Source organism: Equus przewalskii, chromosome 4, assembly GCF_037783145.1.
Source record: "Equus przewalskii isolate Varuska chromosome 4, EquPr2, whole genome shotgun sequence".
NCBI classification, from domain to species: Eukaryota; Metazoa; Chordata; class Mammalia; order Perissodactyla; family Equidae; genus Equus; species Equus przewalskii.
In genome coordinates this window covers 35,931,756-36,371,402 of record NC_091834.1, presented here as the reverse complement: position 1 = coordinate 36,371,402, position 439,647 = coordinate 35,931,756, and the positions used below count along the sequence as shown (strand labels likewise).

Sequence of the window (439,647 nt, the reverse complement as noted above, 5' to 3'; positions counted from 1 at the left end):
TAATGGAATTCATTGTTTTTTAAGAATTGGTGTTGAAATGTCACGTCCAGTTCATTGTTTTCACTTATGCACAAGCTAAATTGAAGCAAAAAGAGAAAATGGTTTGTATATTTGTCATACCTTTTGTATTTCTTACAATAAAAATATTGGTAGCAAATAAAAATAATAAAAACAGCAATTTTAAACTGCTTTCTTGGAGATGAATTGCTATTCTTTTTTTTTTTTACTTTAATGTAAAATGAACATGATTGCAGTGAGTACAGTAAGGTATAATAGCAAGTTTTAGCAGAATATGTTTTAATCTTTGGTTTTAAGAGACTTTTTCAGGGCTTCAAATGTTTAAGAAAAGTAAACAGCTCATCGAGCTTAGAGCTTCAGTAACAAATATTTAGTAAGCTCTTATTGGTTGCTATGCTAAACACTGAAGACCTAAAAATAAGTAAGGCACAGGCATTCCTTTCCGAAGCTTACAGACTGAGACCATGAAAGAGGTTTGTGTGCCCACTTGCTGATAACCTAGAGATGAGCAAAGTTTTCACAACAGAAATGATGTTTGAGTGGACTCAAAAACAAGAGTCAACGTTTGCCAGTCCTACAAGGAGCAATACTTCGCATGTGCAGAGGCATGCAATTGTGAAAGCATGAACAAGAAGACTGGTGAAGCGACACCTGAGGCAGTGGCTTTCAAACATCTGGAGCATAACCTATAGAAAGAAATATACTCTAACCGCGTGATGTGACAGATGCACACGCGGACAAACAATACATATATCAGAAACTTACATTTTACAAAATGCTGTTATGTGCCCCACGTCTTCTCTTTTCTATTTTATTATCCTCCACACTTTGAAAATACTGGTGACAATCCACTAAAGTGATTTTACAACCCCACTAATAGGCTGTGACTTATTGTTTGAAAACAATTAGTCGGGGGGCGGGGGTGGATATGTGAAGGAGACAGGAGGTAATGTCAAGAAGGGTTTAATGTGCCATATAAAGGAGTTTGGAACCACTGAAGGATTTTTTTTCTGCTTTTTCTCCCCTAATCCCCCCAGTACATAGTTGTATATTCTAGCTGTGGGTCCTTCTAGTTGTGGCATGTGGGATGCTGCCTCAGCATGGCCTGATGAGCAGTGCCACATCCGTGCCCAGGATCCAAACCCGCGAAACCCTGGGCTGCCGAAGCCGAGGGCACGAACTCAACCACTCGGCCATGGGGCCAGCCCTACCACCAAAGGATTTTAAAGAGGGAGATAACTTCTGGTAATGTTTGCCCATTTTTTGTTCGACCACTTATATACTAGATGTGGAATGATAGATGAAGCAGCGCCTGGTATACTACATGACAAACCAAAAGTGGGACCATAGTTGCTGTCTGATACATATATTCTCTTTGTGTAAAATATTAGGTATTTTTAAATTACTCCTCCAGATTTCCCTGGGAGCTCTCATTAGGACTTGCCTGAATTTTTTTTAACAGGACTAAATTGCATCTAAATTTTAAAAATCTAGACGAAATATTCAGGAGGGATAATACAAAGAGTCAGGAATTTGGACTTTGTTGAGATATTGAAAGTTTGTAGTTTGTTAACAGGTCGGTCATAGCCATTCATGTTTCCACAAACTGTAGGCATCTACAAACGGGTTTGACTGCACCATTTTCTTCAAAGTGGTGTACTAAAAGATCCTTCAGTTAGTTAGTTATCTCTGGTTCTCTCTGCTGTGCGCTTAGAGCCGCATTCCATTAAGAGCCTGATAGGCCGTTGCCACTAGTTTTGCCCTTTGGAGTGTCAGCCTAATTTACACTTCCTTGTTTTCTAGGAAGGAAGTCCTCTTGGCAGGGATGGGCCCTGGGATGTCATATTTGTTCTGCAAACACCGTTTTCCTGGACATAGCAGATGAAGCAACCAGAGTATGCCATGGGATGTGGGACCAAGAGACTGACTGTGTGTCAATCTCTTACACATCTGTAAGTTCAGGGCTGAAGGCAGCCATGTTTCTCCTCATGTGCACAGAGAATCGTGGGGAGCCGATCTGTGGAGAGAGAAGGAAATGTGCAGAGACTGAATCCAGACAGCCTTTTATCTCCTGTTCTCTGGTCTCTGAAACTCCCCATATCCCTATGAGGAAGCCTCCAGGTGTGTTGGTTTGTTGGTTTGTTGGTTTGTTTCTCCACTTATGTAGCTCAAGTAAATTTCTATTCCTTGTGCAGCAGAAATCCTAATACGGTGGCCGCCTGGCTATCAGCACTGCAGCTTGCGGCCCCTGCTCTGTATTGTAGTTTCAAGCTATTGAAAAGCAAAGTGGAAGAATACTGTCCTCATTTAAGCGTGGATAAGAGCAAAAATAGTAGGGCCTGCATTTTTCAAATTGGGGTTCCCAGAAACCTGGGGTATACAAAGGAGAATACAAAGCTCCCAATAAACGAGATCTGCCTTCCTCGAGTGTCACTTTTACTTAGAAGAGAAAAACATTTTTTGTTAAAGAAAGACGCTATTTTAAAACTGTATAAAAAAGACATTGTGGAATAGGATGCAAAATTCAAATATAGATGACTTAAAGGACATTTTATGATTTTATTTATTTTATTTTTTTTTTTAATTTTTTTTTAAAGATTTTATTTTTTTTCCTTTTTCTCCCCAAACCCCCCTGGTATGTAGTTGTATATTCTTCGTTGTGGGTCCTTCTAGTTGTGGCACGTGGGACGCTGCCTCAGCGTGGTTTGATGAGCAGTGCCATGTCCGTGCCCAGGATTCGGACCAACAAAACACTGGGCCGCCTGCAGCGGAGCGCGCGAACTTAACCACTCGGCCACGGGGCCAGCCCCTACATTTTATGATTTTAATAACTGTGTAACACTATACCACCAGCTCCTCTCGGTACAATTCACTCCCCTGGGGAAAATTTTGAGAAGCACTGTTACAGCTGAGAGGAGACATTAGCACTTGGAATGGGGCCCGTTGTTCTAAATGCTGTACCTCCTGTGGTCTCCAGGATTCCTCACTGGAAAACATCTATTTTGACCGTGTATTCAGAAAGCTGCAAAAGAAAGTCAAGTTTACTCATATTCACTGAACATCTGCTACTGGCCTCAACTTTCAAAGAGCATCTGATACAGCAGCAGAAGTGTCAAGAGGCATTGGTTCAATAGTGATGGTTAGTAATAATAAATCCTCACTCCTACTTGTTGCATTTCATTGTGATACAGTGTTAGTTAACTGTAGGTGTAGCAAAAATGGCACTCTCAAGAGGAGAAGGGAGCCAATTAACATTCAGCAAAACCCCCAAGTGCCAGGCATTCTGGGTCATGCCATGCAAACTGTATCTTGTTTCATCAAGTCATTTTTATCTCCAAGTGAGAAGTAGATGATGTGGTCAGCTTCAAATAGTTCTGGAATAAGGCTACATATAACACATAAGAAAGAAATATGATTGCACGCTATAGGGTCTAGAGGTGCCTGGAACACAGTAGAAGTTCAATTAGTATTGAATGAATGAATGAATGAGTTTCCACTGACGGGACAACTTATATGTAACTGCCAAAATAAAATGATTACGTTCTTACCATAAAATACCTAAAGAATACAAAAACTACCAAGAAAAAATTACTTAAAATCTCACCACCTAGATGAAATCACTGCTAATATTTTGATAATTTCTAGATACCTAGCTTTACATAGATACATGTAAAATATGTGAATACAATTTTACACCATGAAGATGGGTCCCATTCAATCAGTTGTGCTTTGGGATTTGGTCATTTGTTGCTTTACATGATATCCTGGATAACTTGTCATTTCAATAAATACAAATCTACATCACCATCTCTTATGACTGTATAGGGTGACTTTGTGTAAATGTACTATAATTTACTTAGCCAATCCTCTATTGATAGAGATTTCTCCCCACCCTACCCCCAGTTTTCCCTGTATAAAACAATGCTTTCAAGAGCAGTACTGTGCCTGCGTCTATCTGCATGTGTCAACAATTAGATTTAAGTCATATGGTCAGTAGAAACTCATTCACTCATTCATTCAACCCCAAGTCAAAGAATGCCTGGGGCCACCAGCAGCTAAAAGAAGCAAGGAGAGATTCTTCTATAAAGGCTTCACAGGGATCACGGCTCTGCTGACACCTTGATTTAGGGCTTCTAGCCTCCAGAACTGTGAGAAAATGAATTTCTGCTGCTAAATCCACCCGTCCGTGGCACTTTGTTGTGGTAGCCCTAGCAAAATAATACAGTAATTTGATGGGGAAGGGACAATCTTTTCAACAAATGGTGCTGGAGAAATTGGATATCCATACGGGAAAAAGATGAACCTTAACCTTTACCTCACACCATGAAAAAAAAGGTCATTCAAAATGCATCACAGACCTAAACATAAGAGCTAAAATTATAAAACTTGCAGAAGACATAAAAAGAAATCTTTGTGACTTTGGGTTAGGCAAAAATTTCTTTGATAGGACACAAATGGAAAGTTTATAAATGGCACTTCATCAAAGTTTGAAACTTTAGCTCTTTGAAAGACATTCTTAAGAAAATGAGAGGGTAAACCACAGATTGAGAGAAAAATATTTTGACAAAGGATTGGTATTCAGAAAAATAATCCACTTTTTTAAATGGGCAAAAGATTTAAAAGGACACTTCACCAAAGAGGATAAAACACTGAAATGTGAACAATTGTATTGGTGATTAGGGACATGTAAATCAAAATAACAATAAGCTATCACTAAACACATACTAAAATGGCTAAAAATTTAAGATTTGACAACACCAAGTGTAGGTGAGGATATGGAACTGAAACTTTTGCCGTTGATCTCACTAATGCAAAATGATGCAGCCACTCTGGAAAGAGTTGAGGAGTTAAAGTTAAACATACACTTACAATTCAATTCAACATATTTACAGTGTATTGTAAATACATTCTAGGTATTTACTCAAAAGAAATGAAAACAGATGTGCACACAAATACCTATGTCTGAATGTTCATAGCAGCTTTATTCATAATAGGCAAAAACTGGAAACAATCCAAATGTCCATTAAAAGGTCAATAGATAAGCAAATAGCGATTTATAAATACAATGGAATACTACTTAGAAATAAAAAGGAACAACTGTTGATACATACAACATGGGTGATCTCAAAAGCATTGTAAGTGAAAGAAGTCAGACACAAAAGGCTACCACCTATTTGATTCCATTTATATGAAATTCTAGAAAAAGCAAAACCGTAGTGACAGAAAACAGATGAGTGATTTCCAGGGGCTGGGAGACAGGGAAGGGGATTAACTCCAAAAAGGCACAAGGAAACTTTTCGGAGAAACGAAAATGTTCTCTATCCTGATTGTAGTGATGGTTACATGACTATATATTTGTCAAAACTTATCAAACTGTACATTTTAAACTGGTGAATTTTAGTATACGTAGACTATACTGCGATAAAGCTGACTTTTGTTAAATTAAAGGTGTTCTCTTTCAGGGCTAACAAAAGCCAACCTGACGTAATTGGCCAAGAACTTTTGTAGCTTGTGAGTCACCTCAGTAGGGATGGAACAAGAGGAGAATTATAGTGAAACAAAAATGCACTGATTCAGCTGAAGCTCTCATGAACATCGGGAATTTTCCTTTCTGGCTCACTTAAATTGGTAACTTCCACTGCCGTTGTCCATTAACACTATTGAACCAGGGGTTTGTTAAAGTGAGTGCTTACTTGGTTTTCGTAACTCAAATTCTTTTTTTTTTTTCTTCTCCCCAAAGCTCCCCAATACATAGTTGTATATTCTAGTTGTGAGTGTCTCTGGTTGTGGGATGTGGGATGCTGCCTCAGTATGACCTGATGAGCAGTGCCGCATCCACGCCTGGGATCCGAACTGGTGAAACCCCGGGCCACCGAGCGGAGTGAATGAATTTAACCACTGGGCCATGGCGCCAGACCCTCAAATTCTTTTTTTATTTTATTTCATTTTATTTCACTAAGGTCATAATAGTTTATAACACTGTGAAATTTCAGGTGTATATTATTATTTGTCAGTCACCATATATATGTGCCCTTTTACCCCTTATGCCTATCCCTAAACCCCCTTCCCCTCTGGTAACCATTAATCTGTTCTCTTTATCCATGTGTTCCTTTATCTTCCACATATGAGTGAAATTGTACAGTGTTTGTCTTTGTCTGGCTTATTTCGCTTAACATAATACCCTCGAGTTCCATCCATGTTGTTGCAAATGGGATGATTTTGTCCTTTTTTATGGCTGAGTAATATTCCATTGTGTGTGTGTGTGTGTGTGTATATATATATATATATATATATATATATATATATATATTACACCACACCTTTATCTGTTCATCAGTCGATGGGCACTTGGGCTGCTTCCACGTCTTGACTATTAAGAATAATGTTGCAATGTACATAGGGGTGCATAAGTCTCTAAATAGTCGATTTCAAGTTCTTTGGATAAATATGCAGTAGTGGGATAGCTGGGTCATATGGTATTTCTATTTTTAATTTTTTGAGAACTCTCCATGCTTTCTTCCATAGTGACTGCACCAATTTGCATTCCCACCAGCAGTGTATGAAGGTTCCCTTTTCCCCACATCTTCTCCAACATTTGTTGGTTTTTGTCTTGGTAATTATAACCATTCTAACAGGTGTAAGGTGATATCAAATTGTAGTTTCGATTTGCATTTCGCTGATGATTAGCATTGCTGAACATCTTTGCACGTGCTTATTGGCCATCTGTATATCTTCTTTGGAAAAACATCTGTTCATATCCTCTGCCCATCTTTTGATTGGGTTGTTTGTTTTATTGTTGCTGAGTTGTATGAGTTCTTTAAATATTTTGGAGATTAACCCCTTGTCAGATATATGATTTGCCAATATTTTCTCCCAGTTGGTGGGTTGTCTTTTCGTTTTGATCCTGGTTTCCTTTGCCTTGCAGCTCTTTAGTCTGATGAAGTCCCACTTGTTTATTTTTTCTTTTGTTTCCCTTGCCCGAGTAGACATGGTATTTGAAAACATCCTTCTAAGACTGATGTCAAAAGTGTACTGCCTCTATTTTCTTCTAGGAGTTTTATGGTTTCACATCTTACCTTCAAGTCTTTGATCCATTTTGAGTTAATCTTTGTGAATGGTGAGAGATAACGATCTACTTTCATTCCTTCGCATGTGACTGTCCAGTTTTCTCAACACCATTTATTGAAGAAACTTTCCTTTCTCCATTGTATGTTCTTAGCTCCTTTGTCAAAGATTACCTGTCTGTAGATGTGTGGTTTTATTTCAGGGCTTTCAGTTCTGTTCCATTGATCTGTGTGTCTGTTTTTGTACCAGTACCATGCTGTTTTGATTACGATAGCTTTGTAGCATATTTTGAAGACAGGGATTGTCATGCCTCCAGCTTTGTTCTTTTTTCTCAGGATCGCTTTTTTGTTGCCCCGTATGAATTTTAGGATTCTTTGTTCTATTTCCGTGAAGAATGTCATTGGCATTCTGATTGGCATTGCATTGAATCTGTAGATTGCTTTAGGTAGTATAGACATTTTAACTATGTTTATTGTTCCAATCCGTGTGCATGGAATATCTTTCCATTTCTTCATGTCATCATCAATTTCTTTCAATAATGTCATACAGTTTTCATTGTATAGATCTTTCACCTCCTTGGTTAACTTTATTGCTAGATATTTTATTCTTTTGTCCCAATTGTAAATGGGATTGTATTCTTGAGTTGTCTTTCTGTTAGTTCATTATTAGGGTATAGAAATGCAACTGATTTCTGTAATTTGATTTTGTACCCTGAAACTTTGCTGTAGTTGTTGATTATTTTTAATAGACTTCCAATGGATTCTTTAGGGTTTTCTATATATAAAATCATGTGATCTGCAAACAGTGGGAGTTTCACTTCATTGCCTATTTGGATTCCTTTTATTCCTTTTTCTTGCCTAATTTCTCTGGCCAAAACCTCCAGTACTGCATTGAATAAGAGTGGCAAGCATGGGTGCCCTTGTCTTGTTCCTGTTCTCAGAGGGATGGCTTTCAGTTTTTCCCCATTGAGTATGATGTTGGCTGTAGGTTTGTCATATATGGCCTTTATTATGTTGAGGTACATTCCTTCTGTACCCATTTTATTGAGAGTTTTTATCATAAATGGATTTAGATCTTGTCAAATTCTTTCTCTGTGTCTATTGAGATGATCATGTGGGTTTTATTCCTCATTTTGTTAATATGGTGTATTACATTGATTGACTTGTGGATGTTGAACCACGCCAGTGTTCCTGGTATAAATCCCACTTGATCATGGTGAATGATCCTTTTAATATATTGATGTATTCAGTTTGCCAATATTTTGTTGAGGATTTTTCATCTATGTTCCTCAGTGATATTGGCCTGTAATTTTCCCTCTTATTGTCCTTGTCTGGCTTTCGGATCAGGGTGATGTTGGCCTTGTAAAATGTGTTAAGAAATGTTCCATCTTCTTAAGTTTTTTGGAATAGTTTGAGAAGGATAGGTATTAAATCTTCTTTGAATGTTTGGTAGAATTCTCCAGAGAAGCCAACTGGTCCTAGGCTTTTATTTCTGGGGAGGTTTTTGATTACTGTTTCAACCTCTTTACTTATGATTGGTCTATTCAGCTTCTCTTTTTATTCTTGATTCAGTTCTGGGATGTTGTATATGCCTAAGAATTTGTCCATTTCTTCTAGATTGTCCAATTTATTGGCATAAAGTTTTTCATAGTATTTTCTTATAATCCTTTGTATTTCTGTGGTATCTGTTGTAATTTCTCCTCTTTAATTTATAATTTTATGTATTTGAGACTTCTCTCCTTTTCTCACTGAGTCTGGCTGAGGGTTTGTCGATTTTGTTTATATTCTCAAAGAACTAGCACTTAGTTTCATTGATCCTTCCTGCCATTTTTTTGGTTTTGGTTTCATTTATTTCTGCTCTCGTTTTTATTATTTCTCTCCTTCTGCTGACTTTGGGCTTTGTTTGTTCCTTTTCTAATTCTGTTAGGTGTAGCTTAAGATTGCTTATTTGAGATTTTTCTTGTTTGTTAAGGTAGGCCTGTATTGCTATGAATTTCCCCTTAGGACCACTTTTGCTGCATCCCATATGAGTTAGCATGGTGTATTTTCTCTTGTCTATGGTGATTTCACTTGTCTCCAGATATTTTTTAATTTCTCCTTTGATTTATTCAAGGATCCATTGGTTTTTCAGTAGCATGCTGTTTAGTCTCCACATATTTGTCACTTTCCCAGCTTTTTTCTTGTAGCTGATTTCTAGTTTCATGGTGTTACAGTGAGAAAGAATGCTTGATATGATTTCAGTCTTCTTAAATTTGTTGAGGCTTGCCGTGTTTCCCAACATATGCTCTATCCTTGAGCATGTTCCATGTGCACTTGAGAAGAATGTGTATTCTGCTGTTTTTGGATGGAACGTTATATATATATAATAATATAGTTGGTTAATATATTGGTTAATATAGTTGGATGATCACACTGGCTATTGTCTTCAAAAATGAAAGCTCTATGCCTCCATCTCCAGTCTAGGAATATGCCCACCCAAAGAACAGACACTTGGGTTTGTGAATTGGGTTTCTGTGTCTCTCTCCCTTGTTGAAATTCTTAAGTCTCCACACAACAACAATGAAAAGTATATGAAATTCAACTATATTATTAAATTTGAATACAGACCCAAGTTCGTCCAAGTGTACTTAATGTTAAAGATACTATTCGAGTTAAAATCTTTGAATGCTGTTTGAGTTGAAAATCCCTCCCCAGTGAATTATTATTATTTAGACCTTCACTATTTAAAGCTTTGCCTTTCATCAATGCTCGTGTTACTCCCTTGTTCAAAAAGGTTTGCCTGCAGAATAAAGTAAAATTTCTTCCCTTGATATTCAAGGCCCTTTGCCTCCAGCTCCGATACACCTTTCCAGCCTGGTTTCCCTTCTGCTACACGTGGTCTATGCTGCCACACCTGACCGCATTGCCTTTCTTTTTACTCAGGCTGTTCCCTCTGTTTGAAATGTCCTTCCATCTCAGCTCCTTTATGGGAAGTCTGTTCACCTTCATAGTCCACCTGTAATGCCACTTATCAATCCTCCTTCACCCGTCCAACAGCAGTGTGGTGCTGTAAGGAAAGCAAATGCTTTCAAGTTTGTCACACCAGCATTTGAATTCTCAGCTTCTCCACTTTCTAGGTATGGAAACTGGGGCAAATTACTCAGCTTCTCTTAGCCTCAGTTTTTCTCGTCTGAAAAATGGAATGTAATCACTTGGTTGTGCCTAGAACATGTGGGAGGGCATGTAGGTCCATAGCTAGAAGGTAAATGTGTTTATTAGAAGATCACACATGTATAGAGGATGTGGAAAGCATTTCCTTATTCTTCTCATTGAGTCACTGTGAGCTATAACCTGAGAAAGCCAAGACTGATCCCGTCTTTACATAGTCCAATCAGAAGAGCTCTCAATAGCTTTGGCATTCTTCATTATCTCTACGTGCTTCTCTGTCATTTTCCTGTTTCTCTGTTCTCCTCTCAGATCCATGCTCCACCTGGGAGGGGCTGTGTACACTGTCAGAGGGGGAGACATCTGTAGGAAACACAAACCCTTCTGTTGACTTATGGCATTATTATATTTTTTTAAAACTCTCTGTATCCTGTATAATCAGTCAAAGGAAGAGAAAGGTAAGAAAGAGCTAAAGAGGAAAAAACTCTACTCTCTCTCAGGTGTTATCATACTATGTTGAAGTGTCAGAAATAATATCTATAAAGAGCCTGGAATATTAAAAACACTGTAACTGAGCCATGAAAAAAACCTGTAATATTCACACATTCTCTTCTTCCTCTTGTGCATACAGAGAAGCCTGTCTTTGGTCAGAGTCCCCAGCTTAAGTCAGGGGTAATGGAGGAGGAAGAGACATGAAGGACTGGAGGCCCAATTTACAGTGAAAGGCAAAGTGAGTTACTCGGGAAAATGGACGTTTAGTGGGGAGTAGAACCACCAATGGCTGCATTTGAGAGAGTTTGGGGAAGTTTTGAGAGAGAAAATGGGAGTTGGGAGCATCTGTTGTGCAACATAGTGTGAGAAAGGGAGGGAGGGAGACAGATTGGGAAGGATGACTTTAAGGAATTTCCTTGCATGTAATGAGTGTAAGCCCATTTTGCCATTTTCCAAGAGTCCAGAGAAGATCCAAATTAATTTTCAATGACTTACTAATGACTCTACTAAGACGGGCCCAGCTTTATCCAGGTCTATAAATACTTAATAAATATAATGACTCTTTCTCTGGAGCCTCCATCACCTCCCTTGAAGTTTTAATACTGTACTGACAGTATTATGACACGCCATGCAATAAAGTTAGACCTGTCTATGTTTGTCTCCCCTACTAGGTTATAAACAGGCCCCTTGAAGGTAGGGATTCTATCTTAATCATCTTTGTGTCCTGTCCCAGATCCAGCTTCCAATGACTCGGTTAGTGAATTGTACAAAGTAGATTTTCAAAAATTAGTGTGAAATGAATGCATGAGTGATGGATGAATCGAATTGAATTGAACTTAAAGGGCGATTTCGTTAGCAACATCCATGACAGCACTGTCTCCTCCCCCTTACCCCTACTTGATGGACTCTGTGAGGGACCACGTCTGTCCTGGTCCTCACTTTAGTCCCACAACTACCACTAGCACTATGTTAAGCACACAATAAGCGTTGGAATAATCTTTGTATCCCCTAGAATGAGTATTTCCGCGTATCAGGAATGGAAGGGAGAAAAACAACCCAAGGCCAAACGGAGGTGAGATGCCTCGTGAGGCTGTTGCACAGAGAAGTGCCCCCCTGTTGCAAGGTGGGTGACAAAGAACAGGAATCCCCCAGGCGACCCCTGGGAACTGTGAGTGATCGCCGGCGCCGGCCTCTCCTCCGCGGCGGTAGGTGGCGCTGTGTCTGGGCGCGGCCACCCGGTCCGCACGGCGCCGCTCTCTGGGCGGGGTGGGGAGTCGACAGAAGGACCTGCGGCGGGCCCGTGTCGGTCGCCTAGCTGGCCTCGTCTCTCTCGGCGTCTGACTGTGCGCTCAGTCCACCACTATGGGGAAGCGGGACAATCGGGTGGTGAGTACTGGGGGGAAACAACGGGGCGATGCGGGGCCCGGCAGCTGGAGAGCGTGACCCCTCGCTCTTCCCGGCCTGGCCTAAGGGTCAGCGGCGGCGCTCGGACCTCGAGCCGGGAGACCCAGCTCCCCCGACCGCCGCCGGGCCCCGACGCGCGTGCGCCGTGCACGCTGTTGGCGCCTTGGAGTCCCCCACCGTCTCCTCCCTCTTTCTTCTTTCTGGTCCGCATCTTTCCTCTACCACCTCCAACCCCGCCGCACCCTCTGGCAGTGCTCCCTGGCTCCCTTCCCTCCCGCTCTCGGGCCAGCAGTGTTTTTTTTTTTAAGAGCTGCAAGGGCTCAGGGAGACCTGTCTCCTCCAGTACGTTAGTGCGAAGTCTGAGGCCTATGGAGGCGCCAGGACTCACCTCCTCCTCGGAGTCGCCCACCCCGTCTCCGCGCCCCTCTTGTGCGGGGGACGGGGGGTATGGAGGCGCGGAGGCCTCGGACGCGGTCCCTGCACCCGGGAGCCGGCAGCGCCCCCCAGTCTTAGCGGCAGGAGAGCTCCTGTTGAGAACCAGGATGGAAGCGTTTAGCTTTTTGTGCCCAGCGCCACCTGGCACCTCGTAGGCTGGCCCTGTGAGGGAATGAATGGCGTGAAAATAGTTGACTTTGGAGTCAGGCGCAGACTGAAATGTCAATTTTGGTCCTCCAGGAGTTGGGGGACCTAGGACAAGTTGCTTTTCTTCTCTCAGCCTCAGTGTCCTCATCTGTAAAATGAGATCACTGGTTATCCACAACCCTGCAGAATAATTGAGACCACAAAAGGCAAGATGGCCAGGGAATGTTTGGCATGAAAGTTATTACTGTAGTAAAAGAGATACATAAATAAGTAATAGAATAAGAAATGATATCTGACAGAAATTCCAGGTTCTGAGGACATTCAGGAAAGAAAGTACTTTGGGTAGGTGGAGATGGGAAGGAGGCGTTCTAGATGGCTTCTAGGTTGGTTTGGAAAGCCCAAGTTTGAATCAGTTTGGATGGGCAGTAAACATAAGGGATTAGCAATAAGTTTAGGTTGCAAACTTACAGTTCTTGGGGTTGTCTTTGACAGAGTTTTAACCACTCTGCAGTAACATGAAAAAAATAAATGGAGGTAAAGCTAATGTACAAAACTTAATGAACCAGCTTTTTAATTCAACGATTATTTCCTTTGCAGTTTTTGGGGTGTGTGGGAAGTGCTACAAGAGCTTTACTTTTATGAAATGATGACATTTCCCATCTAAGATAAACATTTGTTTTAATTTTATATAGTCTTGATAATCAAAGATATCCAGGAACCACGGTAGTGAATCTTGATTACGAGGTTGAGGAATGTTCTTTTCTCCTGCTTTCCTGGCTGGACGGAGGTCAGACCTTGTTGTGATATCCTGATTCTCATGGAGTTGAGATGGTTTCTGCTGGAGCATCCTTAGGTTTGAAGTGTTGAGTGTTTGGGCTCTTAATGCCCTTGGGCCTTGAATCTTGAAATTGCGAGAGCTTGGATGCAGTTTCATACAGAGGCCTAAGATGTTTTGTTTTACTGGGAAAAAGTGTTGGTTTATACATCTCTTTAGAGCATTAGAAAAACTTTTCAAATGAGCTTTATTTGCCAGAGCATTTTGATAATAACTTTGGGCTCTACGTGTTGTTTGGGTATGCTGTCTTGGCACAATGTTCTGGTAACATTTTGTTTGTGCTTCAAAGGATGTGAGAATGAAAACATGAAATTAAGAGGTAGAAGACAGGTTGTTTAATTCGGTCTCCTCAGTTGCATGGAGGAAGTGAAGGATCTGTTTAACTGGGACTATAATTTGGGTCATCTGATACTTAGTTCAGTGCATCATTACTCTTGATTTTTTGAATGTTTGCCTCTGAAAATACTGGCATTTTCTTCTTGCATTGACGATAAAATCATAGTTTTAAAGATGACAGGATTGCTTTCTTAAAAAGCCATGAAATTTCAGTTTGAAAGTTTTTTTTTTTAAATGGACTTTATTTTTTAGAGCAGTTTTAGATTCGCAGTAAAGTTGAGCAGAAAGTACAGAGAGTTCCCCTCTACTTCCTCCGCATAGTTGGGCTCAACCTCCCCCGTCTTCAACACCTGCACCAGAGTGGTACATTTGTTACAACCAGTAAACCTAGACTAACACGTCATTTTCACCCCAAGTCCATGGTTTACTTTAGAGTTCACTCTGATATGGTACATTCTTGAACAGTTTTTTTTTTTAACTGAACATTTTAATACTCAAGATTTGTAAAGGGCTCTTGAGTTTATGATGGTCATCCTTTGTGCCCATTGTTTAACAGAAGTTACCTTCACGTTCTTTTCTGTTACTTTGTGCCCTCTAAACAGATGTACTTTCTAGATAAAAGTAGGTAATCAAAGTAACAGTTGAAGTTCTGCACATTTAGTCCTTAGCAGTTGTACTGCATTGCTCTTTTCAACCTGCCCACTTATGTATTCCCTCGAGCTCAGTTTGCCATTCTGAGTTTCAAAAACAAATTGTTTGGTTACCCAAACTCATGCAGCGGTTTGGAGCCACAGATAATTCTAGTTACATATGAATGCATTTGACTTTATAGGGTCACAGTACTTAAAGCAGTTAAGTCATAGTGAGATGTTTCAAGAAACTGCACAATTTCTTTATTTTTATTTATTTATTTATTTTTGAGGAAGATTAGCCCTGAGCTAATGTCTGCTGCCAGTCCTCTTTTTGCTGAGGAAGACTGGCCCTGAGCTACTGTCTGTGCCCATCTTCCTCTACTTTATACGTGGGACGCCTACCACAGCATGACTTGCCAAGTGGTGCTGTGTCTGCACCCAGGATCTGGACCAGTGAACCCCGGGCCGCCCAAGCAGAACGTGTGTGCACTTAACCGCTGCGATACTGGGCTGGCTCCCAATTTCTTTATTTTTACTGATACCTAACCACCCACCCCCTTAATGTTAGGAGCATTATTTTTCACACTGATGCATAAGTGAAAAAGCTTTACCTTTGTAAGGTACTTTTTTTGTTTTAAAAACCTTGCTGTTTTCCTTAGTAAAAAGAAGCATTGTTGCTTAATGATTATGAGCACAAACTACCAAGTGTTTTGCAGGGAACCTAGCACATTGCTGTTATAATTGAGATAAATAATGGAGATATTTGGAGTGTACTTAGCAGGCTGAGGACAGTGTTTATGGTCAAAAGCTTGAAAGTTAAGCCTGTTGCATACTCAATGATAGTTCCTGTAATTGTACCATAGATTGTGTATAACTAATAGTTTTAGCATGGGAATATACTTCACTATTTTATTTTTCTCTGAAAGATAAACAGTAAGCTAGACTGGTGTGTACTTTGGAAAAGCAGTTTCACAGTAGACATTGACACAAAAATGTTAATATGCTTTTAAGATATAAGCTACAAAATTTGAAGACTAAAACGTGTTAAATGTTGTGTTGTGATTTTTTTAAAATTAGAATAAAAAATTACCGTTGTACTATTTGTAAATTTTTACTTGAAGACAGTTCAGCTCTTTGAATCGGAGCAGCAGCATTGTGGTTGAATTTTTCTTATTTTGTTTATCATTAATAGTATGATAAAGTTTGTGTGTAGTTTTTTGGGTTTTTTTTCTTTTATAAAGGTAATGAGTTATTTAAAAATTTTTTTCTCCACTGTATGAAATGATGAAAGTAGGCATCTCCCTTTACATTTTAGTGCACATAGATCTAGATTTTTAGTAATTATAGCTATTTATTAAAATAGTATCTTATTTTTGGGTACCTTGCTTTTCCTTTTCACTTGAGAAATCTTGGACATCTGTCAGTATCAGTAACAGTACATCTACCTCACTCTTTTTAATGACTACACAGTATTTCATTTTGGGAGTATACTTTTAATATATTTAATGAATCTCAATTTGATGGCTAGTTGAGTGTGTTCAGTTTTCCCTATTTTAGTAATTTAGTTTTGAAGATCCTGAATATATTTGCATTCTTTGGAAGTAAACAGTTTTTGCAGTTTTAAACTTAAAATGTTTTATCACTAGGTATTGCTAAAATTATGACATGATACAAAAGAAATGAGGTGATAGATGTTACGCTTCTCTTTTAAAAATGATGAGCTTAACTTGCACGTTGTACTTGCTTCTGGCTATTAGGATTGTCACTGTCATTAGCTGAGCCATAATTCCTCTGTTGCAGCCTCTATCGTTGTCATATTTCTACATGAACTGATTGAAATTCTTAGCAAAGTCAGTTGAATGAAATATATGAGGGTGTAACAGTTGATGTAAAAAATATTGCTATATGCCTCTGTGTTTAATGTTGTATTTCATATCCACGTCTAGCCCTTATCCTCTAAACATCTCCAGCCTTAGGAGCTCTAGCATTCATTCCTGCCTGTAAGAAAATTGTGTTAAAGGTTTACCTTTTTCATCCCAAGTAATTAGGCAGTGACCAATTAAATGGAAATAGTTCTCTGTATGTGTTGTTTATAGTGACTTTACATTGTGTACTCTGCCAGAGAGAGCTGGAAATATATGACTATTATTTATTGTGAAGATGGGAAATGTTTGTCATTTTTACGGATTTTGTTAAGTAAAACATAACAAATACATTGTTTCATTTCACTTCTTTTGGAATGTTAAGTATTAGGTTTATGGCCTTAAAATCAACCTTGGCAATACAGTCATGTGCTGTGTAACGACATTTCAGTCAACAATGGACCACATATATGACAGTGGTCCCATAAGTTTAGTACCATATAGCGTAGGCCGTACCATCTAGGTTTGTGTGAGTGTGCTCTATGATGCTTGCACAACAACGAAATCACCTAACAATGCGTTTCTCGGAACATGTCCCCATTGTTAAGCGACACATGACTAGTCGTTTTCAACCAAAATTCTTTTTACTTAAAACTACTTTTATAAGAGTTTTTATAAGTGTTTGTTAAATTAAATTTGGAAAATTAAATGTGAGGATCAAGAGGTTGACTATGAATTAAAAACTAGATTTTCTGTCAGCAAAATGATTTTAATAAAACATCTCTTTGTTCAACACTGTCATCAACAAGTCTGCTTTATTTTGTCTCAATATGTTTTTGAAAAACATGTCTAAAAATGTGTCTTTCTGCTCTACTAAGTGCAGGATGCAGAGCATAATTTAATTTTTTGTAGATTTTTTTATTGTGCTAAAATGTACATCACATAAATTTCACCATTTTAACCATTTTTAAGTGTATAGTTCAGTGGCATGAAGTACATTCAATGTTGTGTCACTGTCACCACTACTCATTTCCAGAACTTTTTCATCTTCCTGGACAAGAAGCTCTGGACCCGTTAAACAGTAACTTCCACTCACCTCTTCCCCTCAGCACTGGTAACTTCTATTTACCTTCTGTCTATGAATTTGCTTATTCCAAGCACCTCATATGGGTGAAATCATACAGTGTTTGTCCTTTTATGTCTGGCTTATTTCAGTTAGCATGTTTCCAGGCTTCATCCATGTTATGGCGTGTATCAGAATTTCGTTCCTTTCTAAGGCTGAATAATATTCCGTTGATGCATATACCGCATTTTGTTTATCCATTCTCCTGTAGGTGGGCATTTGTCTTGTTTCTGTCTTTTGGCTGTTGTGAGTAATGCTGCTGTGAACGTGGTGTACAAGTATCTGTTTGAGTCCCTGCTTTCAGTTCTTTTTCAATTCCGCTTAGAGGTGGTGGATCATATGGTGACTCTGTGTTTAACTTGCCACCAGACTTTTCCACAACAGCTGCACCATTTTATATTCCCACTAGCAATGCATAAGGGTTCCATTTTCTTCACATCTTTGACAAAATTTGTTCTTTTCTTCGTTTTTGATAATAGCCTCCCTAGTGGGTGCGAGGTGGCATCTCATTGTGGTTTTGATTTGCATTTGCCTAATGGCTAGTGATATTGAACATCTTTCCATGTGCTTATTGGAATTCGTATATCTTCTTTGGAGAAATGTCAGTTCAAGTTCTTTGTGCGCGTTTTAATTGAGTTGTTTGGGTTTTTTGTTGTGAGTTGGAGGATTTCTTTGTGCGTTCTGGATACTAATCCCTTATCAGATATATGATTTGCAAATCTTTTCTCCCTTTCTGTGCATTATCTTGTCACTCTTTTGATAGTGTCTTTTGATGCACAAATATTTTTAATTTTGAAGAAGTCCAGCTTATCTATTTTTTCTTTTGTTGCCTGTGCATAATTTAATTTTTAATGTTAACAATTTGTGAATAAAATTGCCATCAGTGTGGCACACTATTTCCTGAGGTGGAAGATATAGTAGAATAAGCAGTGGATTTAGAGTTAAATCTTCTTTCACTTCTTTGGAACTGAGTTTCTTTACTTGTCAGTGAGCGTAATATTTATCACCTTCATTGGGCTTTAGGAGAAAGCACTATAAAGCCATCTTACAGTAAGAAAGAGGTATCATTATTTTCATCAAATCTCTGGTAAAAACATAGTTTCTGTGAAATAACATTATTACTCATCTCCCAAACTTTTGAGGGTTATTAGAGCGTTAAATTTGTTTTTTGTAATGAAAAGTCGGTTGTCACATTGTTCATACTTTGGACATAGTTTGCATTTATAATAAATATTGCTTAATAAATAAGTGAGCTTTTGCATTTTTATTGGTTATTTTAATGGAGTTAATTTCTGTTCTTTCCTCAAGGCCTATATGAACCCAATAGCAATGGCCAGATCAAGGGGTCCAATCCAGTCTTCAGGACCAACGATCCAAGATTATCTGAATCGACCAAGGCCTACCTGGTATTTGTGAAACAATTTACCTATTGATAAGGTTTTCATAAATTATTTTTTTTGCTGAGGAAGACTGGCCCTGAGCTAACATCCGTGCCTATCTTCCTCTACTTTATATGTGGGGCACCTCCCACCACCATGGCTTGACAAGTGGTGCCATGTCCTTACCCAGGATCTGAACCGGTGAACCCTGGGCCACCGAAGTGTAACGTGCAAACTTAACTGCTGCACCACCAGGCCAGCCCTGGTTTTCATAAACTTTTTAAAGGTTGCTGTTACAGTGTTTGTTGATTGCCAAGCAATTGCCAGATACCTAATTTTTGAAGTAATATTTGATATGTGCTTTCTTTTGAATATATGAAATAAATACATGAGTGTAAAACAAGCATTTGAGAACCCATCACCCAATAAAGCTAAAGCAATGCCAAATAATGTTTTCATACCAATCTCTTCTCTGTCCCCTAAAATAGACCTTAACCTTGCAGTGTCCTAAGCTATTTAAAAAGGTAGGTTTGAATAGTCTCACCCGCCATTGAGGTGTAACTATGTGTTAGGAAGGGTAATGTTAGGCTTTATTTTCTAGTTTTTTTGTTTGTTTTGTTTTTCTTTTTAAAGATTGGCATCTCTTCTTTTTTTCTTCTTCTTCTCCCCGAAGCCCCCCAGTACATAGTTGTGTATTCTAGTTGTGAGTGCCTCTGTTTGTGCTATGTGGGACGCTGCCTCAGCATGGCCTGATGAGCCGTGTCATGTCTGTGCCCAGGATCTGAACTGGTGAAACCCTGGGCTGCCAAAGCGGAGTGTGAGAACTTAACCACTCGGCCACGGGGCCGGCCCCTATTTCTGGTTTTATCTGCTGGCTTTTCAATGAGTTAGAATTTACCACTGTGAAAATTTTTGTTTTAAATTGTTGATTTGGGGGTATTTTGCTGTTGTTAAATGGCTCTGATCTTTTGTAAATAAAGCATAGCACTGGCTTTATTATTTTTTAGTCTGTCTGTCTTCCTTATTAAATACTCTGCTCCTGAGGTAACATAACAACCTTTAGGGTTGTTAGCTTTAGAATCCTTCTAAGTGCCCCTGAAAGCTGGGCAACTATAGTTGAAAGTTGTGCTTACATGCCAGGGAATCTTGGAGTTAAATTAGTAAGCCATGTCCAACTCTTAACAGTGTTCATGAGCGCTGTTGTTAACTGTTGCAACATACCATAAAATCAAGTATCCTAAACAAAGTATATTTGTCTTTAAAAATGGGGGAAAGAATGAGCTTTAAAGGGGAATTGCACAAGCAAGTATCTTACATGTATGTCAGAGTCCCCAAGACAGCCTTCAGGAGTTGAGGTTGGGTAATTCACTAGAAGGACTCACGGATAGTTGTACTTGTGGGTAAGATTTATTACCGTGAAAGGATACCAGCCATAATCAGCTAAGGGAAAAGGCACATGGATCGAAGTCCGGGGGAGACTGGGTGCAAGCTTAAAAGGCTACCTTTCTTGTGGAGTCACACAGGACATATTTAATTTTTGGTAACACATGTGAGATGTTGCCAACCAGGGGAGTTCATTAGAGGCTTTCAGTGTACCCAGGGTTTTTAATGGGGACTAGTCAGCCTCTGCCTACCAGGTGTCAAAATTCCAGACTCCCAAAAGGAGTACAAGTGTTCAGCCTAAACTCTAGTCTTAGTATAATTAGGCATAGTGAGCCACTCTTATCAGGGAGTGGTAAGGACCTTCGCAAAATTCAAGTTCCCAGATGCTAGCCAGAGTGAATACTTGTAAGAATAAGTAGCCAGGTATGCTGTATTAACTGTTTTCTGCACGACACGTGAGGTACATTATAAAATGGGTGATTTAGTAGTAGAATATAATAGTTCAGCCAAATAGACCTTAGGTCACCCTAATCCTGAGACTACTAGCTCTGTGCCCTTGGGCAGATTTCTCACCTTCCTTAAGCTTCAGCTTCTATATCTGGAAAATGGGGATAATAATACTATGTTTTTTTACAGTATTGTGAGGATTAAAGAAAAATGTATTTAAAACAGTGCCTGTTGTATGTTTGGTGTATTAGCTTTAATAATCCCTGTTTCGAAGAGGAGTGGTTAGTGTTATCTGACAGACTTTATTATGATTGATTTACAAGGATGTGAACAAAGTAATTTGAAATGTTTCAACACTGGAATGGAGGTTTATTAGGATATTAAGAAAAATTTATTTGTGAAATTTTGTTGTCTTGTTTGTAAGCATCCGTCTCTAATTTGAATTACTCGAAAACTTATTTGTACATTCTGCTTTTTTAAGGGAAGAAGTGAAAGAACAACTAGAAAAGAAGAAGAAGGGCTCCAAAGCATTGGCTGAATTTGAAGAAAAAATGAATGAGGTTCGTAAATAGTATCTTTTGAAAAAATAGACTAATCTTTTTTCTTATAATAAGAAAAATGAAGTCATTTTTTAATAAACCAAAGGTTTAGGCATAGCTCTTTAAGTTAAGGGGCTCTATATTTTAGAAGTGTTTTTGTTATATTGAATACAAGTTTGTATATAAATGTATGATTTCTTTAAAAAGAAAAGGGAAACCATCTTATAGTAATTTAAACCATCTTAAAGTTTACTGAATGTTAGCTTCTTCCCCTTCTCTTCCCCTGCCCCATGCCCCTATCTTACCCTGGGATTTCCATGGTGATGTTTTCTTGTTTTCATTGAAAACATGTGTATAGTATTTTAGCCACAGTCTAGATTAATTCATCTTTTATTGTTTGGAAAGAGAATCTAACCATCTTTGTTAAAAAGAAAAAAGTCCTCAGCCTCAGTAATATAACTTCTCTTAATGGACAGCGGAGAACTCTCACCACTTAGTATCCTCTTTGAAAAGAGATAGTAGAGTCTCCTTTGGTGCTAGGGTAAAGGATTCTGGCGCCTGGAGTATCTTTTGACTGTAATTAGAGGCTGAGATGGGTGAGAGGCAGGAAGGATGGATGGAAGGAAGTAGTGGCTCTCTAAATACTAGCTACTGTAGAATGGGATAGATAGCCTCTGATGGTGTTTATAACCTTTTTGCAGAACTGGAAGAAAGAACTAGAAAAACACAGGGAGAAATTATTAAGTGGAAGTGAGAGTTCATCCAAAAAAAGACAGGTAATACCATTTTTAGTTTATTGCTATTCTTAATCTCATAGTTGAGTTTTCATAATGATGCTGCATACTACTATTAATAGATACATTTGAAAACTCACATCACCTTACTTAGGTTTGTACTTTTATATGTTTGCTTTTAGAGGAAGAAAAAAGAAAAGAAGAAATCTGGTAGGGTGAGCAAAAGTTTTCCATTTTTCTGAATGTTACAGTTAAGATCCTACCAAAAAAAGTAAGAATAATTTATATAACCTGTATGCTAGCTCTGCGTGAGTCAAGGAGCCTGGAGGGCTGTGGTGGTTATGGTGGTTTTGTTCATTAGTGATACAAAAGAAAGGTGCCGATCTGCTTGGAACCTACTACGTACTCTATTGCTGTTAAAGAGGGAAAATTGACTCTTATTGCCACAGGTGGTGTTACTTTGTTGAATTTTTTTGTTTTTGTGGTGAGGAAATGTGACATTTGACGTTTCAATATTTAAGTCTTATGAATATGACATCTGTTTCTCAGACAGTAGATTGATTTTGTTAAGTGTTTGGGAGACTTAGTAAAAGAAAAAAATTCCTGCATCTCACAAGCTTTAATTGTTTTGTGCTTGGTCAAGTATTCATCTTCTTCTTCATCAAGCTCTGATTCTTCCAGCAGTTCTTCGGGTTCTGAAGATGAGGTAAGGTTTGCCTGTAATAACTCATGAAATATCTGTAATTTCTTTACTGACAAAGGAAATGTTAGGAAATACCTGTTAAAAATATTTACTTCTTGGTTTTGATAAATGACCCATGATTGAGAGTCCTGACATGAATAAATAGATATTTAAGTATTAGTATGTGTATTTTTTAGACTCCTAAATTTGTCGTGTTCATTTAAAAATATCAGTAGAAGAAATGGACTTGAAAAATCTAAAATTGACTTAGATGCTAGGGATTACATTTGACTCAATTCACTTGACTTTTTTTTTTTTAGTGGTCATAATAGTTTATAGCATTGTGAAATTTCAGTTGTACATTATTATATGTCAGTCACCATATATACGTGCCCCTATACCCCTTTTGCCCACCCGCTTATCCCCTTCCCCTCTGGCAGCCACTAATCTATTCTCTTTATCCATGTATTTGTTTATCTTCCACATATGAGTTAAATTGTATGGTGTTGGTGTTTGTCTGGCTGATTTCGCTTAACATATACCCTCAAGGTCCATGCATGTTGCAAATGGGACAATTTTGTCTTTTTTTCATGGCTGAGTAGTATTTTCTTGTATATATATACCACATCATCTTTATGTGGTCATCAGTGGATGGGCAGTTGGGTTGCTTCCACGTCTTGACTATTAAGAATAATGTTGCAGTGAACACAGGGGTGCATAAGTCTCTTCGAATTGTTGATTTCAAGTTCTTTGGATAAATACCCAGTAGTGGGATAGCTAGATCATGTAGTATTTCTATTTTTAATTTTTTGAGAAATGTCTATACTGTTTTCCATAATGAATATGCCAGTTTGCATTCCCACCAGCGGTGTATGCGAGTTCCCTTTTTTCCACATCCTATCCAATATTTGTTGTTTTTTGTCTTGGTAATTATAGCCACTCTAACAGGTGTAGGGTAATATCTTAGTGTAGTTTTAATTTGCATCTCCCTGATGATTAGCGATACTGAACATCTTTTCATGTGCTTCTTGGCCATCTGTATATCTTCTTTGGAAAAATGTCTGTTCATATCCTCTGCCCATTTTTTGATTGGGTTGTTTCTTTTGTTGTTGTTGAGTTGTATGAGTTCTTCATGTATTTTGGAGATTAACCCCTTGTCAGATAGATGATTTGCAAACATTTTCTCCCAGTTGGTGTGTTCTTTTCGGTTTGATCCTGGTTTCCTTTACCTTGCAGAAGCTCTTTAGTCTGATGAAGTCCCACTTGTTTATTTTTTCTTTTGTTTCCCTCCCTGAGTAGACATGGTATTTGAAAAGATCCTTCTAATACCGATGTCAAAGGGCATACTGCCTATAGTTTTCTTCTAGGAGGTTTCTGATGTCACGTCTTCCTTCAAGTCTTTAATTCATTTTGAGTTAATTTTTGTGTATGGTGAAAGATAATGGTCTTCTTTCATTCTTTTGCATGTGGCTGTCCAGTTTTCCCAGCACCATTTATTGGAGAGACTTTCCTTTCTCCATCTTATGTTCTTGGCTTGTTTGTCGAAGATTAGCTGTCCATAGATGTGTGGTTTTATTTCAGGGCTTTCAGTTCTGTTCCATTGATCTGTGTGTCTGTTTTTGTACCAGTACCAACTTGACTTTTCTTTATAAAGCAGGAAAGTGATATAATTTATGTTTTACATTAGTTATTAAGCAAAACATATTTACAAGCTAGTTCTTTCATTAAGTTTTGTTCATTGATAAAGTTCTGATATTAATAAGATGCATCATTAAATTTTTGAAACAAAGCAAATGTTTCTAAAAATACAATGTTTCATATAGGATAAGAAACAAGGAAAAAGGAAAAAGAAAAAGAAGAACCGTTCACACAAATCTTCTGAAAGCTCCATATCAGAAACTGAATCAGACAGTAAGGTAATATTTAAATTAGCAATATTTTGGATAGGAAAGACATGTAATTAGGTTTTTCTTTTAGTTCTTTCCTATCTTTAATTGCTCTCAGTTTAGAAATGAGATGCTATTTTTTATACCTTGGGGTTCTGTACCACTTAATATCTCACATATTGCTTTTAATTGTTCTCTGAGTACTTTCACATATATGTCTCCATGTCTCAGCATTTCCATGACAGCTTTATGATAAGCATGGCAGACATTATTTTTTCCGTTTTTGTAAAGAAGTCATAGTTCAGAGAAAAAACATCTTGCTTAAATTCATATAGCTAGTTTTAGAATTGGAAGTTCAATCTGTATCTTCCACTGTCTGGTCCAGTGTCCTTTCTAGTGTACCTAAATCTGTTCTGTACTCTCCTAATTAGCAGACACACTTGGCTCTCAAACATTAGTGGTCGTAAGAAATACGTGCAGGTTGCAATACAAATGTAGATTCGTGGGCCTCATCTCCAGAGTCTACTTTAATAAGTCTGAGTAGACTCAAAAGTCTACATTTTTAATAGGTGTCCTCTGTGATTCTGATACAGGAGTGTCCATGGACCACAATTTGACAAACTCTGTCTTAGGGTCCTAGGAGAACAAAGCAAATTCTCTGGTTTTGTGGCGGATATCTACTTGCCCTAGTGAGATTTCTTCTGACAAAATGCCTGTTGTCTAGAAAGTATTCAGGAAATGTTGGTTCTTCTCTTTGTCTTTTAAAGCAGAAGAGCCTGTCTAATGATGCTAATAGCTAACATTTATTGAATGCTTGCTATGGATTAGTCACAGTTCTAAGCACTTGACATGTTAACTCGATCCTGTCAATAACCTTATGAAGTAGTTGTTATTTCAATTTATGGATAAAGAAGGCCCAGGGAGGTTAATAGCTAGAACTGAGGGATTAAAAAACAGAAATTCTTGCCTCCTTTCCTTCAGGAAAGCAGATTGGTAGATATCTGAGCACAGTGTGAATTAGAACTCCAGTGCATGTGACCACCACAGGCAAAAACAGGCAATGGCATAAAGTCTTATTTTAAAATAAACCATGTGGTTATTACAGACAGTATCTGTCATTTTAGGTGTACATGGGTTTGATAGACAGCCAGATAAATGAAGAAGCCTCATTTCCTTACAAGCTCTTATATACACAACATGCATTTCTCCTATGTTTTCAGAATAAAATTCCGATATTGAAGTAAACTTTCTTCAGGCATAGAGCAAATCACCATTTTGGTGTTTTTGTCCTTAGAATGCTCTATCTTTTACATTTAAGATTAACATATATGTTTGTTTGTTTAGGATAGTTTAAAAAAGAAAAAGAAGTCAAAGGATGCGACTGAGAAAGAAAAGGTAATTATCATTTTACATTGCCTTAGGATAGTCTGTCATCTTCATTTACTTCCAGAAATTAATAATGTATTCCCCTTTTTAACTTGAGACTTCTTTCTTTTACTGTTAAGGCATTTCCTGTTAATTTAAGGAAATTACTTATTGGATTCATTGTTGAAGGTAAACAATCAGAAGAGTATTCCTGCAGAGTTTGGATTTGTGTAGATTAATGGATTATCTCAGATTAAAAATTCAAAATAATGGAGATTAAGCATTTCTTTTGTTTTCTCAAGTCATTTTAAAGGAGGCCCTTTTAATTAAAGAACATGGACTTCTGTTTCAAATGAGTGACCATAGATAAGTTTTGGAAAATCTTTTTTAGTACTGTAAGTAGATGTTTTATCTTCATTTATAACAACTATAATTAATGCTAAATTTATCCCTACTTATGTCTCTGATTTGCATTTAAAAATCTTCTGATTATTAAAAATAAAAGCCTAAAGAAAGCAATTACCAATGAAAGAAAACTACATACCAGTGTCACTATATTTTATTCAGTCTTTTTATATCATTTTTTAAAAATTGAGGCAACGGCCCTGTGGCCGAGTGGTTAAGTTCACTTGCTCTGTTTTGGTGGGCCAGGGTTTTGCCAGTTCGGATCCTGGGCGTGGATATGGCACCACTCATCAGGCTATACTGAGGTGGCGTCTCACACAGCACACCTAGAAGGACCTACAACTAGAATATACACCTGTGTGCTGGGGGGCTTTGGGGAGAACAAGGGGGGGAAAATATTGGCAACAGATTTTAGCTCAGGTGCTGATCTTTAAAAAAAAAAAATTGAGATTCACATAGTGTGCTATTAACCATCTTAAAATTACAATTTGGTGGTACTTAGTCTACGTATAATCTTGTGCAATGACCACCTCTCTCTAGTTTCAAAACTTGTGCATCACCCACTTAAAAACAACCTATACCCATGAAGTAATCTGTTCTCATTCTCCCTTACCCCCATCCTCTGGTAACCTCTAATCTTTCTGTCTCTGTGGATTTGCATATTTTGAATATAACATATAAAAGCAGTCATACAGTTTGTCCCCTTTTGTGTCTGGTTTCTTTCACTTAGTGTAATTTTTTGAGGTTCCTCCAAGTTGTAGCATGTAGCAGTACTTCATTCCTTTTTATGGATGAATAATACTCCGTTGTATGTATATACCACAATTCGTTTATCCATTCATCTGTTGATGGACATTTGAATTGTTTCTACCTTTTTGCTAATGGGAGTAAAGCTGCTGTAAACGTTCATGTACAAGTTTCTGTATGGACGTATGTTGTAATTCCTCTTGGGTATATACCTAGAAGTGGTTTTTATATCAATTTGTAAATAAAAATCCTTTAAGACACTGAAAAAAGAAACCATCATGACCAAGTTGGGTCATTTTCAAGAATTCACACATCAGAAATTTATTAATATGATTTGTCATGTTAACTGGACAAATGAAAGAAACCGTATGATGATTTTAATAGTTGCCAAAAAGGTGTGATGTAATTCAACATTAATTCCTGATTTTCAAAACAATTATAGAATAAGTGGTTATTTTCGTGTTTTAAAAGAAAATGTCTGCATGAAACTAAAAACTGGTAATATGCTAACATGAAATACTAAGACAACTGCATTGTGATTTTGAAGTATTTCAAAATAATATATGGTACAGAGTGATAGACACTTATATGCCTCAAAACTCAGAAACTTTTAACCACATAATTCTAATTCTGAATGGCAGAAAAGAGATCACAAAAAATAAACCATGAACAAAGTTGAAATATAATGGACAGACTTAATAAAAACTACTGCAAATACATAATTCAGAAACTTAGTGATTTTCAATAATTAAAAAGGAATACCTCACATACACAAAGAAGTTGGTAAAATACATATTTAGGCAATGCTAAAAGAAAATACAAACTGTATTCTGATAATCAGAGATTGATATGATTGATGAAAGAGCCTAATTAAAGAGGTTTCTTGGTAAAGTGTGATTTATAATGAGTGAAATAAAAAAATGACTGTGAGGTGGTGGGAGAGTGAGAAAATCATTTGAGTGAAGGGTACTTTGGTCTTTGATTTAGTCGTTATTACTAGATAAAGATTTTGCACTCACATACCTTTTGCTCTATTTCAACTTTGTTTTTAATAGCAAAGAGCATATGCCTGCCCTCCAGAAGGAGATGAGTTAAGAAAATTGTGGCATATACTTTCAATGAAGGTCAAAGGCAGCCATAATGACACTGTAGTTGGCCTGGAAAGATACTATTGGGTGAGAAGAGCAGGTTCCAAACAGCTAGTATTTAGGTAAAATTCTAAATATACACTTAGAGAGATGTGTCGAAAAATCTTGATGTTTAATTCCTGGTAATGAGATCTGAGTGAATTTTCTTACAGTGAGCATTTATCATTTCTACCAAAATAGTAAAGCTATTTTGCAGAAACAAAATTAAACCACCTATAACCTAAGACATAGAACATCACTGTTAGTTTATTTTCTACATGATTTTTTTTGTTTATATCTTTAAAATTGGATTTGCCATATAAAATTTTGTATCATTTTTTCTCTGTAAGATAAGGTGGTGAGCATTTTTCCATTATGTGGTTTTGTTGTTTTTGTATTTATGAACTACTTCAGACATACAGAAAAAGTATATGGAAAATAATAAAATGACAACCAGCATATCCACTCTGAAGCTTAATAAATAACATTTTGCCATTCTTGCTTCAGATCTTGTTGAGATGTTTTATTTCTTAAAATATATATTTAAGTCCCTAAGTACTCCTCCAGTCTCACTCCCCTCTGTTTCTCCAGAGTTTTGCCCTTTCTCATCATTAAAAATACTTGGAGATGAAGGTTTTTTTGTGTGAATTTAACACTTTTAATGCACTAAAGGAATTACTGTGTAGAGATCCTTTTAGATTCTCACAAATAACTACCCACTGATTTTCTTTTCTGCAGCACTAGGCCTGTCTGAGTCAACACTGGGTAGAAACAAAAGAATTAGAATACAAGGGACCCAAATCTTATACCAACTATATGGTTTCTTGTGACTCTTTAAAATTCTGTCATGTGTAATTAAAGACAATAAGGAGGATATCACATCTAAATGGATATGTAATTATTTCCTTTCAGATTTTTTAATAAAAGCATTACTTTATTGGAATTAAAGACTGAATCCTGGTAAATGTTACCAGTTTTAGACATTTCTAAAATGAAAATGGATAATTTTTGTAATAATTGGAAGAATTGTTAAATAGAACTTAGAAACAAAATTTGTGTGGCATAGTATTATATCTTTTTGAGTCAAGATAGGTGTATTTTTCATAGGACATTAAAGGACTCAGCAAAAAAAGAAAGATGTATCCTGAAGATAAACCTTTATCATCTGAGTCCTTATCAGAATCTGATTATATTGAGGAGGTAAGTATATGATCAAATCCATTTTCTCCACTTTAAATGTTTAGTTATTTGATTTAATAAATATGAATTAGTAAAAAGAAGTACTTTGTAAATGTTTGATTTACTCACTTTTCTAATAGGATTTACTATGAAAAAGAAATGGAAGTTGTTCTATTTCAGATTAAGTTTTGCATTTTTCCAGAAGATAGTTATATGGCTGTTATTTTTATAATTAACCATATTGTCACATACTTTTCCGATCTGAGATATTTTTACTCTTCTAATATTTTCTTTTTATTATACTACCGTTTTGATTACATGAAAGATGCTGTATAGTGTAGGGTGTATTGAAACCCAGCATTCCCTTGTTTGTTTGGAACTACTGCTATTTAGGGAAGTGGAAAGGTGATGAGGTGGAGCATAAATGTGGGCATGATCTCCGTTTTCCTATCTAGACAATGAGGGAGTAGGGCTAGGTAATCTATACAGTCCTTTCAGCTCTACTGTCCGTCTCTGAGATTTTGTACTGTGTTGGAGTTAGAGTCCATTCTTAGTTAATTTTAGGTCTGTAAGTTATCATCTGTAAAGTATTTCTCTCTTGGACTTGGTTTCCTCATTTGTAAAATAGAGCCTGTAGACCCCATTTTGTAGCAACATTTTGTAATGCCCCGTGAAATGAAATTTGTAGCTAATATTACCTACTTATATATATGTGTTGTGTATATATATGTCCTACACATTTTTATATTAATATCCTCTAAAGAAATAAGAAATACAAGACAATGTATAATTTTATTAAATTATATTTCAATACATAAATGCTTGAGCATCCCAACACCAGAAGACAAAAACTCTTAAGACACAACAGATGCATTACACATGCCCTTCAAAAACCATACAATAGCGTTGTCATCAATGACATTTCCAAAATGGTGAACAATTCTCAGTAAGGCTCTGAATGAAATAAAATACAGTCTTCTCCCTATTTATATGACATTTGCAGTTCTGGGACATTCATTCTATCTTAAAAGCCTATACAGAATACTTTGTGTTCATATTACAATAAATTTAGCTTCTATATTATAAATGGATTAATTCCATGAATGTCTAGCAAGCTGTTCAAAAGTCATGTCAGGGCTGTCCTGGACATTGCATGACAGTGTCCCCTGTCTTGGCCTGGTTAAATGTGGATGCAACAAAACTGCTACCACCCACAGTCATTGTTAGGACAAGAATAACAACAATAAGCAATAATTTCCTAAGTACTCTCTAGAGTGCTTGTTTTAATACGAAATGTTACATTTTGACTTAACATTAAATACGCATGAGCTTTATCAACTTTCAATTTAATCGATACTCATTGTGTACCACACTTTAAAAGATTGAAATAAGATATTAATGGGGTGATAATTGTTACTTAAAAGGATTTTAATTGGTTGGTTTATACTGAGTACACTGTGTATAGCTACTATTTATTGAACACCAGAGAGTAAGAGAAATACCTACTTTATTCCAGACACTTCCCCTTGAGTGTGGTTATTATCTCCATTTTACAGATGATGAAACGAGGGTAATGCATAGTAGAGGTAGGATTCAGAGCTTGGTCTGTTTTGTTTCAGAGCTCATGTTTTTTATCCATTGTACCTCACAGCTAATTTTAGGTGCTGAAAAGGACTATACGAGAAGCTCTCTAGAGATTTAAAATCTTAATTTCCTTTCCTTTAAATGTTTTTCATTGAATCTTCTTTGTGATAAAACACGTATTTGAGGTATAATAAAGTATTTAAAATGTCATTTGATGGTTAAAATGTTCTTTACCTATAAATTTTAAAGATGCCAGGTATATTAGGGAATGAGAAAAAATACCTTGAGTACAAGTGACATATTTGTCTTCTCCACAAAAATTTAAACTTTTTAGGTACGAGCGAAAAAGAAGAAAAGCAGTGAAGAACGAGAGAAAACAACAGCAAGTATCACTTATGTTTTTATAGACAACAGTGTAGCTGTTTTTGTGTAATGTAAAATGAGTCATGCTAAAGCATGATTGCATTTACTGGGACCAAGTAAGTATTTACTGGAAAAGGGATAGTCTTCAGCAGCTTCACTGAATGGGTTGGAGAAAGTTAAATAGGCTCAGGAAAAAGGAAGAATCAATACCCTAGTAGCAAATATCTCCTGTTTCCATTTCAGTATTTTACGGTTAGAAATGTAAGCTCAAACTTCTGGTTGACTTTCTTAAGCTATAATATGAAATATGAGATTCAAGTATGGCGATTCCCTCCATCTTTGAGAGTTACTTCCAGATCAACCAAATCTGGTAATAATGGAAAAAACCTCTAAGCACAAGCTGCAGTGATTAGTAAGCAGGGTTTGGCAACATAAATGATTCATTAATAAAGGTGATTCTTGTGATCCTGGCAAAGCCAGCTGTGCTATTATGCAGATTGAGAAGTAAGAAAGGAGAGAGAAGGAAGAAGAGAACAAGGAACAAAGAAGTGGTATCCAAATGAGAAGCAGACAAACCTAGAGGAAATGGATAGCAGATTATCAAAGAGTAACACAGACCACATCAGCAGAGTAACCTAGGCACACTCAGTCTAAGTGTGGACTATGGCCTTTGAAGGCATTTTCTCAAGGAGAGGTAAAAGACAAATGAGAACGGTATCATATGTAGGCTTGAAGGTAAATACCCCTTCCTAGAATTTTCCTAGCTCTTAAAATGAGGGTCCTTCTCTGATAAGGTTCACCTGGTAATGTGTGATTCAGAATTAACATTTTATATGCTTCAAGACCGAGGTGACATTTAAGAGACTTTTTCTGAATGAGAACTTAATTTAGGTAAAGACTGCTTTGGTCTTTGGTTAAGATTGATTGATTAATTTAAGGCATAAGATTAATTTTGGATAATTGTAATTTGTATTTGCCTGCTTCACTGTTTCACACGTTCGGCTAGGATGTATTAAGCATCTATGCAGGCACTGTTCTAGGTCTTGATAGAGCTGTTACAATGAATACAAGATAGGTAAGAGGATGATATGTGAGAGAGTGACTTTGGGGAGGGAAACCCTCTCTGAGGAGATTGTGAAAGGTTCTAATAGATAAGGAAATGCATAGAAAACTTTGTTTTTGCTACTCTTATATGTCTTCTCTTTCCTTGGTCTTTATTTTTGTCCCAATGTCAGCTAATAGTCTGTCATTTGATACCGCCTTTCCAAGTATCTGTTTCTAAAAGTTCTGCCTTCTCTTCTACATCAGAAACAGTCATGAGAGTCAGAGTTCAGCAAAATTCCAACTGCCTTTATCCAGCACAATTTGACTACTTTTACTAGGCTTCAGTGGCATTTTCCTCTAAAAATCAAGCATCTGCTTTATACATCAATATTTTATACATTAGTAGTTGTTAATTTCATAATTAAAGTAGTGCTGCCAGTCCAAGCAGTACATAATATCTGTGTTCCTGTTTACTTAAAAATAGCAGATATATCTGTCCTCTAGAAACTGTCATTTTACAAAAACAACTGTTTTTTCCTCTGGTGTGAGGATTCTTTTGCAGTAACTACAATGACTTTGACTTTAGAAATTATATAACGTGAAATTTAGCAGTTGGCACCATGATTCAATTGAATTTATTTTCCATAGGAAATTTTGTTAGAAGCTACATTAATGTGCTAATAACTTAGAGTTTTTCAATTTTGAAAATTGACAGGCGCTCTCTTAGTCATCATATGATATTGATTATTGAGACTTTTCGAGAAATGTTTTGAGTAGCTTACCTGGTTGTGTGGATTGTTAGAAATAACTATGTAGAAGTTTAAAAGTACCATGGTAAAGTTGGTTTTAATTTGTGTATTTTCATGTAGAAATGTCTAATGTGGATGTCTTTACAGGAAAAAACAAAAAAGAAAAAGAAGCATAAGAAACACAGTAAGAAGAAGAAAAAGAAGGCTGCTAGTTCAAGTCCTGACTCACCGTAGCATTAAGAAAAATCAGGATTCCTTTATAAAGTGCAATGCTGAGGAAATTTCAACTGTGAAAATTATGACATATTTACTGAAATGCATGAATTTTCTTGTTTTTAGAATTATTCTTGGACTATTCAGTAGCCACTAAGATGCCACTGTGTGAAAGGGCCATGATTGTTGCCTGCTGCTTGAACATCTTTTTTTCCTCTTCCAGTGCTTAATAACTCTGGGAGATAATGCACTGCAGTCATACTAGTGGTTAAGATATTTGGGAATAAAGTTAATATTTTTGACTAGAAGTATCTAATGATAAATCAATAGAAATTGAATCTGGATACATCATTAAGATGTAATCAGAAATGACCAGATAATTCTAGTTAACATTTTTGAAGTAATGATTACATTGATAATTCAAAATCCTTACTCTGTAGATAAGTGTATTTTAATTTTTTCCCCTTGTATACTTTTATTTACCTGGGGAAGGAGCTTTTAGGGTGGGGGGTGGTTTGCTATCTCTTTAGCTAGCAGAATAGTGTGCCTTTTATCTTCACACATCCTATTCTTGTGGACACAGTAGCCATGCTTCATGGGGAGGTCAGAGCTGGGTACAGCAGTCTTGCCCTTTACTGAACTTAGTGACATCCTTGGACTCTGTCATATGCTGCTTTGAATGAAACAGAGAAACAGTCTTCTGCAAAACAAGAAAGCGTGAAAGCTCTGGGATTTACCTCCACTTCAATAATACTGAATGTTTTTTAGCATTAGAATGTGTTATAACATTTGAATTGATTTTGACTACACTTTTGGCTTTGGAGAGGAATCATTTGAAATAGACACTGGTACTTTTTGAACTTGATAGCTAAAGATTCTAAAATGCATGTTTTATACTGTTAAGTTTTAACCAGTCAGGAAAATTTTATGTAACCAGTAATAGTTATTTTATTTTTTGTATGAATTTTGTTTAGGCTGTAATGTTTAGCTTTTATTAACTCCTTATTCTTTCTATCTTCAATTCCTTACTGTGTTTAATGGCATACTTGCCAAGATATTTAGCATGTAAAAATCAGGGGGGTTTTTTTGTGTTTTTTTTTAACAGCTTCATATTGAAGCTGAGACTTAGCATAAACAAGTTGAGTGGCAGGCCTGGTATGCTGTGTCTTGTTACATAAAGCTATTGCCAGAATCTTAGTAAATACAACGTTTTAAAAGTTTGTCTTTGTATATTCATAACAAATTATGACAAAGTTAAATTTAAGTGAGAATTACGTTATTGTTCTTCCTGTGTCCTATTTTACTAAGATTTTGTGCCTCATATCTCCTGCTGAATTGTTTACTAGTAATGCTAAAAGAAATTGATAAATCATTTTCACTTACATTTTTATATAATCAGGTAACATGAAATATAATTTGATGTACAATTTTGCCTGTTACAGGGGGTGTGCTAATTATAGTGGTATATGCACAAAACATTTTGGCATGACAAGAGGCTGAATAAATAGCTATTTTACTTAAAAATAGCTGTGTTCTTATCAGCTCCCTTTGAGTCACAAGTAAAGTTATAAAGATTCAGAAACACTACTAGGTGTTAAATGGTAGGTGGATAAGACACGTACCCAAGTTTTTAGCTGTAAAAATAACAGTTCTTGGTAAGTTTCCTTAAATTTTATTCTTAAAGCTTCATACTATTTTCTAATAAAAGATATCTGTATGCTCTTGAGTACACAGCAAGTTTGAGGGACATTTTGTATCCAAAAGGAAGTTTCTCAGAATTTGTTGTTTGTGAAAATGCTAAAAGGTAAGCTTATCAGGTTATTTGTTGATCAGTTTTGCTATGAACATAAAAGCGGACCTTTGCACACTGGTTCAGTGTATGATGATTATGTCCCACTAGAAGCAACTGTTCATTTTATTAGACTGGGGAAGAAGGTGATTTGGCAAAAAATTGTATTCTTTCTAGACTCTTGACTGGGCAATACCTTTTTCATTATTTCTTTGATGGTAGCCTTAACAATCTTCTAATAAGGTAAGGGAAGAAGATTTGACTGGGCGATTTTAGGTGCAAGTTAATAACATCTCTTACTTCCCCCTTGCACCAAACTACCCTTTTTCTTGAATAATTTTACACCAATTTTATAAATATGAGGCATGTTATTTGGATAATGATGCCAAGGTAAGTGCAACAAAATTGATGAATGTCTGGATAGAAAAATTGAATTTTCACCAGTACTACCTCTTTCTAATTGTTTTGGATTCATTTGGTTTCCCTTAGTATATTTAGGTGTTTTAAATGCCATAACAGCGTCCTGGATTTATTTTATCCAGAGTATAGGTCCATATTCCTTCAGTCAAAATGTGCTAAAAGCCTTTGCCTAGTTTTCTTTCACTGTATAGAGAACAGTAGACTAGCCTCAGAGAAACTGAGAACAGTTATTCTTCAGACTTAAGTGACCAGTTTCACACTTTTCCTTAAGAAAAGTTTTGGGAAAGTTATTTTTTTTCTCCAGTTGTTATGCCTTATTTTGACATTTGTTTTTATATTTTATTAAAAATTTAGTAAAAATGTAGTGTCCTAAATTCTAAAAATCAGTGCCCTTTTTTTGCCTTACCACAGTGAAGGCAGGCAGACATAGAGTAGAAGCTGTTCTCTGTAACAGGATTTGACAGTAGACAAAAGTTAGAACGGTTGCCATTTTGGCCAGCTTTGGCATAATCATACCATGTTTTCCTACCAGTCAGTCGGATATAAGTTGGAGGGATAAAAGTTAGGTTTTATGTTTCTCTAGAAGTTCCCAGATTGAAGCTTCTGGTTATCATGAGAATGTGCTTAGTTAGAGCTTTCAAAGGAGATTATAACCTCTGAAGGAGCTGTTTATAGCCTGAGAAATTATTTTATTTCAACTTAAAGAATAAAGTCTTTGTATTAATTATGTATTCAGATAGGAGGGAGACATTTTAGGGGCTGGCCCCGTGGCCGAGTGGTTAAGTTCGCGCGCTCCATTGCAGGCGGCCCAGTGTTTCATTGGTTCGAATCCTGGGCGCAGACATGGCACTGCTCATCAAACCACGCTGAGGCAGCGTCCCACATGCCACAACTAGAAGGACCCACAACAAAGAATATACAACTATGTACCAGGGGGCTTTGGGGAGAGAAAGGAAAAAAATTAAAATCTTAAAAAAAAAAAAAAAACTTCCATAAAAAAATAGGAGGGAGACATTTTCAACTGTAGAATTTGTGCTGAGGAAATATGAATGGCAGTAATATCAAGTACCACTTTAAGTGGTGTTTAGTGGCAAAGAAAAGATAAATGTTGGAATTGCTATAATATTTCAGATCATAGGAGTGATGAAATCACTGCATTTCTATTGAGTGGTAAGAACTGTTGTCGGTTGCATATTTTGCCAGTTACAGTCATGAGTTGCTTAATGACAGGGATATGTGTTGTGCAAACATCATAGAGAACACTTACACAAACGTACATGATAGAGCCTCCTGCATACCTAGGCTGTATGTACTGATCTTATTTGACCACCATTGTATATGTGGTCTGTTCTTGAGTGAAACATTGTTATGCAGCATGTGACTGTACCTGAGAACCTTCTTTGTTTGGTCACTGGAATATTGCCATGGTCATGTTCTGTGTTGATTGTGGCATAGTAAATGGTAGAATCAGTGGCAACCCAGCACGCCCAGGCTTGGATGTGGGCTCTCTGAGAAGTCTGCAATTGTTGAAGCCACACTCAACATGGACCCAAAGGCTCTGAAGAAACTGGTCGAATCTATCAGTAATACTGTCAAGAGCTGTAAGTACTGACCAGACAACCAACACTGCCTGAACATCTTCATTCACTCAAATAGAAACATCAGTATACGTGCTAGTTAGACTTTACAGATGCTTTGTAATCCCAAAAATAGAGTTCCTCTATTTTCTATCTAATATTTTGGCCATTTTAAAAAATAGTAAGTGAACGATTATCCCTGCACTTTCGCTAAAACTGTTTTAGTCATCAGGTGTCCTAAAATCTGTTTGTATATGTGGGAAGAGTAGCTTGAGAATACACATGACACCCTAAGTGCTAAAGGATTAGCTGCCAACCAAGAACTGATGTTGTTATAGTCTAAAATTTAGTAAGAGATTTCAAAGCATGAAGGTTTGCTTTGACGAGTTCTCTGAGTTCTCTGGCACAAAACCCATAGCAGTGGATGATTGCTCTGCTTCAGGGGGTTGACAGAGACACATAAGATATTTAGATGTTGAAAAGATAGCGTGGCGCTTTGCACATGACAAGTGTTTAGTAAAGGTAATCTGACTTAACGGAGTTTGTGGGATTTCTTACCCTGACAGACCGTAAAAAGTAGTCCTGTTTCTCAGGTATAACCACAAGCAAGCCTGATGGATAATTCTGAGAATCTGTTTTTCAAGTTTGAGGAAGTAACTTTTATGGCTTCATTATTGGGCGCTTGCATTTTTCCTTGTGTGCGCTCGGTAGGCTAGGCACACCCTATTTGAGAATCTCACTATAGACTTAATTCAGTTTCCTCTTCGTTCAGGTGGGTTTTAAATGATCTAAGCTCAGGCACATCTCGGGCCTATTTTCCAATCCTGCTGTCATACGACCCTTAAAATCCATCTGGCAGGTGTAGCCACTGTTGAGTGTAATAAATATTTGCTGTCGTTTGCTACTTTCTCTTTTATTTTATTTTAATGAGGTCATAATAGTTTATAACATTTATATTTTTATATACTTATAGGTATATTATGTATCTAAACATTTATATTTGTATATATTATAATAGTTTATAATGTGAATTTCAGGTGTACATTATTATTTGTCAGTCACCATATATATATGCCCCTTTACTCCTTTCACCCACCTCCCAACTCCCTTCCCCTCTGGTAACCACTAATCTGTTCTCTTTGTCTGTGTATTTATCTTCCATGTATGAGTGAAATCATAGTGTTTGTCTTTCTGTGTCTCACTTTTTCACTTAATATAATACCCTCAAGTTATGTCCATGTTGTTGCAAATGGGACGATTTTGTGCTTTCTTATGGCTGAGTAGTATTCTTTTGTATACATGTACATCACATCTTTATCTGTTGATCAGTCGATGGGCACTTGGGTTGCTTCCCCGTCTTGATTATTAAGAATAATGCTGCAGTGAACGTACGGGTGCATAAATCTTTTTGAATCATTGATATGAAATTCTTTGGGTAAATACCCAGTAGTGGGATAGCTGGGTTATATGGTATTTCTATTTTTTTAATTTTTTGAGAAATCTCCATACTGTTTTCCATAATGACTACACCAGTTGGCATTCCCACCAGCAGTGTATGAGGGTTCCCTTTTCTCCACATCCTCTCCAACATTTGTTGGTTTTTGTCTTGGTAATTATAGCCATTGTAACAGGTGTAAGGTGATATCTCAGTGTAGTTTTGATTTGCATCTCCCTGATCATTAGTGATGTTGAAATCTTTTCATGTGCCTTCTGGCCATCTGTATATCTTCTTTTGAAAAATGTCTGTTCATATCCTCTGCCCATTTTTTGATCAAGTTGTTTTGTTGTTGAGTTGTATGAGTTCTTCATATATTTTGGAGATTAACCCCTTGTCAGATATATGATTCGCCAATATTTTCTCCCAGTTGGGTGGGTTGTCTTTTCGTTTTGATCGTATTTCCTTTGCCTTGCAGAAGCTCTTTAGTCTGATGAAGTCCCATTTGTTAACTTTTTCTTTTATTTCCCTTGCTCGAGTAGACACGGTATTCAAAAAGATCCTTCTAAGACTGATGTCAAAAGTGTACTACCTCTGTTTTCTTCTAGGAGTTTTAAGGTTTCACATCTTACCTTCAAGTCTTTGATCCATTTTGAGTTAATCTTTGTGTATGGTGAGAGAGAATGATCTACTTTCCTTCCTTCGCATGTGGCTGTCCAGTTTTCTCAACACCATTTATTGATCCTTTCTCCATTATATATATGTTCTTAGCTCCTTTGTCAAGGTTACCTGTCTGTAGATGTGTAGTTTTATTTCAGGGCTTTCAGTTCTGTTCCATTGATCTGTGTGTCTGTTTTTGTACCAGTACCATGCTGTTTTGATTATTATAGCTTTGTAGTGTGTTTTGAAGTCAGGGATGGTGATGCTACTTTCTTAACAGAGCCTTAGTTTTAGAACATTCAAAAGGAAATTTTACATACTTTAAAAGTCTAACTTCTATTCCCATCATAGTGAGATTATTTTTATCAATGTCTGTTACTCATATGTATAATACCATAATTTATTTGAAAGCAGTTCTCTGAAATACTCCGTAGGTATGAATGTGTAATACTTGAAAAGAACCATATCCCATACAGTCTTCTACCAAGAAGATACTTAAAAGAATTTTTTTTTTTTGAGGAAGATTAGCCCTGAGCTAACTACTGCCAATCCTCTTTTTGCTGAGGAAGACTGGCCCTGAGCTAACATCCATGCCCATCTTCCTCTACTTTATACGTGGGACGCCTACCACAGCATGGCTTTTGCCAAGCAGTATCGTGTCGCACCCAGGATCTGAACCGGCGAACCCCGGTCCACCGAGAAGTGGAATGTGCGAACTTAACCGCTGCGCCCCCGGGCCGGCCCCAAAGTAATTTTTGAAAAAAGGAATGAGTTGCATTCTTTTCTTTTCCCAAAGCTATTCACACTTACTAATTCTTAAGTTATGGTCGAAAGTTCAGGCCCTGAATGCTTAAATATAGCTATTCACCAGTGTAATCAGGTTACGTTTTACACTCAGATTACTAACAGTTGATGTTTATTGAGCTTAGTGTCTCATTGGTGAGACACTGTGCTACATGGTTTATGGTCATCATCTTTAATTCTCGGAACAAACCCTATGAGGTAGGGGATATTTTCCATATTTTCAGATAAGGAAACCAAGCTTTCGATGAAGTTATTTGTCTAAAGTTAACACTGGTAGTAGACTTTTCTGGTAGAAGCAGAGCTAGAACCCAGGTAGTCTGATGCCAGAGCCTGCACTCTCATAATCTTGATTTCTCAAATTAATCCTACTGATCAGCATTATAGACCCTCATGGTCATTCTGTATAGTGCTGTCCCATAGTAAGTGCACAATGAAAATTTTTTGGATTCATCTCGGTTCTTGGGTCTTTCCAGGTGATAGCAGGATAGACGCTGGTCCTCTCTTGACTGGAATTTGATTGTTAATGGGTGCGAGTGGGGAGGACTAACAGCTAGTGCTGCCCAGGCCTTTTCTTCTCAAGAAGAGACTATCTTTTTTTTATTTCTCCTCATGTGCAAAGTTCTAATTGTCCCATGTAACAAAGTTGTAGTAGTTTTCCCTGGGCTTTGCTTTAGAGCTGCTTGGGAGGGAGCCTTTATAATTTGCTAGACCCTCATGTGACACATGGCCTGTTTCAGTTCAAACCACTACCACTGCATAACTCTCCTCTCAGATCCTCAGCTGGTTACCTCGTGACCTCACAAAGAAAATTCATTACCTTACCAAGCAGCTGTTTTTCTTTTTTTCCGGACAGATCTAGAATGTTTTACATTCTAGAGCTAGTATAACTTCTACCTGTTGGTGTTTGTACTGCTCTCTAGAGCTGCGTTGTCCAATGTGATAACCACTAGCTGTGTGTGGCTGTTTAAATGTAAATTAAAACTAAGTAAAACTTAAAATTCAGTTTTGGTCACTCTAGCCACTTTTCAGGTCTCAGTAACCACATGTGGGTTGTGGCTACACAACGAAATTGGACATCACAAATATAGAACATTTCCATCATCTCAGAAAGTTGTATTAGTGCTGCTCTAGAGTCACACAAATCTTTTCCTTTTCCAAATCTTTAATCTAGTGGAGGAGGCAGAGAATTACCTCAGGATGTGATAAAGAGCTTCACGGACGTGCAACCTCTGCATTCTCATAGCCATAGTTAGTTTACCGCTCTGCTAATACTGACTGAAAATTAATTTTTTGGAGAAGGGACCTACATTTTCATTTTGCATTGGGCCCACAAATTCTGTAGTTGATCCTGGCTCTGTACCTCTTATTCATAGTATAGTAGACGTATCTTCAGAATCATGTAAAAGTTTGTATTGAAAATACAGATTCCTGGGTCCCACCTTAGGGAGAAAAAATCGCTGAAAGTGGAGACAAGCATCCAGATTGTTCACTCCACGTATTCTTAGACACACTGAAGTTTGAAGATTCCTGACCAAAATTGTCTTTTCCAAGTGGAACTTCAGTTCTGTCAGCCTAATGTCAATCCCAGGTTTATTGAGAGTGAGTTGGGAATTGACCCAGTCTATTTCACAAGCATTGTCATTTAGCCATAATTTTTCCACTTACATAAGATTAACAAACTTTTTTTATGCTAAGTGAAGAATTTAAAAACTATTCCTAATAATTTCTTGGTTAACTCAACTGATCATTTTGGCATTAAGAGATTACTTTGGATCCTGACTCTCATCCAGCATATTTCTTAACCTCTCCAATTTATAAGTGGTTGATTATCATTAATTGGCAAACGTTTATTGAGAGCCTGCCATTGTGTTAGGCACTACTGGATACTGAGTAGATATTAACATAAGAATGATAAGAGTTTTGTCAGATGCATTGCTAAAATCCAATTACCTTCTGAACTAGATTTCTCTGATCCAATCCTACTAGGAGAAAATAAGTTAAATCTAGTTTAATTTGTCCTTGTATATTCATGAGCTCCTCTTTGAGTGTTAATGAAGTTTTAATACAATTGATAATCTCTTCTGGGACTTAGCCGAGGACCACCTACAGGTCCACTAGTCCAGTATTTGGCTTTCGCTTTATTTATGAGACATAACCTGGGCTCATATGTATGCATACATAGGTTAGTATTTTCCCAGCTATGTCTGCTGAGGGGGCTTATAATGAGTAACACCCCAGTGCCTAGATCTTGGTTTCTAAATACCAGTCTCCAACAGAAAGAACCAGAAGTCCTTGAATAGCTGAACAGAACAGAACGTAAAGGAAAAACCTACTCTACTTTTGTTTGTGTCTTTTACTCTGATAGTACTACCACACACACTTCTGGTCACCAGCAGTGTAGAGGTTTTCCCAACAAGCAGTTCTCTGTGACACTAGCTGGGTGTCCTACAGTTTAACTCAATTCTGACACTACTTTGGTCTGGCATCAGATGCCACAGGTTAAGAGTTCAGTCCCACAAGACTGCCCTCCACTCCAGATGCCAATCACGAGTCCAGGTTGTCACCTGTGCTTCTGCCTGACTGGTTATAAATCAGAGAGAGGTTCCCACAACCCCTTCCTTGGGTTCAGTTCATTTGCTAGAGCAGCTCACAGAACTCAGGAAAACAGTTGTTACTGGGTTACTGATTTGGTATAAAAGGATATAATCAGAGAGAGCAAAGAGATGCCTAGGGCAAGCTATGTGGGAAGAGACGTGGAGCTTCTCTGCTCTCTCCCAGCACTTTTTTGTGTTCACCAGCCTAAAAGCTCCCCAAACCCCATACTTTGGGGGTTTTTATGGAGGCTTCATCACATATGCATGATAGATCATTAACTCAATTTCCAGTCACTCTCCGGAGTATGGGGGGCTGGGAGGCTGAAAGTTCCAAGCTGTTCGATGCTTTTTCTTTCTGGTGACCATGCGGGAGCCGCCAACAGTCAGCTCGTTAGAACAAAAGACATTTCTAAGGGATTTTGGGAGCTCGGTGTTGGGAAACCGAGTCGAAGACCAAGTAGGACAGAAGATGCTCCAAGTGCTTGTATCACTTAGGAAAGTGCAAGGGTATTAGGCACTCTGCCAGGAAGCAGAGGCAGAGACCAATATAGCCATGTGTCGCTTAACAATGGGGATATATTCTGAGAAATACATCATTAGGCAATTTTGTTGCCGTGATCATAGAGTATATTTAGACAATCTAGATGATGTAGCCTACTACACACCTGGGCTATACGGTGCTAATCTTATGGGACCACCATTGTATGTGCAGTCTGTCATTGAGACATCATTAAGCAGTGCCTTACTGTATTTTTTCTATTATTTTGTACAAGGGTAATGCAATGTGAGTCTGGCAAGTAAGAAAGCAGGGAAGTGTTGAAAAAACAAATGATGGGGATATGTGAAAAATATAGGAGCCAACTTGAAAACTCCCAGTGGCCAGAGCTGGAACAATTTGAGCAAGAAAATAACAGTATTGGTATAAAATAAATATGTTTGACTCCATATTGATATAAATGAATACATAAGTGGAAAGGAGACAAATCTTTACAGAAGAATTCCAAATAATGGTAGAGATACCCCTTCCCAACAAACGTAATTCTCTTTTGCTTGAGAGGCTGGATAGATGGTGGAAAGGAAAAATAGTTAACAACAGTGGAGAAACTTGTATACTAGCTTAACCAAGGGATTGGGGTTATCATCAGCAGTGAGACATCATGTTAGTATATATCCCTGATATGTGAAGAGAACAGCACTTTATCTCTGTGGTATTCTTCCCTAAAACATAGTCACAGTCTAATCAAGAGAAAAATGTTAGACACCTAAATTGAGGAACATTCTGCAAAATAAAAACAAGGTCATGAAAAGCAAGGAAACAGAGAACTATCACAGATTGAAGGAAACAAAATGTTTCCTGGATTGGATCCTGGAACGAAAAAAAAAGACATTAATGGAAAAACTGGTAAAATCTGTGGTTTAGTTAATAATGTGCCAATGTTAGTGTATTAGTTTCAACGAATGTTCCATAGTTGTGTAAGATGCTAACATTAGAGAGAAAGTGAAGAGTTTATGGGAACTCTACTAGCATTGCATCTCTTAGGTAAATCTAAAATTATTCCAAACTAAAAAGTTTAATTAATAACAGGCCATTCTCTAGCATCTCAACACCATTCTCATTACCCACGATTTCTCAAATATCATTTACAATGGTTCCTTAACCACATGTGTAAGGTTTTTAGATACAATGAAATCTGAGTTACATGGATAAAACTCAGAAAAAGTTAAATTATTACCTGCTGAAGATTGTGTCAAAAATCCTCGATTGCTTCTTTGGATGACTTGTCAATATTTGCCTTGGAGCAGCTCCTGACTCTTAAACCTCATTTTGTTCAGGGGTTCGTTTTCACACTATGTTGGTACTAACATTTCCACTCAGATGATAATTCTCCATCAGAGTTGAGCTGGACTACTTATCAGGCAAGCATTAATATACTATGCATTCCGTACACGTCCACACCTGAGCTTCCTTTTTCTTCATATCCCAAAAAAAGACTGCAGATGTTTTCTTCAAAGCAGCTGCATCCCCTTCTGTGACCTAGTCTTGAAAAGCAGCATCACTTCATTTCCACTGTACTCTCTTGGGTTGAAACGGTTACAGAAATCTCCCTAGCTTCAGAAGAAGGAGACTTAGACCTCATTTCTCTAAGGGAGGAGTATCAAAGTCACGTTGTAAGGAGCATATGGGATGGAATAAATTGTTAAGTTATCTGTGGGAAAATACAACCTGTCGCATCTGGATTCACCATTCAGAAGGTAGTTTCAAGAAGCTACTGCCATGGGGCGGGCCCCGTGGCCGAGTGGTTAAGTGCGCACACTAGGCTGCTGAGGTCCAGGGTTTCGCCGGTTCAGATCCTGGGCGCAGACATGGCACCGCTCATCGGGCCATGCTGAGGCAGCGTCCCACATGCCACAACTAGAAGGACCCACAACCAAGAATGTGCAACTGTGTGCTGAGGGGCTTTGGGAAGGAAAAAAAAAATCTTAAAAAGAAAAAAATCTACTGCCAAAGTGATTGTCCCTAAATGCAAATCTGATCCTGTTAACTTATCAGCCAAAACTTCCATTAAGCTCCCCAATGGAAAGTCAAACAGTTTCTGCCACCTGGGCACACCAAGCTGTCTACAGCTCTCAGAGCATGCTTCTATACCTTCAAGCTGCTTCCTCTGGCAAATGCTTACTCCTTTTGTAGGCCTTAGGCACTTTCTCCCTGAGACCCTTCTTAATCTCTTAGCACCTCCCCCAACTCATTATTCCTCCCTTTGGGTCACTGCCAAACACTATCAATCATAGTGCTTGTAGTACTTTATTGCACTTCTTTATCTCTTGAAAAAAGTGTAACAAATTTGAGGGCAGGAACCATGGTGTAGTTATTGCCTGGTTCATGAGAGGCCCTTAATAAATGCTTATTGGATAGATAAAAATGACCTTTACATTGTATTTCATGGCTTATAATTACACTGTGAAGCCTGAGGATCTAATTCAGTTTATAAAATAGTATTATTACATACCTATGTAATTGCTTATTCTTTAGATTTATCAATCATTACCCTAAAAATCAAATCATTCTTCTGACCACAGTAGAAACACTAATGTTGTAACCTGCATATTTGCTATGTGTTGTTATTGATTTCATTTGGGAGCCTGAAATCACCTCAAAGACAGCATCTATAATTATTTATTTCTCCTTACCTTCCTCACACGAAAAAAAGGCCGGCCCCACGGCCAAGTGGTTAAGTTCGCAGGCTCCACTTTGATGTCCCAGGGTTTCACCAGCTTGGATCCTGGTTGCAGACCTGGCACTGCTCAGCAAGCCATGCTGTGGTGGCTTCCCACATAGCACAGCCAGAAGGGCCTACAACTAGAATATACAACTATGTACTGAGGGGCTTTATTTTTATTTTATTTTATTTTTTTGAGGAAGATTAGCCTGGAGCTAACTGCTGCCAATCCTCCTCTTTTTGCTGAGGAAGACTGGCCCTGAGCTAACATCCATGCCTATCTTCCTCCACTTTATATGTGGGATGCCTACCACAGCATGCCATGTCAAGCGGCACCATGTCCACACCTTGGATCCAAATCAGCGAACCCAGGAGCTGCTGAAGCGGAATGTGTGCACTTAACTGCTGTGCCACCAGGCTGGCCCCTGTACTGGGGGGCTTTAGGGAGAAGAAGAAAAAAAAAGAGATTGGCAACAGATGTTAGCTCAGGTGCCAAACTTTAAAAAAAAAAAAAAGTGAATGATGAAAAGCAAGAGAAAACGAAAAATAGTAACTAGCTTTCCATCCTGACCTTTCTAGATCTCTCAAAAAGTCTCTGACTCATAGCATTAGACTTTTAGACATTGAAAAAGTCTCAGAGATCATCTAGGACAATACCCAATTTTTATAAGTGAGGACTCTGAGGCATAAAGAAGCTCTCTGACTTGTCTAAGTCTCTCAGATATTTAATAGGATAAGAAACAGAAATGAAACCCAGATGTTTGTCTAGTATCTCCAACCCACTAAGTCTAATCCCTTAGTTCTCAGTCCTCAAGGTGCATTAGAATTATCTGTGCACTTCTTAAAACTACCATTAGTTTACCAAGTCTGGAATGAGATCCAGGTATATGAATATTAAAAAGTTTCAGTTTGAAAATCAGTCCTAAAGTCCTACTGCTTTTCTGCAGCATCTCAGGCTCCCTTCCCACTTTCTGATCTCATTTCCACCTCCCTAGCCAAAGTCCTATCACTCCAAGCCGGCTTCTATGCTTCCAGTTTTCTACTTCAATTCTACTTTGCCAGATGAATTTTCCTAAACCACTTCTCAACCCTTAGAGCATAGAAGAGTCAACCGAGCTCTTATCTAGAAGCTAATTTCTGGACCTGCTGTTAGCAATTCTGACTTGGTAGGTCTGGGGCAAGTCCCAGTAATCTGCATATTTAACAAGCAATGGAGAGGGCATTGGTTCTCATACAGATGGTCTATAGATGACACCATGAGAAACACTGTTCTAGTAAAACAAATGTTAATCCTCTAACCAGGCATTCAAGGCCTCTACCACCAGTTCATTCTCTTCAATCTTGTTTTTCACTTCTTCCCAACTTGCTGTGCTCATTTCCACTTCTACCTCTTTCCTTTACTCATGTTATTCCCTCCTCCTGGAATTCTCCACTTCTTTACCACCCCCAACACATTCCTTCCTATATAAATACTGTGCATCTTTCAAGGCCCAGTTCACTCTGCTGCCATGAAAATGGCCCAACTCCTCTTTCCCATACTGATTTCTCTTTCTTCACATGTCTATAGTGGTGAGTACATAATTTATCATTTATATATTGTCTAATGAGACTTCTGAGTAAGGCCCATCTTAATTGTGTAAGCTCTTAAGTAACAAGTACATATCATACTTTTTTTAATCACTAGAGCATCTAGCATCATAGGAACAAAATAGCTGCTTAGTAAAATATTTTTAATTGGTTTGGAGAACTCAATGATTAAATCTAAGTTGTATTTATTTGTATTTTCATTTTACAGTCAAAAAAAGTGAAGTAGAGTGTCTCATAAGACTTTTTCACAAGTTGGTGGGAAGAGCTGATGTCAGACTTGATAACGTTGGACTAGATCGTAATGCGTTTCGAGGGATCCTGTACAGCATATTTGGAATGACTGATGATGTACTAATGAATAGGGGTAAGAAGTCATAAGAAGCTGAAATGGGCCAAGCTGAGATGGGAAATATGTTAATATATGACAAATACGTACATCTATGTTCAATTTTCATCAAAGACTTTGAATTTTTTAATACCAAACTAGAAAGACATAATTCTGGTAGTGCTATCAATATAAAATAGTAGTTGATTTGATTGTGAGGATGGTTTTTCATATAAACTCACTCAGAATTTCCTGTCTCATAGTTGTACCACTTTGAGAGAGAACTAGTAATGAACTAAATAAGTTAGCAGTATTGTTTTTGTAAAGGATAAGCATATGGCTTTTAATCATGGTGTCTTTGGATTCATATGCTGTAGACATGTAAATTATTAAATTATTAGATCTTTTTCCTCATAAAAAATGAAGAATGTATCAGTACAAAAAATGATAATTACTCATTGTACTGAAAAAATCAAAGATCATATATTTAAAAATAGGAAATTATTTAATGTGATCCATTGAATTTCACTAACAGATTTTTTAGTGTTCAATTTGATAAGTTTTGACATATGTATACACCCTTGAAACCTTAGCCATAATCAAAATAATTAACATATCCATCACCCCTGAGTCAATAATATCTTATTTTCTATAGGATAGTACTAAGATTTCATTGGTAAGTTTTAAAACAATGTGTTACTTTAGTAATTTCTCTTTACATATTGTACAAACTTTTTTTTTTTTTTGAGGAAGATTAGCCCTGAGCTAACATCTGCCGCCAATCCTCCTCTTTTTGCTGAGGAAGATTAGCCCTGAGCTAACATCCATGCCCATCTTCCTCTATTTTATATGTGGGATGCCTGCCACAGCATGGCTTGATAAGTGGTGTGTAGGTCCACACCTGGGATCTGAAACAATGAACCTCAGGCCGCCAAAGCAGAACGTGCGGATTTAACCACTGCGGCAAACCAGGCTGGCCCCTACAAACTCATTAGAACAAAATTTTGCCACTCTTTTTAGAATAAAAATTGTCACATTGATTAGCTCCACTGTTGGTCTTCTTGGCTCATAGCAACTGTACAAGCATCACAAGTGAAGCTCATCATTGATCATAGAGGAGAATGACTCTTTTCTGTCTATGAAAATCTGGGGGAAATGTATTTCTAGTAATTTTGACTCTTTCAAGGAAGATCGTGCCAAAACCTTATTTTCCTCTCAATTTGGGAGGAAAGGTTTTTAAAAAATCTATTCCTACATACATACTTTTGAATTATAAAATAGCTGTAAAATACACTTACACCTTCTCTTTTTTTCAGTATTTTTTGCATTTGACAAAGACAATGATAACTGCATAAATGTAAAAGAATGGGTTAAAGGATTATCGGTTTTTCTTCGAGGGACTTTTGAAGAAAGGCTGAAGTGTAAGATTTCTATATGTGATTACTGACTTAGTAATATATATTGTCAATTTTGTATTTAGTGAATGCTTAAATATTTTTTAAAAATATAAAATCAGTGTTCTCTACAGCAACCTTGCAAAAATAGTTCGTGACAGCTTAAAAAAGAAAAGAAATGGGTGGCCTATTTCATAGGCGAGTCCCCAGCCCCAGGGTCCCCAAATACCTCCTTCACTGCTTCTGTAATGTCCAAATATCACCAGGGTGGGTCTTCGGCTTAAGGCCCAGACTAAGAACAGCAGCCAAGCATCAGGGCTGGTGCCAACTCTATTCAGCTGGCAAGGCTGAGGTTTCTGAGGCTGCCTCTGGGCTCAGCAGGAAATGGGCCTTGATATGGGGGAGCGTTTAGGTCACACTGGGGCCATTCCTTGTCTTTTCATCAAAGAAAATGTGAGGAATTGACACAAAATAAGGTAAAACACACATTAACCACCAGACATCAATACTGTAGTGTTAGAGTTAGTGTAGAGGAGGGAAGAAGGTTGAGGACACTGAAGGCCCAAAGGGAGGAGGATTGAAGAGGGAGCTTTCTATAGAAAAGGAACGTTAGGAATTCCAAAGACAAAAATCTTCCAAGTCACAATTTTGCCTAGAAATAGCTCTGGCCTCTCACTCCACCTGTACCATTGGTGTGATATATATTTTCTATGTTTTGCACCTCTGGTGCCAGGATTTGGGGTGAGGAACCCTAGAAAGAGAATAGGAACAATTTTAAATAGCAGTTTTCAAGGGATCAAATTGCTTAAAGTGTCAAATTGCTTAAGAAAAGACTGCAGAGTTCTGAGTAAGTAAGCATATTTTAATTCCTTTTTGTCCTTCCACTTGAATTCGGATTTGGGATATTCAAAAGAATATCCCTAAGTTAAATACATGTTTTTAAAACCATAGCAACATTTTAAAAAATCACCAACTTTCTCTGACATTTGTGACTTTGTTTCTTTGTGTTTTTTTCTCTTTGATTTTTTTAAATTAAGGTATCATTGACATACACTATGTGGTTTTTCCCTTAACTTTTCTCCGGTCTAATTTTTCACAGGATAACATTTAAATACATTGCCCTCTAAGTTTGTTGCAGCTTTCTTATACAGAAGTCTCACTGAGAAGTTAAAAAGCTCAGTTTTATGGATGTAAATTCTTATGGTAATCCTAATACTTGGTGAAAATGGTCATGACACTGAACGCAGCTGCATGTTACTGAACAGCATCACACTATCACACTATCAAAAGATTTTCCTCTTCTAATCCCAGTTCCTAAAAATGTTTCATAGACATATCAAGATGTGTTAATTTGGGGAAAATACTTCTTTTAGTAGGGTTGTGATGCAAACTCATATGTGTGCTATAGACTGGAGAAACTCAATAAAAATACAGCTAATCTGATACTCCGGAGGTTTATACCTGGTTCTAGTGCTTTTACTAAAACGTTTAAGTAGATTACAAAGAGCTCCACAAGAGCTCTTTCACTGCTGTATTCCCAGGACCCGAGGAAGGTCATTTGTGGGATGAATGAGTGAACTGTCGTAATGCTTACACAGTGAGATGGAAGTCCCTCTCCAGGAAGAGAGAGAGCATTTTGGATAGTGCAGATGGGCAGGCCCCAAGGAGATGACAGACTCACTACCCAAATATATTAAAAAATGCTCTTTGTCAGTGACATAGTCAAGTGTGTACTTAGTTTTTGTACTCTATGTAAGAAGAGAATCATAATACTGAGATAATCAAACACATATATATGTATGTGTATATATGAATTGTATGATGAAAGGTTTAAAAAATATGTATCCCCTTTATTGCAGCTTCATAACATTTTTAAACCCTCAGTTTCAAAATCCAGAAACTATAAGTCTATCTTTTCACATCCAAAGGGGTACTTAATCTTGTGGAAAGAAATATAATAAAGGGTGCTTTATTTTAAATTGTCTCTACCATATAGACCAATAATTGTAGCTTGTATAATTTGTTTTTATTTATTTATTCATTTATTTTTGAGGAAGATTAGCCCTGAGCTAACTACTGCCAATCCTTCTCTTTTCGCTGAGGGAGACTGGCCCTGAGCAAACATCCATGCCCATCTTCCTCTTTTTTTTATATGTGGGACGCCTACCACAGCATGGCTTTTGCCACGTCCGCACCCAGGATCCGAACCGGTGAACCCCTGGCCGCCGAGAAGCGGAACGTGTGAACTTCACCGCTGTGCCACTGGGCCAGCCCCGTGTTTTTATCTTTTTTTGTTATATATTGAAATAACTAAGGAGAAGACTGATGACATTTTAACTTAACCAAGTCTTTAAACTTCTTATGCTTTGAAAAGTCTGTTTTGAAGTCTATTATCTGAATGGTGATGGTTACATTTCTCGAGAGGAAATATTTGACATGTTGAAGAACAGTCTACACCAACCGTCATCTGAAGAAGAGACTGATGAAGGAATAAAAGAGTTGGTAGACATAACACTGAAGAAAATGGTAAGAATGAAAAACTATAATTCATTATATCCAATCAAGTGGATATGGATTAAAGCTAATGAGGAAGAAATGATTTCTTTCCCTCTGTAATGAATGTAAACTTTACGAGAGCAGGAGTTTCTCTGCTCTATCCACTGCCTAGTACTGTGCCTGGCTGATTGTGGGTGCTCAATAAATATTTATGGAATGGCTGAGTGATGAAATGATCACTATACAAAATGAATTTAATTTTATTTTAAAATATTTTACTATAAGTAAAAACTCATTAATTAGGGGAGGAGCAGATTCACGTAAAATTTGATGCTACTGTAGTTCGTCTTCATGACCTTAACCCTCCAATCCATCTAAACACTCATTATGACAAAATAACATAATAATGATAGTTGGCCCTTAAAGAGTGCTTTCATATGCCCTGCCCTTCGCAGAACTTTAATATACAAACTCATTTTATCCTCAAAACAACCTCTGAAGTAAAAGTTATTCCATTTTGCAAATCAGAAAACTGAAGTGCAGATGGGTTTACCTAAGGTCACACTAGAAAATGGGGTGCAGAATTCATCTTTCAATAAAACCAATAATGTATCTTTATTATGGACATGGTGAACTCTCCTTTTCTTACTATGACACTAAACTGGCCACCAGTGAAGCTTTGTGACTCTAAGGCAGCCTGGGGGCAGTTCACCCCTATTACTCTTTAGTTCAGGAAAGAAGCAGATGATAGGGCTGCCGAGTCTCAGACTCAGCTAACACAGACTCCAGAATATCTTCTTCCATTAGAAATACTCTCACTAGCCGCTGCTAGGGCTGAGGGTAGACTTCTTGAGAGACAGCACCAACCCCACCTCCTTCTTTTTTTGAAAGGAGATGTTATGGAGTGAACATTTTTCTGAAAATTATTCAAACCTTTCTCAAAATAGACCCTCAGCAGCCCTATTTAATTATGCTCAGCAGTGAAGACACAAGGACTCATCCAATCCAATCCAAATTCAATTAAATAGTTAAAGGCATTCATAATCTGCAGACATGCTCCCCCCATGATTTACTTAACCTTCCATGGTCCCTGTCATGAATGCTCCACCCCTGGCAGGTCTTCTTCCTGACTTGCACTCCTGCTTACTGTCAGAATTCAGGTTAGGCCATTCTTCTGCATTTCCTCCTCACACCTTTCCACCTATCTGGATCCCAACCATCCTTCAAGGCCCAGCAGTGGTCTGCAAGCTTCTCCTCGTGACCCTGGTCCATCTTGAAGTGTTACTGTCCTAACTCCCAGTACCTTGCTCCTTAACTGAACGACTTCACTTTTATCCTTTTTCCATGTTGGGCTCCCAAATACGAGATCTTTTGAGGAACAAGTTCTGTTACTGAAAATTATGCTTGAAAATCTTTGCCCTTATTTTGTCACAAATGTGGCAATGTAATAATGGGCCTCCTCTGATTTTTTGTCTTATTTCCCCAATTACAGTCCAAGTCCTTTAGGTACAGGGCTGCATTTTCTCTAGCTAAGGTAACTCAGGTGTCTTAGTCTGCTTGGGCTGCTATAACAAAATACCATAGACTGGGTGGCTTAAACCACAGAAATTTATTACTCACAATTCTGGAGACGGGAAAGTCCAAGGTCAAGGTGACAGCAGATTCACTTCCCTGAGGAGGGGCTCTTTTCCTGGCTTTCAGACAGCCGCCTCCTCAATGTGTTCTCACATGGCAGAGAGACAAAGTTCTGGTCTCTCTTTCTCTACTTAGAATGGCACTAATTGCATGATAGGGGCCTCACCTTCATGACCTCATCTAAACCTAATTACCTCCCAAAGTCCCCCACCTCCAAATACCATCACACTGCGGTTAGAGTTTAACATATGAATCGGGAGTGGGGACACAAATATTCAGTCCATAATACCAGGTATGCCTATTAGATTAATAGGAATAAAATAAGTGGCCTCCATAAATAAGTACCTTTTGATTTATGTAAGTAGTACTTACAGAAGTATGTACTCACAGTTTTACTTGGTAAAACCTTTTATTCTAGACAGTCATTTTCCATGCAAAACTAAAAACTACCCTATCGTTTACCAAGAAATCATCTTCCTCCCTAGGATTATGACAATGATGGCAAGATATCTTTTGCAGACTTTGAAAAAGCAGTGAAAGAAGAGAGACTTTTGTTGGAGGTGTTTGGACCATGTTTACCAGAAGCAAAGGTACAGTGCCAACAGCCCAAACTGGTTGAAGCAGAATCTTAAAGGATCGGAAAATACTACTTGCTAGACACTCACCTGTGTGGGGCTTCAGCCCGCTGCTGAAGTTCAGGCGACCATGAAGGCCCTGGCCCCATCCTAGCATTTTGGGACTCAAGACAGTGGTAACTATTTAAGTAATTATATTCCACAGACTTTTGTTGAGTTTATAACCTCTTTAGCTATACATAATTCCCAATTTCCTGTATGTTAACAATGTTTTCCCGAAGAAAACCAGGGTATATCGGCTTGCTTAAGGGATAGAACAGTGAATAAAGAGTGGATTCAACAAGGGCCCACCATAAACTGCTGGGAGAAAACGATCTCTTTCAATACAAATATTTTCAAACAATGAGAATAAATTTTTAACCTTTTGGACACATATATTACTTTATAGAATTTTACTTATGCTCATGAAAGTTTTTCATGTATGAATTTGACAAAAGTTTTCTGAGCTGGAAAAGCCAGCTTAATAATTGATTTGACTCATTTCCTTTCTTAATTCTTAATCAACTGTGCTTTGTGAACATGATATACGAAGAAAATTTTATTCTCTGCAGTAATTTAGACGGTGATTTTGTGAATGAACTTGCATAATGTGAAGCTACCCTTAGCCATCTCAGCTCGTCTAACTTGTCCAACTGCAGTTTATTGCCACATTGTAATTATCTACCAACGTGTGTTAAAAAGCAACGTGTGAAAGGCAAACTCCTTGTTTTAGGGGACTAGTGGGTGAAACAGTATAGAGTACCGGACTGGAGCACCAACACGCTCCCGGACAGTTCCTCTGCAGCCCAGCTATCGAGAGCCTTCCTACTCTAAGTATAGCCTGTGCACCAGCCACGATGGTATCACCTAGGAACTTGTGAGAAATGCAGAATTCCAGACCCAAACCAACTGAATCAGAATCCTTTTTTTCGGTTTCAGAAACAAAAGTTTCTTTCTTTCTCTCACTATGGTCAAATATTGTGTGTGTTGGTGGGGATGGGGCCTCGACAGTCACAGAACAGGAAGGATTCCATTCAGGAACACAGAACCCACTTAGCAGCTCCTCCCTTTAGGGCTGTCAGAGAATTTTTTTTAAATTGTGGTAAAATACACCTAACAAAATTTACCATCTTTACCAATTTTAAGTGTACAGTACAGTAGTGTTAAGTACATTCACATTACTGTGCAACCAATCTCCAAAACTCTTCATCTTGCAAAACTGAAACTCTCTGCCCATTAAACAACTCCCCTTTCCTGTCACCTGCCAGCCACTGGCTGCCACTATCAGAATTTTTTTTTTTTTGAGGAAGATTAGCCCTGAGCTAACATCTGCTACCAATTCTCCTCTTTTTGCTGAGGAAGACTGGCCCTGAGCTAACATCCGTGCCCATCTTCCTCTACTTTATATGTGGGATGCCTGCCACAGCATGGCTTACCAAGCAGTGCCATGTCCGCACCTGGGATAGAAACTGGTGAATCCTAGGCCACTGAAACGGAATGTGGGAACTTAACCACTGCACCTCTGGGCCAGCCCCCAGAATTTGCATTTTAATAAGATCCTGAGGTGAAGATTCATAGCTCTTTGAAGTCTGAGAAGCCCGATCTAGATAACTTGCTCTTTCCAATTCTATGCTCAGGTGTCTTTTACCTGAGAGTTCAGCAAAAAATGTATCGAATTCCCTTACTAGGAACAGGGCCAAACCCTCTGCCTGCAGCTTCTTTTAACACCATTCACTCCTTAGTGCCGTGCTAGCAAGCTGAATCAGTAGGTCACAACTGAAGATGAACCTTATTAACTGATACATTCCAATTCAATCCATTAGACAAGAGGGCCTCAAGCATAGGAAGAAAAGAAAAACTGACACCATTTGGTATGGGCCTTCTCAAGTTATTTTTATCAGTAAAAAAAAAAAAGGAAACAACCTAGATAAACTTGGCTTTGCAAATATATGGTCCACTGACAGAAAAAAAAAATGTGAGTGTGCTACAAGTAGTGGTATAAGTCTAGCATTTACAAATACTGATCTGCTTTTGCCACAGATCAAATAAATTCTTCTTAGAAATTAATTAAAGCATGTAAGCTTCTAATTTCAGCTTTGTTCTAATAGTTTATTAACTTTTTTACTTTACAGAATTGTCTTGATTTTGAAGCCCTGGCATTCAGACATATCCTGACTTCTAGGTTTTGAATGTGAATCACTCAATATTTGTATTAAAATCAGAAACAGATTCTGGTTGCCTATCTTTGTTTGTATTGTAAAGTTTCTATATTTGCTTCAATTAATTTACATGTAGTCTTGCAATGTGAGAGGTAAATTTATGAAAACAGTTTCCGTAATATTAAGTATGGATCAAAATAATATCTATAATAAGTAATGATAATCTAACTTTATTTTTTTTTAAGTTAGCTATCAACCTTGGATCCTGTGGAAAATACTGTGAATTAGCCATCACAACTCTCTTTTCTCTTGCTTTCTCAGCCATAGAAGTTGGAAACATAAAACATTCACCATTCCAGACTCCTCAGTTAGGAACAGCCATGAGGCCAGTTCTAGCCAATAAGATGTAACCAAAGTTTTATTTTTTTTAAGGGACATATTTGGCTGGCATGTATTTTGTGCATGAAAAGCTAATTTCAAAAGATGAAACTGTTTTAGACAAGTGGCTTGAATGAAATTACAAAGAGGAGTGCATTAAAAAAATACCAGTAAAATCTCTTCAAGAACTAAAATGACAGGTTAAAAATAAAAAATAAATAGTCCCTTAGAAAATAATCTGCGGCTGGCAATCTATATCCTTCTTCTTTGTTTCACTGAGTGACTTGTATGCATGTCTTCCAGTTTGTCCTCTGGAGGCTCTGGCACAGATGAAATTACCTAGTTTAAAAAAAGAGAACCAATCAAAACTTAATTTTTATATTTACCGAGTAAATAAACTATTAGAAGAGACAGGATATACATCTAGTAGTTCAATCCTTGCCATCACACTTGAGGCAGAGTTAGCCCAAGTTCAAGGTACAGCCTATGATCTGGGCACAGAACAAAGTTTTCTGTCCAAACATTGATGGGAGTAGAACTTTTAAAGTCATTTAACAAGAAAACAAATTTGAGGGGAGAAAAGTAAACATACGCTCTACTTTAACATTCCTTTATAAATCTGCAGTCACTTATTTTATGGATACAGACAGACATCCTGGTTATGCACAAAATTTGGAGAAATAAGCAGAAAATGACATAATCCTCAATTTTTTAGGGAAAAATGAAACCAAACACATCATCATAAAAAGAGTGGACACGGGGCCGGCCCCGTGGCTGAGTGGTTAAGTTCGCGCGCTCCGTTTCAACAGCCCAGAGTTTTGCCAGTTCGGATCCTGGGTGCGGACACAGCACTGCTCATCAAGCCACGCTGAGGTGGCGTCCCACATGCCACAACTAGAAGGACCCACAACTAAAAAAATATACAACTATGTACCAGGAGTCTTTGGGGAGAAAAAGGGAAAAAAATAAAATCTTTAAAAGAAAAAAAAAGAGTTGGACAATAAGTTAAAGCAAAGTTAAGACAGTCTTCTCTTAAAATGGAAAATTATTAGAAACTGTAGTAAATTGTATTATTTCTTCTTTGTGTTGTTCTACTATTTCTGTATCTACGATTTGGACCTAACACTTTTTCCTAAAAATACAGTCAGCTGGGGCCGGCCCCATGGCCGAGTGGTTAAGTTTGAGCGTTCCGCTTCCGCGGCCCAGGGCTTCGCAGGTTCGGATCCTGGGCGCAGACACGGCACTGCTCGTCAGGCCACGTTGAGGCAGCATCCCACATGCCACAACTAGAAGGTCCTACAACTAAAATATACAACCATGTACCGGGGGGCTTTGGGGAGAAGAAGGAAAAAAAATGCAGTCAGCTCTGGCTGAGACCGCTATGTATCCATATCTATTCCTCGGTTCAGCCGTATCTGAAGGAACACACAATGCCCGCACAAACTAAAGACTTTAAAAGGAGGCTTACGCATATTGCGTCCATGGATTTTTATTATTAGAAAACAATCCTCATTCCTTAATCAGATAATTTTCAGGTAAAAAAAAAATGTACATAAAATAAATTAAGCTACCTTAGTCCCTTAATCACACTGCAAAATATATGTATACTGTGTGAAAAGCACTTTCTGAACCTCAGAGTTGAAGTACAAGAGAATGGTTTTTTCCCTCTGTTTATGATTTCTAAAACGCTTGCCCCACAAAGAGGTATCTTTCAAAAGTTTAATCAAATGTTAACTTCCTTTTATTTGTGCTTAGACAATGGAAACTAATTATGTAAATAACTTAAAACAAATTACTACCTAAGTGGCACAATCTAGTTCTAGTCTATTTAAGAAGTTTATATTTGAATTTTTTTGATTTTTCTTTTTTTTTTTTTTTAAAGATTGGCACCTGAGCTAACATCTGTTGCCAATCTTTTTTTCCCCTTCCTCTTCTTCTCCTCAAAGCTCCCCCGTACACAGTTGTATATTCTAGTTGTGGCATGTGGGATGCCACCTCAGCACGGCTTGATGAGAGGTGCCATGTTCTCGCCCAGGATAAAAACCAGCGAAACCCTGGGCTGCAGAAGCAGAGTGTGTGAACTTGACCACTCGGCCACAGGACTGGCCCCAAGAAGTTTACATTTGTTTGTTTGTTTGTTTGTTTTTTGAGGAAGAGTAGCCCTGAGCTAACATCTGCTGCCAATCCTCTTCTTTTTGCTGAGGAAGACTGGCCGTGAACTAACATCCGTGCCCATCTTCCTCCACTTTATACGTGGGACGCCTACCACAGCATGGCTTGCCAAGCAGTGCCATGTCCGCACCGGGATCTGAACCAGCAAATGCTGGGCCGCTGAAGTGGAATGTGCGCACTTAACCACTGTGCCACCGGGCGGCCCCAGAAGTTTACATTTGAAATGCAGACCTTAAGGCCTAATCTTTAGAAATCTTACCTTTTTCTATGGCTATCTTTATCAAAGAGGCAAAATGAGCTTTTTGAATATGATGTAATTTGTAGTAACTTTGACTGAAGAGAAATAAATTGTAATAATTTTCCTTCAATGGAAAAGTTCTCTATTTTGGCTCATATTAGATCTGGGAAGTTTTAAAAAAAGGGAAGGCTTGGGCTCCAGTCTCACAGATTGATCTGACTGACTGAAACCACTGCTTTTATATCTAGAGTGATATGAACTATGTTCTGTCATCCTTTAAAGCAAGGATTAATGGTATCAAAGCAAATAAATTTGTTAGTCAAATTCAGTTAATTAAACAGAGAATTGTAGGAAAACACATCAAAAAATTAAAAATGAAAAAAAGTCAATGACAATACTATACATAGTTGCTACAAAAAATTCTCCATTTAGTTGTCAGTTATATAATCAAATAGTCTCTTAAAACAGGTTTTAAGTGATCTTACCTCTTTAAGTTTCTTCCGAATTAAATCTGCCGTTGTATTCAAGGAGTCATCGTGCATATCCACTTTAGGTATGTCTGGCAACAGAGGCCCAATCACAACCTCATTGCTGCTCGTGCTTGTTTCAAAAAAAGTTCCAAGTTTACGATCATCTTGTCTTCTTCTTTTCCGCTCCTGCAGTTGTGTTGTCCTAGGCATAAATCTGTCAACTGCCTCTGAAGGAGTAATAGCCTTCTGTGCACCCGGGCAGGCCACTGAATTTTTTAAAGTTTTGATCTGCATTTTCTGCAAAGAGTCCTTGTGGTTACAATGCTCCCCTGTTTCATCGTGGTTTCTACCATCCTGAGAGGAGTTTGATGCTCTGTCCACATGTTCTCCTGATGAACATGTACATTTTGAGGAGAAATAACATAGAGGCAATTCACAAGAATAAGGAAAACAAGGATCTGAGTTCCCAGTAGAAGTGTTCACAGCGGCTGCACAAAATCCAGATGTCTCCGAATGGAAATCCTGTCTAAAATTTTTTGTGTTTTTATGCTCTGTAACCAGTTTCTTCTGTGTCATGTAATGATCTTTATATTACAATTTAAAAGGTGAGGAAAAGGGAAACAGAAGTGGTTCATTTATTGTTTTCATCATTCAGAAATTTTAAAAACAAACATTACTTTAAAATGTTAACAAATACTACCCTGAAAAATTTACTTCCTGAGCAGGCAATACATTCATGTCTTTAAAAGCTAAAAAGGATAACAGGTATTACTGTCAAGCTTCACTCCTTGCTCCCCATATGCCTGGTTTCCACCCCCCAGAAGTAATCCACTCTCCTTACTTTCTTACTTATCTGTCCAATATGTCCTACTTTTCCTCCTCCCCCTACTCCTCTTTTTCTCTGTAATACCCGTTTCTCTGCACCTTTGCGTTTTCCACTTAACTGTAGGTCTTAGAGGGTTTTTCCCTCATTACATAGCTCCTTTTTTTAATAGTTCCAGAGTATTCTACTATATGAATGTATCATGCTGCTTAGTTTGTGTTTATTAGTTTTTAAAGGAGGCACTATGCTGGGCCGTATTTTGTAATTTCCTTTGCTATGCACACATACACGTTTTCCTGGAGCTAGCTATTTACATATCCCACAGGTTAAAGTTCAGTGTCTACAAATGACCAGGGACTCTCAACAGCTCTCTTGCCAAATTTTCAGGTAGATTTTCCAAGATTCTTCCTACTGTATTCCTCTCTTCACCTCTGCCACATGCCCCTTCCCCAGTCAGCCATAAACTCATCATATTCAACAGCTGTATGAACACCAACTTTGTCTTTCAACTAAAAGGGTGGAAATCTGGTAATTTGAGCCTCTAGTACTATTTGGATTTCAGACCACACACATTTCCTTAGTCCAATTCGGATTGTTCTAGTCCTATGATCTATGTACCAGATCCCATGACTCTATTTCAGGCAACTAGAATTTGTGTCTAGGGAAATTCAGTTGGGCATATGGGGCATTTGGCCAGCTGCTAGTCAAAAGTGGAATTTCTCCACTTTCAGCAGTTTTAGATGAGCAGTTGGTAACTGGTCTACAAATCATAATTGTCTCTCACTGCCTTGAGGTCAAAGCCTTCACTCCTCAGTATGGGACACAAGGCCCTTCATGATTCACTTCCTGTCCACCTTTCTAATCTTCTCTCTCAGTGAAGCCCCTGTGTTGTGGTTATCCTGTACCACTCACAGTTCCTTAAAATGTATGATGCTCATTTATTCCTTGGGCCTTTAAACACGCTACCTGGCCAACCTTTACATGTCCTCCTCTTCCCTTCTGGGTCATATCTTTTTATCCTTCAAAAGTCAGTCACCCTCTCATCCTGTAGAAAGTCTTTCATGAACTGCCATCTCTCCTTTCCCAGCCCAGAAGCCTGGAGTTTACGGTTATTGAATATTGTGATCATTTACTTGCCTCTCTTCCTACTGAGAGCTCCATGAGGTTATACCTTGCAGAGGGCCTGGCACATAGGAGGTGTTTAGAAACAGGCTTTTCATACCTTTATTTTTAGTAGTTCTTGCTATATAAGCCTTTCTTTCTTGTAACTTTTTTCTCGTTTCTTCAACAGTCTCAAATTCTGGAGCATAACACACATGAAGCAATCCACCAAAGAAACTCTGTTCATCCATTTTTCTCTTGGCTGTTCTAAACAGAAATACATGATAGCATGGTTTATTAATCTAGATTTACTTAGGATGAAAGCTTAACTAGTATACAATGCATTGACCTAAAGAGCAAAGTCTAGCTTTTGCTATGTGTATATACATCCTATGGTTTGGGAATTAAGATGCTCTGTTTGTGTATGGCATTGACCCTATGATCCACTGCATACTCTTAATCCTCTCCTCCCCTCTCCCAATAGTTAATAGGTTTTGAGCTAAGTCATCCACACATATCCAGACTCCCTTTAACCAACTTAAGATCCAGCAGTTAGCCTGAGGTACACAATCTGTGGTCACAAAATAGAGATTTTCTCTGTGTTAGTAGCCCTTGAGAGTTAGCTTATACCCATTTTAGCCTTTTGAGCACAATGTGTTCCTATAATGGGATTCATATGTAAAAAATTAATAAAAATATTGTAATTGTAAAACTTTTAATAATTGAGGAAATACTGAATATATAACAACTAATTAGAAAATGAGAGAATGGTATTCATTCAACAAATACTTATTAAACATCTATGACTGGCCAGGCATTACTATAATAAATATTTAAGCACTTACGTGCCCAGGAATAATGATAAGAAATACTTATTGAGATTTTACCATGCACCAGGCAGTGTCCTAAGTGCTTCAACTGAATTCATGCTTCACAACAACCCTATAATGAAACTGAAAACCTGGGGGATTTATAACTTGGCCATGCTCACATTGGTTTGTGCAGCTCAGATTCAAATTCACATGTCGAACTCCACAGCATGCTGTACTAGGTGCTGTGGGAGATACAAAAGCTCTAGAAAATATTATTCCTTAACCATGAGGAGCTGGCAAACTGGTTAGGGAAGTGAGATTACACATAAGAGTAACCTGAGAACAAGACATGATCCCATAAAATCAAGTTTTTGTGGCAGATCACAAGTGCTATTTGTAGCACAGAAAAGAAAATATTAATTGTAATAGCCAGGGAAGGATGGTCTTGGAGCAAATTAGTGACAAGAATAGGGGTCAACCTAAAAATAGATAAGGGATTTCATACTTCAGCCTTATTGGAACAGAATTTATGTTACATAGAAGGCTGGAAGAGATGGGGTCATTCACATAGGCGCATAACAATAAGAACCTCAATAGCTAATGTTTACTGCATTCTAAACCAGAGGCACTATGCTAAGCCTTTTAGAGGGATTATTTCATTTCATCCCCACACAACCTCGACAAGTAGGTCCTTTTACCATATGGATTTTACAGAATAGGAAAACGGGCTTAACAGAGTTAAATAACTTGTCCCAGGTCATGATGTTAGCAGAACTGGGAAAATTATTCCACATTCAGTTTTTAATCTACACACGACAGAAAATTGTTAAGCGTGGGAATGGCACGATGAAAACAGTGTTTTGGCAAGGCGAACCTTCAAGAAGAATCGAGGAAGATGATAAAACAGTGCCATATTAGATTATTGGGTAATTCAGGTATGAATAAGGAAAATCGGGGGCCAAAATTGGAGGAAATGAGACACTGCTTAACTTGTATATTACCTTGCACTTTGTAAATTCATAAATTTAATAAGGTAAACTTCTGTAAAGTCTTCTGCTGGGTATTCATCTAGAGCATTATACTGTTCAATCGCACCATACAGAGCAAATCGCGCAACTAATTCCTTCATTGCTCCCACTGCAGGAACTCCTTGTATTAGTAAGTATCGAGATTCCAAATTGATTGTATATACCTAAAAGAAATGCAAACACATTAAATGTATTTCATAAATAAGCCTAGGACAAATCTGGTATTTTTTTTTAAAGCTTTGAAAAGAACTGTTCTGTTCAATCGATCTGCAGAAAACAGAAAATTAAAAATGTTGCCCCTCTCTCTGCATAAAGAATAATTCACCCCACGTGTGAGAGCCTCTAACTAAAGCATACACAATCTTCAATCGACATGTTTCCCGGAAAAAACTAACATATTCACTGGGTGCTGACCATGTACCAAGCACTACTGTAAACACGGAAGATCAAACGACTAACATAAAGGCCTGTTCTCGGAAAGTTGACGTTCTAGCAGTTGACCAAAAAGCGGTCGTGAGAATCTTAGGTACCTAAGTGATGGATATGACCGCACCCTTTCAAGCTTTTATTTACATAAGCTAGACTTGTGGAGCTAGAGCTCATATAAAGCAACCGAGGACAGCGAAAGAAACCAGAGTCCTTTTACCTTGACAGCGCGAGGCCGTCGCCCCTCCCGATACTTGGCCCGCGTGTCGCATACAGCCCTCTGGACGTGGTGGTCGAATACGCCCCCAAGCTCCCTGCCATTCGACGCCATCTTGCCAGCTTTGGCCCTTGCAAACACGACAACATCCGCCTTGCTGCACTCCCGCGCATCCTATAACAGAGAGGGCTCGGGCAAGGCGTGCCGGGATTGGCTAGAAATCGACAGCGTCGGCCATCATTTCCTCCGAGCGAGGATTCGCTGCAAGAGGTGCCGCCCCCCAGCGGCGCGGCGGAGAGACCCGGAGAGCGACGGAAGGCTTGCTTGCCCCGCCCCCTACCGGCGCGCCGCGAGCGGCGCCGCGGGGAGAGGGGCGGGGCGACCGAGCTTCCCGGGCCCGACGCCCTCGGCCTGGCGGGCTGCCGGCCTTCGGCGCTCGTGGGTGATGTGGTGTAGCGATCGCCTGGCGGGTGCGGGGGGAGGTGGCGTGGCTGTGACTGTGGCCTTCACCAATGCTCGCGACTGCTTCCTCCACTTGCCGCGGCGCCTCGTGGCCCAGCTGCACCTGCTGCAGGTAACACGCCGGCCCCGGACGAGGCTCCCAGGGGCTGCTCGGGACACCTCGTCGGCACTCTGGGGTCGGACGGGGCGGAGGTCTGGTAGGACGCTCAGGCCTCTCCCGGCGGCGAGCTCGGGCTGCCTTCCCGGCGCCGCCGAGCTGTTCCGAAGCCGACTGAGGGCAGGGCCGGCCTGGGCAGTGTCTGCAACCCTCGCCACGTCTCGGGCGGCCCTGCACCTTTATGTTAACTTGCCTCATTCCAAGCCTTTTCACTCGGTGATACTGGGCTTTCAAACATCGTAATAGTCTACCTCTGCATTCAGAGATCCTCACTCCAGGTTGGAAAAGCTCTTGAGAAGTCGTTTTTGTTTTTGTTTTGAATGTTTTTCCTGCCAGCGATTTCCAGGTGCTTGTAAGGCTGTGACCCGGGCCTCCAGACAGAGGAGGGGCAGATAGGTTTGCAGAGCCCCTGTAGGTTAACTGGGACTGAGCACGGTGTCCCACGAGCGGGACAGGTTAAAAAATGAAGGTTCTTTCCCGTGTCTCCGACGCTCACATCTGCGAGGTGTGCCAGGAATGTGCAATGGGATTATGTATGTTTGGACGTATGTAATTAGGATTACCTGAACCTCCACTGTCAGTCGCCCTTGTGGACGTTGTGGTTGTGGTGGTTCACAGCTCTAACCACCGGTGGAGTAGCACCATCCGATTTTCATAATTGAAAGTAGAGGCACCTGGCCTACGAGTTTGAGTGCGCTTATGGGGACGAAAGGATAGAGTATTTGAAATCCTCGAAAATCTTGGATGCATGGTATCCACCACTGGCTAATCCATGCAGGAAATATTTAAGAGTTTGCAGTAATTTCAAGTATCTCGCTTTTCCATGTTGAGCTACTTCACCGTAACTGTTTTTCTACATGATTTCCCCCTCATCTTTCAAAGCATACCAAGTTCAGCGGATCCTTCCTTATTTCATTTACCGTAAGATAAACAGTCTTTTGGCCTTGACAAGCATTCTTCATGGCTGGAGACGAGTTAGTGTCACCAAGTCTCAGGTAGACCCTGCCCTTTTCTCTGTCAGCTTTCATGGAGGTTTTCAATTTGCCTTTAAATCCCCACCTAACGAATTTATAGGAATAGACTCCAACCTAATGAGTTTATAGGAATACTTCCTTAACAGTCACTCTAATAACTTGATCTTAAGATTTGGATGCTGTGTTACATTCATCACTATTTAACAATTTAGTGGTCTTGATCTTTCTTTTAAATTTTGAGCCTTCAATAAGTATTCATAAGAATTAATTCATGGATGTCTTTTTGAAACTTAAATCTCTTCAGCCTTGAACAAATTGTTGTTTCTGTCCAGCCTGTATCAGCAGAATAGGCCAACTTTTATCCCCAATTATAAAAGTAACATGTACATCTTATAGGAAATTTAGAAAGCATGGAAAATTATAACAAGAAAATAAAAGTTACTCATAATCCCCAAACCTAGAGATAATTAATATTAACAGTTTGGGTCAAATCTTCCAGTTTTGTTTCTAATCTTTAATTACTTTGAGCAGAAATGAAGTCCTGCACATACACATATGCAGTTAAAGGTAATCATCATTTTTAGTCATTAATTAATATTCTATCATAAATTTGCCATAATTTATTTGTTCACTGTGAGTAAACATTTATATTCAATTTTTAGACATTAAAAGTGATACTGTAATTACATTTTAATAAATTGTTAAAAATAGCACATCTTTGTTTATAAACATTGTTTTCATTTTTGGTTATTTAGGATAGTTCCCAAAATTATTGGGTTAGAGGGGATAGCTAATTATTAAAGCATAAAGTCACGAGTTGGGAGTTAATGGGTTGAGTTATTTGGGCTGAAGTATTGAGTATGTAATACACCTGTTGCCGTAATGGGAAGAGGGTGAGAACAGTGGTTTTCTGGCCTGTGTCAGATTTACCTTGAAGCTTTTAAAAATACACATGTTCTGGCCCTTCGGCAGACCTACTGAATCAGCATCTTCGGGAGTGGGCTTCAGGCATCTGTAATTTTTAAAGTATCTTAAGGCTACTTGGATGCACAGAAGAGTTGAGACTCACTGTTCTGGAATCATAGAATGTTGGTGATGAAAGGGACCTTAGGTATCTAGGTCATTTCTGTACACATAAGGAAACTGGCATTCCCAGGCCAATACTGTTTGTGTGCAGTTAATTTGCCCTCTTGTCTAGAACTCATTCAGACTAGCCTTCTTACTTCTCACCCAGCTCTCTCCCACTTGTGTACTCATACTCACACTATTCTTCTCTAAAAAATTTTCTCTCATTCCATGTCTTTTTTTTTTTTTTTTTGAGGAAGATTAGCCCTGAGCTAACTACTGCCAATCCTCCTCTTTTTGATGAGGAAAACTGGCCCTGAGCTAACATCCATGCCCACCTTCCTCTGCTTTATACATGGGATGCCTACCACAGCATGGCTTTTGCCACGCAGTGCTGTGTTCACACCTGGGGTCCAAACTGGCGACCCCCAGGCGGCCGAGAAGCTGAACGTGCGAACTTAACCGCTGCGCCACTGGGCTGGCCCCTCCATGCCTTTAAAATCTGTGTAACCGTATCCCCTCCACGTAACTTTAAAATTCTCTCTTGCCCGGGGCTGGCCCCGTGGCCTAGTGGTTAAGTTCGCGCGCTCCGCTGCAGGCGGCCCAGTGTTTCGTTAGTTCGAATCCTGGGCGCGGACATGGCACTGCTCATCAGACCACGCTGAGGCAGCGTCCCACATGCCACAACTAGAAGAACCCACAACGAAGAATACACAACTATGTACCGGGGGGCTTTGGGGAAAAAAAGGAAAAAATAAAATATTTAAAAAAAAAAAAAATTCTCTCTTGCCCACATTTGTCTCCTTTTCAAAACTTCAGTGCTCTATGTGACACATCTCACTTGTTATACTCTGTTCTGTGGTTCTGTGTTTCAAGTATTGTCTTCTTTTGTTTATCCAAGTCTTTGTTTCAGGACTGGGTGGGTACCCAGTAGATGCTTTAACTCAGGGTTTCTTCACCTTGGTGCTATTGACATTTTAGGCTGGATAATTTTTTGTTGTGGGGGCCTGTCCTGGGTATTGTAAGATGATTAGCAGCATCCTTGGCCTCTATCCACTAGATGCAGGTAGCACCCCTCCCCGCAGTAGTGACAACCCACAATATCTCCAGACATTGCTCATGTCTCCTGGGCATCAAAATCCCCCTCAGTTGAGAACCCCTGCTTTAACTCGGTTACTTTGTTTGTACTCTGGGCTCAGGGCTTGCTCTGATTGCTGAAATGGGGGAAAGGATTCGTATCTACACTGAATGCAAACAAATGAACATAAATCACCATCCGTAAATGGGCAGGTATAGATTTGTCACTTCCTTTGTGTTAGCAAGAGATAACCCAGGCCTAGGATCTGGCCAGGTACCACAGTGTCTGGCCGCACACCCAGTTGTGCAAGCAGTGCAAGATAGGTAGTGGAGCGACAAAAGACAAGACCTGGAGATGGCGTACGAGATGTACAGGTTTATTGACACTTGCATATAGGGAGTGTCCAGAGATGGCTGGCTCGTCAGAGTTGTGCACCTGCTACGTGGGCAGAGGAGGAGTTGCTTATAAAGGTAGGGGACAGAGGCTACAGGCTTGCCAACAGGGACTTTCCTTGATATAACCAGCGTTCACAGGAACAGCAGCTCACGTGGAAGGGCTTTGTGTTCCTTCAAGACATGATGTTCTTTGAGTGAGGTAAGTTAAGATCCGGATTGGCCAGTCCATCCCAGATGGTTGGTTTCCTGCCCAGAAGAGGATCAGGAGGACACATAGTTGTAATAGGGCATGTAGGTTATTGCTGAGCAAGCAAGGCCTACACACAGCTTTGGGCAAAAGCAGGTAGTCAGTCATTTGTCGGTTAGTCTCCTGGAACAGAGACTCCTTTCTCTCCAGTCTGTTGGTTTCTCCTCTCTGCCTGAGCGCCCAGGAGCTTTGTGGTTCTAGTGAGAAGTTTTTGACATAAGAATGAACTCAGAACATTAGTTTGCAAAGTTTACTAAATCCATCTGAACATATGTTATGAGTTTATGGAGCTGCTTACTACATTTTGACCACATGAATAATTGAAGTATTTTTCCTGTTTAATAAAGTTGATTTTTTATTTTTCCAGTGAGTGGGTAGAATTCTCCTTTTTGATATGTCTTAATGTATTTCGTATTTCCTTATTTAACTTCTCTGGTTTTAAAAGTTTCTTCATATGAAATGGGGGAATTGATCTGGCTTGTACATCACTGACTGATGAAACCTCTTGGAAGGCACCTGAGGGGTTGGTCACCTTCACTCTTGTAACCTCAGCTCACGCTTTACAGCTGACATGGTAACTTAGGGCTTTTGACTCCAAACCTAGGGCTCTTTCTACTGTATCACACTGTTGTCTGCAGAAAGATTTTTGTCAGCCAGACCAGTTGGACTCTCTTGTGAAGAACTGTGAGAAAAATTACACAACTAAGTGATACATGGTGACTTTCTTGTATACAAAGTTTTAATAACATTTTAATAACATGATTAAAGTACATTATATTGCCTCAGAAGTGGCTCCACCATCCTTTGAAATTTGTCCTGTTTAAAGAAACAAAATAAGCAGCCTTTACCAGTTTTGATGTAAATGAATGAATTTAATATTTAATCATTTAAATTTAATTAACTTATTTTGATATAAATAAATGAATTTAGTAATACTAAAACTTCCTGAGATGGTAAATGTTGATGGCTATTAATGAAATCCTTACATTTTGTTTAAAAAATGATATATGTATGAAAATGCTTATGATACAATGTTAAGTGGGGGAAAAGGATACTAAATCATGACTATAATACACCACTATGTAAAAAACTAACTTGCAGATAGAAAAAAGGATTAGCTGGGAATAGACAAAATTATTCACGTGGTTTTCTTTTTGTGGAGGGAATATCAGTAATTCCTTTTTTTCCCCAAAGTTTTTATATTTTCCAAGCTTTCTATAATGAGTTTGTAATTCTTTAATCAAAGAAAACATTGTTTTTTAGTCCTTAGCCACAAACTTACATATTTTGTATAATGTAAATAAACTATATTTTGCTTTTTTTAGTTATAAATATGTTTCCATACTTTTAAAATTATTTTAAAATTTTAAAATTATTTAAGAACTTTTAAAATTATTATTTAAGAAGCTGTATAATATAGACTTTCTAGAAGTGTACGTCAGAAGCTATTAGCAGTAACTGCCTCTGGGAACAGGGACCTGCCTTCACGTTTTATGGTTTTGTACTTTCTGTGCTTTTACCATGTGCATTTATTACTCTCCTAACAAAAACTGTGACATTTTTAATGATCATGATATTTGTTTCTACTTATTGGCCCAAACTAAAATAGTAAATTTCTAGCTTGTTTAATGATTTCCCTATTGATAGACATTTAAGAGAGTCCTGAGTTTTCACTGTAATAGAGAATACTGCAGAGATATGTTCTGGTGTAATTTTTTTCTTCTTTGAATCATTAATTCAGAATAAATACTCAAATATATACATATGGTTTAGGGGCTGTGTAAGTTCATTGGCTACCTCTTTGCTATTTTGAATTTTGGAGTGGTTGAATCAGTTTATAATGCCGTCATGAGAATATAAGGGTATTGGTTTTATCCATAGCATGACCAGCATTGGGTGTTGGAAATGATTTTTAAATGCTATGACAAAAGTGAATAACAGACAGCTATCAGCTATCTATAGAACTCTCTTTGTATGTGTTGATTGCAGTAAGAGTTTATCTTTTATGTGAATCCAGAAAAGCATGTAAAAACTTTTAAAACTCTTCCCTCCTCCCCTTTCTTATTTCTTGAATAAATAGAATCAAGCTATAGAAGTAGCCTGGGGTCACCAGCCTGCATTCTTGAGCTGGGTGGAAGGCAGGCATTTCAGTGATCAAGGTGAAAATGTGGCTGAAATCAACAGACAAGTTGGTCAGAAACTTGGACTCTCAAATGGAGAACAGGTAAGCACAAAATGCGATGATAACAACTGTTTTCTAATGTCACATAATATGGCAATGGAAATAAAATTAAAAGTTCAGATTTATTTTTTTTAGGGCGTGAGATGATACCTAACTTGTGTGCTACTATAATCAGTCCAGGATAGTCAAGTCGACTACATACTCCATTGTTAAGTCATTATCTTGTAGTCCGCCATGCTCCCTAGTTGATTTTGTATTCCGCTATCTATTTTACACACTTTTCAGGTTCCCTGATTTTGTTTTTGTGCAATTATTTTTGCTTTATGAATTGTTAAATTTTACTTAGTATTGTTGAACTTCATTTGTTTGCAACAGATTTTCTAACCTGCCAGGGTCATACTTGATTTAAATAAATCTATCCTACAACAGAGGGTTATTATTTTTCCATTTTTGTCTTGCCTATGAATTTAATGTACTTAGATTGCAAACTCCAAAGCTTGAGGTCTCATATCTATTTTTTCATTCTATTATACTCACCAATTTATTCCTTTTTAAATATTTTGAACTACGGAAGCAATACATATTCATTACAAATATTTTACAGTTGAAAGTAGAAAATATTTTTCCCTTTCTGTAACCTCAGCCTCAGAATGAGTGTGTACTATATGTTGGGATCTCAATAGACATTTATATTTGAAGAATGAGATGATACATATTTTTGGCAATTTTTTCCCCACAAACTGTATCAGAGATACCTTTCCACACGTTGCAAACATATCACAAACAATTGAACATGTGTGTGTGTGTGTATATATATATGTGTATATACACACATGGAATGAAAAAAATTGAATTACCAAATCTAGAGGGCTATGCATTTAAAAATTTGATAAATAGGGCTAAATTGCTTTCTATTACCAGTGCCCACAACAGTACACAAGAGTTATCACATCTTTTTAACTTGTTTTGAACACAGACTGATTTTGTTCATGCTTTTTTTTTTTCCTTGAGGAAGATTAGCCCTGAGTTAACGTCTGTGCCAGTCTTCCTCTATTTTATATGTGGTTCACTGCCACAGCATGTCTGACAAGTGGTGTAGGTCCACGCCCACGATCTGAACCCATGAACCTGGGCCACTGAAGCAGAGCATGCTGAACTTAACCCTCCGCCATGGGGCTGGCCCCCAACATGTTTTTGATAATGAGAATATGGCTCTGGTGAGAAATTCATAGGTCTAGCACTAGTCCTTTGCTTACCCTAAATTTTTGCTAGAATCTTAAAACTTTAGCCACAGAGTGACCTTAGAAATCACTAACTTTGGTGCCTTGCTCTACAAACCTAGGGAGATGGAATATTTTGCCCAGGACTGCATAGCAAGTTACAGTTCTGCTCTCTTTGAGTATGTGGCACTTACCTGTGGGAAACGTCAGCTTCCTGTTCCTGATCTTCGTGTCTTCATCAGCTCTCTGAACAGTCCTACTTGCTGTTAATTCCCATTTGCTTCAAACTGAACTTTTACCTGATTTTCTGCAGATCTTCTGTATTGTAACAATACCACTAAGGGAGTGTCTCCAAAGAATCTTCGATAGGAACGGAACAGAAAGTGGACTGAATCACCCAAGACTCTAGCTTCTTGATGGACGGGAGCTGCTTTGTGGTTCCTCAGAATCACGCCTTTCAAAATGGGTCTGTGGGAGGTATTGAAGGGAAATTCTCTGAGGAACCTGATGAGGCACTTGGTGAAATTCTGCTCCAATCCACAAAAGCAGAGAAGGACGGGCTGGTTACTTGAAGCATTTAATACTTGGTGGCTTTGGATTGTACCTCTAATCCACAGAAATGCCTGTAGAAAGGGAAAGAAAGCAAGATGGTTGATTCCAGCTTCTTGAGACACACCAGCATTTTGTATATACCTGTAGAGTGGAAGAGGAGACACTTGTTTTACTTTACTGTTAGCTGTGCATGATTATACTTCTAAATAATTGGCTCTGATCTTTATTTCACTGTGTTTTTTACTTTTTTCGAAGCAGCGTGGCTTGAAGTTAGTTATAAAATAAACAGTTGCAAAGCTTCTGGAAATAATAGAGTATGTAAATACTAGATCAAGCCATGACTTGATGACGTTGTTTCTTCTTGCATTTTTTAAATTACATTTCTTTTGTTAATGGTTATATTTATTTAATTTTTTAAAAAATGTGTTGTGAAGGTTGGCCAGTGGCATAGTGGTTGAGTTCTCACGCTCTGGTTCAGTGGTGTGGGGTTTACAGGTTTGGGTCCCAGGTGTGGACCTACACACCACTCATCAAGTCTTGCCATGGTGGCATCCCACATGCAAAACAGAAGAAGATTGGCACAGATGTTAGCTCAGCGCCAATCTTCCTCACCAAAAGAAAAAAACAACCACCAAAAAACCCCCACGTGTTGTGTTTGGATATATTTTCCTTTATTCTATGATTAGTTGTGAAACAATTTTTCCTAAAATGTTGACTATATCAAGGCCTAACAAAGAATAAGTACTTAATATTTGTTAAATGAAGAATGACACAAAACACACACACACAAACACAAACACCCACACTCACTCTTAATTACTTGCCTAAAGAGAGAACCTATTTTCTAGCGATACGAAAAAGTCTTTTGAAAGTAGTTTTACATTTAAATTTTTTCCAGGTGTTTCTCAAGCCATGTTCCCATGTGGTGTCTTGTCAGCAAGTTGAGGTGGAACCTGTCTCAGCAGATGATTGGGAGATACTGGTAAAGAAAACAAAATGAGAACTATACCATTTTAATGTCAAACTACTTCAAAATATTAGTGTCTTTAGATTTTCGAGCTTCATTATATTTTCTGAGTTGATTTGAGTTATAGGAATGAATTGAGATTTTCTTACGAGACATGGAACAGATGAAATGTGAAGGGAATTGATCTTTTTGTTTGTTGGTTCTAGGAGCTGCATGCTGCTTCCCTTGAACAGCATCTTCTAGATCAAATTCGAATAGTTTTTCCAAAAGCCGTTTTTCCTGTTTGGGTTGATCAACAAACTTACGTATTTCTCCAGATTGGTAGGTGCTGTTACAGTGTTTGCCATCATCCTCTACATCATAGCGTTGCATCCATAGCAGAAGTGAATGTGCACTAATGAGCTTTATTTCTCACACAGTTGCGCTAATACCAACTGCTACTTATGGAAGGCTGGAAACTGACACCCAACTCCTTGTTCAGCCAAAGACTCGCCAAGCCAAAGAGAACACATTTTCAAAAGCAGATGACGCACGTGGAAAATTTCATAATTATGGAAGAGACCAAAAGGGATTGACAAAAGAACTTCAAACCAGGCAACTTCCATCAAATACTATAGGAGTCACTGAATCTAATGAAACACATTCAGAGGTTACAATTGACCCGTCATCAACACCAAGCTTGTGGACTATGATAGGAAGCATTTTTTCTTTTGGGTCTGAGAAGAAACAAGAGACATCCTGGGGTTTAACTGAAATCAATGCATTCAAAAATATGCAGTCCAAAGTTGTTCCTCTAGACAATGTTTTCAGAGTATGCAAATCACAGCCTCCTAGTATATGTCACGCATCGGCAACTTCTATGTTTCACAAACACTATGCCATTCATGTGTTTCCGTGGGACCAGGAATATTTTGATCTGGAGCCCAACTTTACTGTGACCTATGGAAAGCTGGTTAAGCTACTTTCTCCAAAACAACAGCAAAGTAAAACAAGGCAGAATGTCCTGTCACCTGAGAAAGAGAAGCAGGTGTCAGAACCACTAGATCAAAAACAAATTAGCTCAGACCATAGTCAAGAAGCTGGTAAGGCCTGTGTGCTACAGGTAGTCTGGAATGGACTTGAGGAATTGAAGAATACCATAAAATACACCAAAAATGTAGAAGCTCTCCATCTGGGGAAAGTCTGGGTTAGTATAAATTTCATTATTAGGGAGGTAATAATTTCATGTTGTTTGGACTTCCTCAAATTATGAATTAGAATAGTATTTTATATATAATTTAAAAACCAGTATAATAAGAAATAATGTCTTAAGTTCCTGTGGGGACACATTTCTGATTGCAGGGTAAAGTGCTTGTTTGGGTAAAGATTGTGTATTTTCTGGCTAGGTAAACTTGGACAGGTGTAAGCCTAGATAGGTACTGGCCCAGAGAGGTCAAAATTACTTGACTGAGGTTACATAGCTAGTGAGTAGAACTAGGATTCAAAACCAGGGAGGCTGGCTCGAGTTCATGCTTAGCATGGAGTGCCCTATAGAGCCGCAAGTCTTTAGGATCTGAGAATTTGTTCAAGTCCTTGAAAGCAAAGGAAGGACTTTTATATACTAGGGGAAAGGCCTGGTGTAGTGAGAGACCCACGGCGTGAGATGACCTTCCTGCTGCCTGTGGTGGCGCCTGGGTTGGCGAGTGCGCAGAAGCTGCTTAACCTGCTGGTATCAGCTCTTTAACTTGTGTGTGGAAATGGAAGAGGAGATGGAGCAACTAGTGTTCCACCTTCTCATCCTGACCTCAAATATTAATGCTAAATTTTATGTGAAATGAGTCACCAGCTGCTTTTATTTGAACTTAGTTTTGAACCATTGTGAAATGAGACTTTGTGGTGATAAAGGGAAAAAATTGTTAGGCAAGAAGAATAGGAGGGGAAGGGGCCTGCTTTGTAGATTTCTTTTACTTCCACAGTTTTACTTATGACCTATATGCAGGCAACTTATAAAGTTTTAATCTCACTGGCTTACATCATTTTCTAAAATTCTGACGATTGGCTCATTTTCTGTTACCTCCAAACTCTTAGTTTAGGAGTTCCCACTACTTCTTCAAAATTGAAATGTCTAATGCTGAACTTGTTAGGATTTATCTGTTTCTATTAATGGTTCTCCCGTTAGACAAGAATACCCTTTTATGTCCTTGAAATTGTATGGTGAGGATGGGGTGAGGAAGTGCTGATGGTGGAGGCTGGGGGACCACGGAAGAGAGCAGTGAGGAGTCTGCACTTCCTGCTCTGCCTTAAAGGCTGGGCACCACGGGCAGTGGAGAGTGGCAGTACTGGCAGTTGTTGCCACAAGATACTCAAGCTGGACTGGAGAGATCAAAATTGATTGATCACATTATGAAGAGGATGTAAAAAGAAAGAAATGTAGGGGAAAAATTGAAATGCTTGTGATAACAATGCCTGCACCTATGAATCGTGATAGTTTCTGTAATTTCACTTGAATTCATAGAAGTTTATAGTATGGAATATTTTTAATGAAGCTTGGAACATACTTATATTTTTGTTTATTTTTAAATTTCAGATTCCATATGACCTGAGAAAGAGACTAAATATAGAAATGCATGCGGTAGTCAGAATAACTCCAGTGGAAATTACTCCTAAAATTCCAAGATCTCTAAATTTACGACCTAGAGAAAATTTAGTGAGTTCAAATTTATGTTATGTCACAGTTGTTTTTCATGTGTTGTGAAATTTCTACTTGCTTTAGCTAAGTAATAAGAATATTTGTATTCCTTTTTGCTAGAAGGGGAAAAAAGTATTTTTTTTCTATTTTATTGTGGTAAAATATATATAACATAAAATCCTTTTTAAACTTTTTTTTTTTTAAGATTTTATTTTTCCTTTTTCTCCCCAAAGTCCCCCGGTACATATTTGTGTATTTTTAGTTCTGGGTCCTTCTAGTTGTGGCATGTGGGATGCCACCTCAGCATGGCTTGATGAGTGGTGCCACGTCTACACCCAGGATCCAAACTGGTGAAACTCTGGGCTGCTGAACCGGAGCACGCGATGTTAACCACTCGGCCATGGGGCCGGTCCCTAAACCATTTTTAAGTGTACAATTCAGTGGCATTATTTACATTCGTAATGGTATGCAACTATCATCACTGTTTCCAAAACTTTTCCATCACTCCAAACAGAAACTCTGTGCCCATTAGCAATAATTTACCGTTCTCTCCTCCCCCAGTTCCTGGTAACCTCTAAACTGTATTGTCTCTGTGAACTTGCTTATTTTAGGTATTTCATATAAGTGGAATCAAACAATATTTGTCCTTTGTATCTGGCTTATTTCATTTAACATGTTTTTAAGGTTGATTTATGTGGTAGCATATTTCAGAGCTTCGTTCCTATTTATGGCTAAAGAATATTCCATTGTATGTATATTACCACATTTTGTTTATCCATTCATCTGTTCATGGACACTTGGGTTATTTCCATCTTTTTGGCTCTTGTGAATAATGCTACGATTGATGTAGGTGTACAAGTATCTGTTTTCAGTCCCTGCTTCCAGTTCTTTTGGGTATATACTTAGGAGTTGAATTGCTGGATCATACAGTAATTCTGTGTTTAACTTTTTGAGAAACCAAGAAGTCTTTAATAGTGATAGACATATTATGTATATTATACCAAGAAAATATGGATAATTTGGCTTTTAAAAGATTGATATTTTTGCTACATCTATGTAATTTTAAAAAATTTCTCCTATGTTGTTTCAGTGTTAATATTACAGCCTAAAAGAGTGCTAGACTGTTTTACTTTTCTACTCTTAATTCTTTAGAAACTAGTATGGTCAGGAAATGAGGTATTGAACTCAATTTTAAAATCTTTTTAATGGAGGATTATCATCTGTACCAGTTTAGGTTACCACTTCTCAGAGAATTATAACACAGGAAATTATTGTATTATGTGTTTAAAAACTTCCAAACATGACTTAATCCTTCTGTGATAATTCAGATGATACTTTTGGATCCTCAGGATCATGATGGTCATTATGTCATGGAAGAACCATTTTAACAACTTTCCAGTTGATGAAAACCCAGACAAGATAGATTATATTATCTGACTGGAGAAGAGGAAAACAAACAGAATAATTGTCATTTCTGTAACAGTATGTAACTGAGCAGTTAACACATTGGCTGAATAGTACACAGTGATTTGTAGTTCTGTTTTAACTTTTTGGTTATTGATCTTGGTATTTTTTCAAAAGTTAAGTCTCATGTACAAAAATAATTAGCCACTGGTCATTAGATTTTGTTTTGGTCTCAGTAATGGGATATTACTGCAGAATTCCTTTCTGTCCTGAGTTGCATATTTTAGTGGAAGCTTTATGACCTTGGCAGTTCTCTCTGGGCCGATTATATCACTTAGGACAGAAGGATGTTTTGTTCTAAAGGAACTGTGAGTTGCTTTCTGATTCTGAAAGTCTTGATTTTAAATAGTTTTCATTTTCATTTTATGACTTCCTTTAGGTTTTTAATCCCATTACCTAATAATATCCAAAGAAGTAACTGACTATTTCTTTGATTTTTAAGAATGGAAAAGTGAGGCCTTTTCTTAATTTAGCCTGCTTTTGGTAGTGATCAAGTTCTGAACAGAGCTAATCAGCAGATCTAAACTTGACTTCGGGATGAAGAGAGAGAACAGAAATGGACCACCCATAAATGGTGGAATAGAGATTTGTTTTCCTAGGCAGATAGTAGTCATCTTTCTATATGATTTTTGTTATTCCCGTTTATAATTTCAAATAGGCTTAAAAAGATTAATTTTAACTTAAAAAATTTAAAAATTAGAGATGTTTTTCTCAGAATTCCTTCATACTTTTTGAACAATTTATTAACCCTCTATGTATTGACTAAATCAGCACTTTGGCCAGCTTGGCAGAACAAAAAGAAAATAAAGTGATTGGAACGTGGAAAGAGTTTATTTTTCTCATGTAGAGAGAAGTTTGGTGAAGCTCATAGGTGGTTAAATCGTGTCATCAAGGCTCTTGTCTCCTCTGGTCATTCTCTTCTGCCATCCTTAGCCTATGACTTTCCTCCTTTTAGCTGCGAGATATCCGCTGTACTAATAGCCATCACATCTACATTCCTGGCAGCAGAAGGAAAGGCACGTAACAGAAACCTTCTCCTTGCGAGATTTCTTTACCTTTTAATTAGGAAGAGAGGTCCTTCCCACGGATTGCTGATTATACTCCATTGGCCAGAGTTCACACGTGCAGGCACGTGCATGCATACACGCACGCACGCACACACACACAGCTCCAAGCTGGGAAGCAGGCAGTTTCCTTTTCCACTTCTCTAGTAGAGAGAGGCAGGAGAATGGGGTTGAAATGATTATCGAATGAGCAGAATTATGGTATGTGTATCACTGGGCATGGAGAAAAGGAAAAACCATTTAAAACTTTGCCACTTGTGTAAATGTTTCTTCCGGCTACATAGTACTCATTGTACTGTAATGTCAAATCCCAAATCTGTGCCTATAGAATATGAACATCCTTCCTGGTTTTGTAATAAGATTTACATTTTATTAGCAGGATAAAGCGTTAAAATAAGGATGTTAAGGTTAAGTTCAGGTATGAGGATAACTCACCACTGTTCTTTCCTTTTCTCTGGCAGCCTGAAGATGTAAGTGAAGAAGACATAAGAACTGCATTCTGTTCGTGGCTCCAGCAATCTACTACTACCGCGCTTCCTTTGGTAATATCAGGAGAAGAGTATGTTAAGCTGAGAATTAAAGATGGTGGGTAAATTTGGCTATTTTGATATTTTTTCCTACTGAAGAAGTCATAAAATGTTTAATTTTTTTCCAACTTGTGACACATGTGAACAGGAAACATCATAATGATAAACAGTAGATTTTGCATATCAAAGAATGTCTTTATTTAAATTTAAATAAATTTGAAATTTAAAATCATAAATTATCTCATCTCAGTTTTAGTACTAACTCTACATTTATTACTTTCTTTTCAATAGGGTTGAAGGAGTTTTCTCTGAATATAGTTCATTCCTGGGAAAAAGAAAAAGAAAACAATATTTTTCTGTTGAGTGCTAATCTGCTGCAGAAGACCACGATACAAGTAATTACATAGTATTGAATATTTAATGAAATAGTATTTTCATTGATAACAAAGTGTGAATTTACCTGTAAGACCTTACATCTTAAAGTGTACTAGAAACTCAAATGATAAGAGTAAGGAATAACTTGATTTAAAATATTTTATTCTATAGTCTCTTTAACTTATCCAAACAAATTATTGATTTATCCTAAATTTAAAATGAATACCTCAGCAGAATGAAGTTTCAAGAATAGAATTGATTGTGTTAACTGGCAAATGGGTCATCATTTAAAATTCCTCTAGTATTGAAACAAAGAAAAACAGCTCTAGGGCTTTGATTTTTTAAATTCATATTTTTACTTGCAGTTTTGCTGCACAACCCGTATTATTTTGGCAATTCTTAAATTTTCAACTCTTCACAAAATTACTTTTCAAATCACTTTTCTTCCGGAAGTATTTTAAAATGGTCTTTTAGAATATTATGTTTTAATTATGATATGCACTCTTGTCCTTAAAGAATTGAAGATGCTCTAGTCATTTAAAATTTCAGTGGTTTGGAACTAGACATTGTTTCTCTACTTTTGAAATATACTTGAAGGAATACCATTCAGAGAAGATACAAATATAAGAATTGTGAGAAGAATAAATGTGACACAAATTAAAATTGCAAATAAAGATATATCTGTAAAATGTCTTAAGGAGACGATGTTCTTTACAGCTTGTTAACCATAAATGTTTATGTTCCTTGGATAAGTAAATTATTATTATCAAGGCTATTTTAAGTAATGATCTTGTATGCATAATGTATCTTTTCTTTCTGGTATGACAGAATCAGCAATTCAGTTTCCTGCGACCCAAGAAAAACAGGCAAAAGATGTAACTTTGAAATGTAAAACTGATTTTTCCTTGCTACTATAGGTCCTTCTGGATCCTATGGTAAAAGAAGAAAACAGTGAGGAAATTGACTTTATTCTTCCTTTTTTAAAGCTGAACTGCTTGGGGTAAGAAGTTATGGCCAAACTAGCATGTTTAGAGCCATGTTTGACGTTATCTCTGGCAGGGTTTTTTTGTGTAAATATTAAAGTAGATATTCATGTCATTGAATAATCTTACTAATGCATTAGTAGATATTTTTTCAAGGATTGCTTCTGTTTTCACACCTAGCTTAGTAATTTGTCTTGTCTTCTTAGATAAGAAAGTCTGAAGCTTATTAGAAATTTTACTTTGAGATTTGATTTGTGAGAAGAAAGTAACTAGATATGACCTGGATCATCTGAGCTTGAATAAAACAATAATTCCTAGAGTTAATAAACTTATTTTAAAAATTACGGGGCCGGCCCAGTGGCACAGTGGTTAAGTGCGCATGTTCCACTCTTCAGCCCGGGGCTCGCTGGTTCGGATCCCAGGTGCGGACATGGCACCGCTTGGCAAGCCATGCTGTGGTAGGCGTCCCACATATAAAGTAGAGGAAGATGGGCACGGATGTTAGCTCAGGGCCAGGCTTCCTCAGCAAAAAGAGGAGGATCGGCAGCAGATGTTAGCTCAGGGCTAATCTTCCTCAAAAAAAAAAAAAAATTAAATCGGAAAACATTAGATGAATGTTTAAAAATATTTCAAATTAAGTTATTCCTTCACTATCTTATTAATGTAATAATTGGGATTATTTGTGTTTACCTCAACTTTTAAGACAAATCTGAAAAGAAACTCCTCTTAATTTCTTTATCTCTTCTACAATATGAGAATCTTATATAAACATTACCTCTTAGAATTCTTCACAGATGCTTTTAATAGATGTAGTGATTTGATTGCCTATAATAGTATAATCTGTAAATATTTTAGTAAAAGGATTAAACCATAAAGTAACAATGTTTTAATATAGCATAATATTCATGTATGAAGTAAAATCTCTTTAGTTCCGACTCTGATTTTAGGAATTAACGATACTTATCAGAGATGAAGTGGTAGTCAGAGTCAGGAAGTAGGTTGAAGTTCACGTTTGCATAATCTACAGTTTGAAATGTGGGTTTCAGAGGTGATGTTTAAGACGAAAGAAGTCTTCAATTATTCTAAGACTTCAAAAGCACCCAGTAATGATCATGTTGATTACCAAACTAAAATCATTTTAAGGGAGGTGTTTGTGTATGTTAAGACAAACTCCTTAAGGAATCCTATTAGGACACAAGTTTCAGTTACTGCATATGTTTGAAAGTAATAAAACTAGTTTTAAAAGCTGTGACTCAGATTTGGCATTAATTCAATAATTTAAAGTTAGGGAGAATTTCTAAGATTTTACTCTTTTAAAAATCATTAACTAGCCTGGGAAGGAAAGTTTCAGAATTTTTTGTAGCTAGATTTTATCCTGCTTCAGTGTTTTATCGTGCAACAATTTGTGTATTTTGCAGAGGGGTGAATTCCTTAGGCGTGTCCTCCTTGGAGCACATCACACATAGCCTCCTGGGACGCCCTTTGTCTCGGCAGTTGATGTCCCTTGTAGCAGGACTTCGAAATGGAGCCCTTTTACTCACAGGAGGAAAGGTATATGGTTAAAATGTGCTCATTTTCACTAACTAATAACTTTTAATCCCTCTTTCTCTGGGTTCTGATCATCTGTTATAGAGGGTTGTTAATACCTGATGTGGAAAGCCTTCATTCATCCATTCACTAACATTTGGAAGTGCCTGCTATTACATATTGAGAAAGTGGTGATGAATAAGATGCATAAGGTGATGCTTTCCCTGCCCTTTTTCTCTAACAATTGATATGATTCTGTGATTTTTGTTTTTTACAGTATTGATAGGGTTGATTGATTTTCAAATGTTGAACCAGCCTTTGCATATCTGTAATAGATCCCACATGGTTGTGTTCTGTTCTTTTTTTAAAAAATTTTATTGAGGTCATAATAGTTTATAACATTGTGACATTTCACTTGTACGTTATTATTTGTTAGTCACCATATATATGTGCCCCTTTACCCCTATGCCCACCCCCCAACATGATTCCCCTCTGGTAACCACTAATCTGTCTTCATTGTCCAGGTATTTGCTTATCTTCCACATGAGTGAAATCATATAGTGTTTATCTTTCTCTGTCTGGCTTATTTTCCTTAACGTGACACCCTCAAGATCCATCCATGTCGTTGCGAATGGGATGATTTTGTCTTTTATGGCTGAGTAGTATTCCGTTGTATATATATACCACGTCTTCTTTATCCAAGCATCAGTCAATGGGCACTTGCATTGCTTCCACTTCTTGGCTATTGTGAAAAATGCTGCAGTGAACATAAGTCTCTTTGAGTTGTTGATTTCAAGTTCTTTGGGTAAATACCCAGTAGTGGGATGGCTGGGTCATATGGTATTTCTATTTTTAGTTTTTTGAGGAATTTCCATACTGTTTTCCATGTGGCTGCACCAGTTTGCATTCCCACCAGCACTGTATGAGGGTTCCCTTTCCTCTGCATCCTTTCCAACGTTTGTTGTTTTTTGTCTTGGTGATTATAACCATTGTAACAGGTATAAGGTGATATCTCAGTGTAGTTTTGATTTGCATCTCCCTGATGATTAGTGATGTTGAACATCTTTTCATGTGCTTGTTGACCATCTGTATATCTTCTTTGGAAAAATGTCTGCTCATATCCTCTGCCCATTTTTTGATTGGGTTGTTTGTGTTTTTGTTGTTGAGTTATATTAGTTCTTTATGTATTTTGGAGATTAACCCCTTGTCAGATATATGATTTGCAAACATTTTCTCCCAGTTGGTGGGTTGTCTTTTCATTTTGATCCCGTTTCCTTTGCCTTGCAGAAGCTCTTTAGTCTGATGAAGTCCCATTTGTTAACTTTTTCTTTTGTTTCCCTTGCCCGAGTAGACATGGTATTCAAAAAGATCCTTCTAAGACTGATGTCAAAAGTGTACTACCTCTGTTTTCTTCCAGGAGTTCTGTGGTTTCAGGAATTACCTTTAAGTCTTTGATCCACTTGAGTTAATTGTTGTGCATGGCAAAAGGTTTTTTTTTTTCTTCTTTGCATGTGGCTGTCCAGTTTTCCCAGCACCATTTGTTGAAGAGACTTTCTTTTCTCCATTGTATGTTCTTAGCTCCTTTGTCAAAGATTAGCTGTTTGTAGATGTGTGGTTTAATTTTGGGGCTTTCAGTTCTGTTCTGTTGATCTCTGTGTCTGTTTTTGTACCAGTATCATGCTGTTTTGGTTATTTTTAGTATATTTTGAAGTCAGGGATTATGGTGCCTCCAGCTTTGTTCTTTTTTCTCAGGATTGCTTTAGTTGTTCGGGGTCTTTTGTTGTCCCTGGTGAATTTTAGGATTCTTTGTTCTATTTCTGTGAAGAATGTCATTGGGATTCTGATTGGGATTGCATTGAATCTATAGATTACTGTAGGTGGTATGGACATTTTAACTATATTTAGTTTTCTAATCCATGTGCATGGAATATCTTGCCATTTCTTCATGTTGTCATCAATTTCTTTCAATAATGTATTATAGTTTTCATTGTATAGATCTTTCACCTCCTTAGTTAAATTTGTTCCTTGATATTTTATTCTTTTTGTTGCGATTGTAAATTGATTGTCTTCTTGAGTTCTCTTTCTTTAGTTTGTTATTAGAGTATAGAAACGCAACTGATTTTTGTAAGTTGATTTTGTACTCTGCAATTTTGCTGTGGTTCTTGATTATTTCTCATGGTGTTCTGATGAATTCTTTAATTTTCTATATATAAAATCAAGTAGTCTGCAAACAGTAAGAGTTTCACTTCTTCACTGCATATTTGGATTCCTTTTATTTCTTTTTCTTGCCTAATTTCTCTGGCCATAACCTCTAGTATGATGTTGATTAAGAGTGGCAAGAGTGAGCACTCTTGTCTTGTTCCTGTTCTCAGAAGAATGACTCAGTTTTTCCCTGTTGAGTATGATGTTGGCTGTGGGTTTGTCATATATGGCCTTTATTATGTTGAGGTACTTTCATTCTATTCCCATTTTATTGAGAGTTTTTTTTTTTATCATAAATGGATGTTGGATCTTGTCAAATGCTTTCTCTGCATCTATTGAGATGGTCATGTGGTTTTTATTCCTCATTTTGTTAATGTGCTGTATCACATTCATTGATTTACAGATGTTGAACCATCCCTGCATTGCTGGTATAAATCCCGCTAGATCATGGTGTATCTTTTTAATGTATTGCTGTATTTGGGTTGCCAATATTTTCTTGAGGATTTTTCATCTATGTTCATCAGCAGTATTGGCCTGTGATTTTTCCTTTTTTGTGTTGTCCTTGTCTGGCTTTGGGATAAGGGCAATGTTGGTCACGTAAAATGTGTGAGGAAGTATTCCATCTTCTTCAACTTTTTGGAATAGTTTGAGAAGGATAGGCATTAAATCTTTGAATGTTTGGTAGAATTCTCTAGAGAAGCCATCTGTTCCTTGACTTTTATTTTTTGGGAGGTTTTTGATTACTGTTTCAATCTCTTTACTTGTGATTGGTCTGTTCAGATTCTCTCTTTCTGTTTGATTCAGTTTTGGGAGGTTGTATGAGTCTAAGAATCTATCCATTTCTTTAGATTGTCCAATTTGTTGGCATATAGTTTTTCTTAGTCATTTGTATTGGCATATAGTTTTACATAATCCTTTGTATTTCTGTGGTGTCCATTGAATTTCTCCTCTTCGTTTCTAATTCTATTTATTTGCACCTTCTCTCTTTTTTCTTAGTGAGTCTGGCTAAGGTTTTGTCAATATTCTTTCTCTTCTCAAAGAACCGTCTTTTTGTTTCATTGATCCTTTCTGCTGTATTTTTTGTTTCCATTCCATTTATTTCTCTCTAATTTTTATGATTTCCCTCCTTCTGCTGACTTTGGGCTTTGTTCTTTTTCTAATTCTGCTAGGTGTAGTTTAAGATTGCTTATTTGAGATTTTTCTTGTTTGTTAAGGTGGGCCTGTATTGCCATGAATTTCCCTCTTAGGATCGCTTTTGCTGCAGTCCATATGAGTTGGTATGGTGTATTTTCATTCATTTGTCTCCAGATATTTTCTGATTTCTCCTTTAATTTCTTCAAGGATCCATTGGTTGTTCAGTAGCATCTTGTTTAGTCTCCACATATTTGTCACTTTCCCAGCTTTTTTTCTTGTAATTGATTTCTAGTTTCATAACATTATTGTCAGAAAAGAGCTTGATATGATTTCAGTCTTCTTAAATTTATAGAGGCTTGCCTTGTTTCCCAACACATGGTCTATCCTTGAGAATGTTCCACGTGCACTTGAGAAGAATGTGTGTTCTGCTATTTTGGATGGAGTGTTCCATATACATCTATTAAATCCATCTGGTCTACTTTTTTGTTTAAATCCACTATTTCCTTACTGACTTTCTGTCTGGATGATCTATCCATTGACATAAGCGGGGTGTTATGGTCCCCTACTATTATTGTGTTGTTGTTAATATCTCCTTTTAGGTTTGTTAATAGTTCCTTTATGTACTTTGGTGCTCCTGTGTTGGGTGCATATATATTTATAAGTGTTATGTTTTCTTGGTGTCCCTTTTATCATTGTATACTGCCCCTCTTTGTCTCTCATTGCCCGTTTCATCTTGAAGTCTACTTTGTCTGATACAAGTATGGCAATGCCAGGTTTCTTTTGTTTGCTATTAGCTTGAAGTGTCATCTTCCATCCCTTCACTCTGAGCCTGTTTTTGTGTTTGGGGCTGAGGTGTGTTTTCTGGAGGCAGCATATTGTTGGGTCTTGTTTTTTAATCCATCCAGCTACTCTGTGTCCTTTGATTGGAGAATTCAATCCATTTACATTTAGGGTGATTATTGCTATATGAGGGCTTAATGCTGCCATTTTATCACTCATTTTCCAGTTGTTCTGTACTTCCCTTGTTTCTCGTCCTATGTATTTCAGACTACCAATTCAGTTTGTTAGTTCTCTATGATGGTTTTCACCATTTTCTCTTTATTTATCATTTGTCTCTGTGTTCTAATTATTTGTTTAGTGTTTACCAAAGGTTTTCATAAAAGATCTTATAGACAAGATAGTCCATTTAATGATAACCTGTTTCCTTAGATTAAGCTGATTCCATGCCTTCCCTCTTCCCCTTCTAAGTTGTTGTTGTCACAACTTGTTCCATCTTGTGTTGTGAGTTTGTGGTTAAAATGATGAGATTATGTTTACTTTTGATATTTTCATTCCCTTTATCTCTAGTGTTATAATTAAGTGTTTGCTAACTGGTTCTGATAGAGAACTGCAATTTTCTGATTTTTTCTGCCTATTTATCTCCTTCCTCAATGCTTTGTAAACCCTTTCTCTTTTTTTCAGGTATGAGGGCCTTCTTGATCAATTCTTGTAGTTATGGGTCTTGTGGTGATGAACTCCCTCAGCTTTTGTTTATCTGGGAAAATTTTTATTTCTCCATCATATCTGAAGGATACTTTCGCTAGGTAGAGTAGTATTGGCTGAAAGTTTTTGTCTTTCAGAATTTTAAATATATCATTCCACTCTCCCCTAGCCTGTAAGATTTCTGCTGATAAATCCACTGAAAGCCTGATAGGGGCTCCTTTGTAAGTTATTTTCTTCTGCCTTGCTGCCCTTAGTATTTTTGCTTTGTCATTGACTTTTGCCAGTTTTACTACTCTATGCCTTGGGGAAGGTCTTTTTACATTGATATAATTAGGAGTTCTCTTCTTTGACTTGTATTTTCAGTAACTTTCCCAGGTTTGGGAAGTTCTCAGCTATTATTTCTTTGAACAAGCTTTCTGCTCTAGTCTCCCTCTCTTCTCCCTCTGGAATACCTATAATCCTTATGTTGCATTTCCTATTTGAGTTGGATATTTCTCGAAGAATTTCTTCATTTCTTTTTAGTCTTACTTCTCTCTCCATCTAAAGCATTCCTATATTTCTGTCCTGCAGTCTGCTAATTCTGTCCTCCGTAATATCAGCTCTGTTATTCAGGGACTCCAGATTTTTCTTTATCTCAAGCATTGTGTTTTCATCTCCAACATTTCTGATTGGTTTTTCTTTATAGTTTCAATCTCTTGTGAAGAATCCCCTCTGTTCATTAATTTTGTTCCTGTTTTCATTGAACTTTATCTGTATTTTCTTGTAACTCATTGAGTTTTTTTATGATAGCTATTTTGAATTCTCTGTAATTTAAATTTCTCTGCCTTCAGGATTGGTCTCTGGGTGCTTGTCATTTTCCTTCTGGTCTGGAGTGTTAATATATTTCTTCCTACTATTTGATGGCATGGTTTTTTGCCTTCATAGTGATATGAAGTGATGTTTTGCCTTTGCATAGTGATAGTATCTGGTCACAGCTTCCACCTGCCACCTTCCACCTGGGAGTGGGGTCAGCAGCTGTGTAGTCTGAGCCCGCCTTGATCCCTGTCATCTGTGCCTGTCCTTTGGATTCTGTGTTCACAGGGCCCATCAGCGATTGCCAGCTAGCTCACTCAGAGCTGCTGCTTTTCTAACCTATGTGCAGGCTCTCTGCACGCTGTGCTTGGGGAGGGGTGCTTTCTTTTATGTGTGTGATCCCAGGGGCATTCTCGCTCTGCCCTCGCTATCTGCTCTCTTGGAGTACTGGTTTGGTGAAGACACTCCTGCAATAGCTTAGCTACCTCTGTGTGGGGCTTTCCCTCAGTCTGTGAAGGAATTTGGAGAGTGAAAGTGTTCCCCTGGAGAGCTGCTCCTGCCTCCTCTTTTCTCAGAGCTGTGCCCTGGGTTGCCATCATTAGGGGAGGGAGAGGAGATCCCCCTAACTCCTTCCACTTCGTCCCAGGGGGTTCAGCGCCTCCACCTTCAGATGCGTGGGTCTCTCAGATGTCTTTTTTGTTGTGTGAATGTCCTCTGTTGGTTTATGAATGTCCTTTTTTTGTTGTATCTTACGAGGGAGAGTCTAAGAGAAGAGCTCATTCTTCCGTGATGCTTATGTCACTCCGTATTATTCTTTTTATAGAATGTGTTCAACAGAACTGCGTTTTGTTTGCTGATATTCTGTTGAGAATTTTTGCATCTAAGTTCATGAGTGATATTAGCCTATAGTGTTCCGTTTTCATACTGTCTTTGTCTGGTTTTGCTGTCAGGGTAATACTTGCCTCATGAAATGAGTTGAGAATTGTTCTCTCCTGTTCTGTTTTCTGGAAGAGATTGTATAAAATTGGTGTTCATTCTTCTTTAAATGTTTGGTAAAATCTCTAGTGAAACCATCTGTGCCTGGAGATTTCTTTATTGTTAACTTTTTAATTATAAATTCAGTTTCCTTAGTTGTCTATTTTATCTTGGCAGACATTTGGTAGTTTGTAGTTTTTGAGGAATTGGTCCATTTCTTCTAAGTTGTTGATTTTATGAGAATAAAGTTGTTTGTACTATTCTTTTATTATCTTTTAATGGCTTCAGAATCTACTGTGATGTCCTGTTTCCTGATATTGGTGATTTATGTCTTTTCTCTTTTTAATCTTTGTCAATCTTGCTAAAGATCACCTGCCCTTTTAAAGAGCTTACAGTTTTACTCTCTGCCAACGCATGTGTTGTTTCCACGGGTACAGTGTAGTCTTTGTGCTTTTTTTTCAAATAAAAATTTTAAGGCTTTTTCATTTCCCTTCACTTTTAACTTCAGTATAATAACTTGTTTCCCCATTAATAGCTCAGTTGCTTTCTTCTGGTTCTTATTTAAAGTATAGGAACTGCTCCAGTAATCTAAGTTTCCACCTTAGGAAACTAGAAAAAGCAGAGCAAATTAAATCCAGTGTAAGCAGAATAAAAGAAATAATAAGAATTTCCTGAAAACGGGAAATCAGTAGTGAAAAATCAATGAAACCAAAAGCTAGTTCTTTGAAAAGATCAATAAAATTGATAAGCCTCTAGCCAGGCTAAGAAAAAAAGAGGACACAAATTGCTAGTATCAGAGATGAAAGAGGGGACATCACTATAGCTCCCATGGACATTAACAGGATAATAAAGTAGTAATGATAATAGTAACGAACAATAGTCTGTGCCCACAAATTTGATAACCTAGATGAATGGACTAATTCTTTAAAAGACACAAGCTGCCAAAATTTACACAAGAAGTAATAGACAATGTGAAAGGCCTCTATTTATTAAAGAAATTGGATCAATAATTAATAACCTTCCAAACAGAAAGCACTAGGCCCAGAAGGGTTCAGAGGTGAATTCTGTCCAACACTTAAGGAAGAAATTATACCAATTCTGTACAGTCTCTTACAAAGGGAAATAGAAGCAGAGGCAATACTTCTGACTCCTTCTGTGAGGCCAGCATTACCCTAACACCAAAACCAGACAGACAGTATAAGAAAAGACAACTACAGACCACTATCTCCCATGAATATAGATGCAAAAGTCATCAAAAAATATTAGTAAATCAAATCAACCAATCTATAAAAATAACTATACACCTTGATTAAGTGGGATTTATCCCTGCTATACAAGGCTGGTAAAATATAGCAACTTCTCTCTGTGGTTTCTAGATTACCTGTCTGAAATTTCAAAATGCATCATCATGGTAGAATATTTATTTTGAGAAACCGCTATCCTGCTGACTCAGAAACCAGCCTTCCACAGTCTTATATAAAGGTAGTATGGTTAATAGGTAGACAAAGCAGAAGACCTGGATTTGAGTCCCACCTTGGTCATGTACTTACTGGCTGGGATCTTAGGCAGTTTAAGTTTCTGCCTTCTTAGGATTAACCTCACTTAAGGAAATAATATATGTGAAAGAGCATTGTAAATTAAAAAATGCTATACAGGGGCCAGCCCTGTGGCACAGTGGTTAAGTTTGCACGTCCCACTTCAGTGGCCTGGGGTTCGCCAGTTCGGATTCCAGGTGCGGACCCATGCACCACTTGTCAAGCCATGCTGTGGCAGGTGTCCCACATATAAAATAGAGGAAGTTGAGCATAGATGTTAGCTCAGGGCCAGTCTTCCTCAGCAAAAAGGAAGATTGGCGGCAGATGTTAGCTCAGGGCTCATCTTCCTCAAAAACAAACAAAAAAAAGTGCTATACAAATGTGAACTACTTTGAGTGAAGAGAAAAGGCCCTCTGACTAGGCAAAATGATTATGACAAGCAGGGCCTATACCCCAGCACCTCTAATTTCTGTTTCTTTCTTTTTTTTGGTGGGGGGGGGGGGAAGATTAGCCCTGAGCTAACTACTGCCAATCCTCCTCTTTTTGCTGAGGAAGACTGGCCCTGAGCTAACATCTGTACCCATCTTCCTCTGCTTTACATGTGGAACACCTACCACGGCATGGCTTGCCAAGCAGTGCCATGTCCACACCCAGGATCCAAACTGGCGAACCCCAGGCCACCAAAGCCCAACATGCACACGTAACCGCTGGGCCACCAGGCTGGCTCCCTAATTTCTTTTTCTTTGGAGCCTATTGATTTTAAATATAGATGCAATTTTGTAAACTATAATGATGGTAGTATTTGTTGAATACCTCTAAATTTCAGACATTGCACAACAAGCTTGGCTGGTTTTCCAGTCCACATTAACGAAAAACAAATATTAGAACTGGTGCAGGGCTGTTAAGCTAGACTAAACAAGAATGGTAAGAAATAACAGTAGATTGATTGTGGAAACTTATATTAAACAAACTATAAAAATATACCAATGTCCAGCCTTTCTATGGGGCACTATAGCAAAGTTTAGCAGAATTTTAAATATGCATACCTTTTCTTAATATTAAATATGCATAATTTTTGATATAGTAATTCCACTTCTAGAAATTTATCCTAGAAGTATAAGCTGACAAATGAGTAAACTTATATGTATATGTGTATTTATTTTAGCTTTACTTGTAATAATTAGAAATTGGAAGCGGCGTAAATATACACTAGGAAGGGGCCTGTTAAACATGTTATGGTTGAAGACATCCCCAATGTGGTGCACTAGGGAGCTGATACAGCTCTGTGTTGATAAAGAGGACAATGATTTATTATAAACCCGCATGAATACTGTAATCCCATCTTTATAAATTCACATAAAATGGATGCGTAGTGTCTAGAAGGATGATATGTGAAAACTATTGACAGTGGTTACTTCTCTGAGGTGGGATGATTACAGATTTTTTACCTTTCACGAGTGTCTAAGTCTTTATAATTATTTTGTTTTTTTGCATACTGTGTTATAATCGGGAAAACAATAAAGGATTTACTTGAAAAAAGAAAGTGCACGTTGGATCAAATCCCTTTGTAGTCTCAAGTCACTTAGTATAAAAGTAAACAGTTCTACCCACCTTAATAGTCTCTGAGGCCTGCACAGTACACTGGCTGGTGATCACAGTAATACTGTAAATAACCAAGAAACTGTCAACTAGAATTACAGTTAAGGTAATAGGGAAGTGGGTAAAAAATTTTTTCCATTAAAAATAGTTGAAATTAAATGAGAATAAATTTCATTTATCTAGAAAAATTATTTAATGTTCACATTATTCCCCTCCAGTAACAACTAATGAAACATTAGTTTTTAAAGGTAAAAGATTTAATTAGTAATGATTGTTTTAGCTAAAAAGTTGTAAAAAACAAATTAGATGTTCATTTTCTATCTATGCATCATAATAAACATGGGAAACAGCTAGCTCTTAGCAGCTTAAAAGAAAAACCATATTTTGGTAACACCTGCATATCTCACACAGCAACTAAACTGGTATATACTTTCTTTTTTTTTTTTTACTTTCTCAAAGCAAAGTATTATTATTTTAAGTATTATCTTATTATTGTTAATATTAGAAAAATTGAGATTGGAGCTGGAGTGGGGAAATGCCTCTTTTTATGGTGTTTATATTCCTGAGATTGTATTATCGTCTGTTAACCCTTGCCGAAGTTTATATAATTCTTGAATCCTGCCATTAAGGCTAGGAAGCTGGAGCCTTCTGGTTTCTTCATAAATATTATGTATTTTTCATTGCTAGACTTGAGTATTTAGGAAATAGTTCTTTCCCACTTATTCTGAAGTGCTCTCTTACAACTTCCTCAACCCAGGTTTTCACTCTTTCCTTTTAGTTTACTTTATGCTAAATGTCACCCACCACAATGTGATCCCAGAGTTCCAGGGATGTGGGTCTTGTTTTTTTTCCCCAGCTTTATTGAGATATAATTGATAATAACATTCTGTAGTATATCCTTGATTGATGAGCCTGAATCTTATTGGTTACTACAGTGACAAAAGCTATTTCTGTGATTGGATATATTGAGTGTTCTTATGAAGCAGTTATTTTCTAGGGGAGTGGAAAATCAACTTTAGCCAAGGCAATCTGTAAAGAAGCATTTGACATGTTGGATGCCCATGTGGAGAGAGTTGACTGTAAAGCTTTACGAGGTATGAATATGGCACACTCTACATAAATCCCTTTTTTGGTAGAAAGAGAAATAATGTTATTTAATGCTGTTAACCTAGTAAATACAAAAATTTAATCTTTATTTAACTTTTCTGTTTGTAAAGTGTATTCCTGGAAATCCCAACTTACACCACTCTGAGAAAGTTAATATTTAGAATATACTCTAATAGGTATAAATTATCTCTGAATCGCTATGGGAAATTGGTAGAGTGGTTGCCTCAGGGGAGGGAAAGTGGGTGGCTGTGGACAGCAAAGAGGAGAATTACAATTTACATATGTACTTTGTACTTTTAAAAGTCTTTAACATTTACATTATTATCTATTCAATTTAAAAAGAAAAGATTTTACTTCGGGTAATTTTCTTCTCTTTTTTTTCTTTTGCTGAAGAAGATTCACTCTGAGCTAACATCGGGGCCAGTCTCCCTCTGTTGTGTACGTGGGTCGCCACCACAGCATAGCTGCTGACGAGTGGTGTAGGTCTGTGCCTGGGAACCAAACCCGGGCTGCTGAAGCAGAGCATGCCAAACTTGGCTGGTCCCCTTAAGTAGTTAATTTTCTTTTCCCTTGGCTACCACTACCATATAGTCCCAACTAGTCATTGTTTTCATTTTTTTTATATCTAGTATACGATAAGAAACTGAGAAAGAGCTTCTGAGAGCCCATTACTTCATAGGATGTAAGGGTGGTTTTAGAGACATTGTCCATCTCCCAGCGTCCTGCTTGAAGCCACATGTGAAAATTTTGTTTTAGAGCTAAGTAACAGGAACTCTTTACATTGGCTTATGAATTGGTATGTTTTCTGGTCTTTGGAAGTTAAAACTTTGTAATTCACCAGGAAGATCGATGCCAAATTTATGATTCAAATATAACAATTCTAGGATCTCTAGGCAGCTACATTTGTGTTCAATTTTATCTGAATCTTGATCCCCTACTCTCTTTTACATTTTCACACATCCTGCTTTTGTTTTATTATTATGTTGTAGGCCATCTGAAATTATGGAATGAAGCTACGTATAAATAAATATCTAAATACAGAAATTATAGTAGCATATCATATTCCTTTTTTCAGTTTTATAAAATTGAGGGCTTTGAGGCTGTATTAATTAAACCATGTTAATGATTAACAAAATTTCATGATTGGTGTATTAACAAAATATGGATCAAATTTTCTTTGTTAAATCAATGTTGAGCTTTTCTGATGCTTTCAGAAGGGCAGCCTGAACTTTCCCGGCCCTGAAATAACATTGAAACCATTTCTTATCTTCTGTATGAAGGAAAAAGACTTGAAAACATACGAAAAACCCTAGAGACAGCTTTCTCAGAGGCGGCATGGAGGCAGCCTTCGGTGGTTCTGCTGGATGACCTCGATCTCCTTGTGGGCTTGCCTGCTCTCCCGGAACACGAGCACAGTCCTGACACCGTGCAGAGCCAGCGGCTCGCACATGGTAACGCTTCTCCTCACTGACGTCAGGCCTTTTTCTTTTGTCAGACAGCATTTTTAGTCTTAATGGTAAATCTGCTCCCTTCAGAGAATGAACATGTGCTGTGTTCTGTGGTGCTTTGGGGGCCTCTGCTGCCGTTCTACAGTTGTCCTATATTAGCAAAGTCGGGAGACTAAGAGCAGTGTGAAAATTCTGCAACGTCATGGTTAGTCTTTTGGGGCCTTTTCATTCTCCTATACTTGTGAGAAATTGTTTAATTGGACAGATTTACTCTTGCTTTTGTTCATTTGACCAATATTTGTTGAATGCTTGTTCACAGTCTGTAGTCTCAAATTCTGGAGGGAAGGAAAAGCACACAGGCAGTTTTAGTGCAGAATACTGATAGTAATAATGATAGCTGCTGTATCTTGAGTGCTCTCTCTGGGCTACGGATTGCTTTGTATTCCACATGCAAATAATCTCTTGATTTTACGGACAAGTAAATGAAAATTCAGAGATGAATTAATTTGATCATGGTGACACAACTAGAAGGTAGTAGGATATGCTCTGCTAAAAATATATATAGGGTACAATAGGAGCACATACCCTAAATTGGGGGTGGTGTTGGGGGTAAGAAGTTATCTGGGAAGGATTTTAGGAGGATTTGGTAACTGAGATGAGTTTTGATGGAGGAGTAGGAATTAGCATGAAGCAGCTTCATGCTAATGAAGAAGCAAAGGAAGTGTGGTTCACAGGCAAATGCACAGAGGTACCAGAAATCCTGGCATCTTAGGGCCTGTTCCATTGCCTGGAGCTCAGAGTTCAAGGAGAGGATGAGGTGGGCGGGCTGGAGGTTTTGGCAGCATTCAGTTACCTCAAGATTCTTTTTTATTTTTTGAGGAAGATTAGCCCTGAGCTAACTACTGCCAATCCTCCTCTCTTTGCTAAGGAAGACTGGCCCTGAGCCAACATCCATGCCCATCCTCCTGTACTCTATATATGGGACACCCACCACAGCGTGGCTTTTGCCAAGTGGTACCATGTCCGCACCTGGGATCCAAACCGGTGAACTCCGGGCCGCCGAGAAGCAGAACGTGCGAACTTAACCGCTGTGCAACTGGGCCGGCCCCTACCTCAAGATTCTTGAGAGCTGAAATAGATACAAAATGCAACCACAGTGGCTTGGGTTATTATGAACTAATGTTAATCTCACATTTTGAATCCTGTAGCATCTGCACGACTTGTTAGTCTAGTGGTTAAAAGATTGCTGCAAATTTCTAGGTCAGGACAGAGATATATTTGAGTATTGCCTGTTTCACTTCCAACCTTGAACCAACCAAACCTTGCAAGACCTGGGGTGGAAAGAGATTGTTCAGGGAGTCATTGGAATATGAGCTGTATTTTGCATAATTAATATAACACAATATGGAAATTTATCATCCTTCCATAATATTTATTTCAAAGACTCCTTTTCATTTACTTTATAAGATCCAGAAGTAAGGAACCTCGCTAGGCATTGTTCTGTTTATACAGACCGAGTTTACAGTTCCTTCGCTGCCTCCATTTGATTGATTAGAGCCTAACCAATATTAGGTCCTCAGTAGATAAACCAGTGAGTGAATGGAAGATTTAATTTTAAAAGGTATGAAGGAGCCATACCATTCATACTCCACCTTAAACCTTGACTTTAGGTTATCATTATTTTTAATGAGTGTATAATTTAAAAATTTCACGTTTATATTTACTAAGCTTTTACACTATATTGCTTAATTCTAGCTTTGAATGATATGATGAAAGAGTTTATTTCCATGGGAAGTTTGGTTGCACTGATTGCCACAAGCCAGTCTCACCATTCTCTGCATCCTTTACTTGTTTCTGCTCAAGGCATTCACATATTTCAGTGCATCCAACATATTCAACCTCCTGATCAGGTAACATACTACTTGTGATGATTGTTGAAATATGTTTCTTTTTATATAAATTATTTTTCAATTTTATTAATGATTTATGGCTTTACACTTATGCTCATGTTAGTGATCTTAAGAATATTTAAAAGTTGACATTTGGTACATGTTTTGTTTAGATGCACAATTTTCATTTATAACCAACTGAAATGTTACTATATACTTTCCAAGGAAATGGCTTTTTTAAAAAAAATTTTTTTTGTGAGGAAGATTGGCCCTGAGCTAACATGTGTTGCCAATCCTCCTCTTAATGCTTGAGGAAGATTGTCAGTGAGCTAACATCTGTGCCAGTCTTCCTCTATTTTTTGTGTGGGATGCCACCACAGTGTGATTTGACGAGCAGTGCGAGGTCTGTGTCCGGGATCCGAACCTGTGAACCCCAGGCTGCGGATGCAGAGCGTGTGAACTTAACCACTACACCACTGGGCCAGTCTTGGAAATGGCTTTTTTGAAAACAGCATTTCTTATTTTTTTTCTCCCATTAAAGTCTTCTTTTTCTATTTCATTTAAAAAGAAACAAAAACCCTAAAAATTCTGAACTTCCTCATTTCCCATAGATGAAATCTGTAAAGACGTCATGGAAATTAGAATTTTTTTCAGCTTTATTGAGCTATAATTGACAAATAAAATTGTATATATTTAAAGTGTACAACGTGATAATTTGATATATGTATACATTGTGGAATATTTACCACAATCAAGTTAATTAACACATCTGTCACCTCACACGGTTACCTTTTAAAAGCATTTCTTTTTAGTGAGAAATGTAAATAGACATCTTTTAAAAATTTGGTTAACTGAACTTTTTTTTACCTACACTAATATTCTGTGTCTACTACAATTCTGGCACCTATTTCCAAAGTGTGGGTTTTCCCCACCACCAAGCAGTTTTCAGACACCAGCTGGATGTGTTACAAGTCAGCTCAATTCTGACACACTCTACCCAGAGATAGCATCAGATCCCACAGGTTAAGAGTTCAGTCCTACAAGACTGCCCTCCACTCTAGATGCCAATCACGAGTCCAGGTTGTCACCTGTGCTTCTGACTCATTGGCTGTAAATCAGAGGTTCCTGTGACCCCCTCCTTGAGTTCAGTTAATTTGCTAGAACGGCTCACAGAACTCAGGAAAGTAGTTTACTCACTAGATTACCAGTTCGTTACAAGGGATATTAAAGGATACAAATCAGCTAGATGAAGGGAGATATATAGGGTGAGGTCCCAAACAAAGGAGCTGCTGTCCTTGCGGAGTTTGGGGACCGGCACGGTGGCACGTGGTTCATCAAGCTCTCTGAATTCCCTCCTTTTGGGTTTTAATGGAGACTTCATTACATAGGCATGATTGATTAAATCATTGGCAATTGGCAGTTGATACAACCTCTAGTCCCTCTTTCCTCCCTGGAAATCAGGGAATGGGACTAAAAGTTCCTGGTGCCCCTGGCAGCCAGCCCCCATCCTTAGGTGCTTTCCAAAAGTCACCTCATTAATATAAACTCAGATGTGGTTGAAAGGGCTTTGTTAGGACTATCAAGACACCTTTATCACTCTTATCACTTAGGAAATTCTAAGGTTTTAGGAGCTCTCTGCCAGAAATGGGGACAAAGACCAAATATATAATTCTTATTATAAGTCACAATATCACCCCTTTGGGGACTCATCTTCATGATGGTTTTAGTAGCAGTGAGCTCAAAAGAGTTTCTTGTGGGACTGGCCAGCACATTTTAACTTTTTATTTAAGATTCTTACCTAGCATCTACCCTAAATATTCAGATCCTGTGCTAATTAACTGTTATTGAAGAACAAAAGTATTACACCTGTTACTAAGCATAACAGAATAGTAGTGGTATTGGTCATTGAATATGTTTTTAGAAGTAAGTTTTATAGGAACAACAATAGAAACACTCTAAAAGGAACCAGATATTACTAAGAAGGCTTCTTACCCAAGAAAGAAATAGCAATCATTTATCAACGTGATTTTTTTTATGACTTTATTGAGATATAATTGAAGACCACAAACTTAGTATTTAAAATGTATAGTTTGATCAGTTTTAGCATATGTACACACCATGAAACCATCACCACAATTAAGGTAGCAAACATTTCCATCACTCCCAGAAGTTTCCTAGTTCCCCTTGGCAATCTGTCCCTGCCCCATTCTATCCGCAGACAACCACCAATCTGCTTTCTGTCACTGTAGATTCTGTCAACCTGATTTTTCTCAAAATATATGTACTAAAATTTACAGTTGAGTAAAATTAGAAATTTGAATTTTGTGTTTTTTCTTTAGGAGCAAAGATATGAAATTCTGTATAATGTAATAAAAAATAAACTGGACAGTGATATAAACAAATTCACTGCTCTTGACCTGCAACATATAGCTAAAGAAACTGAAGGGTTTGTGGCTAGAGATTTTACAGTGCTTGTGGACCGAGCCATTCATTCTCGTCTCTCCCATCAGAGTATATCCACCAGGGAAGGTATGTCTTACTATTAAAACCAAAATTTCGAATCTTCCTTCCATTGTGGAGGAATGTAATTGCAGTAAGGCAAGAATTAAATATACCCCATTTTAGTATTCAAATAGGTAGTTATTTGAGTAGAAAATTGGCATTTCCAGCTAAGTTGATGTTGTATTTTGAAACTTCATATATAAATATGACTACCAAAAGAACTTTTGTTTATTTTTAAACAGAATTAGTTTTAACAACATTGGACTTCCAAAAGGCTCTCCAAGGATTTGTTCCTGCATCTCTGCGAAATGTCAACCTGCATAAACCTAGGGACCTGGGCTGGGATAAGATCGGTGGATTACATGAAGTTCGACAGATACTCGTGGATACTATCCAGTTACCAGCTAAGGTACTTAAAAAAAAAAGTGCTTACTCCCAGAAGAACCACTGAATCATTGGCTTTGGCTTTATTTGTTGGCTTGCCCAATCTCACTTTGATTCAACAAGTATTTTCTGAGTTACCAAATAAATGTCCAGCACTATTTTTGGTACTGTAATAGATTTTTAAAGTATGTAATATACTCCTTGCCCATAAGAAACTTACAAAGAAAACTGGGGTGATATTTATAGTAAATACAATTTGATGTGAATTTCACAATTCTTTTGTTTTGCTTGAATCATTCAGATTTTACTATAGCAGATGAACTGTCAGCTGGAATTTGAACAGAAATAGACAGGAATAAGATGGGAGGTGGAAGTCATCTAGGTCCACAGAACTGATAGATTAAGCCAGATTTCTAGACTCTGGGTGTCAGTCCTGGAAAGGCAGAGTTAGAAGACAGCATTGATCAGGCAGATGGCAGGATAAAGGGGGCAGATGTAGATTGTTTTTCAGATCAGAAGGTAGAGTCTAGGAGGTAGCTTGTTTGAATCAGAAACCTGAGAGATAAGGATCATTGCATGATATCAGGGACCCATGCAAAGAGGTAAAGAAATGGGTAAGGACTCAGTGACAGGTAACTAGATGGCAAGTCCTGGGAACGGTGGCCAGTGGGGCCTGCGATACCCTGAGTGCAGTCCAGGACTGTGGGTTAAAGCCTGTTTGAGAGAACATGGGTAAGGAAGTATGTGGCAGCAGGATCGTGACCCTAAATGCTGGGTCTGGGCACCACGTATTAGCATCCAGATACTTGGAGGCCACCTGCATAACTGCTGACTTTGGGGCCTTTTTCAGATTAGAATGGAGGCAGGGATGGGGTTAGAATTTTGTCAACAGGTGGAACTAAATAAACATACCTAATTGAGGAGACCAGCATATTGCTGACACTAGCCTGATGTTTGGCTCACCTGTTCAGAACGTTTTCTTGCTCTCTGAGAAGCTGGTGATTTAGAAACTGAATTGCTTGTTCAGCATGGAGACACTTGGGAGATTTTACTGTCTGTTATCACTACATATGCTTCTCTATTATTTCTTTTCTTTCTTTGATTGAATATATTTGAATATGCATAGCTGTCATAACTTGCTCTGTCAACCATACAAGTAGAAGGTGGTATACTTGTTAAAAGATTGGTTTTTATTTTTTAATGTAGTACTTTTATAATGGTTAAAAAAATAAACAGGAAAAAATGGAAAGATATTCTTTTTTTAAATTTAATTTTATTTTGAGGAAGATTAGCCCTGAGCTAACATCTGGTGCCAGTCCTCCTCTTTTTGCTGAGGAAGACTGGCCCTGAGCTAACATCCGTGCCCATCTTCCTCTACTTTATATGTGGGACGCCTACTACAGCATGGCTTAACAAGCGGTGTGTAAGTCAGCGGCCCGGACCTGAACCAGCGAACCCCGGGCTGTTGAGTGGAACATGTGAACTTAACCACTGCGCCGTGGGCCAGCCCCGGAAAGATATTCTTGATGCAGTTATATGCATTTTGTGTAGAATGTGTTCCATGGTCCAATTGGGAAAAATCTGTGGTAGTTTCTTTGAATTCATTTATTGTTTTGAGTAGGAATTTTATTTTCTATTGTTGTACTGTTAATAAAGGTGGCAGTTTATTAACAGCTTTATTAACAGGAAAGTATCTGAATACTTTTTTCTATACCTTGCTCTTTGGCTCCTGCTTAGTCATTTGTTGAGCTTTTTGTCGTATTTTTATCATTTTATCATTTTTATCATTTTTATCATATTTTTGTATTTTTCAGTACCCAGAATTATTTGCAAACTTGCCCATACGACAGAGAACAGGGGTACTGTTGTATGGTCCTCCTGGAACAGGAAAGACCTTACTAGCTGGAGTAATTGCACGAGAGAGTGGAATGAATTTTATTAGTGTCAAGGTATGTTTTGCATTTATCTTTCTTTCTCTTTTTTTTAATCGAGGTAAAATTTACATAACATAATTAACTATTTTAAAGTGTATGATTCAGTGGTATTTAGTGTATTCACAATGGTTTGTAACTACCACCTCTCTCTGGTTTCAAAACTTTTTCATCCCATTTCCCATACCCCCATCCCCTGGCAACCACTGATCTGCTTTCTGTTTCTCTGGATTTGCCTGTTCTGGATATTTCATATGAAAGGAATCATGCAATAGGTCACCTTTTATTTCTGGTTTCTTTCACTTAGCATAATGTTTTCAAGGTTCATTCAAGTTGTAGCATGTGTGAGTACTTAAGTCCTTTTTATGGCTGAATGATATTTCATTGTTTGGATATGCCACAGTTTGTTTATCCATTCATAATTGGTGAGCATTTGGATGTTTTTCACCTTTTGGCTGTCATAAATAATGTTGCTATATACATTTTGTGTACTACAAGTTTCTGTATGGACATATGTTTTCATTTTTTTTAAATATATACCTAGGAGTGTAGATGCTGGGTCATGTAGTAATTCTATGTGTAACTTTTTGAGGAATTGCCAAACTCTTTTTCACAGTGATTGCACCATTTTACATCCCTACCAGCAATGTACAAGTGTACCTATTCCTCCATATCCTCGCCAACACCATTTATGTTTCTTGACTGTGGGTTAGTCTCACGTTTGGAAAACCGGTAGGAGCAGTGATCCATCTGTTAGTTAAAGCTGTGTGGGAAATTGAATAATGATCCACCTCTCTTTTGTTGGGCTTTTTATGTTCCTAAGGCAAATCTTCATGCATTGTAAATAGAATTTTGCATAAATACTCAGGTAAAAGAGCAAACTATACTTGAAGGATGAGGAAAACCTAGAAAACTAGGGGCTGGAGACCACACTGAGGCAGGAAGCTGGGGTTTTTATAGTTCTATTATTTGTTGGCTGTATTTTACCTTTGCTTGTGTCACACTAGGTCAAAGTTTTTTCTGCTATAAGGTGAGTGTGGTAATTAAAGGTCATGCTGACAGATCATTTCAGGTAATGCCTCACAGTCCACCACTGGTGTGCTGTTATGGTCTAGGGTCCGATATCTTATTTGCACAGTTTCAGCACCCCAACAATATTAGTTTACCAAAGAGTGATTAGATTTCAAGGCAAAGGAATCATATATTATAGCCTTATTCAAAGTTGATTTATAAACTGAAAGTCAGTTTAGTGATTTGCAATTGAGTTATGCCTACCTACACCTCTTTTTATACATTTTTTGTGAGCTAGTTACATGGGTACCCTGGCAATGATGGAGAAACACTGTAACTTTTAAATTTTCTTAACGTTTTTTCTGGATTCTGAGATAACTATGACCATACTCTTCTTTTTTACTTGTCACTAGAATATAGTTTCACTATTTTTTTTAAAAACATACTATTTTCCAAGTAATAGGGATGTAAGGTACAGCATAGGGAATATAGACAAAAATATTGTAATAACTTTGTATGGCAACAGATAAGGTTACTAGTCTTATAAGGGTGATGGTAATGTATATAAATGTCAAATCACTATGTTGTACACCTGATACTTTATGCAATTTTGTATGTCAACTATACTTCAATTTTAAAAAAAGGATTAAGTGACAAATGTAAAGGGTGCCTTGCACAGTGACTTGTACCTGGTACATAGGAGGTGCTCAATGAATGTAAGGGAAAACATCTCCCCCCACAACAACTTCTTTTCAAGATGAAACTTGTGAATATTACTGTATTTTAGATTGTTCTGTTAGGGAGGATGTCTTATCCCCTTTAGTAACTCTTCAAATTGTAATTTGGGATGAGTTCTCAATGGAAAGGTTTCAGCAGAGAGGTAATTCTCTCTGGATGGGTCAGGGTGGATCTTAGGAGGCATGCTTCAAAGATGGGGGCCTTTCCCTGACCCCATTATGTTGCTTTGTTCCTAACAATTTGCCTTAGTTATTTCTTGTTCCATCCTCTATAGCTCTCTGACTGTATTGAGGAAATTAAAGTCATTCATGTCTCATTACATATTTTTTGGAGTCTCCAAAGTTTTGAGATAGATGGCACATTTTCCCTTTTTAAACCACTCTTTACTAAACAGTTATTCAGTACTTATTATGTGGCAAACACTGTTTTTGGCACTGGGGATTCAGTAGTGAACAAAACTGCATTTTTGGAGCTTACATTCTACTAGTGGAGAGAGACAGTAAACAGCCACATTCAGTATATAATCTGGCATCAGGTGGTGGTAGGTACTATGTGGGAAGACAAGCGGGTTAAGGAGGTACACAGTAATTGGAGTGGTCATAGATGGGGTTGTCAGTCAAGGCCTTTCTGAGGCTGCGGCATTTTGCCTGAGATCTAAATGAAATGAAGCAAGGAGCCATGAGACTAGCTGCGGACAAATTCTAGGTAGAGGAAACACCAAGAGAAGAAATTGTGGTATGATATTTATTCAAGCCATATAATTTTTTAAATGTATTTGAGAGATATCCATTTAATCATATTAAACTTTTTCCATGACTGCATTTAGACTTAGTCATAAACAAAAATTATATTTTGTTATTAAATAATTTTATCTTAATTCTAATTTAATTTTATTTTATCTAATAGGGACCAGAGTTACTCAGCAAATATATTGGAGCAAGTGAAAAAGCTGTTCGGGATATTTTTATTAGGTTGGTTCCCTACGAATGGTTTTTTAAGTAACTAACTATTATTATGTATCAGTCAATACTTTTTGGTCTTGTTTTTTGAATAACTGATGTTTGAAACTTGTGATTTATGTGGATCATTAATAAACTAAAGAACAAAGATTCTGTTTCACCAAAACCACTTAAATGGTAAACATTTTGATATTAAATTTTGGAAATTATTTGGGTTTTTTTTTATAAAGATTTTATTTTTTTCCATTTTCTCCCCAAAGCCCCCCGGTACATAGTTGTGTATTCTTCATTGTGGGTCCTTCTAGTTGTGGCATGTGGGACGCTGCCTCAGCGTGGTTTGATGAGCAGTGCCATGTCCGCGCCCAGGATTCGAACCAACAAAACACTGGGCCGCCTGCAGTGGAGCACGTGAACTTAACCACTCAGCCACGGGGCCAGCCCCAGTATATTTTTATAATAGAAATATTCCTGAAATGCTGAAAGTGGAATCATGAGTGGTTATTCAAAGGAATCTCAAAGTAGATCCTTTTATGAAGCACATAATTACTCTAGTTTCTCTCTTTTATAAATTAAGATTCCATGTGGCCAACTTAATTAAAATAGAGTAATAGAGTGTAACTATTATGGCATTTATATAAAAATACATGAAATATATATAAGAATATAGAAGCTAATATTTAAGAATGAAAATAATTATTTAAATGTGATGGGATTATAGGGAGTTTTTAAATTAAAAAGCTACTTTTTTCTGTTCTTCTAAAATTTTATTATAAAATATGAAATTGGAAGAATATGTATATAATGTATATGTACATTTTAAAGAAGAAGAATAATAAAATGAACTCTTGTGTATCCACCACCCAATTTAACAAATAGAACATTATCAGGAAAATGTTATTACAGATAAAGACAGTCACCGTGTATTCACCAAAGGTTCAATTTACCAGGAAGATATTACAATTCTAAAATTGTATCTGATATTCTAGCTTCAAAATATTTAAGCAAAAATTGACAGAACTGCAAAGAGAAATTGACAAATCCACCTTCATAGTAGAAGGTTTTTAACACACTTCTCAGTAATTAGTTACACTAAGGTGAAGAAAATAGTAAAAATTTAGAAGATTTAAATAACATATTCAACAAGATTGATCTAAGCACCCAACAACTGGAGAATATGCATTCTTTTCAAGCACACCTGGAACGTTTTTGAAAATTGGCCAAACTTCAGGCCATACCTAGCAATTGCAGTAAGTTTCAAAAAAACAATATCATACAGACTCTATTCTCTGAAAACACACATAAGTTAAAATAAACAACAAGAGGATATTAAAAAAAACAAACTCTTCTGTATAATTCATGGGTTTAAGAAAAGATCATAATGGAAAACACTTGGCACTAAGTAATAATGAGGATGCTGTTTATTAAAACTTTTAGATGTTGCAAAACTTAAGGAAAATTTATAGCGTTAAATTTTAGAAATGAAAAAAGTTCAGTTGAAAGTTAATCACTAGGTATCCATCTCATGAATTTAGATATAGATATAATTTAGAAAATATAGATATAAACTTAATAAATAAAAAGGGAAGTAATAAAGAGCAAAAACTAGTGAAATAGAAAACAATTCAACAGAAAAGTTCACAAACCCAAATATTTCTTGAAAGCCTAGTACAATTGATAGAACTCCAGTGAGATTGATCAAGAACAAAGCAAGCATGAATAAACAATATTAAGGATAAAAAGGGGGACACGACTAAAGATATACCAGAAATGTAAAAGATAATAAGGGAATATTTTCAAATAATATAATGAACTTTATGCCGATACACTTGAAACTTGGATGACACAGAGGAAAAGTATAATTGGCCAAAATATAGCAAAGAAGAAACAAAATCTGAATAGACCTGTAACTATAGAAAAAAATTGTCACTGGTTAAAAATCTTTACACAAATCAAACATGAGACCCAGCTGGTTTTCTAGGAGAGTTTTGCCAAACATTCAAAGAGATAATTCTAGTCTGTTGTTGGCCCCAGAAGACTTATCTCACTTGCCGTGTGTTTAATGAGATGTTTGTTGGTTTTTTTCAATCAGCTTGACAGGTGTTTTGTAATAGGGGTGATTCTTCAGACATCTAGTCCACTCTCTTACCAGCGCTGGAATTTATATTCTCTTATTTTAATTAAAACAAAGTTAGTTAATAAATTAATAAAGTTAAAAATCAATTCAAATTAGAAAAAAGTGTAATATACGCAAGTAAAATATACTTTATAAAAAGCCCTGTCAAAACGATGTGAAAATAATGAGCTTGCCAGATTTTAAATGGAGAAAAGAAATGAATAGGCATTTCACAAAAGAAGTAAAAGTGGCATACAATCATATATCACTTAACGACGGGGATACGCTTTTTGAAATGTGTCATCAGGTGATTTTGTCATTGTGTGAACATCATAGAGTGCACTTACACAAACCTAGATGGTATAGCCTACTGCACACCTAAGCTATATGGTACTTATCTTATGGGACCACTGTCGTATATGCAGTCTGTTGGTGACTGAAACGTCATTACTTGGAGCATGACTGTCTAAAAAAAAATGTTTACTTGTACTGTAATAAGAATCAAAGAAACATTTCGCTTCTTGAATAAGTTTCTGGGTTTTGTTTTAGTTCTTGTCCAGAAGGCATGAGTCTTAGGCAAACACCTTGACCTAAGAGCCAGTTTGCTAAAAACAAGGATAATTATATATGCCTTGCCTTCTTTAAGGATTTGGTATGAAGATTTAAGTAAATACATATATATGTGTGTGTATACAGATATATGTATTTATATTTGTATAAATAAATATATATTATATATATTTATATTTATTTACAAGTATTCATATATAAGTTACTTTGCAAACTCTATTCAAATATGAAATATTGTGTTTTTCTCAGAGCACAGGCTGCAAAACCCTGCATTCTTTTCTTTGATGAATTTGAATCCATTGCTCCTCGACGAGGCCATGATAATACAGGAGTTACAGATCGCGTTGTTAACCAGTTGCTGACCCAGTTGGATGGAGTAGAAGGCTTACAGGGTAATAACTGTAAATACAGAGATATCATTATAACAAAATTTCGGCAGGATTTAGTGAAGAATTTTTACTTTTTTTCCCCAGGTGTTTATGTATTGGCTGCTACTAGTCGCCCTGACTTGATTGACCCTGCCCTGCTTAGGCCTGGCCGACTAGATAAATGTGTATACTGTCCTCCTCCTGATCAGGTGACAATTTCATATTTAGAGTCCAAAACCCAACAATGCTACACTCTTTGCTTGTGAACTTTACTTATGCCAGGTAATGGCAGTTATCCTTAGAAGACCAGCTTTAGGCAAAGGCCTTGGTCATTGTTTGCTCACAGCATGAAAAGATTCTGAACTAGATGCAAGTGATTTCCATGCAAGTCTGAGAACTTTATAATCTTTCAGTATTGACCAACTGGAAAAAAAAGGAAGGAAACTAAAGTATTTCATGTCAACATTCCCTGTGTTCCAAGACCACACCCCTCTTATCCTGACAAAAGACTCTGGTACAGAATCAAGCATATGGCTAGTAAGCATATAAGCAGGTTACATAGAGAGAGGATTTTTAACAGTTCCAAGTCCTGTGTCGTTTCATCTCTTGTTCCAAATTTACAAATTAATGAATAAATGAGTGAAAGGACAAGTAGAGAAATGAGTAGTCAAAGGTATAAAATAATCTAAATATATGTCATATGTAGCTATTAGTTAAATTATTCTAATTTTCCTTTTGAAACACTTTTTTGGCACATTTGCCCAAATCTAGAAAATAAGCACTGTCTGAATAAGAAATGACTTAGACTGAATAGTTAAGATTGTTGTTTTTCATTTGTTTTTCTCCCTATATTCTTTCTGTTAGGGGAAATGTTCCAAGAATACATAACAGACTAGTGGTACATTTCTCAAGTTAACTTGTAAAGCTTATTAGATTATATAAAGTTAATTTATTAAAAATCATAAGATACGTAGTTTAAAATAATACTTAATTTTATTTGTTAAATCAATTAGTTTTTCTCCCTTCAGGTGTCACGTCTTGAAATTTTAAATGTTCTCAGTGACTCTCTACCTCTGGCAGATGACGTGGACCTTCAGCATGTGGCGTCAGTAACTGACTCCTTCACGGGAGCTGATCTCAAGGCTTTACTTTATAATGCCCAGTTAGAGGCCTTACATGGAAGGCTGTTGTCCTGTGGACTCCAAGTAAGTTATAGCAGGAGATCGTTACTATGGTGTTTTACGAGCATGAGGTGATAAGAGCAGCTCAAGGTCAAAATTTCAACCTTCAAAGATCCTATTTTTTAACAACTCGGGTAAAACTGTATAGAAATTTACCTTTAGTCGAATGTTCCATAGTTGGAATATTGGCTTTGCAGAGAATTTGTAATTATGCAGAGTTGGTGTCCATTTCTTTAATATTACCTTACTGTTGGCAAAATATTTTGGTGTGTGGAAGGATATTATTTAAATTGGGATATCATGAATTAGACAGTATAAACAAAAATACTGTGGTTTTTTTGTTTGTCTTGTACTTTAATTTTTAAAAAATAATCGAAGTTTGTTATTTTGAAGCTCAAATTGTCCCAGATCAAGCCAATAGGAGCTGCTTTGGGATGGTTTCTGTGTCTTTTTGATATGTCCTCATAATTCTTTGATCCCTTACTTATTTCCTGATACAAGAAGGTCTTCCAGGTTTATCTTGTACTTTCTGTACTTAGCCCTATAAACAGCCTTTTCTCTAAGGATAGTATTTTGATTTTAACTTTTGCAGCAGATAATTTGAGTTCTACTACGTTGTGGATTTTACCACATATTTTCTAGGAAAGATTTTCCTGTATACTCTTCTCCCTTACATTTTGTTGGAGATTCTTGCAGGGCCTAAAGTTCCTAAATCAGAAACTATCAAGTTTTTGCTATCTATTTTGGCAAGTCATTATGGTTCGGTTTTTTTACTGTTTTGGGATGGAATGTTCTATATATATGTATTAAGTCCATCTGGTCTAGTTTTTCATTTAATTCTACAATTTCCTTGTTGACTTTCTGTCTGGATGGTCTGTCCATTGGTGTTAGTGGGGTGTTGAGGTCTCCTACTATTATTGTATTGTTATCTCCTTTTAGTTTTGTTAATAGTTGCTTTATGTACTTTGGTGCTCCCGTGTTGGGTGCATATATATTTATATGTGTTATGTTTTCTTGGTGGAGTGTCCCTTTTACCATAATATACTGCTTCTCTTTGTCTCTCTTTACTTGCTTTGTCTTGAAGTCTACTTTGTCTGGTATATGTATGGCGACACCTGCTTTCTTTTGTTCACTATTAGCTTGGAGTATCATCTTCCATCCCTTCACTCTGAGTCTGTTTTTGTCTTTGGGGCTGAGGTGTGTCCTGGAGGCAGCATATTGTTGGGTCTTGTTTTTTAATCCGTGCTGCCACTCTGTGTCTTTTGATTGGAGAATTCAACCTATTTACATTTAGAGTGATTATTGAAATGTGGGGGCCTGATGCTGCCATTTTATTGCTCGTTTTCTGATTGTCCTGAATTTCCTTTGTTTCTCGTCCCATGTATTTCGGACTACCAGTTCAGTTAGGTAGTTTTCTATGCTGGTTTTCTTAGTTTCCTCCTTATTTGTAATTTGTGTCTCTGTTCTAATTATTTGTTTAGTGGTTACCATATGGTTTGTATACAACATCTCATAGATGAGATAGTGCATTTCCTGATAGCCTCTTATTTCCTTGGACTGAGCTGGTTCCATCCCTTTCCTTTTCCCTTTCTAGGTTGTTATTATCACATCTTTTTCTCTTCTTGTGTTGTGAGTTTGTGGTTAAAATGAGAAGATTATATTTATTCTTGATGTTTCTCTTCCCTTTATCTTTAATATTATATTTAAGCATTTGCTAACCTGTTCTGATGGAGAGCTGAAACTTTCTGATTTTGTCTTTCTATTTATCTCCCTGCTCAGGGTTTTGTAACCCCTTTCCTTTTTTTTCCTTTTTTTTTCAGGTATGAGGGCCTTCCTGAGGATTTCTTGTATGGGGGGGGAGGGGTCTTGTGACAATGAACTCCCTTAACTTTTGTTTATCTGGGAAAGTTTTTATTTCTCCATCATATCTGAAGGATATTTTCACTGGGTAGAGTATTCTTGGCTGAAAGTTTTTGTCTTTCAGAATTTTGAATATATCATTCCACTCTCTCCTTGCCTGTAAGGTTTCTGCTGAGAAATCTGCTGACAGCCTAATAGGGGTTCCTTTGTAGGTTATTTTCTTCTGCCTTGCTGCCCCTAGTATATTTTCTTTGTCCTTGACTTTTGCCAGCTTTACTACTGTATGCCTTGGAGTTGGTCTTTTTACATTGGTGAAGTTTGGAGATCTATTGGCTTCTGTCACAGGGATTTCCAGCTTCCTCCCCAGGTTTGGGAAGTTCTCAGCTATTATTTGTTTGAACAAGCTTTCTGCTCCATTCTCCTTCTGTTCTTCCTCTGGGATACCTATAATCCTTATGTTGCATTTCCTAATTGAGTCATATATTTCTCTGAGAGCTTCTTTATTTCTTTTTAGTCTTAGTTCTCTCTTCTCCTCTCTCTGAAGCATTTCTATATTCCTGTCCTCTAATCTTCTAATTCTGTCCTCCATATTATCAGCCCTACTGTTCAGGGATTCCAGATTTTTCTTAATCTCATCCATTGTGTTTTTTAACTCCAACATCTCCAATTGCTTCTTCTTTATAGTATCAAGCTCTTTTGTAACATAGCTTCTGAACTTGTTGAGTTGTCTATCTGTATTCTCTTTTAACTCATTGAATTTTTTAATGATAATGATTTTGAATTCTTTGTCATTTAGTCTATAGATTTCTGTGTCTTCAGGATTGTTTGCTGGGTACTTGTCATTTTCCTTCTGTTCCAGAGATTTAATATATTTTTTCATACTGCTTGATGGCATGGATTTGTGCCTCTGCATAGAGATAGAGTTTGGTTACTGCTTCCACTTGCTGCCACTGGGGGGGAGGGGGTGGGAGCTGTGTAATCTGTGCCCACTAGGATCCCCATCAGCTGTTCCTGACCAAGCCTGGGCCACTCCTTGGGATGGCAGTGGCCCTGTGGGGTCTCCTGTCAACTGTGGGAACAGTCACATGGGGGCTTTGGGTTCCTGCTGCCTGCTCCCACAAACCCACCTAGAAATGCTCCCTCCTTAGGGACTGCAGCATTGTTATGGGCTTTCAAGGCAGCTGAGAGCTTGTTTGCCCAGGCTTGCAGCTTTGCTGCCATCTGGTCCCACTGGATCTCGCTTGCACCCTCAGGGCCTTAGCAGAGCTATGGGCATCTAATGCACCTGGCAGGTAGCTCACCCAGCCATTCTGTGTCTGCTCCTAGGCCACCCAGCCTTTGTGCTTGGTGGGCAGGGCCTCTCTACTGGGCTGAGCTGAGACTCTCCCTGGGGCCACTGTGGGACTGTGGATTTTCCCACTGGACCAAGGAGCCATCATGCTGGGGCTACTGATTGTCACCACCCACTTGCACAGTCCTGCTGGATGGATCTCACTTTCCCCCTTGGGGCTGCGGCAGGGCTACGTGTGTTTAATGCAGCTGGCGGTTAGCTCGTGCAGGTTACTGCCTCTGCTCCCAGGTCACCCAGCCTTTGTGCTTGGTGGGCTGGGCCTCCCTACCAAGTCTGAGCCCAAGTCATTCCCTGGGGCTGCAGTGGGACTGTGGATTTTCCCAGTGGTCCAAAGAGCAGTCATGGGGAGCTTATGGCTGTAGTCACCTGTTTCCTCAGTTGCGCCGACGCGCACACCCACCCTTGGTGCCACAGCAGTACTATGAGCACTTCAGCCGGGAGAGAGTCGCTTGCGGGTACTGCGCTGTCTGAGGGCCAGGGAGTTCTCACCTATCTCCACCTCTTCCCTGGGGGTAGTCTATCCACCTTCTGATGTATGGCAGCGTGGGTCTCTCAGGCGTCCTGCAGTGCTGTGTGAGTATCCTCCGTTGATCAATGAATGTCCATTTAGTTGTAGTTCGAAGGGGGAGAGACAAAGAAAACTGCTCACTCTGCCATGTTGCTGACATCACTTTCCTAAAGTTCTTCCTCCCCCACCTTTCACTACCAGAAAAGGTATTTATTTGTAAAGCGCTCTATAAAAATAAGGCACTCTATAACATGATTGGGTCATCATTTCAGAGTAGAAAAATATGAATTGAAAGACATAAAAATAAAATCCAGAAGGCTGAGTCCTAGTTTTGTTACAGAATTTTTGGGGAGGCGGTTGGCAAATTACACATTCCATCTTATCTTTCCTTATTTTAATAGTTAAAATTTTATTATATGCCCCAGAACCATTAGAGAATTAATAAGAGCTTTTTTGAAGAATGCCTCGAGTTTCATTCTCCTGGTCTGTTAGAATACTGTCTGTGTTGTTTTTTTCTGAGCTGTGGATTACTTAGATCTTGACAACTGGTTGTCCTTTTGTGTGTTTTAGGATGGCAATTCCAGCTCTGATAGTGACCTAAGTCTGTCTTCAATGGTTCTTCTTAACCACAGCAGTGGCTCTGATGATTCAGCTGGAGATGGAGAATGTGGCCTAGAGCAGTCCCTTGTTTCTCTCGAGACGTCTGAGATGCTTCCAGATGAATCAAAATTCAATATATACCGGCTCTACTTTGGAAGCTCTTATGAATCAGAACTTGGAAATGGAACCTCTTCTGATTTGGTACCTTGTGCAGTCGTCATTGTACACTTCTGAAATGTAAAACCGTATGTTGGTGTAAACTGGACAGTGATTTATCTCCTAACCAGCCCCACATGTTCTTTCTGGTTGGTTGGTTCTTCAGTAAAATAGTCTTGGTTTTCTTACATACACTAATTAGTGGTTTTCATTCCTTGTTAAGAACTATAAGACAGAACTGGCAGAAAGGGGAGCCAGAGTAGCCAGTGTTTGGGATTCCCTTTGGTTTCTTTCAGATTTCTCTCCCTTTGTTAGGGGTTTAAAGCATCTTTAGTAGCAGATCCATTTTATATTAAACTTAAATTCTGTTATCATAGAACAGTTGAGGATAATGAGAAATGTGGTACCATAATGTCAAAAATTCCTGACAACAAAATGTTACCTATTTGTAATACTTTTGGTGGAAAGTATAAGCACAGTGAAAAAGTTATTAGTAGCAAGAATGTTTCAACAAGGAAAATGTTTAGATTAAATGTAGGCAAATCATTGTTTTTCTAAATTAAAACAGCATTCAACACATGTCCTCCCCAAAAATAACAGTTTCACTGCTACTGTATTGGTAGATACAACATTTTTACATATATTTAGTTATATTTTTTGTTTTTTGTAAATTTGCTTTATTAATTCAGGTTTTTAAAAATATAAAAGTGACCCATTTTTATTCCTAAGAATAGTAAGCTGTTGTTTTAATTCTGGTCTTTAATTCTGTTTTCTTTTTTTAAATTAAGTTAAATTTTATTATTATTTTTTTAAAGGTATGCTTTTTGGTGAGGAAGATTGGCCCTGAGCTAACATCTGTGCCTATCTTCCTCTTTTTTCCCTCCCCAAAGCCCCAGTACCTAGTTGTATATCCCAGTTGTAAGTCCTTCTGGTTCTTCTATGTGAGCACTGCCACAGCTGGCTGACGAGCAGTGTCTAGGTCCCTGTCCAGGATCCGAACCAGCGAACCCTGGGCCACCGAAGCAGAACGTGCAAACTTAACCACTGTGCCAATGGGCGGGCCCCTAATTCTGTTTTCTGTTTCTTAACTTCTATGTAGAAATGTCCCCATGTAGAACCTTAGTAGAACTATTTGCTGAAAACTAAGAAGGTGCATTTCGAACCAATCTCTGGGGCATTCGTTTGGTGGATTTAATAACAAAGCATTAAAAAATCCTTGTGTTAGAGTAGTTTCCACTCTATGGTGGCTCAACAACATAGATATAAATGAAGCTTTGTAGAATATGGACATATTTTAAACTTGCTTAATTTCAGTTAATTACAATGTAAGCTTGTCCATGTTAAGGTTTTATTGCTTAAAATTTTTAATTTTATCTTTGGTAAATACATACTTTTTTTCTCCCTCTCTCTTTTTCCCAACCACCCCCCTTCCTCTCTTCCCTTCTTCCTTCTTTCATTATTATACTTTACCATGCAGAGCTCGCAGTGCCTGTCTGCACCAAGTTCCATGACTCAGGATTTTCCTGGAGTTCCTGGGAAAGATCAGTTGTTTTCACAACCTCCAGTCTTCAGAACAATGTCACAAGAGGGTTACCAAGAACTTACACAGGAACAGAGAGATCAACTGAGGGCAGATGTCAGTATTATCAAAGGCAGATACCGGAGCCAAAGTGGAGTATGGCTTTTGTCACCCCTATTATAATTGTGAAAACTTTTCAAAAATTATTTTTCCTTTTGTTTTCCTATGTATTTCTTTGATTTGTAAATGAGCTATGTTTATAAACAAGGGACTGAAACACATTGATAAGTCAAATGGTTCTGTGCTTCCTGCTTTCAAATAATTTTTAGTAATCTTATGAGAAAGGGCATGTATAATCTCCTGAAAAACTGACAAAAAGAAATAACACTTGGACTGCTTCTTTTTTCATCACGTCCCTAAGTTGACTTTTTGTCATTTTCTTTTTAATTTAAGGAGGATGACACCCTTAACCAACCAGGACCAGTCAAACCCGGTCTGGCTATCAGTCAGTCACATTTAATGACTGCGCTCAGTCACACGAGGCCATCCCTTAGTGAAGATGACTGGAAGAATTTTGCTGAGCTGTAAGTAACAGACTCTGATTCAGAAGTATAGATATTATCACAGGTGACAGTTATTCACTTAAACGTTGAAGTTCTTATTTAAAATCACAAATGATATTTTAAAAGCCAATTCAAAAAATTTGAGTGGCTATGCATTCAAACACTCAAATTTCAGGAGTATAGAAGTCAAAAATGAATTTTCATTAACCAGTTCATTTGATTATATTTGATTTATAATAAACTGATTTAAAAGCTTTGAAGAAATAAAAGGAAAATTAAAATAAAATCAAAATAATTCCAATATATAGTTTGCAAAAATTATGAAAAATGTACCTGTTTTGCTTTCAAGATTACATATATTTTTATTAATCTCAAGAACATTTAGATACATTTAAATTCACTTATGGACCATGTTTAGTCCACATTTGGATTTATAGGCTTCTTGTAGTTGTCTCTGTAGCAGCTTAGGAGTTTGAAACCTGTAGAGTGGGGACCATTCTAGGTCAGTGCTTCACCTTAACTCAAGAAATGTTTATTCCTGGTCTTTAGAAGTTGCAACTCTTTCATGTTTAATTTCACAGCACTTTGGATTGTGTGTGCTTGTGTGCATTGCCCTTCTTCCCTTCTAGGTTTTTCGGCTGGTCTAATAATTAAATTGACATGATATAGATTAACAGAAGAAAAATAAATTTAATTTCATACATATGGGAGCCCCATAAAAATATGCAACTCAAAGGCAGTCAGGCAGTTGAGGCTTATATACCGTCCTGAACTAAGGAAAGGGGCAGGGCCTGGAGCTTCAGAGAGGCGGCGGTGACTCCCAGGAAGAGGGGAAGAGCAGACGTCTGGTAGTCACGCGTTGGCCCTGCCATGCAGACGGTCCTTCAGAGAAAACAGTTCTCTCTGGCGACAGCTCACTTTCTGGTACAGGGCCGCTATCTCAGTTCTTTTAGGCAGTTCAGGGAGAGGTCAAGAACTTTTCCTGAGTCTTGATTCCCTTCCACTCAAAAAAATCCACCTGCCAAAGTGGTACATTTTGAGGTGGCATATTCTACACCCCTTCAACACACATAAGTAATATCTTCTTAATGCAGAAAAATCAGAAAACAAAGAGAAGGAAAAATAAGAAAACAGACATTTCCCTTAATCCCACTGCCTCCCAAAGCATATTTATTTGTATGCTTATATATTTTCCTCCTGAAATAAGACACTGCACATGTTGCTTTACAGCAGTCCCCCTTTCATCCATCCATACATCTAGAACATTCTTTCACATTTTAAATACGTTACTACTTGGTTTTTAACATCATTTTATAGTATAGCTAGGCCACAATATCCAATTTTTGGACATTTAAGTTGCTTCCAGGTTTTCACTATCATAGGCAGTGATAATGAACATTCTCAGAGCTGAATGCTTACACATATCCTTATTTCACTGGGATAGAGGTAGAATTATTGCATCACATTTTTTAAGGCTTTTGAAATCTGTTTCCAAATTGCCTTTCAGAAATACTGTACAGTGTACATCCCAACAGTAATATATTGAGAGTGCTTCTTTCACCACACCCGCACTAACATTGAGTGTCATATTTCTCTAAACTTGGCCAGTTTGACTGGAGAAAAATTATATCTTGTTTTAAAATTTAAATTTTTTTGATTAAAACTATAGAGGTTATATTTTTATGTTAATCATTGTCATTTGTATTTTATCTTTTCTAATTTGTGTCCTCATCCCCTTTGCTCCCTTTTCTACTGGAGTGTTCAACTTTAAAAATTTATTTGTGGGGCCCGCCCAGTGGTGCAGTGGTTAAGTTCGCGTGCTCTGCTTGGGCAGCCTAGGGTTTGCCAGTTTGGATCCCGGGTGTGGACCTACACACCACTTGTCAAGACATGCTGTGGCAGGTGTCCCACATATAAAGTAGAGGAAGATGGGCACAGATGTTAGGGCCAATCTTCCTCAGGAAAAAGAGGACGATTGGTGGCAGATGTTAGCTCAGGGCTAATCTTCCTCAAAAAAAAAAAAATTATTTGTAAGAACTTTAATTTCTTTTACAAATTTGTTTCCAGTTTATTATTTTATTTTTGTTTCTTAAAAGACATTCTGTTTGCAAACAATCCATTGTCTTTTGTAATTTAAGCCTTTACATGTATTAAATATTATCTCTTACTTTTTTTAAGGTATGAAAGCTTTCAGAATCCAAAGAAGAGAAAAAATCAAAGTGGAACAATGTTTCGACCTGGACAGAAAGTAACTCTAGCATAAAATATGCTTTTGATTTTCTTTTGGTGGTTTGTCCTCATGTTGTAACAGTAAAAATGATGTCTGTAAATTTATTTTTAATTTAACAAATTAAGTTAATCTATAAAATCACAGATTGGTAAACCTGTAGTTATGTAATAATCAGGATTACTTGAGATTAATACTGTAGAATAAACTGGGATATTTTTAACAGATTATCTTTTATTTCCTGTAAATCTATGTTAAATCTTAATGAAATAATATCGGCCAAATGGTGTAACTAATTTTTTTCCTCCTTTGAAGAAAAGACAATAGAGAATGTAATTAAGTCCCATTTCTTAAAACTCACTGACAGTTGCTTTTCAGCATCTTTCTTGCATTTGACATATTTTATGCTTAGCAATTTCTTCACAGTTTTGGAAATAAAATATCCTATTGTTTACTGATCCAATTAGCTGTTCTTCTTATGTCAGAAAATGTGGAATTTAAACACAATTCAAATAAGCTTAATTATTCCCTCAACCAGAAATGAGACCACATTCCCCTAATATACTGCATCCAGCTCCAAGGTCAGAATCTTGAAGGATGTCCATTCCTCCCTCAGCTCCAGCATGACTTTCTCTTCATAGTCTCTAACCTATAAGCAAAATTGTAAAGTCAGCCACCATCAACACAAACAATGTGTAGTAATGCAGTAAGAGGAAAGGAAAAAGGAAAAAGGTAAATATACAAATAAATAAAGAGAAAACAAAGAAAAACGTACAGGCAGCAGCCACTGCCCTTTCCGCAGCTAATCATGAGGGCATGGCCAGTATTTTTTATTTTTCTCTTCCATTACTTATTCCACGTTCCTCTTACCTAAGCCAGTACCTCAGCAGATTAGAGTTCTTTACTAGATGGGATGGTCTAAACCTTCATTCCTGTCTGAGCCATCAGTGACCTGCCTAACATCGCAGAAGTCTTCCGTTAAGTTTTACCATAAGTATTCAGTATTACCACAAGGTTCCGTCCACACTTCTCCCATCCCCCACTGTGTAGCAGCAACTGGGTATTCACTCAGCCAACATCATAACCCTGCCAAACCATTGCAGTCATCACTCTGTTCCCCTCATAGAAGCATTCCTCCTTTGCTAAACTAAATCAGCAAAGCCCAGAATTGCAGGGAAGCAGCAAAGATTTGGGGGTCACTAGGTATTAACCGAGGAGTGCCGTTCCTCCTTGCACCTTGTTTCCAGATCCTGGTATTAAGGCCCTGGTCACTGGTTCACAGCATATACGAAATGTACTGCATCTTGCAGAACAGCACTCCAACCTCACAAAGTTGTCTCCCCAGAAGGCCGGCTATTTCAGGGTGATGAGTGTTTACATTAAGTCCAGTGAATTGCATAGGTAGCCCACCACCTTACTCTTCACTGTAAAGTGAGGTTTGTGATCAGAAGCAAGTGTTGTCCGAGAGAGCATAACAATGTCAAAGCATGTTGTGAGTCAGTGAAAGATGGTGTTGGTGGAAGTTTGGGGGACAGACAAAGCAAATCCAATTCCAGAATGTGTCCCCTCCAGGGAAGACAAATTGCTGCCTCCTCTCTGATAGAAGAGGACAAATGTAATCATCTTTCCACGAGGCACGGGCTGGTCTCCCCGGGCATGTACCCAGGTGGTTGGTCACTTCGCTGAGAAGAAGGCTGTCCAGAAGGATGGAGAGTTGGGCCAGCGTTGGTGAGGGGAGATCCACATTGTAGAGGCCACACAGACTCCCATCCCTGCCACTGTGGCCACTTTGTACATAATCTGTTAAGCACTAGGTGGCTGGAGAAGACGGCTGACGTCCTTAGAGAGGTCATCTAGAACACCTGATTATTAAAAGCACTGAGGACGTTTAGCTGAGCATTCACACAGGACACAAACATTCTCACTCTCTGAGTCCATTCCGAGATCTCATGGCCGCTTCTCTGGTCGTGCTCTTTCCAAATCTGATCATCTGGTTATTAGTCACTGTCTATGAATCAGCATAGATTTCTATGCCAGATATCTCTGCCTCCTGGCAAAATGGAAGAGTCATGTTGCTCAGAAAATCTGCTCGCTTGGAGGATTTCCCGTCTCCGTTGGTGGTCAGGACTCTTCCCTGAGCGCAGCAGTACTGCCTGTGCCCTGCTGGGTAGGTCACAGTGGAGTTCTGGGTCTCCAAGGATTAACATTGGCAGCCCCAGTGTCTCTGATAATCCCTAGAATGTCTGGTTATTTCTCAGGACACCTGGGAAATGGCCTGCTGAATGGCTTTGGGTTTTTTAGGGAAGACTTGGAGGAAAGAAGAGCCATAGCAAGTACTCATGATGTTAATGCAGGACCCTTTTCCTGGATATCTGGCTTCTCCTTAATTCTTGGTCTGACTTAGACCTGAGAATGGGTCAGGGGCCATGACCATGTTGTGGTGACTCAAATCAGGCCTCCATTTTCTACTGACAGGGAGATTTTTAAATTGTAAGAATGAAGTAGGATCTTTCACCATCTATTTTGGTCGTGAGGACCCCACAATTAGTTAGGCAGCACTGAGCTGACATGCTAGCCCTGGGTGTCCTACTTCTAGACTTTTTATGCCCAAGACAGAAAAACGCCTTGTTTACTTCTCTGAGTAGGGTTCCTCTTACAGCCAAAACCAATCCTAACACATTCCAACGTTTTTCTTAAAGCCTATTGAAGGAGTATTTTCTGACACCCCCACTATCCTGGGGGACAGAATTGGGTGATGGTAAGTTGGTGAGTTGAATGTGATTCATTCATTCAACATGCCTGTCTCACAAAGTCTTTAGATTTCTTTCTTTGTATTATACCAAGATATTTCAGACATCTCCACTTTATTCAGTGTGAGTCACTGAGTCCACTTTCCAATTACCCAACCATGGAATTTGTTAGAACACTCCCAGATGCTGAAGCAGCGCACTGAATAAAAAACTAAGGGCATTAATTTTTAAAAAAGTGTATTAATACATCAATCTGACCAATAATTATGTTCTTCCTACTTAGCCTAGCACTCACACTTGTCTTCAGATTTTGCATGAAAAAGCAAAACATTGTAGTTCTTTTGTTGTCTAAGCCTTCTTCTGGTTTGACTTTTTATTCGCTCCCTGGGGCGTGTTGGGATCTGACAATGGACAGGAGAGTTAGAATGCAAGGATGAGCTTCCTTTTCAAGACTGAGCCCCCTGGATGTGGGCATTTCAGGGGCTTCAAGCAAGGGACAAGGAGCTGCTTCACTATCACAAAAGATTCAAAGTGGGTGGGGATTCAAGGGAATCCAGATCCTTCCGTATGTCCCCATCCCAATTATCAGGGGCTCACTCTTTTCCAACCAATGCCTTAACTTTTCCGTAAGAGATCTGATATGGTGATGAATTCAATGGATGATATAATCCAGTAAGCTCTGGGATCAAAGCACGTTTGATTTTCAGCTCTCAGCCTCATGGCTCTTTTAGCAGTCACGGGATTCTTTTCGCAGTCATACAATCCCTAATTTTCAGCCTGTGCCTTGAGCTGAAAATATAACCATCTGCGCTTGTCTTTCTCTTTAAGCTCTCTAGTGCTTTAGTCACTTCCCCACTTGAAAACCTTGTGTGTTCCATACTATTCTACAGCAGCAACCCCTTCAGTGGGCACTTCATTCCTGGGAATGGCTTGTGATATTTTAGTTAGCTATATTGCCGCTGCAAGCCGTGGGCTGCCAAATTCATATCCCTTAAAACAAATTAGATTTTCCTTGCCCTCAGCCTTTATTAGAGCAGATAATCAGTCCCATATTTCCTCTTACTTTCTTGAAAATCAGTACCACTTCTGGCAGTGATTTCTATATCCAACAAGGTTTTGTTTTGTTTTGAGGAAGATTGGCCCTGAGCTAACCTCTGCTGCCAATCCTCCTCTTTTTTTGCTGAGGAAGACTGGCCCTGAGCTAGCATCCATGCCCATCTTCCTGTACTTTATATGTGGGAGGCCTGCCACAGCATGGCTTGATGAGCACTGCGTAGGTCTGCACCCTGGATCTGAACCAGCAAACCCTGGGCCGCTGAAGCAGAATGCGCAAACTTAACCACTGCACCACTGGGCTGGCTCCTCCATCAAGGTTTTTAGTTGTAAGTAGCAGAAACCACCTCTGGCCTTTTCAAGCATAAAGAAATTTGAAAGCTTATTGGGGCTAGACAGCAAAGTGATGCTCAAAGACTAGTGGGGTCTCGTCCCCAGCCTTTGGGTGACATGGGAACTGGCTTAAAGGGGCTCCCACTCTGAGAGCCAACCAGTCAATACCAGTCTCACCTGATATTATCCCATTCATACCTCTCAAAGTCTGCCCATTTCTGAACTTTCATCTTCTGGAAAACAGTCTGCTCTGCTCTGACCGGCAGAGCTCGTAGTTACTATAGTAAACAAAAAAATTCAGCCTTAAATATTTTTTATTTCAGATATTGACTGGCAGTCTTATCACCCTTTGATATTTCCCTAATCAGTATTAATAATCCCTAACCTGAGATCTAGTCATCTATTAAGAGTCTGACTTGGAGAACACTGAGTGTGAGGGCCAATGATTAACTTGCAGGATTTTTTTGTTAAACCATATCCAGTTATCTCCACGCTGTATCGAAAATTCCACAAAGGGCCAGGTTGTGTGCACATTGTTCACTGCTGAAATCTAGAACAATACCTTGTACTAGTGATCACTCAAAAAAATAATAAGTATTTGTGAATGAATCAGTCTTCTCAATTGAAACTGGAATAATCCTCTTTTGAAAAAATAAGGAAGGGGGAAGAAAAAACAAAATCTAATATTTTAGACCTTGACTTTTTTTTAGATTGGAGCATATATAATTGATTTGGAATCAGTTTTGACTCTAAAAGCAATGGAAATTGGCCATCTACAATAGGTTTAGGAGCTATTAGAAGCATGGATTCTCAAATGGGCATTTTGCATTCCTACAGTAAATTACTCGATGCTCATAAGTATAAAGAAGGAAAAATAAAAATATAAAATGTAAAACACTGGACAATGGCATTATGCCATGGAGTTTACTCATTTCCTAGGCAACCGGACTTTTTTTTTGTAAAACTGGTATAGGACTTAACCTCCCAGGAAGTTTCCAAGAATCAAACAAATAAACAACTAAAAGAAAAGAAATATTCCAGGATAACAAATACCATCAACCATATATTGACACAGAAATTTTGCCCAGAGTTTTAGAAAATTTAAATGAGGTGTTTTGGCCTAGACATTTGTTCCAGCCTATTACTCAGGTATTTTGTAGGAATCAGTGTCAGTTAAAATGCTACAGCTTCTTCACACAAGTGAAAATGCTGGGATCTAAACCACTGATTTTCAAAATATTTTAACCACAACCCAGAGTAACGCATTTTCCATCATGACCAAGTCCACACATGCACATGGCTGAGACACAAGTTTCACAAAACCATACCTACTCTTACCACGTATGACGTTCTCTGATACAATCTGTTCTCTTTTATTCTATTCTATTTCATACAGATAATGGCAGTTTTGACCTATAAATGGGTTGAGACTTGCAAATTAAACACTGGTCTAAAGTACTAGAATATAGAATTGCTTTATATCTTATGATCACATACACATCTTGAACACACACCAAAAAAAAAAACCGACTTTAAACCTACTGCTTTCTCGGTGAAGTACAGCCCATCTAAGCAGAAGCCTGCCCGAGTGTTACAAAGGTGTTCTAAAATTCTGCAGTTGGTAGAACCTTTTTTTTTGTCTTTCCTGCAATTTTACTTATTCAGTAGCATTTGGAAAACTTTCGTATTTTCCAGTAAATACATATAAGTGGATTCATCATTAAATCAATCCCATCACAAAATTATTTGGATCAATTATCTAATTAGTTCACCTTTCTTTTTTTTTCCCTTTTTTAAAATTTTCGGGTGTACATCATATTTCGAATTCTGCGTACATTACATCATGTTCACCACCTGAAAACTAATTATATTCCATCCCCTCACATGTGAGCCTAATCACCCCTTCTGCCCTCCTCCCTCCCCCTACGGTCGGTAACCACCAATCCAATCTCCAATGCTATGTGTTTTTTTGTTGTTGTTTTTATCTTCTACTTATGAGTGAGATCATATGGTATATGACTTTCTCCCTCTGACTTATTTCACTCAGCATAATACCCTCAAGGTCCATCCATGTTGTCACAAATGGCCGGATTTTGTCATTTCTTATGGCTGAGTAGTAGTCCATCATGTATAAATACCACATCTTCTTTATCCATTCGTCCCTTGATGGGCACCTAGGTTGCTTCCAAGTCTTGGCTATTGTGTATAATGCTGCAATGAACATAGGGGTGCAAGTATCTTTATGCCTTTGTGTTTTCAAGTTCTTTGGATAAATACCCAGCAGTGGAATAGCTGGATCATATGGTAGATCTATCCTTAATTTTCTGAGGATATACCATACTGCTTTCCATAGTGACTGCACCAGTTTGCACTGCCACCAGCAGTGGACAAGGGTTCCCTTCTCTCCACACCCTCTCCAACATTTTTTGTTTCCTGTCTTGTTAATTATAGCCATTCTGACCAGAGTGAGGTGATACCTCATTGTAGTTTTGATTTGCATTTCCCTGATAGCTAATGATGTTGAGCATATTTTCATATGCCTGTTGGCCATCTGTATATCTTCTTTGGAGAAATCTCTGTTCAGATCTTTTGCCCATTTTCTAATTGGATTGTTGGTTTTTTTGTTGTTGAGCTGTATGAGTTCTTTGTATGTTTTGGATATTAACCCCTTATCTGATATGTGGTTTGCACATATCTTCTCCCAATTGTTAGGCGGTCTTTTCATTTTGTTGATGGTTTCCTTTGCTGTGCAGAAGATTTTTAGTTTGATGTAGTCCCATTTGTTCATTTTTTCTTTTGTTTCCCTTGCCTGGTCAGACATGGGACTTGAAAATATGCTGCTCAGACCTATGTCAAAGAGCGTGCTGCCTATGTTTTCTTCTAGAAGTCTCACGGTTTCGAGTCTTACATTCAAGTCTTTAATCCATTTTGAGTTGATTTTTGTGCATGGTGTAAGGGAATGGTCTACTTTCATTCTTTTGCATGTGGCTGTCCAGTTTTCCCAACACCATTTATTGAAGAGACTCTCCTTTCTCCATCATATGCTCTTGGCTCCCTTGTCGAATATTAGCTGTCCATAAACGTGTGGGTTTACTTCTGGGCTCTCAATTTTGTTCCATTGATCTGTGTGTCTGTTTTTGTGCCAGTACCATGCTGTTTTGGTTACTATGGCTTTGTAGTATAATTTGAAATCAGGGAGTGTGATACCTCCAGCTTTGTTCTTTTTTCTCAGGAATCCTTTGGCTATTAGGGGTCTTTTGTTGTTCCATATAAATGTTAGGATTCTTTGTTCTATTTCTATAAAAAATGTTGTTGGAACTTTGATAGGGATTGCGTTGAATCTATAGTTTCCTTTAGGAAGTATGGACATTTTAATGATGCTAATTCTTCCAATCCAAGAGCAGGGAATATCTTTCCATTTCTTTGTGTCTTCTTTGATTTCTTTCAACAATGTCTTATAGTTTCCGGTGTACAGATCTTTCACCTCTTTGGTTAAGTTTATTCCTGGGTATTTTATTCTTTTTGTCGCAATTGTAAATGGGTATTCTTAATTTCTCTTTCTGCTACTTTGTTGTTAGTGTATAGAAATGCAACTGATTTTTGTACATTGATTTTGTACCCCGCGACTTGACTGTATTCCTTTATTATTTCTAAAAGTCTTTGAGTGGCATCTTTAGGGTTTTCTAGATATAAAATCATGTTGTCTGCAAAGAGTGACAGTTTCACTTCTTCTTTTCCAATGTGGATCCCTTTTATTTCTTTTTCTTGCCTGATTGCTCTGGCTAGGACTTCCAATACTATGTTAAATAAGAGTGGTGACAGTGGGCATCCTTGTCTGGTTCTTGTTCTTAGAAGGATAGCTTTCAGTTTTTCTCCATTGAGAATGATATTTGCTGTGGGTTAGTCATATACGGCCTTTATTATGTTGAGGTATTTTCCTTCTATACCCATTTTACTCAAAATACACATTTTTATCAAAAATGGCTGCTGTATCTTGTCAAATGCTTTCTCTGTATCTATTGAGATGATCATGTGATTTTTATTCTTCATTTTGTTGATGTGGTATACCACATTGATTGATTATCAGATGTTGAACAATCCCTACATCCGGGGAATAAATCCCACTTGATCGTGGTATATGATCTATTTAATGTATTGTATTCAATTTGCTAGTATTTTGTTGAGAATTTTTGCATTGATGTTCATCATGCCTGAGTGTTACAAAGGTGTTCTAAAATTCTGGAGTTGGTAGAACCTTTCTTTTTGTCTTTCATGCAATTTTATTTATTCAGTAGCACTTGGAAAACTTTCGGTATTTTCTAGTAAATACATATAAGTGGATTCATCATTAAATCAATCCCATCACAAAAGTATTTGAATCAATTATCTAATTAGTTCACCTTTCTTAGTTGTAAAGGGATTACAGAATTTTAATATCATCCCACATGTAAGTTCAGCAAGTAGTCCTTAACCTTTGAGTTGACATCTTATCCCTTCCAAGGAAACACTGACAAAACGTACAAGTATAGTCAGGTGACAACATCTGAAGATCAGTCAGTTCAACTGATCAGTAAAACTTTTAATAAGTTTTACTATGATTTGAGGATGGTGAAAGTCTGAAGCACATTTCTAAAGTTTTAGGGCAAGGCCTTGGTTTTTTGGATACAGATCCAGCCTGAACAATGGCCTCCCATCACTGCCTCCTTCTGGAGCTCAGAAACATTTGTAGTGGTGACTAGCAGTGGCAGAGAGCCTTGGTTTCAAAAGAGGATGAGCCCAGAGGCCACTGACCCAGCACAGCAGAGGTGGGCTTGGAATTCTTCCTCTCTGGGAGTCTCTTGGCATCTGATGGAGGGGGAGGCCAGAGGCTGTGAAGGACACACTCCTGTATCTTATGAAATGATCAGTGCACATTGATCCTGAGGGGGAGTAAAGAGAAAGTGAGATTGACATTGCAAGTCATCACCACTATCTGAAAGAAACCCTCCAAACAAACCTATGGAGAGTAGCAGAGTTTCCTATTTTATGCTTTTTTTTGACCTGTGAGTAATAAGCACAGGGCCAGCCTAACTTGAATGGTCACCAATTGTATTGAATGGCATCACCAAATATTCCATTCTCTATTTAAAATCCATTCTCTATATTACACTTAACTGGACTTTCTAAAATGCAATGACAACCAGCAACATTACTGAGCATTTGCCATATGCCAGGCCCTGCACCTAAGCACCTTACACATATCATCATGTTTAATCCCCTCAACTATCTGGGAAGGTATGTAACTTGTCCAATATTATTTCAACAACCTTGCATTTAACCCTGGTTGTCTGAGTCCAAAAGCCACGGCCCTACAGCTGTTCTACTCTGCCCACCTAGTCCTATTTCTGTGTTGGTCAAGGAGAACACTAAGACCAACTTCATGTGCAAGATGTCTGAAGCCCGTGACTGAATTGTGTTAAACTCAGTTAAGATAGTACCTTGAGAAGACACAAATAAACAAAAAGATATTCCATGCTCATGGATTGGAAGAATATTGTTAAAATGTCCAGATATCCGAAAAAATCTATAGATACAAGGCAATCCATATTAAAGGTCCAATGGCACTTTTCACATAAACAGAACAAACAATCCTAAAATTTGTATGGAACCACAAAAGACCCCAAATAGCCAAAGCAATTTTCAGAAAGAACAAAGCTAGAGGCATCATACTTCCTGATTTCAAACTATATTAAAAAGTGATAGTAATCAAAATAGTACTGGCATCAAAACAGACACATAGATCAATGGAACAAAACAGGGAACCCAGAATTAAACTCATATATATATGGCCAATTAATTTACAACAAAGGAGACAAGAATATAAAATGGGAAAAGGATAGTGTCTTCAATAAACGGTGGTGGGAAAACTGGACAGCCACATGCAAAGAATGAAACTGGACCCCTATCTTACACCATACATAAAAATCAACTGAAAATGGATTAAAGACTTGAACATAAGACCTGAAACCATAAAACTTCTAGAAGAAAACAAAGGCTGTAAGCTTCTGTACGTTGGTCTTGGTGATGATGTTTTGCATCTGACACCAAAAGGAAAAGCAACAAAAGCAGAAACAAACAAGTGGGATCACATCAAACTAAAAAGCTTCTGCATAGCAAAGAAAATAAAAAAAAATGAAAGGGCAACCTACCAAATGGGAGACAATATTCACAAATCATATATCTGATAAGGGGTTAGCATCCAAATTATATAAAGAACTCAAACAACTCAATAGCAAAACAAACAATCCAATTTAAAAAACGGCAGAGGATCTAAATAGATATTTTTCCACAGAAGACATACAGATGGCTAACAGGTACATGAAAAGATGTTCAACATCACTAATCATCAGAGAAATGCAAATCAAAATGACAATGAGACATCACACCGCACCTGTTAGAATGGCTATTATCAAAAAGACAAATAACTGTTGATGTGGATGTGGAGAAAAGGGAAGCCTTGCATACTGTTGGTGGGAGTGTAAATTGGTGCAGCCAGTATGGAAAACGGTATGGAAGTTCCTCAAAAAATTAAAAATAGAACTACCATATGATCTAGCAATTCCACTTCCGGGTATTTATCTGAAAAAAATGAAAACACTAACTTGAAAAGATATCTGCATCCCTATGTCCACTGCAGCATTATTTACAATAGCCAAGACGTGGGGACAACCTGTGTCCTTCAACGAATGAATCAATAAAGAAAGTGTGGGGTATATGTATACACAGTGGAATATTATTCACCCAGAAAAAAGGAATAAAACCTTGTCATTTTCAACAACATTAACGAACCTCAAGGGCACTATGCTAAGTGAAATAAGGCAAATAAAGACAAATACCGTCTGATCTCACTTATATGTGGAATCTAAGAAAACCAAAACAGTGCCCCTCCCCTCCCAAACTCAAGCTTATAGATACAGAGAATAGATTGGTGGTTGCCAGAGGTAGGGGTGGGATTACGGGGTAGGAGAAATGGGTGAAGGTGGTCAAAAGGTACAAACTTCCAGTTATAAAATTAATAAGTCCTGGGGAAGTAATGTCCAGCATGGGGACTATAGTTAATACTGTATTGTGTATTGGAAAGTTGCTAAGAGAGTAGATCTTAAGTTTTCACCATAAGAAAAAAAATCTTTTTTAACTATGTAAGGTGATGGATGTTCACTAGACATTGTGTTGATCACTTTACAATGTACACAAATATTAAATCATTACATTGTACATCTGAAACGAATATAGTATGTCAACTATACCTCAATAAAAAAATTAAAAAGGGAATATAGAAAATGAAAAAAGAAAAAGAAAATAGGTGTTCCATTGTTTGTTCGATTTGGAAACCCTTGCTTTCAAGGGCACTTCTTAAGAGAATGATTTTGTCTAATTGGAACATTCTCTATAGTGGCCTTTGTAATTCTAGGTTGTCTTAGTACGACGTTGTCATTTTTGTAGACATCTATCCATTCTGGGACCACAGCTCTTAGACATAAAGTAGGCAGGTGTACTGAAAGGTGGGGCGCTCAGTCTTGGAACCTTGAGGATCCCATCGCTTTAGCTAAGCCTTGGGTCTCTCAGAGGCAAATTAATACCTCAAAGGGATGTAGCACAGGGCTGGGGATTTTGTAGTGTTTTACAATGTACCTCGGTATCAGAAATTTTCTTGAGGTTGGCAGGTGACCTAGTGTCAATTTATCTCTTCGGTGGCCACCTTATCCTAGCAGGGGAATCTCAGAGTTAGATGGTGAGCCCTCTTACAGCTTTTAAGTGCTTGACCTGCGCCCAGCAATTTTGCAGCTTTGGCTTCCAAGATTCCTCTTAGCAATAGATCTATTATCTTTTCACGAGAAAATTTCTTTATAGTGGCTTTTAATAGTCCAACTTTTACCTACTTAGATTTTGGCATGCCATTGGTCAAAACAGTCCAGATTTCTCGTTTTAATCTATTTCCCCAAGTCCCCCAATGGTTTATGCTGTGGACTTACCGGGACGTTTTTGTGAGTCCCCTAACAGCTGCCATCTTGCACTCTTTAAGACTGAGGAGTTCCCGTTATTTTTCTCTTGCTGAAATAATCCTAATTCAACCAGACATGTTTCTGGCTGCCTGTGCACAGTTCCTGAGACTTGTCAGGACCACCTGAAGGCACTTACCTTGTAGATGAGGTCAGCCACAAACCCAAATGTTGTGGCCCACCAGGTCACAAGGTGAAAAATCTGGAATCTCTCATACCTCAGTTTTTGCATCTGGAAGGACTAGGACAAACAAACTTGAAGAGCTCGTAACGCAAAATAAGCGGAGCTCCAACCAAGGGAAGCTTAGAGAGCAGCTCATCCCAGATCCCTGAGAGCGGCCCAAGGGGCAGCAACCCATAGGACTCCGTGGGTACCTTCAGCAGCGTCTGGACGCCGTCCTGACACTGCGGCAGCTGACTTCGGGTCCCATCTCATTGCGAAAACTGTCAAATGACAAAACTAAAACAACGTAGTAAGGAGTTTGAGGTCTTTTGTTCAAGGGAAAACGATCCATGGAATCGGGGGAGCACTCTTCCCAGGGATGTTGGGCAGCACTGAGTTATATAGCGCCTTAGAAGAGGCAACCTGGAAACTCGTGATTGGCTAGGAGGTCGGGGGTTTCCTTATAAAGCAGAAGGTCCGGTTTTCTAGGGTCAGATAAGAGCTAAAGCTGAGCTGGAGGATTGTTATTTGTGTGTGTTAGGTTTCCTTGACACGTGTTTCCAGTAAGTGCAAGCTGACTTAGGTTTAGATTTGTGACATGGGCTGGCCTCCATTTTATGGGTCCTCATATACAATTACCTTTATCAGGGCCAGTTGGTATAAACAGGCCTTTGATTAAACTCCTCAGTTGCCCAAAAGCAAGATGCTATGAGAGCTCTTTCTCACTTTGTAGAAATTGAAGCCTTTTATCAGCTGAATTTTCTATGCTAAGAGGGAACTAGCTGAAATAGTGGTTCTCATTTCTGGCTTCACCATTAGAATCATCCCTGGAACTTTAAACATTTTTTGTATTTTTAAATTTTACTAGATTCTTTGGAATTTAGGCCCCAGCCTCACTCCCAAGATTCTGATTTAATTGGTTGCTTGTGGGACCTTCACAGCAGTTCTTTGGTGGTTTTTTTTTTTTCTTCTCTAACCCTCCAAAGGTGATTCTAATGTGTTTGTGATTCACTGGTGTAAAGGTGAGGCAGGGTAGTGAAATCTAAAAGTATGTTCAAAATCCGTATGGTTAATTATTGAAATATAAAGCAGAGATAATTAAACGAGATAATGTTTGTGAACCTGCTGGGTACAAAGCACTGGCAAGTGCTCATGGAGGATGATTAATGGAAAATGAATTTCCCTCCAGCATAGGATTACGTTTTTGGCCTTTGTCTGTAAGTCCAGAACCTCTTAGACCTGTTGAGAGAGCCACAAACATGAGGACCAAGAAGTATGGTTGTGTAGGTTAAGCCCTGCCCAGAGGTTCCTGGGTGAGTTGAGAATGGAATCCAACCCACCATCCCTCACCAAGCTGTGAAATGGCCGCCATATTAAAACTCTCACAAAGGTACCAACGTGTTCTAATAGCAGCTGTGACAAGAGGGCCTGAATCAAAAAGCTGCCCACTTCCTCTCTCTTCCAAATTTAGGGTGCCGTGAGGACAAATACGAATTTAAAATAAGAGGCTTCATTCCCCCTGTTGAAAATAAGGGAAGAGATTTCCCTCCCCACCCTTTTGGTCAGAATATTTACCTTAGAAAACTTGCAAGCGGAATTATTTTCTCTGTCTTTTTGAAAAGTATCTTTTTGGAAACTAAATAAGCCTTTGTCAGCTTTGTGAACTAGGAATGTCTTTCTCAAGGAGCTGGGAGCCATCTCTGAAATATAAACATCAGGAGATAGTGCCACTATCCCCCAGTTTCTGTGGGAGGGTAGGAGCCTGACTTCAGTGCTCCAAGTTGTAAAAGTACCTCCTGTCCTAAAGGTATAAATTTGTTTTTCACCCCCTCTGGATAAAGTCAATTGGGTAACATACATGATCACCCCACTTACCAGGTACAGTTAGGAAGGACTGCATGTGACTAATGGTGATGTCAAATTCTCTTAGCTGAGAACTAGTTACTGTTTATCTGGAGAACGTGTATGTAATGGGTTGTATCTGCTTGGCTATATAAGAGAGAGATTTCTTTCTGTCTTGGCAATCTCTTAGCCAACTGCCTGTGATGAGCGTCACTTTCTGGTTTAATGTTCAGTCAATAATAAAAAGTGTTTTCTTTCTCTCCTATCTTTATGGAGAGGATTTCTGGATTGAGAGAAGATTTTGGTTTTTTAAAATTATATTTCCCCCATAGCATCTTCACCCTTTATTCTAAAGTTACTGTCTTTTTTGCTCACAACTTCCTTATCCATGGGGAAAAGTATTTAATGTATATAGGTGTTTTTGTTACAAACTGCGTTCTACCCAGCTTCAGCTAAACAGGTGGAACACAGGAGTTAGGGTAATTCAAAATAATGACGATGTTACAAGAAGTTGAGGTTATGATTGTAACTTTTCTGCTTGTGGTTGAGTAATTACTTCATATCAGTCTGTCATGTTGAACAAAAAATACTTGTTAATGATTCCTACTTCTTTAACAGAAAAAAAGAAGAAGGGAAGAGAAGAGAGTTGTTTGGTTTTAAAATTTTGTATACTTTTTTTGACAGAAAGAAATTAAAATTTTTTATAATCTAATCTGTTCATCTTTCCCTACGTGATCTCCTTCATTGCTTTTCAGTTAAAATTTATCAAAGTAATACATATACATAGTTTTTAAAAAAAAGGTCAAATAATTCTAAATAGCTTACATGAAAAACAGTTCCTGTCTTATCCTTCAGTGTCTCAGTAACTGTATCAGTCAGGATTTGATCAGAGAAAGAGAACCACTAGGAATGATGTAGAATAAAGGATCTATGACAGAGATTGTACCTTACACAATTGGGAGAGCCTGTTGAACAGCCTGTGTAAAGCTTTTGCTTCTGTGTCTGGTGCTGGGGTCCAAAATCAGCAGGGCAGCCAGTCTGGAAGGGAAGATGGACTTTAAGTGGAGAAGAATCGGACAAACTTGAACCTGCCTCAGTCTCTCACCTTCACCAAGCCTCCAACTTGGATGATGTAGGTGCCCTGCCAGAGAAGCTGGCGCCTGTCATCACTGAGCTCAACGTGCACCTGACCCCGGAGCTGATGAAGCTGAAGGAGGTCACTCCTGGGTTCTGTCACAGAATCACTTTGTGAACGTAGGAAATTAACTAAATCACTGAATTTATTTCCTCGGCACGTAACATCCATCTACCTTGCAAAGGTTTAAGAATTACTATTTATTAAATGTTTTGTATATGCATGGGCTAAAAAACGGTGGTCCCTCATCACCAGTTGGGCAGTATGCAAACAAATACGTGTGTCTGTGTTATGTATGCTCATTGTAGAAAAGTTGGAAAGTACTGAAAAGTTTATAAAGAAGAAAAATGCACACAAATGCACTACAACTTATTTAAGCGTTCCTCTCGTTTGTCATGCAGGTTTCTCCCTGGAGTTGACCTCTTGGCTTTTACTTTTTGTGTGTAGGAGGTACAGCCTCCTACTAAATGTATGATTCACACATCTGGTGTGAAGTAAAAAGCAGTTCCCAAAGCAAGCCCAGGGCACAAAACAAAATCCACAAAGTGCCCCTCCCTTTTCTGGACCATGGCAGAACTTCTGAGTATGTGTAATGTATCTATGTCTATGTGTATATACACATGCACACATACATAAAATAATTATATATATATATATCTCACTCCATTGTTCTTATGATTTCACCTACTTATGGCTGAAACGGAATTGTGATTCAGACTTCTTGATGGAAAACTTATTAGTCCTGGAAAAGCCTTTCACAGCCAAGAAACTAAATGGCTTGGGACAATTTTTTCAGGTACTCATGTTAAGATTTATTTGTGTAAGAGAACTATTTAAAGCTCATCTTAAAAAAATCCTGTTAAAATAATCTTAAAAACAATCTAATACGAATCGAGAATAGAACAATTTGAAATTCTACTTGAGTTGACTGTTCACAAGAGAATTTGAAGTTTAAGTCAAAGTTAGTATGAACTAGTACTAAGTAAAATATCAACAGGCATCTTAGTTAACAGCATCTCCCATAAACAAGGACCAGGTTAGGTGCTGTGGGAACTACACAGATGAGTAAATAAAACACACCATCTCTGCCCTCCAGAGAACACAGCAGTAGGGGTGGGGCAAGAGAAGTAGAAGCTTAAATGCAACAACAGAGGAGGACAGAGATGGACTTCAAGGAGCTGCGGGAATCTGGAAAGGTCTCACAGGGAGACAGACTTTGAGGACCTGAAGAAAGGCCTTTGTTGGAGCTGCAGGAAACAGTATGAACAAGGACTCCGAGCCAGGAGAACGAGGAGGGTATGGGGGAAAACATGTTAGCGGTGGTGAGAAGGGGGAGACAAGGCTTGGAATACAGACTGGGGCCATACCAGGGCAGACCTTCCACAACAGGAGAAAAGGTATGACTCTACCCTATAAGCAATAGGAGCCATTGGTATTTGCTGAGGAGGAAAGTGAAAATTCCTTCTTTATTTTAAAGGATACTACACAGGTACCTACCAATTTATAAACAATGGTCGATATATACACTGGTTTTTAAATATTTCCTCATTTTAGGAAGTATCTTACATTAAGTGTTCATTTATCAATCAGCCATTCTTTGATTTTCCTAAAATCTATTACATATTGAAGATGAATCTGTCACTCCAAATTATGAGTACTACAACACTGGTGTTTTCTATTTGTACCATTTTTGGGTAGAAAGCCCTATTTATTGTTTAAATGAAATAAATAAATCCAAAGTAAATACATTGCGGAAAATACATTTTAATACAAAATTTTGAATATTAAATTAGCATTTAGTTATTTACAATGGTATTTACAATCCATTTTACTATAACTTTTGTGAAAAGAGAGATAACTATGTACATAGATCTATCTATAGTTGCTTCTTTCCAACATACAACCTGCAACTGGTAGAAAAATGGTAACAGTTAAATTTGCTACAGCTCAAAATCAGTATAATTAAATTAGATTCTGACAAATTTTCCCGGGTTTGAAGAATGCTGATTGAGTCAGGACAAAAGAGGCAAGTGTGTACATCCCCACTTCTTCCCACCTTTACATTGTTGCTCCCTGACTTAGCTGACCTGCACTTGAAGTAAAACCTGTACCTGAATTCTGGACAATTTAGCAAAGAAATGGCCTTTAAAGTCCAAGACATGGTTTTAGGCCTATTGTTAAGCATCTATAGCAGATCTTTGACTTTGGGCTAGACGTCTTCTTAGATATCAATGCTAATGACCTATTAATCATTTTTATGACTGCCCAATGGTTATTCAAACGGTAGTCAAGAAGTTGTCAAGTGGGATGTCTGAACAGCACAGGTTTCCTGTGTGTTTTCAGTGAAGTTGACTGTCAGCACTATAAATTCTCACGGTTTGACTGGAAGCCTCATTTTGATTGACAAGGTAGTGAGAACAGTGGAGAGTGGCTCTATTAAGATCAACTGACTAAGTCTGAATCCCTGTTTGCTACAGAGGAATTAGACCAAAGTTTTAAAAAGCCTGGGCACTTTTCTTAAGGTTAAAACAGCCAACAGCCTCTCACAGCATCTTCCTGGTGAGAAAACAGCTTGTGTAGCTTTGTGATAGATACTGTTGGTCATAGCTACATTTTATTTGATTCAGCCCTTGGTCAGAAATCCAAACCTTAATTAACATTTTGTTCTTGTAGAAAAATACAATCCACTTTATGATTTTCTAGAAATGAGATATGGAGAAGAATAGAAACTCCCTGTTCCTAGTGGTCTCTCTGAAAATTACAGCCTTTACCTGGGAAGATACACATATAGAATGTAATATTGAACTTTAAAATATATTTAATTCTTTTCTATCTCTTTTAATTTTCTAAATGACTAGTAACAAACAAGCTAATGGTTACTGGGTAGTAGGGGAAAACCTTTTTAGTCATTTTTCCAAGAATTTCATTAAAGAAATATGGCATATCTTGTATTAGTATGAATACAAGATAACTGGAAATCGAGTTTTACTTTTTAAACTACAAATGGTTGGAAACTGTTTCCTTAATAGTTATTGCAGGAGTAGGTCCAACGTGAGTCCATATGTAGCCCTTCTCTGGTCTGGTGGGAACTGTGGGAAATGGAGATGAACGTGACTTGAAATATTCAGAAGGGGCATGACAAACAAATTCCAAGTATTCCATCTTCCTTGGAAGGTCCTCCTCTGGTCCTAAAAGGCAGCCAATGGAAAGATTAAACACATTTTTGAACATATCAATGGAAAAGTTAAACACATTTTTGAACATCATGTCATTTTCATAAAATGTTAAAATTCCTAGACACTAGGAGAAACTACTCTAGTGGTGACTTGACATTTGCCCTTGAAATGCATTATTCTGAAGGTACTCTCCATCATTTTTGTCTACTTTAACTGCTTAAGGAATACAGCATTCTCCCCAAAACAGTGATTCAACATAGAAAGGATTCTAAAACTAATATTTAGCCTTATATAGCGTATATTATATGCCCGCACTGTTTTAAGTACTTTACATATACCAATACTCTGAATCCTCACAACGACCCTCTGATTATTATACGATTATTATTCCCATTTTACATTTGAGGAAATGAGGCAAGAGAGATTAAGGAACTTGCCCAAGATCACAGAGCTGGTAAGTGGCTGTGCTGTGAACCCAGATAGTCTGGCTCGAGTTTGTCCTCTGAAGCTCCATCCTATGCTGCCTCCTCTAGATTCTGAGGATCAGCAGGAGGAGGTGGGAGAGGAGCCCCGGAGATGACTCTGTCACATCACTGCCTCTGCTGAGAATCCTGTCCGACAGATCATGGAAATGAAAGTCCACTCTTCTAAATACAAGTAGAAGACTAAAACTGTTTGGTCATGTATCAAACTTGACATGTAAGTGAGAAGAAGAGTGCTACTTTATTTGTCCCTGAGTTCTCTCTGAAAAAAACCTTTTATATGTTTTTTTCCTCAGAATGCAAAAGTAACTCATGCCTACTGCGGAAGGGTTGAAAAGTTCAGGGTAATTCAAAAACTGTGAACTCTTTCAAAATTGTATTTATCAGTAACTTCTTGTGCGTCTACGTCAAGAACCATTAGTACCACTTCTTTTGTCAGCCTTGAAATCAATGAGTATCGTGGCTGCCATTTCAACTGTCAACGATGATGTGTTAGAAATGGTCTAGGATGATGTATGTGACACACAGAGGGACACATATTGAGAATTTTTAAGATTTTAGAAATAACCGTGATATTCCTATAGAAATTATTTTTGAGTAGATTGTTATGTGTTACCTAAATAACCTAGTTCCTGAGCAATAAATTCTTTTAATAGAGTTAGCCTTGGGTCACTCAGAAAAATCTTATCCACAAAGCTTTGTAGTGGGTGCATATTGCCCTAATTCAAAATAACTGATAGCACTCAAACTCCAGCTATATAAAATATCTTTCATATTTTATATTTCATATTTTATTTCATATTTTATAGAAAGCTCTCTACTTTTTTGTACTTAAGGATACTTAAGCTTCTTTGTTATGGACTGAATTGTATTCCCCCAAATTCATATGTTGAAGCTCTAACCCGCAATGTGATAGTATTCGGAGATAGGGCCTTTAAAGAGGTAATTAGGGTTAAATGAGATCATAAGAGTGGGGCCCTAATCCAATAGGATTGGTGCCCTTATAAGAAGAGGAAGAGACGCCAGGAGTGTGCACCACAGGGGGAAGGCCACGAGAGGACCCAACCAGAAGGCGGCTGTCTACGAGCCAGGAAGAGCTCTCACCAGAGAGTGACCCTGACAGCATGCTGATCTTGGACTTCCAGCCTTCAGAACTGTGAGAAAAGAAACTTCTGTTGTTTAAGCCGCTCAGCCTATGGTATTTTGTTATGGCAGCCCAGGCAGACTAATACATTCCTTTACATAATAAAGGAGAATTAACTGGGTTCAAGGACGGGGATCATTTTCAAACTCACCTATGATGTAGGATGCAGGATCAAACTGGTCCCTGGGGCTTGAGAGAGTGGGAATGAGCCACGTCAGTGCTGCGCTCTTCTCACAATACTGGTCCTGGATAAAACCCCTGATCTGAGCATAGTAGGGTTTTCCATCTTGTTCATCAATCACAGAAACAACATCTCCAATTTGGTAATATACTCCCTGGGGGAAACAGAAGATAATCTCATATTTAAAATAAAAATAGAACAGCATCTCAGCCATGAACTGAAACTCCCTTAACACGAAAGCAATTATATGGTCAATAAAAGGTCTGCAAGATGGTCTAATGTATCAATGTTTATATGGCTGATGCCAATTCTAAAGCTTTCACTTCTGAACCCACTCACACACATGCACATGACAACTTGCATCCAGAGAAAACATTTGTTTATCAAAATACTTTGATTTATATCACAACGGTACTATCCCTACATTTTTGGCAGAGCCATTGAGCTGTAGAAAGGTGAAGTGACTTGCCGAAAGCTGCGCAAGGCAGAGCTGCAGCCGAGGCTCCTACAGCTCAGTGGTCTGTCTCTGTACTGTCTTGAAAAGCAGGGCTTACATGGTGAGAATGTACACCACACGCCTACCCCCTCAACCATCCATTCAAGGAAACAGATACCATAAATTCAAACCAAACGAAATGACAGAAACTCTTTTGATTATAACAGTCTTCAGGAGAGGTTTACCCTCAGTTTACTGAAACTTTCCCCACTCTCACGGGTGCCTGTCTTTTCCCTCCCGTTCACTTTTATATCCTCCCACAAGACAATTTCTGATATTTCCAGCATTCAAGGCTTCTGGTCCTATCCCTGTTCTACTTCATACCCAACTACTTAATCTGTCCATGTCCTGTGTTTATGTCCCGTGTCCAAATCTTTATGACACTCAGCACTTCCTTAGGTGGGTGCAGTTCTCAGTAGGCCATACTGTCCTTCACTGTAGGAACCAGGTGTGATTCATTGCTGCTTCCCTCAAAACAGGGCCTCGCCAGCAGGTAAAGCTGCTGGGGTGTGCACCTCAACGATAAGAATGATTCTGAAGAAATATTTCCAGTAATTGAGCTGTGACATGAATGCCTAATAGACCAGGAGTTTCTCCTGGTGGACCTTTTACCCACATGTCTAAGGGTGACTGTTGCATCTGGATCAGGTGTAGTCAGGTGTAGTCACTGTGGGCCAAAATCCACTACTTACTTGCTAGTTCATATCCATCATCAGCTGGTCCTTCGAGCCACTACTCCAAAGTTCTAAGTTATTTATCATATAAATAGTTTGCATTTATGGCTTGCTTTGTCTACATGTATAATCATTATTCCCAAATTGCAAATGATCATACTTATTTTCTGACACACAAAAAACAGGGCCTTGCTTGTCATAAGCACGTGAATATATGCTGAATGAACATTAATCCAAAAGACGTAATAGTGTGAAAGCAGAACTACGAGGCAAGCACAATGTCTTAGTGAAAGATTCCAAGGGCAATCAAAGGCTGGCACATAGCAGGTGATTATTAATAAGTGTTGTGCTGTATATATATATATATATATGTAACACCAAACAGAACTAGGCACTTGATCTAAGGAGTCCCCTCAACGCAGGGAGGTTTCAGGGTTTCTGGCAGAGAGGAAGGGGCTCCACTCTGAATAGTGAAGAACATGGATTAGGGGTAACCAGACCTGAGTTCGTGAAGCTGTTTTGCCACAGAAGTGCTGCAGGGAGATCACTTAACCATTCTGCGTCTTGAGTGCCCATACTCTTGGCCACCATACCCAGTAGCTTCCACTCAGCTCCCTCGTGCTTGCCTGATCTGGGCTCTAGTTCAGCAGCTGGCAAGGACCTCTTAAACTTGCCCACCACGGTGCTGCCTGCAGTGGCACCGCTGTGACAGGCTCTACAATACTGGGTATCTGCAGCATTACTTGAAATATTTTATTGCATTTTGTCCTTATTGTTTAATAAACATGGGTGGTACACAGCAATGAGAAAGTACTGATACTTGCAATAACAGGTCCCACACGCCTTTCTATTGAGACATGGCTGGAAATCATGAGTACACTAAATCCTGAGCTTAAGTCTAGTTGCTCCTGGACTTAATCTGTAAACTGTATGTTCACCTGTGAAGGTAATGCACAAATTTAAAAATGTGATTATGATCATTTCTACTATTCATTGAGTGCTTACTTGGCTAGGTGCTTACCATACATGATCTCACTTGACCTAATGAGGTAGTTTCTGTTTACAATCCCTATTTTATAGATGAAGAAACATTGGAGAAGTTGGTCCTAGCCCAGTCACACAGCCACTTGCCCAGGCAGAGGAGCCAGGAGCTAGGCTCTGGGTTTGGGCTCTGGCATCTGACTGCCTCGCTCTATCACTTGTCAGCTATGTGATCTTGGAGAAGTCAATTAACCTCTCTGTGCCTCAATTCTTCATCCATAAAACGGGGACAACAGTGCCCACTTCAAGGAGTGGAATGAATCAAATAAAGCACGTGAAATGCTCAATTCAGTGCCTGATGCACTGCAAGTACCTACTAAATTTTAGCTATTTTATTTATTATTAACAATGTATGAAATGCTGGAAAAACGCCTGTGTATAGACTGTTTTAGACTATACAGATTCTGGGCTGACACAAAAAAGGTACACTTAGGGAGTGTAGTCACCTGTGTTTCCCAGTGTTTGGTCCACTTAGGTCAGGTATAAGGCCCTAACTCACACAACTGCCCCTTAAGCGACAGTTCAGACCCCAAAACACCAGTGTTTAACAGTTGATACCTATGCCTGGCCTGCCAGGACCTGGAGGTCTTCTATGTTCCAACTGCTTTCCTAAGGCTTCTGGTTCAAAAACCACAATTTGTCACCTCTCTCACTGAGGGATCAGATGCCCTTATTCCTCTCACTTCTACTGAAAGGCATTTTAGAATCTCTGTCCAAACTCTACCCACTAGACGCCACAAGCTACATCCTCTACTAGTTCAAATCCCACCTCTGTCCTCCTCACCCTTCAGTGCGTCACAGTGACTAGGATGGCTCGCTCTTTCATGGCTCCATACCACAGATTAGCATTTTAAAAACACTTCCCATAACCTACATTAAAAAATACTTAAGATCCTCATATCATATTTCAGTAGGCAACTTCCCCTCCCACCTTAGCTCTGGATGAGATATTTTATAATAGCCACGTATGGGGGAAAATACCTTAGAAGGGAACGGAAAACACAATCACACCTTACGTGGAGTAGCAGAGACCTTTAGACTAACCCAACATTTTAGTAGCACATTATACAATAGGCCCAAGTCTTCCTTCAGTAACTCTATAGATGCTTACCTTGTAGAAGATTGATTCTGCAGTGATTATGGTGGAAACTGACTCAGGAGCTTTGATGGGCTATAAAAAAAAAAGTAAAAATATTAGCACCTTTGGAGCGCATATGTCTGTACAGGCCTTTTTCCAGCCATATATGAGAGTTCTATAGTTTGAGAAGTACTAAATTTGACAAGAACTGCAATAAAAACATAAACGATTTTCTCAATGTTGTGGCAAAACACAGTCTGAATATTTCCACTGCTATTTCTGCTACCATTAGCTTAGAAATTGCTGAGAACCAAAGGATAAGCTTCTGATCATGCTGCTGAGATCTAACTGAAGCCCTCTCAGAGCTGTATTACACATGAACATTCTAGTTATAAAAACATACTCTCTCTAATAGCCTGAGCATGACAGAAGTGGAAGGAATAAAGAATGTGCAGGTGGACACAAAGTGAAAAAATGCCTCCTTGCAGACATTTTCCATCTTACCTTAACTATGAAACTAGCCCTGATACTCAATATCATCAGAACTAATTTTCTAGCAAGCCTGAACTAAGGCTAAAAGAAACTTCCTTGGAAGTGCTAAGTAATTTGCCACCATCCAACCATCATTGAAATCCCTTCTGAAGTTGCAAAACGCACTTTCATGCCACAACACAGAAACTAGGCCTCTCCAAGGTGTTCTGGTATCATGCTTGAAGAAAGGGGTTGCTAGAGAAATTGATATTGAAATAATTGCAGAGAACATATTCCACCAAATTTAAGAGGAAAACATGTGTTTAACTAATACACCTATAATCAAATGAATATTTACTTAACATGTTTTGTCTAGGCGATAAATGCCTCATTTTAAGAAAACTAAATTATAAAACTTTTAAATAAGTTAGGGGCAACTATTCTCAATAAGAATCCAGAATCTGCAAGAGAATATACTGCAGGGCCCCTTGGTGTTTTATAAATGGATACGCCCAACTTCAAAAAGGCCTTTACTGATAAGTAAAGCATTTCTGTTCTGAAAGGAAAGAATACCATACTGAGGTTTCAAAAAATAGTCCATAATCCATTGTCCATTGCGTTTGACCACTGTCGCCTTGTATTTACAAAAGTAATGAGAATTTACTGCAACAAAAAAGTGCTTTCAACTACCTCCAGCACAAGTCTTCCAAAAATCTATTCTTCTTTTCCCCAACAATCTATTTTTCTTACAGCAGAAGAAGAGATAAAGGTTTAGCAAAATTTTTGATTCATATTCATCAAATATATCATCGTAAGTCAGTACATTTGTCTTGGGGCTATAATTACAAACAAACATGGAAATGAATGAGATCCAGTATTATTATTTACTTAGATCTTTAAAGAACGAAAAAAAAGTTTGCCTAGTGTACCTGGCCATGCCAAGAACCATAATCCCACCTCATCCTTTGCATAGAGAACGCAATAAAATGTGCTCAAGGTTTATGTTTCTTTTAGGCTCATATTTTATATTTTCCAGAGGAAAAAATAAAAGCTAAAAAACGAGAAAGAACAATAACCATCCGGCAACAGAGCTCAGTCCCTTTTGGAAAGTCTGGCCCGCTCCCCAGAGCAGTCAGACTGCAAACGTGAGAGACGAAGGCGGCGGCAGGACACACTACACACACAACGCCATTACAGTAAAAGACACTGTCCACAATCATCTTACATTTTTTAATTTAAAAATATGTCTTCTCCCTTTTCCTTTAGTGGAAACTTTCTTTTCAGCAGCTGGAGCAGATTTGTATTTAGTGTTTCTGAGCCGAGCAGACCTCCTGTGAATTTCCTGCTTACTCTGTTATATAAACAATTAAAGAAAAAGAGAAAGAAATAAAAAGTATAGAACCGTTGCTGTCCCGATATAACCATCTTACAAGGATCCCGGAGTATGCACTTTACACGGACATTTAAAAAACTAAGTTTAAGAGTGCGTATTTTCTTTTTATGCCTGGTAATCACATGAACTGAGCTAATTAAAACAGGGACGGCTCTTGCGAGCACCTCTGAAGCCTCCAAAAAGGTGTGAGCTACCTACAACAGGGCAAGGGGCAGGAGTAGGAATAAGGCTAGGCCAAGGCAAGGACTGGTCATGTTCTGTTTCTAACAGAAAACTTAGGTCAACTCTTCAACGCGGGAGAAAGGGGTAGGTATGCCGCCCCCTACACCGGAATACTTATGCTGCCACTGAAAATAATGACATGATAATCTTACTTAATAACATGACATAATGACCAAACAAACTTTATTAACAGGGAAAGAGGTCCAGTAGCGAGACCCTGTTTACGCCTCTGCGTATACGTGTCTATACTAAGATGTCTGGGTGCCATCCAAACTATTATTACAAGGGGGGATTTCGGAAGGGTTTTTTTTTTTTGCTTCTCTAGACGTTCAATTTCTCACTAGAAGAGGTGCTTAGAATGGGACAAACCAACGACCATCTTCTCAGGGGGTGGCAGGCGGCGGCCTGGCCCAGCAAAGGCACCGCGATGCTGGGAGGGCCGCGCCGGAGCCCCCTGCCCGCCCGGCCTCCGCCCGCCGCGCGCCCGGTCGGCCTCCGCCGGCGGGAGGGGCCGGAGGAGCTCACCTGCTTGCCGCCCCCGCCCCCGTTGCTCTGCGGAGGGGCGGCCGAGGTGCTGGCGAAGGTCGCCGCGCCGAAGCCGCCGCCGCCGCCGCTGCCCCCCGTCCCGCCGGCCGCCCCCGAGCCGGCGCCCCCGCCGCCCGCGCCGCCCCGGCCCGTGCAGTGGTGGCAGAGGATCTCCCCCTGCGGGCCCTTCTTCCACATGGAGGACGACGTGGTCTTGCAGACGCTGCAGGTGGGCTTCAGGCCCAGTGGCATCGTGGCCGGCTCGGGCGGCCCCCGCGGGCGCAGCGACACGGGAATGGCGACTGCCGGCCCTGGCCGCCCACTGGCCGGCCCGCCACCCCCAGCGACAGGAAGAGCGGCGAGGGCGCTGGCGCCGAGCTGCCCACGCAGGGACCCGGCTGCGGCCGCTGCCCCCTGGAGGCAGGATGCCTTTCCCGCTCCGCACAAGCCCGGGGCGGCCCGAAGCGCCGTGTGGCGGGGCTGGGGCGGGGCCTGGCCTGGGAGGGAAGCAGAGCCGCGGCCCTGAGGAGGCTTCCGGCGATGGGCGGGGCCAGCCCGCCTGACCGGAAGTGCCCCACCCGGAATTTCTAGGAGCTCGCTGCGTTTCAGCTGCTGGCGAGTAGGGGCTTGCTTCGCAAGCTTTTTGGCCGTAGTCTCGGGGTTGGCGGGTGAAATGCAGGACGCCCAGTTAAATTTGGATTTCACATAAGCAACGAATAATTTTTTAGTATGAGTGTATCCTATACAACATTCATTGTTTGTCTGAAATTCAAATTTAGCTAGGCGTCCAGTATTTTTACTTACTAAATCTGGCACTGCTACCCGAGATGCCTTTACACTCTTAAAAATTATAATTTATACCCCTAAATACGTGTGTTTGTATCCGTGCTCATTTATGTGTTAGGAGTTGAAACAGACTTTTTAAAGCCTAAGATGTCAAGCACACATTCATTAGCCATTGGGTGATGTCGTCATATGTGTTGTGGCCTCTGAACAGAATGCCAGTGAGAGAGTGAGGGTGGAAAAGGCAAATAACTGATTTGGCATTGTTGGAAAACAGTTTTGACTCCAAGGACCCCCAGAAAGGGTCGTTTGACCTCCCTGGACCACATTCGAGAACAGCTGGCCTAGGACAAGGGCATTATGAGCAGCCAGCTTCGCTATATTATGGCTGCTAGTCAGTACAGGCCTACCAGGGAAATGAGTCTCCTCCTCAGCCTCACTTGGTAGAGCGCTGGTTGCATACCTGTCTTCATGAACCTGGGTTTTCTGGACTTGATACGCTTGGAGAGATCTCAATGAATATGTTGGTGGCGTGCCAGGGGAGAGGAAGAAGAAAAATGTATTGAATGACTGTCGTGTCACAAAATCTCATTTGGTGCTCTAATAGCCCTGGAACAGGGTAGTATCCCTATCTTACTGTTAACTGGTGATCAACGGAGGGACTGTGATTTGGCCTGGCTGCTGACATGGCTGCTGCTCTCGGCGGCACATCTGACAGGGCTTTGGAGCAGCTGTCTGGCGTGTGCTGTGGCTCAGTCGTCCTCACTCTGAGTCTAGGTTTTCCCAATAGTAAAACAAAATAATATTAACTACTTTCCAGGACGGTTATGGGGATTAAGGCCAACCGTTAAAATGGTTGAGGAGAACAGATAAAGAGAATTGTCTCCTCATTTTGGAACAATGCACTCTGAGGGGAATTTAGGTACTAAATTCCATGCTCCATAATGTATCTCTCCAGTTTAGTAATGTCTACTTCTTTCTCTACCTCATCTCCAAATTACTCCCTCTCATTCACTAAAAACTTTGGCCCCAGGCTTATCAGCTTCCTCTCCACCACAGGACACCATCCTGGGTCCTGTCAATATCCACATGTATAACCACCCAACATCCTGTTTTCTCCATTCCGCCTCATCCCACCGCTGTCTTTTGTCCTGGACAGCTCCCACAACCCCTGGTCACACCCTCTACCATTTTCAGATAATGAGGAAGAACTACATTTTTTTCCCTGTAAATTTTTTTTCACAACCTTTAAAAATGAAGTATGATACACATATTGTAAAGTATCCAACTCATTCATGTATAGCCACACTCAGGCAACCAAATCAAGAGATAAAACCTTACTACCACAAAAGGCCCCCTCTTGCCCTTTCTCCAGAGATAACCCCTATACTGACTTCTAACACCATAAATTTTGTAGATTCCCTTTGTCAGGTTAAGGAACTTCCCTTATATTCCTATTTTCATCATGAATGTGTAGAATTTTATCAAACGATTTTCTGTACAAGATGATTATAATGCTGCTGCTGCTTTATCTATTCATGTGTGGATTACACAGATAGATTTCTGAATTTTAAAGTTAACATGGCAACTCCTGGAATGAATCCAGTTTGGTCATGATGTATTGTCCTTTTCACATATTACTGGATTTAGTTTACTACTATTTTGCTTAAGATTTTTGCATCTGGGGGCCGGCTCCGTGGCCGAGTGGTTAAGTTCGCACGCTCCACTGCGGCGGCCCAGGGTTCGCATCCTGGGCACGGACATGGCACCACTCGTCAGACCATGCTGAGGTGGAGTCCCACATCCCACAACTAGAAGGGCCTGCAACTAACACATACAACTATGTACTGGGGGGGTTGAGGAGTTAAAGCAGAAAAAAAAAAAAAAGATTGGCAACAGTTGTTAGCTCAGGTGCCAATCTTTAAAAAAAAAAAGATTTTTGCATCTATATTCATGAGTGAGATAGGCTTATAATTTTCCTTTGTCAGGCTAATATCTTTGTCAGCCAAAGTAAGGACTTTGGATTTTATTCTGAGTGAGACAGGAAACTATTTGAGTCTCTTCTATGTGCTGATGTGAAAAGATCTTAGATATAATTAAGAGAGAAAAAGCAATTTATAGAACAGAGTATAGAATATGATCACTTTGTGTAAATTTGAAAGCTATGTGTGTGTGATGCATACTTTTTTTAGTTGTTTAGACAGAAATCTGTTGACGATTGATGCTAACAGAGGTGGTGGGGGGACTTGCGTTTTTCATTTTGCACCCTTTTTTATTGTTTGAAAAATTTTCACCACATCATGTGTTACTTTCATTTAAAAAAAAAAAAGAAGAAGAGGAAGTAATCAAATGGAAAAGAAGGAAATACAGGCAGTATTTTTGGCCCTAAAAATCCTCTCCCAACTGGAGGTCGTGGTGCACAATGGACAGAACCAAGTTCAAGGACTGGCAACCAGACCTCCTCTCTGCAGCTCAGTTCCTTGTCTGTAAAGCGCGGACGGTATTGCCCGCCTCAGGGCTGTGTGAAAATGGGATCAGTTACTGTGCTTAGCACGCAGTTCTCAGTCAATAAGTGTGGCTTCTACTCCAAGCAGCAAAGCTATCGTATCACAAAACTCCTGTGCAGATGTACTACAGTGTTAAGAGAGCAGGATGCTGTGAGGACAAACAGGACTGCTATGCAGGGAAGGTGATTGAGGGGTCAAATCAAGAGGTGAGAGAAACCAGACAACAATGCAGGAAGGCTCTGTCAATGAAGGCTGCCACCCAAATGGTGCCTCAGGAAGAGCATGAGCCACAGTTGGCCAGGCCAGGGCTCCCTGAGGTGCCAGGGGAGAGCTCAGATTGAAACAAAGAGAGAGATACACAACCTGGACCCAAGGGAAGGGTTCAACTGGAGCATGTAGTGACAATTTGGTACCTATGTGGACATCTGAGAAAATTCTGCCGGTGGTGTATGTCTCTGTGTGTGTGTGTGTGTGTGTGAGAGAGAGAGAGAGAGAGAGAGAGAGAGAGAGAGAGAGACAAGGGAGAGCTGTGAAGACAGAAATAAATACCTCCTGAGGTCTTAAAATTAACGCTAAGGGAAAGGAATAAAGCTGAGTTCCCAGGGGATTATCAGTGTCCGCATGCAGTCTAATTTGCATGATATAGGTGTTGCATGTTCATTAATTAAAACTCTTAAAATTAAAAAAAAAGCAGATGCATAAAATACATCTCAGGATGGTTTCAAAGAGATACTACAGCCCACATTTTGTGTCTTGGTGAGTATGACCAGTGGAGGATTCCTTGACCACTCGTACCCTTGTCCGGTGTGTCTCAGGGGCATACTTTCCTGTCAAATGAGGGTAACGAGAGACCACACCTCATAGGATTGATGTGAGGATTCGGTGAGTTAGTGTACGTGAGGTTGTAAACAACTTACATCTGGTAAGTGCCTGATTAATGTCCACTCTGAGGCTGGTAAGAAAGGAGGAGGAGGAAGAAGCATTTCTTTTGACCAGATTGGTTAAGTCGTTAGTTATAACCCCCTGACACATAATCTTGGAAAAAATGTAATTAATTCATGTTGCCTATTAACATTAATGAACTAGAGAGAGAGAGAGAGTGTGTGGAGTGGACATAGAACGAGCGACACCTATGAAAGAGGGGAGAGAGACAAGCCAGACATTTCTTGCTGACCTTTTCCTTTTTTATTTTAAAAAAATTTTTTAGTGTGGTCTAAATAGTTTATAACATTGTGACATTTCAGTTGTACATTAATATTTGTCAAACACCATATAAATGTGCCCCTGCACCCCTTGTGCCCACCCTCCCCCCCTTCCCCCTGGTAACCACTAAATTGTTCTCTTTGTGTGTAAATTTGTTTATATTCTACATATGAGTGAAATCATACGGTGTTTGTCTTTCGCTGTCTGGCTTATTTCAGTTAACATGCTGCCCTCAAGGTCCATCCATGTGTCTGTGAATGGGATGATTATGTCTTTTTGTATGGCTGAGTAATGTTGTTTTGTATATATATACCATATCTTCTTTATCCAATCATCATTTGATGGGCACTTAGGTTGCTTCCTTGTCTTGGCTATTGTAAATAATGCTGCAATGAACATAGGGGTGCATGGGACTTTTGGAATTGCTGACTTCAAGTTCTTTGGATAGATACCCAGTAGTGGCATGGCTGGGTCATATGGTATTTCTATTTTTAGTTTTTTGAGACATCTCCATACTGTTTTCCATAGTGGCTGCACCAGTTTGCATTCCCACCAGCAGTGTATGAGGGTTCCTTTTTCTCCACAACCTCTCCAACATTTGTTACTTTTTGTTTTAGTTATTTTTGTCATTCTAATGGGTGTAAGGTGATATCTTAGTGTAGTTTTGATTTTCATTTCCCTGATGATGAGTGATGGTGAACATCGTTTCATGTGCCTGTTCGCCATCTGTATATCTTCTTTGGAGAAATGTCTGTTCATATCTCCTGCCCATTTTTTGATCAGGTTGTTTGATTTATTGTTGTTGAGTTGTGTGAGTTCTTTATATATTATGGAGATTAACCCTTTGTTGGATATATGACTTGCAAATATTTTTTCCCAATTAGTGGGTTGTTCCCTTGCCTTGAAGAAGCTCTTTAGTCTGATGAAGTCCCATTTGTTTATTCGTTCTATGTTTCCCTTGTCTGAGAAGACATGGTGTCTGGACAGATCCTTTTAATACTGATGTCAAAGAGTGTACTGCCTATATTTTCTTCTAGAAGCCTTATGGTTTCAGGTCTTACCTTTAGGTCTTTGATCCATTTTGAGTTTATTTTTGTGAATGGTGAAAAAGAATGGTCAATTTTCATTCTTTTACATGTGGCTTTCCAGTTTTCCCAGCACTATTTGTTGAAAAGAATTTCTTTTTTCCATTATATGCCCTCAGCTCCTGTGTCGAAGATTAGCTGTCTATAGATGTGTGGTTTTGTTTCTGGGCTTTCAATTCTGTTCCATTGATCTGTGCACCTGTTTTTGTACCAGTACCATGCTGTTTTGATTACTGTTGCTTTGTAGTATGTTTTGAAGTCAGGGATTGTGATGCCTCCGGGTTTGTTCTTCTTTCTCAGGATTGCTTTAGCAATTCAGAGTGTTTGGTTGCCCCATATGAATTTTAGGATTCTTTGTTCAATTTCTGTAAAGAATGTCATTGGGATTCTGATTGGGATTGCATTGAATCTGTAGATTGCTTTAGGTAGTATGGACATTTTAACTATGTTTATTCTTCCAATCCAAGTTCATGGAATGCCTTTCCATCTCTGTATGTCATCATCAATTTCTTTCAGGAAAGTCTTGTAGTTTATGTTGAATGGGTCTTTCACTTCCTTAGTTAAATTCACCCCAAGGTATTTTATTATTTTTGTTGCGATTGTGAATGGTATTGTGTTCTTGAGTTCTTTTTCTGTTAGTTCGTTATTAGAGTACAGAAATGTTACTGATTTATGTAAGTTGATTTTGTACCCTGCAACTTTGCTGTAGTTGTTGATTATTTCTAAAAGTTTTCCAATGGCTTCTTTGGGATTTTCTATATATAAGATCATGTCATCTGCAAACAGCAAGAGTTTCACTTCTTCCCTCCCTATTTGGATTCCTTTTATTCCTTTCTCTTGCCTAATTGCTCTGGCCAAAACCTCCAGTACTATGTTAAATAAGAGTGATGATAGAGGGCATCCTTGTCTCATTCCTGTTTTCAGGGGGCTGGTGCTCAGTTTTTGCCCATTGAGTATGATGTTGGCTGTGGGTTTGTCATATATGGCCTTTATTATGTTGAGGTAATTTCCTTCTATCCCCATTTTGTTCAGAGTTTTTTTTTTTTTTATCATAAATGTGTGTTGGATCTTGTCAAATGCTTTCTCTGCATCTATTGAGATGATCATGTGGTTTTTATTCCTCAATTTGTTGATGTGGTGTATCACGTTGATTGATTTGCGGATGTTGAACCATCCCTGTGTCTCTGGTATGAAGCCCACTTGATCATGATGTATGATCCTTTTGATGTATTGCTGAATTTGAGTTACCAAAATTTTGTTGAGAATTTTTGCATCTATGTTCATCAGTGATATTGGCCTGTAGTTCTCCTTTTTCGTGCTGTCCTTGTCAGGCTTTGGTATCAGCGTGATATTGGCCTCGTAAAATGTGTTAGGAAGTGTTCCATCCTCCCTAATTATTTGGAATAGCTTGAAAAGGATAGGTATTAAATCCTCTCTGAATGCTTGGTAGAATTCCCCAGGAAAGCTGTCTGCTCCTGGGGTTTTATTCTTTTGGATGCTTTTGATTGCCGTTTCAATCTCTTTCCTTGTGATTGGTCTGTTCAGATTGTCTGCTTCTTCTTGAGTGAGCTTTGGGAGGTTGTAAGAGTCTAGGAATTTATCCATTTCCTCTAGGTTATCCATTTTGTTAGCATGTAGTTTTTCATAGTATTCTCTTATAATCTGTTGTATTTCTGTGGAGTCTGTTGTTATTTCTCCTCTTTCATTTCTGATTATGTTTATTTGAGCTTTCTCTCTTTTTTCCTTTGTAAGTCTGGCTAGGGGTTTGTTAATTTTATTTATCTTCTCAAAGAACCAGCTCTTTGTTTCATTGATCCTTTCTACTGACTTTTTTGTTTCGATAGAATTTATTTCTGATCTGATTTTTGTTATTTCTCTCCTTCTGTTGACTTTGGGCTTTGTTTGCTCTTCTTTCTCTAATTCAGTTAGGTGTAATTTGAGATTGCTTATTTGGGATTTTTCTTGTTTGTTAAGGTGTGCCTGTATTGTGATGAATTTCCCTCTTAATACAGATTTTGCTGTATCCCATATGAGTTGGCATGGCATGTTATCATTTTCATTTTTCTCCAGATATTTTTTGATTTCTTCTTTAATTTCTTCAGTGATCCATTGCATGTTCAATAGCATATTGTTTACTCTCTACATCTTTGCCCCTTTCTCAGCTTTTTTTCTTGTAATTAATTTCTAGCTTTATAGCATTATGATCAGAGAAGATGCTTGTTATTATTTCAATCTTTTTAAATTTATAGAGGCTTGCCTTGTTTCCCAACATATGGTCTATCCTTGAGAATGTTCTGTGTGCACTTGAGAAGAATATGTATTCTGCTGTTTTTGGATGGAGTGTTCTATACATGTATATTAAGTCCAACTGTTTTAGCTTTTCGTTTAATTCCACTATTTCCTTGTTGATTTTCTGTCTGGATGATCTACCCAATGATGTGAGTGGGGTGTTGAGGTCCCCTACTATTATTGTGTTATTTTTGATATCTTCTTTTAGGTTTGTTAATAGTTGCTTTATGAACTTTGGTGCTCCTGTGTTGGGAGCATAGATATTTATAAGCATTATTTCGTCTTGATGGAGTGTCCCTTTGATCATTATCTACTACCCCTCATTATCTCTCTTTACCTGCCTTATCATGAAATCTGCTTTGTCTGATATAAGTATGGCAACACCTGCTTTCTTTTGTTTGCGGTTAGCTTGGAGTATTGTCTTCCACCCCTTCACTCTGAGCCTGTATTTATCATTGGAGCTGAGATGTGTTTCCTGAAGGCAACAAATTTTTGGATTTTATTCTTTAATCCATCTTGCCACTCTGTGTCTTTTTATTGGCGAGTTCAGTCCGTTTACATTGAGGGTGATTATTGATGCATGAAGGCTTAGTGCTGTCGTTCTGTCACTCATTTTCCAGTTTTCCTGCATTTCCTTTGTTTCTCGTCCTGTGTGTTTTGGTCTACCCATTCACTTCTGCAGGTCTTATGCTGTGTTTCTTAGTTTTTCCTTATTTGTTTATTTATTTATTTAAAATTTTTTTTTTTAAAGATTTTATTTTTTCCTTTTTCTCCCCAAAGCCCCCCGGTACATAGTTGTGTATTCTTCGTTGTGGGTTCTACTAGTTGTGGCATGTGGGACGCTGCCTCAGCATGGTTTGATGAGCAGTGCCATGTCTGCGCCCAGGATTCGAACCAACGAAACACTGGGCCGCCTGCAGCGGAGCGCACGAACTTAACCACTTGGCCACGGGGCCAGCCCCTCCTTATTTATTTTTTGTGTCTCTGTTCTATTTTTTAGTTTAGTGGCTACCCTGAAGTTTGTATTCAGAGTCTCATGCATAACATAGTCCATTTTCTGATGGCCTCTTATTTCCTTAGTCTAAACTGATTCAGTCCCTTTGCTCCTCCCCTCCTAAGTTATTATTTCCATATCTTATTCCAACTTATCCTGTGAGTTTGTGGTTAAAGTGACAAGACTGTCTTTGTTTTTGGTGTTTTCCTTCCCTTTTTCCTAATGCTATATTTGAATATTTGCTATCCTATTCTGATTCTATTTGTCTCCTTACTCTGTGTTTTGTGACCCCTTTCTCCATTTTTTTTCTTTTTTCGGGTATGAGGACCTTCTTGAGGATTTCTTGTAGGGGGGTGTCTTATGGCTACAAAGTCCCTTCGCTTTTGTTTGTCTGGGAAAGATTTAATTTCTCTCTCATATCTGAAGGATATTTTTGCTGGATAGAGTATTCTTGGCTGAAGATTTTTATCTTTTAATGTTTTGAATATGTCATTCTATTCTCTCCTAGCTTGTATGGTTTCTGCAGAGAAACCTGCTGAAAGACTGATAGGGGTTCCTTTCTAGGTTATTTTCTTCTGCCTTGCTGCCCTGAGTATTCTTGCTTTGTCATTCATTTTTGCCAGTTTTACTACTATGTGCCTTGCAGTAGGTCTTTTTACATTGAAAAATCTAGGAGATCTGAAAACTTCCTCCACATGCGTTTCTCTCTCATTCCCTAGATTTGGGAAGTTCTCTGCTATTATTTCTTTGAGCACACTTTCTGCTCCATTCTCCTTCTCTTCACCTTCTTGGATACCTATAATTCTTATGTTGCATATCCTCATTGAGTCGGCTATTTCTCAGAGATTTTCTTCGTTTCTTTTTAGTCTTAATTCTCTCTCCTCCTCTGTCTGGAGCCATTCAACATGTCTATCTTTGATTATACTGACTCGCTCCTCTATGGTGTCCACACGAGCATTCAGGGAATCCATATTTTGTTTTATCTCTTCCATTGTGTCTTTCATCTCTAATATTTCTGATTGATTCTTCTTTATAGTTTCAATCTCTTTTGTGAAGTAGCTCCTGAACTCGTTGAATTTTTCTCTATATTTTCTTTTACCTCATTGAGTTTCTTGATGATAGACATTCTAATTTCATTGTCATTTAGTTTACTTATTTCAGAGTCCTCAGGACATAATTCTGGGTATTTTTTGTTTTCTCTCTGGTCTGGAGATTTGATGAATTGCCTGATGCTGGAAATAAGATTTTTCCACATTGTGATATTATTTGGTTGCAGTTACAGCCAATTGCCACTAAATGGGGGTTGAGGGCCGTGTATTCTGAGCCCTTCACCTTCAGCTGAGATGGCGCAGCACAGGGCGGGTCGAGGGAGACGCTTTCTCTTGCACTGGGACCCAGGTTTCCTGATCAGCTCTTGCTATCTGGTCTCCTGGAGTCTTGGCTTGATGAAAGCTTGAAAGCTTTCGCCCCGTTAGAGGGCTTCCTTCTAGGCTGCAAGGGCGCTAGGGAGTCCTGGGTGATCCTGTGGACACGCGACCCCTCCCCTACTCCTTCCCTCATGGAGCCTCCTGCGGCAGCAATCACAGTCTTTAGGGGAGGGAGTGCAGTTCTCTCTTACCCAGTTCCACCTCCTCTGAGGGGGGCTCCAGCCTCTCTGCCCTCCATCATTTGGCTGCTGTGACTCTCTGAGGATTACTGTGCTATTAGGATATTTTCTGTTGGAATATGGTTGCTCCTTTTTGTTGTATGTTGGAGGGGAGACAGTCCCAGGAAAGCTCACTCTGCCATGACGCTGACGTCACTTGGGCTTATGGAGATCTTAACAGAGCATTTCAGTGGCAGCCCTGCCCTGAGCAGGTGGTGTAGGGCACAGGCTCTGGAATCCCTTTGCCCCACTTTTGCCCATGCACCTGGGGTGGCAGGAGGTGGGGTGGGAACTTAGCCTATTCCTGCTCTAATTTTTATTATTTCCCTCTTTTTGCTGAGTTTGGGCTTTGTTTGTTCTTCTTTTTCTAATTCTGTTGGTATAGTTTAAGATTGTTGATTTGAAATTTTTATTGTTTGTTAATGTGGGCCTGTATTGCTTTATATTTCCCTGTTAGGACCCCTTTGGCTGCATCCCATAAGTGTTGGTATGGTGTGTTTTTTTGTTTTTTTTTTTTAATTAAGATTATGATAGTTTACAACCTTGTGAAATTTCAGTTGTACATTATTATTGTTAGTCATGTTGTGGGTACACCACTTCACCCTTTGTGCCCTCCCCCCACCCCCCCCCTTTCCCCTGGTAACCACTGATCAGTTCTTCTTGTCTATATGTTAACTTCCACCTATGAGTGGAGTCATACAGAGTTCCTCTTTCTCTGTCTGGCTTATTTTGCTTAACACAATACCCTCAAGGTCCATCCATGTTGTTGTGAATAGGATGATTTTGTTATTTTTTATGGCTGGGTAGTATTCCATTGTGTATATATACCATATCTTCTTTATCCAATCATCAGTTGCTGGGCACTTAGGTTGGTTCCATGTCTTGGCTATTGTAAATAATGCTGCGATGAACATAGGAGTGCATGGGACTCTTGGAATTGCTGATTTCAGGTTCTTAGGATAGATACCCAGTAGTGGGATGGCTGGGTCATAAGGTATGGTGTGGTGTGTTTTTATTCTCGTTTGTCTCCCAATAATTTTTGATCTATCCCTTTATTTCTTCAATGACCCATTGGTTGTTCAGTAGCATGTTGTTTAGTCTCCACATTTTTGTTCCTTTTCCAAGTTTTTTCTTGTAGTTGATTTCTAGTTTCATGGCATTATGGTCGGAAAAGATAGTAGATATGATTTCAATCTTCTTAAATTTATTGAGGTTTGCCTTCTTTCCCAATATATGGTCTATCCTTGAGAATGTTCTATGTGCCCTTGAAAAGAATGTATATTCTGCTGGTTTTGGATGGAGTGCTCTCTATATATCTATTAAGTTTATCTGGTCCAGTTTTTCATTTAAGTCCACTATCTCCTTGTTGAATTTTTGTCTGGATGATCTATCCATTGATGTAAGTGGGAAGTTGAGGTCCCCTACTGTTACTGTGTTGTCACTGATATCTCCTTTTAGGTTTGTTAATAGTTCCTTTATTTACTTTGGTGCTCCTGTGTTGAGTACATACACGTTTATAAGTGTTATGTCTTCTTGGTGGAGACTCCCTTTTATCATTATATACTGCCCCTGTGTGTCTCTCTTTACCAGTTTTATCTTAAAGTCTGCTTTGTCTGATATAAATATGGCAAGACCTGCTTTCTTTTGTTTGCCATTAGCTTGGAGTATTGTCTTCCATCCCTTCACTCTGAGCGTATGTTTGTCTCTAGAGCTGTGATGTGTTTCCTGGAGGCCTCATATTGTTAGGTCTTGTTCTTTAATCCATCCTGCCACTCTGTGTCTTTTGACTGGAGAATTCAATACATTTACATTTAGAGTAATTATTGTTATATAAGGGCTTAATACTGCCATCTTATTGCATGTTTCCCAGTTCTTCTGCATTTCCTTTTTTTCTCGTCCTGTGTATTTCAGACTACCAATTTCATTAGGTAGTTCTCTGTTGGTTTTCTTCATTTTCTCCTTGTTTATTGTTAAATGTCTCTATTCTAATTATTTGTTTAGTGGTTACCCTTAGGTTCGTATAAAGAAATCTTGTAGTTGAGATAGTCTTTTTTTCTGATAGCCTCTTATTTCCTTAGATTATACTGATTCCGTCCCTTTCCTCTTCCCCTTTTAAGTTATTTTTGTCCTATCATTTTCCATCTTGTGTTGTGAATTTGTGGTTAAAATGATGAGATCATTTTAGTTTTAGTGTTCTCCTTTTCTTTATTCCTGATTTTAAAGTTAAGTATATACTAACCTGATCTGATAGAGAGCTGCTGTTTTCTGATTATTCCCTACCTATTCATCTTCTTGCTCAGGGCTTTGTAGCCCCTTTCCTATTTTTTTTTTTTTTTTCAGGTATGAGGGCCTTCTTGAGGATTTCTTGTAGGGGGTTGGTCTTGTGGCAATGAACTCCCTTACCTTTTGTTTATCTGGGAAAGTTTCTATTTCTCCATCATATCTGGAGGAGATTTTCACTGGATAGAGTATTCTTGGCTGAAAGTTTTTGTCTTTCAGGATTTTGAATATATCATTCCACTCTCTCCTAGCCTGTAAGGTTCCTGCTGAGAAATCCACTGAAAGCCTAACAGGGATTCCTTTGTAAGTTATTTTCTTCTGCCTAACTGCCCCTAGTATATTTTCTTGTACTTTACTTTTTCATTTCACTACTATATGCCTTGGAGTGGGTCTTTTTACATTGACAAGGTTAGGCGATCTGGAGGCCTCTTTCACATGGATTTCCAGCTTCCTCTCCAAATTTGGGAAGTTCTCAGCTATTATTTCTTTGAACAAGCTTTCTGCTCCATTCTTCTTCTCTTACCCCTCTTGAATACCTATAATTGTTATGTTGCATTTCCTGATTGAGTCAGATACTTCTCTAAGAGCCTCATCACTTCTTTTTAGTCTTAGTTCTCTCTTCTCCTCCCTCTGAAACATTTCTATAGTACTTACTGTCCTCTTACTGGATGATTCTCTCCTCCATATTGTCAGCTCTGTTGTTTAGGGAATCCAGATTTTTCTTATTTCATCCATTGTGGTTTTCATCTCCAACAATTCTGATCGGTTCTTCTTTATAGTTTCAATCTCCTTTGTGAAGAAGCTCCTGAATTCGTTAATTTATCTTTCTGTGTTTTCTTCTAACTCATTGAGTTTTTTAATGATAGCTGTTTTGGATTCTTTGTTGTTTAGGTTATGGATTTCTGTGTCTTCAGGGTTGGTTTCTGGGTACTTGTCAGTTTCCTTCTGGTCTGGAGATTTAATATACCTACTCATACTGCTTGATGGAGTGGATTTTTGCTTGCTCATGGTGCTCTTATCTGGTTGCAGCTGCCACGTACCACCACTGAGTGGGGATCAGGCACTGTGTATTCTGGGCCTGGCATGAGCAGGGTCTCCCCAGCTCCGGCCACTGACTGCTTTTCTCTCTGAGTGACTGATCTATGGCAGATCTGGAGCACCGGGCAGGGGGAGGGGTACTCTCCTTCACTAGTACATCCCCTAGCCCCTGCTTGTCTCTCTGTATGGAGCTCTGGGTGATTGAAGGACTGTGCACTTTCCCTTTCCCCAGCTGCCACTGCCTTGCTCACTGCATTGTGCTCCAGATGATTCTGGGGCTGGAGTACTAGGCAGGGATGGGATGCCCTTTTCACCTGCGCACTTTCTGCTGCTATGGCCCATCTCTTTCCATGGAGCTCCTGCTGGTCAGCTTCCATTTCCTCCAGAGGATCCAGCCCCACCACCACCTTTAGGCGTATTGCTGCCTGGGTCTCTCAGACATCTTTTGTGATGTGTATATGTCCTCTGTTGGTGTATGAATGTCCTTTGGGTTGTATCTTAGAGAGGAGAGTCCAAGGGAAGAGCTCATTCTGCCATGATGCTGACGTCACTCTATGACCTTTTCCTTTTTTATCCTTAGGAGGGGCATCTTGAGTTCTCTATGTCCCACTGTACTGGGATCTTCTATGTTATAAACTCATGGAACTACTTTCCATTTTGTGTGTGCCACATGGGTCCCACCTGCTTGGCTCCGGGTGTTCTCTTTGCCTGGAATATGCTTCCTCCAAACACTTCACACTGGACCGTTCCCATCTTTCCAGAATCAGCTCAGGTATCACTTCCTCCAGGAAGCCTCTGTGCCAGAAGTCACATCTCCTTTATCCAACCCCCTAACTCTAGATAGCTGTTCCCTGCTATGGCTCCTCCCTCCTACCTCAGGGTACACCTTTGTACCCGTGTCTCCTCCACTGGACTAGGAGCATGTTGAGGAAAAGAAGTTTGCCTTTTTCCTGTGTTTCTTCTACTTCTCTATGCCTTGCACACAGTAGACATGCACTAATGAGAAGTTTAATGAATGTGTTTATTTATCAATCAGCCTTTTCTCAGCAACAGTCTCCATTCAGGACAAGTGTCTGCTCCCATTCCCCTCTCACTGTCCCCCCACTTTGTCATCTGAATTCTCTCACCAAGCAGCCTGAGCTAGGCCTCCTTGGCTTCTGATTGGCCTACAGCCTGGGGTAGGCATCTCCCTGTACCAAGCAGGCACCAACATCATCATCCACCAGAAAAACCAATGCTTGCTTTATCATAAACAAGTCTTACTTATTTGAAACAATTGTGCAAAGTCCCTGGTGGAGTTTAGTAAGCGTCTTCCTCCTGCTTGGGAGGAGGGGATGACATGGTGGGAAGGACACCATGTCCTCCAGAAGCCTTTATTAAGGCTTCAGGACACTCCCTGACATGGAATCAGTTTTGGAGGTTCAGGGGATTCAGTCTCAGGCCTCCCTGAGGCTCAGCACAGAGCACATTGGCCATGCCTATTTGGCCATTATGAGGCTCGGCAGATTGACTTGACTCAGAGCCCCTCTCCTAGGCAGTGGGGTCCTCAGCCCACTCCATGCTCCAACTGCCACTCCTTTAACTGTCACTCAGAACTTTGCTTCTCAGTTCCAGCACCTGCCTGCCTCTCAGATGGCTGCTGGCTTAGGAGCCAGGGAAGCTTTTTGAGGACCAGGTGAAAGCCTCATTTTGTGATCCAGGCACCAGCCAACTATAGTTTCATGAGGAAAACTCAGCTGCCTTTGATTTTTGCTGGTTGGTTTTTGGTTTTGAGTGCTTTGAAAATTTTGTTGCCTCTCTCTCTTTTGATTTGCAGGACAGCTGTGGAAGAAACCAACTTGGTTATTTGAGCATCTTTTAGTGCTTTTCAGCTGTGCATGAAGACTGCTTTCTTCAGAGGAGCTCCAGACTTTACCAAAAAGGGAAATACTTCTTTTTCTCTTCAAAATGTAAATATCTTACTTTATATAAATAATAAATGCTCATTATAAAAATTAATACAATTCAGAGTGTATTCCCCAACTCTGCTGTGTTAGAGATAACCATATCAACAGTTTGTGATATATCTCTTCAGTCTCTGGAAATGTGTGTGTGTATAAAATATGAGTGTGATCTTACTAAATATTACACTCTAATCTGATTTTTTTTGTTCAGAAGCATACTGGAGTGGACTTATCACATCCATCCATATATATATCTGCTTTTCTTTGCCAAAACTAATTTAACCATTCCCCTGATGTTGGATATTTAGCCTTTTAAAATTTTTTTACAGCTACAAACAATGAATGATGTAATGAATTTCCTTATACGTGTGTCATTGCCTATTTGTATGGGTATTTTTATGACATGAATTCCTACAAATGTAACTGTTGGGTCTAAAGTTATGCATGTTTTGAATTTGACAGATGCTTCCAATTACTCACCAAAAAAAGTTTACACACTTGCCAGCTCTTGTGAGGTTGTCTCAGGTCTGACTTAGCCACTGGGTACATTGCCTCTGGCCCACAATAGTTTTAGGAGTCATGAAAATACTTTAATTTCTTATAAAATCAGGAGAAAAAATGAATATAATAATAATGAATATATAATATACAATGAATTCAGTCTGGGTTATATTTTTTTATACCTACGAAGCCATAAAATATACTTTTTCACATTTTCTTATGGAGAAGCAACCCAAGAAGGCAACTTATCTAGGGCCCCCACAAGTCCATGTGGCCCAAGTTACCCATTTCTCTACACCCTTGCAACTTTGAGAATTTTCTTTTCAGTTTTTATCAGTCTTTTATGCAAAAAAGAAAAGAATGACATTTCATGATTATTTTTACTTGCATTTCCTTGGTTATTTGTGAGGTATCATCTCCTAAGTTTATTGACCATTTAAATTTCCTTTGTGAATTGCCTATTTATGTTCTTTTCTCATCTTTCTATTGAGTTATTCATCTTTTCCTTGTTAAAAGTTCTTTGTACAGTATAGTAAATATTGTAAATTTTATTTTTATGCTTTTGCATTTCAGATTTATTGATATCTTCTTGTAATGATATTTAAAGTGTTCCCCTACCCCAAATCTGTCCAGCATTTCTTTTATGGTAGCATTCTCACAAAGGCTCTACACAAATATTCATTGATATTTTATTGTGGAATATCTATTGTATTATTATTTATGGTAATATCTTTAATTCATCTGGAATGTATTTTTGTAAAAGATGTGAAAAAGCAATTAAACTTTGTTTTCCAAGCATAGCTAATTGTTCCAACACCATGGGACAATAATTTGAAATGCCACCTTTATCAAGTATTAAATTCTCATATATACATGAGTCTATTTCTTTTCTTTTCTTTTTAAGATTGGCACCTGAGCTAACATCTGTTGCCAATCTTCTTCTTTTTTTTTTCTTCTCCCTAAAGCCCCCCAGTACATAGTTGTATATTCTACTTGTAGGTCCTTCTGGTTGTGCTATGTGGGATGCCACCTCAGCATGGTCTACTGAGCAGTGCCAGGTCCACGCCAGCAAAATCTGGGCCACCGAAGCAGAGTGTGTGAACTTAACCATTTGGCCATGGGGCCGGCCACTATACATGAGTCTATGTCTTGAATCTCTTCCATCCCATTAATCTGTTTATCTATTGCCATGCTAGCACTGCACTTTTAATTATACAGCTTTATGATATTTGATTTCTGATAAGGTAAATCACTCTCCTCCGACCATAATCCTCTTTCAGTTTTTTTCTTGATTATCCTCACACATTCACTCATTCTGATGAACTTTAGAGTTATATTTTTAAATACTGAAAAAAATCTCAATGAGTTTTGTAAAATTTAGATTTAATTTGAGGAGAAACAATATCTTTATAAGATGGTGTCTGCCTCTCCAAGAGCCTGGTATTTTGTTCAGACCTCCTATTTACCATTCCTGTTGGTCTTCAGTTTGTCTAGGCCCTTGCCATCTTAGCAATCTCCTTCTCAGACTCCCACATGGCTCTCTCTGTGGGACAGGAAGACAGCAGCAGCGGTCTGCCTTAGTCTTCAACTCCCTTGTGGTTAATAGTGGCCTTTTCTTTTGCCATTTTTGGTCCATTTAGTACTGGTTTTCTAAGAACTGTATTCGCTGCAAAGCACTGTGGCAAAGCCCACCATCATCTCGTATCTGGATTTCTCGTCTCTGCTTCCACTTTTGCTTACTCGGCCTATTCTCCACACTGTGCCTTACACACTGTGTGTGTAATCTTTCTAGTCCGATCCCCAAGGTCCCCTGCTGGAAAACCTTCAGTGATTTCCCATTGTATTAGTTATTTATTGCTGCTGTAACAAATTACTCAAACACAATGACTTAAAACAACACAAATTTATCATTTTACAGTTCTGTAAGTCAGAAGTCCAAAATCGCATTTACTGTGCCAAAATCAAGGTGTCAGGGGTCTGCGTGCCTTTCTGGAGGCTCTGAGGGAGGATGCGTTTCCTTGCCTCTTCCAGTTTCTAGCAGCCACCTGTGTTCCTCCTCTCAGGCTCTTTCCTCTATCTTCAAAGGCAGCAGCTGTATCACTCTGACCTCTGCTTCTGCTGTCACATCTCTTTCTCTGACTCTGATCCTCCTGTCTCTCTCTTAAGTATGATCATAAGGATGCCTGTGATTTGATTGGGCCCACCCAGATAAGCCAGGATCATCTCCCCACCTCAGAGTCCTTAACTTAATCACACCTGCAATGTTCCTTTTGCCAAGTAAGGTAACATATCCATGGGTTCCAGGGATTGGAATGCAGATATCTTTGGGGGACCATTATTCTTCCTATCACAGCCATGGGCTTCAGGATGAACTTGGCTTTCCAGCCCCTCAGGGACCTGCCCCTACTTTCCCTCTGTCTAACCTCATTCTACTCTCCCTTTAGAACTCCCTGCTCCAGCCACATGAATTTCCTTCTGTTTCTGGGACCTACCTTCTCTGCTTCCTTTCTCCAGTGCTGGTCCAGGCTGATTCCTTTGCCTGGAAAAACCTTTCCCCACCTCTTTACTTGACCAGCTCCAACTCATCTTCCAGTCTGGCCTTAAACCTCACTTTCTCTTGTTGCTTTTGACAGCCTCTTCTACTCCCTGCGTCTTCTTCCAGACTTCAATAGGAGCTCTTGTATCATCCTCCATTACTCCTGGTCCTGCTTATATTGTCTTTCATATTATTGCTAGTTTGATTATCTTCTCTTCCAAAATGTAAGCTCTTTGAGGACAGAGGAGATGAGAACAGCTCCACACCTGGCACGTAAGAGGGAATGTAACTCCTTGCTGAATGTATTTATAAACATATTAATTTTATAATGGAATGCAAGTTATTTTTCTCTATAGGCCTCATCTTAAAAGTATTTGTTCACCATTGATTCAACAAATATTTATTAAGCACTGACTTGATAAGTACTGAGCCAAGGGAGTTAAAACTAAGAAAAAATCATCTGAATGTTATGAGGATGCTAAGGTGGTAGTTGCATGATCATAAGGACCTGAATAACAGCTTTCCCTCTCCAGGAAAATGGACTTGGGGATCAGTGAGCCAATAGACTTCAGTTCTGGAGATCATCAACAGCTGGTCCGGAAAACAGCAGATCATAAAACCAAGAGCAAATCTGGTCACAGAACTTCACCTTCATCTGAGCCAAAAATATCTCGTGGGCATCCACACTCAAAGACTAGTAGCCAAGGGAATTCATATGTGGTAGAAATTTCAGAGGAGACCACCCAAGATGACAACAATGCTGCAGCCGGCCCATTCTCAGACTCATCAGTCCGCAGAGGTGAGAATAAAGAAATACCTTTTCGGAAGAGAAAAGCAAATGTTCTCTTAAAATGTTTCCACAGAATGGATTGTCAGAAAGATTTAATTTACTTTTAGTTTTTCCCAGTCATACTTTACCATGAAACATGATGTAGGTTCTATAATAGATGGCCCCTAAGTTGTCCAGGGCATTCAAAAATTCATACTAAATATATTGTGGTGAATGACTTGTGGTTTTCTTAGGAAATACAAATTAGTCATTGATTGTAGAATGTTCTTACCTACATACAAGGTGATACCATAATATTGGCTTAAGTTTTAAAGAATATTAATTCAATGCCCTACATATTCATTCTGTATAGAAAATATATTCAGCTGTGAGTAACAGAAACCTAGAGAACTGTGGCTTACATAAATGAGAAGTTTTTTATTCTTTCATGAAATATGAAGTTTGAAGGTAGGCAGTTCAAGGCAAATGTCACAGGTACCCAGTGACTGCTCCGCCCCGCTTAGACCTTCTTAGGGCTTGGACAACTTGAAGGTGGACTATGAGCTTTAAATCCCATTACAGTTTCCCTGTGACCCTCACCCTCCAGCTTGTGGCTGGAAAGATGCCTTTTGAAGTTCTAACCTTCCAGGCAGGAAAAGGCAAAGGCAAAGGCAAAGGAAGGCCAAGGCTGGTCTGCTGCCCTGACAACTCCAGGGGGCGCCACTCATGGATAGATGTCCTAAGAATCAGCCAAACCTGACCTCTTTTCAGAGGCTTTTCCAGAAACTACACCCAGGGGTTTCCAATTACATGTCATTTACCCTACCTGGGGCATGTGGCCACCTCTATCTGTAGTTTTTCACTTGGATCCATTGCCACCTTTAACAAGATCTAGTTTAGATGGTGAGGAAGGTGAGGAAAACAGATGTCACCAAGCAACTAGCCACCTCCACCACAGGTGCCAAGCCCTCATCGCTGCGTTTAGTCCTTACAATAACCCTCTCAATGAAGTAGTGGTAGTGTCATTTTACAGATGAGGAAATGAAGCATAAAGGGTTATACTTGAAAACATATGTAAAGCTTCCTCACTACCATTAGAGTTAGTTATTTTATCTGCCTCTCCTGGATGGCAGAGGCTAGGCCCTCCCCTTTAAAAAATTATATACTTAAAAACAATTATATACTTAAAAAATTATATAGTACATAGAAAGATAAAAGTGCTATGGAAAAAAAGGAAAAGTATAGCAGGATAATGGATCAAGAGTTACAGGGCTGGGGAGGGGCTACAATTTTTTAAAGCAGCTTTATAGAGATAAAATTTACATATCATAAAATTCACTCCTTTTAAAGTGTACAATTCAATGGTTTTTAGTATATTTACAGAGTTGTGCAAGCATTACTACTAAAAGAAACTCATACCCTTTATCTGTCACTCTCCATCCTCTCGTCCCCACAGCCTCTGGGAACCACTAATCTACTTTCTGTCTCTATCGATTTGCCTATTCTGAATATCCCATATAAATGGAATCATACAATATGTGGTCTTTTGTGATTGCCTTCTTTTACTTAGCATAACATTTTCAAGGTTAACCCATATTGTAGCACGTTGGTACTTCATTCCTTCTTATGGCCTTATCCATTGCCTGGATAGAACACATTTTGTTTATCCAATCATCAGTTGACAGACATTTGGGTTGTTTTTACTTTTGGGTTCTTATGAATAATGCTGTGATCAACATTCATATATGAGCTTTTGTGTAGACAGATATCTTCTTTTCTTTTGGGTGAATACCTAGGAATTGCTGAGCCAAATGGTAAACCCTGTTTAACATTTTCAGGAACTGCCAAACTTGGAAAGTGCCTGTACCATTTTGCATTCCAGTCAACAGAGTATGAGGGTTCCTGTTTCTCCACATCCTAATCAACACTTGTTTTTGTCTGTTTTATTATAGCCATTGTAGTGTCTGTGAATTGACATATCATTGTAGTTTTGATTTACATTTCCCTAATGACTAATGATGTTGAGCATCTTTTCACATGCTTATTGGCCATTTAAATACCTTCTTTGGAGAAGTGTCTATTCAAATCCTTTGCTCACTTTTTAGAAAATAACAACCATTTTATTATCTCTCATGATTCTGTGGGTTGACTGGGCTCAGCTGGGCAGTTCTTATACTGTCTTGATTGAGGGCTCTCATGTAGTTGTAATCAGACGGTGGCTGAGGCTGCAGTGGACATTATGACTGCCTGACACAGCTGGCGGTTGGTGTTGGTTGTTGGTTCTCTCCTTGTGGCTTGAGCTTCTCATCACATGGCAGCTGGGTCCCAAGAAGAAATATACCATGTGGGCAAGCCCCAATGTGCAAGTGGTTTATCAAGCCTCTGCTTGCAGCACACATAGTAATGTCTCACTAACCAACAGAAGTCATGTGGCCAAACCCAGTGTCAATGTGGGAGGGCACTACCCAAGCTTTGCCCATTTTTAATTGTTAATTGTCTTCGTGTTATTGAATTGTAAGTGTTCTTTATGTATTCTAGATACAAGTCCCTTATCAGATACATGATTTGCAAATATTTTCTCCCAGTTTGTGGGATTTCTTTCACTTTCTTGATGATGTCATTTGAAGCACAAAGCTTTTACTTTTGATAAAATCCAATTTATCTGTTTTTTTTTTTCATTTTTGCTATGTTTTAGATGTCATATCTAAAAAAATCATTGCCTAATCTGTGTCACAAAGATTTACACCTATGCTTTCTTCCAAGAGTTTTATTTCTTATGTTTATGTCTATAGTCCATTTTAAACTAATTAATTAATTTTTGTGTATGTATGACATGAAGAAGGGGTCCAAATTCATCCTTTTGTATGTGTATGTCCAGTTGTCCAGCACCATTTGTTGAAAAGACTATTCTTTCTCCATTGAATTGTTCTAGCACATTTGTTAAAAATCAGTTGACCATAAATATAAGCGATTATTTCTGGGCTCTCAATTCTACTCCTTTGATCTACTATATGTCTAGTCTTATGACGTTGAGCCACATTTAATTTATTCCCTCACAGTCCCCAACACATAGTAGATGTGAAAGGAATGTTAGCTAAATGAATATTGTAATGTAGGCAGCATACATTTGGGTACATATGTTCTGGTATTTTGATTAAGATAGCTCAGTCCCCTTTCTTTGTTGTCACCCTTCCTATGCACAGAAACAGACCAGCAAAAGGACATAGCTGATGATCCTGTAAGTCCACTTTAAACAGCATTCTTTATTTTTTTTTTCCTTTCAAATTTGGGATAAAGCCACAAAAAAATAAATTGTCATTACCAGCACCATATTCAGAGGGCCTCAGGAAAACCTGTGAAGTAGGAAGTAAGCGAAAAGAGATGTGAACATACTCTGCACTCTGCTTCGGCACGCCATTCACTTGGAACTCCTTAGTCTTACTTACAATTCATGAGGTGATCTAGTTTCTGCACAAGTAGAAGGGAAAGGAGCTGCTACAGGCAGGTAAGGCTGAAGAGAAAAGTGGTGGGAAAGCTCTGTAAACCCCCCGCAGCCCAAGTCCATTCCCAGAGGGGTAAACGCCCTGGCCACGAGCAGTCCCTGAGGCGTCGCTGTTCTCCCTTCTGTGCAGGGGTGTAACTGGGTCCCTGATGGTGGGCCTGTGATATCCCAAGACTTTCAGATCACTGTTGGTCCTAAGGAGGATGGGGTGTGCATAATAAAGAATTCAATCTCTGAGTTTGTCTTTAAAATTTTGGGGCTTCCGTGGATAAACCCTCAGATCTCCGGTAAAACACGTCTGGCAATACGGACTGAGTATTTTCCAGAAGTTCTGCAGAGCTGTATTTTTGCTGTCATCCTATTTGCTGACTTTAAACTAACACTCTTTTTCCCATCCTCAAAAAATCAGAGGAAAAATTTATTTCGTCAAGTATCAACAATAGGTAATTACATTTATATTTTTACTTTTGACTATTGTGTTATAAAAATGTTTTTTGTCTCCTCAGCTTTCATTGTAAAAGTGTTCCTCATCCTGTCAGCTCAGTTGGTGGTCACTGTGGCAATTACCAGCGTGTTTGTTTTCTGGTAAGTCTTTATTACTGATGTAAATTAAATATTAAGTTGTTCACATTAATTCTTATTGAATCAGCTCTATTTAATATTGATCATTAAAAAAGCATTTATTTTTTTCTGAACCACTCATAGGACACGATATTTCTATAGCTTTGTTTTTCTGAGGCAACTCCTAGACTAAAGTGTTGGTGGATTTCGAGAATTTTACTTCAACTTCCTAAACCAAGAACTTATTTTCTTACTCTTATTTTGGGCACTATTTTTTTTTTTTAAATTTCCCTGAGCTATTCCACAGATAAAACTGGATAGAGAAAAAAAGGTGAGATTATGGAGCCCTTGGAGGCTGGAACACTGTTAAATGCAGAAATTATCTCAGGGATTATGAGCCATCACTGCTTAAACCCCTCATATGAAAATCTATATTTACAAAACAAATATATGAGAAGTTGATTTCTTTTGCTTTGTACACATACCCAATCTCAGTATTTTTTTAATTAAAAAAATTTCACTAGGACATTTGCATTATCCAAATATGACTCACCACTTATTATGACTGTATCTTTTTATGAATCTATTTTAAGGAGCAAGAGATGGTTATATGTTTAACTGTTTCACTCCTCATCTGTCATCATCAATCATTAGGATTTCTCCCTTTCTTCTCATGACATTGTTTTACTTCTCCTTAAATATTACATTCGTTAGCAAAATAAACTACTTATTGTGTAAAACTATATTCATTTTTTTTAATCAGGAAGGCTTTAAGAGTTTGGGTGCGCAACCATGCCTGGTTCACCTATGCAATCTTGTAAGTATTATTGGATTTAATAAAAAGTGGTTTTTCTACTAGCTATTGATTTTAACTAGGTAAAATTAGGCAAAACTATAATATTCTTGAAATGACAAAATTATAGAGACAGAAAACAAGCAAATTAGTGGTTGCGTGTGTGTGTGTGCGTGTGTGTGACCGTAAAGGGACGGCACGAGGTGGCTCTTTGCTGATGCTTTAATGATGGGATAGTTCCGAATCTTGATTGTGGCGCTGGTTACACATATCTGCACATAGATTTGTGTCACAGTTCTATGACACAGCATTATATATACACGCTGTACATGTCAAATTACTGGTTTGGTATTATGCTATAAATATGTAAGATGGAACCATTGGGGGAAACTGAGTAAAGGGTATTAGAGACCTCTCTGTCTCTTTGCAACTTTCTGTGAATCTACAATTACGTCCAAATAAAAATTTAAAAAAAGAACCTACAAGCTGTCTGTGGATGGCAATGAAAAAAGTTAGTTTTAAAAGGTGAAAAAGAAATAAGGTAAAGGTAATAATCTACATTTTTGTTTACTTTATAATACTTATTACCAGATAATATCATATAATGATATATATCACTATCTACCTACCTGTATCTTATGCTATAAGCACTGGAAACAAATAACACGTGGTTTTAAATTATCCTCAGGCCAGCATTTTTTGTTGTACTTATTATACTTGCTTGCTGTGGGAAAATCCGCCGTCAGGTGCCTGGAAATTACATTCTCCTGGGAGTATTTGTAAGTAAACCCCGTCAGCACTCATTGTAGCTCACCTCTGAAATATATTTTTGTCACATTATTAAATCCATTCCTTTTATTGTGGAGAATCTTCCCGAGGGATAATACAGTTAGAAATTATTTGTGAGATGTTCTCTTGGCTGAATTCTGGTTGTAATGAAGTCGTAAACTTACTTATGAGATAGTATCCACACCCTTTTAATAAGCTAGAGAATTTGGGGACCCTGGGCTACTCCTTCGTGCTGGCACCCGTGCCTCTCAGAGGCCACAGGGGAGAACCCACTCCTGAGTCTGGGCTCCATTTCAGAAACAGTTAGCCTAACTGTAACTGGGCCTCTGCCAGAAACAACAAACACATTTTTGTTGTGTGGGTCCACATTTAGCTCACAAACTCTTGTGCAAGAAATGCAGTTTTCTTTATTTTTATAAAATGTATTTTATTTCTATTTCAACTCTCACTGGGAGCAGAAGCCATCTCAGTTCAGGTTCTCCTCATTTCCCTGCCTTGCTATCTTTCTTCAATCGGGCTTTTTCAGCGCCAGAGTGTTGGGGGCTGGAGGGCTTCTATTCCTTGGCCATGGCCTTTTATGCAAGATCCGGCTCCTAGTTGCCAACCTCCTTGTGGGCTTCCACTCACAAGGCCTCACCACATGGGCCCTTCCTCTGTGGATCAGAGCTGCTCTGGGCCACAGAAAACTGTGCGGCTCACATTCTTGCAGCGGCTTCGTTTCTGTGCCGCCCACAAGGACTCCAAGATCTCGCCAGCTTTCAGGAGTACCTGGAGCTCCTAGATTTTTAAAACCTGAATAAAGCCTAAATTTCTATCATTTTACTCCTTTCCCGACTCAGGACTCTGCTTCCTGGAAGGTCACAGGGCTCCTCCTCAGAGACCCAATAACAGAATAATCATTCCCCATTTTTCTGACTCTTCTTTCCGCTTCCCAGTCAGGCCAAACCTCTTGCCTCCTGGAGCCAGCAGTCTCTCTGAAACTCACTGATAGTAAGCATTTGTTCCTCTTGGGAAAATCCAGAACAGTCTCAGTGTGATTCAGTGAGTCGGCAAATGATTCTCTCTGGGAGAGTTCGCGTTTCCTCCCAAGCGCTTTTGACCACCCTTTCATGTGAAGATTTACTTACCGATTAATTTATTCCTCTTCTGGTTCCATATCACATTCGAGGTAGCTTATAAAAATGCCCACAATATAAAAGTATAAGATCAATTTGTGGAGGAATCTGATGGAATAAAAAATAAGGGTAGGAAAATAAAGCCAGCGATTGATGAGCGTACAAAATGCATGGTCCTATGCACTTGAGTGTGATGAGCCTAGATTTGGATCTGCGCCTCCTGGTGGTCAAACCGAGCAAGAACACATGGCCAGTGAGGAGATTCTCAGCATCCACGCAGTGCAGCGTCCAGGGTAATTTACGTGTTGGGAAGAATAGTTTCCTCCTGAGGCTGGAGAAGACTGTCTCTCTCATGCCCACAGTTAGGCATTTCCTCAGCTTCCAGAGCATTGAGGGGCCTTGCTTAGTTGGCATGGATATCCTGCTCGTTGCCCAGGTGAGTAAGTGGGGTCTCGCAGTTGCTGTACTGACAGCATAGAGCACACTCAGGAGGAGTGGGGGCTAAGAGCCAGACATAGGAAGATACTAGGAATCCTGGAGCAGTGGCCATGGGGCAGGGGTGTGTGGGGGGGTGTTTTTCCAGAAAATTTTGAATTTTTAAACTTTTCAATGGTTTTAAAGTTTATTACAAGAGGAGATCAAATTTATTGGTCTCAAAGGAAGCTTTCAGCTCTGACGTTTTTCTCTTTATCCCAAAGTAGGTAACAGGTTAAGAGAAGAAATATTATAGAGGAGCAAAGAATTAGCTATATTTTCTAGATTTTATGTCTTGCCCAAGTGTCAAGAAACATATGGAGAAAACCATTTCAGAAAAGGAGTTGAGGGAAAAAAGGAAAACACTCACATACTGAAGACAGCTTTTGCCCTGTAGAATTTTGGCCTCTTGAGCCTGTGTTCTGAGCTCTTGACGCCATCAGGCAGGTTTGACTTTTGAGGCCTCTGGTTACGCCTCTCCTACCCTTCAGCAAACGGAAGGGTGGTTTCCAGCTTGAAATCATCCCCTCTCCCTCTCATTCCCCCTCTCCATTGTCTCTCTCTCTTTCACACACACACACACACACATACACTTCTTTCATGTGCTGCTGAAGATGGAGAAATATGACACAATTGAGCAAGTAGAAGAAGAAGAAAATTAATCTTGAGAGGAAGGTCGGAAGCAAGCACATTATTAAAATGTCATGTGTACATAGAAATCTATTCCGTTTTTTTTTTTAAACCTATAATGGAAATCAAACCAGCTTACTCTGGTAAGTTTAACGAACGAGAGAATCAGGCAATTACCCACTGGGTTTGGGAAATCCAGAGAGGCAATCTAGCACTCTCGGTACTCCAGTTCTTTTCTGGTCTGTGATCTGATTGCACCTCATCGGCCGACTGGAGAAGCTCAAAGCCCCTCTAGCAGTCCTAGCACTGCAGTTAGGATGTGTCCTCATTGTTACTCCCTGAGACTGGAGGATTCTTTCCTGGCTCTTGCTGTGAACCAGCGGATCAGCTGAGTCTCTGGATTTGCCTCTGATGGAGCATCCTACCAGCAGGGGAATGTCCTCAGGCCCTGTGGCCACAGCTAACTGTAGTTCTCACACAGCCTGCCGGCTGTCCTGGAGCCTGTGGGCCTGGGCACATCCTCGTTGCCTTTTTTGATCTCATCCTCTGGCTTGACTGCCCACTGGCTCTCAGCCCCTGCCTCTCTCTCACACTGCCCCATCCCTGGCTCCATGGGAAACCTCCAGCCCCAACACAGCCCCAGCAGAGCCCTCTTCTGAGCCCTGGATTGGCCCCTACAGGTGCAGCTCCATGCTCTGTAGGTAGATGCCCTCCAGCCCCATCCCCTGGTCCTGAGAAGGTCGCAATCCTCATCCCACCTCTGAGGTCTGAAGTATTTGATTCTCACCCAAGCACTATGGGAGAGGACGGGACTGAAACTGCTGGTGAGGCATTAGTAGAAATAGCGTATCCTGCTCTGATAAAATCTGTGTGGATGGCCCCATTTGATTAATGGCAATGCGGTCTACAGATAAATATTTACCTTGGTTTCCATGTTCCTAATTAATATATATTTAACTCACTAAATATGTTGAAAGTTACCGTTGTGTTCTGAGAAATTTTTACTAATAAAAGAATTTTCTCCTGTCAGTCTCAGGGGGAAGGTTAAGGAAATGTTTAGTCCTCCTATTTATTTCCCATAATCAATTGCCCTGTCACTTTGTGCACTGGGGTTTTGCATACTCCCCCTTGCTCCCTAGACCCTGCAAAAACACACACCCATCAAATCATCTCCTCCAGATTCTGGGCCTTGGGAATCAGGCTTCTGATTTCTTGTGAATTTTGTTTTTAGACAGTTCTTCAAGGTCTGCTGCTAGGAGCCGTGACAGTGTAAGTCTTTGATACACGTTTCCTTTTTTGCGTGTGCTTTGCTTTGAATGTATGTGAATGCTAATTGCAGTCTCTGGTTTTAGTTTCTATAATGCCGAGGAAGTGTTATGGGCAACGGCAGCAACTGCTCTGTTGACGTTATCGCTCACTTTATTTGCTCTTCAAACAAAAGTACGTATTATCGAAACAGATTTCTGTTTCCTGTACAGGAGTGTGTGGATATGTTCCTTTGCCCCTGCTGACCCATTCTCCTCCCTCCTGCCTCTGCTCTCTTCTGGCCTGTGGGCCTCACCTCCATGGCCTCCTCGCCTTCTGGCTTCTGACTTTCCTAGTAACCATGTTAAAAAAGTGAAAAGAAACAGGTGAAATTAATTTTAATAATATATTTTATTTAAACCAATATATGTGAAGTATTATCATTTCAACATGTAATCAATATAACAAAAATATTGAGATATTTTATATTTTTTTCTAACTAAAATTCAAATCCAGTGTGTATTTTATACTTAGAGCACATCTCGATTCCAACTAGCCACATTTCAAGAGCTCAGTAACCTCATGTATTGAAAGCATAGCTCTAGACAGACTTTTTTAGCAGGCGTCAGAATCACCTGGAGGGCTTGTGGAAACAGATTGCTGGCTCCATCCCGGAGTTGTTGCTTCAGAAGGTCTGGGGCGGGGCCCAGTACTCTGCATTTCCCAGGTGATGCTGATGCTGCTGGTCTGAGAAGCAGACCTGGCTGCTTAGTACTTTAGATGATTCTCTGGGTGTGTTAAGGGTAAGGAGTGAGGGGGGAAATAGAGGAATTAGGAAAATTCCCTTGCAAGAAAATATCTTAAATTCAAAGCTCTTCTTTTGCTGCATAATCCAAATTTTCTCAGGTCAGAAGATGAATACTCCCCTTTCTTTAAAAAATCCCAATGTCCCCCACACTGATTTGGTCACTGATATATAAAGGCAAAACCCAAAAGCATATTAATAAATTTAAAAATTACAAAAGAATCATTAACAGTAATTTTGGAAAGCTTAGTATATATATTTTTATTAAAATATATGCATATAAACATGAAAATGGTACCCAGTTAACATCTTGGTCTATTTCACTCCACTAATGTATTCCATGCACATGCGTTTAAAAATATGAATAATTATGATAATACTATACATACAAATTTGCATCCTGTTTATTTAAGGTACCTTTAGTATTAGAGGAAATTTCATATAAATATAAAAATACAATAATATAATGAACCCCCATTTACCCGTTACCCACTTTCAAAAATTATCAATTCGTGACTCTTATTTCATCCATACTCCCAACATCTTCTCTCTCCTGAAGCAAGTCCAGTCAGTACAACACTTTTTATGTAGCATTTTTCAGTGGTTGGGGCCAATGGATTTCTATGGGTCTCAGAATTGGCCAGGGTAAATTATTAGCAAATGGTTCGGTTTCTGTCTGTGGGGTATAAGATGCATCTCTAAACATCCTGAAATTCCTTAAAGATGATAATTGAGTTGTTGTGTGTTGTTTATATTTCCTCAGTGGGATTTCACCTTGCTAAATGGAGTGCTGTTCGTTTTACTCTTCGTGCTTTTAATCTTTGGAATTTTCTTAATCTTCATACGATCATATGTAAGTGGGATCTCATTTGGAAACCTCAGAGAATTGTTGGAAATACAGAGTGACGTGCTGGTTGTCTTAGTCTGGATTCTCTGAGAAGCAGACATTGAGATGGGTAAAATGTGCAAGGACTTTAGGAGACATGTCTATGAGAAAAGCAGGAGTGATGAAGGCTAGCAGAGCTGTCACACCAGATAGCATACCTGACCCCAAGTGAAGGAGAGGGAAGAAAGGTCAGGTGGGAATATTCTAGACATGGTGCTGTGTAAGGAAAGTTCAGCAAGGCCTCCAGGGTGTCCTTGAGCTAAAGTCAAACATTCACAGAAGTCCCGTGTTTCCTAGGAAGGGCCCTGCTGCTCCCACCAATCCTGAGGAGGGGAAGTGTGGCCCAGGATTAAACTGCAGTGGGTTGCACCGCACAGCTGCCGGGGCTCTTGGTCAGTTCCACTCTCTTCCTGGTAGCTGGAAGTCTGTGAGCTCCGCCCTTGTGGCTGCCCAGGGTGTTGTGGTTGGGGGTGCCATGGAGAGGAGGTCTGGGGCAGGAAGATTGAGCTCCTACCCTAGACTACAGCTGTCCTTCTGTAAGAGGCTTTTGGGGGAACCTACGCACAGGGCAGGTCAAATTCCTTCTCCACATGGGAGCTGCTTGTTCGCAGTAACGGGAGTGGAAAGATAGGCTTGTTCAGACTTTTCTGACAGCAGCCTAGAGGAGGTTCCTTCCAGCTTTTTTTCTTTTTCTTTTTTTGTATTGCTTTAATATATTCATTGACTCTTTACTAGATATCAGACATAGGCTTATGTGTTTTTCACATAAGCATAAAATTTAATTCTCACAACATTCCTGACAAGTACATATCTCATCTATTTTATAGATAAGAAAACAGGTTCAGAGAAATTAAATAATTCATCTGAGTTCACACAGGGAATAACTGGTAGGGGTGGGATCCAAGCCAGATCTGGGTGACTCCGGTGCCCATGCTCTTTTCACCACATGGCACCATATCTGAATTGAGGCTGCAAGGGTGTGGAGAGGTAGAGGCAGAGGATCTGGCCCTGTTTTTGAGCTGTGAATGGCTCCTGTCTGGAGACCCTACTGGAGGCCAGGTCCACTGACCACTCCCAGGGCCTGTGACCATTTGACTAAAGCCCGAAGGCCAACTTGGTCCAATCGCTGAATCAAAGAGTTTCTCTAGCAATAAGTGGACTTGTTAAATGATCTCCAGACATATAACCATCAGTTCTACCTGAATTGCTAAGGAGGTAGCATCTATATTTTAGAGATAAACTCAAAAACATCACAAAGATATGCCTTAAAAGGCCACATCTCTCCATTTATTGTTATTGAAGGTAGCACAGATATTGGTAGTAATAATACAAGTATTTATTAAGTGGGTTCCATAGATCTTTACAATACCACTTAAACGACAGTTAAGAAACTGTGTTTCCTACTAGACGACAAACTCCATTCTAAATTTTCTTTCACAAATATCTGCAATTTATAATCTTACACATATGTTTAAACGGAAGACTTCGGCAGACTGTTGTCCTAAGTATACATGCTTGTTTGACTTTGGCAAGTTTTAGATTCTTCAGACTCCAGGAATCAGATGTTTTCTTTCTATTAGCTTAGTCTGGAAACACTGTGCCTTCCTCACTGTGTCACTGACTCCCAATTTCCTGCCTTCACCAACAGCCTTTGCTGGTTAGAGCGTTCTGCCCATCCTTCTAGAACCAGCTTTCTTATCCTGAAGAGTGAATACCATTATTTTTCTGAGATGTTATACACACTTCCTTATGCTCTCTCCATGTAGAGCCAAACCCTTTGACACTTAGACCAGTCCCATAGTCTGATCAGGGCTGTTTTGGTTGCAAGGAACAGAGACTGCTCAGATGAGGTTGAGGCAAAGACCCAGAGACTCTCATGGAACTCCTAGATGGGAAGAAGAGCCAGGATTCACAGAAATGGAAATGTGCCTTCCTCTCTTGGGCGGAGTTGATTGGCCACCTCTGCTTGTACAGTAATAGCTCCAGCATTAGCTAATGGTTCAACAGCCTCTGCTGCTTGGATCCCTCTATCCTGAGAATTGATTTCTGACTGGCCTGGCACATCTGTTTGATCCTGGTCACATATAAGAGGTTCCTGTTCAGTCAAGAGATTCGCTGCTGTTGAAATGGATGTTTTCTACCTCTTGTCAATCAGCTCTAGCAAGGGAGCGTGAGCGTCACTGTGTTCCCAGAGCTACCTGTTCCAAGGGCTGAGGGTAGGACAGATTCTCTAGAAGGGCTATGTGGATGGGGCAAAAAGTGGAGCATATCTAGTACATTCTACTTGCCCTACTGTTCATGAGATGTTTAGCACTTACTTGATGAACCTTATTTGGCATATGCAGGGCTAGTTTTCATTTGCTTGCCGAATGGAATTGAGTGGATGCTGTTGATGACTGTGTTCAAAAAGGATGAATTCCTCCACAGATTTGACTTGCTTAATATTGTGTCCTTATCTAACAGCAGCAAACTAAGTGAGCCCTTTCATTATTTCAAATTTTGTCCTTAATATACGTTGTTCCCTTTCTTTGCAGTGGGCACAGCTGTTGTATGCCGGACTGGGAACCGTGGTCTTCTCACTCGTAAGTCCATGTCTCCCTCCCTTTGACAAAGAGTATGGTATACGCATTGACAGCGCCCCTAGGCCCTTGTGCTAGGTCTGGAGTTAGGTAAAGTCAGTAATTCACTGGAAAGCCCCAGGTGACTTGCTTCTCCTCCTCCTTCTTCTTTTTTTTGTAAAGACAATTTTTTAGAGCACTTTTAAGTTCACAGTAAAATCAAGAGGAAGGTACAGAGATTTCCCATATACCCCCTGCCCCTACACATGTATGGCCTCTCCCATTGTCAACATCACTCACCAGAGTGGTACCTTTGTTACCAAGGAGGAACCTACATTGACATGTCATAATCACCTAAAGTCCATAGTTGACATTAGGGTTCACTCTTGTTGTTGTACATTCTTTGTGTTTGGACAAATGTATAATGATATGTAACCATCATTATACTATCACACGGAATATTTTCACTGCTCTAAAAATCCTCTGTGCTCTGCCTGTTCATCCCTCCTGTACTCTCCAATCCTGGCCTGCTGATCTTTTTTTAATTTTTAATTTTTTTATTGAGTTCATAATAGTTTACATCAATGTGAGATTTCAGTTGTACATTATTTCTTGACTGTCACCACCTAAGTGCTCCCCTTCACCTCCTGTGCCTGCCCCCCACCCCCCTTCCCCTGGTAACCACTGAACTGTTTTCTTTGTCCATGTGTTTGTTCATATTCCACATGTGAGTGAAATCATCTGGTGTTTGTCTTTCTCAGACTGGCTTATTTCGCTTAGCATAATTCCCTCTAGGTCCCTCCATGTTATTGCAAATGGGATGAATTTGTCTGTTTTTATGGCTGAGTAGTATTCCATTGTATATATACCACATCTTCTTTATCTATCCATCAGTCGATGGGCGCTTGGATTGCTTCCATGTCCTGGCTATTGTGAATAGTGCTGCAGTGAACATAGGGGTGCATGTGTTACTTTGGATTGTTGATTTCAAGTTGTTTGGGTAGATACTCAGTAGTGGGATAGCTGGGTCGTATGGTAGTTCTAGTTTTAGTTTTCTGAGGAATGTCCATATTGTTTTCCGTAGTGGCTGCACCAGTTTGCATTCCCACCAGCAGTGTATGAGGGTACCATTTTCAAAACACCCTCTCCAACATTTGTTATTTTTAGTCTTAGTGATTATAGCCATTTTAACAGGGGTAAGGTGGTATCTTAGTGTAGTTTTGAATTGTATTTCCCTGATGATTAGTGATGTTGAACATCTTTTCATGTGCTCATTGGCCATCTGTCTATCTTCTTTGGAAAAATGTCTGTTCACCTCCTCTGCCCATTTTTTGATTAGGTTGTTTGTATTTTTATTGTTCAGTTGTGTGTGTTCCTTATATATTATTGGAGATTAACCCCTTGTTGGATATATGATTTGCGAATATTTTCTCCCAATTGGTGGGTTGTCTCGTTGTTTTGATTCTGGTTTCTTTTGTCTTGCAGAAGGTCTTTAGTCTGATGAATTCCCACTTGTTTATTTTTTCTTTTGTTTCCCTTGTCTGAGAAGACATGGTATCTGAAAAGGTCCTTTTTAGTTCGATGGCAAAGAGTGTGCTACCGATATTATCTTCCAGGAGTTTTATAGTTTCAGGACATATCTTTGATCCATTGTGAGTTTATTTTTGTGTATGGCATGAGATAGTGGTCTACCTTCATTCTTTTGCATGTGGCTGTCCAGTTTTCCCAACACCATTTATTGAAGAGACTGTCTTTTCTCCAGTGTGTGTTCTTGGCACTGTTGTCAAAGATTAGCTGTCCGTAGTTTGTGGTTTTCTTTGTGGGCTTTCAGTTCTGTTCCATTGATCTGTGTGCCTGTTTTTGTACCAGTACCATGCCGTTTTGATCACTATGGCTTTGTAGTACTTTTTTTTTTTTTTTAAGATTGGCATCTGAGCTAAAATTGTTGCCAATCTTCTTTTTTTCCCTGCTTTTTCTCCCCAAATCCCCCCAGTACATAGTTGTGTATTTTAGTTGTGGGTCTTTCTAGTTGTGGCATGTGGGACACCGCCTCAGCATGGCCTTATGAGCAGTGCCATGTTCACACCCAGGATCCGAACCAGTGAAACCCTGGGCAACCCAAGCGGAGCGCGTGAACTTAACCACTCAGCCACCTGGCTGGCCCCTGTAGTACATTTTGAAGTCAGGGATTGTGATACCTCGAGCTTTGTTCTTTTTTTATCAGGATTGCCTTCAATTCGGGGTCTTTGGTTGCCCTATATGAATTTTAGGATTCTTTGCTCTATTTCTGTGAAGAATGTCATTGAGATTCTGATTGGGATTGCATTGAATCTGTAGATTGCCTTGGGTAGTATGGGCATTTTAACCATGTTTATTCTTCCAATCCATGAGTGAGGAATCTCTTTCCATCACTTTATGTCATTATCAATTTCTTTCAGTAATGTCTTATTGTTTTCGTTGTATAAGTCTTTTACCTCCTTGGTTAAATTTATTCCTAGGTACTTTATTCTTTTAGTTGTGATTGCAAATAGAATTGTATTCTTGAGTTCTCTTTCTGTAAGTTCGTTATTGGAGTATAGAAAGGCAACTGATTTTTGTAAGTTGATTCTGTACCCTACAACTTTACTGTAGTTGTTAATTATTTCTATTAGTTTTCCGATTGCTGATCTTTTTACTGTTTCCAAGCTTTGCCTTTTCCAGAATGTCATAGAGTTGGAATCACACAGTATGTAGTCTTTTCAGATTGGCGCTTAATGTGCACTTAAGCTTCCTTCATGTCTTTTCATGGCTTTATAGCTCATTTCTTTTTAGTCCCTTGTCTGGATGTACCACAATTTATGGATCCATTCACCTACTGAAGGGCATCTTGTTTGCTCCCAAGTTTTAGCAATTAAAATAAAGCTGCTATAAACACCCATGTGCAGGTTTTTGTGTGGACAAAAGTTTTCACTCCTTTGGGTAAATTCCAAAGAGCGTGACTGCTGGATCATATGGTAAAAGTATATTTATTTTTTGTAAGAAACTGCCCCACCATCTTCCAAAGTGTCTATATCATTTTGCATTCCTACCAGCAGTGAATGAAAGTTCCTGTTCCTCCACATCCCTGCCAGCATTTGGTGTTGTCAGTGTTCCAGATTTTGGCCAATCTAATAGGTGGGTAGTGGTATCTTATTGTTATTTTAATTTCCATTTCCCTCATGACATATGATGTGGAGTATCTATTAATGTGCTTATTCGCCATCTATATATCTTTGCTGAGATGTATGTTAAGTTCTTTTGACCATTTTTTAATTCAGTTGTTTGTTTTCTTATTGTCGAGTTTGAAGAGTTCACTGTATATTTTGGATAACAGTCCTTTATCAGATGTGTCTTTTACTAATATTTTCTCCCAGTCTGTGGCTTGTCTTCTCATTCTCTTGACATTAAGAAGTTTTTAATTTTCATGAAGTCCAGCTTATCCATTATTTCTTTCATGGATCATGCCTTTGTTATTGTATCTAAAAGTCATTGCCATACCCAAGGTCATCTAGGTTTTCTCCTATGTTATCTTCCAGGATTTTTTTTTTTTTTAAAGATTTTATTTTTTCCTTTTTCTCCCCAAAGCCCCCCGGTACATAGTTGTATATTCTTCGATGTGGGTCCTTCTAGTTGTGGCATGTGGGACGCCGCCTCAGCGTGGTTTGATGAGCAGTGTCATGTCCGCGCCCAGGATTCGAACCAACGAAACACGGCCGCCTGCAGCGGAGCGTGCGAACTTAACCGCTCGGCCACGGGGCCAGCCCCTTCCAGGATTTTTTATAGTTCTGTGTTTCACATTTGAGTCCATGATCCACTTTGAGTTAATTTTTGTGATGGGTGTAAGATTGTCACTTTTTTGCATGTGGACGTCCAGTTTTTCCAGCACTGTTTGTTGAAGAGATTGTCCTTGCTGCGTTGTATTGCCTTTGATCCTTTGTCAAAGATCAATTGACTATATTTATGTGAGTCAATTTCGGGCTCTCTGTTCTGTTCCATTGATCTGTTTGTCTATTCTTTCACCAATACCACACTTTCTTGATACTAACACTGTATAGTAAGTCTTGAAGTCGGGTAGCAACAGTCCTCCAACTTTATTCTTCTCCTTTGATATTGTGTTCGAAGCTATTCACACACATATATATCTTTTTTTATATAAATATAGTTATATTATATACAGTGTTCTGATTTTGCTTTTTCACTTAAAAATAGTGGTCTCCACATATTAGCAGCAGGGAACTGATTAATTCTATTTGAAAGCTGCATGGTATTCCATTATATACTTTTATCATGTCACATCTCCACATTTTACTTCATCATGTTCCTTTTTGTTGTTAAAATTATGTCATATTTTTCAAATGTTAGAAAAATTTAGACCAGGAGGTTAACTATGTATATTTCAGTTTTCTTATTTCTTCTCCTGTTATGAAAGGAACTGATTCACACTCATTTTCCTTTACTCTTATGATCTCAGCCTTTGTGTGTTGATGCTGGCTGTTGTAGCTCTTATATCCTGCTTTAGGCATAGTTTGTTTCCATGCAAAAGTATGTTGGTGTTTCTGTTGCCAGTTTGGAGGCAGAGGAACATTATTCTAGACTCAGGCAGGTCTACCCAACACAAAACAAACAGCAGGAGAGGGAAAGTGAAAATTTTTCAGGGGGTGGTGAGAGAGAGGAGGCTTAACTACCAGAGTTGTGGGGGTGAGGTGAGGTGCCACACTCCCAAATGCTTCCAGGGGTCAGAATCCCAACTGGGGTTCCCTGTGGGCTGGTTGTATCTTGGGTGGTGTCCTGAGCCCTCTTACCCTGAGGTTGGGGGGAGACAACTGGATCCCAGCTCATCTTACTCCCCCACTTTCCCATCTGCCTTCAAATACATCACCTTACCTGTGAGAGGAAGGCTTATAGACTTGTCATCCACGTCCCCTGCCCCCCTCTCCCCGCCAGCTTCGGGAGGATGAAGTACTTGCTTTAATAGATAAAGTACAAACTTGGGGACATCGTGAATGACTGAGGCTGTAAGAATAACAGATATAGCCACAAGCTGATTTTCTGCAATATATTTATTGATGCTAAAATAATTTTTCCAGTAATTTAGGACACTTATTTGCTAGGAATATACAATTTAAGTAGGTAATTCTTCTTTCTTTTCTCTAAGTACATGGTGATGGATGTGCAGCTCATGGTGGGAGGGCAACATCATCATTCTGACCTGGACCCTGAAGAGTATGTTTTTGCTGCCCTGAACATCTACTTGGACATAATCAACCTTTTGCTTTTTATTTTGGAACTGATTGGACTGCTACGGTAGTCATGCGGCCAAGGCTGGCTTGTGTTGGGGGGGAGAGAGGGACACTGTGAAGTGTCACCAGGCTTGGACATGCAGAGGTTACCACTTTGTAAGCCCTCTTATTTTAAAAAATGTTTGAAAATACTTATTTGTTTTCTCAAGTGGAACCAAGCATTCAGTAGATGGTAGCTGTAGCTGTTATGTTTTTAGTTCCATTGTCACACCTCAAAACTTTCTGGGGGACATTTCTGATTTTTATAAATTCAAAAGATGAGTACCATAATTACATACTTAAAAACATTTGTAAGATTCCCATTACTTTGTTGAAGTTTTCCAGGGGCTCTTTAAAGCTGTAAACTACATCACTCTACATAAATAAAATTGATTACAGAAACCTGTGTTTACTCCTTTCTCTTCTCTTGATTTCGACATTCTGTGGGAATATTTTGGCATCTGACTATTTTTTAAGAGTAAGATAAACCAAAGAATTCTGCCTTTCTCCTGGCTTTCAGAGGTCAGAGCGGAGGAGGGGTCAGAGAGTATTAGCAGAGTCACTATACAGGAAGGGCTTCGCACAGAGCATTAGCTGCTGTTGTTACTGCCCCACCTATACATCTGAGCTTAACTCAGAGACTACTTCTTCTGATTGTCTGGGATAACTGACCTCCTTTGAAGTCTCATAATATTTAAAAAAATCATTTTGTCTTCAATTGTGATAAAATATACATAACATAAAATTTACCATCTTAACCATTTTTAAGTATACATTTCATTAAAGTACATTCGCATTATTGTGCAATCTCCAGAATTTTTCATCTTACAGAACTGAAACTCCATACCCATTAATCAACAAGAAGTCCTATAACATTTTTCAGTGACTTATTTCATATCTTATGTCTTCTATAACTGGCTTGATTACATTCCTGAAGGTCACAGACTGGATGGATCTCTATATCCCTCTTGGAGGTTCACAACATGTTGGTGTGAAATGCTTGATGAGAAAAATTTTCAAGAGATGTAAAAGCTCAAGCTTTTAAATCCATATGCCCAAACGAACCTATGGCTACAACCCTGCCTCACCTGTTTCTAATTCCAAGTGTTGGCCCAGCCACTCTCTGCTGCTTGCTTCTGTAGGAAGAATATAAGTCACGTCTGCAGGATGAACAAAGGCATGAAGTGACCCCACTCCTGGTGTGCTTCAGGTGGTCTAGGAAGGGAACTAGAGAAGGATTTATGTGGAGAAATGGTTGTGTCATGTGATAAAGAACCTCAACTTTGGGGCCAGCCCGATGGTACAGCCGTTAAGTTCTCACGTTCTGCTTCAGCGGCCTGGGGTTCCCCGGTTCGGACCCCGGGTGTGGACATAGCACCTCTTGGCAAGCCATGCTGTGGTAGGTGTCCCACATATAAAGTAGAGGAAGATGGGCACGGATGTTAGCTCAGGGCCAGTCTTCCTCAGCAAAAAGAGGACGATTGGCAGCAGATGTTAGCTCAGGGCTAATCTTTCTCAAGGAAAAAAAAAAAAGAACCTCAACTTTCAGGCTCAGGAATTCAGGCTTTATCTTATGGGGGAAAATCTAGGAAGCATGCTTTGGAGGAAATGCTTACAGGGAGAATATTATCAAGATAGTAACTGCCCTGGTACCAATTCTAATACAAACACTATACATATGAATAGTTCATTTATACCAGGGGTCAGCAAACTAAGGCCCCTGGGTCAAATCCAGTCTGTTTTTATAAATAAAGTTTTATTAAAACACAGCCAAAGCTATTCATTTACTTATTGTCTATGGATGCTTTTGTGCTGCAACAGCAGAATGGAAGAGTAGCAACAGAGGCTGTATGGCCTGCAAACTCTAAACTATTCACTATCTGGTCTTTTACAGAAAAAGTTTGCCAATCCCTGATTTACATGATTAAAATGGTAAGGTCCTAATAGATGAGTTGACAAGCACAGTGTATTTGAATTAATTTTTATCAAAGTATAAAAGCTATCAAATTGTTTCAGGAAGTCTGTTTTTGGTAGCTGCCGGATAAGCATAGTTGAATTTATGAGAATTCTGCTATGTATAATGGATAGATGTAGGGAGCACATCTGTCTATTTATCTTCTTTCACAAATACAACACTTGGCAACTCTAGCAAATTTTACTCTCAAGTTCTACAGAATTTACTGTACATAATTATTTATGGAAATTCTATCTCAAGCAATCTATTTGCTCCCAGGGAAGCCTTTTGAGTTCGAACCACTTCAGTGTCTGGCATGAAGATAAGAAAGGGCCATTTCCAGCATGGATGAATGTGCAGCGGGGAGGATGGGGAAATTAGATGGACTCTTCTGGTCTCTCTAGAATCGTTTATCATAGAGCTTCATTTCTAGATTTTACTGAATTTACAGGTCTCAACTAAGACATTTGAATTTAACTACAAGCACTATAGTCACATACACCATTTGGATTACCCATTGTTTCAGATTATCCTATCTCCACTACTTAAGTAGAGTTTTTTTTATTGTGTTTATAATCTCCTATTACTATCAGTAATGTCCCAATGATGGGCATAACCTCTGATGATGGTTATCTCCTACACAATGCACAATATCAAAATCAGGAAACTGACATTGGTACAATATGTATGTATAGTTCTGTCATTTTATCACATGTGTAGATTCATGTAGCCACCATTTTAACCAAGATATAGATTATTCCATCACCACCAAGATGTCCCTTGTGCGACCCCTTTATAGTCACACACATATCTCTCTGCCTCCTAGCATCCCTAACCCCTGGTACCCACTAATATGTTTCCATCTTTATTACTTTGTCGTTTCAAAAATGTTATATAAATGGAATCATACAGCATGTGACATTTTGAGGTTGGCTTTTTTCACTCAGCATAATGCCCTTGAGATCCATCCAAGTTGTTGCAAGTTGTGTCAATAGTTTGTTGCCTTGTATTGCTGAGTAGTATTCCATTGCATGGATACACCACAGTTAACCATTCACCTACTATAGGGCACTTTGGTGGAATCCAGTTTTTGGCCATTAAAAATACAGCTGCTATGAACAATTGTGCACAGGTTTTTAACGTGGACCTGAGTTTTCACTTCTCTGTGATAAATGTCCAGGAGTGCAAGTGCTGGGTCACATGGTAAGTATATGCTTAGTTTTTAAAGAACTATCCAACTATTTTCCAGGGTGGCTGTACCATTTTACATTCCCACCAGCAATGTATGAGTGATCGTTTCTCTGCATCCTCATCAGCATTTGGTGTTGATACTATTTATTTTAGCCATTCTGATAGATGTGTGGTGTGTCTTATTGTAATCTTAATTTGCATTTCCTGATGCATAGTGATGTTGAACATCTTTTCATGTGTTTGTTAGTCATATATCTTCTTCAGTGAAATGTTTCTTTTTTTTTTTTTTTAAAGATTTTATTTTTTCCTTTTTCTCCCCAAAGCCCCCTGGTACATAGTTGTGTATTCTTCGTTGTGGGTTCCTCTAGCTGTGGCATGTGGGACGCCGCCTCAGCATGGTCTGACGAGCAGTGCCATGTCCGCGCCCAGGATTCGAACCGACGAAACACTGGGCCGCCTGCAGCGGAGCGCGCGAACTTAACCACTCGGCCACGGGGCCAGCCCCCAGTGAAATGTTTCTTCATGTCTTTTATCCTTTGTACATTGGATTGTCTTTTTACTGTTGAGTTTTGAGAGTTCTTTATACATTCTATATATGTGGTTTGCAAACATTCTCTCCCAGTCTGTAGCTTATCTTTTCATTTTCTTCATAAGGTCTTTTGCAGAGCAAAGTTGTAAATTTTGATGAAGTCCAATTTATCAATTTTTTCTTCTATGGATCATGCTTTTGGTATCAAGTGTAAGAATTCTTTGCCTAACCTAGATCTTGAAAATTATCTATTATGTTTTTTTCTAGAAGTTTTATATTTTATGTTTAATCTATGATCCATTTTAAGTTTTATATAGCATGAGGTTTAGGCGGAGGCTCATATTTTTGCCAGTCTTATAAACCCACTGTCCCAGCACCGTTTCTTGAAGACTATTCTTCCTCCATTCTATTGCTTTTGCACCTTTTCACAATCAGTGGATGGTATTTGTGTGGGGCTACATTTAATTCTCTGTTCTCTTCTATCGGTCTGTGTGTCTATCCCTCCCCTCATATCAAACAGTCTTGATTACTCTAGTTTTGCAACTGAATGGAATGATTCTTCTTGCTTTTTCTTTTTCAAAATAGTTTTAGCTATTTTAGTTCCTTTGCCTTGCATTATAAATTTTAGCATTATCTTATCTACAGCTACAAGATGGTTTTTCTGAGACTTGGTAGAAATTGCTGCCAAGCAGTTGAACCAAGCCCAGGCATTCTGTGAACTGAGACCCCCACTAAGCCAGTGGCTTTGGCTCAGGCAGTGAAGTTGGGCACAAAATATCCCCCAAAGGGGTAGCCACTAATTTCTCATGTAAAGTTAAGATACTTACAGCTATGGTCAGGCCAGCTGCAGTCTCAAATATAACATTTCTGCTTGACTTGCAAAGTCTGTTGGGCCTGTAATAATTCCCCAATTCCAGTTGACCTACCCCAAAGTGAAGATGTCACACCAGCGAGTCACAAGGCCTTCGTGGGTCAGGCATTCAGCTTCAAGAGGTCTAGGAGCAGGTTAATAGTTCTTTCTCCAAAAAGGGTGTACTGGCAGCTGTGTCAGGCAGATGGCGATGTTGTGCTGGGAAAAGGCGAGTATTCTGGCTGCCGTTAAATCTTTAACAAAAGGAGTGATTTCACTTTCTCCTCCTGGGATTCTCTATTGTTTCTGCTGGACTACCACAGATGGGACAAGGAGGCAGGTTAGAGAGCAATTTATGCCCCACTCTCACTTCTCTCTATATGGCAGTCCCTGAGCGGGAGAACCCCCACTGATAGTTGTGAGACAGGTACTTGTAGCACATAACACATCAATTCCATTGACATTTGGATTTGGACGCCACACGTTACACTGAATCACTGGAAGGGACCCACCCACAAGGGAAGCCTCCCTTCCTCATTACAGAGTGTCCAAATGCTTTTCCTAACGGAGGAGTCCACAACGTGTGTGAGGAGCTACAGCAGGTGGCAAATCACCCTAACCCCCAACCAAGAGGGTGAGGAGCCAGGAGGTGGTGGAGGCTAGCCTGCTGGGAGGAAACTTAATTGTTGGCCTTTTTTCTCCTTTAGCCCCTTGCTTCACTGGCACAACTACCTCTCCCATGGCAGTGGTGATGCCTGTCAGGGTCGAGAGAGACCCAAGGCCCAGGGCCTTCTTTCTTCTTCATGCACACCGCCACGTTTTACCCCGCAGTCTTTGGCACCTTCTGACACTCCTACACGCAGCACCTCGTCCTCACTGCTGGCTAAGGCAGGGCCCAGGGCGGTGAGGGCAGGCTGCTCTGCCCTCTTAAGCAAGGCTTTGCATTCACTTTTGTGTTTGAACAGTGCTGTGATTGCTTGCAGCCCAACCCAATGTTTTCAGTCTACTCAAAGCTGTCAATCAAACAGCAAGATTCTTATTGCTGATACCATTTATTTTACATTTGGAGACTCTTTGATTCAGCAGCTGCAGCCATACTGCCTTTCAGGTAGGGCCCTAGGAATTGCTGACTCCTTGTCCTGAAAACATTCCTTCCTCTGCGTGCCTGCGGCAGTTACCAACAATCAAGGCACCATTTGGACAAGTGGTTTCAATCCTACCTCTTACTGCCAAACCTCTAAACATGAGCTCAACTCCAGTTCAGTAATAGGTAGGACAGTGGGAACCCTGACTTTCCCCCATCCCTTACCTATCACTTGGGTGAGAGCATTCACTTCCAGGTAGATTCCAGGGGGTCTTATATTCCTGGCCCACAGTTCCTCTTGCAGAAAATCATGTCTCTGTCAGCATTCCATCCTTGCTGCCAAAGATGTTGGGATTTGATTTTACCCTACTTACAAACCAGTAAGTTAGCCTGTCATAGTTTCATGGATGCTGATGAAGACATGAGACTCCTGGGTCAGAGGTAAAGGACTTTACTACTCGTAGCACAACAGGCAGAATGAACATCAGCATATTTGTGCCAGTTGCCCTTGTCCCACTTCCACAGGGCCAACACAATGGGCCCAGATGAATGCCACGTATGCAGTGAGTTGGTGTTGCAGTGAGGAATCTAATGCTATTATAGCAAGGCTGCTACTTGTCCTCAAGGTTACTAGCTACATAAATCCTGAGAAATGGCCCAGGCAAAACTGTTGTCAGGCCTTGCAGTCATGGCACACACTGCAAGATGGGTAGGTGCAGAAGAGGCCCAAGAGAACAGGACTGCCTCATCCAACAATTACCCTTTTCTATATTGTGTTTTGTTCGCTGTTTGATGAATATATCTCTCAGCCTGCCTGTAAAACTGACACCTCGTCAGCTGGCTACAGCTGTCTACGAGACGATGTATAGCCTGATCAAGAACATTTTCAAATTGCAGTTTTTTTTTTTTTAAACTTTAGAATCATTGCCTTTATTTTTTTTTTTAAGATTTTATTTTTCCTTTTTCTCCTCACAGCTCCCTGGTCCATAGTTGTGTATTTTTAGTTGTGGGTCCTTCTAGTTGTGGCATTCGGGACGCTGCCTCAGCGTGGTTGGATGAGTAGTGCCATGTCCGCGCCCAGGATCTGAACCGGCAAAACCCTGGGCCGCTGAAACAGAGCACACGAACTTAACCACTTGGCCACGGGACCGGCCCTATCAAATTATAGTTTTAAAGACTGAAGAAGAATAATTCCTTCAAAAGTTTGGCCACCACTGAGGTTGTTGGCCACCTGTTAGTCCTAAGTGGAACAGAGAGTTAAAGGAAACTTTTCTGGCCCATCTTTCGTTAAGAAGTATATCTACTGCCAGTTCCTGAAATAAGGATAGTCAGGTAATAATCTAGAAAGAGCCGCTTACTTCTTTCTAGAAAGAAATCTACTATTCTGGGGAGAAAGTCATAACAACTGACAAGGCAGTAACACACTGTTGCTAAGGAGAGACCTGTAATTAGGCCCACAGCCCAGGGCTGAGACGAAAGTACTACTCAGCCCAAGAGCTGAGCACACAAACATTTTTTTCCTATGGAGTTTTTATTTCAGACTTAAAAAAAACCCGTCAAATTTGTATTACCATGTAATATTTCGATGCCAAGATTTTACTCTTGAAAGATACACTATAACTATTTTTTAAAATTATGACCAAACTTCAGTCAGTCTCAGATTTTAATTTATGACAGGTAAGCAACAATATTTGAGGACTAAAAAGAGAACAAAATGAGATCAGTGGCTGCAATAAACAATAACATTTAAAGAATAATTCACATATGGATATTGGTGGTTCAGCTTCAGATCCATATAATGAAAGGCACAAATAAAACGACATGACTTTAAGTGGTTATCACCGGCAAACCCCACGAAGCCCCAGCTGGTGGCCTGGACCTTGTGTGTGCACTGAATTTCAGATGCCAAGGGCTGTTTTGGTAACTCAGAAGGGGCAGAATAATAAAATGGTGGAGAGGCAGGCATTTCTATTCATATAGCATAAAAAATTTTCCAGTCCTAAGGAATTTCACAAAATATCTTAAAATTCTATCTTGTTCTGTATGTTTTTATTAGAGATTTCAAGGAAAAATCTTAACACTTTTCTCCTGAAAGCTACAGTGATGAAAATAAAATGAGCATTGAAGTCACAATGTTTTAACACATTGTCATGCAGTGTTTTGGGTTCATCTTTGAAGTATAAAATGCTCAGTAAGTGGGCTACTGTAAAAAATAAGTACTAGTCAATTACGTGTAAGAACCAAATTAATCCCATCAGATTGGAGGGAATTTAAATTGAAGAAAATCACCTTCCTGACTTGGTTAAAGTCTATAATGTAATGAGACAAAAGTGAAGTAGTTTAAGTAATAAATGTTTAATCAAAGAATTTTACATATTATTAACAGCATTCATTTGGCCAAACATCTACACGTTTGTAGAATCCTACTGTATATAAAGTGGGAATGTATCAAGTATAGACTATGAAAGTGCAAATAACAAGTCAAGGTTAGAGGAATTTTTTCTTTAACATTATAAAATTAACTTGTTTACAAAATAGGCTTTGCCAAACTTTATTTCTGAATTGTAAAGTCAATGACTGTGTTGTTTTTAAAATATGTACCAAGGAAATACAAATTGGATAATGATCACTTTTCATGCTCAGGAGAGAACACCACAGAAACAAGGGTACTGCACACGGTGCGAGGAACCAGACCCACCCCGGACACTATCTCCACACAGAGCACGCTTTCTCACCTTATTGCAGCTTTGCAAGATGCCTCAATGTGATACAAAGACTCTTTCTATTGAAAAATTACAACTTGGTCTAAAAACTAATTGGTGTTGATATTTTTAATCCAAAATAAATTTGTAAAAAAATCCTTTAATGGACTATTTCAGCTTAATATACAGTAATACACTGTAGATAAAGTTAGTATTTTCCCCAACTAATTTTAATAGGGGTTGATATCAATATTTCTGATAATTGGGGAAATAAAAACTAATGTGGACCTTTGATATCCATGGCATAGGAACAATTCCCACATAGTTTATCCTAGGGGAACCAGGGAAATATTAAATGCTCTAATATAATGTCCTAGCCATATGAATTTGAAGTACAAGAATATTTCAAAAGCAGGATTTGGAAAAAAAAAGTAATTGAAAACTGTAATTACAACTTAAGGATATCAATACTAATATAACCTTTTACCCAGCCCAGGACTTGCCTGTACAAACTCGGTACTGAAATTTTGGTATCTGTAGATTTCTGGTAAGAATCTGGCAAAACATTAAGTGGAGTGTTGCATATCTATTTTGCTTTATATTATGCTAGTTTTGATAATATGTAAGTAAAACAGCCATTCCAACAGTTTACTCTAGTTTTAATTACACACTGTACCATTGTATCTTAATTACAACTAAGACCAGTATTTTCTTCACAGTAAGACACTGATAACTAGAAAGTTGATTTTTTTCAACACTAAACAGTAATCACACAGCAAATGAATATTGTGCAATAGAACAAACACATGTCAGCATGTGCTATTTAGGCAAACAAACCGATTGAACATTTAGTTGTTATATTTACTGTAAAGGCAAGGCCATGGGTGGTTTTATGGAGGTCTTTGCAATTTATAGCATAGTTACTTCAGAAGAAACACTGAAATTTGAATTACTCACTTATTTAACTGGCAACTATCCATGTAGGTTAGGCAAAGGCACGGTAACATGTTGCGCAGGATGTTTTATTGACTTTTTCAATAATTGTGGGATTTACTATAACTCATGAAACTCCAATTTTTTTCTATTTTATAAAACACTTACCATTAAAAGTAATTGCACCCATTAGTAATTAGAATGCACTGTAAAATTGTGAAAACAAAGAACTATGATTGCACTTCCAATAAAGTGTCTCTTAAAATACAGCACCGCTGTTGCTAATCAACTGTATTTTAATATTAAAATAAACTGTTTTTAACAGCAGCATTAGGTTTAGTTAACTTAAGCTACAGGCTACATTTATTTAAATGCAGTCTCCATGGCAACAAAAGCCCATTAAATTCTGGAATATCACTGCTACCAAGTGGCACGTTTTCCTCCAGAGAAGGCTGGAACTGCTCTGGGGCCCTCTAGGACACCGCACACCTAAATGCCTCATTAGCCAGCGCACGAGTCAGAGTTTGGCACAAGTGGACTGTAAATAGACATAAAAAGAAATTTTTGATTCATGTGAAAATTAAAACTAATTACATTGTAGTAGATGCAGCACTAAAGAGAAGCCTTGAATACCTCAATCCACACTGCTCAGACAGAAGGGAGGGCAGTTATGGAAGAACACAAAGACTGAGGACTAAATGTTATTACATCTGTCCAAAATAACTTCCAAAATGAAGAAACTTTTTTTTAAAAAAGGAAATACCACCCAAGGATTAGGGAGTAAGCCTTTAATTTAAATGTTCAATTTAAGTATTGCTGACCTTAGGCTAAACAGAAGATTGCATTTCTAAAGAATGTAGAATCTAACCTATTTATTTCATTTGTGTTTCTCTCTCTCGCTCTTCTTTTTGTCAGCAAAAAGGGGAAAAGTTATCCAATTAAATACAAAAGAAATTCCCTGTAAGGTTAAACTTAGAAATGAAGCTACTATTCAAGGGAACTCACTCCTTCATATTCGAGCCTAATGTCAGTGGTTTCTGAGTTGGAATTAAGTGGATCAAGTTTCTGTAAAGCATACTCCACTAGCATACCACCTGTACCTGTGATTCATTTAGAGCCCAGAGGTGTGCAGTTCACACTAAATGTACTTGTTCAAGCCACTCACTTGAGGTTTGAGGTGTTTGACTTGAAACATCTGAACCATCCCCTTTATCAGCTGCCTCATTACCACTTTCGCCAGCTTGTGATGCTGCTTCCCCAGCCAGAATATTCTCTTCCAAAGGATTTTCCTCTTCTATTTGGGATCCTCTACCTTTACTGATCACAGCATCTTCAAACATTGCATCTTCCTCTGGTGGCACCAGTTCCATTCCTCTCACCCCTTCTGACCCATCTTTGACATAGGGGTGCTGGGAATCTGCACTGATTTCTGTACTTGCTGGAGGAATCAGGGCAATACTCTGAGGATTCATGTCGTGAAACCAAGCCATGATATTGCCAAGGAGATTGTCATTGATGTTGGCATCCTGGCCGGCTGAGTCAAGGTCACTGGACGAGGGATAGAATTCACTTCTTGCCTCACTGAGAGGGTGTGAACTCGGGGTGTCAGTTGAAAATGGGTCACTTTCTGCTCCTAGTCTCATGAGGCTGTCACCAAGTTCCAACAGTTCAGAGCTGCTCAACGCAGCCCGAGGGCTATCTGTGTTCCTGGGGACAGAGTCCAGCCTGGAAGGTAAAGAAGTGCCTATTGCTCCTAAGGATGCTTCATTACTGAGGAAGTCTCTACTTTCTTCATCGATGGCCAGCCCAGATTCTTGCAGTGATAATTGTATTGCGAGAAGTATATTGGGATCATCTTCATCCAAGGAACTCAGGGCCTGGGAGCAACAGAAAGGAAAACTACTTTAAAATGTAAAAGGAAAAGTGATCTAACCCAATGAGGTTTACCACTGTTCCTTTACCAAATAGATAATTAACGTTATCTCTGTTTATACAGAAAAATTATTTTACCTACTCAAATCTTATTTTAATTTTCTCTTTGCCCATGCTAAAGGGGAAAAGAAATTCCTTAAGATAAATCTGAAATATAGGAATCTTTTCTTGTAGTATATCTCTAAAGCAAAGATTTTAGAATGGAAGGAAGAAAAAGGAAAGTAATAAGAGTGAAAACAGGAAACCGGGCTAAACAGAAAGAGCAAAAGCAAGGGCAATGAGGCTGCCCAGGAAGGCTACCTGAAGAGAGTCTTGGTTCTCAGAGCGACTGGCAGGGGTGTAGTCGCGCAGGGACGAGCTGTGCAGCACACTCATAGACGCAGAACTTACCACGGCGGGGCCAGGCCTGCGGCCACTGTGGCCTTCTGGGATATCTGTTTCAAAGCAAGTGGTACCAGAGACAATTTAGTCACACAAGATTTCATACATCTTTTTATTGGACTTGGCAACTTCTCTTTTAGTGCTGGTGAAAAGCCATGTTCACACGTTCACTTAATCTTTCAGAGATTTCTCATCCATATTTGTCTCACCATAAGCAATGATATATATCTAATACTATTACTTCAAATCCATGATTGTTCTTTGTATTTTTGCTTGAATTATATATGGTTCTATTCATAAATGCAAGTGCTACCATCCACTCCTCTTTTTTTCCCAAAGTAATAACAAATAAAGGTGTTTTACTTTTCAGAGTTCTTAAAACTAAAGAATTTAGAAGTTAGAATAGCCTGAAGAGCAAATGTTTAGGCCTGTTGATTCTGATTTATTAAAGATCATCTGCTGACATTATAGTCTGAAGATTTTCAATTAACAGTTTAACATTTAAAGGTTCATAATAATTTTCCTCTAATACCAGCAATTTTCTCTCTTTTAGAGAATGTTTATAGGAGAACCGAGCCTAGGATAAAAATATTCCAGGAACACAATAACAGCAATCAACAGTTACAGTTAATTGAATGCTTACTACGTGCTACTAGTACTTAAGTGTTTTACATGCATTATCTCATTTATGCCTACAACGAACTCACAAAGTGGCACTATCATTATTGCATCTTTAGAATTAGGAGACAGAAACTTGAAGAGGTCAAGTGACTTGACTAAAGTGTCACCCTGATATGCGGAAAAGATGGGGTCATGAACCCAGGTCTGTCTGACTCCACAGCCTATGTCCTTAACCCCCCTGGTTTTCTGTAGTCTGTGACATTAGAAGCATCTGCATATTGATTGTATATCTAAATTACAAGCTCTTTCACAAACATTTGGATTAGCGAGTTTCAAGATTAAATTCAAGAGAACTAAGAGAGTAAAACATACGCAACTCAAGAGCTTACCTAAAGTGCTTTCACTTGGCTCATCAGGGTCTGGAGGATTACTGAGCAGACTGTGCACGTCTCCTCGACGGCGCTGCTGTCTGTGCCTCCTCCGATACTGAAATTCAGCATATTCCTGCATAAACCAAAGGTTATAAAATACAGGAGAGCATGCAATTTTTTTTAATGCAAATAAAACAACACACTTTTTTTCCAGGAAAAAAAATGTATGATTTTATATACATATTATAAAATCACTTGGCTTTAGAAAAAGAAACTTCAGGTTTTGCCATGCCAAGGAAACAGAAAAAGTAAAATGGAAAAAGAACAATTTAAAGTAATCATTACCATTGCCCGGGTAAACTGGGAATACTTGCAAGCTCTAATGCTAGATCATGACCGAGCCTTATTTCCTATGCCTGGGTCTTGTTATCTAATATTATAACTAACACCATAGTGATTTTATTAATATACATTAGGCTTTCCCTGGAGTTCTGGTTAAAAAAGTGACTGTGATATATGTAACAGAAAGAAAAAAGAAAAAAGAAAAGCACACACTGTTAAGTACTTCCTAGGTTGTTAGATTTTATACTTTTCCCCACATACCATACTCACAAGTCAAATGACTAGATTAAAAGAAGTATGTGAGGTTAGCTTTAAAATAAGATGATACTTGGCTTCTTTTCTATATTAGCTAATATGTGGGGATATCTACAACACAGCCAGGAGAGGTGTTTTCTACTTAGCATATGGGAGAAACATAGATTTGGGCAGATGTCCTGAGTCTATTTTACGTTTGTGATAACAGTTTAAAGTGGGTGTGCTATTACCAGAGGCAGAACCTGGGACTACCTGCTATTACCTGGATACAAATGTACTTTTCCAGATTTTAGTGATAGAACAGAGGCCAGTGTGCATGACACTAGCACAAAAACGTTAATTTTGAGAATCATTATAGAATCTTTCAGTGATAAAATACTAAGATACTCAGGTTTATGATTATCCCAGTTACCCCAGAATACTCAATATGCTTATATTGTGAAAGAAGTGGAATAAATGAAGCCAAGTTTTATATCACAAATAAAACTTTCACATGATACCACTCTGGTTAAATTTATTTAAACTCCATCTGTAAGCAGTTGGACTCTAATAAGAGTGGAGGCATTCCATTCCTGATTAGAACCCAGTAAATGAAAGATACTACAAGCGCTTGGAGGAATTATTTAGGCTCTTTAAAATTTCTGGCTGAGCTCGGGTATCATTTCCTCTTTTCCTGGAGGCCCATGTTCCAAAACTGGATGACTGTTATACGTCATCACGGCTCACTGGACCACTGGGGACCACCACATTTCTCAGACAAAGATGTCGCAAAATTTTTATTTCAGTTCAAGACTTATACTTAGGGAGAATTTGATTACTTTGTATACTTGATGAGGGTAGAAAGTTATTCTGAATTAAATAAACTATTACTGATCATAAAACATACATATTTCCAATTTAAGAAAAGTAAATGGCTTAAAAACAACTGTAAAAGAAACTTGTTATATTTATAATTATTCTGATAGAAAGCTCAAATGGCCTTCTCTCAGGATGCAAGAGGCTTTAAAAAATTGTTCTCATAAAACTAAACTTATCTGAAACTTTCCAAGGATTCCTAACATCTTCAAGTAAGCATACGAACAGGCTTTAGTAGGGATACTCCTAATGATTTGAGAGCACGAAGGCTACGGAGAACATCGAGCAGTTCTATGATTCATAGGGAAAAAGGCTGCGAGGAGTTTTTCTGTTTTAAATAATAACTGAGCATTTTGTCTGTGCAGTTTTGTCAGTGACTTAAAGAGATGTTTTAATCCTTCCAGAACTTCCATGGGGTAGATAGCACCACCCACATTTTAAAGATGAGAAATTAAGGAAGAACACAGCCGAAGGTCTAATAAGTTACAGAGCTCGACTTTGAACTCAGGGGTCCCTTAGACTTTTACACCATGCTCTTTCCTCTGGGCTCCACTGCCTCTAAAGTGCTACAAAACAAATACTACTGCTTGTAACTGACTCGTTCAATTTAACTAAAACAGCGTAACATAGAATTAACTCTACTGAAAAAATATAAATTCAACCTAAAAGTCTGTTGGAGTTTAGCAACATTATTTTATACAGAGTCTATATGAAGGCCAAGAGCTAAGTTTTAAAGATATAACTTTGGCAGTTACTTGATAGTCACATACATGCAGAATTTTAAAGTTTCACACTGTGTGGTAATTCTTTAGACTTGCAAAAACATTTACATAAAAGCTTAGTGTTTCAACATGCTAGGACTTTAAAGAAGACAAAAGTAAAAGTGAGTTAAATGATTCTTGTAAGCCTTATTAACTCATAAAAAATAAATTTAAGAAGGAAATGTTATTTATACTTTCACGATTCTCAATCTCTGGAGAACAAGAGCTCAATAATGTTTTATATAGATATATATATATATATTTACATGTGAGGTGCCAAGTCTTCCTTTTTTACAAAATAAATCTGTGTCAGTCATATTAGCAGGCCCTCGATATTCAAGGACAAATATTTCAGGATTCCTAAAGTTACTGTCAGAGCCAGAAAGTCACAAAATGATGCATACATGATAGTGAATACTCTGGTAAAGGTTTTATTTTTGCTAAATTGTGTTTCTATCTTGAAATACTGAAACCTTTAGTACTTTTTTTGATAACTGAAGCTTGTTTATTTTCTCCTTTTAGGTGGAAAATTTCCACAATCTCCCCAAAGCCGTAATTATATAACATAGAAATAATAAGCACAGGATTAGGTAAAGAAAAGGTTCATAATTTGTTTTACAATAGAAATTTCATTAGTATATTAAAATTTTTTGTAGTTTAAGTGAACCTAAAATTTCCATATCAGAGCTCGAGCTCTAAGCACAAATTGCTTTCTCAAGTCAGTATTTTCTCGGATATATCTACCAATACAAAAGGACACAAGGTGATTGCAAGTATCCTCAGCAGCTGAAAAGAGAAAGTTGTACGATTTAAATAAGCCACAGTCATTTCTAGATAAAAATCAATCTCACTGTCTTTTAGTGGCAGGTAAACAAATGGGTTATCAATGATAAACAAAGGTTTGTTTGTTCTACCCCCCTCCAAGAATTAAGTTAAATGGTTATCATAATATAAGCATCAGATGGTATACTGTTTTACAAAGAGCAAGGAAGGAGAGACGGAAGTAGAGAGAACTGCTAAAACCATTTAGACTCAACAGTGACGGTGGCAATTTAAATCTCAGAAAATAGCAATGTGATTAAGATTTTCACTCTCTCTCATTTTTATTTGTGACAACTCTTATTTGCAGTGTTAGTATTTTAGACGTTCTGAATTTTAAAATGGTCTATCAGTAACAACCACCACAACAAAAAGCCAGGAAGAGTGTGAAAATCTTGAAGAGATGCAGAAAGCAACTAAGCAAAGCACTTCTTTCTGCATTAATATTATTAATGTCAAATTTCCACTTTAGCAATTGATTATGAATCAATTCTCTCAGTTTATGCAATGACTTTAAAAAAACATCTATGTAGGTTTTTAACAGATTAAGACTGGATCAATATTACAACTAGAAATGCATTTCTAATAAATAAAAAAATGATAAAATGGCAGGATGCATTTAATAATGTGAAGTAACTCAACACCATAAATAGCTTACTGGAGGCTCACTGTGGCATTTTTATTATAAAAGAAAGAGAAAACATTGCTGACAATCTCAGGAGGATTTAGAATAGGTAAAGGTGCAAATGCAAGCAGGATTGCACTAAGGAAAAATATAATTAAAACAAAACAAAAAACCTCACAAAACAATTACCTCAGGTGATGCAAATCCTAAATATTCCCAATCCCATGTTCCACCAGCAAAGCTACAAAGAAATGAGACATACCGTTTGATTTATCATCAGTCCTACAGAGTACATACAAGCAGACCCTTCCCTTTGCACAGTACTCAATTCCTCTCCTTGGAGCTTGCTCAACCAAAGTGGATCAACTACTGAACATAATTAAAATGATACTTCTGTTATTTCTTTCAAATTCTAAGTTGCTTTATGTTTGTGTAAAATGGTGGAAAAATAAAAATCAAAATGCTATATCAGAGTATTTTATGATTGTTTCTATTTTTATGTTATGTGTTTATGCAAAAATAGTGTCAAAGGAATTTCTAATGCCTACAATTATTATGAATAAGAAAAAAATGCTTCAATTTATAATGGCAGAAGTAGCATAGGTATCTGAAATAAAACAACTAAAACTTAACTGTTCTTTAATGGATGAATATGGATCACACATAACTTTACTAATAATCATATTTCTAATTTCTTCACAACCTCTTTCCACAAAAATACAAATATGACCATAACAAGTTGGCAAGGCTCCCAAAGTCTACATCATAAGCTGTTTATGACTATCATATCACTACACATTACATATTTGAAATGATACATTAAAATACTCTTTGAATTTGAGTTCATTGAAGTATGAAATTAATCTAGCCTAATTTAGTCTGAGAAACTATACAATGACAAACAAAAAACAACAAGAAAAATAGAAATAGTACAGGGTGAAAAAGAATCACCAAAAACAAGTTAACACACTTTTATTAGCTATCCGTATTTTAAGTATAAGTAACTTCCAGGATTATCAACCCCAGTTGAATACAAAATAAACCTGCTGGCATCTGTGGCTGGAGCTAGAATGATTTCCATAACATGCATCCTTTTTACCTGCGCCTTGGAGCTTCTGGTGAGTCTGCAGGAGCAACTCCCCGAGCCACAGATGCCAGAAATTCTTGCCTCTTCTGCTGTACAAGGCATGCCGCCTTGATGATCTTGTGGCGAGGTGTGCGAAGGTAAGGCCTATTGACTTTTTGGGCAAGGTCTTCAGTGACCATTTCTAGGTCTGTCTATGTTAAGAAGATGGGAGGGGGAAGAAAGATTATAGGCTAAGTGGGTTAGTTAATAGCAAATCTAGTGTCTACCTGGTTTCTCAGTTAAATCTAACTCATTTGAAGTCAGAAATTAATCCAAATTTTGAAATAACTTCCTATTTAACATATGTTTCTATTTTGGACATTTTAGGGAAATAGCACTCATTCAAAAGTCATTTATAGCAATGTAGTTGTTATGGATTATAAAGTAGTGTGTATACCAGCTGCCTATAAGGAATTTATAATTTGTCTACATGAAAAAAAAACTAATGAATTTCAAGGCACTGTCCATGCCAATGCATGGCCCCGTGGTGCAGACTATATGTAAGTGCTGAAGGAATCTGAGGCAAAGCAAGAGCCCTGTGATTTGGGGTTAGGTCTGGAAGGCTTCATGGAGAAAATGAACATTCAGCATTGAAAGAAATGTAGGATATAAAATTAGTAGAGGGCAGTTCAACAGGATAACATGAAAATTGTAGCAAGAGAAGAAAGTTTGTTGGCTTTAAAAAAAGAGAAATGTCCAATGAACTTGGTCAGCTACAGTGATGTCAGTTGGCTTAGGTGTGTTTGTTTTTTAAATACTGTAACTTTTTCCATTGTACTTTTAAAATAAACTGGTAAATAGCATCTTTTCCATCTAGTATGTAACGTGGTTTGTTTCATCTTTGAATTCCTAATTACATGATCAGAACTAGGCCAGATTTCAAGCTCAACCAGTTTGAAGAAATGTGGTAAGAAACGTGTGCATAGCTCAGAACTCATTCAGATAAGCAGAGTGACAAATTTAAACATAAAAAAAATTTGTTTATTATTGGCAACTTTTCCTTTATTTAAAAACCATGCTAGAAATGAAAACAAAATTGTTTACTAATCACACTCAACTAAGATAAAACTTAAAGTGGTTGAAAAAGGAGGAAATCTGTTTTTCATAATAACTGTATTTAAATATACTTTAAAAAGATATCTTACTTGCATGAGTTCAAAAATTTCTTTCTTTGTGCTTTTAGGTTCTAAGAAAAATCCATATGGATAAGAACACTTGAGAATGCGTCGAGTTTTTAAGAGCACGTGAACTGCATCTTCAATGAAAGTGGTATCTGGACAGCCTCCTTCAGCTATAAAGTTAAAGTAAATCAGGCACAATGAAAAAAATTTTTTGGCAAAAATGCTATTATAAAATTACTTAAACAACTAAATTTTCTTCTTTTTTTTGCTGAGGAAGATTCGCCCTGAGCTAACATCCATGCCAATCTTCCTCTGTGTTTTAGTATGTGGGCCACCAACAACTTAACAGAACTTAAACACTAGGCCACCAGGGCAGGCCCAGTAAACAACTAAGTTTTCTTAAAAACACACACACACACACAAAACAAGAAGGAACTGTTTGAAGTAGCTATATGATAGTATTTACTTGTACTAGACTAAAAACCTACATAAAACACCATGTGTGACTTGTATGCATTTATAAACGAAGCACACGCTGCAGTAGCCCAGGAGCACTGATGGCAGTCATGAAGGAACGCATACACTAATCCTTGGTTCTGTTCTCACGCTGGTGGCAAACAAATCTAGCTGTAGGTTAACTCAAAGTTTCCATGGTTTACTAAGTTTTTCAGCTTATCCTTACCAGAATTTTGTTGAAAAAGAATCAGAACAAATGCCTTGCTAAAAAAAAAAAAAAGGCTAATTATAATTATGCCTCTGCAAAAACAACATTGTAAGGAAAAAGATACAACATTCTGGGGAATTACTGGACAACTAATGTTAGTAAATAAAAAACTTCAGGGAGAGAAAGAGAGGAAGAGTGAGGAGGAGGGAAGAAGAAATTGCCTTAACATCTGAGGCTGTGCTTTCCCAAAATATCATTCTAACATTCTAGCCTTTTCCTTGACTGCAGATAAACAGAAATTGAGCAGTAGAATCTAAATTCGTAAGTACTTTTGAAAATAAGATTATTCTGCATGCCTGTAGAAAGAAATTACATGTGTATTGTACACACACACATACAGACCATCTCCAAATACCTACCCTAGTGTAGGTATTTGAACTAAGAAGATATAAAAAAAGAAAAACAAAACAAAACAAACACTGCCTCCCTCATTATGATACGTGTGAGAAGTGTGTGAAGTTTCATTTCTTGCTTTTCAATTATACCTTTTCATTTTTTTTCATATCTTACTATGCTGTCTAGAACCTCCAGAAGGTTGAACAGAAACAGCAATTCACATCTACACAAATCTACTGCAGGTTTACTATGTGTCGGGTGCTGTTCTAAGCACTAGGGACACATCAGTGAGGAGAGAGACAAAAACCCGCTGAAGAAGCGCAGAACACGTGAGGGGTTTTTCCTTTCAGTTTGTACTGTGGACAATACTTCAAGAGTGTGATATTGGTGTGATATAGTTATGTCATTACTAAAGTCTAAGAACTAACAATTAACAAGGAGACTAAGCTGCTGTTGACACTTGTTCTCCCACTCTGATTTAACTTAGAGTTACTGTCTTAATTAGGGAATTATCCTCATGAAAAGGGTGTTACTACTCATTACTTTTATAAACTAGAGCAAACACAGGTATAATTGATTGCACTTTTAGGCTTAAAACCTTATCTATGATTATTTTTAAAATGTGACTTTTTGAAATGAACATACAGAACCTGTACTCTGTGTGGTCACTATGAGATAGTATATGCTAATGGTGCAGCCAATACTCAATCCATTTTTACGAACGTTCTTTTCAAAGTTTCATTTAGGATCCATAAGTCAGCCCTATCTCATTTCTTTGTTTTTTGACTCCTACGTCCATTATTTACCAGTGAGATGACATCTCCCCAAACCATACTTGCCTTCCACTCAATTAGGCTCTCTGCTAAATTTTCTCAAGAATCTTTGGGGATTCAGTCACATGACAATTGGGTGGCATGTGACTCTTGCTCCTTTGACTAGTCAGGGATGCCTTTTAGGTCCCACTCACTTTCTCCAACATTGTAGAACATCAGCAGTGGCACAGAGTAAGCAAACCATAATGTGTGTTTATCTGCTATCAGTGTAGGATGTACTCAGCGGAGCAGACGAGGTAAGCTGGGTAGAAAATCTAATCACAGAGGCCTCAAATGCTAAGCTGCACTCTGGGCTTCAGAGAACTCCACACAGTACCAGGATGAGCTAATGGAGATAATGTATTCCATTAAGGGTCTTAACCTTCTCCCAATAAAGTGACTTAAGCATGGAAGGCTATTTTATATTAATTATCACACATACCACTTACAACTTACTTTCTTTGAGAGCTCTACTCAGTTGCTCCATCTTTTCTTTGGCTGTTTTAAGAAGGCGTTGTTCTAACTAAAGGAACAGAAATAAGTAATTTATATCATACTCTTTATTTATTCACAATGGTATAATTTAGAGCATTTGAAATGATTTGGGACATACCTGATAGCTATGCTCATGGTTTTTAAATCTTGTATAATAGTGCATAAATCTGTCAAGTTCCTGAAATCGTTTGTGTTTTTTCTCAGCCTAGGAAACAAAAGTCCACAAATGACTTCTACAAATAAAAGTATTAGCTATTAAAATTAGGTTTTTTTACTCACTTAAAAATTTTATTAGTACTAGGTAATAATGCATACAGACTTGCTATTATTTTATTGAGAGAAAATAATAACCAATATATTTTAAAACCTCCCAGAACAAAGTCTTGTATTTGTATTCTCTGTGACAAACCATTGAATCCACAATCACAGAGTGTATGGCAAAGATGCCTCTCAAGCTCTATGTTTATCAGATATTCAATGTTTTATTATATTGCTTATTGCTATGGACTGAATTGTCTCCCCCCAAATTAATATGTCGAAGCCCTAAGCACCAATGTGACTATATTTGGAGACAGGGCCTATGAGGTGACAAAGGTGAAACAAGTTTATTAGGGAGGGGCCCTAATCCAATAGAGCTCACCAGTGCCCTTATAAGAAGAGACACTAGAGCTCTCTCTCTCTCCCGCCGCCATGTGAGGACATAGCAAAAAGACAGCTGTCTGAAAGCCAGGATGAGTGTTATCACCTGAAAATGAATTGGCAGGAATCTTAATCTTGGACTTCCAGCCTCCAGAACAGTGAGAAACAAATCTCTGTTGTTTAAGCTGCCCAGTCTATGGGATTTTGTTATGGCAGCCCAGCACACTAAGACACTTATTATATGTTATAATATTGTATTGTTGACATTATGTTAAAATTGTTTTTAAGTCATTACAGAGGCAGGTTGGATATAGACTTTTCTTATCTTCAGTAATATAGAAAAAGGAAAATTAAAAAGAAAAAAGCTCTCAAGTTTATAGAGCTATTTTGTTTAAATTAAAGCCTACTCGAAAGTGTATTCAATTTAATGCCTCATCACGATAAAGATGGGAAAAGGAAAAATGCAAAATACTTCCAACGGTATTAGGTAGCTCAGCCCCAGGTCTTGGCTGAAATAGTTCTCTTTACCTCCACAGTCATTTCCTTGGATTGCTCCTCCACATGCTGAATGACTTCGTAGCGAGTACATCGGTAATAACCTCCCGTGGAAGAACTATGTTTTTTCCATTCTTCTAGGCAAATCCAGCAAAAGTCATACTTGCACTTCAAAAGAAAACACCCATGCAAACATCTCCCTGTGTTAATATGCAAATTATTTTCTAATTTCTAGTCAACCAATCTGCAGAGATTAAACAATCCTGCCTGTGTGACCAGGAACAAATCTTAAAGGCAAGCCCCTTTTCATGTTTCCTCCGGAGACTTTAACTGCACTATGGAAAAGATGTGGGGTAGTTTAAAATTATTGTTTATCAGGATAAATTAAAATGTAAATCACAATATTATGAAGTAATCTCAAGGAATCTTTAAAAATATCAATACGATATTCTTTCCAAATCATAATAACAGATACTGACAAATGTTTCATTTTTCAAGTGCATGGTAAATTTACTTTGGTCAATAAAGCTCCACCAGACTATTTGAAGACTTCTGGTGACTTTGAGAAATTGGTTTTGAAACTGGGAACAAGTTTAAAAGGTCTCTAAGTAGAACAGCTGACATAAAACCTGTTTCTCATATTTTAGAAATTTTCACTTTCTTTATTACCATAATTAGCAGACAATGCCAAAAATAAGAGCATTCCAGTATGAAAATACATCCTTGTTTTTATGCTTATGGATTTTGAGTCAGAAAGATCTTCCCAGTCCAAGTCTATGTTTTCTTCTGGTACATTTATGGTTTGTTTTATTTTTAAAACATTTAAATCTTTGAACTGTTCGGAATTTACCTGGGTATAGAGTATGCAGTATGATTTCAACTTTATTTTTTTCCACGCAGCTGGTCAGTTGCCTCAATATCATTTATTGAACAGTCCGTGTTTCTCAACATAGAGCTGGAGGTGCCTCCTTTACCATCTACTAAATTCCCACGTATGTGTGTCTATTTTCTGGGCTTTCTTTCTATTCTGCTTCCTTGATCTGTAGATTCATGTGCCAGTACCGTGCTGTTTTAATCACTGAGGCTTTACAATATGGCTTACTATCTGACAAGTCTAGTTCCTCCCCACTGTTCTTTTCCAGATATTTTCTAGCTATTCTTGTTTTATTTTGCCATGTGTATTTGAATTAGCTTATCTAGATACAAAAATAAAACCTGCTGGTATTTTTGATGGACTCTTTCTATCCAAGAACTTCATTTGTCATCTTTTGTGTCCTACAGATAGGGGTCTTAAAATTTTCTTCATATAAGTCTTGTACATTTCTTAAGTTTCTTTCTAGATAAATGGGGTCTTCTTTTTCAGTATATACTCTATCTGGATGTTGTTGGTATGCATGAAGGCTATTACTTTCTGCATATTAATTTTGTACTTTACTAGTTAATTGAACTCTTGTTGTTTGTAGTAGTTTTTCAATTGATTCTTGTGGGTTTTATAGGTATACAATCATGCTATCTGCAAAAAATGATAATTTTATCACTTCATTTCTAATTTTTACATCTTCAATTTTTTTCTAGTGTCTAATTATGTTGACTGGTCTATCTACTCCAATGTTAATAATATTTGTGATGGACAGCATACTTGTTCTTGATTTTAGTGAGAGTACCTCGAGTTTCCCCACTAAATATCATGCTAACTTTTGGACTGAAGCAGATTGCTTTTTATCATACTAGGAAGATTTCATTTATTCCTATTTCTTTGAGTGTCTTATAAACAATGGTTGTTGATTTTTTGCCAAATGCCTTTTTAGCATTTACAGAAAACAGATATGATTTATCTTCCTGGATCTACTAACAAGATGAGGTACAGCAATAGCTTTTTAAATAGCAAACCATTCTTGTATTCCTGCAATATGTTGGACATGATCAATTACTCTTTTTTCATTAAAAAGATTTTTTTAATTGAAGCATAATAGACAGTCAATTCTCTTTTAATGTACTCTGTTGTATTACATTTGTTAACATTTGTGGGTTTCCTCCCCTAATATCTTATTTAGGACTTATGCATTGTTATTCATAAGTAAGACTGATCAACAGTTTTCTTTTAATTTTTAAAATCTTGTCAAGTGCTGGTATCAGGATTGTATTCATTTTATAATGATACTGTACTTTGAAAGTTTCTCTTTTTTCTTTCACTCCCAGAAAGTTTAAAATCACACTGGAATTACCTATTCTTTAAAGGCTTGATAAAATTCTATTGTGAAACTGTCAGGGTCTAATGCTTTAAATAGGGGAGATCATTGAAATACTGTCTTTCTTTTGTGAAAATAGATTTGTCTGGATATCTCTTCTAGGGTCAGCTTTAATGTATTATATTTTCTTAGAAAATCAATCCATTTCAAATACAAGCTCAAATTTATCTGCAAGAATTGAGCAAAGTTATCTGCTATTATTAGTTTAGTTTGCTTTGTTTATTCCCTTTATTTCTTTGTGCATTTGAACTCTCTTACCCCCATTTGTTTTTTATATAGGCTTAGTGATTTATCTTACTTTTCCTTCAGAAAACCACTTTTTGGATTTGTTTATTAGTTGGACTGTTTTTCAGTTTTTACTCACTGATTTTTATTTTTAAATCCTTCCTCTGGCTCTCTTCAAATTTATTTTGTTTTTCTAATTTTTTGAGTCATATCCTTAATTCATTCCTTATTTTGTAATGTTTTAAGTGAATAAAGCTATGCATGTTTCTGAGCACTGTGTTAGCTATAACCCTCAGGTTCTGATAAAATAGTATTTTTATTATCCTAGTTTTCTAGAAATTCTTTAATTTCCATTTTTACTTTTTTTTAAGAGTTGTTTGAAAGATTTAAAATTTCCAAATAAAAAGGCCTTTTGTAACTTTATCAATAGTTTTATTTTATTCCATTATGACCAGAGAATGTTGCATATACTATTTTCTATTTTCTGGAGTATTACTGAGATTTTCTTTGATGATCAATGGTCACTTTTTTGTGAATGCTCCATGGGTACCTGAAAAGATGGTATAATCCATATTTTCAGGATACAGAGTATGAAGATACAGCAATCAGACACACTTTAGTAATTATGTTGTCTTCTATATCTTTACTGATTTTTTTTCTACCTGATATGTCATGGACAGAGAGCTGAATTAAAGTCTCTGTGCTCATCTATCCTTTCACAAACATGTACTTCCACGATAAATTGTGGGCTTGTTTCAAGGCTCTGACAGTATGCAAGTTCTTTTGTTGCCTGGTATAAGCAAACTTTGTGCCTGATTTGATACAAGCACCCTTCAGTACAGCTCTATTTATTTCTCAGAATTAGTAGCAAAAATTTCTACAAAACAGTCAGATTTTACATTCTATGATAAGAAAAAGAATATAGAACTTTAATTATTTTTATTTTTTAGCTGGAGCATACAGTTTTATACAGAGTCAGATGAAGAAAATTACTAAGTGATTTAAAATGCATAAGAATACACAATTTAAATAGTCTCCTGAAAATTATCTAAAGGAAAATGAATAGAATAAACAGTGTTTTGAAATAAATGAACTTATTTTTATAGGGCCAAATTTGTCATTCTTTAAAAATGTTTAACAATTTGATTCCAGAAAGTAAAAAATGTGTACTGAATCATAATCAACACTGAGGCATTATAAAAGTATATTAAGATTTAGTCATTATGATACAATATGGATTCAGTTACACATGACCTGTTGTTCCACCTTCACATTTAAAAAAAACCTCTAAAAGTATAACATTTTTCTGTAGCAAGGTCATTACTTTCTAGGTGTCTTCTATGTTATAAGAATTACTTTACTTCAAATGGTATATTACACAAGACTACTACATTTACATGGTACATACGTAAATGTTTCTTTTAAATGCAACCGAAGCTTAACCAAAATCTGTTTAATATAAATTACCTCATATCATGAGCCTGAGTAATTCATGAAAATATTCATTCACTAAATACATATTTATCAAGTACTTACTACTGGTAGGTGCTATGAAGGAAATACCTAAAGGTAATGTTGGATCCTGCTTTTGCTAGTAGCCGAACTGCTGATTTTTATGGTCAACTTGTATTTCTTTACAAATCAAACTAATATAGATATTGAAGATAAGACCACAAATAAATCAAATAATTTTGGCCTGATCAGCTAATAAGCATTTTTGAGCATTTTGCTTAGAACACTGTAGTAGGGTTTTCCTCTTGTCTCATAGGAAATCATTATTACTGTCTCGCTAAACCAATTCACTTATGTTAATTTATAGTAACATAAACTTATAAAAATCATCTGGTAACTGCCATTATTTTTTAAGTCATAACAATAATGATCATTAGTTTCAAGGTTAAAACTCAAATAATACTTATTGGAATCTTCCTAACTATGTGATCTCCTTCACATCCTAAATTGGAAAAATTACATTGTTCTTCTCTCAATAATTTTCAATAATAATAGTAATTATTATCATTTTAGGTATAAGGGCCTTCTTGATCATCTCTTGTAGGGGGGCTCTTGTGGCAATGAACTCTCTCAGCTTTCATCTGGGAAACTTTTTATTTCTCCATCATATCTGAAGGACAGTTTCACTGGATGGACTATTCTTGGCTAAAAGTTTTTGTCTTGAAGAATTTTGAATATATCATTCCACTCTCTCCTAGCCTGTAAGGTTTCTGCTGAGAAATCCGCTGAAAGCCTGATAGGAGTTCTTTTGTAGGTTATTTTCTTCTGTCTTGCTGTCCTTAATATTTTTTGTTATTCACTTTTGCCAGTTTTACTACTATATGCCTTAGAGAAGGTCTTTTACATTGATGTAATGAGGAGTTCTATTAGCTTCATTTACATGTAATTCCAGCTCCTTCTGCAGGTTTGGGAACTTCTCAGCTATTATTTCCTTGAAGAAGCTCTCTGCTCCTTTCTCCTTCTGTAATACCTATAATCCTTATGTTGCATTTCCTAATTGAGTTGGATATTTCTCAGAGAATTTCATTTCGTTTTAGTCTTAGTTCTCTCTCCTCCTCCATCTGCAGCATTTCTATGTTTCTGTCCTCTAAATTACTGATTCTATCCTCCATATTTCAGCTCTGTTGTTTAAGGATTTTTCTTTATCTCAGCTATTGCGTTTTTCATCTCCAACATTTCTGGGGTTTTTAAAATAGTTTCAATCTCTTTTGTGAAGAACTCCCTCTGTTCATTAGTTTTATTCCTGAGATCATTAAACTGTCTTTCTGAGTTTTCTTGTAACTCACTGAGTTTCTTTATGGTAACTATTTTGAATTCTCTGTCATTTAGATTGTAAATTTCTGTGACTTCAGGATTGATTTCTGGGTACTTTTTCCTTCTGGTTTGGGGTCTTAATATACCTCTTTAGCTATTTGATAGGGTGGACTTGTGCCATCGCATAGTGGTAGCATCTGGTCGCAGATTCCACCTGTCACCACTCAGGGGGGCAGGAGCTGTATTTTCTGAGCCCTCTGTGACCCTTGGCAGATGTGCCTATCCATTAGAAGCTGGGCTGACAAGGCCTGTCTGTGTTTTCCCACTGGCTGCTACTGCTTTACACATGTAGGCACAGATGCTCTGGTGGGGATGCTCTGCTCTGGCCAATCTGCTGAGCTGGTGCACCAGGAAGGATGGGGGCAGGGGCTCTTTCACATGTGCGATCCCGCGCCCCTGCTCCGCACGCATGATCTGTCCACCTGGGCTGCTCAGCTTGGTGTGGATACCCTTGCAATTGCTTAACTGCCTTGGTGTGGAGCATTCCCACAGGTTGAGAGGCAACTCTGACAGCAAGTGTTCCAGTAGAGGGCTGCCTTTTTCCCCCTTCTCATCTCAGGATTGCGGGCTGGCTGCCACACAAAGTCCTGCACCCTATATTGCTGCCGCTCAAGAGAGAGAGATCCACTTACCTCTTTTCACTGCCTCCTGGTAGGGTCCAGCACTCTCACCTTCAGATGTATGGTTGTGGGAATCTCTTAGACATCTATTGTGTTGTGTGAATGTCCTCCATCGGTTTATGAATGTTCTTTTTGTTGTTCTTAGTGGGGAGAGACTAAGGGACGAGCTCATGCCGCCATGATACTGATGTCACTCTTTTGTATTATTACTTTTTAAATTATCCTTATTTTTTTGCTAGGAAAGATTCACCCAGAGCTAACATCTGTTGCCAATCTTCCTCTCTTTTGTTTTCCCCTCCCCAAACCTCCAGTACATAGTTTTATACTCTAATTGTAAGTCCTTCTAGTTCTTCTATGTGAGCTGCCACCACAGCATGGCTACTGACAGACAAGTGGTGTGGTTCTGCGCCTGAGAATTGAACCTGGACCGCTGAAACAGAGTGTGCCAAACTTTAATCACTAGGCCATCAGGGCTGGTTCAAATAATTATTTTTTATATATAGATGGCACTTCCAATGAAAAGGGAAAAAATTGGAATATCATTACAATTTTAAAACAAAAATGTTTATAAATGTAGGTGTGGATTAATAAAATACTATTAACCTAATTCCAGAATATTGGTGTTAAATATGGTAGTTTATTTCTATGCAACTAAGTCAAGAGGGTAGTCTTCTAACAGTAGTTATTTATATTAGTTATTTTTCAGCCACATAGATCTTCGTTGGTATTTTCATTTTCAATATAGTAATGTATTACTTATTGAATTGATGGTTTCATTAGCTGACCTAAAGTTTGCCCAGTGCTTTGGGTACCTTTATTATAGACACCTACAAGTAGACTCTAAGATTTAGATTTGGACTTAGGGAGATTGCCTGGGGCCTGGCTTGGGCCTTGAGTCTGTGCTGTGTGCTCCAAAACCAGCTTTGCAAGAGATCTATATAGAGTAGTGCTTAATCGTTTAATATTATTATTTATATATACACAAAACTCTCTCAGCATCCTCAATGGAGGAGGTGACTGGCAATGAAGGACTCAGGCATTTCTGATCTTCTGGCCAAATACCACTGAACTCTTACCCTTATTTTTAACATTCACTATGAGTGTCAAATTTAGTAATATAAATCAACATTTATGTTATTCAACAAAGAATGCAGAATGCAATCTTCTAGAATTCACCTGAAACTCAACAAGACTTTATGCCTTTAACATTTCTTCTTTGGATTAACAATCAAATTAAGATTCCATCTGCAAAGCATGCACATTCCTCTTAAACTTCTTACCTTAGCACACTGCATGTGATTGCACCCCTCATTCTTCTGAATTGGAGACTTACAGTTAGCACAAGGCTTGGAGTTAGTTAACAACCAGAGACAATTGGCAGCATCCTCATAAGCTTCACTAACTCCTACAACTTTGGGATATTAAGAACAAACACAAAAATAAATGATTTAGTGTACAATTGCAGGTGGAAAAAACCCGAAAGTTTTCTTTGCAGGTTGTCTCTCAATTTTAATCATTTATTTATTTGCCTACTAGGATCTATGGCAAAGTTTTTAAACTGCTTCATTCTGAATAGCATAATTATAGGATAAGGAACTATATTCCAAAATGCTATTTAAGAAATATGATTTAAAAATTTCTCCCTGAAGTTGTGTCCAAATAAACTGGGGAAGAAAAAAAGCACAGTAAAGAAAAAAAGCATGTATTATTCTCTGTTTAAAATAACTATTGCATCAAAGAAAATTATAGAAAGAATGGTTACTTTAGACAATAATTTCTTGTATGATTTTTTGTTGAGGAAGATTGCCCTAAGCTAATATCTGTTGCCAATCTTCCTCTTTTTTTCTTTTTTCTCCCCAAAACCCCAGTACATAGTTGTGTATCTTAGCTGTAAGTGCTTCTAGTTGCTCTATGTGGGATGCTGCCACAGCATGGCTTGATGAGCGGTGTGTAGGTCCATGCCCAGGATCTGAACTGGCAAACCTAGGGCCGCTGAAGAGGAGGGCATGAACTTAGCCACTACACCACTGAGTTGGCCCCTAGACAATAATTTCTTAAATAGGCCGGCTGCAAACATAATTACCAGAAACTCTTCATCACAGTAAAAAAACAGGAAGATCATATTGAAATATCAACTTCTTACCCAAGATTATTTCAGATAAACTAAAAATGAATCCAATGTGACATGTCTAAAACTAATCACTTTTAAACCTGCTCCTTACTCTATCTCACCCTGGTAAATGATATGATCATCTACCCAGAGTCAATGCAGGAACAGGATAATCTTGGACACTCTCCTCTTTCCTTCACCCACTGCATTCCATTGATCTAACTCTTTCTCTTTCATATCTATCTCCTCTCCATTCCCACTTCTTATTGATTTAGCTAGGGGTTCTCCAAACCTCTTGCCTAGACGATTACAACATAGGAAACCAACCTATCTCCCCAGCTGCTTCTCCCTGCCCCAACCACCACTCTACAGCCCATAGTGATCTTTTTAAAGATTTTATTCTTTTCCTTTTTCTCCCCAAAGCCCCCCGGTACATAGTTGTATATTCTTTGTTGTGGGTCCTTCTAGTTGTGGCATGTGGGACTCTGCCTCAGCGTGGTTTGATGAGCAGTGCCATGTCTGCGCCCAGGATTCGAACCAACGAAACACTGGGCCGCCTGCAGCAGAGCTCACGAACTTAACCACTCGACCACGGGGCCAGCCCCATAGTGATCTTTTTAAAATACAAACGTCCTTTAAATCCTTTAGCTGCTCCCCAATGACTACAATGGACTACAAGATAAAATCAAATTGCTTTAGCAAAAATTACAAAGCCCTTCATGATTTGACTACTTTCTACTTGGTAAGCTTTTCCCACCCTCTATCCCCACACTACCCTCATACTCTTCATCATTTTAAACTCAATTTATGCTACTACAATTTGAGATCTGTAATCTTAAGGAATGCCATGGTTTTTAAAGATTCTAAATTTTACATTCTATAAACTTCCCCCTGGCCCCCAGTGGAGAGAGTTAGGGGCTGGAGAGAGTTCTAGACGCACAATTAAAAAATTATTGAGCCAGTCCTAATGGCCTAGTTGTTAAAGTTTGGCGCGCTCCACTTCAGTGGCCTGGATTCGGTTCCCAGGCACAAAACCACACCACTCGTCAATGAGTAGCCATGTTGTGGTGGCGACTCACATAGAAGAACTAGAAGGACTTACAACTAGAATATACAACTACGTATTGGGGCTTTGGGGGGGTAAAAAAAAGAGGAAGATTGGTAACAGATGTTAGCTCAGGGTGAATCTTTCGCAGAAAAAGAAAAAGTTATTTTTTCCTGCAAGAATGTCAGTAACCAACTTTGGTTTGTTTGGTTTTCTTTCTTCTTTTTTTGTGAGGAAGATTGGCTCTGAGCTAACATCCATTGCCAATCTTCCTCTTTTTGCTTGAGGAACATTGTGTCACTGAGCTAACATCTGTGGCAATCTTCCTCTGTTTTATGTGGGATGCCTCCAGAGTGAGGCTTGATGAGCAGTGCTAGGTCCACATCTGGGATCCGAACCTGTGAACCTTGGGCCACCGAAGCAGAGTGCACGAACTTAACCACTACACCCTCGAGCTGGCCCATTTTCTTTTCTTTTTTATCTCTAAGTGCACAGGGAAGCCCTATGTTTTCTTTACTGAAAGACATGTCCGAAAATCACTTTGGAATCATTGAAAGTGGCCCATTCAATCAAGGGCTTGATTATGTGCCAGTCCTCTCAGAAGGGTGGGAAAGGGGTTAGCCCTCAGTAGAAAGAAGCTGAGAAATCAGACTCTTTGAGTTTTAAAGTTTAAAAGGAAAAGTTACCCAACTCCCAGATATAAATCCCTGGAGAGGGAAGGGGGTCAAAGGTTTGGGCTGACTGACCCCTGGGAAGTGGCTCTGTATATGAACTGGAAGAGCTGAGCACCAGGAGTGGCCCTTTAATGGAGTCTAGCAGTGGAGGAATGGGGCCATCTTGCTGCGAGGAACCCCAAGTGCCTACCTACTTAAGTCTGTGTCAACAACAGAACAGCAGCTACTGCTGGACTGTAAAGTACTGGTCTTCAATTCTACTAGCAGAGAGAAACAATAGCAGTAATGAACTGAGCAGATTCCACTACAGTTCTAAACCCATTTGGTAGAAGATTGTTTGTTTAGTGTGTCAGTAGAGAGAATTTTGAGATAATTTGGTGGAGAACAAGAATTTCAGAAGGAATTTACTATATATATGGCTAATAAGATCAAGCTGTGGCAATAATGCTGTTTACAAACAGTATTTATTGCTATAAAACCTAATCACTAAATACAATTTAGTCTAATTTTTATTTGAAAGTAGTGGCCTTTCTCCTCCCTTCAGCATCAACATTATTTTTAGCTCAGAGGCTCTCACATATTCTTATGACCTTTATTGTCCATTGTTATAATAAATAAAGCACAAAGCAACTAAAACAAAGCAGCTGTGTGGCCTGCAACATCACAGTTTTTTTCCCTCCCACCCTTTAAGAGAAAGCTAGTTTCTAACTGCATGATAGTGGATTGCATGAAGTAAATCATGCTCAGAAAATAACTATTACTACAACAAAAACTTGTGCTGGAAAAAATGTCTTCACTTCCAGTGTTCTGAACATGAACATTTCATACATCTGTTCTTAATACCTGCAATACCTTATCTGCCTTCAATTTACCTGATGAATCTTTTTCACCCCTACTGAGTTCCAGATTCTTCCCTTCACTTCAGTTATATGTCTATTGTATCTTGATCTTCTTTCCTTAATAATCTAATTTGTTTAGGTCTCTTTGTAAGAAATGTTAACTTCACTTAGTCAGGTATTAGAGTATAACAGAATCTAAGCTCTATTAGTAGAGTCAACATGTATGCAAGTGAAAACAAAGTTGCTTTTAAAGACTGAATTCTTAAAAAGACTATTTGAATTCTATTCAACAACCATTTACTGAGTATGTACCATGAAAAACCGGTCTGAAAATTTCATAAATTAACCACCATTTCACAGAAAATACAATCATTCCTTCCTCTTGCTCTGATTAGACACAAGAGAGGCAGTTTTAGTGCTTAAAAACAGTATTGAACCTTTATATGGAAATAATTCTTTGAACTGACCTCATTATATTTTCTAATACTTTTTCTCATTAACCAGATTTTGTCACTCCTTTTGAGTCTCATAATTCAAAGACTGAAAACTGGGCATAAGGGAGAAACTATCTTATGAATCTAGAAGATTGGTTGAAAATGCTTATGCCAAAGATACGTGACTATGAGCCAAAGTAATACGCAAACTCAACAAAGCATTTAATCATACTTTTCTTCTTTGAAATATCACTTTTGTAGGTTTAATGATTATGTTCTACTTAAGTATGACAGTTGGCCTATTCTTGTTTGCTTTAAGCCTCACTCTAAATTTCACAAACTTAAGTGGCCATTAATAGTAGTCGACAGGTCACCACCTTTCAGTATGGAAGACAGTGAGAACACTCCTAGGTTTTCCACAGCAACTGGGAATTTTCCCTGCAGTCTTGCCTTTGGCTCCTTCTCTGGCAGACCTCTTCTCAGGTGTCCTCACTCACTGCCTCCTGTCCAGTTTTCTAAAGTTCTTCCATCTTTCTGAATTAAAATCCTATTTGGGACTCTGAGAGTGCTCTGCTCTTCAGTTTTTAACTGATGTCTCCCTATCTCTGGCCACTAGAAGTAACCATGTATACACCATATATACCATTTTCTAGTTCTTCTATTTCTTTTCTGTCCTCATTATCAGGATCATTACCATATGCAAGGATATTCTGTCACAGTCCCACCAATAATTTGTGCTTACTAGCCAGGTCGTTTTCCCTCTCCTTCCCTGGTAAAAACTTACTAGTGGGTACAGAATGATTGATCCAATTGTATAACGATAAGGAATAACTAAAAATAATCATCCATTTCAAAATACTTGCTTTATATCTCAAAATCAGACACTCTGGCCATTTTCTACTCAAGAATTAAATCATATACTGTACTAATTACTTCTTGTGGTGCATTATCTAGGCAACCGGTAAGTATACTCGATATACAACTTAATAAAATTACATCTTAACTCTCCTGTATCATCTCTCCTCTCCCATCTGCACTGCCTCTGTCTTGTTCAAGTCCTCATGTCCTCTCATCTGGACATTCTGAAGTTGTCTCAGAAACGGTGTTCTTACATATTATCTGAATAGACCTTAATTCATCATCCATACTTCCGCCTGAGTGACCTTTTAAGTAAGCATCTTCAGTCATCACTCTCCTACTAAAAATTCCTTTTCAGTTTTTCAAGATAAAGTCAGATCTCCCAGCACTGAATAGAACCCCCACCCTTGACACACGATTTGGACTTCTGCCTGTGAAGTCTCATCTCTTTCTGCACCTTCCTTTACCCTGGTTGTACTGACTTATTTACAGTCCTTGAATATGCCATGCTGCTTCACAGCCCTGCTTCACCCTAGGCCTGGAATGTCCTTCCTATTCTGGTCTCTGTGAAGAAGATCAGCTTTCAAAATGCAGCTTATGCATCAATTCTTTGAAGAAGCTTTTCCTAACCCTCTCTTGGAGAGAACTGATCTCTTCCTCCTTTGTCCCTCCCATCCCTTACAATGTGAAACAGGCACATTGTTCTCTCATAGCATTTATAATCCTCTTGTTTCCTAGTTTTCTATATAGCTGTGTCCATCTCTAAAACGTACATTTCAAGAGCATACAGGGCCTCTTATTTCTGTATTCTAACATAAAATAGCACTCAATAAATGTTAAATACATAATGAAGATATCGTTTAAAAGCAACAAGTTACTCCTAAACTTTCTCAGTATCTCCTCTGAGTTGCAGACAAATACTTCTAAATTCCCACTAGACATCTCCACACACATCCTGCAACTACCTCAAGTTCAAATGTCCACAACAAAATTCATTATTTTCCCCTGAAAGTTACTTCTACTTTTGAATTTCCCAAGTTGACCAATGACATCATGATCTACTCTCCCATCCAAACTAAAAATTCCTCTTCCTACTTCTGGTCTGTTTCTCCTTCAGTCTACCCTGCCTAATCATCAGTTATCTGCATAAAAACATCTCTGTTCATGCCACTTCCCTACTTAAAAAATGCATTCTATAGCTTATTCTGTTAATAGGATAAACTCAGATAATTTGGCAAGAACTCTCACAATCTGGCAACACCCACCTTTCCAGCCTATTCTCTTGCAAATTTTTCCCATGGACCTTGACTTTAAGCTCCATAGAAATGTATAAAGCAATGTAGGTAGGTGGGCAATAGCAAGCTTCTCTAACAGAAATATAGATATTTCTAGGTGCGAGAAGCAGGGGAAAAGAAGCAAAATCTAATTGTCTTATTATGTTCAAAGGAGTTACAGGATAATGAGATTAATCTATTTATGAAACTCACACACATATACAGACCCATACATATCAGGGAAATAGGGAAAATGTGTGGGTGTCAAGAGAGCAATGGCAAGCTATGCCGGGCATTCAAGAGAGACACAATGAACCTGGGGAACAAGAACAATCTATACAGGTGTTTTTGATTTGGGAAGTACCTAGCACTTAGCAGATACTCTGAAAAAAATATTATTGGTTAAATGATGAATTTATAAGTGAGAAGTATTTAATCAGACCTTGTCATAAAATATCCTAAGATTATCTATTCCCTTTGCTCCTGGATAAGGAACGTGAAGTTTCTGATCACGTGAAAGGTACCTCCCTCATTATCAATTAATAAACTGGTATTCTGATTTACACAGCAGTCTCTTCCTCATGGATCTAAACTACCCTGAGTCAGTGCACAAAATGAATCTCGTGAATCTAAAATGCTGAGGATCAGCTCCCAGATAACAGTATATTGCCCGATATAACGCAAGTCTTTAAGGTCTCACACCTGCCAGCCAGTCACTCCCAGTGTCACTTCAGCTGCTGACAGGAATACCTGCTACATCTTTGCCTCTGCAGATATGCTAAAACCCAATTCAGAGCTTACTGCTTTCAGGAGGATTCTCTGACACACTCTCCCGACCTGATTTAGTTTTTGTTTTTGTACTCTCATCTTTACCCAACTATATTAGTTATCATAAGACAGTGTAAAGATCTGACTGCTTCCCTTCTAGCCTCTGCACTCTTTGAAGGCCGGCATCATCTTTCTTACTTGCTTTGCTCATAATAAGTGTAGATTCACTGAGTGAATTCTCAATCCTGATTTGCAATATCTCAAGCTAACTCCATTATCTAAAAGTTAAAAAAACTAAACTAATTTTGATTTATATTAACTTGAAAGAAAACAGCAGTCATAAAACACTTCAGGGGATGAGAAATTATTGCAAAGCAGATATGGTTACTTGATAAATGCAGGAATTGCTATTAGGAAGGTTAATTCAAACCCATTCTGTTTACCAGGCACATGCCCTGTTATCACTCAATCCAACCTAACTGTTAGCTTCCTCATCTGTAAAAGGGATTATTAACATCAATCTCATAGCATTTCTGTGAGGATTAACAGAGATAATGTACTTACAGAAGTCTCAGTAAAAATAGTTACAGACATGGCATTCAATATAAGTAAATCTACGGAACCACATAATAGCAAGAAATTAACTTGTCTCATCCTCCTCTGGAAGCTTCCAGGGAAATAAGAAGCTTCCTCCCACTACAGATCATACATTTCTTCCCATAAAGTACAGAAAAGCTAGGTGGGCCAGCCAAGGATAAAAGGGAAGAGCTGTAGGAGTGGGGCTTAAATGTGACCCCTGTTTACTGGGTTTATCTAAGGCTAGAAAACAAGTCAGTCAGAAACATGGAACCTGTCTATGATTCCCCCTTGCAAAACCCCCGTGATCTCCAAAAGGATGTTGCTTAGAGGGGTGATTTTAAACAGAGGAGCCTAGCATTAACAAACCCGAGAACTTCTTAAGTAAAGACTCTAAGAAATATGACCACATTATCTTTTGCATGCTATTAGAAAATACGTAGCATAGCTATCTAAAATTCTTCTTACGTTCTTCTGGTTTCATTTCAGTTATTTTTTGCAGCCAGTTTTTCCACGTTTGGCAGTCACAAGGCTCATGTGCTTCACCAAGGCACTCCCTAAAGAAGAAAACATAGAAAAGGCAATTTTAAAATATTCTTCATCAACATCAAGGTAAAAGAATAGATGGGAAGTACTCTGCCAGTTTCAAAGTTGAGAAAACTGAGGCACAGTGACTACTGAAAGATGAAGCATTTCAATAGAGGAACTGAAAACATGATTCCAAAGCTTGATACTACCAAATCAGGTTTTTTTTAAATCAGTACATTCATTTATACATTTTTAAAAGTTCCAAATAGATTATTTAATATTGATAATTTAGTTTTGCATGCCTTAAGAGCTGTAAAATATTTTTACCAATTAGCTTCTGTCCTCATTAATACTTTAAATTCTTGCAACTCAAAGTGTGGCTAGCAGCATTGCCATTACTCTGGAGCTTGTTTAAACATGCAGAAGAGCAGGCCCCATGAGACCTTTGACTAGAACCTGCATTTTATCAAAATTACCACATGACTCTTCTGCATTTTAAAGTTTGAGAGAGGCTGGCCCCATGGCCAAGTGGTTAAGTTCACGTGCTCCACTTCGGCGGCCCAGGGTTTTGCCGGTTTGGATCCTGGGTGCGGACATGGCACCACTCGTCAGGCCATGCTGAGGCAGTGTCCCACATGACACAACTAGAAGGACCCATAACTAAAAAGAAAAAATACAACTATGTACCGGGGGGCTTTGGGGAGAAAAAGGAAAAATAAAATCTTAAAAAAAAAAAAGAAAGATAAAGTTTGAGAAATATTGTTTTACAACCCCTTCTTGTCATTACTTTTACCTCTGAATCCCCAAGTAATAGCCAGGGCAATCTAATTTACTTTTGAGTTTCACAAATTCCAATTTTCTGTTTCATTGGAATTGGGCAAATTTTGATTTAAATAAATAAAAACATGTCAATTTATCATTTGTAACCTAATTTTATGTTCTTTCTATAGCTATATAAAAATGAAACATTAAAAAGGGCCTAAAGACTTTACAAATTATTTTAATTCAGTATGATGCTATATTCTGTAGTACAAAGCTAATTATTACAGTTAATAGAATATCATTATGGGGGAGAAAAACCTAATCTTTGGGTGCCATCACCATCATCATTATCCATTATCATGTGTTATTTTAAACAAAGATCATATTTGCAAAGTTTAAGTTGTCAAGAAGACACACCTACAGACTCAGTAGTCTTATAAACTAAGAAGTAACATCTGACTACGTTAAGAATGCATCAATTCTACTTCATACCCATTAGGATGGCTACTATTAAAAAAATGGAAAATAAGTGTTGGGGAGGATGTGGAAAAATTGGAACACTTGTGCACTTCTGGCAGGAATGTAAAACAACGCAGCTGCTATGGAAAACAGTTTGGTGGTTCCTCAAAATGTTAAACACAGAATTATCACACAAGCTAGCAATTCTACACCTACATATATATCTAAAAGAATTGAAAGAAAGGACTCAAACTTTTACACTAATGTTCATAACAGCATTATTCACAATAGTCAAAAGATGGGAATAACCCAAGTGTCCAGTGACAGATGAATAGATAAACAAAACATGGTATATGCACACACAATGGAATTAGCCATAAAAAAATGAAATTCTGATACACGCTACAACATGGATGAATCTTGAGAGATTATGCTAAGTGAAATAAGCCAGACACAAAAGGACAAATATTAGATGATTCCACTTATATTAAATATCTAGAATAGGGGAACTCAGAGAGACGGAAAGTAGAATGGTGACTACCAGTGGCTGAGGGGAGGAAAGATGGGGAATTATTCCTCAATGGTCACAGAGTTTGTTTGGGATGATGAAAAAGTTCTGAAAATGGATAGGGGTGATAGCTGTATAACATTATGAATGTACTTAATACCACTGAACTGTATACTTACAAATGGTTTAAAGGAAAAAAAAAAGTACCAGTTATCTTGAAAGAGTAAATTAATTTCCTTAAATTCCTGACGTGACCAAATCTGGCATTTGGGAAATTTTTTCCATAACTGCAGTTTTATAGAGTTCCTTAGCAACTCAGTGGTAACTTAACAGTCATTAAAAAAATATTGGGTTGATTAAAAATGTAAGTAGATATATCACATTCACTTTAGCACACATTAAAATCAACTCTGCTTTCCAGAAAAGTAAGGGATATCTGTGATAACTGTTAATTTTAATTTGGCACATATACTAGCAGACACCAGAGTAAGAAATATGCTACAGATCTAGGAACAGTGTTTCCATATGGTGCTTGAGAATACATGTAAGAATACAGAATCTATATTTCTCATGGCTCTCAAAAAAAATTAAGGTATAAAATAGCCTTATATATCGGCAGTACCTAAAACAAAAAAAATGAAGTCAATAAAATAAATTATTTCCATTAAGTTTAAGATTGTTCCCCCTTGGAGATTAAATGGTGTATTCAGTATTTTTTTCCCTAGTAGAACCAATCCCAGTATGACCGGCTGTGCTGTCAACATTTTCTGACAGAAGCAAGAAAATAATCATGGAGGAAAAAAACCCCAATGTTTTCAAATAGAGTCTGAAAAAATAAATGCCATTCAAAAGGCCATAATTGCTTATCAGTGTGCTTGGTTCACTGAGGTTGTTGCATTAGACAGCAACAGAAGGTTTTCTTTTCCAGAACCTCACAGGAGGCCGTAGACCTGCTGCCTCCTCAGGTGCTAGCCCCATCAGTAGGATCACTTCCGGGTGTTATAACTGGTTGGCACAGTTTCCACTAGTTTCCAATGCAATGCTAAGAGTGAGTATAAAAAGGAGAAGCTTATAAATAAAGGAGAAGCCAGAGAAAGAACTATAAATTAGAAAGAGAGGTAGAGGTTGCCATTTAATACTAGTAAGTATCCTCGAAAACTAAGGCATCTGAGAAAATAAGTCCAAACTTCTTCAAAGTATGGTAATAACTATGATATGAGACATAAGAGGTGATTGATAATCTGGATTATAGAATGTGTAGGGAGAGAGGTTATTCCAAGTGAAGTAATGAAGATACTGGAATGTTCTATAAATACTGTAAAGCTCAATTCCTGAATAAAGTTTTAACCAAGACACCAATGACTGATGACAAGTATTCTGACAGACCTGGTATCTGTTGTAGAGACTGCATCTCAAAATGTCACTAAAAACAAGTAAATGGGGAGAGTAATTTTGGCACATAGTCAACTGAAATTTATCGACACCAATAGAGGGGGTTCATTCAGGGAAAAAAAGTGCCTGGTAAGAAATTACAAAGAAAAAAAAAAACGGTTGTCTAACCTAAAATCAACCCTGTCCAAATATGATAGTTAATTAATATCAAGAGATCAAGGGATGGCTCTTTTCTTGAAAATGTGTCAATACGCACAACTGTTGGCAGGAATATACAGTGGCTCCAAAGCATTCTGGAAAAGGAAAAATCTACTAATGTTTCATTACTTGACAGAAGAAATTCCTATTAAGAAGTCAGCAATTTCAGTTCACTGCCATTTTAGAACTTTGTTAATGAGCACTCCTGAGTGAATAAGTAGAAATGCTCATTTTGATTCTCCTCTTTAGCTTTCTCCCCTAATTAACAAATCAACCAAAAAAAATTTTTTTTAAAGTTAACATTTTTGAGTATACCAGGCAATGATCTAAATACCTTACCTTACACGTACTGATTCATTTAATCTACATGACAACTCTTTGAAATTGGTACTATTTATCCCCATTTTACATGCACAGAGAGGTTAAGTAATCTGCAAAGTAGCAAGTGGATGAGCTAAGATTTGAAGCCAAAAAGTATGTCTTTGGAACTAGCACATTTTATGTTGACTGTATCAGATACGATGGCTTCTACTGGGTTACCGTTATTGTAAGAGAGGATGCTTATCACCAAGTCACACAGGTAGTTAGTTAGTGCAGAGCTAAGTCTCAAAAGCAGGTCCTGTGGGTCTCCAGATTAACGTCAATCTTGTGCTCTATTGAAACTTGATAAACTGAACTCTCAAGCAGTATTTATTTAGATGGATATGCTACGTTGTATAGAGTAGACATGATATTTAAACAGGGCCTTAGGATTGATATTTATCAAATAAATAGCAACATGTTTTCATTTCTGGGCCGAGGAAGAGCTGGGGAATGTTCTGCTAGTTGGGAGAACTCTTTTTTTCTGGAAAAAACCACTTTTTTTCCAGAACCAGGGCTATTTAGCTAAGGGTCTGAGACTCTGATTTTGCAAGAGATGATGAGACTCAACTATTAAATCCAAAAAGAAGGACAACTTCATTTATTTTGCCCAGAGGACTCTTAGAGAGTCACTTTGCCTGTGAAGTCTGTGGAGGAGATGAAGCATGAAACTACTGCTTTAACTCAATCAAGATTCATGATCCTAACAAGGGAGTAGGTGTTATCAAAATCCTTATTGTGGGTATTGGAGGAAAACAGAATGAATTGATGACAATTTTAATGCAAAGACATTGACTTTCAAAGTTTCCTCAAATATTTGACAAGTCTGCACACGGTGCTCTGATTCACTGGAAACTTAAGTGGACTAGAAACCTGATAACTGTGATTTCTCACCAGGTGCATCACTGTAATGCAAACCATCCTATCAAGGGTTCAAACTTGTTTCGTGGTGGTGTTGACACTATTTTAAAGGCTTCTTTGTGTAGTTTCAGTAAATAAATGCTCCACAGCTGGGTGATATATTAAAAACCCCACCATATTATTATTTAGAATATTCTTGCCAGTCAATTTCAGTAAATAACTCTAAAATATGTTTGACTATGTATGGATTTAGAAAAGATCAATTTCAAGTAAGTTTCTCAGTTTCCAATGGAGATATTGGTGATTAAAGGGACCAAGGGGGCACAGTGAGGTGATACAGGAGAGAAATGACCACTATACCAGGTTAAATTTGAGTTCTTCTTCTCATAAATTAGGATTTTAGTGGCCAAGAAATATTTCTGACAACAAATCTCTAAAAAGTTTCTTCAGAGAAGAAAGACTTTGTGTCAGCTCTGAGGGCAGTGAAGTTACACAGTGGCATGTTCTACTTAATAAAAAGAAAAACAGAAGGGAAAGATCATTGGCTCAAGTGAGAGTCCAGGTTTTGAACACTGTCTAGGGATAATACTATCAAGATCAGACAAATTGTAATTATACAGGCTAGGGGGAGAAAGCATCCTAGGTTCAGTTACTAAAGGCACAGAACTGGTTGATAAACAACTTAGAACAGAAAGGTCTATCCTGTGGTGGGAAGAGAGATGCCTACTCCTGCCTTCACTACTAACAAGGAATATGTTCAGTTATATTCAGACAGACAAACCTTGGGGGTGGCTCTCAACTGATTCTGTCACATGCAGTTCTTAAAAAGAAGAAATTATCATTGCTATCTCCTGTGGCTTTTGTAATCATTTTTAGAGAATATTTCTGAGTTTTTTGGGGAGAGAGAGAAGCAAACCCAGAATCACATGCCTTTATCTTATTAAGATCTCTCTTGCAAAGCTTCCTTTTGCATGAAGCAGATTTTGTTTCTCTTTTAAACACTAGATAAGGGCAGCAGAATTCTACTTAAAATTTCTTTTTAGAAAATTTTTAGAATTTCTGATAATAGGCAAAGCTCTTATACTATAAGAATAAGAGTAGTAAGCTAAGAATGTAAAAACAGAGATTGTAAATTAATGCCTAGAGAGGTGAAGCAGATGATGTAAAAATCCTAGAATCTACATATATCATATACATACATATACCAATCCTATAGCTTAATGAATATCAAAACTGAAAGGTAACAAGGTTAAGCTGAAGTACTTAAATCTGAGACTGCCTGTCACTGAAATCCATTCCTATTTCATTTAAGTCAAATTCTCTTTCCCTGAATTACTATGCCCAGAACATGATGATTCTATTTGCCAAGTTCTCTATTACCCTCATGAGTAGGAGAAAGACTAAACAATTACCAAATGTGACCTTGAATCCATGTGGCCATTCACAGATCCCTTGAACTAGGATAAAATTTAAAGTACAGCATGTGATCTTGGCATATAGTCTCCAATGGATCTCGAGTATAACCAGCCTAATATTTTGGAGGTGTGAGAAAGAGTAAGCTGACATATTTCTCCAAACATTGGTCTAGAAATGTACAGTTAATAGCATCATACATATGTATAGACATATATAGCTTTTAGAGTCTACCCTATATTATTAGGTTTTTCCATTAGTTTCCTTATCTTCAGTCAAATCAAACTTAACTACTTGCAGTATACAAAGATAGGTGAGGAAAAATACAAGAAAGTCAAAGCTAATCTATAGTAAAAACTAGTAAAAGCTAGACCACAGAAACCATAGAGCTTAAGGAGATAATACCAATCACAGGTTTTTATTTTCCCTTCAAAACTTTATTATTCTCTGATCCCAGCAAATTCTATCTTACCTTATAAACATTTTACTAATTTATATTTTCCATTTTTGTAGCCTCTCCACCAATCCTCTAAATCAGCCTTTTTGGCCTCTTACATAAAGCAGACAACTCAGAAAATGGTTTATGTGATAACTTTTCTCAGTTTCCCCAAGGATAGTACATAGTTAGTACCATTCTAGATGTACTGGATGCATGCAATGGGGTGGTTAGGGCACTACAGCTTAACTTTCTCAAGAAACAGCACACTAACTCAGAAGAAGAAGAGCCTTTATTTTCTTACTTTAAGATTCTTACTCTATGGTAAAGTAGGTTCATATTCATCTAAGTGCCATTTATTTAGTGACAATTAAGCTCACGTGTATTCATTAACTCACTTTTCAATTCTGTAGCTGGATCCTTATCTCTTCTGGTGGGGTAGTGAGGTGGAGTCAGGAACCAACCAGCAAATAGTAAAACATGTAAAACTAAAAACTAGGAATTTGCCTTTTAAATGTTTTGAAAAATTAAGGTATGTGGATATAATCTATTATTCAGTATTTTCTTGCTGAGTGTGATTTAGCCATGAAAGTAGTAAACACAGTTTTCTGTTCATTAATCACTAAATTCAAACACCTAGCACAGAAGCCTAGCAAATTTTTTCTGTAAAGGGCCAGGATAGTAAGTATTTTGGGTTTTGAGGGCCATACAGTCTCTTTCGTAACTAATCAATGTTGTGGTATCCTGAAAGTAGCCATAGACAATAGGTAAACAAACTGGCATGAATGGGTGTGGCTGTGTTCCAATAAAACTTTATTTTCAAAAACTGGTTTGGACGGTTGTTTGCTGACATCTGACCTTAGAGCTCAGTGCTACATATAGGTTGGCAGTTGAAGAAATATCTTTACCTAATAATGATAATCATGATGAGCGTAAGAAATAGGTCTTGCAAGGTAGGGATAGTTCCATGACTATGCCTTTTTACTATCTGGCAGTACTACAATTTGATTTAGTTTCTGATAAGTAGGTAAGTAAAGAGTATAGATTTTTATTCATTTAAAGTATATCCTTGCATATGCGATTAATCTGGAAATGAGCAAGAAGCAGAAGAAATATTATTTCTTTTTCTGATCATTTAATCAACTAAAACAAAACAGTTAATTATCATTGAATCTACTCTGAGTAAAGCAGAATGCTGACGGCAGACAAACATACAGTCAAACGATTATACACAGTTACAAAGCCTATCCATTACCGATTGATCATCAGTTCATACCTAGTGAGTACTTATCAGACGCCAGAAATTAAACAAAACGCAAGACACACAATTGGTTACTATCTAGGACTGTGCATTAGAATCACCTAAGAGCTTTTTTGGGGGGAGCTCCAATCCAAAACCTACTCAATCAAAATCTCACTTGTTGGGGCCTATGATGAAAATCTAGAAAAGCTGTCTTAGTAGTTTTGGGTATCCCTGGTTAAGAATCACTGCTAGAATCTTCTATTTAAAAAAAAAAGAGTAAACTCTAAACATTTTCTAATCTATAGTAAGCAATTTGGTATTAAAGTTTAAGTGCGTGGGCACTGGAATCAAAAAGAGCTAGGTTCTAATCCCATTTCCACCATTCCCTAGCTGCATAACCCTGGGCAACTTCTCCGTGCCTGAGTTTCCTTATCTGTAAAAATGGGATAATAGTACTCAACTCATAACCTTGTTGGGAAAATTCAATATATGAAAATATTTGGCATAGTACCTGGCACACATCAAGCACACAATAAATATAAACCATTACTACTTATACATTTTTTTAATTAATAAGAATGACATCAAACATACTACAATTTAAAGGTCTGATTCAAAGTACAAAGTCGCTTTAAAAACTGTTAGAAAGGTGATTAGGCTGATTCCAACTTGTCTTGTACTGACCAGCAGAAGAGGTGTCCTTTTCCACAGTCCACAGCCGGAGCTCTGAGCAAGGGGAAGCTCAGTGTATCAGACCCAGATGTATTTGACCCTTGTTTTGTTAGTCTGACTGCTCTTTCACAGCCTGGAGTGGGACACCATTTAATGGCAGGATTATTTTCAACAAAGGCCTGTTTAAACATCAATAACAAAACACAACAGAAAATACTTTAATTCCAAATTCGCATATAGAGTATACCCCTATGTCAATTTACTTTAAAGCAAAAGAAGAGCAAAATAAAAAATAAGTAGTAGTCAGTCTCAAGAAATACTTAAAATAGCACCAGAAAGTACAAAACAACTTAAAAAGAAGGAAAAAACTGGTAATTACCTTAGTAAGGATGTGATCTTCTATATTTATGTTTACATTTATATTTCACAAGGAGGTAAAAGACCTATACAATGAAAACTATAAGACATCACTAAAAGAAATTGATGATGACATAAAGAAATGGAAAGAGGGGCCAGCCCTGTGGTCAAGTGGTTAAGTTTGCTCATTCTGCTCTGGTGGTCTGAAGTTCGCCAGTTTGGATCCTGGGTGTGGATCTATGCACCACATATCAGGCCATGCTCTGGTGGCATCCCACATAGAGGAACTAGAATGACCTACAACTATATAGTAGGGCTTTGGGGAGAAAAAAAAAAAAAAGGAAGATTGGCAACAGATGTTAGTTTAGGGTCAATCTTCCTCACTAAAAAGAAAAAAAAGGAAGAGAAAGAAATGGAAAGATATTCCATGCACATGGACTGGAAGAACAAACATAGTTAAAATGTCCATACTACCTAAAGCAGTCTACAGATTCAATGCAATCTCAATCAGAATCACAGTGACATTCTTCATGGAAACAGAACAAAGAATCCTAAAATTCATATGGGACAACAAAAGACTCCAAACAGCTAAAGCAATCCTGAGAAAAAAGAATAAAGCTGGAAGCATCACAACCCCTGACTTCAAAATATACTACAAAGCTATAGTAATCCAAACAGCATGGTACTGGCACAAAAAACAGGCACACCAATGAATGGAATAGAACCGAAAGCCCAGAAATAAAACTACACATCTACGGACAGCTAATCTTTGACAAAGGAACTAAGAACATACAATGGAGAAAGGAGAGTCTCTTCAACAAATGGCATTGGGAAAACTGGACAGCCACATGCAAAAGAATGAAAGTAGACAATTATCTTTCACCATACACAAAAATAAACTCAAAATGGCTTAAAGACTTGAAGGTAAGACCAGAAACTAAAACTGCTAGATGAAAATATAGGCAGTATACTCTTGGACATCAGTCTTAAAAGCATCTTTTTGAATATGTTGTCTACTCGGACAAGGGAAACAAAAGAAAAAATAAGCAAGTGGGACTTCATCAAGCTAAAGACCTTCTGCAAGGCAAAGTAATCCAGGAACAAAATGAAAAGATAACCCACCAACTGGGAGAAAATACTGGCAAATCATATATCCAACAAAGGGTTAATCTCCATAATACATAAAGAGCTCACACAACTCAACAAAAAAAAACAAACAACTTGATAAAAAAATGGGCAGAGGATATGAACAGACATTTTTCCAAAGAAGATATACAGATGGCCCATAGACACATGAAAAGATGTTCAACATCACTAATCATCAGGGATATGCAAATCAAAACTAGACTTGGATATCACCTTACACCCGTTTGAATGGCTATAATCACCAAGACAAAAAATAACAAGTGTCAGAGAGGTTGTGGAGAAAAGGGAACCCTCACACGCTACCGGTGGGAATACAAACTGGTGCAGCCACTATGGAAAACAGTATGGAGATTTCTCAAAAAATTAAAAATAGAAATATCATATGACCCAGCTATCCCACTACTGGGTATTTATCCAAAGAACTTGAAATCAATGATTCAAAGAGACTTATGCACCCTTGTGTTCATTGCTGCATTATTCACAATAGCCAAGACATGGAAGCAACCCAATTATCAACTGATAATTGGCTAAAGAAGATGTGGTGTACATAGACAATGGAATACTACTCAGTCATAAAAAAAAGATAAAATCATCCTTTTTGCAACAACATGGATGGATTGAGGGTAAGATGTTAAGTGAAATAAGCCAGACAGAGAAAGACAAACACTATATGATTTCACTCATATGTGGAAGATAAACAAATACATAAACAATGAGAACAGATTATTGGTTACCAGGGGGAAGGGGGTTAAGGGGTGGGCACAAGGAGTTAAGGAGCACATTTATATGGTGACTGACAAATAATAATGTACAACTGAAATTTTGCAATGTTATAAACTATTATGACCTCAAAAAAAAAAAAGTCCATATATTAAGGTTTAAACTACAAAAAGCTGTAGAAGGCAGTTAAAATGCAACTGTTAAGTCACACAAAAAAGTAACTTGCATATGCTTCTGAATAACTTCTGAATGAAAATGAAGATAGGAAAAAAGATGAAATAAACATTGTAATCATTATATGAAACTATTATTTGAAATTAAAAAAATACATAAATTTTCAAATTGATAATCTTTACAGCTAAATATTTAATTTAGGAGAGTAAAATATAATCTCTTGGAAAACTTAAAACACCTACTATGTACTTTGAACATTATCCTATCAATCAGTTATAAAAGTGCAATAGGCGATCAGTAAATAGTTCTGAGCAATAGTTTAATTTTTTTGGTAAACTACTACTTTAGCTTTTCACTTTCACTTCTATCATGATTATAAAATAACACTTTAGCTTAAAACTTTAATTAATGCCACATTCCTTTATGCAGTTTTCCTGAGACACAAAAGTCAGAGTCTATTATTTTAGTGTTTTCAAAAATAAAACAAAAAAATTAAAATCTGTTATATAGGTTTAATTAAATCAAAATTATGGAAATCAGACAGGTAATTGGCAGCATACCTTAATATCAAACTGTAGGTATCGTTTGTCCATCTCCTTAGAAACTACACTTTCTATGATATCCACAGGCACAAGTTGGAAGCAATCATATGCAGGGCAGAAAATGTTGTGAGCTTCACCTTCTTGAATTTTCAGATTCAAAAACCTATTAAAATGATCAATAGACAGAAAAAACATAAAGATATAATTTATTTGCATATTCTAAGAATTTTTTCTTTATGCTGAATTTTGTTAGAGTATAGTTAAAATAACATCACTGAACAGAGTGTGGAATATCACTGTAATACACTGATTTATATAATTCACAAACTATTCAACAATTACTACCTGTCCAACATTAATTTTATATATATACAAACATATATACATATATTTATATGTTTTATATGTTCATGGTTTGCTTTATCCTCTCTAAAAAGTTGAAACAATAGATTTATTTAATATTAAAAATTCAGAAATGAGTGGTTTAGAAATGTCATATTCAATTCTCAATATTCTCCACCTTCAAATAAAAGGGAGCAATTGAACAGAATTAAACCACAGATAATTTAACAGATTTTGGGGTTGCAGTGGAATATAGCATGCTTTTGTGAAGAAAAGGTTTTATGCTTATATTTCATTTAGATGAATATTAAAATGAGTTTCATGTACTACTCTAGGTACCCTAGTCGAGGTAGTAGGAGAAAGGTATCCTAGAAGGTGGCAGGAATCTTGACCAAGGTGAATTAAGAGGTTAAGAGCAGAATTTGAGTTAGAGAATACCAGATCTGCCCTAACAAGTTATATAATACTAATCAATTTATTTAACTGCTCTGTGCCTCAGTTTGACTATCTGTAAAATGGAGATAATAATACGCACTTCTCAGGGTTGTTATACAGATTAAATGGTATCATGTTTGTGAAATATCTGCAAGGTGCCTGGCACAGAATAAGAATTCGTAAATTTCAGCATGGGTTTTATTGTTATTATTATTAATATTGCCTATGGAAAAACAAGAAACAAACTTTTGAAGTGTAGATTTAACACTTAAACCTAGAGAAGATAAACGGAAAACCAGGCAATTAAATCACCATTCTTGAGTCATCACCATAAACAGTTTGATTATTCTACTGCCTACAATATCTTTTTCCTTTAGTTCTCCAGTCTCTTAATTTAATTGCACTTAAAAATATCAAGCTTATAGGGGCTGGCCCCGTGGCCGAGCGGTTGGGTTCGCGCGCTCCGCTGCAGGCGGCCCAGTGTTTCGTCGGTTTGAATCCTGGGCGCGGACATGGCACTGCTCGTCAAACCACGCTGGGGCGGCGTTCCACATGCCACAACTGGAGGGACCCACAGCTAAGAATATGCAACTATGTACCGGGGGGCTTTGGGGAGAAAAAGGAAAAAAATAAAATCTTTAAAAAAAAAAAAAAAAGAATGGGTTTCTACATTTAAAAAAATAAAATAAAATAAAAAAATATCAAGCTTATTGAGATCTCATCAGATCTGCTCCCTTTACTCCATCTTTTTCCTCCACAATCTCATCTGGGCACTTGAGAGAAAACAGAGCCTCTCTTAACATCCTCCTTACCACACCTCAAATCTAGCCATATTAGCTATTTTTGCCTTCCCTGTCACTTCAGTCAGAGGGCTTCCTCCTTTAGCCCCAGGCTATTCCTCAAATCCTCAGGCCAGCTCTGGGGCTCGCACTATCCATTAACCTACTCTCTCTCTCTAATGGCTCTCATCCTTGGCACAATAAACACGCTCAAGTTTTTCCCATCCTGAAAACCTTTCTCAATCACATAACACGTTTTAGTTCCACTTTCCTTTTCTTTCACATCAAAGTTTCCTGACAAAACAATGATTTGTCATTCCTTCCCCAAGTCCATCCCATTCACTTCTCAACCTGTAACACTCTGGCTTCTATCAACTCTTCATTGAATGGCTGGCTTTCTACAAAGCCATTAAGATTACTCATTAGCCCAAATTATTCAAGGTTTCTCAGTTTTTACTTTCCTTTCACTTCTCTAGAGTATCCTACACTGATGAACAGTTCCTTCTTTCAGATTCTCTCTTCCCTCTGGCTTCTAGGACTTATTTTTTCCCCGGCATCCTTCTTCCCTCTGGTTGTTCCTTGTTCATCTTTTTCGCTATGCCTTTTACTCTTCTGATCACTTATATTTTACTGTTCCCTAGAGTATTCATGCCCAAACTCTTCCCTTCCCATTCCATACAATTCCCCTGGGTGACCTAAATATGCCTAACTTAAACTACCACCTGTATGTCAATGACTCTGAAATTTAAAACCCAGATCTCCCTCCTTAGCTATAGATTTTGATTACACACACAATATTTTCATTTAAATATCCCATAGGCATTTTAAATTCAACATGTTTAAAATGTTCCCCTCTATTTTCAATATGATTTAAAAACCACACACTATTCACAAAACTCTGATTTATCCCAATAGAAGGGCATTCTGTACCTTAGTCACCAGTTAAAAAAATTACTTGTATTACTCTGTGTCAGGAGAAACAATTTGGCAGAAGTAAACATGGATGAAGCATTCAGGGGAAATGCTATAGAGTAGCAGTTCTCAAAGTGTGATCTGCAGAGCTGTGAGGGTTCCTGAGACTTTCCAGGGGGTTTATGAGGACAAAACTATTTTCATAATGGTTGAGTATTAAGACTGGTTGTTTTTTGGTTAAAACTGCAGCTGCCTTAGCATGAATCATGGCAGTGGCATTTTGTAGCCAAGTAGATTTTATATTCTTCACAGCTCCACACTTGTGGTTAAAAAAAAAAAAGCCAGGAGCCAGCCCAGTGGCACAGGGGTTAAGCTCACAGATCCGCTTAGGTGGCCCGGTGTTGGCTGGTTCGGATCTCAGGTGCAGACCTACCCACTGCTTGTCAAGCCATGCTGTGGCAAGCATCCCACATATAAAATAAAGGAAGGTGGGCATGGATGTTAGCTCAGGGCCAATCATCCTCAAAAAACACACACACACACAAACAACAAACAAAAAGCCAGTTGCATTTAAGAAGGTCCTTGAGGGAGTAATAAACATTATTAATTATGGATTATTAATAAATTTTACTGATTATTTATTTTATTAAATCTTAACCCATGGGTACCCATTTTTTGGGTATTCTGTGCAAAGAAATGAGAAGCAAGCATAACGACCTTCTGCCGCATACCAAGGCATGATAGTTGTCTCAGGAAATTAATTGTTCAAGCTACAAGTAGACTTGCCTGCTTTTATCATGGGACATTATTTTTATTTGAAAGAACAACTATAAACAATGATTATTCAGACTTGGGTATATGGTAAACTTTTTAAACAAATGCATTAAGTGAGCCTGCCACATCAAGGAAAAAAGTTGATGGTATTTGTTGCCAATGATAAAATTCAAGCCTTCAAGTAGAAAGTAGAATTTTGAAAAACTCTTATCTGCTATTGTGACCTTCACAGCTTCCCAATATTTAGAGACTTTTCTGATGACACTGGTGGTGATATTAACTAATGTGATTTTTTTTTTACTACAATATGTATGTGAAATACATTAACATTGGAAGATCTATGTAACCCATTGAGCCAATATTTTCAAAATGATGTTACAAGACCATGCATGGGTAAAAGATCCAGTAAAAGTGCAGGATAGACCAATGGATTTTAATGTAAAGAGTACAAAAAGTCTATTGATATGGTTTCAGATTTTACACTGCAACTAACGATTAAGAAAACTATCACTTGTTGAGTTTTGATGTATATCAAAGAGTATCCACACTTATCTGAATAGGCTGTTAATATACTTTTCTCTTTTCCATATACACATCTGTGTGAGGTCAGATTTTCTTTATAGATGTCAACCAGAACAATATATCATAATGGACCGAATGCAGAAGGAGACATAAGAATATGGCTTCTATTAAGCCATATACTAAGGAGATTTGCAAAAATGTAAAACAATACCACTATTAACTTTTTTACTGGAAATAGTTATTGTTCACAGTAAATGTTATGTTAACATATAATGAGTTTCTTACTGTTATTTAAAAATGAATAAACAAATATTAAATTTTTAGTGTTAATTTCTAATATAGTATATATGGATAGATACCACCCATATAAAACGAAGTGCTTTGACGTCCTCAACAATTCTTTTCTTGTAATTAATTTCTAGCCTTATAGCATTATGATCAGAGAAGATGCTTGTTATTACTTCAATTTTTTTAAATTTGTAGAGGCTTGCTTTGTTTCCCAACATATGGTCTATCCTTGAGAATGTTCCATGTGCACTTGAGAAGAATGTGTATTCTGTTGTTTCAGGGTGAAGTGATCTATATATATCTATTAAGTCCAATTGTTGTAGTTTTCCGTTTAGCTCCCCTATTTCCTTGTTGATTTTCTGTCTGGATGATCTGTCCATTAATGTGAGTGGGGTATTGAGGTCCCCTACTATTATTGTGTTGTTTTTAACAGTCTTCCTTTAGGTCTGTTAATAGTTGCTTTGTGAACCTTGGTGCTCCTATGTTGGGTGCATAGATATTTATAAGCGTTATTTCTTCTTGATGAAGTGTCCCTTTGATCATTATACATTGTCCCTCTGTGTCTCTCTTTACCTGCCTTATTTTGAAATCCGTCTTGTCTGATTTAAGAATTGCAACATGTGCTTTCTTTTGCTTGCTATTAGCTTGAAGTATTCTCCTCCACCCCTTCACTCTGAGCCTGTGTTTGTCCTTGGGGTTGAGGTGTGTTTCCTGGAGGCAACAAATTGTTGGCTCTTGTTCTTTAATTCATTTTGCCACTCTGTGTCTTTTTATTGGAGAGTTCAATCCGTTTACATTGAGAGCGATTATTGATACATGTGGACTTAATGCTGTCAATCTGTTGCTCATTATCCTGTTTTCCTGCGTTTCTTTTCCTGTGTGCCTTAGCCTACTCATTTAATATTGCAATTTCTTATGCTGGGTTTCTTAGATTTTTTCCTTATTTATGTCTTGTGGCTCTGTTCTGTTTTTAGTTTAGCGGCTACCCTTAAATTTGTATTTAGAATCTCGTGTATAATATAATCTATTCTCTGGTGGTCTCTTACTTACTTGGCCTAGACTGATTTAGTCCCTTTGCTCTTCCCCTCCTAAATTATTATTTTCATTTCTTATTCCAACTCACGTTATGAGTTTGTAGTTAGAGTGATAAGATCGTCTTTGCTTTGGTAGTTTCCTTACCTTTGTCCTAATGCTGTAGTTGAATATTTGCTATCCTATTCTGGTTCTATCTGTCTCCCTACTCTCTGGTTTGTGACCCTTTTCTCCCTTTTTTCTTTTTTCATGTATGAGAGCCTTCTTGAGGATTTCTTGTAGTGGAGGACTTTTGGTTACAAATTCCCTTAACTTTTGCTTGTCTGGAAAAGATTTAATTTCTCCCTCATATCTGAAGGATATTCTTGCTGGATAGAGTATTCTTGGCTGAAGATTTTTATCTTTTAAAGTTTTGAATATGTTACTCCATTCTCTCCTAGCTTGTAAGGTTTCTGTAGAGAAATCTGCTGAAAGTCTGAAAGGAGTTCCTTTGTAGGTTATTTTCTTCTGCCTTGCTGCCCTGAGTATTCTTTCTTTGTCTTTCCTTTTTGCCATTTTTACTACTACATGCCTTGCAGTAGGTCTTTTTGCATTGACAAATCTAGGAGATCTGAAAGCTTCCTCTACACACATTTCTTCCTCAATCCCCAGATTTGGGAAGTGTCTCTTCTATAATTTCATTAAGCACACTTTCTACTCCATTTTCCTTTTCCACGTTCTCGGGAATTCCTATGATCCTTAAATTCTTTCTCCTCATTGAATCCGCTGTCTCTCGGAGATTTTCCTCATTCTTTTTAATTCTTAGTTCTCTTTCTTCCTCTGTCTGGAGCCATTCAGCCTATCTTCGATTATGCTAATTTGCTCCTCTATGGTGTCTACACAGGCATTCAGGGAATCTGTATTCTGTTTTATCTGGTCCATTGTGTTTTTCATCTCTAGTAATTCTGTTTGATTCTTCTTTATAGTTTCAATCTCTTTTGTGAAGTAACTCCAGAACTCATTGGCTTATTTCTCTATCTTTCTCTCTAGCTCACTGAGTTTTCTGATTATAGCTACTCTGAACTCCTTATCACTTAGTTTACCTATTTCCAAGTCCTCAGGACTTAATTCCATGTTTTTATTGTTTTCCTTTTGGTCTGGAGCTTTTATAAACTGCTGGATGGTAGAGGAGCGGTTTTTTCACATGATGGTAGAATTTGGTTGCAGTTACAGCCTGTTGCCACTAGATGGGGGTCGAGAACGGCATGTTCTGAGCTCTCTGCCTTCGGGCAAGATGGCGGCACTCAGCATGGTTTGCTGGGGGTGAGGGGCTGTTTTTCTCACACGCCAATCTGGATTCAGATCAGTTCTGTTATCTGGTCTCCCGGGGTCCTGGCTTTATGGGGTCCCCGCGCACGGAAGCTCTCCCCTGTCAGCGGGTTTCCACTGTACCGGCGGCGGGAGTCACGGATGATCCCCCGGTCATGCAGCCCCTCCCCCGCTCCTTCCCGCACCCGCGGCAGCGATCCCAGTCCCTAGGAGAGGGAGAGAAGTTCTCTCTTACCCCGTTCCAGCTCTTCCGAGGCCGGCTGCAGCCTCTCCATCCTCCGTCTTTTTGGTGCTGTAGGTCTCTGACGGTCTGGCATTAGGTTTATTAGCTGAAATTCAGTTTTTTCCAATCCTTTGTTGTAGTTTGGAGGGGAGAGAGTCCCGGGTCAGCTCACCCCGCCATTTTGCCAAAGCCTTACTCCCCAACTCTCATTTCTTGAGAGAGAAATGGGCTTCTAACTTACTGAAGCCATTTTTGTTGTTCCTCAACAATTTTTAAGACAGTAAAGTGGTCTTGAGACTAAAAGTTAGAGAACTGCTAACTGTAGAGTTCCCTTTTTCACATAACAGGATCCTCTTTCTTTTAGCTATGAAGAGGTTCCCTGGGAAGTTGGATATAATTTATCTTAATACTTATACTCCCCTGTCAAAGTGCACAGTTTGCTTAGACATAGTTACAATATGATTTATTTACTATATGTTTTATGTATTCTAAATACATCACAGCAGATGTAATTATCTCTGTCAATTAAATGACAGAACTGAGATCTCATTGAAGATAGGATCATTTCTCTATATAATAGCCATGCTATTAATCCTCATCAAGATATAATTTCCCACTAAATTTATAAGCAGAACATGAAGTTGATGACTGTTAGTAAAAGAGAGAAGTATGGGGCAAACTTCACCTATATCTTTATCTTGTAGGTCAGCTTTACAGGTTATATCGTAGATCGGTTCTCTTGCTTATTACCATGCTTAGGGAGATGATAATAACTAACATTTATTGAGTGGTTACTATGTGCCAGGCCCTGTTCTAAGCATTTGATATATATTAAGTCATTTAATAATAAACTAATAATAATCCTATGAAGTACTTATTATTATCACCATTTTATAGATTAAGAAATTGAGGCACAGTGAGGTACCACTTACCTAAATCAACAAGTAATAAGCAGCAGGAAGGATATTCTATGTGAGGTAGAAAATAGTAATTTCTCTTTCATTTAAGCCCTGGGCATAGATGCTTCAAAGCATCTGGCTGGACTGAGGGATAAGGGGGTAGGGAAGAGTAAGATAAACTGATTTTTGAACTATCTAAGGACCCTTAAAAATTCTTCCTTGCTCCTTAAGACAGAGGAGTTTCTTTTCTATATGCCTCAGAGAGGACTGCAATTAATTTAAAAATAGTTTTATCAACAAATGAATCACCCAACCTGGAAGCTGTTTTACTGGTGCTTGATTTGACAAGAACTACCTGGCAGGAGTAGGGAGGAGAATCCTAGGTAGGCTGATAAGGTACCATGGGAAACAATTATTAGATCTTTCAAATTTAAATCTTACCATAAACTTCTTAAGGCTAGTCCTGTGACAGGAGTTTGGTGAGGTAGGTAAAGAAGTTCAAAAAAATTCAAGTAAATCTCTGGGGTGCTCGGTTTTCACACAGAAACCAAGGTCAACAGTAGCAAATTTGACAGCACCCAAATAATACAATACAGTTCACAAAAATATACAATTAACAATTTTAAGCTAAACAAAGTACTGTACCTGTGGAAGATTTTCTGCATCCAGAACTAGGTCAAAGTTTGCTTTGGATTGTGAGCTCTGCCCCTTGCTTCTTTCAGCTGTAGTTTACCTCTATCAGCTGTACTGATTTGATCCTATCTAATTAGACAGAGTCGTCTCTAGTCTATGTCTTAAAAAGAATGACCAGATATTCTTATTTGTCCTGATTTTTTAAAGCAGTAATTTTTTGCTCCTCGAAATGAAATCTTGTCTCATACCCCGATTTGTAAAACAGAGAAAGAAAATGTACTCAAAATAAAACCTGGGTGACAGAAAGATCAGTGGTTGCCTACTGATTGGAGGGAGGGGATGGTGGTGGGAAGATAAGAGAGATGCAGAAAGACAAGGGTGGGAGGAATTTCAAGGAGAAATGAGGAAACTTTTGGGGGTGATGGATATATTCATCATCTTGATTGTGGTAATAGTTTCATGGGTGTATATATGTCAAAGCTTATCAAATTATTTATCTTAAATATGTGGTTTATTGCATGTCAATTATACTCCAACAAAGTTGTTTACAAACACAAGAGAAAATCTGCTCCAGTTCTTGCTCTCTCACCCAACACTGTGCTCCCCAGCTTCCTACACTTGGATCCAGTACTCCATGAAAAAGAACAGTTTGAAAACTTCTGATTTTTAAGATTTCCTTAAATAATAATGACATGCTTTGCTTAGGTCATCAATCAGTACATTTATGTGTCTCTAGAGATAACGTGATATTGTATTGCTCAGTCTTCATTTTGTTTATAAAGCTCTCTCGAAAAGTGTAACATTAGAGCAAAGTTAATGGATAATAAGAAAGTATAAATCTTGGCAAGGTAATGGGAAGGAGACTGGAGATAAACATGAGAAGCAAAATAAATTTTCCATTTGTAATATATACTCAATGATGCCTGGGAGAGACATCTAACTGAACTGATTAAAAAGAAATATTAAATGTCCATATTTTACAGATTTTCAAGGCTATTTGCTTGTCACAAAAAGTTCAGAGACAGCATAAAAACAAATGCTTAAAAATTCTTTGGCTGTAAGAAACTGATTCTTGATATTTAGGTATAGGCTTAAAATTTACATTAGATGTAATATAAATTAAGATACTAGGAGAACTTATTTACGTATACCTGCTTTGTTCCCAAAAGTATCTTATATTAAGCCAAATAACATTAATTACTAAATTAAATAATTTAACTAAGTTAATAGATTAGAGGATGTCAAAATAAAAAAAGCAAAATTCTTCCTTAGTAGTAAAGTATAGTATATTTCAGTCTAACTCTGAAACCAATATACATAATCCATATCATTAAATATTGAAAGCAAGCAATTTTATTACCAAATTAGGGTGCTGTGATGCAGTAAGAAATACTAAGGTGCACATATACTCACGACTCCCAACATCCTCTACAAAAGTCATGTCCACAGGGCATATCCACTGGGTCTTCAAATACGGAAATGCTGCACATACAAATGTCACACTGGAGATGAAGAAGAACAATGATTTAAACAAAGCCACACTTTGGAGAGAAAACAATATATTCATTTGTTCATTAGTTTAAGGCAAAAAACTAGTGTAGTAATTATAAAAAGTGTTTCATACTTATAAAGGAAGTTAAAGTTAGTGTGCCTACCTTTGAATAATAAATATCATGCCTACCTCATTATAAACTGCTGTGGGATTTAAATGTTTTAATGTAAAAGTCAAACACTTAAATTCCAAATTTATGCATTAAATTAATAAGCAACTACACATTTGGAAAAGGAAGTACAAGAAACAAATCATTACAATCTATTCAGGTCAAGATCAAATTGCCTGTTGCAAAATAACCACTTCCAATATCAGTCCTTCACTCTCTACTCCCCTCAGAAGATCTACAGAAACAGGGTAACTTTGTTTTTTCAATACAGCAACTCAGGATATTCAGAGCAGCAATTTAAGGATTTCTACCCAGGGAACTCTGCTACAAAACGCTGTATTTTCTAAACAATGACTTACTAGAAGCAAACATTATAATGGTACAGACACGAACTACAGAAGTAGAATTGTTTTCCAAGAAGGCCTAGACAAAACCTGGAGTGCTTTCATATGAGTGGCTGAATCATTCAAGAAACGCCAAGATTTCCCATAACAGTACACCAATGGTATGCCAATTAAAAATGCAGAAGACAGTAGTATTGTTTCTCAGGAAAAAACAAACATTTATTCTAGAAATGTATCTAGATGACAAACTCCAGAAGGTTTACTGAACCAAATCCATAACTATCAATATATTATAAATGCCTACAAGAAAACAAAAAACACAGTTTCGTATGTTTGGTTTAAAGTGCCTATTACAAACTTAACTTTTAACATTTCAGTGTGGTGTGTTTAAAACTTTAAGCAACTGGAGCTTTTTTTTTTTTTTTTTGGTGAGGAAGATTGTCCCTGAGCTAACATCTGTGCCCATCTTCCTCTATCTTGTATGTGGGATGCCACCACAGCACGGCTTGATGAGTGGTGTGTAGGTCCACACCCAGGATCCTAACCCATGAACCCTGGGCTGCCAAAGCAGAGCATGCAAACTTAACCACTACACCACTGGGCCAGCTCCTAAGCAAATGGAGCTTTTTTTCTTTCTCTCTTTTTTTTTTTGTTGAGGAAGATTAGCCCTGAGCTAACAGCCACCACCCTCCTCTTTTTGCTGAGGAAGACTGGCCGTGAGCTAAAATCTGTGCCCACCTTCCTCTACTTTATATGTGGGACACCGGCCACAGGCATGGCTTGACAACTGGTGCACAGGTCTGCACCTGGGATCTGAACCAGTGAACCCCAGGCTGCCGAAGCAGAATGTGTGACCTTAATCGCTGCGCCACCAGGCCGGCCCCAGCAAGTGGAGCTTTTAAGTGAAAATATAGTAGATGGTTTTCTCAAAGTCTTTTATGTTTTCTGTTTTGAAATGAGAAAAGAAAACCTTTTGTTTTTCGATCTGTAATTCAGAGATCACAAAAATATTCTGTGATAATGAATATTTACCAAAGCATGAAATAATTGAACCCATTAAGAAGGGTATAGGATTCAATTACAAGAACACGACTAGAGATTCCATGAAACAATATTAAATAATTCAAAAGCTAAAAGACTAAACACAAAACCATGAGCAGTACATTGAATACCAAACCATACCAAACTGGTGTCCAAATCCCCAGGAGATAAACTGATTTCATCTGGAGAGGTGACAGAAGACCGTGTAGTCCTTGGAGTTCTTGGAGAAGGGAGTGTGTCCCAGGCATTATACCCACTTGGTGGTGGAGTTGGCATTTGAACACCTGATCGTTGGCAGCAGTTCTCTGGGTTGGACATCCAAGCTTCAAGTAATTTCTCCCTGTCCCAGTCTTTAAGAAAAATGGAATAGATATCTCTCAAAAAAGAGAAAATATGGTGATTTTTTTTAAAGATTTTTTATTTTTCCTTCTTCTCCCCAAAGCCCCCCGCTATATAGTTGTATATATTTTTAGTTGTGAGTCCTTCTAGTTGTGGCATGTGGGACGCTGCCTCAGCGTGGCCTGATGAGTGGTGCCATGTCCGTGCCCAGGATCCGAACTGGCGAAACCCTGGGCCACCAAATCGGAGAGCATGAACTTAACCACTCGGCCATGGGGCAAGCCTCTATGGTGACGTTTTAAGAGCTTGTTAGTAACAAAAGAAAGTGAGGATGAATTAAAGAAATATAGGTCATCTAAGGAAGAAAAGTTATTTAAATATCAAGGTAGTCATTGCAAATGATATTCAGGTATGTCATATATTAATATTTTTAAAGGAAATTTAAACTTTTATAATCTACTGAGGCTTATAACCCTGTCAATATCTAACAATACCATCAAAACTTCCAGTCATTTCTACTAATCATCAAAAGATGTGGCTCACACATCACTTTTAGAATTTGCTAAATTTTTGTTGGCATAAGTTTGATTTAGCCATTTTACTCTTTCAAAAAATATGTAATTTTGCAATTGGCCTCACTGGTTTCAAGTTGTAAAATGATTACACAGCTCACTATAAACATGTCAAAATGCCAACAAGAAGTCCTAAAAATCATTTGGTAAGCAGCTTGAAAACAGAAGGAACTTCTGAAGGGATTATAGTTATAAATAAAGTTTTGGTGAATTAGTATAAATTCTGTATTAAGTAAGCTCGAATCTGGTATAACTAAAAAAGAGGGCCGGCCCCATGGCCGAGTGGTTAAGTTCACAAGCTCCGCTGTGGTGGCCCAGGTTTTCGCAAGTTCATATCCTGGGCACAGACATGGCACTGCTCGTCAGGCCACGTTGAGGCAGTGTCCCACAAGCCACAACCAGAAGGACCTGCAACTAAGATATACAACTATGTACCAGGGAGATCTGGGGAGATGAAGTAGAAAAAAAAAGATTGACAACAGTTGTTAGTTCAGGTGTCAATCTTAAAAAAAAAAAAAAAAGATTATCTCCTATGAACACTTTTAAAATAGCCAAGTGAAGCATGTTATTATAAAGTCCAGAGCCATAAAAACCTAACTCTTTAAAAACAATAAACTAAAATATCCAATTATTTTGCTAGGTGTGATAGTTCTGTAAAGTTACAGAATATCATGCTGTGGTTTGGGGGGATAAAAAATAAGATTGGGAGGCTGGCCCCGTGGCTGAGTAGTTAAGTTCGCACGCTCCACTGCAGGCGGCCCAGTGTTTCGTTGGTTCGAATCCTGGGTGCGGACGTGGCACTGCTCATCCAACCACGCTGAGGCAGCATCCCACATACCACAACTAGAAGGACCCACAACGAAGAATATACAACTATGTACCAGGGGCCTTTGGGGAGAAAAAGGAAAAAATAAAATCTTAAAAAAAAAAAAATAAGATTGGAAATAGGGGTCAGATTACAAAGAGGAAGAAAAATTCAACAACTGAAAAAAACTGCATTTGAGTACACTCCAGGAAATGTTGCTAAATGGACCTCAGTGTTTTAATAGGTCATTATTACTCACTTAGAAAGTTAAAATACTTTTCTTAGAACAGTATGATTATTTTTTAAAAGACTCCATTATGTCACTTTTCAATAAAGGAAAAAGAGAACTATTATAATTTGCATACACAGATATTAAATATGCTAAATTTTAGTCTTATCTACTACAAATATTTTTCAGCACAATTTCTGTTTGGATTCTATCACATCATTCATTTAGCAAATATTTACTGAATGCCTTTTATGTGGCATGTACTATGTCAGGCAGTAGTGATACAATGGGAGGAAAAACTAGGCACGGTTCCTGCCTTCATGGAACTTACGCTCTAGAAAGGAGAAAGACATTAAGTAAAATCAACACAGAAAAAACAAGTCATCTGGGGGCTGGTCCTGCAGCCAAGTGGTTAAGTTCACGAACTCCACTTTGGCGGCCCAGGGTTTCACCGGTTCAGATCCTGGGCGCGGACATGGCACCACTCATCAGGCCATGTTGAGGCAGTGTCCCATATGCCACAACTAGGAAGGACCCACAACTGAAAAAATATGCAACTATATACTGGGGGGATTTAGGGAGAAAAAGCAGAAAAAAAAAAAAAGAAGATTGGCAACAGTTATTAACTCAGGTGCCAATCTTTCAAAAAAAAAAAAATTCATCACTGTCAGAAGCACCATGAAGAGAATCCCAGTCAGGGAGGTCAGAGAGGGTGACTGAGGATACGGCCAGGAACAGACCTCTGAAGGATGAGTGGGCATTAACTTGGTAAAAGAGAGAGGAAAAGACATTCTAAACAGATGGTACATGGTATGTCCAAAGGCCTTGTGGCAGCAGGGAAGGTGGCATCCTTGTAAAATTAAAATGATCAATGCAGCTGGAGCACGGAGACCAAAAGGGAAGCACTGTGTGAGATGAGGCTGAAGAAACAGGCAGGGGCTAGACCACGCAGAACTTTTTAATAACACTTCTATCATCAGCTTAGGAGTGATAGGAAATCAGTGAAAAGCTGGACTTGGGGTTAGGAAGGACAGGTTGTCATGATTAGATTTGAAAAGATCATTCTGAGTACAGTATGGAAAAACAAATACACAAAAAAACTGGATACGGCAAGAGTGGAGGGAAGGTAGACCACATAGCAAGCTATTGGGTAATATACATGAGAGATGATGGCAGCTAGGGCCAGATGGTTGGTTGCAGCAGAGATGAAGAGAAAGGGAGAAGTTTAAGATTTGGGAGGTGAAATAGACAATTTGGTGACAACAGGATATAGGGTCTGAAGGAGAGGAAATGTCAAAGTTAGTATCTCAGGTTTACCCAGTTGGTTAGTTGGTTCTGCCATCTATGCAAATAGGGAATACTAGAGAATCAGGTACAGGGAAGAGCATGATTTCAGTCTTATACATGATGTTTAAGGTGCTTGTGAGATATCTTAGAGGTGCTTTCAAATAGGCAGTTATACATAAGAGTTCAGAAAGAGGTCTAGTTCAGAGGGAGAAATCTATACCTAGAAAAGCCTTGAAAGAAGATATCATTTTCTAGAAAGAGAGCAGAGTGAGAAGATGTGGATCACTGATGTTTGATTGCCCAAAGAAGACAATTAGTCTCCAAAGGAGCTTAAAAAATACTTCAATATAAATTTATTCTAAGCATAAGCCAATTAGCTTTGGTCTTATATTTTGTAAATTTTACTTATTTTCTCATTAGGTAGCATTCAATTATATAAATTACTTTTGTTACTGAGGAAATACTCAGAGAATGACCTTTGTATTCCTAACAGAGCCTTCCTCAAAATTCAATTACTACTTAGTAAATACTGCCAAACATTTCTGTCTTCTGCTTAATCCAGATCAACTTCATTACTTTGGGACTAAATTTGACAACAGATAATATAATACTCAAATTTATTTTCCTGTGTAAAGCTGAATACATGTTACCAAGGATACAATCTATAAATCTTCCAAATAGTTCAGTTTAATAGCTCTGAAACAGAGCCTATCCTAGTTTGAGAGCAATTCGTGTAAACCGTAGCTCTGTGCACTATTTTATTTACTAACATCATTTATCTCTGCAAATCTTATTTGATTATCAAATGTCACTGATATTACCTAAACAATATACAAGAGATGTCCATTTGAAAACCTGCATTAGCCTCTATTTATTTCTTAATAGGGAAATGAAATATAGAACTCTTCAGTTATCAAAAAAGCTATCACACTGGGGCTGGCCCAGTGGTGAGGTAGTTAAGTTCGTGCTCTCTGCTTCGGCAGCCTGGGGTTTGCAAGTTCAGATCCCGGGCATGGACCTACACACTGCTCATCAAGCCATGCTGTAGTGGCATCCCACATACAAAATAGAGGAAGACTGGCACAGACGTTAGCTCAGGGACAACCTTCCTCAAGCAAAAACAGGAAGACTGGCAATGGATGTTAGCTCGGAGATAATCTTCCTCACCAAAAAAAAAAAAATTTATCACATAATAGACAAATGCCAAGTAGGAAAATTCAATCAGATATGACCTTATTAGAACTGATCCCTATTATGTGAAAGAAGTAACTTAGGGAAGTATCAATGGAGTAAAAATAGAGTTGACCATTTAATAATTCTTGATTAAACATATACAAACAAGTAGAGATAAAAATGTTCCCTTTATTTCCTTAAAGATTGGCACCTCAGCTAACAACTGTTGTCAATCTTCTTTTTTTTTTTCCTTTTTCTTCTTCTCCCCAAATCCCTCAAGTACCTAGTTGTGTATTTTAGTTGTAGGTCCTTCTAGTTGAGCTATGTGGGACGCCATCTCAGCATGGCCTGATGAGTGGTGCCATGTCTGCACCCAGGATCCGAACCAGCAAAACCCCAGGCTGCCGAAGTAGACCACGTGAACTTAACCACTTGGCCACAGGGCCAGCCTAAACATGTTCCTTTCAATTACAATAAAATTACTGGTAAAGTTAGCCTTAGATTCTATATAATATTCTAACTGAGAGTCATTATACATTATATCATCTAGCTGAATGTAGATACCTGTAGCAGAAATGGCTTTAATTACACAAAAATGCTGCAGTGTAGAACTGTTGCTTACAGTTAAAGGTGGGCATGTTGCTGAATTCTGGCCAATGGAATATGTGTAGGAGTGATGCATATGCCATTTCCAGGACTGGCTCAAAAAACTTCCCACACTTATTTCTCCATGCTCTTTTCCCTTTCTGACTGGTTGGCTGGAATGGAGATAATCCCTAGGGCAACCTCAGAAGCCATTTTAAGATGGCAGAGTCTCAGGGCCCTTTTTTTTTTTTCCCGAGGAAGATTAGCCCTGAGCCAACTACCCCCAGTCCTCCTCTTTTTTTGCTGAGGAAGCCTGGCCCTGAGCTAACATCTGTGCCCATCTTCCTCTATTTATATGTGGGACGCCTACCACAGCATGGCGTGCCAAGTGGTGCCATGTATGCACCCGGGATCCGAACCGGCGAACCCCAGGCCGCCAAGAAGGGGAACGTGCGCACTTAACCACTGCGCCACCAGGCCGGCCCCACCTTGAATAACTGTGTGGAGCAGAGTGCCTGTCCTACTCCTAACTTTAATGGAAAAGCTTTGGACTATTAAATGACTAATAAATGTTTACTGTGTTTGAGCCTACACTTTCGTTTCAGCAGTTAGCCTACCCTGACTAATGCACTGTCATGGTTCCCAATGATGAACAGCTTCCACTTTTCTGCCAGTTCTATGTTATATTTAAATGTACTCTCTGTATGTAAAATCTCAAGCAAAGAGTAGGGTATACTTTCTTGTGCTGTGAACCTTACCCTAAAGAAACACAATTTAAGGTATTTTGTGTTTCTTTACAGTTTTTATATTATGATTGTTAAGCATTATTACTGGCTAAAAAGAAAATATTTTATCTTTAAATTCTATAAAGCTGTTCTGAATTCCTTAGTTTCATTTTTGACCCAGGTCTAAATTTTTTTCGAAAGGATTTACTTCAAAGTTTATAAAGATGACAATGGAGAGATACAGTTTTATAATAAAAAGGTGAGTTTTCAAAAAATATATAAAGATTTCAGGTATATTATCTATTCTTTCTGTAACTATTTTCTGAGGGCTTAATGTATGTCAGATATTGTAGAAACAAACAAAAAACACCCCAAAAAAGCTGTCCTCTAAGAGCTTCTAGGTTAATGAAGAGGAAAAGCAAATAAACAGATTATTACAATATTGTATTTTAAGTGTATGACACATATATGTATGGGATATAACAGGAATAGACAGGAAGGGTCTCACTGTAGACTTGGGAACACATACCGAGAAGAGGTTTCCTGGAACAGGTGATTTCTAAGGCCAAGTAAGAGTGGCTAAGAAATGGGGAGATTGACGGCTCAGGTGAAGAAGCCTGGATCATGAAGGTGTACTGAAGAGTTGGATGGTTTTAAGTCTGTGGAGAGCCAGTGAACAGTTTTCAGCAGGGAGTGGCATGCTCAAATACGCATTTAAAAAAAATGGCCTAATGGCAATATGAAAAATTAATAGAGCGCAAGAGGAATGGCAACACTGGAGACTAGACTCAGGAGACTACAATTTAGATGAAAAATAACAACAGCCTGAATTTAAGTCAGTGGCAGAGGGGATGGAAAGAGCTAGAGAGGGTGGGGGAGGATAAGAGATATTTAGGAAGAGAAATGATGAGAGTGTGGTCAAATGTAGTAGAGATGGAGGAGTAAAATACAGCTTTCCAGTTTTTGGCTAGGCTAATTAGATAAATATTGATGCCCAAGTATCAAAACAGTGGGAGAAATGATGAGTTTGGGTGTGGACACCTAGACTGAGGAGAAAATGTTAAATAGACATTTAGAACAATAACCTCAAATGCTTTATTAAAGTCAGTGTATCTACAGATACACTACTATTTAGGTGGTTTTTGAAACCACTGGTTTCTTAGATAAATGTGCACAGCAATGTTTCTCAGAGAGTGGTCCACTTGGTAGACTTGTTTACAATATCTCTTTCTATGCCTCATCCCTCACCTAATGACTTAGAATCTCTGGAAGCAGCCATAGGAATCTCTCGTTAGTTTTCCAGGCAATTCTCATTTATACTAAAATTTAAGAGCCACCGGTGTATAAAGTGGAAAAGAGTGTCAAGTATAGAACCCGGGAAAATATCAATATTAAAGGCAGTGATTCTAGAGGGTTATATACCAAATTATACACAGTGCTGATCAAGGGATGATGAAATATGGAGTTATAGATTTATAGTGAAAATAGACAGGTAACCTCAATGACCGGACTAGAATAGCCACTTACCTTCCTCTTTTTAAAAATAATTTTTAAATCAGAAAAAACTTGTCTTTGAAACCAGCCAAACTGTCAAATACCAAGTGTGCAATGAGAGGGTTCAGCTCAGCATGTGACAACTCTCAGAACAGCTGCCTTAAGTACCACAGAGAACTTACAACAAGCTGAGTACTTTTCCTAAGCAGAGTTGGTAATGTCCTCAAAAAAGAAACCTTAAGTGGGATAGAACATTCCTGTGTTGACTCTATAATTTCACTGTGTGCATTTCATGGTGAGAAACAGCTTTTACATAAAGTAAATACATGTGACAATACTGATAACATAATTGCTAGGTAGTTAATTGACTTTAGTAAAAATTATTGTCAAAACCAGGACTCGAATCACACACATTGCTAAAATTAGACAATGTATAAGCTGATTTACAACCTTGATTTTTAAAAGAAATTTCCTATTTCTCTTCTATGATTTATAGCCAGTTTATTCCTCAAAATACAAAATGTTATGAGGATGCTGAGTATGCAGCAGCCTCTGCACAAAAAAACCCCTTTGCCTTGTTCACCAAACTATTTTATTTTATATTGAAATAATAAAATAGCCATCTTTTAACTCCGAAAAGTTTCAAAAGGCACTCATGTTATCAGAAGCATAAGACATTTCTTTCATTACCATGAGCTCGAAGTAAAGCTTCAGCAGTGAATAATGGAGCCTGAAGCATGTCTGCGGTTTCCACAATAAGCATATCTTTCAATTTACGTAGATCCTGAGGTCTTAATCCTTCATATGGCTTTGAAAAGAAGAAAAATAAAGTTAACTTAGCTATTATACTCTTAGGAAGTTCTAAATGACCATAAATAAATATGTCTGATTATCATTTATTTAATCTTCCAGTTTCAGTGTGGTTATTAAACTTTGAAAGGCTTTGTATGCGCCACTACCATAGACTGCAAACTGCTCTTTCACAAGTCTTTTTTAAGCTGGAAAGTAGATACCAGGGCTTGCGTACCTCACAAGTCTATAACGACAAGACCATTTTATACTTCAGTTTTAAAAATCTGTATAATATAAAAAAGTATTAGAAATAAAAACCTATAATCCCACCACTGAACAATAATCATGATTAAAGTTCTCAAGTATTTTTATTCAGTCTTTTCTTTTCGTAAATTATTTGTGTGTGTATCTATGTGTGTTCATTTAGGCACAGTTTTAATCACTGAACCATAAAACATTTTATACTTATGAAGATCCAATTTGGATTGCTAGTGGGATTATATGATACTTACTAATCAATTTGGAGAGAAGTGGACCATGCCATACTACTCAGACTTCTTACTCATAAACATATTATCTGTTTATTCAAATGTTCGTTAATGCTTCTTAGTCATACGGGTACTGTATCACCTCAGATTTTTAATTCTTTTATCTTTTATCATTTTTTCTGCTTTCATCAGAAAACATAAAGAATAAAATTGCAAGTGTCTCACTATCCAGAAACAATTATTGATAACGTTTTCGCCATAATTGTTTCAAGTCTTTTTTAAAACAAAATGAAACAAAGGAAGCAAAACTTTCTAAAAGCTAAAATAACCTGTGACATGTTTTCCCCATTACATTCCTCTAATTTTCTCCATCCTCACTTATGGCAATCACTATCGTGAATTTGATTTATAGCTGTCATGATTTTCTGGCATAACATTATATATATATCTCACTAGGCAATTTGCTTTTCTTTATTTTTATTCAATATTGCGTTTTTATTATTGATATTGATACACATACCTATTTTAATCCTTTAAATAGATGTAACCAGCTTACTGCGCTAAGCAGAGAACTAAAGGCTATTGCTTAAAAGGCAGCAGAAATCCCCAAGTACTTATCAGAACAACAACCAGTGAGGCTGTTCTCTGGTAGCATCTGTCAGTCTCCAGACAGCTCTAGGCAGATAGCAAACCTCATCTATTGCAGTTGATTTTACAGATACTTTAGAATTAGATATTATCTTTATTTCTTGCTTTGTCTTTTTGGTATCATGGAAACCATTTCATCAATTCTTACTTAACCCCATACGACTGGGACTTTATTCACCAGGGATAATTTCTCTCAGTTGACATGGTAAATTTCCTGATCCTTAGCTGTCTTCTGGCAGGGATGCATAGATAAGCAAAGACTGTATTAACGACAGAAAACACTGACAGACTTGACTGTGTAAAAATATGCCAAGATTTAAACATAAAAAGTGTATTACTTTTAATATATCTGGAATTTGTGACAATCAGTAAATTTAAAAAATCAAGTTATAAAAACACAAACATCCTTAAAATACAAACTCTTTACCTAGCAAATTGCCCAAGGTTAAAAACAAACCCAAACTCAATATGGTAAGGTTGTAGTGACATGGCTCCTTGATATACTACGGGTAAAGATAAAAATTGGCACACCATTTAACAACCAAGCATCATATATCATGAACCTTTAAAACATTCATCTTTTGACCTAATAATTTTACTTGTAGGAATCTGTCCTAAGGTATAATCACAAATGTGGACAAAATGGGTCTTTTGCAACCTTACTTATAAAAGTGACAAAACGCAAGTAACCAAAACGTACATTAGGGGAGTTATAGGACATCTACATGTTAGAATAGTCAGCAGTCCTTTAAAATGACTTCCACAACAAGTTTGTAAATATCAAGAAGTGTTAAGGAAAAAAATCCTTACAGGATATAAAATATACAGTATCATCAGTGATGAAAAACAGAAGGCGATCTTGCAAAATATTACAAGTATTATTTATTAGTGGTAGAATAATGAATATTTTAAATTTTCATTCTGCTTCTTTTTATAAAGAGTATGTTTTACAGAAAAAAATTAATTAAAAAATAAAAGAAAAATCACTGGGAACGTTAAAGAGATTTCAACAATGGTGGAGCACACACTCAATCAGTCCAGGAAACAGCAGTGCTGTTCCTTTTAAAAATGATGGTGAAGACTTATGCTAAATGAATTTCATGTTACACTGCATTAATAGCCTATTGTACCTATATATGCATTCAGCTATACTACCAGGAATCTCTACATGGACCCATATTCTATGAATTTAATTAGAAAAAGAAGTAAAAATTTAACCGTAACTACATATATATGAATATCATTAACTAAAAAAAAAAAGAATGCAATTTAATCCAAACTATCCTTTCAAAAGCCTCTGAAATCACCATGTACAGTTTGCTTTAAGCTAATTTATGAACCACACTTTCCCTACAAAAACCTAACAAACCCTTTATGGTTAAATTTGTAGTGCTCACTCCAGTATAGAAGTTATACCCTACGTTTAACATTGCTTCTAGTTCTAGTGCTCCAAGTTCAGACTTGAGACTCCAGGTACTTCTCCTGCCTCAGCAATGAGAGTGAATATTTCTTAATATTATCAATGATGGCAACTGTATATTTCCTGGTATTATTTCCTTAATGTTCTTTTTTAGATTAACCATCATTCTACCTCATTCATGTCGAGTCAAACAAGATCTGATTTTAGATATATTGAGAAAGGGATAATATAAAGCAATCTGCACAGATTACCTTTTTAAAAAATGCACAGTTTTAAACTTAAGTAGGTTACACTTGAAGAAAAATAGTTCTTGAAGGAGAAAGACATACTGCCTTCATGAACACATAACAAATTCACTCCAAATCTCTGCAACAGAACTATAATTAGGTCATGTAAAGCATTTCAATACATTGCTCAGTCCCAAGTGGGCACTAACCCTCTCCTCTGCAGGAAGGATTAAAATGAAGGTGCCTTTCTCTTTCCTGTTGCAAAGCTAAACTGCTTCTATTTCCAGATTAAACACAAACCAGCAATAACCTTCAAAGCAGTCAGTAGTGATACAAAGAAAGAAAAAGGAAACTAATTTAAAAAGAAACAGTGAATGAAAGTGCCTCTTTTGCTTCAGTGCATACTATTGCTACCAAAATGCCAGTGAAGAAATAGGGAACAGCCCAGCATACAAACTGCACCACCGTGATGTCACATATAAAGGGATAATATCTTCAAAATCTGTTTCAGAAAAGACTGTGACAAAGAAGGTATGAAAGAAGAATTTGTTTTTATTTTTTCCACAATGAAAATAGCTTTCCCCTAATTATATAGGTAAAACATGTTCATAGTTAAAAAATGAAAAAAAGATATTTATTTCTTCAAATATATCAGTGATTGTTAAAAATTTAAAAGATGTGAAAGACACTCAGGGAAAGGAGAGCATATTTCAATGCCTCTTCATACCAGTCTCTCATTAGCTGATCCCTGAGCTTAGCCTGAGAGAGAGCGGGAAAGAATAGCTAGAGAAAGTCTTTAGGATTCTCAGACCCTTCCCTTTGTTTCAGTTTCCCCTCTCCTTACTCAGCTGTCCTTGTCTGGGCATCAAGACCTAGGCTACCCTGATCTGTATGTACTTTGACCTAAGAAGAAAGCAGCTTCTCCTGCAGAGTAGGTTATACCTGCTAACTAGAGTAGCCAGCTAAGGCAATGTCCAGTATATGGGTTCTCTCCCAGAAAAAGAGCCTTGAGCCTTCCTGACATGTAGACGTGGGCAGGGAGGGGTTCTTTAGATGGCTTTAATAGCAGCATATGGCTCAGATTTCCCTTCATTTACCCAGACATAGTCACAGAATCTACTCCTACAGAGCCTGACCCCTACCAGGACCAATACTCCCTAGTTTCTCTGTTCTCTCTTTGGAGGTTTAGATAAATTAAGCATACTCTTCCTAGCAAACACTCTAATATACATCACCTTGTTTTTATTTCTTTATGTGTCTGGCAAAATATTCACTCAGTTTTGTTGACCAATGGGATGAAGAAGCGGATTACTCATTTATAAACTAATCATCTGGAGAAAAGGATTAAATTAAAATGTGTCATGAAGAAATCACAGAGGTATAATATTATACTCTCCAGATCATTAACCAAATCAAGAAACTTAGTTAAAATAAACACCTCACCTTGGGAACATAAAATTTTATAAGATATTTATTAGGTAATTATGTAGTTTAATACAATTACATAGCAGGCCATGTAAAATTACTAGCATAGGCAGAATAATCCAAAAGTTGATCAGGGTCAAAGTAGACGGTAAAAAGTGAATTTTAAAGAAAGTACTGTTTTTGTTTTAATTTTTTAAAATTGTTACAAGACTCACATAACTTAAAATTAACCATTTTAAAGTGTATTCAGTGGCCTCTAGTACATTCACAATGTTGACAACCACCACCTGTATCTAGTTCCAAAACATTCTCATCACCCTAAAAGAAAACCCCATACCCATTAAGTAGTCACTCCCTATTCCCTCCTCCTCCCAGCCCCTGGCAACCACTAATGTGCTTCCTGCCTCTATGGATTTACTTATTCTGGATATTTCATACAATTGAAGTTATTCAATATGTGACCTTTTGTGTCTGCCTTCTTTCACTTAGCATAATGTTTTTGAGATTGATCCTATTTGTAGCATATATTAGTACTTCATTCCATGTTATGACTGAGTAATATTCCATTGTGTGTGTACCTCACATTTTATTTATCCATTCACCTGTTGACAGACATTTGGGTTGTTTTCAACTTTTGGCTACCGTGAATAGCGCTGCCATAAACATTTGTGTATAAGTATTTATTTACGAAAGTATTGTTTTTTACATTGTGAATTAGTAAACAAAAATATATCCAATATAGATTAAAAACAAAAAAACAAATCTAGAAAAAATACAGGGGCATATGATTATAATATTAGCAACACAAATTCAGAAGCCATAAAGGAAAAAAAATTTATACCTCTGAATATTCTAAAAGTGAAAAACTTAGGACATAGAAAAATACACAAAGTTCTCACAGAAAACATTAAGCAAACACAAACAATCCATAGAAAAAAGGAACAATCATTTCAAAGAATAATCAAAGAAATAAATTCAAACAGCTATCATCTATTTCTCCAAACTGGCAAAAAATAAAAACACTGATATATCCAATGCTAGCAAAAATGTGAGGAAAGGAATTCTCTAATATACTACTGGAAGAAAAGAAAAGTGATATAATCTTTCAGGACAGTTTAACAGCATCTATTAAAGTTTAAAATGTACATATCTCAGGATCCATCAAACCAATTTCTACAAATTTATAGGGACTAAACCTTAAAAATGTGAATATAAATGCAATAACAATGATGATATGACCATTATGATTATAACAGCAGACACTTAGATAACACTTGTAATGAGTCAGGCACTGTTCTAAGTATTTACATTTATTAACTCATTTAAGGATCACTACAACCTATGAATTAGGGACCGTTATTATCTGTATTTTAAGGAAGACAGTGAATCAGAAAGATTAAGTAACTTGCTCAAGGTCACATAGAAAGTTGTGGGGCCAAGACATGAACTCAGTCAGTCTGGCTTCAGATCCACGTTTTTAACCACAATAATGACACAACTGGATAAAGATATATAAGTAACAAGTAGATAAATATCCTCTTTAGCCTTGTTTTTAATGGCAAAAATATCTAAATTATTTAAATGTTCATCAATAGGTAAGTGGTTAAAATATGTAGATCATATGTTCTGACCTGAGAAAGATATTCATGATATACTGTTAAGTTGAAAAAATATTTTAGCAGAACTCGATGTACTATATGACCTTACTTTTGCATTAAAAATTCTATATGCATATATGTTAGCTTAAGTCTGGTAGCTCACACAAGAAACTGTTACCACTCAGGGGTAGAGTCAGGAAGGAGGAAAGTTTTTACTTTTTTTTTTGTGAGGAGGATTGGCCCTGAGCTAACATCTGTTGCCAATCTTCCTCTTTTTGCTTGAGGAAGATTGTTGCTGAGCTAACATCTGTGCTAGCCTTCCTCTATTTTATATGTGGGATGCTGCCACACCATGGCTTGATGAGTGGTGTGTAGGTCCACACCCAGGATCTGTACCTGCCAACCTTAAGCCATCAAGGTGGAGTGTGCAAACTTAACCACTATGCCACTGGGCCAGCCCCGGAAAATTTTTACATTTTTTAGCAATAAATATTCATTATAAATTTTAGGAAATGCATGAAACTTGAAAAAATAATAACAGTAAAGAAAACTGCCCATAACCACAATTATTATTTTGGTATACTTCAATCTTCTCCCAATACATAGTAGTTTTTTCTATATAATTAATATCGAACTGTTCTGTAACTTTTGTTTCAACTGAACATAATACTTTATTTTAGTTATACTAAGTTCATTTAGATCTTAAATCTACTGATAATGAGTACTATTATGTTCTGATTTAATTACAAATTAAGATAGTATCTTAGAGAAAAAGCCTAAACAGCCATAAATGTCTTTCAATTTAATCACATCAACGTTATTTCTAGAATATTATTGTTCAAATGTTGTCTTCTGACTAAATTATTATATTAATCATTCTATTAATAATTTCCATGTCTGACTCAAGATCACAGATTGTCAAAAGGTAGATAGTATAGAGTAGCAAATAGAGATGTTTAGACGTGAAGTCAGAAGAACCAGGTCCAGCTCACTTTGATCCTAGCTGATTATGCAAAAATTTTCTGGTTTATTTTCCTTATTTAAAAAAAAGAAGGAAGCATAATTGCCATTCAAGGATACTGTGCAGATTCAACAACCATGTGAAAGTGCGTAGGACCTGGTCCTCTCTCTCTGTACTTAATCTGGATAAAACTGAATAAGCATTGCTGTAAAGTAACCTAACTAAAGAAACACAAGGCGCAAGAAACGTAAACCTTTTAATTCCAAGAAACTCAGTTCTTTTGACCATCTGGTGAGTATGGAAGCTCAAAAACTGTTGGCAATTTACGGGAAAAATAAAACAAACAATATGATTAGTTTTCTAAGCACATTCAAACAATAGTTATATAAGTGCTTTTGGAATCAAGTTGGGACTGAACATTGAGGAATCAGAATCATTTTGAGAGAAAAAAATTTATTGTGTCTTATAATTCCTTTATTTAAGAAATATCTATGGATGCCCACTGTGCAAGCAGTGTATTAGACATTGAAAATACTCTGTTGAGGGGGCTGGCCCCGTGGCTGAGTGGTTAAGTTCGTGCACTCCGCTGCAGGCTGCCCAGTCTTTTGTTGGTTCGAATCCTGGGTGCGGACATGGCACTGCTCATCAAACTACGCTGAGGCAGCGTCTCACATGCCACAACTAGAAGGACCCACAATGAAGAATATACAACTATGTACCGGGGGGCTTTGGGGAGAAAAAGGAAAAAAAAAAAAAAATCTTTAAAAAAAAAAAGAAAATACTCTGTTTAATAAGGCAGTTATGGTGCTGGCCTTCATGGAGTTGACAATCTAATAGGAGAGAAAGGCAAGTAAACAAATACATGAACTAAATAATTATAGCATGTGATAAATATTATGAAAAATAAACAAGATATTATGCTAAAGAGTAACGGAAGGAAAGGGACCTGGTATAGAAAGAATGTTCCAAATTTCCTTCTCTGAAGCAGTGATATTGAGCCAACCAAGAAAAAACTGAGAGATTTCAGACATAGGAAATAGCAAATGCAAAAGCCTTAGTGTAGTTTAGGTATTATAATTAGAGAAAAGGTGCTGGGAAAAATGGTTTGAGATGATGTTGGAGAGGTAGGTAGTAGTGAGACCATACAAGGTCTTATATCTGAACAAATAGTTCTGATTTTATTCTAAGCACAATGAAAAGTCAGTGAGTGATTTAAGTGATATGATCTAATTTAAGTTTTAAAATGTCACTCTGGCTTCTGTGTACAAAATGGATTCTAAGGGGACCAGAATAGAAGGAAGGAACAATTTAGAAAACTATTACAGCACCTCAGAAGAGACGTGAGGGTGGAGAGTGCCTAAAGAGATAGTAGCAAAGATTGGGAATAAATGGATTTAGGTTATATTTTTGGAGGAAAAATTGACAGGATTCTCAGATTTTCTGGATGTAAAAGGAAGGGAGGAATTGAGAATCCTTGCCACATTTATGCTTGAGCAACTCAGTAATGATGGAGGTAATGTTTACTGAGACTAGGAAGACTTAAAGGAAAACCAGAGGGTAATGTCCCCTCAGCCAAGGGAAGAGTGTTTCTCTAAGAAGAGAGTGGTCAATTGTGTCAAGTGCTGCTAATGAATTCTGAGGAGAGAAAAGTACCTATTTGATTTGGCAACATACTGACTCTTGTTGTCCACGACAAGTGCAGTTCCATCACAGCAGAAGGGAAGAAAGTCACAGAGCAATGGGCTAAAAGAGAGAATGGAAGGTGAGGACGTCGGTATGTAAAGACAACTCAAGTTTTGTTTTTCTCATGTGAAGATCAGAGATATGAGGCTGCAACTGAAGGGGAACAGGAACAGGGCTGGGGAAGAGTGCCAATGGAGAGGTTGTTTTGTTGTTTTTGTTTTTTAAGATAGGAGTCAGCAAAGCATGTTTGATGATAAAAGCAATCCAGAAGACAGGGAGAGACTGAGGAACAGGAGGATTGGATTCTTGGAGTAGCAGGAGTGCTCAGGATTCATATCACACATCAGCATCTCTATTTATATGTAAGTAAACATACATATGTCAGAGGATAGACACCACCTCCAGGTTTTCCAGATGTATTTTTCATACTTATGGCTATGTAGAAGAGAGCATATTTAGCATACTGCAAGAAAAACCACACAAATTGGGTTTTAAAGAAGAAGAAAAAGAAATTTAATATAAAATCTACATAATTTATTTAGTAAAAAAAACCTTACCTCTCGTTTGTCTAATGCAGCATATTCAGCTTCTATTTCTTCAGCTTCGGGATCTCGTGAGAATACCATTTGAGATTCCAGATTGAGGGCCAAATCTTTGTGGTGTTGCTTTTCAGCACAATCACAAGGAGTATCTTTATTCTCATTCTCAGCAAACAAGTCCCCTCCATGTTTTACTAAAAGCTAAAAAAGATTTTTTTCAAAAATTTGCAACCACAGATTTAAATTACATTTCATGCTACATATTAAAAGATTAAAAACATAATAAAGTAAGCACAACAAAAAATGCAACAGTATGTACTTGAAATGACAATAAAAGTTATTTAGATACCAGTGGCTTCTGATTGTAAGACTAGCAATTCTTGTTTATCAGTATTAAGATGATTTCCTTTGGTTTAAAACAACAAAAAACTAATTTTTTAAACTTTAAAAAGAAATTCTTAAGCATTCTGTCCAACCCAAAAATAAAGTTTTACTTAAAAATTAAAAATTTTCTGGTTATTCAATGCTTTAAATTTTATAAATTTCTATAAATCTTTCTTAAACAAGGGGCTGGCCCTGTGGCCGAGTGGTTAAGTTTGTGTGCTCCAGTGTGGCGGCCCAGGGTTTTGCTGGTTTGGATCCTGGGCACAGACATGACACCACTCGTCAGGCCACGCTGAGGTGGTGTCCCACGTGCCATAACTAGAAGGACCCACAACTGGAACATACAACTATGTACTGGGGGCATTTGGGGAGAAAAAGCAGAAAGAAAAAAAAAAAAAAGAAGAAGACTGGCAACAGTAGTTAGCTCAGGTGCCAATGTTAAAAAAAAAATCTTTCTTAAACAAGATGGACATTGCTGATACTGTTACTTTAACCACTAATACCTGGATGTGCTGACATGGCTGACAAAAGTTTTCATTTGTATTATTCATTATCCAGTCAAACACTGAAACGAAATCAGGATGAGTAAGCCAATGAAGCAAAACTATTTTCAATATTTCGCAAAATAAGTGATGGGAATAGCTAATTGATAGCCATGTTGAGAAGACACTGTATCAAACAATCTCTCAATTTCTAAAGGTGGGATTTCACCCAAAGAAATCCCACCTTTAAAAATACACGGAATAGTGACTTGACTTGTTCACTGCTGAGGTTTCTGCTGGTTGCGCATAAGTTAAATATGCTGTTACTAAGGGCTGTAGGTTCAAGTTTCCCCATTATTTCTGCAGAGACATTAGGAGCGACATGAATGCCTTGAGGGCCATAATTTAGGATAACCGTAAAGGACAGCCTGACAATTAGTCACAGACCTGATTCTTTTATAGGATTCAGTCATGACCGTAATAACAGCCACCACTTACTGAAGGTTTTCTAAGTGCCAAGCACTATGCTAAGTACTTTAAATTCATATTCTTATTTAACATTAACAATCCCATGTGACAGGGATATTATGATGTCTCAGAAAATTTAAGTAACTTGACCAAGGTTAACCAAGTAGCAAGCAGCAGAACTGGGATTCAGACACAAGTCTGACCAAGTTCTTAACCATGACTGAATATAGCACCGATGCACAGAATAGGATGACCTAATTTAAGAAGCCAAATGCATGCTGGATCCCCCATAAAGTTCTGCCTAGATCTTATTGATAATCTAAATGTGAATCCTTTTTAGAAGTTTACACTTTGTATGGGGGTTAGGCAAAATGGTAGCTTTTTATTTTCTTCCAAAATAATTTTATCTCCCCTCCCTCCAACAAACACACAGATCTTCCTGTAAAGTTCCTTTATTGCTTTTGGAAGTGGAATCCTTATGGTTCCTCTACAGTCATCCCATGAGGTCTGACAAAATAAGGGACTTACATCAATGCCAGGCCTGGAAGCCATGGGCTAACTTGGCAGGCCCAAGGGATATGACTTCAGTTTCTTGCTCTAGGCCAAGGGTCTGCCCCAGAGCTAAGATGGTTTAAAATTTTTTTTCAAGTTGTAAAAACAAGCAAACAAACAAATCAAGAAGAATATGAAACATAGCCTTGTGCCCACAAAGCTCAAAATATTTATCCTTTATACCCATCTGGTTCTTTGCAGAAAAAAATTAGCTAAGCATAGCTCTAAGCAATCACTGTTGCAGCCACCTTCTAGAGCCTGACGGCAAGTCATATCAGCTGCTATTTAACACCTAGAACCTTTTTAATCAAAATGTGGTCTGAGGACCAGTAGTATCACCTGGGAGGAGTTTGTTGAAAATGCTGAATCTCAGCATTTCCACCCGATTCCCTCCCACTCCAGGCCTCTGTATCTGAATCTGATTCTGACCTCTAGGAGAGTCTTACCACATAGAAGTTTGACAAGTGATGACTCTATAGAGTACAACCTCTGTGGCTGTGGGAGTTGCTATATTTAAATTACCTAATCTACTCAATACTGGGGATTTGTAGTAAGTCCACAGACTTATCATACCTATAGCAGGTCTATTACTGTTTTTAGCCTTTCTGCTTCACAGGTTATCCAATACCTAAATGCAAAATAAACTATTTGCTTCTGACTGCTACAGAACTGGGAGAGCTGACTTTATTCTCTGGTTCTTTATTCAGAGTAGTGGAAAATGATTTCTAAAATGCACACTGGGATAGCTTTCAAAGCCATGATTTGATTTACTTTTACAACAGATATTACCACAGAAGAGATTCTAAATATTAGCAAACAAGATAAATCATCTTTATTTAACAAAAGTAAAGACAACAAAATTTAAGAGACTGTGCCATTCCAGAATACTGGCAAGGGGAACCTTCTTTTTTTTTTTTTTTTTTAAGGGGAACCTTCTTAAAAGCATATGCCGGACTGTAGGCTGCATTCTTTGGGGTGAAAAAAAAAAAAAAGTGTGTGAAGAGGAGATATGTGAGAAGTCATTGTTGAGAATCACTGCTGACCAGTTTTAGAACTTCGGTGAGATTTCTTGCCTTGATTGGTAATCTGTCTTTGAAAGGAGGCCCCAAATGAATTTGACGTGAGTAGGGGTGAGGGGACCACAAAGACCTGTATCTCATTGCTGCCACTGGCATCTATACAGAAACCCATAATCAGTGATTGGAATGGAGGGTCCACATCTGTAGCATTTGTCTGGGCAAGGAAAATCAGCATGTATGCTACCTTTGGCCTAGAAACTAGCTAATAGCACTACTGCCTGATATCGGTGGAGTACTTTTTTAAAAAATTATTTCAGCTTGCTGACCTTTGGGGCATAAGGTTGGAAATATCAGTAAGTGAAAGATGTACTAGGTGGAGATATCTGTTAAATTATTGCTGCATAAAGTCAGGTATTTTGTTTTTACATAATAGGGAGTTACATCTGGTCCTAAAGAGGTAGTTTTTAAATACTTCAACCAAAGCATCCCAACTAAGTATCATTTTCCTCACTCTCAAGCAAGAAGGACTAAATATTTTACTCAAATGTGTTTTTTAGCCTCACACACTTGATGGTGCAGAAAATGTTCTCCCTTAAAAGAAACATCCAATTATCACTATCTCAACACATTTGTTCATCTATTTTGCCTTCCTTTCCATTCATAATCCCAGAGGAAGAGGGGTAGGGCAGCCCCTAGTATTCAAAACAAATCCCTCCCCACCTCTTTGATCCATAATCTAAATGGCTGGTAACTCTAGACAATCAATTAACCTCCTTACGTCTCAGCCTACACAGATCTATCTGTAAGATGAGGCCTTTATACAGGCATACCTCGGAGATATTGTGGGTTTGGTTCCAGACCACTACAATAAAGTGAATATTGCAATATTTACAAGTCACACAAATGTTTTGGTATCCCAGAGCATATAAAAATTATAGTTACACTATTCTGTAGTCTATTAAGTGTGCAATAGCATTATGCCTAAAAAGGCAACGTACATACCTTAATTAAAAAATACCTTTTTTGCAAAAAAAGAAAATGCTAACCATCATGTGAGCCTTCAGTGAGTTGTAATCTTTTTACTGGTAGAAGGTCTTGCCTCCACATTGATGGCTGCTGACTAATCAGGATGGTGGCTGCCAAAGGCTGGTTGGCTGTGGCAATTTCTTAAAATAGGACAATAATGAAGTTTGCCCCATAGATTGACTCTTCCTTTCACAAACAATTTCTCTGTAGCATGCGATGCTGTTTGATAGCATTTACCCCCAGTTCTTTCAAAATTGGAGTCAATCCTCTCAAACCCTGCCGCTTCTTCATCAACTAAGTTTACATAATATTCTAAATCCTTTGTTGTCATTTCAACAATCTTCACAGCATCTTCACCAGGAGCAGATTCCATCTCAAGAAACTACTTTCTTCACTCATCCATCAGAAACAACTTCTTATCTGTTCAAGTTTTTTCATCAGATTACAGCAATTCAGTCAAATCCTCAGGCTCCACTTCCAGTTCTAGTTCTCTTGCTATTTCCACCACAACTGCAGTTACTTCTTCCATTGAAGTCTTAAACCCCCTCAAAATCATCCATGAGGGTTGGAATCAACTTATTCCAAACTCCTGTTAGTATTGTTATTTTGACTTTCTCCCATGAATCATGAATGTTCTTAAAGGCATCTAGAATGGTGAATACTTTCTAGAAGGTTTTCAATTTACTTTGCCTAGATCCATCAGAGTAATCACTATCTAGGGCAGCTATAGCCTTATGAAATTTAGTTCTTAAATAAGACTTGAAAACCAAAATTACTCCTTGATCCATGGGCTGTATAATGGATGCTGTGTTAGCAGGTGTGAAAACAACATTACTCTCATTGTACATTTCCATCAGATGGAGTGACCAGGTGCATTGTCAATGAGCAGTAATATTTTGAAAGGAATATTTTATTCTGAGCAATAGGTCTTAACAGTGGGTTGGAAATTAAAATATTCAGTAAACCATGTTTTAAACAGATGTGCTGTCACGCAGGTTTGTTGTTCTATCTATAGCACAGGAAGAGTACATTTAGCACAATTCTTAACAATCCTAGGATTTTTGGAATAGAAAATGAGCACTGGCTGCAACTTAAAGTCACCAGCTGCATCAGCCCGTAACAAGAGAGTCAGCCTGTCCTTTGAAGCTCTGAAGCCAGGCATTGATTTCTCCTCTCTAGCTATGAAAGTCCTACATGGCATCTTCTTTCAATAGAAGGCTGTTTCATCTGCATAGAAAATCTGTTGTTTAGTGTAGCCACCTTCATTAATTATTAATCATTATCTGGATAACTTGCTACAGCTTCTATATCAGCACTTGCTGCTTCCCCTTGCACTATAATGTTATGGCCACAGCTTCTTTCCTAAAACCTCATGAACCAACCTCTACTAGCTTCAAACTTTTCTTCTGCAGCTTCCTCACCTCTCTCAGCCTTCACAGAATTGAAGAGAGTTAGGGCTTTGCTCTGGATTAGGCTTTGGCTTAATGGTATGCTGTGGCTGGTTTGATCTTCTAGCCAGAGCACCAAAACTCTTCATTCCAGCAATAAGGCTGTTTCACTTTCTCATCATTCATGTGTTCACTGGAGGAGCACTTTTAATTTCCTTCAAGAACTCTTCCTCTGCATTCACAACTTGGCTGGCTGGCACAAGAGGCCTAGCTTTCGGCCTGTCTCAGCTTCTGACATACTTTCCTTAGTAAGCTTAATCATTTCCAGCTTTGATTTAAAGGAGAGATGCTTGATCTTTCCTTTCACTTGAACACTTAGAGGCCATTGTAAGGCTATTAACTGGGCTAATTTCAATATTGTTGTGTCTCAGGAAACAGGAGGCCCGAGGAGATGGAGAGAGAAGGGGAAACAGCCAGTGAAACAGTCAGAGCACATGCAGCATTTATTGATTAAGTTTGCTGTCTTCAGTGGACGCAGTTCGTGGTTCCCCAAAACAATTACAATAGTAACATCAAAGATCATTGATCACAGATCACCAAAACAAATATAATAATAATGAAAAAGTTTGAAATATTGCAAGAATTACCAAAATGTGACATAGAGACACAAAGAAAGCAAATGCTGTTGGAAAAACGGCTCCAACAGACTTGCTTGATGCAGGGTTGCCACAAACCTTCAATTTGCAAAAAGTGCAGTATCTACGAGGTGCAAAAAAATGAGGTAAGCGCTGGCCCAGTTCGCTGGTTCGGATCCCAGGTGTGGACATGGCACCACTTGGCAAGCCATGCTGGAGTAGGCGTCCCAAATATAAAGTAGAGGAATATGGGCACGGAGGTTAGCCCAGGGCCAGTCTTCCCCAGAAAAAAAGAGGAGGATTGGCAGATGTTAGCTCAGGGCTAATCTTCCATGGAGAAAAAAAAAGAAAAGAAAAAAGAAATTTAAAAATATTAAAAAAACTTTTTTTAAAAATGAGGTATACCTCATTTTTGAGAAAAGATGTAAAAGATGTATAAAAAAATAAAGATGATTCTTAAAGTCTGTTGTAGTTGTAAAATTACCATTTCATCATCTGTGTTTCCTGTTAGACCTTGAGCACTCTCTCCACCTTCACTCTGCCTTTCCAGTGGCTCCTGGTACTGGGGTTCTGTTGTCCTAGTTACTTTCCTAATACTTTCCTTTCTTTCTCAGCCACATTTCTCAAATTAGTGACTGACACCCTCTGCCGCTCCACTTCCTCAGCAAATGACTCAATTACTCCCAACAATCTGACTTCTACCCTTACCATTTCACTAAAACAATATTCCTAAAAGTTATTAATACCTTTCAAATCCAAAAGCCTTTCTCAGTCTTCTAATTCCTTTACCTTTCTGCAGCATATCACATGACTGACTACCTCTTCTCCTACAATGCTTATAGAAAAATTCTGGAAGCTATTAAAGCAGCAATTTAAGAGCATTATTACTACTATCAAAAGTAAGCTATTTTCTATGCTAACTCGCTTGAGAAATATGATGCAGTCCCATCAATACTGGTGAGTCACTGCAGCAGGGATTCTCTCGCAGGAGGTGGGCATGAAACAACATACATAAAGGCTTGTGTAAAAAGCCTCAGGAATTCTGCCATTAGCTCCCCTCCCCCTGAAATCCTAGGACATCCTTCCACCACAATGTGAATCAATGTTAAGAAGCATTCCTTAAAAAAACAGTTTCAAGTTAATGATTGATGCTAACTAACTAGTGGGCAAAGGTGACACAAGCCCAAGAGATGAAATGACAAAGACTTTAAAAGATTAATAAGTATCATGAATAATAGCTGTAAACAAAATATAAGATCAGAAGGGTTCTAGAAGTGCAAAGAATTGAGACTTCAGATATACGAAAGAAACACAAATGGCTGTAATCTCTTAACATAAGTAAATGAAGGGCATTCACATTTTTGGTATGTTTATCAATTCAGAAGTATAAAGTATATATACATGAATAACATTAAAGAAATACTAAAGTTTCAGATATATATTTTAATCTGATTAGATCAATGCTTTACAAATAAAGGTCTACATTTTTGGTAACGTAGATACTCTGTGATTCAATCTATAATGCTCCTCACTTATACTTAAATACATCTACACAGAAGAACTATGAATTACATATGGATTGGCGTGAATGTAGCTGAGACAAGTCTGTTCTGTTGTATGTATAGCAGTGATGATACTATAAAGAGTAATGATTTCTTAGCTAGTTAAGATCCTATCTTGGGGCTGGCCCCGTGGCCGAGTGGTTAAGTTCGCGCGCTCCGCTGCAAGCGGCCCAGTGTTTCGTTGGTTCGAATCCTGGGCGCGGACATGGCACTGCTCATCAAACCATGCTGAGGCAGCGTCCCACATGCCACAACTAGAAGGACCCACAACGAAGAATATACAACTATGTACTGGGGGGCTTTGGGGAGAAAAAGGAAAAAATAAAATCTTTAAAAAAAAAAAAAAAAGATCCTATCTTACACGGCTGATTTTATCTCAGCCTGTTGTTAGATGTTATATGTATACACATGAAATACACATATGGAAAAATTCAAACTTAGTAATCAGGAGCACTATAATGCAGATTAAACAGCATTTTAAAATTCCAAATATTTTTTAAAAGACTCCACTAAATGTATTGAGTAATATTTATCCCTTGCTTAGGGAACTGATCAATTCTAGATAACATAGCTATAGGTACCACTTGTTAACATTTGCTATATCCAATATGTATAAATTTTATAAATTGGCTACTAAAACTCAGGAGAAACGTGGAACAACATCCTGCTAAAACTGTTACTCTCAGTATATGTTTAAGTGACAACTATTATCTTCAAGGGTGCTAGCAAATTTTTAACTGCTCATGATTTCATTTTATTCCCAAGGTTGACTGGTTAACTGTGGGTTTGTCTTTAATCTTTCCCTAAAACAAGGAAATGACTTTATTTAAAAGGCGTGCAGATTCTTTTAGAACCACAAAAGGGACAAAAATGACTAGTTAAATTAACTGTTAAGATATAAGCAAAACAAACACTGACTATTACATATTACCAAGACACAAATTTTACCATGCAGAATATTAAAAGAACGAAGCTTTACCTCTACGCAGGTTCTCATCCCCGAGGCAGCAGCATAGTGCAGTGGTGTGTTCTTTTTGTTATCAACGGCATCAATAGCTGCTCTCTCATATTCGCCTTGGTCAAGTTTTGCTCCTTTCCATCTTAATATCATCTGTAGACAATCTGCTCTTCTGGAATCATCTTCTGCAGGGCGTGCTAAGCGAGGATGAAGGGCTCCTTCAGATATCATAATTTGAGGCCCCATACACAACAAATGCATAGATGTTTCATTGTGCACATTCCGTTTATTTGGATTTCCATCTCTACCAAAGAGAAAAGTCCTAAAATGGTAAAGGAAAGGATGAAAACCAGTTTTTCCTACCTTGAAATAAGAATACACAGAAAATAAAAAGTTAAAAATAAAAACCCTGCTTCTTAGCTGCCAATCCATTTTCTACTGAAGTATTGCTTCACAATAGGTTGAATGAATAATTCCTACAGTTATAAAAAACTCCATTCTAGAATAGTATTACTAAGAAAAACAAAGTTGAATATCTATAGTATTTGCTAATAAGATTAGAGAAGAAGGGATAGTAAGGGAAAAGAAAGGGAAGGGAAGGGAGAATGAAGGCAAAGTGAAGAAAAAGGAAGACAGGAGAAAACGAAGGGAGGAGGAAGGAAAGACACACAAAGGGCTAGACTAGAGCCCAACTTAGAGACTAACATGTCAATAACATAAATGCTTAGAGTACATTCTTAAACATTCCACACCAACTGTTTTCTTTTTTCTTTATTGCTCTGCCCTGTTTCTCTTAAACACATATTTATTTGATAAGGATGGTGACAATTAATAAGCACAGCAAGTAATGCATGAGTCTGGGACTAAATTTTAAATCTAGGAAAATTTCCTCTACTAAAAGTCATTGGCTAGCCTTTGAAATAACAAGGCATATATTTACACAGTATAACACTTTTTTTTTTTTTTAAAGATTGGCACCTGAGCTAACAACTGTTGCCAATCTTCTTTTTCTTTTTTCCTGCTTTTTTCTCCCCAAATCCCCCCAGTATACAGATGCATATGTTTTTAGTTGTGGGTCCTTCTAGTTGTGGCATGGGGGACGCCGCCTCACAAGGCCTGATGAGTGGTGCCACGTCTGCACCCAGGATCCGAACCGGCGAGACCCTGGGCCGCTGAGGCAGAGTGTGCAAACTTAAGCACTCGGCCACGGAGCCAGCCCCTCCACAGTCTAATACTTTTTGAGGGGAGTAAGCTGTGGTTAGTTCTAGAAGACCAATATCTAATTCCAAGGTGGTAGCCTTTACCAATGATAGGTCTAGGTGAGCTGCCTTAACTACTGCCAAATGCAGATCTGAGGTTTGTGCCCAGCTCCTAATATATCCTTGAGCTAGGGTCATAGGATGAATAGTTGAGCAATTCAGTCACTATAATAGGATATTGGAAAATGAGTTGGAAAACACCCCACTATAATACAGTCACCCTATACTAGAAAACATACAAATACACTATGAAATGGGCATACAAGTCCCATATCTGAAGATGAGTGCCTATATTTACCGTGGAGGGCTGATATCATTAGCACTCCTATGTCTACATTCAGAACAGCAGTAGGAAGAAAGCAGAGCCAAACCCTAAACCCTAGTTACATCTGGATTGCTCCTAGGTTAATTTCAGCTTAGAACACACAGCTCTGACAGCAAATACTGACCTGAGAGGAACTAGCACAGACTCTTCAATTTGAATGAGTTAGCCAAGCTGGAAAGCTCTTATGAGAAAAAGACTGAGGAACAGGTCCTAAGGCAGTAGAAGGTTCCAGAGAATTTTTAGAACAATTGTGGATCTTTCCTTTTTTTTATCATTCAAGACTCTAGAGAGCTCAGCAGTACAGTCATTCAAAACCAACCTATTAGGTTTTAGCATCTACATTTATTTGAATTGTCCTGAAAGTAGACATGAAGTCTCTGGAGCAGAAAGAAATGAATTACCATTACTTATAATAATCATGCCGTTCCTCATATCCCAACTTCCCACTGGGGTAATGCAAGCAGAGCCAGATCAGACGTCATCCTCTATGTATTGGGGTCTTCACTGTAGGAGAGTGTGGTAGGCAGAATAATGCCCCTGCCCCAAAGAGGTCCATGTCTTAATACCTGGAACCTATGAATACCTTACCTTATGTGGTAAAACGGACTTTGCTGATGTGATTAAATTAAGGTTCTTGACATGGGGAAATTATCCTGGATTATCCAGGTGGGCCCAATGTAATCATGAGTCCTTACAAGAGGAAGACAGAAGGGTCAGAGTCAGAGAGAGACTGCTGTGGCCTTTAAAGGTGGAGGAAGGGGCCACAAGCCAAGAAACGCAGGCAGAATTTGGAATCTGGGAAAGGGAAGGGATTCTACCCTAAAGCCTTCAGAAGGAATGCAGCCCTATCAAAATCTTGAGTTTAGTCCAGTGGAACCATTTCAGGTTTTTGACCTCCAGAACTTTAAGATAATAAATTTGTGTTGTTTTTAAGTTACTAAGCTTGTGGTAATTTGTTATTGCAGCAATAGAAAGTTGATATAGCAAGGAAGCCCAAAAATAAGACTCTGGGAGGCTGGTATAACAGACCTCCCCACCTCTGGAGACATGCCAGGGGGAGGCGGGGGTGGGGAGGGTGGGGGGAAGAACCTACTCCCGAGAGTGTAAACAAATTGTCCGAAGAGAAAATCCCAGGTTCTTACCCTTTGGAATGTAAAATAGGTCTCTTAGGGGGAAGAAAACACTAGCATCTCTGTATTTTAGAATTTATGGAATGTCTTCATGGTCTCAAGTCTCATCCACTCTTCACTCCTCTTGAAATGTAAACATATTATCTCCTGGGACTCCTGAGTTCTCAATCTCTATTCAGTCATAGTTTAGCTTTCAAAGCTTGTTTTTTAACTCGGGTCCCAAGTTTCAGTAAAATTTGCTCAGAAAGCCCTAACCGTGCATATTTTCTCTACTGTCCCACATAACCTTTATTGCCTTCTGATCCCTGCAGAACATGTGTAGGCTCTTCATTGATTGCTCTGTAATTTGGTTTTCTAGGAACTGACCCAGACTATCTACACAAACCCAATCCTATTTAGAAACCTCTTTACACCAGGTTTCCTCTGCCAGTTCAGTTTGGTCACTCCCTTCTTTGTCTTCATATAGCATCCTAATTATATACTAACTCATTAGATTGAGCATAGTTACTTTCTTACATATCTGTTCCCTTCTCCCACTTCGCTATAGGCTTCCAAGGCAGGGTGTATATCCTGTCCTATCTTTTTTTTTGTTTTGGTGAGGAAGGGTGGCCCTGAGCTAACATCTATTGCCAATCTTCCTCTTTTTGCTTGAGGAAGAGTGGCCCTGAGCTAACATCTGTGCCCATCTTCCTCTATTTTGTATGTGGGCTGCCACCACAGCATGGCTTGATGAATGGTGTGGGTCTGTGCCTGGGATTCGAACTGGTAAACCTGAGCCACCAAAGTGGAGCACGCTGAACTTAACCACTACACCATCCTGTTGGTGCCCCCCCTCCCAATCCTGTTCTTTCTTGAATCCCCAGTGAAGTGTCAGAGACTAGCAAATTCTTGGTATAATTTTGATAAACTGAATCCATATTGCTTTTATGATCTAGATCAGTGACATGGCAGTGGAGATCTCCTAAGACAGCACTCTAGATCTCTCAAGCCAGCAGCCAAGAACATGGCATCTCGTATAGGATGCCAGGCTCCAATCCTAGTTCTGTCACTTTTCAGCTGTGTAATTTTGGGCAAGTTACATAATAGCTCATTAACAACTAATATATATGGTTCCTACCCTTTGACCCAGTAAACCTACTCCTGGGAATTTATCCTAAGGGAAATAACTTAAAAGAAAAATCTATAAAAACAGTGACAATCAATAAATGGTGTTAGTTTGAATAGAAAAATTTGGAATCACTTAAATCTCTGGTTATAGGAGAAATGGGAAACATAAATCATGGTATATCTATATAATAGAAAATTATAATAAAGTCATTAAAAAGTCCATCTATGAATGTTTATAGCTAAAACTAGAAGGGAAGAGAATAATTCTAACAGCTGTTTAAGGGAGGCAGAACATGGGTAGTTTTATATATTTACATAATCATCATCTTGCTAATTAGTTAAAAAAAGTGAAAATAAATATTTTCCCTACGTCAACAACTGATGATAAAATTCCCAGTCATATTTCCCTGTGTTCATAATGGTTGAATTACAGTGGATTATAACGGATAACTAAAATTAAAACCATACTCTAAAAATGTGTTCAAGATTAAAACCTCTTCTGAGAGATATTATTATTAACAACAAAGAAAAATCATTTCTTTGAAAATTTAATTTAGGAAGAAATTATTAAAATTAATTCAGATTCTATAAAATTCTGTGCAATCACATTTATCCTTCTAATCAGACCTCTACACCATATCCTAACTTCTTATAGGCCCCTTTCTCTTGCATATTCCACCATCATCTCACATTCAACTGGGCTCCCTTCAAAAGAAGTCTTCTCTCCCAGAGCCTCAATTTGTTGCCATAACACTCTTATTCTCAGTTAATAACATGTACATACACCTTCAGTTCGTTTTCAATCTTCTCTATCATGCAACAAATATTTATTGAGCAGTTGTTATTCGTCAGGTACTATTCCAGAAGTTAGGCATACTGTGAAGAAAACAGATTAAGTCCCTGCCCTACGGGGTTTGCACGCAAGAGGAGTTGGGAGAGGACTGAATTTCAATCCACTTAAAAGAACTTAATAACTCCTGAAATATAAAAGAGTCAAAAAACAGAAATCAATAATTGGAAATTCTATTTTAATTCTCAAAGTCTGCAATTAATATATGCTCTAATAAAGATTTTATATTTTATTTATACCAAAAGACAGGCCCCTTTTATTTCCAAATAAGCAAAAGAAGCTATTCTGTAAAATCTAAGGAATAAGTATTATAATCTCTATTTTATACATGACTTTCCCAAGAAGATACAACTAATGAATTGCATACCCAAACTAGAACACACTGAATTTCAAGTCTAGCAGTCTTTTTGCTACATTAAGTAATAGCTATTTATGACTATGGATTTAGTTTCCCATCAAAGAGGCCCTGTAACGTAGTATAATGTAAACACACAGCATTTGGTTCAGAGAGATATGGATGCAAACTAGCTGCTAAACTGTCAACTACTCTTCTTTAACTATAGTACTGTCCCTAAGAAGAGACGAAAGTTATGGCTGCTGCAGCAGGTACCAGAAAGCTAAAGGAAACAAGGATAAAAACCAAGGTCTTATTCCAAATGAGTGCTTTACTTCATGGCTACGAGGTCCTTGACTAGGTGTATCTACCTTGGTCTACCCACATATGTCATGTATTAGGAATCTAGGCAAGCTGAGCCAGTGTCTATACTGAAACTAGCAGGGAGGTACCCCAGATTACATGAGGCAGCATGAGAAAATAATGGCCTTCAACTTGGTAGAAAGTTTAGCAAGGTTAAATTCAGTGAAATATCTGAAGCTATCTAAAACACAAATAGTTAAAATAGAGTTGCTATTTTACTTAATACTGATGAGTAAATGCCATTTATCCTTATTCTACATGACACAGTGTTAAGAGTAGTTTCTTAATTCCAAAAGCAAGTAATCAGTTAAAATAATAATTTTATTTGTGATTTTCTAAGCACTAAGTAAATTTTTAAAAAACAAAAGAATACACAAATTAAAGAAATTAGAGTTGCTTATTCTTAGGAAAGAAGAGGAATACAGTAATTTCTGGGTTTAGTATAGGGTTTTAAGGGCTTTAATAAAGAAGTTATGAGCCATTGATCTCCAAACAATTAAGGAAAAAAAAAGAAAATGCCCAAACACTTTAGGCTGAAGTCAAAAGTCAAGTATAAAGTAAAAATATAAGTATAAATATTGGTATTCATATATCATAATGGTAGTCCAAACTGTAACTAAAAGAGAATATACAGTCACCGTTTCTGTGGGTCTTTAAATTCTCATTCAGTAGAACGATAACCATAAGATGGTGACAGACAGACATATTCCTGCTTAGAGGAACAAGGAACATAAGACCAGATCAGTAATTCTTAAACTTTTTGCTCACAGGACCCTTTTACAACTTTAAAAATTACTGAAGATTCCTAAGAGCTTTTGTTTACGTGGGTTACATATACTGATACTTACCATATTAAAAATTAAAACAAATTTTAAAAATGTTTATTCATTAAAAAAAAACCCATTACATATTAAACACTTGCAACATTTTAAAATGAAAAATACCTATATTTAAAACAAATTAAGTGAGAAGAATGGCTTTGTTTTACATGTTTACAAATTTCTTCTAATGTCTGGCTAATAGAAGACAGATGGATTCTCAAAGCATTCAATCTGTTGTGATATGTTGTTTTTGTTCACATATATGAAGAAAATTGTCTTTTTTATTAGAAAATCCAGCCTTTATATGATAATAAAATACCCTTTTCAGATAATTGTGAATATTCATATTTGATATTATACCAAAAATTCAACAAGTGGTCATTTCTTAAACATTAGTTGCAACATAGAATCTGAAATTATATCAATGAACTTTTTGTATTCTACTACATTAAAATCCATTGGTCTACCTTCTAATTTGAATAAATCTTTTACCCAGGCATAATTTTTAAAAATCAAATTCTGATCTTCTGAAAAATACTGATTCACTGAGTAACACAGATCTAGATGTTGTCACATTTCATTATACAGTATTAAAAAAAAATCACATTAGGTTATATCACCACCAATCTTATCAGAAAAGTCTCTAAGTATTAGGCAGCTGCCAAGCTGAAGGCAGTGAATACGAGTTTTCCAACATCCTAATATTCACTTGAAAGCTCAAATTTTATCATTAGCAACAAATACCGTCAATTTTTCCTTGATTCATATGCTCACTTAATTCATTTTCAAGAAAATGTTTGCCAAGTATCCCAGTCTGAATAACCATTTTTTTTGCTGTGGTTAGTTTAAAATGGTGTTTCAGGAAAAGTAAGTGGTTCAATTCACAACTCAAACAATAGTACAAGTGCTCCTCTTCAAAGCTATCACCATACCACACCAATGGCAGAAGTGCTTCATGCATTCTTTCCATTTGTCACAAACAATATTAAAAAGATGTGTACCCAAGGATGGAGATTAATTAAAACTAATAATTTTTACTGCTTTGTCAAGAATATTTTTAAGTGAAATTGGCTTTCTTTTTTTTTTAAACTGCAAGTGCCTGGCAGTGACAAATACAATGATTATTAGTAAAGTTTGGTGCCACCACCTTGATTCATATAAAGGCGTCAGTAGTTGTATCCTCCAGTTTTTTCACTATCACTGCAAATGTCAACACAGTGAAAAAGGCAAATAACATCTTAGTGTTAGTATAAACATAGTTCAACCTCATGTACCCCCTGAAAGAATCTCAGGATCCAGGAGTCCTCAGAACATACTTAAGGAATCACTGGACTAGGTAACCTTCTTATATGGTGTTTTCCAATTTTATAAAGTTTATTTATAAACTAAACTATAAATGGTTAAAAAATATTTTGCTACTCGGTTTCTTTTATGTTAAAATATACATACTACCTTAGTAACATTAATATATAAATACATTTTACTCGGTATTGCAAGCAATTTTTAATTAATCATATAACAAAACCTGATACTAAATATTATTGGAGTGTTCAATATTAGGAGGCAAAAGCAACAGTTTTTAATGTTACTGAAAATGTTCAACTTAAATTAAGAAAGCCTTCATTGATTTAAGCAATCAATAGTTAATCTACTGAGAACATTTGCAAGTGTCCAGCATTGCATTTATGATATTTACAATCTAGTAATGAGGAGATGAGTTTAATAATGATAGGGCAGTTTAAAATCTAAGTTGTAGAAATGTCAGGAAGAATACTGTAGGTCACAGTACTTGAGAATGAATTCATAAAAAAGGCAGAAACCAAGTTAGGATTTAAAGGACAGGGAATTAGAAAAGAGAGAAGACATCTGAGAATCAAGGAGCAACAACAATAAAGCTAAGGGAGTGGCATTTCTAAATGTGGGGAAAGCAACAGGGAAGTTAATCAACCAGTTTGACTGATAAGATCATGTTAGAGAGTAAGGAGAGATTCCCCTAACTGGGTAGAATGAGAGCTGTGTAAAGAGAGCTTTGAAAGCCAAACAGAATAATGCATACAATAGGGTATTGTTATAGGTTTCTCATGAAAGAAAGAACACTAAAAAGGCTATACTTCAGCAAGATTAATCTGGACATGAGAATAGAACAGCAAAAGATTTGCAAAAAGCACATTTAGGAGTCAGATATTTTCCATTTGGGAGCAGGGGTTGATAAGAGTGAAATACGCTTGGGAATGGAAAGAAGTAAAACCAAGAGATAAGACTTAGTGAACTCTGTTAGTAACAGGTTAGATAAAGGAGAAGATTAAGTCAGGGATGATCTGAAGATATTTAGGGTTACAGAGGTGAGAAGTAGTAACGTTACTGAGTATATATTGTATGCTAGGCAGCATAATAGGCACACTAATTAATGTAATTGTCCCACAAATTCTATGAGATAGATACCTAGTTTATAGATAAGGAAACCAGATTGACTAAGTAACTTGCCTTGCTAATAAGTGGCTTAAGTAGCTGTGACACATAAATTTATCTGACTGTAGAGATAAGAAGCTGTACAGCTCAGTGGTTAAAAGCCTAAAGCTGTCAGTCCTCCCCTGGGCAATTAGCTTTGCCACTTACAGGCTGCAGAGTTCTGACAAGTTGCTTCCCTTTCTGTGTCTCAGTTTTCTCTAAAATGAAGGTAACGAACCACCTCACAGAACTGTAATGAGGATTAAATTAGACAATGCATGTAGCGCACTGCTAATAGTGCTTAGAAAATAATAAGCTCTCAATCTGTTTGCCATTATCAAATCAGCACAATATGCTAGTGTCATTAACATTGGGTGACCCAGTTTTGGAAAGAAAAACATAAAATTTCAAACAAGATGAGTAGGAGGTAGCTTTTACGTAGGTATTTTTAGAGAAATGAAAATAAAAGATAAATACAAAAAAGAGAGGTTACAGAAATACCTATTTTTAAGTCAAGAAATACTTATTTTATTTTTAAAATGTTACAGAAATACCTACTTGATAAAGTCATGGGTCTGGATGACCTAAATTATTTATGGAATTCTTCTCATTCACAAATCCTGATCATAAAAATATTTACTTGCAGAATGATTTTATAAAACTTCTGTTTACTTTTTGTAAGATACTATGCTAGATGGTAAAAGTACAAAGAAGGTACCTTTAAAAAGTTGTAATTTAGGTAGGCAGGGAGAAGATACACAAAATTATAAAATATAATGAAATAGTGTACACCATACAAGTAATATCAACAAACAAAAAAAAGCCATAGAAGTTAAAAAAAAAGATTGAGGTTTCTACCGGTTGTAACAGGCTAAGGAGACAGATAAAGCCTTGACAGGACCTTGAAGGAAGGGTATGATTTAGATGAGACAGAAAGCTGAGAGGAGTGGGGAAGGGGGACACTCCTGGTAGAGAGAGCAGCAGGGACATGGCAAACATAGCACACACGGCATGTTTCAGGAACACCAAAAAGAGCAGCTTAATTTGAACAACAATTGTATAAGAAATATAAAAAAGGTTGACAGTTCAGTTTTTTGTCAAGTTCTAAAGAGCTCTGAATAGTGATTTAAAAATTATATTTCACTGTGTAAGCAAAGAAGTGTTTCTTTCTTTCTCTTCTAGCATCAGACTTTCATAGCTGCATAATCTACTTCTAAAAATTAAATCTGTTTAGAACTACTTTTCTATCCTTTACTTCTTTCCTTTTATAAGCTAGCAATGATCAAATTTAACTCCCATGTAATTAGGTAAGAATCTTCATATAACTATATTTACTGTCACTAATGTTTTCTTGTTGAAGAGGTTTTTTAAAAGTTTCTTAGTATTTTCAGTTTAAGTAAATGTTTTGCTTTTAGAAAAGTCTTTTCAGGTAACTGAACCCCATTAAGAGAAACCCAAACCTGATCATGACTAGATAAGGCAAAAACATTTGTTTTTCAATTTAAACTAGCTAATCAGAGTTTAGAACTTTGCTGTAGGCTCCACTCCCTGAAACTTCTTGTTAGCTAACAAGTACTTTTCTAGAATCAAAATGTTGTAAATTAAATACTATACTATTATCTAAAATTCATACTATGAAACTTAGGATCAAAATACGTTTACAGCAACAAGAATACGTGAACCAATCTCATTATTAAAACTTTTGGTCTAATTTAGGCATAATTAAAAAATCATACTTAATAATTTAGGCATATTCAGTTTTGCTAAGTTTAATTCACCACAATACCATGTAACATGCACATATCTAAGTATATTTTCAAAGATCAGGGTTTTTTTCCCTTTTCACTAATTTGTTATACTGTTTGACAGCAATACTTACCTTAATATCTTATTCATTCCATGTCTGGCAGCGTAGTGTAACGGAGTGTTGTGCTGGTAGGGCTCCCCATAAGATGTATTTGGATCAAGGGATTCTTTTAGCTGAGGGTTGTTTTCATATATTTGGCAGGCCAGGTTTTCATCACCATTGATGAGAGCTTTACGGAATTTGGTGGTTGTATTTCCCATGTTTTGTTTTGTTTTTTTCTGATAGACAGTGGCACTTTTTTCCTTCCCCCTTCAGCCACTTCTTGAATGCTACTGCAACATGTTTCACATTCTAACGGAGGAAAAATTACCAAATTAGATTGTAAAGCAATAATTATGAAGCCGTAACCTAAAGAAACAATGTCTAGGAACACTAATAACATCTAGGAAGCATATTTAAGGGGATCAACTATATAACATTTTACCAAATTTATCTTAATAGCCAAAACATCTCAAATTTTTAACATTGCCCATTAACTTCTTGTTAAACTGTAACATCTCCCTGCACAGAGACTGTTAAGAAATCACAGGCTGCACTTTGTACTATAAAAGTTATTTACATATATGGGCTTTTCAATTTTCCTCTTCACACGGACAGGAAATGAGCTTCACTGAATTTTACGGTTGAATACACTTAAATCTCTGTATAAATTATGTATAAATCTGACTCAGCCAGTTTGGGGTAGTGATAAATGTAGGAAATTTTGCTCAAATAAAAACTGCAGAATAGGTGTTAAATTATAGTAAAGGAAAAGTGAAACTGCTCAGTACTTTCAAGGACACCAGAGCAAGATTTTTCAAATGTAAATATATAGGACTACACAACTCACTGATTAATCAGATAGTCACAGCAAACTGATAAAACTGATTATAACTGATTATACACAGAACAATGGAAATAGTGATTATTCTACCTTAAGACCATTAAATTTATTTCCTTCTACTAAAGAGAATTCAAAACAAGGCTGAAAACATCAAATGTTTATGCATATTATGTTTGGAAAGAGGTTATGATAATTATCATATGGGCATTTACTACTGAAGCAATGTGAGGTGGGTGGCAGAGGAAGGACACGGAAACAATCACTGGACCTGGAGTTTGAAATGTCATATTTGCCTACACTAGCTGTGTAATTTTGAGCAAGTTATTTATCCTTCAAAAGCCTCAGGTTCCATGGCACCAGCTTAGTGGCCTAGTGGTTAAGTTCAGCACCCGCTGCTTCAGTGGCCTGGGTTTGGTTCCCAGGTGCGGACCTAGACCACTCGTAGGCAGTCATGCTGTGGCGGCGACCCACATACAAAACAGAGGAAAACTGGCACAGACGTTAGCTCAGTGCCAATCTTCCTCAAGCAAAAAGAGGAAGATTGGCAACAGATGTTAGGTCAGGGCCAATCTTCCTCAGGAAAAAAAAAGCCTCAGGTTCCTATCTGTACAGTAAAGGAAAATGACCATTTCTTAGGGATGGCTGTGAGGATTATCAGTGCTACTTTATTCAACGTACCTACCACATTCTTTGGCTAATGTGCTCAATAAATGCTAGTTTCATTCCATCCTAATGTTTCTGAATCTATTCTTGAACTATGATCAAAATTAGTGACAAGGCAAACAGCATATGCAAAGGTAGGTATGAAGTAAAAGGCCTATTCAAGGAATGGTGAGCACAGATGGAGTTCAGAGTCTCTAGTGTTGGACTAACAGGCCATAAAACTGAAAATAGGTTGGGGCCAGACTAAGAAACTTATACTTTAACATGGAAAGAATGGATAATTAAAGGCTCTTATGCAGGGCAGTGTCATAACTACTTTATGCTTTAGGAAATTAACTGTTGTGACAGTATGGAAGACAGACTAGAGGGAGGAAAACTTGGAAGCAGAATACAAGAGTCTATCATGTTATCCAATTAACTCACTGGCAGGCTGGACATTAAAATATAGCTTTAAAAAAACAGTTGAAAATAATATGTACTTGTTCAACACAAGTTTTGTACAGGGTAGTAACAGTTTCAACAGATTACAAATTAAAGGACTGAAAAACAAAAGAGTTAAGCTTCCTGTAAAACAGAGGCTCTCAACCTTGGCCATAATAACGGGGAGAACTTCAGAGTCCCACTGGCTGAGCTACATCTCAGACCAATTAAATCAGTCTCCAGGGGGTGGAACCCAGGCATTTGTATTTAAGCTCCTTAGGTGATTTCAGTGGGTGCACATCACTGCATAAAAAGCTCCTAGATCCCTCCAGCTAAATGGTTATAACTGAGCTTGGAGATAAAGGTGAGCAGGCAGGGTAAGACACCTGCTAAGCCTCTTTTAGAGTAGAGAGGCACATTTTCTGGCCCACATCAATAGTTAATGAGGTCACCATTTGGGTCCTTTAAAGGTTCTTTGTTATTGACTTTTTATTTTAAATATACAAATACATATGCATAGTAGTAATTTTTGAAAACATGAATAAAGAAAAAGGACAAAAAACCCATAGTTTATTTACTGGAAGATAACTACTATTAGCGTTTTGAAAAATAACCACCCTGTTTATAATATATGTAAATATATTTGTATACCTATATACACTACAAATATTTATATACACAAATTAGATCATTCCTCATAATTTTTACATTTTTATTTAGCTTTCCAGAGGGTTGCTGAACCTTTAGGCTAAAGTACTACTCCTTTATCATCCCATCTTGAATGACACGAGTAAATCCCTCCCTCACACACCCTTTACTTATCACAATATACTATTGCCATTGGGAGATTTTTCAGGTACAGACTGGATGTTATTTTATTTATTTCTTTTGTTTTTCACAGAATCTAAGAGCCATGTGTTTATTCTCAGTGAAATAATTTGTGTTTTGTTGTACTGCTTTAAGCATTTTAAGAGTTTATTATCCCTAATGAGAACTCCACTAAGTTTATTGTATATTTTTATCTATAACCAAATATAAAGGATATCATGGGGGTTCGAAAGAGTCTTTCCTAAGGATTTGGAAACTTTCAGTTGTTTTGGTCTTATCTTTCTACTCTGATAGCATGTAGCTCAAACCATAAACATTTTCAGAGTTTTAGGTTAGATTAACACATAACACATCTTCTTTGATTTACATTACTTTAGTGAAATGTTCTATAAGAAAAACAACTTCTATCCAACATGTAAAAAAAGAAATATTTAAGAAAGCAATGATATCTTGGGGTACTTATTTAAAATAACAAGATACTTTAAAAAATCAATAATACTCTAAATGTGCATTAAATATCACTGTCACTCGTTGAAAAGCATAACGGCATCTAGAAACCTTTTTGTAGTCCTCTTTTATTTTCAAGTCTGTTTCATTTTTAAAATTTAAGTTCAATAAGCCTGAGAGTCACCAGGAAATGCATCACTTAAAACAGTCATAGCTCCACTCCCCCTCAGATTTAGTCTCACAAGACTTGCCTAGAAATTTGCCAGATGTGTCCTTTTGCTTCTTCATAGCCACAGCTAGTATAACCTGAAGTGATTGTTCCCTCCTTGTTTGAATCAAACCCTTAAGTAATATTTCTCCAACTCCAAGGTAAATCTATGCATAGTGCTTCATGAGGCTGCAGATGGATTATCAGAGAAGTGAAAATAATTCCTTATTTTAGGCTTCTAAGTTTTACAGGAAAATCTAGGCAAATCCTCATCATCTTTCACTAGGAAAGCACAGCATTTGATAAGTATTTAATGAAAAAAATAAGAAAAATGTAGCCTGTCAATGGACTCCAGAAAGCCTTCCCTAATTTCTAATTAACTTTTAATTGTGAAGGGCTCTATAACTCTAGGTTTAAATCTTTGTCTCTCAACTTTCCCATTCATAGGTTAATAATCTGCAACAAAAACTCAAGTGCACTTAAACTAACAAACTACTCCCAGAAATCTTTTACAGAAGATGAAGTTCTTCAGAAATAAATAACCAACCCCTAATTTATGTTTTCACAAAATTATTTTTAAAGTCATGATTATGGATTGAAGTTGTTGACCTAAACAAAATAATTGGCTCCCATTCTTCAATTAACTAGAAGAAAATTCAATATTACACACACACACTCAATCCATCCTTCTGCAGCTGTCTGCACTATTGATAAAAATAACAATCTTAAACCCATAAGTAAACTTTTCTTTAGCCAGAAAAGAAACAAGCAGAAAGTTCATTCAAACAGTAGGTCCCAACCCCGCCCAGCTCCAGGTTGAAATCAGAGAGATGTCTCTCTAGGAAGAAGATTCCAAAAGCTCAAAGTCCACAGAAATGCTCTAATTGTTACTGTAATAATACTTAGAGAAAAGGAAAAGATGGTTTAAAAAGAGACTCTAAGAGAACTTTCAGGAGATAAAGTAAAAAAAGAAATAAAGATAGAAGGAAAAAAATCCAGGAAAAGTCAATATACTACAGCAGACAAAAACCATGTGGGCAAATAATATATTAAGCTATCGACTCTGTTCATTCTCTCATTCAACAAGCATTTATTAACCTGTAATAATTTTCATTTGTCACTATGCACCAGAATCACCTGGGGAGGTGATTTCAACTCATCTAGGGAGAACAAGGCCAGAGTAAGAATTTTAAAAGCTTCCCAGTAGATTATAATACACAAGTGAGTTGAGGATCACGGACTAATTCTTAAACTATGCAAAGCCAAAGGTGTTGCCAAGAAGGGTGATGGCAAGGAGAAGTGTAGCAGGAGTTGAAAAGACCTGTGCTCAAATTCTGTTTCTGTTTTACCAAGTAACTTAACCTCTTTGAGTTTTGTCCTCATCTGTAAACCAACAGTATTAATACCTTCCTTCAGCCAACAAATATAAATAAACAAATGAAAATGACTGTACCTATGAAGTTTATATTCTAGTGGAAGTAAAGAGAGAAACATTGTAAGGCATTGATTTTATCCCGTGTGCAATACGGAGCCATTACAAGTTTTTGAGCTAGATCTTTCTCAGGCTTTAGCATTTTTAGAAAAATGCATTTAAGGTTTATCCTTGTTAATGCATGAATCAATAGTTCAATCCTTCTTATTGCTGAGTACTACTCCATTGTATCCATCCATTATATGGATGATCACTGTTTGACTCACCAGTCACATATTAAAGGACATGTTGGTTGTTTCTAGTATCTGGCAATTGTTAATAAGGCCACTAAAACATTTACATACAGATTTCGTGTGAATATGTTTTAATTTCTCTTGGGTAAACATCCAGGAGCAGAATTGCTGGGACATGTGGTAAGTTCTATGTTTAACTTTATAAGAAACCACTGAACTGTTTTCCAGAGTAGATGCACCAGTTCATTCCTTTCAGCCACATATGAGAGTTACAGTTGCTCTGAATCTTGGTCAGCATTTAGAACCGTCAGGGGTTTTTTTCCTTTTTTGGTAGCAATTCTAATAAATCTGTAGTGGTACCTCACAATGGTTTTAATTTCCATTTCCCTAATGACAAACAATGTTGAGCATGTTTTCATAAGTGTATTTGCCATGAATATATCTTAATTTGTAAAGCGTCCGTTTAGATCTTTTGCCAATTTTAAAGATGGATTACTATTGAATTTGAGCTCATCACATAACAATGTTTTGGTCAACAACGAACCACATATATGGGAGAGGTCCCATAAGATTAGTTCCATACAGCCTATATGTGTAGTAGGCTATACCATCTAGGTTTGTGTAAGAGTACTCTATGATGCTTGCACAATGACAAAATCGCCTAATGATACATTTCTCAGAATGTATTCCTGTTAAGTGATACATGACTGTATTCTGTAAAAAAGTCCTTCACTGGAAATACAATTTGCAAATATTTCTTCTAGTCTGTAGCTTCTCTTTTCATTCTCTTAATAGTGTTGTTCACAGACCAAAAGTTTTAAATTTTGATAAAGTCAAATTTATCATTTTTTTTCCATTTATAGATTGTGCTTTTGGAGTCATATGTCAAACTCTTTGCCTAACCTAGGTCATAGAAATTTTCTCCTATATTTTCTTCTAGAAGTTTTTTAGTTTTAGGTTTTCTATTGAAGCCTGTGATCCATTTTGAGTTAATTTCTATATAAGGTTTGACGTATAAATTGAGGTCCATTATGTTTTATGGATGAATATCCAATAGTTTCACCACCACTTGTTCAAGAGTGTCCTTTCTCCATTAAATTGCCTTTGTACCTTTGTCAAAAACCAATGGACTATATTTGTGTGCATCCAATTCTGGACTCTATTCTGTTCCATTTTTCTGTGTCTATTCTTTCAGCAATACTATATTGTCTTGATTACTGGTAGAACTGACATCTTAACAATATTGAGTCTCCCAATCCATGAATATGGTATTTCTCTCCATTTATTTACATCTACTTTGATTGATTTTTTTCATCAACGTTTTATAGGTCGCATCATACAAATGGTACACATATTTTGTTAGATTTATACCTAAGTATTTATTCTTTGAGGGTGCTGCTATAAATGGTACTATAAAAAAAATTTCAATTCCTGTTGTTCATTACTAATACATAGAAAAACAACTGAAATTGTATATTGACCTTGTATACTATAAATTTGCTAAATTCACTTATTCTAGGAGGTTTTTTTGGAAGATTTTTTTGGATTGTCTAAAGTAGACTCATGTCTTCTACAAATAGAGGTAGTTTTATTTCTTCCTTTTAAACCTGCATTCCTTTTATTTCTTTTCTTGCCTTATTGTACTTGTTAGCTAGACAGACTTTTAAATTAGTGGGCAAAAGTTTGAGGAAAAATGGGATATTTGTATAGACTCAAAGTATCTCCCCCAAGATATTTAATAATTACAAAGTGAAAAATGGCAATTTTACAGTGGAGAAACAAGGGAAATACCACCTTAACCAAGCGATCAAGGTTAACACCAACAGTAAAATATTGACCTTATTTCCTCAATTTGATGCACTAAAAAAGGGTACATTACTTCTCTAGTATTCTCAAGAAAGATGCATAACATCAATCTAAATATGAGAAAATAGACAAATTGAGGGACACTCTACAAAATGACTGGCCAGTACTTTTCAGAAGTGTCAAGGCCTTGAAAGACACAAAGAGACTACCTAACTGTTCACAGATGAGAGGAGACTAAGGAGATGTGACAATAAATGCCATGTGGGATCCTAGTTTGGATTTTGGAACAGAAAAAAAGTTATTAATGGAAAACTGCTGAAACCTAAATAGAGCATATAGTTTAGTTAGTAATATTGTACCAAACTCAATTTCTTAGTTTTGATATACAAGATGTTCACATTAGGGCAAGCTGGGTAAAGGGTAGGCAGGAATTCTTTGCACTATTTTTGCAACTTTTCTGTAAGTCTAAAATTACTTCAAAATAAAAAGGTTAAAAAAAAAAAAAAGATTCTCCTAGCTCCTGTGTTGAGAACAGACTATGGGAAGGCACAGATGGAAAGAGAGAGACCAATCTGGAGGCTACCAGGGTAATCTGGGCAACAGGTGACAGTTTCTTGGACCAGCACTCTAGAAATTAAGGTGATGAAAAGTGTTTGGATTGTTGATATATTTTGAACAGTATTTCCTGAAAGAAACCCTTAAAGAGTGTATAAATATAGCAGTCTGGCTTGTTAATTATTCAATAGAATAAAATAACAAATGGAATAAAATAAGAACGACATTCTAAATTCACAAATCCTTGAAGGCCAGTTTCTAACTGGAGTATAAGTAGGAAGGACACTCCAAGAAAAATTAATGCTATTTACTATTAACTTTGGTACCAAACTGCTAACCCCTATGCCTCTCTTACCCCAGAGTATTAAAGCTGTGCCATGTGTAAATCACAAGGTCTACAGGCCCCTCTAGCCTAGAGTTCTCTGACAGCGAGAAAAGACAGAGGAAGAGGGGGGAAAAATGGTTAGACCAGCTGCCTGAACCTAAGCCCTATCTGCATTCCTGCCACCAAAAGGTACAAACCCTAGTACTTAGGTCCAGCCATGTCCCTAAAGCTTCCATGACATTAAAACACCTCATTTGGAGGGGAGTAAGGAAAAAGGCATGCCTTGCCCTCACCTAGAGCCTAGGGTGTATAGTCAGCTTCAGTGATATAGGGTTCAGGATTTGATCATGTAAGTATGTAGGTAAAGGGGTAGTGGTAATCTTTAGGATTTACCTTCTATGAAATCCTCAATGGCTTCCTACAGATGGCAGGATATAGTCAAACTCTTAGGAAGTGCATAACTAAGGCTGTACCAAAATGTTTTTAAAAACAATGAGTTTGCCTGAAGCCGGGGACTTGCATAGGAGAATAAGCAGAGGTAAGGGTGGATAGCTAGGTAGGGCTGACCCTTAGAATCTCATCCTAAGAGTATGGCTTCAGTCTTAACTTTCTCAACTTAATTTCAGGTCATCGTGGTTCTTAATGATATTTCCCACTTCTGAAATGATGAGAATTATTATTATTATATGATATTAACATGATTATTATTTTGACTTTAATCTTGGCCACTGTAATTTAGTGTTATGTATATATCCTGTTCTCTCTGACAGACTGGTTAATGCAATGGAGTGTAGTGAGTTGAAAGAGCTTTTAAGCTAGACAGACCTAGGATCTTGGCAAGTCTATTAATGATAACCTTGGTTTTCTCACCAAGAAAATCACACTCATTTTAGAGGGCCATCGTAAAGATTAAATTTGATAATGTATATAAAGTTCCACAACTCATAACTGATAAAATATAACTTCTCTTCCACTTAAGACTATAAAGTTCATCAATATAAGAAATACCTTATACTTTTCTATATGAAAAATGTTTATAGTATTGATTTTTTACTAATTATAATTCATAAAATCATAGGAATAGAAAGGACTACATTTAAATCCTCCCAGCCTATACTCCCAGATTTAACCATAAAAGCTCTTGAACATTCATGGCTTGCTGTAAATAAATAACTGCCTTCTACACTAAATAACCTAAAAGCCTACCCTGAATTGACCATAAAATGATGATGGAAATCTTGTATTAAACTTATTTGCTATTCTTTCATACCTCATATGGATGCTGGAATATCATGGGCATTAAACAAGATACAGGTGGCCCCAAAAAATAACACTAAGAAAACATAAATTTTAAAAACTTTAAGTAACTTAATGTCAACTTTCCCCCACCTTTTCTTCTTTTAAGAACTGGGATGTCAAAGACTGGAGAACTGCTGTTTGTAAAAGTCCATACAGTTTTTAGGAACCAACAACAGCAACAAAAGCATTATTAGAAGGTACTACAGGGGCCGGCCTGGTGGCGCAGCACTTAAGTTCGCACCTTCTGCTTCTTGGCGGCCCGGGTTTGCCAGTTCGGATCCCGGGTGCGGACATGGCACCGCTTGACAAAAGCCATGCTGTGGTAGGCGTCCCACATATAGAGTAGAGGAAGATGGGCATGGATGTTAGCTCAGGGCCAGTCTTCCTCAGGGAAAAGAGGAGGATGGGCAGTAGTTAGCTCAGGGCTGATCTTCCTCAAAAAAAAAAAAAAAGTTAAAAAAAAAAAAAAGAAGGTACTACAGTAAGACGAAATTGGTGTAGTTCCTCAGGAAAATGACTTAAGATAAAAAGGCTGAATCTGATTGACCGGCAATAAAGAAAGTCTTTAGAAATATGATATCAAACTGGCGAAAGTCTACTAAGAATCTTACTGGAAGGTTACTCACTGCAGCAGCTGGACTCTGCGCACCCCTGACCCTCCAACATACACCCCTTGATCTTAATCCTATTACTATAACAAATTTTAAAAATTTAAGCTATATTATACTTTCTAATAAACAAAAACTTATGAGTGTAAACATTAACAAAACTGGAGGTATAGTTTAAACATCATAAATATACTATTGAAATGTTAATTTACATTCACCAAAAAAAAAGCAATTTAGACTTACCTTCACAAGAAAACTGTAATGTTTTATAAGTATTGATTTTTAATGAGTTATAATGCATAAAATCATGGGAATAGAAAGGACTACATTTAAATCACCCCAGTCTATCTTTTCAAATTTAACACTAAAAGCTTTTGAACACTCATGGCTTGTTGTTAGCCAATACTTTTGCCTCCTCATTGGATTATGGAGAATCTTCTTTGTTGCTCTTGTCCAAGTCTAATGCTTCAGTAAAACTGAAATTTATATTACTGAATGCACACTCAGTTCACAGCACCTCTAAGCAATGTAGGGTTTACAGCAAATGTTGGCAAATTTTCTGTAAAGGGCTAGATGTTAAACATTTTAGGCTTGGTTAGTCACATGATCTCTGCCACCGTAGCTTGAAAGCCAGAGGCAATATATAATAGAATGGATGTGGATTGTGTTCCAATAAAACTTCATTTACAAAAGTAGGCAGGGAGATTTGGTCCATGGGCTATAGTTTGCCAACCCCTAACTTGATGGAAGGAGTATAACATAGTAGAACAATTTGGGTTGGAATCCCCCATCTACTACTTCCTTGTTCTAGCACAAATCATTTAAATTCCATACCTCAATTTCCTCGTGTCAAATGGGGATAAGGATTGTCCTACCTGCAGGATTGCCATGATTATCTAGGTAAAGTATATAATAACTATGTGCTGGTACTTAAATTTTACCTCTCTTCCCCATCAGGATCTGCAAGCCATTGGTAAAGAGTCATTTGCCGCCTTCAAAGAACTCCATATTCATTCTTTTTAAAAGACAGTGAAACCTTAAGAAAAATGTCATCAACTCTACGTTCTGTATCAGGAATGATATATAGCTCATAGTCTAGACTTTATCACTTATTCGGTGTCTGACCTTTGGCAAGTTAAAAAATTATATTTTTTTCACCTATCTTCTGAAGCAAGGTTAATTCCATTTTCACTATTTTTCTAGATCACTGCCAATATTAACAAAGGTCTCTCCTATGTAACTGCACTTACAAATACTAAGTGAAAGGGATGCATAATTGAGTACAAAGCCAGGAGCAGGAGACAGAATCTTACATTGGGAATAAATGCAAAACACACACAGACACACACATTCACGTAACTTTGGCAGGGAGCAAGAAGTCTTAGTCTAAAATGCTGCTAAAAATGAAGCACGGTTTAAGAGATTTAGGGTTCAGCTTGCCGAACTGCATATTAAGTCTAAGTCAAATGTGGCTTTACTCTTAGTGGCTCCCGGAAGAAGTTCGTGAATACCACTGTCTACAGGAAAACTCACGAGTATTAGAGTACTGTGAAAATGATCTGAGTTGAGAAAAATCTTTTCACAAAGAAAGCAACTTCCCTGTAATATGCATTCCAGAATTAAAATTCACTTTGCTGTTATTACAGTGTCTTAATATGGTAGCATTCAAAATAAAATGGATACACAAACACATACGTATTATGCTAGTACTAAAGTATTCTATGTGGCAGTTTGGCTGCGGAAGCTTCTCAGCAACCAAGAAAAAGATAATCCAATATAATCTGGCTGCTCTTGGCTATCTTTTATATCTATATAGCTTTCACAGTGTGGAAAAGGATGCTGCAGTTAGAAAAGGAAGGAATGAAAAAAGCTGCAAAGGGCAGCAGCTGATTGTTTTTTTGCCAAACTGGCAAATGAACACTGAAAATAGCTAACATGAGGCTCAGAAGTAGAAAACTGTCCAAACTTGGGATAGAACTACTGTAGATGAAACATTATTCCTACTTTATTTCCTATTAAAACATAATCATCTATAATGATCACAGAACTCAGAATTAACCACACAAGTAAATTTTTCAGATAGCTGAAATTCTTCTTAGGCAATATGCAGGTTTCATACATTTGACTTTCCAACTACTCAAAATGTTATGTGTTATACTTTAATTGCCCCTTCACAAGTACTTTTCAAATTTTGAATTCAGAATTTCATACAGTGTTGAAAAATTAATATTTCAGGCTCTAATGCTATGCTGCTGTCAGCGAATAGCTTAATTTCAGCAACTTTGGCATCTCTGACTATTCAGCAGTATTTGCTTTCATAATTTTTGAATGCTGCATTGTCCTTATTTCATACACATAAGTGAAAATGTTAAATTGGTAATGTTTTATCTTGGTATTACGAAACCAAAGCCTCAAAGCCGAAGCAATTGAGAAAAAAACAAAATTATTTATACCCCAAAAGGCAAACCTTTAGCCTCAAAGTAAGGCTTCCTAAACTTAACTGTACACTCAATTTTTAAAAAGATAAAAATTATATACTATTTATGGAATTTTAGAAATTTATAACCAAATATTGTTTTTAAAAGTAATGATTAATTTTTACTATTTGTAAGCTGTATGAAATGCTTGAAATTTTTTAAAAGTGAATTGTAATTAGAAATTTTGTGTTTACACTTCAGAGAATAGAACTGCTACCTAACAAATCTCTAACAATTATGTACATTCAAATTTAATAAAAGTTTACAAAATAATATTAAAAGAAAATAATTTGCTTTCTCAAACTAACCTCAAAGAACAAATATAAAATTGCCATAATGAAAATGTTTTTAGATTATTTTCATTGGAAAAGGCTCTTCTCTATCACCCACTGTTTCAAAGTCAGTGAGTCTTCCTGGCTTTGCTGTATCCTTCATTGTGAGGTACTCATTTAAAATTATTATTGTCTTGGGGGAAAAATTTAGAAGTATTATAATGTGTCAAGGTATAATACTATTTAGCTTCTAGAGGCTCTTATTGTTTCTTATCCATTGTCCTGTTGAACCTAAAGGAATTTATCAAGTTTAACTAAGTTTATTCAATATTACAATTTCAGCCCTGTTTGTCTGAAGATGTTCTACCCTATTGTGCAGAAAAGAGTTAACACTGCAGGCCTGAGATGACTTCCTTAGAAAGGCCTACTTGCAAGATTGGCCCTTGGCTGGTGTCTGAAAACCTGGATTTAAGGAGAGTTCATACCATTCCCTAACTGACAGGAGTGGCTCAATGTACCCACACAACGTGATATGTGCTAAACACTTGCTTTTCCTCTGGGAGTCTGGAATTTTGGCACATGCTAGGCAGAGCGTGCCAACCTTCAGTAAAAATTTTGGGTACTGAGTCTCTAGTGAGCTTCATTTGTAGAAAATATTTCACATGTATTGTCACAATTTGATGCTGGTAGAATTAGGCACATCCTGTCTGACTCTATGAGGAGAGGATTCTTAGAAACTTGCGTCTGGCTCCCTTTGAACTTTGCCCCATCCGCCTTTTCCGTTTGCTGATCTTCTTCATATCCTTTTGCTGTAATAAATTTTGGCTGTGAGTACAAGTACATGTTGCATCTTGTAAATCCTCCAAGTGAATCACTGAAATTAGGGGTGATTTTGAGGACCATCCCCCACAACATAGTGGTGTCAGAAGTGTGATTTGATAGACTATCCAGACTCACTAAAATATGGTGAAAGCATTGTTTGGGAAATGAAAGAATGAGGAAGTGGGGAATGAAGAAATTTTGGTGCCTGGGTAGCTATGGAGTTATCCATAATATGAAACAGCAGGTGAGCTGCTTTCTTTTATGAGGGATAAAAGTTGCCTAGGGAATTTGAAAATGATAGACCCATTCCCAGGAGAACTGGCTTGCTGATCCTTTGGCTGCTTTCAGTTGTACTGGTTAAAGGTGGGTGGGGGTAAGTTTATCCAAGTGATATCTTTGGTTTTTGTTCTTTCCTACAGGTGGGAGGATAGAGGGCTCAAACATTCCCAAAGGTGAGCTTTGGGTGGGCCAAAATGTTAAAAAGTTTACTTTGTCCTCTTTTACAAGTGAGAAGGAAAACAGGTGAAATCAGCTCCCAGGACTGGAGCAAAGCTTTAGATAAACACAAAGGGGGAGAAAAAGAAGAGGAGGATAACTTCCAACAGTTTCTTTAACATAGTTGCTGATGCAGCAACCCTAACTTTCTTGCACTACGGCCAGGATATACCCGCAGCCCAACACACACACACACACACACACACACACACACACACACACAGCTATAATGTTAACCATGTAAATAGTAAATTCACTTCTAGAGATATTTAAATAAATTTGCAATGAGAAAAAAAGGCAAATTTTCAAAAAATGCTTTTGCATTTTGTGGCTACTACACCTGGATGTATGAAAAATAAAACTAATGTAAAATGTTATATGCTTGTAATTTTATAATTGCTAGAGGGATTATCCTGATCAGGAAAAGCTGAAAAGAAAAAATGGTAATGGGACAAAACTCCCTTGCTTTTTGCTGTTGGTGAGCAGATTGGAATTTAAAGTCTTTGAATATTAGAAACAGAGCAAGTTTCTATTACTGATGAGTTTTGCCTATTGGAGCCTCTGCAAAAAAAGAAACAACATAAAAAAAGAGGCAATCTCTAGATGCAGGTACACTTTTGGAGTTTTAAAAGCAGTTTTTAGTTGCTAATGAGCTCTTATGAAATCAAATATCTGATTCTTAGAGGCTGATGATTTTCACTGTGCATATTTTTGAGAGGGTTCATCTGGACTCTTAAGACTGACAAGATAAAAGGGCTAAGAAAACCCTGCTTGTCACTTGGACTTGGAACACAGCTGTCTGGCCTTGTAGAGTCTTGGCTTTGCAAAAGACTAGCTACTAGCTTTTTTGCAGTTCTGCATTCACACATCCTTATTACCTGGGCCTGACTCTAAGCTAAAACCCAAAACTGTCTGATATGGGCTATTTCAGCCTCACCACGAGCTCCACTGAACTGAAAGCAGACACAGGCTCAATGAACAGAATTCTGACTCGGAGTGTTACAGATTTAGGACACCCCTCTGCAGGGCCCTAAACTATGAAAACATCAATGGACGCTGCCTGGATTGTCTGGGTCACATCCACATGCCCACAAGAAACAGCTTATTCTCTAATGGGACCATCTAAATTTAAGCTACTGATCGTCTCTATATTTCTGATGCAGAGGCTAACTGCATTCCTATCTTGTGATTCCTGCCAAAAGCTGTAAATTGGGGGAGGGCACATCACAAGAAATGTGACCCCTTCACCCCCTCCTGTCAGACCAGATTCTGGACTCCCTCTGGGGGACGGCTCACTGCTATTGACTTGTGTTCAGGCTTCCAGATTAGTTAGAATTTACAACAATGGACGGATAGCTTGACTGTACTTCCCCCACCTTTCTCCTGGTAGACACACCTCAGTGAGTCACTTTGATTATTAAATACAGCTGTCAAAAAAAGGGGACTGATTTTTTCTAGGCTGCTCACTAAAAACTTAGTCAGGAGAAAAGATGGGGCAAGTTACGTAAACCCATTTTGATACTTTTTGAATAGTCAGGATTTAATCCTGACCAATTCCTGAACATAATGTGTCTTTCTGGTTAAATTATATAAAAAATGTTTTTCTATGAAAACGGTTTTGTCCCACTTGCACCCAGACCTTGTGGACAAAATATCTGGGTAAGAATAGGGAATGATTGAAAAAATGTAAAGTTATGATTGTTAAAATGAGACATACCAATTTCATTAACAACAGAGACAAAACAAAAACCTGGCACCTGGGGAAACATGGGAAAGAGTATTAATGATCTTTGTTTTTCAGAACTATTCTTGAAAGTACTGTCCTCTTCCTGAAGGAAAACTCCCCATGCTACCTTTCCAAGAAGCTGTGAGCATTTTGTATTCAAACTGACTCCTAAGCTATGATCACACCTGATAGCCCTGACGATGAGACAGCCGAGGGTGGCCCAGTTCCTACACTTTCCATCCAGAACATGTTTAGGTGTGGTCCATACTTGTGAGGCAGATGAACTGATGTCATGGACAAGCAAATCTGTTTGGAACTGTCCGCCTTCAGGCATTCTTGAAACCAAATACTGCACCGAATTAATTGGACTGGACTGGGAACCATAAGGTAGGATATCCCACAGTAGGAGGTCACATTGGAGCCCTGTTAACTGTACTGCCTAATATATGTCCTACATGGGGTATCCTAACTGTTGTGAATTATTTGTTTCCAGGGGTATTATGTGTAGCTTCTGGAGTTGTACTTCTTTTGTGTGTATGCTATTAGGACATTGCTTCAGCCCTAAAAGGCATTTAGGTCACTTTCAACTCATCAGTCAGATTTGTGCTGTGTCTGAATTGATGCCTCAGGCTAGATGAAAAATAAATTTAAATACAGAAACTTAAGAAGGAAGCCAGCTGACTTTCTAAGATAGATCTTTATGGTTAATGAAATTTAATCATTTAGAGGTTCAGCCTAAATTCTGAACCTCTAAAAGGCATAGGTGTCAAGATGCCCTGGCCAAGTGGAAATTGTGTAGAAAAAAGTTAACAGCAGGTTTGAGATTGCTATCTTTAGAAAGGCCTGCTTGCAGGCACTGGCCCTTGGTTGGTATCTGGAAACCTGGATTTAAGGAGGGTTCCCAGCATTCCCTAACTGACAGGAATGTTTGTACAAACATGATAGTATATGCTAAACACTTGCTTTCCTCCTGGGAGTCTGGAATTTTGGTACATGCTAAGCAGAAGGTGCCTACATGATCAGCCTTCAATGAAACGTTGGGCAATGAGTCTCTAGTGAGCTTCCTTGGTAGGCAACATTTCACACGTTACAATTCAATGCTGAAGGAATTAGGTACTTCTTGTTTGACTCCAAGAGGAGAGGACTCTCGGAAGCTTGCTCCTGGTTTCCTCTGGGCTTCACTCCATGCACCTTTTCCCTTTGCTGATTTTGCTTTGAATCCTTTTGCAGTAATAAATGTTAGCTGTGAGTACAATTTAGTCCTGTGAGTCCTCCTAGCAAATCACTGAAGCTGAGGGCTGTCTAGGGACCCCTGATAAATTCATCTTATGTTAAAAAAAAAAATGCTTTAAAATTGTTTCAACATTCAAAACCCAATTAATGTAATCCATAAACCAATTAACATAATCCATCACATCAACAAACTAAAAAAGAAAAATCACCTGATCTTATCAATAGATGCAGAAAAAGCATTTGACAAAATCCAACACTCATTCATGATAAAAACTCTCAATAAACTAGGAATACAAAGGAACTATTTCAATTTGATAAAGAACATCTACCAAAAACCTACAGCTAACATCAAAGTTCATGGTGAGAAACTCAAAGCTTTCCCTCTAAGAATAGGTACAAGGTAAGGATGACCATCTCACTACTCCTTTTCAATACCCAACTTGATGTTCTAGCTAATGAAGTAAGACAAGAAAAGGAAATAAACAGTATACGGATCAGGAAGGAAGAAATAAAAACTGTCTTTGTGCGCAGATGACATGATCATCTAGGTAGGAAATCCGAAAGAATGCACAAAAAAACTCCTGGAACTAATAAGCAATTATAGCGACCTTGAAGGATACAAGGTTAATATACAAAAGTCAACCACTTTCCTAAATATGAGTAGTGAACAAGTGAAATTTGAAATTAAAAACACAATACCATTTAATAAGCATGCAAAAAATTGAAATACTTAGGTATAAATCTAATAAAATATGTATAAGATCTATATGAGAAAAACTACAAAACTGATGAATAAAATCAAACAAGAACTAAAAAAATGGTGAGATAGTCCATATTCACAGACAGTATCAGTTCTTCCCAACTTAATCTATAGATTCAATACAATCTCGATCAAAATCCCAGCAAGTTATTTTGTGGATATTGACAAAGTGATTCTAAAGTTTATATGAAGAGGCAAAAGTCCCAGAGTAGCCAACACAATATTGAAGGAGAAGAACAAAGTTGGAGGATTGATGCTACCCATCTTTAAGACTTACTATAAAGCTATGGTAATCAAGACAGTGATATTGACAAAAGAATAGACAAATAGATGAACAAAACAGAATAGAAAACCCAGAAACAGATCCATATAAATACAGTCAAATGATCTTTGGCAAAGAAGCAAAGGCAATACAATGTAGCAAAGATAGTCTCTTCAACAACTGGTGCTGGAACAACTGGACAACAACACGCAAAAAAACCGAATCTAGACAAACCTTATAACCTTCAAAAAAATTAGCTCCAAATCATCACAGACTTAAACGTAAAACTCAAAACTATAAAACTTCCAGAAGATAACATAGAAGAAAACTTGGATGACCTTGGGTATGATAATAACTTCTCAGATACAACGCCAAAGGCACGATCCATGAAAGAAATAATGGATAAGCTGGAGTTCATTAAAATCAAAAACTTCTGCTCTCTGAAAAACAATGTCAAGAAAATGAGAAGATAAGCCACAGAAGGAGAGAAAATATTTACAAAACATGCATGATAAGGGACCGTTATCCAAAATATACAAAGAACACTTAAAACTCAACAATAAGAAATCAATCTGATTTTTTAAATGGGCTAGAGCTGGCCCTGTGGCCTAGTGGTTAAGTTTGGCATGCTCCGCTTTGGTGGCCTGGATTAGGTTCCCAGGTGTGGACCTACACCACTCATCAGCAGCCATGCTGTGGTGGTGACCCAGATACAAAACAGAAGAAGGCTGGCACAGATGTTAGCTTAGGGTGAATCTTCCTTAAGGAAAAAGAGGATGATTGGCAACAGATGTTAGTTCAGGGTGAATCTTCCTCAGCCAAAAAAAAAAAGGGGGGGGGGGTGCTAAAGACCTCAACAGATATCTCACCAAAGAAGATATTTAACCATAAGTAAGTACGTTAAAAGATATTCCACATCATAGATCATGAGGGAAATGCAAATTAAAATAATAATAAGATACCACTACATACCTATCAGAATGGCCAAAATCTGGAACACTGACAACACCAAATGCTGGCAAGGATATGGAGCAACAGGAATTCTCATTCATTGCTGGTGGGATCACAAAATGGTACAGACACTATGGAAGACACTCTGGCAGTTTCTCACAAAACTCTTATCATATAATGCAGTAATCAAGCTCCTTGGTATTTACCCAAAGCAGTGAAAACTTATCTCCACACAAAAACCTGAAAACAGATGTTTATAGCAGCTTCATTCATAATTGCTAAAACTTGGGAGCAAACAAGATGCCCTTCAGTAGGTGTATGAATAAATAAACTGTAGTACGTGCAGACAATGGAATATTATTCAGTACTAAAAAGAAATGAGCTATCAAACAACGGAAAGACATGGAAGAACCTTAAGTGCAGATTACTAAAAAAGAAGCCAATCTGAGAAGGCTACATACTGTATGATTCCAACTATATGACATTCTGGAAAAGGCAAAACTTGGAAACAGTGACAAGATCACTGGTTGCCAGGAGTTGGGGGTATGGGAGGGATCAAGAGGCAGAGCACAGAGGATTTTTAGGGCACTGAAAATACTCTGTATGATATTATAATGATGGTTACATGTCATTATACATTTATTCAAACACAAAGAATGTACAATACCAAGAATGAGTCCTATAGTTACCTACAAACTATGGACTTCAAGTGTTTATGACATGTTAATACAGGTTCATCAATTGTAATACATGTACCACTCTGTAAGTGATGTTGGTAATGGGGGAGGCCATGCATGTGTAGGAGCAGGGGATACCAGAAATCTCTGTATATTCCTCTCAATTTTGTTGTAAGCCTAAAGCATTCTAAAAAAACAAAGTCTTAGAAGAAAGACTTGAATTCTAATTTTTATTTAATCTCTCTGCCTTTGTTTCCTTGACCATACAATGGGCATAAGTTATTGTGAGAAATAAGATTGCAAGTAAAGTACTTAGCACAGTGTCTAACATACAAGGCATTTAACAAATATGTGTACTTTCCCTTTTTTTACCCCCAGAAACCCTTTTCTGCTTGCTTATTGGTTCATAACTTTAAGACAGTTGAAAGAGCTTAAAATCTGACCACTAGATAGGTGATGAATCTCCAAACCCAAGTTGTAGGACAATTTTCAAGCAGTGTCTTATCATTACCTCCTTCTAATTTATTTCTGAATAGTCCTGAAAACTAAAGTTACTTAAACTAAATCAATACCCACGTGTATTAAACCAAAGCAAATACAAAACAAAAGGAAATATATGCCAGGGACACACTAAAATTTAAAACAGGAAAAATCTGTGTTAGCCTTTTATATCCACTATGTTAAAGAATCTGAATAACATTAAATTAGATTTCTATAATTTACAGGGAACTCACAGAACAATCAATCCAAACCCATGTTCACTACCAGTGTGTTTGTGTGATACAGTTTCTGTACTCAAGGGATATTTTACTTCACTTGAAAAAAATGTTTGGTTAAAATTAGTTCATTTTAAACAAAAATTTACACATAAAATAATAACAAATATGCTTAAAATATTATCCAATATTGTTAAAATAGTTGTTCCCCACTTGTCAAGATAATCTAATGTTACAGGGCCAGCCTCACGGCTGAGTGCTCCATTTCAGTGGCCCAGGGTTTCACCGGTTTGGATCCTGGACATGGACCTACCCACAGCTCGATAAGCGATGTTGAGGCAGCATCCCACATTGCAGAACTAGAAGGACCTACAAGTAGAATATCAAACTATGTACTGTGGGGCTTTGAGAAGGGGGAAAAAAAAAAAAGATTGGCAACAGATGTTAGCTCAGGGCCAATCTTTGAAAAGAAAATAATAATAATAAAAGATGATCTAATTTCAATTCAGTGCATTTTGCCCAATAGAACTTCAAGACTAAGAGGAAGTAAATTATATTTATGCAAACTGATGTTTTCTCATGTTTTCCTGTTAAAAGAGGACCTTTGAGAGGTAGTTTATGATGATTCTTACAATTTATATCGTCATTAAGACAGCTCCAGGAAAAATTAAAAAGATCATAAAAGATAACACTGATAAGTACTTGAGTGTTTAAAATCTATAACTTTAAACAGTATATGCTAATATACACCACTAGTATCATAATTATGCTAGCAAATAAAGGATTCTTTTAATTGTTAATACTATAGTCTTTTTACTAGGTTGTATATAAGTTATAATAAGCATGAGATTGTATGATTCTTCTAATTTCTGAAACTGTGTGTGCATGTTAAAAATCTAATCAAATTTCCATTTTAGGAGTTTTAAACTGTGGTACATTTTCAGATAAACATCCAATCTCTGGGTACTGGGATGTGATTAGCACTACCTATTACACAGGACAATACTGAGAGCAGAGAGAACAAAAAAAGGGACACAGCCAATCTCCTTCTGAGGTCATAGTCTTTTTAATCACAATAAGCTATTTGAAGATCAAGAGATGCACAGATGAGTGACTGCTTAACTTCTGATGTCACAATCCTATCTAAATAGTCTAGTGAGAGAGAAACCAAGGGAGTAACAATGCCTGGTTCTTTACTTGACTCCATCATTCTCTAGATACAATTGAGGCAAACAAAAACATCATTGTTTTTCTATTCCCAAAACATAAAATGGACCCCTCTTCCAAAATTTCATTTTAAATTCTTTGTATGAAACTCACTAATTTTAGAAATAATTTTAAATTGGTTCATTTCCTTTCTGGACCTCAGCTAAACATATTATTACTATGCATGGATATTTATATACTAGACGTTCATAACTCAAGAAATAAGAGAACTAACATTTCCTTCAAAAAAAGAAAAATATCAGAAATATCTACAATGCAATAAATACATAAAGAAATAAAATAATGCAAAATAAAACCACAAGGAGTTTGGATTTAAAAGAAAATCTTTTCAATATCTTTCATCATAAAGAAGTCAACTGAAAAGAGTATTTTATTAATTTTCAATTTAAGGGGACAGTATACTTCTAGTCTTTTCAAATATATGGAAAAAAGAAAGGGATTCTAACACTCAATTTACAAGTAGTTCAATTACTTTCAAATTTTAGATTTTGAAGAAACTATGAACAAATCTCTGTTTAGGTTCCAATTAAGTAAATTATGGTAAATCCATTCAATAGAATGCTAGAATACAGTCACTAAAATCATCTTTAAAACTTTATTTTATGTGGGAAAATGCTTTCATAATAAATAAATGAGGTAATTATCAAATTACATAGAATATAATTACAACAAAATAAAATATACACATCCATAGAAAAAAGACTAAGGAAATATATATTATGCTGTTAACTCTGAGTGGCAGAAATATGCAATTGTACTTGGAATTCTTCCTTTATTCTTTTTGGTATTTTTCAAAAATTCTAAAAAATTTATTTAAAACAAGATCTAATGATCAGTGTGGTATTTGAAAGTAATAAATTACAGGATTCAACATTTAGATTATATATTAAATAATATATATTTAGAATAAATTTGATCAAGATTATTCATTGCAGCATTGTTTGTTATAGCAACACAGTGGAAACAACTTAAAAGACCATCAAAAATTATAAACAAAAATCAACTATTTTTATAAATTAGTAGCAAGCAATTAGAAAATAAAGTTTTGAAATTCTATTTCCATTTAATGTCAAAAATATAACAGGAATAAATTTAACTCAAGGTGTACAAGACTTCCATGCTGAAACAAATATTGTTGGGATTATAGAAGACCTAACTAAATGGAGAAATAAACCATATTCATAGATTGGAAGACTAAACATAGAATTGCAAGAGCCCTAGAATATCCTAAGCAATTTTTAAAAAGGGGACAAGATCAGATAATTTCATTACCTGGTTTCAATGCTTAACTTAATCAAGATACTGTGGTACTGGCATAAGGTTCAACAAACAGATTAATAGAACAAAATAAAGTGCTCAGAAATAGACTCACGATTAAATAGCATTATGATTTTCAGCAAAGGTGCCAAGGCAATCCAATGGGGAAGAAGTTAAGTCCTTTCATCAAATGACACCAGAATAAATGGATATCCATATGGAAAAAACTGAACCTTGACCCCTACCCTCAGACCATACGCAAAAATTAATTCAAGACGGATGCCAGACCTAAGTGCAAAAGTTAAACTCACAAGTTTACTATCGGGAATGTATAAAGAACTTCTACAAAGTGATAAGAACAAAGTAAAAGGATACAGTGATAGGTTATATTGTTATCCCCAATTGTTCACTCCCTCCCTATAGGAGGACATACTTCTTTGCCGACTTATACCAGTGTTGGCCATTTGACTTGCTTGGGCCAATGAAATGTGAGTGGAAATAAAGCACAACATTTCTGGGGCCAGGCCGGTGGCGCAACGGTCAAGTTTGCACATTCCGCTTCAGCGACCCAGGGTTCACCGGTTTGGATCTCAGGCACACACACGGCACCGCGTGGCAAGCCATGCTGTGGTAGGCGTCCCAGGTATAAAGCAGAGGAAGATGGGCATGGATGTTAGCTCAGGGCCAGTCTTCCTCAGCAAAAAGAGGAGGATTGGCAGCAGATGTTAGCTCAGGGCTAACCTTCCTCAAAAAAAAAAAAAAAAATCACGATATTTCTGAACCAAAGCTTTAAGAGCCATCATGTGGTTGTACCACTGCTTGTTCTCATTGCCACAAGACCCAGGCAGCAGCTTCTCCTTCAGCTTAGGTCCCAGAATGAAGACATGGAACAAATCTGAAGCTAACATGTAAGTGAATGTTTGTGGTTATATGCCACAAATTTTGTGGTGATTTTTTTCTATAGCATAACTTAGTCTAAGCCACTATTATAGGAATGAACGAGCAATTCAAGAGGAGTAAACCCAAAAAACCTATAAATGTGGCTTAAATAGGACTTATTTTTAACACATAACTATAAATCTAGGAGATAATCCAGAGCTCTTATATAAACTACACAATGTCATCAGTGTCCTGAGCTCCTCCTATTTTTATACTCTGCCATTCTTAGATTGTAGTTTTCCCCCACATGGTCATAAAATGGCTGCTACAGCTCCATAGTGCAAGCTTGGTATGTCTCATTAGCCAGAATTAGATCATGTAGTTACCTGTAACTGCAAGGAGAGTTGGAGAATAGAGTTTTTACCTTTTAAGATTTCCTAGCTGAGACACGAAGAAAGAAAAGATTTAGAAATAAAGATTGTGTCAGCATACATAGTGTCTGTCATAGATGCCATTTCTACTTAATAGGTTGGTAAAAGAACTGGAAACACAAAATGAAATGCTTATACATTCCTGGTGGGAAACATAATTGAAACAATGATTTTGTAAAGTGATTTTCTATTTGTTCATGTTGAAGATGAATATATCGTAGGCCTGGGAATTCTACTTCTATATATAGTCATCTATATATATTCTTATCTAATATATATTTTATATATACTTATTTACTTCTATATTTAAATAAAATGTAACAAGGCCAACTTATTTCTTTTAATAAGATAAAAATATTAGACTGGGGTCTGGCCCAGTGGCACAGCAGTTAAGTTCGCATACTCCGCTTTGGTGGCCTAGGGGTTTGCCGGTTTGGATCCCAGGTGCGGATCTATGCACTGCTTATCAAGGCCCCATGCTGTGGCAGGCATCCCATATATAAAATAGAGGAAGCTGAGTACAGATGTTAGCTCAGGGCCAATCTTTCTCTGCAAAAGTGGAGGATCGGCAGCAGATGTTAGCTCAGGGCTAATCTTCCTCAACAACAACAACAAAATATTAGACTGTGTTTACATAGTTCTGTGAAATTTTTGTTTCAAATAATACATACACACACACACATACACCATGTACGTCTGTGTGTATACCAGGTTGTGATATATAAAATGACTCCTTACTGTGGGTTATGGTTAAAAAAATTAACAGATGTTGTCCAAGGATAACTCCTGACAGGTACACAAAGATGCTTATTTTGGCCTTATTTATAATAGTAGGGCTTGGCAACCAGTAGGCTCCACGGGAGCATGAAACTGACTAAGCAATTTCATTGTGGACCCCGACTGCAGAATGTTTACGTCTAATCTTTTAGGCTAAGAGGAGGAAGGAAGCTGGGGGAGGTCTCATCATTTAGTATGTATACTTTCCCCCAGTCCCATTTCCAGAATGGAGCATTTCCCTCAGCTGTCTGTCCCCGTGCTTCTGGCACACTTTGCCTTGATAATATACTTCCTGTTTTAGCCAGAACAGAAGAGGAGCAACAGCTCAGCCACACGGACTGGGGCAGAGGATCTGGCCAATCTTAGTCATCAGATTTTTCAATCTCTGTTGTTTTTACTTATCTCCCATACTTCTTCACCCAAGCCACCTGTGCCTCCAATTCCTGCATTTTTTCAGTGTTCTTTAGCACAAATCAGCGTGCTTTTTTTTTTTCTTTCACAGTTGTAGAATTAGGTTTGACAAATAGAAATGGCAAGCAATAGGATATACTGGAGTATATGAGGAAGCCATTTGGTGTAAACCTAATTCGGCCTGACTTTTTCCCAAAAGGGCCTGACCGTACCCATTGAGCATGCATTGTATTTCTGCTTTAAACATTTACTATGGCAAGAAACAAATGCCCTTAAGATAAAGGTGCAACTTCCCCCCACATTGGCATTTCCTTAGGGATAAGTATCTTTCCTTAGGCTAGGAACTGACTGCTGTGCTCACATTTGACCACCCAGCTCACCTTTGACCACCCAGCTCAAGACAACAGACCTGCCACCCTGCTGTGTCCACCTAGACAGCAGACCTACCTGCTGTGTCCATCAATCGCTGTGCCAACAAAGCAGTCTCGCGACTATTGTAAAAGGGACATTTCAATCCTATGTGAAACATCCTCTTTGGGGGTATAAAACCACTCTGTACACCTCACTTCTTTGGTGCCATTTCTTCCTTCGGGAAGAAAGGCCCCAGGCCATGGTCCTCAGATTTTAGCTCAGAATAAACTCATCCCAAATTTTCATTTATAGATTGGTTATGGATTATTTTCGTCGACAGGCTTGAACTTTGTTTAAATATTTTAGCTTTGCTAAATCAGTTGCCTTTGTATTATCTGCTCTCCAGCTTTAAAAACTTGTTTGAAGTCTTTCATCTGCTATCTCCTCTCTTGTTCTTTTTGACTTTAACATAAAATTTCAACATAACATAAAATTTACTGTTTTAATCATTTTTAGGTATACAGTTCAGTGGCATTAAGTATATTCACATTGTTGTACAACTATCACCAACATCCATCTCCAGAATTTTTTTATTTTCCCAAACTGAAAGTCTCTGTGCATTAAACAATATCTCCCCATTTTCCTCTCCCCTCTCAGCTCCTGGCAACCACCATTCTATTTTGTTTCTATAAAAGTGTGTGGTTATTTTTTTAATTCACTTTTCCAAAGTGGAGATCTATCTCCTACATTCAGTTCTAGGGCAGGTTCTTTGATCATCTCTGCCTCTGCATTTCTCTGTTCTCCCTTTCTAGAACCCCTATTATTTTGGATAATGGACCTCCTAACTATATCCTCTAATTTCCTAATCTTTCTCTAATTTTCTATCTCTTTGCCTTTTTGTTCTACTTTCATGGAGATTTCCTTACTTTATCTTCCAACTATTCTACTGTATTTAAATTTAAGCTATCATGTTTTAATTTCCATAGCTCTTCCTTATCATAGGGTTGTTCCTTTTCCTGTAGTATCCTTTCTTATAGTTCCTTTTCTACTTTTGGATCATGGATGTAACATTTCATCTCTATGAAGATATTAGTCTTTGTAGACTCAACATAGTTAGAGATGTCAATTCTCCTCAAATTAATGCATTAAGGAGTTAATGCAATTACAATAAAATCCTAGCAGGAATTTTTACAGATATAGACAAGCTGATTCCAAAACTTATATGGAAAGGCAAAGGAACTAGAATAACTAAAAATAATTTTTAAAAGGAGAATAAAGTTAGAGAAAAAACACTAATTGATTTTAAAACTCACTCTAAAACTACTATAATTAAAACAGTGTGGTATTGGCAAAGAGATAGACAACATAGATTCATGGAACAGAAAACAGTCTAGAAATAGACCCATACAAATATGATCAATTCATGTTTTTTTTTTTTTTTTGAGGAAGACTAGCTCTGAGTTAACATCTGCCAAACCTCCCCTTTTTGCTGAGGAAGGCTGGCCCTGAGCTAACATCTGTGCCCATCTTCCTCTCCTTTATATGTGGGACGCCTACCACGGCATGGCTTGCCAAGCGGTGCCATGTCTGCACCTGGGATTCGAACTAGCAAACCCTGGGCCGCCAAAGCAGAACATGTGCACTCAACCACTGTGCCACTGGGCCGGCCCTGATCAATTCATTTTTGATAAAGGTGCAAAAGCAATTCAATAGAGAAAAGAGGTTTTTTTTTTTTTTTTTTTTAAAAGTCAACTTAGGAATTATCTGTCAGTTTTTTTTTTTTTATTTAAAGATTTTATTTTTTCCTTTTTCTCCCCAAAGCCCCCCGGTACATAGTTGTGTATTCTTCGTTGTGGGTTCCTCTAGCTGTGGCATGTGGGACGCTGCCTCAGCGTGGTCTGACGAGCAGTGCCATGTCCGCGCCCAGGATTCGAACCGACGAAACACTGGGCCGCCTGCAGCGGAGCGCGCGAACTTAACCACTCGGCCACGGGGCCAGCCCCAGAAAAAGAGGTTTTTTTAAAGAAATGGTGGTGGAACACTAGACATGCACATGAAAAAAAAAGAATCATGACTTAAGATGCAAGAACAATTTACAAAAAAATTAACTAAAAATGGCTCATAGACCTAAAAGTGAAACTAAAAACTATAAAACTTTAAGAAGAAAATATGGGAGAAAATCTTCATGACCTGAGAGTAGGCAGAGAATTCTTAACATGTTACCAAAAGCATGATCTATAAAAGAAAAAAGTTGATAAATTATACTTTATTAAAATTAAAAACCTTTGCTCTGCAAAAATCAGTCTTAAGAGACTGAAAAGACAAACCACAGACTAGGAGAAAATATTTGCAAATCACATATCTAACAAAGGAAATGCCACAAAGTAAATGAATTTCAAAGGCATTGTGCTGAGTAAAAGAAGCCAGTCTCAAAGAGTTACACACAGTATGATTCTATTCACATGACATTCTGGAAAAGACCAAACAATAGTGGTAGAGAACAGATCAGTGATTGCCAGTGGCTGGAGACAGGAGAAGGTGTGACTATAAAGGGACAGGACAAAGGAATTTTTTGGGGTGACAGAACTGTTCTGTATCCTGATTATAATGGCGGTTAAACCAATCTACATGTGTTAACATTCGTAGCACTATATACCAAAAAAAGTCAATATTACTATATGATAATTTAAAAGTTAAATTTAAAAGACTTCTTCTGCTCCCTGAATTGTCAAAAAATCATCTGGGTGTCCCCCACCTTATTTATTTGTTCATTTCAGCCTCTCTCTATTGACACATTCCAAGGTGTTAGCTAGCACCACCCAAGATACATTCTTCAAGTGTCTTTCTCGCTCACTATTCACAGTTAAAAGTGAAGTACTTAAAAATGAGTAGAAATTGTATTGTGGATAGTCAGGCAAGAAAGATAGTTGAATGCTTTCAATTATGGGAAAGGAAGAGGATACAATGCTGCTGTACCCAGGATATCTTGGGTAATGCTAGCTAACACCTTGGGAGGTATCAATGAATCAAGCTGCCTTAGGTTTACGTAGAATAAAGTCACAATATTCTTGTCCATACTAGGGCTACAGGCTCCTAGCAAATAAAACCTTAACAAGAAAAAGATTTTCATTACAGAGCTTTAAAAAAACCCCACATATTCACCTATTCTTCACAAATGCAGATGCTGTTACTGAGCAATCACTGTGACAAGCAAAGCACAAAACACAAAGATACTTCTCTATGTGCTTCTACTTCCTTTCTCTTACTTAAGGAGTAAATCACAATACAAAGACATGCATATTTCTATCAGGTTCTACTTCCTTTTTCTAAGTAAAAGATCATTTCAGAATCGTAGGCTTATCTGATGATAACCAAACTCTTCTACTGCTAAATAACTATAGCCCTCAATCTAAGGAAACTGGTTTAGAATCTGGGGACATTTTATTATTTTCCTGTCCCTCAATGCTATCTCACTGATTCAAGCTAAAAAACAGGGTCACACGTGCTGTTGTTATAAAAGAGATTTCAGAAGAAAGTAAACCTATCCTATAGGAACTATATAATACACTCAATTGCATTATAAGATGAAAGATACAATTTCTAAGGTTCTTTGTGCTTCAAATCAAACATTAAGAAAAGTCTGGCAAACACTGTGTGGTCCGTTGCTATGTCTGCAAAGTATCTTCTTGTGATGAATAATTTACCCTTTAGAGTAATGCCCTCCTTAAACATCCCACCACAAGCTGTTCTAATAATGAAGGGTATTTTTCCCTTAAATCCCTTGAACAAAATGTACTGAACAAAAACTTAATGTTAGGTAAAGAAGGAAGAGATGCAAGCTGGAAGGAAATACCCACAGTCCATTGTAGCGGTGTTGTTATTAAGTCAAAGGACACTGACTAACAGTAAAGACAAATTCTGAAAGAAGATTAAGGCCATTTGTAACATGATTGATTCAGGGTTTAATTTACTGATTTTACAAAACGATACTCATACTCCTTTAAAGATCAAGGGTCTAGAAATGCTTCCTTCATTATATTCCAATATATTTTTACTTACCCAGCAGCCGATACGTACCCTTCTCTGATAAGAGCAATCGAATATTTCTAGAGAAATCTCTTTCCACCACAATCAAGACATGGTTTAGATAGGGCTGGCTCCACAGGGGTTGGCATAAGGCCCAAGTCTGGCTAATCAGTGTTTTCTCCTCACCCAACCACAGTGATTGGTTCATGTCATGCAAAGTGGACCAATGACCTAATTCTAGGACTTCTGTTGGAGGGACCAAGAAAGAAATGTGTCCTTCGAACAAAGACAGACATGTATAAGTCACCATGTTTTATACCACGTGTTACCCCCGTTACCACTGGCCTGCAGATACCTGGACTAAGGATGGACATCTGATCCAAAGGGAACCTTTCAGGCAAGCCAGTAGCCTATTATAAAGAAACCTATTAAAAAGAAGGTTCCCGGGGCTGGCCCCGCGGCCGAGTGGTTAAGTTCGCGCGCTCCGCTGCAGGCAGCCCAGTGTTTCGTTAGTTCGAATCCTGGGCGCGGACATGGCACTGCTCATCAGACCATGCTGAGGCAGCGTCCCACATGCCACAACTAGAAGAACCCACAACGAGGAATACACAACTATGTACCGGGGGGCTTTGGGGAGAAAAAGGAAAAAATAAAATCTTTAAAAAAAAAAAAAGAAGGTTCCATACTGGATAGTGACTAATTTAACCAATCAGATTCTCTCTCACAGAATTTGAAGGTATGAGAGAGAAAGCAAAAACATGAATGAACTGGGCTTCATATTTTATAATTTCTTCTCAATCCTCACAACCCTTCCCTTCCAGAACCCACCCTTATCCCATGAACAAAAGAGAAGCACATGGGGCTGGCCTGGTGGTGCAGCAATTAAGTGCACACATTCTGCTTTGGGCGGCCCGGGGTTCGCCGGTTTGGATCCTGGGTGCAGGCATGGCACTGCTTGGCAAGCCATGCTGTGGCAGGCGTCCCACGTATAAAGTAGAGGAAGATGGGCATGGATGTTAGCTCAGGGCCAGTCTTCCTTAGCAAAAAGAGGAGGACTGGCAGCAGATGTTAGCTCAGAGCTAATCTTCCTAAAAAAAACAAACAAAAAACCCCCCCCAAAAACAAAACAAAATAAACAAAACACAGAAGCACAGAGAGGGAACTTCTTCATCTTCTCATAGTCAAGCTTAGAAACCAACTTGTATTTGCATTCATTTTTCTCTTCTTTTCTTCCTATTAGAATGAAAGTGCATCCCTTTCAAAGCAAAGGCAAATGTTTGCTTTATGCTATGCATCCCTTCCTTTTCAAAAACATTTCCTTCCTTTTCAAAAACTATGTTCTTTCATAAACCTTATCCTATTCCTATGCCACCAGTACCCTATAATCAAGGGAATGATACAGGCCTCGATCACCTATCAACATGCAAACATGTTCTATTATTTTCCATCATTAAAAAAATCTCCTCCCCTAAAGGATATCTCCTCCATAAATGCTTAGTTAATTGTATCCACAAGGGGGAAAAAAAGAATCTTGAACTCTACCTAAAATATCACACAAAAGTCAAACTCCAGATGAATGGCCGATCTAAGTGTGAAAGGTAAAACAATAATGCCTTCAGAAGAAAACATGGCAGAACATCTTCAAGTCTGTAGGGTAAGCAAAGATATCTTAAACAAGATACTGTTAATGTTAATTTACTTCACAACCATAATGTCATCATCTTTTCCCCCATAATTGTTTCTAATCTCTTTATTCTTTAAAAATATAACAATTAGGTTTTCCCTCTGTCACAGTCCTTTCCCTCCATCTCTCTTCCAGAAAAACTACCTTGAAGTTGTTGTTTTTTAATGTGGAATAACCTAACAATTCATCAGTAGGACAGATAAAATATATTCTGGTTAATCATACAATGGAATACTATATAGTAGCTAAAACATACCCAAAAAATCTACACGATCACTGTCTAAAGGAATGCTTTTTGTCCAAACTGTAAACTCGTAGGCAAATATAGTTTTATACTTTGTATTTCCCATAAAGTGTCCATATTTTCCAAATCCAAAATTAAGATATTCAAGCAGAAAAATACAGAGCCCAAATATAATATGTGAAGTCATACTTGTCCTGGGAGGTGTTTATTGTACCCACAGGCAACAGCGGAACTCTGACCTCTGAACATCAGAGTAAGCAATCTGTATCTAATCTATCTATCTAGGCATTTTGCTGACTCTAAGAACAGTTATCAGCTAGGTCTCAATTCATTATAATTAGGCGTTTCAGCAGCCTTTCTACACTAACTTCTAAACAAAAGTACGAAACTTGAAAAAGGTGTTGAGAGTATCACTTCCTCATCCTTAATGCTTTCTTCCATTTCCAAGGAGTCCAATTCATATAATATTCCTGACCTCTATGTACCCCAGGGATATTAGTAAATCTGGAGAAAAAAACTGGATATGCTTACTGTTTTGACCTCTCTCAACTGGTTCTGAACTCAGGCAAAGAACAGAAGTCCTTCCAAACCTCCACAAAAAATCAAGTTTCTTGAAACATCTTTTAAGGAAAGGGAGAAACATAAGCTTTGTCCCTTTTAACAAAGTTATCACTGATCCTCATGAAAATGAAACATCCAAAAATAACTGCAAAATTGTACTGTATAAACATAAAAACTATAAACAAAATTTCAATCAATGGATTAACTTTTCTCATCTTTGAGGAAATGCAACTTACAGGTTTAATATTATAGAGTTAAATTTCAGATAATGTTGTTAATGAAAATATTTAACAACAGCTTGAACAATGCATGTGCTGAGTGGACTGAAAAAATGCCAGAAGCCTCGATCTACAAGGAGATGCTCATGGGAAAAATCTCGTCCTGTGGTTTATGTCTCTTCCGTCATTTAATCTGCACAACAATCTCACCTGCATTTTACAGTAAAGAAACACAGGCTTTGGGAGTTTAATTATTTTGGAAAGGCTTTATGATATATTTAGAAAATCCTGAAGACAAACTTTGGTTTGAATCCTGGCTCTAAATTTACTAGCTTACAAGCTACTTAAAATTTTTGAGACTTTTCTGCAATAAGTAAAAGCAGATTTAAGCCTCCACTGCTGGGCTATTATAAAATAGAGTGACAAAATATATAAAATACATTCAATATTTAAATAGTAGGTACTCAGTATAATGTAGCCATAATCATTGTTATTACTAACTTGCCTAGAATCACATAGCTATATCTAGTCCCCAAAACTTTTTTCCTTCTTTTAAAAATACTTAATAGAATTATATACAGAGATAAAAAATGGAAAAAAAATATATCATAAAGAAGGAAATAAAAAGATAACTATAATCCTCAAATCCTGTAATAATCATTGTTACCATATTGACAATTTTCTTTCTATATGTATAGAGCCTTCTTTTAAGTGCAGAACTAGATGATGCTATATAAAAGTGTGAATTTTTTCTTTTGTACTTAACTTTTATTATGAGAACTTTCCCATTCGATTAAATATTCCTTGAACACATAATTTTAATAATACCAAATTCTGACATACAGAAGTCATTTCGTCCTTTCTTTATTGCTTTACATTAAATTGGTTCTAGTTTATCCAATGTTATGGGTAAACTTATGTATATCTTTGAACCCATTCTTTTTTTCTCCACAGGATGTTTTAAGCCATGTAGCAGTTATCTGTTTTCTCGGCAAAGCCCCTACTATCACTATACACATTGACATTTAAGTCCTGGTCTGCATCTGGAAGAACGAATTCATTTATACTTTATATATCTTTAGCTACTGATATTGAATTTTAGCATTAAGCACATTCCATTACCATAGCAATAAAATATAACTAAGCTTAAGGGCTTCCTCATTTCTATCATCTGTTGTCCAAGTCACATACCCAGTATGAGACTGGAAATTCTCCATCATCAGAAACAAGAACCTGAATCCCATATTTCACTTAATGTTTTTGAATTCACTGTATATTTCATGTTTATTAATGAAGTAACAAATGACATAGGAATATAACAACTTTTAACACCTAAAAAAGACATGAAGAATTGAGATTTGAGCCACCTATGCTTCCTTGCATCCTGAAGAAATGGTAACAGGATGAACATAGCGTTGCACTGACTCTCTTTGAAACTGAAATGTTAGGATATGATTCAAAACATGATCTGACGATAGGGCACAATACCTGAAATGAAAAAATCCAAAGCATATGACTTCCATGGCAAGTATATAAAATTCAAGTCATCTTGGGCCCAGAGAAAATGAGTAGGAGAGCAAGGGACCTAACTGCTCCAATTAAGGCACTTATTAAGCACCAGCTAAACAAAAACACAAACCTATAAACTCAAAAATCAAAACAGCGCGAAGTATTCTCAATCCTGGTTTACAAGGGGGAATAGGTATTGACCTCTCTTGGAGAATATGAAAAAAGCTGTGGTATAAAGTTATAAGTCATGATACAGAGTCATCTAAAAGCAAGATGCATACCAAAATATTCTATAACTGTTAGGAAACACTATATTCAATGACAGCAATTAATAATTTATATAATTTACAGAGAATTAAAGGATGCTTACTTATTTCCAAAATAATACGTGAACTTAGGAACTACAATTATGTCAGGGGAAGTATGTTGCAATAAAAAATCAGTCAAACAGTAATTTCAAATCGAAACAAGAGACAATTAGAAAATATCATTTTCAGAAAAGGGAGAAGCAGAAAAACGTTGGAAGTCAACGATTGGTAGCCCATGCCAGAAGCACATGGTTTCCAGGTGTACTTCTCAGAGGAAAGGCATATTCTTCTAGGCAGATAAAGATAATAAGTTTATGCAGCAAATCTGTTTTGAGCACCTAGCATGTGCCAGGTATTGTTCTAGGTGTAGGGGAATACAGCAGGAACAAAATTAACTAAAATTCCTGTCCCCATGGAGTTTACACTCTGTATTCAATAATGTAAGATGTTATTTAAAAAAATAATAATAATAAAGCCCGGAAGGGGTTAGAGTTTTGCAACATAATTTCTTAGAGTGATTAGGGAAGGTGACACTTGAGTAAAGGAGGTGAAGAAGTGAGCCATGTGGCATCTAGGGAAAAGAGAATTCCAGGCAGAGGAAACAGCCAGTGAGTGAAAAGGAGCATGCCCTATGTGTTCAAGGAACAGAAAGGAGGCCAGTGTTATGGTGGTGTAGAGAGTGGAGAAGAAAGTAGTAGGACATGAAATCAAGAGAAGTGATGGGGCAGGCAGACTGTTTAGGGTCTTGAAGGGTCACCATAAATCACTAGGCTTTTATTCTAGGTGAAAAGGGAAGCCACTAAAAGGTTTTTAGGAGAGGAATGAAATGACCTCACTTATATTTAACAGGATCACGCTAGCTGGCTGTCTCAGAAGACTAATGGGGGTGGTGGTGAGGCTGGGAGCAGGGAGACTATTTAGGAAGTGGCTGCAGTAATCTAAGTAAAAGATGATGGTAGCTTAGACCTGGGAGGTAGCAGTGGAGGTGGTGAATACTTAATCATTCTAGATATACTCTGAAGGTAAGAACAGACAGAATTTGCTGACAGATTAGAAGTAGGAGTGAGAGAGAAGGAAAAGATAAGAATGACTCTAAGGTTCTTGGCCTGAGCACCTGGAAGGATGGAGTTACCATTACTGAGAGGGGAAGATTGCAGGAGATGAGGTCTGAGTGGGAAGTGGGGAGATCTGCTTATATTTGAACATGTTACATTTGAGAGACCTATTGATGGTAGGTAGGCAAAAGGATACATGAGTCTGAAGCTGAGGAGAGAGGACTGGGCTGCAGAAACAATCTGAAAGTTGACAATGTATAGATTGTATACTTTCTGTGCAACCTATTTAACATTAAGATACAAACTCACTAAAGTTTTCCACACATATTTTTCCAATTTTAAAATGCTGAGATTTTTCTCCTCCATATCTAATCTAGACTATTGAATTATAAATTATATAGTATATACAGAATACAAAAATTAGAAGCCAGAAATCCAATTAGGGACACAGAAGTATATGCAAACTACACCAAAGAGTAAAGGGTATGAATAAGGAAGATGGAGAGAGGAATCATGGAGAAAGTGAAATATTTAACTATACAACTTTCAGGTTACAAATTGGCACACTGATATTATGGTATGTGCTATATTTAAAACTGGTTCTTGACATGTGGTTGACGGCAGGCTTGATAGCACAAAATTCCAAATGAAGAGGGGTCTCTTTTAAATCATAATCTAGATAGCAGGTGGATGAGAGAAACTCCTGAGTAAATGGCCCTGCACCCTGTCTTTGCCCATTCCAATCCACCTGCACCTGCTAGATTAATCTTCCTATGTCCGTGTAACTTTGTTTTTGCCTTCTTTTATGAGATAAGGTTCGGAATTACAGTTAACTTCATTCATTTTATTATCCCCTTCATCAGAGTTCTTCATCTAAAGAACTCTGAACATAGAAAAATGATTTGAGCAACTATTTTTAAAATTCTCCCAATGCTTATATACAACTAGTACAGTTCTAGAGGCATAAGAGAGAAATAAAATAATTCACATAATAGATGCCAGCAACACTAGCAGCACCTGGGAACTTACTAGAAATGAAAACTCTCAAGTTCTGCCCCAGAATTAGCGATCAGAAACTCTGGGAGTAGGGCCCAGCAATGCATGCATTAACAAGCCCTCCCAGTGATTCCGATACGTGCTAACCTTTGAAAACCTCTAGCTTAGAACATTAAGGTTCAATCCTCTTAAGGAACGTCAGTTGAAAAAAGCTAGTAAACTATAAAAGCCTTGAACATAGGAATCTTATAATTTTTCACTTTTGATTGCTTTATGTATCTGGCATTCATTACACATTAAAAGAGTTTTGAATAGTTAAAAAATCAGAAGTACTCCCTCCCTCCAAGTTCCCTTGTTTTTCTTCATTCTATGATACCAAGTTATCAGCCCAACCTTTATTCTTCCTTTCTAGTCCTCCCTATATTATAGAAGAGGTAATGATTTTCCAATCAGAATAACATATCCTAACTTTTTAAGTAATTCTGTGGACATCAAGTCAAGTCGCATTTCAGAGCAAGAGGGATCCTCAGAATATTATTTATGCAAGTGCATCAGTTTGCAGGTGAGAAAATTGAGGACTGGACAGATCGCATGGGAAGGATATCCTTATAGAAGTAGAGAGACACCAAAGGATAAAATTATCATCTCCTGCTATCTTTATCTAGCCTGAGTTGAAATAGCTAGTTTAATATATTTAAGTAAAGTAAGGCATTAGAAAGACTGAAAGAGAGAGAGAATAATCTTTACATTTACAAGTGCTTTCTGGAAATAAAAATAAATGCATCATCAAAAACCACCATTGCTTTTTTTTCTATTTATTTATTTAGTGAGGAAGACTGGCCCTCAGCTAACATTTGTTGCCAATCTTCCTCTTTTTGCTTGAAAAAGATTGTCACTGAGCTAACATCTGTGCCAATCCTCCTCCATTTTATATGTGGGACACCACCTCATCACGGCTTGATGCGCGGTGCATAGGTCCACGCCCAAGATCTGAACCCATGCACCTCAGGAAGCCGAAGCAGAGCTCATGAACTTAACCACTATGCCACTGGGCTGGCCCCTGCTTTATTTATTTATTGGCAATAGTGCATGCCCTTTTCTCATTCCTTGCTCTATATATTAACTAATGAAAAAAGACCGTTAACATTACTAAGAATGCTATTCAACCATCTAACGACATGGCATGTCATGCCAGTCTCTTCCTCTACTGTCCTATCAGTTTAATACTAAATTTCCCAGAAATTAATCTCAAGACTGTTTCCAACAACTGTTTCATTCAGGTAATGTGGCAATTTTTCTGACCAAATTTATCTTTCTTGTTATACTCCATCTAATACAGAGACTGCCTGTAGAAAGCCAGAATGGAGCTCCTTAATACTTGGGTCCCAAGCTGATAATCATTTTAATTTACTCTAATCCTATTTAACAAAGGTTCTGAGGTAACTTACAAGCAACATTCTGATAATTAAATAAGATAAGGGGAAATAAATGCTGTGGAAGTATAATATACATGGAAAGAATATAAGCTTTGGAGCCATGAAGATCTACCGGGTTCAAGTTTTAATTCTAGTCCTCACTTGCCCTCATTTTATAGGAGAGAAGCCATAATATTAGTATACTGCCTCATATTCTTGACATCTAGTCTTTAATTATTTAAAAATACAAACTCCTTGAGAATGGGAACTATGTTTTATATACCTCTCTATCCCCCCACATGATATTCACATAGGTGTTCAACAAATATTTACTTAACTAATATGAAATAGATTTTAATACATCAGATAAACTTTCTACCTATTAGGTGCTCTTGCTTCCAGATCCCACCCCCAAATGCATCCCCTTGCCCACTACAACTAGCTTAACTTTATCAAAAGATAAATCTGAGCTTGTTCGATTCCATTTTAAAACCCTCCCAAGGTTCCCAGCCCTTGACGAGTTAAGGAAAAATCCTTGCCGAGACCAGACTTTACCTTATCACAGTCCACCTCTCAAAACTCAGACCCACCTCTGAACTACTAAAGCTCCTGGAAGGTTCTTCCCATCCCCTACAAGCTCCTCCTCAACAGCTAACTCCCACTAGCTTAAAAGTCATTTTCTCTATCAAGTTCCTGGATCACAGCTCCCCAACCCTCAACTAACACAGTTAGATGTCCTGCCTCCTTGACTTGGTAATACACTCAATCTACCATCTAATACAATAATGAAATGTTTAATCTGCTTCCCAATTATCTGGTAAACTTTCTGAGGACAAGGATCACCCCATATTCAGTTTTATATCCACTGCTTACCATAGCTACTGACACATAAAACACCTCTAATTAATATCATTTATTGAACATAAAGTCCTATGTTCTCAACATTAGTTTCCAATTTGAGAATATAATCATGTTTATTTCCCTGTTTACTTTTAACTTTGAAAAAAAACATGGCTGCCTAATAGGTTAAAGAAAAAGATTCTGGAGCCTTATTCTGCACACACATTTACTATGGCACAGAAAGCAAAATCAGCATTATTTTTTTCAAAGAACAGAAAAAATATTTCACAAGAACTTGCTATTATGGGGGACCTGCTTTGTCTTGGCCCCATCCCCAGAGGTTACAGTCTCCAAACGAGATATGATCCTTAGTTAAAATAAGCAGAGCCATGGATGATGAAAGAAGAAATAGAGAGAAGCTGCTGCACAGCCTGGAATGCCATCCTGGGACCAAAAGATGACAAGCACCTGCTACGGAAGACTGACCAGAAAGACAAATGAGCCAGCATACCAGCCCTAGATAGACCACCTCTAATTTCTCATTACTTAAGGAAAATGAGCCCCTAATTTGTTTACAACATTCTTTTTGGATTTCTAGAGCAAATGAACATGATTCCTAACTGATAGGAGGGACAGTACAAAGTTAGAAGAAAATTTAGGAAAAAGTTTGTATAACTTAGGAGAGAGAGATTCCCAAGAGAAGAACATCAGAAGCCACAAAGAAAAAGACATAAATGATTACATGAAATAGCAAAAGAAAAATGCATGGTAAATGATACCATAAACTAACTAAGACAAAAAACAAAAGACAGACTGACAAAACATACTTGTAAACAAAGCTAAAGGATTATAACCATAATATATCCAAGAGAACCAACAAATTGAAAAGGAAAAAAATTCAACAAGAAAAAATCAGTAAAAATATGAATAAGCAACTCATAGAACTGAAAAATCAAAAGGACTAACAAATATAACGAAAGACGCTCAGCTTCACAAGTAGAGAAATGCAGAATCAAGCACCAGAAAAATCTTTTTTTTTTACCCATTTTACTGTCAAAGAAAAACATCAGTGACAGTGAATTTGTGGGGGAAATAGTTACTCTCAGACATGAAAGATGGCAATAAGAATTGTGTCAACGTTTCTGGAAAATAATCTGGCATTATTTATTAAAATTAAAACGGTATATATTATGTACAAGATAGTCGCTGCAATATTGTTCATAATAGAAGACTAGAGACAACCTAGATGTCCAAAATGAACACAGATATGTTTTCTTATTTCTAGTGCTACAGAAAAAACCACCCCAAACTTAGTGCCTCAAAACAGTATGTTATTTCTCACGATTCTGTAGCTGGCTGGGCAGTTTCTTTGCTGGTTTCACCTCTGGCTCCTCTGTGGATGCATCCAGCTAAAAGGTAGCTGGGCTAGCAGGTCCAAGAGAGACCACTTTCACGTCTGATGGTTGATGCCGGCTGTCGACTGGGGCATCTTGGTTCTCCTCCAAGAGACCTCTCACCTTCCTATAGGCTAGACCACCTTCCTTACATGGCAGTTGCAGGAAAGCATTCCTTGAAGGTCTCCTAAGGATTAAGCTCCAGAACACACACATTACTTCCATCATATTCACTGGTCAAAGCAAATCACAAGGCCAGCCAAGACTCAAGAGATGGAGAAACAGATTCTACTTCTAGATGGGAGAAGTAGCAAAACCACAATGCAAAGGGAAATGCATACCAGGATGGGAAGAATTTATGGTTGTTAATAATTCTACCCTACCACGGGGAGGTGGGGATATATGTCTCTGTCTGTCTGTCTGTATACACACGCACATACACACACAATGAAATATGATATATCTGTTAAAAAACAAGACATAGAACATTTAATACAGTATATTATCATGTGTGTCTAGAAAATTATGTATCTATTTCATCACTAAAATGTATGTTTGTAAATCCTGGAAATATACTTAAAAATTAACTAATTAAATACAGGGCCACACAAAGTAATCAGCATGCTGGCTAAGGACGCAGGGCATCTGAGGGCATGTTAGGAAGGCCAGCAGAAGTGTGAGCCAATAGGCCCAGAGGCAAGGATAATGGGGTGTTGTGTGGGGATAGCAATTGCAGAGTTGTGGATCCAAAAAGATGCACAGGCCAGCAGGCCCAGCAGTCAGCAATGCAGGATGGGAGGGGGATACAGGAAGGAGATGGTCTACAAGGCAGGTAGAATGGTAACACACTGAGCAAGTAAATGAAACAACTGGACAAATGATAACCATATTGAGGCTAATGTGAAGCCAAGTTTCTTAGTGCCAGGGAAGGAATTCATCAACATAGAAAGGGGGAAGGCAAGAAAGAACCCTGGAGTATTGGACCAGAATTGGAAGTACAGGAACAAATTTATGGTTTTATAATATATACACCTAGGTATAGAAATAGTTACGGGTGTATATGAGTTTGCATATTATATATATGTGTGTGTGTGTATACACACCATACTCATATAGTTATACATTTCCTAGTTCCTATAAGCAATGACATCTCTTTAGCAATGAGCACAGTAAACCCCTAAATCTTTGTTTTTAAAGACCATCTTTTACAAAAACAAACAACAAAAATCAAACAGGGCTCCTTGGAGAAATGGCTGATTCCAGGGCTAGACCAGGCAAAGGACAAAATGAACCAGGAACAGCATGTTCTGCCAGAAACGCACCATGAATGAGATGGGAGCACAGTAAATAGGCATAGGAGCCAGCTTGAAGGGGCTCCCACTGGCTAAACTGGGGACAATTTAAACAGCAAAATAAATAATAGTAACAAATCACAACACATTAAATAAAATCAAAATCCATGAGTCCTTACTGATTTAATAAACAAATAAATAAATGGAGGAGAAAGGAAAGTTCTGCCTTACAATAAAATACCAACTAATATATGTAGTAGGAATAAACGAAATAGAGAAATATCATTTGATAGTCGTAACAGTGGTTTATTCAGGTGGGAGTCATCACTGACACCCAGACCACGCCTAGCAAGTGGAGATTTGATGAGAAACAGGATGCTGTCATAATTTTGGAATACCTCTCACAAATACAAAATACATCAAAAGGACATCAATATGATCAAGGTGTTAATCACCAGAAGCAGCATGATGTGATATTGTATGCTCTGGATGCAGTGCATTGAGAAGAGCACAGCCCCATTTCTGTGGTATTCCTGCCAGGAATGTACAATCTGATTGGAGTCATGAGGAAGTATCACATGGATCTAAGATGAGGGTCATCCTACAGAATGTGGGGCCCATACTATGTAAAATTGTCAAGAGAAAGACAAGGAAAATGAGGCTGAAGAAATCCGAAGAGACATGACAACTAAATACAACATGTATTCCTGGATAGGATCCTGAACCAGAAAAGAGATATTGTTGGGATAGTCGATGAAATATGAATAGGTTCTTTGGACTAGATAGTAGTGTTGTACCTATACTTATTTTATGATTTGGAGGGTTATATGCTGGTTATATAAGACAGTACCTTGTTTTTGAGACATAGATACTGTAATGTTTACGAGTGATGGGATACCATGTCTGTAGCTTGCTCCAAAAGGTTCAGAAAGACTATCATGGACATATATGCAAGTATTTATACACACACACACCCATACGTTATGTATGTATGGAGACAGAAAAAGAGAGGGCAGGTGACGGAAGAAATGCAGTAAAATATCAACAATGGTATAATCTAAGTAAAGGGGATATGGGAGTTCTTTGTACTGTTCTGGCATCTTTTCTGAAAGTATAAAATTATTTCAAAGTAATTTTTTAAAATCTGAAGTAAGTATGTGATATAGAACATCTAGTGCTAGAGGAGATGATAATCAGCTATTGTCTGAGGCCAGGAAGCAGAATGAAAACCCTGGCCTAATATGTTTATTTACATACCTTCCTTTACAATACTCTGAGGAGATCCATTAACAAGGAGGGCAATGTTTTTATGCCTATTTGGAGAAGAGTATCTCAATGTTTTTAAATGAACTTTCCTGTCTCTTCATGGATTTTAAATAGGCATTTTACAGTTCAATGAAGAAAGAAATGCTGACTGACTATCTTTTCGGTCCCAGCACCTAACAAATTTATAATTTAGTCACTGTCATGTCCTTGAACAGGAATTCTACTCCCAATATTGTTCCACTCAGAAAATACAGTGACCTGAGTATCAGGATTCTGCTATACTGAAAGGGAAAAACTGTCTATGTCAAGTTAAAACACGTATGTCAGACTGAGGACAGAAAAATATCAAGGATTACTCTTCTTGGGAACTTGGAGGAGGAATAATTATCTGCTTTACAGTCCTAAAAACAGACAAGTGTGTAACCAGTAGCGAAAGGCCTTAGCCTAAAGAATGGCAAACTATTGACAGTTTTGGTAAAAAACTGAACAAAATGTTTAGAATACAAATCAGGCTTTTGGCAAAAAGAATTGACAGTGGATGATCATCTTTAAAAAAATGTGACGGGGTCTGAAAATGATCAGATTGACCCTTATCTGATTGCTGATAAAGCATATATCCTAACAGATGAGTAAGATCATTTTTAAATCTGCAGGAATACATTTTCATTACAGAAACCAAAACTCTCCAAGGCATTAGTTGTCAAAATTCAACTCAAAACTTTAAAAAGCTGAATGGATTTCATATAGCTCAATACTCTATCATTCCCAGAGAATACAGATTTTTAGTACATTTAATAGGCTCTTGGTCCCATTGCTGAAGTAGAAGGAAAAAAAGTTATTTATGCCTCAAGATCTACGTTACAGTTAACCATAATGAACTTCAGTTGTCTTTTCAAACGTTTAAACACAACTGAAAATTACATTTGGATAGAATATAATTCATCTGCTTCAGAAAACAAAAGATACTAATACCTTACGAAATTAGAATCTTTCTATTCAAAGCATTATTAGAGAATGAAAAACTGTTATAACTATGCCTACAATTTCTTTAAGGAGAAATCTTAAGGTCAAATCTTTTTTAGCATATTACAAGTAAAACAATATTCAGCATTACTATAAACTAGAATCTATATGGTTTTAAATGAAGATAAAATATTTCTTAGGACTGTTCTAAGAATTAAATGAGATAATGTATATGAAGCACTTAGCATGATGGCTAGCACAAATTTTGCACTCAATAAATGGCATTTATTGTGTTTATTCTTAGAGAAAGGATGTGAAACCCTAAAATATGGTCAAGTGACTTAAAAACCCATTAAAGATGTCTGTAAAGGCAGATGGATTGAATCACAGCCTAATACCTAAACTGGAAAATTCAGTGAGTAAAGGAATCTTAACTTATTTATCCTTGTAGTCCCAGAATCTAACACAGTGCCTGGCATACATGGCAGACATTCAATAAAGGTTTACTGAAATGAAATAAGGTTGAAAGTAAGTTACCTGGGAAAAAAAAAGAGGTTGTCTGAAAAATAAACTGAGAGTCCAAAAATTACTATTCCCTAAGCAAGGCTCTTTGAGAAAGGAAATAAAAGACCTAAGCATTTTTAGAACCATGCATAGAAACTCCCCTCAGACTGGTGGTTTTTGAGGAAGATCAGCCCTGAGCTAAGATCTGCCGCCAATCCTCCTCTCTTTGCTGAGGAAGACTGGCCCTGAGCTAACATTCGTGCCCATCTTCCTCTATTTTATAGGTAGGATGCCTGCCACTGGCATGGCTTAATAAATGGTGCACAGGCCTGCACCCGGTATCCAAACCAGTGAACCCCAGGACACAGAAGTGGAATGTGCGAACTTAACCGCTGTACCACCAGGCTGGCCCCCCAACTTGTGTTTTTAATAAAGACTGAACCAGTCTCAAATCTGTTTGAACAAATGTGTCATATATAAAGTTTAATATTAGAAATATTTTTAAATTTCTTCTAAATAAATGTTGTGTCCATCCTCAAAGACATAAAAAGCACCCAAAGCACTGAGGAATCTTTCCTAACTTCCATTCAAGGAGATTATCAGATAAACTTAATTCATAGTTCTTCCATCTATTTATATATAAAAATTAGCTTAAACTTTTACCTAAAAGTTGTAAGTACGTATATTTCACTTTCACAAATTCAAGGGCACACCTCAGAAAAGAAAGAGGAAAGAAAGAAAATCAACTCCCTCGAGTGAGCAGTGCATTTGCACAACATGGATGGACCTTGAGGGTATTATGTTCAGCAAAATAAGCCAGACAGAGAAAGCCAAACACCACATGATTTCACTCATATGTGGAAGATAAATGAACACATGGATAAGGAGAACAGATTAGTGGTTACCAGAGGGAAGGGGGTGGGAGGGGCAAAAGAGGTAAAGGGGCACATATGTATGGTGACCAATAAAAACTAGACTATTGGTGGTTAGCACAATACAGTCTATACAGAAACTGATATATAATAGTACACCTGAAATTACACAATGTTATAAGCCAATATGACCTCAATAAAATAATAAAATAAAATAAAATAAAGTGGGCAGTGCTACAGGAGTACAAAAGAGTAGCTAACAAAACTCTCCCATGTCTCAGCAGCCACCTGTTAGAGCCCACACTTATGGCATAGTCTGCATGGTTTCAGAACGCTTTCATATTGAAAACTCAAAATTCTCAGCAGTGGGCAAAGGAAAAAGGTCAATATGAAAATACAGTCCTATCTTCCCCATCCTACCTCCAAAGATAATAAGAATCAATGGAATTTAAAACTTTAAAGACTTCCAATTACTGCCCATCACCTCACTACAGCACCCTACTTTCATTTGGAAACTGATCAGTTTTATGAAAAGCAAAAACCATATCCTTAATACGTGCAACTCCATAAAGTGCTTGGCTTCTGAAACAAGCCAGTAAAGTACATTTCCGAGAGACAGCTGGAGCTACATCTCCTGAGGCTCTTCAAACTAAAATCTGTGAACAGTGTGAAGTTACACATCAAATAATAGCCCCAAATCAATGGCTGGAAGGAGGTTTTAAAAACAAAAAAAATCATCATTAAACACATCTACCTTTCTTAACAAAATGACAATATTTGTGGTTTCAGGAAAAAAATGACCAAAGCTACCAGTCTACATTACAGAATAGTTTACAATAATAACAGAGAAGCTGCAATACACAGAGTAAAAATTATTCTTAAATGATCATTTGCTTCCTAGTGCCTTGAAAAGTATCAAATACCTGAAGGCATGTAAGAGCTACTGTCCTGTCACTGACAGCATTACAATTATTTTTTAATCTAATTTCTGGAAAGTTCTGCAGTGGCAGTTTAAAAAGAAAACCAAATTTTAACGAGAAAAAATGCTTAAAATCTGGAAATACACATTGAAGATATTCAGTTAATTTGTTGGTTTTTTAAGAAGCAGGAAGGTCACAGACACCAAGGTGTGTAACATCCGTAGGTGGTTGATGGAAATCAGTAAAAAAAAAAAAAAAAAGTCTCTCTGGAATTAAGGATTTAAAATTACATTTTATCAAATATAATCTGACGCGATCTTTAAAAATCACTTTAGTGTGGTGTTTTTTTCTTTTACCACTAACAAAGCAAAATCTTCCAACACAAAGATTTTTACATCATACACATACACACATTTTGTAAATTAAGAGCTAAAGGTAAATCCAAAACACTAAAAATTACCTAAATTTTGGATTTAGGATAAAGGTATCCAAAACACATTTGAAACATCAGACTTTTGTTTTCACATTCATTTCTCAGATCTCTTAGTAAAGCTCTTCTGGAATGGGTCTTCATTTCAATACAAGATTGTTCAATATGCCATTCCGTGCGAATAGAGCTTGTAAGACTCTCAAAACCTCCCCAGGAGATGCTTAATTACAGTTCTAGTTACAATTTCCTGCGACTCAAACAGCAACGTACAGAAAACAGCTTATACACGGTTAGGCAGGGAGAGGAATGAAGCTCCAGGGGAGCGGCCCATTCTTTTGTTTTGGTGGCAGAAGCTGCAAAAATAAAGGTTCACTAGAGCCATCCGCACCTATCCCCACCCATCACAGCCCTGCAGAGCACTTTCATCCATCCGCTCAAGACTCTCTAGCCCTCGAGATCAGCAGAACCCTTGGCTTTTCACGTCTCAAAGGATGGGCGGGGGAGGCTGTGAGGTCCGGGGTACGGACAGAAAAAGAGGGAGGACACAGATCCTTTGAGGACAGAGGGACAAGGAGATGCATCCAGATGGGGAGGATGGGACGCGCCATGGAGACCCGAAGGCTTGCAAATTTGCCGGGAGACAAGTCCCATGGGGTAGACAAACGATGTTGCCTATTCGGGGATGGCGGCAGACAGACGGACAATCCTCCACAAGATGAGGCAGGCACATATGTAGGAGACCCAGGAGGGCGTGAACTAGGCAGCGCTGAACTCGGAGCCCAAAATGGGTTGAGACAGCCTCAAACAGACCCGTACGGCGAAGCTGACTTACAGTTACTTCCCGAGCTGAGGGTAAGGGTCGGGTGGATCTCGCAGCTCTGCAGTTTCTGCCACTGTCGTGGCCGCCCGTCTTTTGCGCTGAGCCGGTGACCTCAGGTACCCTCCCCGCCCCACCCACCCGGGGGGACGCCCCCTCCTCGCCGGCCGGGTGCGCCTGCAGGGCAGAGGCTGCTGGGGCCGAGAGTGCGCACTGGAAGCCCGCGGGGAGCGCTGCGTGAGCCAGAGGCGCCCGCCGCGAGGCTCAGACTGGGCGGGCGCCCCCCATCCCTCTTCGGCCGCCGCGCCGCCTCACTCGGGGGAGGGGAGGAGGGGGCGGTGGCTCTTGCCTCCGCCTCGCGGTCAAGTCCGGCTCATGCTCCAGCCTGGCGCGCGCGCGCACAGCCCGGGCCGCCCACACCCCCTCCCCTGCCTCCGGCTCAGCCGCTGGCGCGCCCACCGCCGCCACCCCACTCCCCGAACAGCCCGCCACCAGCCCCAGACACCCCGCAGCCCCAGCGAGAAGCAGCAGGAACGGCAGCAGTTCGGCCGCCGACCCGGAAGCTCTTCTGCCGCCAACCGCGAGGCTGCTAAGGGTGTGAACCCGGAAGCGATTTCCTCGCCCCGGTAGCGGCGGGCTGGAAAGCTAAGGCCTCTGAAGACCTGGAATCCCCAGGTTTCGGCAGAGCGTGAGGGGTGTATGGTGCCGAGGTGCAAGAAGAAGGAAGGACAGTAAAGAGCCGGTGAACAAGAGGCTCTCCGAGGCCGGAGACCTGAGCTCTCGGGGCGCGCGGTGGGGAGCGCGGCCGAACACACCGGGCGGCTTCTGGTGGCAACTGTGGGTTTTCCTGTCACAGGAAGTTGGGCCCGGCCGCTGGGAAGGAGAAGGGAAGGAAGAATGAGAAAGCGGTGATGGGCCCCCGCCCCCCAGGTGACTGTCCCACCCAGTGAGTTGAATGTAGCGGCCCGGGACGCGCTCGGCCGCCCGCTCGGGTGAGACCGCCGGTTTCCTTAGGGGAAACGAGGAGGAGCAAGAGCCAGACTGCAGCGAGAGAAAAGAAGAGACGTGGGAGGCCGAGCTGTCTCCACATCTAGCTTCTCCAGGCAAGGAGTGTTTTTCTTACAAGTAGTTACAAAGAAGCCACAGCCACTTTTTAGGTGGCTGCGCTTTGAGCGAAGAGGCGTGGCGGTCCTTTTCCGGTAGTGCACGTTGATGGGTGGTGGCAGAGGAAAAACCTAGGCAGTGTGTTTAATGTCGTCATTTCAGGGAAAGCGATACACAGCTTGTCATTCCAGCTCACCTTTCCTCTCTCAACCCCGCTCCATCATTTAAGGCTTTCGGCTGTCTGTCTGTTTTTTCTCCATTTAGTTTCACCAGCAGTCTTTGATCCAGCTAGCCTGCCTGAGGATCTCACCTCCATTCCCTTCTCTCTCTCGGAGAGCTTGTGTGTCTTCCATTTCTGTTTGCAAATGCTTCTTTCTGCATCTCCAGTCTTTTTTGATGTCTTCATCTTATTTGGGGGAAGTGACAAAAACTCAAAACTGTTTTCATAACAATATAAAAACAATTCATTCCATGATCTCTCCCCCTTAACCCATGTCAGTGTATTAGTTGGTTCTCCTTAGAATTGGGTTGTAGAACTAGAGTAGGAGCTGATGTATAGCATGTTTAGATAAACTATGGATGAAATCATGCTCCCCCAAATAACCTCATTGAATGTACTTGGTGTTCACTGTAGGAATTCATTTGATTCCCAATTATACTATTACTTAGTTCCTTCTTTGTTGGCCAAGTTTAGTATAATTGCCTTCAAAAGCTGTTTGACTATTATTAAATATCTTAAAGTACAGAATAGAATGTCAACAGAAAGAAAGTGTTTGAAAATTATTGGTGATGCTTGTTGATACTGGTAAGTGATGATTGGTAGAATTGGTTGAAGGGACAAGGAGAAAGCCAGCTGAGTTAGACGTAGCACCAATAGCTATTTTCTATTCTGCTTGATTATTCCTTCCTCTCCTTTTATTATCATAAACCAATTTGAGTAGCAAAAGGAGGAGATTTTTATGGTGAACAAAACCCTGTAGGGGAATTCTTACTGCTGTTTAGTTGCTGTCTCTTCTCTTTAATGTTACAATGCTTTGTAATAGTGAATTGTTCCAGGAGAATGGGGAACGGGCAAGTAACTTAGCAACTCTCTACCTCAGCTTCTCTTCTGTAAAATGAGGATAACAGTAATAATACCTACTTCATCAGGTTTTGGGGGAAATAAAAGGAGTATACATGTAGAGCACTTAGCAGTCTAGCACATAGTAAGCAGTATGGGTGTTAGCTATTCATATTATTTTAAAAGTATATTAAATGTCATTTAGAAAGTGAAAGCAATAAAAACTTAAGGGCAACTTGATAAAATCATTTTGGCTGGTGGGGATAAAAAGAAAATACATTTTGTCAGTGATTTTCAACTGTGTAGATGGTAAGGTTTCTTTGGTTTGGTTTGGTTATTTAAAGTTGGCATGGGTTGTAAAAGGTTGAGAAACTTTGCTTAAGGATAGAGGAAGGCGAGGAATCATGCTCTATCTCAGGAACATCTTACAGAGCCCTAAGATGATGCTTCATTTTTTTTGTTTTTATTTATGAAGATATACTTTCTGATCATTGTTGGTAATTTCTATTAGCATGTACTTTGTGAACCAGTAAATCATCTTGTCAACTTTGACTCTGCGTACTAAATTTATGGTACTCATATTCACATACTGAATCTACTCTTTGCCTCCATTGCAAAAGGCTTTTTAAGTTTGTCCATCTATGCTCTATATAGCAAATGTTTCTTATTAAAGACAATATTTGCATTTTGTTAAACAGGACTGCCTAGCATAGTAAAGAGATGTTAAAAATTGCCCCATTGGAGATTAAATGGCAGTTGTACACCTCCCCTCCCCATAGTGACAACCAGAAATGCCCCTACAAATTTAAAATGATCCCAGGTGGGTACGATGCCCAATTGAGAGCCACTTCCACATATTTGTAAGACCTCATTACTTAGGCAGCATATTATCTTTTATGCATAAGCATTTTCCAGAATAGAATGAGCCATACAACAAAATGCCACGTTTCCTATATTTAGTCACTTGAACTCTTATTTAAAACTCGATTTAAATATTTTGCAAATTTTAGTTATACCTTTCTCTATTCTTTTTAGCTCAAGTTACTCTCTTCTAATCCCTTTGCATGTGTTTCTGCCTTGGCAGTTTTGCCTTCATATATTAGTAACTTTTATTCTTTTCCTAACTTAAGCCTTTGTTTCCTTCTTTCATGTCATTGGAAGTATGTATATTTCAAATATTCAAGTAGAATGTTTCTTGAAAATCAGTTTTTAGAATCTTTTAGGGGTATGTTAACATTAAGTGGTATAAAAACAAAATACTTTTTTTAACCTCATGGTTATGTCTTTTTTTATTACATCATATTTGTTTATCTTTTAAAAGTTGAGTGTACTGTGTAATACTAAATATTCTAGGGAAGTGATGAGTATTAACAATTAAAGTATTTTTCTAGTAGACATTTTCTTAACATGAGTTGATCAGCACAGGAATTGATTTGCTTTAAATTGTGCTCAGAAAACGAAGAATTACTTGATTCCTTTTTAGGTGCTTACCAGGAAAAAGGTTTCTATAATTGTGCCATGTATGTTATACAATGTATTCACAATGTAATCTTTCTTTTGGGGTTTGCACTCTTCAAGGAGGCATCCATACATTTCCTAATTTGTGAGGTTTTATATTGAAGTCATTGTTAATCTCAGGTGAAAAGTAATTTACTGAATAGAAGTTATGAGAAGAAAAAGGCCTCATCCTTTTGACATAGTATAGGAAGGTCTGTTGTATGAGGTGGGTTTTAAGCATGATCTTATGGAAAAACTGAACTGAAAAAAATTCCATGAGGTATAGAGTGAGAATGAATGATATATCCTCAAAACTTTTCACAAAATGAAGTGTCTCAATCCTGATGTTTTACTGTAGTTTCTCTCGTGAAATATCTGTAGTTTCTCTGGATCTAAATCAGTGAAAATTTTTATAATTTAAAATAAATTTTAAAACTATTTAAATAATTTAAAATAATTTTTGAACTATTTTAATGGTTGTTTTACTCTTAGGCTAACATTTACTTAAAATGCCAAAAGTTACTAGATTTTAAAAGAATTGCTTTTTAAGGCAACTTTCTGATTATATAATGTATTTATTATTATTATTATATAGGGTAGTGAATTAAAGGTTCCAAAATGACTTTATTAATTCCATTGAGGAAACAATAAATTCCTCTGTCTCCTTTCAAATGACATTCAGAAACCTTTGTTGAAAATGATCTCTTTTTTCTTTATCAGAGTTGGGACAATAAGTTACTCATTAAATGTGAAGATCATTTTAATACCTAATGGACCTTTAAAAAACTAGAGAAGGTTCATCTCAACATGGCCAGGACAGAAACTCCTTGTTTGATGTTCTTTTAGAAATTTTCTGGCATATAAACGAGGGGAAGCTTTTTTAAAAAGATAGATAAAATATATTCAATACAAAGAGTTGCATTTTAGTCGAGCCATGAAGAAAATTAATAATAGCACTTAACAAGGAGATAGAACTATTTGACAACCAAGAGAGTGCTTGAAATTCAGTTACTTGTTGGAAATTGCCCAATGGAGACATAAAATTAGTTTGGGGAAAAAAGTGTGTATATATATATATATATATATATATATACACATATATATGTATATGTCTGTCTGTGTGTATATATATACACTTGGATTATCTAGGGAATTGATAATGGAAGTGGAAAATATTAAGTCATCATCAGAAAGCTTTTATCAAATGACCAAATGTTTTTGTATAAGTGTGTATTATTCTGAAACACTATTTCAAGTCATTATTTACTTACTATTTACAGGATATTTTACAATCGTATCACTTTTTTTTAAGTCCAAAAGGTAGGTTCTTACACAATTGAGACCTATGAAAGTATATATCCCCATTAAAAAAATTTTATCTTTAACAGAAGAGGAAAAAAGAACTACAAGGAAATCTTAAATTATAAGCTAAAGTTTAATTCAATGGTAAGATACAATTAGTCATATCTGACTTGCCTTTTGGTAGTATGTAGTCTAAGAAAAATCAATATTTTTAAAAAATTGTCTTTCAGAGTGATTATATGTCCTTCAATTTTTCACGGGATTTGTTTGTTTTATAAAGCAATGGGAAATCCAGAAAACACAGAAGATGCATACGTTGCTGTTATTCGTCCAAAGAATACTGCCAGTCTCAATTCTCGGGAATACAGAGCTAAGTCATATGAAGTGAGAACAATTTACTAACATTTGATTTGCTACTATTGAATGTCATTCTCCATTATCATTTTCGTTTATTTTATATGTCTTATCATATCCTGTAAATTGTAGTTGACAACCTAGATCTTGATAAGCCAGAACAGATAATCCTACATCTCTGCCCATCAGAGATGTTTTTGCTGCATGCCTTTTGACCGTTTTTCTGTTCACTGATAGGTATAAATTATTAGATATTAAAAGGTACTTGTTTGAATTTTCCTTATAATTTATAGATTTAGGTTTTAGTACAATTTATGAATGGCTCTCAAAAATGAAAACACCATTGCAAAAGCCAGCTTGTTTAAAATTCCAATTTAAACATTGTTCTTGGTTATTTTCCCAAAGAACTATTTTTAACAGTTCATTTAAATTATCTTTTTACCTTTAAGTTTTAGGCAATTAAGTTACTTCTCTATAGTCGTGAATTATATTACATATGTTAGTAAATGTGATTGAGGCCCAAAAAAACAGCCCAAAACAGAATTGTTATCTTTTCCATGCAACAGAGTCCAGGCATCATAAATACCTCTAATTTAACCTGACTCCAACTAATCTCTCTAGCATTTTGCTTAACTTGCTTTTTTTAAGGTTAGTTATCTGAACCCTGTTAAAGGATGCTGCAGGGGTTCTCAGGAGGCTGCTGCTTCAGCAGTGCTCTGGCTTACTGGTTCTCAGTCTTGACTGCATGGTCACATCACTTGGGGAACTTGTAAAATTTCCTGTACCAGGACCCCACTCTCCAGACATTCTGATTTAATGGGCCTGAGATGATTTAATAGGCACTGATACTGTTTTAAAAGCTTCCTGGGTTATTCTAATATGCAGCTGGGGTTAAGAAAGACTGCTGGCTTACTGTATTCTAGGGCAAATAAATTTTATTTCAAACTTTCTCTTAATTTTATTTTTCTCCTCTAAGATTTTGTTGCATGAAGTTCCCATTGAAGGACAGAAAAAAAAGAGAAAGAAAGTTTTGTTGGAAACTAAACTTCAAGGCAGCAGTGAAATAACACAAGGCATATTGGATTATGTAGTAGAAACCACCAAACCAATTTCTCCTGCAAACCAGGGTATCAGAGGTAGGAAACTTTTCCTTTTTTTAACACAGTTCGCTTTAAATGCCTGTGGAGAAAGACCTTTTAAAAAATATATTAAAATCAATTTCTTTTTATGTTTCTTACCATTTAAAACACTTGAAAAAGATTCAGAGGTTTTTTTAAGGTGCAGCCATGCCTCTTCAAGAAGTACCTTGACTATAATTTTTAAGTTGAAAAATATTTAAATAAGTCACAATGTTAATGATTTGTTCAATAGAGAGAGGAAACCAAGGGGTGGCTCAAAAACTGAAAGAAAGTACAAACTACCTTAGCTAGAAATATAGTTCCCTAGGTAAGTATCTTTGAACTAGTATTTTTATTTCTATACTTTAGGACAGAGGAAACTATAAACCTCTCTCCATAATAAGTAATGTTAAGATTCATGGATTAAAAAGAATCTTATAAGTTACCAGGTAGCAGAGGTTTTCTTTCCTTTTGATTACAGTAAGAAGACCCATTTTTTTCTTGGTGTGAAAGATTGGCCTTGAGCTAACTTCTGTTGCCAATCTTCCTCTTTTTGCTTAAGGAAGATTGCCTCTGAGCTAACGTCTGTGGCAGTCTTCCTCTATTTTGTATGTGGGACGCTCCCAGAGGATGGCTTGATGACTGGTGCGTAGGTCCGCACCTGGGATCTGAACCTGTGAACCCTGGGCTGCCAAAGCAGAGCACATGAACTTAACCACTATGCCACCAGGCCAGCCCCCAACAAGACCCTTTTCAAAGAGCCAAACTGAGTTGTTGAAGTATTAAGCCTGAAATGCTGAGGCCCCATTTAAAATGTTAAATAATGTACAGCCTATGAAAGTTAATGTCAGTTTCTCAGGCCGTAGCTTCACAAGAAGCAGATAGCACTTAGAAGTTACAGAAATTATAAACTATGTCCAAGATTCAGGCATTATAATTAAAAAGGTAAAGCTAATTTCAGTCCAACAGCAGTTGAAAACCGTTATTGTTGGTAAAGTAGAGCATACCTCTCTGTTCCTACTTTTTAGTTTTTTAAAGCTTATTCAGTGGGTTTTTCTGTTTGTTCATCTTTATGGAGATCAGTTGTCTAATTCTTCTGTTTCAGTAAAGAGACTGTTTTTGTTGCAGAGATAAGCTGAATCCTGTGATTTTATTTATTAGTTATTTTGGGTATTTCTTCTCCAGAGATGGCTGACCTATAGGCTTGTATTTCATAACTTTTGGAGGTATCATTCACTATATTTTACCTCCTCAAGAGTTAACCTCCCCAATAAAATTTGAAGGGTTTTTGTGGGTTGGGATTCTAAACATTGTAACTCAAGATTATAAGAAGTTCCTGCGTAAATTTACAGATCTTTGATACACGTTCTGAGACCCACAAAGAGAATCTCCTTTCCCTAATTATTGTATTTGCTTTTTTTTTTTTTTTAAAGATTGGCACCTGAGCTAACAACTGTTGCCAGTCTTCCTCTTTTTTTTCTCCCCCTCTGCTTTTTCTCCCCAAATCCCCCCAGTACATAGTTGTATATTTTAGTTGTGGGTCCTTCTAGCTGTGGCGTGTGGGACGCTGCCTCAGCATGGCCTGATGAGTGCCGCCACGTCTGTGCCCAGAATCCGAACCAGCGAAACCCTGGGCCCCTGAAGCGGAGCATGCAAACTTAACCACTTGGCCACGGGGCCAGCCCCTGGATTTACTTTTTAATAAACTGATCTTAGCTAAAAAGGGCACTATCCTTGTGGGTGATCAAGGCATGTGAAAGGCTCCTTTTGGATGCCTCAAATTTGTCAGTCTTTTCTACTTCAGCCTTGGACTTTTCTGATAAATTTTTATCTAGACTTATCATGTTGCTTAATTGTTACAGTTTGCAGGATTTATCGTGGAATCAAATTCCTGAAACAAATCTGATTAGCCCAAATCACATATTTGAACTGAGGTAGACAAGTTGTAATTTGCTGTGGATGAGCCAAAGTCTAACACTCTGTCCATTTACCCAGAAGGGGGATAGAGGCGTTATCAGTGTTAAGAAAATGTCCCCTGGCCCAGAAGGCTGGGTAGTTTCTGTTAGGAGAAGCTATGAGTGGATAGGCACCTGAAACATGTCTAGCACAATTATGCCTTGTATACTTAGACAGTAAAATGTACTAATATATTTTCAGGCAGCTTTTAATAAGAGAAATTAAAATAGAGAAGTTTTAGTTAACTAAATAGACAATTCTGTTAATAAGCCATGCCGTATCCTGACTATCCTATTCAATTGAGTTTTTCTAAATGTATGAAGTATTTTTATAGAGTAGTATGATTCCTTAAGTAAACATCACATGAAAATCACAAATTACTTTATAATAGCAGTCATTATGCCTTATTTTTTTGTGCAGTGCTATACATAGTTTATAAAATACTACCACACTTATTCATGAAATTCTTAAATTGGTCCTGTGAGTTGGTATGTGGTCATTTTCACATCTGTAAAATGGAAATGCAGACATAGGTTGTCACCTGCTAAAATATTGCCATTAGTAGAAGAAATAGGGCTAGAACCCTCATTTCCCAACTTATAGTCAGTGCTTTTATTTTTCCCCTGCAACAGATTTCATAGTTACGTCTGTAATTTGCAAAGTAGGCAGTTAAACAATGGACCAGAACTGGGTTTGGGGAAGCAGCAAGGCAAAGATTAAGTGGGATAAGACCTCAAGCCAGGCAAAAGAAATATTGCGTCTGAAATTTGTTAGAATGTTATTCTGTATCTAATGCTTATATTTTGTACAAGTGTCCATTTTGTAAAATAATTGTTTGGGGGCTGTAATAATAATGGGCCCTAGTAATCACAAATATTGACTCCAGCATTTCGTGAATAAATGAAGCTACTTGAAATTCTTGTATTATCTTTCTGTTCACAGAAAGTATGCAGCCAGGTATTCTTACCTGGGTCAGGAACAAGGTTCTCTTTCTTTGGGCGGGGAGATTGGAAGGATTGATAAAAATCATGGCAAAGGTCACTAGAAGATGAGAGGTTTTAGAGTGCAAAGCTCATAGGTTATTATTTATAGCCCTCTACTGCCCAATCAGGAAAAACAGACTAAGAATGGTGGTTGCAGTTCAGGCAATAGTTTGTAGCCCAATCAGGTTTTAATAAAAACTGAAATTAAGGACGGAGGTTGAATGTTAAGCAAAACTACTAAACTTTAAGACTTTGAAACATATATACCACCCTCCTTAGCCAGCTTAAACTATAGTAAAATTCTTACCATCTACATTCCAGCTGAGTGAGGAAGTGTATGCCTTTTGACCCTGCAGGGTGCCTTGGTGTTCAATTGCTCTGTCAATCCTTAGCAGCTCGTTTTTCCTTGCTAAAGGAGGCCTCTCTTCTAGTAAGTTAAGACCAGGACGATGAATCCACTGGTTGATTGTCCACATGAGGATTTGCATTATTATCACAATTACCAGTTTTTATTAGTGCATATAATAAAATTGACTTTTTATGTTTCAATTCCTATTAATACTGCCTTTAAAATTTTTTTCTAATTCTGAAGGTAATTTATAAGATTTAAAGGCCTATTATTTTTTATCTTTACTGACTTTTTAAAAAATGATTAGGAAAACGAGTGGTACTGATGAAGAAATTTCCTCTGGATGGGGAGAAGATGGGCAGAGAAGCGGCATTATTTATTGTTCCATCAGTTGTCAAAGGTAAGGTCTGAGTTTTATCTTATGAATCTTTATATACCTTAAATGCTAAGTTAAAGTCTACTGAGGAAGTCAGGAATTTGCATTGTGGTTACTACTATAATACTGTTGTAAAATACATGTTTTTAAATTAATGGAGATGGAGAAGTTTGTTACTTAAACAAACATGTTTTGATTTCAAACTATATTCAGGCTTCTGGACTGAGCAGCAATGTTTTTCTTTCTATTTTTAAAAGCAGAATAAAGAAGTGAGGAGGGAAGCCATAACTGAAACTAAAAGTTTTCAAGTTATAATGAGGGATTTTCAAAGGATATGCTATAGATAGAATAGAAATAGGTATTTAAGTATTTTGGAAAATTAGCAGATTACGATGAGTACCTATCTTGTATTTGAGACAAGAAAGTGTCAATAATAGTTCTAAAATACTCTGCCCAACAGGATTGGTAATATTTAAAGAACTTAAATCTAATATGAAAATTTAATTTGAGCCTTTGACACCATGGAATAATAGAAAAAATACTGAGTTTCAGTGCAAACCTTGTAAGCCCACTAATTTTGTGCCCTTGGGCAAATCACCTCTTTAAGCCTCAGCTCTTTATTTGTAGGACTGTATCTGCTCCTACTTGGTTCATCATGCTGGAAGAATTCAGTGAGGAATTAGATGTTCAAATCACTTTGGAAGCTATAGAATACTGACCTCATGTAACATAGTAATAATAGTGATGACATGTCAATGACCCACTGTGGACAGCCCATCAACTGCTACACAGTACTTACATGTATTTTATTCGCCAGCTCTGGCATTGCAGATATATTTTTTCCCCAGCCATACTTAAGTTAAAAAGTTTAGTATTTTAAATGGCGTGGGAAATCTTATTAATCAGAGTTTTGCAACATTGTTGAGGAAGAGAAAGAGGAAACAGTTTCTGCGGTCCTCCAAGATTCTAAATGCTTCGTTCACAGAGCTGGCTGTCACTTGAATCCAGGTCTTCTAATTCCAAATCTAGAACAATTTATGTTAAAGTTAACAATTTTCTTAACATACTGTATACTTATAAATAAAAAATATGCAGTTGTAAACCTTTTATATGATGGCATAATTCTTCATTTTTCTTTTTCAGATAATACTAAATATACATATACTCCAGGATGCCCAATTTTTTACTGCTTACAAGATATTATGCGAGTCTGTAGTGAATCCAGCACTCACTTTGCTACACTTACAGCAAGGATGTTGATAGCCTTGGATAAGTAAGAACTGCCATTAAAAACATTTTTTAATAAATCAAATACATGTTTATAGTAGAGATTAGCTCTGATAAATACAAACACTTTTGGAAGAAAATAATGAAATTAATAATATTTGTTTTAAGAAGTGGTAAGTTTTTGAAGTATAATGTAAAAATGAAAAACTCCAAAGACAAGATTGTCCTGGTTTGCTTTCAATATGTTAATTTTATTCTTCAAAATTGACTAAGACTGCCCTGGTTTAAGAATTAAGATTCCTTTGTTATAAAACTATATTTAGTATGAGTTACACTTATCAGTGAACAAGACGTTTTACCTATCATGCTTTTTTGTCTTTCCCTAACAACAGGGCTAATATCACCTGCATTTCAGTGGTTTAAATTTTAAAAGTGCTTCATGTTTTCTGAAAGGGGTTTTTATTATTATTATAATGGTATATGCATTTTTAAAAATAGTTTTCTCTGTCGATTAGCAAAACATTTATCAATAGTAAATGAAGTACTTAACCAACACTAATTAAAATTGTAAAAATCTGAATGTAATATTAGAAATATCACATATCAGAGTTGGATAGAGGTCTACTTTTTTCATCTTCACTTTTGAACAAATACTTCTGCTACTTCTTTCTGTTTTGCCAGGTGGTTAGATGAACGTCACGCACAGTCTCACTTCATTCCAGCTTTATTCCGACCCTCTCCTCTTGAGCGGATAAAAACTAATGTCATAAACCCTGCATATGCCACTGAATCAGGTCAGACAGAAAATTCGCTACATATGGGCTATAGTGCATTAGAAATAAAGAGTAAAATGTTAGCCCTGGAGAAAGCCGATACCTGTATTTACAACCCTTTGTTTGGATCAGATCTTCAGTATACAAACCGGGTAAGAGTTGAATGAATTTTGGTTTCAAAAGATATTTCATCTCAAATGTAATTTTGTTTCCTGAGATAAATGCATCTATTACTAATTGTAAACATGAAGATGACATCTACTTTTAGCTCTATTTGTATGTAGTACAGTCAAGTATCTACAGCTCTTAAGGGGTTTTTGTTTTGTTTGTTTTCCCTTTCTAGGTAGATAAAGTGGTAATAAATCCATACTTTGGTCTAGGAGCTCCAGACTACTCAAAAATCCAAATTCCCAAACAGGAAAAATGGCAGAGAAGTATGAGCAGTGTCACAGAAGACAAGTACTATTTTGGTTTTATTCCACATTGCTTTTTTAAAACTTGCATTCTAATGTTAAAATATTCTTTAAAATGATAGGTGCAATTAGTATGCAATGTAAGCATTACATAAATGATTTAGTTTTCAGCTGTTCAGTGATACATAGTTTTCATAAATATATCATGTTTTTGAAACAATGTGAATTTCAACAGTGCTGTTTTTTGTTTTTAATGATTAGGGAACGACAGTGGGTAGATGATTTTCCTCTCCATCGAAGTGCCTGTGAAGGAGATTCAGAATTATTAAGCCGTCTTCTCAATGAAAGATTTTCAGTCAACCAATTAGATAGTGACCACTGGGCACCTATTCATTATGCATGCTGGTAAATAGATTACTTATTCTTTTCTTTTTAGAAAGAATGAATCCTTAGTTCTAAATGTTAGTGCTTCTTTTCAAAACTAGTCTCATCCCGGCCACTTTTTCTCTACCATGGTTTGCCTTATGAGCTTTCTGTTTAGATCTCTGGTTACCACACATGTGCCACCATTCAGAATTGCAAGATCTGCCCCATGGGAAAAGAATTGTTAGTGATCTCAGGCCCAAGTAGATCATTCAGTAGGATAGATAATGACTACCAAGTGCCATTGCGCAGCACAGGGTTCCTTATTCACCCTTGCAATTTCTATGGTTTTTATATGGAGTTATGTTTGTTTATCCTTACTGTAAAATTTACATGTGTTAACTACTTATGGTTTGAACTTGCGTCATGTTAGAAAAATATCCTTTTAGTTCTTTGGGAAGCTGTGGTATCAGGAAACCTCCAAAAGCCTTTATTAAAATCAAAGTCTCCCTTTTTTCTTTTTAGATGAGTAGGATTAGCTCACAGGATTGGGGTTAGCTCTTTCCACTAGTTGCCCAATGTAGTTCTTGCTCTCCTACTCTTTTCGTGTAATGGTAACTCTCTCCTTCAGCTGGGCTGAGTTCTTAAATTTGTGTTCACAGTGGCAGTTAACTTTGCTATAGCCCATCCTCTAGAAAGGACATAAAGTTATTTACCATTATTTCTTGTGGGAAATTTGCTTTTGACTTATTATTTAAAGTGAAGTTCTTTGGCTACTTTAAGAAGTGCTTACATTATTTACTGCCTGTTAAATGTCCACAACTTTTTAGCTGCATGACATTGAGCAAGGTATTCAGTTCACCTCTCTGCATCTCAGTTTTTTTACTCTATATGTAAAATACATTAATTAGATCATTTCTAGAGTTCTTTGCAGCTCAAATTCTTTCGATTTCACTGATTCCAATATTTGTGATCAAGTGGTGAAATACAGTTGCTTTTAATATACATCTATCTTCCTTAAAAATGCACTGCTTCCTTAAAAATATACTGTCTTATTCTATAAATGTGTTCTAATTGTTTTTCCACTACAGGGAATTTTTACATTCAGATTTGGAAAGAGTTAACCTAAATCATCTTTTACTGAATTTATAATTGTTTCTTCAGATTACTAGTCATTACTGGTAGCAGCAACAGTACTAAAAGAAATCACATGCCTTACCTGGAGCTGAACAAAAGGAGGAAGAGAATATAGGAATCCAGGAAAGGATCCTGTGCAATTAGGAAAGACAGAGGCAATGAATTTTAGTTTAGGAATCCCAAGTTTACAATTGGCTATATTGTTGCCCTTTTTAAAGAGGCAGCGGGTTGTTTTCTTCTCTAATAAAAGAATGATAGGGGCTGACCCGGTTGCACTAGCAGTTACGTTCACAGGTTCCGCTTCAGCGGCCCCTGGTTCGGTGGTTCGGATCCTGGGTGTGGACCTACGCACTGCCTGTCAAGCCATGCCAGTGGCAGGCATCCCACATATAAAGTAAAGGAAGATGGGCACAGATGTTAGCTCAGGGCCAGTCTTCCTCAACAAAAAGAGGAGGATTTGTGGCAGATGTTAGCTCAGGGCTGATCTACCTCAAAAAAAAAAAGAATGGTAATGTTTTCAATTACCTATTACATAAAAACAGAAGTATGGCATAGTATTTAATGTGTTTTGGAATGTACCTAAGTTTCAGTCTCAACGGTTAGTTCCTAAAAGTATGACCTTTGGCAAGTTACTTAATGTCTCTAAGGATCTGTCTGTTTATCTGTAAGACGGGTTTAATAATAGTACTTTTCTTAAGATTAAGGGAGAACATGCTTTGAGAGTACCTCACACCATAATAAGCACTCAATAAATGTTGGCTGTTATTATTAAAGTGTTATAAAAATTTAAACATTTTGATGTCTAAATCTAAAATTGGTTAATCTGTAGTATTTTTATTTGAAAAACCTCATTATTAGAATACAGCAAGGAAAACAGTTTTATGTTTTGATAAAATTAATTTTCTGTCAGCTGGTAGTAACAGCCAAGTTTAATACACAAGGAGTAGTATGGATCACCTTGCAATACTTTTAATCAGATGGATCATTTGACTGATGTGGGTGTGAATGAAGACTGACTTAACTATTTAGTAAGAACTTAAATTACTTTATCTTGGAAATATACTCTTATTTACTAATTGGTACAAAGATTGAGGAGGGGGATACTGGGCTGTCTCATCAAGAGATGGGATTTGGAGCTTATGTTTATAAACTTAGACAAGATGTTTTACCCGTTTGGGTCTGTTTTCTCATCTTTAAAATGAGAGTTTTATTAGATCAGTGGTTCTCAAACTTTGGTGTCAGGACCCTTTTTTACTCTTAAAAGTGAAAAATCCCAAAGAGCTTTTGTTTATGTGAATTATACCTAATGTTATTTACCAGATTAGAAGTTAAAACTGAAAAATATTTTTAAGTATTTATTAATTCTTTTAAAAATAAAACAATAATAACATAAATACAATTTTATGAAATATACCTTATTTTCCAAAATAAAAAATCAGAAGAGTAGCATTGTTTTAACATTCTTGCAAATCTCTTTGCTGTCCAGCTAAATAGAAGATAGCTGGATTCTCACGTCTGCTTCTGCCTTTAATTTGTTGCAGTATTACGTGTCATGTAGCTTTTACAAAACTCCACTGTACACTTAGAAGAAAATGAGAATGGAAAGGGCAAATAACTTCTTAGTATTATTATGAAAATATGTTTGACCTGGAGGACACTTGGAAAAGATTTCAGGGATCCTCATGGGTTCCCAGACCACTATTTGAGAACCACTTAATTAAATCACTCCTAGGATTGTTCCAAGCTTTTAAAATTCTCATATTTGTAACGAGGTACCTAAAATCTATTCTTTACTAGAATCACCATTTTCCAAAACTGTTTAAGTTGGTTTTCTCTCCATATGGATAACTTGTCAGCCATTCAGTAAATGCCTCATTGGCATCCCATGTTTTCTCACCTCTCTCAAGTCAGTGTCCTCTCTGTGATAGTACTTTTAGGCTTCACATCATTGTTAGAGTGTTTTGGAACTAAGATCATTTGGCTCCCTACAAATTATTCCATCTGATTTCATTTGGGTCCTCACTGTAGGTTAGCTCTCTGTTCTCTTTGTCTCATTCATCCTGTGAGCCTTTTAGTCCTCCCCTATAAGCTATTCTAGACCTTTCTACTCTTAAGCACTTAAACTCCCACTACTTCTTTCTCTATTCTCATCGGATAGTTTTACCCCTTGTTGTCAAAGAAAATTGAAGCCATCAGAAATGTCCTTCTTCTCTACCCCAATGATCAATTTTTGTTCCCATCTCTCTCCTATATCGTAGGGTATACAAGTAAAACTTCTTTTGTTCCCCATTAAATTCACTTTCTCCTTTTCTGCAATTTCTTTCTTCCTGCCTTCAAGCATACATGGTTCTCTCTCTCCTTGAAAAGAACCTTAATTTGAACCTGCTGCCTCTTCTAGCCACTATTCTGTTTCTTTCCTTTGTTTCATAGCCAGACTTCAAGGGTGAGTGGGCCACACTCACTGCTTTCTTTTTCACTCTTCATGAAACTTCTTCACCTTTTCTCAGTTTTTAATCTCTTTCCCTGCTCTGCAGCATTTAATACTATTGACCACCCTTTCGTTCTAAGAACAAAGTGGAGTTGAAAGGGCATAGCGGAGGGCATGAAGGTCAGTACAAATGCAGGATATTATTGTTACCTTATCATTATTAATATTGAAATACTGGCCTCCATTCTGTGACCCAAGCATGTGTTATAGTATGGAAACTGCTATCTTAAGATTCAGAAAACTAGATTCTAACCCTGACTAGTAACCTTGAGATCTTGGGCAAGTGACTTAACTGGTTCAAGCTTTATTTTTCTCATGCATGCAATAAAAATCCCTCCGCCTGCCTTATAAGTTGCTGTGAAGATTATATTAAATAATTATTTAAGAAAGTACCTTGACAGTTCCTGCCCTGTGGCCTAGTGGTTAAGTTTGGCACACTCTGCTTCAGAGGGCCAGGTTTGGTACCTGGTTACCCGCAGACATGCTGTGGCGGTGACCTACATCTAAATAAAATAAAAGAAGATTGGCACAGATGTTAGCTCAGGGTGAATCTTCCTCAGCAAAAAAAAAAAAAAAAAGAAAGAAAGTACCTTGAAAACTTTAGAGCATCATACAAAATGTATGTTTGTATTAATTATTTTTATTATTACTTGAATTGTCCCCTCAATATCTTTTCCTGTCCTGAAAGAGTGTTTTTCAAGATGCATTTCATTGTTCTAAGATGATCATCTTTCTCTAGATTCTCTCTCGGAAAGATTTCATCCTTTCTCCCAGCCTTAACAGTATTCTTTTCAGTTAGATAAATTTGTATATTCTCAGATAGATATCCCAAGCCTTTGCCTTCCTCCTGAGTACCATGGCTGCATTTTCAGTTGCCTACTGAACAGCTTAGTTACTCATTTTTGTGCTTATGGCAGTTTGGAGAATGCAAATACGCTGTCTGTACTCTCAAGGAATTCTCAGGCTGATAGAGAAGAGATGTATATAAACAAGGATGAAAGTAGGTAAAATGAAGTAAATCCCATAGAAGAAGCTAAAATGTAGTGGGAATATAGAGGAGGTAGATATTTAACCTATGCCAAAGAAATAATAGAGCTTAACCTGGACAAAATGAGGAGGAGGAAAAAGACGTCTCAAGAATAGCAAAGAACACGAGCAAAATGTCACACGTATAAGAAGGGGTAGTCTATAAGTGGCAGGTTCAGGGCATAGGAAAACCACAGGGTATGTGAAAGGGAAGGAAGGAAGTTGAGGGCGAATTGGATCACGTCTAAAGATGCGCTGTTTCCCCTCAAATGCACCAAATCTAAAAGCAAATTTCCTTTCCCCTTCCTCCTTCCCACCCATTTATTTCCAAACAATGAATTACTTTTCCACCATTGCTTCAGATTGCAGCCTCACATAAGTTTTTGGCTGTAACCGTATGATGGACTCACTTTGTCTGGCACATGCTTTGTGTTCTCCTGGTCCTTGCTTTGCACACTCGTTTTCCCACTACGTAAAATATTTTACCTCTCTTCGACATCTCTTCAGTTTCTTCCCATTTAAAATCCAGTTCAGATTGTTCTGTATCAAAAGATTTTTCAGGACCATTTTAGACTGAAATCATATCTTCCTTTTCTGACATTTTTTTAAAGCATTAATATATACTATTTTGATTTGACAAATATATAGTGCCTTATTTTGTTGATTGTTATCCTAAACTGTTACTTAAATTTTACAACACTGTGTAATTTATCCCATGGGGGTTTTTTTGGTTTTTTTGTGAGGAAGATTGGCCCTGAGCTGTTGCCTATCTTCCTCCTTTTGCTTGAGGAAGATTGTTGCTGAGCTAAAATCTGTCCCAATCCTCCTCTGCTTTATGTGGGATACCACCAAAGCATGGCTTGATGAGCAGTGCTAGGTCTGTGCCCACGATCCGAACCTGCAAACCCCAGGGCACTGAAGCAGAGCGCACAAACTTAACCACTACACCACTGGGCCAGCCCCTATCCCATGTTTTTGTTTTACTTCTCCAATTACATTATATATCTTTATTAGAGCACATACCTTTGTGTCTCTCATGTTGCCTGATACTGCTGTATCAGCTACATATAGAATTATGTCTTCGGCCTATTTTGTAAATCACAGGCCCAAGTGAAAAGCATTGTTAGTTTTATGAGTTACTCTCTGATTCTGAGCATATTTCTGACTAAAAATTTTCTCTCTCTAATTTATAATTTTTTGCTTTGTGTGCAGTGATCTGCTATCAGCTGCTCTATCTTGTATTTGAAATTTTATTTTCTCCCAGTTGATCAGAAATAGAAAGAGTCAAACTGAACTGAATAATTCATAAGAAATCCCTAGGCACTGGAAACATTTATAGCAATGTCTTAATTCCTTGCTCTCTGCCCTGGAAAAATCTTAGATTTCTTTGAGATGTTGCCTAAAGTTTGGATGTTTAAAACATTTCAGATGACTTTTTTAGGTGTGTTTACTTTTGTATAGGTATGGAAAAGTTGAGGCCACTCGCATATTATTAGAGAAAGGAAAGTGCAATCCAAACCTTTTAAATGGGCAGCTTAGTTCTCCTCTTCATTTTGCTGCTGGAGGAGGCCATGCTGAAATAGTACAGATTCTCCTAAACCATCCAGAAGTTGACAGAGTAAGTGATTTTCCAGGTTTTCTTTTTTTTAATGTTAAATTATGTACTTAAGAGAGCAGCTGAAAAATAAAAACAAATTTCACTTAATATATAGAATAAATAATATTTGTGTATAAACTTTGCTTTTGTACATAATTATTGTATTGTGGTAAAATATACCTCACATAAAATGTACCATTTTAACCATTTTTAGATGTAAAGTCCAGTGTTATTAAGTACCTTCACATTGTCGTGCAGCCATCACCACCATCCATCCCACAATGTACATAAAATTTAACATCTTTTCCTTTTATATTGTATTTCCTAAAAAATATTTTTAAGAAGGAAAAAGATGTTCTACCCGTTTTCTAGAATTTGTGTTAACAAGTATTTTGTAAAGGGAAAAATAATAGCATTAACAAAATCTTCGTTGTGTCTATAATCAGAACTTTTTAAAAAAACAGTCACATTGAATAGTGCTTTGAGTCTTTCATCTTTGGCACGTCATGTTTATTTTGAGTATAGCATGTCTAGGTAGGGTTAATATTTACTTACTACTAGACGAGTCTGTTTATGAAACTTTGATTGATTGAATGATATTTTCCCTTAGAACACAGTCTATGTGTAATGCCTATCTTTCTTTATCCTTCCCCGCCCCCACATTTCCAGCACATAACAGACCAACAAGGAAGATCCCCTTTAAATATTTGTGAAGAAAACAGACAAAATAATTGGGAAGAAGCTGCAAAATTATTGAAGGAAGCCATTAACAAACCAGTAAGAATTATTTTCATAAATAAAGCCAAGCGTCGTATTTAAATTGATAAGTAATTTGAAGATCTGTGACAAGAGTAGAAGGATGCATGGATGGATAGCTTCTTTACTGCTTTTATAAAACTCATGGTTAGACTTTATAGGTATTCAATTTGTTATCCTCCCTAACATTTGGACACTTGTTTTTGTATAACAGAATAAAACTTACATAAATAAATAAATTTTTCAATCACCTGAAATTTATCTAATTTCCAGTATAATCTCTATACTTGATGTGCTAATTACAAATTGTAATCTATTTATTGAAGCATATCTCTCTACTTAGACCTTCTAAGCAATATTTCATATTTGTAAATAATGTTACACATCATTCATTAATTTAGTTTCAGCAAGTAACTTATCTATTACAGATTCATTTTCCTGCTCAAGAAAGTGAATGGGTTAAAATAGGAGATTTCTTAGCTCTTTTATTCTGCCAGTTCAACCTGGCCTTTCCATCTAATTATGTCTGAAATAATAAGCAGTGACATTAAGATAGAGAAGTATTAACAGTTAGAATAAACTCAGTTATGCCTAAAAGTTATAGTGACAACAAAACTGTCATCAATTTAAAAACTGTTTGAAAACTTGCAAACCAGATAGAAGGATTTGTATCAACAGATGAAGGATAAAGCTTGATATCAACAGCCCATATTATGTCTGAGCCTTTACAAACATTCCCATCAACTAGACAATAAGTATTTATTGAGTGTTTCTGTGAATTTAACACCATGAAATGCTGAAAGTGTTAAATGATAAAGAATAAATATATGATCTCTGCCTGTAAGGAAAATTACCCACTCATACACATTTTGTCAAAACACTTTTCCATGAGCACAAGACAAACACAAGGAAATAGATAAGCAGTACAGGCACCTTTATGTTATACTTCATTGCAGTTTATTTTCTAACTGTATAGTTAGAACACACTTTTATTCCTGGCATAAGTTTTATATGTAAATGTATATGGTAAGAGGAATTAGGTACTTTTATCCAAAGTGAACTGTTCTGGAAGTTTAGAGGCATTAGTTACTTCCCATAACAATAAAAATGTATTGAGAATGTCATTTCTCTCTGGAATTTTCTGAACTGGAGAAAAAAAACTTGGCTTAAGGTCCATTGTTCCATAGCTTTTACCTGCAGAGTCTTCCATCACACTTTCCTCTTAGGACAAATTATTGCTGGTACACGTTTCTACAGTATAGTTTGTGGCCCACTGGACTTATGAGGTACTTCACTAATGCCGGATTTAGTTAATCGAGTCTGTATCCCCCATATAATATTTACATTGTACATTAATGGCTTTAAAATATCCTCCCACAAGATTCTGCAGTTGAATATTTTTTTAAAGCCATTTGCCTTAGTTTCTCAAACTTATTTGACCATGGTATATCCAGAGGAAACTGGAAAATATAAAATAGAAGTAAAATTTTTAAAAATATTGCCAGCAGATTGTCATTTCAGACAGTTTTTCTGATATTTTCCATGTTAGAAATCTATAATAAGGCAGATGAAATTAAAGCATTTTGTTGGATTGGAATGTATAATTTCTAACCAGGGTGCATAATTTATTATCATTGTTTGTCCTAGTATGAAAAAGTTCGAATATACAGAATGGATGGGTCATACCGTTCTGTCGAACTGAAACATGGAAATAATACCACAGTGCAGCAGATAATGGAAGGAATGCGTCTCTCTCAAGAAACACAACAATATTTCACTATTTGGATCTGTTCAGAAAACCTCAGTAAGAAAGTTCTTATTCTGTTATGTAAACCTCATTATTCCTTTTTGAGAGTGGCTTGGTAGACCTAAGTATAGCATCAGTTTACTATTGACTTATAAATTTTGAAATGATATAATGTTCTCTGTTATGTAAATTGTTAGTGTTCAAACTGCTGAAATAGGTAAGCCTCTGGGCCTACCCCACCCCCTGCCTCAGACAGTGTTTTAAGTGGTAAAAGCCAAAACATTCCTTCTCTGGCAATGGAATTTGATAAGAATGCCCTTAAATGTAGTTGTCCAACTTGCCTTTATTTTCATTGTTCACCTCACCTCAAAATAATACAAATGTTCTTTTTCTTTATATTAGTTTTCTATCAGGTATTTTTATTTAAAACCAACCTAATGTCACTATAGATTTGTCTCTCAGACAAAGAATTTCAGATACATAAGGGATTTAATTGAGATAGTTGTGATTGGTTATCTAATAGTTTAATTGTATTTTTTTAAACACCAAATTCTCCTAATTGTATCATAGTTAAATAGGCTATCGTGGAATTAAGGATCTTAAATACATTTAATAAATTTTATTTAAGAATTATTTTCATAATTCTTTTTTTTAAGTTTTTAAGTTTTTACTTTTATAATAAAAAAAAAAGATTTTTTTCTGCTTTTTCTCCACAAATCCCCCCAGTACATAGCTGTATATTCTAATTGTGGCATGTGGGACATCACCTCAACATGGCCTGATGAGTGGTGCCATGTCCACACCCAGGATCTGAACCAGCGAAACCCTGGGCCGCTGAAGCAAAGCGTGTGAACTTAACCACTCAGCCACGGGACCGGCCCATCATAATTCTTATATTCTTAAAAACAAAAGCAATTAACCTCAAATTGGGTAGTAATATTAACTAAAGTCAATGTTGTTTTAAATTTAGACCTTTAATTTGTGTGTACTCAGTACCTAAGTGCAGAGAGTTTGATACAGAGTTTCTGTGTTGATGTAATTGATTTATTTTTACATTATCATTAATAAAAGGAAAGATGTTTTTCAGGCCTTCAACTCAAGCCTTATCATAAACCCTTGCAACATGTTCGTGACTGGCCAGAAATACTTGCTGAATTGACTAATTTGGATCCTCAAAGGGAAACACCACAGCTTTTCCTAAGAAGAGATGTGAGACTTCCTTTGGAAGTTGAAAAAAAGGTTTGCTTGGAAATCTTATTTGTAGTCATTTAAATGTACAGAATCTATTGATTTCCTGTTGTAGGCACTAGAGGCAGAAATTGTGCTCTTCCTGTATAGAGGAATTTTACTTCTGTTGTTCCATTCACTCCTGACATCCCTGTGGTGTAAGTGGTAGAGTTTGAGTCAGTCTACTTACAGAGCCCCTGATTGGCTATTCCATTTCCACCTCCATTGTCTTAGAATATAAAAGAAATAAAGAATGGATCGTAAAGAGAATTTGCAAGCAGAGAAGAGACAGATTATACAGAAAATTTTAGAATAGCTTTAAAGGAAGTGTAGTGTCAAAGATAAACTTAATAAAGGGCTAATCAGTTGTGTAAATTTCAAAGGAACAAAGAGATATGTTGGTCTGGAGGGAAAACAGAAAAAACATTCTGGGTAGAAAAGATTGTATTTGCAAAAAGGACATAAAAAGTTATTCTCAACAGTCAGTTAGTAGTTGTTCTCAACTCAAGCAAAGAATCATATAGACAGTAACAAATGAGAATAGAATTTACATTTCATAGAAGGATCTGTTCCAAACAAGTATGTTTGGATTTTAGTTACTGTAAATGTTAGAGGAGAGGTGAGATAATGACATCTGAAGGCTGAATGGACAAAGAAGAAACCCAAGGGAGATATTACAAGTTAGACTAGGTATGAGAATCTAAATACAGTGGTAGCTGTGAAAATTGGGAGGGGAGTCGGGGGGAGTTCCAAGATCTCATAACTTTGGTGAAGAAAAATACCTAATGCATTTCCTGATTCTTTATTCAAGGAAATATTAAACAGACAAGGTTAAGCAAATTTCAGTGCATGAAAATGTCAGTGACCATGTCCAAACTTGGTAAATGTTTTCTGTCTGACTATTCATATTGTCCTTCTAATATTATGAAACTAAAGATAGATATGATCCTCTCAGTCAGATACATTGGGAGTTATATAAAAATTTGTATGAAATTTACCAAAAACTAAGATCTTGGTTATTCATAGAAAATGTATTAGAATCACGTAAATAGAATGAAGGAGAAAAAACCTCACAATTATCTCAGTTGACACAGAAAAGGCATTTGACAAAATTCAATACCTTTCCATGATAAAACTCTCAGAAAACTAGAAATAGAAACTTCCTCAATATGATAAATGGCGTTTATGAAAAACCATTTTTCATAAATTGTGCTTGATGGTGCCATTGTACTTGATGGTGAAAGACTGAAAGCTTTCCTTCTAAGATCTGGAACAAGACAAGGATGCCTGCTTTTACCACTGCTATTTAATATACTACTGGAAGCTCTAGCCAGAGCAATTAGACCAAAAAAAAAAAAAGAAAAGAAAGAACAAAAGAAATAAACGGCATCCAAATTGAAAAGGAAAAAATAAAACTATCTTTGTTCACAAATGACATAATCTTATATGTATAAGAAATCCCAAAGAATCCACAAGAAAGCTGCTAGAGCTCATAAATGGGTTTAGCAAAGTTGCAGAGTATAAGGTTAAAATACAAAAATCAGTTGTTTCTAAACTAGAAACAAACAATCCCAAAAAGGAAATTAAGAAATACATTAAAATAGCGTCTAAAAGAATAAAATACCTAGGAATAAATTTAACAAAAGAGGTGCAAGACTTGTACATTGAAAACTGCAAAAACATTACTGAGAGAAATTAAAGACCTAAGTAACTGGAAAGACATCCCATGTTCAGGGATAAGTTAATATTGTTAAGATGTCAGTACTAACAAAGTGATCTACCAATTCAATGCAATCCCTAACAAAATTCCAACAGACTTTTTTGCACAAATGGAAAGGGCAATCCTCAGATTCATATGGAATTGCAAAGGGCCTTGAATATCCAAAACAATCTTGAAAAAGAAGAACAAAGTTGAGGGATACACATTTCCCCATTTCCAAACTTACTGCAAAGCTACAGTAATGAAAACAATGTGGTACTGGCATAAGATAGACATATAGACCAACAAAATAGAATTGAGAGTCCTGAAATAAACCCATGTATCTATGGCCAGTTGCTTTTTGACAAAGGTTTCAAGTCCATCCAGTGAAGAAAGAATATAGTTGTCCCTCAATATTCACAGGGGATTAGTTCCAGGACCCCTCCACAGATACCAAAATCTGAGGATACTCAAGTCCATATCTAGTGTCTTCAAAAGATGGTACATGAAATTGGACCCTGATCTCACAACATATACAGAAATTAACTCAATGTATCAATAGCCTTAATGTAGGAGCTAAAATCATAAAACTCTTACAAGAAAACATATGGGTAAATCTTCATCACCCTAGATTTGTCAGTGGATGTTTAGATATGACACCAAAAACATAAGAATAAAAAAAAAAATAGATAAATTGAACTTCATCAAAATTAAAAACATTTGTAAATCAAAGAACATGATCAAGAAAGTGAAAAGACAACCTATAGAATGGCAGAAAATATTTGCAAATCATATAAGGGTTTACTACCCAAAATATATAAAGAACTCCTGCAACTTAACAACAAAAAGACAACCCGGTTAAATTGGGCAAAGAATTTGAATCACATTTCTCCAGTGAAGATATACAAATGGCCAACAAGTACATGAAAAGATGCTCAACATCAGTAGTCATTAGGGAAAAGCACATCAAAACTTGAGAAACCGCTTCACACCTACTAGGATGACTGTAATAATAAAAATTTATAAAGGAAAATGACGAGTATTGGTGAGAATGTAGAGAAATAGGAACTCTTGTACATTGCAAGGTAGGAGTTTAAAGTGATGCAACCACTGTGGAAAACAGTTTACTGGTTGTTCAAAAAAACTAAACATAGAATTAGCCTATGATCCAGCAGTTCCATGCCTTGGTATATACCTACAGAATTGAAAACAAGAAGTCAAACAGATACCTGTATGCCGTTGTTCATAGCAGCATTATTCATAATAGCCAAAAAAGTGAAAACAAACTAAGTGTCCATCAGCAGATGAATGGATAAACAAAATGTAGGATATACATACGGTGGAATATTATTCAGCCATAAAAAGGAATTAAGTTCTACATGAATGAAAACATGCTAAGTGAAATAAGCCAGACACAAAAAGACAAATACTGTATGATTCTACTTATATTAAATACCTAGAACAGGCAAATTCGTAAAGACAGAGTAGATTAGTGGTTACCACAGGTGCGGCGGCAGAGAGAGAATGAGGAGTTATTGCTTAATGGTTATAGAAGTTCTGTTTGGGTGATGCAAAAGTTGTGGAAATAATGGTGGTGGTTGCACAACATTGTGAATGTAATTAATGCCACTGAACTGTATGTTTAAAAATGGTTAAAATCGCAAATTTTTTGTTAAGTGTATTTTATCACAGTTTTAAAAAATGTACTAGGTTCATGAAATCTGCAAATAATTTGTGTTCTCAGTCTGTCTTCCTTCTCTGCCTTCTCTACCTCAAGTAGTATTTTAAAAGTTGGCTAGTAGAGAAAAAGCAATAATGATATTGCTTGGACAATAAATTGCATAATTATAAGTATTGTAAAGTGGGCTTACGTGATAAAGAAGCAAGGCTTAGTAAGTACTTAAGGTAAATCAGAATATCATGATAGTCTGATAAAGTAGTGTTCTTTCACTCATTATGTAATTAAGAAATTCCTATTTGTACTGTCTGAGAAATAGAAAAATTGCATTTATTGGTTGGCATCATTCTTTTAGGATGAAAATAGCCTGATTTCATTAAAAAATAACAATTGTTGACGACTATTCACTGAACATACTATTAGGAAGTATAACTATTCTCAAATTCTTCAAATTCACTGTCAATTTTTTTTTAGAAAAATAGGTGTTCTTTCATTCTTTTTCCCAATAATTTTGAAAAATTGAAAACCCATAGGAAGCTTGAAAAAGTAGTAAAATTCATATCATACACCATTCATTAAATTTGCTAATTGTTAACATTTTGCTACATTTGTTCCACCTTCTCTTTGTCAACCATTTAAAAGTGAGCTGCAGACATCGTGGCGCTTCATCCCTACATATTTGACATGCACCTCTTAAGAACAAGGATTTACCTACATACTACAGTACCATTTCCAACCTAATAAAATTAATATTTTCATAATAACATCTAATATCAGATCCATATTCAGATTTCCTTCAAGTGCTTCAAAGTCTTCTGTAGCTCCCATCTGTAGGATGTAGTCAAGGTTCATGCTTTGCATTTGATCTCTTTAGTCTCTTAATCTAGAACAATCCCCTCATCTTTTTTTTTCCCTAGGAAGTCCTATTTCTGTTTTTTTATATCATATGGAGTATTATAAGATTATTTTAGTTAGTATGTCAAAATAACTTTTACCATAAAGAATTTGGATCATTGTGGATTATATTTAGAAGTACTTTAAGTATTCATTCAGAAACTCTATAATTGGTGATTTTTTTCCAAGTAGAAATATATTCTATAGGCTAGCATTTTTCAAACTTTGTTAATCTTACCACGTGAAGTGAAACTTTAAAGTTTTTAAAACTTAAAAAAAAAACCTTATGCTCTCCTTTAATGTTATTTGGAGGTGCAAAGTATTTTTAGTCAAATAAAAAATGTTTTAAAATAAGCTTTTTTTAAATTACATGTGCCCTTTTGGGAATTGATACACTTTTATCTTCTTTGAGGTTCACTACTATATTGTATGAAGCATAGATAATAGAAAAATGTTTGAGGAATATAAAGAATTCAGGTAAAATTGTACTAGAAATTATCCATATCCATAAACTGATGATAATTTTATTAGACTGTAAACCAGAGGTTAGCAAACCATGGCCTATTGCCATATCTGACCTGTTGCCTATTTTTGTATATCCTGTAAGTTATTAATGGTTGAAAAAGTTCTAAAGAACCGTATTTCATGTCATGAAAATTTTGTGAAATTCAAGTTTCAGTATCCACATATAAAGTTTTAGTAGAACAACACTACACCCATTTGTTGATGTATTGTCTGTGGCTGCATTTGCGCTACATTAGCAGAGTTGAGTAGTTGTAACAGAGACTGAATGGCTCACAAAGCTTAAAGTAATACTATCTGATCCTTAATAGAAAAAAATTTGTCAATCCCTGCTCTAAAACAATAACAGTTCATTTCTATATAAATATGTAGCTTTTGCTTTTCCATGTTAGATAATGACAAGTTGTACATTTGTAACAGGAAATTGTAGCCTAATAACCACATTATACTTTTTCTTTTAAGATTGAAGACCCACTAGCTATTCTTATTCTCTTCGACGAAGCCAGATATAATTTATTGAAGGGCTTTTATACAGCTCCTGATGCCAAACTAATAACATTGGCAAGTCTACTGTTGCAAATAGTTTATGGAAATTATGAGAGTAAGAAACACAAGCAAGGTTTCCTAAAGTAAGTATTTAATATAATGCATGGTCTTGTGCTATGTTCAAGATTTAGTTTAACCAAGAAAGTTTAGAAATATGTTATTAAGAAATACTTATACATTGGTTTGGAATTAAATAATATAAGACATGGAATGAGAAAAAAAATAAAACTATGGCAAAGCATTCTTTAAGTTATACTCTCTCCAAAATTCTTTTTCTTATATTTGACTGTAGTTTGACATACCTTATACTTTTAAAGTTTCTCTTTCTTAACTATTTGTTTAAATAAGTTCACTAAAACCTGGCCCGAATAAGTAGAAAAATGTTATTTGTAAGGCAGATGCATTTAAGAATCCCACCACAAAAACTAGTTTCATGTTTCATGTTGAAAGAAAACACTGAAACTTATTTTTTGTGGTTTTCAATTTTCAAAAATATTTTGTGATTATTGAAAGAAGAAATATTTCTCTAAGTAGAGCATTGTTAGCATTGTGGCTTTTTGCTTTAAATTTTTAGAGTTCTCTGATATTTTACAACCTAGTATTTTTCAGCTAAAAATCATGTTACCTTAAAGCCATTTGTGTCTAAATGATTATATTACTTTAGCTACTAAAGATGATTGTTTTAAAAGATGTCGGCATGTTTGCTTACAGTGAAGAAAATCTAAAATCTATTGTACCTGTTACCAAATTGAAAAGTAAGGCACCTCACTGGACAAACCGAATACTTCATGAATACAAGGTAAGCTATTTCATAGAAATACAAAGACATTTTATAGGCTTGTTGAAATTGTGTTGCTATGATTAATATTTTAAACATAGGTACATTAAATATGTAGTCTTGAAATTAAAAATGGTTATTTTAGTTCACACATAGCTGAAACAAAGTAGCAAGATATTTTTATTTTTAATAATGTAGAATCTTTTGCTAAAGACCTTCTATATGCTGGATATTATGGTAAGGGCTAGAGATTTTAAAAATATGAAATAATACACTATTTCTGTCCAAGAGGCACTTAAAAAACTTAATAGAATAGACAGTATTTTTAGCCCTTGATATTTCTTTTATATAAGATCTCAAAATTAAAATTGCTCTTGAGATAATGTCACACAATTTTATTCTTCTTTGGGGGCAGCCTTGATTTTAAAAACTGCCTAGTTGACCTATTTGGACTGTCAAAGGTATGTTCTCCTTTCACATCTCTATTTTACTTTGTTTTTAGAATCTTAGTACAAGTGAGGGTGTCAGTAAAGAAATGCATCACCTTCAGCGCATGTTCTTACAGAATTGTTGGGAAATTCCTACATACGGAGCAGCTTTTTTCACAGGACAGATATTTACAAAGGCAAGCCCCAGCAATCATAAAGTCATCCCTGTGTATGTAGGAGTGAATATAAAAGGACTTCATCTCCTAAACATGGAAACTAAGGTAGATTTTCAGCTTTTCCCCTGGTTTTTGACCAGTCACATTATGTAATATCTAAATAATGGTACCAACCTACATGAAAAATCTAGAAATGGCCTATATACAAAAGTATTCATTGCAGTTTCATTTATAATAGCAGTGGATGGGGGGCAAAAACTAAATGGTTATCAGTAGGGAGTTAACATATTAATTATAATACATTTCTGCATTGAAATACCTTGCAGCCATACAAAAGAATGAAGAATATTTTTGTGTAGAATGATCTCCCAAGGTATATGTCGTGAAAAAGCAAAGTGCCGAACCATATATAACATATTACCATTTGTATAAAAATGAGAAGAAGTTATTCCAAGAAAACGAAAACACTAAAAAAGATATATACACCACCATGATTATTGCAGCAGTATTTACAATAGCCAAGACATGGAAAGAACCTAAGTGTCCATCAGTGGATGAATGGATAAAGATTCTCTGTGTATATATATGCAATGGAATATTGTTCAGCCATAAAAAAGAAAGAAATCTTGCCATTTGCAACAAGGATGGACCCTGAGGGCATTATTCTAAGTAGTATAAGTTAGACAGAGAAAAACAAATGCCATATAATCTCACTTATATGTAGAATCTTTAAAAAGAAACAAAAAAACTAAGCTCATAGATACAGAGAACAGATTGGTGATTGCCAGAGGCAGAGAGTAGGGGGTGGGTGAAATGGGTGAAGGGGGTCAAAAGGTACAAACTTCCAGTTATAAAATAAATAAGTCCTGGGGATGTAATGTACAGTATGGTGACGATAGTTAATAATACTGTATTGCATATTTGAAAGTTACTAAGAGAGTAGATCTTACAGTTCCTCATCACACACAACACTTTCTTAACTATGTATGGTGACAGATGTTAACTAGAGACTTATTGTGGTGATCATTTTGCAGCGTATACAAATATTGAATCATCATGTTGTACACCTGAAACTAATGTAATGTTATATGTTAAAATATACCTCAGTAAAAAAATAGAGGTGAGTGAAGACTGTATTTACATAAATAGGTATTGCTTGTGTATGCATAAAATGTCTCTTGAAGCCCTTAGAGAAGGGAAATAGGTAACTGGGAACAGAGTAGGAAGGAGACTTTTCATATATACCATTTTACAACTTAAAAACAATTTTAACTGTGATTATATTACTTATTTTAAAAATCAATTCGAGGGACTGGCCCCGTGGCTGAGTGGTTAAGTCTGTGCGCTCCGCTGCAGGCGGCCCAGTGTTTCGTTGGTTCGAATCCTGGGCACGGACATGGCACTGCTCATCAAACCACGCTGAGGCAGCGTCCCACATGCTACAACTAGAAGGACCCACAACAAAGAATATACAACTATGTACTGGGGGGCTTTGGGGAGAAAAAGGGAAAAAAAAAAAGGAAAAAAAAATCAATTCGATTTAAATAAAAAAATGCAAATATACAATAAATAGCTGACACAAAGGCTTCATTTTGAAAATTAGAATTAGTTACAAGAACCTTTTGGGGGGCAGGATGAAGTGTGGAAGGGATTGTGAATACCCATTAGAATACTTCAGAACTTTTCAGTCAGAGGCTTGTTACTGTGTTGTACTCCTTTTTCTGATCAAAGTCACTATAATATAAAATATGGGGTTATCAATTATTTTTAGCATATCTAGCACATTTTACAGGGTAAACAGCTTTCTAGTTTGTAATAAGCTAATAAAAAATCAAATCTATTTTGTTCATTCAGATTTGTCAAGAATAAACCATTTTCCAAATCACTTAAAGTAACTAAGCTTTTGCATTTAAAAAGGGATTTTAGATTAGGAAATTTCATCATAAGCTTAATTTTTTGGGGGAAGGGGTAAGGAAGAGTGGCTCTGACCTAACGTCTGCTGCCAATCCTCCTCTTTTTGCTTGAGGAAGATAGTTGCTAACATCTGTGCCAAACTTCCTCTGTTTGATGTGGGATGCTGCCACAGTGTGGGTTGACGAGCAGTGCTAGGTCCACACCTGGGATCTGAACCTGCCAACCCCAGGCCATCAAAGCGGAGCATGCGAACTTAATCACTATGCCACCGGGCCAGCCCCATAAGCCTAGTTATTATTTTCATCATTTTTAGAGGTCTTTATGAAAGTATTCCTGTTGCAGGTTTGACATTTCATGACACCTCAGGATCCTCCTTAGGGGCCACAGTTGTTTTACCATGCTGTTAGATATGCCTGTTAATGGAGATAGAGAATGTATAGGGACATAGGGCTGAATAGGGACTGACTTCACTAATTGACTTGAAACTTGATTTTTTTTTCTTTTTAAAGATTGGCACCTGAGCCAACAACTGTTGACAATCTTCTTTTTGTTTTTTGCCCTGCTTTTTCTCCCCACATACCCCCCAGTACATAGTTGTATATTCTAGTTGTGGGTCCTGCTAGTTGTGGCATATGGGATGCTGCCTCAGCGTGGCCTAATGAGTGGCACCATGTCCGCACCCAGGATCCAAACCGGCGAAACCCTGGGCCGCTGAAGCAGAGCACACAAACTTAACCACTCGGCCACGGGGTTGGCCCCATGGAACTTGATTTTTTGAAGTCTCTGTTGTCAGCTTGCTTTGGGTCGTTTTCTTACTATTTTCTATTTAAAGTATTTCACACTTACAAGATAGGCTACTTCTTATTAGCTTGTAAACACTTTTCTGTTTCTGTTGTACTAAGTTTCTTAAAGGAAATGAAGGAGAAGTTCTCACCATTTTAAGAAATTTTTCCTCTGTTGTTTCAGAACATTTTATACCTTTATCTGCAAATCTTTCTTCATTGAACTGAATGGTGCTGCTGTGGGTATAACACTGAGCCGTTTTTCTAAACTAAATTTTATGTCTGACTTTTGGTAGCATTCCAAGTTTAGACAACAATAAAAAGTTTTATGTAATATTCAAATGATGGTTCAAAATATCATAACATTTCATATTATGAATAACGTTCTAGTCCAGGAATTAAGTAAGTGAGGTAGCAGTAACAGGTAGAGGATGATAACAATATTGTTAGTTAATGGTGTGCTTTTTCAGGATAAGATGTTCAATTTCTAGAAATAGAAATAAAAATGCTATCTTCAGATATATAAAAAGGTGATTGAACCCAAGGGTAATGATAGTTTTTGTCCATATATTCATTATCTTGTGCTCTGTAAGCCACTGATAAATTTATAGCACCTGTGAAAAGCTCTAAGATGATTACATTTTTGGATCATCAGAGATGGGAACAATCAGCTTGTCCTCAGTTGTCTTAGATTCACCAGGATCTGTTAGGGTTGAATTTGACAAGCTTGCTTAAATAAACATCTTCATCTGCCAAAATACCTTCATTTGCATTTAAGACTCTACATGGTATATATTAGCCTCAGAGATTAGTCTCAGGTAAAGCCATAGAATACAGCTGTGTTTTTTTTTTTCAATTACTTCTATCTTCTGTATTTTGTTTCTATTTGAAATAATGAAAGTTACCCATCAGAAAATATAGCTCAGCCAATTTCATATGCTCATCAGAGACTTGTCTGTTCTACTTACACACAATGTAGACACTTCTGAATAGATAAATGTGCTGTGTTGTGGTTCATTGTTTTACTATAGTGAGAGTATTGCAGTCTTCATAATTGAACTGTACTTGTTGATGTATCTTCAACCTTACGGTAACACTGCCACATCTAGGCAATAGATTACTCTTTGCTGATATCAGTTCATGTTGACCATAATGCCCTTCTGAAATAAAACTGGTTATTTAAATACCCACATAGTGCCATTCTTCGTGATCATTTGTCAACATCACTATTTCTCGTCTCTCCTGGTCAGCTGTATGCTGCTTCTGACTCTGATTTTCCGTTTTCTGCTTTCAATTCTCTCTGCCATTTCTCTTGTGTTTTTTGACTTCCCGCATTAAGCACCTTGCCCTTTGTAGGTTTTACCTTCTAATGAGAGCTCCTTTTTCCTTCTGGAGCAGATTGATCTCTCAAAACCACCAGGTAAACTCTTTGGCTTTTCAGCTCCATTCAGCTGTTTTCATTATTATAGATTTCTCAAGAATTCCTTCCTCTGTGCATATTGTCCTATAACAATAAAATCTTTATTTTTAACTTATGGCCTCTACTTTTGTGGGTAATTTGACCTCCGTGTAATTGAGAAGTTGCTGTTACTACACATGTATTTTTTCTGTCTATTAAACTGTTTTGAGGCCATATTAATAGACTATTTCTTGCCTCTTGATTAATCAAATTTGAAGTGACTGATCCAAAAGATAGGCAGTGTAAGGTATTAACGATATCTTGACTCAGTGTTTCAGTGTGTACCTTGGTAAGTAGCTCTTTTAGCATATCCTCTTTACTTAATTTTATTTTACAATATAAATATAACTAGCTATTTTTATTTTTATTTTTTTAAAGATTTTTTTTTTTTTCCCTTTTCTCCCCAAAGACCCCTGGTACATAGTTGTATATTCTTCGTTGTGGGTCCTTCTAGTTGTGGTATGTGGAATGCTGCCTCAGCGTGGTTTGATGAGCAGTGCCATGTCCACGCCCAGGATTCGAACCAACAAAACACTGGGCCGCCTGCAGCGGAGCGCGCGAACTTAACCACTTGGCCACCAGGCCAGCCCCAACTAGCTATTTTTAAACAAGATGTTATTAGTTTCCCATTATACATGATATACAGTCATGTGAATTAATTATAGTGTGTCATTTACAGAACCTCACTTAAAAAATGCCCTAAACCTTTATCTTTTGGGTTTATCCTTAGTTTATTATTTATAATCAATATGTTAAGAATTGCTAGTCATAGAAAGCTAATATTTTCTAAACATACATATTTTAAAGGATAGCATGAACACTTTCTTTGTATATATGTTTACAAAGAATATATTTTTAGGGCAAGAAAATACAAGTTACTGCTAGGAAAGAATTACTTAAAAAATAATCAAAAGGATATATTGAATGTGTACTTAAATATACCATTATGTTAGAGAAGTATAGGAATAGGTTACTCTAGCATTGTTTTTTAAATAGTTCTGTTGAATTTATGAAGGATATATTATTAATTTTTTTAATTCTGCTTATTTTTACAGTAAGTATATCAGTGTACTTATTTTCAGTGAGATGAAATTGCCTAAGTCAACATATTACCCCTATTACATAAATTTCAGATCTGAAAGTCCTATGTGAATATTCAAAAGGTATTGAATAAAGTAAAAGGAATTGTTTTTAACATGGTGAAAGTAAAAACTTGTAGTACATTTACGTTTTCTTGAAAGTCACTCATAGAATGGGCATCGTTTTACTCCCAGCTTTAACTGAAATATAATTGACATATAACATCATGTAAGTTTAAGGTGTACAATGCGTTGATTGGATACACTTATATATATTGCAAAATGATTACCACCATGGCGTTAACTAACACCTCCATCCATCACATCACATAATTACCATTTCTTTTTTGTGGTGAGAATATTTAAGATCTACTCTCTTAGCAACTTTCAAGTATATACAGTATTATTAACTATAATCCTCATGCTGTGCGTTAGATCCCCAGAACTTACTCATCTTACAGCTGAAAGTTTGTACTCTTTGACCAGCGTTTCCTTGATTTTCTCCACCCACCAGCCCCTGAGTTTGGCTTAAAAAGATTCCACATATAAGTGATGTCCTATAGTATTTGCCTTTCTTTGTCTGACTTATTTCACTTAGCATAATGCCCTCAAGGTCCATCCATGTTGTCACAAATGGCAGGATTTCCTTATTTCTCATGGCTAAATATTTGTGTGTGTGTGTATACATATATACACATACACATCATAAAATGAGTATCTTTAAAAATTTTTGTCACTCTGATAAAAAGAATATCATTGCTTAAGGTGGTCTCCTGAGAGTCTACCATATATGTGGCTCTGTACTGTGGGCTTTGTGAGGTTAGTGTGGGCGCTTTGATTAAGTTTTATTCTAACATTCAAAATTATTATGTTTAGACGTGACTAGGTAAATGTGGATAGTAAGAGAAGATAGATATTGTTTTTAATATATATTTCAATATAATGATTTCTAATTATGTTGCAGGCTTTACTTCTCAGCCTTAAGTATGGTTGTTTTATGTGGCAATTGGGAGATGCTGATACGTGTTTTCAGATCCACAGTATGGAAAATAAAATGAGCTTTATAGTACACACAAAACAGGTAAGTAATTAGCAATTATTCTGGACTTCTAATAATGAAGTACTGTATTAGTAAAGTTATTTCTTTTTAAAAATATGACAATCCATTTTACTTAAAGGAAAACCTCTAATAGTACATGAAATTGAAATAGTTAAGACCAAGGAAAAAAGGCCTTTCCTAAGCAAACAAAGCCAGAAACTTTATTTATTTATTTAAGATTTTATTTTTTTCCTTTTTCTCCCCAAAGCCCCCCGGTACATAGTTGTATATTCTTCGTTGTGGGTCCTTCTAGTTGTGGCACGTGGGACGCTGCCTCAGCGTGGCTTGATGAGCAGTGCCATGTCCGTGCTCAGGATTCGAACCAACGAAACACTGGGTAGCCTGCAGCGGAGCGCGCGAACTTAACCACTCGGCCACGGGGCCAGCCCCAAAGCCAGAAACTTTAGAAATTATCTGAATAATTTATTTCAGTCTTATAACAATGAAACTCTTTTTTTCTACCATTTCCTTTAATTCTGGTCAGTATTCCTATCTCTTCTATCAAGGTATTAGGTAGTCCTTTACCTCTCCTTGACCAGTTTCTAATCTGAGCCACTAGTTGCATCCAGCAGGTTGCTTCTTAAATCCCTTCAGAAGCCTGAGTAAATACCCTCTATTCTTGATAAGCTGCCTCCTGAGGAGAAAGTTCCTTTTCAAATAGATAGGGAACTACCCACTGTCATGTATGTCGTTTATACATTCTTACATGTTTCACATTTATTGTTGACATATATTTTACTTTGTAGGCTGGCCTCGTGATAAAACTGTTAATCAAGCTAAATGGACAGTTAATGCCCACTTGAAAGAAATTCACGAGAGGAAAGCAGCTGATCCTTAAGCCACCACAGTCTGTGATGCAGATTTTTTCCATGAAAGATTTCTTAAACTATTACTTTTAACAAGGCATTTAGTCTCTTGTAATATATATGTATACAATTGCATTGTACAGAATCTGTACTTATGTTTGGTGTGTAATATACCAATTAGTTTTGTATAATATCCTCATAAGCTATTCTAATTTTTCAGAGAAACACAGAAAAAGGTGTAGATTGATAGTCTGTATAATATTAGACAAAATAGTAAGCTTTATAAAAAGTTATTTTTGGTAAATGGTAAATAATTTAGAGTGGAATGTGATGAAATTAAAATATAGCTTTGCTATGACTTTGTGTGTCATTTCAAAATATACTGAAAGTCAACATGATTTGAATAAAGAAAATATGTTTTCTACTTAACCCATATATAATACTATTATTTAAAACAGTTTTCTATAATCTATGAATATTTCTCAATATGTTTTTATAAGACTTAGTTAAAATGTATATCTGGTATAAGCCAGTATTTCTCAAAGTGTAGTTTTTGAACCCCCTGTATCATAATTACCTGGGTGCTTCTTAAAAACAAGGATTTCAGAGACTCATTCTAGACAAGTTCATTCACTCTCTGAAAGTAGCAAGGCCTGGGAATCTTTTCTAAAGTTTTGTTTTGTTTTCTGTTGAAATAATTCCAGACCCAATAGTGAATTTGGATTCTTAAAATTAAGTAAATTACACAAAACTGTGTGGCACACAAACGCGTACATACATAGACACACAGATTAAGTGACAATCTCTGGATATTAGTAGTTGCATTTATTAAGTACATGTTGTGTTTTTATGAGTTGGCTTAATAATTTATTTATATTACCTTTACATTGTAGGAAGTAGATCACTAAATATCTGGTGGTTTCATTTAGGGGAGTACTGGTAGCATACATGAGGAGCTAACCTGCTTAATCTGCTATTTAATAAACTTAGAAATTAATCTTTCCAAGCTGATAGATTGATGTGTTCTAAGTAAATTCAGAGATACAATAGTCATATTTAAAGTTATCCTACAGATTGCAGGTAATTTTTATATATCATCATCTACACGTTAACTTCTGCTTATTTTTAATGGTGCTCTGCCTGAGCCTTATTAAAATTAAGATTATGTGATTAAGTAAGTTTGATGAGAAAGCCTGATTTATCTTTAATTCTGTGCTAAACGCTTTTTTTTTTTTTTTTTTTTTTGCTGACGAAGATTCTCCCTGAGCTAACATCTGTGCCAATCTCCCTCTGTTTTGTATGTGGGTCACCACGACAGCATGGCCGCCAACAAACAGTGTACGTCCATGCCCGGGATCTGAACCTGGGCCACTGAAATGGAGCACACTGAACTTAACCACTAGGCCATGGGGCCAGCCCCCTGTGCTAGACACTTTTGGTTCTATGTAGAGAATGTACTGTTCAGTTTCATCCATTCCAATGGCCTCAGCTGTTTCCAAATACCCTGTTGACTTCCAAACCTAAAACTTCATCTTCAACCTCTCTTCTGAAGTCTAGATCTCACTTTCCAATTTCCTGCTATTTCAGCTCCACAGTGGCCTACACAAGGAACTTCAGTTTCATTATAGCTGGAAACAGAATTTGTTTTGTCTCCTTGTTTTGTTCTTCCCTTATACTTGTGTTCTCTGTTTGGTTAATAACATCATCAAATTGCATCCAGTTGCTTGGCCCGGGATTCTTGGAGTGGTCTTTAACTTCTCCCTCTTTAATCACCCTACTCATGCCATTCGTGGAGTTCTGGCAAATGTCTGTGAGTCCTGTCCCATTCCCTTCCTCCCTGTTTGCACTGTAGCCGCCCTACTTCAAGTCCTCACCATCGATTCCCGGTCTTGTTGGAGCTGCTTCCCCTGGCCTCCCTGACTCAGGCTCTGCTCCCTGCCCACCTACCTGCCACACTGGTGCCACGTTAGCCTTTCTCATAGATCTGATTATTTTGTTACCTCGGAAAACCTCCTCGCTACATGTAGAATTTAATGCCAGTTCCTTAGTATTGAATACAGGGCCCTTAATACTCTTTCACTAACCTGCCTACCCCGATCAATGTCTAACCACTTCTCTCACCCTGATCCTGTGCTCCAAGCCCATGTTTCCTAACCCTAGCTCTGCAGTCACACAGGGAATTTTAATACTATATAACTCAATAATTTTAGGGTGGGGCCCAAATGTTCCTGTTTTTAAAGTATCTCATGATTTTCTTGTACAGCTTAGGGTTAGAACTGCTGTTATAACCACATGTAACTAGGAGATAGCTGAATGCTTTTCCTTTCACAGAGGGAGGTGAGGATGCAGTGCCACTACATTGGCCAACTCCCTGCTCTGTGGAATACAGTGTACCCACTTGGAGTTGTGCAGTATGGCAGCCCTGTAGACAAGAGAAGAGGAGACTGTTAGAGTAGTGTGCCTATTAAAAGCTTAAAAATGTAGGGCATTAAAACGTCAATTTTCAAAATTAGTATTAAAAGAATAGTTTATCATCATCTGTCATACCATAACAAACCAGAAATAAACAATAAGGGGGAAATGCAAACAGCTTTTACTGAGTGCCTAGGATTAGTCAGGCATTATATGGGCACTGGGGATAAAAGAATGTAATCATTTTCTTTTTCATCATTTCAATAAATTTGAGTGACTTTTATGTGCCAGGTATCCAGTGGTAAGAAAAACAAAGTCAGGGAGCAGAGTTTAATGAGGGAGATAATAAAACTCATGGAAATATATAAGCTCTTTAATAAGTGTGATGAAAGAAAAATAAAATGTACTATCTAAGCATAAAGAGGAAAACTTGATGGAGAGGCTTCTCAGAGCAATTGCTGCTTGAGCTGGCATCAGGGGTAAGCAGAATGAATGACGTGAAGATAGCTGAGGGCGAAATGAGGTGAGATATTTTGACCCCTAGGATGGTCCTGGGAAGTTACAATTTTCTCATTTTTAGCTAAGAAGTGAATGCAAACAATTTTTTATCCAAATCACAACAAAAGAATTTCCATTGTATAAATAAAACTAGAACAGCTAACACTGCACATGATAATGGTATTAGAGAAAAACGTACTGAAGAACCACATCTTGTAAGATTGAAAGTTGCCAAAATTGACCCTAGAAAAATTAGACTCGATAGAAATATTTAACAAAGTAAAACTGCGCACAGTTCTAACCCGGAGCTAATAGAATTGCATCAATAAAACTTAGATTTTAATTTGATCCTGAGAAACTCAGCGGTAAGAACAGTAATTGGAAGAATTTGATATATGCAAAGGACTGATTGATGAATCCATTCCTTGCTTTATAATTATATAGAAAAAACTTCCAATGAAAATAATTTCAGTAAAATGAAAGTGGAAAAAATATCGTTTTTGCTATGCTGTGTAGAAAACTAATCAAGAAACTAAATTGGTTTGAGTACATGCAAAAAATATTTTCTCAACAGAAATCCATCTGTGGTGCTATGACTCTTATTTAACATTTGTATTCCTGAATTCAGAATGCCTCTAGTGTCATATCTGGCACCCTAAAGCAAAAGAGGGGTAAGCGCTCGGGGGTTCTTAGAGGCCAGAGTGCTTGAGACGAGTATCTTTCAGACATCTTAGGGTGGAGATGAGAAAAGTAATTTCAACACATTGTGCTGATTTCTATGCTAGAAGGAAGCGCTGTTCAGGATTCATTGGAAGGGCACCAAGGATGGGTGGGAAATTAGGGACTTACTTCCCCAATAGTTAATACTTAAAATGGTGCTTACTATATGCTTGGCGTTGTTTGAAGCACTTTTGGATAGATTAGTTCCTTTAATTCTCACAACAATCACTCTGAAGCAGATACTATTATTCCTATTTTGCAGACGAAGAAACAGAGTTAAGCAGCTGGCCAAAGAGAACACTAGCTAATAAGTGGTGGAACTCAGATTCATATCCAGGCAGTCTGGCTCCAGAGTATAAGTGACTCAGAAACCTGATGTATGGTTGTAATAAAACATAACAAGATACTTGTTTTCTATCTTTTAAAAAGCTTAGAAGTCAGACTTCCTAACAGTGATGTAAATGTTTTTATTTCCCTATTTTGTATAACTTTGAATGCAATTGTATGTGGAGAGGTGGTGTTACTTGTCTAAGGTCAAAAAGCAGTAAGTGGTCGAGTCAGAATTCAAAATCTGGCAGTCCAGCTTCTGAATTTAGTCACTCAGGTAAAGAAGAGGTAGCTGGAGAGGGTTTTTTTCTTTAAAAGAAGGACCAAATCTTGAAGGATGTTCCGATGTTGTGTTCACTGCTAGTGAGGAGCCATTGGAGCCTTTGGGACTTGACTAGCTCAGATTTGTGTGTTGAGAGATCACCCTGGGCCAGGGTACAGAAGGGCTCAAAGGAGTCTGAGCGAGAAGATATAAGGCCATGGGAAGAAATGGATTACTGTTTTGACAGAACCCAGTGACCTTTTGAATATGAGAAATAGGAAGAGATAGGTGTCACAAATAATTCCCCTCTCTCTGTCATGGGCAATGGGAAAATGGTACCATATACTGCCTAGGATAGGAAATGGAGGAGGAGGATTTGAAGAAATGTGTTGAGTTACTGGTTCCTAAGGGACATGCAGGTGGAAACGTCCCAGCCCTGAAACTCAGAAAGCTCTGCAGGAGATAGCAATTAAAACTCCAGGAACAGATTGACAGCCACTCAGGAAGATAGCAGAGTGAGAAGCAAGCCAAAGAATGCCAACATTTGAGAAATGGGTAAAGGTAGACCAATCCACAAATCATCTTGTTAGGCCAGCGGATGTCAGTATGGGAAAGAAATGGCTTGGTACTATCGTGCATACCGTGTATTCAGTAAATTTCATATGGTAAATATGAATTAGTAAAAGAATCCTTAATAGTAGTAAATAGTAAAAGAATCCTTAATATCACTAGAGAAAACCACTATTTTAGTGGCAGAGATCACATTCATTTATGGCTATTTTTAAAATAGATATCATGAGAGATAGATATTTAAAATGCTTTAAATGTACACAATAAAAAGGAAAGAAAAGAATCAGGGAATTTAGAGCAACTGTAATTCATACATGGCTAATAGGAATGCAAAATGGCACAACCATTTTGGAAAACAGTTTGGTAGTTTCTTGTAAGTTAAGTATATACCTACTGTGGGATCCAGTCATTCCATTCCTAGGTATTTATCCAAGAAACAAAAACAAGTTTACACAAAAATCTGTATGCAAATGTTTATAGGATGCATTTTCGATTTTTTCATAATTCATAATGAAATGTAACTACTCATAACTGCCTGAAACTGTAAGTACCCCAAATATCCTTCACTGGGTGAGTGAATAAACAAACTCAGATACCTCTATACAATGGAATACTACTTGGTGACAAAAAAGAATAAACTATTGATGAGCAATGTGGATGAATTTCAAATGCATTTTGTTAACTGAAAGAAGCCAGACTCAAAAAATCACACACTATAGCATTCCATTTAGATGACATTCCGGAAAAGGCAAAACTATAGGGTCAGAAAGCAAATAGTGGTTAGCAGAGGTTAAGGATGGGGGTATGGAATGTGGGGATGTAAAGGGCAACATGAAGGAATTTGAGGAAGTAAAAACTGTTCTGTATCCTGATGGTGATTTGTAAGTATTCCATGTATTTGTCAAATCTCACAAAAGTGTACAGCAAAAAGATTTTAGGGCCAGCCCTGGTGGCCTAGTTGTTAAGTTCAGCACACTATGTTTTGGCAGCCTGGGTTTGGTTCCTAGGCGTGGACCTACAGCACTCTGTTAGCAGCCATGCTGTGCTGACGGCCCACATACTAAAAAATAGAGGAAGATTGGCATGGATGTTAGCTCAGGACAAATCTTCCTCAACAAAATAAAGAGAGAGACCTTACTGTACCTAAGTTTTTAAAATATATTTAAGAATCACAACTTGCTATTCATGTTGAAACTTTGCCAAAAATAAAGATTTAATAGAAATATGTCAGTACCCAAACTCCAGTGGTGGGTGGTCAAAGAAGATTAACAGATTTTGTGTTTGGAAATGTAGACAACTTTAAAAAATAGGGAAACGTATCTTTGCTGACAAAAATGCAAAACAACCTTATTAGTTAAGATTATATGAAATAATAAACCTCAATTAGATTAATAAAAATCAATGATGGCAAAGGACTGAGACAACATCTGGGAATATATTTTGGGTGGTACTGAAAATTGGTTTAATCTTCTGGTAAAGCAGTCTGGAAAATGGTTACTTCCCTTGATCTGATGATCCCACATTGAGAACAGTACAGGAATGAGCACACTGCCCCCACTTTCTCATTTGCATTGCTTTACTGGTGCCATTTCCCCTACTTGCTTAGGGAGTAAACTGTGTGTGCTGCAATTCAACAGGGGGAAAATTAATAGTTTTTTAACATTACTATAAAAATGGAACAAAATTGTACAGTTAAAAAATAATTTATACCCAAGGCAATTGTTCTTAAAACAAGTCTGCCCCAGAGCATACCACATGCTTTAGTTGTTACAGAATCGTGTGATGATGCCGTCACCTCAATCACATAAGCAAATAACACAAGTATAATCCCAAACCAGTAATCAGCAAGTCATTTGTTGATTATGTGACGTTTTAATAATATGCCTTCCCAGTTATATTTTACAGATGCTGATAATACCTGATAATACTTTTTGTTTGTATTTACTGAATATCTGCCAGTAGGGCAATGAAAAGGAAAGAATCTAAATGATGTTATCTACAGATAGAAAAATGGATAATTTTCACTTAAGTCAAATGTGTGCCATTTTTCCTTTCTGGATAGTTTGCCTTCAGTTAATATTGAATTTAATTTTATAAACATAACGACTAGGAAGAAGAAAAGCCAGTCTGGATTTTTAATTTAGTTCAGCCATTTCACTCACAAATAACTATATATAGTTAAAAGTTGGATTTTAATTAATTTTGCCTGAACTTTGGCTTATTTGTCATTTACTATTTTAAAATATATGGATGTTCACACAGCACATATTATTTTATGTTGTATAAAGTTTTAAAGCAAGATTTTACTAAGCATTATAAAGTTAACAGTTTCCCCTGTTTCTTAGTCATAATGGGTCATTGAAATGAATGGTAAAATATATCATTTCACATTTGCATTATTGTATAAATGATGCAGAAATAGAAAATTTCCAAGGTGGATTAAATAAACACTATTATCTATTATAGAGTTACCATGACAAAATGTCTTTGAAACTTATTTTCAAGTTATGAATAAAATTTGAGACAATTCTTAGGTAAAGATAATCCCAATCTCCTTTCTAATGTGGAATTTAAATCACAATTCAGAAACTTAGTATTTAAAATCCCTAAAAGAAAGGGGGGGGGGGACAAGAAAACTACTTGTATTCTGAAGACCAAAGGTACTATAAATTGCCATATTAAAATTAACAAGCTTTTTTCACCTCTATTTTATGCTGAGTAGAGAAAGTAAGTATATAAAGCAGCAGCTTTTAATGGCTTTGGTTAAGAAAACAAAAAACAAAACAGAAAAACAGACTTCTGGAACACCAGCAAATTATGTTTATTGCCAACAATATGATATTGACATAAAAACAGATACATAGATCAATGGAATAGAACATACAGCCCCAGAAATAAACCCATGCATATATGGTCAATTAATTTATGACAAAGGATCCAAGAATATACAATCAGGAAAGAATAGTCTCTTCAATAAATGGTGTTGGGAAAACTGGACAGCTACATGCAAAAGAATGAAACTGGACCACTATCTAACACCATACTCAAAAATCAACTCAACATGGATTAAACACTTAAGCATAAGACTTGAAACCATAAAACTACTAGATGAAAACATAGGGGTGAGCTCCCTGACATCAGCCTTGGTGATGATTTTGTGGGGAGGGGCAGCTCTCTGCAGGAATGCCTTCTCTCTCCAAGTTACCCCACAGCCCATGGAAAAGCTCTACAAAGAGGAGGCTAAGCTATTACAGGGGTGTCTGCATCAAGCCAGCACCTCAGGAGAGCATATAGTGAGGGCAGAGTGAAAATGCTCCTGGGATTGGGCACGTGAAGAAAGTACCCCTACCCCCATAGGTACTCCAGCTCAGCCAGTTGGCCAGAGCACCCAAGCATACGTTAGAAAAACAGCAGCTGGCAATAGCAGATGGGCTGTGCCAGCATGAATTCCCAAGCCCAGGCACAGATGCCAGGGATCACAGTGGGCTCAGAATACACAGCTCCTGACCCCCTTTCCCCCAGTGGTAGGTGGAATCTATGACCAGATACTATCACTATGCAAAAGCACAAATCCATGTCATCAAACAGTATGAAGAAATATATTAATACTCTAGACTAGAAGGAAAATAACAAGCACCCAGAAATCAATCCTGAAGGCACATAAATTTACATTTTAAATGACAGAGCATTCACAATAGCTATCATAAAATAACAAGTTAAAAGAAAATTCAGACAGTTCAATGAAATCAGGAACAAAATTAATGAACAGAAGGAATTCTTCACAAAAGAGATTGAAACTATAAAGAAAAACCAATCAGAAATGTTGGAGATGAAAAACACAATAGTTGAGATAAAGAAAAATCTGGACTCCCTGAATAACACAGCTGATATTATGGAGGAATGAATCAGCAGTCTGGAGGACAGAAATATAGAAATGCTTCAGATGGAGGAGGAGAGAGAACTAAGACTGAAAAGAAATGAAGAAATTCTCTGAGAAATATCTGACTCAATTAGGAAATGCAATGTAAGCATTATAGGTATTCCAGAGGGAGAAGAATGGGAGAATGGAGCAGAAAGCTTGTTCAAAGAAATAATAGCTGAGAACTTCCCAAACCTGGGAAGGAGCTAGAAATACAAGAAAGAAGCTGATAGAACTCCTATTCATATCAATGTAAAAAAGACCTTCTCCAACACATATATAGTAGTAAAACTGGCAAAAGTCAATGACAAAGAAAAAATATTGAGCAGCAAGGCAGAAGAAAATAACTTACAGAGGAACACCTATCAGGCTTTCAGGAGATTTCTCAGCAGAAACCTTACAGGCTAGGAGAGATTGGAATGATATATTCAAAATTCTGAGAGACAAAAACTTTCATCCAAAAATACTCTATCCAGCGAAAACATCCTTCAGATATGATGGGAAAATAAAAGGTTTCCCAGATACACAAAAGCCCAGGGAGTTCACTGCCGCAAAACTCCTCTACAAGAAATGATCAAGAAGGCCCTCATACCTGAAAAAAAAAGAAAGAGTTTACAAAGCCTTGAGCAAGGAGATAAATAGGCAGACAAAATCAGAAAATTGCAGTTCTCTATCATAACAGGTTAGCAAACAATTATAACATTAAAGATAAAGGGAAGGGAAACATCAAAAATAGCTATAATCTTATTTTAACTACAAACTCACAACACAAGATGGAATAAGTTGTGACAACAATACCTAAGAAGGGGAAGAGGAAAGGGATGGAATCAGGTTTAGATAAGGAAATAAGAGGCTATCAGAAAACGGACTATCTCATCTCTGAAATTTTTTTATACAAACCTCATGATAACCACAAAACAAATAATTAGAACAGAGACACAAATGATGAACAAAGAGAAAATTGAGAAAACCATCATAGAGATATACCAAATTGAACTGGTAGTTCAAAATACATGGGAAAAGAAACAAGGGAAATACAGGACAGCCAAAAATGAGTGATGAAATGGCAGCATTAATCCCTCATATATCAATAATCACCCTAAATGTAAATGAATTTTCCAATCAAAAGATACAGAGTGGCAGGATAGATTTAAAAATAAGACACAATAATTACTGCCTCTAAGAAACAGATCTCAGCTCTAAAGACAAATACAAACTCAGAATGAAGGGATGGAAGACAATACTTCAAGCTAATGGCAAACAAAAGAAAGCAAGTGTTGCCATGCTTATATCAGACAAAGTAGACTTCAAGATAAAACAAGCAATGAGGGGCCAGCCTGGTGGCGCAGCGGTTAAGTTCGCACGTTCCGCTTCTCAGCGGACCGGGGTTCGCCAGTTCGGATCCCGGGTATGGACATGGCACCACTTGGCAAAAGCCATGCTGTGGTAGGCATCCCAAGTATAAAGTAGAGGAAGATGGGCATGGATGTTAGCTCAGGGCCAGTCTTCCTCAGCAAAAAGAGGAGGATTGGCAGTAGTTAGCTCAGGGCTAATCTTCCTCAAAACAAAAAGAAAAACAAAACAGGCAATGAGAGACAAAGAGGGGCAGTATGTAATGATAAAATGGACATGCCACCAAGAAGACATAACACATAAATATATACGCACCCAACACAGGAGCACCAAAGTACATAAAGCAACTACTAACAAACCTAAAAAGAGCTATTACAACAACACAATAATAGTAGGGGACCTTAACATCCCACTTACATCAATGGGTAGATCATCCAGACAGAAAGTCAACAAGGAAAAGTAGATTTAAATGAAAACCTAGACCACATGGACTTAATAGATATATAAAGAACACTCCATCCAGAAACAACAGAATATACATTCTTCAAAGTGCACGTGGAACGTTCTCAAGGATAGACCATATGTTGGGAAACAAGGCAAGCCTCAGTAAATTTAAGAAGATTGAAATCATATCAAGCATCTTTTCTGACCATAATGCTATGAAACTAAAAATCAACTACAACAAAAAAGCTGAGAAAGTGACAAATATGTGGCAACTAAACAGCATGCTACTGAACAACCAATGGATCATTGAAGAAATTAAAGGAGAAATTAAAAAAAATTTGGAGACAAATGAAAATGAAAATACACCATACCAACTCATGGGATGCAGCAAAAGCGATCCTAAGAGAGAAATTCATAGCAATACAGGCCCAACTTAACAAACAAGAAAAATCTCAAATAAGCAATCTTAAACTCCACCTAACAGAATTACAAAAAGAACAAATAAAGCCCAAAGTCTGTAGAAGGAGGGAAATAATAAAAATTAGAGCAGAAACAAATGAAATTGAAAACAAACAAACAAACAAAACAGTAGAAAGGATAAATGAAACTAAGAGCTGGTTCATTGAGACGATAAACAAAATTGACAAGTTCTTATCCAGGCTCACTAAGATAAAAAGAGAGAAGGGTCACATAAATGAAATCAGAAATGAAAGAGGAGAAATTACAACAGATACCAAAAAAGTGCAAAAGATTATAAGAGAATACTATGAAAAACTATATGGCAACAAATTGGACAATCTAGCAGAAATGGATAAATTCTCAGACTCATACAACCTCCCAAAACTGAATCAAGAAGAAATAGAGAATCTGGATAACCCTCCAGAAAAATAAAAGTCCAGGACCAGATGGCTTCTCTGGAGAATTCTACCAAATATTCAAAGAAGATTTAATACCTATCCTTCTCAAACTATTCTAAAAAGTTGAAGAAGAAACATTTCCTGACACATTTTATGTGGCCAAAATTACTCTGACCCCAAAGCCAGACAAGGACAACACAAAGAAGGAAAATTACAGGCCTTGCTGTAATTAAATATCACTGATGAAAATAGATGCAAAAGTCCTCAAGAAAATATTGGGAAACCAAATACAGCAATACATTAAAAGGATCATTCACCATGATCAAGTGGGATTTATACCAGGGACCAGTGATGGTTCAACATCCATAAATCAATCAATTTTATACACCATGTTAACAAAATGAGGGATAAAAACATGATCCTCTCAATAGATGCAGAGAAAGCATTTGACAAGATCCAACATCCATTTATGATAAAAACTCTCAATAAAATGGGTATAGAAGGAAAGTACCTCAACATAAGAAAAGCCATATATGACAAACCCACATCATACTCAATGGGGAAAAAGTGAAAGCCATCCCTCTGAGAAGAGGAAGAAGACAAAGGTGCCCCCTCTTGCCTCTCTTACTCAACATAGTACTGGAGGTTTTGGTTAGAGCAGTTAGGCAAGAAAAAGAATTTAAAAGAATCCAAATAAGCAATGAAGAAGTGAGACTCTCACTGTTTGCAGATGATATCATTTTATATACAGAAAATTCTAAAGAATCCATCAGAAAACTATTAGAAATAATCAACAACTACAGCAAAGTTGCAGAGTACAAAATCAGCTTACAAAAATCAGTTGCATTTAAATACTCTAATAACGAACTGACAGAGAACTCAAGAATACAATCCCATTTACAACCGCAACAAAAAGAATAAAATATCTAGGAATAAACTTAACTAAGGAGGTGAAAGACCTATGCAATGAAAACTATAAGACAATATTGAAAGAAATTGATGATGACATAAAGAAATGGAAAGATATTCCATGTACACGGATTGGAAGAATAAATATAGTTAAAATGTCCTCCCTAAAGCAATCTGTAGATTCAACGCCATCCCAATCAGAATCCCAATGACATTCTTCACGGAAATAGAACAAAGAATCCTAAAATTCATAGGGGGCAACAAAAGACCCCGAATAGCTAAAGGAATCCTGAGAAAAAAGAATGAAGCTAGAAGCAACACAATCCGGACTTCAAAACATACTATAAAGCTATAGTAATCAAAACGGCATGGTACTGGTACAAAAACAAGCACAGATCAATGGAACAGAATTGAAAGCCCAGAAATCTAACCACACATATACGGACAGCTAATCTTTGACAAAGGAGCTGAGAACATACAATGGAGAAAGCAAAGTCTCTTCAGTAAGTGATGTTGGGAAAACTGGACAGCCACATGCAAAAGAATGAAAGTAGACCATTATCTTACACCATGCACAAAAATTACCTCAAAATGGATTAAAGACTTGAAGTTAAGACCTGAAACCATAAAACTCCTAGAAGAAAATAGAGGCAGTACACTCTTTGAAATCAGTCTTAGAAGGAGCTTTTCGAATACCATGTCTACTCAGACAAGGGAAACAAAAAAGAAAATATAAACAAATGGGACTTCATCAGACTAAAGAGCTTCTGCAGGGCAAAGGAAACCAGGAACAAAACAAAAAGACAACCCACCAACTGGGAGAAGATATTTGCAAATCATATATCCGACAGGGGTTAACCTCCAAAATATATAAAGAACTCACACAACTCAACAACAAAAAGCCAAACAACCCAATCAAGATTGGGCAGAGGATATGAACAGACATTTTTCCAAAGAAGATACGCAGATGGCCCATAGGCACATGAAAAGATGTTCAACATCACTAATCATCAGAGAAATGCAAATCAAAACTAACCTAAGATACCACCTTACTTTGCTTTGAACGGCTATAATCACCAAGACAAAAAATAGCAATTGTCAGAGAGGATGTGGAGAAAAGGGAACCCTCATACACTGCTGGTGGGAATGCAAACTGGTGCAGCCACTATGGAAAACAGTATGGAGATTTCTCAAAAAATTAAAAATATAAATGCCATATGACCCAGCTGGTAGAAGCAACTGAACGCGACTATCCGGGAAGTCGACTTGGGTTGATTAGCGTGGTGGGAACCCCCCACGACCAGGGCGCAGGCCAGTGGCGCTCCATCCGGGCTGCTCCTTAGAATCAGACGCCCCGGCGCCCCAGACCACTCAAATCATAACCCCGATTTCCCTGGGAGATGCCAATGCGCAAGCCAAGGACCCAGAGGCGCGTTCTCTACCCCGGACGGCGGGGACGTGAATGGAGGCCCCAGCATCCCCCAAGGGGTTCCTGTGTGACGGGCCGCCAGCTCACAAACGCGAGGGGGCGCTGCCGAGCCGAGGCGAACAGCCATTCTGGCGCCGAGCGCGGGTCGCGTGAGTGCCGGGCCCAGGCCCCCGCCGCCGCCGCCAGCGCCGCTGGATGTTCCGCTGCGCGCGACCCCTACCCCGCATGTGGCAGGAGTCGTAGGCACTGCGGGAGGCTCCAGGTGACTGGAAGAGCTGTGACTTACTTCCGCGACCCTCTAAGCCAAATCCAGGTTTTCTCCTCCCGTTTCCCCTCGACACCTGCAGCTCTGCATGTCTTCGGTCGTCTCCATGCCCCAGGGATGCCCACCTTTCCCAAGTGTGCATCCTGTCCCACTTTGCTTTAGCCTCTGTTCAGTGGCCTTTATTCCACACTCTAGAAAACAATTTGTTGATGCTGCACCGTATAAAAACCTCCTGTGGCTGCCTCAACGTCCACGTTTTTCAGATATGTAACGAATTACATTGGGTTGCTCAATTTTGCTAATATTTATGAAAACGAATTTGGGATCTATTTTTGCCTATCAAATTGGCGATGTTCGTTTTAAAATGAGACTCAGTGCTTGTGAGAATGAGAGAAGGAAGACTTTCTCCTATATATTTTTAAAATGTTATTTAGCTGTGTGTATCAGCCTTAAAAATGTTCACATGGGGGGCCAGGCGGGTGGCACAGCAGGTGAGTTCCCACATTCCGCTTCCGCTTGGGGTTCACTGGTTCAGATCCCAGGTGCCCACATGGCACCGCTCAGAAAACCATGCTGTGGCAGGCGTCCTACATATAAAGTAGAGGAAGATGGGCACGCGTGTTAGCTCAGGGCCAGTCTTTCTCAGCAAAAAGAGGAGGATTGGCAGCAGGTGTTAGCTCAGGGCTGATCTTCCTCAAAAAAAAAAAAATGTTCACATGGGAGTGTTAAATAATTGATGGCACATTTGTCAACGGAATATTTTGCAGGTATGAAAGAGAAACGTTTCAAATATTTTATTTCAAATCGCAACGTGTTAACCCCAATGTATATTCTGTGATGATGGAAATGTTCAATATCTGCACTGTTCTATAAGGTGTTTACCAGCCACGTGTGTTTGTTGAGCACTTGAAATGTGGCTAGTGTCACTGAAGAGCTAAACTGTAATTTAATTTAATTTATATTGGAATAACCACATGTGGCTAGTAGCTACTGTATTGGACAATGATGCTACATAGTAAGGTCTTAATTTTGTAAAAAATCATATTCACCACTGGTTATCTCTAAGTGGTTATAGAGAACATCATAGTTGCTTTTCCAGCATCTGTTCTTACTTTGGGTTGCTCTGTCTTCTGAGATATATATATGTCCTCTGTGAGTTGCAGAAGGCAAATGCTACCCCTGGCTGTAGGGGTGAGTCATGTGGCTTCTAAAACAACAGCATAACTCTGGCTCCTGGCCACAGTCATTGGCTCAGAATTGGGCATGTGACCTAAGTTGGGCCAATGGAACAGGAGAGCTCATCTCTGACTCAGTTTCTCCTCCAATACCAGTCCAAGTTGGGTGCAGCATTCATGGTCAATCTGTAGATATCCACATATGGAGACCACAGCAGCCTTTGTTTAATAAGTTCTGCATCTTTTAAAAACAGCCCTTTTGAACCTCATACATTGCTGGTGAGTATGCGAAGTGGTGCAGCCACTATGGAAAACAGTATGGAGATTCCTCAAAAAACTAAAAATAGAACTACCATTCTACCCAGCTATCCTACTACTGGGTATCTACCCAAACAACTCGAAATCAACAATCCAAAGTAACATATGCACCCCTATGTTCACTGCAGCACTGTTCACAATAGCCAAGGCATGGAAGCAATCCAAGCGCCCATCGACTGATGATTGGGTAAAGAAGATGTGATGTATATATATACAGTGGAATACTGCTCAGCCGTAAAAAAAAAAAAAAAAAAAAAAAAGGCAAAATCATCCCATTTGCAACACATGGATGGACCTGGAGGGAATTATGCTAAGTGAAATAAGTCAGACTGAGAAAGACAAACACCAGATCATTTCACGTGTATGTGGAATATAAAGAAACACATGGACAAACAGAACAGTTCAGTGGTTACAAGGGGAAAGGGGGTGGGGGGTGGGGGGTGGACACGGGGTGAAGGGGAGCACTTATGTGGTGACAGACAAGAAATAATGTACAACTGAAATCTCACAATGATGTAAACTATTATGAACTCAAAAAAACCAGCCCTTCTTTTTACACAATGTAAATGTACCTAATGCTACTAACTGTACACTTAAAAATGGTTAAAATGATACATTTTATGTATCCTTTACCATAATAAAAAAATAAAACAAAAGCAACTCTTTTGTAGAAAAACAACCAAACACCTGGGGACAAAACTACTATAAATTGTGGTGACCCATCGAGATCACAATCTTATGTATGTCATGCTTACTAAAGCGCAAGGGCAAAAGCCACCTGAACAAGCTGTCCCCACAAAAGCCAGCTGCACAACCTGGGCTACTACAAAATGCCAAACTCTAAACTCTAAGACCATAAACCGTGAACCCTTGCCACCCCAGAGTCTTCATTTCTCCAGCTGTATTTATTTTTCAGTGCTCAGCCAATGCACCAGATGTTGCAATTTGAGGAGTGGCCAAAGAATAACCCTTCTTTCCCCTTGTGAGTTCTTTATCATCAAATATAATCAGGCAGAAAGGGGTCAAAATGTCACATTTATTACTGACAGAGAAGTTTAGAGAAAGTGGCTTTCATCTGCAGCTAAGTGGACTTGTAATACTTCCCCCTTGAATTCGACATTATTACACTGTCGTCACAAAGATGGACAACCTTGGCCCCGTCAACAGGCATGCGGCCCTCTGATTCTAGGGAAGACAGTTGACTAGAACACAAATCTTGCAGGCAGAAGGACCTGAAGGAGGCAGCTCAGAAGGAGCTGAGCTCATTGGTTGTCCAAGTCCTCTGTCCTCTGTAGAGGAGACATTGCGGAGATGAGGCTCCAGGCCAAGGGCGTTAGACGAGTAGAGGTTCCTCCACACAGAAACATGAAGCCAGGAGAAGCATTACTTCCCCACGTGTTTCAGGAAGAAAAAGGAAACTTGGATAAACAAGTAACCATTAAATCAAATTAATATGAGATCAAAAAGCAAATTTTACAGAGCCTTCAGAGACTAGATTATCCCCGTAATGTATAAAACGCTTCAACAAATAGATAATTAGGATAAGTTACCCAGCTCATTTTATAAGGGTAGAATAACCTTGACAACAAAACTGGACAAGAACAGCACAGAAAAGGAAAATTATTAGAAAAAATTACTAATAACCTAGACACAAAAATTCTGAGTAAATGTTACATTTAATTCAGAAGTAAATTAAATATATATATATCATGAACAAATTTGATTTATCTAAGAAATGCCACATGTTCAATAAAGAAAATCTATTAATGTAATATACCACACTAGCAGATTAAGGAAATAAGACAAAGATAGCTGCTATCATGCCTCGTATATCAATTGTACTGAAGGCCTTACCAAATGCAATAAGACAATAAAAATTAACAGGAGTCAGAGAGTTGGCTAAGAAGAAACCAAAAGTGCCAATATTTATAATATTGTCCTTATAGAAAATCTAGGAGAATGTATAAAGTTATTAGAACTAGTAAGAGAGCTCAGTCAGATTGCTGAATACAAGATCAACGTACAAAAATTAGTAGCGTTCCTAAATACCAGTATTTTTAAAACGCAAAAAAGACATAGAAAATAGAAAACAGATGTTCCCAATAGCAACAGAGATGTACCAAGTTATTAAATAGAAAGACTCAATATCATAAATATATCACTGCTTTTCCAAATTAATTTACAAATTTAATTCTTATTAAAATACAAGCAAGATATTTTATGGAATTTGATATACTGATCCTAAGATTGATCTGACTATGTAAAGAACTGAGAATAACTGCCACAGTTTTGTTTGTTTGTTTGTTTTAAAGATTTTATTTTTCCTTCTTCTCCCAAAGCCCCCCGGTTCATAGTTGTGTATTTTTAGCTGTGGGTCCTTCTAGTTGTGGCATGTGGGACGCCGCCTCAGCGTGGCCTGACGAGCGGTGCCATGTCCCTGCCGAGGATTCGAACCAGTGAAACCCTGGGCCGCCACAGCAGAGCATGCAAACTTAACTATTTGGCCACGGGGCCGGCCCCACCGCCACAGATTTAAAGACAAAGGATAAGACTTTCTCTACTGGATATCAAGATTTATTATACAGTTATAATCATTAACATATGGTATTGATGAAACTTAGATAAATAGATAAAAGGAATACAGTTTAAAGTCCAGAAACATTTCCACACATAAATGATGTATGATTGAGGCAGCATTAAAAATCAATGAAGAAAGGATTTTACCATTCAATAAATTGTTGGAGAAAATTGACTAGAAATAGAAGAAAAAATTAAATGACTTACAGCAAATGCAAAATAATTCCCATATGGATTAAAGAACTAATTTTGAAAGGCAAAGCATAGGATTTTTTAGAATTTGTGCTAGATATCTTCCATTTGTCCCTTTATATCAGTTAGTCTTTGCAACATAACAAACAATTAAGCTCACAATTCTGTGGGTTAGCCATTTGAGGTTGGCTCAGCTAGACAGTTCTTTTTTTTTTAAGATTATGATAGTTTACAACCTTGTGAAATTTCAGTTGTACATTATTGTTAGTCATGTTGTAGGTACACCACTTCACCCATTGTGCCTCCCCCCACCCCGCTTTTCCCCTGGTAACCACTGATCAGTTCTCCTTGTCTATATGTTAACTTCCACCTATGAGTGGAGTCATACAGAGTTCGTCTTTCTCTGTCTGGCTTATTTCACTTAACATAATACCCTCAAGGTCCATCCATGTTGTTGTGAATGGGACAATTTTGTCCTTTTTTATGGCTGAGTAGTACTCCATTGTATATATATACCATATCTTCTTTATCCAATCATCAGTTGCTGGGCACTTAGGTTGGTTCCACGACTTGGCTATTGTAAATAAAGCTTTGATGAACATAGGGGTGCATGGGACTTTTGGAATTGTTGATTTCATGTTCTTAGGATAGATAGCCAGTAGTGGGATGGCTGGGTCATAAGGCATTTCTATTTTTAACTTTTTGAGAAATCTCCATACTGTTTTCCATAGTGGCTGCACCAGTTTGCATTCCCACCAACAGTGTATGAGGGTTCCTTCTTCTCCACAACCTCTCCAACATTTGTCACTCTTGGTTTTGGATATTTTTGTCATTCTAACAGGTGTAATGTGATATCTTAGTGTAGTTTTGATTTGCATTTCCCTGATGATTATGATGATGAGCATCTTTTCATGTGTCTATTGGCCATCCTTAAATCTTCTTTGGAGATATGTCTGTTCATGTCCCCTGCCCGTTTTTTGATCGGGTTGTTTGATTTTTTGTTGTTGAGCTGTGTGAATTCTTTATATATTATGGAGATTAACCCTTTGTCGGATAAATAACTTGTAAATATTTTTTCCCAATTAGTGGGCTGTTTTTTTGTTTCAATTCTCTTTTCCCTTGCCTTGAGGAAGCTCTTTAGTCTGATGAAGTCCCATTTGTTTATTCTTTCTATTGTTTCCCTCGTCTGAGGAGTTATGGTGTCCGAAAAGGTTCTTTTGAAACTGATGTCAAAGAGTGTACTGCCTATATTCTCTTCTAGAAGACTTATTGTTTCAGGCCTAATCTTTAGGTCTTTGATCCATTTTGAGTTTATTTTTGTGAATGGTGAAAAAGAATGGTCAATTTTCGTTCTTTTACATGTGGCTGTCCAGCTTTCCCAGCACCACTTGTTGAAGAGACTTTCTTTTCTCCATTGTAGGCCCTCAGCTCCTTTGTTGAAGATTAGCTGTCCATAGATGTGTGGTTTTATTTCTGGGCTTTCAATTCTGTTCCATTGATCTGTGCACCTGTTTTTGTACCAGTACCATGCTGTTTTGATTACTGTAGCTTTGTAAGTATGTTTTGAAGTCAGGATTGTGATGCCTCCAGCTTTGTTCTTCTTTCTCAGGATTGCTTTAGCAATTTGGGGTGTTTGGTTGCCCTATATGAATTTTAGGATTCTTTGTTCAATTTCTGTAAAGAATGTCATTGGGATTCTGATTGGGATAGTGGTGAATCTGTAGATTGCTTTAGGTAGTATGACCATTTTAACTATGTTTATTCTTCCAATCCATGTGCATGGAATGTCTTTCCATCTCTTTATGTCATCATCAATTTCTTTCAAGAAAGTCTTGTAGTTTTTGTTGTATAGATCTTTCACTTCCTTGGTTAAATTTATCCCAAGGTATTTTATTCTTTTTGTTGCGATTGTGAATGGGATTGAGTTCTTGAGTTCTTTTTCTGTTAGTTCATTGTTACCATATAGAAATGCTACTGATTTATGTATGTTGATTTTATACCCTGCAACTTTGCTGTTCCTGTTGATTCTTTCTAATAGTTTTTCTATGGATTCTTTGGGGTTTTCTATATATAAGATCATGTCATCTGCAAACAGCGAGAGTTTTACTTCTTCATTGCCTATTTGGATTCCTTTCATTTCTTTTTCCTGCCGAATTGCTCTGGCCAACACCTCCAGTACTATGTTGAATAAGAGTGGTGAAAGTGGGCACCCTTGTCTTGTTCCTGTTCTCAGAGGGATGGCTTTCAGTTTTTGTCCATTGAGTATGATGTTGGCTGTGGGTTTGTCATATATGGCCTTTATTATGTTGAGGTACTTTCCTTCTATACCCATTTTATTGAGGGTTTTTATCATAAATGGATGTTGGATCTTGTCAAATGCTTTCTCTGCATCTATTGAGATGATCATGTGGTTTTTGTTTCTCATTTTGTTAATGTAGTGTATCACGTTGATTGACTTGCAGATGTTGAACCATCCCTGTGTCCCTGGTATAAATCCCACTTGATCGTGGTGTATAATCTTTTTTGATATATTGCTGTATTTGGTTTGCCAGAATTTTGTTGAGGATTTTTGCATCTATGTTCATCAGTGATATTGGCATGTAATTTTCCTTGTTTGTGTTGTCCTTGTCAGGTTTGGGGATCAGGGTAATGTTGGCTTCATAGAATGTGTTAGGGAGTTCTTTTTTTAAAAAAAGATTTTTTTTGTTTGTCCTTTTTGTCCCAAAGTCCCCCAGTACATAGTTGTGTATTTTTTTTAGTCGTGGGTCCTTCTAGTTGTGGCTTATAGGACGCAGCTTCAGCATGGCCTGACAAGTGGTGCCATGTCTGTGCCTAGGATCCGAAGTAGCGAAACCCTGGGCCGCCGAAGTGGAGCGGCCGAACTTAACCGCTTGGCCACGGGGCGGCCCCTGGGCAATTCTTCCAATAGTCGTGGCTGGGCTCACCCATGCATCTGTGGTCAACTGCCAGTCAGCTAGGTCACTCTGCTTCTGAGTGTTGGCTGGCTGAAGGCTGGAGTAACTAGCCAAATGTCTGTCACCATCCATAGGCTAGCTCAGGCTTCTTCACATAGCATAGACGGTAGGAGCCTCAAAAACTGAGAAGACAGTTCTGTAAGCTCCAATGTCTAAGTGCCTTTCAAACCTCTGCTTGTGTCACGTTTGCTAGTGCCCCACTGGCCAAACGAAGTCACATGGTCAAGCTGGGATCAAGAGGTGCGGAAATAGACTACTTCTTGGAGCACATACAGAGATGGGAAAAATTTGTGGCCAGTTTTGTAATCTCCACCCTCTGATTCTGCTTTTTGCCCCAGGGGGCTGAACTGTATGGACTGCATCAAGTGTCTCTAATGCTTTCTGGCTTCCATGTGGGTTCAGGCAATGAGGAGCTGCAGCACAAGATGAGAGGAATGGAGGAGAGAGAGATTGGGAATTCATCCCCTTGGCTCTCTTGCTGCAGCACTGCAGTCTGCACTGACTGTTCCTCCATCCAAAGGTCCAGCTCCAGTGAGGTGGCCTTTGTCCACAGTACACTGTCTGGGTTCTCTCTCTCTCTCCTCTTCAGGTTTAGGAGTAACAATGAAGTTCACTATCACTAGCCGTAGGATACAACACTATCCTCTCTGGTTTCCTACACTCTACCCACACCTCTGTAAATAAGCTCCCTGTCCAACTCTCCTCAAATTACTCAATTGGACTGGATCATGACTTTCCTATGGGACCCTGACTGATACAGAAGTAAATACAGAAGAATTTCTTTAAAAAGGTACAGAAAGCAAAAACCATAAAATTAAAATAGGACAAAACATTGTAGAAAGAGAAAATTATAGACCCAAATACTTTGACTTAGCCATAGTTAAAATTATAGGTAAAGCCATGAGCCATACATTTTGAGAAGCCTCAAGTGGAGATCATTTGGACACAGATTCTTTTAATTACCTTTAACACTAAGTTAAAGCAAAAGCCAAAGTGCATTGATCAAACCTCAGTCCAGACTGGTGTGGTAAAGTTTCTGTTGAAGTTAGATCTACGTATGGATATAATATAATTTATTTAACGTCTCCTATTATAGACACTTATGTTATTTCCAACCTGTTACTATTACAAACAATGCCTTTTGTGTCCACTTAAGAATTCATTCTTTATCCTAATGCCATGAAAACATCCTCCTACATCATCTACTTGAAGCCTTACTGTTTTACTTTTCACATTTAAATCTATAGTCCACCTAAAATTGATTTTTTTTAAAGATTGGCACCTGAGCTAACAACTGTTGTCAATCTTCTTCTCTTTTTTTTTTTGCTTTTTCTCCCCAAATCCCCCCAGTACATCATTGTATATTTTAGTTGTGGGTCCTTTTGGTTGTGCTATGTGGGATGCTGCCTCAGCATGGCCTGATGAGCAGTGCCATGTCCGCGCCCAGGATCTGAACCGGTGAAACCCTGGGCCGCCGAAGCGGAGCGTGTGAACTTAACCACTTGGCCACGGGGCTGGCCCCTAAAATTGATTTTTGTGGATGGCAAGATAGGGGTCAAATATCTTTTTCTTTCTATCAAAAGCCATCCTTTCCCCAATGCTCTTAGTGCCATGTTTGTTACAAATGATGTTGCATATATGCAAGGGTTCCATCCTTTCAATTCCAACCTTTCTGTGATCTTTTGCTTTAGATTTATCTTTCATAAACGGCACTTAGGTTTTGTTTGTTTTTTCACAAATCTGACTTTTAATTGATTATTTAGTCCATTTGCATTTATTTTAATTAGCAATATATTTGGACTTGTTTCTACTTCTTTAAAATTTTTCTCTGTCCAATTTCTCCTTTTTCTTTCTTTTATTGCTCTTTAAAAATCTGACTGAATTTTATTGTTCTTCTTTTTCTTTTGGGTTTTTACCCTAATATTAAATTTTTCTCTCTATGATTCTGAGATTTGTTCCCTCTATTTTTCTTTTTTGAAGATTACACACTGCATTTTATTTTACTTTATTATTATTAATTTATTTTGGTGAGGAAGATTGGCCCTGAGCTAACATCTGTGCCAATCTTCCTCTACTTTTTGTATGTGGGATGCTGCCACAGCATGGCTTGATGAGTGGTGTGTGGGTCCATGCCCGGTATCCAAACCTGTGAACCCTGGGCTGCTGAAGTGGAGCATGCGAACTTAACCACTACACCACAAGGCTGGCCCCCTATTCCCTCTATTTTTATTCTTTTAATAAGAACTCTTAAACATTTATCAAATTTTATCAAGCATGCCTAAGACAGTCTCAAAGCTGAACAACTCATTTACCTCACATAAAAAAGACTTTAGGACATTTTAGTTCAGGGTTTGTTTTTATTTTATTCTGCAATAATTTTAGATTTACAGTAAAGTTGCAATAATTGTAAAGAGTTCCCTTCTATTTTCATCCTGCTTCCTCAAATATCAACATTTTTTGTAATCATAGTATAATTAAAACAAAAATATTTACATTGGTGTAGCACCACTAACTGAACTACAGGCTGTTTGGAATTTACATTTTTACACTAACATCTTTTCTCTGCTCCAGGGTCTGTCAACTGAAACGAGCAGCTTCATGAGGCAAAGATAAAATTTTAAAGAAAAGAGAGGCTTTATTAAAGCTTTGCAAACCAGGGAGGTACGCCTCAACTCGTAAGTTGGTAGGTGAGTGGCCCTCCGTCTAGGGTGGCTGGGTTTATAAAGGCAGGAAACAGCAGGGTGTGTGAGGCAGGGGCTGAGTCCAGTTCTGATTGGTCCCCCTTCCCAGTCACAGTTTATCTAGTGCCCAGGGCTTTCCAAATGTTCCAACCATAGGGAAAAACTGCCACATTGTTCTCTGGCTGTCTGGTGACAGTCAAGGTTAAAATGCAATTTTCTATTTCTGTCCATAGTTCAGCCTTGAGGTGGTCATGGTACCTGTCACCTCGACTCTCACCTTGTTTCTCTTTCTTTCTGTCATTCTAGTCCAGGATCGCATATTAAATTTTGCTGTCATGTCTTCTTTTTTTTTTTTTTTTTGAGGAAGATTAGCCCTGAGCTACCATGTGCCAATCGTCCTCTTTTTGCTGAGGAAGACTGGCCCTGAGCTAACATCTGTGCCCATCTTCCTCTACTTTATATGTGGGACGCCTACCACAGCATGGTGTGCCAAGCGGTGCCGTGTCCACACCCGGGATTCGAACTGGCAAACCCCGGGCCGGTGAGAAGCAGAACGTGGGAACTTAACCGCTGCACCACCAGGCCGGCCCCTGTCATGTCTTCTTAATCTCCTTCAATCTGTGATGGTTTCTGAGTCTTTCCTCATCTTTTATGCCCTCAACTCTTTTGAAGAGTACTGGTCAGTTATTTTGCAGAATGTTGCTCAGTTTGGATTTGTCTGATGTTTTTTCCTGATTAGACTGAGGTTATGCATTTTTGGCAAGAATACCGCAGAAGTGATGTGCCCTTCTCAGTCCCCCGTATCTGGGCTAAGTGATGTGCTGGTGATGTAGACTTTAATCACGTGGCAAAGCTGGAGTCCACTGGGCCTCTACTCTGCAGAGTTCCCATAAACCCCTGTCATTAATAAATATATTCGGGGAGATTCCTGACTCACATACTACGTACTAGTACTAGTACTGCATAATATTCCAGTTCTGTCTTTTTCAATGTCATACATGAGACACTCTTATTGTTTTATATAGATCTACGTTTCTTTGAATTTACATATGTCTACCATTTTACTTACTGTCTGTTCCCTCTTGAATTTCAGGCCATCCTCTGGTATCTTTTTCTGCTTCCTTAAAGTACATCTTTTAGAAGTTCCTTTAGAGCAAGTCTCTTGGTAGTAGAAGTTCTTAGTTTTGTTTACCTGTGTTTTTATTTTCCTTTTATTTTTGAATGATAATTTGGCTGGATATCCAATTCTAGGTTGATAGTGACCTTCTCTCAACGTTTTGAATAAGTTTTCCCACTAGCTTTCACTGTAGTTGCTAGGAAGTCCGTTCTTATCTTGTCATTCCTTTATAGGTGTTCCCTCCCTTCTCTCTGACTGCTTTCATGATATTTTCATTGTTTTTATTGTGCCGTAGTTTCAGGATGAAATTTCTTTGTATTTATTCTGCTTTGAATATGCTGTACATCATGATCTGTGGGTTCATATTTTTCATCAGTTCTGGAACATTCATAGTCATTATTTCTTTAAATATTGCCTTTGCTTCATTATCTCCACTTTCTCCTTCTGGAACTCTAATTAGATATATGATTCTCATTATATTTTTCATGTGTTCTTTATTTTTCCATCTCTTTATTAAATTTCGATATATCTTTCAGACATATTTTCCAGTTCCCTAATTGTCTACCTGTCCTAGCATCATTATTGAAAAGACCATCTTTTTTCCAATGTTCCAAAGTCCCATCTTTTTCACAAGTCAAGTATCCGTAAGTCATAATCAAATGTCTGTTTCTGGGTTTTCTATATATTCCACTGATCTATTTGTATATTTTTGTCCCAATACCATATCACCTTAACTACTGTAGCTTAATAATAAGTCTTGATATTTAACAAGCAAGTCCTCTCACCTGATTTTCCTTCTTTAAGAGTATCATGACTATTCTTGACCCTTTCTTTGTCCAAATACTTTTAAGAATCAGCTTGTCAAGTTCCATAAAAATAAAGTTAGGATTTTGATTAGAATTATATTGAATTTATAGACCGATCTGAAAAGAATACCACTTCATGCATTCAGGTCTTCTCCAATTTCTCTCATTACATTTTCTTCTTACACTAATTAGTATTTTTTCTGTAGAAGTCTTGCATATTTTTTGTTATATTTATTCATAGGTAGTTGATATTTCTTGATTGTAAATGATATCTCTTTGAACTTTCATTTTCTAACTCCTTTTTTTAAAATAAAAAAGGAAATTGACTTGTACGTTGACTTTGTATTTAGCAACATTACTTAATATTATTATTGATTCTAATAACTTATCTGTAGATGATCTTGGGTTTTTTACATACATAATTATATTATCTGTGACTAATGATAGTTTTATTTCTTCTTTTATAATCTTTATGCCTTTTTTCTTGCCTTATGCCACTGGCTAAGATCTCCAGTACAATGTTGAACAGAAGTGATGATAGAAGGCAAGATTTTCTTGCTTCTAATATCAAAGGAAAGCTTTCACTGTTTCACCACTAGGTATGATATTTATTGTAGATATTTTATGAACATCTTTTAGCAGATTAAGGAAATTTCCATCTATTCATAATTTGCTAAAAGTTTTTTTTTAAATCATGAAAAATCTTACAATTTATCAAGTGCTTCTGCATATACTGAAATGATGATATAGTTTTTTTCCCTTTAATCTCTTAATGTAGCAAATTACATTAATTTTCTTTTTTTAATTTTTCTTTTTTTTTTTAAAGATTGGCACCTGAGCTAACATCTGTTACCAATCTTCTTTGTGTTTTTCTTCTTCTTCTTTTCCCCAAAGCCCCCAGTCCATGGTTGTATATTTTAGTTGTAGGTCCTTCTGGTTGTGCTATGTGGAATGCCACCTCAGCATGACCTGATGAGCAGTGCCGTGTCTGCACCCAGGATCCAAACTGGCAAAATGCTGGGCTGTTGAAGCAGTGTGTGAATTTAATCACTTGGCCACAGGGCCAGCCCCTAATTTTCTAATGTTAAAATTCAACTTTGCATTTCTAGGACAAATGCAACTTAGTCACAAAATATTCTTCTTTTTTAATATTGCTGAGTTTTATAATATTTAGAACAGTTTTATAATGTTTAGAATTTTTGCTTTTTTTTTTTTTTTGATGAGGAAGATTGTCCCTGAGATAACATCTGTGCCAATCTTCCTCTATTTTGTATGTGGGACACCCTCACAGCATGACTTGATGAGTGGTGTGTAGGTCCATGCCTGGGATCTGAACCAGCAAACCCTGGGCCACTGAAACAGAGCACGTGAACTTAACTACTATGCCACTGGACCAGCGCCAGAATCTTTGCATTTTTGCCTTGAATAAAATTGGCTTGTAATTTTCTTTTTCATATTGTCCTCATTAGATGTTGACGTCAAAGTTAGTGCTAGGTCTCAAAAAACAAGTTAGAAAATGTTTCCTCTTTTTCTGTTCTCGTGGAGAGTTTGTGACATATTGAAATCATACCCATTTAATAGAAAGGATTTAATAGAGGCACTTGTGTAGGCAAGTATTGGAGAACCGAAAAGGTAAAGAAGGAACTGCATTAACAGAGATAGAAAATATAGGGAGTAGCCACCATCCCTAGGGATGAGAGGACAAAGGGAGGAGGTTGGATTATTAAAGGACTACAAACTTGGAGGAGGGACGTATGGAGCGGGGACCCAGACCTATGAGGAGGGGTGCTGTGCAACGGTGCAGGTACCCCAGGAGTCACAAGAAAGACTTAAGGTCAGGCTCTAGTCCTTGAAAAGGTTGTTTTACTTACAGGTTACTCTCACAGAAAGCATCCTCTTCTTTAAAATATTTTACTTCCACTTGTTAGAAAATTGTCATAATGTACTGAATTTATTGGGATAAGACACTTCAGTACCATGTGTAAATCTACAATGCCCACGATGCAAAAGGCACTCTCTGCATGTGGCATGGGAGGGCCGTTGGCTCTTCCCTGTCTGTCTTCCAAAAATTTGCTGAGTTCTTTCATTCCCTTATGTCTCATTTTCTTTGATCTTCTTTATTCCTTTCTAAAATTCTAATGTGGTTTCAAAAATATTTTGTGATAAGTACATGCAATCAATAAACTATCCTTAATCACAATCATTTATAAAATTAGTTTATTAGTTATAAATGTACTGTTTTTATGTTTATTAAATTATTCATTATAGAATAAAAATTGTATTAAAATTCATTTGTAATTTTTACATTTTTATTACATCTCTGCTTTTAATATCAATATTTGTTTTGTAGATTCAAAGGAAAAAATTGTGTGAAAATTAAAATCAAGTTACAATCTTGTATTGGTATAAAACATATCAGCAAAGATGTCTGAAAAGGAGGATACTTCAGAAGAGCTGGAGGATATCACTAGTCAGTTTAGCAAAGAATCTAGATCCTGGTCAGTGGAGGAGCCTGGATTTACTAAAGAAACATCAAATTCGTTAACGGAAGCTTCTGACGGGAAACCTTCCAACCAGATTTGTGAAACACCTCCTAGGAAGGAAGCGCTGAGTATACATGATGATACATCAACGTCCTCCTCTGGAAGTAAGTCTAAGAGAAATGAAGAACAAAGGAAAACTCATCAATTTTCTGAAACAATCCCTAGATATGACAGCTCACAGTCAAAAACTGAAATTTCACAAAGTCCATCATTATCAGTAACTGAGATGACTGCTGAATATCAGGCTTTCATTGACTCCCTATCTGATGAAACATTAGGAAAAATTAGTCCACAAGTCTTTGAAGAAAATCAAAAAGGACTTGGCTCAGAGTCAGGTAATTTTACAGTTAACCTCAAGGCCAAGGGTTTACAAGAATTTCCTAAGGACATTTTAAAAACCAAATATGTAAAATATCTATATTTAGACAAGAACCAAATCAAAAGTTTTAAAGGGGCAGACTCAAGTGATCTGCCAGGACTTGAAATTTTATCCTTGCAAGAAAATGGGTTATCATCACTTCCATCTGAAATCCAATTGCTTCATAATTTAAGGATATTGAATGTCAGTCACAACCAAATATCTCATATACCTAAAGAAATATTACAGCTTGGGAATATCAGGCAACTCTTTTTAAATAATAATTATATTGAGAATTTTCCTTCTGACTTGGAAAGTCTTGGAAACGTGGAAATTTTAAGTTTGGCTAAAAATAAGTTAAGACATATACCAGATTCTCTGTCTAGTTTGAAAAACTTGAGTGTTCTCAATCTGGGGTATAATCAGTTAACGATATTTCCTAAAGCTCTGTGCTTCCTCCCAAAGTTAATTTCACTAAACCTTACTGGAAACCTGATAAGTAGCTTGCCAAAAGAAATTAGGGAGCTTAAAAATTTAGAAAAACTTTTACTGGATCACAATAAACTAACCTTTTTGGCTGTGGAAATATTTCAATTGCTCAAAATGAAAGAACTTCAATTGACTGACAATAAATTGGAAGTTATTTCACACAAAATTGAGAATTTTAGGGAACTCAGGATTCTAATACTTGATAAAAATGTATTGAAAGAATTACCAGAGAAAATTTCCCACTGTGTCATGTTGGAATGCCTTAGTCTTAGCGATAATAACTTAACAGAACTTCCTAAGAACATCCACAAGCTTAAAAATTTAAGAAAACTCCATGTAAACAGAAATAATAGAGTGAGAATACCTGATGACATCTCACATCTTAATAATATGGTCAGTCTAGAATTTTCAGGAAATATACTCACAGATGTTCCCATTGAAATAAAAAACTGCAGGAAAATAACTAAAGTTGAATTGAGTTATAATAAAATGATGTATTTTCCGGTAGGTTTGTGTGCTTTAGATTCTCTTCATTATTTAAGTTTTAATGGAAATTATATTTCAGAAATACCTGTGGATATATCTTTCAGTAAACAACTGCTTCATTTAGAGTTTAATGAAAACAAACTCCTCATATTTTCTGAACACTTGTGTTCTCTTATTAATCTTAAATACCTGGATCTTGGTAAAAACCATATAAGGAAAATTCCACCATCTATTTCCAATATGGTGTCACTCCGTGTTCTTATTTTATGCTGTAATAAGTTTGAAACTTTCCCTGTAGAAGCATGTACTTTAGAAAATTTGCAAGTACTTGATCTTTCAGAAAACCAAATACAGAAAATACCTTCAGAGATCTGTAACTTAAAAGGAATCCAGAAATTAAACATCTCAAGCAATCAGTTTATATATTTTCCTATTGAACTATGCCAACTTAAATCCCTGGAGGAGCTGAATATAAGTCAGACTAATGGGAGAAAGGTAAGAGGCTGATATTTTGGGCTTTGGGGGGAAAATGGGACTGGAGGGGATCAAAATCTAAGCTGCATTGTATATGTGTGGGTGTTTTAAATTTAGCTGAAATATTTTATTTTTTAGAGCATTGTCTTTTTTTTAATTGCAAATATTGCTTACAAATACACTTCTAAATACAAAAGATTTATAGGAAACTATTTCATTAAAATGAAATGCCAAGTAATTAAAGCTGACAATTTTATAGTTTTATTTTTATTTCAATTTAATTGTAAAAGGAGTTTTAAATTAGGGATGTATATAAACACATTATTGAAAATTTGGAAAATTGAGAAAAAAAGTTTAAAAAAATCATTCCACAAGAATACTATTGTAATATAACTACTGATATTATGTTGATACAACTTACTTTTAGTCTCTTTTTTCAATGTGTATATTTTATAAGTAATTATAAAAAGACTGTACAATTTTATTTCTTCTATTTTCATTTAATGTATCATAAGCATTTCCCCACGATAATCTTCCCAATAACTGTTGTAATCAATGCATGATTTATGTAACTAATCCTGTGATGTTAAGCATTTAAGAATGTTGTAATTTTTCATCATCATAAATAATGCTGTGACGAACTTCTTCATAAATACAGCCTTTTTCATATTTTACTAATTCCTTTGGGAATTTTCCCTAAAGAATTGCTGTATCAATGGCAGTAAACATTCTTCTAGGTTAGCCTTTCATTTTACCCAAATTCTAAGGGTGAATTTTATGAAAATGCTTTTAAAAAATCAAAACATTTCTATTAATAAAAAGTACACAGCTATTATCTGGCTATCTATAATTTGACCATTACAGTCAAATTAAAGTCCTTTGATAGAGGCTGGACTATTACCTAGAGCAAGATTTCCCAAAATCTGTTTCTAAAAACACTAGTTCCATGCGCTGCTCCTCAATAAGTAAATAAATGAATAAAGGGGAGGGGGGTTTGATCCTGTGATCAAACAGCTTTGAGAAGCACTAATGTTATTATATTAAAAGCTCTGAAGAGTCCTGCACTAAAGAAACTCATTTGTCTCTATTTAACCCAAATTTCCCAAACTTATTTGACCTTTTTTAACCTAACACCTGCCATACAATACATTTCCAGAAAGGCTACTCCAGGGAATACTTGCTTAAGTAGATGCAATGAATAATGATGCTTGTTTTTTAAAAGTTATTCTTGTACTAAAAGAATATAGTACAAGTAAAGTACGATACACTTTTTAGTTCTGCCTTATAATCAACTAATTTCTTGGCTGATTTATAATCCTCCCACTTTCTCATCCTGTATCTAACTGTGGAAGTCTACAAAATTGTGTCCTTAATTTTCTCTTTTCTATTAATTCCTTCCTAGACCTCACCACACCATGCACATGACCCTCAAATCTATACAACTGGAGCTGATTTCTCACCAGTGCTCTAGTCCCATAGTTCCCAATTTCCCTGGAAATTCCCTGTTCTTCTGTTCTGTTGTTTCAAACTCAACATAACTTCAAAATCAAATTCATCTTTCTTTCTAGTGTAACTCCCTTCAAAACTTCTCCATTTCTTTTCATCATGCCACTTTCTTCAGAACTGCCAATTTAGAAATCATGGAATCGTCTTTGATTGTTCCTTTCCCATCACTACTTATATTGACTCTTATGCCAAAATTATCTCATTTTTCCTCTGACAAAGTTCTTGGCTCATCTCCCTGATTTTCCAGTGTCACTGTCTCCATCCCGGTCCATGATCATTGCTCACTTCATGCCTAGCCTACTCAAGGAGCCTCCTGACTACTCTCTTGGAGTCAGTCTCCTCTCTCTTATGAGAACTTGTCGAAACTGTCAGACTCCATCCCAGAGGACTGTTCTAAACAATACAGATTGCATATTTATTGCCTCCTCACAGTGGGGGGTCGCCGAAGGCACCAGTGCACATCATTACCACCTTACATCATTTTCCATATGGAAAAAATGCTTTACAAGAACTCCTGTCAAAAAGAATATCCTATATGATTTGATAACCCCTTTGAGGTGGAGGTGAGATGCCCAAAGGATTAATTTATAGAACAGCAGATGGCCAGTAGACAGTCATCTGAAGATGATGAGTCAGGTTAATCACAGGGCTTTTATTTTGCTACGTGAAGGATGCTCAACGGGAATCTCCCACCATAGTAACTTTATCATCACACAGTTTCTCAGGCACTTCTTCTAATAAATTTGAGCAAGTAGTTAAAGAATATTTATTTGAAAGAATGTCAAATTACGGACCTGCCCACCTGTCTTGATCTGACTCCTACTTCACAGGCCCAGCTCTGAAGCCTTGCCATAGGCCTGATTACATGATCCTTCTTCAAACACATCTCTCTTTGCTTCCTATCCCCTCTCTTTACTGGTCAGCTTCTCACTGGCCTCTTTTCTGCGTATTTGTCTTGCCTTAATTGTTCTGTAACTTCTATCCAATCCTATTCATTCTTAACAGGCCATTTGAGTCTCACCTGCTACACGAAGCTTTCCTTTAGTTCTCTGATTTGTACTGATATACAGTCTCTAAACTTCCATATATCATTATTGTGCTCTTTATTTTGGTACTGGATTGCCGATTGCTTAATGCTGTTTCCTGATTATTATGTGTGCATTTTGTTCCTTGAACTAAGTTTTAATTTCCTTGAAGTTAGAGACTATCTCTTATGCTTCTTTTATATCTGGAAGATCACTGAGCACAATATCCAGTATTCACCTTGTTGTTTGGTTATTTCTGAGGAGCCCATATTCACAATTCTTTCGTTCAGGGCTGGCCCAGTGGCACAGCAGTTAGGTTTGCATGTTCTGCTTTGGTTCGCCAGTTCGGATCCCAGGTGCGGACATGGCACCTCTTGGCAAGCCATGCTGTGGTAGGCGTCCCACATATAAACGAGAGGAAGATGGGCACGGATGTTAGCTCAGGGCCAGTCTTCCTCAGCGAAAAAAGGAGGATTGGCAGCAGATGTTAGCTCAGGGCTAATCTTCCTCAAAAAAGATATACATATAAAGTAAGAGCAAAAAAAAATTCTTTTGTTCACTCACAGAACTTCTTTTACTTCAAAAGCCACATGTAATGGCCTTATTTTCTTTGAATATGCATTTCTTCTTCCCTTAGTAGAGTATCTTAATTCCTGTTATTTTGTAATATTTTTTATACAGGAATTTTTATTTGAGGCTACATTGCTAAACTGACTGAGTCTACTCTAAAGGGTTTTACTGAGCATTTACTCAAAATGCATTATGCTTTCAATGTATACTCAAAAAGTACAAACATATATCATATCATTTAAAAATCCAAGGAAGGGGCTGGCCAGCAGTATAGTGGTTAAGTTCACATGCTCCACTTCAGTGGCCTGGGGATCACGGGTTTGGATCGTGGGCACGACCTACACACCACTCATCAAGGCATGCTGTGGAGGCGTCCCACAGACAAAATAGAGGAAGATTGGCACAAATGTTAGCTCAGTGACAATTTTCCTCAAGCAAAAAGAGGAAGATTGGCAACAGATGTTAGCCCAGGGACACACTTCCTTACTAAAAAAAATAAATAAAAATCTAAGGAAAACACACAAAGGACTAATAAAAAGCAACGTTGATAAGAATAGGAATAAAGAGATCAAATGTGGGACAGAATAGTGGGGAAAGACTTCAGGGAGGAGAAGAAACCAAAGCAGGTCAGATTCAGGGAGGGAAGAAAGAAATAAGGTGGCAATAAACACGGAGTGTTGGGAGAGTGAGGAAAATGGGTTAGCAAGTCACAGGATGGAGTTGTAGCATTGATCAGACTGGGGAGGTAGTTGGATGCTGCACAATATGTTGTGGGTTTTAGCAAGGAAGGGAGTCATAAAGAATTCGTGACATAGTGAAAATATCTCCTTTTTAAGACAAAAAAAAAATCCCTCCTTCCATTTGGTTTTAGAAAAAGTTTTAGTCCCATAGAAATATTTATTAAAAATATAATTATTTAATCTTTTTCACAGCTAACAAGACTTCCAGAAGAGCTGTCTAATATGATTCAACTTAAAGGACTTGATATCTCAAATAATGCAGTCAGAGAGATTCCAAGAAATATAGGAGAATTGAGAAGTTTGGTTAGTTTAAATGCGTGCAACAATCAAATAAGTTATCTGCCGCCATCTTTTCTATATTTAAGTGATCTCCAGCAACTAGACTTGAGTGGTGAGTGTCAAGCATAATCAGTAAGCATAATCACTAAATAGAGTATTAGCGTCTCTGTTGCAAATTTTGCTGAAAGGACAGAAAGGCAAACAGTCAGCATAATGTGTTAAGTGCCCATTGGCAGGAAATGGCTAGTGTAGGTACAGAAAGTGAGTGTGGAGCGTAAGGTCCAGCGCCTCCTCTGAAAGAGGTTATAATCCAGCTGGGGAACCTGAACATATTTTCATTTCTTTTCTGCCTTCTCTGCTTATACCTAGTCATTCAGTATTTCTTCGCTTTCTGAACCCGACCTCATTCCTCCCTCTACACACACCTACCTACACAACCTTAGTTAGCATTTTCTTTCTTTTCCCTTCTCTGCTGGCTTCCCTGACCCCACTCCTATGCTCTACAATACTCTAACACCTTACAGTCTTTTACAAAGCAAATCACTACAACAACAACAAAAGAAGTAGATAACTCATTCTAAAGATATCAGAAAAGATTTCCCAAAGCACAACAAACACTACAGTGGTATTTTTCTTAATAATTTTCATTATGAAATATTTCAAATTTACAGGATACAATTAACACCTATTTACCTACTCCCAGATATAAGGAATGTTAACATTTTGTGATATTTACTTGAGATATTTTTGACTGTTAAGAAATAAAATAATAGATGGGCCAGCCCCAGTGGCCTAGTAGTTAAGTTTGGTGTGCTCCACTTTGGCGGCAGAATTTGGATTCTGGACGTGGACCCACACTGCTCTGTTAGTGGGAATGCTGTGCTGGCAGCCCACATACTAAAAAAAATAGAGGAAGACTGGCATGGATGTTAGCTTAGGGTGAATCTTCCTCAGCAAAAAAAAAAAAGAAAAGAAAAAAAGAAAGAAAATAACAGAGCTGAAATTTCTTTTATACTTCTCCCCAAACTAGAAGTAACTACTGTACTGAAATTGGTGTATATCTTTTTTCCATCCATGTTTTCATACATATATACATACACTCACACGTACATACACATACATAACTCTCCATAAAAATGTAGTACTATTTTGAGTTTTTTAATTTTGTTAAATCTTATACTACATGGTATATAATTCACCATTCTGTAATTTGCTTTTTTCATTTGTCATATTTCTAAAATTAATCCATGCTAACTTATACATAGACCTCTTTCATTCACTTTAAATGCTGTATAATATTCACCGTTATAGTTAAACAACAATTAATCCAGTATCCTATTGATAGATAATTAGGTTGTTTCCAATTTGTTTACTACTATAAACGTCCTTATACAAGTTCCTGGTATATATCTGCTTGCTTCTTTAGTACATATAGCTATAAGTAGAATTGCTGGATCAGAAGGTATATAGATCTTCAACATTACCAGATTTGGGCAAATTGATCTCCACAGTGGTTACACCAGCTAACCACAAGAACAGTTGAGTTTATGAAATTATATCTTTCAGCTGGAAGTAGCATTTATAACCAGAGCCCAGCACCTTCTTAAATTTAGAGAATTTCTAGGTTAAAAACAAAGTTCATCTTTCTCGTACAATGGTACCAGTAGTATAATAAAACATGCAGTAATGTGTCAATACTTAGATACCATGCAACTGGCATTTGTCTCCTAAATCCCCAGAACCCCCAGTAAGTTGTCTGTGCAGGCACACATCAGTCATTTCATTAATTTTGCAAAAAGTTGCAATAACTCAGCCCTGCAATTGAATTTTTTGGCCCCACTTTTGTGTTATTGCAATGTTTTACTATATTTTAGGCAGGTTATCTATTTTGTCCAAGTGTTGGACATACTCCACTCACTTACTATTTGTGCATGAAAGAAATGAAGGCTGGGTGCCGGGCCAGTGGCCCAGTGGTTAAGTCCACATGCTTGGTTTCAGTGGCCCGGGGTTTTGCCTTTTCGGATCCTGGGTGCAGACATGGCACCACTCATCAAGCCATGATGAGGTGGCGTCCCACATGCCACAACTAGAAGGACCCACAACTAAAAATACACAACTATGTACCGGGGGGCTTTGGGGAGAAAAAGGAAAAATAAAAACTTTAAAAAAAAAAAAGGAAAAGAAATGAAGGCTGACCAGAGCCTCCTGCTCCACTGGAGAACACAACTACCAATTGGAAGAATTGTTCTCTGGAACATGGCCTTCTAGTACAGAATCCAGACAGAATGGGAAGATCATAGACTTTTCTGCAAGCTTAGCCAGTACTCTGTTAGTCCTCATCAGAATTAGAAAAACATATCAGTCAGGATCCAATCAGGAAACAGAAACCACACCTTAGTTAAAGACGAAATATAATATTCTTAACTACATCACTGAAAGGGTAAAAAGAGAATTTTAAGGTTATCACAAAGGTAACAATTGCAGGAAGCAATAAAATGAAGAACTTGGAATTATTAAAACCTAGAAACTTGGAGGAGAGGCCATGCAGGGGTGAGACTTTAGAGTCTGAGGATGGAGCACCGCTTGGCTGGTGCTGGTTGCTCTGAGCGTGGGGTTGGGGTGCGTTGTGAGATAAAGCTACTTCTGCAAGCGTTGGGAAAACTGCAAACTGCATTCAGCGGTTGCTGCGGGAAGGCACTGCTGCTGGTGGGGTAAAAGAGTGTTGTAGGGCGACACTCAAGGAAAAACAGTCAAGAAGCCCACAGAGGCGGGTTTGGAGCTAAGAGACAATTGCTAAACAATAGGCATGCCCACAGTCACCAGCTTCACTGCCAGATTTGAAGTTAGAAGAGCTAATTCGAGTCTCGTCATTTAATCTGTTTCCTCCATTCATAAAATGAAGCTAACAGAGTTGAATATGCATGTCATAGATTTGGATTGTGGACTGAATGAGACTTTGAAAGCTGGTAGCACACTGTGATAGCATTATTCAAACAAAAGACGTTTATATGGTCTTGTGAGTTAACCCCCTCTGGCACTAACTGTAGTGAATTTAGGAAGATAACTCCTCTAAACCTGTTTTTTTTATCAGCAAGATAAGAAAGCTATAACTTCTGCTTGTTCATAGAGTTGTTGTGGGAATATAATTAGATAAAACGTATGAAAATATTTTGACAAATGTGAAGGATTATACCAGTGAAAGAGATTTAGAGATTAATTCCTTTCTTTCCTCATGGCGTGGGCTTTGGAGTAGGACAGACCTTAGAACTCGCGCTCCATCATTCACTAGGAAGTTTTTTTTTATTAGTGTTAAGCTTCTGTTTCCTAATCTATAAGTGGAAATAATATCTCCTCTTTGGATTGTGAGGATTAAATGGTCAATCAGTAAGCACAGAAACTGAAGTGGTGTAGGTTTTTAACAGCTGTTAGCACCTCTCCTCCATGGAACCAAAATACCAAATGAAAGGAAGGTAGGTTGACACGTAAGCTGCTTGTGGTTGTCCTCCGGTAGCAGGACAGTGCTCTTGCCTCACAGTTCTCTGTACAGATCTGCATTGATAATGCCACTGTGCAGGATTTCATCATCTTTTACCTGTAAGACAACCAGTTATGCTGGTATAGTGGTATCTGCTGTTTACACCTGGCATCTGTTCCGATGGTCAGTGCCTGTGCTAAACCAGTTTTTAAATATGTTCATTATCACCACTGATTACATGGACTAATGTAACAGCCTCTGAAAGCATTCCCACCTATAGCCTTTCTCTCTTCCCCTTGTTATTGCCAGTATTTTAAAACATTTTTTGTTGAAGTATGGTAAACATACCAAAAAAGTACATATTGGGGCCAGCACAGTGGCACAGTTCTTAAGTTCTTGCACTCTGCTTCAGTAGCCCCGGGGTTTGCTGGTTCAGATTCCCAGCATGGACCTATGCACCACTTATCAAGCCACGCTGTGGCAGGCGTCCCACATATAGAGTAGAGGAAGATGAGCACAGATGTTAACTCAGGGCTAATCTTCCTCAAAAAAAAAGTACATATTGCCTCAAACAATTAAAATTAAAAATAGAACTACCAAATTTTCCAGTAATTCTGGGTATTTATCCAAAGGAAACGAAAATAGTAACTATAAAAGATACATGCACCCCCATCGCAGTATTATTTATCTGTGTCCATCCATTGATATTTGGTATATCACCTCCATAGAAATGTGGTATATATAGACAATGAAATATAACTCAGCGATAAAAAAGAAGGAAATCTTGTCATTTTCAACAACATGAATGGACCTTGAGGGCATTATGTCAAGTGAAATAAGTCAGAGAGAGAAAGACAATATCATATCATCTCATTTATATGTGGAATCTAAAAAAAAAACCCTGAACCCATAGACACACAGAACAGATTGGTGGTTGCCAGAGATGAGGGGTGGGGCGCTTGTGAAATAAGTGAAGGGGATCAAAAGATACAAACCTCCACTTATAAAATAAATAAGTGCAGGGCCGGCCCCTTGGCCAAGTGGTTAAGTTTGCGTGCTCCGTTTTGGCAGCCCAGGGTTTCCCTGGTTTGGATCCTGGGCGCAGATGTGGCACCACTCATCAGGCCACGCTGAGGTGGCATCTCACATAGCAGAGCCAGAAGGACCTGCAACTAGAATATACAACTATGTACTGGGGAGCTTTGGGGAGAAGAAGAAGAGAAATAAATAAATAAGTAAATAAAAATAAAATAAAATAAATAAGTCCTGGGGATGTAATGTATAGCATGGTGACTATAGTTAATGACACTTTATTGTGTACTTGAAAGTTGCTAAGAGGATAGATCTTAAAAGTTCTCGTCACAAGAAAAAAAATTTGTAACTATATATGAGGATAGATGTTAAGATTTATTGTAATGATCATTTCACAATGTATACAAATATCAAATGATTACGTTGTACACCTGAAACTAATATACGTTAATTATATCTCAATTTTTTAAAGACTACATATTGTAGGTATACATGTCAATAAATTTTCACACACTCAACAAACCCATATTTCAGCACCTGAATCAAGAAAAAAGACATTCCCAGAAACCCCTTCTTGCTCTCTTCCAGTCACTTCTCTCTTCTCTCAACTAAGGGTAACCACTATCATGATTTCCAAAAGTGTGCCTCAAATGAAATCATAAAGTATACGCTCTTTTGTGTCTGGCTTCTTTCGGCATTGTGTTTGTGAAATTCATTCATACTCTCCTGTGTATTTGTAGACCACTCCGTTTCAATGCTGTGTGTAGTCCATTCTGTGAATGTCCCGTCTTTATTTATTCTGCTGTTGTTGGACATTTGGTAGGAAAGCAATTGTTCCCTTGTGGTCAGATAACAAACTGTGTGTGATTTCAATCCTTTTAAATTTATTGGGACTAGCTTAATGGCTCAGCATATAGGCTGCCTTGAAAAATATACAATATACCCTTTAAAAAACTATTCTGCAAGTGTGGATACAGTGTTTTATGAGTATCATATCAGTCCAGGTGGTTGATAGTCTTGTTGGAATCTTCTGTCGTTACTGAGATATTGTTTTGTTATGTTAATTGCTTAGAGGGAAGTGTTTAAATCTACAACTAAAGTTGTGGAATTTTATATTTTTTGCTTTAATTGTCAAGTTTTTTTCATGTATTTTGAAGGGCTGTTATCAGAAAAACACATATATGATTATTATGACTTTCAATTCTAGTGAATTGATTTTTTTATCATATGAAATGCCCAAATGTTCCTCTTTATCTCCAGTAATAATCTTTATCTTGAAGGGTATTTTATCTAATATTAATATAGACTCTCCAGACTTCTTATGCTTACTGTTTGCATGGTATATCTTTAATCAATTTACTTTCAACATATCTGCTTCTTTATATTTATTTATTTATTTATTTATTTTTTTGAGGAAGATTAGCCCTGAACTAACTACTGCCAATCCTCCTCTTTTTGCTGAGGAAAACTGGCCCTGAGCTAACAGCCATGCCCTTCTTCCTCTACTTTATACGTGGGACGTCTACCACAGCATGGCTTTTGCCAAGCTGTGCCATATCCTCACCCGGGATCCAAACCAGTGAACTCCGGTCCCTGAGAAGCACAATGTGCGAACTTAACTGCTGCGCCACCCAGACCGGGTCCCCTGGTTCTTTATATTTAAAGTACATCCCTCGTAGACAGCACCTATCTGTGTCTTTGTATTTAAAGCGCACCTCTTTTAGACAGCATACAGATGGGCCTTGCTTTTTCATCCTTTATGACAATCTCTGCTTTTTAATTGGAGTGTTTAGTCAGTTAAAATTTAATGTAATTATTGGTATGCTTGAATTTAGATCAGCCACTTAACCCCTTATTTTCTGTTTCTACCCTCTGTTACTCCTTTTCTGTCTTCTTGTTGAATTGATTTTCTTTGGTTGCTTTCAAGATTTTCACTTTATGTTTAGTTTTCAGCAGTTTGACTATGCTGTGCCTAGGTGTGTTTTTTTATTATAATTAAGGTGAAATTCACCACAACAAAGAATTAACAACTTTAATGTGAACAATTTGGTGACATTTAGCAGTTTAACAATGTAACACAATGTACCACTACTTTTGTCTAGTTCCAAACATTTCATCAACCCCAAGGGAAACCCTGTACCCATTAAGCAGTTGCTCTCTGTTCTTCCTTTCCCTGGCAACCGCCAATCTGCATTGCATCTCTAAGGGAACTTGCCTGATTTTACGAATATTCCATGTAAATGGAATCATACAATATATGACTTTTTTGACTGGCTTCTTTCACTTATCAAAACGTTTTCAAGGTTCATCCACATTGTAGCTTGTATCAGTAGTTCATTCCTTTTATGACTGAATAATATACCATTGTATGTATATACTAAATTTGATTACCCATTCATCCTCTGTTGGACATTTGGACTGTTTTAACCTTTTGGGTATTGTGAATATTACTGCGATGAACATGTGTAAACATGTATTTATTTCAATACGTGTTTTCAATTCTTTTGGGTATATTCCTAGAGATGGAATTCCTGTCATATGATAATTCTATGTTTAACTTTTTAAGGAACTATCAAACCGCTTTCCAAAGAGGCAAAATCATTTTACACTTCCACCAGCAATGTACAAGGATTGCAATTTCTCCATCTTCGTCAATATCTGTTTACATTTTTTTGGATTATAGTTATGGTAGTGGATGTGAAGTGGTATCTCATTGTGGTTTTGATTTGCATTTCCCTAATGGCTAATGATATTGAGAATCTTTTTAGCTGCTTCTTGGCCATTTGTGTATCTTTCTTTGGAGGAATACCTATTCAAGTCTTTTGCCAATTTTTAAATTTTTTTTTTTTATTGAATTGAAAGAATTCTTTATATATTCTGAATACTAGACCCTTATTAGATACGCTATTTACAATTATTTACTCCCATTCTATAGGTTGTCTTTTCATTTTCTTGATAATGTCCTTTGACATACAAAAGTTTTAAATTTTGGAGAAGTGCAATTATCTATTTTTCTCTTTTGTGGCTTGTGTTTTTGGTGTGTTGATGCAAATAATCCATAACCAATCTATAAATGAAAATTTGGGTGAGTTTATTCTGAGCCAAAACGTGAAGACCATAGCCCAGGGCCTTCCTTCCCAAAAGAAGGAAGGGCACCAAAGAAGTGGGGTGTACAGAGTGGTTATATACTCTCAAAGAGTATGTTTCACACATGATTGAAATGTCCTGTTTATAGTAGTCACGAGACTGCTCTGTCGGCACAGTGATTGATGGACACAGCAGGTAGTAGGTCTGCTGTCTTGGTGGACACAGCAGGGTGGCAGGTCTGTTGTCTCCAGCTGGGTGATCACAGGTGAGCACAGCAATCAGTTCCCAGCCTAGGGAAAGATGCTTATCCTTAGGGAAATGCCAATGTTGGGGGAAGTTGCACCTTTATCTTAAGGGCATTTGTTCTTGCCATAGGAAATGCTTAAAGTGGATATATAATGCATGTTCAAGGGCCATGTCAGGCCCTTTTGGAAAAACAAAGTCAGGCCGAATTAGGTTTACATCAAATGGCTTCCTCATATACTCCAATATATCCTATTGTTTGCCATTTCTATTTGTCAGTTGTCATATTTAAGGATCCATTACCAAATCCAAGATCATTCAAATTTATGCCTATGTCTTCTTTTAAGAGATTTTGTAGTTTTATCTCATATTTAAATTGGTGACCCATTTTAAGTTAATTTTTATATATGATGTGAGGTAGGGGTCTGCTTTCACTCTTTTCCATGTGAATTTCCAGTTGTTCTAGCATCATTTTTTGAAAAGATTATTATTTTCCCCTTTGAACGGTCTGAGCACCCTTGTTGAAAATTAATTGACCATAGGTATATGGATTTATTTCTGGAATCTCAATTCTATTCCACTGGTCTATGCTGTATATCAAACCTATGCCAGTCTCACCATTTTGATCATTGTAGCTTTGTAGTAATTTTTGAAACAAGAAAATATGAGTCTTCCAACTTTGTTTTTCTTTTTCAATATTGTTTTGGAAGTCTGGGCCCCCTTGCAATTCTATAAGAATTTAAGGATCTGGTTTTCCATTTCTGCAAAAACAGCCATTAGAATTATGATAAAGATTACATTGAATCTCTAAATTGTTTTGGGTAGTATTGCCAGAACAATATTGTTTTCCAATCCATGAACACAAGATGTCTTTCCATTTATTTATGTCTTTTAAATTTTTTTCAGGAGTGATTTATAGTTTTCAGTGTACAAGTCTTGAACTTCCTTGGTTAAGTTTATTCCTATATATTTTTTGATGCTATTGTAAATGGAATTGTTTTCTTAATTTCATTTTCAGATTGTTCATTGATGATATATAGAAACACAAATAATTTTTGTGTGTTGGTCTTGTATCCTACAACTTTGCTGGATTTGATTATTAGCTCTACTGGTTTTTTGTTGATTCTTTGGGGTTTTCTATGTATAGGATTATGTCATCAGTGAATAGAGATAGTTTTACATCTTCTTTTCCACTCTGGATGCCTTTTATTTCTTTTTCTTGTCTAATGGGATGGCCAGAACTACTAGCCTAATTTTGAATAGCAGTGGTAAAAGTGGTCATCTTTGTCTTAGGGGAGTATTAGGGAGAATTTTAGGGGGAAAGCTTTCAGTCTTTCACCTTTGAGTATGATGTTACCTGTGGGTTACTCATAAATGCCCTTTATCATGTTGAGGAAATTCCCTTCTATTTCTAGTTTGTTGAGTTTGTTTTTTTTTAATCATGAAAAGGTGTTGAATTTTGTCACATAGCTTTTCTGCATCAATTGAGATAATCAAAGTTCCCCTCCCCCTTTTTTTCCTCTTAATGTCATATATTATATTAATTGATTTTCTTATACTAAACCACTCTTGCATTCCAACATAAATCCCACCTGGTCATGGTGTATAATCCTCTTAATATTTTGTTGGATTCGTTTTGCTAGTATTTTGCTGAGGATTTGTTCATAGAGGATATTGGTCTGTAATTTTCTCTTGTAGTGTTTTTTTCTGGCTTTGGTATCAGGATAATGCTGGCCTCATAAAATGAGTTAAGAAGTGTTCCATCCTCTTCAATTTTTTGGAAAAGTTTGAGAAAGATTGGTATTAGTTCTTCTTTAAATGTTTAGTAGATATCACCAGTGAAGCCATCAGGTCCAGGGCTTTTCTTTGTGGGAGATATTTGATCACTGATTCAATCTCCTTACTAGTTATAGGTCTATTCAGGTTTTCTGTTTCTCTGTGATTTAGTTTGGTAGGTTTTGTGTTTCTAGAAATTTGTCTGTTTCATCTAAGCTATCCACTATATGGGCATATTATCTTTTTATTTCTGTAGAATCAGTGGTAATGTTCCCATTTTCATTTTTGATTTTAGCAATTTGAGTCTTGTCTCTTTTTTTCATAGTCCATTTAGCTAGAGTCATATCAGTTTTGTTGATCTTTTCAAAGAACCAACTTTTGGTTTTGTTATTCTATTGTTTTTCTATTCTCAATTTCATTTATATCTGCCCTATTCTTTATTATTTCCTCCTTCTGATAGCTTTAGCTTTAGTTTTCTTATCTTTTTCTAGTTCATTTATGCGTAAAGTTATTGATTTATTTCTTCTTTTTTAGTGTTGGTATTTCCGGCTATAAATTTCTTTCTAAGCACTGCTTTTGCTGCATCCATAATTGTGGTATATTGTGTTTTCCTTTTCATTCATCTCTTCACATTTTCTAATTTCCCTTTTAATTCTAAATTTGACATACTGGTTGTTTAGAAGTGTGTTGTTTAAATTTGTAAAATTTCCAGTTTTCCTTCAGTTATTTTTGCTAGTTTTATTCCATTGTGGTCAGAGAAGACATATTGTATGATTTCAATCAATTTTACTATATTGAGACTTGTTTTGTGTCCTGATATATGGTCTATCCTGGAGAATGTTCCATGTGCACTTGAGAAGGATGCGTATTCTGCTATTGTTGGTTGAAATGTTCTATGTATGACTGTTAGGTCTAGTTGCTTTACAGTGTTGTTCAAATCCTCTATTTCCTTACTGACCTTTTGTCTGAATGTTCCATCCATTATTGAAAGTGAGGTATTGAAGTTCCCAACTATTATTGTAGAACTGCCTATTACTCCTTTTAGTTCTGTCAATATTTGCCTCATATGGTTTGGGGCTCTGTTGTTTGTTGTGTACGTTTATAATTGTTATATCTTCTTAATGTATGGATCCTTTTATCAATATATACTGTCCTCCTTGTTCTTTGTAACAGTTTTTGACTTAAAGACTATGTTGTCTGATATTAGTATAACCAACCCAGCTCCCTTTTGGTTAGTATTTGCATGGATATCTTTTTCCATCCTCCAATTCCTAGAGCCATTAAAGAAAAGAAAATACTACTTTCCCAGTCTTTCCAGCTCAGCTCTAAGCTGGGGCATTTCAATACTGAGCCAGGCCACCTACAGCTCTGCCTTAGTCTTCCTCTGCTGCTTGTGTGGAGCCCAGAGATCCACCACAGGTGCAAGCCTAGGATTCTCTCAGTTCTCTTCTGAGCATGCATCTAATCCTGGGCATGCCTGCTGTATACCATTTTCCCCAGAATACACCCTGGCTCTTCTCAGCTCTTATTCTCCCAAGAAACTTACTCCTCAACTGCCTCCTTCCTGGGCTTTTGGATCTGTTTGCTGCTTGCTCTGTCTGCTGTCCCTTGCTCCAACTGGGTATGAACAGTCTATGTCTTTAAATGTTATAACAACTGCCACTGGGAAAGCAGCTTCAGCCTGAGTGGGGGGAACAAAACAAAGGTCAGCATCTGTGTCAGTCCCTCAGGAAAACACCAGAGAGGTCAAAATGCAAAACCACAGTATTTTAAGGACAAGCTTCATATTAGCTCTCTGGCACCAGCAAGTTGTACCAGAAATGTGGGCTGCCATGCCAGGAAATGGAGGATGGAAAAGAGATGAGTGGAAAAGCCACCATGCTCTCTTACCAAATTTCTGCTGCCTTTTTCTTCCAGTGAGCAGTATTCTGGTTATTGTAAGATTTGGATTGAATTCCAAAATTCTGAAAAAGCTGATTCTATCAGTCTTTTCTAGCTTATGATTGTTTCAGTGGAGGGGCTGATTCTTCGAAAGCCCTACTGTGAATTTTCTGTGACATCCATCCTATGTGTGGTTTTTTGTGTATTTATACTGCTTGGATTTCACTGAGCTTCTTGTCTGTGTATTCATGTATTTTACCAATTTGGGAGATTTTTCAACCATTACTTCTTCAAATATGTTTTTCTGCCTTGTATTCTCTCTCTTCTCGGGAGACTTCAATTACCTTTTCATATTGTCCTACAAATCTGTAAAGGGGTGTGTGTGTGTGTGTGTGTGTATAAAGCTTTAGGGATCTTGTATTGATCTGTCTTCAAGTTCACTGACTTGTCTATCACCTCTATTCTGCTGTTAAGTTCATACAATTAATTTTTTATTTCAGTTATTGTATTTTTCAGTTCTAGAATTCCCATTTATTTCTTTTTTTATAGTTTATATTTCTCCCCAAGATTTCCTATTTTTTCATCCATTATGAGCATATCTTTCTTCATGTTCTTGAGCATAGTTATATTAGCTGCCTTAAAATTCTAGTATGTTACCTACAACATTTGAGTAATTTTTCTCTTGGCAGTGAGCAACATTTTGTTTTTTTTCTGTTTTGAATCCTGGATGTTTTGAATCTTTTATAATCTATTCTATTTCCCTCCAAAGAATGTTGATATTTGTTGTTGCTTCATCAGGCACTTAAATTGGCTAGACTAAAAATACAAACTCTTTTCTTGCGGTTGGCACCTCCTTATAGCTCAGTTCAGTACTTTTAGCCATTAGCTGTTATATTAGTTACCTATCGTGTGATTAATTTCCACAAAATTTAGCTTCTTAAATAAACAAACATTTATTTCACACAGTTTCTGAGGGTCGGGAACCCAGGAGGGGTTTAGCTGATTTGTTCTATCTCAGAGTCTTGTATGAGCTGGAAGCCAACCTGTCAGCTGGGGCTGCAGTTAGGTTTGACTGCATCTGGAGGATTTACTTCAAAGCTTACTTATATGGCTGTTAGCAGCAGGCTATTGCCATATGAGCCTGTTCATGACATGGCAACTTGTTTTCCCCAGAGCTAGTGATGCCAGAGAGTGAGAGAGAGAATATGGCCAAGACAGAGGCAGCAGTGTCTTTAAACTTAATCTTGTGATAATGAGGGAAGCTATATCTAGGGGCTGTGGGTATACGTGGAATCTTTGTACCTTCCACTAATTTTGCTGTGAACCTAAAAAACTTAAAAAAATCCAAAGCTACTAAAACAAAACACATCTTAGAAGTGACATACCATCACTTCTCCTTTATTCTATTGATTATACAGACCAATCCTGGTATAATGTGGGAGAGGACTACACAAGGTGGTGAGTAACAGGAGGTGGGCATCATTGGGGACTGATAGATAGAGGAAATCTATTAAAGGAACTGAATTTGTAGTTAATAGCTTCCACACAAAGGAAACTGCAGGCCCAGATGACTTTATTGGTGAATAATATCGAGTATTTAAAGAAGAAACAATGCCAATTTAAAAAGTCCTTTTTCATAAGACTGAGGATAAAACACTTCTGGACTCATTCTATGAGGTCAGCATTACCTTGATAGTCTAATGAGACATAGACATTACTAGAAAAGACACAAATCAATATCCTGCATGAACATTGATGCAAAATTCCTTAACAAAATTGAACCAAATCAAATCCAGCAATATAAAAAATGATAGTATATCATGACCAACTGGGATTTATCCTGGAAATGCAAGTTTGGGTTAACATTAAAAAACTAATCAATGTAATTCACCATATGAATAGATGGGAAAAAAACCCATATGAACATCTTACTAGATGTATAAAAAGCAAAAAGCCTGTGACAAAGTACAGTGTCCATTCATAATTTTTAAAAGAAAACAACAATAACAAAAAGAAACCTGTCAGCAAACAAGGAATAGAGGGAACTTTCTCAACCTGATAAAAGGCATCTGCAAAACCCTACAGCTAATATCACGCTCAATGGTAAAGGATTAAAGTCTTTCCCACTGTGATCAGGAATAAAGCAAGGCTGTCCTTTCTCACTCTTTCTCTTCAAGATTGTACTGGAAGTCCTAAGTAGTACAACAAGGAAAGAAAAAGAAATTAAAAGTATTCAGATTGGAAAAGAAGAAGAAAAAAATTGTCTCTGATCACAGAGACAGATCGTCTAGGTAGAAAATCCCAGAGAACCTACTGGAACTAATAAGTGAGTTTAGCAAGGTTGCCATTTATGTGGTTAATATTGTATTTCTAGTAATTGTGTACTAGTAATGAATGATTGAGAATTGAATATTTTTAAAAGTAACACTTAAAATAACACCAAAACCCAAAACAGGTATAAATCTAGCAAAGTATATGTAAGCTCTATATGCTGAAAATTACAAACATGGATAAAATGACGCAAATAAGACCTAAATAAGTGGAGAGATATATTGTGTTCATAAACTGGAAGACTCAATATTGTTAATATACCAGTTCTCCCCAACTTATCTCTAAATTCAACTCAATTCAAATTTCAACTCAAGGTTCCTTTATTTATGGCTATAAATAATATAACATAAATATATAAATAAATAAAGGCAATATATATATATAAATATATAAAGGCAAACTTCAGGTCAGTTCCTCTCTAAATGATTACAAATTCTTACTTTGTCAGTTATCATGGTTTTACTTTTTATGTCAGGTTTTTAGTGGATTAAAGTGGTTTTGAAAAAATTATGTTTAGGGAAGTGGAGCTTAATCCCCACTCCTTGGGGGTAGACTAGACTTAGTAACTCAGTTCCAAAGAATAGAAAGTATGGAAAGGAAAAAATCAAAGCATTATACTGGAGAAACCTGGCAGATACTATTTTAGCCAAGGGATCAAGTTTAACATCACTAGTGATGTGGGTGTCGGTTACCCCTGATGTGAGGTGATAAGAACACTTCACCTCTGTGGTTTTCTTCCCAAAACCCCATAACCCTTGTCTAATCATGAAAAACGATATCAGATAAACTCAAATCAAGGAATATTCTACAAAATACTTAACCAGTACTACTCAAAACCATCAAGATCTTGGAGAGGATGTGGAGAGAAGGGAACCCTCATACACTGCTGGTGGGAGTGCAAACTGGTGCAGCCACTGTAGAAAACAGTGTGGAGTTTCCTCAGAAAATTAAGAATAGATCTACCATATAATCCGGATATTCCACTGCTGGGTATTTATCCAAAGAACTTGAAGACACAAATGCATAAAGATACAAGCATCCCTGTGTTCATCACAGCATTATTCACAATAGCCAAGACTTGGAAGCAACCTAGATGCCCATCAAGGGACCAATGGATAAAGAACATGTGGTATATAGACACAATGGAATACTACTCAGCCATAAGAAATGATGAAATCTGGCCATTTGTGACAACATGGATGGCCCTTGAGGGTATTATGCTAAGTGAAATAAGTCAGAGAGAGAAAGTCACATGCTATATGATCTCACTCATAAGTAGAAGATAAAAACAACAAACAAACACGTAGCAACAGGGATTGGATTAGTGGTTACCAGAGGGGAAGGGGGGAGGGAGGAAGTGGAAAGGGGTGATTAGGCACAGTTTGTGGTGATGGATTGCAATTAGTCTTTGGGTGGTGAACATGATGTAATCTACACAGAATTCAAAATATATTACAATGTACACCTGAAAGTTATACAGTGTTATAAACCAATGTTACTACAATTAAAAAATTCATTCATTAAAAAAAGTCAAGATCATGAAAAACAAGGAAAGACTAAGAAACTGTCATAGACCAGGGGAGACTAAGAAGACATAACTGGATGCAGTATGCTATCCTGGAATGAACTCTGGAACAGAGAAAGGACACATCGAAAAACTAACGAAATCCAAAAATGTCCAAAGCTTATTTAATAGTAATGTACCGATGTTAGTTTCTCAGATTTGACAAATGTAATATGATAACCTGAGAGATAACATTAGGGGAAACTAAAACTGGATGAGGAGTATACAGGGACTCTCTACAGTTTCTGCAACTTTTCTGTAAATCTGAGATTATTCCAAATAAAAAGTTTATTTTAAAAATTGCCATCACACCTACTCTGTAAAAGTCCTTTCCTGTATTACAAGAGGAAGGCCTCCTATCTCATTTGCCATCCTCTATGAGAGAAAGGAACTGCCACTCTGTTTCTGTACTTCTTCCTTTTCACTCCTAGCAAGTGGACAACAGTGAAAACTTATGATTTGCCTGCACTGTGAGGATCCTCTAGTACTTTGCCAGTGAGACACAGTAGATGCCCCGTACATAGTTGTCATTTGTCTCCATCGTTTTCTTTTACAGAAAGGTATAATTCAATTATACTTTTTTTTCTACTAGGAAATAATCTGACAGCTCTGCCTACTGGTATCTACAACCTTTTTTCACTAAAGGAGATAAATTTTGATGGTAACCCTTTGCTGAGACCTCCAATGGAAATCTGTAAAGGAAGACAATTGTATACTATTGCACGCTATCTACAGAGAGCAGATGAAAGAGATGGTAGGTGATGAGTGACTGATTGACTAGCTAGTGATTTACAACTACATGACAGACTATCACCTGTACATTAAATGATAGTTTGCTTTAATTAGAGGCTTTCAATCTGGCAGAGACATTAAAATATTTATCATCTTCCCTTTTCTGAAGGTTAGGAGTTTATTTCGTTGATTCAGATTATTTAATCTGTGTCCATACAAATTGAACCTTTGAAAACAGGCAAATCCAACTGGAGGGATGAATTGCTGCATACCTATTGTCCTCAATGCCCTTCATTAGGCTTTTCATCATGGTTATGGCCAGACTCAGAGAATCCACACACAGATGTTTTCATCAGTTTTGATCTGTATCACCATATGTAGTTGTTCCAGAAGTCATATCTGGCTTTGAAGGAAGCCATGGATCCTTTCCATTGATGCCAGTCGGTTTTTGGCTCACTCTGATCACCTGTCTGCATCCTTGGACAGTCTTCATTCCTTCTGTCCTTAAGCACTCCGTTGGTTGTCCCGGATTATTTCAGAGAGCAGGTCCATTTTCTCTAAATGTCCTTCCACTGGACCGGATGGAAACTGGTTTCTCCAAGCCTGTGGGAGGGAAGTTTCACTACCCAATTTTTTCCCCGGGACTGGGTTCTCAATAAGCTTTTTCCTGGGATTCCGATTTTGCCATTTGTTGTCAATCCTCAGAGTGGATCCAGATTTTGGTCCTCCAGTTTAATGCAGTATTTAAGAAGTATTAAATCAATTTAATAAGTATTTATCCAAATTTGGGGAAAAGGAATGCACAAATATGTCCCCTAAAATCTTTCTGTCATGTACCCTGTCCATGTAATAGAACTTACATCATTATAATCTCATAATCTAGGGAGATGGTCACTAATACAGCCCTCTGTAATCCATAATATTATACATCCATATGTGTGGCTACCATTCAGAATCTTTTGCAAGACTCGGGTCTCTTTGATGGAAGGAACCTGAGAGATAAAATTAAAAGTCACAGTAGCTGTTTTCTCTAACTTGCTGTGCAAGTTGGTTCTGCTAATTATTATCATAAAAAAGAGATACTTTGTGATAATTTTACTTCTATAAAATGAAGTTTTTAGGGGTTTCCAAGGATCCAGAAAGTATTCCTATTAGGTAACAGTACTTTAGAGAAGGGCTGTAAAGTTACATGATTGAACCTCCTTGCTAAAATTCAAGTTCCTCAGGAAGGAGGATTCATGTGGTTCTAGCCTCTATGGGGAAAGTATAATGAGCAATGGCAACAGATCAAAGTCAGCAAAAACAAGAGAACCCTAGCCATTTATCTCTTTGTGCAAAAGGGGTCTTCATACTGCAGGCTTGGCAACCAGAGAGAATAAAGAGGAAGTCATCATGGAAGATATATTTATTCTGCAATTAATGAAGAACATGGGGTCACTTTCTTAAAATTTTACTTAGGAGGTTGGATTTTTAGTTATGTCATCAGCATACAATCTAGCCTGAGGGATTAATGGTATGAATAAGGTAAAAAAAAAAAAAAAAAAAAGAGAGAGAGAGAAAGCATAGAACACATTTTAGATGATTACAAAGGGGTGGGAGATCGCTAGTTCTTGGAAATTCCCAAAGTACCCTGGTCAACAAAAAAATGGATCTAGTTCAAATTAGCTAGAAGCTTTTATTTTAAACTAAAAACTTTCTACTTATATCTAAGCCAACAATCATTAAAGAGATTTGAACATAAAATATGCATATATTCACCATATTTATTGTAGATATGAACTTGGTTTCTCAAGTTAAGGAAGCATATTGAAAAGCCAGAATTGACGGAAGGAGTTAAATTTGTTTCAAATCCTGAAAGAATTAAAGAAAGGGCTTAAAAATCACTTCAAAGTTGCTTATATAATGTCCTTAAATAGCCATTTTATGTTTTAGGGTTATTCAGATTTTAGAAGAACAGAACAAATGGCTCAAATTTCAGTTTGTATATTAGGTCTGCATTTTACTTTTCAATTTTACTTGACATATACATTTGATAGGAGCACAGAAGTAAGAAACCTAGATATAATATTAACTCAAAATAGAGAATGTTTTCAAAAGAGATGGCCTAAATTTTCACTTATGTTCAAATGTAGAGAAAATCTTAGAGAAGATCTTCAAGATAGTTGCCAAGAACATCACTGAAACAAATTTTGAATTTTTGTGTCAAAAATTAAATCTGGCAATCTCAGAAACTGATATGTCTACAAAGAGGTATGTATGAATGACAATATATGGTATAAGCTTGTTCTCATGTTCTGATTTATATCATATTGATATGTCGTTTGGAAACATTCACATTAACATAAACTCTAATTTGTTTTGAGGACAGACTGGTTGGCTTTAAATCCCAATTAGTTTTGTGACCTTGGATAAGTCCCTTAACTTTTTTGTGCCTCAGTTTCTTCACAGGTAAAATGGATATACTTACCTACGAGAGTTGTCATGAGATCAAGTTCTAAAGCATGCAGTACTATAGCCGTAATGTACTGGTTCATAGTAAATACTCTGCAATTGTTGTTTTGAGGTCTTGAGTAAATCTCTCTTAGAATTGAATAGTAAATGAATTGTTGATTTTCTACAAGGAAACAAGGGATGGCATGGTGCTAACATTCACTTTCTATGTGCCAAGCTCTGTGCTAAATTTTCACATGGATGATCTTCACAGATTAATTTAATCCTCACTTCAATCTGGTAAATAGGTTTGAAAACATTGATATACAATATTTAAGTAGTTTAAAACAATGTTCTTAACTGGTAACTAAAATTATTATTATTTTTCAATTTTTCAGCACTGTTTCATTAAGTGAGAGAGTCCACCAAGCACTCGATAGGTGGAAAATGGAAAGTAACGACTTGTCACTAACGACTGCTGCTTTAAGAGATCAACTAACTCGGGCGCTAACGATAATAGGAGCATATGAGATTATAGACAAAATAACAGCTTTAAAACTTTTTACATGTGCAATTAAATTTTGAACAGTGTATCCATAATAAAAACTGAAAACTTATGGTGCACTTACATAATTGAAACTGAAGATAAGAGAATTGCATGTCATGTCTCTTTTCATGTGTTCCTAAGAGTTGGTGACAATTCATGGCTACTACTCTATTGTTATCATAGTAAAATATTACAGACACTGTTTTGTGTATTTGTTCTCTTGCCTTGGAATTATGATAACGAATTTTAAAAAGAAATAATTCCATTAAAAAATTCTTTTTTATATAATGCTTTTATATAGCCCATATTTATGGGTAATAAGGTCATTAGTAACTTTCATTGGAGTTAGACAGCAGAGCAGTTTCTCTTTAGATGCTGGGTACTGTTTCTGCATTAGGAGTAGGACAGCTCTGTTAAACATAAACCAGGGCTGGGGTTAATAATCCTCTAGGTGAGTGTCCAGACAGGACAAGTGGACTGGCCATCTATTGTCTTGCCTGTCATTTATGCCTCTTCCCTTCTTCTACTATCAGAAACCACCTTTCATATGGGGAACCTATTTCATGTATTTCAGATGGAGTTGGCATCATATACAACCCTTCCCTGCAGCCACTAACACCAAGGTCTTCTACCCATCTAACAACAGTGATTGATTCAGGGAAAGCCATTTGACTCAAGCCAGGCTATTAAGAGTTTCTCTTGGACCTTTCTGCACAGCTGTCAGGGAAGATGCACTCTTTCTATTGGTAGGTTATGAGTCTTGGAGTCTTGGTCCATCATGCACAGCTTATGATAGTCTGTTTGAAAGCTGGATGGACAGAGATGGAATCCAGCTGTATTAGTCAGGATTCTCCAGAGGAACAGAACCAACAGGGTATATACAGATATATACGTAAGAGGAAATGTATTATAGTTACTGGCTCACATGGTTAAGGAGGCTGAGAAGTCCCATAATCTACCGTCTGCGAGCCAGAGAACCAGGAAAGCTGGTGGAATAATTCAGTCTGCAAGTCTTGAGAACCAGGCCCTCCGATGTCCAAAGACAGCAAAGACGAACGTCCTAGCTCAAGAAGAGAGAGAGAGAATTTGCTCTTTTTGCGCCTTTCTGGGCCACTTGGCCCCCAGCAGACTGAGTGATGTCTGCCCAGATTGGTGAAGGTGAATCTCCTTACCCAGTCTACTGAATCAAATGCTAATCTCTTCCAGAAACACCCTCTCAGACACTACACATAGAAATAATGTTTTACCAGCTATCTGGGGCATCCCTTAGCCCAGTCAAGTTGACACATAAAAGTAATCATCACAACAGCTATGTCTGAAACTAACAATCCTTCTGGACTCTTTACTTTTCACTTGCTTAACCTAGAGTGACCTGGGTTGCTATAACTTTGAATGTAGGTAGACCTAACACAAGTGGCTAAGAATATTCTAGACACAGTGTAGTTTTTGTTACTTTTAAGAATAAATTTCTGGGGCCAGCTCCAAGGCCGAGTGGTTAAGTTTGCACACTCTGCTTTGGTGGCCCAGGGTTTGACCAGTTCGGATCCTGGGCACAGACCTAGCACCGCTCATCAGGCCATGCTGAGGTGGCATCCCACATGCCACAACTAGAAGGACTCACAACTAAAAAATATACAACTATGTACTGGAGGGCTTTGGGGAGAAGAAGGAAAAATAAAATCTTTAAAAATAATAGTAATTTTCTACTTGAAAGATACAGAAAACTTTGTGATGTGAGACCAAATTAAACAAAGGAATTGATTTTGCAGGTTGGATTTAAGTAGTGTATATTTTATTTGTTGTTGTTTTGAAAGTGCAACATAAAATATTGGTTCACAACTATAACACCTACATCTCAAATCCTTCTCTGTTCTTACACTTTTTCCAGTAGGGATAATAATACCTAAGGATTTATCTTGGCTTTATAACAGGTATTGTTAATGTTCTCCACTGGAGGCAAGATACTTCCATAGAACATTAAACTGGAAAGGATCTTGGAAATTGTCTATCATTTTACGAATGAGAAAATTAAGACCTAGAACAATTAAGTGATATGAGTCAGCTTCTTTACTCTTCCTTCAGAGATAAAGATCTAAAGACCAGAAAATTTTGTAGGTGAAACCTTGGTCTAAAGTCACAGAGAGAGAGAGAAAAAAAGAAGAAAGCTGAATCACATCAGAACAGTGAAAGAACTTTCATCGTGCCCAGTCCTCAACATCTTTGCCAAATTGCTACAACAGCCTTTTAAACAAGTGTTTAAACAGATGGCAACAGATGTCAGCCAATCTTCTTCTTCTTTTTTTTTTACTTGAGGAAGATTAGTCCTGAGCTAACATCTGTGCCAATCTTCCTCTATTTTATATGTGGGCTGCCACCACAGCATGGCTGACAAGTGGTGTAGGTCCATGCCCAGAATCTGAACCCGTGAACCTGGGCCACCAAAATGGAGCATGCTGAACTCAACCACTAGGCCACAGGGCTGGCCCTACAAGAAATTTTTGATGGGAATTTTTCAAGATCTAGACATCAATCTCTAAGATACTGATATGAACTACTAACTCAAGCTCATCAAAAATAGGAGAGGCAGAAGTCCAATTGCAAAGCAGGCAGATTCTGTTACGTATCAATGTAAACACAATTAGCTACAATGTTTAATATTGCTGCTATATTAGAGATTTAAATTTCAGCTGTCATAGCTTTTATATACTTGGTCTTTGAATTATGTTTTGCTCTAACATATGCTTAATTTTTTCAAACCACTTTTATTCTTTCATTACTAATTTTATAAATATTATATAATATATGCATGGCATGATAATTAAAGAAATAACCATTATTTTCTAGATATTTTTGTAATTACATTGCAAATTTTACCTTTGCTCCAAGAATTGATTCTCAGGGAGAGGCAAGTGGATAGGATCTGATCTAAGTCTTACAGGAGATGTATGAAAATTAGCCAGGGGAGATAGGTACTCAGAGAAAAGGAAAATATGTTCCATGCAGAAAGAACAGTAAATGCAAAAGAGAGAGGTCAGAGTTCATAATATATATGAGGAGTTTTGAATAGCTTAGCTTGACTGGGAGAATACCAGGGGAAAGTATGTAATAACCTAGGCTATAAAAGAAATAATTAAAAAATTTTTATAAGGAGTTTGATATGGTTAGATCTGTGTTTTTAAGATAAATCTAGCAACAATGTACAGTGTGGTTTTGGTGAGTCTATAGAACAGGACACTTAACTGAACTTAAGCGCTATGCCATGGGGCTGGCTCCATAATTCCAGAATATTTTCATCTCTCCAAGAAGAAACCCCATATCCATTAGTGAAACCCCATACCCACTAGCAGTCACTCTCCATTTTTCCTTCCCCCACAGCCCCTGGCAACCACTAATCTGCTTTCTGCCTCTATGGATTTGCCTGCTCTGGATACTTCATATAAATGGAATCACACAATATGTGGCCCCTTGTTGGAGAATGTATCAGTATTTCACTTCATTTTATGGCTGAATAATATTCCAATGTATAGGTATACCACATTTTGTTTATCTATTTGTCAGTTGGAAATTTGGGTTGTTTCCACCTTTTAGTTGCTATGAACGTTCATGTACAAGTTTCTGTTTAAACATCTTTTAAAAAAGATTCTTTTGGGTATATAACTAGGAATGAAATTCCTGGGTCATATGGTAAGTCTATGTTTCACTTTTTGAGGAATCATCAAACTGTTCTCCATAGTGGCTGAACAAATTTCTATTCCCATCAGTAATATATGAGGGTTTCAATCTCTCCACATCCCCCCAACACTTGTTATTTTCACGAAAAAAAATTAATTATATACATCCTAGTGTGAAGTGGTATCTCATTGTGGTTTTGATTTGCATTTGCCTCATAGCTAATGATGTTGAGCATCTTTTCATATGCTTACTGGACATTTGTATACCTTCTTTAGCGAATTGTCTACTTAAATACTTTGCCTATTTTTTAATTGGGTTGTCTTTTTTATTGAGCTGTAATAGCTCTTTTTATAGTCTTGGTACAAGTCCTTTATCAGATATATGATTTGCAAAAATTGTCTCCCATTCTGGAGGTTGCTTTTTCACTTCTTGATAGTGTCCTTTGAAGGAGAAAAATTTTGAACTCCAGTTTATCTACTTTTTTGTTGCTTGTGCTTTAAGTGTTAGAAGAAAACATTTTCTAATCCAAGTTTATGAAGATTTACACCTATGTAAATCTATATTCATAGGATTTACATTTATGTCAATCTTTCTGCTCCCTCCAGTGGCTGTAAAGTTGCTGGTTCACTGTGAATGCTTGCAGTTAGTTTTCAGAGCTACTGCAGAGCGAGGCTGGGAGTAGAGTAAATTAAAACACTACTAAGCTAGCTGTTTTTATCAAGATACAGCTGTTTTTCTTGAATAAATGCTCCCTGGATTGCTGCAAGGCTTTGCTTAATTTTCAGAGTTCTGAAAAAGTTGATTCTGACAATTTTGGGGGGGGTCAGTTTTCTTGTTGTTTTGGAGGGGAGAGTTGTAGGAACTCCTGACTGCCATTTCACTGACCTCACCCATTATGTTTAGTTTTATATCTACTATCTTGCTATATGTTTTCTATTTGTCTCACCTATTTTGTGTTCATTCTCATCTGCCTTCATTTGATTTAATCAATAACTTTAATCTCTTTTTCTTTCTATTAACTTGTTAGTTATATATTCTTTTGCTATTCTTTTGTAGGTTACTTTAGAGATTACAACATATATATAATATATTGTTACTTTTACCAATTTCCTTACAATGCGAGAATCTAAAACTCTTTAATGCACTTTCCTCCCCCTTCACCTGTTGTGTTATCATGAATTTTAATTCTATATTTAAAATTGACTAATTTTATTGTTTCCTATTATTGTTGTTTTTAAAATCAATATTTTTATATATACACCCCCCCACCTTATTTCTCCTAGTGTTCTTCATTCCTTCCTGCATCTCTATCCTTCTGTCTAGAATAAGTTTCCTCCTGCCTAAAGAACTCTCTTTAATATTTATTTTAATCCAAGTTTTCTCATGATTAACTTTTTCAGTTATATTTGACTAAAAATAGCTTGGCCTTCAGGAATTCATCTTAACAATGTTAGCACATTACTTCTTACATGCTTCTATGGAGACCACCTTGTTTTTCTCGGCTCTCCCAAAACTGAAACAGTTCAAGTCCCATCTCTCCTGAGAGGGATTTGTCAATATTTACAGCTCAGTTTGCTTGGTTATCTTGCAACCACAGCTCTCTGATGGGTTCAAAGGAAAGCTATAATTTTATAGATTTTTTTTCTTGGTGTTTAGATTTAAGATGGGGACAATGTTCTCATGTGGTTTTCCTCATCTTAAATAAAAGCAGAATTCCTAGTTTCTTTATGTATCATTCCTAGAATGCTTTTCCATCTTTTTGCTTAAAAAATTCTAATTACATTGGCTTTGGGCCAGTGCTTCCTGCAAATATCAAAAGGCAGGATGATTTAGCTGAAGTTTTCTCCCTTGATTTTGAGGTCCTTAGTTTCATTTAAGTTACTTCTCAGTTTCCCATATAGTAGTGACTGCTTAATGTTCTAAATATATGCTATTAACAGAAAAATGTCTCCCACTTTAGGTGTATTCTGAGTAACTAAACCAATCCTACTTTGCCTTGTCTTGAGCAAATTATTTTTCTATAGTTTGTAACTGGAGCTTTGTCCACACCTTGCAACTTTGTGTCTCCTGTCAAATTTTTAATCTTTATTAATTTCCTTATTCTTGCTGGTAGTCTCTCAGAAAAGAATCTCGTCATACCCTTAAGCAACAGTTCTGTTTGTGGATAGATGTGGCTACTTTCACTTCTCCACATTAATTTCTTTCCAATTATGCTACACATTCTGGTCTCAACTATGGCAACATTCTTTCATCGTCCTTCATTTAACCTTTAACCCTAACCTAAACAACACAGAAGAGGTAATTAGGCCTCCTCAAAGTCAGTCCGGGACAATGCTTTCACCACAGTTACTACAACTTTTGACAGTAAGGCATGTATGTTTATTTCTAAGTATCCCCTTTTATAGAACACATATCCAAAAGCATAGTGGCTAGCGTGCATGTATCACCTTCCCAATTTCAAAGCTTTGCCTCTTACAGAAGTTAGAGTTTTCACTTCTTTTGAAATTTACCTGAACATTATCTTGCTCAGCGTGCTAATATTTTCAGGAACATTAGGGTTTTCGTTTTTGTTTTTGGTAGACAGCGGTAGCCATCATTAGTTGCAGGTGAGGGAGGGTTAGTTGCATTCCTCCACAATCTCACTCTACCAACGAAGCGAGTCTTGGACAATCCTTCCACAAATTTGTGGAAACAAACAGGTAAAAAAACAGTCAAGTTATCTATTCCCTAAGTGCAGTGAAGTCCCAGCTCTATCCTTTTTGATGTTCTAACCACACTTTCCAGGAAAGATACATTGGAGGCAAATGTGACAATACTAAAGGCAAGACCCAGTTAACCTTATTGTCTATCTCAAACAACCAGAATCTTCCAAGTTCTTAGCTGGACATGAGACAATTGAGAGATTGAGCCTGGAGAGTCATCACTAACGGAAGAGGCTACAAAGACGGATAGAATTTTTTTTATTGTGGTCAAATACACCTAACATGAAATTTACCATCTTAATCATTTCTAAGCGGCATTAAGTACTTTCATACTGTTGTGCAACCATCACCACCATCCATCTCCAGAACTTTTTCATCATCCCAAACTGAAACTCCAAACCCAGTAAACAGTAACTCTTCATTCTCCCTTCTCCTCAGCCCCTGGTAACCACCATTCTACCTTCTGTCTCTATGAATTTAACTATTCGAGGTACCACATAGAAGTGGAACCATACAATATTTGTCCTTTTCTGTCTGGTTTATTTCACTTAGTGTAACGTCTTAAGGTTCGTCTATATTGTAGCATGTGTCAGACTTGCATTCATTTTTAAGCCTGGGTAATATTCCACTGTGTGTATATACCACATTTGTTTATCCATTTGTTGATGGACACTTGGGTTGTTTCCAGTTTTGGGCTATTGTGAATAATGCTGCTATAAACATGGGCGTACAAATACCTGTTCAAGTCCCTACTTTCAGTTCCTTTGGATATATACCCAGAAGCAGAATTGCCAGATCATATGGCAGTTCTATTTTTAATTTTTTGAGGAGTCACTATACTGTTTTCTACAACGATTGCACCATTTTACACTCTCACGAGCAGTGCACAAGTTTTCTGATTTCTCCATGTCCTTGCAAGACTTATTAATTTTTGTATTTTTGATAATTGCTGTTCTAATGGATATGAAGTGGTCTTGATTTGAGGTCAAAGAGGTCTTGATTTGCATTCACCTAATGATTAGTGATGTTGAGCATCTTTTCATGTGCTTATTGGCTATTTGTAAATTTTCTTTGAAGAAGTGTCTGTTTAAGTCCTTTGCCTTTTTTTTGAGGAAAATTAGCCCTGAGCTAACATCCACCATCAATCCTCCTCTTTTTGCTGTGGAAAATTGGCCCTGAGCTAACATCTGTGCCCATCTTCCTCTATTATATGTGGGACACCTACCACAGCATGGCTTGATAAGTGGTGCGTAGGTCTGCACCCAGGATCCAAACCTGCCAACCGTGGACCGCCAAAGCAGAGCACGTGAACTTAACCTCTGCACCACTGGGCCACTTTACCTATTTTTTAAATTAGGCTTTTGGACAGAATTTGTATATTCAAGACTAGCTCTAAAATATTTTAGCCAGTCCATGTATATTGAATGCCGCTAATTTCTATAATTAAAAGCCCATTTCCAACATATATTTTATTGCATTATATTTACATGCTATAATTTTACCAATGAAAACACATTTCTAACATTCACTATGCAAATTAGCAAAGCCTCTGGTACCTAGTTTTTAGTAGCTGCCTCTGGCATATGGCCTTCCTGATTAAAATTCTAGCTCACCATCCTGAGAATTTAATTCTAGATTGTAGAAATTGCCCACACATATACTAACACATGATATCACACTGCTATGTTGAAATATTTTAAATTTAAATTACACACACCATAACGAAAGAATCGTTATCTGGTTCCGTATCTACGTCGCTGACCCTTCTCTTCCTCCCCTTCATCCACCATGCACAGTCACATTTGCTGTCTATTCTGTTTCTTGAACCAGCTAACTTGCCCATTCCTAATCCAGGGTCTTTGGACCTGCTGTTCTTTCTGCCTAGAACACTCTTCCTTTTGATTTTCTCATGGATTTTTCCTTCTCACCATCCAGGTCTCAGCTTATACGTTACCTCCTTAAAGAAGCCTTCCCAGACTCAGAAATTTAAAGTACTTTCTTTTTCCCCCCAGTCTCTCTCAGTCATACTGCCCTGCTTATCTTAAACTTGTTTATGTGTTTATTAGCTCCATGAGAAGAGACTTTTTTATTCACAACTTTGTACCCATATGTAGGTGAATGCTTGACCTATGGTAGTTCAATAAATCTTTTTTTGGTGATTCAAATGAATGAATGAATGAATGAATAAATAACTAGAGTGTGATGTGTTAGGATAAGATAAAAAGAAAGCACCATGAGAACACAGAGCTGGAATACTTAAATCCTAATGCCAGGACAGGCTCCCTGGGGTAGGTGAGAATTGTTCTGTACAATTGTCCTGATAAGAAGTATGTTAGTCATCATGGGCTACCATGAAATGCCACAGATCGAGTGACTTAAACAACACAAATTTACTTCTTACAGTTCTGGAGGGTGGGAAGTCCAAGATCAAGGTGCCAGCTGATTTCGTTCCTGGTGAGAGTGCTCTTCCTGCTTACAGACAGCCACCTCCCACTGTGTCCTCACATGACAGAGACAGCAAGCTCTACTTGTCTCTGTCCTCTTATAAGGACATCAGTCCTATTGTATTAGGGCCCCACCCTTGTGAACGCATTTAACCATTATCACATCCTCACAGGCCCTATCTCCAAATACCGTCCCATTAAGGTTAGAGTTTCAACATATGAATTTTGGGGGGACGTAAACATTCAGTCCCTAACAACAAACTATATAAAGAAGCGTGGGCATTGCTCGGAGACACTCCTCCACGGCTCTCTTATGTTCCTAAGAATTTTGCTAGGCATGCCAAGAATGAAGGCCCTGACTACCCTTTACCAGGGCCATTTCTCAGGGCTTTGTTTGCAGTAAACAATCTTGAGGGATAAGCTAATGCCTCTCAAGGACAGAGCAGGCTTGCTTACTACTGTAAAATGCTCAATGCTCCTCAGCCGTGACAAAAACCCACTGCATGTGAGGTATCCATTTGGGTTCATACTGCATTGCCTCACGAGACTTTGAGGGCAAAGAGAATCAATACAAACATACTAATGCTTATGCTGCTCACTGTACTGCTGTAAAATGCTTTGTCTCTGTTTTAGGAGTCTCATCTTCTGCCAGTATCCATGAAAGAGATAGTAATGAGGTAACTTTTTAGCTTATGAATAGAGTAAAATCAAAGCCCAGATCCACCACATGTTTGAGGCTGGAGAAGAACTGCGAAAGTACAGAAATATGAAACAGTAAGATGAAAGAGGTTTATGAGGCAATGATAGGAGATGAGGTGGTAAGACAAGCATAGATCTGATCATGAATAGGGCCTTTTTGTGCTGAGCCAGAAATTTAAATCTTTGAATGTCAGTTGTATTTTATTTGGTAATAGATTATCTAATGCAAATAATGCTTATATTTTAGAAACCATGTGCCAAAGTGGCAACAAGTGTGTCCTGGATCCAGGAAAACCTGGGTTTGAATCCCAGATCCTACATCTAATACAGGTGTGATGTTGACAAGTTACTTAACCTCTCTGAATCTCTGTTTCCCATCTCGTAATATGGGATATTTGAGGTTGAGTTCCCCTAGCAGCAGACCTTGAGAAAAGATTTTGGTGCATATGGTTTAATTGGTAGGTGATCCCAGGAATTACCAGTGGAGCAGCAGGGAAGTGAAACAAGAAAGGGAAGGAAGTTAAATCAGGGTGCACTAACGAGTGGCTTATAATTGTGGCCAACTACGGCTCAATCCCCAGGGGACCTCGGTAGAGGGTGTGGAACATGTCTCAGAATTGTTCAATCCAATGAGTGAGGAAGCTGGGGTATTTGTTCTTCAACTCCCTTTCCTCATGGCTGAGGGCTGCTTCTAAGGGTTCCATAGCACTTCTGGCCTGCCCCAGGCTAGCCAAGAGAAAGCTGTAAGGTACAGAGTTACAGGTATATACATTAGGACACCTCAACATGTACAGAAACATGTCTAGGAGATTTGAACGAGGCATCAAGAGCTACCTGTGGTAAGAATATTTTGCGGGGTTGTTGTGGGGATTAAAAAGAAAAAGCTTGTAGTCATTTTCAAATGGGGTCATGGTGTTTGTCTGAGACCCAAGATCTAGAATCCTGTTCTGTTACAGCCATCCTCTGATGAAGCGGAAAAGGCCCTATGTATGGAGGATGAGACTGACAAATAGAAATGGCAAGCAATAGGATATATTGCGGTATGCGAGGAAGCCGTTTGATGTAAACCTAATTCGGCCTGACTTTGTTTTTCCAAAAGGGCCTGACATGGCCCTTGAACATGCATTATATATCCACTTTAAGCATTTCCTATGGCAAGAACAAATGCCCTTAAAATAAAGGTGCAACTTCCCCCAACATTGGCATTTCCTTAAGGATAAGCATCTTTCCCTAGGCTGGGAACTGATTGCTGCGCTCAACTGTGACCACCCAGCTGGAGACAACAGACCTGCCACCCTGCTGTGTCCACCAAGACAGCAGACCTACTACCTGCTGTGTCCATCAATCACTGTGCCGACAGAGCAGTCTCGTGACTATTATAAAAGGAATATTTCAATCATATGTGAAACATGCTCTTTGAGGGTATATAACCACTCTGTACACCCCACTTCTTTGGTGCCCTTCCTTCCTTCAGGAAGGAAGGCCCCGGGCTATGGTCCTCACATTTTGGCTCAGAATAAACTCACCCAAATTTTCATTTATAGATTGATTATGGATTATTTGCGTCGACAAGACTAAAACTCTTGCTATTTTGTCAAAACTCTTTCAGTTGCAAAGGATAGAAACCCTATCTAGTTAAGATAAAAGGACACTCTACTCATATAACTAAGGCCAGAGAAGACCTAGGTGAAACTAGCTTTAGAGTCAGCTGCGAAGAAGAAAATTTTAATAAAACAAAAAGCACGGCGTTGTGTTTGGGTTTTAGGGGCAAAACTGTTAGAAATCATTTTATTAAAATTTTACTATAGTAGGAAGAGAACAGTAGGGTAGATAAAACTGCAGTTTTTAGTCTTTAAATCCACAATGTGCCTTTAAGAAAAGCCTAGGAAGCTGTCGAATAATTTACATAAACAGATACAATTTAAAACCATCTCTAACTTTTACAGTAATTATTATTTTATGACATCTAATTTAGCTAAACAATTTTTCACAAACATTTGAAGCAATGAAATCAATTAAAGGTTTCACTTGTGTAACAGAAAAGTAAACTAGTAAACTAGTTTATTTGCACTAAGAAAATTTTTACCTTTCTTGATTGCAAGGAGCTTATGAAAAGTAAGTTATCATAACAAAAATGAATTTTCTTTGAGATTTTTTTCTTTCGGTTTTCTATCTAGCTAACAAATTTCACTGTTAAGAAGCTAACTTCCATTCTTTGTTGTTTTTCTTTTTAAAGAAAGGATACTTTTTATTTTTATTTTTTTAAAGATTGGCCCTGAGCTAATATCTGTTACCAATCTTCTCCTCCTCCTCCTCCTCCTCCTCCAAGTCCCCCAGTATGTAGTTATGTAGTTGTGTATTCTAGTTGCAGGTCCTTCTAGTTCTGCTATGTGGGACGCCGCCTCAGCATGGCTTGATGAGCAGTGCTAGGTCCACGCCCAGGATCTGAAACCCTGGGCCACCAAAGCAGAGTGCGTGAACTTAACCACTCAGCCATGGAGCTGGTCCCTAATTTCCATCCTTAAAGAGGAAGTTAATATTTTTAAAAATATTATTTTCCTAAAGAATGAGGGCTTTTCTGCTTTTATTTCACAACCACAGTCAGAAACTGAGCAGTATCAGGATTCTTTGCTTTTCTCTTGTCGCTGCTTTTGTCTGTTTTAGCCTCATTTTCTCTGGCTCTTTTACATGAGATGCCTGTTAGTAGCTCATAATAAATGAATAAAAAAAGAATTAATTTATTTCTCTGTATCTAGAAAAGGAGTCTGATTGTCTTGGTTTGTACTGTGAGCCCACATCTTGGACTGGTATATTTTAGTGGCTTACAACCAGAATAGGTAAGTAGCATCCTTTATCTCTAGCCTTATTTTCACAACTCTGATGATGAAGAAAGGCAAATTTAGGGAAAGCATGTGAGCAAAAGGAAACAGTTCATCCTAAAGCCTAGAACATAGCATAGTCCATGCACTGACCTGAGGCAACATTAGGGCATATGTGGTAACTGCTACTGCTACCTCTTCAATAAACCTCATTTTCTTTTCCTTCTTGGCATCCTGCCAGACTACATTTCCCAGCTTCCCTTGTGGTTACATGAGACTCGTGTGATTGATTTCTCACCAGTGGAAAGCAGGTAAAAATGATGTAAGTTGCTTCCAGATCTAGCTCCTAAATAGACATTCCATGCCCCATCTGACTGGAGGTCCTGGGCAAGGCAGACCCACAGGATTAGGGAGCCTAGGGAAGACAGCCCCTCAAGTAGGCATTGCCACTTTGTTCTTGGAATAAGTGAGAAATAAACTCTTCTTAAGAGTCTGAGGTCTTGGTGGTGTTTGTTTATAGCAGTTACCCTACTCTAACCCATAGAAATGACATCTCCTAAGCAAGAGCAGATGCAGGCGCATCCTTGTGCCAAACTTATAGAAGAGAAACAGATTCATCAGGGTTCTGTGATTCAGTTATTGCCCTTACCCTTCCTTCATATTAGCATTCCTCCTTACTGGTGGAATAAAGGAAAAATTGGAATAACTGAGAGGAGGCTGGAACTTTCTATAGAAGTCACCAACAGAAGAGTATTTGGTATATAGAATATGCTTAATAAATAGTGCTATTAATAAAGTTCCATTTAACATTTAAAACTTGTAAGCCTTGTTAATCTTTATGACTATTATGAGCCTCTAGTAGATCTCAACTGAATTTTCTAGAGTTTATCTTGGATTATTGTATGTATTATACATTCACTCTACTACATTTTAATTTGAAAATACAGTTAAATCTAGGGAGAATGAGATGATAGTTAATTTTTATTTTCTTTTTTTCCCATGAGTATGTTTTACAAAAAAGAGCAAAGATGAAGTTACATAATCTTATTCTCCTGACAATTTAATGTTTGCATGTTATCTTTATCTTGGAGTTCATAACTGTATGCATATAGTTTCTGTTATATACCAGCAGTGCAGTAAATATACTGGGCTTTGGAACCAAACAATTTTGCATCCCTACTTTGCCCCTAATTAGCTACTTGGTCTAGTGAAAGTTGTTTAATCTGTGTGTTGATTTCCCTTCTGATAAGAGAAAAATCCCTAACGCACTGTGCTGTGGTGAGGATATAATGTATATAATATATTTAATATATGTTAAAAAAACCCAAATCAAAACAGAGACTAACACATAATATGTTTTTATAATTAGCAATTATTAATATCTATTAACAGTATTTTATCATATTTTATCCATTTTTCTATATGGTTTTCATAATTATATTTTGATGGCTATCTCATCTGTTGTTTATTATTCCATTGGGAACTTATAGTAATAAAGTAATCTGAAAATCTTGGGCATTTGGCATTTAGGTTGTTTCTAATACTTGGCTTTCACAGACATTTCTGCATTAAACATTTTTTCCCCCAAAGTTTTGTGGTAAAATACACATAAAAAAAATTTACCATCTTAATTATTTTTAAGTATATAGTTCAGTGGTATTAAATATATTCATAATGTTGTGCAACCATCACTACCATCCATCTTCATAATTTTCATCTTGTAAAATTGAAACGCTATACCTATTAAATAATAACTCCCCATGCCTCCTTCCCCCCAAGGCCCTGGCAACCACTATTCTACTTTCTGTCTCTACGATTTTGACTATTTTAAGTACTTCATATAAATGGAATCAAACAGTATTTGTCTTTTTGTGACTGGCTTACCTCACTTAGTGTAATGCCTCAGGGTTCATCCATATTGTAGCATATATCAGCAATTCCTTCCTTTTTAAGACTGAATAATACTGCATTGTATGTATATACCACATTTGCCTTATCCGTTAATCCATTGATGGACATTTGGGTTGCTTCCATGTATTAGCTATTGCAAATAATGCCGGCATGAATATGGGTGTACAAATATCTCTTCAAGATCCTGCTTTCAATTCTTTTGAATATATATCCAGAAGTGGAATTGCTGGATGATATGGTAATTCTGTTTTTAATTTTTTGATGACCCATGCTACTGTTTTCCATATTGTCTGTAACATTTTACGTTGCCATGAACAGTGCACAAGGGTTACAATTTCTCCACATCCTCACCAACACTTGCATTTTCTATTTTTTTTGATAGAAGCCATCCTAAAACTACTTGCAAGTGTATCTCCTCTTTATCCCTCCCTCACCAACTCCCCTCTGTGGATAGCCATACTTACTTGGTAATGATAGCCATGATTAATGATAATGCTGGAAGCTTTGGTAGTGTATTGGTACAGAGTACAGTTATTTTATTTTATTTCTTTTTCTTGCCTGATAGCTCTAGCTAGAACTTCTGGTTCTATGTTGAAGAGAAGTAACAAAAGTCGGCTTCCTTGTATTATTCCTTATCTTAGAGGATAGGCTTTCATCTTCCACCATTGAGTGTAATGTTTGTGGGTTATTTCATATATGCTTTTTATAGTGTTGAGGTAGTTTCTTCCTATTTCTAGTTTGTTGATGCTTTTACTGTGAAAGCGTGTTGAATTTTGTCAAATGCTTTTTCCACAATAAGTGACATGACCATGTGGTTTTTTTCTTCATTTTGTTGATGAGGTCTATTATATTGATCTATTTTCATGTGCTGAACCATTCTTGCATTCCAGGGTAAAACCCACCTGGTCATTGTGTATAATCCTTTCAATATTTTGTTAGATTTGGTTTGCTAATATTTTGTTGAGGATTTTTGCATCAGTTTTCATAAGGGATATTGGTGTATAATTTTCTCGAATTATCTTTGTCTGGTTTTGGTATCACTGTAATGCTGGACTCATGAAGTGAGTTAGGAAGTGTTCCATCCTCTTCAACTTTTTTGGAAAACTTTAAGAAGGACTGGTATTAATTATTCTTTAAATATTTGGTAGAATTCACCAATGAAGTCAGCAGGTCCAGGGCTTTTATTTGTGGGAGATTTTTGACTATTGAACCAATCTCCTTACAAGTATTGTTCTGTTCGCACTTTCTATTTCTTTATGATTTAGTTTTATAGGATTTGTGTTTCTAGGATTTTGTTTATTTCATCTAGGTTATCCAATTTGTTGGCATAAAAATTGGTCATAATACTCTCTTATAATCTTTTTTTTTTTTTTTTGCTGAGAAAGATTTGCCCTGAGCTAACATCTGTTGCCAATCTTCCTCTTTTTTTTTTTTTGTTTGAGGTAGATTAGCCCTGAGCTAACATCTATGCCAATCTTCCTCTACTTTGTATAGGGGTCACTGCCATCGTATGGCTGACAAATGGTGTAGGTCTGTGCCCAGGATCTGAACCTGTGAACCCAAGCCGCTGAAGTGGAATGTGCCGAACTTAACCACTATGCAACGAGGCTGGCCTCTCTTACAATCTTTTTTATTTCCGTAGAATTGGTACTAACGTCCCATTTTCATTTCTTTTTTTGTGTTTGTGTGAGGAAGATTAGCCCTGAGCTAACTACTGCCAATCCTCCTCTTTTTGCTGAGGAAGACTGGCCCTGAGCTAACATCCATGCCCATCCTCCTCCATCTTATACGTGGGATGCCTACCACAGCATGGCTTTTGCCAGGCGGTGCCATGTCCGCACCTGGGATCTGAACCTGTGAACCCTGGGCAGCGGAGGAGCAGAACGTGTGAACTTAACCGCTGAGCCACCAGGCCGGCCCCCCCCATTTTCATTTCTGATTTTGGTATGAGTCTTGTATCTTTTTGTCTTAGTCCAACTAACTAAAGGTTTGGCAATTTTGTTGATCTTTTCAAAGAACCCACTTTTGGTTTCATTAATTTTCTTTATTGTTTCCCTTTGTCTATTTCATCACCTCTGCTCTAATCTTTATTATTTCCTTCTTTGTGTCAGCTTTGGTTCTAGTTTGTTCTTTTTCTAGTTCCTAAGGTTGTAAAGTGAAATTGTTGATTTAAGTTCTTTCTTATTTTTTTTTTTTGGTGTTGTTTTTGTTTTTTTTTCATAAGGAAAATTCACCCTGAGCTAAGACCCATGCCAATCTTCCTCTATGTTTTAGTATGTGGGCCGCCAGCACAGTATGACCACTAACAGAGCAGTGTGGGTCTGTGCCCAGGAATTGAACACAGGCCACTAAAGCAGAGCGCACTGAACTTAACCTCTAGGCCACTGGAACTGGCCGTTTTCTTGTTGTTTAATATAAGCATTTACAGCTATAAATTTCCCCCTTAGCACTGCTTTTACTTAAGCAGTGCTGAGCACTGCTGTGTCCCTAAGTTTTGATATGTTATGTCTTCTTTTTTTTCCTTCTTCTTCTCCTCAAAGCCCCACAGTGCATAGTTGTATATTCTAGTTGTAGGTCCTTCAGGTCGTGCCATGTGGGACACTGCCTCAACATGGCTTGATGAATGGTGCCATGTCCGCGCCCAGGATCCGAAGTGGTGAAACCTGGGGCCACTGAAGCAGAGCATGCGAACTCAACCACTTGATTACAGGCCTGGTCCCTGATATGTCATGTCTTCATTTTCATTTTTCTCACTTGCCTTGTGATTTCTTCTTTGATCTGTTGGTTGTTCAAGAGTGTGTGGTTTAATTTCCACGAATTTGTGAATTTTCAGGATTTACTTTTGTTATGGATTTCTAACTTCACCCTGGTGTGGTTGGAGTGGATACTTTGTATGATCTCTTTTAAAATCTACTGAGATTTAATCTGTAGCCTAACGTATGGCCTATCCTGGAAAATGTCCTATGTGCTTTTTAGAAGAGTGCATATGATGTTGTTGTTTGGTAGAGTTCTGTATATGTCTGTCAGATCTAGTTGATTTATTACGTTGTTTAAGTCCTCTCTTTCCTTACTTAGGTTCTTCTTTGTCTCATAACGTTTTTTAATTTAAAGTTTATTTTCTCTGATGTTAGTGTAGTCACCCCTGCTCTCTTTTGGGTACTATTTGCAAAGAATATCTTTTCCTAGCCTTTCACTTTCAATGTTTTTTTGAATCTAAAGTGAGTCTCTTATAGACAGCCTATGGTTGGATCATGTGTTTCTATCCATTCTGCCAAATTATGTCTTTTGATTAGATAGTATAATTCATTTACATAAGTAATTATTGATAAGGAGCTTACTTGTCTCATTTTTTTTTTTTTTTAAAGATTTTTTTTTATTATTTCCTTTTTCTCCCCAAAGCCCCCCGGTACATAGTTGTATATTCTTCGTTGTGGGTTCTTCTAGTTGTGGTATGTGGGACGCTGCCTCAGCGTGGTCTGATGAGCAGTGCCATGTCCGCGCCCAGGATTCGAACCAACGAAACATTGGGCCGCCTGCAGCGGAGCGCGCGAACTTAACCACTCGGCCACGGGGCCAGCCCCTTTACTTGTCTCATTTTGCAATTTGTTTTCTTTACATCTTACAGTGTTTTTCTCCCTTATTTCCTGTATTACAGTCTACTTTTGTGTTTAGCTGATTTTTTTGCAGCAAAATGTTTAAATTCCCTTCTTATTTCCTTTAGTGTATATTCCATAGCTATTTTCTTTGTGGTCACCATGGGGATTACATTTAACAAGCTAAAGTTACAACACTCTAATTTGAATTTATACCAGTCTAAATTCAATAACATACAAATCCTCTGCTCCTTTAGAGTTCTATTTTTACCTCTTTTGGTTGTCATGTCATAAAATTACATCTTTATAAAATTTGTGCTCCAGAATATAAATTAATAATTCTTTTAAATGCATTAGTCTCAAAAAAAGACAAAAATCATCCCATTTGCAACAACATGGACCTTGAGGGCATCATGTTAAGCAAAATAAGCCAGACCAAGAGAGACAAACACGGAATGATTTCACTTATGTGTGGAAGATCGACAAAGAGAATAGGCTAGTGATTACCAGAGGGGAAGGGGGTTGGGGGTGGGCAAAAGGGGTTAAGGGGCACATATATATGGTGACTAATAAATAAAAAGGTACAACTGAAATTTCACAATGTTATAAACTATTATGACCTTAAGAAAATAATAATACTTTAAAAAATTAAAGTCGTGAAAAAAATAGGATCATATGCCATGATGAAGTGGGATTTATACCAGGGACACAGGGAAGGTTCGACATCTACCAATTAATCAATGTGACACACCACATTAACAAAATGAGGAATAAAAATCACATGATTATCTCAATAGATGCAGAGAAAGCATTCAACAAGATCCAACATCCATTTATGATAAAAACTCTCAGTAAAATGGGTATAGAGGGAAAGTTCCTCAACATAATAAAGACCATATATAACAAACCCACAGCCAACATCATACTTAACAGTGAAAAACTGAAAGCCATCCCTCTGAGAACAGGAAAAAGACAAGGGTGCCCACTCTCATCACTCTTATTCAACACAGTACTGGAGGTTTTGGCTAGAGCAATTAGGCAAGAAAAGGAAATAAAAGATATCCAAATTGGAAAGGAAGAAGTGAAACTTTCTGTTTGCAGATAATGTGGTTCTATATATAGAAAACCCTAAAGAATCCATCAAAAAACTACTAGAAATAATCAACAACTACAGCCAAGTGGCAGGGTACAAAATCAGCTTACAAAAGTCAGTCGCATTTCTATACACTAATAACAAACTAGAAGAAAGAGAACTCAAGAATACAATCCCATTTACAATCACAACAAAAAGAATAAAATACCTAGGAATAAATTTAACCTAAGAGGTGAAAGACCTTGACATTAAAACTATAAGACATTATTGAAAAAATTGAAGAAGACATAAATAAATGGAAAGATATTCTGTGCTCATGGATTGGAAGAATAAACATAGTTAAAATGTCCTACTCCCTAAAGCAATCTACAGATTCAATGCAATCCCAATCAGAATCCCAATGGCATTCTTCATGGAAATACAACAAAGAATCCTAAAATTCATTGGAACAAGAAAAGACCACAAATAGCCAAAGCAATCCTGAGAAAAAAGAACGAAGCTGGAGGCATACAATCCCTGACTTCAATATATACTACAAAGGTATAGTAATCAAAACAGCATGGCACTGGTACAAGAGCAGAAACACACATCGATGGAACAAAATTGAAAGTCCAGAAATAAAACTCCACATTGATGGACAGCAAAACTTTGACAAAGGAGTCAAGAACTTACAATGGAGACAGGAAAATCTCTTCAATAAGTGGCTTGGGGAAAATTGGACAGTCACATGTAAAAGAATGAAAATAGGCCATTATCTTACACAATCCGCAAAAACTAACTCAAAATAGATTAAAGACTTGAATGTAAGACCTGAAACCATAAAACTCCTAGAAGAAAATTTAGGCAAGACACTCTTTTACATGGGTCTTAATAGCATCTTTTTGAATACCATGTCTAAGGCAAGGGAAACAAAAGAAAAAATAAACAAATGTGACTACATCAGACTAAAAAGCTTCTGCAAGGCAAAGGAAACCATGAACAAAATGAAAAGACAACCCAGCAATTGGGAGAAAACATTTGCAAATCACATGACAAGGGGTTAATTTCCAAAATATATAAAGAACTCATACAACTCAACAACAACAACAAAAAACAGAAACAACCCAATCAAAAAATGGGCAGAAGACACAAACAGACATTTTCCAAAGAAGATAAACAGATGTCCAACAGGCACATGAAAAGATGCTCAACATCATTAGCTATCAGGGAAATGCAAATCAAAACTACAATAAGATATCACCTTACACCTGTCAGAATGGCTATAATTAACAAGACCAAAAATAATAAATATTGGAGACGATGTGGAGAAAAGTGAACCCTCAAACGCTGCTGGTAGGAATGCAAACTGGTGCAGCCACTATGGAAACAGTATCGAGATTTCTCAAAAAATTAAAAATAAGAATATCATATAATCCAGCTATCCCACTACTGGGTATTTATCCAAAGAACCTGAAAGCAACAATTCAAAGAGATTTATGCACCCCTATGTTCACTGCAGCATTATTCACAATAGCCAAGATGTAGAAGCAATTCAAGTGCCCATTAACTGATGAATGAATAAAGAAGATGTGGTATACATATACAATGGAATACTACCCAGCCATAAAAAAAGACAAAATAGTCCCATTTGCAACAACATGGATGGACCTTGAGGGTATGATGTTAAGTGAAATAAGCCAGATGGAGAAAGTCAAACACTGCATGTTTTCAGTCATATGTAGCAGATAAACACATGGATAAAGAGAACAAATTAGTGGTTATCAGAGAGGAAGGCAGCTGGGAAGTGGGTGAAAGGGGTAAAGGGGCATATATGCACAGTTACAGATAAAAGTTAGAGTATGTTGTTGAGCATGAAGCAGTCTATACGGAAACTGACAAATAATAATATGAACCTGAAATTACACAATGTTATAAACCATTATGACCTCAATAAAATAATTAAAAATAAATAAATAAATGCATTAGTCTCTTAAACTATGTAGAAAACAAAATGTGGAGTTATAAACCAAAGTTACCAAACTATTAGCCTTTAGACTAATAATTGTTTTCTAAAATGTATTAATCTCTTAAATCATGTAGAAAACAAAAAACGGAGTTACAAACTGTTGTTACAATAATACTAGCCTTTAAAATTGGCCATGAAGTTACCTTTATTGAGATCTTTATTTCTTCATATGGCTTCACATTTCTGTCTACGTCCTTTCATTTCACCCTGCAGGACTCCCTTGAGCATTTTTTTGCAGGGCAGGCCTAATGGTAATGAGCTCCTTTAGCTTTTGTTCATCTGGGAATTTTAATTTCTCTCTCATTTTTGAAGGATAATTTTGCCAGGATTCTTGTCTGACAGTTTTTTTTTTTCCTTTTAGCACCATATATATGCAGGCTTTTTTCTTTTAGCACTTTGAATATGTCAGTCCACTGCCTTCGGGCCTCTAACCTTTCTCACGAGAAATCTTATAATCTTATTGAGGATCCCTTGTATGTGATGAGTCACTTCTCCCTTGTTGCCTTCAAGATTCTTTATGTTGGGCTTTCGAAAGTTTAACTATAATGTGTCTTGGTGTGGGTCTCTTTGGAGTTCATTGAGCTTCTTGGATGTTTATAATCATGTCTTTCATCAAATTTGGGAAGTTTTCAGCCATTATTTCTTCAAATATTCTTTCTGCCTTTTTCTCTCTCTCTTCTCCTTTTAACACTCCCATAATGCTTACCTAATGTTTGTTCATTGATTGCTTCTTCTGCCTGCTCAGATTTGCCTTTGAATCTGTCTAGTGAATTTTTTCATTTCAGTTATTGTACTTTTCAGCTCCAGAATTTCTTTTTGGTTTTCTTTTAGCTTTTCTATCTCTTTATTGATATTTCCATTTTGTTCATCCATCATTTCTTGACTATCTCCACATCTTCCTTCAGTTGAGGATTTTTAAGAGAGTTGTTTTAAAGTCCTTGTCTAATAGATCTATTATCAAGCCTCTTTCAGAAACAGATTCTCTTGACTTATTTTTCCCTTTGAATGGGCCATACTTTCCTATTTCTTTATATGTCTTGTGATGTTTTTGTGGATAAATGGACATTTGGATCTAATAATGAGATAACTCTGGAAATTAGGTTTTCTGTTTTCTGTGTTTTGTTTTGATTGTTGTAGGCTGTGTCTGTGCTGAGGATCAGCCTGAGGTATAAACTTAAGGTCTTCTCAGGTCTTTTCTGAGTCTTTCTGTGGGAATGTATGCTTTCTAATTTTCCTCAAATAAGCAGCTGTTTTTGAATGTCCTAGTCTTTAATGTTTAGCTCTCCAAAGAGGAAAATGAGAAAAATGAAGGGGGTTGGGGTGGTGGGGAAGGGCGCTAGCCCTTTAAATTCCCTGTAAGTCTTTTCAGTGAGATGGGGAGGGGCTTGCAACAATTGGGGAGGTGCAACAACAATGGCCACCCACCTTTTGCTTGCACCTCTGGGTTCAGAAGCAGCAATCAGCAAGAGGAGCCCAGACCCTCCATATCTGGAGGATATGGTCTTTGTTGCCCACTCTGGCTGCTGCAGTTTGTGTGCAGGCTGCTTTAGGAACACATGCACAGCTGCCTGCCAGGGGGTTGGGGTGGGGGGATGGGTAGCTGCTGCTGTGGTAAGAGCTGAAACGGACCAAAATCAACTGCAGTTTGCCACTGAAGCCTTCCCCTGGAAGTTGAATGCCTTTAGTAGACTCCACAGTTCCAAAATAGTTACATCAAACAGATTCTGCCAGTACAATTGTTGTTTGGATAGGGAGACAGATTCCTGGTGCTTCCTACTGCACCATCTAAATCCTCCTGCAGTAAACATTTTTGTTTTCATTCGTAATCACTTCCTAGCTAAAATGCAAGTAGTGAAATCAGTATGTATGAATAACTTAACTACCCTGCCTTCTACTGCTAGTCGTTTTATGTAAGGGTTGTACTCTTAGTCCTCCTGCATGACCACTCCTATCACCTTTGCTGCCTGGGCATGTATTTCTTGTGTGTGTATCTGGGTCCTCCTTCATGAAGTGGGAATGGAACTTTGGTTATAACTATAGTGAAACAAATCCTCAGAAAGGAGTTAAAATTGACACACTACCATCATGTCAATTTGAAGGTGGCAAGTTAAAACTGTTCTGTGGTAAAGTTTGATATTAAGAGGCAATAATGATAAAAGGATCAATCCATTAGGAAGACAATTATAAACATATAAGCATGACAGACCTCCAAAATTTATGAAGCAAAAACTCGCAGAATTGAAGGGACAATTTTAACAATCCAACAATAACAGGCTAATACTTCAATACCCCACTTTCAATAATTGATAGAACTAGACAGAATACCAACAAAGAAAGAGCACTTGAACAACACTATAAACCAAACTAGACCTAACAAATTGCATAGAAGACTCCAACACACAACAGCAGAATATACATTCTTCTCAAGCACACACTGAACATTCATTCTCCAGGAGAGATCACCTAGATGCTAGGTCATAAAACAAGCATCAATTAATTGAAATGTGTTGAAATCATACAAAGTATGTTCTATAATCAAAATAGAGTGACATTAGAAATTAATGACAAAAAGAAATTTGAGAAATTCAACAAATATGTGGAAATTAAACAACACACTCTTAATCAATGGCCAGAGAAGAAATCAAAAGGGAAATTGGAAATTATGTTGAGAAGAATGAAAATGAAGACACAACATAGCAAAATCACTTAATTAAGGGATGCAGTAAAACTTAGACAGAAATTTATAGCTGTAAATGTCTATATTAAAAAATAAAAGGGGTTGGCCCAGTGGCATAGTAGTTAAGTTTATGTGCTCCGCTTCAGCGGCCTGGGGTTTATGTGTTTGGATCCTGGGTGTGGACCTACACACTGCTCATCAAGCCATGCTGTGGCAGCTTCCCACATACAAAATGGAGGAAGATTGGCACAGTTGTCAGCTCAGGGACAATCTTCCTCAAGCAAAAAGAGGAAGATTGGCAATAGATGTTAGCTCAGGGACAATCTTTCTCACAAAAAAAGAAACAAAATAAAAAAATTAAAAATTAGCTACGGGACAATCTTCCTCACAAAAAAAGAAACAAAATAAAAAAATTAAAATAAAAAAATAGAGTTCTCAAATAAATAACCTAACATTCTACTTTGATGGAAAAAAAGACAAACAACACTGGAAAAAGAAGGGTAAACAAAATTGAAAGCATGGAAAAGGAAGGAAATGATAATGATTATGATGGAAATAAATAGATAATAAAGACACAATCAAGAAATTCAACAAAACTGATGACTGATTTTTGGAAAGATCATCAAAACGGGCAAACCCTTAGCTACACTATCTAAGACAAAAGAAGACCCAAATTGCTAAAATAAAGAACAAAAGACAGGAAATTATTGACCTTACAGAAATAAAAGGATTATAAGAGAATACTATGAATAACTGTATAACAATAAATTTGATAACTTAGATATATGCTAGATTCCTAGGAAGACAACTGACTAAGAAAGAAATAGAACACCTGAATAGACCTATTAGAAGATATTGAAATAGTAATTAAAAATTACATACCCCCCAAAAAAATCCCAGACCCAGATGGCTTCACTGGTGAATTCTACATAAAATTTAAATAAGAATTAACACCAATTCTTCACAAACTCTTCCAAAATGCAGAAGATGGAATACTTCCCAATTCACTCTATGAGGCCAGTATTATCCCAATACCCAAACCAGGCCAAGAGATCACAAGAAAAGAAAACTGTAGATCAGTATCCCTTATGAATATTGATGCAAAATTCTCATTAAAATCCTAGCAAAGCAAATCCAGCAACATATAAAAAGGATTATATACCATGACCAGGTGTGATTTATTCCAGGAATGCAAGGTTGGTTCAACAAATGAAAATCAATCAATGTAATACGACATATTAATGACAAAAAGCACGTGATCATCTCAATAGACACAGAAAAGGCATCTGACAAAACGTAATGCCTCTACAAGATAAAAACACTCAACAAACTAGGACTAGAAAGGAACTAATTCAATCTGATAAAGGGCATCTACAAAAAACTCACAGCTAGCATCATACTTAGTGGTGAAATGTTTTCCTCCTAGGATCAGGAACAAGACAAAGATGTCTGCTCTCACTACTTCTATTTAACATTGTGCTGGAGCTTCAAGCCATGGTAATTAGGCAAGAAAAAGAAATAAAGGCATCATATTGGAAAGGAAGAAATAAAACTATATTTACAGATGACATAATCTTGTATATAGAAAATCCTAATGAACCTATGAAAAAACTATTAGAACAAATAAATGAGTTCAGCAAGATAGCAGGATACAAGATCAATTTACAAAAATCAATTGTATTTCCATACAATTACAATGAACAATCTGAAAATGAAATTAAGAAAAGAATTCCATGCATAATAACATCAAAAAGAATAAACTACTTATGAATACATTTAACAAAAGAAGTAAAAGTCTTGGAAACAGAAGATTTTACATCATTGAAAGAAATTAAAGAAGGCTTAAATAAATGGAAAGACATGGAAAGTTCATGGATGTAAGACTTAATGTTGTTAAGATGGCCATACTCTCCAAACTGATCTATAGATCCAACACAATCCCTACCAAAAGCCCAGCTGGCTTTTTGCAGAAATTGACAAGCTGATCCTAAAATTCATATAAAAATTCAAGGGACCCAGAATAGCCAAAATAATCTTCAAAATGAACAACCAAGTTGGAAGACTCATACTTCCCAATTTCAAACTTACTATAAAGGAACAGTAATCAGACAAAATTCACATGTTGAAGCCCTAACCCCTAATGTGACGGGATTGGAGATAGGGCCTGTGAGGCGGTGATAAAAGTTAAACAAGGTCGTAAGGAGGGGCCCTAATCCAATAGGGCCGGTGAATTTATAAGAAGATGAAGGGACACCAGAGCTCTCTCCACCGTGTGTGGACACAGTGAGAAGGCCACCATCTACCAGCCAGGAAGAGAGCTCTCACCAGGAAATGAATCAGCCAGCACCTTCATCTGGGAATTCCAGGCTCCAGAACTGTGAGAAAATTAATTTCTGTTGTTTAAGCTAAAAGAAGTTCTCATATTTTGAATTATTAGGTGGTTTAGAAAGAAACTGTTCCTGCTGCTGTATTTGTACATTTCTAATGACAATCTTAGACCTGGTGTGATGCATTTTGGTAATATGGTCCTGGGGAGGTAAGCTGAATTCTGATGTGCTATTCCTGTGGGTGAGGGAAGGGCTCTTCTTAACACTAGGGAATAAACCGAAAAGTTTATTGTCAAATCACACAGAAAAGAAATTACAAGTCCATGACCTCTACCTGAAACCCTCAGAATAGATTATTTTTGCCAGCAGAGTTTTTTCACATCTTAAAAAGGAAAAACCTGCAGATTCTGCACATTTTTAACACCTTGAGCAGAATCTAGGATACCACTGCATTATCAAACAATATTTACAAAAACAAAAACAAAAACAAACAGTATTTCCAAAGTGAAACATGTGAGTACCCACATGAAGGGCCTGGGCCTTGCTTGCTCAGCAAAAGCCCTCAGGCCTATTGCAAACACGTATCCTTCTGACTCCCTTCTGGGCAGGCAGCCCAGCTACCAGAATTTGTAACCATCTGGGCCTGGCCAGCCCGGATCCTTGCCTATTCCACGAGAAGAACATCACGTCTTACAGGAACACAGAGCCCCTCCACGTGATCTACTGTTTCTGGGAACACTGGTCATACCAAGGACAGCCCTTTGGCAAGCACGCAGCCTTTGTTCCTCTGCCTACTTAAGCAAGCTTCTCTTAGGGGGCGGTT

General features: G+C 37.4%; 9 protein-coding genes and 1 long non-coding RNA gene across 44 annotated transcripts; 6 read left to right on the top strand and 4 right to left on the bottom strand.

The window, feature by feature from the left end:
- The first annotated feature begins 11,951 nt into the window (after nt 1-11,951).
- Nucleotides 11,952-35,188, top strand: FAM133B (family with sequence similarity 133 member B). Of its 3 annotated transcripts, none has more exons than XM_008517357.2 (11): nt 11,952-12,104; nt 18,801-18,898; nt 21,183-21,261; nt 21,942-22,016; nt 22,157-22,189; nt 22,618-22,680; nt 24,480-24,572; nt 25,887-25,937; nt 29,294-29,386; nt 31,284-31,331; nt 33,253-35,188. In XM_008517357.2, the coding sequence occupies exons 1-11, from the start codon at nt 12,081-12,083 to the stop codon at nt 33,337-33,339; spliced, it is 744 nt and encodes a 247-aa protein (XP_008515579.2). In that variant the 5' UTR covers nt 11,952-12,080; the 3' UTR covers nt 33,340-35,188. The 3 variants fall into 3 exon arrangements, with proteins under 3 accessions (XP_008515579.2, XP_070473604.1, XP_070473603.1); XM_070617502.1 differs by lacking the exon at nt 11,952-12,104 and adding an exon at nt 16,644-17,483; XM_070617503.1 differs by lacking the exons at nt 29,294-29,386; nt 31,284-31,331; nt 33,253-35,188 and adding exons at nt 26,048-26,096; nt 26,210-26,391.
- Nucleotides 35,189-36,765: 1,577 nt separating this feature from the next.
- LOC103549191 (calaxin-like) lies at nt 36,766-56,193 on the top strand. Of its 2 annotated transcripts, none has more exons than XM_008517355.2 (6): nt 36,766-37,128; nt 47,611-47,766; nt 49,044-49,148; nt 51,496-51,647; nt 53,738-53,842; nt 55,999-56,193. In XM_008517355.2, exons 1-6 carry the CDS (start codon nt 37,071-37,073, stop codon nt 56,053-56,055), a joined length of 633 nt encoding a protein of 210 aa, XP_008515577.1. In that variant the 5' UTR covers nt 36,766-37,070; the 3' UTR covers nt 56,056-56,193. The 2 variants fall into 2 exon arrangements, 1 of the variants encoding a protein (XP_008515577.1); XR_011539519.1 differs by having other exon boundaries at nt 36,932-37,128; nt 53,738-54,003; nt 55,999-56,095.
- A 232-nt stretch (nt 56,194-56,425) lies between these two features.
- Nucleotides 56,426-63,958, bottom strand: RBM48 (RNA binding motif protein 48). Of its 2 annotated transcripts, none has more exons than XM_008517356.2 (5): nt 63,694-63,958; nt 63,021-63,211; nt 61,329-61,474; nt 59,299-59,867; nt 56,426-56,742 (listed from the first exon to the last, which is right to left on the bottom strand). In XM_008517356.2, the coding sequence occupies exons 1-5, from the start codon at nt 63,802-63,804 to the stop codon at nt 56,656-56,658; spliced, it is 1,104 nt and encodes a 367-aa protein (XP_008515578.1). In that variant the 5' UTR covers nt 63,805-63,958; the 3' UTR covers nt 56,426-56,655. The 2 variants fall into 2 exon arrangements, with proteins under 2 accessions (XP_008515578.1, XP_070473601.1); XM_070617500.1 differs by having other exon boundaries at nt 61,329-61,469; nt 63,694-63,831.
- A 13-nt stretch (nt 63,959-63,971) lies between these two features.
- PEX1 (peroxisomal biogenesis factor 1) lies at nt 63,972-116,759 on the top strand. Of its 5 annotated transcripts, none has more exons than XM_008517353.2 (24): nt 63,972-64,264; nt 70,149-70,292; nt 72,921-73,004; nt 73,196-73,310; nt 73,409-74,175; nt 75,556-75,675; nt 78,647-78,770; nt 79,004-79,107; nt 80,005-80,087; nt 81,489-81,621; nt 92,314-92,410; nt 93,704-93,874; nt 95,627-95,781; nt 98,100-98,289; nt 98,505-98,671; nt 100,461-100,595; nt 103,233-103,297; nt 106,218-106,360; nt 106,442-106,545; nt 107,365-107,541; nt 111,807-112,037; nt 113,470-113,667; nt 113,965-114,095; nt 116,253-116,759. In XM_008517353.2, the coding sequence occupies exons 1-24, from the start codon at nt 64,136-64,138 to the stop codon at nt 116,335-116,337; spliced, it is 3,852 nt and encodes a 1,283-aa protein (XP_008515575.1). In that variant the 5' UTR covers nt 63,972-64,135; the 3' UTR covers nt 116,338-116,759. The 5 variants fall into 5 exon arrangements, 3 of the variants coding, with proteins under 3 accessions (XP_008515575.1, XP_008515576.1, XP_070473594.1); XM_008517354.2 differs by having other exon boundaries at nt 64,023-64,264; nt 113,470-113,628; XR_544460.2 differs by having other exon boundaries at nt 64,085-64,264; nt 113,470-113,662.
- Nucleotides 116,577-126,911, bottom strand: LOC139083022 (uncharacterized). Its single transcript, XR_011539521.1, has 2 exons — nt 125,229-126,911; nt 116,577-116,950 (listed from the first exon to the last, which is right to left on the bottom strand). It is a non-coding gene; the product is annotated as an uncharacterized lncRNA (long non-coding RNA).
- Nucleotides 126,912-133,360: 6,449 nt separating this feature from the next.
- GATAD1 (GATA zinc finger domain containing 1) lies at nt 133,361-143,035 on the bottom strand. Its single transcript, XM_070617501.1, has 5 exons — nt 142,500-143,035; nt 141,585-141,710; nt 139,922-139,981; nt 136,570-136,753; nt 133,361-134,804 (listed from the first exon to the last, which is right to left on the bottom strand). The coding sequence occupies exons 1-5, from the start codon at nt 142,749-142,751 to the stop codon at nt 134,614-134,616; spliced, it is 813 nt and encodes a 270-aa protein (XP_070473602.1). The 5' UTR covers nt 142,752-143,035; the 3' UTR covers nt 133,361-134,613.
- Nucleotides 143,036-157,520: 14,485 nt separating this feature from the next.
- Nucleotides 157,521-181,129, top strand: LOC103549189 (protein lifeguard 1-like). 2 transcript variants are annotated; one of them, XR_011539515.1, is made up of 12 exons: nt 157,538-157,998; nt 158,140-158,272; nt 161,837-162,102; nt 166,081-166,159; nt 166,899-166,952; nt 167,617-167,707; nt 171,168-171,205; nt 171,289-171,376; nt 172,750-172,839; nt 175,407-175,454; nt 178,505-178,583; nt 180,604-181,129. XR_011539515.1 is itself a non-coding variant. In XM_008517352.2 (11 exons), coding segments are annotated over exons 2-11 (909 nt in total). In that variant the 5' UTR covers nt 157,521-157,998; nt 158,140-158,270; the 3' UTR covers nt 180,757-181,129. The 2 variants fall into 2 exon arrangements, 1 of the variants encoding a protein (XP_008515574.1); XM_008517352.2 differs by lacking the exon at nt 178,505-178,583 and having other exon boundaries at nt 157,521-157,998.
- A 7,542-nt stretch (nt 181,130-188,671) lies between these two features.
- Nucleotides 188,672-323,030, bottom strand: ANKIB1 (ankyrin repeat and IBR domain containing 1). 3 transcript variants are annotated; one of them, XM_008517346.2, is made up of 20 exons: nt 322,811-323,030; nt 276,123-276,401; nt 265,628-265,928; nt 257,151-257,333; nt 248,042-248,159; nt 240,284-240,492; nt 238,510-238,598; nt 228,968-229,112; nt 226,023-226,189; nt 217,647-217,735; nt 209,881-210,011; nt 202,714-202,848; nt 201,665-201,751; nt 201,508-201,574; nt 199,204-199,349; nt 198,032-198,210; nt 197,122-197,173; nt 193,294-193,408; nt 192,203-192,336; nt 188,672-191,847 (listed from the first exon to the last, which is right to left on the bottom strand). In XM_008517346.2, the coding sequence occupies exons 2-20, from the start codon at nt 276,308-276,310 to the stop codon at nt 191,104-191,106; spliced, it is 3,279 nt and encodes a 1,092-aa protein (XP_008515568.1). In that variant the 5' UTR covers nt 276,311-276,401; nt 322,811-323,030; the 3' UTR covers nt 188,672-191,103. The 3 variants fall into 3 exon arrangements, with proteins under 3 accessions (XP_008515568.1, XP_008515573.1, XP_070473590.1); XM_008517351.2 differs by having other exon boundaries at nt 193,294-193,390; nt 322,811-323,024; XM_070617489.1 differs by lacking the exon at nt 322,811-323,030 and adding an exon at nt 285,391-285,530.
- Nucleotides 323,031-323,161: 131 nt separating this feature from the next.
- Nucleotides 323,162-359,937, top strand: KRIT1 (KRIT1 ankyrin repeat containing). Of its 6 annotated transcripts, none has more exons than XM_008517344.2 (17): nt 323,178-323,898; nt 327,989-328,142; nt 329,089-329,248; nt 332,826-332,918; nt 334,038-334,167; nt 334,803-335,046; nt 335,238-335,353; nt 335,569-335,712; nt 341,783-341,939; nt 342,588-342,695; nt 344,322-344,478; nt 345,509-345,660; nt 350,904-351,070; nt 351,699-351,786; nt 352,268-352,474; nt 358,568-358,684; nt 359,449-359,937. In XM_008517344.2, exons 2-17 carry the CDS (start codon nt 328,041-328,043, stop codon nt 359,503-359,505), a joined length of 2,199 nt encoding a protein of 732 aa, XP_008515566.1. In that variant the 5' UTR covers nt 323,178-323,898; nt 327,989-328,040; the 3' UTR covers nt 359,506-359,937. The 6 variants fall into 6 exon arrangements, with proteins under 6 accessions (XP_008515567.1, XP_008515566.1, XP_008515565.1 ...); XM_008517343.2 differs by having other exon boundaries at nt 323,317-323,898; nt 328,039-328,142; XM_070617490.1 differs by having other exon boundaries at nt 323,387-323,725; nt 328,039-328,142.
- A 13,356-nt stretch (nt 359,938-373,293) lies between these two features.
- Nucleotides 373,294-412,984, top strand: LRRD1 (leucine rich repeats and death domain containing 1). Of its 19 annotated transcripts, none has more exons than XM_070617477.1 (9): nt 373,300-373,470; nt 383,282-383,393; nt 385,821-385,913; nt 387,665-388,192; nt 389,531-389,685; nt 393,698-393,896; nt 409,766-409,927; nt 412,038-412,155; nt 412,734-412,984. In XM_070617477.1, the coding sequence occupies exons 4-9, from the start codon at nt 387,739-387,741 to the stop codon at nt 412,918-412,920; spliced, it is 1,275 nt and encodes a 424-aa protein (XP_070473578.1). In that variant the 5' UTR covers nt 373,300-373,470; nt 383,282-383,393; nt 385,821-385,913; nt 387,665-387,738; the 3' UTR covers nt 412,921-412,984. The 19 variants fall into 19 exon arrangements, 18 of the variants coding, with proteins under 18 accessions (XP_070473580.1, XP_008515563.2, XP_070473571.1 ...); XM_070617483.1 differs by having other exon boundaries at nt 373,321-373,470; nt 383,282-383,397; nt 387,665-387,961; XM_070617478.1 differs by having other exon boundaries at nt 373,326-373,470; nt 383,282-383,397.
- The last annotated feature ends 26,663 nt before the right edge of the window (nt 412,985-439,647 follow it).

What these genes read in the sequence shown, in the direction of transcription:
- FAM133B (XM_008517357.2), top strand. Translation starts at nt 12,081, where the DNA reads ATGGGGAAGCGGGACAATCGGGTG. An exon ending in GTTCATCCAAAAAAAGACAG is followed by an intron (nt 22,017 to 22,156) that starts GTAATACCATTT and finishes GTTTGCTTTTAG; the next exon opens with AGGAAGAAAAAAGAAAAGAA. An exon ending in CTTCGGGTTCTGAAGATGAG is followed by an intron (nt 22,681 to 24,479) that starts GTAAGGTTTGCC and finishes TGTTTCATATAG; the next exon opens with GATAAGAAACAAGGAAAAAG.
- LOC103549191 (XM_008517355.2), top strand. Translation starts at nt 37,071, where the DNA reads ATGGACCCAAAGGCTCTGAAGAAACTGGTCGAATCTATCAGTAATACT. An exon ending in TTTTGAAGAAAGGCTGAAGT is followed by an intron (nt 49,149 to 51,495) that starts GTAAGATTTCTA and finishes TGCTTTGAAAAG; the next exon opens with TCTGTTTTGAAGTCTATTAT. An exon ending in ACATAACACTGAAGAAAATG is followed by an intron (nt 51,648 to 53,737) that starts GTAAGAATGAAA and finishes CTTCCTCCCTAG; the next exon opens with GATTATGACAATGATGGCAA.
- RBM48 (XM_008517356.2), bottom strand. Translation starts at nt 63,804, where the DNA reads ATGGCGTCGAATGGCAGGGAGCTTGGGGGCGTATTCGACCACCACGTC. An exon ending in GACGGCCTCGCGCTGTCAAG is followed by an intron (nt 63,212 to 63,693) that starts GTAAAAGGACTC and finishes CATTTCTTTTAG; the next exon opens with GTATATACAATCAATTTGGA. An exon ending in AAGAACTACTAAAAATAAAG is followed by an intron (nt 59,868 to 61,328) that starts GTATGAAAAGCC and finishes TGTAATATAAAG; the next exon opens with ATCATTACATGACACAGAAG.
- PEX1 (XM_008517353.2), top strand. Translation starts at nt 64,136, where the DNA reads ATGTGGTGTAGCGATCGCCTGGCGGGTGCGGGGGGAGGTGGCGTGGCT. An exon ending in GTTCGGGATATTTTTATTAG is followed by an intron (nt 103,298 to 106,217) that starts GTTGGTTCCCTA and finishes TGTTTTTCTCAG; the next exon opens with AGCACAGGCTGCAAAACCCT. An exon ending in ACTGTCCTCCTCCTGATCAG is followed by an intron (nt 106,546 to 107,364) that starts GTGACAATTTCA and finishes TTCTCCCTTCAG; the next exon opens with GTGTCACGTCTTGAAATTTT.
- GATAD1 (XM_070617501.1), bottom strand. Translation starts at nt 142,751, where the DNA reads ATGCCACTGGGCCTGAAGCCCACCTGCAGCGTCTGCAAGACCACGTCG. An exon ending in GGGGCGGGGGCGGCAAGCAG is followed by an intron (nt 141,711 to 142,499) that starts GTGAGCTCCTCC and finishes TTTATATAACAG; the next exon opens with AGTAAGCAGGAAATTCACAG. An exon ending in CAGAATCAATCTTCTACAAG is followed by an intron (nt 136,754 to 139,921) that starts GTAAGCATCTAT and finishes TGTTTCCCCCAG; the next exon opens with GGAGTATATTACCAAATTGG.
- LOC103549189 (XM_008517352.2), top strand. An exon ending in ACCAGCGTGTTTGTTTTCTG is followed by an intron (nt 166,160 to 166,898) that starts GTAAGTCTTTAT and finishes TTTTTTAATCAG; the next exon opens with GAAGGCTTTAAGAGTTTGGG. An exon ending in TAATCTTCATACGATCATAT is followed by an intron (nt 172,840 to 175,406) that starts GTAAGTGGGATC and finishes CTTTCTTTGCAG; the next exon opens with TGGGCACAGCTGTTGTATGC.
- ANKIB1 (XM_008517346.2), bottom strand. Translation starts at nt 276,310, where the DNA reads ATGGGAAATACAACCACCAAATTCCGTAAAGCTCTCATCAATGGTGAT. An exon ending in ACCATGAGCATAGCTATCAG is followed by an intron (nt 201,575 to 201,664) that starts GTATGTCCCAAA and finishes CTGTTCCTTTAG; the next exon opens with TTAGAACAACGCCTTCTTAA. An exon ending in TAGGATTTGCATCACCTGAG is followed by an intron (nt 193,409 to 197,121) that starts GTAATTGTTTTG and finishes TGGTTTATGCAG; the next exon opens with GAATATGCTGAATTTCAGTA.
- KRIT1 (XM_070617490.1), top strand. An exon ending in CCTATTCATTATGCATGCTG is followed by an intron (nt 335,713 to 341,782) that starts GTAAATAGATTA and finishes ACTTTTGTATAG; the next exon opens with GTATGGAAAAGTTGAGGCCA. An exon ending in AGGAAGCCATTAACAAACCA is followed by an intron (nt 342,696 to 344,321) that starts GTAAGAATTATT and finishes TGTTTGTCCTAG; the next exon opens with TATGAAAAAGTTCGAATATA.
- LRRD1 (XM_008517341.2), top strand. Translation starts at nt 387,739, where the DNA reads ATGTCTGAAAAGGAGGATACTTCAGAAGAGCTGGAGGATATCACTAGT. An exon ending in GAGAGCAGATGAAAGAGATG is followed by an intron (nt 409,928 to 412,037) that starts GTAGGTGATGAG and finishes GTTCAAATGTAG; the next exon opens with AGAAAATCTTAGAGAAGATC. An exon ending in ACTGATATGTCTACAAAGAG is followed by an intron (nt 412,156 to 412,733) that starts GTATGTATGAAT and finishes TCAATTTTTCAG; the next exon opens with CACTGTTTCATTAAGTGAGA.